Genomic DNA, 576,716 nt, shown 5'->3' with positions numbered 1-576,716 from the left:
AAGTTGTTAGTTTTTTCGACATGAGTGGATGCAAATGGTATGGCCACATCAATGGGACATAATGGCTGAAATCCCAGCCCTACCTGAAAGATGTTGTGATCCGTTGAGTAGTGAAGAGCTTTGTTGTAGTTGTGTTGGACATAGGGGAGAATTTCATCTCATGTGCGTGGATGCTTCAAGTTGTACATGCGCAAAATGTGTATGATCATCCTATTAACAACCTCTGTTTGTCCATCAATTTGGGGATGGAAAGTGGTGGACTTAGTAAGTTTTGTATCCCACATCAAACAGAGACTAGACCAAAATGCACTAAGGAATCTTCTATCCCATTATGAGTAAATGGACTATGGGATCCCAAAGTGTACCCACACTTGTTCAAACAAGAGCTTAGAAGTGGCCTCTGTTGTGGTACTCTTCTTGCAGGCTTCCATGATGGCTATCTTAGAGAATATATTGATGACCATGAAAAGGTAGTCATTATTGTGCTTAGTAAAAGGAAGGCCTGACATGTATTCCATGGATGTAGATTACCAATGTCGGCTAGGAGTAGGTAGAGGAGGATATAGGCCTTTCTTCTTGATGTTTGGTTTTAAAATGGCAAAGGTGGTGTAGGATCTATTGTACTTACCAACATATTGAAGAAGTTTTGGTACATAAAAATAATTCTGGAATACTATCATTTTTTTCTCTATTTCCAAATGTGGAACAACCCAAATGTGGTGTGCCTCCCAAATAATTTTGGCACACTTGCTTGAAGGAACATAGATGTGTACGAGGTGGCATAATCATGCATCCTAAAGGTGAAAATTTTGAAATTGGTTCCCTTGAAAGAGTGTCTGGTATGTGCTGCCAAATTCTCGATCGCTCTAGTAAAGATGCAACCACCCTGAAGTCTCATGCCCAGAGGAGTCGAGCACAATGATCAGTTCCATGACTAGTTGTTATGGAACCATATCACAAAATATAAGAAGAAATAGATCGATGACTTCAAAATTAGACTCTTCGAGGGGAAAACCTCCTTTACATTACACAAATGAACAATTCTTGGATGATACAAATGACAAGACCTCCTTTCTATATATATAGGAGTCTAAGGGGTCACAATATGATTAGACCCTATATAACAATAATATTGTAAGGTCACAACAATAATAATAGTGGGCTTCTATGGGGAAAAATAATAACAATATGGGGACTACATGGGCACACCAATAAAATAAGGGGGTTGCACTAATAATAATAAGGAGCTACACAAGTAGTATAGGGGCCTAACATTCCCCTCTCCTCCAAAAAAGTGTTGCGCTCAATGATTTAGCAGTTTTAGATTCTTATGTATAAAATTATCATCCTCCTTGAAGAATCTTCAGTGGTTAAGTTCTTCCACTTTATGAGATAATCTAAAAGAAATCGATTTTGTGGATGTCAAGTTCTTGACTCCATGACTACTTTAGGTTCCAATATGATTTTTCCTTCCTCATCAAGTTTCGACAATATTTTTTGAACTAGGAGCCTATCACCTATAACCTTCTTTAAGCATGAAACATGGAAAACTTGATGCACTTGGGAATATGCACAAAGCTCCAATTTTTATGCCATAGTAAAAATCATTCGCAACACCTTGTAAGGAACATAGTACTTTGGTGATAATTTATTATCCTTCTTAGCTTGCATGAGGGACATTTCTTTGCATGGTTGTAGTCATAAAAATACCCAGTCACCTACATCAAAAAATCTTTCGCTATGATGTTGATCTACATCTTGTTTTATTTGATTATGAGCCAAGTGAGGTTATCCTTTAAGAGTTGGAGAACTTTTTTCTGATGCTCGATGTGATCTTTCACCACTTGAACCTTAGAATTTCCTCTTAAAGATGATGTGATGGATGGTGGATGATATCAATAAAGTGCTAATGCATTACAAGATATGGTGGGATTCATTTCTTCTTTATGTGGAGTTGGTTCCTGGTGTATAACCTCTTCTTTTTGATGGGTTTTGTTCCTTTTCTTCCTCCACTTCCCCATCTATATAAACTAATTTCTTCTCAGCACACTTATGACCTTTAGTGTATTTTTTATGGGATAAAACACCCTAGTGTCTGGGTTGAGAACCCTAGTAGAAATATGGCCATAAACCAACAAGAAGAAAGAAAACAAGCAGTCCTAATGATTAAACTACTAAAGTGGGATGAAGAGATAGTACCCATAGGTCCTACATTTTAGGGTGTTCCCGTAGGGTCCAAACCCTCTGCTTCCTCCAATGTTTAAAAACCTACAACTCATTCCAAAAAAGCATATATGCTAGTTGTAGTTCAAAGCATGTTCAAGATATGAATGTTAGATCATATAAGAATATATATATATATAAATCATGAAATCATACTAATTAGATCATAATATGAATTAAAACATAAATATCATAACAGTAGGAACATGATAAAGCTTATTTATTGATGTTTGCAAAGAAATCTGGAAGAATACAACCTAATTCGACCACGGATCCAAGAAAAACCTTCCTCTAGATCCGTCCAGCCCAATCCTCAACAATACTCATTCAGATGCATACACATAGATTCCATATAAAGGATATGGGCATCTCTATGAGGAAACAAGGCTTTCCTACACCTGGGAGTGTAGGAGGCACAAGCATAAATTAGACTTGAGCAAGGACCGATTGGATATAATATCAATATCCTATATTTCTCCACCCTTAGACCTTCCCATGAGGTATATTTATATCACCCCAAAATAATTGTTTCATTTGGGACACAATTAGGCCACAAGCTTCTATAGGTGGGCTTCCGTTGTAACCCATAAACCCCACCCATAAAATAGTGATTTGATATTTTTTTATTTCAAATTATATATGCGGGTTGGGTGTAGATGGACCCGCATGTCCATGCATTGTTTGAAGGGTAGAGTAGCATATGGAATTTAAAATAACGTTTTTTAGTAAAACGACCAAGTATGAAGGGAAAGGGAGTCCCAAGGCCATGAATTAGAGAATCAAGTATACAATGCTGATAAATGATGCTATAACACATGCCCTCTAATATATGAGGTGAGAAGGGGTACATGATGGCCAAAATGTATTTAGTGTATAGAAATAATCATGTGAGGACTTGGGAGGAGATCACTAGATTTCAGCCTGCCAAACTAGCAGAAGAGATTAGAAAGAAATCTCATGTATGAAGTGGGAATACCCATGCTCAAAGATAGTAAATCATGTTCGCATATCAAGCGTAGATCAAATCCAATATGTATACAAGTGCAAAGAAAAATGAGAGATACATAGTGGATCATCTGACCACAGCCGCAAAAGTACATATCAAAGCCATGCCACAATATCCCATATAAAACAATTGATCAATGATGCTAAAGGAGAAATCTGATCACTGATGTCACATAATTGATCCTGAAATTTCCAAGTAAAAAAGTGGAATAATGGTACGGCATGCAACTTAGGTGCCAACATATAAAATGTTGCTGTGATGAACTACAACGTATAAGGTGGATGTTGTCACTGGTAGAAAACTAGAGGAACTGACAAGTCATCCAAAAAATGCTCATGCAACTTGAGGTCTTCACTAACCGCCATAGTACATTTCTACACTATGAGAATAAATGAGCTGAAGTAGACCATGTGAGAAATGATTTGATTACCGGTCATTGATATATACCGTTAAGAAAAGTGAGATAACTCACTGATAATGATGATGGGAGTCAATGTACCCTAGTACAATGTAACAAGTGTGAATAAATGAGTTGAATTCAAACACTTGAGAGAATCTATCAATCAGGAGACATTGATGTATTCTCACTATCGATAGCGATGGAGTCTACCACTAGTGACTACAAACCCTAAGGTATTGCCAGAAGTCTCTAAACCTTATTCCCAAAGCAATGAGTTGGAGTCGATGGGAAAATATCTGTTGGAAGGAAGGCATTAAGGCATCCCACATCAATCCCGTGTGATTGTAAACCACAGACCAATAATTTGGAAGGAATTAGATGAAAAAATATGAAGCAACCATATCGAAGCATGTTTCTAGTGTACACAAGATGTGGCTAGTGCATGACATAAACCTATTGAACCAACCAATAATGAAATATGACACGGAGGTGAGGAATCCACCAATAGGGTAAAATGGAAACCAAGGTACTACATGAATCCCAATGTGTGATAATGTAAGCTAACATTAAACACAAGGGAAATCAATCAGTCAAAGACCCATGGGACTGATGGATGTTGAGCACAAGGTCACCTATCAATGATGGAAATAGGGCCAGGGTGTGGCTCTACGCCTACTCTTAGAGAAATTTTTCGAAGTCAATAAGAGAATACCCACAAAAAAGAACTCAATGGAGACCTTATTAACTAGCACAAGCAAAGGACAAAATAGTTGATGTGATACTCAAAATAACTCTGACAAACCATGTATGGCCAAGTGAAAATGAGTCAAGAAACATTGTAGAAAACCTGACTTAGATTTACTTACCTTTAACAAAGTCACGACTCAAATGTGACTATATAGAAGCATATGATAAATTTGTATAAGTTTTTCATGCATGAGGCATAAAAAAAATTTCCATATGATTGGAAGAGATAACCAACAAGAGGAGTATTGACTCAATGACAAGGTTATGTCTCCCCTAAGTCAAACTAAAGCCCATCCCAATGAAGGAAAGACTTTCCTTGAGTGCTTTGTTCAAGGGTGACACAATTGACTCTTGTTGCCATCAATTATGGAAGTAGAGTCTTGTTCCCACTCTTTTTTGCAATATATAAGTTTTTTCCTTTTTCATATTTAAAAATCCCGAAAAATTATAAAAGAGTTCTTGTGGTAAATTGGAAAGAACGAGTGTCTAAATAAAGATGCACTAGTTCCTGGGAGTGGAACATACCTATGATCAATGCAAGGTGACGAAACAGGTCAATGACACTCGAAGGAATGTTCATTCCATGGGCATAAGGTGTCAAGTTGTAGAGGTTAAGTAATTTCAAGGTTGTGTTTGCAGAAAGATATGGTCAAAAAGTGGCTTATACACAAGTCCAAGTGAAGTCATCTTAAGGCAAAAGGTCTGGATAGTCAACATGTAATGCAATAGTACAACTCAACATGTGGGAGCCTCTGGGGTATAAAGCCAGAAAAATAACAAAGAAGAAGAGGAATGAAGCTTCATTGGAAAGTCATGGCGAGATTAAATATGACTCCCAAGCCTAAGAAGAAACGTTAAACATGGGTACGAAGAGACAAAAATGTACTATCTAGGGCACTCATGATACAGTAGGCTTTACCACACAAGTTATGACACTTTTGAGCAATGAGAAGGTTTTGTGTCATATCCTGGTGGGGTCAATCCTAAGGCCAAAATGGAAAAGGAAATTGATAAATGCACAATGTAGGTGAAACATCTAACATATATGTCAGTTTTGAGAACCAATACAAGTCAAAGCAGATCAACCATAAAAAATTTGCAAAGGAGAAGTCTTCCAAGTTCAGTAGACATAATTAGGCACACGAGACAAGAAGTTAATACATCCCATATATAAACTTCAGGTAAGAGCTTGTGTTATAGAATACAAAACATGGAAATGCGTACCTTATATGTACAATATGGTACAGGGAACCACGTAGCGTTGCGGCTTATGCATAATATTTCTTCATGACAATCCCCTTGTGGGGCTGAGCCCAAGGAATCCTTTGGTAGTTAAAACTCATGGCTTCAAAAATTTCCTCCTCTAAAGGAAACTCAACTTCCAAGAAATCATGAGCACTAGAAGGATCAAAAGAGGGAATCAAGGGATCCCATGTCACCATAAGATAAATCATTCGGTGAACTTCCGGGACCAAATACCGAGAAGGAAAATAATAGTTCAAAGGATCCTTCTCAGAAGCAATTGCACATTAATGATAAAATACGACATAGTTCCCCTATGGTTGTGTAGAGTCTTCCTAAACACTTGGAACATACCAAGGGGATATTATATAGTAAATTTGAATTAGGGGGTGATTATTATATGAAAGCTGATGAATAGTGATAATATTTCTGTTATGAGGAAAATACATCACTCAAAACAGTGAAGACACCACAACATTCATAGCATAGAAAAAATCATGCCCAAATAACATATTATAGTCTAAAGCGAGATGAACCACCATTATATCAATTAAGACAGTCTTCCCACCTAAAGTAGGAGGCAATTAAGGAAGAACACCCATAGATTCACTAGGTCTTCTATCATAGGCTACAAACTAACTATCAACTATGAATGACTTTCGAGAACCAAAAGATTTCCAAGTCAAGGAGGATATAATACATGCAGCTGATCCTTCATCCACCATACATCAATAGACATTTGTGGAATTAAATCTAAACCTTATTTGGAAAGATGCAACAGAAGAAAGATGAGGCTCGACAAGATTATCCCAATCAAAGGAGACACACCTAGAACTTGGAGGGGGTACACTCAAAGAGACCTAAATGCCCCCTAGACTAGAAGACTTTGTACTAGAAATCAAGAATACTTTGTTGTTAGGAACTCCACCCCCCAAAAGAGGAGCCGAATCAGCTAGATATTGCACTGGCTCGACCAGTTCATCAACTAATGGTTTATTACACTGTTGAAAAGCCATAACATATTCAGGAGTAGAAGAACTGCCAGACTCGAACCATAACCTTTGTACCACTGTAATACCAGGGCACAAATGAGTAAGATGTTTTCCCTTACATAGCTTACAAGGGAAATTTGGTTTAAATCTTTTATGCCTAGGTTTTTGATCAACATCCATTCCACCAACATGACTAAAAATGGTTGGTGGAGAGTCCCCATCATGACTAGAAATGGTTGGTGGAGAGTCCCCAACATGACTCTTAGAGGTTAGTGATTCTTTCCTAAGAGAGATAGGACTTGTGGCCCTAGTCCTACTCACAAAAGTAGGTGAGTCAAAAAAAATATGACTTGCAGTTGTAGGTGACCCATTGCTAATATGACTTGCAGTGACTAGACTTATGCCCCCAACGTGACTTGTGGCGACTGAAAGATCATATCCAACATGAATTGCAGGGGTTGGTGATGATTCATGGATAGAAGTATTATTCTTCTTATTCTTCCTCTTCCTCTTCTTTTTAGATATCTTATTACAAGAGGGAGGAGAAAGAGGAATCCTAGGTTTATATTTTGAAGAAGAAAAAAAATTAATGTTCATTTCCATTGAAATAAAGCATTCATCTGAGAGGCTTAAAGAACATTTGGAATATTGGGAGTGGACCACAACCAAACTGGTAGTCCAACATTTAATCTAGGAATATTTAAAATGGCCATTAAGGGGGTACCAAAATTTTGAGATAAAGGAAAAGCACAAGGATCCCCTTTTGGAAGCGTCCCTTGGTTGGCCTCCACAAGAATATTGGCCATAATTAACTTATACATAGATCATTCCCTTATAGGATCGTACAAATGACTTTCCAAGGAAGAGAGATGCACAATCCAACCTTTTCCCTTAAGGAGGCAACCGCACAACTTTCAAAAGAAAGATCAAAATCCTTTCAAGCCTAGTGGAGTAGTTGTTCAGTCACTCAAAATCTAAGGTCCAAAAGTGACAAGAAAAATCCACCTAAAGCAAACTAAATACAAAGAGAAAAGAGCACTCCACTATAAATTCCCTAAAGATGGATCCAATCAAGCAACTTATAAGTATTTCCACTCCGAGTGATAAGGACCAGACACCAAAATACAAGAAAGTGAAGTAAAAGAACTTTCAAAGATATTTTGAGATAATTATAGCCCAAGCCTACCAATGAAAGTAACAGAAATGGTTACGCTAACCCCCAAACAAAAGCCCTTATCGACACAAGTACTTGAGCTTCACAAGGTCATGCTCCAGAAGTGCTAATGAGAGTGATACAACATTTGCCATAGGTAACATGGGTATTCCCCCCTATCGTCACCTATGTGGTACCTAGGAATGGAAACTAAGCTCACCAGTTTGTATCAGAATCTAGATGGAACAATATTCTGTCGGGATCCAACAAGTAGATATGGGGTATCTCTCTTCCCTACCTTCACTCACCCTCATGCTTAACTCCCAGAAGAGAAGATCTTCCTGAGACAACTTAACAACACTATATTTCACTATTTTAATCAACTTATATGTTTATATTCAAAGTGGCCTTCGAGACTTAACTCTCCACACACCTATTACAAGGCCCTAAATGACCTAGACTAGTTGATGTAACTATCACAAGTAAAAAAATTCTAGTTCATTTTACTTTTAACACTTGATTTTAATGGCTATTCTTAAGTCAAGTGTAAAATGGAAGTGCAACTTATGATGTTATTTGACGCAAGTAAAAACTGATAGAAAACTAGGCTACATGCATATGCTACTCTTTTTCTTCAATGAAAGAGATTTCTACAAACGGTTCTGTGAACAAACTAAGAAAGAAAAAATTTCTTTTCTTTTTCAAAACACATTCTCACACACTCAAAATAAATAAAAAAAGACTAAAAATGCTTACATTGCATCTATCCTAATGTAAACGAAATATGCTTAATGAAATATTCCAAGGATTTCTCTTAAATCAAGAAAATGGGCTTCTGAAAGAGATCAAGAGGCCAAAACTTGACAAAAAGGAGGAACAAATTCAATCAGAAAATTTTCCCCAAAATCAATCAAATTCAACCTAATGGAAATAATTCACACTTGCTCAAAAATGATAAGAAGACGAAAAAAAACAAAAAGAAAAAGGACGGCAACAAAAATATGTTTTTATCTCTTTTATTTTTAAGGGCATAAAGAGTTCTTGAGAAAACAAAACTACTAAAGACTTCAAGGTCAAATTCGAGCATAAAGAACCTCAAATTTCACAAGCCATATGAATCATTAACATGATAAGACTTAAAGTGAAAAGAGGCTACAAACTCAAACAAAATGATCTGAACAACAGCATACAAACTCAAGAAAACAAGAAATATTTCAAGAAGACCAAGAAATTTTTTTCAAGATTGCAAGAAGGACTTTCTCAAAAACCAGGAAAAAACCAAATATGCCAACTTTCAAGAAAGCAAGGCAAAGAAATTTAAAGGTTGGGTTATAAGTGAATTGACATGAATTCTGTGTTCCAAAATCTTAGAACAGTTAAGAAATTCATATTGCTTCCTCTTAATCATTGATTATTTGGGAGAGTCTGCAAGAAGAAAGACTCTCCCAAACAATCAATCACTAAACATAATCAATAAAAATCAGGAAATGCCCTTTACTGGACTTAGAATCTGAAAAATACATTCAAAACCAAACATATGTGACTTTGCAATAACATAACTATGTGTATACGTGACTGTACTCAAGGAAACCCACGTATACGCATGTTTCTTTAGACAAAAGAGCATGTGTGTGTGACTGTGTGAACCGAAAGCTGCATATAAATAGGCCAACAAAGAAAAATAAAGATTTAGGCTTGATCTAGAAGATCAGAGTTTTTGCCTTGATTGCAAACAAGTCAAAGGTAATGGAAAAACCAAGAAACCAAACAAAAAGGCCTAGATCAAGATAGAAACAACCCAAACAAGGAAATACAAAATTGTATTATCCAATGGAGTTGCCAATTCTGTTATGGGATAAAACACCCTAGGGTCTGGGATGAGAACCCCAACAGATCCAAGGGCATACACCGACAAAAAGCAAGAAAACAAGCATTCCTAATGCTTAAACTACTAAAGTGGTATGAAGACATAGTACCCGTAGGTCCTACATTTGAGGGTCTTCCCATAGGGTCCATGCCCTTTGCTTCCTCTAATGCTTCAAAACCTGCAACTCATTCTAGAAAAGCATATATACTAGTAGTAATTCATATCATGTTCAAGATATGAATGTTATATCATATATATATATATATATATATATATATATATATATATATATATATATATATATATATATAACATGAAATCATAAATCATATACCTGAGAGTGTAGGAGGCATAGGGATAAATCAGACTTGATCAGGGACCAATTGGATATAACATCAATATCCTATCTTTCTCCTCCCTTAGGCCTTCCCGTGAGGTGTATTTATATCACCCCAAAATAGTTGTTTCACTTGGGATACATTTAAGCCACGGGCTCTTGTAGGTGGGCTTCCAATGTAACCCGTAAACCCCACCCATAAAATAGGGATTTTATATTTTCTTTATATTTCAAATTATATACGGGGTTTGGGTGTAGCTGGACCCATGTGCGCACTTGCCTTTTGAAGGAAGGAGTCACATATGGAATTTAAAATAATGTTTTTTAGTAAAAGAACCAAGTCTGAAGGGAAATGGTTTCTCAAGGCCATGACTCAAAGCATCAAGTATACAAGGGTGATAAAATATGCTCTAACAATTTTCTATCACAACTGTAACAAACCCTTTTTCTATTTTTCCTTCCAATTGTTGTTGTGTCTACGTTGTAGGTTGTGGGAGGCTTCAAGCAACAACACTTCCATCTTTATAGTTGTGAGTGGTAGGCTTCCTTATTGCAATAATTGTTCTTTCAATTTTTCATTCCAACTTGAATGCCTTATCCAATGAATCAGGTTCCCAAAGGAAAACCTCATGTTTTATGTTATCCTATAATTTCCATATGAATACTTTAATCCCATGATTCTCTGGAATATCCCTTACCCTTATATTCAATTTTTGGAAGTCCTCAATGTGCTCTACCATTGAACCCTTTTGTTTGAGATTTATCAATTGGCTAAAGAAGGTGTTTCTCTATGTATCCTTATAATGTTCTATAATTTCCTTTATCAAAATTGACTAAGTGGAAATTTTTTTATGAGATAAAATCCATCGATCGCATACAAATTGATTGGGTTCTAAATATAAAGTTGCAATGTGTACCTTTTGTGTGTTTTTCACATTATGGAGATCAAAATATTGCTCCATTTGTAGTATCCATGTTATGGGATCCTTGCCGTAGAGCTTCCTCATATCAATCTTTGGAATATGGTGGGTCTTCAATCCAATGTTGGAGTCTATGAAATCATGATTAAAATTTCTTTTTTTCTCATCATGAGTTTCCTCTACTATCTTTTCGCCTTTAGGAAGCATTTGTTGTAGCAACATTGCCAACCCTACCTTCAAAATTTCCATGTATTTCTTCGAATATTCAATGTTCCCTTTCAGTTTTGTTTCTATACCATTGAATCCATCTTTCAAAACTTCCATGTCTTCTTTTAAACCATTCTTCAAATCATCCATCTTAGCTTCCATTTCATTTTTGGTTACTCTTTGCGAGAGAGAAATATGTTGCACTTGGTCTCGTAATTTTGGTATATCATGTTGCATTTCTTCTTCTTCTTGATGCATCATGGTAGAAATTTCATGTTTCTTACCAGTTGTTTCCATTTTCTTTCTTCGGTTCATTATTTAATGATATTTATGCTTCATTATTCCCTTAGAATCACTCCAAACAAATTTTCAAAGAAAACTTGTGCAAATTGTTTAAAAAATACACACCTTTTTCTTTCTTTGTAAGATCTCAATATTGAATTGATTGTATCTCAGTAATTTCAGATCCCCAGTGTATGAAATTTGGTCCCGTGGTAGCCATATGCATCCTCTTTCCAACCCCACAATTATGATCGATATTTGATTCTTCAAGAAATAGTTATTCCCAATCTACCACAATGAACTGATTATAGATGGGTTCAGTAGAGCGAACTTTTATGACATGTCATTGTTTCAACCTTCGGACCTCAAAACGATACCAAAAAAACTAGAGACTATCCTGTTTTTTTCACTTCTTACGAAATTTGAATCCGATGCTCAGAGATAAAGTTATGATGCTTTTCTCGAGTTCACTTATTTGAGATGGAATTGAGGAGTCTTCAAAAACCCTAACCTCCTCAACTCACATCTCCAAAAATATAACTTGACCAAATCTGAAAGTCATACATGAGGTTCATCCCAATTTTGGCTCAAATGGGTTCTAATTTAAGATTCTTAAGATTCGTAGAACAAAATTTATAGCGAAAATTCCACGATGACCTATTTGAAGTAGCAAAATCGTTGAATCCAAAGCTCTGATTCCAAATGTTATGCAACTAGCTCACAAAATAGAAGAAGAAATAGATTAATGACTTAAAAATTAGGCTCTTGGGGGTAAACCTCCATTACGATACACAACTCAAAAATTCTTGGATGATACAAATGAAAATACCACCTTTCTATATATAGGAGTCTAAGGGGTCACAATATAATTAGAGCCTACATAACAATAACATTGTATGGGAACAACAATAACAAAGGGGGATGCTATGGGGCACAATAATAAAAATATAGGGACTACATGGGCACAACAATACCATAAGGGTTTTTCACTAATAACAATAAGGGGGTTGCACTAATAACAATAAGGGGCTACAGTAGTAGTATAAGGAACTAACACTGGTGGTTGGCTGAGGTAGTCTGCAACATTATTGGTGTTTCCCTTCTTATACTTAATGTTCAAATTGAATCACTGCAGGTAGGTGGACCATTTTTGATGGCGATTGTTTTGAAACTTCCCTTCTATATATATGAATTGTAGGAGTTGGTGGTCTCTATGGATGATTGTTCCTTCCCCAAAATGTAATGCTTCCATTGATGGCAGGCCTGCACAATCGAATGCATTTCTTGTCGTAAGTGGTATAATTTCGGACCGTGTCTGAAAGTGTCTCATTGTAGTAAGACACTGGATGCCTCTACCGAGTAAGAACTGAAACGATATAATAGTCGAAGGCACCTGTTTCAATATCAAATGGTTGATGCAGATATGGTAATGTGAGAACTGGTGGAGAGTAGAGGAGATGCTTCAACTTAACAAATGCCTTTTGTTGGGTTTCTAACCAAAAAAAAAAAATAGTTCGCTCTGCCATTGGTGACTTGACTTAAAGACCAAGTGATATTAGAGAACCCCAATAGGAACCTGTAGTAGAAATTGGCAAGGCCCTGAAAGCTTTAGAGCTCTGTTAGAATGGTTAGCACTGGCCAATATTGGATGACTTGTATATTGGTTGGGTCCACATGAACACCTTGATCATTAATGATGTACCCCAGATATTAAACCTAGGTCATCCCAAAAGTGCATTTCTCCAATTGGCACACAAATTTTGTTTTCACAGGGTTTGAAGGGCCTGTCAAATATGGTGGAGGTGATCTTCCTAACTCCAATCAAAGATCAAGATGTCATCCAAATACACCACCATGAATGCGTTATTGAAGGATTGCAAGATGCCATCCATCAATCTCATGAAGGTTGTGGGGGGATCCATCAACTCGAAAAGAATTACCAGCCATTCCAAAAGGTCCTCCTTGGTTTTGAAGGAAGTCTTCCACACATCAGAGGGTTCAATAGGCACCTAGTGATAGCTGTAATTCAAGTTAATCTTGCTGAAATATTTGGCCCCTTTGATTTGGGCCAAAAGGCCATCAATCCATGGGATTGGATACCTATTTTGGTCACTAATTTTTTTGGCACCCTATAGTCAATACAGAGTCTCCATGTCCTATCCTTGTTCTACACCAATATAATCAGGCTCCCATAGGGTGATAAACTTGGCCCGATGTGTCCTTTCTGAAATAGCACCTGAATTTGCCTCTTGATCTCATTGTTCTCCAGAATAGAGCATTGATATATCAGTCCATTGGGTAGCAATGTTCTCGAGGTCATATCGATGGAGTGCTTCACCTGACAGTGAAAAGATACCCCTGTAGGTGATGCGAAAATGTCCCTATATACTAATGCTCTCTTTTTCATATACTGTCACATGTGCACAAATACAAACTCACTCTTCTTTTTACCTAGATAAGAAAATGATGACAACTTTGTATTTTGCAGTGACAATGATAATTATGTATTGGAACTAGATGTTGAGCCCTTCAATGCACCCTTTCCTTCCCAACACGACAATATTCCATTGGTAATGGAGCTAAATTCTGAATTGAGATTTGTCTTCAAGACCATTTCATGATAAATAAAGCATGAAACCATTATTTGATTTCCTTCAAGCACAAAAATACCATAGTTAGGTCATTTTTCATTATTTTCTTAATATATTGCATCCTTGAGTTTGATAGTTAATTCATTATTCTTCTATGCACAATAAATCTTTATCAAATAAAATAGAAGTATGACTTGGCTATTTTAGAGATATATAATATGAATTGATTAAACATTCACAAGCATATTTCAATTCTCATTTTTCAATTTCACTTCTTTAGAGAAAACTATATATTCAAATACAAACTCAATTCAAATCAAACAAAAGTAGTGAAGCCTAATATTCAAGATGTTTCTCTCTCCACTACCTTGCAATGTTATCTTTCTGAATTTTACTTGAATTTCACTGATAATAACCTGGGTTTATATATTGATTCTAGCACCAAATTGACATCACGGTAAACATACGAGTATCCCATTAGGTATGACCTAAATATGATTCAAATAATGTAATCTTTAGCTGAGCACGTGGCAGAGTAATTTCTAAGGCATGAAGTTTTATTAGAGGCATTGTTTGTTTGTTTCTTTTGGTTAGAAAAGGGTTTCCTCTTGGTTTTATGTGGCTTTCAATTTATAATTTTTAGCGTGTTGAGAAATGGGAAAGAATATTGTGTGACATTTATATTGTAGAAATTGATGTTGAATGAAAGGATACAAGTTTTAACCAAACTACGCTACATTTTGGTAAAGGCATAAGAAAAACTTAAATTTTTTCCTAAGAATACACCATATACGAAGTTTGAACACAAGAAATATATGGATTTCTTTTGGTAGATATTTTATTTTTTCTACCCAATACATCATAGCAAGAAAAATATTTATATTGTAGGAATTATTTGAGGACCTCGTTGAGGTCTATTTTTCTGATGTCCTACTTGATTGATTCCTTCTCATGATAGGAAGGCTTTAACTATGAATTAATATGTTCCTAAAAAAAATTAGAATCAAATTTTATAGATATAAAAGATAAAAACCAATGCAAATTGCTTCGTTTGATTGTTACTTTGACTTTGGTGTGAGAATGTTACAAGAAATGGGATTGGAAAAAGGATGGGGAGACAATGTAGAGCATGTCTTGGATATTATTCATTTGTTTTTGGAGATCCTTAAGACACCTAACCCATTGACTTTGGAAATGTTTCTAGTAGGGATTCCTATGGTTTTTAATGTTGTTATTATTTCACCTCATGGTTATTTTGGGAAAGAAAATGTTTTCAGAATGCTAGAAAAGACACCAGTGGATAGGTAAACATATTTTTTTTATAATTGCAATGTCCATTCCAAGATATCGTCTCTTTATTGTTCGATTGTATTTTGAATGTTTTCTTTGATTTTGTTTTGTATTTTAACTATGAAATTGAAAATGCTTGGTATCGTGTCCATTTAAAAAACATCAAACACTTGAAGATGAATTTAGTATTACGTGATATTGATTGAAATCATTTTAGTTTTTTTGTGATAAACAATTTTCATTACGATTATAAAAATTTACTTTCATGTTGTTATTTGAGCACAAATTTTGTATATAATTGACCAAGTTCACACATTATAAAATGAAATGTTGTTGCGGATAAAATGACAAGGATTAGACATCAGACCTCAGATTATTTGTTTTCGCAAGTTATCTAAAACCTGAGTTTTTTAGCATGTAACTTATTTGGCATGAATGTGCTTAAGCTTTCCTTAAAGGTTAAATACTAAGTTACTAAGGTGTTATTCTTCTATGGTGACATTTTATTTTCTTTGTTTATATAGGTCATCTAGCCACATAGTGGGCACTATCGCCAAACAGAATAAAACTTATTGAAGTTTCTTTCCTTTCTAGCGAAAGCAACATTGACATTACTAATGTTGAGGTATATGTTGTATAAATCTTGTATAGTCTACTTTCGATTATATTCCAATTTTCATCGTATTTCATGTCTTATACTCTACATTGTATAATTTTTTCATTTTTAAAAGAGGAACTCAATATTGATGGTAAGAAGTAGGAATTAAAGAAATAGGAGAACAATAACACTAGAGCGACAAATACAAAAAGGGAGAAAGAAAAGAATTGATCTAGTAATACCCTTGAATCCAATATCTTGCATAATACACACATAAACATTGATGGTCAAGTCTTCAAAGTTGATGAATTCACCTATAATATCTTGGAAAAACAATGATAATGTTTTGAAGTGATGAAAAAATATTTCCTATGTAAATTATAGTTCAACCAATATTAAGATGGGAACTCATATTGTAATACTTGACATTTCATATAATATAATTTATGTGGCTGAAATTATTTATAGTTGTACTTGATATGATTTAGTATTTTAATTAATATATGTAACATAATATTTTGATATTAGTTGAACATGCCTATTGTATGAATTTTTTTCATTTATGTCCTAAAATTATAGCAATTAATTTATGATGATTAATAATGAACACATAAAATCAATCCAAAACTATTAAATTAGTATTTTATATTTATTTAATTATGAATACAAATAAAATGAACATATGACTAAATTAGTCGTTTATAATAATTATTAATGAAAGTAAATGAAATGAATATAAACTACAAAATCAGTCATTTATATAATGAATATGAAGCTACCAAGAAAAGATAAATGACTAATGCAAATGATAAATTTCTAGTTACAAATGATGACTAAATTTGCATATATATGACTATTAGTAGCTAATTTACAATATCTTATAACAGGACCGAAACTTAGGCATATTTCTTTGGTCATTAATTAGTTTCAAATGATGACTAAAATTTGCATATATATGACTATTAGTAGCTATTTTATAGTATCTTGTAACACGACCAACATTTTGGTCATATTTCCTTAGTCATTAATTGGTTTTCTTAGTTCATCATATAGTAATATATTTTTTGTGTATTTGGTCAATAATATTCACAATTAATGACTAAATCAATGACTAGATTAATGACCAAATTTATAACTAAATATACTGCTACATGATAAAATTGAGACAACTAATTAATGTCTAAGCGAAAAATGACTAAAAGTTGGTCATGTTTTAAGATAATGTAAATTAGCTATTATTGGTCACCGACTAAAAAAAGGTCATTTATTTGCAAATTTTAGTCATTTTTTTATTAGCTAATTAGCCATTTTGTACTAGTGGAACACCCATTGCTTTTGGAAGTCATCCAATCAAGGGAAATTATTTATACAAACTTATTTATGAGAAATAAATGTTGGCAATATTACATGCCCTGAAGAAATGGCACCCTTACTTAATGGGAAGAAATTTCAAGGAAAAAAATGCATCTTCATACTCTAAATACTTTTTGGAACAAAGATTATCCTCAGATGAGTAGCAAAAATAAGTCACTAAGATGTTGGGTAGTGACTTTGAAATCACATATGAAAAAGGGAAGCAAAATGTAGTTAGAGATGCACTCGCAGGAAGGGATCAACATGTGGAAACGTTGTTATATGTTATTTTTATTATCCAACCTCAATAGATAACTAAATCAAGGACGAAATGAAAGATTGATGAAGAGGTGTGGAAAATCATTAAAACGCTGCAACAAGATCCTAGTAAATCTGATACATTTATCTGGAAGAATGACTCATTATGGTACAAATATCACTTATATTTATGTAAGAATTTGCAACTCAAATAAAATATTATTTTGGAATTTCACACCTCTCCTTTAGGAGGGCACCCAAGATTTTCAAAACCACACCATAGGGTTAGGAATAGATTTTTTTTTGGGATGGACTTAAATCTTATATTTAGATATTTTTGCTAGAATGTTTGGTTTTCTAGCAAAATAAAGTTGAGACAATTAAGGCCCCATGTTTATTACAACATTTCTCCATTCCATGTCAGCATTGAGAGGAGGTATCAATGAATTTTATTATAGGTTCACTTAAGTCTGAAGAAAAGAGTGTCATCATGGTGGTATTTGATAGACTTAGCAAGTATGCTCACTTTTATTCATTATCTCATCTTTTTAAAGCCAATACAATTTCTACTGCACTTATGGAAACAAATCAAGAGCTACACGAAAACCCAAATATTATTGTAAGTGAAAGAGATCCCATTTTAACTTAAATGTTTTTGGAAGGAATTTTTTTCTTGGCTTGATACTCGATTTTCTCATAGCTCATCTTGTCATCCTCAATCTGACAAGAAAAGTGAGATAGTGAACAAATGTTCGGAAGGATATATTCATTTCTTTGTATCTAATAAACAAACAAAATGGGTTGGGTGGCTACCGCTGGTTGAATGGTGGTATAACACTTCCTTCCATTGTACAACCAAAATGACCCCACTTATGGTACTTTATAGATAACATTCATTGTCCATCACATCATATTTAAGATAAAATTCTAAGGTTCAAATAATGGAAGATCACATCGAGCATCAACAACAAGTTTTCCAACTATTAAAGGATAACATCAGTCTGGCGCAAAATTCAATGAAGCAATCAACAGGTCAACATCACAGTGAAAAGCGTTTTGACATAGGAGACTAGGTATTTTTATGGCTACAACCATACAAACAAATATCCCTCAAGCAAGCCAAGAAGGATAATAACTTATCACCTAAGTACTATGGTCCTTACAAGGTGTTGAAAAATATTGGGACCATGGCATACAAATTGGAATTGTCTAGATCTTTGGTACATTAAGTTCATTGAACGATGGGCATATTAGGTACATTTGGTACTAGTGATGGGCATCTTTGGTACATTTGGAAGTAGTGAACAAATGTTTGGAAGTATATCTTCGTTCCTTTGTATTTGATAAAATAAACACAATTGGTCATGTGGTTGCCACTAGTTGAATGGTGGTATAACACTTCGTTCCATACTGCACCAAAAATGACCCCATTTATGGCACTTTATGGATATCATCCACCATCCATCACATCGTATTTAAGATAATATTCTAAGGTTAAATCATTAGAAGATCACATCGAGAATCAACAAGAATTTCTCCAACTCTTAAAGGATAACCTCACTCTCGGACATAATCGAACAAAACAACAAGCATATCAACATTGTAGCGAAATAATTTTTGAGGTAGGTGAGTGGGTATTTTAACGGCTACAACCATACAAACAAATATCCCTCAAGAAAGCTAAAAAGGATAATAAATTATCACCTAAGTATTACGGTCCTTACAAGGTGTTGCAAAATATTGGTACTATGGCATACAAATTGGAGATGCCTAAATCTTCCTAAGTACACCAAGTTTTCCATATTTCATGCTTAAAGAAGGTTATCGGTGATAAGCTTCCTGTTCAAACAATGTTGCCAAAAATTAAAGAAGAAGGAAAAAACATAATTGACCCTAAAGTAGTCACAGAAACAAAAACCCAACAAATATGAAATCGATCAATGTTTGAGTATCTCATTAAGTGGGAGAACTTACCCACTGAAGATTCCACGTAGGAGGATGAGAATTTTATACATAAACATCCATAACTACTCAAGCATTGAGGAAATTTTTCTTTTAAATGAAAGGTTCATGTTAGGTCCCTATAATATTAGTGTAGCCTCCTTATTGTTATTGTTAGTGTATCCCCTGTATTGTTATTGTTATGCCCATGTAGCCCCCATATTATTATTGTTGTGCCCCGTAGAAGCCCACTATTTTTATTGTTGTTTCATTACATTATTATTGTTATATAGGGTTTGACTATATTGTAACCCCTTAAACTCCTATATATTTGTATCATCCATGAATTTTTCATTTGTGTAATATAAAGGAGGTTTCACCCTCGAAGAGTTGCACAATAACACCTCCCACCAAGCTCAAACTTCTTACGTCCTCTATTTAATGATTGAGATCTTATCCCAAAATAGAATAACACCCAAATTGTCCCCACTTAGTAGTTTTTATGGTTCTCTTCCCAATATAATTTTCCTAGAAGCAACTTACTTTTAAGGTATACCAAGCCTTTTTACTTTACCTAAGTGTTTTCCTTTAATTAGGAAAAAGTATTTCATTTTTCCTCTTAAGTACACATTTCTCTCCCATTGTTATTTTCTAAACATTTTACCTAACTTAGCATTTATCTCCATCTAATCTTATCATTCAACCCAATATAATCTCTCTCCAATTATGTTGTTTCCCCCATGGAAATATTCCTTCCATGAATTTAGGAAGAATTTGGCAAGGTCCACGATGTGGACTTAACCACTTATTAATTCCTACAATAACAAGAATTATATATTTCTCATGAGATCTTTCCCACAACATTTCCAAGAAGACAAGCATTTGTTTATCATAAAAGTTATTTAAATAAATTAGACAACTTAATCCATGGTTGCATGGCCAACCAATCAAACAATATTTACAATTAAATATAAAATAATCATTTTTGTAAAAGAAATTGAGCCACTGTATCACATCTACCCTAAGAAAATGTGAAGAATCGGTCCAAAATGCATCTCCTAAGCCACATTCCAAGCCCTATGACAAAATCCCCATCCTTTGAGTTTGGGAATGTTGTTCTAAAATTTGCACATAGCCATGCATTTTTAGATTCTCTAGTCATGCTTTTCATACCAAACTTCCTTTTTCAAAGCAATTGGTGAGTAGAGCAATGATTTACATTCTACAAGTAGAATATTAATTTAAAATTTTTTAAGTAGAATAACATGGTTCATTTTTGCAATTAGTACAACCTTTTCCTTCCTGCAATTGTAGTTAGCCCTTATAATTGATGAATGAAACTTTCATTTATGAAATTAGGATAATGTTTGACTTCTTACCATTAGAGTAGACTTTTGTCTTTTCATTAAAGTTCTCTTGGTCATCTAGTTGAAGGAGTGGTCTCTACATACTTTGATCTCATTCAATGACTGAAGGTGACATGAGTAGATCTTGACCTACTGTACATATAGCATTGTCACCTATAAGTTTGTACAAACCCTAGGTTGATAATTAAAGTTAGTAGCCTTAGGATTCTCAACATTCTTGCTAAGATATTTTTGCTCCTCAGTGGCCTCCCTTGAACAACCACATATTGAGGCCTCAACCACTAGTATAGAATGGCTAATTAGCTAATAAAAAAATGACTAAAATTTGCATATAAGCAACCATTTTTCAGTCAGTGACCAACAGTGGTATCTTATAATGCAACAAAATTTTCGTCGTATTTAGCTCAGTCATTAATTGGTTGTCTCAATTTTATCAATTAGTAGTATATTTGGTCATAAATTTAGTCATTGATTTAATATTTAATTGTCACAATTAATAGCCAAATACACAACAAAATATACTACTACATGATCACCCAAGAAAACCAATTAATGACCAAATAAATATGACAAAATTTTGGTTGCGTTATAAGACAGTGTAATAACTACTAATAGTCATATATATACAAATTTTAGTCATTGTTTGAAACCAATTAAAGAGCAAAGAAATATGACTAAATTTCGATCATGATATAATATATTGTAAATTAACTACTCATAGTCATATATATGTAAAATTTAGTCGCCATTTGAAATCACAAATTTATCATTTACAGTAGTCAATTATCTTTTTTTGGTAGTTTCATATTCATTATATAAATGAATAATTTAGTAATTTATATTCATTTTATTTAATTTCATTAGTAATCATTATAAATGACTAATTTAGTCATTGTGTGTATTCATTTTATTTGTGTTCATCATTAATCAATATAAAGTACTAATTTAGTAGTTTTAGATTGATTTTATGTATTCATTATCAATCAACATAAATGAATTAGTATGATTTTGAGACTAAATTAAAAAAATGGCATACAATGTGCATGTTCATCTAATATTAACACGTAAAGTTACATATGTTATTAAAATATTAAATAATATCAAGAACAACTATAAATAGTTTCAACCATATAAATTATATTATATGAAATTTCAACTATTACAATATGATTGGTTTCCAACTTAATATTGGTCGGACTACAATTTACACATGAAATATTGTTTCATAATTTCAAAACATTATCATTGTGTTTCCAAGACATTGTAGATGAATTCACCAACTCAAAAGACTTGACCATTAGTTTGTATCTATGTGCCTGATGTAGGATATTGACTTTAAGGGTATCACTAGACCGGTTCTCTTCTCTATCTCTCTTTCTGCATTTGTTGCTCCAATGTTATTGTTCTTTTCTTTCTTCAATTCTTGCTTCTTACCATTAATACTGAGTTCCTATTCTGAAAATGAAAGAAGATACAATGCAGAGTATAAGACATGAAAGATGATGAACTCTGGAATATAAACTAAAGTAAACTATAAATAATTTATATGAAATATACCTGAACATCAATAATGTCAATGTCATTTTGCCCCAGAAAATCAAGGAACTCAAACAAATTTTCTTCAATTGGGTGATAGTGGCCACTATGTCACGAGATGACCTGTATAGACAAAGCAAATAAAAAGTCACCATAGAGAAGAAAACCTTAATAACTTAGTATTCAACCTTCAAGAAAATTTTAGGCATAATCATGCCAACAAAGTTACATGCTAAAATGCTCAAGTTGTAGATAACTTGTGAAAATAAACATAAAGAAAAAGACAACATGTGATAAATAATGTATGATAGTTGGCTAGAAAATTGCATCATAGAAAAAAACAATTCTGCTATGGCTACCCATACATGTGGGTAGGTAACATGCCTCAATATTCCATGATTCTTAGGGTCTAGAGGAAGTAAAGCTCCTACTAATATAATGAAAAATCTTGGCGATACGACATGGTGCACAGGGCCTTGTAGTCCCTTGAGAAACACAATGCACTCCCACAAAACTTGCCAATACTACCATAAGAGATAGGGACTTGTAGCCTACTAAAGGAATAATAACATGAAAGAAAATCTCAATAAACACATGCCAAGATGAATTCCTATCACATTGTTAAAAATATTACATAATTTATGAGTTGGTAGGTAAAACTACGCAACAACTTGATCATTAATCAATAATTACATGAAAAATATTTGCTACCTAACCTTACAGGATAACAATAAACATTCATCACAATAGCATATTTATTAGCTTGAAATGTAATCATTTTAACAATTTGATCCAATGGGAATGGAATAAATAAAATCATAGAACACAGTTATCATTCAATGAATGTACCACATGGGAATAGGTAGCTAAAAAAGAAAAATTCACAAAATTCCTAGAAAGAATCAAAATTCTAGAATCACCTTGGATTGCAATGCAACTAGCTTCACGATCCCATATATTTTCATGATTCATTGGATGAGGAAAGTTAAGATATATTGCTCCATGAGCCCTTGACATTGCTCCATATTTTTCCTCAGTATCTAATCTCATTGGTGGTGGTTTTACTCTCAGGATTTGTTAAGGATATTTTCACAATAGTCTCACAATTCATCCAGTAAATAAATAGTTCAAATATATATTAAAACAAATTGAAGTGAACTGCTCAAAATCCTCTTAGGTGGGTTGTGGTCAAGTGGTTAATTAATTTACTTTTAGTTCACAAAAGTGGGTTCAAAACCATGTGAAGACATGTTACTGAATTAATATGGCCAACAGAGTTATCTACCTCATCCAAAAGTGGGTGGAAGTCTTAACAACCTTGATGGCCCATGGTTGTGGCCTGTTTCAACAAACGAGGAAAGATGCAAGTATTGGATGAATTTAATGTGGCCAACGAGGTTATCTACCCCATTCAAAAGTGGGTGGAAGTCTTAGAAACCTTCATGGCCCATGGTTATGACCTCTCTCAACAAATGAGGAGAGATGAAATATTGGATGAATTTAATGGAAGAGATACCCTTGGTCATTGCCTCTAAGAAAATGTAGAGCCTAATTCGTTAACATATTGTCATTTACCAGCTGCAAAAAATAATATCACAAGATCGTGAAATAGATAGAAAAATACCTTTTCTAATGTAGTTGTCAAGTCATGCATGGAATGTGTGGCCTTGTATGATTCAAATAAAGATGCTTCTTCAGAATTTTATATGGCCCTTAAATACACCTACACAAAATTAGATTCAATCAACTTTCAATATTAGAAGGAAATAAGGCAGAAATATAAACTATGGTGTTAATATCAATCCCAACAAAAATTATTATTGGCTAAAATTGAATGTGTTAAGAACACAATAGTGCCAGCTCCTTTCCCTTTAGACAAAAAAAACAACTTATTGGATCAGTTGAAGGGTGAGCACTGATGCTAACTGATGTCAAGTGAAAATTTGGGTAGGCCAACGCACCTCTAAATTATTAATTCAATCAAATTGGGAAGGTCTAAGCCCTCATTCAAATGGTGAAACAATATGAGATGAAGGTTTGAACAAAGCCCCAACCATATCAAATACTAAAGATCTTGATTAATAACCTTACCATTATCTAAAACCAAAACTGTTTCACAACTTTACAACCAATTTGAATCTCCAGCCACCCATGTTTGGCAACACCCATTTTCAAGATAATATGCCTTTAAAAAATTACAACATCTAACTTCACAAAACTACATTTCTAATTAAGTCAAGGTGTTGAGATAATTTGTGCCTCAACAGAAAACACAGGAAGTAAAATAATTATTCTGAAAGGAAAAAATAAAAAATTCCAGTCAAATTTTGGCAGAAGTCTCCACTTAAATTTGTACCAAATAGTGCAGATCCATGATAGAACCTTCAAGGCTTCAAAAACATAGATAATCCCACTTCCACATGGTTTTGAAGGGCTTTGGTGTCTACCTCACCAGAGAGAGTAACAAAAATTTTAGGCCTGCACTCATGTTGAAGTAGTGCAGTTTCCCTTCCATAATTATTGAGTCACCCGTTAATTGTTGTTAGTGCGTCTAGAGCATGTTGAGTGCTATGGTGAACATATTCTCATTCTTTGAAAATCTATGTGATATCTCTCCTCCAACAATGGTATTTGTTATAGGACTCACAACGTGCAATTAGGATGCCTTCAAGGTATCACACTTACCAGTTCTGGAAAGCATGGGTCACTTTCAGTATGACACAAAAAAACTTTATATACAATGCTACACAAAAAAAATTTGCAATTTACCCTATATTGTACCAAAAAACCTACTAAATTTCACTATTTCAATTTACAAAAATGCCAAGGTCCAAGTCTTACAAGGTCATAGAAGAAACAAAATCAAGCTTTGAAATACTCAATCCTGCATCATATTTCTAGAAGTTTCCTAATGCAATGTGAAAAACAACTTCACCGCCTATAGAGATATTCTTGTTTCCAATTACTCCTAAGAAATGTGTTATTGGAGATGGTGTCAGTTTAATGCTTGTATTGACCTATGCATAATCATGCAGATATTGAAGCTCAACCTATCAAATTTACAATACATAATGTAAGCAAAGTTAAATTGTAATATGTGTCACAAAAAAAATTACAAAAGTACTTTTATCACTATAAAGCATGAAGAATGTTGTTAAACATTGTGTTTATCACAACGTACCAGTGTGAAATTTTACCATGTAGATAACCTTGTGACTATTGATGATAAAAAATTAGGGGGCATGTTGAATCCTGACTAATATGGTTGTCTAAGTAAATGTCCACAACAATACAAAGAAAAGGCTCAAGATAGAAATAGGAACAAGATGTTTTTGTTGCAATGGTGCTCACCTATAAAAACTGGTTATTATTTTTCATATCCTTCCAAAGGGATTATTTCATATAGAAAAATTGGAAATTTGATCCCTTATCAGGTGAGATTTAGTGGAAGAGCACACTACAGATGAAAACTACAACATGTTGCAAATATATGCATTGAAGAAAATGGCACAATTGACACAAATTTCTAATCACCTTAATTGTCATGACTTTCTAAATGGTAAAAGGGAATGCCAAAATAACTGAAAGAATGTTCTAGCTTATAGAATGTAGCAATGTCCCAATTAATATAAGATACTGCAGGTTGTTACTTTACAAAAAAACACCTACATTAAGCATGCAATTTTTTCAAATCTAAATACCATGTCAAAGATAGATTTGATTGTTCAAATCCTACAATTAATAGAGACGACATCTTGCTTAACTAGGTTTTCTCTCTCTAGTTCTTTATTCTTAATGGCAACGATGAATTTCCTAAGGAGGTGTGGCTCCCTCTCCTCCACTGATCTAGCCTTTGAGGAAGCCACAAAAACTTTCAAATATCTTGTGGCAGCTTCTTTCGCAAAATCAAAAGATCTGTAACATCATCCAAATGAGAGTTTGTTAAGAAATTGAATAAGTGCTTAAATGAATTCCATCAATCCAAGGAGAAAATCACTTCATTGCTACCTCTAAAGTCTATGCTTCAAAATATAGATTCAATTATCAACTACAAACCTCAAAGTTACTTGAGTAAATCAACCATTATCACCTTGGTGATCATCCTTCTCACATAAGGATAGCTCTCCTCCAACGTAAGGGATAAATCCATGATAAGCCTACAAATTTGTCCTTCAAACACTAGAAAAAAATATTTGCAAAATGATATATTTTTTTCCTTTTAGCATTTAAAATGGAAAACTAGGCAAGACATAATGCCTATTCCTTGGGCTATAGACTATAGGAAACAAACAAAACTTTAAAATTGATGAATAAGATGTGAGTTGTGACAAAAAAAATAAACAACAAGTGTTATCAGTAAAGAATAGATCCAATAAATCTGTAATGGTGTTTTGTCATAATAGATGGAATACTTGAACATAATTTGCTCCCCCAACTTGATCTCTTGTAAGTCACATAGCTGAAAATTTCCTTTGAGGTGTGTGATGTGGTGAGCTATCTCTAGCCAAAGCTAATGGGACCCCACTCTAAATGAACCAAGGGGAATCCTAAGGTTGTGCATCCAGTTTCTATTAGTATAGATAGGCCTAACAATAAGAATCACTTAGCTACATAAAACACTCAAAATAATAAAATTACATATTCAAGCTAATTCTCTCAAGGAGGGAAAACCAAGTGACTTGGATGTAGCTTGTAGATATCCTCTCTAATCTTGTAGGTTAAGTCTCATTTAGAGAGTAAGAGCTGACCTAGAGTGTCTAAATATTACCTAAAATGGGCAAGTCAATTGAAAGAAATGACCACTAACTTAAGCAATTAAAAATAACCCACAACAATTACACCAAAGAGGGGTCTATTGAATCAATACCCTGAACTCCACCAAGATGATAGATTTAGGAATTGCATGTTCGCAGAAGATGAAATGTCCTAATTGTTGGGATGGGGTCCCTAGGGTCAATTTCTGTCAGTTACATCAAATTTTGTAATAATTTTTGTTAAAGAATGTAAAATCTCTGCGAAATGCAGAAGCGGAGTGCAAGGCTAAGAGTCAAAGGGGAATTAGTCCCTTGTAATGGTAAGTGATAGGGTGGTTTTGAAACTCACCCATGGTCCCCGGGTCATGATATTGTAATGAAAAGGCTATAAGTAGTTGAGTCATAGTGAGTCTTAAGAGATATATAATATTGAATAATCGTTGTAAGGCCAAGGTGCTAAGGCAGAGAGGTTTGTTTCCTGTACTTAGACGAAAGGGGAAGGCTCATGCAGCTAAGTGTGCAGAGACCTTCGTAAGTCTGTAGCTGAGTGTGTGGGTCCCTACAGCTGAGTGCGCAGGGTAAAAAAGTCTTTAATTGAAAGTTGGATCTAATAAAGGTTGTTTTGGATCTAATCTAATGCATTTGTGGCTTGTTCTTTATTTTTGTTTAATTTTATGTATCTGCGCTCAATGCTCCATTTTTTATGAATTAATATGTATTTACTATGCGAACTGTTGGATCTATAATGCTTATTCATGATAAGTGTAGATAACCTCCTTCACGAAGAAATGGAAGTTGTTAGATGGAGTTACTGTAGTTAGCTATTCGGAAAGGGTAGATCTGTGAGAAGGCAAATCTAAGCTATAAGGGCTTCATAATACACATCACACAGGCCTATGGATGTAGAATCCTGGTTTGAGCATCCCCCAATACTGCTTCGGGTGAAACTACTACCCGCACTAGATGGGTTTTTGCTGAAAGAGCCAGCAGCGTATGGTTTTATTCGTTGGCGTGAATAACTCTGAACTTGGGTCAAGCACCTGAAGCCAAAAAATGGTTCTGTTGCCGGGACCAATATCTATCTAAGAAATGTATGATGTTGAATAAGTGGTTTCCTACGAAAAATAAAATCGAGAAGTGGATTGATCAAAAGATACATGCATTTGCAGCTCAAGAGAAAAAAAACCCTCACTTATCCAAGGAACAATGGTTGGAGAGATATATGTCCACAGACGAGACCAAAGCTTTCTTATGTATCTTCCCTTGTGAATTTCATGAACGTTTGTCTAGATTAGCGGACAGTCAGGGTACATGGAGACTTGACGACCCTATAGTGTGGACTCCAAAGCAGGTGAGGCATATGTAATCATTAGAGAACAACATTGTGTAGGCTATTGATCACTGGATTGATCACATCTTAGGAGGATTCCTTACTGAACTCGCGATTCATAAAACTATCACTTATAGCGAAGCAAATAGCATGCTCTTCAAGGGACCATGAGGTAAGTACTTAAAACCATTGAAAGCTTGGATTAAGATGCTATTGTGTGAAAAATGAGTTATTCCATTACCTTGATGTTTGGAACTACGTGAACTGGAAAACCCTTTAGAAAGAACATAGAATCGAGCTCTTAGTACTGTTCGCTGATTGGATCCCCTTCAAGTGATGACGAAGGGGAAATTTTAAGTACACCATGAAGCGTGGTGTAATTGATTAGGCAGGGTATCTGGGATATACCTCATCCATCCACTCCACCTCCACCTCTACCTCCACCTCCACCTCATACAACTACACCTTCACCTCCACCTCCACCTCCATATCAACCATTCAATATGGCGAATACCATGAGGATGTTGATTTTTAAAGGGGTAGGGAGAGAAGACCCTGAGAAATTCTAATTCGTTGTATATGCTATGTGGAAACCTAAACAAATTACATATGATAACATAAATAAAGCACTGCTAGTCATGACCTTACAAGATAGAGCATAGATGTGGTACATCAAGTACTGCACTTACAACCCCAACGTGAGGATGGCATGGACCCAGCAAGCACTGAATAGAGATTTTAGAAAGCCTATGTCAGAGGCACAATCTGTGACTGAGTTAAAAGAGATTCACCAAAATGTAAATGAGTCTTCCTAGGATTTCTATCAAAGGTTGAAGTGCTTGATCCGACAGCTCAATATGGTGATCTTAGATTCCCAGCATAGGGATTGGTTATATATCACGTCACTTTTACCACACTTAAGATTACCTCTATCACAAAAAAATATTGGAATGCAAGCAGAGGTCATTTAAATCAAGATGAGTTTGGAAGTGTCGCTAGTTTAGGATACCAACATTGGAATACAGCAAATCCAGTCATAGCTGGCAAGCCTGCATATGGAGTCACAGAGCTTGAAAACTGGAAAAGAAGTGCAGACCGAGGTGCATGTTAAAGTTTGGTGTATAAAATGCAAAGCCAAGGGACATGATAAAGATCACCACCCTATTTATTAGAATTACTTAATCGGAGGAGGTGTTGTACCATTGAAGCCTAAGAACACTGCAGGACCAAGTACTGGAGCCCCTTTATGGTGTGTTATCTATCAGATTGGTGGAAAACATGTTATAGATAACTACCACCTATTACAAAAGTTTGTACAAACCCCACAGCAACTGTTTTTGACTTTCTGTAAATCAGTGGGCCATGATGAGTGAAATTGTAGAAGTTATGAGTTAATGATGGATTGGACCCCCACATACAAAATGCAACTAGAGAATAGGCCTCAAGATTAGGGTGCAGGAGTAGTGCACGGAGGATTCCAAGGCCGAGGATGAGGAAGTGATGGAGGGGTTTGCAAACGTTGTGGAAAGATTATTTGCTATAAATGTAGTGAAGCAGGACACTTCGCCCGCGACTACCAAAACCCCATGCATCCATCGTGTCAATATTGCAGACAGTTCGATCATGTGATAAAAGATTACCCAATACTTATCACTAAGATGCAAGAGAAGAATAAAAAACAACCGATGCAAAATATACAAATGATGAGTTCAGAGCCTCGCAAAGGGGATCATAGCATAAATATAGTGACAAGAAGTGGTATGGCCATAGGAGAAGGTAAAGGGAAGTAGCCTGAGGTTGAAGGTTGGGTGTGTAAGGCTACCAAGAAAGAAGTAGACTCTGACCTTAATAGATCTAAAGAGACCTTCATGGAAGCCAAGCAGAGATTCGTTGAGGCCTCCACCTCATGAAGCTAGGAGAAACTTTCGGACACTAGTGCAGTGTAGGAGGTAGACCCCTCGTTGTTAGCCACTTTCCAGAAGACCTATATGAAGTTGTTGCACAATAAGAAGGCACTAGAAGGGCTCCAAGATCTAATCAATAATTGTACTAGTAGAGTTAAGGTTCCTATAGAACAACTTATAGTGAGAAAACATGGTAAGCATAAGAAGTGAATAGGGTTTGAAATGAGGCTAACCACCAGATTAGAGACTCTAACCATGCAAATCAGAGACTATGAAATGGACCAAGTAATATTTGATCTAGGGTCTAATGTAAATGCACTACCTAAACAAACCTGAGAAAGGATGGGGAGACCTGCACTACAATGGTCTCCTATTGAGTTGCGAATGGCTAATTAGCAAAAGATTACTCTGATGGGGCACTTATATGGTGTAATGGTAAATATTAAGGGTGCGAGCATGCTGGCTGACTTTGAGGTCATTGAAATAGTGCATGACAGCAATCCTTGCCCCGCACTACTGGGAATTTACTATGCTTTTGACGTGGATGTTTTGATTAACTTGAAGAAGCGAAAGATGACTTTTGAGAAGAAGGCGCTCAGGGTTATAGTGCCACTAGACCTTGCTGAGGGAGCACATTATACTGAACCTATTCGCGACTTTGTGGAGGATGGTGATGATCTAGACCAAATATACAAGATCATAGTGCAAGACGAAGATTGGATCAATCCTACGGCCAATGGAAGAATGTCGTTTGATAGGGATAGTTCTTGTACCTCAAACTCGAATGATGAACTTGATCAATGATAGAATTGGTTGCACGAAGTATCTATGCTATGGTGCAATATGATGACCAAATCATTGTGATGCAGATCAACTGAGGTAAGAAATCTCCCACATTATTATGGTTTGACTGATGTTGATCTATTTTTGGATTAATTTGAAAGGGAGGTGCCTAGACAACATTTCTTGAATTGGTACTGCATGCAATGCCTACCCGTTGGTGGCGTACGCACAAGGGAAGCTTTGCTAGTTGGAAGGAATACAGAAGAATGATGAAGTTAAGTTTTGGATATGCTAATACCCAAATGACTGATAAGTATAGCAGAAAGGATGATCCCCTCAAACATTTGGCGAGATGGACTCAAGCTTGGGGAACGAAGCCACAACCAGAATGGGTGCACATCTTCTGCCATACCTTAGACACAATCCCAATGAATTTGTATTTAGAAACAGAGCTTCCCCATGGGACAGTTGAATGGGATATATTAAGAGAAAGTTTTTTATTAACTTTTGGCTTTGAGGATGGGTTTGAGTGCATTGATGAAGTGCTCTAGGAGATTAAGGCTGCCATTTTTAGAACCACTGAAGAGCCAGTAGAATGGGTTCAGCCAGATTGGTGTACACAGCTGTGCCATGCACTGGAATGTTACAATGTGACTACTGAAGAGGAGGAAGAAGATCTGCAGAAAATCAACATTCTAGAGACAGAGGGAGAATGCAAAGTTGGAGGAAAAAAAGTAGAGAATTTGGATATATCACAACCTTTGAAGACTAGAAAAGTGAACATCAAATCCAACGTAGAGCCAAAGTTCACAAAGATAGGGGATTACTAGGACGAATATACGGTTGATAAAGTTGTGGAATTGTTGCACAAATACCAAGATGTATTCCCAGAAAAGTTCTCAGATCTAAAGGGTATTATAGGAGATTTGGGTGTAATGAAAATTACTTTGAAACCTATTGCGAAGCCCATAAAGAAGAGACCTTATCAGCTCAATCCGAAGTATAAAGAAAAGGTGCGCAAAGAACTGGACAAAATGTTGGAGGCCAGAATTATTGAGCCAATAGAAGAATCCGATTGGGTGAGCCCAATGGTTGTCCAGGAAAAGAAACAACAAGGCGAAATTAGGATATGCGTAGATCTCAGAAAGCTTAATGTTGCATGTGTTCATGGTCTGTTTCCAAAACCATTTACAGTTAAAATCTTGGAGAATGTTGGAGGTGAGGAAGCATATTCGTTCACTGATGTATTCTTGAGATACCATCAAATAAATATTGCACTAGAGGATCGCAACAAGACAACCTTCACGACAAGGTGCAATTTATTTCAGTATACAATAATGCCATTCGAGCTGAAGAATGCACCCACAATCTTCTCTAGGATAGTAATCACGACGTTTAAGAAGTTTATTCATAAGTTCTTTGAGGTATATTTTAATGACTAGAGTGTGTTTGGATTGGTGAAGCACCATGTTGCAAGTCTATGCCTCATGCTGGATATATGTCCTAGATACTAAATTGCACTGAAATTGAAGAAATGTATATTCTATGTGCCTTTTGGAACTTTTCTAGGCAATGTAGTAAGTAAGCAGAGATTGATGGTGGACCCTACGAAGATAGCAGTGATTGTGAATTTAGAAGCTCCTAGGAATGTAAAGCAGTTGCGCATGACATTGGGGCACACTGGTTATTATAAAAAGTTTATCATGGTTTATGCTCAGATAACCATGCAAATAGAAAAGTTATTAAAGAAAGACGTGACTTTCCGCTGGGATGAGGAATGTCAATGTAGTCTAGATGTACTGAAGGAAAATATGGTGACTGCGCCGATCTTGGTGTTCCCGGAATGGAAGAAGGAACTCCATGTGAATGTAGATGCCTCACGTATTGCGCTGGGTGTGGTATTGACCCAGCCTGGTGAAGGTGATATTGATCATCCAATTTCCTTTGCGAGTAGAAAGTTGTCAAATGATGAGAAGAATTATTCAACTACGGAACATGAAGGTTTGGAAATGGTTTACGTGTTGCAAAAGTTTCGGCATTATTTGTTAGGCGCACATTTTAAAATGTACACATATCACTCCACCCTTAAGTACCTGGTCAACAAGCCTGTGTTGGGTGGGAAGATCTGTAGGTGATGGTTGTTGTTCCAGGAGTATGACTTTGAAGTAATGGTGAATCCTAGATAGTTGAACGTAGGATAGGATCACCTAAGCCAAATCAAGATAGGTGAAGAACCAACCAATTTAGAAGAAGGATTGTTGGATGCGCAACTCTTTGTTATGTGCATTGTGGATGACCACTTTGTTGATATCATTTAGGTTTTGATCACGGATATAGCCCTCAAAGGCTATTCTACTCAACACAAAAAGGAATTAGTGGTCTGCTCAGCTGATTTTTCTATTATAGTGGGACATTTTTATAAAATTGTAATAGATGAAATATCATGCCAATATGTTCCAAAATTTGAGCAGACTAGTATCCTCGCCGAAGCACATTAACGAGTGGTGGGAGGAGACTATGTAGGTGGAGCGATTGCGCAGAAGAATTGGCACGCAGGGTTATGGTGGCCGACAATGCATAAATATTCTAAGGCATTTTTTAAAGCATGTGATGCTTGTCAAAGGATGAGAGAGCCTTCACAAAGAGATGAATTTCCTTTAAATCCTCAAGCCTCCTTACAGGTATTCAACAAATGGGCTATTTATTTTATTGGTCCAATACAACCACCAGGAAGGAAGATAAGTGCACAATACATCATTGGTGCGATGGAGTACTTAACTAGATGGGCATAAGTGTAGCTGGTGAGGGATTTGACTCCTACTACAACTATGAAGTTCCTATTTGAATATTTTTTAATGCAGTTTGGGCACCGTAAGGTATTGATGAGTGATGGGGTTATGCATTTCTTTAATGATACAATCGGTGCGATGGTCAAGGAATTCCAGGTGTACCATCAAACGAGTACACCCTATCACCTTCAGGAAAATGGTACAGTGAAATCATTCAATGGGATTCTGGAGAGTGCGTTGACAAAGATTTGTAACGTGAAGAGAAACGATTGGGATGTACACATCCTGATGGTCCTATGGGCATATAGGATGATGTGCAAGAAGTTGATAGGCCAAACTCCATTTAGTTTATTGTATGGAATCGAGGTGGTAATGCCCATGGAATATATTGTGGCAAGCCTATGCATTACAGCTTTGACACAGATGACGGATTGAAAAACCTTAGAGGACTGGCTCACGCAGTTGATGGAGTTGGAAGAGGACTACTTTCTTGCAGGATTTCACCAGCAAGTGCAAAAGGAACATGAGAAGGCCTGGCATGATAGGAATATTAAGTTGTGCACTTTCAAGTTGAACAATTTAGTTTTGCTCTGTGATAGTAAGTTCACAAAGTTTTCGGGAAAAATTCAAATGCACTGGTTGGGCCCTCATATTATCAAGGAAATCACGGATGGTGGCACAGTTCAACTTACGAAGCTGAGTGGCAAATTTTTCCCTGGAAGGGTGAATGGAATTTTGTTGAAGTTATATAAAGGGGGTCCTTCCCCCCCACAATGACTACATGGTAGCAGGGAAGTCTTAGTAATCCAGACAGCTACAAGGGATTGCGAGACTATAAACTACACTACCCTACGAAGAGAAAAATGAAGAAAGGGGGTTGCGCAAAGGGAGCAAGAAGTGTGCTAGTAGAAGATGCGCCAAGAGGGTTGCGCATGCATATTGGTGCCATGCAGTCGGGTCCAAAAGTAGCCATTGAAGACATTATTCATAATTGGATGGCGAAAAAACCATTAGGAGAAGAAGGGAGGTGATGATCCAAATTTAAACAGGAATGCAACAAATTATAGAGATAACCATAAATAGAGAGATGCAGTGGAAATAATACTTCATGTCATTAATGTAAAATACTGAAATATGCTTACAAACAGAAATGGAAATAAACCAGTTAGGGCGATGGTAGCTTATTTCTGAGAAGTGATGTGGTGGCTACATGTCTCTGAACTGCCTTACAATGAGGCTCAAGGGCATTTTTATTATTGAACAATAAGAGCAAACCCTAAACAACCAAAACCCTAACCCAAAGAGATGTAACACGAAGAGTTTATGGGCCCCGTTGGGGTGAGCTGGATAGCCAATGTCCCAAGGTCGTGACTTGGTCATATTATCTTCGTCTGATGCACATGATAACTCGTTGGAAAGATATCTCCAAGGACTACGATAGAAAAAATGATTTTAGACAAAAAAATTCTGGGGTAGATTTCCAAAAAACGTCCTTTAGGGACTCAAAATGGCTTCGGAAGTTTAGGACCCGAAAAACTGCTAAAAATAGTAAACTGTGCTACAATTAAGGAAACTGAAAAAATGAAAGAAGTAATGGTGGGGGTCTAAGTGGAATTTACGGGTGGCCACCAATATCCACCTGGATCAGGTGACATTTATGGCAAAAATCCTTAGAGATCTACTTCCAAAGATGCATTTATGATCAGAAAATGGAGGGAACGGTCAGATTTGAATTCAAAATTTCCATAAATCTAGCATTCTAGCCTATAGTAGAACACTTTTCCTTTTGAAAATTGCAAATGAGCCCTCATTCTTTCAATCTATGAATCAACAAACTTAGGATGATTTGATTGCAAGCCTGACATTTGAAAAACTACCTGAGTGGAACCGTAAAATTACCCTTGAACAAATGTCCACCGAACCTATAAGTTTCGAAGTCACTATCTCTCAAGCATAAGTCCTAGAAGTTGTGAGCATGAAAGTTATACCATATGTTCCTATGAAACTGAGGTTGCCTAGGCCAAAGCCATCTACTTCTAAGGAAAATCAGAAGAAACCACAAGCTGTATCAATGAAGAAATCACTGATAAAGAATATGACAGAGGTGTTGCAAAATGAAAAAATGGACAAGTCCAAGAAACCCAATGTATCCTTGGATTTGTATGAGGAGGAACTCCACAAAGTAGTTGAAAAGTTGGACACGGAGGAGGAATATCCTCTCACAAGGTTGTCGAAGTATATCCCTCCATTTAAGGGCAAAGCGAAGGTCACCAAGGATCCTGATAATGCTAAGTTTACAATCTCAACCCTATTATTTCTAGAAAAAGTGCCTTTCGAAGGCGCACTCTTAGTGCGCATCCTGATATTGAAGATGGAAGATTGGGATATGGATGATCATGAGAATTTTCGGCACTTTGCCATAAATAAATATATGACTAGGATCTACTATGAAAAAACAAGAGTCACGCAGTTGGAGACCATGAAGTGGGTTGCAGGAGTGTAGAAAGTAGGGTTGTTGAATATGTTGTGGGTGCCCCACTTTAACAGGACAATAATCAACACAGTATGTTTGCTCTAGTTGCTCGCACTAGTTCATGATGGGTGTCTCTGGCTGGGAGAGCCCATCCCCATCACGAACATGTTGATTCACCATATCAAGGGGAGGATCCAGTGAAAGAATTCAAAGGAAAATGCAAAGAGAATCAACTCATTGATAGAATGGCGACTGAGTTTGGCTTGGTCAAGAATTCATGCGGATGCTCCATCTGCTCCATCACGGATAAACTATTACAGTTTGCTACTCAGATCTTGGCCTACAAGGTCATGAGAAAATGTCATGGGGACAAGGTTTTGGCACCCGTAATCTCATTGGTTGTCAATGCGTGAATGGGGTATAGTATAACTTGGCACAGTACCTCTGCAAGGAATTATGAGAAAATTGCCGCAAAGCACAGGATAATGACAAGGCATTTCACTATGCCTGGCTCCTATTATTGACTATACTTGTTGCAAGAGGCTCTCAAAGGATAGTTAGTTTCCTTCACAGGATGATGATTTACCCGAGGCAACGAAGTTCGCTTCACTGTGGGCAATGAAGGATCCAGAGAGGATCACGGAGACAAAAATATTTTGGGTGTTGATCGAGATGGACCTGCGCACTGTGATTAACCAGAGACCAAGCTTGTCGCCAACCTTCTTCGAACAACTAGAGGCCTACATTGAATTCAAGGCAGCCTTTCATAATGTATCGATCCGTGCAAGGTGCGACCCTAAGAATATTTGGCATAAATTATCTTACTTGGTAACAGAAGTAGACGTACAGGAAATTGTGGGACTATGGCCAGGGGAGCGATTGGAACCCACAGATCTTGGTGCAGGAACAAGTAAGGGAGGAGAAAGCTCCTTCACATAGAAGGTAGCTGAATAGAAGAAAAAATAGGCTGGACAAGCAACCATGCGAGAAAAGGCTGCTCAGAAGAAGAAAGACAATGCTACCAAGGCAGCTATTGCCAAGATAGCTGCTAAAAAAGAGTGCGCTGAAAAGGGAGCTAGGAAACAGGTTGAGGAGTTGGCTTCCCAACATACTGAAGAGAAAGAACGGTTCGAGTAGGAAGGATATGGGGATGAGTCATAGAGTGCTCCCTTCACAGTGTCAAAGCACCAAATGGAGACAACTACCAGACCAAAGAAAAGGTAAAAATTGGACAAGTAAGCGCGCATTGACCCAATGGTCCTCACAGAGGGGGACCTTAATGAAATTGGGGATAAGATCAGAGATACAACAACAAAACTGTGGTAGTAGTTCTAGCAATCACTTGGAGGTGTACAGAAAGATCCGCGCAAGATGCAAATACAAATAGGTCGGCTACAATCGAGTGTGGGCCAAGTGAGTGGTGTTCAAGTGAACCTACAACAAGCGATTGAGACTGTAATGGAAACATAATAGACTTTGGACCTCGGAGTCATTCCCTTGCCAAAAGGGATATTACACATAGAGTTAGAGGAAGATAAGTCCCAGCTCAGAAATATCAAAGTAGTGGGAATGAATTTGGCCACGCTGCCACTTTAGACCCTCCACACGCTTCATCAGGGGTTCTCAGATGAGCTTCGAATCAGAGAGAAACGTGTGCTATTGGTAATTAGCAAAGTCAAAATGAACAATGATCAGATCTTCACTGAAAAGGATCAAGCTCTTAAGGAAAAAGAAGAGCTAGCAACGCAAATCCATAGCCTTAAAGCAGCAATTGCACAAGCGTGTAATTCAGTACTAGAACTACACATTCTAGAAGATTTGGAAGCTTCTACAAAGGTTCAGAAATTGGTTGCTGTAGTGTGAGAGTCTAAGCATGAGGTAGGTCGATTTAATTTTTAATTTTAGATGCAAATATTAGAACTGCTATTGAAACTGCAACTAACTACTCCATGAGAGGTGAGGGAGCAGCGCGGGGCAACCATTAGAGAGCACATGTCTACTTTAGAGAATGCAGTATTGGGATCCCATTATTTTTTAGAATTCTATGGTGTTATGGACGACTTTGCAAGAGGAACCAAACCTGTAGAGACCAGGTATAGAGATCAAAGAGGCACAACAGAAATTTGAAGAGATCAGGGTGACTGCATGCACTTTGGCACCAGTCCAATGCTTCACGTGCTTACTAGAAGGGAAGTTGTTGCACACATAGGTTGAGGAGCTTCAATGCAAAGAATCAGTTCTAAAGGCTCAGATTCAACCATGGACAGAGGAAGCAAGTCATATTTCTTTGTTTATCCAAGAGAAGTTGAAGACTTTCCAGTAGACACAAAGGACCATGTGCCTCACGATGGAGGGGCCAACTACAAAGAAGTTGGTTGAAGAAGTGCATCAGGATGTAGTATATAGCACATCGGACCTTGAAGTATTGAAGTTGGAATTTAGTTAACTCTGCACTAAAGTGGAGAAACCAGTTGAGTGACTCGAGGGCGAGTCACCATATTTGTGTTGGGGGCCTATTGGGATTAGGTCCCTTGGGTCACTTTTTGTCACTTAAGTCAAATTTTGTAATATTTTTTGTTAAATAATGTAAAGTCTCTACGAAATGTCTAAGTAGAGCACGAATCTAAGTAAGAGTCAAATGGGAATTATTCCCTTGTATGGGTAGGTGATACTGTGGTTTTGAGGCTCACCCATGGTCCACGGGCCATGGTATTGTAATGAAAAGGATATAAGTAGTTGAGTCATAGTGACTCTTAGGAGATATCTAATATTGAAGAATCATTTTAAGGACAAGGTGCTAAGGCAGGAAAGGTTTGTTTCCTATACTTAGGCGAAAGGGAAGGCTCCTACAACTAAATGCATGGAGACCTTGGTAAGTCCGCAGTTGAGTGCGCTGGCCCCTGCAATTGAGTGTGCAGGGTAAAAGAGTTTGTAATTGAATGTTGGATCTAATAAAAAAAAATGGATCGAATCTAATGTATCTATGACTTCCTCTTTATTTATGTTTAAGTTTATGTATCTGCACTCAATGCTCTATTTTCTGTGAATTATTGTGTATTTATTGTGCGAACTATTGGATCTATAATGCTTATGCATGATAAGTGTACATAACCTCCTTCACGAAGAATTGGAAGTCATTAGATGGAGTTATTGTAATTAGATGTTCGAAAAGGGTAGATCTATGCAAAGGAAGATCTAAGTGATAATGGCTTTAGAATACAAATCACACAAGCCTCTAGATGTAGAATCCTAGTTCTGACATCCCCCAATACTACTTCGGGTGAGATTGAAACCTACACTACACGGGTTGTTGCCAAAAGGGCCAGTAGGGTAGGGTTTCGATGGTTGGGGCGAATAACTCTGAACCTGGGTCAGGCCCCCATAAGTGAACAGTAATATATGGTTTTATAATATCTCTATCCTAGCCCAATCAACCCAAAGCAAGCCAGGTCTCGAAACCTTGAAGCGATAAAGGGTCATGGCTATAATGATCATAGCAGTACCCCCATAAGGAAAATTCACTAAATTGAGTAAAATTTAGATGATAAAAAGAATCTAGTGTTTCATTGTTTAACAGAGTGCTCCTACCTTGATGGGGAAGGTTATTGAGTAGTGGCTTTCAAAAATTGAGCTCACACTTGTCTCAAGGGAACTATGGTGATATTGCTTAAAAATGAATGAACAAAAACTATGATGAGATTGTTTAAAAATGTATGAACGGAAACTATGATGATATTGTTCAACAATGAATGAAAAAATACTATGAGGAGATTGCTTAAAAATGAATGAACAAACATGATTCCATGTGTATATGCCCAGAAAACTTTCCATGTTACTGGCACTGAGCACACAAAACTTCTTCCAATGGCAATAATAACATCCTCGCCTAATCTTCAGATAGATGAATTGGAAAAAAAAGGAAAGATATATGAACTAATTTGGATTTTGTTGTAGCTAAAAAAATAAGATTCACAAATTCCAAGAGACTTGGTTGATCCAGTGCTCTGTGAAACTTAATTTTTTGTAAGAATTGGTTGTGAAGAGGAAGATCAGAGAAATTTGGACCATAAAAACAAAGGTGAGTCGTACTTAGGAGTTAATAACATTTTTTTTAATAGATATTTCAATTCACTAAAATGGACAATTGGATACATACTTTGATATAAAGGATAGAACCTGAAGCATTGTACTTCCAGTTAATTTCATCTTAGGGATTCGAGTTCACTCATGGATAAAATATGCGTTAACATTATTATTGTGGCAATTGATTTGAAAAAGGAATATATGGTTACCCACTTTCTTAAATAAAAAATTTGACAAAGAAAAGGCAAGATTTGGTAGTGTTGAAACTATCTACAGGAAGCTTTTCAAATGAGACAAACTGAGAATCACTAACATTTATCCTCATTGTTCTTGGGTATGTCGATCACATCAAAACAAAATGGTAACAAATTACAAATATATTTGTTATAAGTAGCATTGCCAAGATAAATAGGTTGATTGAATAAGAAGCTTGAGAATCACAAATGCCAATTATAAAGTAGTTATACTGGTGGTATTAGGATGGACATGGACATCATTGGCCTATTGTTGCAGGCTTGAATGTCATAAGTATAATGCACCTTAATGGAAAAATTTCAAAAGGTAATAAACAATTACAACATTGCATTGACAATACCAAATGAGAATAGATATTGTTTTCATGACTATTCTCTAATAGTTATAACCTCTCACAATAGGCATTCATTACAATCAACGACTACTTATAATGTTACCATTGATCATTATGGATATATTAATATATATTAATTATAAGGGCATGCTACAAGTGGGCTTATTTTTTCATTCTTATTTGTCTGCGGGTCATGAAGTAAGTTTCCATTTATGCATTCTTATATGGTCCATCCCTTTGTTTATAAAGAAGCTTGGAAAGGTTGGCCTTGATCTCTTTGTGAACTCTCCTGCATTTTGAAGGTACATAGGTGGAACATAAGTATGAATGGGATTGGTCCTCCCCATTACAATAGAAACTCCCAGTAAGCTTCCTCAAGGCAAAGGGAGATAACAATTACAATCCTATTAAATGGTTTTCTAGTCACAAAAAAAATGTTTGATGCATTACTGAAAAAGAGATTTGACCATTTAAACAAAATTGTTTCCAAACATAAAACATTTAAGCATATGGAGGATAAATTTCCAATCTACCCTATTGTACGGTTTATCATAATCAGTCTTCACCAACAACATTTCCTATCTACTTTCTTTAGCCAACTTAGTAGATTCCCACACTATGATGATAGTATCCAAATTGAATTTGTCATGAATGAAGATGATGTTCTCAAACCAGACAATACATGTAGCTACCTTTTGGGCCCTCAAAAGACAAGGGTATTTTCTAGAATCATGTAAGATACATTCAACAGAACAATAAGTCTCCTGTTGTCAATGACATCCTTTGTCAAATTCCTGGGGATGAACTTGATCAAGGCTTAATTCTAAAGGTCACCCATCCTACCAGAATGGAAACTCCCCCTACCATCATTAGTAGGTCATCCCCAACAACATCCCACATCATTTTCAAAAATTTAAAAGGAAAAAAATTGAGCAAAGGATATTTCCTTTCCATCTTGCACAGAACACTAAATAGTTCTTCTTTAGAATAATCATCGCTAAGAATGTACCCTTCTGTAGACCAAACCTTAGTTGGAGCAACCTTTCAGTGGGCATTGTTGTGGGCAAAAATGCCTATGCAGGACGATCCTATCCACCTAAGGTGTGACAGTGCCTTAGCAACAAACAGAAACAGCTATTCTAGTATTCTTCCTTTATGAATTAAGAATGAAGAGAGATAGATGGACTAACCAGTGTCTTTCATTTGTCCCTCGATCAGGTTTCTCTTCTCTTTGAGAGCTCCCAGCTACTTGCCTTCTCGCTCGCCCAGCTTCAACAAGTTCCTGCAAGATCACAAGAAGGGAACACTACATAAAGACATAGATTCATATTCATAACTAGTTCAGGATTAGAAATAAACTAAACATACTAATGCAATCATACACCAAAGACACATCAGCATGTAGGAGAAACCAAAATAGCTTTATTGATGAAACAACAAGGTTCAGGAGGAGATACAACCAAGAGAGTTCCAATCCAGCATCTACCTCCCAGCGAATGAAATCCTTTCTTCACCTCCCTTCAAAGCATAAAGCACCCAATGATTCCAATCTCAAACCAACAACAATTCTTTGCAATATCCGAATTCCAGCCTCTAGATCTCATGTAGGAGAGATACATATATAGATGTTTGGAGAGAGGATGAGTGAGCTTGAGATCTGACTAGTTTCCTCTCTCTCCGTCAGTTCTTGCTTGCACTTGGAGACTAAGAGCCTCTTACTCATCACTTAGTCGAACTCAGCAAGGCAAGTGTCATGGAGGAAGATTCTGGAAGCTTCCACAGTCTTTACACCTCGCACAAAGGACCCTACCATTTGTCATTTCCCGCTCAACACACCCTGGTAGTGCATTTGGATGTGTTGCAACGCACCTAGCTAGTGTACTGGGGTGCTTTGCAACACAGGTGGCCAGTGGAGCCACTGAAATGATCCTGATTTGACTTGTTTTTGAGCAGTTTCTGGTGGAGAACTTCTGTGAATTGCTGTGGTTTGCTAGCCTTGTTCCTCTAGGGGTAGGAACAACATTTTTAGGCACTTTGGATCCCTTGGATTATGGACATTTCATGCTTAGAGCTGTAAGGCACAAAAATGTCCATAACAGTTGCCCCCTAAAGTATGAGGTCGTTTATCGGGTGAAATGCTTTATTAGGAGGATCTGAAGTTCTTTCAATGCTGGGAGGAGACCTGTAATACAATACAATACAATACATTATTTTCATACTTTTTTCATGATCTAGCTTAGGCGGGCATTCCCATGCTCAGCTTTATAAATTCATTTTCATGTACATATAACAGACAATCGTCTGATGATAGACTGATGATTCTGATAGAGCCATCACCCTTTTGGTAGGATGATTATCTGTGCTCCAGAGTTGTACATTTCCATGTCTTTATTTTCTGAATATATATCGCAGCCCGGATGGATGAAACTAGATCCGGGGTCTTCAATCTCGTCCGATCTTCACTCTAAGTACAAGTCGATCCATGTGAGAATTGCTATGAAGTCGAACATGGAAAGACATCGCTTGATTACCAGTTGATGATGTAAACTGTTAACAAGCGCGAGAGGAATCACCGATAATGATGATGATCCTCAAGGTACTGCAGTATAATTCACGTGGTGTGAATAGAGGACTTGGCGTCGAACACCACGCAAAATCTTTTGGTCGAAGGTCGTTGATGTATACCTGTCACCGGAAGTGAGAAACTTGCCATTGAGGCATGCAAGCTTCAAAGTACTGAAGGGGGTGTTCCTAGATCAACTTCTTGGATAATGAGCTGATGTCGACAAGAATCGATCCATCAAAGGAGGGCCTTGATGAATCCCACATCAATGACATGGAACGGAGCTAATGATTTTGATGGAGGTGAAAACGATCTGATGACATATGATTCAGGGTGGCGGTCATGAAAGAGTATAATGTATGGTAGTGGATGGGACACAGGTGACTTCTCTGAACGACTTCTCTTGAACATATGGTGACACTTATGCGATGGATCGGTAGCATTACCCCAAGTATGGATGGTATGGCGAGACCATGGTGATGTGACCGGTGAATGAAACAACCCAACCCGATTGTGGTACGGAGGAAAAGTGTCATGTTCAAGAGCGACTTGCTACCATCAAAGTTTCTTTGAGTTTCTCCCAATTTTTCCCCAGTCATTGCTGACCAGTACCTCTTTATTTTTGTCAAGCTTGAGGAGGATAACATATGCTTGTTCTATAATTTTCCCTTTGGGAAAACCCATCGCTATGTTTTAACGAGCCTAGCGATAGTGAAACTCGTTCTCGTCTAAAGACAATTTTGTCGCTATTTCATGCATTTAACGAGTCTAACGACAAGGATAACTCGGTCCTTTTCATTTTTAGAGAGTCTGAAAAGGTACATAAAGTTAACTCCAAAAGTCCTTTTTCGTCATCTAATCCCTTAAGTCCTAAAAAGTATAAAACAATACAGAAGGGATGAATTTTCGATAGTTTTAACGAGCTGAACAAAACAAGCGCTCGATCTTTTTGTGCAATAATCCCTTAGGTCCAAAAAGATTAAAATATAGAGGAGAGATAGCTCTTCCGGTCACTTTAACGAGCTGGAAGGCAAAAACTCGGCAAACTTTTCATATTTTACGAGTCAGATGAAAAAAGCTTAAAGAAGACTCGTCTTTTGAGGAATGAGTGATAATGTTAGGCCCCTATACTACTAGTGTAACCCCTTATTGTTATTAGTATAACCCACTTATTATATTGATGTACCCATGTAGTGCCCATATTGTTACTATTATGCCACATAGAAGCCCACCATTGTTATTGTTGTGCCCTACAATATTATTGTTATGTAGGCTTTGATTGTATTGGGACCACTTAGACTCTTATATATAGAAAGGAGGTATTTTCATTTGTATCATCCAAGAATTGTTCATTTATGTAATGTAAAGGAGGTTGCCCCCTCGAAGAGGCTGAATTCTAAGGCGTGAATCTCTCTTTTCTATCTTTTTGTGAGCTGGTTTCATAACATTTGGTATCAGAGCTTTGGATTCTAGGGTTTCACTGCTCCAAAAAGGTCATCGTGGCATTTTCGCTATAACTTTTTTTCTGTGATGTTTCAGAAGTCACAAGAAAAACCCATTTGAGAAGAATTGGCTCTGAACCGTGCGTCTGAATTTCAGATCTTTTTGCGCGATATTTTCGGAGATATGATCTACGGAAGTTGGTCTTTTTGTAGACTTCTGAATTACACTCAAAACAGGTGACCTGGGGAAAATCGTCATAACTTTCTTTATGAGCATCGGATTGAAATTTCGTAAGAAGTTACAGAAAGAGAACGGAATTTAGTTTCTGTTTATATATTTTGCAGAGTCAAAGGTTGAAACAGTGACACGTGGCACTTCATACAAGTTCGCTCTACTGAACCAGTCTATAATCCTGTCACTGCGGTAGATTGTGCATAACGTTTTCTTGGAGAATCCAATTTGGATCAGACTTGTGGCATTGGAAAGAGGACACAGAGGGCTACTATAGGTCACAAGTTCAGAACTTAAAGATCTGAAAGTACAGAGTTACAGTCGTTTCAAGGTAGAGATCCTAAAATCAAGAAAAAGCAAGATGAGGAAGTTTGATGGCAAGGATCCGGTAAATTGGATACTTCAGATGGAGCAATATTTTGATATACATGGTGTACAACTGTTACAAAAGGTATGTATTTCATCTTCATATTTAGAACTAGATCAATTTTTATGGTACAAAGGGCTTTGTTCTCGTAAAAAACTTGTTACGTGGTCAATTTTCACGGAGGAAATGATAGCACATTATGAGGATATAAAGAGCAACACCTTCTTTAGAGCAACAACACAACAATTGGAAAGAGTAAAAGGGCTTTGTGACATAATGGAAAGCAAAATTATGGAAACCAGGAAGCATACCCCTCACAACTATAAAGATGGAAGTGTTGTTTCTCCCAGCCTTCCACAACCTACAAGGGTTACACCACAACAATTGGAAGAAAAAAGAGAAAAAGGGCTTTGTTACAATTGTGATAGCAAATGCACTAAAGGTCATAGGTGTGCTGAGAAGAAATTATTTTACATAGAATATGAAGAGGAGGAAGAAAAGGATCAAGAAACATCAAAAGAAGAGGATATACGTCAGGACACCACCCCAGAGAAAGAAGAAATGAATCAGACCATATCTTGTAAAGCCTTGGCAAGAATTACCACTCCTCAAACTCTCAAGATAGAAGGACATATCAAGAAGAAAAAGGTGCAAGAAGTGAAAGATCACATCGAGAAAGAAGAAATGAATCCAACCAGATCTTGTAATTCAATGGATGAAATTACCACTCCTCAAACTATCAAGATAGAAGGACACATCAAGAAGAAAAATGTTCAAGAAGTGAAAGATCACATCGAGCATCAAGAAATGAATCCGACCATATCTTGTAAAGGACTGGAAGAAATTACCACTCCTCAAAAGATAGAAGGACATATCAAGAAGAAAAAGGTTCATGTAGAGAAAGATCATATCGGGCATCAACAGCAAGTTCTCCAACTTTTAAAGGATAACGCCACTTCGGTGCAAAATCAAATGAAACAACAGGTAGATCAACATCGTAGTGAAAAATGTTTTGATGTGAGTGATTGGGTATTTTTACTGCTACATCTCAAGCAAGCTATTTATGAGAAGGAAATGTTGGCAATACTACATGCACTTAAAAAATGGCGACCTTACCGAATGGGAAGACGCTTCAAGGATGAGGATGTGGAAGCATTGTTTTGTGCTATTTATATTATCCAACCAAATTGGATAAACGAAGCAACGGATGAATGGAAGAAGAACGAAGAAGTATGGAGACTTATTCAAAAGTTGCAAAAGATCCCAATTCAAGCAATATTGCCAGAAATTGAAGAGGAAGGAAAAATCATATTGGAACCTGGAGCAGTCATAGAAACAAGAACCCGACAGCTACGAAATCGATCAATTTCAGAGTATCTCATCAAGTGGAAGAACTTACCCGCTGAATATTCCACATGGGAGGACAAGAATTTTATATAGAAGCATCAAGAACTACTCAAGCGTTGAGGACAACGCTTTTTGAAGGAGAGGGGCATGTTAGGCCCCTATACTACTAGTGTAACCCCTTATTGTTATTAGTATAACCCACTTATTATATTGATGTACCCATGTAGTGCCCATATTGTTACTATTATGCCACATAGAAGCCCACCATTGTTATTGTTGTGCCCTACAATATTATTGTTATGTAGCCTTTGATTGTATTGGGACCACTTAGACTCCTATATATAGAAAGGAGGTATTTTCATTTGTATCATCCAAGAATTGTTCATTTATGTAATGTAAAGGAGGTTGCCCCCTCGAAGAGGCTGAATTCTAAGGCGTGAATCTCTCTTTTCTATCTTTTTGTGAGTTGGTTTCATAACAGATAAAATGGGTAGCAGTTGATTCCAGGGAAGGATTGGAATTTCCAAATCACGCCAATGTCACAAGGATGGCTAGTGAAATCACTCTTCGCAGTTGTTCCTCAAAATGGGTAAACAATCATATGGAGGTGAATGATCGGCCAATGGAAAAGTGGAGGTGATGGGCAAAACACGACCAAGGCTTTAATGGCTGATGATGCTACATTCACGGTGGTTATTTACCAGAATAGTTCATTTTTTAACGAGCTTAAACGCGGGTGGAAACATTTGCTCGATCTTATGTTTATTTTTTAACGAGCATGGACTGTGTGCTAAAACTGCTCGGATCTTGCGTTTATTTTTTAACGAGCATGAACTGTGTGCTAAAACTGCTCGATGATGGTCTTGTTTTTTATTTTTACCATAAATAGCTTTGTTCTTTCAACAGATGGTACTGTATCTTCGACTGCTTCATCAAACGAGTTAGAAATAAAAAATATTTGCTTGAAAATGAGATTGAAACACTAATATTTTACTTTGAACTACGTGAAAAGCAATTAAAAAGTGTTTTTACCTCTCATTTTACCATTTCATTTTCACTTGGTTTGTTGGAGCTTTGGAGATGCCTCTTCCCTTTCGATTTTCATCAGCTGATTTCGGGAGATTCTGTGGACGATTCTCGGCACCGTCTGGACCAGGTAGGAGCTAAACCCGAGCTCTTTCATTTCATGGTTTCCTTTTTGCATTCTGTGCCTCTTTTCCTATTTTTCTGAGCCCCTGGGGTTTGATGGGCTCGTTTTTCCACCAACGCACCTTGTGCCTAGCGAAACCTGCACTGAATGTCATCCAATATGAAGGCAGTTTGACATTCAACGCAGGTGAACCATTCCTGCAGGTGCGTTGGGCGAAAAAGAGGAACTTGTTGCAAAGTTTTTGATGAAAATTTTCCCTGTTTTTCATCAAAATCAGGATCTTACTCCTTCTCTTGTTTGTTTTGCAGGGACCTTTGAGCAAAATGACCCTTACATGGCGAGAAAGAGAGCATGAAGAAGAGGACATGATTGCCCTACATGATCCGGTTACAGTGAACGCGCTGAGGAACTGTGGCTTGCTGAAGTTATTCCGCATCTCTAGCATGAGACAGCAGATCAACCTACTGCAATATTTGCTCGATGCTTGGGATCCCGACCACCAATTTTTTCAGATTAGGGGCAAGTCTATCCCCTTGACAGCAGTGGACATCTATTTCTTGACTGGTTTGTCGAGGCGAGGTGCCCCCATCTCTTTGTCTGGTTCGGTCCGAGGGAGCGATTCTGTGAGAGATTATGTCCGCTAGTATTGTAGGGAAGGATCTCAGCCGAGTAAAGACGGCAAGATCATCATCCGCGATGTCACCGACAGGCCCCTCAGGGCTATCTTGTTTACTTTTGGTAGGATGGCCGGTAGCGCGTCTCTTCATGTAGCCAACAGGTCCTATATGCAGCAGGCCTTGGAATGCCTCCAACCGAAATTGTTCAACTGGTGTGATGCAGTAATTCTGGTGATGAAAGAACAGTTGACCAAGGTAAAGACTGGAAGATTGAAGAACTTTGGGTTTGGTTCTATTTTGACCGCCTTTGCCTTGGAGAAGATACCACTGATGAAGCCTCAGTACATTGCACTTGACTTGCCTTCTCCTACTGAACCCCGTATGCAGAGATGGGTTGACCACATGTCTAGGCATGCCAGCGAGTCTCAGATTTCGTTTTTTGTTACCTTCTTCAAGTGGTTCGATCGTCAGGAGATGGCTTATGCCGAGTATCCATATGCTGGCATGGATTTCCGGGGTGACCCAGATTTAGTACTGCCGGCTGGTGAGCAGTGGGGTGCTATTGGTAAAATCTCTGACCATATCACTGTTTATTGTTTTTTCTTATAATGTTCCTGTGCTTTATTCTATCAAGACTTTAATCAAACTCATGTGTACATGCAGATGTCGGTCCTGTCGGCCCAGTAGCCCGCCCGAGAGTGCCAGCTGTCGCCCCAGCAGGAGAGGCTGCCGGGAGAGTTATTCTTCATGATCTCGATATGGCTAAGACACTTTCAGCTGTGCAGGAGCAGGTTGAGAGCCTCACTCTCGGTATTCAAGATGTGAGGATCGACGAGTTGCCGTTGCAGTTACAGTGGCATACCACTGGTGTGCCTAGACGATGGACTTGTCTCTTACGCATGATCGCACAGGCCGTGACTTGCTATCACGAGCACCATTAGACTAGGGTGCCCCCTAGCATTTTGAGTTTTTTGGGTCATATGACCGATTTTGTCTTGGTTACAGAACATTATATGTAAACCATAAACAACTATATATATTTTTAATTTTCGGAGTTTTATTTTGGTTTATGTGATCCATATGTGAAACATTGATGATGTTTTTCTTTTTATAAATTTTTCAAATGTCTATCTAACACATAGTTTGCTAATGAGTTGGTTAATATGTTTAAGTTTCTGGAAATGTGTTGATATTGAATAAGATCAAATTGTCTTTCCAAAATCTTAACCCTTAGGAACATGCGATAAGAGAAACCATTAGCATGTAGGAGAAACCAAAATAGCTTTATTGATGAAATAACAAGGTTCAGGAGGAGATACAACCAAGAGAGTTCCATAATCCAAGGGATCCAAAGTACCTAAACATGTTGTTCCTACCCCTAGAGAAGAGAAACCTGATCGAGGGACAAATGGAAGACACAGGTTAGTCCATCTATCTCTCTTCATTCTTAATTCATAAAGGAAGAATACTAGAATAGCTGTTTCTGTTTGTTGCTAAGGCACTGTCACACCTTAAGTGGATAGGATCGTCCTGCATAGGCATTTTTCCCCATACATATCTCAGCATGAAATGTCCATAATCCAAGGGATCCAAAGTTCCTAAACATGTTGTTCCTACCCCTAGAGGAACAAGGCCAGCAAACCACAGCAATTCACAGAAGTTCTCCACCAGAAACTGCTCAAAAACAAGTCAAATCAGGATCATTTCAGTGGCTCCACTGGCCACCTGCGTTGCAAAGCACCCCAGTACACTAGCTAGGTGCATTGCAACGCACCCAAATGCACTACCAGGGTGCGTTGAGCGGGAAATGACAAATGGCAGGGTCCTTTGTGCGAGGTGTAAAGACTGTGGAAGCTTCCAGAACCTTCCTCCATGACACTTGCCTTGCTGAGTTCGACTAAGTGATGAGTAAGAGGCTCTTAGTCTCCAAGTGGAAGCAAGAACTGATAGAGAGAGAGGACACTAGTCAGATCTCAAGCTAACTCATCCTCTCTCCAAACATCTATATATGGATCTCTCCTACATGAGATCTAGCGGCTGGAATTTGGATATTGCAAAGAATTGCTGTTGGTTTGAGATTGGAATCATTGGGTGCTTTATGATTTGAAGGGAGGTGAAGAAAGGATTTCATTCACTGGGAGGTAGATGCTGGATTGGAACTCTCTTGGTTGTATCTCCTCCTGAACCTTGTTATTTCATCAATAAAGCTATTTTGGTTTCTCCTACATGCTGACGTGTCGATGATGTATGATTGCATTAGTATGTTTAGTTTATTTCTAATCCTGAACTAGTTATGAATATGAATCTATGTCTTTGTGTAGTGTTCCCTTCTTGTGATCTTGTAGGAACTTGTTGAAGCTGGGCGAGCGAGAAGGCAAGTAGCTGGGAGCTCTCAAAGAGAAGAGAAACCTGATCGAGGGACAAACGGAAGACACCGGTTAGTCCATCTATCTCTCTTCATTCTTAATTCATAAAGGAAGAATACTGGAATAGCTATTTCTGTTTGTTGCTAAGGCACTGTCACACCTTAGGTGGATAGGATAGTCCTGCATAGGCATTTTTCCAGTTACAGTGAATGCGCCGAGGAACTGCGGCTTGCTGAAGTTCTTCCGCATCTCTAGCATGAGACAGCAAATCAACCTACTGCAATATTTGCTCAATGCTTGGGATCCCGACCACCAAGTTTTTCAGATTAGGGGCAAGTCTATCCCCTTGACAGCAGTGGACATCTATTTCTTGACTGGTTTGTCGAGGCGAGGTGCCCCCATCTCTTTGTCAGGTTCGGTCTGGGGGAGCGATTCTGTGAGAGATTATGTCTGCCAGTATTGTAGGGAAGGATCTCAGCCGAGTAAAGACGGCAAGATCATCATCCGCGATGTCACCGACAGGCCCCTCAGGGCTATCTTGTTTACTTTTGGTAGGATGGCCAGTAGCGCGTCTCTTCATGTAGCCAACAGGTCCTATATGCAGCATGCCTTGGAATGCCTCCAACCGAAATTGTTCAACTGGTGTGATGCAGTACTTCTGGTGATGAAAGAACAATTGACCAAGGTAAAGACCGGAAGATTGAAGAACTTTGGGTTAGGTTCTATTTTGACCGCCTTTGCCTTGGAGAAGATACCACTCATGCAGCCTCAGTACATTGCACTTGACTTGCCTTCTCCTACTGAACCCCGTATGCAGAGATGGGTTGACCACATGTCTAGGCATGTCGACGAGTCTCAGATTTCGTTTTTTGTTACCTTCTTCAGGTGGTTCGATCGTCAGGAGATGGCTTATGCTGAGTATCCATATGCTGGCATGGATTTCCGGGGTGACCCAGATTTAGTACTGCCGGCTGGTGAGCAGTGGGGTGCTATTGGTAAAATCTCTTACCATATCACTGTTTATTGTTTTTTCTTATAATGTTCCTGTGCTTTATTCTATCAAGACTTTAATAAAACTCATGTGTACATGCAGATGTCGGTCTTGTCGGCCCAGTAGCCCGCCCGAGAGTGCCAGCTGTCGACCCAGCAGGAGAGGCTGCCGGGAGAGTTATTCTTCGCGATCTCGATATGGCTGAGACTCTTTCAGCTGTGCAGGAGCAGGTTGAGAGCCTCACTCTCGGTATTCCAGATGTGAGGATTGCCGAGTTGCCGTTGCTGTTACAACGGCATACTACTGGTGTGCCTAGACGATGGACTCGTCTCTTACGCATGATCGCACAGGCCGTGACTTGCTATCACGAGCACCATTAGACTAGGGTTCCCCCTAGCATTTTGAGTTTTTTGGGTCATATGACCGATTTTGTCTTGGTTACATAACATTATATGTAAACCATAAACAACTATATATATTTTTGATTTTCGGAGTTTTATTTTGGTTTATGTGATCCATATGTGAAACATTGATGATGTTTTTCTTTTTATAAATTTTTCAAATGTCTATCTAACACATAGTTTGCTAATGAGTTGGTTAATGTGTTTAAGTTTCTGGAAATGTGTTGATATTGAATAAGATCAAATTGTCTTTCCAAAATCTTAACCCTTAGGAACATGCGATAATAGAAACCATGAGCATGTAGGAGAAACCAAAATAGCTTTATTGATGAAATAACAAGGTTCAGGAGGAGATACAACCAAGAGAGTTCCATAATCCAAGGGATCCAAAGTACCTAAACATGTTGTTCCTACCCCTAGAGAAGAGAAACCTGATCGAGGGACAAACGGAAGACACTGGTTAGTCCATCTATCTCTCTTCATTCTTAATTCATAAAGGAAGAATACTAGAATAGCTGTTTCTATTTGTTGCTAAGTCACTGTCACACCTTAGGTCGATAGGATCGTCCTGCATAGGAATTTTTCCCCATACATATCTAAGCATGAAATGTCCATAATCCAAGGGATCCAAAGTCCCTAAACATGTTGTTCCTACCCCTAGAGGAACAAGGCCAGCAAACCACAGCAATTCACAGAAGTCCTCCACCAGAAACTGCTCAAAAACAAGTCAAATCAGGATCATTTCAGTGGCTCCACTGGCCACCTGCGTTGCAAAGCACACCAGTACACTAGCTAGGTGCGTTGCAACGCACCCAAATGCACTACCAGGGTGCATTGAGCGGGAAATGACAAATGGCAGGGTCTTTTGTGCGAGGTGTAAAGACTGTGGAAGCTTCCAGAATCTTCCTCCATGACACTTGCCTTGCTCAGTTCGACTAAGTGATGAGTAAGAGGCTCTTAGTCTCCAAGTGGAAGCAAGAACTGACAGAGAGAGAGGACACTAGTCAGATCTCAAGCTGACTCATCCTCTCTCCAAACATCTATATATGGATCTCTCCTACATGAGATCTAGAGGCTGGAATTTGGATATTGCAAAGAATTGTTGTTGGTTTGAGATTGGAATCATTGGGTGCTTTATGATTTAAAGGGAGGTGAAGAAAGGATTTCATTCACTGGGAGGTAGATGCTGGATTGGAACTCTCTTGGTTGTATCTCCTCCTGAACCTTGTTATTTCATCAATAAAGCTATTTTGGTTTCTCCTACATGTTGATGTGTCTATGATGTATGATTGCATTAGTATGTTTAGTTTATTTCTAATCCTGAACTAGTTATGAATATGAATCTATGTCTTTGTGTAGTGTTCCCTTCTTGTGATCTTGTAGGAACTTGTTGAAGCTGGGTGAGCGAGAAGGCAAGTAGTTGGGAGCTCTCAAAGAGAAGAGAAACCTGATCGAGGGACAAATGGAAGACACTGGTTAGTCCATCTATCTCTCTTCATTCTTAATTCATAAGGGAAGAATACTAGAATAGCTATTTCTGTTTGTTGCTAAGGTACTGTCACATTTTAGGTGGATAGGATCGTCCTGCATAGGCATTTTTCCAGTTACAGTGAACGCGCTGAGGAACTGTGGCTTGCTGAAGTTCTTCCGCATCTCTAGCATGAGACAGCAGATCAACCTACTGCAATATTTGCTCGATGCTTGGGATCCCGACCACCAAGTTTTTCAGATTAGGGGAAAGTCTATCCCCTTGACAGCAGTGGACATCTATTTCTTGACTGGTTTGTCGAGGCGAGGTGCCCCATCTCTTTGTCAGGTTCGGTCTGGGGGAGTGATTTTGTGAGAGATTATCTCCGCCAGTATTGTAGGGAAGGATCTCAGCCGAGTAAAGATGGCAAGATCATCATCCGCGATGTCACCGACAGGCCCCTCAGGGCTATCTTGTTTACTTTTGGTAGGATGGCCGGTAGCGCGTCTCTTCATGTAGCCAACAGGTCCTATATGCAGCATGCCTTGGAATGCCTCCAACCGAAATTGTTCAACTGGTGTGATGCAGTACTTCTGGTGATGAAAGAACAGTTGACCAAGGTAAAGACCGAAAGATTGAAGAACTTTGGGTTTGGTTCTATTTTGACCACCTTTGCCTTGGAGAAGATACCACTGATGCAGCCTCAGTACATTGCACTTGACTTGCCTTCTCCTACTGAACCCCGTATGCACAGATGGGTTGAACACATGTCTAGGCATGCCGGTGAGTCTCAGATTTCGTTTTTTGTTACCTTCTTCAGGTGGTTCGATCGTCAGGAGATGGCTTATGCCGAGTATCCATATGCTGGCATGGATTTCCAGGGTGACCCAGATTTAGTACTGCCGGCTGGTGAGCAGTGGGGTGCTATTGGTAAAATCTCTGAACATATCACTGTTTATTGTTTTTTCTTATAATGTTCCTGTGCTTTATTCTATCAAGACTTTAATCAAACTCATGTGTACATGCAGATGTCGGTCATGTCGGCCCAGTAGCCTGCCCGAGAGTGCCAGCTATCGCCCCAGCAGGAGAGGCTGTCGGGAGAGTTATTCTTCGCAATCTCGATATGGCTGAGACTCTTTCAGCTGTGCAGGAGCAGGTTGAGAGCCTCACTCTCGGTATTCCAGATGTGAGGATTGACGAGTTGCCGTTGCAGTTACAGCGGCATACTACTGGTGTGCCTAGACGATGGACTCGTCTCTTACGCATGATCGCAAAGGCCGTGACTTGCTATCACGAGCACCATTAGACTAGGGTGCCCCCTAGCATTTTGAGTTTTTTGGGTCATATGACCGATTTTGTCTTGGTTACAGAACATTATATGTAAACCATAAACAGCTATATATATTTTTGATTTTCGGAGTTTTATTTTGGTTTATGTGATCCATATGTGAAACATTGATGATGTTTTTCTTTTTATAAATTTTTCAAATGTCTATCTAACACATAGTTTGATAATGAGTTCGTTAATGTGTTTAAGTTTCTGGAAATGTGTTGATATTGAATAAGATCAAATTGTCTTTCCAAAATCTTAACCCTTAGGAACATGCGATAAGAGAAACCATCAGCATGTAGGAGAAACCAAAATAGCTTTATTGATGAAATAACAAGGTTCAGGAGGAGATACAACCAAGAGAGTTCCATAATCCAAGGGATCCAAAGTACCTAAACATGTTGTTCCTACCCCTAGAGAAGAGAAACCTGATCGAGGGAAAAATAGAAGACACCAGTTAGTCCATCTATCTCTCTTCATTCCTAATTCATAAAGGAAGAATACTAGAATAGTTGTTTCTTTTTGTTGCTAAGGCACTGTCACACCTTAGGTGGATAGGATCGTCCTGCATAGGAATTTTTCCCCATACATCTCTAAGCATGAAATGTCCATAATCCAAGGGATCCAAAGTCCCTAAACATGTTGTTCCTACCCCTAGAGGAACAAGGCCAGCAAACCACAGCAATTCACAGAAGTTCTCCACCAGAAACTGCTCAAAAACAAGTCAAATCAGGATCATTTCAGTGGCTCCACTGGCCACCTGCGTTGCAAAGCACCCCAGTACACTAGCTAGGTGCATTGCAACGCACCCAAATGCACTACCAGGGTGCGTTGAGCGGGAAATGACAAATGGCAGGGTCCTTTGTGCGAGGTGTAAAGACTGTGGAAGCTTCTAGAATCTTCCTCCATGACACTTGCCTTGCTGAGTTCGACTAAGTGATGAGTAAGAGGCTCTTAGTCTCCAAGTGGAAGTAAGAACTGACAAAGAGAGAGGACACTAGTAAGATCTCAAGCTGACTCATCCTCTCTCCAAACATCTATATATGGATCTCTCCTACATGAGATCTAGAGGCTGGAATTTGGATATTGCAAAGAATTGTTGTTGGTTTGAGATTGGAATCATTGGGTGCTTTATGATTTGAAGGGAGGTGAAGAAAGGATTTCATTCGCTGGGAGGTAGATGCTGGATTGGAACTCTCTTGGTTGTATCTCCTCCTGAACCTTGTTATTTCATCCATAAAGCTATTTTGGTTTCTCCTACATGTTGATGTGTCTATGATGTATGATTGCATTAGTATGTTTAGTTTATTTCTAATCCTGAACTAGTTATGAATATGAATCTATGTCTTTGTGTAGTGTTCCCTTCTTGTGATCTTGTAGGAACTTGTTGAAGCTGGGCGAGCGAGAAGGCAAGTAGTTGGGAGCTCTCAAAGAGAAGAGAAACCTGATCGAGGGACAAACGAAAGACACCGGTTAGTCCATCTATCTCTCTTCATTCTTAATTCATAAAGGAAGAATACTAGAATAGTTATTTTTGTTTGTTGCTAAGGCACTGTCACACCTTAGGTGGATAGGATCGTCCTGCATAGGCATTTTTCTAGTTACAGTGAACGCGCTGAGGAACTGTGGCTTGCTGAAATTCTTCCGCATCTCTAGCATGAGACAGCAGATCAACCTACTGCAATATTTGCTCGATGCTTGGGATCCCGACCACCAAGGTTTTTAGATTAGGGGCAAGTCTATCCCCTTGACAGTAGTGGACATCTATTTCTTGACTGGTTTGTCGAGGCGAGGTGCCCCAATCTCTTTGTCAGGTTCGGTCCGGAGGAGCGATTCTGTGAGAGATTATGTCCGCCAGTATTGTAGGGAAGGATCTCAGCCGAGTAAAGACGACAAGATCATCATCCGCAATGTCACCGATAGGCCCCTCAGGGCTATCTTGTTTACTTTTGGTAGGATGGCCGGTAGCGCGTCTCTTCATGTAGCCAACAGGTCCTATATGTAGCATGCCTTGGAATGCCTCCAACTGAAATTGTTCAACTGGTGTGATGCAGTACTTCTGGTGATGAAAGAACAGTTGAACAAGGTAAAGACCGGAAGATTGAAGAACTTTGGGTTTGGTTCTATTTTGACCGCCTTTGCCTTGGAGAAGATACCACTGATGCAACCTCAGTACATTGCACTTGACTTGCATTCTCCTACTGAACCCCGTATGCAAAGATGGGTTGACCACATGTCTAGGCATGCCGGACAGTCTCAGATTTTGTTTTATGTTACCTTCTTCAGGTGGTTCGATCGTCAAGAGATGGCTTATGCCGAGTATCCATATGCTGGCATGGATTTCCGGGGTGACCCAGATTTAGTACTGTCGGCTGGTGAGTAGTGGGGTGATATTGGTAAAATCTCTGACCATATCACTGTTTATTGTTTTTCTTATAATGTTCCTGTGCTTTATTCTATCAAGACTTTAATCAAACTCATGTGTACATGCAGATGTCGGTCCTGTCGGCCCAGTAGCCCGCCCGAGAGTGCCAGTTGTCGCCCCAGCAGGAGAGGCTGCCGGGAGAGTTATTCTTCGTGATCTCGATATGGCTGTGACTCTTTCAGCTGTGCAGGAGCAGGTTGAGAGCCTCACTCTCGGTATTCCAGATGTGAGGATTGACAAGTTTCCATTGCAGTTACAGCAGCATACTACTGGTGTGCCCAGAAGATGGACTCGTCTCTTACGCATGATCGCATAGGCCGTGACTTGCTATCACGAGCACCATTAGACTAGGGTGCCCCCTAGCATTTTGAGTTTTTTGGGTCATATGACCGATTTTGTCTTGGTTACAGAAAATTATATGTAAACCATAAACAACTATATATATTTTTGATTTTCGGAGTTTTATTTTGGTTTATGTGATCCATATGTGAAACATTGATGATGTTTTTCTTTTTATAAATTTTGCAAATGTCTATCTAACACATAGTTTGCTAATGAGTCGGTTAATGTGTTTAAGTTTCTGGAAATGTGTTGATATTGAATAAGATCAAATTGTCTTTCCAAAATCTTAACCCTTAGGAACATGCGATAAATAGCTGGATTTCGGACAGAGTAGATACCAGTGAGTTGCAGTATTACGAGTTGTGAATCTAGCCTGACAATTAGTCGGCGTATACCATGGGTGATGGCACTAGAGAGTAGTTCTATCAACGCGCTATACTCATCGATGTTATTCGTTGATTGACCAATACATACACCTCTGAAACTTACTAACTCGACACTTGGGTCAAAAATGGCCCAGGCTGCGGAGGATGGGTTCTGCAAACTACGACTCGCTTCGTCGGCATATCCAACACACGGTTTCAATGGATTTGACATCTGCAATAAATGTAAAATGCGGATTACTTAACCAAAATAAACCCTTTAGCGAAAACAAAAATATAACAAAAGCATATAGGTTACTATTAGGCATAGTAACTCTTGAGGTACAACCCGTTACGAGGTTGCGCCAGTGGAATTCCATCATAATCCATTAACTCATAGGCTCCTTTTGCTAATACCCTTTTAACAATATAGGGGCCCATCCATAAAGACTTAAATTTACCAGCTCCCAATTTATCGAATTCTTGGTCATAAAGTAAGACCAAATCACCTTTTGAGAAGACACGGGGTTTGACATTCTTGTTGAACTGCGCCTTGACTCGTTTCTTATGGGCTTCGTTAGCCAAAGCGGCGTCACGAAGGGTTTCATCCAATTGGATTAATTCCAAGAAACGAGCCTCTTCCTCTGAAGTTCCGGGGAGGAGATCAATTGCAAGTTTAAGAGACGAGATTTCACACTGGATTGGTAGGACTGCTTCCATGCCATACACCAGTTGGAAAGGTGTGAATCCGGTTGCCTTCCTTACCGATGTTCGGTAGGCCCACAGAGCTGAGTACATGATTAGGTGCCATTTTCTCTTGTGAACCCCAATCATCCTTTGTAGCATGCGTTTCAGGACTTTGTTGATTTCCTCAACTTGTCCGTTGGCTTGCGGATAATATGGGGTAGAGCTGTCGTGAGACAACCCTAGTTTGGCAGCTAATTCGACCATCATGTGATTGCGAAAATGCGATCCATGATCTATGACTATAGCCTGTGGTACGCCGAATCTGGCGACTACATGATTGAAAAAGAATAGGGCAGCTGTTTCACCAGTATTATCTAATGTAGGCATTGCCTCAGCCCATTTGGTAAAATAGTCAACCGCGACTATGATATACCCATGCCCCCTGGTCGAGGTGGGGTTACATGTCATGAAATCGATGCCCCATTTGGCGAAAGGCCCCACAGCTACTATTGGCTGTAGCGGAGCGGGTGGTCTTCTGGTTTTGCTATCAAAAATCTGACAAGCATGGCAACTTCTGATTGTGGTTATGCAATCTTTGAACATGGTTCGCCAAAAGTATCCTGCTCGTAAGATTTTTTGTGCTGTAGCATATCCAGATTGATGCCCCCCACAGGCGCGTGAATGACACTCATTCAGGGCTTTTTCGGCTTCCTCATGGGTGAGGCACCTTCTCAGAACCGTATCGACACCACGATGGTAAAGTGTATCACCGACGATCATGTAGTCTTTCGCTTGGTATCGAATACGTTTTTGTTTTGAGTGGGAGGTGTTTGGCTGAAATATTTGGGTTTGGAGATAAACAATTATGTCTCCATACCACTCATCACTTGTGGATATCAGAAACAAACTTTCGTCCACGATTGATTCTTGGGATGTTTCATCGTTGGACGACGATGGGAGATCGCATAATAATTCTGCGAAAACTAGAGCTTTCTTTGATTTGGATTTTACAAATTCCAGATCAAACTCTTGAAGGATTGCTATCCATTTTGAATATTTGCCCCCCAGCAATTGTCGCGACAATATATAAGTCATGGGGTTGCAATCTGATAGAATGGTAGTTTTCCGAAAGACGACATAATGTCGAAATCTCTGTATCGCTTGAACAACAGCAAGTGCTAGCTTTTCAACGTAAGAATATTTGCTTTCTGTATCATTTAAGTTTTTACTTAAATAATATATAGGATATTCAATTCCATCGACTTCTTGAACTAAAACCATCACAATGGTCGTATCCGCTGCATCCAGATACATGTTAAAGTCTCTTTGATAGTCCGGGGCATACATTAATGATGCTTTTACTAGAGAATCTTTCAGAGCATCAAAGGAAGCTTGCGCGACCTGATCCCAGACAAAAGGTACTTCCTTTTTCAAAAGATGTGTATAACCTTTAGCAAGTTCTGCGTAATTTGGAATGAATCTCCTCAGAAAGTTTGCTTTCCCTTGGAGTTTCTGAATCTGAAGCAAATTTGAAGGTGGAGGCAAATTTATGATTGCCTGAACCTTACAGGGGTCGAGACGAATCTCGTCCTTGGAGACTACAAAGCCAAGTAAACGACCAGAACTGACACAAAATACACATTTGTGTGGATTGAGTCATATCTTGTAGTGTCGGCAACGTAGAAATATCGCTCTTAAATGCTGCGGATGATCGGTCCGCTTTCGCGAATGAGCCGGAAGGTTGTCGAGGTATGGTTGAATGATGTTCTTGATGTCATGGAAGGCATAATTCATTGCCCTCTGAAGTGTCGCCCCAACATTCTTTAAACCAAAGGGTAATTTTCGATACGCTAACGTGCCCCACAGACAAATAAATGCAGTCTTTGACTGGTCTTGTGGGCAGATATTTATTTGATTATACCCGGAGAATCCATCCATAAATGAAAAGATTTCACATCCGGCGCATTCATCAATTATCTGGTCAATAAAGGGTGTAAGGTAGTTGTCTTTTGGACAAGCTTGATTTACATCCCTATAATCGACGCACACTCTAATCGTCCCTTGTTTTTTCATAACAGGGACAATATTCGATACCCAATCGGTTAGAGGAACTAGGTAGATGAAACCAGCATGGAGAAGTTTTTCAACTTCTGCCTTAATGGCAGCGGCTTTCTTGGGGTGCACCTACCGAAGCCGTTGTCTTACTGGTTTGACATCAGGATACATCTTAATTTCATGTTCAACGATACTTGAGTCGATGCCTGGCATTTCATCATATGACCAAGCAAAGACATCTCTAAATTCGTGAAAAGGAGCGTTATATATTTCCGGTTCTGAAGGAGAACAACATTTTCCGACATAAATATTTTCTACAACATCTGTTTTGTTCGAGATATTTATGGCTATAGTCTCTTCAATATTGGATAGGTTCCGCTCGGAATCCACCGTATTTACAGTATTTGATAGGAATTCAAAGACTGAAGGATGATATAGGTCATCTTGAGTATCTTCTTCACAGCCTGGAAGAAGGGAACGATGGTGGCTATCATTCCATGGTGCCCCCTCAATCAACATTGATTGTATGATTCCTTCGTCGGTTCCATGCACTCGCGACCAAGGATATAACAAGGTACCATATTCTCTAGACCTATCCACCCAAACGCACGATGAGCGTTGATTTGGGTTTGTCTCCCAAGCTAGGAACATTGATTGCTACAATATTTCCGTTGGGCTTGGGGGCAAAACCATTGCATGATCCAAGTCAATATCGTCTTCTGAAATCTTTTGTGCTGAAGATATCATGTCGCAGGCTCCTACCAACGCTACTTCTCCTATATAGATTAGAGGTGGAAGTGCGAAAGTTCCCATTAATGTGGGCTCTTTCAGTAGGCCTACTCCGATATTTCGAAGCGATTGGGTGCTCCCATGGATCATTGGAATGCTTCCCGTAACTTGAGAACCGTTAGGGAGGAAGTTCTGTTGGTCGACGATTGTAATCCCTCCTTGGAAAGGGAATGCAATCTTTCTAAAATAGGTCGACACGACACCTACCATGGCATAGATCCATGGTCTTCCTAGTAGGATGTTGTAGTCAAGGTTCCTATCAATGACTTCGACATCTATTTCCACGTTTTCCCTCCTAGTTCAACTTTCAAGTTATTTAGGATACCATATGGGGTATACGATCATCCATCAAATGCTTTTAATGTTGTCGAAGATCGCAACAAGGTTGGAGATCCTAAAGTTTTCCAGCAACTCATCGACATAATACATGTAGATGCCCCCTCATCAATAATCGTTCGATGAACGGTTTTGTTGAGGGCTTTCACTTGAATAAGGAAAGCTAATTGAGCTGATAACTGAGGATCATATCCTTTATGATCAAAGGATACAAGATTGGAATCCTTTGGATCAACTCCACCGATAGCTGACAACAAAGCCTGCCTTTGGGATGGGCAATTATGTAGTACTTCAAGAGTCGACATAGCGGATGGCGATTGGGCCAAATCTTCCACTATGTTATAATGTTGCGCTGCCCTAGCGCAAGGATTAAATGTCGACTTGTGTACTACTCCCTTTGGCGGTTTTATTGTTAATTCAGGTATTATTGGTGGTGTTACAACTTCTGTCGAAGTTGTTGTCGAACTATTTGGTTGATCTTTATCCTTGTTGTTCGACAGCTGCGGATTCCCGTAATCTTTGTTCCTTGTTGAAATCAAAGCATCATTTTGCTATTTTGAAACCGACAACATTAGCACTTGAGACGGGGAAGCATCTCCACTATCAACCAGATATGTTCCTGGATTTGGAAACGGATCAGTTAACACCGCTGACGTTTTCGAACTCTTAAAGAATTTCTTAAGCTCAGCTTTGTATGGAAAATATCTTGTCCAATGATCCTCGTCACATATTTGACATGGATATTTCCTATTTCCAGGAGGGTTTGAAGAAGGTTTTTCAGTTGATGACTCCTCCTGTTTCTTCTTCTTCCCTTTGTTTTGTTTCTTCTTGCTTCCTGGTTGTTTGGTTTCTTTGCCCTTATCTGTCGATACGGCATTTACTTCCGAAGCAAGAATTTCGTCTTTTTCATTTTGATTTGAAACCTTACGGGCTTTCTTGGATGTAGCCTTTGTCGATTTCACGTTTTTCGTGCCAATCACGCCATCGCTGGCGTGAGAGTCATTGTTCGATTTAGGAGGAGGAGGAATTGAGAATTCCGATCTAGGGGCATCAGGTATTTTGTCGTAGAGCGTGCGAGACTGAGTATAGACTAAGTCCAGATATTTCACACGAGCAATAACTTGCTCTTCTATTACGACTCCCCCCTTGGCCACATCTTCCGTGATGGCTGGAAGTAATGACTTGATAAACCATTCAGCTAATAGCTGATCGGAGACGTATGTTTTTACCATCCTACGACGACGTCGCCACTCATGTATATGATCAGATATGTGAGTGGTCATTGTCTGTTTGAAGTTGGCAAGGATTTCTGTTCCCGTTTCATACCATATAGGTAATTGAAAATGGGTTAAAAAGGTTGTGGATAAGCTGCTGAAGTTGTCGAACGAAGCTCTAGGTAATTCAATATACCATTTAGCCGCTGGACCCGTTAACGTCCTCTGAAAGAGGCGAAGCCTTATCGAATCATCATTTAAGGTGTTTGACGAACACCATAGATGAAATGCCATCACGTGATTCGATGGATCTTCACCCGGATTTCCATTAAACTTAGGAATATCTGATGGAAGTTTGTGTGGAATCGTTGGCCACCAAGGGGCGTAAGCAATTGGATCGTTTGTTAACCGATGTAAATCAGGTAACTCTAGAGTTGCCACGAATGGTAACTGTTGATTCAGGTTAGGAGAAGCATACCCAGGATACGATGGAATCGCCTGAGCAGTTGGTCTTTGCGTGCCAGCATAATGCATTTGATGCTGGTATGACTGGTAAGGTTGGTGGACAAGACCATTGTAAAATGGTTGATTTTGACCGTTTTGAATGTACGGTTGTCCACTGTTTGCAAAGATCTGCTGCTCAGAACCTTGGTATACTTGTTGGAATTGTGGTTGTTGGTATTGCACCATTCATGGTTGAGAAGCCATGTGTTGTTGCGCTATACTAACCGTTGGACCAAGATGTGGGGTAGTTGTACCCGGTTGGACCTGTGTCGCCCCACTAGTTGGCGATTGTGGTTGAGTCGTAGGGTCAAGGGGTTGTTGCATTACAACCTGAGAAATCTGAGGTTGGCATACAACAGGCAACGTTGAACTTGCGACACCGTCAAAATGGACGGTGTAGTTGCGATGTTCGACATAGGTACACACTGTTTCATTGAATACACAACCCTTGGTTGTTGAGGTAGCATAGGTACCCAACCACTTGAAGTAATTCCAGTGTAACCTGAACTTTGTTGTAAACTCCCGTATGGATAACCTCCCAGAGGGGGTAACGAAAGGGCATACTGCCACCCATACGGTGGTGATCCGAAACTGAAGGGGATCGTTTGCCCTAGGGGACCGGATTGCCCAAATTGACCTCCAAATGGATCAATTTGTTGAGTCTCAACATAAGAGTTGCCGGGTATTATTCCGGAGGAATAAACAGGAACAGACCATACTGTCGTAATAGCCCTTGAATGGGCTCCTTCCAGCGGTTGAGAGCTAGTTGGGATAGATGGTATGCTGGCGAACATTGTCGGAGTGACGGCAGGGAGTTCTGCTGTCGCTGTGTTAGGTGCCACAGTCCTAGATGTTGATGGTTGTTCAGACATTTTTAGTCTATCCAAGAGATTCCCTAGCGATTCTACAGGAACTTCTGCTGGTGGTAGACTAACGTCTGAAGAAGGATATAGAGTGACCCCGACTCCAAAGTGAGTTGGAGTACTTGTTGGAGGGTCTTCTACAATCGCAATCAGACCAGGTGGAAGAGGAAGACCGTCAGGTCCGTAAAATATTTCTGGTGCCGAAGAAGGGGTGGAATTGACAGCGACAGTTGTTTGAGGAGCAAGACTTTCCGGACTGGTTACTGATGGAACTGGTTCGGTAACACAAGTGTTTACTCTTAAACTAGGATCAGTATCAATGTCCCTCTGTGGCTGTTGAACTTCTTCTGTAGAGGCAGGGATTCTAGAAATGTTTGGAGTAACCAGAACCTCCGATGTCATCGGAACACTTGTTCTAACTTTAAGAGGAGATTTGGAACCGGTTAAACAAGTTCGCTTTGTCCGTACTGGTTTCGATTCCGGAGACAAAGACGGTTGACTCGTAAGCCTCCGCGAACGACGGGGTTTCAATTGACTTTCTTCCACGATCGCGGATTACTTGATCAACTAAAATAAAAAGGGGAAGTATGTTTCCGATTTGAATGAATTTTAGACTCTTTTAGACACAACTTGTTTTTTCAGTTTTAAAGAGTCGAGAAAAAACAATAGATGACTCTAGTTGCCTTCGATGTTTTAACGAGCCCGAAGTGACAAATGCTCGGATGGACTTTTTCCATTATAGAGTCTAAAAAAGGCCAAAAGGAACTGCTCTGGAGATCTAGGCAGAGGGTGTGCCAAACCAATCACAAAACTGCAGAATACGTTTTACGGTATGGTAGTCAATCTTCCCGAATGCTGTGTTCGGTGCATTGCGATCAGTAGGGTGGTCGACATGGCTTCCTAAGGATAAAGGTTTTGAGCCTATAGGGGTCTCCCAATATATACGCGACGGTACGTGGGAGCACAATCCGTACTGGCACTTTTGGTCCCTCAGGAGGAATCACCCAACCATCAGCGAGGCCAATAGATACCAGGTTTTACGATGCCGGAACACGTCTCTAGCCTAAACCTCTATGTTGTGTGTTATGTTACAAAGCGTTATTAAGTTCATTCAGTTTATTTTAAGTTGATCTTTTTAGAATTTTGCCTTTTGAGGTTCACCACAAGATGTAGATACAACTCCTAAATGCAATCTAAAAGATGATAAGCAAATTTTATCTCTTTTTCAACAATGAAAATCCTAGCTACAAAGGGAAAAGAAAGACACCATCTTTTCTCAAAGAGCAATCAGCACACTCTAAATGCACTTTTCCTAAATCAAGCATGCAAACTATCAACATGCAAATGCACAATGCAAGTGTTTGTTTTCCGCTTTCTTAATATTGATGCCTAAAAAGAAAGCTTTTTGCACAACTTTGAATTTGCTTTTAAATGACAACTACAAACAAGTTTACTTTTTCGAAATCAAAAGGGTAGAGGAGAATACAATAGTTTACGATTTTCGAAATGAACACTTGTTTCAACACTTAAAAGAGACAAACTCAAACCAAAAGCAAAAGTAGATGTATAACCAACTGTAAACAGCCAATGAACTCTCTCCTAAGAACACAATCAACAGATCTGAATCAAAGGCTACAGTATGACTATTTCACTCATGCAATGGAAGACTGTAAATGATGCCACAAACACATAAAAACACTCACAGTCTTTTTGTACAAAAGGAGGTGGAATTAAGGCAGAGAAAAGGGGTTATCAGATAGGTACCTATGCTGGTTGCAGGCTGCAAAAATCAGAGATCAAAACAAGGCAAAACAGAGCAAAGAACCCCAGCTGCACAAGGCATAAACTGGATCAGCGCACCTGTATAACAGAGAAACTGAATTACATCGCAGGTAGCCCTCTCGGGACCTGCGTTGAAATGCAGAGTCTCTTCACAGAGCCTGCGCTGGAGCAGAAACGAGAGTTCTCTCCGGGTTCTGGGTCACGGTTTGCAATTTAATCTACAGTTTCAGGCCAAATAAAAGCAACAAGCAAGGTACAATCAAAGGGATGATTTGAAGGAGGGCTAAGATCTATCACAAAGGATCATCAAATCATTTGTGAGTCCATCATTCAGATCATAGACAAATCCAGTGATTGGATCAAAGCAGCAGCTGTCTACTTTGCATCTAAAAATAGCAGATGCAGTTCGATTGCTGCTCTTGAGTCTATGAAACAAACAATGATAGAAACACAAATAAAATGACTAAACAGATCTCCCCAGTGGAGTCGCCAATTTGTTGTGGGGAAAAATGCCTATGCAGGACGATCCTATCCACCTAAGGTGTGGCCGTGCCTTAGCAACAAACAGAAACAACTATTCTAGTATTCTTCCTTTATGAATTAAGAATGAAGAGAGATAGATGGACTAACCGGTGTCTTCCGTTTGTCGCTCGATCAGGTTTCTCTTCTCTTTGAGAGCTCCCAGCTACTTGCCTTCTCGCTCGCCAAGCTTCAACAAGTTCCTGCAAGATCACAAGAAGGGAACACTACACAAAGACATAGATTCATATTCATAACTAGTTCAGGATTAGAAATAAACTAAACATACTAATGCAATCATACATCAAAGACACATCAGCATGTAGGAGAAACCAAAATAGCTTTATTGATGAAATAACAAGGTTCAGGAGGAGATACAACTAAGAGAGTTCCAATCCAGCATCTACCTCCCAGCGAATGAAATCCTTTCTTCACCTCCCTTCAAAGCATAAAGCACCCAATGATTCCAATCTCAAACCAACAACAATTCTTTGAAATATCCAAATTCCAGCCTCTAGATCTCATGTAGGAGAGATCCATATATAGATGTTTGGAGAGAGGATGAGTCAGCTTGAGATCTGACTAGTGTCCTCTCTCTCTGTCAGTTCTTGCTTCCACTTGGAGACTAAGAGCCTCTTACTCATCACTTAGTCGAACTCAGCAAGGCAAGTGTCATGGAGGAAGATTCTGGAAGCTTCCACAGTCTTTAGACCTCGCACAAAGGACCCTGCCATTTGTCATTTCCCACTAAACGCACCCTGGTAGTGCATTTGGGTGTGTTGCAACACACCTAACTAATTTACTGGGGTACTTTGCAACACAGGTGGCCAGTGGAGCCACTGAAATGATCCTGATTTGACTTGTTTTTGAACAGTTTCTGGTGGAGAACTTTTGTGAATTGCTGTCGTTTGTTGGCCTTGTTCCTCTAGGGGTAGGAACAACATGTTTAGGGACTTTGGATCCCTTGGATTATGGACATTTCATGCTTAGAGCTGTAAGGCACGAAAATGTCTACAACAGGCCTCCTCTGTAGGCTTGACATGATCAGTGCAGTTATACGTAGAAAAAAAATGTGGAAGTGAAAACAAACATGGACCTCATACTAGAACATAAATGATAACATGTTGAATTTAAGAGTGATCCTTGCAATTGTCTCTTAATGCAGCATGTTACCAGGCTTGAGAATTCAGTTAGGTGTATTAAGAGTATAAATTCAGGGATGATATTGACAAATTTCAAAAGAGTACTAACCATATTTATTAGGTTGCTCATGTTCCCATTCTATCATCCCTGTGTGTACTATGAAGTCAAAATACTTATCTTGATAACCAAAATATATTCCTCCTTTATATTGATGTAGAGCTGGTTCTTGAAAGAAATAATGGAAGACAGTCAAAGATACAATATTAGAGACAAAAATGTGACAATCTTTGCCATTAAATAATAGTTTTCTTAATATAACCCATGCTTCATAAACCTATTTTTCCATCTGGGATAGTTCCATCACTATTCTTAAAAGCTGAGGAATCACATGAACCCATCCTTTGCTAGAATATGCTCATAGATGATACAAGTTTCTGTTGGAATATCCTTGATGGAGTGGAGATTTTTTATCATCTCTATGTGCTCTATCTTTGGCCCTTTCATCTTCGTAAAATTCTAGAAAACTATAAATGTTACAAATTTTTTGGATGTGTTTCTAATATATTTAAAAGATTATCATTTATTTGTGGATGCAAAAGAGATACAGAAAAGGGCATTAACAATTCCTTTGGAAAATTTTTGATATAGATAATCATGTTATAGTGTCAAATCTCAGTGTTTCCTATACCTATGGTTTTGATTTTTTTGAGAAGTATACCGCCCAGTTGGCTACTACCCGACCTCTGGACCTATCATTAACTTTATGGAAAATCCATGTTTTCAACTACAAATCAGCGAAATTGAAGCCAATGTCATTCTTAAAGTACATCACTACATAGGAGACTACATATCTCTCATGTACCTATTATTGGATTTTACCAGAAAAAAATTCAGCTTGATTCCATGACCTCTATACCAAATATTAACCAGTACAGTAGAAGTAACTTGCCCATATGGAATGTAACGGGAATTTTGCAAGCATTGCAAGGTGTGATGGTTATGGTTTGGCGTACAGTTTTGGATCTTTTCTTATGTATATGTTCCTATGGATGAAAGACAAGAAAATGATCATAGGTCCTCTAGGAGTAATTCATCATCCAACCACCCTTGCTCATGTCATGGTTGATCTTGAAGACATTGCCATCGTCAAAAAGGCTATTGACATGATTTTTATATGTGTTTCCATTCTCAGCTATCCCACTGCTTTTAGCCTTGAGTTTTGAAATCTTTTGGGTAATAATAGCATCTGATCTGAAAATCAACATTTCATTACTGTAGAGATAGTTAATGATTTTATTGGGATGCTTAGTGCAAGATTTGCATAGTATTTTGACCATTTATATGGTATGTTGTCATTAATTTAGGGTTCTTATTCATAGGTCATTTCAATTCATCTGTACATTGTGTTACCATAAATGCGAAAAAGAACGAGAAATGGGACTAGAGGGTTTCATGAGATAAAATATGTGTCTACCCTATTATGTATATAAAATGTTTAACAATGTAAATAATAGTGTCAAGACAGGAAAGGAACCTAGAACATCATAAAAAACAACGCCTCATGGTCAAGTTTACTGTACTATGATCTATTCATAAGTTTATATATTAAATTGTTCTGACCATAAATATTTTGAAAAAAAAAATCTTAGTCTTTATTGGTTTTCCTTAACCCTTTCAAGAATTTTGAAGTTCTTAAGATATCAGTGGTGGGTAAATTTGTCCATGCAGACTTCATTTCCTATTTTCATGTCTCATGAGTGTTGCTAGCTATAATTAAGCACTATATATATTCTCTACATCCAACAACTCTTAATATCACCAGTTTCTGTTTCTGCAGTGGCTAAAAACTACACATCTAAGCTTTCTATCAAATACAACTATAAAAATATTTGTTCAAATTAATTAACTTCACACACATGAAGAAGTTGAAAAATTGGACAAATTAGACATGCCCCCAAATGATTGGTGGCTCTCCCACTTTGTTACATGGTTTTCATTCCCACTTACATGTTCTTTTTCTTTGCTGAGTGTTCTTTCTTTTCTAATCCCACTGACCTACATGCCCTTTTTTATGACTAGCACCCCTACCTTAATAGTACCAAATTATCTACCTACCCTTTTACCACTAAGCATCCTTATTGTACCACTACCAAGAGTTACATGCCCTTTTCATGATAGGCGTCCTTATTGCTTCCCTCATCACATGGGTTATATAGCTACATGCCCTTTTTATCCTTGGTACCCTTATGTATTGTTGGGCTAGGAACATGCCCTTTTATACTGGGCTCCCTTGTGTATTACTAAGCTAGATATATGCCCTTTTTATGTTGGGTACCCTCATTGTACAATTAAGCTTCCACGTGCCCATTTGACATTAGACACTCTAAACACACTGCTAAGCAACATGCCCTTTTCATACCATGTAGCCTTGCCAAGTTCCTTACCACCGAGCCACATTTCTCTTTTATGTCATGCATCCTTACCATACGATCATGCCCTTTTCATTTTGGGCACCCTTAGTCTACCACTACCAGGACAGTTATATGTCATCCTTAATATCAAGCATGAGTTATAGCATAATCTAATTATGTGCCAATTTCACATGAAACAACCTTATGGTACCACGACCATTGAGCTCCATGCCCTTTCATCATTGAGTGTCTTCCTATATACCCTTTTCATACATGGCACCCTTACTATAACACTGAATAGAACATGACAAATCAAATTTTTATTAACATTCATGACAGTGTTTGGTCTATGGGATAGAAAGTTACATCCTTTTGAGGCCAAACCTTACAGAAATATGAAAATTCAATTGTCGGTATGTTATATTAAGGAAGTGGATAAAGTCTATAAAACCCCATTTTAAGTCTTTTTGAATAAAATCATTTGACTACTTATCTAGGTAGCCCCCTTCGGGTAGATCAACTGCTCTGGTTGGGTGCTCATATACCAATTTGTTCTTGAGATGCATCACCCTTGATTCCCTTCCTACAATGTCAACCATTTTTTTATCATGAGATTCCTTTTTCCAACTGATTCTTTCCAATATCAAGCCTTTTTTTGATGTGGTCATATGCCTTTAATTCGAGAACAAAATTTTGTTTGATCTTTAATTTCCCCACCTGAGGAAAGAAACCATGAAGTATCCTAGTAAGAAGATGAAGAATGAAAGAGTCACAAACCTAAAAAGTCTCGTTGTCCCAATCCTCTTTTGGTTCCCTCTATCTGCATGTCTCAGACTATAACCGTAACATGTGTGAGATTTTCCTTGATTGAGCTAATGCATGTTTTCCTCTCTATGGTATATTTAATTTAGGCATCTTTTTATCTCAATCTAGCATATTGCGGGGTTGAACTAGTTGATATGGTATTGTTACATTTTCTATAGTTTAACTCTCATATTGCAGCTTTTTATGTAGCATTTCATCTCCTTTTTGTGAATTGGGCATTCTCTCTTTTATGACCAGTCTTTTGATCCATTTTCTGCAACGTATATTCCATTTGTTTTTCATTCTATGAAGGACTTGCTTGTTGATATTACATGGTACATGCTTGTTACACATATTATCAACTCTTTGACTATAAAGAATCAACATCTTTATCACTTTTAGTGCACGCGAGTATGAATTTAACAACTTTGGTTTATCTATATCGACTTCCCAAGAAGAAATTTTCTATTGCTATGAGGTGCTCTACTAAGCTTCAGAGTATTCTTGCTACTAAGATGGAATCATCTGCATACAACAAGATTTTTAGTATTACTGCGATGTTCACCCCTTCCCCGCTTCCTCATTGATCCATTTCTCTAGCTGGTTGTTGTATAATTAGAAGAAGTTTGGGAAGAGTAGGTACCCTTGCTTCACTTCTATAACACTGGTAAAACAATCCAACACACCCTCCTTAGTTCAAATTTTGGCCTCATCCGTATCATTCAAATTGTGAATTGTTTCTTTTCCTATTGGTTCGGAATTCTATCTCAGAGAGCCAATCCCATATCTCTAGGGACCACATAAAAGATTTTTCTAAATTCTACCAAGTAAGAACACAAGTCATCATTTTCCACAACTGAACTTAATTGGATTGCATATTTTGAGAATATTATGGAATCTAATGGACAGGAATGAAGTCAATTGTTTCACCTTGCTCTTGTTCATTAGATTCTAGAACATTTCTATAATCTACAATCAAGATAAGGATGGCCCTCACTTTCCATGTCATCTCTATCATGTACCATCACCGTTGAGCTATACATCCTTTTCATGTTGAGCACCCTTCAGTGTTCAATGTCAAGGCTAGGACTAAAAAAAATATAAATCAATAAATTGAAGAAAATTGGTTGAGGACTCTGAAGCTTTTATTTTCTCACCCATCCTAAACTTCTTTACTTCTGATTCCATAGTAGATGATGATAAGGAAATATTTGTTTTGATGTTCATGAAATATATCTAACCCCAAACACTTGACTTTTTATAAAATCGACAGCCGAGGATAGATCATCCTACAAGAAAGCATCAAACCTTGAAATTCGATCACTCATTCCAGTGAATATGAGACTACCACCAGAACTCCATGCGAGAGCACACTGCATCATGAATACTCTGTCCAAATTCGTTTACTTCTATCATTCACTGCATTCATGTTTTTGATTTTCTTTCATCAGAAGCTTGAATACATGATGGAGAATCCCCAAGAAGCAAGATGGGGGAATGAATTCACCTTTTGGATGCTCCCCTTTCGATTATAGAATCACCAAAAGGAGGGCGTCTTCTTCGAGTATTGCCTTGTGGCGGGAGCCAAATTAAAGAGGAAGAAAGCATCTTACCAGCCTTGATTCAACTTGTTTCTGAAAGGCTTATTTTCCCACATTTTTGGAGTTGATGTATTCACTGACCAGTGCATTCATTATCCGATGCATTTCATTCAATGATTTATGGATCGAATTTGATAAACTAATAATATATCGTCAATCTAATGATGATAGGTTATAATGAAGGACTATACATAGTATGCCAGAACACAACTCTTCTATTTTCAAATGTAATGGGTCCAGTGGGACCAGTTCAATTCCTTGACAACATGGTAAATCATATCATCACCACTGTCACTGGAATGCCTCATGTGAATCTTTAAATCTGAGTTCTGTATGTAATTTTCAAGGTTTCAGGAGAGATGATAATTATACATGGTGTCTCGTTTTTTAAAATTTTGATAATTATACATCATGTATCTTTTTTCAAAATTTTATTTCTGGTTTCAAGGCATGATAATACATTTTTAGGGTTATGCCAGGAAATAAAATCTTATAGAAGAGGTTGCAGAGTATATTAGAAATTTCTTTCCTGTGGAAAGAATCTCATTTCCCACAGATATGGTGATTATACTTGTACCTCGAATGAAAGGAGCCACATTTTTCTTCACCCAATATTGTGTTGCAGGCAATTTTTTAAGGCCACATGAGACCCCACGAAGTTGCCACTCCAATAAGCAGTGATATATTGACAACATGTGGGCATATCATCCCTGATCCCATGTATTTTGTGCTCAATTTGAAGTGAAAACTGCAACGAGTCACGAATATCACATATTGCATAAATATGTGATATTTAAAAAAGAATGATCAATTTTATAATCATGAAATTCACCTCTATTTCCAAGCTTTCAGGCCAAAGGAAGGGAAATTTATGAAGCAGCGATTATCACCACCAATGACGAACTACTGGAAAAAATTTGCAGAGTAAATTGAATGTGAAGTATCTGGAAAAGAATATGATTTGTTTCCTGCATATAAATCAACAATGGCATAAAAAATATCATATATTTAATCTTGTGATTGAAACACTTGCATCAGACAAAGGGACTGAACTAGATTTCAATCTTATAAACACATGATACTTCTAACTACTCTACCTGGATTCATGTTAAACTCAAATTTTATTAATCACAGTGAACAATTGGAAAAGAATTAGAAGCCATTTAATTCTGAAGCTTCGAATCTATTAAGCATTAAGAGGGATTTTAAAAAATCAGGATTGAAACCTCTTTATATGAATCTATACCAGATCCCCCATTAGAGAAGCAATGATAAAACTTAAATAAACCTTACCTTGCTAATTTGTCTCCCCGAGGTATGTGGAAACTGTCGATGAGCACAGTTATTGCAATACCGCTTGGATAAGTTAGCTTGCTGTTAATAATCAGTACTTGAAACCAGTATAGTCATCTAAATTCAAACAATATGGCAATGTCATTCATATCTAGCATTAATATGCTGTGAAAATTGAGTTCATGTCTAGTAATCATCATCTTTCTGAGAGGTACCAAAAGTAAAATACCACCAAAGGTTACCAATAAAAGGAACCCAACCATACCGCCAATTTTGGGCTTCTTTATGGTATTGGGAGGATTCCTTTCAACATCAATTCTTGCTTTTTCATATGTCTTCCTATTTATTTCTAGCAAATAGGATCCAAATCCACCTGAGAGATTCAATCAATAGAGATTATCATGAGCCTCAAAAATACTTTCACCAGTATCTCAAATTACTTAAAACTACATGTGTTCAATAAAAATTTAATGTTAATATGAATGAGTTTGGTGAGCCCAATGACATACCTCCATAGGCAGTGCTATAACATTCCAGAATGCAAATTTGTATAACAATGTTCTCCTGTCTTGTGAACAGAGCATTCAATAACCCAATCTTGTCAAATACTTTGCTCCAATTTCCCATGAAAACAAAACCAAACTTTCGAGTAGAGATATTAAACATGAATAAATCAAAATGAACACTTTCACCTTGCCGCCCTATCTTTACAAAGTGAACGTATGCAATTGTTTGCATATTTACCTTTGGAGGGTGACTGTACACGTATATCATTCAATCCCATGATGATAGGTAGTGAGGTAAAGTTGTGCATTCATACATAAATAAAGTACATATAAAGTGTAAATACAATTGTAAGATGAAATACATATGTAAACATTTTACTACTAAAATACACCAATACTGGTGAAATTTTGAAATTGGGTTTCTTTTAGATGATGAAAATTAAGTTGTATAGTATATCATGAAACGAATGCCTATTGTACTCACAATGCCTCCCATTACATGCACTCCATGCTTGTGGCATGTCTAAATGAGCAACTCTGAATATATTTTCATGAAATATTGTGTCATCCAACTTGACCATGGTATGGAAGAAGCCTGTTAGGATGGGTTTGGAATGTCTAAACATCACTGAAAATATTATCCCTCTACCATAGTTCAACCCTATTGAATTCTCCCTCGGCTCATATGATATCTCATGCATTTGGAAATTTTCTAGAAGAGTCTCGTTCAAGATTGTTTCTTTAATGCTCCATCTAGGGACTCCTAGATCATATTGTGCATGCTCAAAAATAGCATTCCACAGTGCATCTTCCCTGCATTCCAATCAGATGTCATATTAAATTTAGAGGAACAATGCCATGATGCTCTAAATCAAATACAAAATGCAAAGGAGAAGGAAATTCCAATGAGATTTCATGGTAAATTTAAAGGAGAAATGCCACAATGATTTAAATAAAATACAAAAGGCAAAGGAAATGGAATAAAACAATGTTACAGAAAATCTGTAGAACATAAAAAATTGACAAAAAATTTGGACAATGTTGTTAATGAAAACCTGGAGTGCTACATTTTGTGGAGATAAAAGAAGGGGCCAGAACCTCCATTTCTCAATTGAAACGTTGCATGATTATGACAAAAAGAGACAAAAATCAACTAGACATCCCATTGCAAGCTAACCATCAATCTCAACATGGGCTTCTGGCAAGTTCTAGCACCTAGGCCCAACAAAGAGCATAACAGTCTTATCATTGAGATTTTATGTCATTTTTCATGACTTTTCCTCGTACGTTATGGCTCCTTCCACTGCATCCTTAATGTTTATGTGGCTTCTCACAATGTTGTCCCAGGTGGGAGAAAAATAATCCTCAAAGTCCAACTATGTCAAACAACAAGAACCAAATCGATCATGGTTGTTATGTTGTTAATGGTGTAGTTGTTGTCAGGACAATAGATTTGTAGGTCTACGTATATCCCCATCAATGTATTATTATAAACATAGTAACATTGTTTAGAAAAAAATGGAATCTAGATGAAAAATGAAGTGATTTAAAGCTTATACACAATAAATACAATGTCTCATTAGCATCTATCACATGATAGCATTTTTCCTCTAATATTTAGTAACATGAAATACAGGCATAGTTACATACCCTGCATGAGTGTTATGCATCCGTGAAAACAGTTCAAGTCCTTTCTAGCACTAGATACATCTTCCCATAAAAAATACATTTGTGATCAATACAACCAATTCCAGTTTTGTTTTCAATTATTAGGAAGCTAGACCATGATAAAAACATACATGAATATCTCTTCTTTTGGAATATTTGGACTATTTATGTTAAGTTAAAATGTAGCTAACAACATTTTTTTAATTGAATGAATGTTTCACATAAATTTTGTCAAATTCAACTAACTTATAATCCAAGGCTTTGTGCCCACCAGAATTTGAACCTGGGTCATTAACATTGCAATGCATTGTGTCAACCACTAGACCACAACCCAATGGACATAGATAATAACATTAACTAAAAAGCATTGAAATTTTAGTGATCAAGATTCAACATAACAAAAGAGAAATAGCATTAGCATCATGACAAATCATGATTCTGGCATTAGAATATGAGGCATCTCATGAACATGGAAATATCATAGTAAGGCATCCTACTCAGTTGTCAACAATTACTTGTAAGTGTTTAAGTTAGAAATATGTAATATATGTTTGCTAATGAAATGGATTTTGACAGAAGTGTTGATTTAGCATTATTGAACTTGGATCTTAGTGAACCAGTGCTAGAGCCAATCAATTTTGATGATGTTGATCCTCTTTAGGGGTCATCCTCCACACCACCAAATGCACAGGTTGGATTGAATATAGAGGATGAGAAGGAAAAAGAGGTGGCAGAGACATTGATTTTGATGATCCTAACATGGAGGAGCAATACTGACCGTCATGAGCTATGAGGTTCTTCCACCTACATTTCCAGTACCTACCCTATTTTCTATTTTTCCATTATGATTCCCACCTATAGTAGCAAATAATCAGAATAAATGTAATACATTTTGATTTTTATGACTTAACGAGAAAACTTATGGTTCTAACTTCTAATTTTACACTTTGATTTTGATGACTTATGAGAAAACTACATGTTATGGTTCTAATTTTTATTGTGTTTTTCATTTTATCATCATTGAAGTAGTACTAGTAACTACTTCTAGATCACCCTTAATACCAACATGACAATGTTATTTACTATGATAATAGTGGTTTGTTCTCCCTCTTCTAACAATTTAGGAGGTTGATTAGTCTTCACTGTTCACCCAAATAAGCTCTTCAATGCAACGATAACCCCATAGTTCTAGACTGAAACATAATATTAACCTATGTGAGCTCAAAGTGGCTTCACCAATGACATATAAGAAAAAAGGTCACTAGTCACAAAAAACGTAAGCACCACTATAATTGGCTATAGAAACATTTGGTTTTGTTGGTTAGAAAAAATACTCCTAATTCATCTCCTTTGTAGTCAAAATTGCAAGAACATAAATCAATTAGTATGCAACAAAATTAGCTAACATGACACAAGGACATACCATTCTCATCCAAGTTCCATTGCATTTCCAGTAACCCAAAGGAAAATGAGGCCATCAGTCTGCAGAGTTGGCAAATTCAAATTCCTCATCTCATCATCAACCATTGTTCCATATGGCAATTCCATGTGAATATCCCAGGGTGGGTCTGCCATAATAACTCCAAACTGACCCAAAATATCCATTCTGAAATTGTGTATATCACAATTGATCCATTGCGGCTCCCCAAGCTCAACTTATAAGAAATATTCTACACGTAATGGTATTGGTGGTGGAAGACCAACCATCCCTGGCATAGGTAGACCAGGAGTTGGATCCAACTCATAGTGCACATATTTGCATGTCTAGAAATGGGTAAAGATTACCAAGTTATTATTAAGCAATGAAAAGAAATAGTCATGTATAAAAATAAGTATTGATCTTATGAAAACCCTTACCTTCATATGCTGACAAGTGTCCATGAAAGAACAATCACTAGCCTAATATCAGTATGTGGAGCAATTATTCACCTGAAGTGAACTTGAAAGAAAAAACATGCTCTTAGAATCTCACACAATAAAAAAGTGTATCATGTTGAATAAAACAGTAAATAAGCAATTAAGGATAAATCATGGATTAGTGTAAACCTTCTCACATGCAATATAGGAGCATCTTTGAGGTCAACAATCTTCTTTTGTTAAATATTTACAATACTCTTTCAACTGGGTACCTCCTTCTGTTTTAAATTCTAAAACAATGAAAGAGATGCCAATTAATTCCGAAACCCAAAAAGTAGGCCAGATAGAATAAAGCATCACAACATAGAAACCTACAAGCACATGGAGCCAAGAAATCAATAGTAGATGCAAACACAAAGTCCCACCGATTTTGAAATGGTTCTAAGTACTGGTTCTGAGTAGTCAATTTGGGACAGTTTCGTCTTTTCAAGCCATTTTATTTATATGTTGCATTAAAATAAAAGAAAGGAACTCATCCATAATAATAGATTCTTCCAGCAATGAATATATCTTATGCAGGACATTTCTCTTCTTCAAGGTCAATATTTTCTTGGAAATTTTCCCTAGACAACACAAATTAACTTCATGCTACATTAATTTCATCTCCAATGAGCTGAGGTCATATTCAAGTGGAGTAAATTTCCATATTGGCACTTTGATTATACAAAGAAGGGCGAATGATCAGTAGAGAGTTGTTTTAGCTTCTGAGAATTATCCCCAATGAACTTATCAACTACCAAATTAAGAGCCTCAAAATCTAGAATACCCAATAGTGATGTTTATGTCCCATACAACGATTATATGGTTGTATACAACCTCTACAAATTTTTCTATATTCTCAATGGATGCACATGGCCCTGACCAAGTCAACATGCCTAGTAAGGAGGTGAATTGATTTAATGATAGACCCAAATGTCGTTTAAGGAAAAACTTTGCCTAAGATGCATGCTCTTAATAATCCCAATTTGGCAACTCCCTATGGAAATGCAATGACTTTGTGATGGAAATGCTTGATCGCTTAGAAAACCTAGATGGTCGGCTTGCAGGTTAAGGTTGTCGGATTTTACCAAACCATGGACAAAAAGATTCACTGTTGGCTTAGGGGGTCCTCACCCAGGTTCAGAGTTAGTTGCGCCAACCAAAAAAACCCTACAGTATTGGCCCTTTCTGCAACAACCCACGTAACACAAGCTGTAGTCTCACCTGAAGTAGTATGGGGGGATGTTGGAACCAAGTTTCCACATCGAGAGATCAGTGTGATATCTTTTAGTGCCCTAGATCTACCTTCACATAGATCTATAACCGCTTAGGGTTCGATGATGCAACTCTATCGAAACAGCCTCTAGACCTTCGCAAAGGTCTTCAATCGGCTTTTGCAAACCCTTATCAGTTAATTTACCCACTTACGTGCATCAGAGAACAACATTTAATTAGTGTTTGGGTAGATCTGCTTAAGTTATTCAGTAAACATAACAGAATCCAATACAATCCTCACGGAATTACATAAACATGCTTTCATACATCATCTAACAATTATTCAATAGAGTCACACATCATTAGATCAATATCTCATAAACCTATTATTCATCAAGAGAATAAGTCATAAACAAAAGTAAACATAAATACACAAGATTTCGCCAGAAACAGCTTCTTTATTAATTTCTAGTTCAAAATATAGACTCAAAACTTCCCTACGCACTCAGCTGCGGACTCTACCTAGGCCTCTGCACACTCATCTGTAGAGCCTTTCCCTCCTATCTAACCCACTTCTTTGTGCTAAGACTTCCAAGACTTCATTCATTATCCATTATTACATTATATCTTTAATTATGGCTTAGACTCTCTAAGACACACCCATTTATAGCTTTTTACATATAATCCCATGGTCTGCAGACCATGGGTACATCTCAAAACCGGCTCAAATTTTACATAAACAAGGGGCTAGAACCCCTTTGACTCCTAATCATCTACGCTCTCCACATCCACAAATCGGAGAGACTTTACATTACTTACAAAAATTACATCAAAACTTGGGTTATCTTAACCCCAAAAGTGACCCAAGAGACCCCATCCCAACAGGCCCCAATACAAAGATCATTAATCATCCTCGAGTCACTCAAATGGCATTGTGATCTTTCTGTGAAGATTCCCCAGCTCCACCTGAACTACAGTAACTTTGGCAGTGATCTGAGTGCTTGCCTGCTTGATCTCTTCCACGAGCCTCTTTGTAGCTGGTCCTTCTGTGACCAACCTCATTGTCTATTGTGTCTGTTGAAAGCCCTTCAGCTTATCCTTGATGGTTGTCGAGATCTAATAAGCTTCTTCCAACCAAGCCTCCAGAATGGCCTTAAGCAAGGCCTCCTTCTTCTGTGTTGCTTCTACCTGAGCGAGGAGCTACTTCCCTTCCTGGAACTTGTCTAGGAATTGCGCTGGTGTAGTGGAGCATATCGTTGCCCTAAATTCATCATACTGCTTTTGCAGTGCCCTGATCTCAGTATTCAGTGTCTGCAGGTTTGGGTCCTCATGCATATTGGTGACCAACTCCATGGCCTACTCAAATACTGGTGTGTAGTCTACAGTTATGGCATCTAGAGTTGCCAAGCCTTCCTTGATCAAGGCTCCGAGCTACTCCCGGACCTCCGACGGAGTCGATGGCTGCATCTTCATTTTCGGCTCGATGATCTTCATGTTGAGTTCAAATTGAACTCGGTTAACCTCTGCCTTTGCTTCGCGCACACCAATGGCTAACTTCCTGATCTTCACTTCTGGTTGTGCATCTTCAGGAATATGAAGCTCAGGTACGGTTCGGCATGCCTCCGCGACTGTTGACTCCAGTCATGAATTGTGTGCCTGGATCGCCTCCTTTTCCTACAAAACATGTGTCTTCTCGACAAACAATTTCTAATTATTAACCTTGATTTCACTGACAACACTAAGTGCTCGCTGTTCCTGGATGTGTAGTTCCTCCACGACTCCCTGGAATAGTGCATGCAATGACTCCAGTTGCATCGCGGCAAGGTTCAAGCACATCTTTGGGACTCTATCAAGGAGGGCGTGTTGTTCCTCTATGTTGGCGTAGACTAAACCCGTAGTTAGGGGGAAGACTCGCATATCCTGCGATGGGCACATAAATATCTCTACGCTTGTACTCTGACCTCGCGTCGAACTGCCTGCTGCACTGCTCACTTTCCCAACATCTACTTGGATATGGGCTGCCTGGGGCTGCAACTCTCAGAGATCATTCACAACTTCGCCCAATGTTTGCAAGTACTATTGTTCCAGCTATTGTAGCACTTCTGTTGTGGCGTCATAGACTTTATCACCAATTTCATCCAGATGTATCTCTATGAGTACCATGAGTTCAACCTGTGTTTTCTGAGCCTTCTGTTTCTTCCTTGATCCAGATTGTTGTTCCAAATCTCGCCTTTTTAGAATAAAGGGAGTGCGCTGCCCTTCCTCGCCTCCACCGCCTTGCCCTATTTTTGTTTCTGTTGCTCGCAAATGTGACTTGTCACCTTTCTGGGTCTTGTGTTGCTCCTGCTCTACGTTTTCCTTGGCAACGCATTCCTTCTTGATCCGAGCCTTCTCTACAGCATCTTTCCTTTTTTGTACAGCCTGCTTGGCAGCCTCCTTCCTTTTTTCATGGCTGCACTCTCACTACATGTTCTTGGCCCAATAGTTAGATCTGAAGGGGTGCATCACTACCTCCTACACATCGGTCTCTTCACTGAGTATGGAAAATCATGTCACTTCTGTGTGGGATACTTCTATGCCTGGATATATACCCGATGAAAGTCAACCTTAAAGGTTGTGTAGGCTGACATCTGCATGTACAAGGTTGGGGAAAACCTTGGGAATTGGTTAAATACCATGCAAAGACTTGCTTCCATCAGGACCCAAAAAATCTTAGTCTTTGTGATTCGCACAGGGTCCTTCGTGGCCCATACCGATGGAAATTGTGCTGCTTTTGGTAATCCTTATTCCAATGGAGGAAACTGGCTATCCTTTGGAAATTCCTGTGCAACCAGTACAATGGAGAGCAACAACCAAGCACAATGGAATGGCTTGGTCTCATCCTTGGCATCGTGAAAATTTGAAGGAATTCATGGCATAGGTACCTAGACCAATTGAAAATTATGCCTTTCGGGCTTTGAGCTGCTAGAAACACTATGGGCTTCGAACCTTCATCTGTGTGGAATTTCCTCATCACCTTTCCAGCTAATATCTGTGTGGCCAACTGAACTACGAAGCTATTTATGGAGGTGATTGAGTATCTACGCGACTTTTTCACCAGTTCATAATCCTTCTTCATTCTCTCTACAAGGTCCTTCTCCCTCGTTTTTTTGCCAAACTCCTTCGCCAGGTTCATACCTTCATGCGGCGGGTGTGTAATGTTGTGAATAAGCATATCATTGATTGTTAGAGGCCCTCCTAGCCATAAACACCCATCATGCACCAGAGTGAGCAGTTGGCATATGCAAGTTGTGTTAATTGTGGTGCACTGGTAATGGGGCACCCAAAGCAAGTTGAGTAGCCCGAATTGCTCAACACCTCGGACCCATTCCTCTATTTCCAATGCTGTAACATATGTTTCTTCGTAGTACTCTCATTTTATGAAGTTATCCATCGCCAAGTGTGGGAACTTAGCATGATCCGTTAGGTCCCAATCCTCCATCTTCAATAACAAGACTCGCGTGAGTCGCGGACCTTCAAAATGCACCTTTTCAGGTAGAAGGGGCGTGGAGATGGTGAATTTGTCTGAATCACAATCTTTGGTGATATTTTCCTTGCCCTTTCTTAGAGGGATATACCCTAGGAGCTTCGTTATGGGCTCTGTGCCTTCATCATCGATATCCTTAATTCCTTGGCCTTATTCCACCTCCAAGTATACAACCTTCTACTTATCTCTTGCTAGTTGTTTATCTTTCTTCTCAGAAGGTGTCGCAATATGCTTCTTGGGGGAAGCATGTATTTGTATCGGCTTCTTCTAATTCTCCTTTGCTGCAGGTTGCTTTTCCTTCGCCATGGATTGTTTTGGTCTTGGCGACCTCGTCGTCGTGGGCACTGCAGGCGTAGCTTCAACACTGGATATTTCAAGGCCTAGGGCATCAGATACAATGGCTTCTAAACTCAAAGCCTCAGTGGGGTTTGTGGCAGTCATCCTCTCCATAAATAGCTCATGGGTTTCGAGGGAAACATCTGTGTGGGCGAAGAATTCCTCCCAAAATGCTCGGCTCATAAGCGCCAGACAAAAAATTTCAGCAAAAACTCCAAGTGTGCAAAGTGTTCTCTATTGGATGGGCACACATAATTTATATGGGTTTTTGAATTCCAATCTGACCGTTTCCCCCAAATTTTGACCATTAATGATGTTTTGGCAACTGATATTCAAATATTTTAGCCTTAAATGTCGCCAACCCGCTCCTCTTAACTGTCTTCTAGCTGTCAATTCATGAATAGTGACTCCAACAGTCACTTTTCTGTTGTGTTGCACGACACCTCCCTCCATAGCACAGCTTCCTGCACACAGCTTCATACGTGGCAACTTCACCCATTTCCATGCAACCCGCCTGCTAGGTAGTCCTTTGACTGTGGCGGTGTAGTTTATAGTCTCGCGCTCCCTTGCAACTGCCTGGAGCATTAAGACTGTCCCACTGCCATATAGTCATTGTGCAGGATCCCCTATATACAGCTTCAATCGACTTCCATTCACTCTTCCCAGAAAAGGTTCTCCATTCAACTTCACGAACTAGACTATGCCTCCATCTGTAATTTCTTTGATAATATATGGCCCCATCCAATGCATCTAAAATTTTCCCATAAATTTAGTAAACTTACTATCATATAACAAGACAAGGTTGTTAACCTTGAACATGCGAAGCTTGATGTGTTGATCGTGCCACGCTTTCTCGCATTCCATCTGCACTTGCTGATGTAATCCTGCCAAGAATTGGTCCTCTTCAAGCTCCATCAGTTGTGCAAGCCGTTCCTCCAAGGCTTCATGATCTGCCATACCTATGAGGGCTGCTATGTACAAACTAGGAACAATATACTCCATTTGTATCACAACCTCTACCCCATATACCAATCTAAATGACGTTTGTCCTATCATCTTCTTGCAAGTAGTCCTATATGCCCATAGTACTGTAGGTACGTGCACATCTCGATCATTTCGCTGTGCGTTGCAGATCTTTGTAAGCATGTTCTCCAAAATCTTTTTGAATTCTTCAACAATTCCATTACCCTGTTGGTGATACGGTGTACTCTTCTGATGATAGACCTGGAATTATTCTATCAGTGTGCTAATCATTTCATTTAGAAAGTGCATACATCTGTCACTGATCAACACTTTTAGGCAACCAAACCTAGTTAGGACATCTTAAAAAAAAACTTCGTTGCTATAGCTCTTGTACAATCCTTAACCGATTGGGCCGCTAGCCATCTGGATAGATACTCTGTCACGGTGATGATGTAGCGCACACTTGTCTTCTTCCCTGGGGATAAATTTTCCCAACAAAATCAATCATCCATTTTTCAAATGGTTGCAATGATACTTGAGGTTGTAAACGAAATTCATCCCTTCGCGATGGTCTTACCGTTCTCTAACACGCATCACATGCCTAATAATACACTTTTGAATCCTTATGCAGCATTGGCAACCATAGACCTACATGTAGAATCTTATGCGCAGTCATATTTCCTGCATAATGTCCTCCCACAGCCCCTCCGTGAGATGTAGAGAGAATGTTATTTCTCTCAAAATCTGGTACATACCTTTGTAATATCTCATCTGCACCCATCATATACACATGTCTCGCAATTACTGAAAAGTCTGTCACGCGCACTACTAGTTCCTTCTTTTTCTAACTCGTATACCCTTCTGGTGCTCTCCCCATAGTCAAAAAGTGAATAATATCTACAAAATGATTATTTGCTACGTTTTTGAGGCAAAAAGTCCCCTAGGGTTTTGGGTCAATACCCTCGCAGAGCGGGGGTTATCTACAATGAAAAACAAACATTCCACACATCCATGATACTAAAATAAGCAAACTACACGAAGAGAGGTGCACCTGGGGGTCCTTCGTTCGGGTAGATCCAGCTAGGGTCCAAACCCTCTTGGAGTTCCTTTCGATCCTTAAACCTGCAAAACAATTAATTCAAAGAAGAATAGAAGTATATGGACCAAGCATCATATAAAAATCAACTTCATAACATATTGAAAGGTAGTTAGTTATACAATTGAAACAACGATTCATATGAAAACCATAACAACAACATCATAAGCATGAGGAAGATTGATTTCGGGAATAAGACAAATGTTTCTTTATTATAGATAACTAAAACAAGGTAAGGAATGATATCACCTGAATCTTCTTCTCGTTGGCTCCAAGTGGAACCGTCCTCCGAATCCATCCAATCCCAAGTCTTCAAAAGGCTCCTTCCATGACTCACACAAGGATATCTCAACTAGTGAAAAGACATCATAACTCAAGGAAACAAGGGTTTCCTGTAATGGGGGAAGTGCTGGAAGAACAAGGATCTTCAAAGCTAATCAGGGATAATCTCAGCAGAGTGATTTTTCTCTCTATTATCTCCTCCCTTAGGCCTTCCCATTGAAGCCTTTTTATACTTCTCCCAAAGTAGTTTTTTAGTTGGGAATTCGTTGGGAACAGTTGGGCTACAAGCACTAATAGGTAATAAACAGGTAAAACCTGTGATCTCCACCCGAAATTAAGGAGATTTAAATTTTTTTAAGTGTTTTAAGACATATACGCGGGTTGGGTATACACAGACCTACGTACACACGCATTTAGCTCAGGGAAATGTCACGTATAGGGATTAAAACACTATTTTTTAAATATTTGGACTAAGTTTGGAAGGAGGGGTTGCCCTAGGCCATGAGTACAGCATCACAAACATCAAGAGTGAGATTTGGAGCTATAACAGATGCCCCCTAATATATGAGGTCAAAAGAGGTACATGATGGTCGAAATATATTAAGTAAGTACATGGAAAGGAAACATGTCAAGAAATGAGAAGGACTTCGCCAGAGTTCATCCTGCCAAGCCACAAAAGGAGATCAGAAAGAAACACTATCTGAGGCAGGCATACCCATGCTCAGAGAAAGTAAAGCATGTATGCATATCAAGTATAAGCGGATCCACTAAGTATACAAGTATAGAAGACTGGAAAATACATAATGGATCATCTGATCACGATCGAACAAGTACATGTCTGAATATCACATATAAGAATGTCAATGATGCTAAAGGATGAAGTTGATCACTGTTATCAAAGACTGGTCCTAAAAGTGCCAAATGAACATGATGGAGTAAGGTGGTACTACACTGCAAACTTAGGTGCCAGCATATAGAATGTCACCATGAATAACTGCAAGATATAAGGTGGAGTGGTATCAACTAGCAGCAACAAGAGCAATTGTCAAGTGAACCAATGAATGCTGATGTAACCCGAGGTCTTCACTGACTGCTATGGTACATTTCTACACCATGGGAATAAATGATTTGAAGTCAACCACGTGAGAAATGATTTGATTACCGGTCATTGATGTATACCATTAACAAACGTGAGACTACACATTGATAATGATAATGAGTGTCAAGGTACCCAATACAATCTAACAAGTGTGAATAGATGAGCTGGAGTCGAACACCTGTAAGAATCTATCAATTAGGAGATAATGATGGTTTCCCACTATCGATAGCGAAGGATTTCCCACTAATGACTGCAAACCCCAAGGTACTGCCCAATGGACTCTAGATCTTTTCCCCAGAGCAATGAGTCATAGTTGATAGGGAAAGATCCGCTAGAAGGAAGGCATTAAGGCATCCTTCATCAATCTAGCGTGAGTGTAACCCATAGGCCAATAATGTGGAAGGAATCGGACGAAAAAGATGTAGTAACCCGACCGAAGCACGTTTCCGGTGTACACAAGATGTGGCTAGCACACGACAGAAACCCTCTAAACCAACTAATAATGAAAGCTAACACAAAGGCGAGGTATCCACCAATAGGGTCAAATGGAAACCAAGGTACTACACGAATCCTAATGTGTGATAGTGTAAGTTGATGTTGAACACAAGGGAAACCACACAGTCAAAGACCCATGATACTGATTGATGCTGAGCACAAGGTGACCTATCAATAATGAAAATAGGGCTAGGGTGCATCTCTAGTCCTGTTCTCAGAGAAAGATGTCGTCGTCGATAAGGACAAGACCCGCCAGTAAGAATTCAATGGAGACCTTCTCAAACAGGCATGAGTAAAGGACCAGTACAACTGATGCGATGATAGACAAGACACTGACAACTAGGGATGGCCGACTGAAAAATGAGTCAAGAGACACTTCAGAGAGGCCAACTCAGGCTAACTTCCCTTGAACAAAAGCACGACTCAATGTGACTATGTGGTAGCGTATGATGACTCTGTATAAGTTCGTCATGCAGAAGGCACAAACGAACCCTCCATATGATTGGAAGAGATAACCAATCATGGGAGAACTGACTCAATAACAAGGTTAAGGTGTACCTAAGTCAAACTAAATCCCGCCCAAATGTAGGAGACTTTGTTTTGAGTGCTTTGTTCAACGGCGACACAACTGAATCTAGCTGCCAACAATAAATGGAAATATTGTCCCGTTCCCACTCTTTTTTGAATATATAATTTTTTTGTCTTTTTCTTTAAGCTGGAAAAAAAAATAAAAGAATGCTATAGTACAGTGGGAAGAACGAGTGTCGGTGAAATAGATGATCTAGTTCCTGGGAGTGGAACAATCCTATGCTTAATACAGGGAGGTGAAAACTGGTCAAAGACACTTAAAGTTGTGTTCCTTCCATGGGTCAGGGTGTGTCAAGTTGTAGAAGTCTAGGGGATGCAAGTTTGGTTTTGCAAATGTCATGGTCAAAAGTTGGCTTAAACACGAGTCTAAGTGAAGCCGGCTCAAGGAAAAAAGGTGCAAATGGTCAAAATGCAATGCAGCAGTACAACTCAACATGAAGGAACCTCTAGGGTATAAGGCCAGAATGAAGCGAAGAAGCGAATATGAATGAGTCTTTATCACATAATTCATGGCAGGACTACAAAGGACTCCCGAGCCTACTCAAATCAAAGCAGCATGGGCAACAAATGTCAGTGAGGTACTAACAACGATGCCCATGAAAAGAATGGCTCTACCATCGTGCCATGATTTAAAAATGAGCGAGTGAAGATGGGTTATGAACCATAACACAATGGGATCGACCCTATGGCAAGTGTATTGACAAATGGAGGCTAGTATGCATAATGCAATGGAAAAATGGCTTCCCTAACTTATATGCCAGTAAGAAAACGATACCTACCATGATGGGTCATCAATCATGGAACCGTCTCGAAACTGTTGAAAAAGCGTCCAAAATGTCTTGAAAATCAAACCATTCTCGACATTCCAAGCTCCCAAGTTAAAAGTTACATGAGACAAAATAAAATCAAGTTTTGAAAAAATTTGAAATTTTCAAAGCTTATAAAATAGTTTTTTGACTCACCATTATTACCGTTTGATTTGAGAGCACAAGGAGTGAAGAAAAAGAAGCAAGCTTTGCCATTTTCCGAATTTGATCGTTCAAATCTTCCCAAAATCACCAGGTAACCCTTAAACCCATCTTGCATTCATTTGGGATTAGTTTTAAAAATTTTAATTCAATTTTCACCGTTGAATTTATGTCAAAAAATTTGTCACGGTGTATACGCGGGTTGGATATATGCAACCCACATATACGCAAGCCCTAGACGTGACTGTGTATGAAACAGACCCATGTATACGTTGTAAAAACTTCAAAACAAAAAAACTAACTGTCCAAACTTGTTTTTTCCTCACGATGCCAGTCACTTGGAGGGAAAGAGAGCATGCCATAGTGGATGATGACGTTATGAACGATCCTCAGGCCTTGGATGCCTTAAGAGGATGCGGTTTGTGAAAGTTCTTCAAAATGCCAAACATGAAAGAAAACACTCACTTGCTCGAAATGCTCATTCACTACTGGAGCATTGAGGATGACTCATTCATGATCGATCAAATTCCACTCAAGATAGAGATTGATGATATTTATTTCATCACAGGCCTTTCCCGAAGGGGAGAGGTAGTACATTCCACGGGAAAATCACGAGGTAGTCTCTCTATCGAGGACTATATGCATATATAGTGCCCAGGTCATCCAGAAAATGTTGGAAGCCAAATTCCAATCAATCACGTGGAGAGTTTATCATTGAGTATTATCCTATTAATTATAGCTAGAGTGAATGGATCAACTTCCTTACACCAAGCTTCACGGCTTGCCATGAACTTGGCGGTAGACTGTCTCACCACAGTATTTGATTGGTGTACTCCTCTTCTCGCCAACCCGAAGAGCCAGCTTACATCTATCAAAAAGGGCCAGACCAAAAACTTTAGGTATGAAACTATTTTGTGCTCTTTCTTCTTTGAGAGGGTCCCAACACTTTTCCCTAGAGTATCAGTTTCGATTAGTACCCCACAAGATCCATGGATGGGCAGGTGGGCTGACCTTATGAAATGACTAGGAGGTGGGGACGTTCCACGGACTACTTTTGACGATGACTTCTTCTCCTGGTGGAAGTAGTAGATCATCACAGTGGATGATTACCCTTATTCCGGCTTGGACTTCCGAGGAGATCCTGATCTAGCTTTACCACCAGCCGCGGCATGGGGCAATATAGGTAACAAATGTTTTTGATTTCATGATTTTATGATTTTTTTTATTTTTTAAATATAAAAATGAACTTGAAAAATATTTTTGATAGGATTCAAATGACTAATATGATGATCATGTTCCAGATATTGGGCCAGTATGACCAGATGGATTCCCACGGCATGGACATCACGACCGAGGTGCCGAAGAGGCGACTACTGATACAGAGCGACTCCTACACATAGTTCAATGGCACTTGGTGAGATTAACTCACCGAGTACTGATGGAGGCTGCAGAGGATCTCCCTATAGATATGCAGCGTTACGTGGTTTGCATGCCACAGGACTGGGTTCGAACTCTTAGGCATGTGGCCAAAGCAGTAGTCGCATACTTAGCCACTCATCTTGAGCCGGGGCATTAGATGCACTGGACATGATTATGGGCATTTGAGTCCCAATTTTTGTATATTATTTTGGGCACACTTATGTACACTCAAGATATTTTATGATATATATATATATATATATATCTATATATATATATATATATATATATATATATATATATATATATATATATATATATATACAGTTTCAACTTTTTGATGCTTGATTTTATTGTGATGAATGAATGATGTGCCAGTCTATAGCTTGATTAACAATAGAATCTGCTAACAAATTATGAGATCTTGGAATGTGCAAATAATTAATGTAAGTAAATGATCTTAGCAAAAACCTCACCTTAAATACTGGTGACATGGATCCCTTACACAATAAATGTTATTCAATTGTGACACTATCAGTTGTGAATCAAGATAGACTACCAATGAACCGATTCCATAAGAAATTGTTTTGGATATTAAATTAATAACGGTAGTATACTCAGCCATATTATTTGAAGTGGGACCAATGCATACTCTTCTTGACACCATCAACTGACTAGTTGGATAGTATATTACCCAAGCTGTGGAAGTGAGGTTCCGAGTGTGCTGACTAGCACCATCAGCAAATCCAAATTAGACCAAGTCATCCATCAACACTTGCCACAGCAGACCAAAAGGTGTTGATATAAAAAAACTCCCGATGAGATATGTACAAAAATAGAAAATGTACAAAGAAGCCATTGCCTAGCTGCTACTTAAGCAAAGTAATTCTTAAGGTAGAGCTCGTTTTGGGGCTCTGCCAACTAGTTTCCTTCAAAATCAACTAACTCATACACCCCTTTTTCTAAAACTCATTTAATTATAAAGGACCATACCACATAGGCTTGAACTTGCCTGCCCCCAAGGCATCCTTATCTTGGTCATAGACCAAGACAAGGTCGCCTTCAAAAGAAACTCGAGGATGAACAACTTTATCGTACTGAGTTTTAACCCTTTTCTTATGAGTCTCGTTGATTGTGGCAGCATATCGACGCTGCTCATCGAGATGTTCCAAATGAATGAGGTGCTCTTCAAGACTAGAGGTCTCTGGAAGGAGCTCAACAACTAAATCAAGAGATAGAATTTCACATTCAACAGGGAAGATAGATTCCAGCCCATAAACTAGCTGAAAAGGTGTAAAACCTGTAGTAGTCTTTACAGAGGTTCAGTATGCCCAAAGATCCGGATACAACATAAGATGCCAATTGGACTGATTTTTGTCGATCGTCCTTTGCAAGATCGTCTTAAGGGTTTTGTTCACAGCCTCGACCTGTCCATTTTCCTGAGGATAATATGGAGACGAATGCTCCTGCCAAAAACCCAATTTAAGAGCCAATTCAGACATTAGTTCGTTCTGGAAATGACTGCCATGGTCAGTGACAATCTCTCTCAGGATACCGAACCTTGAGATAATCTGATTAAAAAGGAACAATGCCACTATTTCACATACGTGCACCACAAAGAGCTGGGCATCTGGCAACCTTTCCTCCAAATTAGTAGGCTCCTCTCCTATTTTGATCCATGACAGATGGTTAAGTCCTGCATTCAACCTCCCTGGCTTCACAATGAACTCAAAGTCATACTCCTAGAATAGCTGCAACCATCAGTAAATATTCCCCCCCAATACAGGGTTATTGATCAGGTATTTCAAGGAAAAATGATTTGTGTACATCTTCAAATGCCCTCCTAACAGATAGTGCTTGAACTTCTATAGTGCATACACCATGGAAAATCCTTCGCACTCCGTTGTTGAGTATTTCTTCTCATCCTTTGTTAATTTCCTACTCACAGAGGGTATAGGGTGGTCCATCTCTCCTTCACTAGCTTGTGTTAACACTACACCCAACGCAATCCAAGAGGCATCAACGTGTATGTGAAATTCCTTCTCCTAATATTGGAATACCAAGATCGGCATGGTGACCATCTTTTCTTTCAAAACATCTAAGTTGCACGGGAATTTTTTGTCCCAACAAAACATTGCATATTTCTTCAGTAGTCTCTCCATAAGCGCAGTAATCTGAACATATGCCTTCGTAAATTTTCTGTAATATCCGGTATATCATAACGTTGCACGTAGCTACTTTACGTTCCTCAGGGCCTCCATATTCACTATCACTGCAATCTTGGCTGGGTCAACCATCAACCCTTGTTTGCAGACCACATGACCCAGCAGGATTCCAAAGGGAACACATAATATACATTTCTTCATATTCAATGCGATCTGGTATCTGCGACATGTATCCAAAGTATGGAAAACTAAGTGTACCCACTCTGGATGTGGCTCCGTTCCATAAGCTTTATTACACCTTTCTAGGTGATTGCGCGAATCATCCCTCCCATCATATTTTTCAGTTAATTGAATGCTAGGATGGCCAAACCGCAACCTCATCATCCTTCTTTACTCCCCCCATCCATCAAAGTTATCCTTGTGCGTACCCCACAATTGTGCGGCCGTAGCATGGAGTGCTAAATCTAACTCTTGGAAGCACTGATGCTCAGGGACGTCATGCTCAAACGTGTCTAGAAGCATATCCACGTTAGTTAAACCATCAAAATAAGGTAAGTTCCTTACCTCTGACGAAATGCAGCACATCGATTTGGTCATCATATTGCAGCGCAATGTAGATACTTCATGCAACTGATTCTGCCAATGCTCCAACTCTTCATTTGAATCAGAGGTGCAGGAACTCTCCCGGTCTTGTGTAATCCGTCCATATGTTGTTGGATTGATCCAGTCCTAGTCTCGCACTGTTATTTTGTAGATCTGATCTAAGTCATCTTCACTTTCTTCATAATCACGAACCGGTTCAGTGTAGCGCACCCCTTCTGTAGGGTCCAATGGCACTACAACTCGGAGCGATTACTTTTCAAATGACATTGTCCTCTTCTTCAAGTTGATGACTCCATTCATGTCAATATCCCAGTCAATTCCAAGGAGCACGGGGTATGGATTGTTTTCATCGACAATCTCTATCACTTCAAAGTCATCCATTGCGCTCGCACCTTCTATATCAACTATTACTCCATATAGTCATCCCATCGAAATGATCTTTTGTTGGTTTTCCATTCTAAGCTAGATCGGAGACCACTGTAGCATAGGTCTCCCCATTCTTTCCCATGTTTGGTTTGGCAAAACATTCTCATCAGACGCAAGGTCCAAGATGTCCTAGTCCATCTCATAATCTCCTATCTATGTGGTGAGCCTCATCTCCTACCCTGTCCTTGCCTTATGTTTGCCAATTTTTCTAACTATGCGGTGTCCATCAAGGGTGTTTTCTTTGCTGATGCATTTGTTTATTAATTCTTGCAAGCCTTTCATAGCTCTAGCATCGCGCATAAGTTTCATGCAAGTCTCCAAGAACGTAGTAAGCATGGATGGATCAACCTTTGTAGGTGCACTGATCTCTTGCACTTTCTTCTGGCTTCGTGAGGTGGAGGCCTCAACGAAGCTTTTCTTGGTTTCCATAAAAGTTTCCTTAGCGTGTGCCAAATCAAATATAGATTCCTTCTCTGGGGCCTTGCGGACCCATCTATCCTCTTCATGTTCTTTTCCTTTATCATCACCAGTTGTTATCGTGCTTCTTAGCACTATTTTCACACTTTGATCTTCCTCGCAAGGCTCAACTCTCATCATATGTAAGTTATGCACAGGTTGCTGAGGTTGTGCCTTTTTCTCTTGCATCTTAGCTATCAGCACCAAGAATTCCTCTATAGTGTGATCAAAATGGCTACAGTACTCACATGACAAAATGTCTGATTCTGACACTCCCACACGTAGTACCCTAGTGTTCCATAGTTGTAACAAATAACCTGTCCATGACCTCTACCAGTCCCTCCTCCCCCTCAGCCTCATCCTCATCACTGATATCCTCTGCGTGCTCCCCCAGCATCCTGATCTAGAGGCCGAGTTTCTGCTTGCATCTAGTATGTAGGAATTATTTCCATCATCATCTCATAGTTGTGACAGTAGCACTCATCGTGGCCCAGTGATTTGCAGAAGTTACAGAAAAACTGTTGCAATGTCTGGATGAACTTTTGAAGAAAATGGTAGTTATCTCTCACATGTTATCCAACAACCTGGAAGATAGTGCACCATAGTGCAGCCCTGACGCTCGGTCTTGTTGGAGCTTCTGGCCTCAAGGGAATTGGTCCCCCTCCTGTAATATAATTTGTGAAGATGGGGAAGTGGTATTTATCGTTCCCCTGGCCCTTACACTTCAGACACCATACTTCCATGCACACCTATGGCTTAGGTTCTTTGTCTTTTATCAAGCTCTGTAATTCCAAACAGAGACTTTGTAACTAAGAGTGAATGTTTTGTACCCGCAAGGTCACATCCTACATAGGCATCGCATGCAACCTCATCACAATTTCTAGAGCTTCTGCCTGAGTTCCTATCTTCTGTTGTGGCAAAGCAATCCTCAGGTGGGGTAGAAGTGAAGCTATAAATCACTCATGATGCTGACCATCTGTGAGCTGCATATTAGCTTCTCAAATCACACATTTCAACCTTTGATCTAACTCCCAAGCCATCTCATCAACTCTCATCATGATCTCCTTAAATCCCACTACTGAATGCGAGTCAGATTTAGGCTTACTAAACTCTTTGTTTAAAGTAGCCTTAGTTTCTACTAGCATTTCCACAGGATGATTAGAACAGTACTTGATATACCACGTCAGAGCGTGATCGTGCAAAGCGATAACTAATTGTGCCTCCTTTATATTTTCATCAGTAATCTACTGCGCTGTCCACACAACATTCGCAACAAACCATAACTGATTTGTATCTTCGCTACCTATGCCCTTAAAAATTAGCAACTTCATTGTGTTTGACATGTTGAACGGTGGTGGCGGTGGTGGAGGTGTGGGCGAAGGTGTATGCGGTGGAGGTGGAGGTTGAGGTGGAGTGGATGGATGATGTGTCCACGGAAAACCCTATCTTATCAGCTGGAAAGCACTCTGCAGTGAGGCCTGTACTGCTCCCTTGTCGTCGCTCGAAGGAGGTCCAATCAATGGGCTATATTCTGGACCTAATTTCTCTTGATCTCTAAATACTTTCCCACTTGACATAGCTTTGAACATCAAAGCAATGCCATAACCCATTTTTCACATAACAACATTTTAATTGAGGTATTCAAATATCTTAAATACTTACTGTGGAGCGATAAAAAGGTGTCTTGTGAACTCCTAATTACCTTCACATTAATTATCAACCCAGGGACGACTTTTTATTTCAAGAGTGTACTCTGTCTGAGGCGGCTATTTACTTAAGAGTAATGTTTTGCAGTATAGTGCTTAAAACCCACAAGTAAATGAATGCTTGAAACAAAATCTAATTGGGATAGCAAGAAACTAAGATGTTCTAAACTAAAATCATTCATTCAAACAATCATCAATCGAGGATATAGTAGCAATAACTCTTTCCTCTAGAAATTGATGGAATAGAGTATGGACCATGGATATGGGAGCATGGTAGCGTCTGCTGAGGCTCACGACAGCCTTGGACCTTCTCTCACACCAAAGCAATAAATGCAAGGAAATGGAATGGCAGCAAGTAAAAGTGGAATAACAAAAGGAAATAGAACAGCAGTAAATGAAACATCAATCAAAAGAACTACATCTCGCGAGTCAAAACCAACTTACTCACATTCTGCAATAAAATAACAATCTTCAAAAGAAATTCCAATGATCTTTACTTTACGAGAAGATATTTACAAATGAATTATGGAACAACATTTATCATATTTACACAACACACTTATTATAGCAATCTGATGTTTCCAAAGAACATGACTTCCGTTTCCAAATGAAATAATATTACTTTCGGGTTCCCACGAATAAGAGTTCAAAATGAATCCAATAGCAATATTTAATATGAAAGCTCTGTAACAGAAACAATCGGTTTAAATAGTGAACATGTAATCAACTCCGAAAAGATTCATTACTCAACATAGAGTCACTTACATAAACTTCTTGAATGAAACCATTAATGAATTAGTCGTAATAGAGCGTTGAACAGCATATAACAAATACATCAGATTACTAAACTATATAAACAATCCACACATGAAAAGATATCATACAGTAGAAATTGTAAAGATATGATACACAATAACAGCAGCGTACTCCACCAGAGGCTGGGCCCTTAGCCGCCAGCGGATGCTGCGGGATTACTTCAGAATGAGAAAAATGAACAACAACTCCCAATTCATTTATTAATCAGCCAATTGTGGAATCATTACAACAGCAAAAGCTACAGCATGCAACAATCCCTATCCTATCATGAATAATCCACCATCATTGTCCATCATTTCTCTATCATTCTTCCATCATTCGAATCCCCCCCTCTCTGATCTTTGTTCTCATTTAAATAGAGAAAGATCAGAGAGCATAGATAATTACAACATGATTTGTTTTACAAATTTGGGTTGATTCTAACCAGATGATCAACAAGAAAATATATTCCCTCTCATCTCTTCAACAAAAGCAAGACGAATTTGGGTTTACAGCTGAGATTTGGAGGGCGGCCGCAACTGCAAATCTGAGAAAATCGTGCTCAAAGAACCCTGCGTTTCTCCCTGTACAAGCCGAATTTGGGCAAACTATTCTTCATAAAGATAGTTGGGCCCGTTCTGGACAAAACCCATGTTCCGGATTTTCTAAATTCGTCTTCATTTTCTCAGAATCTCAACCGCAAAACTGTCACTCCTTAAACCAGCGAATTTCTGAGTTGGCAGATTTAAAAATCAAATCTTCAATCTGGAAGTTACCTTGGAGGCCAAAAATGGTGAATAATGTTATAACCAACTTATTAGCACTATCATTGGTAAAATAATGCATAATCATCAATTTATTAGAAATAAAGGAGAATAAATAATATTAGAGCATAAATCATCATAAAATGGATTTATTTAATAAATTATAATAAATGACATGATGAAGAATGGTAGAAATGGGTGGAATAAACGTTCACAAGTGACAATAACAATGGCATATTAACGACTCGACACACCCACACACTCAATATGCTGCATGTCCTCATGCAACGAAAACTGAATATATTGCATGTCCTCACGCAACCCAAAGACAAAAGCCATGTGTTAACCAAGCAATAAAAATTTGAGAATAAATGAATGCTTCCTTAATTAATGAATATTCAATTTTAGCAATCTCGATGAAGGCATAACAATTTTTACATTGACATTCAACTATATGTATGAAGTTGCAGCAAAATATGACATAGATAACAACAAACTTCATTAACCATTTTCCCAAAAACTACAAACCAGATTTTGTTGAAATGTTGCAAGTAGATTTGTAATATATGAAGGCTTCTATGATCCAAAAATCAGATCGTTTTGATGCATGGATCATGAGATATAAACAAAATGGCTGTAGGTGAGAGTGCATGATTTCCGAAATTTTATGAACCAATATTTCTTGAAATTGTGTGGATTTGTATTAATGATACGTATGTGTTTTCCAAAAATTACAAGGATTGAGTTCATAGTTTTAAAAAAAAATATGTGGAAATCAATTTCTGCACTGTGTAAAAATGAAATTGTATGCCTTAAATAAGGAAGAAAGTAGAAAACATCCATCATGCATAGCAATTCCTCCCTCTCTCTGAAAAATTAGCATGTCCTCATGCGATGCTAGAAAACAAATAGAAGTGGTTGCTACCAGCTGTTGAATTCTACGCTTGGTGTAAAACAACATGAAATAAGGGAGGCGTTGAGAATGAATAAGAAGAGCAATGGATGATAAAGAATATGAATGACATGGTCATAAGAAAGAAATGAAGGAACACTCCCCCATACTCGGAAATGATATGCTGCTGAAAAAGGGAAAGTGGTAAAGATGTGGAATGAAGGATGACAAATAATGCTCAAAATGGATTTTCAGTAGATTCTCCTAAATTTATAATAAATTAGAAAACTATGCAATTTTACCTCAAGTTTTACCTCTAAAAAATGTGGAATGACATATAAATACTGGCAGTTGTTGAAGCTGATGTAGGCAGAGTTGGTGCTAAAAGTGATGCAAAAGGTGGAATCCAGGTAAGCACATAATGTCTGAAGATTTGTTCATGTTCGCAAGTTTGTCGAGCCGCGTCTGTTAGTTGCAATAGTGCGGTCATGCTGTGAATAGAATTTTTCCCATACTTGTTGTTCTCCTGTAAACAAAGCACTATTTTGCATACAATGTGCTTGAATCCATAGCGTTAGCTTTGAATATCAACAGATAAGATGCATGCAAATTTGCAATTAGAAAAACTCAAATCAACAAGGTATGGCAAAGTGCAGTAATCATATCGCATGCAATCCCATAATGCATACATTCCCCCCTCCAATTGGAAAATGGGTTCCATAACCATAAAGCATATGAAAGGAGTGGTGCTGATGGCAAGGCAATGGAATGAACAATATATCAGTAAGGGAGGCAGAGTACACTTATCAATGATAGGACGGTGAAAGTTATGGTTATTTTGAGAGCAAAGTGTGTAAAGATAGTTATGAATAAGAGATAGGACGCTTTGGAGTGATGATAGTTTATGCAAAACGAAAAAGAACAACAATATGCTAAAAAGATGCTTTGCTGACAGTATTCTAGCTGAAAATGATGTGATTGATCATAAAACAATTTCTCATGCATAAAGGTTCAAAGAGGGAAAACGTTAAGGAAATAACTTCTCTGATAAAAAGAAAATAAGAAAAGGGTATTATAATAATAATTGACGAAAAGATATAACTTCAATACCATAAGCAGAGTCGCTGCTGCCAGCAGGCATCCATAGCCTCGACAGGGTTGCTTTTTAACCCATATGAGCCAGGATCCTCAATTTATAAATGAAGAGTTTTAGTGTTGTTCTACAGAAGAGATCAGTGTGCTGGCGTGGTAACCAGATAACTACACTGCCATTCACTAGGAGGTAGCAAAAGTGATCAGGCCGGCTCGTGATGAGACCTCCTGTTCCAAGGATAATTTGGCTATCCAATGGATCATAACCCTGGTGTGGTGGCCATAATGGGAATGTCACTTTGTTACAGCCTTATGAACATGGTAGGATGGCTCGTAATGAGACCCCCTATCCTCCATCTGCAAACAAAATTTTGTTATTATTACACATTTTTATGATAAAAAGAGGGAGGCTCAGTACTCCTTAAGAGCAGGGATGGCGGAAGAAGTTGAGGATGTCAATAGAAAAAAAAATATACCCATAATCTCATTTATTACAGACAAAGAAGATTATAACCAGGGATGATGGAACCAGCATGGTTTTAAGATGATCAATCAATATCATGTTCAACAGAAAACAATGCAGTAAAGTAGTATATAAATAATTGTGTCTCTTTTGAAAAAAAATCTGTCATCAAGGAGTTGTCTTGTTAAAGATCATAACGTAAATGATAATACTTGCTTCAAAAGAATCCATAATTCTTGTCCTCATAAAAATAGTGTACTTCATGCCATGAAAGAGAATCAGGAGGATGTGGTTGAGCTGACTATGAATAATCCCACAAGAGAAAGGAAAGGGTTGCCCTCAAAAATATTCCCAAAGTGTTGCTCTTTTGAATGGACAACAAAAACACTCACAAAACGGTGTTTCGTGTAAGGAACATCAAAGAAAATGCACACCAAAAAAACAAAAATACATACAAAAAACGTGAAAATGAAAATGTCATTCGAAAAATCACAAATGTTGTTTCTTCTGAGAAAGGAACAACAGAGACACTCAAATGTTGTTCCTTTTTGCAAAGGATGAGAAAAAACACACAAGTGTTGTTCCTTTTCGCAAAGGAACAGCAAAAACATGCACGTGCTGTTCCTTTTCGCAAAGGAACAACAAAAAACACGCAAGTGCTGTTCCTTTTTGAAAAGGAACAGCAAAGTCACACAAGTGCTGTTCCATTTCGAAAAGGAACAGCAAAATCACACAAATGTTGTTCCATTTCGAAAAGGAACATAAAAAACACACGAATGCTGTTCCATTTTGAAAAGGAACAGCAAAAACACACAAGTGCTATTCCTTTTTCGCAAAGGAACAACAAAAACACGCAAGTGTTGTTCCTTTTGAAAAGGAACAGCAAAATCACACAAATGTTGTTCCATTTCGAAAAGGAACAGCAAAAACACACAAATGCTGTTCCATTTCGAAAAGGAACAGCAAAAACACGCAAGTGTTGTTCCATTTCGAAAAGGAACAACAAAATCACACAAATGCTGTTCCATTTCGAAAAGGAACGGCAAAAACACACAAGTGTTGTTCCTTTTTGAAAAGGAACAACAAAGTCACACAAGTGTTGTTCCATTTCGAAAAGGAACAGCAAAATCACACAAATGCTGTTCCATTTCGAAAAGGAACAGCAAAAACACACGAATGCTATTCCATTTCGAAAAGGAACAGCAAAAACACGCAAGTGCTGTTCCTTTTTAAAAAGGAACAGCAAAGTCACACAAGTGCTGTTCCATTTCGAAAAGGAACAACAAAATCACATAAATGCTGTTCCATTTCGAAAAGGAACAGCAAAAACACACGAATGTTGTTCCATTTCGAAAAGGAACAGCAAAAACACACAAGTGCTGATCCTTTTTCGCAAAGGAACAACAAAAACACACAAGTGCTGTTCCTTTTGAAAAGGAACAGCAAAATCACACAAATGTTGTTCCATTTCGAAAAGAAACAGCAAAAACACACAAATGCTGTTCCATTTCGAAAAGGAATAGCAAAAACACGCAAGTGCTGTTCCATTTCGAAAAGGAACAGCAAAATCACACAAATGCTGTTCCATTTCGAAAAGAAACAGCAAAAATAGCAAAAACACGCAAAGAATGAATTAGCTGTTCACTGCACTGATCCTGAGAATGAGTTGCACTTTGAATAAAGCAACACCTGAAACACAAAATATAAAAGAAATTAGAAAAAAACAACATTTTATTTAAAAACAATATGTAAATTAAGTTACAACAGCTATGATATTATGTAAAAAAATGATCTTTTTGAAAAATGTTTTGGCAGCAGTGACAAGACATGAATCTTGAAATTGAAATCAATTCTTCATTTGTTCTATTATGAATCCATTGGGTAATGAGTTGGATGAAATTCCTTTGTTTTATTAAAATTTGTTTCAAGAATCACTTGTCCAGAAATTGACGTTCTTTTTCTCCTAGGACCTGCAAAAAACGAGTGTCTACTTGCAATAAAACATTAAATCATGGAGAAAGAGAGGTGCACGACTCCTCTAATCCAAGAATTATGCAAAAACAACTAACAAATAGTTACTCTATAGAACAAATCCAAGGAGAAAATAACAAAGTAAAATTTATTTGTTACCTGCGGGAGAGCAGTGGTCGACCATACTAACCAGCAGTGTTTTAATCACAACTTCTTTGTTTTTCGTCAAAATTGAGTGATTCCAAAGGCAAATGAGAGCTAATTCAAAGGTGTATCTCCAACAGAAACAGGTTTTAAAAACTCAATGATATGATATGTCAAATTTGTTTAGAACAACCTGCATAATAGAGTCATTTTCGATTACCCGGCTTAGACCAACAATTGATATTTCAAGCATAACTTTTTCGTTTGATGTCGGATTCAAATGATTCAAATTGGAAATGAAAATAGATTCATTTATTGATCTCCAATAGAAACAGGTTTTGAAGACAAGAAGAATTGATAGGTCAAATATTGTAAGGAACAGCCGGAAAGACAGAGTTTTAAGAGTGCTGATTTACGATAGACAGTCAGTATTTTGATCATAACTTCCCCATACGATATCGAAAATGAGTGATTCTAATTGCATTGTAAACTAGATTCATAGGGTAATCTACCATAGAAACATATTTTAAAAATTCATTTATTTAGGCCTCCAAAAACTGACTGTCCCAACTCTGTTCCTGAGCTGCCCGCTAGACACCCTGTCAATGTTTTGGTTCTAACTTTTTCATTTCAAATCCAAATTGAATGATTCAAATTGGGTTAGAAAGTAGACATCAAGGGATACCTAGGGTAGAAACAGGTTTTAAAAATATTCACTTTTGGTCCCTCAAAACATGACTGTCCCGACTGTTTTTCCAGAAAGTTCATCAAGCCCGCAAGCCAAAAAAATGAAATTCAAGCATTTTTTTTTTATAAATTGGTGATAAAAATGAAAATGAGTGTTTGTAGAACTTATTATTTCCATTATGATTCATCTACGAACACAAATTAAAAAAAAAAATATCACCGATGTTGATTTGCATAGCATGTTGCCACAAAAACCCTAGTTTTACAAAAGAACAAAATGCACTTATTTATGTCCTTATTTTGTTTTATTTTATTTTTTCACTAACCTACTTTGATTGAAGGATGAATATGACTACGTGTATGAGTACTTCCAGTGAAGCCATTTTCGAAATACGGCTTCACGTATGCACATACCTAAATTTGAAAAATGCATGTTAATGGATATTAGGGTATGAGAAGTCAACTTCCCTTCAAAAAATGGTATCAAAAATTGTTGAAGCATGGAGTGATGTTGCAAACAAATGATGGAGTGAAACCAATCTTCAATGTATCCTTTATTTTCTTGATTTCGCATAGCCATCATATCATGAAGTTCTTGAGCTTTTAAAATAGTTTGTTGATGCATAGTAAAAGAAACCGCATTTTCTTCCATAGCTTCTACAACTTTTGCATTTGAAACATTCTGAATCTCATTGTAGGTTTTCTCTAATAACACATGTGAGATAGAATGGGTGGGAAGGGTGGGTAAATTTGCCAGCTCAACATTGTAAGCATGTTGTACTGGTTTATTGTGGTGAGGGTGTGGAATTAGTTGAGCAGGAAAATGTGTAAAGAATGGAGCATTTTGATGATGTGGCTGATTGGGTTGTGTGAATGATTTTGATGGGCAAGCAAGGTGTTGTGAAAGAGCTGGTTGAGAATATGGAGAATGTGCTTGTGCTACAAGATGAGGGACAGTAGTCATGCCATCATAAGATGAACCATGCCCAACTTGTAAACAAGATAGGTGGTTAATTGAAATCGACATGGCTGCCCCAACACATTAACATTCCATAATGGATTATGCAAGTATGACAATGGAGAAAAAGTGTTTTGAACCATACCTGTAGGCCTTGTTGCAGCTTCCTCACCTCTTTGATATGCTACTTCCATCGTAGATAAGGAAGAGTGAGTATCTATGAAATGCTCCTTTCGGTCATGAGAACAAAACATTTCATCAAATTCTTCATTTTTATGAACCTGCAAAACATCCAATTTTTCATTTAGAGAGCTAATAAAATCAACTTTAAAATTTTCAAATAACACATTGATTTCAGCTCTTATGTCTCCTATTCTTGTAGCAGATTTGGAAAACAAAGAAAAAACATCTCTAGGATTCTTACGAGCCTTGGAGATTCCTCTTGAATACCTTATGCACAACTCACAAACATCATCATATGATAACTGAAAAACATCACCTTTTCCTATCAGATTTAAAAGTTCTAAAAATTCATCTTTGATTCCTTTAAGAAGGAGTGTTTTTAAGATCTCTTTTTCCAAATGCTTATGCTTTGATTTTTGAAGGTTATAATGAAATCGATCTACATAGTCCTCCAAACTTTCATCTTCCCCTTGTATCATACCGAAAATATCTTCATTGACTTTGCAATAGTCTTGGTACTTTTTCAAGAATATGTTCTTCATGTCCTCCCATGATTAGATGCAATTCCCACCTAAGCTCATGAACCATCGGAGGGCTGCTCCTTTTAGAGTAAGAGGAAACACTTTCAATCTTTGATCATTAGTACAATAATCATATCCTCTACAAAGTATTTCAAACTCAAACATAAATGTATGTGGATCTTCATTTGCTAAACCATGAAAATTTGGTAAAGATGGGGGAATTATGTGCATTTGTGTCACTCCTAGATCTTTGATAGGAAATTCAAAAGTAGAAACGTGAGCCATTTCTTACCATAATAAAAGATGTTCTTCATGTGTTTCTTCGAGGCTCCTTCTTCAATTGTTCCTGTCAATTAGTCAGTGAAATGGGTGGTGCTTACATCACCACTTAAGTGAAATCATGTGATTCATTTTTTAAAAATTTCTATCTTTCCTAATAATTCACACAAAAATTCAAACATCTATTTCTACCCAACAAAGCAACAACGAATCTGTTAGGAAAGCGGACAGTGGAGCAGGGCTTTTACATGCTCCGTACGCAGGTTCTTACCTTCCGTTTTTTAGATCCAACTATTTCCTATCAGATTCACACTACTCTTTAGAAATGGCTACACTCTCCCCGGCAACGGCGCCAAAATGTGGAGCGATAAAAAGGTGTCTTGTGAACTCCTAATTACCTTCACATTAATTATCAACCCAGGGATGACTTTTTATTTCAAGAGTGTACTCTGTCTGAGGCGGCTATTTACTTAAGAGTAATGTTTTGCAGTATAGTGCTTAAAACCCACAAGTAAATGAATGCTTGAAACAAAATCTAATTGGGACAGCAAGAAACTAAGATGTTCTAAACTAAAATCATTCATTCAAACAATCATCAATCGAGGATATAGTAGCAATAACTCTTTCCTCTAGAAATTGATGGAATAGAGTATGGATGATGGATCTGGGAGCATGGTAGCGTCTGCTGAGGCTCACGACAGCCTTGGACCTTCTCTCACACCAAAGCAATAAATGCAAGGAAATGGAATGGTGGCAAGTAAAAATGGAATAGCAAAAGGAAATAGAACAACAGTAAATGAAACGTCAATCAAAAGAACTACATCTCGCGAGTCAAAACCAACTTACTCACATTCTGCAATAAAATAACAATCTTCAAAAGCAATTCCAATGATCTTTACTTTACGAGAAGATATTTACAAATGAATTATGGAACAGCATTTATCATATTTACACAACACACTTATTATAGCAATCTGATGTTTCCAAAGAACATGACTTTCGTTTCCAAATGAAATAATATTACTTTCGGGTTCCCACGAATAAGAGTTCAAAATGAATCCAATAGCAATATTTAATATGAAAGCTCTGTAACAGAAACAATCGGTTTAAATAGTGAGCATGTAATCAACTCCGAAAAGATTCATTACTCAACATAGAGTCACTTACATAAACTTCTTGAATGAAACCATTAATGAATTAGTCGTAACAGAGCGTTGAACATCATATAACAAATACATCAGATTACTAAACTATATAAACAATCCACACATGAAAAGATATCATACAGTAGCAATTGTAAAGATATGATACACAATAGCAGCAGCGTACTCCACCAGAGGCTGGGCCCTTAGCCGCCAGCGGATGCTGCAGGATTACTTCAGAGTGAGAAAAATGAACAGCAACTCCCAATTCATTTATTAATCAGCCAATTGTGGAATCATTACAACAGAAAAAGCTACAGCATGCAACAATCCCTATCCTATCATGAATAATCCACCATCATTGTCCATCATTTCTCTATCATTCTTCCATCATTCGAATCCCCCCCTCTCTGATCTTTGTTCTCATTTAAATAGAGAAAGATCAGAGAGCATAGATAATTACAACATGATTTGTTTTACAAATTTGGGTTGATTCTAACTAGATGATGAACAAGAAAATATATTCCCTCTCATCTCTTCAACAAAAGCAAGACGAATTTGGGTTTATAGCTGAGATTTGGAGGGCGGCCGCAACTGCAAATCTGAGAAAATCGTGCTCAAAGAACCCTGCGTTTCTCCCTGTACAAGCTGAATTTGGGCAAACTGTTCTTCATAAAGATAATTGGGCCCGTTCTGGACAAAACCCATGTTCCGGATTTTCCAAATTTGTCTTCATTTGCTCAGAATCTCAACCGCAAAACTGTCACTCCTTAAACCAGCGAATTTCTGAGTTGGCAGATTTAAAAATCAAATCTTCAATCTGGAAGTTACCTTGGAGGCTAAAAATGGTGAATAATGTTATAACCAACTTATTAGCACTATCATTGGTAAAATAATGCATAATCATCAATTTATTAGAAATAAAGGAGAATAAATAATATTAGAGCATAAATCATCATAAAATGGATTTATTTAATAAATTATAATAAATGACATGATGAAGAATGGTAGAAATGGGTGGAATAAACGTTCACAAGTGACAATAACAATGGCATATTAACGACTCGACACTTACCTTGTGGTCCTTTGAAAAATCACCGCTCCACTTCGTTGTAGCTAACTAAGGTATCAACTGCGAATTCCGTAACAAATCCTTCTATAATTCGATCAAGCCAATGATCGATAGCCCACGCGATTTTGTCTTCAAAGGCTTCTAATCGTCGTACTAGTTCCAGAGTCCACACTATTGAAATGTCAAGCTTCCACCTTCCTTGACCATCTACCAACTTAGCTAACTACTCATATAATTCGATTAGGAAGCTGCATAAGAAAATTTCATCTATTTCTGTATATGAACACCTATCCAACCACTACTCCTTTGATAGGCACAGATTCCTATCTTCCTGCACTGCAAATTGGTGATTTTTTCTATCCAACCACTTTTCAATTTCTTTCTTCCTCGGATTCCAGTGATGCGACATCACACATCTCTTTCAAGCAGATCTTGGTCCCAGCAACGAAACCATATTTTGGCATAAGGGGTCCTGACCAAGTTTCAGAGTTAGCTGCACCAACCAACAAAACCCTACACTACTGGCCCTTTTGGAAACAACCCACGTAATGCAGGTTGTAGTCTCTCCCGAAGTAGCATGGGGGGATGCTGGAACCAAGTTTCTACATCTAGAGATCAATGTGATGTCTTTTAGTAGCCTAGATCTACCTTCACATAGATCTATAAGCCCTTAGGGCTTGGTATTGCAACTCTATTGAAACAGCCTCCAGACCTTCACGAAGGTCTGTGATCGGCTTTTGCGGACCCTTATCAGTTGATTTACCCACTTACATGCATTGGATAACAACCCTTAATTAGTGTTCGCGTAGATCTACTTAAGTTATTCAGTAAACCTAACAAAATTCAATACAGTCCTCACAAAATTACATAAACATGCTTGCGCACATCATCTAACAGTTATTCAATAGAATTGTGTATCATTAGATCAATATTTCATAAACATATTATTCATCAAGAACATAAGTCATAAACAGAAGGAAACAACAATACATAATATTTCTCCAGAAACAACTTCTTTATTGATTTCCAGTTCAAAATACAGACTCAAAACTTCCATACGTTTTCAGCTACAGGGGTTCGCGCACTCAGCTACGGACTCTACCTAAGCCTTTGCACACTCAAATGCAAAGACTTTCCCTCCTATATGACCCACTTCTCTACGCTAAGACTTCAAAGACTTCATTCATTATCCATCATTACATTAGATCTGTGGTTATGCCTTAGACTCTCTAAGACACACATATTTATAGCTTTTTACATACAATCCCATGGTTCGGGGACCATGGGTAGATCTCAAAACCAATTCAAATTTTACATAAACAAGGGGCTAGAATCCCTTTGACTCCTAATCATTTACGCACTGGGTATCCACAAATCATGGAGATTTTACATTACTTAGACAACTACATAAAAGATGGGGTTATCTTAACCCCAGAACTGACCCAGGGGACCACATCCCAACATTCACAATGAAGAATTATGAGCACTGAATCCATAATTACACTAATGCATTGTCGACATGTTGGCTTGATGGGCCTTGTACCACGTTCAATGTTAATTAGCCAAGAAAATCCCTACACTACTGCCCCATTTGGCATCAATCTGCAGTGCGTGAACTGTAGTCTCACCCGAAGCAGTATGGGGGGATGCAGGAACCATGTCTCTGCACCCAGAGATGTTATTGATGTCGTTTTATACCGTAAACCTTTCTTCGCACAAATCGATAATCCTTTTAGGGCTTATCAATATACTTCCCTTAGTCATCCTTTAGAGCTTTGTGAAGGTCTATGACTGTCCTTCACATACCCTAAATAAGTGATTCAGACATTTACGTGCCTCTGTAATTACTCTTACTTCTGTATTCACCCAGATTAGCTTAAGTATTGAATAACTTTAACATGCATTAAGATGATCCTCGCGTAAATAGATATTCTTACTCGCGTTCATATAACAAAGTAAAACATACAAATTCACGCATCGATATGGCATTAAAACATAAACCCATAATTCATCACAACATAATCATATGCATTTATAACAGAAGTAAAATAGATCATACACAGATAATTCTAGAATAATTCTCTTTATTGATTCTTCAGATCTTCTTTATAGACTCTAACTGCCCTGCACACACAGCTGCAGGGGTCCGCACACTCAGCTATGGACTTCTACCATAGGCTTGTGCACACACAACTGCAGAGACTCTTTCCTACACTAAGACTCTTCACTCTTAGCTCTCACAGACCCATTACATCCATCTATGACTCAAACTTACTTAGAACTACTTTAGACTCTTCTAGGACTTCTCCTTTTTATACAATCCCATGGTTCGCGAACCATGGGTGGATCTCCTGAAGCCGACATGACTTACATAAAAGAAGGGCGGAAACCCTTTATGAAACTTTACATCTTTGTGCTCCATGGCCACAAAATGTGGATAATTTACACTTCTTATACAAAAACTTGGGCTTTATGCCCAAAACGTGCGTTTTTAACCCCAAAATTAACTCCATGGGGCCCATTCACAACAAGCCCCCAACATAAATATCGTGACTCGCCCCCGACTCACTCTGGTGGCATGGATATCTTGTTGTGAAGACCTCCCAGCTCCACTTGTACCACTACAACTTCAGCAGTACATTGCATCACCACCATCTTAACCTACACTACCAGCTGCTCCGTTGTTGGTCTTGCGCTATCTGCCTTGATTTTATGTTTTTTCATCTGCAGGCTCGTCATCTTTCCTTCAATGGTGGTAGTGAGAACATAGGCTTCATCTAGCCAAGGCCCCAATTTGGCCTTCAGTACTGCCTCCCTGCATTGTGTTGCATCCACCTGTTCCTTCAGTGCCTTTGCTTCCTGCAGCTTGGCCAATTTTTGTGTGATAGTGACAGTGCATGTCACTGCTCTGACCTCGTCATGTCGTTGTTGAAATTCCTTCACCTTGGTCTCTAACCTATACAGGTTGGTATATTCCTGCAGACTGGTAAGCACCTGCAACAACTTCTCGAAGGGCATAATGCAATTCATCACCGTGCTATCCACTGTAGCAACTGCATCCTTAACAGCTGCCTCATGTTGTTCTTTGACCTCTGGTGGAGTTGAAGGGTGGGCCTTCAACTCAAGCTCTGTAATTTTAAGGTTCAGCTCAAGTTGAATGTTGGCCAGCTCGGTCTTGGCATTACGCACACTTATAACCAATTTCTGAATTTTGGCCTCCACCGGCGTTTCTTTTGGGATATGCAAATCCATAATGGTTATGCATGCTTCAGCGACTACTGTCGCGGTGTGCTCATTTTTCTATTGCACCTTCTTCCATGTCTCAATTGCCGACGTCTCTTCGATGAACATCTGTGCATTTTTACATTTCGTTCGTTGACTACACTCAATGCGCACTATTCTCGAGCCTGATGTTCTGCAATCACACCTGCTTGGAGGGTGTGAAGGGCTTCACTTGGAATCATGGACAAGTTCAACCCAACCTTCTTGAAAGTAATAACAATAGCACTATTAGCTTCTTCTTCAGGAGTCAAAGCTCCATCCGGCAGTGCGATGACCTGGGCATCCAAGGAGTGAATCATCTCCACTGCTTCAGAGGTTCCTGGCACTAAGCTAGTCGATGTTGTGTTGCCCCGCCCTACCCTGGTTTACAATTGAGTAGTCTAAATCGGCAACTCACGTAGACCCATATGAATGGCGACCAAGGTTTGTTTCTACTGCTACTCAAATTTTTGCAACAACTCTGCGGTCACGTCCCTTACTGTGTCCTCGATGTCATTTAAATCACCTTATGTCAAGGTGATCAGGTCGAGTGATGATTTACTAGCCTTAGACTTCTTCCGTGGCCCTTCTTTTTCTTACTCCCTAGTGCGCTTCACCCGAAATGGAGTACTCTCCTGGTCTCCACCACCCTATTTAGATTGTTGCTCTTCTTCTTCTGTCTACAGCAAATGAGACCTTTGACTTTTATCATAGTCACACTCTTCCTCCCTTCCTTCTCTTCTGCCTGCTCCTTAGGAGTGCGCTCTTCTCTAGATTTTTCCTCACCCTTCTTGTTCCTCCTTTCAACCAACTACCTCATCTTCAACCAGGCTTCTTCCTTCTTCTACTTTGTTGCAGACTTACTGGACCTAGCTGACAAATCTGAGGCCTTGTACCACTCTACTGGCCAATGCTCAAGTACCACTGTGATTGCATCATTTTTAACAAGGTATGGGATATCATACCACTTCTTCTTAGGGTCCTTTAGCGTCGGGATGGAGACACAGTGGAAGTCCGCTTTGAACTCCACATATCCCGACAACTGCTCAAAGACAATTGGTTAGAGCCTCGACTTGCGGTTTATTACGACAAGGATGCTTGCCTCCATCAGCACCCAAAAGATCTTACTATCCTTGGCCCTGTCGATGTCCTTTGTGGCCTAGAGTGAAGCGAACTTTGCTGCTTCTGGAAGATCTGATGCAATAGGAGGAAACTAGCTATCCTCCAGTAATTCCCATGTGACAAAGACAATTGATATCAGAAGCCATGCATAATGGAAAGTCTTACTTTGGTCTTGTGCTTCTCCCCAGTTCATGAGGAACTCGTTGCAGAGGTAGTGCGCCCAATTGAATTCTATGCCCTCCACACACTAGGCCACTAATGACACAACTCCTATTGGCACTTCATCTAGGTGACACTTCCTCATTATTTTCCTAGCCAAGATCTGGGTGACTACATTAAACGTGGGGTCGGTTATGCTACAAATTGAGTATCCTTGTGGTTTCTTGACAAGCTTAAACTTGTCCTTCATCCTCTCAGTGAGGTCGCGTTCGCGTACCTTTCCACCAAATTCCTTGACCAGATTTAACACTGAGTGTGGTAGAAATGTGATCTTATGGATCAGCGTATCCATGATTGGTATTAGTTCTCCCAACCACAGGTGTCTGTCGTGCACCAAACATAACAATTGTTTGATCACCATCAAAGTTATGGGTGTGCGGTTGTAATGTGACACCCATAGCAAGTTCAACAATCATGCCTTGTCACCCCTCTAATCCACTTCCTTGGCTCCAGCACGGTGACTCCATAATCTTTATAGAAGATGTGGTTCATAAATGTATCAATCAGCAAGTGGGGGAACCGCTCAGTCTCCGCCAAGTCTCAATCCTCTAACTTCATATGGGGGACGCACGCCAAGCACAAACCTTCAAATGTGATCTGATCTGGTAGCAATGATGAGTTAAGTAAACATTTGCCCTCATCTGGGTCCTTCTGGACCTTTACCTTGCCTTGGCATGGAGGGATGTATTCTGGTAACTTTGAAATAGGGTCTACCGCCTCAATATCCATATCCTTTGTGCTCATGTGAGTTTCTTCTACACCCTCGTCAGATTCTAGGTTCACCACCTTGCCTTTCTCCTACGTGGAGGTCTTCTCTTTCTTCTGGTGCTTCCTTGGTGACTCGCGCACTGGCTGTGCCACTTTCTACTTATCCTTCATTTTCTTTGGACCCTCTCTGGTCGGTGTAGGCCTCGGCCTCAGAGACCTCGACGATTTTGGTACCTCTGCAGGCACCTGATCTACACTTACGACCTCATGGGTAGCTCCCTCAGAGGCCATCGATCCTCCGGTACTTGCAGTTTCCACAAGCGATGGGATGAGGCTAGTAAGGAGCTCCTGGGTTTCCTTAGGTAAACTGTCAAACACTGAATTGGTCACCAAAGCCTCAAAACTCTCAGGGTTCATGTGCAACTGATAGTTGGACACCTCAATACTCAAAATGTAAAGTGTTTTCTATTGGGCAGGCATATGTAATTTATAGGCAAATTCGAATTCAAAACTGACCATTCCCCCCAAAATCTACTCATAAATGCTAGATTGGTGGCATATTTTTAAAGATCTTGCTCTTAAATTTAGCCTTAAATGTCGTTCCCCCCGCTCCTCTTAGCCATTTTCTCACTGTCAAATCATGAACAGTGACCCTAACGATCACTTTCTGGCTGCCCTGTGTAGTCTCTCCTTTGATAGCGCAGCTCCCCTCATGCTTTTGTTGACACTCCGACATTCCCTCTTTCAACAATGAAGTTTATAGTCTCGTGCCTTCTTTCAGCTGCCTGGAGCACTAAGACTGTGCTTCCACCATATAGTCATCTGGCCGGATCGCCAGTGTATGGCTTCAATTAGCTACCATTTACCTTTCTCGGGAAGGTATGTCCATTCAACTTCACTAGTTGAACTACTCCATCATCGGTAATCTCCTTGATGACATATGGCCCTAGCCAATGCATCTGAAATTTTGCTGGAAATTTATCAAACTTGCCATCATATAATAAAACCAAATTGTTTATCTTGAAGGTGTGAAGTTTGATGTGCCGATCATGCCATGCTTTTTCACGCTCCTCTTGAACTTGCTGATAGAATGCAGCCAGAAATCTATCTTCTTCCAGTTATTTCAGATGCACGAGCCACTATTCCAGGGCTCCGCTATCCACCATTCCTATGAATTTTGCTATGCGTAGACTAGGTATAATGTATTCCATTTCCATCACAGCTTCTATGCCATAAACCAACCTAAAAGGTGTTTGTCTAATTAGCTTTCTGCAAGTCGTTCTATAAGCCCATAGCACCGTTGGTATCCGTATGTCCAAACCGTTCCTTTGTGCATTGCAAACCTTCATCAGTGCATTCTCCAATATCTTATTAAATGCTTCCACCATCCCATTATTCTGTGGGTGATATGGCATACTCTTCTGATGATAAACTTGGAATTCCTCTGACATCGCACTGATTATTTCATTAAGGAATTGCATGCTGCGATTGCTCATCAAAATCTTCGGGCAACCGAACCTAGTCAGCACATTCTCAAAAAGGAACTTTGTTGTTGTTGCCCCTGTATAGTCCTTCACAGACTACACCTCCGCCCATACGGTCAAATAATCAGTGGCGGTGATGATGTACCCCACACATGTCTTCTTTCTTGGAGTCTAAATCGGTCCTACAAAGTCAATCATCCACTTCTTGACTGGTTGTAATGACATTTGTAGATCCAAAGGTAGCTCATCCCTCCACGATGGCCTGTCGTTCCTTTCACATGCATTGCATTCCCTACAATAAGCTTTTGAATCCTTATGCAGTGTCGGGTACCACAACCCAACGCATAAAATCTTATGCATGTTTGCGTTTCCTACATAATGTCCTCCCGTAGCTCCTCCACGAGCTTTAGCAAGGATGTTGTTTCATTCAAACTCAGGCACATAGCGTCGTAGTATTTCATCTGATCCCATTTTATACAAATGTTCTGCAATGACAGAAAAGTTTGTCACATGCACCACCAATTCCTTATTTTGTTGGCTAATGTACCCTTCTGGAGTCATTCCCGTCATCAGGAAGTGTATAATATCTTCAAAGTAGTTGTCTACGACGCACACCACAAATATTTGCGTGTCTGGCAGACCTTCCTCTAGATTAGTAGGATCCTCTCCTATTTCAATGCGTGACAGATGATCTAGCCCTACATTCAATCGTCCTGGCTTCACAATGACGTCAAAAGAATATTCCTGGAACAACAACAACCACTTGCATATCGTCCCCTCCAACACAAGCTTGTTGATCAGGTATTTCAATGCAGAATGGTCTATATACATCTTAAAGTGACCGCATAACAAGTAGTGTCAGAACTTCTAGAGCGCGTACACCATAGCCAACCCTTCGCGCTTTGTCTTTGAATAGTTCTTCTCAACTTTAGATAGATTCCTACTTGCGAACACTATGGGATGATCCAGTTCTCCCTCATAGGCCCATGTCAGTATTGGTCCTAGCGTAATACATGACGCGTCCACGTGCACATGGAATTCCTTTTTCCAATCTGGGAAGACTAGGATCAGTGCGGTGACCATTTTCTCCTTTAACACATCTAGGCTCTGCTGACATTCTTCATTCCAACATAAGGTAGCATCCTTCTTCAATAATTCTTCCATTTGCGTGGTAATTTGGGCATAACCCTTAATGAACTTCTTATAGTATCTTGTGTGCCCCAGTGTTGTGCACAACTGTTTTGCACTTCTTGGCGCCTCCAAATTGATTATGACCATGATCTTAGCAAGGTCAACCATTAAGCCCTATCTTCATACCACATGACCCTGCAAGATCCCAAAAGGGACATGGAACAAACATTTTTTCAAATTGAGTGTGATCTGATACCTCCGGCATGTGTCCAGCATCAATCGTAGACTAGCTACGTGGCGCTTTACCAGTCCAAACACTGTCCAATCATCAAAATACACTTCCAAAGCTTGTTAATGAAGTCTTTGAATGCGGTGATGGCTATACGTGAAAATATTGCCAACGCATTCTTCAGTCCAAAAGGCATCACAGTATATTGAAAGCACCCCCATTCAATCACGATGGTTGTCTTACTCCTATCCATTGGCGCAATCTTGATCTAATGGTACCTAGAGAACCCATTTGTGAATGAATATGCTTCTTGACCACCAACATTATCTAGCTCTTCATTGGTGAATGGAGTTGGAAAGGGATCATGCATGTAGGCGTCATTCAACTTCCTGATATCTACACATATCTGTATATCATCCTTCTATTTATTTTCCTGAATGACCATTGGGCTCACCCAATCAGATTCTTCCACTGGCTCAATAATTCCTGTTGCGAGCATCTTATCCAAGTCTAAGTGGACCTTTTATTATACTTCGGGTTGATTGGGTAAGACATTTTCTTGACTAGCTTCGCATCCGTTTTAAAGTAATCTTCATAACACCCAGGTCCCCTATTATCCCTTTCAAATCTGAATACTTCGTAGGGAACAAGTCCTAATATTCACAGAGCAACTCAGCGACCTTATCTACTGTGGCATCATCCCAGTAGTCCCCAATTTTTTAAAATTTTGGCTCTTCTTCCATGCCAATGTTCACTTGTCTAGTTTTGAGCGGCGCAATGATATCCAAATTCTCTATTTGCGGCCCCTACACTTTGTGGTGACCTTACGTCTCTGGGATATTAATGTTGTTTGGATTCTTGTCTTCTCCTTCAGTAGTAACATTGTAGCACTCAAGCACGTGGCTCAGCTAGGTGGTCCAATCTGGTTGAATCAAATCTAAAGCATCCTCTAGTATTATGAATATCGCTGCTTTGACCTCCTGCAATGCCTCATCAATAAACTCAAATTCGTCTTCAAAGCTAAACGTCATCAAGAATCCCTATCGCAAAACATCTGAATCTTTAGTGCCATGGCGGAGCTCTGTTTCCAAGTACCAGTTCATCAGTATTACATCCAAGGTATGACAAAACAGATGCACCCACTCAGGTTGAGGCTCCACTCCATAGACTTTAGTCCATTTGGCCAGGTGATTGCATGGATCATTTCTCCCAAAGTATTTCTCTGTTAATTGCACCTTCGAATGACGAAAGCGTATCCTCATCATCTTTCTGTATTCACACCAATCATCAAAACTGTCTTTGTGCGTACCCCACCATCTTGTGAGAGTAGCGCATAGTGCCAAATCCAAGGCCTGGAAGCGATCCTTCTCTAGCACTTCCCTTTTAAATGCATCCAAAAATTTATCAATGCTAGTCAAACCATCATAATAGGGTAGACTTCTTACCTCCGATGATACACAGCTCAATGATTTAGTCATCATATTACAACGCAACGTAGACAATTCATGCAATTGATTATGTTAATGCTCCAGTTCCTCATCTGAATCTGAAGTGCAGGAACTTTCACGATCCCATGCAATACGTCCATCTGCTGTTGGATTCACCCAATCTTGATCTCGCGTGGTTATCTTATAAATCTGGTCCAAGTCATTGTCACTTTCATAATCACAGACTAGTTCAATATATCACAGTCCTTCTATGGTGTCCAGGGGCACTACTATGCAGAGCGATTTATTCTCAAATGTCATCTTCCACTTCTTCAAATTGATCAGCCCATTCATGTTAGTGGTCCAGTCGATCCCAAGGTGCGCGGGGTAGGGACTGTTGTCATCCACAATTTCTATCACTTCAAAATTAGCCAACGTGCTCGTGCCTTCAATATCTACTATTACTCCCTGCAATCTTCCCACGAGGATGATCTTCTATTGATTTTCCATTCTTAACTGAATCAGAGACCACTGTAGCATGGGTCCCCCCATTCTCTCCCAAATATTTTTAGGAAAAACATTCACGTCTGACCCTAGATCCAAAATAGCTTGATCCATTTCATACTCTCCTATCTGTTCAGTGAGCCTCATCTCACACCCTGTTCTTGTCTTATGATTACCAATCTTCCTGACTATGTGTTGTCCATCAGGAGCATTTTCTTTTCCGGCACACTTATTTATCAGCTCGTGTAATCCCTCCACAACCTTGCTATTGTGTAGCAACTTCATACAAGTCTCCATGAAAGTCGTAAGCATGGAAAGGTCCATTTCTTCAACTAGATTACCTTGACTTCCTTAGGTAGAGGCCTCGGCGAAGCTTTTCTTCGCTTCCATAAATGTTTCCCATGCGTGCTCTAGATCAAACTCGACCTCCTTTTCTGGAGCCTAACAGATCCATGCACTTTCTTCAGGCTACTTTCCCTTATCCTCCCTAATCGTCATCTCACTTTGCAGCACTATATTCACATTGGGATCCTAATCGAGAGTCTCAACCCTCATCATCTGCAGGTTCTGAGTCAGTTGCAGAGGTTGCACCCAATTTTCATGTATCTTAGCTAGCAACACAGGGAAATCTTCAGTCGCGTGGTTAAACTGGGTACAATATCAGCATGACAGACACATCGGGTTTGTACATTCTCGTGCGTAGTATCCTGGTCCTCCACAGTTGTACCAAATCACCTATCCTCTACCTCTACCAGGTCCTCATCCACCTTAGCTTCATCCTTGCCCTTGATATCCTTCTCGCGCTCCTCCTCTGCCCTGATCCAGAGGCCGAGTTTTTGCTTGTACTCTATATGTGGGCATTTTATTCATCATTAACTTGTAGCTACGACAATTATGCTCACCATGACCCACTGATTGACAGAAGTTGCAAAAGCATTTTTGTGGTGTTTGTACAAATTTCTGCAACAAATGGCAATTGTCAGTCACATGCTTTCCAACTACTTGACAAATAACACACCATAGCACGGGCCTTGTATGTTTCCCTGCTTGAGCTTCTAACCTTAGAGGCATTGACCCTCCTGCTACAACATAATTTGTGAATATTGGACATTGATCTTTGTCATGCCCCTGACTTTTTCATTTTAGGAACCAAACTCCTTCGCGCACCTCTGGCCAAACTGCTCTATCATTCTTCAGACTGAAATTCTAGGCAAAGGTTCTGCAACTTCACGTGAATCTTCTAAACCCCCAAATTAGCATCTTGCATCGATATCTCATGCAATATCATTGCAATAACTAGGGCTTCCACCCGAGTCACAATATTTTGTTGTGATAATGCAACCCTTAGATGAGGTAGGAGAGAAGCCACAAACCATTCACGGTGTTACCCATCCATAAGATTCATGTTAGCTTTGCAGATTGTGCACTTCAGTATCTGATCTAGGTCCTAGGGTGTTTCACTAGGCTTCATCATGATCTCTTTGAATCCCACAATAGATTGTGCTTCAGACTTGGGCCTACTGAATTCCTTATTCAATGTGGTCTGAATATCTACTAATGAAGCCATCAGGTTATCAGTGAAGTACTTAATATACTATGTTAGTGTGCATTCTGGCAAAGAAGTAACCAACGTTTCTTTCTTCATCTGATCATCTGTAATACCCTGAGCTTCCCATACATCCTTCACAACGAACCAAAACTGGTCCAGATCCTCATTTCCCAAGCCGTTGAACACAGGAAACTTCACCAAGTTCGTCATACTGAATGGTGGCGAAGGTTGCGGTGCTGTAGGCGAAGGTGTATGCAGTGGAGGTGAAGATGGAGGTAGTGTGGGTGGATGGGGTATTCGCGGGAACCCTTATCTTATCAACTAGAAAACGCTCTATGGAGAAGCCTTTTCTTCTTCCTCATCATCACTCATAGGAGGACCAATTAGCGGGTTATATTCAGGGCCTGTTTTCCCTCTGTCCTTGAAGATCTTCCACTTTACATAGATCCAAACATCAAGGTAACTGCATAACACACTTTTCACACAAGAGTATCTCAATCCAATTATTTAAAGGCCTTAAATACTTACCTCATGGTGCCTTGAAAAAGCATTGCTCTGCTTCGCTGTAACTGACCAAATTATCGACCGCGAACTCTGTCACAAATCCTCCTATGATATAATTGAGCCAATGATCGATAACGTGTGTGATCTTATCTTCAAAGGCTTCCAATCTCTAAACTAACTCTGGGGTCCAGACTATTGGACCGTCAAGCCTCCACCTTCCTTGGTCGTCTGCCAATTTTGCGATCCACTCATATAATTCAATGGGGAAGGAACAGAAGAAGATTTTGTGTATCTTTATGTACAAATATCTATCCAACCATTGTTCTTTCATCAATCGCAGATTCCTATTATCTTGTTTCATGAATTCATGGACCTTTCTATCCAACCAATCTTCAATTTCCTTCTTAGTTGGATTCCAATGATGCGACATCACACATCTATTTTATGCAGATCCCAGTCCCGACAACAGAACCATTTGTTGGCTTGATGGGCCCTGACCCAGGTTCACTGTTAATTAGCCAAGAAAATATCTATAGTACTATCCCTTTCGGCATCAATCCGCGGAGCGCGAACTGAAGTCTCACCCGAAGCAGTATGGGGGGATGCAGGAACCAAGTTTTTGCACCCAGAGATGGTAGTGATGTCATTTATACCCTAAACCTTCCTTTGTGAAGGCCTAATATTGTCCTTCACGTACCCTAAATAGGCGATTCAGACACTTGCGTTACTCTGTAATTGCTCTTTCTTCTATATTCACCCAGATTAACTTAAGTATTGGATAACTTTAACATGCATTAAGATAATCCTTGCATAAACATATATTTTTACTTGCATTCATATAACAAAGTAAAACATACAAATTCGCGCATCAATATGGCATTAAAACATAAACCCAGAATTCATCACAACATAATTGTATGCATTTATAACAAAAGTAAAATATATCATACACATATAATTTTAGAATAATTCTCTTTATTGATGATTAAGATCTTCTTTACAGACTCTAACTACCCTATGCACAGAGCTGCAGTGGTCCGCGTACTCAGCTGTAGACTTCTACCCTAGGCCTCTGTGCACACAGCTGCAGAGCCTCTTTCCTACACTAAGACTCCTCGCTCTTAGCTCTCATAGACCCATTACGGCCATCTATGACTCAAAATTACTTATAACTATGATGATTGAAGCTATGTGATTCATTTCACTAGTTTCAATCCCACTTCTTCACCCCTGTGAGCATCACCCGATGTAATGAGTGCTAAGTGGACTATTCAAAAATCATGAGAAATTAGTCATTTACGACTACCTCTCATGGAAATGGTCATAGATGAATGACTTAATTAATGCAGTTGAATCCCAAAATGATATCTAATAAAATGCACTACGAAAACCCCCAATACTTAATTCAAAAGAGTGAAGGGAACTCTACTTGAATGGTTCATGAGGCACAATACTTGCTAAGGTTTTGCAAATGGGGTAGCAAGATAAGTGGGCTTGATTGTGGGGAAAACTCCATAGTGAAGCGCGCTTTAGCTAGAGGCGATCTAGGATGGGTGACCTTCCGAGAAGTCCTCGTTACTAGGTGCAAGCCCTGAAAGTGATGATTGACGCTATGTGATTCATTTCACTAGTTTCAATCCCACTTCTTCACCCCTGTGAGCATCACACGATGCAATGACTACTAACTGGACTATTCAAAAATCATGAGAAAGTAGTCATTTATGACTACCTCTCATGGAAATGGTCATAGATGAATGACTTACTTAACATCGTTGAATCCCAAAATGATGTCTAATAAAATGCACTTCGAAAACCCCCAATACTTAATTCAAAAGAGTGAAGGGAACTCTACTTGAATGGTTCATGGGTACAATACTTGCTAAGGTTTTGCAAAGGGGGTAGCAAGCTAAGTGGACTTGAATGAAAACTCCACAGTTAAGCACACTTGAGCTAGAGGCGATTTGGGATGGGTGACCTCTCGGGAAGTCCTGGTTACTGGGTGCAAGCCCAGGAAGTGATGATTAACGCTATGTGATTCATTTCACTAGTTTCAATCCCACTTCTTCACCCTTGTGAGCATCACCCAATGAATCCCACTTCTTCACCGTTGTGAGCATCACCCTTGCCAAGTGGACTATTCAAAAATCATGAGAAATTAGTCATTTACGACTACCTCTCATGGAAATGGTCATAGATGAATGACTTACTTAACGCAGTTGAATCCCAAAATGATATCTAATAAAATGCATTGTGAAAACCCCCAATACTTAATTCAAAAGGGTGAAGGGAACTCTACTTGAATGGTTCATGAGGTACAATACTTGCTAAGGTTTTGCAAATGGGGTAGCAAGCTAAGTGGACTTGATTGAAAACTCCATAGTTAAGTGTGCTTGAGCCATAGGCGATCTGGGATGGGTGACCTCCCGGGAAGTCTTGGTTACCAGGTGCAAGCCCCGGAAGTGATGATTAACACTATGTGATTCATTTCACTAGTTTCAATCCCACTTCTTCACCCCTATGAGCATCACTCGATGCAATGAGTGCTAAGTGGACTATCCAAAAATGATGAGAAATTAGTCATTTATGACTATCTCTCATGGAAATGGTTATAGATGAATGAATTACTTAATGCAGTTGAATCCCAAAATGATATTTAATAAAATGCACTTCGAAAACCGCCAATACTTAATTACTTATAACTACTTTAGACTCTTCTAAGACTTCTCCTTTTTATACAATCCAACTACTTTAGACTCTTCTAAGACTTCTCCTTTTTATACAATCCCATGGTCCACGAATCATGGGTAGATCTCCTAAAGCTGACATGACTTACATAAAATAAGGGAAGAAACCCTTTATGACACTTTACATCTTCACACTCCACAACCACAAAATGCATAAACTTTACACTTCTTATTCAAAAAATTGGGCTTTCTGCCCCAAAACTTGGGCTTTTAACTCCAAAATTGACTCCAAGGGACCCGTTCCCAACACGACATCTACATATATGTCACTTATAATATCACAAAACATGCTCCATTTAACTCAGCGATCATAGCCATTTATTTGAGCAAACAAGAACTAATAATCCATAATAAAATGTCCGCAACCATTAGATTTTAAAATCACCAAATACCATAGTTTGAGAATTGAAATTCCCAACTCATTGAATTTTTAAACTCATGCCACACATAATTTTTAAACCCGAAAATAATATAGTGAGCATGTAAATTAAGATACACCACAAAACATGGAGTGTTTACCTTGCAAACCTAAACTAGAAAACTAGCTTTAGATGGTTTCTCAGATATTACTGACCATATATTAATCTTATTACCTTAATCTTGCTAATATAATCTATTGTTTGGTCAAATTAAACTTGTTCCTTTTTGGATCAGAGCTTCATTATTAGTTAGAAGACAAAGGCTCCAAATCTTGAATCTAAAAGTATTCAAGTACTCACTTGGTCAATTAAATTACCTTAATATTGTTCACATAATTGATTACCTAAAAAAATTCAATTGGTTGCTTTTTTGGTGCAGGTCTCTCCTCTAGTGGGAGTATAATTTCATAGCCTTTATGAAGAATGGTATTGAAGCCTAAAATAAGATTGTAGTGGCCTTTAAACAATTTCTTCATCGTTGCAATAGCACCCACTGTATTGATCCTTAAAGGAAATGAAAGTCAGTCAAAAATGAAAGCACCTCTTAAATAAATAATGAATAACTAAATCTGCTCATTACTAATATCATATAAAATATCAATTGTGAACCTTTATGTGTTTAAACATTTCATTGCTTCAAGAAAATCATTGTGGTGAAGTAAAATTATAAGTGCGGACAGAAACAAATTCCTCTAGCCCAATAATGGGTCTATCCACAACAAATACATTCTATGGAAGATTTCCTTAGCTTAGAACCAATTAAGAGGGCCCACCTCTTAGTTTTCTTACCCTTTTTGATGATGTACTTTCTTGCTCACTCCAACTATCTCTCACTTCCTTCTTCAAGCACCTGAAACAAGTAAACAACAACAGACAACAAATGTGATAATAGACAAATTGTAATTCAACCTACTTAACAAGTCAAGAAACATTAAGCCATGAATGTGTAGGATGAAAAATCATGTAGGAAATCAATTGATAGTTGCATATATTAATATCAAAGAGAGATTACAATCATTTGTCTTGAAGTTGCAGTCCTCCTCTGATAAGACTAGGTTCCCACACACTTCTGCTAGCATTCCATGATGGCCTCAATCAACAATAGTTTTAAGGCCCTTCCCTTTAGGCTTCACTCCAAACCAGATCACACTTCTCCCTCACACAACTAGATAGCTACAACTAGTAATACCTTGTTGTCTACTCCAAACCAAAATAGCATTAGCACACCAATATCAACACTTCAACACTAACACTAGCATGTGCTTGGGAAAAATGGAGGTTTATATAGGATGAATGGATGGGAGATGGATCCTCTTCTCATGGGACAAGGGCTTATCCCTTGAGGTAGTTCCATCATTATAGGGGAAAGGAGCCCAAATTGACATCCTCCACCCCATCTGGCCAAACCATTTATCAGACTTCTGTTACGAAGCTTCTAGAGCTAGAAGCTTTAGTTCCTAATTAAAAAGACTTTCCATAACAGTACCGGCGTGATTGGAACACAGCTCAGTCACTCCGATCAGTGCGAGGGATAGTGCTAATCTCTGTACATCAACGTGGGGAAGACAAAGGTGATTAGCATCGATCTTATAAACTGGGAAAAATAGAAGTTTCAAGGGAAATGGTGAAAAATGGAATTGATCTACTCATGAAGAGGGACACAATGGGAGTTTCTTCATGAAGGCAAAGCATTCATGGTTCACTATAGAGGTCCTCTAGGATCAAGGAATGGGGAGTACAGGGACAGTGACAAAATGTCGGTAATAGATGCCCCCTAAAGCGTGAAGGCCGAGCTAGAGTGAGGGATGAAATGCTTTATGAATCAGTGCGGGGAATTGGTCTGCCATCGAAAAACCTGCAATCAAGTAAAGATACATATACATTAACTAAGATCTCTATCCAATGATACATGAGTCGTGGCATGGGTGCAGCCATCCAGAGAATGATCATGTAAATGGATCCAGGTATGGGCACCGCCATCTATCAAAGAGGATCATAACAAAACAAAGGTATGGTCATAGCCATCTAATAACGAGAAGGATCACATATGATAATTCATGGTTTGGTCGCAGCTAGCCATCTGAAAGAGACATGCATATCATCATAACCATGTCACACCACTTCGCAACCTGGACTTTTGTGATCTAATTCCAGGGTCTTCCGCTCCAACACAACCCAATGAAAGTACAAATTCTAACATGTGAATAGATGTGTTGACGTCGAACATGCTAGAAAGTCACTTGATTACCAATCAATGATGTAAACTATTAACAAGCATGAGAGAAACCACCAATAATGACAACGGTCCTCAAGGTACTATCAGCATAATCCACAGAATGTGAATAGAGGAACTGAAGTCGAACATCTGTGAAATCACTCGATCGAAATCCAATGATGTGAACTTATTGTTGAATGTGAATAACATGCCATTCGAGCATGCAAGCTCTAAGGTACCAGAAAGGAGTCTCTTGGTCAACTTCCCAGATAGTGAGTTGAAGTCGACAGAAAGCAATCGTGTCGAAGGAGGGCCATAATGAATCCCACATCATTGACGTGAGACGAGAGGATGAAAAATGAATTTGGATGATACAAAGAATGAGAGGTAAATGTAACTGTAGAAGGATAAACCTTGAACATATCAGTGACACAACTGGAAGTTTGGCAGCTTTTTGGATCCATGGGATCGGTGGTCATGATGATGTGGCAGAGATAAAATGGAAGGAAAAAATGAATGGTCCAAACCCAGGAAGTTCAACAATACAAAGGAATATGTCCCAACCTGACACGAAGCAAAGAGTGTCATGTTCAAGAGTGAGCTGCCAACACAAATGATAGATTTCCAAATTTTCCCCACCATTTCTGGCAGGTACCCAAATTATTTTTTAATTGCAAGCTTGAAGGGGATAGCATATGCTTGCACTATAAGTTCATCCTTTAGACAAATCTAACCTAGTAAGTTTAATGAGCCCTAGGAAGGAGAAGTTCATGTTTGTCATGGTGATGAATCCGATGTGGTTGAATAGTTTAACGAGTCCGAAAAAGGTGTAACTCGGTATCTTTTTCATGCTTAGAGAGTTTGAAAAAGACATGTAAAATAAAACTCCACATGGTCCCTTTTCATACGTTTTTGCCTCTCGAGCCCAAAATGGTAGAAAATAATACTTGAGAGAACCACTTGACCATTTCAGTCAAGGAGTACCTTTTTCATAAATATTGCCTCCCAGCCTCAAAAAGGAGTAAACTTATACTGGGCACACGACGTTTCACATTCGTTAACGAGATTAAAATGAGAAGGGCTCAACTATATTTTTGCTTTTAAAGGGTTAGAAAAGAGCTGAAAGCATACCCCCCATTTTATTTTCTTTTACGAGTCAAAAGGGAACAACACTCAGCAATATTTTCATATGAGTTCAATGAGTCGAGAAAAGAGTTGAAATGTGACTCATCATCATCGTCGAACATCCATCACTTGTCACTGCACAAGTAAGGTAAAGTGTACTATCGAGCTCTTGAGGCAACATAGGTCGAAATATTTAAAAAAGCCTGATATTTTCATGAAAAAATGAATAAAAAGGGGAAAAGTAAATATATTTTTACCATTTACCATTTTACCTTTGCTATGAAGAATTTTTACTCACTTTTGTTGTAATTATTCCAGAGCGGCTTGCAGGAGATCCGAGAGGTCAATCGATGAGTCACTAGTTCCAGGTAACAGCCAAAGCCCTGAGCTCCATTTTCATGTTCTGTATTTCTACTTCTAACCATTTTTTTAGTTTTTTGAGGAGTTTTTTGAAAACCTTTTTGCCCTCGGTTGGCACGATTTTCGGGCACGGAATTGCGTCGGCCGAGGGTGATTAACAAAGCCATCCACGCCGATCGGTGCAACTATTTTTAAAATAGGTGCACCAACACCATGGATATGGAAAAACCCTATTTTCTAAAAAATTGACCGTTTAAACTTAAATTTTATGGGCCAAGGATGATTATTGACTCGAATTAATGGCTTTTGCAGGAAAGAATTGCTGAAAATTGTGGGCTGGAAAGAATGGGAGCATGAAGATGTTGACACCCAGGAAATGAATGACCCAAATTTCCTGGAAGCTTTGAGGCCTTGTGGGCTCCTCAAATTCTTTCTCACGCCAGGGATGTGGGCCCAGCCTGAGTTGCTTCGGTACCTGATTAGTCTTTGGAACATTAATCGGGAGATTTTTGTCATTGGTGACTAGGAGTTGTGTTATGAAACCAGCTCACAAAAAGATAGATCAATGCCTTACAATTTAGCCTCTTCGAGGGGGCAACCTCCTTTACATTACATAAATGAACAATTCTTGGATGATTCAAATGACAAAACCTCCTTTCTATATATAGGAGTCTAAGGAGTGACAATATAACCAAGTCGACCTAACAATAATAATATAAAGGCATGAAAATAACAATAGAGGGATTATATGGGGCACAGTAATAACAATATGGGGACAATAGGGGCACAACAATATTAATAAGGGATACAACTACAATAGTAATGGGGGCATCATTAGTATTATAGGGACCTAACATGCCCCTCTCCTTCAAAAAAGTGTTGTCCTCAACACTTTAGTAGTTCTAGATGCTTCTATATAAAATTCTCATCCTCCCATGTGGAATCTTTAGCGGATAAGTTCTTCCACTTGATGAGATACTCCGAAATGGATCGATTTCGTAGCTGTCAAGTTCTTGTTTCTATGACTGCTCCTCGTTCCAATATAATTTTTCCTTCCTCATCAAGTTCTGGAAATATTGTTTGAAATGGGAGCTTGTCATCTATAACCTTCTTTAAACATGAAACATGGAAAACTGGGTGCACTCGAGAAGCTGCAGGAAGCTCCAATTTGTATGCCATAGTACCAATCTTTTGCAACACCTTGTACGGACCATAATAATTTGGTGATAATTTATTATCCTTCTTAGCTTGCTTGAGGGAAATTTGTTTATATGGTTATAGCCATAGGAATACCTAGTCACTTACATCAAAACTTCTTTCTCTACGATGTTGATCTGCTTCTTGTTTCATTCTATTCTGTGCCAACACAAGGTTATCCTTTAAGAGTTGGAGAGCTTGTTGTTGATGCTCGATGTGATGTTCCACTGCTTGAACCTTAGAATTTTCTCTTAAATATGATGTGATGAATGGTGGCTAATATCCATAAAGTGCCATAAATGGGGTCATTTTTTCTGCAGTATGGAAGGAAGTGTTATACCACCATTCAGCCAGAGGCAACCATTTGACCCATTGTGTCTGTTTATCAGATACAAAGCAACAAAGACATCCTTCCAAACATTTGTTTACTATCTCAGTTTGCCCATTAGATTGAGGATGATAAGATGAGCTATGAGCTAACTAAGTACCAAGACAAGAAAATAATTATGTCCAAAAATTTCTAGTAAAAATGGGATCTCTGTCACATACAATAATCTTTGGGTTTTTATGTAGCTTTTGAATTGTTTCCATAAATGCAGTAGAAATTGTACTGGCTTTAAATGGATGTGATAATGCACAAAAGTGTGCATACTTGGTAAGTCTATCAACTACCGCCATGATGACACTCTTTCCATCAGACTTGGGTAAACCTGTGATAAAATCCATTGAAACCTCCTCCCAACATTGGCTTGGAATGGATAAAGGTTGTAATAGACCTGGTGTCTTAATTGTTTCAGCTTTATTTTGTTGGAAAACCAAACATTCCGCCACAAACTTTTGAATATCTGATTTAAGGCCATCCCAAAAAAATTCCTTCTTAACCCTGTGGTAAGTTTTTAAAAATCATGAGTGCCCTCCTAAGGGAGAAGCATGCAATTCCAGAAGAATCTTTTGTTTGAGTTGGGAATTCTTACAGAGGTATAAGCGATCTTTGTACCATAATGAATCATTTTTCTAGCTAAATGTATCAGATGTACTGGAATATTGTTGTAAATTTTGAATAAGTGCCCACACTTCTTCGTCATTCTTCCATTCCCCCCTTGCTTCGTTTATCCAATCTAGTTGGATAATAGAAATGGCACACAACAATGCTTCCACATCCTCATCCTTTCTTGAGAGTGCATCTGCCACAACATTTTGCTTCCCTTTTTTGTAGGTGATTTCAAAGTCATAACCCAACATCTTTGTGACCCAATTTTGTTTTTCTTCAGAGGATAATATTTGTTCTAAAAAGTATTTAAGGCTATCATGATCCGTTTTTACCTTGAAGTGTCTTCCCATGAGGTAGGGTCACCATTTCTTAAGTGCATGTAGTATTGCCAACATTTCCTTCTCATAAATAGCTTTGTGTAAATACTTTCCCTTGATTGGACGACTTTCGAAAGAAATGGGTCTTTCATCTTGCATTAAAACACCAATTCCATTTCCTGAAGCATCACATTCGACAATAAAGGTTTTTGTGAAGTCTAGTGCAGCTAAGACCAATGCTTGGCACATTGCCTCTTTAAGATGTTCGAAGGCCTTTGTTGCTTCCGGAGTCCATGAAAATGCATCTTTCTTCAATAATGTTGTTAGAGGTGTTGCTATTTTCCCATAATTCTTAATGAACTTGTGATAATACCTTGTCAACCTGACAAGTCCTCACAAATGCTTTATGGATGTGGGGATTTTCCATTTCTTGATGGCTTTAATTTTGCTAGGGTCTACCTTAACTCCTTCATGAGATACAATATGACCCAGATATTCCACCTCTTGTACGAAACATTTGGATATTTTTTCATATAATTGTTTCTCCTCCAATAGTTGTAACACCCTATCAGTATGCTCAACATGATCCTTTCAAGACTTGCTGTAGATTAGCATATCATCAAAAAATACTCACACAAATTTTCTAAGGAAGGGTTTCAAAATGGAATTCATCAAACCTTGAAATGTAGACAGTGCATTGGTAAGGCCAAAAGGCATGACCAAAAATTCATAGTGACCCTCATGAGTTCTAAATGTTGTTTTCGGAATGTCTTCAGTCTTCATTCTGATTTGATGATATCCTGAACAAAGATCCAACTTGGTGAAGTAAATTGATCCATGCAATTCATCCAATAATTCATCAACGATAGGAATGGGAAACTTATCTTTAATAGTGAGCTTGTTGAGCTCCCTATAATCCGGACACATGCGCCATGATCCATCCTTCTTGTGAACCAATACTACTGGAGCAGAGAAATAACTTTGGCTAGGTTGAATTATACCAACCTCTAGCATTTCTACAACCATACGTTCAATTTCACACTTTTGGGAATAGGGATATCTGTACGGCCTAATGTTTGGAGGAACACTTCCTGGAATCAAATGAATAGCATGATCATGATTACGAATAGGAGGGAGACCTTTGGGAGTCTAAAATACCTTGGAATGATTTTCCAAGACTTTTTGGAGATCTAGAGAAATAGATGATTTCTATGTGGAAACATGTAGACGAACATAATTGTCCAATTACACCTCGTTGTTCCCTTTTTAGAAGCTTTGTCATACTGTTAGAGTTGATTATCTTTCCCAATTTCCCTGCAATGCCCCTTAATTTAATTTCCTTTCCTTCCGCATAAAATTTCATGAAAAGTTCTTGAAAGTTAAAAGCTATTGTACCCAAGGATTGTAGCCATTGAACTCTAGTACAACTTCAGCACCTCCCATTGGAATGGAAAGAATTGGGCTATTCAATACATATTCTCCCATGGATAGCTTGATATTATGGCACTTTCCAGAGCAATTTATCGTTCCTCCACTTGCAACCATCACTTGACACTCTGGTGTTGGATATAGGAAGCAATTCAATTCTTTTGCTATCTTACAATGAATAAAATTGTGGGTACTTCCTGAATCAATCAACACTATTACCTTTTTCTTCTTGATATGTCCTTCTATCTTGATCATTTGAGGAGTGGTAATTCTAGCCAATGCATTACAAGATATGGTCGGATTCATTTCTTCTTTATCTAGGCTTTGTTCCTGGAGTATATCCTCTTCTTTTGACCTTTCTTGTTCCTTTTATTCTTCCTCTTCACAATCTATGTAGAATAATTTCTTCTCAGCACACTTATAACCTTTAGTGTATTTGCTATCACAACTGTAACAAAGCCCTTTTGCTCTTTTTTCTTCCAATTGTTGTGGTGTCAAACTTATAGGTTGTGGAAGGCTAGGGGCAACAACACTTCCATCTTTATAGTTGTGAGTGGTATACTTCCTAGTTGCCATAATTTTGCTTTCCATTTTTCTTGCTAGCCTGAATGCCTTCTCCAATGAATCGGGTTCCCAAAGGCGAACATCATGTTGGATATTCTCCTTTAGAGTCCCTATGAACACATCAATCCTATGCTCCTCTGGAATATATTTTACCCTTATGTTCAATTTTTGGAACTCCTCAATGTGCTCCATCATTGAACCCTTTTGTTTGAGACTTATCAATTGGCTAAAAAAGGTGTTGCTTTTTGTATCCTCATAATGTGCTATCATTTCTTCCGTAAAAATTGCCCAAGTGATAATTTTTTTATGAGAGCAAAGCCATTGATACCATACAAACTGATTTGGTTCCAAATATAAAGTTGCAATACGTACCTCTTGTGTGTTTTGCACATTATTGAGATTGAAAAATTTCTCCATCTGTAGTATCCATGTATCCCTGGCCATCAAACTTCCTCATATTGATTTTTGGAATATGGAGGGTCTTTGATCCAACATTAGAGTCTATGATATCATGATTAACATTTCTTTTGTTCTCATCATGAGTTTCCTTTACTACCCTTTCACCATTAGTGACCATTTCTTGTAGCAACTTATTCAAATTTATCTTCAATTCTTCCATCTTATCATCCATGCCATCCATCTTAGCATCCATGCCATTCATCTTAGCTTCCATGCCATTGATATTAGTTTCCACGCCATTCATCTTAGCTTCCATGCCATTCATCTTAGCTTCCATGCCCTTTATCTTAGCTTCTGTTAGCTTTTGTGAGAGTGATATTTGTTGCACTTGATCTTGTAATTTTGATATATCATGTAGCATTTCTTCCTCTTCATCATGAGTCATGCTAGAGCTTTCAGGTTGTTTACTAGGTGTTTCCATTTTCTTTCTTTGGGGCATCAATTACCGATAATAATTCTTCACTATTCCCTTTGAATTCCTTCAAACTAATTTTTCAAACCAAGCTTATGCAAATATTAAAAAAATACACACCTATTTTTCACTTTGTAGGCACTCGATATTGAATATGATGGATCTCTGTAATTTTGGATCTTTCAGTTCTGAAATTGTGACCTGCAATAGCCCTCTATGTCCTCTTTCCAATACCACTAGTATGATCGAATTTAGATTCTGCAAGAAAGAGTTATGCAAAATCTCCCAAGATGACCTGATTATATACCTTTTCAGAAGAGCGACCTTGTATGAGGTGCCACGTGTCACTATTTTGACCTTTGGATCTAAAAAATATACACAGGAAACTACAGTTCGTTCTCTTTATGTAACTTCTTACAAAATTGCAATCTGATGCTCAAAACAAAATTTATGACGATTTTTCCAAGGTTACCTGTTTGGAATGTAATTCAGGAGTCTACAAAAAGACCAAGTTCGTCAGATCATATCTCTGCAAATATAGTGCGGAAAGCTCTCAAATTTGGACCCTAGGTTCAACGTTATTTTGTCTCAAATGGGTTTTTCTGTTCACTTCTGAAACGTCATAGAAAAAGAGTTATAGCAAAAATTCCACGATGACCTATTTGGAGTAGCGAAACCCTAGAATCCAAAGCTCTGATACCAAATGTTATGAAACCAGCTCACAAAAATATAGAAAAGATATATCAACGCCTTATAATTTAGCCTCTTCAAGGGGGCAACCTCCTTTACATTACATAAATGAACAGTTATTGGATGATTCAAACGACAAAACCTTCTTTCTATATATAGGAGTCTAAGGAGTCACAATATAACCAAGCTGACCTAACAATAATAATATAAAGGCACAAAAATAACAATACAGGGATTCTATGGGGCACAATAATAACAATATGGGGATAATAGGGGCACAACAATATTAAAAAGGGATACAACTACAATAGTAATGGGGGCATCATTAGTATTATAGGGACCTAACAAGCGGGAGTTGGAAAATTCTGATATATACTTCATCATTGGACTATCGCACAAAGGGACACCAATGAACTTGTATGGGTCACAACCGATTGGGGCAAGCATATCTTCCTTGCTTGCCGAACACTGCCTCGAGGCCCTGAAATCCAAGAGTTGGAAGATAGAGATTTCCAGTGTTCGGGATCTAACATTGAGGGTGCTTATGTTGACTATCAATAGAGTGGCAGGGTCCCAGGTGGAACATGAGACTAACAAGTTCAAGTTCGTTTATGCTATTGACTGCACAGCTCCTACGATCTTCAATTGTGTAGAGGCCATGAAGAGGAACATCAAGTACCGCTGTCCAAAGCCAAGGTAGGGAATCTGAAGCAATTTGGCTTTGGATCGGTGCTTGTGACCTTCTTCCTAAAATGAGTACCATTGTTCCAGTATCAGCTGACTAAGGTAGATCCTCCTATGCCATGCGATCCACAGATGGACCGCTGGAGCCGTTTAATGCCCAAGATCACTGGGGGTCAGCACATGTCATACCGACCTGCATCCTTTTAATGGCTACGATGACAAAATATCATCCTGGAGGACTGGCCATACAGCGGAACTGATTTCCGTGGAGATCCAAATATGCCCTTACCAGATGGAGAGGAATTCGATGATGAAGGTAAAAAATCGAAATTTTTAATTTTGAGATTTTTTAATTGTTTTCGGTATATATGTGATTATAACATTTCTCTTGTTAATGCAGATGTTGGACCAAAGCGACCTGCTAGGATGTCCCCAATAGCTAGGCACATCCCCCACCCTATTGATGTGTTGCCTGCGTGGGGCCTGACCCAGGGTCAGAAGTGATTTTGCCAAGCAAATCCCGGTACTATTGGCCCTTTCGGCAACAGCCTGTGGAGCGCGGACTGAGGTCTCACTGGAAGTAGTATGGGAGGGTGTTGGAACCAGGTTTCTGCACCATGGAGATGTCTGATATGGGGCAGTAGGGACGCGATTCAAACTTTGCGCTTACTGGGCTATGCGCACTAGCGAGCCCCTTACGTCCTTCGCGCAGCTCTAGCCACAGCACGACCAGTGTTAATTACCCAAGTCTTCCTTAATTACGTTTTTTTCGCTAATTAATTAGAAGGTTTTCATACATAAGAATTCATACCAATGTTTATCAAGCGTGCACTTATAAATAAATAGATACAATTAACACATAACATCAAAATATAGATACACAGAATAGATGCACAATATGCCGAATCAAACTGATCCGGATTTAAACAGGAACGCAATAGATTACAAAGATAACCATAAATACAGAGATGCGATAACCATAAAAACAGAGATGCAGCGGAAATAATACTTCATTTCATTACTGTAAAATACTGAAATATGCTTACAAATAGAAATAACCCAGCTAGGGCGATGGTAGCTTATCTCTGAGAAGAGATGTGTCGGCTACATGCCTCTGAACTGTTTCGAACTGTGTTACAATGAGGCTCGAAGGCCTATTTATTGTTGAGAAACAATGGAAAACCCTTCATATCCCGAAACCTAACCCTAGAAGATGAAACGCCAAATTGTGGGCCTCGTTTGGGTAAATTGGTACATCAATTTCCCGGGGTCGTAACTTTGGCATACGATCTCCGTTTGACGCGTACGATAGCTCGTTAGAAATATCTATCCGAGTACTACCACTTTGGGAGGCAACATCGGTCCATGGACCCATGTTGCCCCAGAATCCCAAAAAAACGTCGTTTAGGGCCTCAAAACGGCTCCGGAAGTTCAGGACACGAAAACTGCTAAAAATAGTAAACTGTGCTACAATTTAGGAAACTGAAAAGACTGAAAGAGACAATTGTGGGGGTCCAAATGGGATAGGTGGGTGGCCACCAACATCCACCTGGATCATTCCTCCCCCCTTAGGAAGCAATGGTCCCCATTGCGTTGAGTTCCTCCATCTGCTGAACTTGTCCTGCAGTCTCTAATGTGTCCAGTGATGGTGGGAAGCATGGTCGACGATGGTCCACATTGAACATTTGGTGCAGGCAAAGGAATGGAGGAATGATGTGCTCCAAAGCATTGTTCCCCATAGCCTTGGTACTGTTGTCCGGACCATGTCGGAGTGGTCTGAGCTTCTTATGGGTTCTGGTAAGGCGTTCTTTCTGTCGATGCAACCAGACTTTGTTGCCCACCTGAAACTTGTGTGGTACCCATGTGGATGAGGAGAAGTTGTTCCTGTGTTTCGTCATGACCGTATCCCTTTGCTGTTGCTGCTGCGTGGAGGAACCCTTTGCAGGGGTCATGGATGTAGCAACAATCTTCCCCTTAATTTGGGAGTGAACCAGACAGATGAATTTCCTGGTCTGGGAGATGAGCTTGCTGCCTTTCTTAGCAGTGATCAAAGATGTGGCAGTAGGTGGGGCTACCTCCAGTATCCTGTATAATGAATTATTCAAAGAAATAATGACAACACGAGGCCTGGACTCATACACAGCATGTCGCCTCCATAAGTATGGCTGGCCTAATAATACATCGCCAACATCCAGAGGTGTAACATCACACAATACCTCGTCTGTGAAGGGTTTGATGCTGTAGGGAAGGCGGCACTGCTGGCGAACTTTCAGAACTCGTCCTTCATGAAGCCATCCGATATTGTACGGCTGTGGGTGCGCTGTAGTCAGTAAGCCCAACCGCTTCACGACCTCTGCTGAAACAAGGTTCTTTTGGCTGCCACTGTCGACAATGAATTGTAGCGGCGAACCCTTCGCCCACATCTGTGAGTGGAAAAGACGCTCCCCTTCCTCTGGATTTTCGGGCTCATCTTTCTGGATCTTGGCGGTGGCAACAGTGGCGCTGGGATCCGCATCAATGATCTGCTTCCCTTTGCCATTCCCCTTGTCGGGTTTTGGCTCAGGGTCAGAACATGCATCTGATTCAGAAGCCTTCAACTCAGCCACCAGCGACTGCTTGGTCCGACACTCACTTGTGTTATGAGTGGAACTCTTATGGAACTCACACCACTTCCCTGTGTCCTTCTTCGGCTTCATGGTGTTGTTCTTTTCTTGCGGCTTCGACGGGTTGTCTTGGGTCACCCCGCCTTGGCTTTGTCCTTTGGGCTTCGGATTTGCAGATCCAAAGTCTCGCTTCTTCTGTTTGAACTTTTGTTCTATTTTGACAGCGTATCGGTATGCTGTGCCGAGTGAGGAGATGTTCAAGAACGCCATCTCTTCCTGGATGTATTTGTGCAGGCAGCCACGGTATTTGAGTACTAGATGCAGCTCAGAATCTTTGATACCCAACTATGTGCGAAGGGTATGAAAAATGTTTGTGAACTCCGGAACATCTTGGTCTCATCCTTGCCGCAGTGTGGTCCATTTGATGTATTTGTCCTCATAGGTTCCGATAGGGTAGTACTGCTCCTTGATGGCATCCTGGAAGTCATTCCAAGTGGGTGCGACCGAAAATAGTGAGCCTGTACTTTCATCCTTCTGCTCATAGTAGGTTTCCCACCAGTCCTTGACGTGGGGGGCTGCTTTGAGAAGAGCAAAAACAATCTTTTCCCGACTTGAAAATTCATGAACAGAAAAATAACCCTCTAGCAGATTTAACCATTTATCTACGGCATCTGCGTTTATCTGACCCTCGAATATGGGGATTTCAAAATTAACTTGTACCTTAAAGGGCGTGGTGTTTCCAGAGTAGCTGCTAGAAGCCGATGCATCGCTTCTCGGTAGCCGCTGAAGGATCTGCGCAAAGCTGTCCATCATCGCGTTCCGTTGTCGCTCGAGCGCTTCTTCTAGAAAGATTTTGATAGGATCTCCTGCCCCCTCGTCTTTCTTCTCATCCACCATGGGAGGCCGTCGGGATTTTCGAGGCTGGTCTTGCAAAGGTTCAACCAGTTCAAGCCCTAACTCCTTATATCCCGACCTCGTTGGGGACATGCAAAGAAAAACAGAGAAAAAGCAGACCGCTCTGATACCACTGATCCGGATTTAAACAGGAACGCAATAGATTACAGAGATAACCATAAATACAGAGATGCGATAACCATAAAAGCAGAGATGCAGCGGAAATAATACTTCATTTCATTACTGTAAAATACTGAAATATGCTTACAAATAGAAATAACCCAGCTAGGGCGATGGTAGCTTATCTCTGAGAAGAGATGTGTCGGCTACATGCCTTTGAACTGTTTCAAACTGTGTTACAATGAGGCTCGAAGGCCTATTTATTGTTGAGAAACAATGGAAAACCCTTCATATCCCGAAACCTAACCCTAGAAGATGAAACGCCAAATTGTGGGCCCCGTTTGGGTAAATTGGTACATCAATTTCCCGGGGTCGTAACTTTGGCATACGATCTCCGTTTGACGCGTACAATAGCTCGTTAGAAAGATCTATCCGAGTACTACCACTTTGGGAGGCAACATCGATCCATGGACCAATGTTGCCCCAGAATCCCAAAAAAACGTCGTTTAGGGCCTCAAAACGGCTCCGGAAGTTCAGGACCCAAAAACTGCTAAAAATAGTAAATTGTGCTACAATTTAGGAAACTGAAAAGACTGAAAGAGACAATTGTGGGGGTCCAAATGGGATAGGTGGGTGGCCACCAACATCCACCTGGATCACAAACTTATCTTTATTAATAATTCTTTCCAAGTTCAGTCCAATACAGACCTAACTCCGCCCTGCGCACTCAGCTACAAGGGTCCGCAAACTCAACTGCGGACTCTACTAGGCCTCTGCGCACTTAGCTGCAGAGCCTCTTCCTACTACTATGACCCAATACACTCCACATCCACTTCTATCGTCTAACCATGCCTTCGCATCTATCTATTACTTGCTTGCCAAAAAACTACTTTTACACTTAGAGCCTCGCTCTATTTATACAATCCCATGGTCCACGGACCATGGGTAGGCCGACACAGCGTTACATTATTTTAAAATTCTTAGGGCAGACAACCCTATAACTCATCCTAGACTTTCACGCACTGCGCCCGTACTTCGCGGAGTCTTATAATACAATTGACCAAAACTCAGGCTTTAAGCCCCAACACCTCCAATGGGGGATCCCATGCCCAACAAGCCCCTAACACAATCATCGTGACTCATCCCGAGTCACTCTACTGGTGCGGCGATATTGGCATGGATCCCCTCCAACTATGCCTATGCTACACGTAGGTCCACAGCACACTATTCTGCTATCTGCTGAATCTATTCTAGTCCTGCTTCTGAATCATCTGCATCTGACTCTTGTCTCTTCTTTGGTATCGGCTTCTAGTTCTTGTGTTTATAGTCTCGTGCCCTTGTCTGGCACCTCAGGTTGCGAAGACTTTGCTTTGTCGGTTAGTTAAATAGCTGGCCCACCCGTTTAGGGCTTCAGGCAACTGCCATTTACTTTTCCTGGGAAGGGTTCTCCATTAAGTTTGACAAGCTGGACCGCACCTCCGTCTGTAACCTATTTTACCACATATGGTCCCAACTAATGCATTCTGACTTTTTCGAGAAATTTTTTGAAATTGTTGTCATACAGCAGCACTAAGTCGTTTACCTTGAAGGTGTGCAACTTGATATGGCAGTCGTGCCAGGCTTTCTCATGTTGCTTTTGTACCTACTAGTGAAATTTGGCCAGAAATCGTTCTTCCTCGAGTTCTTCTAATTGCGCGAACCTTTCTTCCAGAGCTTCATGGTTCAACATGCCTATGAGTGCTGCTATTTGTAGACTAGGTACGATATATTCCATCGACATGACTGCTTCTGTACCATAGACCAAAGGGAATGGTTCTTGTCCAGTCAATTTCTTGCACGTTTTCCTGTATGCCCATAGCACAGTGGGTATGCATAGGTCCCAGTCGTTCTGCTACGCGTTATATATTTTGGTCAACACAGTCTCTAGTATTTTATTGAATGCTTCTACTATTCCATTAGCTTGTGGGTGGTATGGTGTACATTTTTGGTGATAAACCTGGAACTCTTCCATGAGCACGCTGACGGTTTCATTCAAGAAATGTGTTCCGCGATCACTCATTAAGATTTTCGGGCAGCCAGATCGTGTCAATACGTTTTCGAACAAAAATTTTGCAGTTGTGACAGCTGTGCAGTCCTTGACCAGTTGTGCTTTCGCCCATCGTGTCATGTACTAGGTCGTGGTGATGATGTAGCATGCACCTATCATTCCCTGAGGTTTGATTGGGCCTACAATGTTGATTTCCCATTTCTCAAATGGTTGCAGTGTCATTTGGGGATTTAACGACATCTCATCCCTTTATGATGATTTTCCCGTCCTTTGACATATATCGTAGGCCTTACAATGCGCTTTCAAATCTTGGTGCAGGGTCAGCCACCATAACCCTACGCGAAGAATCTTTTGTGCGGTCACACTTCCTGCATAATGTCCTCCTACAACACCCCCATGTGCTTCCACAAGGATCTGACCCCTCTCAAATTCAGGTACGTATCTTCACAATATCTCATCGTTGTGCATCTTGTAAAGGTGCCCTGCGATGACCAAAAAGTTTGTCGTGCGCACCATGAATTCCTTCTTCTTTTGGATTGAGTACTCCTTCGGTGTAGTCCCTGTTGTTAGAAAATGGATTATATCCTCGAAGTGTCTATCCACGACACGTATTGCGAAGAGTTGTGCGTCAGGTACTCCCTCCTTCAAATTTGTTGGTTCCTCACCCATCTTACTTCGTGACAAGTGGTCTGGTCCTGCGTTTAAGCATCCTAGCTTGACTATGACCTCAAAATCATATTCTTGAAATAGTAAGATCCATCTGCATATGTGCCCCCCCAACACAGGCTTGTTCACCAAGTATTTCAACGTGGAATGTTCAGTATACATCTTAAAATGTCCTCTGAGTAAATAGTGTTGGTATTTCTAGAGCATGTACACGATTGCCAACCCCTCGTGTTTGGTGGTAGAGTAATTATTTTCTTCTTTGGACAATTTTTGACTCGCAAACATGATCAGGTGATCCACACCCTCCATGCCCTACTGCATGAGTATCGCTTCCAGTGCGATACATGATGCTTCAACATGTACATGAAATTCCATGTCCCATTTCGGGAAGACCAAAATTGGCGCGGAGGCCAGTTTCCCCTTTAGGACATCGAAACTCTTCATGCAATCATCATTCCAGTAGTATGTCACATATTTTTTCAATAGCTTTTCCATCGGCGTGGTTATTTGGGCATAACTCTTGATAAACTTCCTATAGTAGCCAGTGTGCCCCAAAATAACACGTAACTGTTTGACACTACGTGGTGCTTCCGGATTTAGAATAACGTCAATCTTCATAGGCTCCACCATTAGGCCTTGTTTGCAGACCACATGGCCTAGTAGGTTGCCAAAAGGAACTAGGAAGGTGCACTTTTAAAGGTTCAATGCAATCTGGTGTCGGCGATAAGTATCCAGCATCAACCGTAAGCTCACTACATGGTGCTTAACTAATCCAAAGATAGTCCAATCATCCAGATAGACCTCCAGGAACTTGTGGATGTATTCTTTGAACGCCGCCACCACTATGTGCGAGAATATTGCTAGCGTGTTCTTCAGTCCAAAGGGCATAATGGTGTATTGAAAGCAACCCCATTCTGTTGCAAAGGTTGTTTTGCTCCTATCTTTCGGCGTGATCTTGATCTGATGGTATCCTGAGAAGCCATCCATGAATGAGTAAGCTTCCCGACCGCCAACATTCTCGAATACTTCATGTGTGAATGGTGTCGGGAATGGATCATGAACACAAGTGTCGTTAAGCTTCCTGAGGTCCATGCATATTCTTATTTTTCCCTTCTGTTTTTTCTCCTGCACTACCATAGGACTCACCTAGCCAGATTCTTCCACTGGTTCAATAATTCCGCTTGTGAGCATTTTGTTTAATTCATCACGGACCTTTTCTTTATACTTGGGATTCAAGTGGTAAGGTCGTTTCTTAACTGGCTTCACGTCCGGTTTCAGAGTGACCTTCATTATCACTAAGTCACCAATGATTCCCTTTAAGTCTGTGATTTTGGTGGGGAACAATTCTTGATATTTGCAGAGTAACTCGACGACCTTATCTACCGTAGCAACATCCCAATAGTCCAAGAGCATCATGTACTTTGGCTCCACTTCTGTGCCAATGTTTACTTACTTTGTTTTGAGCGGCGCGGTGATGTCGGGATCCTCAATTGATGGTCCTCGAACCTCCCGACGGCCTTTGGTTTCTGGAATATCAATATTTCGGGGCTCGTCATCATCTTCCTCCACCTGCACGTTATAACACTCCAGCGCGCTACTTAACTGTACTGCCCATTCTAGCTGCAGCATTTCCAATGGCTCCTAGGGTATTTTGAAGATGGCGGCTTTTACTGCTTGCAGCGCATCGTCAACAGTATCTGACCATTTGTCTTCAAATGTTAATGTTAACAAACATCCTTCATGAAAGACATCCCATTCGCCCGTACCATGTCAGAGTTCTGTCTCAGTATACCAGTTCATGGGTATTACATCCAAGGTATGGTAGAATAAGTGTACCAATTCAGGTTGTGGTTCTTCCCCATAGGCCTTGGCCCATTTCATGAGGTGCGTGCGTGGGTCATTTCGTCCATCATATTTATATTCTAACCGTAGCTGCGGTTTCCCAAATCGTAGGCGCATCATCCTTCTACATCTGCACCAGTCCTCAAAACTTCCTTGATGTGTTCCCCACCAGCGCGCAGGTGTTTCCCACAGTGCCCACTTCAATGCATCGAACCATTGTTGTTCGAGTACCGTGTCTTCAAATTTTCCCAGGAATTCATCCACCACTGTCAATCCATCACATGTCGGTAGTTTGCTTGCCTAGGTTGTCACGCAACACAGTGATCTAACCATCATGTTGCAGTTCAACGTTGTCACTTCATGCAACCGATTCTCCCATCATTTTTCTTCCTTGTCTGAATTCGAACTGTAGGAGCTTTCACGCTCCCACAAGATTCTCCCATCTGCAGTCAAATTCACCCAATCCTGGTCTCGTGCAATTATCCTGTAAATACAATCTAGCTCATCGTCGCACACTGGTTCAGTGTAGCACGCTCCTTTAGCAGGGTCCAGTGGGACTACTACACGTAGTGACTTTTTCTCGAATATCATCTTCCGCTTCTTCAGATTGATGACTCCGTTCATATTAGCGGCCCAATATATTCCTAACAACATGGGATAGGGTTTTTTGTCATCGACAATATCTATCACTTCGAAATCCATCTGTGTGCTCACGCCTTCAATAACAATTTTTACCCCTTGCAACCTCCCCATGGGCAAAATATTTTGGTGGTTCACCATTCGTAATTGAATAGGGGAACACTGTAATGCAGGCCTGCCCATATGTTCCCATGTTTTCTTTGGTAATACATTTGTGTCCAAACCCAGATCTAGGATTACCTGATCCATTTCATACTCACCAATCTACGCAGTCATCCTCATCTCCCTTCCAGTGTGTAATGCATGCTTTCCTAATTTCTAGACTATGCATGGTTCCCCTAACCCTGTGCACCTGGTGATCAGTTCCTGTAGTCCTTTAACCGCCTTGTTGTCACGCAGCAGTTTCATCCATGTCTCCAGAAAGGTAGTAAGCATTGAAGGATCCATTCCTGGCTCTGGTTGATCCTTACTACCTGAAGTGGAGGCCTCCGCGAAACTCTTCTTAACTTCCATGAATGTCTCCTTTGTGCATTCTAAGTCAAACTCAGGTTCCTTTGCAAGAACCTTGCGAACCCATGTATCTTCCTTGGGCTACTTCCCCTTATCCTCCCCCGTGGCCGCACCGCTTCTGAGCATCATGTTCACATTTGGGTCTTCTTTGCGTGATTCAGACCTCATCATTTGTATATTCTGAATCAGAGGAGGCTAGAATACCCCTTTTTTGCCCATCTGTGTGATCAACGTAGGGAAACCTATTGTTTCATGATCAAACTGAGCACAATACAAACAAGATATCCTCATTGGGTTGGTACAATCACGGGCATAGTGCCCTGGTCCTCTGCAATTGTAACAAATTAACTGTCTATGGTCCCTTCCTGGTCCCATTCCTCCTCATCCTCGACCTCTCCCTTGAGATCTAGCACACACCATCCCCATAGCTGGGTCAAAGGCCCGCATTTCTGTCTGCATTCTATAGGCTAGAGTCTGATCCATCATTAATTTTTAGCTACGACAAGTGCACTTGTCGTGGCCTACCAACCTACAGAAATTACAAAACAGTTGTTGGGGTGTCAGTGTATACTTCTGCAACAAATGAAAATTATCCGTCATGTGTTTTCCACCTATCTGACAGATCACGCACTTGACCCTACCTATGCCTTCGGTCTCAATGAAATTGGCCCTCCCCCTGCCAAGTAGTTTGTGAACACTGGACAATGATCCTTGTCATGGCCCTTGCCTTTGCATTTTATGCACCATACTTCCTCGCGCACCTCTATCCGTGGTGCCCTATCATGCTTCAAGCTTTGCATTTCCAGGCATAGATTCTATAGTTGCGCGTGGATTTGTTTAACCCCGAACCTAGGGTCTTGTATCGGGGTCTCATACAACCTCATCGCCATTTCACATGCTTCGACCTGGGTGGAAAGTTTCTGTTGTGACAAATCCATCCTCAAGTGCAGTGTGAGAGATGCCACAAACCATGCACGATGATGTGCATCCGTTAGCGTCATATTGGCCTCGGGGATCGTACTCTTCAGCATTTGGTCTAGATCCTAGGGGGTCTCATCTAGAAGCATCACAATCTCTTTAAACTCGATGATTGACCGTGTCTCTGATTTTGGCCGGCCAAATTCTCTGTTCAACGCATTCTGGATCAATGTTATTCCTGTGTTTGGGTGGTCATTGGAGTGCTTGATATACCATGACAATGCGCCATCCTGCAGTGCGCTCACCAATGTAGCCTTCTTAATATTGTCGTTTGTGACACCTTGCGCTTCCCATACTTCTCTTACCATGAACCAAAATTGGTCTGGATCTTCATTCCCTACCCCTCTAAATATTGGTAGTTTGATCGTGCTTGCCATACTGAACTGTGGAGGTGGTGAAAGTGGAGTGGGTGGAGATGGAGGTGAGGGAGGTGAAGCGGGTGGTGGCATGGGTGGAGGTGGTAACTGTGAAATGTGTTGCATTATCAAATTGACTGCACTTCTCAGAGAGACATTAATGAGATCTTCCTTGCTCTCTCGAGAAGGTGAAATTAAGGGACTGTTTCCTAATTCTTCTCTGCTTTTGTAGACTTTTCCGCTCCGCCTTGTCCCAAACATTAATGTATTTGCATGACCCTCGTTTCACACAATGGCATCTTAATCCAAGTATTTAAAGACTTAATATACTTACCTCACAGTCCTTTAGGGAAGCATCATTCTTCTTCTCTATAACTCACGGTCGTGTCTATTGTAAACTCAGTGATAAATCCCCCATTATCCAGTCGAGCCAATGGTCCATAGCTCACGTGATCTTATCTTCTGATGCCTCTAGTTTATGTACTAATTCTGGAGTCCACATTATCAGTTCATCGAGCCTACACCTTCCCTGTCTATTGGCTAGCCTCGCGATACACTCATACAGTTTAGAAGGAAATGATGCAAGGAAAATCTCATGGATTTCAGTATACACGTAGCGATCCAGCCACTTTTTCTCAGATACTTTAGGGGTTCTGTTTTCCTGTGTCGTAAACTAGTGAATCTTCTTGTCCCACCACTCTTCAATTTCCTTCTTTGTTGGGTTCCAGTGGCATGACATCAGACATCCCTTAGGCAGATCCCAGTCTCGGCAACGGAAACATTTGTTGGCTGTGTGGGGCCTGACCCAGGTTCAGAAGTAATTTAGCCAAGCAAATCTCAGTACTATTGGCCCTCTCGGCAATAGCCCACGGAGTGCGGATTGAGGTCTCACCCAAAGTAGTATGGGAGAGTGCTAGAACTAGGCTTCTACACCCTAGGGATGTCTGATATGGAGTGATAGGGACGCAATTCAACCTTCGCGCTTACTAGGCTACGTGCACCAGCAAGCCCCTTACGTGCTTCGCGCAGCTCTAGTCGTAGTGCGACCGATGTTAATTACCCAAGTCTTCCTTAATTGGGTTGTGTTCACTAATTGCTTAGAAGGTTTTCATACATAAGCATTCATACCAATGTTTATCAAGTGCGCGCTTATAAATAAATAGATACAATTAATGCATAACATCAAAATACAGATCCACGAAATAGATGCACAATATGCCAAATCAAATTTATGTTTATTAATAATCCTTTCCAAGTTTGGTCTAATATAGACTCAACTATGCCCTGCGCACTCAGCTACAAGGGTCCGTGCACTCAGCTGCGGACTCTACTAGGCCTTTGCGCAATCAGCTGCAAAGCCTCTTCCTACTACTATGACCCAATAAACTCAAAGATCCACTTCTATCCTCTAACCATGCCTTCACATCTATCTATTACTTGCTTGCCAAAAATATACTTGTACAGTTAGATCCTAGCTCTATTTATACAATCCCATGGTCCGCTGACCATGGGTAGGCTGACACAACTTTACATTATTTTACAATTCTTAGGGCGGACAACCCTATGACTCATCCTAGACTTTCGTGCTTTGCGCCCGTACTTCGCGGAGTCTTATAATACAATTGACCAAAACTCAGGCTTTAACTGCCAACACCTGCTGCAGGGGATCCCATGCCCAACATGATGCGATCGCTCCTTATCAGGAGGGGAGTGACAATGAGTAGGAGATCACGAGGGATACGGAGATACATTCTCAATGTTTGAGGGTTTCTGATGGAATATTTCCCATTGATTGAAGGACGATAAGCTGTGAATCCAGGTTGACAACCGATTCTCTGATTCCGAAAGTGATGGCTTTTGACAATAGTTCGATGACCACACTATATTCAGCAACGTTGTTGGTTGTGCAACCTAGACAGATACCTTGAAGTTCAATCAACTCAACGTTAGGGTCATAAATATCCCATGTTGCACATGCTAGGTTCCAGGTACTACGACAAGCACCATCAGTGAAACCAATGTGGGGAGTTGCAGACATCTGTAAAGTAAGAAAAGCATAGTAAATAGGAAAGTTGTTTGAAAACTATCACACAAAACCATGCTGCACAAAAATGAATGACACACTAATGTACACAAGTAACTATGCAAGATTACCTAAGCATAATACTTCTTTAGAGAATCCATGCTGGGACTCGGGTAATCAATCTACACAAATGAACACCGAAGTTTTATCATTTTCATGACAAGTAAGCATTGACTCAGCCAAATAATAGAGTAGAACTCATATAAGGCATTGCCCCCATGCTACCTGGGCGATGGAGGGTTACGAGTCGAATGGAAAACCCATTGCAATAATGGGTAATCAGTAAAAATTTGGGGAGGGAGAAAAATCTTGAATCCCTAACAGGATAAAGGTGCCCTTAGTTGAAGGATCTTGACTATGTTAGGATAAACTGATATGTCAAAGGGAGAAGACAACTGCTCAAGACACATAGACTTGACCGTCGGGTGAGGCGGGAATGAGGAGCGATGATGAGTATTGATCCAAGGTGGTTCCTCAAGAGACATGACTTCCATGATACCTTCATCAACAAGGAAGGTCTTGGCTGAGGGATCAGGCGATTCCAAAGTGCCAAGCCACGGGGATTGAGAGTATGTATTGAAAGAGGTATTTGACGTAAAAGAATTAGAGGATGCAGAGTTCGAAGCTGAAATAATTTTGAGGTAATTGACTTCGACAGAACTAAGTGGAATAACCTCGCCCCAGTTATCAATAAGATCTGGTGTAGGTATGACCCAAGGATCAAATTTGACTAAGATCATGTTGATAGAGGCAACATGAAGAGGTAGGAGTAGAAAAATTCACATTAAGGTAGAATCCTTGAAGAGACCTACCCCCACACTCTCATAGGGAGAACTAGTGTGCTTGACGTATGGAACATTGCCATCATTGAAAGAAGAGGCAAGGAAAGACAGCTGGTCGATAGTGACAATCTTCCCTTGATGGGGAAAACAAATCATGCAAAATAAAGAGGTAGCCATGAAATGCATGGCATGGGTCCAACTTCGGCCGAGTAGAAGATTATAATTGAGATTGGCGTCAACAATTTCTTCTTCGACTTGCATTGTCTTGCCTTCCAGGGTGATGGAAATGTTAGGTAAGACACCAAAGGGTTCGGAGATTGTTCAAAGTAGGAGAACCAATAGCCTTCCAAAATGTGGTCGACATGATGCAGGTGGAAGTACCTTCATCGATGACAATCTGGTGGATGGTATTCTCATTGATGATTACCTGAATAAGAAAGGTAATCTGATGAGGGAGACACAGAACATGGTTCTCTAGATCAAAACATATCAAATTGAAATCGGTGGGATAAATGTCCCCGATAGATGACAACAAAGATTTCCGCTGCGATGGGCAGCTTTGGAGTACCTCGAGAGCCGACATGGCTGACGTTGCTTGAGCCAAATCCTCAAAAATATTGTAGTGCTGAGTAGCTTGGGCGTTGGGAATATATGAGGATTTCTACAACACACCTCGAGAGGGTGGCCTCATAGCAGAATCAGGGTTAGGGCACTCAATATGAAGAGGGCCAGAACTCGGGGTAGAAGAAGAAGGTGTGGCTTCTTTCTCCTTCCTAGCTGCCAAAGCAAGAGTTTGATAGTCTTTCGACCTAGTAGCCACATTAATAGGCATACTCATCATGATCACTTGAGATCCAGAGGAAGCAGATTGGGTTTGGTCTTCCATTTGGGTCAGCCGAGACGGAAATGGCTCTTTGAGGACAGTGAGGCTCCCTTTGAGCAAGCGACTAACTTCAGATCATCAGGGATAATATTTAGTGTATTGATCTTCCTCGCAAATGAGGCAGGGATACTTAGGTTTCCATTGAAAAGATTTTCTCTCAGACGATTTGGGAGGACCCTGTTTTGGGGAACCGGCTTTAGCTTTGCCTTCGCCTTTCTTCTTTCCTTTTGAGGATTTGTTTGCTACGATAGACTGGACAACGTGGACCTCTGAGGTTTTACCAGGGCCAGGTGGATTCTAGGATGACCTATTAGGGACAGCATTTGAGACTGACTTCTGTTTGGAAGAAGTTTTAGCAGGGGTTTGGGATACTGAACCAATAACTCCATCAACAGGAGGTACAGCTGGTGACTTTGATGCTACGGGATCAGATGATCACCACAGAGGATGGGGTAACAACTTGTACAAAGTGCTAGATTGAGAGTAAACTAGATCCAAGTACTGGGCACGAGTGATGGCATGCTCTTCAGTGACGCATCCACCCATATCTATATCACAAGCAATCGGGGCCACGAATGTTTTGGTGAACCATTCAGTGAGCAACTAATCAAAAATCTCGAGTTTGACCAAGCGAAGTCTACGTCTCCATCCATGGATGTGATCAGAGATGTGTGTCACAGTATCTTCCTTAAGCAATGTGTGCAAATAGGTGCAAGTTTCATAGCAAACCGGCAACTGAAAATGCATGAGGAAAGCCATGGCTAAAGAGTTAAAGTCATGGTAAGTAGTTCGAGGTAAATTAATGTACCACTTCGCTACAACACCTGTGAGGGTTCATTGGAAAATATGGAGATCAATGGAATCGTCCACATACGAGTTCGACGAGCACCAGAGGTGATATGTCATCACATGGGCCTGAGGATATTCTTTAGCTTTCCCATCGAACTTTGGACAATCACTTGGTATCTTGGATGGCACCGGAGGCCAGTACGGCAAATGAAGGATCAAATCATTCGTAAGGCGAGATACATCTGGAAACTTAGTGTAGCCAAGAAAGGTAATTGGGTGTTAAAAGGCATGGGATGTCAATAAGCGGGCCCATAGGGAGGATCCCATCCCTATTGGTAAGGATTTTGGCCCCATAGTGGGGGATTTTGGCCATATGGCTTCTGAGGCTGTCCCTTTTGTGGATTATCTTGACCATAGGGAGGATTTTGACCTTGAATACCTTGGAACTGTCTGGCCATAGGTTGCTGATAAGCAACGTATGGGTTAAAAGGTTGTTGAGCCTATTAACCTTGGACGTATGGATGATGAACCTGTTGTCCCTGAACATATGGGTGATGAACCTATTGTCCCTGAACAAGGGGGTTTTGGACCTGATATCCTTGGGCATAAGGTTGATACACTTGTTTCCCTTCGACATAGGGATTTTGTAACCGATGCCCTTGGCTAGCAGGATTCTGGACCTGTTGACCTAGGACATGAGGATTTTGACCCTGCTGCTCCAGGACTTGACCTTGACCTTGCCCTCGCAAGGGTTGACCTTGTTGATATGTATAAACGGGTTGCGGCTACCCTGGTTGGTTTTGTAGTTGCAAGGGTTGACCGTACGGTTGCAAAATTTGTCCCTGGGGCTGCAAAGGTTGGCCTTGCGAGGACATGGGTTGAGAGGTGTGCACAACATATTGCATCTAATATTGTGTGGCTTGTTGCAACTGTTGCAAGGGTTGACTATGCAATTGTTGCAGTTGACCTTGCTGCGGGATCATTTTCCTTTGCTGTTGCACGGAGAACCCTTGCTACAACAAAGGTTTCACTTGTGGTAACAAAGGTTGCCCTTGTTGTTGTAGAGGCTATCCTCGCTACTCCAAGGGTATTTGAACAATGCCTGAGAAATTTCCGAACTAAATCTGCACATAGCTAGGCTGGATGTACTACCCAGATTGGAGGGTGTAAGGTTGATTAACCATTCCTTGAGAACCATATGGAACGTAAGGATTTTGGTATTGGACCTGAGCCCCATAGGGCTGCTGATACTAAACATTGCTCGGTCTAGACAGACCAATTGGATTCTGAACCTGTTGGTACTAGACATTTCTTGATCTAGTAGGATCAACAGGGTTATGAATAGTACCAGAAGAACATTGGTTTATACCAAGCATGTGAGCTTATGAGCCGCTCACATTAGTGGCACCTGACACCATAAAGACAATCAGGTTCTACCCCCTAGGTGGTGGCATAGCTTGGCCACTGACTAGAGGGACGAAGGAACTGACAAAGACATTCTTTGAAACTGTTGGTTGTGGCTGATGGGTAACTCGGATTGATGATACAAGGGTATTTGGAACAGTGGGTTGCACCGGTACTAAGGTAATTGCCTATTGGGAAGTCGTGTTCGTAATGAATGGACCTGAAGTAGGCATGGCGCTTGATGTCCAAACATGGTTATAGTAAAGTGATGAGGCACTAGGTGTACCGGAAATCAATTGCGCCAAAGACACATAGTTAGGTGGCAAACTGGCGGGGATACCCCCTCAAAAGGGGAAATCCTAGGGAGGAAAAGGTAATTCTTCCCCCTCAACAGTGTCTGTAGTAGAAACTTCAGACTCATCCGAAGATGCCACTGGAGCATTGCCTTCGGGTTCCACGTCTGAAAACAAATGACGATGAATGGCCAAACGCGTACGATGGGATAGTTCCAAAGGAAGACCCAGATGGTCATACGAACTGTAAGAATGCTGTGGTGATAGCACAACAGGGTCAAACAGAGGGTTCATAGGGTAGATAACCAGTCCAAGCTGACCATCGATGGTTGACGAGTTCTCTGGAGTTTAAGCAGGATTGTCTGGAGATTCCGAGCCAAGATCAGCAGACGACCTAGTATCGAAAGTAGGCGGAGGACGAGATGATAAAGTTTGAATTCTTAGAACAATTGCGAGTTCAATGTCTTGGTCCTCAAGTGACTCTGGTAACTTAGGAAACGTCTCCTCAGATAATATTTCAGATCGAGATCAAGAGGAATTGGGTGAACTAGGTGGTTCAGCCATGATGACCTTGTCTTAGTCGACAACACAATTAACTTCAAGGATTTAAAATGTTCTTTTAAGGGAAACTCACGATTTGGTCTCAGAAAAAGACTAACAGGGTGTTTTGGATTGTGGGAAATCAATTATTAAGACGCATAAATGACTAGTGCTCTTTCATTTTTTAAGAGTCGAGAAAGAAACAAAGATGACTCTATTTATTTCGATTAGAAACGATCTCGAAAGGGAAAGTGATCGAATGATCTTTTAAGTTTAATGAGTTAAAAAGATCAAATGACTACTTTGGATGATCTAGGTAAACAGGATTACCATGAAACTGTGAACTGCAGAATACCTCCCAGCGAACCAAGAAGTACGAGCAGGAAATTTCCCTTAATGCTCTCTTTGGTGTATCATGTTTGCAAGGTGACTGACTCGGTTTCCTAAGGATAAAAGGATTGCAGCCTAGTGGGGTCTCCCATTATATACTCAATGGTACGGGGAGCACAAAGCCGTACTAGCGCTGTCGAAGCTAGTGACAGCTTCTAGGTTTAAAGGCTCCAAAACATGTCTCTAGCCTAGACCTTCTATATATGATCGTTAATGTCAAATGTCCCTTAGGTTAATTGAATTCATTTTAAAGTTTATCTTGAGTTATGTTTCAGTTTTCAGGCCTTAGCGATGCAACTCGAAAAACCTTAAATGCATCTAAATGAGACAAGACCCTTTCAATTCGATGAAAATCCTACACTAGAGGGTAGAAACTACTCAATCAAATGCAAACAATAAGCAACTGAAAACGAAATGATCTTTCACTACCTTACCTTTTCAAAAAATAAACTAATGAAAAATGCATTCCAATTCCTAATTTCCTAACAAGCACTTATCTATTAATCAAATTGGGCCTCAAAGCTCACTTTCAGGCTCTCGAGAGAGATTAAAGAAAAATATATGATAAATATCCAATAATTCTCCCATGAATAGATTATTGTGTTAAATATGAATTGCTCGAATTGGAATCTAGAAAAATGTCCTATAGGTTTTGAAGATGGACAAAAAAATAGCTTTCAACATTTATATATCTAAGTGGACAAGAAAAGCCAAATCATCACAAGTAGAAAAAAAGTTTACCCTGAAAGTATTTTGGATGGGGAAAAATTGAACAATTTTTTTAGAAAAAAAGAAATCATTATGATATTTGTATGTTTTTCAATGAACAATATGAAAACATGTTGAGCTTTATATGGTTTTAATAATTCAAAGCCATGTTCTTATTGTTTACTTCCTTGAAAATTATTGTCATGACAAATGTACTTCCTTGATTATTATTTCCACAACACACATTCCATTAAACAATAATTTGTCCATGTGATTTATCATGTTTTTGTTGCAAATCCACTTGTTGAAGTTGCTTCTGTATTGATGCATGTTGTAGTCATCGGGACATCTGAGTAGAAAGAACCAAATCTACATGTTTTACTTTTGCAATGTAGCCTTCTGGAAAAAAGATACTAACATAGATTCCACAAAATTTATGGTAATGTGAATGCAACATTGAATAAATAAATAAAAATGATAAACTACCAAGAAAATGAATCCAATGTGATATGTTGGTTAAAAGTGGTATATCTTTTCCCTTGAAGCTAAGTATTTCACTTGGGTAGTTCTAAAAAATACTGATACTTTTCAAGGAAAAGATTTATCTGAAATAACCCATCCTATTAATGTTGTCACGATGCCATGCCAAAGACTCAAGAGTGCCTATTTGATGGAAGGGCAACAAGTTCAAACTCCTATAAGTTATCTTTCAGGTTTCTTTGTAGCAAACATGTGTAGAAGTGTCACCCCACGGGTTAGCAGATGTCCATGCCATGTCAATCAATCCATAACATCAGCATTGATTGACATGATAACATGCAAAGATTCCTTAAAAAAGGCTTGGTACATTAACAATAAATTTTGGGCAAGTTGAATTTCATAGGTTCAACGGTGGCATCCAAAAAATTGTGTCAATCTAATGTATATGGACTGACATAGCGTTTTTTATTTTACTTTTTAATTCAAACAAAGAGCATGCAATTTTCACATTTTTGGTTCCATGATTGTTGTAAATGTATTTTAGTCGTCCCAGTGATATTCAAATGCATTTGGTTTCAGAATTCACTATAAAACACCTATCACAAAATCTCGAACAAACAAGTATCACAAAAAATAAGTACGGAAACTCCAAATAGTGTCAAATGTGAGAAACAAACCTCTGCTGCATCTAGCAAGTGGCCTTCATCCTTGTACAAAAAACCATTGTGCATGAGAGCACAAACATTCTACGGATCCAGTATAATATCTTCTGCAAAGCATGAAAATTCCTTCAGAATGAGACCTTGCATTTGGAGACAAATTCCTTTCCCAATGGGAGTGTCGACATTGGTAGGATTTTTTTCCATAACAGTTTCATACATAATAATTACATCTACAAAATTATTCATCGATCACTGTATATTGGCATATGATAGCACATCCTTCCGTTGAAACCTTCTAAGCGATGAGGATGAAGGGGAGGAGGTAGGAAGAATATCAGAAGTAGAAGTATAGCTCGTACTAGAAGTACCGGTCATAATGATTCACTGCTCCATTAGCATTCAAAGGTAATCGCCTCTACAAGTGCTCATTGTCACCCGCAACACCCCCTACTCCCTTTGATCATTTACTATATATCAGGCTGAGTAGATTGGGTGAATTGAAGTTTTGTACATGCCATAATTGGACCCATACCACTCTTCAACAACCCTAGTTTTCCATATTGCTCCACTTCACAACCCTGGTTGCCAAAATGAAAAAAACATTCCCATGGTTAAAAAATTATTTCAAAAAGAAAATCATATAGTAATCCTACTAAAATCCATTAAACCAACGACACATTGAATCCATTATAGAGTTTAAGTTATTCTATGCAAGTGAAGACCAATACTAGATATAATAATGGCTAAGTATTTAAACATACATCATATTTGAACAATGTCATTCCAAACATCTTTAAAATTCACCTCAACATTACATAAAATCCTTAGGGGAACCTGACAAAGAATTTATCAGAACAAAAGGAAGTCACCCTAAATGCATATTTCCACCCTAGTCAAAATAAAGACCCTAGAATTGAAATCTAGCAACTGCAATCATCATTTACCACAGTCAAAATAATGACCTTCGAATTGAAATCTAACAATTGTGATCATTGTTTGAGATGATAACCATTACCTTTGGGTCCAGCAGGACAAATTCTGGATGGCTACTTATTCTCCAAGGGATGACAACAACAGTCAGAAATGTTGAAGCTCCCACAAAATTAATAGGTGTGAAGAGGGAAATATAAATGAAAAATAATGACATTGAAACTCTGAAATGTTGAAACTCCCACCAAAATAAAAATAAAAAATGGAGGGAAATATAAAAGGAAAAATAAAACAAACTCATTATCACGAATAGGTAACAATAGGGACCCATGGAAACAAGGAGAAACCACTTCCCTATGTTAAGTCTTTATTCCATTTTGATATACGATAAGTCTTTATTCCACAATGATAGAAAATAGACACTTATTTTGTGCATACGTATATATTCAATTGTTAAAAACTAAATTAGGGCGAAAATGTATTCGTGCTCATAGTCTTTTACAATATATATATATATATATATATATATATATATAGAAATAGGTCACCAAGTTATTACTAAAGAATGAAAAGAAGCAATCATTATAAAAATAAGTATTGATCTTATGAAAACCCTTACCTTCATATGTTGACAAGTGTCCAGGAAAGAAAAATCACGAGCCTAATATTAGTATGTGGAGCAATTATTCACCTAAAGTGAACTTGAAAGAAAAAATAAGCTCTTAGAAGCTCACACAATAGAAAAAAGCGTATCATGTTGAATAAAATAGTAAACAAGAAATCAAGGATAAATCATGGATCAGTGTAAACCTTCTTACATGCAATATAGTAGCACCTTTGAGGTCAACAATCTTCTTTTGTTAAATCTTTACAATACTCTTTCAACTGGGTACATCCTTTTGTTTCAAACTATAAAACAATGCAAAGAGATGTCAATTAATTCCACAACCCAAAAGTAGGCCAGATAGCATAAAGCATCACAACATGGAAACATACAAGCACATGGAACCAAATAATCAATAGTAGATGCAAACACAAAGTCCTATCGATTTTGAAATGGTTCTAAGTACTGGTTCTGATTAGTCGATTTGGAATAATTTCGTCTTTTGAAGTCATTTCTTTATATGCTGCATTAAAATAAAATAAAGGAACTCATCCATAATAAGAGATTCTTCTAGCAATGAATATCTCTTATGCAGGACATTTCTCTTCTTCAAGGTCAAGCTTTCCCTGGAAATTTGATCTAGACAACAACAAATGAACTTCCTGCTACATTGATTTCATCTACAATGAGCCGACATCATCTTCAAGTGGAGTGGATTTCCATATTGGCACTTTGATTATACAAAGAAAGGTCAATGATCAATAGAGGGTTTTTTTTATCTTACGAGAGTTCTCCCCAATGAACTTATCCACTAGCAAATTAAGAGCCCCAAAATCTAGAATACCCAATAGTGATGTTTATGGCCCGTACAACTATTGTATGGTTGCATACAACCTCAACAAATTTACTATATTCTCAATGGACACACATGGCCCTGGCTAAGCGAACATGCCTAGTCAGGAGGTGAATTGATTGAATGAAAGAGCCAAATTTCATTCAAGGAAAAAATTTTCCTGAGATTCATGCTCTTAACAATCCCAATTTAGCAACTCCCTGTGGAAATGAAATGACTTTGTGATGGAAACGCTTGATCTCATAGAAACCCTAGATTGTCAGGTTGCAAGTTAAGGTTGGTATATTTTACCAAACCATGGAGAAAAAGATTCATAATGAAAAATTATGAGTACTGAATCCATAATTACACTAAATGCATTGTCGACATCTACATATATGTGACTTATAATATCACAGACCATGGTTCATTTAACTCATTGATCATAGCCATTTATTTGAGAAAACAAGAATTAATAATCCATAACAAAATGTTGGCAACCATTAGATTTTAAAATCACCAAATACCACAATTTGAGAATTGACATTCCCAACCCATGTTGGAAATAATACTGAGAGGGGGGGTGAATCAGTATTATCTAGCAATTTAACAAATCTTCCTTATTTGATCTTTTGAATTATTCTTGCATATCAGTACCATAAAATAATGAGCATGAACAAAGAAAATAGACAGTCACACCAAAGAACACAAGATGTAAGGTGGAAACCCAATGTGGGAGAAAACCACCTGCTGCAATATGTCTCTATCTTCTTTCAATTTAGAAATTCTTTTACAATGATTTTGTACTGGTGCAGTCCTTTACCAGTACGCAGGCTGCAACCTGCAGAGAGCTACAACTCTCTCTCATTTTCCAGTCTCTCCTGGAAGGGAGCTACAACCCCCTTACTTCTTTTCATGAAGAATCAAATGATCAACAAGTATACAACAGTTACAGTCCACTACAGTTATCAGATCAGTAATCACAGAACTAACCCAGAACACCTTATGAACAGAAAAATACAGTCAACAGATCATCTTAAGACAGGGACGCAATTTTTCTTTCTGTGGCCTGCGACTGGACGCAGTTTACCTTCTGTTGCTCTGCGTGCCGACGCACTGTTCCTTTAAACTGTTCTGCGTACCGGTGCACCCAACAATACTATCGTGCCGCGTCTTTCGCTTCAGAGGTGCATCCAATAACACTATCGCGCCACGTCTTTCCCTTCAGAGGCGCATCCAATAACACTATCGCGCCGCGTCTTTCGCTTCAGCGACGCACCCGAGCCTGGTCTGCCCTGCGTCCCCACGCAGGTCGCGCTCTACTGTACTGCGTCTCGGCGCACTTGCCCTTCACTGAACCTGCGTCCCTTCAGATATAAAAGATATGAAGACTTCAGAACTAACCCAAACAGTCAGATCTACAGATCTGATCATGCGCCATAGAGATCACAGTCCATTAGAAGATTTGCCCTCATAGATCTGGACTAGATCTCACCAAAAGATATTCAACCAAAGACAATGCACAATCCAAATGAACTCCTTTGCTTTATATAGGCAAGCTCCTCCCCAAAACATGGAACAATACCACGAGCCGACACCATAGAAACACAAAACCGTCGGCTAGATACCACACAAGAAACCCCCACGTGCTTTTCTCTGCCTTGAAATGTGTGCACTGGGTGGACGCACCCCCTGAACGGCTGGCCTGCGTCCCTGGACGCGGGTTCTGCATGGTATACCTGCGGGGACGCACTTTCTGAACAGATTGCCTGCGTCCTTCTTAAAAATAGAGAGCTGATCATCAAGAATAGTGATCTACCACCTGAATGGGTTGCCATCAAGGACAACACCTGAATCATAATGCCAACAATCTCCCCCTTTGGACTTGATGGCAACCTCATGATCTTCAGCTTCATTCTCCCCCTTTGACATCAAGGGCAAAGGGTATGCTCCCCCTACGCTCATGCTCCTCCAGATCTGCAAATAACCAGAAATCCACCATGAAAGAGATAGAGACATATTGCAGCTATTTCCAAGATCTCCTTTTCCATAATGCCAACAATGCATTATGTGCTCCCCCTGAGCCTATACTACCAATAAGAAGATGTTCAACAATAAGATGATGCATCAACAATCCCCAGCTTTTGCCTGAGGTATTCAAAAGTGTCCCTGGGCAACGGTTTGGTGAAAATATCAGCAACTTGTTCCTTAGAAGGAACATACTTCAACTTGACCTTTTGTTCAAGTACTTGTTCCCGGAGAAAATGGTACTTGATTGGTATGTGCTTGGTTTTTGAATGCATAACCAGATTCTTTGAGATGCTGATTGCACTTGTGTTGTCACATAAGATAGGGATTGGAGGTGTACAAGTGATTTGATAATCCTGCAAAGTCTGCATCATCCAAAGGAGTTGGGTGCAACAAGATGCAGCAGCAACATATTCCGCTTCAGCTGTAGACAAGGCAATTGAACTCTGTTTCTTGCTGAACCAAGATACCAGTCTGGAACCCATAAAGAACGCACCACCACTTGTGCTTTTCCTGTCATCCACGCTTCCGGCCCAATCTGCATCTGTATAAGCATGAAGAGTGAGATCTGTATCTCTAGGATACCATAAGCCATAATTTTGAGTCCCTTGAAGATATTTGAAAATTCTCTTCATTGCCTGAAGATGAGTCTCCTTCGGATTTGCCTGAAATCTTCCAACTATTCCAACTGCATGCATGATGTCCGGTCGGGTACCTGTCAAATATAGTAAACTTCCAATCATAGATCTGTAGGTTGGTTGATGTACTGCTGCAGATTCATCATTTGCACTGAGACTACATCCTGTGACCATGGGTGTACATACTCGTTTTGCATCTTCCATGCCATATTTCTTCAAAATCTGCTTGAGATACTTGGTTTCAGATAAAAGGATTCCTCCTTCCTTTTGTTGGATTTGCAAACCAAGGAAGTATGTTAGTTCTCCTAGCAAGGACATTTCAAATTCTTTCTGCATGACCGAGGCAAAGCTTTGACTCATAGCTTCTTCATTGCTGCCAAAAATAATGTCATCTACATACACAACAAGTATTAGCAATTTGTCATTTTCAACTTTTATATACAGATTGCTATCTGCTGAACCTTTTGAAAAACCTTGTTGATGAAGATATTTGTCCAACCGGTAGTACCAAGCCCTTGGAGCTTGTTTGAGACCATAGAGAGCCTTTTTCAATCGGCATACAAGATTTGGATCATTTCCAAGAATGAACCCATCTGGCTGTTCAATGTACACTTCTTCTTCCAAGTCTCCATTCAGAAAGGCTGATTTCACGTCCATTTGAAATACTTTGAAGTTCTGAAAACTTGAGAGAGCAAGGAACATTCGGATGGCCTCAAGTCTTGCAACAGGAGCAAAAGTTTCTTCAAAGACTATTCCTTCTTGCTGCATACCCTTTACAAACAAGTCTGGCTTTGTTTCTAATTACTTCTCCATTTTCATTCAATTTATTTTTGAAGACCCATTTTGTTCCGATAAAATTCTTATCCTTTGGTCTAGGAACCAGCTCCCAAGTGTTGTTCTTTTCGATTTGCTCAAGTTCTTCATCCATTGCTTTCACCCAACATTCATCTTTGCATGCCTGTTTCACATTTTGTGGTTCAGTAGAGGAGAGTAATGCCAAATAGCTTGAAGCTTCTGCAACTGTTCTTCTAGTTTGTATACCTGCTTCTTTCTGTCCCATGATCTGAGATTCTGGATGGTTCTTCTGAACATATCTGGATGGAGTCTTTTCTTCTATTCTTGTTCGTTCTTCTGCTTCTTCGTGAGGTTCTTCTTGAGATTCTTCTTGAGGTTCTTCTTCTTCATCATTCTGTCTTTGAGGGTAGCTTTCATCTTCTTCGATGTCTTCACGATGTATTTGCCTAGGAATGTATCCATTCTCATCAACCACTACATCAATGCTGTCAACAATTCTGCCAAGTCTTTTATTGTAGCATTTGTATGCTTTGCTATATGGAGAGTAACCAAGAAGGATACCTTCATCTGCTCTAGGATCAAGTTTGCCAAGCTGCTCATCAGTATTCTTGATATAGCATTTGCTCCCAAAGATTTTGAAGTGCTTTACCGAAGGAGTTTTACCACTCCAGAGCTCATGAGGAGTTTGAGTGCTGTTCACCCGGACATTTGTCTTGTTGAGAATAATAACCGCAGCATGTGCAGCTTCACCCCAGAAAGTTGCGGGAGTTCCTGATTCATCAAGCATAGCACGAGCCATTTGTTGGATTGTTCTATTCATTCTTTCAACAACTCCATTTTGCTAAGGAGTTCTAGCTGTAGAGAATTCTCTCCTTATCCCATGTTCATCACAGAAATCGAAAAATTCATTTGAAGTAAATTCCCCACCTCTGTCGGATCTGAGGCACTTAATTTTGTGACCTGATTCATTTTCAACCAAGGCTTTGAAGGATTTGAATTTTTCGAATGCTTCATCTTTGTGCTTCATAAGTCCTAACCAAACAAACCTGGAGAAATCGTCAATAAATAATATCAAGTATTCCTCTCCTCTAGGTGTTCTTTTCCTGAATGGTCCACATGTATCTATATGTACTAGCTCAAGAGGCATGCTAGCTGATCCTTCTTTCTCTGGAAAGTTAGTCCTAGTTTGTTTTCCAAACTGACATGATCTGCATATGGTGTTGTCAGGAATTTTGATATCTGGAAGATCGCGAACTACCTGATATTTGCATGCTTTCCTTATTTGTGAGAAGCTTAGATGTCCCAACCTTCGATGCCATAACCAGTGCTCTTCATCCTTGCTTAGATAGCATTGTTGTTGTCCTTCTTCAAATATGTATAGATTATTTGGAGTTCTTTTCCCTTTGAGAACTGTTTTACCTGTATCAAGATCACGAACAAGACATCCATTTGATCTGAATATAACCTCGGTTCTTTGATCACACATCTGGCTGACACTTAGTAGATTATGCTTCAATCCATCAACATACAAAACATTTCCAGCCTTAACATCTTCTTTTAAAGGAGCAATACCTTTTCCTTTTATAGTTGCAGGAGTATCATTTCCAAAAGAGACTTTCTTTCCCTTTTCTAAAATAGAATAAGACTCAAGTTTTTCTTTATCACCTGTCATATGATTCGAACATCCACTGTCAATGTACCATAGATTTTCCTGTCCTTCTGCATAAAATGCTATCCCACATCTTTCTGTTTGAGGTTCCTTTATTCTCCATGTTTTGGTGCCTGAGGCTTGTTCCTTTTTCCGCTCTTGTTCCTTTCTTTCCTGAAACCTGCTCTTGCATTCAGAGTCTTCATGACCAAAATTATTGAAAATAGAACATTCAACTTCATTTTCAAGAGCCGAAAAGTTGTTATAGGTCCTTTTTGTAATCCCTGTCATACTTCTTTGTTTTTGAGCTTCCCTAGTCATGATTGTTTTATACGCAACACATTGAGCTACTTTGTGACCAAAGTTATGGCAAGAAAAGCATTGTCCATTGAAGAAGCTTCTGCGGTTATTGAATCTACCAGCCAACTGATTGTAATTTCTATTTTCATCTATTCTTGAACCAAACTAAGAAGATTTTACCTGTGGCTGGTTGTGGCTTTTTTTCACCCTTAAGCTGGATTGCCCCTGATAGTTTCTGTTTGAAATTTGTCCCTGCTTTACCTGATGATCTTCATTGTACTTTTGCTCATTTCTTCTTGCTGCATCAAGATAACTTTTTGAAGTGGATGCTTGAGAAGTTTCTCCATTATAGCCCAGACCTGTCTTATTTAGTGGAGACCGCTGCACACTGATAATCTCATCCAAAGTTTCAGATCCTTTGAAAAACTTGAGATTAATAGCTTTTGTTTTCTCAATTTCTTTTCTAAGACCAACAATTTCACCTTCTAATTTTTCAAGATGTTTTTCCTTTTCATCAATTTGAAATTGTAGAGTATCAATGATCATGTTCTTTTCTTCTATACATCTCTTGAGTCTAGTAATTTCATCATAAAGGTTATCCACATCTACAACATCCTCATAATCATCATCTTCAAATTCCATTAACAACTTATATTTATTACCTTGTTCATCTTCATCACTGTTTGATAAGCCATCACTATCTTCATGGGTGTAGTAGCTTTTCTTATTTGCACTTTGTTTCTTGTTCCATCTAGCTGGTTCCTTTCCTTTATCCTTATAAGGACATTTTGCAGCATAATGACCTACTCTTCCACAAGCAAAGCATTTGAAAGGTAGCTTACCTCTGAACCTTCCAGAACCCCTTTGAAGATTTCTGACAAAATTTGATTCTTCTTCCTCTTCTTCTGGAACATGGCTTGCTTCATAGTAATCTTCTTTGCCTGATGCCTTAAAAGCAGCTTCCCTTCTGTCTGATGGACCTCCCTTTCTCATTTCATAAGCAGTTAGAATTCCATGTAGCTGAGACATAGTGAGAACACGGAGATTTTCTTTTTCTTCTATTGCAGATACTTTACATTCAAACTTGGGGGATAATGATCTTAGAATCTTTTGAACTACTATAGCCTCTTTTATTTCTTCACCCAAATTTTTCATACAATTAACAATCTCATCTACCCGAAGAAAATAATTAGCCACACTTTCATCATTATACATCTTGAGAGTCTCATATTGAATCCTGAGAGTTTGAAGTTTAGCTTGTTTTACCTGTTCATCTCCTTCATAGCTCGTGATCATTTTGTCCCATATCTCTTTTGCTGATTTGAAGTGCATTAGCTTCATGAATTCTGTTTGGGATATACTTCCGAATAGAGTACTGACTGCTTTTGCATTTGTTTCATACTTCTTTTTCTCAGCTGGATCTGTAGGAGTAGCTGAAGGAAAAGCATAGCCTGTTTCTACAATGTCCCAAACTTCTGTACCAAGAGATTGAAGATATGCAGTAACTCTTACCTTCCAATAATTGAAGTTTGTCCCATCAAAAACCGGTGGCCTGATTGATGCTTCTCTCTCGTAGTTGCTCATGATGAACGATCTACCTTCAAGCGATCAAGCTTTTCTGAAGGACCTACTCTGATACCAATTGTTGGAAATAATACTGAGAGGGGGGGTGAATCAGTATTATCTAGCAATTTAACAAATCTTCCTTATTTGATCTTTTGAATTATTCTTGCATATCAGTACCATAAAATAATGAGCATGAACAAAGAAAATAGACAGTCACACCAAAGAACACAAGATGTAAGGTGGAAACCCAATGTGGGAGAAAACCACCTGCTGCAATATGTCTCTATCTTCTTTCAATTTAGAAATTCTTTTACAATGATTTTGTACTGGTGCAGTCCTTTACCAGTACGCAGGCTGCAACCTGCAGAGAGCTACAACTCTCTCTCGTTTTCCAGTCTCTCCTGGAAGGGAGCTACAACCCCCTTACTTCTTTTCATGAAGAATCAAATGATCAACAAGTATACAACAGTTACAGTCCACTATAGTTATCAGATCAGTAATCACAGAACTAACCCAGAACACCTTATGAACAGAAAAATACAGTCAACAGATCATCTTAAGACAGGGACGCAATTTTTCTTTCTGTGGCCTGCGATTGGACGCAGTTTACCTTCTGCTGCTCTGCGTGCCGACGCACTGTTCCTTTAAACTGCTCTACATACCGGCGCACCCAACAATACTATCGCGCTGCGTCTTTCGCTTCAGAGGCGCATCCAATAACACTATCGCGCCGCGTCTTTCGCTTCAGAGGCGCATCCAATAACACTATCGCGCCGCGTCTTTCGCTTCAGAGACGCACCCGAGCCCGGTCTGCCCTGCGTCCCCACGCAGGTCTCGCTCTACTGTACTGCGTCTCGGCGCACTTGCCCTTCACTGAACCTGCGTCCCTTCAGATATAAAAGATATGAAGACTTCAGAACTAACCCAAACAGTCAGATCTACAGATCTGATCATGCACCATAGAGATCACAGTCCATTAGAAGATTCGCCCTCATAGATCTGGACTAGATCTCACCAAAAGATATTCAACCAAAGACGATGCACAATCCAAATGAACTCCTTTGCTTTATATAGGCAAGCTCCTCCCCAAAACATGGAACAATACCACGAGCCGACACCATAGAAACACAAAACCGTCGGCTAGATACCACACAAGAAACCCCCACGTGCTTTTCTCTGCCTTGAAATGTGTGCACTGGGTGGACGCACCCCCTGAACGGCTGGCCTACGTCCCTGGACGCGGTTTCTGCATGGTATACCTGCGGGGACGCACTTTCTGAACAGATTGCCTGCGTCCTTCTTAAAAATAGAGAGCTGATCATCAAGAATAGTGATCTACCACCTGAATGGGTTGCCATCAAGGACAACACCTGAATCATAATGCCAACAACCCATTCATTATAACAATGAGCAGCTCATGCCACACATAATTGTTAAACTCTAAAATAATATAGTGAGCATGGAAATTAGGATACACCAAAAAACATGGAGGGTTTACCCTGCAAACCTAAACGAGAAAACTAGCTTTATATGTTTTCTCAGATATTACGGACAAGATATTAATCATATTACCTTAATCTTGCAAATATAATTGATTGTTTGGTCAAATTAGACATGCTTCTTTTTGGATGGGAGCTTCATTGTTAGCTAGAAGATAAAGGCGCCAAATCTTGAATCTAAAAGTATTCAAGTACTCACTTGGTCAATTAAATTACCTTAATCTTGTTGACATAATTGATTTCCTAAGCAAATTCAACTAGTTTCTTTTTAGTTTCTTTTTTGGTGCAGATTCCTCCTCTAGTGGGAGTGTAATTTCATACCCTTTATGAAGAAAGGTGTTAAATCCTAAAATAAGATTGTGGTGGCCTTTAAACAATTCCTTCATTGTCCCAATAACACTCATTGTATCAATCCTGAAAGGAAATGAAACTAGGTAAAAAATGCAGGCCCCTCTCAAATAAATAATGAATAGCTAAATCTGCTCATTACTAATATCATATAAAATATCAATTGTGAACCTTTGTGCCTTGAAATATTTCATTACTTCAAGAAACTCATCATACTTCTCCCTCCTATCCTTAAATATTTCTTTAACTACTTTGAGATAGGCCATAGCAACATCAGTTGTTAGCTTTTGTGACCCTCCCAAAGGTTGAGGTGGTCCAGAGCTATTTCATATCACACAAAGACAATATAAAGTTAGTAATACTATCACTCTCTAATATACTACATCTATACACAATAGGGCCATATTTTATAAATCAACAACTGATATTCAACACCTATCATGCACTTAAAGAGTAACAAATTTGATGAAATACAAGATGCAAAAAGTAGAAATGTTGTGAATGCAAAAGGTTCAAGGACTGTAAAGTTCACAATAAAAATTGATTTAGACTATAAAAAGAAATGGTTTGAAGATAAATCTATCAAAAAATATATCTCTTCATCTGATTTCATTTAGATCCATTTGGTTGGAAATGAACTCTAGCATCTTCTAGGAGGAGTCTCATCCATTCTACGGGTCAACACCAAATCAAATACCTTTGTGATGGATTTAAATATATCACAAAGAAAAAAGTCCCTGTCAATGGAATGGGCCTTCCCATAAATATTCTCGAATCCATTCCCATCATTAATATTTCCAATCGATACCGTCATTTAAATATGGAAGAATACACCATATACCCAACATGCTTCTTGATAAAAACTTGCAACAGAAAGAAGGAAAAGGAATGATAAGAGTATGAAAATAGAGCATTCAACACAAAGTGTAAAAAAGACAAGCAAGAGAAGGCATAGACCTTGCCTCTCGTATCTTCAACAATAATGAGTATGGTATCATTTAAACGCCCCTTCGAGCTCTCAATAAACCCTAGCTAGGAATTCTGAGGCTATTAAGACGCTCCATGAGGCCTCTCATGAAAAAACCCCTTCAAATCTGAAATTTTGTAAAAGCAATTCCAGTAAGGAGAATAAAGCTTCATGATATCTTTTTCAATGGCAAGAGTGCTCTCGATCACCCAAGGAAACCTCTAGGTTCACTTACGGAGTGATTTTGTGTTCACTCCGAAAGCACTAGAGAAATGCACTTAGTAGAGTGCCTCCCATGGAGGCATGGAGAACTCCTTCATACCCCAAAGACTACTCCCAAATATATTCATTACAAGAGTGTGCTATCAAAGGTGCTTCCAAGACTCTAACACCCAAAGCACTCAAAGAGGTCTACAAATCAACAATTGTGGGACAAATTCATTGAAGCAAAAACAAAAAAATTCAAACTAAGCAAGTAGCATGATGTAGCTACCATGCTTCTAAAATGAAGGAAACCATAATGTAGAACAAGGTCATTGTATATCAAGTATTCTACTTTGGGCTAAGATAGTTAAAATCAAGGAAAATCTATACAACTAGAACCACGTGGCCACAAGTGACATGTTTTCACTTCTCCAATGGGTGGAACATACCATAACATCAATTGACCTACTATGAAACATTGAAGACATCAAGGTCCTATGTGAGAAATAGAAGCACAAAAGGTAGACATCAACAAATTCATTCATAAAGGTTCAAATACTAATAAATAATATGAGAACCACCATTAAGAATGCCATGAAATTTGTAAAGAGAAATAAATTACCATTTGCACCATGTCTAGTGAACAAATCAACAATGTGATTGGTGGAGGAAATCCAACAATGTTTGAAATTGAAAATAGAAAAATCCATGCAAAAGGAAATCAAACTCTTAGTAAAACAAAGATTTCTTTTCAACATTTTCTACCATGATACTACAACAAATGGAACAAATTAGCCAAACCAAACAATGATTGTGCAACAAAATATCTAAACTTGCAGAATAGAAATTGTACAATACTAACTCTATATTTGATAAAATTACCACAAGGCTATCAAGGCACACTCACAACAACCACCAACAGTAATCAATTTCAAGGAATTAACAAAGCAACTCAATTTCTTTACTATGGACTCTACATTGACTTTAACATCATTTTCTTTCAAGTGTACATGTCATACAAAGCCAAGAGGCCTTCAAACTTTGCAAGATTCTTAAAGAAATATTTTACAAAAAAAGACTTGGGAGCGAAGCATTCCTAGGGACATTCTGAACACGTATATTTTTATATTATAATACATATATTTTCAAATAAAAAGGGCTTGTACAACAATACCTAGCTCATTGGTAAAGCAAGTGTGGGCATATTTCCTCCACCCCACCCACCCTAATTACCCCAAAAAATAAAAACACCTGTTAGACCCTTATAAGCCATCATGGTTGTGCAAATGGAAGAAGTATTATGATGAATGGAATTCCTAACCTTAGTGCCAACACCTTCAAAAAAATATATAGAATGCCAAATTAGTTGTCAAGAATGTAGACTTTAATGCTCATAATATGAAATATGATATTATTAAGAGCTTAGAAATGTGATTCATAGTAGATTAGAACACCAAAAATTTAGTACAAGTATCAAGACTTTGTAACTAGTGGTAAACTATTTAGAAGTTACAAAGTCAAAATAAATAGCATGAAGTATAATAGGAAATGAATTTGAACCAAATAACATCATCCATTTAACAATTATAAAGTTATGAACTAGATTGGAAGGCATAGAATATGTAATGTAATAGGCCATCATCACTAAAAGGTTATAGCATGCATAGAATAATGTTTACAAAATAGGCAATGTGCCTAATTTATAAGAGATATTGGAAATTGAAAAGCTAAATAGAATTCAAGCCTATGACAAGTAAAGAAATAAAAATCAAAATAAAAAACAAGTTTGCTATTTTTATTGTTTTTTCTTGACATGAGAAATTCTCAAAACCCTAATCATGAATGAATGAAATGATTAGATGACAACTCGAATAAGAAAAAAATATGGATTGGACTTTTTATAAGCTCTAAACCGTGCTCCCTAGTGTATGGGGCCTACTAGGGCCTTCACATAGTCCGCAATATTTTTAGAAAAGGAAAACCAATTGGTCATCTTTCAACCATATGGGTAATGTTCCCATGAGTGCTAGGAAAATTCTTGGGAGAACCTCGAAGTGTAGCTACCCAAGTCAGCGACACACTCCTACAACACTATATCCCACACAAGAGTGAGAGGGGAAAGTGAAATCCCATGTAATATAGGTTTCTATTAGGCCCTCTACATTCTACCCCTGAAAAATTGTTCTTGATGTCTCCAATCAAATTGAGCCTCAAAGCTCACTTTCAGGCTCTCCAGAGAGATTAAATAAAAATATATGATAAATATCCAATAATGCTCTGATGAATAGATTATTGTATTAAATATGAATTGCTCGGATTGGAATCTGGAAAGATGTCCTAGAATCTGGAAAGATGTCCTATAGGTTTTGAAGATGGACAAAAAAATTAGCTTTCAGCATTTAGATATCTAAGTGGACAAAAAGGGTCAAATCATCACAAGTAGAAAAATTTTACCCTACAATTATTTTGGACGGGGAAATATTGAACAATTTTATGGGAAAAGAAAAGAACTCATTATGGTCTTTGTATGTTTTTCAATGAAAAAAATGAAGGCATTATGAGCTTTATATGGTTTTCAAAATCCAAAACCATGTTCTTATTGTTTACTTCCTTGAAAATTATTGCCATGACAAATGTAATTCATTGATTATTATTTCCACAACAAACATTCCATTAAACAATAATTTGTCCACGTGATTTATCATTTTTTTTTTGCAAATCCACCTATTGAAGTTGCTTCTGTATTGATGCATGTTGTAGTCATCGGGATATCTGAGTAGAAAGAACCAAATCTACATGTTTTTCTTTTGCAATGTAGCCTTTTGGAAAAAATATACTAACATAGATTCCACAAAATTTACGGTAATGTGAATGGCACATTTAATAAATAAATAAAAATGATATGCTACCAAGAAAATGAATCCAATGAGACCTGTTGGTTAAATGTGGTATATCTTTACCCCTGAAACTAAGTCATTCATTTGGGTAGTTCTAAAGAGTATTGATACTTTACAAGGAATAGATTTATCTGAAATAACCCATCGTGTGAATGTTGTCAGGATGCCATTCCAAGGACTCAAGAGTTCTTATTTGATGGAAGGGCAGCAAGTTCAAACTCCTATCAATTATGTTGTAGGTTTCTTTGTAACAGACATGTGTAGAAGTGTGATCTCACGGGTTAGTAGATGTCCATGGCATGTCAATCAATCCATAACATCAGCATTGACTGACATGATAACATGCAAAGATTCCTTAAAAAGGCCTTGCTACATTAACAATAAATTTTCGACAAGTTGAATTTGGTTAAAACTTCACACTTCCAACGGTGCCATCCAAAAAATTATGTTAATCTAATGTATATGGACTGACATAGTGTTCTTTTTATATTTTTTTTTATTCAAACAAAGAGCATGAAATTTTCACATTTATGATGCCATGATTGTTGTAAATGTATTTTAGTCATCTCAGTAATATTCAAATGCATTTGGTTTCAGAATTCATTATAAAATACCTACTACTATACAAAATCTCAAACAAACAAGTAATACAAAAAATAAGTACGAAAACTCCAAATAGTGTCAGATGTGAGGAACAAACCTCTACTGCATCTAGCAACTGGCCTTCATCCTTGTACAAAACTCCACATTGCATTAGAGCACAAAAATTCTAGGGATCGAGCGCAATACCTTCTGCAAAGCATGAAAATGCCTTCAGAAAGAGACCTTTCATTTGGAAACAAATTCATTTTCCAATGGGAGCATCGACATTGGTAGGCTCTATTTCCATAACAACTTCATAGAGACCAATTGGCATACGATATCGCATCCCTCCGTTGAAACCTTCTAAGCGATGACGATGAAGGGGAGGTAGGAAGAAGATCAGAAGTAGAAGTACAACTCTTACTAGAAGTACTGCTCATAATGATTCACTTCTCCATCAACATTCAAAGGTAATGGCCTCTACGAGTGCTCATTGTCACCTGCAACATCCCCCTACACTCTTCTAGCATTCACTCTATATCAGACTGAGGAGATTGAGTGACTTGTAGTTCTGTACATGCCATAATTGGACCCATACCACTCTTCAACGACCTTAGTTTTCCATATTGCTCCACTTCACAACCCTGCTTTTCCAAAATGAAAAAAACATTCCCGTGGTTAAAAAATTATTTCAAAAAGCTAATCATATAGTAACCCTACTAAAACCCATTAAACCAACGACATATTGAATCCATTATAGAGTTTAATTTATTCTATGCAAGTGAAGACCAATACTGGATATAATAATGGCTAAAAGTATTTAAACATACATCATATTTGACCAATGTCATTCCAGACATATTTAAAATTCACCTCGACATTACATAAAATCCTTAGGGGAACCTCACAAACAATTTATCAGAACAAAAGGAAGTCGCCCTAAATGCATATTTCCACCACAGTCAAAATAAAGAACCTAGAATTGAAATCTAGCAACTCCCATAAGCATTTACCACAGTCGAAATAAAGAACCTCGAATTGAAATCTAACAACTACGATAAGTTTTTGAGATGATAACCTTTACCTTTGGGTCAAGCAGAACAGAGTCCAGATGGCTACTTTTTCTCCAAAGCAGGACAACAACAGTCGACTTTGAAACTCGGAAATGTTGAAGCTCCCACCAAATTAATAGGTGTGAAGAGGGAAATATAAATGAAAAATAATGACATTGAAACTCTGAAATGTTGAAACTCCCACCAAAATAAAAAATGTTTGGACGGAAATATAAATTGAAAAATAAAACAAACTTATTATCACGAATAGGTAAAAATAGGGACGCATGGAAACAAGGAAAAACCACTTCCCTATGTTTAGTCTTTATTACACATTGATAGACGATAAGTCTTTATTCCACAGTGATAAACAATTGACACTTATTTTTTGCATGTTTATATATTCAATGGTTAAAAACTAAATTAGGGTGAAAATGTCGTTGTGCTCATAGCCTTTTAGAAGAAATATATATATATATATATATATATATATATATATATATATATATATATATATATAAAACTTACTCAAGGCTATTGACATGTTAATATGTGTTTAGGTTAATTATTTTATTAAAATGATGGGCAAGTTTTGTGTTGGTTTAGTAGCATTCTGCTTATTTTTTTTTAATTCAAACATATGACTTTCTAAAATCAATATTAGTATGTAAGACGTTGAATTTCACCTGAAAAGATAGGCTATCAAAATAATAGATGAAAAATAAATCAAATATTGTCTATCTAATAGGCAAAATGCACATATTTTTATCTTATTTTGTTGGGAATTTTTTTTTTCAAGATTTTATTAATCCAACATTGTTGCTTTTTTTCCTAAGGTTTTAAATCTAATTGAAGATCCTTCATTGCTTTAAGCATGGTAGGGCCATAAGCAAAACTATTATCCAAATGTAATGATAATCCATCATTGAATTCCATTATAAATCATGGCTATAAATTGATACATTTTGTGTGTTATTTAACATATGTCATAAATTGCTAAAGTTCCAATTTTGATAGATATCATGTAATTAATAATTTTTTTAATCATCACTTTGGTTTGATCTCTAAGAAGGTATCAATAATAATCTACAATTTTTTTCCTCGAAGATAATAATATACATTAATACAGTATAAAAACCCACTCATTCAAAGGAGAAGGTTTGTAATGTTATGGTTTGGTAGCAAGTTGGAAAACTTACTATTATGATTTCCCAAGTTCAGGTCACAACTTGAACATTTTTTCTCCTATGCCAACATATTCAACACTAGGTGGAAGTCCTAAAATAAATAAGTAAATGCATGGATACGGTGATATTTTTTATCGTGGCTTAGTTGGAATGACCATTTTAGTGAAGAGAAAACATGGAAAGGGGGGGAGGGATTTCAACCTTGTACCTCTCAATTTCAAGAGAAAATAGGGAAATATAAATGGATTGGACCTCTCCCACCTTATACCATCATTTCAAGGAGCACAGTTAACGAATTGTTAGACATGATACTAGACATGATTATCAAACCCAAATTACATGCCAACATGATGGTAGCAGGATGATTATTTAGGCTTGTACAGATGTGAGAAACATTGCACAATGGAATATCAGTTTATAGATAGAGGAATGATAAAGATGAAGTTCTAAGAAGTATTTGCGGGTTATGTGAAGAAAAGTCACGTACACAATTAGGTATGAAGAATAAAAGGTGTGTATAGTTTTCGCACAATGGTATTCTAAATACCAAGGGTCTTTACCATGGCATTGTCCCATAATATTGAGCTAACCAAGATATATTTTATCCCATCAAAGAAGACCATTGACATTAGTGTTGTTTTGACCTGTGGCATTAGATAAGGGCTAATCTATATAAGGATATGAAGATCAAATAAATTGGTGTGTGCAAGTGATGAATATTTCATGAATAATTAGATCTAAACAAAGTGTGCATGAATGGGCTATTAATGAATTGTTTGAAATGAAACTAAGTATGCACCCACGAATTTGATGATGAATCAGATCTAATAGATTTGAAATGACTATATTAATAATGGATTGATTTGACTTATAATATTTATGTCTCGTGCATGTTTTATTGTGTATTCTGAGATATGAGTTTCTTCTGAAGGTTTGATGTGCAACAAAGCTATAATTCAACAGTTGCAGATTTGTACATGATTTTGATAACGTGAAAGGCACATACATACGCGGGTTTCACATTCATAATCCGCGTATCGACTCAAATCTAATCACCGGTTTGATTCTTGAAAAGAATGTATACACATGAAAATGTTTTGTGGAAGGTTCATATATAAGTTAGGGTTTTCCTGAATAAAATGTCTCATTAGTCCAATCAGTCTTCTTGTGTTTCTGATGTATATCAATGAAGTCTTACTTGGTGATATGGCTTTAATAATGATGATTAAAGTTGAATTGATTGATTGAAGAATTATGATAATACTAGTTATATGTGATTGAAGATCTGTGATGGTTTTGTGCTTATTTCATAATGATTCGGTGGTTTAGGGTGTAACTCAAATTTTGTTTTAGAATGATAGTGATTCAGTTCCATTGTTATGAAACAATCTCACAAAAATATAGAAGAGATAGATAAACGACTTCAAAATCAGCCTCTTCGAGGGGGCAACCTCCTTTACATTACACAAATGAAAAATTCTTCGATGATCCAGATGACAAGGCCTCCTTTCTATATATAGGAGTCCAAGGGGTCATAATACAATCAAAACCGACATAACAATAATAATGTAAGGGCACAATAATATTAATAGTGAGCTTCTATGGGGCACAATAATAACAATATGGGGACTACATAGGCACAAAAATATAATAAGTGGGTTGCACTAATAACAATAAGGGGTTACACTAGTAGTATAGGGACGTAAGATGCCACTTTGCTTCAAAATTCTTATCCTCAATGCTTGAGTAGTTCTAGATGTTTCCATATAAAATTCTCATCCTCCCATGTGGAATCCTCAACGGGTAAGTTCTTCCACCTGATGAGATACTCTGAAATTGATCGATTTCATAGTTTTCGGGTTCTTGTTTTTGTGACTGATTTAGGTTACAATATGATTTTTCCTTCCTCGTCAAGTTTCGACAATATCATTTGAACTGGGAGCTTGTCACCTATAACCTTCTTTAAGCATGAAACATGGAAAACTTAGGGCACTCGAGAAGATGCAGGAAGCTCCAATGTGTATGCCATAGTACCAATCTTTTGCAACACCTTGTAAGCACCATAGTACTTTGGTGATAATTTATTATCCTTCTTAGCTTGCTTGAGGGACATTTGTTTGTATGGTTGTATTCATAAAAATACCCAGTCGCCTATATCAAAACTTCTTTCAATGCGATGTTGATCTGCCTGTTGTTTCATTCGATTCTGCGTGAAAGTGAGGTTATCCTTTTTCTTCTTGATATGTCCTTTTATCTTGATAGTTTGAGGAGTGTTAATTCCTGCCAATGCATTACAAGATATGGTCGGATTCATTTATTCTTTCTCTGGGGTTGGTTCCTGGTGTATATCCTCTTCTTTTGACATTTATTGATCCTTTTCTTCCTCCTCTTCACAATCAATGTAAGATAATTTCTTCTCAACACACTTATGACCTTTAGTGTATTTGTTATCACAATTGTAACAAAGGTTGTTTTCTCCTTTTTCTTCCAATTGTTGTGGTGTCAACCTTGTAGGTTGTGGAAGGCTAGGAGAACCAATACTTCCATCTTTATAAGTGTGAGTGGTAGGATTTCTTGTTGCCATAATTTTTCTTTCCAGGCTCAATGCCTTCTCCAATGAATCAGGTTCCCAAAGACGAACCTCATGTTGAATGCTATCCTTTAAACTCCCTAGGAAGACATCAATATTCTGCTTCTCTAGAATATCATTTACCCTTATATTCAATTTTTGGTACTCCTCAATGTGCTCTTCCATTGAACCCTTTTGTTTGAGATTTATCAACTGGCTAAAGAAGGTGTTTCTCTTTGTATCCTCATAATGTGCAATCATTTCCTCAGTGAAAATTGACCAAGTGACAAGTGGTTTATGAGAACAAATCCTTTTATACCATAAAAAATGATTCAGTTCTAAATATAAAGATGCAATATGTACCTTTTGTAACAGTTGCACATTTAAATGTAGATCAAAATATTTCTCCATCGGTAGTATCCATGTTATGGGATCCTTGCCATAAAAATTCCTCATATCGATCTTTGGAATATGGTGGGTCTTCAATCCAATGTTAGATTCTATGAAATCATGATTAACCTTTACTTTCTTCTCATCATGAGTTTCCTCTACTACCTTTTTGTCATTAGGAGGCCTTTCTTGTAGCAGCTTTGTCCCACCTTTCTTCAAACCTTCCATGTCTTTCTTCAAATATTCCATGCCTTTCTTAAAATCTGCTTCCATACCATTGATATTAGCTTCCATGGCACATATAAAACTATTTATCTTAGCTTCGATCGCATTATTCAAGTCATCCATCCAATTTTTCTTACTAGGTGTTTCTATTTTCTTGATTCGAGTCATTATTTTTCTTGATTTTAGGAGCTTGATATTTAAACGATTGTAACTATGTAATTTCATATCTTCAAGTTCTGAAATTTTGGCCTATGGTAGCCCTCTGAGTCCTATTTCTAGCCCCACCAGTCTGATCAATTTTGGATTCTTCAATAAAGAGTTATGACAAATCTCCTACGATGACCTGATTATAGACTAGTTTAGTAGAGTGAACTTGTATGACTCTTGTAGACTACTGTGCATATAGCACGGTCACCTCTAAGTTTGTGCGAACCTTACGTTGAAAAACCACAGATTGGGACCTCAACAGTCTCCCTTTTCCACGAACATTAGGGAGCACTTCCTCTAGCAGAAGACTTAAGCTTCTAGGTGGATTTGGAATTTTTCAAGGAATTGCATAAAGTGTTGCAGGTTAACACCTAAATGGCCTCCCTTTTCACTAAATTAGAGAGCACTTCCTCTAGTAGAGTACTTCAAATTATAGCCAAATTTGAAATTGTTCCAAGAACTACACAAAACATTCTAGTGTTGGTGTTCATCCTTAAACCACCACCAGTTGAGACCTCGAATTGTCCCACCTTATACAATCATTTCAATGAGCACAATTAGCCAATTTCTACCATGCATTTTTTTCATTTTTTGTATTTCGACTCTCTTCTTGGACTCATATATACCCTTTCATATTAAGGGGGGGATTATTGGACATGTAATTTGTTAAGGGCTATGGTGTGGAATGTGAATAATCATTAGATTTCCAGAGACCACTTGGAATATGAAAACCAATGGTCATAATATTGTATTAATATGTATAAATTTGTGAATAAAAAAGTATTCAATGATTTATCCTAATTATGCCTACCATTTTTGTGTAGTTTGATCATATTAATCGAAATTTGATATACATGGAGTTATTAATAGAATTCAACTAACTAATATTTGTTAATTTTAGATGGATTAAATTATTATTTTGAATGCAAAAATGGATTTTGAATCTTAAGTACCCCTCGAGCAAGTAGATTTGCAATGTTCACATCTTGTTTATGCAATTCCATCAATCCAAAATTATTCCTGCCAAATTTTAGGCCAAAAATGCTTGCTTCCATTCCCATTATTTTAAGTGGCCTTAAAAGTACCAATTTATAGCATGTTTATACTTTGACATTTGAAGTATATATATAAAAAATATAATATAAAATTCCATTTGTAGCAAAATGCAAGATGACATGAATGATGTATCATCAATTGAGATAGTTTATAATTTGTGCACAGTTAATGACTAAATTTGTTTTTGTTAGCTTTTAGTCACAATCACCAATAATCCCCACATGAACGTATACCACCTTTGAATTGGTGAAAGTATCTATTACCTCTCATGATGATAACTATTACAACTATCTTAAAGGTGAACTTTGTGGTAGTATGGCAATCACTACACACACTAAGATTTTTAATGATTCTAAGAGGTGTCCCAGTAGGTGTGTTGATCAACCCAAAAGCTATGGAAATCTTCTCACTATGGTAGCGAAGCAATTCTTCATTACACTCCTCATTTATATCATCCAAAAAAAAGGTTGTGTTAGGTATATACCAAACTGCCTTCATTTTTCCATTTAATTTCACCAGATTTTCATACATCTCTTTTGTTTGTGGTTGTGATTCATCTCTTGTAGCCAAAGAATGCAACTCGCTTTTCACCTCAATCTAGTTGTCCTACTTTCTTCTCAATTCTCTAGATTCCATCATTTACTGGCCTTTTCTACACAATCCCATTGATTAAGTTATGCATATATATTGGAAATAAACACACATGTTGCATCATATTTTGTTTTGAAACTAAGAATACACTTTGCTATATACTTTCCCAATACCAAGTTCCCATAGATTCTATAGGCACCAAGCAATGTTCCTCGTACCAAAACATTATGTTCAAATTACATGAATTTAATTACTTTCATTGCCTGATCAAAGCGCCTTACATGAACAAGAAGGTTAACAATATAGGCATGGTGTTCTACTCTTGGGAATACAACATGGCCCAGAATCATTGAATCAAACATGTGATGGTCTTCCTAAAGTATAAAAATATAACTTTAATGTATAATAATATAGGTTTTAGTTTTCATAGTAGATATAAATATTGTTGGTCCTAATAAAAATAAGAAATGATTCAATAACACTATCTAATTTGACTCTTTGAATTAAAATAAAAAAAAATCTTTTCTTTAATTTAATAGGCATTTTTCCAATCTAAAATAACAAATATAAAATTAATTGATAATAGTAAGTAAAAAAATATATTTTGATGTTATCCATAAGCACACGTTTCCTTTTAAGCATGTGTTTCTCTCCCATTGTTATTTTCTTAACATTTTATCTAACTTAGCATTTCTTTCCATCTAAACTTATCTTTCATCACAACATAATATTTCTCTCCAATTATGTTGTTTACCCCATGGTAATATTTCTTATAGGAATTTTGGAAGAATTTGGGAAGGTCCACTATGTGGACTTAACCACTTATTAATTCCTATGGTAACAAGAATTCCATATTACTCAGCTCTTTCCCACAACGTTTCCAAAAAGAAAAGCATTTGTTTATCATAAAATTTACTTAAATTAGTCAACTTAAGCCATTTACCAACTAGTGAAACAATATTTACAAATAAATATAAAATAATCATGTTTGTAAAAGAAATTGAGGGAGTGGTATCACATCAACCCTAAGAAAATGTGAAGTATTGGTCCAAAATGCATCTCCTAAGCCATATTCCAAGCCCTATGACAAGATCCCCATTCTTTGAGTTTGGGAATGTTGTTCTAAAATTTGCACATACATAACCTAACAAACCAAAAAAATTCATTTGTAATTTAGATATTTCTCTAGAACAAATCAAACTACTTTTAACTTTTCCTACTTTATGGGTGTTGTGTTAGAGGTTGATTTCTCACATCACATCAAGATGAAAAAATCAACAAAATGTGAATCCTTATGTGGAATGTGAGAATATAAAATGTGAAAATAAAAGTTGACTTCATTGTGCTCAACTATATGACATAGACACATATTTTGTGATTTCATTCGAATTTTAATGAGATTTTCAAAATTATTTTTAAGAGTAGTAATGGTATAAATGGGAAGAACTTAAATAAAAGTAAGGATGCATTCTTAAAATGAACAATATTGGATTTTGTTCCATAAATATAACTTTAATATCAATTAATATAGTATTTTGTTTTCATAGTTGATAAAATTACAATTGATCATAACAAAAATAATAAATGATTCAATATCACCATAGCATTTGAAACTTTGAATTAAAAAAGAGAGAAAGAAACTTTTGTTTTAAATGTAACATATATTTTTCTTATATATATATATATATATATATATATATATATATATATATATATATATATATATATATATATATATATATATATATATATATATATATATAATTTATTGTTGCACTCCTACATGGAGGAGAGATGTTGTCATTTAATGTAAGTCTTAAATAGAATACTTCAATTTCCATATTAATTGCACTCAGAGGCACTCTACAACCAAATGTCAAGGATATGTTGTCACATAATATTAAATTTCAAAATAATAGTGATTTTTACATTAACAAATTAAAAAATAAAGATAGTAGTCAAAAAAAAATATATTGTTCATATATCGAATCTTCAATTTCGGCATTTAAATTTATATATAAACTACTATGCTCCAGTAAATTTTCAAAAAAGAGGTACTAGTTTTGGATAAGAAATATATTTGAGCTTAATCCAACCGTGGGGCACTCAAAGGTATACTTATTCATACCACAATGAACATCACCTTCTCACGCTGACACGATGGAAATAATATGGATGGTTTCCAAGAAACCCTTCCAAATTCATTCATGTTATGGTTATGGTCACACAAACTTTCCCTTGAGCCTTTGTGTTATGGTTATTGTCACTCAAATTTTCCCAATAACATATTTATTGATTGCTTTGCTTTTGTCCATCACTATATGTTTTTTGAGTTTCTTTTAGTGCGATTTTTTGAAATCTTTTCTCGTGAGTTTTTCTCATCTAATTTCTCTAAAATCTAGTAGAAATTTATTCAAATCACAATTTTGATGGTAACCCATGTACAATCAAAGTGCCATAGGGGTTTATTGTTCCGTAGGGGTTTTTGAGGGTGATGAATCCATATATACAGTCAAAAAACCACCTTAAATAACACAAATCAAGATTTCACCTCAAATTTTTCCTTAAAGTCCAAAAGGTTGCACCAAAGACAACTCCTATGTTTTTATGTCCACTAAATTTTTCATTCTTAAATTTCTACTCCACTTAGCATTAAATAAAATTTTATTGTTTCGTACATTTATAATTATTTTAATTTAGTAGTTATGGTAAATATGTCCATGATATTGATTATTTTCCAATTCATTTAAATTTATATAAAAGGAATTATGCTCTACTAACTTGACTTTTCAAGAATGAGGAATTAGTTTTGCCTAAGAAATCTATTTGATCTTTCGAAACTAAATTCTATGTAGAGATAGCCTAAAAGTTTGATTGCATCTTTTTATTTATTTACTTTATTCTTTGAGAAAGAAACATGCATATTCCATATTTGAAGGGCAAATCTAGATAAACCCATCATTAAGTGTTATAGTTGTGAAGGATCAAATCACCTTCCTCCTTTTTCAACCAAAATATGGATCTATCCACTTACTCAAAAGGTGTTGTATATCTTGGTAACATATGAAATTCATAAACAAAAACAAATGATTAAAACCACCATAATTTTCCATTATCCTTGTAGTGCTTCTCAAATGTGTTGGATTAATAGCCAAATTAAAAATATTATGACACAAAGAAAAATATAAAGGGACGTTGGTCCCCTATATAAAGGGAAGTTGAACAATGGAGATCATATTCTCAAAAAGAACAAATTTTGTGCTACCTTCAAACCCCTTCCCTTAATACCATTAGAAATTCTCTTAGATCCATCAAAGACCCTGTAAACCCTAAAGACGTGAAAGTGATCTACTCCATCCCATGTTCTTGTGGGATTCACTACATTGGGGAAACTCATTACTCCATTAACCAGAGAATCCAAGAACATGCAACAGATATTATGCACAACTGCTCTCATTCATCAGCTTTAGCTGAACATGCAGTGAAATCCAATCGCCATGTCTGCAATGAGGATTCTCGGGTCATCGCCAGGGTTGATGACTTCCATCATAGGAAGCTTCGAGAAGTCATTGAAATTGAAAAGCACTCTATTAATCTTAAAAGGGAGGATGGTTGGAATTAAGTAGAAGTTGGATCCCCTCCCTCTCTTCGTATTTTTTAATTACTATATATATAACAATAACTAATTAATTAATTATTTTATTACTTTTACTTTTATATTGCAATATATATCTTTTTGACCTCCCTATTAGAATATTATCCAATATTTTAATATAATAATATTTAAATCTAATTGTTGAATATATTTTTTTTTTTAATAATAACCATTTGATAAATATATTAAACTTATTTTTAATTATATATTTACATATATTCAATTCCTATTATATTATTATTTAATTAATCTAACTAATTTGAATTGAATATTACTTTAATTGAAAATATTAATAAAATAAAATAAAACATAACAAAATAATAATAAATTTCTTCAACTAATTTTTAACGGCTAATTCATAATAGTTATTTGCTAATGGCTAACTCTGGAACAAGATGCATCCTTGATATTTAAACATTCTCACTCACTAGTTTTTTCACCTTTGTCCTAAGGTTGAACCACATTAGATGGCTTGGAACGTTGACCAACAACTCATGATGTGATTAATCCGTAAGAATTTATCAAAATCTTCACATTTTCTTAGGGTCGATGTGATACCCCTCCCTCAATTGCTTTTACAAACATGATTATTTTATATTTAATTGTAAATATTGTTTGACTCGTTGGCCATGTGCCTATGGCTTAAGTTGAAGATTTTATTTAGATAAATTTTATGATAAACAAATGCTTTTATTTTTGGAAATGTTGTCGGAAAGAGCTCTTGATTAATATAGAATTCTTGTTATCATAGGAATTAATAAGCAATTAAGTCCACATGGTGGACCTTCCCAAATTCTTCCAAAATTCCTAGAAGAAATATTACCATGGGGGAAACAACATAATTGGAAAGAAACGTTGCGTTGGGTTGAAAGATAAAATTAGATGGAAATAAATGCTAAGTTAGGTAAAATGTTCAGAAAAGAACAATGGGAGAGAAAAGTGTGCTTAAGAGGAAAAAGGAAAGAATTTTTCCTAATGAAAAGAAAAAGCTTAGGTAAAGTAAAAAACCCTGGTAGATCTTAAAAGTAGGTCACTATTAGGAAAAATATATTGGGACCTTTTGGATGTTATCTTCTTTTGGGACAAGAGAGTAATCATTAAATAGAGGAGGCAAGAAGTTTGAGCTTGGGGGGAGGTGTTGTTGTGCAACTCATTCGTTGGGAGGAATGTGCTCTCTCCCATAATGTTTCCAGAAATATTTTCTCACCATATAAGTTCTTGTATTATGGAGCATGATTGATCCTCTTTGCATTATAATATTGTTCCTATTGTTCTTAAATATCAAGGTAATTAATTGCTAGTATTGTATATTTAATGGTTGCCTCCCTAGTGAAAATAAGTAGAAAAGATTCTCTGCATTTTTTTGTCATCATATATTTATTTGGTTATCAAGCCAAGATAATTAAGAAAAACTCCAAGGAAAATGGACTATTTTGGTGGTTTTAATAATTTGTATTTGTTTACGAATTCCATATATTTCCAATATATATAGGTAGCATTGTGGTAGAAACACCTTTTGCATAAGTGGATAGGTTCATATTTTGGCTGGTAAAGGGGCATGGTGATTTGATCCTTCACAATGATAACACATAACTATAGGTTTATTTAGATTTCCCCTTGGAATATTGAATATAAAGTGTTTGTTTCTTGGAATAAAGTAAATAAATTAAGATCATGCCACTAGTACAAAATGACTAATTAGTTACTAAAAAAATGACTAAAATTTGCATATAAACGACCATTTTTTAGTCAGTGACCAATAAAAGCTAATTTACAGTATCTTAAAACGTGACCAACTTTTAGTTGTTTTTAGCTTGGTCATTAATAGTTGTATCAATTTTATCATCTAGTAGTATATTTAGTCATTAATTTGGTCATTAATTTAGTCATTAATTGTCGTAATTAGCGACCAAATATACAACAAAATATATTATTATATGATTCCCCGAGAAAACCAATTAATGACGAAAGAAATATGACCAAAATGTTGGTCCTGTTATAAGACACTGTAAATTAGCTACTAATAGTCATATATATGCAAATTTTAGTCATCGTTTGAAACCAATTAACGACCAAATAAATATGAATAAATTTCGGTCGTGTTATAAGATACTATAAATTAGCTACTAATAGTCGTATATATGCAAAATTTAGTCATCATTTGTAATCACAAACTTATCATTTGCAATTGTTTTTTATCATTTTTTTGGTAGTTTCATATTCATTATATAAACAATTAATTTAGTAATTTTTATTCATTTCATTAAATTTCATTAATAATTATTATAAATCACTAATTTAGTCAGATATTCATTTTATTTGTGTTCATCATTAATCAATATAAACGTCTAATTTAGTAGTTTTAAATTGATTTTGAGTTAATTATTAATCAACATAAATTAATGAGTATGATTTTGTGACTAAATTAAAAAAAAAAATGTCATACAATGTGCACATTCATCTAATATGAAAACACAAAGTTACATATTTTAATTACAATACTAAATAATATCAAGTGAAAATATAAATAATTTCAACCACATAAATTTTATTATATAAAACTTAAAGTATTACAATATGAGTTTCCAACTTCATATTGGTTGGACTACAATTTACACATGAAATAATGTTTTATCACTTCAAAACATTATCATTTTCTTGCCAAGGCATTGGAAGTGAATTCACCAATTCTGAAGAATTGACCATCAATCTCTATTTGTCTGTCTTATGCAGGATATTGGCTCTAAGGGTATCACTAAACTGGTTCTCTTCTCTCTCTCTTTTTGTATTTGTCGCTCCAGTGTAAATGTTCTCCACTTTCTTCAATTCCTTCTTCTTACCATCAATACTGAGTTCCCCTCCTGAAAACGAAAGAAGATACAATACAAAGTATAAGAAAGTAAAGATGATGAATACTTGAATATAAACTAAAGTAAAATATTTATACAACATATACCTCAACATCAACAATGTCAATGCCATTTTCCCCCATAAAGCAAGAAACTCGAATAAGTTTTCTTCACTTGGGCAATAGTGGTCACTATGTGGCCATATGACCTGTATAAACAAAAAAATAAAATGTCACCATAGAAAAGAACACCTTAGTAACTTAGTATTCAACCTTCAGAGAAAACTTAGGCGCAATCATGCCAACTAAGTTACATGTTTAAAAGCTCTAGTTGTAGACAACTTGTTAAAACAAATCAGCTAAAAAGTGATGTCTCATCCTTGTTGTTTTATTCATAACAGTTCATTCTCTAACACCTGAACTTGGTCAAGTATATAGACAACCTGTGATCAAATAATAACATGAAAGTAAAAAAAAAAAATAGTCATGATTTTAACACAAAACAACTAAAAGGATTTCAATTAATATCATGTAATACTAAACCCATCTTCAAGCTTTGTATGTTTTTTAAATGGACATGATACCAAGTATTTGCAATTTCATAGTGAAAAGACAAACAAAAATCAAAAGAAATGTTCAATATACAATCAAATAATAAAGAGAGGATATCCTGGAATGGACATTGCAATTATAAAAAAATTGTTTACCTATCCACCAATTTCTTGTCTAGCATTCCTAAAACATTTGCTTGCCCAAAATAACCATGAGGTGAAAGAATCACAACACTAAAAACCATAGGAATCCCTACTACAAACATTTCCAAAGTTGATGGCTTAGGTGTCTAAAGGATCTCAAACAACAAATGAATCATATCCAAAGCATGCTCTGCATTGTCTCCCCGTCCTTTTTCCAATCTCATTTCCTGTAACCTACCCACACCAGAGTCAAGTAACAATCAAACGAAGGCATTGACATTTTTTTATATTTTATATCTACAAATTTTGAATCTAATTTGTTTCAGGAACATATTATTCATATTTAAAACCTTCATGTCATGAGAAGGTATCAATCAAGTAGGACACCATAAAACTTGACCTTAATGAGGTCCTCAAACAATTCCTACAATGTCCATATTTTTCTTTTTGTGATATATTGGGTAGAAAATAACATATCTGAAAAAGAAAAATCCATATATTACTTGTGTTCAAACTTTTTATATGGTGTATTCTTAGGCAACTTTTTAAGATGTTCCTCTACCTTTACCAAAGAAAATTGTAGCTTGGTTAAACTCGGCATCCTTTAATTCAACATCAATTTCTGCAAGATAAATGGCATACATTATTCTTTCCCATTTCTCAACATGCTACAAATGATAAATTGAAAGTCACATAAAACCAAGAGAAAACCCTTTTTCTAACCAAAACAAACAAACGAAGAGTGCCTCTAATAGAACTTCACACCTCAGAAATTACTCGGCCACTTGCTTAGGCTAAAGTTGAGATTCTTTGAACCATATTTAGTTCATACTTAATGGGATATTCATATGTTTACCATGATGTCAATTTGGTGTTAAAATCAATATATAAATCCAAATTATTATCAGTGAAATTCAAGTATAATTAGGAGAAGAAAAAAATAATGTCATTGCAAGGTAGTGGAGAGAAACCATCACATATCCTTGTTAAAAGAAATAAGAAAAAACAGAGAAAGGATCGAATGGATGCTTCCCTCATGCCAATACTTGTCCAAGGATGCTAGAATAAGATCGACAGAGAAATAGAAGCAGAGGGAAGAAATCAGGATGGACAGATGACACACACCCAAATGTCACATCAACTTCTGAAAAAAGAGGGAAAAGAAGGGATTAGAGAGATCACTAACATCAAGGGCCTAGAAAGCATGCCCAAAAAAATAAAAGTAATGTATCAAGTAACCAAAAGATTAGTTAGTTGGTCACATTAAACTTTAGCTAACCACACAAATTAAATTTCAGTGAAAAAGGCCACAACGAGCCACATTCTAATAGAATCCTTACCATGTCATTATGATGAACTACATTTCCGTATTATAATATTAGTAAGTTGTGTAAAGCCAAATAATCCACAACTATTATGTCAAACACAATATCTGTTATAGTGCCCAAAATCCCTTGTATCAACTTCACTCTAGCACTAGAGCAAGACGCAATTATCATCATGACCCTCTCCAGTAATGTAATAATGGCCTAAATGTCGATTAGAGTTAAATTTATAGATCTATTGTGGTTAATTAATATAAAGTGGCCTAGTCATTAATAAAATCCTACTATGATGGTTAATAAATAAAAATCACTATGTTCACTACTTAAGGTCCACTAATGTTGGATTAGTGCAGTGATAGGTAGAGTGGTTGTAACTAGGGATGTAGTACTCCTCATGTAATCAAGGAATGTTTATCTATCATGCTTTGGCACTCGTATTGGAGGTAATCCCATTTGAAGTGGTTGGGAGAGCTTTCCCTCACTTGATTAGTGTGGACAATAGAAATCCTTTGATGTCCAATTGTGTGTTCTTTCTATTCTTGTTATTATTATGCACTACCAATCTTAACAAGTAGTATCAAAGCATCAATTTAGGTCATGTGAAATCATTTTGTTTTTTTTTTTTTGCAGATTATCTTGCGGTGACATTTATCCTTGCCTCGAATCCATATTGCAGTCACACCAAATGCCATCAGAAGTGCATTTGTGTCACCATTTCCAAAATGGGTTATAATTGCAATTATGAGCCATACTGAGCAAGTTACAACCATTTTAAGTTGTAGCCTCAAAACCATAGCCAAAAAAATGAGATCAATTGATTATTAAATTGTGGCATGACTTTAGCTTTTTTTTTTGTTTATGAGCCTAATTGCAATCACACTAGTGTCATCTAAAGCAAGTTTTGATGTCATTTTCAGATTGGGGTCATAGTATAAATTTTAAGTAATATTAAGGAAGATATACCCTTAAAAAGCCAACTTTCCAGCTCTACAAGTTCTCGCTGTCAAAATTGGAAACTTTTCTTGTGGCTTGATTTTCTCTCTACTTGTGAATCAAATTGAGGTCACGCAAATGCCACTTGAAGCAAAGCATTAATGCCATTTCTAATTTGGATTCACCACAGTTATTCTTAGAAATATTAAAAGAGTTGCAACCATTTTATGTTGTTCCATTCAACCACAAAAGCCTAGTGGAAAAAGGAGATCCATTGAATATCAATATATTATTCCCCCTCATTGATGAATATTTGGATTTATGGGAAACCTACATGGAAGGATCCCTTGAAGAAAACTTCTACAACCTATGAAGAGTGTAATCAAAAGTGTTTAATATAACTTTAATGAATGGTGAAGGAGAACCGTGATAACTCAAGAATTGAATTCATTCAAAGTCAAAAACTACTTGTCATTCACCCCATTACACAAAGTACATAAAGCATGTATTCTAAATTTTAGTGGTTGCAAGACAACAAATTTGAACTTTTGAAGTTAAGTTCAATAAAGGAATGTTATGAGAAAACACTACTTCCAATTTCACCTGTTATCATTTGAAGCTTTTGAAAAATAGAATTGGAGAACATCCTTGTTGACATGAGCCTCAAAACCACTTGACATGGTCAAAACCCTCTTCATTGGAATTATGGTTACAATGGAAGAAATAAATGACCTTTATCGAGGAGCACTCAAGCTAGGAGGCCAAATGCACTTTGAAAAATAAAGTTGTGTGCTTTACTTAGTGACTGAGTAATAGGACACCTCCAAACAGGCCTCATGTCATGTATCCTAGTGTCGGACACCAATACATGAGGATAAATGTCTAACACATTTGGCACATGTTCTATTCATAGGACACCTACCAAACACATGTCCAACACATGCCCTAAAGAATAAGTAAAATATTGAAAAATACAAGATAGAGAGTAATGGGAAAGAAGGAAAACACTTCATATCCTTTGGTGAGATCCTGAGATTCCCAAGAAAAAAACTCACAGAGATAGCAAGGTCAATAGAAACATCCTCAAATATTACCAGTCTCAAGACTATCTTGGAGTCTCCCAAGTACCCTATAATGAGCAACAACTGCCCCAGTTGCTCAACTATAGACAGAGAAGTTGGATGGGTGCAATATGACATCTCATCATGCAAATAGAAGATTGGAAAATTGGAGGAAACTAATACAATGTTATCCAAGTCAATGGGGTACCTGAAGAAGAAGGTGAGGGAAGTAGAAATCATGCAAAACATCAACCTCCATTCACAAGGTGAGTAGCAGAAAAATAGGATAGTTGCAACAAAGGATAAATTGAGCTATTGAGGAGTTGAACCAATCCCTGATAGACCAGATTAGCGAGATCAAAGAGGGCCATGATAACCCCCCCCATAATAGAGAGAGAAGAGTGAGTAGCATATGGAAAAGCCAACAACCAAGAAATCATGATTGGTAATCATCAAACAAAGAAATAAGCCAGTCATTTCTGACATCTAATTTGTTTTCTATCTTAGCAAATGTTGGGATTTTGTATAAGGTTCTGCCTTTCTTCATCTACAGGAATGATATTCAAGTAGAAATGGGTTATGATTCCCATCTTGTAGTTTATAGTAAGAACTACAATAAGAACCATAGTAAGTTGCAGGCATGAGGAATCTCTATTACAAACAAAATGGGCACAAGAGCCTGAAGCAAGGACTTAATGTGGAGAAAGGCATGATTTCATAGCTAGGAATTATGAGATAAAATACTAGCATATAGAAAGAGAAACCTCTATATTAGAAGGTCGAGAGGAAAACCTTCAAAGGATTCCTAGTGTTCTAGTTAGACATATGAGTATTGGAAATATGAGATGGACTCAAAGAGGATAGTTGATTTGTGATCTCTGTGATAAAGTTGTAAGTATAGAACTTGAACGTCATGAAGTATAATATCCCTGTGAGTTGTGTTGGAGAAGTTGTGGTTCAAGCATTGAAGAGTTTTTTCTTTCGATGTTTGTTTATGATAGCAATGGATATGCAAAAATGATCATCCAATAGATGTGCATTGGATGGAAGATCACCTTGTATATAATTTAATCTAAAGAAAGAGATTGATGTTGAAAATGCATTGAATGGGTTGAGATCCATTGAAAATATGTATAGGAATGCATTGGCATTTTTCAATTCCAGTGTTAAATTTATTTTCATGAAAGTGTGGCATCTTGTGCTCTTGCTGGACATTTAAGCTAATGGTTTTGATAACTCCAATTGTTGTTGGAATTCTGAAATAAAAAATGTGTGCAAAGACTTAGAACCTCATTATTTGTGAATTGTGCAAGGGTTGTGTTGAGTTCCTATGGATTTGATCAATGAAACTTTGGCTTCCTTTCAATTGTAGATAAATCTACCCACCCCACTCTTCTTATGCCTTTGGTGAACTATAGGATGGAATTTTCTCATCCTTTGATCATTTGAATACACTCTTGAGGTTTTTTGTTGTCTATGAAACTTTCATTTTAGTAGAAAAAATGTTTACATACTATAGGGGCATTGGATACCCTGATATTATTCTATGTTTATCAAAATCATAGAGAGGTATTTAAAAAACTGTCTTAAAACCTTCAAAAATATAATCAAGCCTAGACCCAATATTACAAATGATAAAAAGAAAAACAAATATGTACAGGAAAGAACAATAACAGTCTTTACAAAGCATTTTGTCTTCTTAAATAAAGAACTCATCAACATTCTTGAATTATGTCTGAGAAATAGAAAACAGAACCAGAGTTGAATGGGATGCAGTGGCCTTCTTGTGACTGACAATAGTACACTAACATGTTCTTCCAGTATCTCCCATATCCCTTCTACATTTAGAACTTGTTTTGATAAAGTGACTGCTTCCATATTGTCCTCCCTCAAGATACGAGAGTAAGAAATGTCATTGAAGATATGTTCTTTCAGCTTGACTTGATCAAACAAAGGTCTCAAACCTAAATTTTTGTATGCTAGTCAATTGATTAACCCAGTCTATAACCAATTTGGTTTTATCTAAGATCTAAATTTTAGAGATGTCTTTCTCCATTTCCAGCTTCAGTAAAATTTCCAAAGCCTTCCACTCTGCCACATTGTTTGTACCTAACCTAAAGCCTTCACTACCACATCGTTTGTACCTAACCCAAGGCCTTGTTTGAATGTGATGCTATGAATTTCATTTATGTATATATCCCTTCTAGCCCCACAGTTGCCAGGAATTCCTCGACAGGTTCCACCGAAAAAGGCCCATGGGTGAGATTTATCAATCTCCAGATTCCATACTTGTCTTTGGGTTTGTCTTGGCCTTACACTTGTTTCCATGATAGAGGAATTTGATTTGTTCTTGGACATGAAATGGAGGTATTCCCTTCTCAAAAAAATATTACATACTATAGAGGCATTGGATACCCTGATATTATTCACTGTTTATCAAAATCAGAGAGAGGAATTTAAAAAATTGTCTTAAAACCTTCAAAAAATATAAGCAAGCCTGGACCCAATATTACAAATGATAAAAAGAAAAAGAAAATATGTACAGGAAAGAACAATAAAATTCTTTACAAAGCATTATGTCTTCTTAAATAAAGAACTCATTAGCATTGTTGAATTATGTCTGAGAAAACGAAAACAAAACCAGAGTTGAATGGGATGCAGGGGTCTTCTTGTGGCTGACAATAATACACTAACTTGTTCTTCCCGTATCTCCCATATCCCTTCTACATTTAGAACTTGTTTTGATAAAGTGTCTGCTTCCATATTGTTCTCCCTCAAGATAGGGAATAAGAAATGTCATTGAAGATATGTTCTATTAGCTTGACTTGATAAAACAAAGGTCTCAAACCTAAATTTTTGTATGTCAGTCAATCCATTAACCCAGTCTATAACCAATTTGGTTTTATCTAGGATCTAAATTTTAGAGGTGTCTTTCTCCATTGTGAGCTTCAGTAAAATTTCCAAATCCTTCCACTTTATCACATTGTTTGTACCTAACCCAAAGCCTTCACCACCACATTGTTTGTACCTAACCCAAGGCCTTCCTTGCCAAAATAACCCTATCCACCTTCTAATGGAATAATAAGATTCCAAACCTCTTTTTAGAAAGTAAACTGTACCCGAATATGGTCAATTGTTCCACTTCACAAATACAAATAGTACACTTATTTGGTCCTTTTTGGGCCCTTTTTCAAAAGGCCCACGAGGTCAAGGATTTATTTAACAATGCTAACCACGTGAATATTCTAGAATTCATTTGGGATTTTACTTTTTAGACCCTCTAGTACCACCAGGTTTCTTATGTTGCATCTACTTCTTACATGCATTGTATACCAGACATGTTTTGAATTTACTTGAAGATGGGTTTTTGTTCCATGCCAAGGTGTTTTCTCAATTCTAAGTCTGACAGAGCCCCACTCCAACCTTACAAAGGCCTTTCCATTGCTTTGAATCTCAAGCTTCCAATCCAATAGCCTCTCCACTCAACCAACCTTACTGCCAAAGAGTGATCACTATTAGGTCTACTACATGAGAATCTGCCAAGTAGATGTTGGTTGCAATTTTGGATACACTAAGAACTTCGAGCTCTAATGCAAGAAGAGTATGTGGAAATTTCTATGCATCATTTCCTTGGAATTTTTGAATCTTTACAAAGAAGGACAACACAAAAGAGTTCTATTGGTGAATTGGAATTAAGACATGCACAATTCCATATAAAAAATTGTTGGATTGAAGAACTAATATTGGTGCCTACCTTACCGAAGAACCCAATTTGATCAGTTTGTTCCTTTGGCTAAGGATCCACATCCCATGTATAAGAGGTTTGGTCAATAAGAAAGGTGAAGAAAAATTTATGTACAGGGCATGTCGTAATATGTTCTAGTTGTGAGGTGAATCAATGACAGGTTATACTTTGATGTAGAAATTTAGGCCATGTCTTTGGAAGCTCATATTTTCAAGTTCCAACTGAATTTTATAATTTAACTTTTTCATCTATATGTCAGCATTTTCCGTTCAGTAGGCTCTTAGATTATAGTTATGTAGTGAATGTGTACACATGCATTGGTGATACACATCCAACATTGTATGAGTCAGGTGCTACAGCCGACCTATCTTCAAGCACAAATCTAATGTAAATCATTGTATGCTATTTGATTTAGATTTTCTTGTCACTTTTTTTTATTAAAAAAGAAGCACAGTGCTGGATAACTAGAAATAGTTCTACAGCTAAGAAATCATGTTTATCCATGAGATATATATTAAAATACTTCATCTCGTACAATTTACTAATATCTCAAATCATAGAAGCTTCAAAATGAATTCCAGGGGAGTCATGTTCTGACATAGTGATGTTTTTTCTCGCGGAATTACTCTTTACACATTTTCCTCTAGTCCTCAAAAAATAATAGTTCGTATATGATAGTGATGTCTTGAGTAATGAAATAGAATGTATTGATTACATCTGTGATTATGTGACTTTGTTACCAACTTACCCTCCCAGATACAAATAATATTGGTATACGACCCTACAAAAACTTAATGGATTTTTATTTATCATAGCTAGTGCATGGTTAGATTAACTTAATTATTTTAAAAAGAGTTCCATCGTAGTAGAACATATACAAAGACTCATGAGGACTAATTTCCTGTGAGGAATAGTGATCATACATAATTATGAGATAAAAATTTGAAAATAGATTTCTAAATTTTATGTGCAAGATCCAGTATCTTCAATTCTGGACCCTAGCTTCAACTTCCCATTCTCCCAATACTGATAACACAAGTATTTTTTATTGTCCAATTCAGACTGACAGTTCCAATTTCTATACATGGAGTCAAAATGAACACACACAAGAGAAGTTGTTTGAAAACAAGGTCAATACCGCCCTTTCTGAACATGGACATCCAGAGCATTCTAGGTAATAGACTGTAGGCAAATTGACACAAGGTATGATGGGGTTTGAACAAGTGTACAACTTTTGGAAAGACAAATTTAGCACAATCATCAAAATGGAGCATTCACCTATTGTACCCACTTGTTTTAGTTTTGAATATATATCAACTCTCTCTTTTCAAAAAGATTTAGAGTTAAAAGCATATGGACATCCTTCTAGCCAACTGCAAAGATAAGTTGAATTAGCATATCCTAAATCTGGACAAACAAGATTTTGTCCAGCTATCTGAGACTGTTGATGTGCAATCTAGAAAGGATTGTGACAAACTTGTTCAAACCATGCATAATATATTAGTGGCATTACTTACCAGTATTTGTTCATAAAATTTAAGGGATCTTGATATTCACAAAGACTTTTGTATAGAGTACAACTCTTAACATATAAAAAGAAGTCAATCCGAGAATGCACACCAACTACTGCTGTTGTCACTGGGTCAGTGGAAGCCTCACTCTCCACTCAAATTTGTTCAAATATGGAGATGGATCTTCACTAAGAGAATCCTCTGTCATAAGCATCTCAATAGCCTAGTTAAAAACATTACAGTTAGCTGATTTTGTAACATTGGTCACTGGAATTCACTCTAGTTGTAGCTCTCTTGCTGGGATAGTCTAAGGCACTCTTCATGTCTGAAGCAATCAACAAGATGATCATTAGTCAGGCCTACAACTTGCATGAAGGAGTATATGATTTCTAGACCAACAAAGCGAAACTTTTGCTTCACCAAATCCTTACTAAAAGTTTCTACTTTGGATGACTTCATAGGAATGGTCCTTGCATACTTTTGTTTTTCCACAATGGGCTTGAAAGTCATGAAGTTACATATGTATCTGTCAAATGAGCCGAATTCTTATTCAATCTGAACAGAGCCAAAATAAAACATGTTGAACTGTAGACCTCAAAGAAGGTTGAAACTTAGGAAAGATTATTTAAGAAACAAAACAAAATCAAGAAGAAGAAGAAAATATATTTTTGAATGCAAACTCTTTAAGGAGAGAGAGAGAGGTGAAATTTTATATGGAAAAAAAGAAAAACAACATATCTAAATTCCAAGGCCCAAAATATGTAAGAAACCATGGTAAGCTAATGTAGATGGGATTTTATAGGGAAAAAAGGCAAACAATGCAAAGAGGATGTCTAACTCCAGTCCCCAAAATATGTATGAAACTATTTTTTATTAATTATTGAATTGATATTGCATTTAAATCTCATCAAATTTAGTCAACTTATAATCCAGAGCTCTATGTCCTCTAAGTATTACTCTGGGTCATTAACATGGTGATGCCCTATCTCAACCTCAAAACCACAGCCCAACAAATGAAATACTGCTAAATGTTACGATCATTACCATGGTAAACCCAGTGACTCTACAAAAGAATTTATTCTTTACTGAATAAACATATTTCTTACCCACTGGTGAGCTCCAGTATTGCAGCAATAATGCTGCAACTCCTGGGGCTTCCTTCTTTACTTTTATCAACCCAGTAGTTTGTAACAAACTTGGAAGCAACGGTGTTGTATGCACAAGTACTAGCTCTTACTGCAAGCTATCTCTTGATCAGCTGGCGCAAGTTTGCTAGGAGCTTAAGCCAACTTCTATGATTTCTCAGAAGAAGCTTTAACTGTGATGAAAGGAAACTAACTCTACAGGGGCTATTCTACTTGCAGAAAGAGAATAAAAACTGAAATGAAATGAAACCCCTAACAAACCCTAGCAAACCCTAGTTGTGCAAGAAAAGATATGGAAACTACTGAAATGGGTGCCATTGACTACTGAAAAGGTAAATTGCATTTATTCAAGCTACTTCTGAAGAGAAATGAGAAGAAATCATCTTTTTGTACTTTTAAGTATTTTTATGTGGAATTATTATGCTTGTGATTTGATGGTTGTGACTGCGCAGAGGTTTGGTGGCCAAGGAAGATGGAGTTGGCTTTTGCAGAAGGTGAGGAAGGTGTCGAGAGGTCCTAGGAAGTCCCTAGTACCCTTTTGTAGACTTCCATTGCGATCAGACTTCGAAAAATCACTCGCATGAACTTCTACAAGAGGTTGCAGGGGATCTATAGGAGGTTCTACAGGAGTATCTACAGGAGGAGGCCGAAAGTGGTTTTTGGAGGTTTGGACGTGGAAAAATGATGGGAAAATGGAGATGAAGGTTGGATGAAGGTGCTGAGGGGTCTAGAACTTTGTCAGGAAGATCAGGAACGAAGGAGATGGTTGGATTTGTTCAAAAGGCAAGAAAGCAACTTTGTGAAAAAACGCAGAAATTAGGGCAGATTGGCAAAATGTGGCGAATGAGTGGGGAAATCTTGGAGAAGTGGGTTGGTGTTGGCTGTTTAATGGAGGGATGGTGAGCTAGAATGTTTCACAAGAGATCTGCACACTTACTTCTCAAAAACTGACCAAAGCAAGAACTGAAAAACAGAGTTTTGTCTACTTTAACCTAAATTCTGACCTAAGAACAAAAAAATGTTGAACAGTACTTTATGAACAGAAATCATGCGAGAAAACCATGGTAAATGAACATGAAATGATCTAAGCATGTGAATCCAAACTAATATCAACTTCTCCAACTCGAAATATCACACTAGCAATTGCACTAGAAGAGCAAAAACTGTGTTTTTGGTGGCAGCAGCAGTGCCTTGCCGTCAATTCATGGTCCCAAGGAGGGAGAAAGGAGATCAGGACCTGCTGGTAGCCTTTTTGGATATTTTTCTGTTACTGTAGCAACTTACTTAAGCTATTTGAAACAAAAACAACTATTCTAACCATCAAAAGCAACCTAATTTAACAAAGCAAGATTAACCTAAACAACATAAATTATCTCATGAATGCAAGCAAAAGCATATAAATACACAAAGGAGGTGTTGGGCAGCTTGGGTTGGGCCCTAACCCAAGAGATTCAGCCCTCTAGAAAAGATCAGTGCTGGTTCAAAACTTGGTTCATCTTCATTTATCAAAAAATAGTAGTTACATCACAAAACCGTCTTCAAAAAGAGCTCGAAAATGAGTTGAGTACAAGGCTGCACTAAAGTGAAAAAATCTACTATGAAATGGCTAACCTACTGAGGCTTGAAGCCTTCTTATTTATACAAGTGGAGACTCCCAACAATCCTCCTAAACTTAAGGAACTCGGCTACCTAGAACTGAAGATAACAGCAGCCCTACTTAACTTGCTCGGCTGCCCCTTGGAATCATCAATGTGGGCCTTTGTACTCCGAGATGTTGATGAAGAATTTGAGGAAGGGATCATTTAATGAAGGGGACACCCCTCCTATAAGTCCTCATCCCCGTTTCCTCGAGTTTGGCTGTCATTTTGCTGATAAACTCCTGGTCCTTGTCCAAAATTGTCCAAAACATTTGCAATAAACACTCATTAGACAACATGGTAAAGTGACCATCCCCATTCACTCTATTGACATACATATATTCAAAAACATGCACAAAACTATTGAGAATGGTGGATTAAATGAAAATAATAGGCAAGATGAGTCCATATAGTTACCCATTTATGGGGCTCATCATCACCCCCCTGCTGAATGGGTTTCTCATCCTCTCAGCAACTAATCTAGTTCTTCATCTTTAATAGCTTTAACAGCTTCCCTGACATCCCGAGCCTCTGATCGGATGTCTTCCTCTCTATCATGGAAACCTACTTTCATGTCCACTTCATCCCATTGTTTGTGTTCTTCCTCCTCCTTAACCCCTTCTAACAGTCCTAGCAGGAGTGGAGGACTGAATTTAAGACCAATCCAGTTGGCTTTTAAGTTTTTCCTTGATTGCTTATATAGGGGCACTCTCATCATAGCTTCCCTCATTCTGGTTGGGAGTGATACTCCCTGATCTTTAGGATATGTGACAATGTATTCCACCTTCTCATGCAAGCATGAAGACAGTCATCGCCAAATAATCTCTCCATGTCTTCAAAATGAGCTTTAGCTTGTGCTTTCTTGTCAACATACTCAAGAAGAACTTGAGGATTGGTTGCTAGGTGTTGGTGGGCATAAATGAGAGCTAATGGTTTTGCTGGTTCTGCCCTTATCATGAGGGGCTCACGTAGCTCCTTTGCCATGATTTTCTGAATTTCCACTGCTCTCTTTTCTTCATGCCTTAACCAAGAAGCCATAGACATGAGTTGTAGGTCTCCCAATGCATCATTTGGATCCCATAAATTCATGTCAAGAAGTGCCATATTATGTAGGTAAAATTCTGCTAGCTTGGATTTATCCTCGGCTGAGCTATTATCACATAAATGCATAAATTGGCCATAATCTTGAAATGGGATTGTGCCCCTATAGGCCAACATTTTAATCTAGAATTGGAGCCACTGGTCTTTGAGATACAATGCATAGGATCTAGCTCGTTGTCTACACTACAAGGCCTCCATTGCCCAGCTGGCCATGCAGGCCATCTGGGCTTCCTTTTCCTACAACTGCTTTTTCAAAATCAACACTTCAGTCGCTACTTGAGATTCCTTTTCTTGCTTCCGTTTCATTAGTGTTTCAGCATCGGTCTGTGGTTCTTCTTCTTGCTGTTGTTTCTCTACTACTTCATTATCTGCTAGGGGTCCTTCTTGTTGTTGCTACCCTTCCAAGATTGGCAACTTGTCTCCCCCTTGAGGTTCCCGTTCTTGTAACTCCTTTTTATTAGTTCATTTTCTTCCTGTAGCCGGGCTCTTCTAATGTTATCTATGTGCCTTACCATGCCCAATTCCCTGCTCAACTCTCTCAACTTGTTTTCCATGTGCCCTATATCTTCAACTCCTTTAGATTTAGCAATCTGCATCCAGGTGTGGGTCCTGACCCTTTCTTTTTCTAATTCAAAGAAAAGAGGCACAACAAATTTTTGTGGGATGATCTTCCCACTTTCTAGAAGATTGTAATAGGAGCCTAAATTAGGCTGAGGGCTTGGCTCAGGTATTTCTTTTGCCTTACCTTCCTCTTGTGACTGTTCTACTGCCTTCTTTTCCAATTTTTCAGTTTCTTTAAGCTTGGCCAGTGTCTCCTGTAGAGAGGTTTGTGCCTCCTGTAGGACTACTTTGGAGTCCATCAATTTGATTCTTTCCTTCCAGGTGGAGGTTTTGGGACTCCCTCTCTTGTAGGTGATAGAGATTTTGGAGGGAGATTCCTCCTTTTTCACAGTAGGTGCATCCTCAATGATAATGGGTTCTTTTGATGGTGGTTGAGGCTTGCCCACCTTAATCCTAGTGCTCCTCCAGGCTTTGAAATACATAGATGTTTGTCTTTTTCCTTTTCCCTTTTGCTTGTCTGGAGTGCTCAATGCAGCAAGCACAGCTACTGCATCCCTTGCCAATGTCTTAGGGGACACTTCTTTTTGTTGTTCTTCTTCTTCATCCTCTGCAGTTTTTCCTGTGTCTGTTGTTTCTGTTTTTGTCTCTGCTATCTCTGGTGGTGTTTTCTCCTTTTCTTGCTGAGTTTTTGCCTTTCTTGTGGTAGTCTTTTTCTGAGATTTCTTGGGCTTCTTCTTCTCAGCTTTTGATGATGCTTTCTTTTCTGCTTTAGGTTCAATTGTGGTTTTGTCAAATTTCTCCTCTGTTTCTCCTTTTGTTTGAATATTTTGTGCCTCCTCATGAATTTACTTTTCAAGATCCTCTTTCTGCTCCTCCTCTTCACTACCGGATGGGTTAAGGTCATCAGTCAGAGTTTTGATGTCATCTTCTCTAGAAATGTTCCTGAAAATTTCCCAAGCTATGGGGATGGTGTATGTGTGTAGGGCATCTTCCACCAATAATTTAATGAGGCCATGGTGTGTCAGCTGGTCTGGGACCCCTGCATTCAACTTGGTGCCACATTCTTTCAGAGATTAGAGGAGGAAATATGGGAGACTGAGTTTTCTAGCTGTAGGTAGGTCCATCCCATATCTCAATTCATGCAATAACCTAAAGTGATAACCATAAACTATACTGAATCTTCCTTCACAAGTGATATATTTCATGATCTGGTAGCTGACCTCATTCCATGGAGGAGGTAAGCTTGTCCATCTGACCCCATTCTTATCCTCTACGGGATGCTCATTAGGCTAAAAAAATGTCATTTTAGCAACCTATCCTAATGGTTCCTCTTCTTTGCTCCAGGGGAGCCTAAGTGGAAGACCTGTGATTCCACTGATAAAATCTGGTGTAAGCTCTAGGGTCAGACCCCTAAAACTAACTGTAGCATGTGTTTTGGAATGGGGTCTTAAGGATAGTAAAAATTTCTTTGTCACCTCTTCGTCATAACCATGAATTCTCTCAAAGAAAGACATCCAATTTGCCCTGGTGAAGAGGACCACCACTTCAGGGTACTCATGCAATTTGTTGGAGTTCAAAGGTTCCTTTCTCATAAAACCTCCTGGCATGGTGTTTAGTGGTTTCTGAAAATTCTCAGGTGAGGAAGAAGGAAAAACCTTCCAAAACTGAAAACAGAGGGATTGCTAAGTTTTGTTTTTTTTTTCTGAAACCAGAGAGGGAATTTCCTGTGTTCTTCTTTTTCACAACATCAATTTGCAATTCTTTTCTTCTCTTCAAACTATTTTTAACCTGAATTTGCTTCTCATTTTTTGGAAAAAAAATCAATACTTTGACAGAACAATGAATATATAAAACAATGTTTTTTTTTCACAGAGTAGATAGACTTGCAAATTCATTTCTTTCCTAGGCTTGATTTTCTATGGTTGCATGTCTTTTTTTCAGAAGAATGTGAGGAAGAAAAAGACAGATTTTGAATGCAGAGAACAAAATGGAGAGACTGTGTAGAACTCAATAAAACAGAGGCAGACTTTTGAGCTTCTCTTTCCTTTCTTTTTCAACCCAATACTTTACTTTTAACTCACCACCTTGTATAGATATATCGTATGTAGAGTGTGTCTCTGAGCCTACCTCAATTCAAGCTTGAATTTGACAAAAATTTCAAATTTTTCTTTTGTAGAGCTGCTCTCTGGCCTTCCTGTAGAAAGCCTCCTGTACACGGTGTTCCTGCTCCTGTAGAATGCAGTAGTGCTCCTGTAGAGCCCGATAGGCAGGAGGGTTTTGAAAAACTGGCAGAAAACAGCTAGTTCGTTGTTCAGAAGGTGGTAGGTGAGTGTTGCAGTCGAGAACTCGTCGACTCAAATGAAACCAAAGGTGGTGGAGGCTTAGACCGCATTGTACTTAAGCTAATGGCATAATCTGCGGTGACGAGGCGAGGTGGCTGGATGGGTACGTTATCCCCATCCGGACTGTTGGTCCTACGCCAGTGTCATTATGGTTTTTCATGTTGTTTGACCGCCATCACCTCCCTTACTCCCGTTATACGTTGCCACCACTACTGGTTCTGAGTTTTTTCTTCCTGAGTTAACGGGCCACACATGCTAACTGTGTATCTGAACTATGGTTTGAATTGGACGAGTCTCATTTGAACTCCATGAGGGTGTTTTGAACTGAACGAGGGTGGCCAGTTAGCTAGCCACCGATTCCATTTAATCATGACCATTCCAATAGTTCATGCAGTTCCTAAATAATATTCATGCAATCGAGGAATAGGTTTAGCCACTTACCTGTTAGTCGCTGTTGTGCTCTGCATGCTGGACTTTGGCACTTCATTTTCTCATTGCTGCTACTGCTGGTGCTCTGCATGCTCGGGCTTTGGCTTATGCTAGTGATGTTTCAATTAGGCTTTACTCTTTGCATGCTGCATACATCTTGGTTGCGCTGACCTTGTCTCTAGATTTTGCTTTTCAAAGGGATCAGCTGCTACAGGAATCCTACAGGATTTCTTGTAGTTGATTCTCCTTCTGAAATTTCAAGTTGATGCTTGAGCAGGGGCTAAAAAGACAACTGTAGAAGGTTCAGAATGAAAGGAATAATAGCTGGAAGGCATCAGGTAAGAATAAGTAAAGAACGTTGCTACTTTATTTATCACCATTTTTTTGTGTTGAAAGAATGAAAGAAATATAATTTCTGTATTTTTCTGTGCACGGAAAGAAAAGCAAGTGGAAGTGTGGGTGTACAGGGATGGAATGGAGAGTTAGGTAGATGGATGGTGGCAAGGAGGTTCACAGGCCTTCTAGACAAATTTCCAGCCCTTGGGTTCTTCTATGAGCTTGATTTTGAGTTCTCTGTGATTTCTACAGGAGCCTCCTGTAGAATACACAGAGTTCCATATACGATGCGAAATTTTTAGAACAAATGAGACCAAGGCCTGGGAAATGATAATGGTGATGGAGGAATGAGTTATCAAGGTTGTATGCAGCCTGGCCATGTGTTTTCTCTTGTGTAACCCTCCTGCAACCTGCAATGTATTAAAGAAAAGTTAGGTTTTTTTCTGTGTCTTTTTTTCTTTTTTTCCTTTTTTTTTGATATAGCTGGGACACCTCCAGGAGGTTTTAACCCTCACTGCTTGCCCTAGGCGCCTTCAAGAGGTTTTCACCCAGGGATCTTTTATTCCTTTTTCTGTTTTTTCTCTTTTTTTTTTCTTTGCTCGGGGTGTGGGTGGAGTGGAGATAGGGACCTGCTCCACTACCAACACTGTTTTACCCAGATTCTCAATGAATTCCTGCTTGGAAAGGGGATTCTTGAAGATCTTCAACCTATGCCCATTAACAAGCATGGGGATGGCTTCTTCATAAATGGTCCGAATTAGGACTAAACCATTGTCATTGCATTTTTCTACTGTGTATGGTCCCAACCATCCTGTCCTCAGTATGCCCTTGAAATCTTTATATCTTGAATCATACAACAGCACCCAATCTCCTTGCTGGAATTTTTTTTCATTGAAGTGTCTGTCATGCCATATTTTTCTTCGAAGTTGAACTACCTTTGAGTGGAGAAGGGCCTGCAATCTCTGTTCATCCAATCCATTTGACTGAAGCAATCTTCCCTTTTGTGCATGGCTGAGATCTAGGTCCAGCTGAGCTACCATCCTTAATGTGTTATATTCAAATTCTATTGACAGCAGAGCCTTCTTCCCATAGACCAGCTCATAGGGTGTAAACCCTGTGGTGGTTTTCTAGGTGGTGTTATAGGCCCAGGTGGCCTCAACCAATCAATTTGCCCAATCTTTCCTGCTGCTACTCACTACCTTAGTCAAAATACCTTCCAAAGCTCTGTTAGTGACTTCCACCTGTCCATTTTCTTGCGAATGATAAGGGGTAGAAGTTTTGTGCTTAATCTTGTGATGTGTGAGCAGGTCTTCAACCAAATTGGAGGTAAACTGACTCCCTTGATCTGTGACTAACTCTCTTGGATAACCAAACTTGTAGAAGATATTTTCCCTAAAAAACTCAACTACTTTTTCTTCTGTTGCTACCTTGATCACCTTCATTTCTTCCAATTTTGTCAGATAATCAGTATACACAATGATGTAAGATTTTTATTTTGAAGGAGGGTTGATAGGACGCAAAAAGACCATGCCCCACTTCTCAGATGGCTCGAAAGTCACTTGAGGTTGCAGGGGCATCTCATCCCTTGGAGTAGGTTCCCCATCCTTTGACATCAATCACATTGGCTGACATATCTCCTGACATCTTGATAAAGAGTGGGCCAATAGTAACCTGCTTGCAAAATTTTGAAGGTAGTCCTCTTTGCTGTAAAGTGGCCCCCACAGGGCCCATCATGACAGGTTAGGAGGATGTCAAAAAATTCCTCCTCCCTAACACATCACCTCAAAATCTGATCTGGACCAAGTTTAAAAATATTTCCCCCAATCCAAGTGAATGGGGCACTTTTCCTCACGATCTTTCTCTTCTCTTTTGAGGACAGGTGTGGCTGAAACTGTGTTGAAACCAAGTAATTTGCTATATCAGCAAACCATGGAGAGAGTACTGAAATAGCAAATAGGTGTTCATCTGGAATTTGATCATCCACCATTCCTTCTTCACTTGTAGGCAGATCTAATCTAGACAGAAAATCAACAACAACATTTTCCTTACCCGGCTTATCAACAATGGTCAAATCAAATTGCTGCAATAAAAGTAACCATCTAATAATACGAGCATTTACATCTGGTTTATTCATCAAATACCTAATTGCAGCATGATCAGTGTGTATGAATTCTTGATAGCCATTGATGTAGTGTCTGAACTTATTTAGGGAATGGACTACAACTAGGAGCTCCTTTTTGGTTACAGTATAGTTTAATTTTGCCTTGGACAGGTTTTTACTGACAAAGTATATGGCATAAGGCAACTTCTCATCAACTTTCCCTAAGGTTGCTCCTATCACTTTGTTCGAGGCATCTATGTGAATGTGGAAAGGTAGGGCCCAGTTTGGACCTCTCAAGATTGGGGCAGTTACCAGCTTACCTTTCAAGGCATCCAAAGCCTCTTGACAGTTGTCAATCCATATGAACTCAGCATCTTTTCCCAAAATACCAAACAATGGAGAGGCTAGCTTACTAAAATCCTTAATGAATATTCTATAATACCTTGCTAAGCCTAGGAAACTCCGAACATCTCTTACCTTTTGAGGAGGTGGGACCCTTTGGATGATAGCAATCTTATTGGGATCCACCTGTAATCCTTGCTAAGAAATTGTATGACCTAGCACGGTCCCTTCAGTCATCAGGAATTCGCATTTTTCAGGACTGAAGGATAGGTTCATTTCAATCCACTTGGCTAGAACTTTCCCAAGGTTAGTCAAAGCTTCCTGGAAGTTGGAACCATAAGGGGTAAAGTCATCCATGTAGATTTCCACTGAGTCATGAACCAGTTCAGCAAATATGCTTAGTACTGCTCTCTGGAAAGTGGCAGAAGCATTGCACAACCCAAAAGGAAGGACCCGGTATGCAAAAGTACCCCATGGACAAGTGAAAGTGGTCTTATCTTGGTCTTTCGGGCTGATTTGGATCTGGTTGTACCCACTAAACCCATCTAGGAAGGAGAAGAACTTCTTCCCTGCCAGGCCATCTAACACTTGATCTATGAAAGGCAAAGGTAAATGGTCCTTCTTGGTGGCCTTGTTTAGTTCCTGATAATCTACATAGATTCTTCACTTCGCGTTTTTCTTTGGCACTAGCACCAAAGGAGAAACCCATTCGCTGTCAAAGATGGGGTAGATGAATCCTGCATCTAGCAACTTTTGCAGTTCTTCTTTGACAATGTCCTTAAGGGTTGGATTCATCCTCCTTTGAGGTTGACTGACTGGTTTATAATCTTCTTTAATGTAAATGTGATGAGTACAGACTGAGGGGTGGACTCCCTTCATCTCCTTATAGCTCCAAGCCAAAGCATCCAAGTGATTTTTCAATAAGCTACACAATTCTTTCTCCTAAAAGGCGGATAGGGATGAGTTGATCTTCAAGGTTTTTTCTGGGCTGAATTCCACATTCTTAAATCGAAGAGAGGTCAGATCAGCCACACAGAGATCAACTAAAGGATTGGCTTGGGTTTCTTCCACTAGCTCTTCTAAGGGCAACACACTGGGGGGTGGATTCCGAATCAAGTTCTCCATAAGATCATCCTTGGTTTATGGACCCCCCATGGTAGCCTCTACTATACACAGTGGTGTGGAATAGAATTCATCCTCATCTTCCTCCTCCAACCAGAGAGGTAAATCATGTTGTAGCAGAGGTTGGGCAGGAGGATATAGGACTAGCTGTTTGGACATATGCCCGTTCTTGATTGTCATGTTCCCAACTCGACAACTGATGTAGACATATGCAGTAGCCAACCAAGGTCTTCCTAAGATGAGAGGATAACCAGTGAGCCTTGTGCTTGGTTGGAGATCTAGGAAATTAGCAGGGTACTCCCAGGAATGAATAGAGACCATTACAACTTCCATAATCCCCTCAGGGGTCACGGTGGAGCAGTCTGCTAACTACAGTACTGTTGAGGTCTTTCTCAGGGAACCCTAAAGGTTGAGTTTGAGCATAGTGTCCTGGTCATCACATTAATGGCAGCCCCTAGATCAATCAAGGTATGGGGGATTATGGTTCCATTGATGTGGACATCGACTACAGGACTCCCAGGGTCTAGATATTTCGGACAGATTACCTGCCCCAACATCAGGTCGGATAGTTGTCCTATGACATTGATAGTTGGAGCATCTCTCTTGCGCCTGCCTGGGTGCCTGAAGCACTTCTCCTTGATCATCTTGTTGTATATAGGCACATCCTTTATGGCTTGGAGAAGTGGTATTTTTACACATAACTATTTCAATTCTCCCAGAAGTTCAGTTTCTTCTGGGGTTGGTTGTGTGGTTCCAGTTAGTCTCTCAGGAAAGGGTGGAATGAATTTTGGTTCACTTTCCTGTTTTTCTTCCTCATCCTCCTTAGGAGGAGGTTGGCTATCTGGGAGAACCTTCCCAGATCATAGGTTAATCTCCTGAATCTCCACAGCATAGGTTGGGCATGATGTTTCTCCACTATATACCTACTGGGCCTGTCTGTTGTTGGGGTTTGGGTTCGGTTGAGCAAGTATTTGGGGTTGTCTTGGAGGAGCAAGAGGGAATGGTTGTGGTTGAGTAGGTGGTGGAAGAAAAAGAGCGGGAGGAGAGTTATACTGGGGCCTCCACCCCTGATGAGGTGCATTCCACTGAGGTTGTGGTTGAGCATAAGGGTGAAACGAATGAGCAACTGGTGGAGCCTGGTATTGAGGAGGATACGACCAAGGAGGGGGTGTGGACTAGGAAGGATGAGTAGGGGGACCCCAAGAAGGCATGGAAGTGGCTTGATTGGGGTTGTAATAGTTCTGGGATGTCCCTTGCATTCCCTACTGGTAAGGTCTAGGTCCATGTGGCCTCCTTTGGTTCATGAAATAGAGCGGTTCAGTGGCTCCTTCAGCCCCGTGATATGCAGCTTTGGTTCTGGGCAAGGAAGGGCACTGATTCATAGGATGGTCTTCTTCACAGACTAAACACACTTCTATAGAGTGCAATGGACATTCGTTCCTAGGAAGCTTTCTAGTGCACCTAGGGCAAAAGATGGCCAAATCCCTCTCAGCTTCCTCTTGTTTCCTTTTGATATGCAAGGTATCCATTTTCATGGCAAGAGTCCGCCTCTCCTCGCTCTTGAAATCTTCCAGCCGATTCTCAAGTTCATTTCTAAGGGATGAACTAGATGAGGATGTACTGGCTAAAGGTTGACTTCCCCTACCTCTCTTTCTAGCTGACCTGGAATGGTTTCTAAACACAGTATTTATGTCATCATAAGGCGGTTGGTAGACTCCCACAGCTAGCAAATGGAGGGTATCTAGAAGGTCTTCAGGGACTCCTTTGAGCAGAACCAACTTCAGAGATTCAGGGTCAAGTGTGCACCTGGCCCTTTAATAATTGAGTTGAAACCTTTCTTCATAGTCTTCTAAAGATTCATCACTACCCATGGTCATTCGAAAGATTTCTTCCTTGGTATCCTTTGACCTATAGTAGTCCTGGTATTTTTTGTTAAAGGCTTGCTGCATCTGATCCCAAGTTGTGATACTGTTTCCAAGTAGCCCCATGAACCAGCGCAATGCTGCATCCTTGAGGGTAGAAGGAAGCAGTTTCAACTTCTGCTCGTCTTCTGCATAGTCATAGGTCCGGCAGAGAATAGAAAATTCAAACAAGAAGGTATCAGGATCTTCGGTAGTCAATCCATGGAAGTGAGGTAAGGCTGAAGGGCTTATGTTTTTCATTTTTGTGTCCCCCTTGGTTTCTCAGATAGGAAAGGCACCTTCTATTCTTTCCCCATTTCCTCTAATGTTTCTGTTTTTAGCGATGGTCTCAGGAGGAATGGTTTCTTTCTCTTCTTTTGTTATAGGATCTTTGTATATCTCTGGAGGTTCACCTGTAGGTCCTTCTAGATTACTGCCACTAAAGAAGAGAGAAGGTTGATTCAGTGATGTGGTGGGGGTGTTGGGTAGGAATTTTCTCGATTTGTCTCTATTCTTACGAGGCATGAAAGGAAATCTCTTTTTTGGGTGATTTTTTGTTTCTTTTTCTGCTTGTACCTACAAAAAATGAAATTGATTGAACAACAAATTGCAACTAACTAAAATACCTTGCTGAAATGAAAATTGCAGAATTGAAATGAAAGCAAGAGATGACTAATCTACTTTGCTGAAATGAAATTGCAGAATTGAAATGAAAGCAAGAAATGCCTAATCTATGCTTGCTGAAATGAAATTGCAAAATTGAAATGAAAGCAGGAAATGTCTAATCTACTTTTGCAGAATTGAAATGAAGGTAGGAAATGTCTAATCTACTTTTGCAGAATTGAAATTGCAGAATGGAAATGAAACAACTACTCTACTTTTGCTGAAATAAACTACTTAGCAGAATGTTGCAGTAGAAAATAGAAGAAAAGCAATAATCACAAAATACTATGACACTTCCTCGGCAATGGTGCCAAAAAGAGTGGTGAGCTTCAGTATTGCAGCAATAATGCTGCAACTCCTGGGGCTTCCTTCTTTACTTTTATCAACTCGGTAGTTCGTAACAAACTTGGAAGCGATGGTGCTGTATGCACAAGTACTAGCTCTTACTGCAGGCTGTCACTTGATCAGCTAGCGTAAGTTCGCAAGGAGCTTAAGACAACTTCTATGAGTTCTCAGAAGAAGCTTTAATTGTGATGAAAGGAAAATAACTCTACAGAGACTATTCTACTTGCAAAAAGAGAATAAAAACTAAAATGAAATGCAACCCCTAACAAACCCTAGTTGTGCAAGAAAAGAGATGGAAGCTACTGAAATGGGTGCCATTGATTACTAAAAAGGTAAATTGCATTTATTCAAGCTACTTCTGAAGAGAAATGAGAAGAAATCATCTTTTTGTATTTTTGAGTACTTTTATGTGGAATTATTATGCTTGTGATTTGACTGGTTGTGACTGTGTAGAGGTTTGGTGGCCAAAGAAGATGGAGTTGGCTTTTGCAGAAGGTGAGGAAGGTGTGGAGAGGTCATAAGAAGTCTCTAGTACCCTTCTGGAGACTTCCATTGCGATCATAATTTGAAAAATCACTTGCGTGAACTTCTACAGGAAGCTGCAGGGGATCTACAGGAGGTTCTACAGGAGGAGGCCGAAAGTGGTTTTTGGAGGTTTCAATGTGGAAAAATGATGGGAAAAATGATATGAAGGCTGGATGAAGGTGTTGAGGGGTCTAGAACTTTTTCAGGAAGATCAGGAACGAAGGAGATGGTTGGATTTGTTCAAAGGGCAAGAAAGCAACTTTGTGAAAAAACGCATAAATTAGGGCAGGATAGCGAAATGTGGTGAATGAGTGGGGAAATCTTGGAGAAGTGCATTGGTGTTGGGTATTTAATGGAGGGATGGTGAGCTGAATGTTTCACAAGAGATCTGCACACTTACTTCTCAAAAACTGACCAAAGCAAGAACCGAAAAACAGAGTTTTGTCTAATTTAACCTAAATTCTGAGCTAAGAAGCAGAAAAATGTTGAACAGTACTTTATGAATAGAAATCATGCGAGAAAACCATGGTAAATGAACATGAAATGATCTAAGCATGTGAATCCAAACTAATATGAACTTCTCCAACTCGAAATATCACACTAGCAATTGCATTGGAAGAGAAAAAACTGTGTTTTTGGTGGCAGCAGTAGTGCCTTGACCTCAATTCATGGTACCAAGGAGGAAGAAAGGATATCAAGACCTGTTGGTAGCCTTTTTAGATATTTTTCTATTACTGCAGCAACTTAAGCTATTTGAAACAAAAACAACTATTCTAACCATCAAAAGCAACATAATTTAACAAAGCAAGATTAACCTAAACAACAGAAATTATCTCATGAATGCAAGAAAAATCATATAAATACACAAAGGAGGTGCTGGGCAGCTTGGGTTGGGCCCTAACCCAAGAGCTTCAACCCTCTAGAAAATATCAATGCTAGTTCAAAACTTGGTTCATCTTCATTTATCAAAAAATAGCAGTTACATCACAAAACCGTCTTCAAAAAGAGCTTGAAAATGAGCTAAGTACAAGGCTGCACTAAAGTGTGAAAATCTACTATGAAATGGCTAACCTACTGAAGCTTGAAGCCTTCTTATTTATACAAGTTGGGACTCCCAACAATCCTCCTAAACTTAAGGAACTCGGCTACCTAGAACTGAAGATAACAACAGCCCTACTTGACTTGCTTGGCTGCCCCTTGGAATCATCAATGTGGGCCTTTGTACTCCCAGCTGTTGATGAAGAATTCGAGGAAGGGGTCATTTAATGAAGGGGACACCCTCCTATAAGTCCTCATCCCTGTTTCCTCGAGTTTGGCTGTCATTTTGCTCATAAATTCCTGGTCCTTGTCCAAAATTGTCCAAAAAATATGCAATAAACACTCATTAGACCACATGGCAAAGTGACCATCCCCATTCACTCTATTGACATACATATATTCAAAAACATGCACAAAACTATTGAGAATGGTGGATTAAATGAAAATAATAGGCAAGATGAGCCCATATAGTTACCAATTTCTAGGAATCATCACCCACATCCATTGTTATTCCCATGAATCCATTGTTATTCCCATCAATATATGTATACCCCTTCTAGTCCCACAATTGCTAGTAGTTCCTCGACAGGTTCCACCAAAAAAGGCCCATGGGTGAGATTTATCAACCTCTAGATTCCATACTTGTCTTTGGGTTTGTCTTGGCCTTACACCTGTTTCCATGATAGAGGAATTTGATTTGTTCTTGGACATTAAATGAAGGTATTCCCTTCTCAAATATGTTAGCATTTCTTGCTAACCAAATGGATCTTGGGGCATTTAGAGGTAGTGATATATGTTCTTTGAGAGATCTTTCTTCAATTTGAGACCTCATACAATCTAGCAAGGATGCTCCTTGCCAAAATAACCATATCCACCCATTAATGGAAGAATAAGCTTCCAAATCTATTTTGAGAAAGTAAATTGTACCAGAAGATGGTCAATTGTTCCACTTCACACATATAAATAGTACACTTATTTGGTCCTTGTTGGGCCCTTTTTCAAAAGGCCTCTGAGGTCAAGGATTTATTTAACAATGCTAACCACATGAATATTCTAAAATTCATTTGGGATTTTACATTTTAGACCCTTTACTACCACCAGGTTGCTTCTGTTGCATCTACTTCTTACATTTATTGTATACCAGACTTGTTTTGAACTTACTTGAATATGGGTTTTTGTTCCATGCCAAGGTGTTTTCTCAATTCTAAGTTTGACAGAGCCCTACTCCAACCTTACAAAGGCCTTGTCATTTCTTTGCATATCAAGTTTCCAATCCCATAGCCTCTACACTCAACCAACCTTACTGCCAAAGAGTGATCACTGTTAGGTCTACTACATTGCCAATATTATTAAGTGTTGACGTTTGTTAATAGCTCACATTAGCTATAAGATAGTTACAAGGGTAACTTGTTACATGGCATATAAAAAGGGCCACACTAAAATAGTCGATGGCTAATTTATTATCGAAATAATTTTTTCATATATTTCACATCTATTTCATATATCTCTTGTATCTCTCATTGAACAGGGCATTAGTAAGTTCTAATGACATTGCCAACCATTCAAACAATTCTTGACACATCTTGAAGGCTATCTTCCACATATCCTTTGGCTTGTTTTAGATATGCTGACATCCATACTTTAGGTTGATATTATTGAAGTACTTTAAATACTATTCATATCCTTCTAGACTTCTAGGGTTTGAAAATTTCATTGACACAATTTTCTAGGCCAACAAATTGTCATGTGTAAATTATCCCCTTATATTCATGGAAACAATCATTGTTCCCCAAAAACAATTGGCATTGATCCATTACAGGATGCCATCATATCATCTTATACCTTTGAAAATCATTGATGACATTGAAGAATCACTAGCTTATGAAACAAATAAAAAAAGGCTTCAGGAGAATCTTGTCCTTTAGAGGCCTCAGGCTACACCAATTGGAGTCGAAGTATGACACTATCATTAATGCTATTTGGGGCATTGAACTAGAAAATGAGGAAGCGATGGAGAAAGATATAAAGGAAGAGGAACCAATAGTGGCAAATGATGTTATGTACTAGAACCAAAGGAAGAAGACCAGGCCAGCGAACCAAGAAACACTTCAAAAACTCAAATTGATGTGGATTCAGGTTGTTGTAGCAAAATCATGTAGAGCTAAAATGTCGAATATTTTTGAACTAAACTCTAGCTAGGAACCAAGTGAAGATAAGTTTTGTTATAGTGCTTTCTAAATAACAACATATGTCCTTTCCACATCTACCTTGCCCTCTTTGCAAGATGCAGAGTACCTCAATAATACATAATTTTATTGCTCCAACATTTCAATGCCACTCTGTCTTAAAATTTCTTGCCAAGAGCTTTGCCTTGTCAGAAGCACACATTCTGAATTAAGGGTCTATTTTGAGCTTCCAAATGTTGGAGTTAGCAATAATCAGACTTTGGGGCACTGGAAACAGCATGAGAATCTGCCAAGTAGTTGTTGGTTGTAATTTTGGATATGTTGAGAGATTCGAGCTCTGATGTAAGAAGAGGATGTGGACATTGCTATGCATCATGTCCTTGGAATTTTTGAATCTTTCCAAAGAAGGACAACACAAAAGAGTTATATTGGTAAATTAGAATTAAGACATGCACAATTCCATATAAGAAATTGTTGGATTGAAGAACTAATATCAGTGGCTACCTTACCGAAGAACCCATATTCACGGGAATAACAATGGGTTCATATTACTAACTAATCTATTGTGTTTTCAGGCTTGGCGAAATTCTTGGAGGGTTTTGACATTGATTTACATTGAGAATTTTCCATATTTATCATTGATCCATCAAATTTTGTGACTAATTTGTGATTGCAGACCTATTATCACTTGATTAAGGGTATTTGTTTGGCTAGGGGTCACGTTCAAGCATCAATCCTTCTCTTTTTTCCTAGTCACAGGCCTATTATGCATTTCTAACCCTAGCCACAGGCTCTTCCAAGGAATTTTGTGGTTGCATTTGAGTATAGTACTGACCCTTTGTGATTGCAGGAGCAACGTGAGGATTTGGAAGGATCTTGGCACTTGTTTCAAGCCTATTCATTGTGATTTGGGTGCCCGTCTTGGTATATCAGCCTTTGAGACTAGGCCAAAGGCCTTCAAGGCCTCAAATCCTCTTCATTTTGACCTATTTTCCCACTGTCATGCTACTCAAGATCTGAAGCATATGTTTCCAGACTCTAATCTCAAGAGAAACTCACAAAAATAAGCCTAAAAACACTCTTAAATCAACACATAAAAATCATAAGTGTTTGGCACTCATTCCTTACTATTTGGGTAACTTATATTGGTTGTTGGAGGCCTGACCTCACTACCACAGTTGACTGATCCTAATTTGCAGAGGTATGATTTGATATAATAGTTGCATCTCAGTGGTATGGTACATTGCTTCTAGTACTAAACTTACATATTGTGCCTTAGCTCTTCCTTATTTGCATTTGATAATTTGTCTTGACTTATGTAGACTGATATATACTTGACAGTAGCTACAGTGAGCCTATCTCTCTGTTAACAGTGGTACATTGAAGGTCTGGTGCAATATTTGGTAGGATAATCATTAACATTTGGACAACAGATTGATAGAAGGTTGGCATTTTCTTGGTTCACATTTGGTCAAGGATAACCTTGGCATTACTAACTAACCATCTCTCTCTCATTAGAGTGACATCCCCTACTCTGAGTGTTGCACCTAATAGACCCTAAAAAAAAAAAAAGTGGTTGTGTTGGCCACAGAGGGACTCACTACAAATGTGAGGAAAAGTATTGTCAAAGGGCAAGAGAGTCATTACCACTGCAGGAAAAGCGACTGACAAGCATAGGCTAATAGGAATCATGAGTAGGTTGTGCTATGCACAAGGCTTGTGACTAGTGACCAACTGACATCTCAAACAAACTGCCAACCACCATCATTGTTGGGCCACCATAAAGAAAGGAAAATAATGCGATGAGTGACAAACATAAAAGGTATTAGAACATAGGACATGGGTGCCACAAGAACCAAGTAAGCGCACACTGGGCACGAGGGGCAACATGCGTCCACCATAGAAATCATCGCTAAACATCATGTCAATGTGAGTAGTCCTGAAACTAACACATGCCACGAGGCATGAAGAATAACCTTCGACAGAATAATAAAAGAAAAATTGCACAAGTGAGTAGGATAAATCCATGTCTAAGGTTAAGGGAAGAAGTGGGGCATGAAGGATAACTGCTAGCATCAGCAACTATCAAAGGAAGTTGGAGAAAGGGCTGACATGCCATAAGAGCCACGACCACTAAGGCGGGGCCGGTGTGGATGTGAGAACAGTCGACGCAGGCAAGGAAAGAGAAACCCGCAACCATAGAATGCAGTTAGTCACAAGGAAAGGATGCGGATGAAACCTAGTCGTGCTATAGAGCATTGAGTCACAGATGTAAGGTTTTAGGATCGAGCCATGCTTACATGTACATGAAGTCACAAAGAACAAGCCATGGGAAAAATTTACTATAAAGGTAACGAATTTATAACAAAGCCAATACCACCAATATAATTTCTTATCAATGAATATCCATAACTAGATAAATTCATTTAGTGGTGAAAATAAGTCTATTAATGAGGAAAAAATCCCATCACATCACTTTTAGATAGATAACAATGTACAAATCAAAAAGGCCCATAAAGCATTACATCAAATTTGTTTGCAACTCCAATATTAATATAAGAGCGAGGAAAGATATTAAAACTTGCAACTCAAAACTAAACTTTCATATTCCCAAAAGCATAACAATATTGGCAATGCCAATGAAAACACCAGAATAAGGAAGGAAACTTGCACCATGAATCCAACGTTTGGATTAGCAAAGTATCAATGTTTTCAGTGACAATAATGTTGGTATCAATGTGAAGAAGGATGTTATAATTCACAACTCAATTCCAGCTTTCAGTAGGGAAGGATAAAACATCAAATCTATCTGCAATGGTAAAGGAAATACCATAATAACACATGATGTTATAAGTTGCTCCCTAAATCCAAGAACAAAGAATTAAATAACAAACCATCAAAATTGTTGGCAATGTAAATGGCAATACCAGAGTTGGGAAAGATGCTATAAATTGATCCCTAATCACAAAAATGATCTAGGCCATCTGATCAGCATGAAAGATCACATCAAGTAGCAATTGGAATAGTACTCACATAAAAATAAGTGTATCTTTCATTAGGGTCAACATCCATCCATCAATTGTTGGCTCAAGATGAACTTAAATAGGCTCTTATCCATCATTTCCTTGCTCAAGCTCTAGAGGTTTCTATGGTTCGGAAATGACAATAGTAATGGTATGGAATTTATAGAATTAAGGAATAAATGGGAATATTAGTTAGGGCCCATTTCTTGTTTCACTCTTGGCATTCGAGAAAAGTACAACTAACACTCTGTCAAGGGTGCCCCTTATAAGATCTTTAGGACTAAAGAAAACACGATGGAGAATAAATAGTGGGGGATATATTTTTCATGGTATAAGGATACCTAACCTAGAAGTCTAATAGTTGGCACAAATGTGCCACCTCCATTTCCAATTTGGGCACCTGGACCTAAAGCTACAAGTGTAGTTGGGCACATATTAGGTAACCATCAAGCCAAATAAAAGAATTGCAATTAATGTTGCACATTCTTAAATAAGCATTGATTTCTTTTTTTTTCCCAATATCATATAAAATGTCACTTCTAATTGGCAGCTATGATGCATTGAACTCAAGGGCCCAAGGAAGTCTATCTCATAAAAGGGCAGCCTTCCACGAGAAGGAAAAAGGAAGTTGGCACAGAACCGAAAGGCCCATTCCTAGGTTGTCTTGGCTAAGTTAGAGTACAAAAAATAGGTTTTTAATATTTTCATCTGCCCAGATGGGGGTTTATACTAAGTCTCCACTAACTATTTCAGATGTCTAGCAGTCAAGCTTTCAAGCACTAGACATGCAAAGAAGACTTTTTTAGGTAATAGGGTAGCTTACAAATAGCCTCAAGTAGGTGCAACCAAGTCTTTTACTTGGAAATGACTCTCCATATTTTATTTATTCTTAAACCAAGCACAAGCTTAGTGGCTAACCAACAATATCCATCAACAAGCTATTCTTTGGCTGCGTCTCTAGTCTTTCCACCAAGCCTATGGCTCCTAAAGGCCAATCTTAAGGAAGAGATTATCTAGGATAAAGCTCTAAATCCATTTAGTTCTTATCATGTCTGGGTTGGCAAGATTTAACTTAGCCTTGAGGGTTAGCTATACATTCCATTCTATGGTTTGAAAGTCATTACATCAAGCACAAACCTCGTGGCCAACCAAGAATATCCATTAGCAAGTCTATGCTTATTGAAGCCTTTTTCTGGTCACATCTCCAATCTGTGGCCCCTCAAGGCAAAGCTCAAGATATTATCCAGGGTAAATCTCTAAATATTTTCAATGCTTAGCCTATATAGGTTAGCAATATTGAACTATACCTTTCAAGTTGTTCAATCCTTCATTTTGTAGTACGAGATTCATACAACTCCCTATTTATCTTTATCCTTCCTTTGAGAAACCATTTAGATGCAAACCATACTAATTTTTCTTGGGATTTTCTTCCAAATAGAACAAAAGGTGACCACCAGAGACAGTGGTCACTGAAGGGAAGACCAAATGCAAAGAGTCATGCTTCTAGACTAGTTCATGTTTAGTAGTCATCCAGTCATTCCAAATACCCTCAGCAATAATGGTTCCTTTAATTATTTCCAAAGCAAGAGTAAAAATCCAAAGTGTAAATATTTAAATCACTTCAAACTTTTATGCACAAGGGGAATCCTGGGGTGATACAATTCTTGGGCATAACCTTCCATGTTGCTCACCCTTCAACAACTCTGACAATTGACTTGACATGTAGGGTTTTCCCAGAGAGTGCAACAGAAAAGTATTTACTCCAAGAGATAGTGTTTTTAATCAATTTGAGGCCAAAGACCTTGTCATGGAGGTTTTCTTGTTAAAATCCCTAAATTTGAGAAGCCTTTCCCAAATGATATTCGAGAAGTTGATGTACTAGAGCCTGAGAAAATTATTCAGGGATAAGGAGGGAAACACAATAATGATATGGATGATCATTATGCTAATAGACTGATCCCTGCATCGACATGACATTCTCCCTTTGTCTTGAGGATGAACCATATTAGTTGGTTTGAAACGTCGACCAAATCTCAAGAATGTAATTAATCCAAAAGACAATACTATTATCTTTATATGAGTTTATTGGTTAACATATCCTCAATTAACTTTGAATTATCACTTTACATGTTGTTCTAGATGTGTTTCCTTAAACATGGCTCACTTCTGTAGATCCATACAATCATGATGACATGGGAGGAGACACAACAGTGATGACAATGTTGTGGCACAAGGTGATGAGAAGATTCCGCAGCAACATGTCATCTGAAATCTTCTAGTATCCACACATATGTGCATGTAGCCTATGAGAAAGGATGGTCAGAGTATTTTACTGTGTCTGGTGCTGAAATCTTCAATGATTGAAGCAATAAGAACCTATAAAACATTGGTAGGTGAGATGCCCATGATACTCTAATGATGGGATTGATTTTTACAAAGCATGTTATGTGAAATATTCAACGATCCATGCATGGAATGGGTTGCTGCTTAAGGCAGAGAGTTTTTGGAGAATTTCATGTGTAACATATTGATTTATCTTTAACATTCAAATTTAGTATAAAATATTATTTATTTTATATCCATTATAATTATTCATTGTATATTCTTTTTGCATCTCTATAATATTTTTTTCCTTACTTAGATCAATGAATCCATCTAAGCCATGAAGATGAACCACATTAAGAGGTTCAAAACGTGTTGACTTGAGAAATTCCGATCTGATTGTCCTACAGATCCTATTTATAAACATTATTGATCACAAAATCTTGCACTCAGAGAACGCTGATTTTAGATTTTAGAGTAGCTGAAAATTATATTTTAATAGTTTGTCTATTGTTATGGTACCTTATGTTTCCACTATTGAGGTTAAGTTTTCTTTTCATTTCAGCAAAACGAGGCCACTTGACATAGAGGCTATACCTAATGTTGTTGAAGTCCTAGAGAGAGATAATTTTGGCATGAAACTGGTAAGAAACCTTATGTTTCACATCTTAGAATGTTTGGTAGTCCCGTGTATTTTCATGTGCCGAAAGAAAAAGGAAGAAAATTGGATGCATTCAGTAACAAAGGAACATTTGTGGGCTACAGGGAAACTTCAAAGGAATATAGGATCTATATTCCTGGTCAAAAGGAAGTGGAGATAAGTCATGATGTCACCTTCGATGAAGATGCTTCCCTTGGGAAGATTATCAACCTTCCTATTCTAAGGAATCACAAAGAAGAAAATATAGGAAAACAGGGAGAAACGCATGATCAGTCGATGCCTAATGTCGAGGAACCAATGGATCCCATTGATCCACCTACTCATGAGCCCTCCCCTTCTAATAGGAGACCCTCATGGCTTAGGGAAACTCTCAAAGATACCGAGAGACATATTGCATCGAGGGGGACATTTCGTGAAAGTAAGAAGTTGAATAGGTACCAAGGGTACTTAACTTCCATGAGCACCATTATTCAATCTGAGCCCTCCTCATTTGAAGAAGTTGTGAAGCACCAAGTATGGAAGGATGCTATGAATGAAGAGTATGAGTAAATTATGAAGAATGATGTTTGGGATGTGGTCCCTAGACCCTAGGACAAATCTCTTGTCACCTCTAAATGGCTCTACAAGATCAAGCATGGAGCAGATGGAAGTGTTGAAAAGTTCAAGCCCAAATTTGTTACTCGAGGCTTCTCTCAAAAGTAAGGTGTGGACTATGATGAGATATTTGCACCAATTTCCTGATATACCACCATTTGTTCGATCATAGCCCTTGTTGCCTCGCAAAGATGGAACCTACACTAGATGGATGTCAAGACTGCCTTCTTGCATGGTTCACTTAAGGAGGAAGTCTATGTAAAACAACCCAAGGGGTTCGAAGTCCAAGATCATAAGGCACATGTATGTAGGTTGAAGAAAGACCTCTATGGGTTGAAGCAAGCACCCCGGGCTTGGTATGAGAGGATCAACAACTATATGATGAATTTGGTATTTACAAGAAGTGAAGTTAATTCGAACCTTTACTTTAAGGTTGAAAATGATAGACCTCTCATCTTGGTACTTTACGTGGACGATCTCTTTCTGACAGGTGCAGACTCTCATTCATCAATGCAAGAGGGAGTTGGCTTCCAAATTCGAGATGAACGACCTAGGATTGATGCATTATTTCCTAGGGTTGGAGGTCTGGCAAAAGCCAGGTGATATTTTCCTTTCTCAAAGAAAATACATTTTGAAGCCAGGTGGATTGCAAGTATTTGACTATTCTGAAGGAACTTAACTTCAAGAAGTTATGTGAAAGTGTTGTTGGGACCAAAATCCTTCTAAGTATCTTCAACTCATGGGGGCCCTTATGTTATTCATGAACTCTAATCTAGGCATATGTTTTGCAGTGAATACATTGAGTCAGTTTATGGTCGAGCCTCATCACATTCATTGGATTGCTGCCAAGAATATTTTGACATATCTGCGGGGCACAATCACTTATCGACTGAGATACACTACCGAGAATGTGAGGCTCCATGGTTACTCTGACGCAGATTGGGTTGGCAGTGTGGTGGATCGTAAAAGCACATATGGATGTTTCTTATCTCTAGGTTATGCTTCGATATCCTAGATGAGCAAGAAGCAGAAGTCGGTTGCTTTGAGCACCACTGAGGCTGAATATATTGCTGCTAGCATTGCCTCCTATGAAGTTGTTTGGTTGAGGAAGCTCTTTAGTGAGTTGTTTGGACATGTGTTTGATACCACCGTGATATTTTGCAACAACCAAAGTGGGATTCATCTTTTTGAGAATCATGTGTTTCATGACTGCTCCAAGCATATTGATATTAGGTACCGCTTTATCCAGGATATGGTACAATGGGGAGCAATAAAGCTACATCACATTGGGACTGATGAATAGGTCACAAATATTCTTACAAAGCCCCTTGGGAAGGTCAATTTCTTAACCTTCTATGAACGACTTGGAGTCATGGAGAGACCCTCTTATGAGGGTCCTGTAAGAGATGGATATTAAGCTTTATGAGCTTCGAGGGGCTTTGGGTACTTCTTAGAGCGATGAGCGACCATAGGGTGAGTGGTTCACCTTTTCCTAGTTGTGCATTTTGTACAAGGTGAGTGGATCACCTTCCCTTGTGATACCCCATGTTAATATATGCATAAGATGAGTGGTTCATCTTCTCCTATGGGATATGAGTAGGATGAGTGATTCACCTTTTCCTATCGGTACATCCTACCCATGCAGTCTATGACTCATAGGAAGTACCTCTCATTTGAACAATGAGTAGGGAAATGAGGGTAGGGACCATAGTACTACCATACTCCCTATGTTAGGATGTTTGATACTAATTTGGGATCAATGGAGACTGATTTTGGGTTAGTGGAGAGTGGTATGATACACTCCTGATTATTGGAGACTGACTTCAAGTAAGTGGAGAATGGTATGACAGATTCTCGATCATTTTTTCTTCATTCTTTCTTCATGTTTCAACAGAGTAGAGAATATCATAGCAGGGTATAATAGGGATGTCAAAGATGGTACAGATTGACAGATGGTTTGGCAAGTGGAGTTCTCCCTAGTTGAGAGGGAGTGTTAAATTTGGAAACTAAGGCCAAACTCCACCTTGGAAAGATCATATTATGCAGATGATAATTTTATTGGATTCCTCTTTCGGAGAGGTGTAGGATTGATCTAAAGATCATCTCATTCTGACATGTACAAATGGAATTATGAATTTATTTCTATTATGGACAAATTGTCACGGTCGACCAACAAACTTATGTAGGCTCAAAAGCCCAAAAGACATGTCTTTTCCTCCTCAATGTTGCATATAAAAAGAAGGTGAATCTACCTCATTTGGACATCATTCATTCTCACACATATCTCTCTCTCCTCATCTGATTGGGTCGTACAACTTCAGGGAAGCTTTCTTCTCCTCCACATGTGTGAAGTTTGATTGCAGTTCTTTGTTTTCGGTGTTGACCAAATTGCATGAAGGTCTGACCAATGTTGACTAGGTGCATTTGACCGAGTTTGACTATTTTTTTATTGGGGAATCTTCTGTTTGGGCAAGCTGCATTTTTGGGCACAAAAATCGAGCCATTCAGAGTTGTTTGACCAGCATTAACCGCTGCAGTTTTGAGCATAGGTTTGACTTTGCACTGACTAAGATTGACTGATATTTTTGAGACAGTTTAGGGTTGATTCAGACTATCCTTGGAGGTCGAGTTGACTAGTTTTAACTGAGCTAATTTGGAGGAGATTTTCTACCAGGTTGACCAACATTGACTTTCTGTTTAGGGCATCATGTTGATTGCTATTGGATTGGACACATTTTTTCTATGATTGGGCAAATAAATTTGTATATTGTACTCTCTCTCTGCTGAAATTTTGAAGAATAATAAGAAGATTTGGTCAAAGGGTTTCCCCCACATTGGGATTTTTGCCTGGCATCTGTCAAATATTGTGTCCTCTTGTCTTGGCTTGTCTTATGGTTATTGTTTATGTTCTATCTGCATTTTACTATTATGTTAATGTGATTGCAGTTTTTTGTTTTGGGCGTTGACCAAATTGCATGAAGGTCTGACCAATGTTGACTAGGTGCATTTGACCGAGTTTGACTATTTTTTTATTGGGGAATATTCTATTTGGGCAAGCTACATTTTTGGGCACAAAAATCGAGCCATTCAGAGTTGTTTGACTAGCGTTAACCACTGCAGTTTTGAGCATAGGTTTGACTTTGCATTGACCAAGATTGATTGATATTTTTGAGACAGTTTAGGGTTGATTCAAACTATCCTTGGAGATCGAGTTGACTAGTTTTAACTGAGCTAATTTGGAGGAGATATTCTACCACGTTGACCAACATTGACTTTCTGTTTAGGGCATCATGTTGATTGCTATTGGACTGGACATATTTTTTCTATGATTGGGCAAATAAATTTGTATATTGTACTCTCTCTGTGCTGAAATTTTGAAGAATAATAAGAAGATTTGGTCAAAGGGTTTCCCCCACATTGGGATTTTTCCCTGGCATCTACCAAATATTGTGTCCTCTTGTCTTGGCTTGTCTTATGGTTATTGTTTGTGTTCTATCTGCATTTTACTATTATGTTAATGTGATTTCTAATAATAAAATTGAAGTAAAATTCCTCTTAAGCATAGAACATACCAATGTTATCTAAAATTAACAGAAATCCATACATATATGCATGCTCACTAGGATGAAATGTTTATCTGTCCCACTCAAGTTCACATTATCATTACCTGAATTCATGTGAAGAATATGAGAGGGATCATGAGGCTTCATTTGATGCTTCCCAGAGTCTCCCAAATGCGCAACCAACAAATAACATGAATAATGAATAATTCATCCAAGGGAATATTGGAAAAAAATAGAATAAATAGTTAAATGATGAAACATGTTGCATTTTAAATGGTTTTGAATTAAAATCACAGGTGTCTCTTCCAACATAGACAAACAATGATCCAAGTCATGTTTTTAAAGACTACAAATTAATCCAAGACATATCACCAAATCCATATGCCTTAGGTCACTTACTTCAACCCACATATAGGGAATTGAATGAAAACTAAATAAAAGAAAAATATATTTTCAACTACTACATCTCTCAAAGAGTCATTACTCACAAGATACAACTCAATTAACTATGTTGAATCAATAACATGTCTTGTAATTGTGGAAGTTCCTTGATTGCCAGGTTTGGAAGAAGTTTCTAGTGCTTGTAATGTCTTTTTATGTTGTAAATTTGAATTCTTAATCATGTTTGTGTCAGATGTTATTTCTTTCCCTGATGGGGTAATAATGCTTTACTAGGACCTTAGGGATGATTTGTCTACTAAAATTGATCATACTTTTGTGCAACCTATGCTTCTGTAATGAGGTACATAAGCGTAGTTGGGTTTATCACTATATGTATCAATACAGAAGGTATTTTTTTCAGGTGGTTCACTGACATCCGCAGTCACTTGGTGGCTGTTACGTCCACAGAAATATCTGAGCTTGATCAATGGTATCAAGCCTTGCGGCCAAAAGCTAGGCTTAACCCCAAGGGATTCCAGGCGAATTGACCTCCCGAACGGTGAGGCACTTATTTGACCAGTTGAGCTAAACCTTGGGGCTTCAATACAAAAGGTATTATATTTGAGTTCAGAGTGATTGATCTATTTGTCTCTGAACCTATATTAGTTATCTGGGTCTCTTTTATGTCTCCACTATCTTCCTCACATACAATTGGAATCCTAGATTTAAATTAATATTTGTACAGTTTAGCCTATTGTGAAGGACTACAAGGTTGTTTGAGGGAAGTAGAATGGCCTACCAAGTATTGAGAGTAGATCATTGTTTAGAGGGAACCTCTAACATCGTCTCTTTGAAAGGGAGGACATGATAGTATTGGAGGATAATGGGGTGGGATATTTGATCAAAAATGAAATTCCACCACCACAATATCCCCAACATTTGGCCCAACATAATAAGAATGACATCAAGGCCAATTTGATACAAATTTTATAAAATTAAATTTTGATAAATATTTCTTTTTAATTTTATCAGGGAAAAAGTTTTGGATTCACCTAAAAATGTGCACATATTATGTGTATTTCATATGTCGATTTCAAAATCAGAATATGATGAGTCTAACCCCTCAATTGTTCATAGGAAGTGCTTCTAGAATATTGGACATTTGGTACTTCTATCTAGGAGGAGAACTGGATGCATAAGTCTTGGTAGTTTTAGGTTTGATGGAGGTCTAGCATTGTAAAGAGACAATTTCTGTGTTTATTTGTGCACTAACTTTCTTGAGTCAATTTTGGGTCTTCGGTTGTTCATTGTGTTGGATTAATGAAATAATTTGAGCATGTGTTAAAGGATTTTATTGGAATCCTTACATTTTGGTGCTAGTATTTTCCACCATATTGTGCTTGATTCATTATATTTTCTTACATATATTCGTATGGATTAGAAAATATTTAGCATGTGTGAAATGTCTCTACATGATTGTGATCAATGTAAGAGGATGAGATATTACCATGTTGTTGAAAACTTGTTGCATGTTTTGTTTTGAATTACTTCACAGGCTCATAGCTTTGAGCATAGTATTTACTTCTGAAATCCTAATATTCCTAAAAATGACTTCTCAAACTCTATTTAATCAAATAAATGCATCCCAACTAAATGGGTGCATAGTCATTATCTCGAATTCATTTCTTATCACTTTAAAAGATTGGCACAAAAAACTTAATGAATAGATGGATGTTATGAAACTAGCTCAAGGAAAGATAGAAAAGATAGATCAACGCCTTAGAATTCAGCCTCTTCAAGGGGGCAACCTCCTTTACATTACATAAATGAACAATTATTGGATGATACAAATGAAAAGACCTCCTTTCTATATATAGGAGTCTAAGGGGTCATAACATAATCAGAGCCGACATAACAATAATAATGTAAGGGCACAATAATAACCATAGTGGGCTTCTATGGGGCACAATAGTAACAATATGGGCACTACATGGGTACATCAATATAATAAGTGGGTTATACTAATAACAATAAGGGGTTACATTAGTAGTATAGGGGCCTAACATGCCCCTCTCCTTCAAAAAGCGTTGTCCTCAACGCTTGAGTAGTTCTTGATGCTTCTGTATAAAATTCTTGTCCTCCCATGTGGAATATTCAGCGGGTAAGTTCTTCCACTTGATGAGATACTCTGAAATTGATCGATTTCGTAGCTGTCGGGTTCTTGTTTCTGTGACTACTCCAGGTTCCAATATGATTTTTCCTTCCTCTTCAATTTCTGGCAATATTGTTTGAATTGGGACCTTTTGCAACTTTTGAATAATTGGCCACACTTCTTCGTCCTTCTTCCATTCATCCCTTGCTTCGTTTATCCAATCTGGTTGGATAATATAAATAGCACAAAACAATGCTTCCACATCCTCATCCTTGAAGAGTCTTCCCATTCGGTAAGGTCGCCATGTTTTAAGTGCATGGAGTATTGCCAACATTTCCTTCTCATAAATAGCTTTCTTGAGATGTAGCAGTAAAAATACCCAATCACCTACATCAAAACATTTTTTACTACAATGTTTATCTACCTGTTGTTTCATTTGATTTTGCATCGAAGTGGCACTATCCTTTAAAAGTTGGAGAACTTGTTGTTGATGCTCAATGTGATCTTTCACTGCTTGAACCTTTTTCTTCTTGATATGTCCTTCTATCTCTAGAGTTTGAGGAGTGGTAATTTCTTCCAATCCTTTACAAGATATGGTCGGATTCATTTCTTGATGCTCGATGTGATGTTTCACTTCTTGAACATTTTTCTTCTTGATATGTCCTTCTATCTTGATAGTTTGAGGAGTGGTAATTTCAAACAATAAATTACAAGATATTGTTGGATTCATTTCTTCTTTCTCGATGTGATCTTTCACTTCTTGCACATTTTTCTTCTTGATATGTCCTTCTATCTTGAGAGTTTTAGGAGTGGTAATTCTTGCCAATGCTTTACAAGATATGGTCTGATTCATTTCTTCTTTCTCTGGGGTGGGGTCCTGGCGTATCTCTTCTTCTTTTGATGTTTCTTGATCCTTTTCTTCCTCCTCTTCATATTCTATGTAAAATAATTTCTTCTCAGCACACTTATGACCTTTAGTGCATTTGCTATCACAATTGTAACAAAGCCCTTTTTGTCTTTTTTCTTCCAATTGTTGTGGTGTAACCCTTATAGGTTGTGGAAGGCTAGGAGAAACAACACTTCCATCTTTATAGTTGTGAGGGGTACGCTTCTTGGTTTCCATAATTTTTCTTTCCACTATGTCATAAAGCCCTTTTACTCTTTCCAATTGTTGTGGTGTTGCTCTAAAGAAGGTGTTGCTCTTTGTATCCTCATAATGTGCTATCATTTCTTCCGTGAAAATTGACCACGTAACAAGTTGTTTACGAGAACAAAGTCCTTCGTACCATAAAAATTGATCTGGTTCTAAATATGAAGATGCAATACATACCTTTTGTAACAGTTGTACACCATGTAGATCAAAATATTGCTCCATCTGAAGTATCCAATTTACCGGATCCTTGCCATCAAACTTCCTCATCTTGTTTTTTCTTGATTTTAGGAGCTCGACCTTGAAACAACTATAACTCTGTACTTTCAGATCTTTAAGTTCTGAAATTGTGACCTGTAGTAGCCCTCTGTGTCCTCTTTCCAATTCCACAAGTCTGACCCAAATTGGATTCTCCAAGGAAGAGTTATGCGAAATCTCCCACAGTGACTTGATTATAGACTAGTTCAGTAGAGCGAACTTGTATGACGTACCACGAGTCACTGTTTCAACCTTTGGATCTGAAAAATGCCTACAAGAAACTATAGTCCGTCCTCTTTCTGTACCTTCTTACGAAATTTCAATCCGATCCCCAGCGAGAAATTTATGACGATTCTCCCCAGGTCACCTGTTCTGAATGTAATTTAGGAATCTGCAAAAATACCAACTTCCTCAGACCATATCTCCGCAAGTATCACGCAAAAAGCTCTGAAATTCGGAGCCAAGGTTCAGTGTGATTTCTTCTCAAATGGGTTTTTTTTGAGACTTTTGAAACGTCACAGAAAAAATTTATAGTGAAAATGCCACGATGACCTATTTGGAGCAGCGAAACCCTAGAATCCAAAGCTCTGATACCAAATGTTATGAAACCAGCTCAAGAAAATATAGAAAAGATAGATCAACGCCTTAGAATTCAGCCTCTTCGAGGGGGCAACCTCCTTTACATTACAGAAATGAACAATTATTGGATGATACAAATGGAAAGACCTCCTTTCTATATATAGGAGTCTAAGGGGTCATAACATAATCAAATCCGACATAACAATAATAATGTAAGGGCACAATAATAACCATAGTGGGCTTCTATGGGGCACAATAGTAACAATATGGGCACTACATGGGTACATCAATATAATAAGTGGGTTATACTAATAACAATAAGGGGTTACACTAGTAGTATAGGGGCCTAACAATGGATCATATTAGATACAACTTAAGAGAAGAAGCAATGGATTCGACAACCATCAGATAAAAACAAAATAAATTGGATCTTGCGAATCGTTGAAAGGCTAGACACACCTATACTAAATCTAATGAACTACCTTGTGATAGAGATCAGTGATAAGTACCTTGTTTCACTATAATTTCTATTTCATTTGGGAGCCCACGAACATTAACGTGAACAACATCAGGATTACCAATATATCTACCCACATCAAGTGTTCTTCTAAGGATCTACCCAAAGATAGAATATAGTTAGAGATTGATGCATTACAAATGGACATTTTGGTGTACAGGTTGAAGTTAAACATAGCTAGTTCCTTTAATGTAAAGAGATGTAAATGTATCATGGATGGATTAATAACTTACTAAAACATTAGTTGTGTACCAGTCACCTATAAGAAGAGTGATATCACCATCATGCTAAGGGAATGGAATGGGGATCAGGGCTCTGCTAGTTACATTTAGTCTTCCAAAGCCCCTTGCACCTTTCTATAGATACAATGATGGAAAGTAAGAGCAGTTACGTATGTAGTCCTTCACTTGGAACTTGTACATAAAGCTACTTCCTAGTGGTATAGGGAAGTTTGTGCGAAGTACTCCATCTTGCTACAAATTTCTCCATTATCTGGTGGTCTGTGATCATCTATAATATCTGGGGCCTCACTACAAATGTGCATGTACTATTTGATGTGTTCTACAGAAACAATGTAGTTTGCAAGTGTACATTGGTTTTTTATACTTTTAACAAACGATATGTTCAATGATAGACCATAAGAGAAGGCCATCCCAACGAAACCTGCACCAGTTCAAATTGTTAGGAATGATAATCTTATACATAAAAATGTTCAGTAACAGCAGAAATCACCCACAGTTGACATTTAGTTTCATTGTTCATACCAGGATTAAAGATGTCTTGTGGGAATAGAAGAATTAAAAGAGTAGAGGAGCAAAGAATAGTTGCATTTAACACCTATAGATGTTGAATCAACCATTCAATGGCTCAGAAACTGTGGAAAAAGGGGCTCAATTTTTTGTCAATAAGGCCTAATTTCTTCTTCAGGCATTGATCCTCAATGTTGAAAGCCGTAATGGTAATTGCTCCTACTATGGACTCACCAAAATGATTTGCAATGGGTGATCTTGTTGTACCATTTATTCTCAAGAGTTCTTTAGCAGAAGAAAAATAGTCTTCTCAAATACCATGTCCTTGTCTCCTGAATTGTGCATAGTTGGCATGTCATCACCCTCATTCTTCCCGCCACTCTCCATAGAGGTGGGGGGTTGAATCTTCTTCTCACTATAACTAAAGGCTTGACCTACTATGGGTCATAGGTTCAATTTTCACTATCACCACCATGTTCCCGCTGAGGTGGGAGGAGAGACCTCAAGTCCGTTATTGGCAAGGTCCAGTGTATGCTCTATGCTTCAAAGGGACCCTGAATGAGACTGAGGCTGAAATTTGAACCATGTTCTCACAACTATTGGTGTGATGCAAATCCCTAACAAGACATCATGCTCTGCAAGGGCTATGCGATTTATTCCCTAAGATATTTAGTGGTCATGGGAGTCCTTATTTCATTCTTATTGTTACAGTGATTTATGTTGTATCCTCCCTCAAATTTTTGAATGTGATTGTTGCTTCATGCTTCACAAATTAGGGCGTGAGTTTTGAAAGCTATTGATCTGTCATCTGATGGGACCCTCTTTGTGTTAGTGGCTTTGAAAACTAATGTTCGCCATTTTTAATTGTTCTGTTTCAAATATGCTTATCATTTATTTTTTCTTTTGAACAAAATCCAAATGTGTATTTTAGTTGAATGAGTATTTTACTTTTGAGTGAAGACTAGAAAAATAATACTCCATTGTATTTGTAAAGAGAATCCATTAGATTAAACACAAGGAAGGGGAAAAAATAATTTTGGAAAAAAATTTACAATAAGGGGTTTCCCAAGAGAATTTTGTGGAGAAATTTTGACCAGAGGGGTAATAAATTAGGGTAAAACAATTATTAAGGGAAAAAGAGTAATTGGTTGGTTGGTTTAACTAGTTATTATCAATGTTGCAGTACTTGTTTAGTACTTTATTTCCTCACCTGAGGAATTTTGACCAGAGAAGTAATAAATTAGGGTAAAAGAAATTATTAAGGGAAAAGGAGTAATTGGTTGGTTGGTTTATTTGGTTATTATCAATGTTGTAGTATTTGTTTACTTATTTATTTCCTCACCTGGGTTCAAGCTCCTGATGAGACATTTGTCCCATCTTTATAACACTAGAAAAGTAGAAGCATCCAAGGAGTATGACCACCCCACAAGTGTATCTCAAAATGTCTTGAAACTTCTTACTAAATCACGTGTTATTAGTATCTACTTGCGACATATTGGATATACTTTTGAGTTATATTGGAAATCACTCCTTTTCATCTCGAGTGTAGCTCATATCACTTTGATTAGTTACCAGTGTTGGGTTTCTCTATAAACTTTTCCTAGAAGTAAAAAAGAACATGACTTTCAATCTAGAATGGTAGTTTCCCCAAGGAGTGCGACCGCCCCACAAGTGTATTTAGAGATGTCTTGACCCTTGATAAATCATATGTTCTTATTATAGAATTGAAACATATTGAATATACTCTTAGATTATAGTGGAAATCATTTTTGTTCATCTCAAGTGTAGCTCAAGTCACTCTACTGCGTTGTCGATATCAAGTTTCTCCATAAAGTTTTCATTGAAATAAAAAATAGCATGTCTTTCAATTTTTAATTGGATGAAATATGTATCCTCCTTGTGAAGATTTTCTTAACTTTAGCAAGGGTTGATAAGGATCTTCTTGGTTTAATTGGATCATCAAAAGAATTAACATTTTATTCATCAACTCTTGATTGTGAGAGGATGAATTCTAGTGTGAATTATCACGTGTGTGTGTTGTGTTTTTTCAATTGTAGTTTTGACCTCCATAGTTAATTTGGTTTAAGTTGTCTAACTAGTTGTCATCAATCACCCATTTGGTGCCACGTGGGGTATTTCACTTTTCAACGAATCCAAGGCACCTCTATTATATTGGGATCTAGTGACCTTGTTTAAAAACCCTAGCAAATACCTTTGAGACCATCTATTAGCAGTAGTTGGACTTTAACTTGAGATTTCCCAAAAAATCAAAGGAACGAATTATGAGGGTTGCTTGACCAATCCAATCATAGCCTAACCCTCTTTGGTGATGAAGGGAAACCAGCTATAAGATATCAAACACCTTCCCTCACACACACGCATGGAGGCTCTACACATGTAAACATTTTCATATGTGTTATTTACATGGTTTGAATATGTGTTGTTTATGTTAATCATAATAAATTTTGTCATTTATTATCTAGTCATATATTTTAGTTCCGGACTAAATTAGTAATTTTAGTTAGCCACTTTTAGTTTGGTCACTTATTATCTAGTCATGTATTTTACCCCTAAACTAAATTACTCATTTAAGTTAGTCATTTTTAGTTTTCTCACTTCAAATTTCTCAAATTTAGTAAAAACTCACCTGAAATAATTATGGTGACTAAATGTTTGAGTCACCTAGTCACTAATTTCATCATTTTCTACTAGTGTGCCATCAAATGTTTACGCTAGCTATACATATAATTTAGTTTGAAATCTCAAATATATAATATGTATGTTGTCTTTGTGTGGGCTTGTGGGAATTTTGTCCAGTCTAGTTCAGGCGGTGGCACTAATAAGGTCTAATAAGATGGTGTTATTGAATCATTTATTATTTTTGTTATGATCAACAATATTGATATCTACTATGAAAACTAAAAACTATATTATTAGATATTAAAGTTATATTTTTACTTTAGGAAGACCATCACTTGTTTGATTCAATGATTCGGGACTATGTTGTCTTCCAAAGAGCGGAACATTATGCCTATATAGTTAACCTTCTTGTTCACACAAGGAACTTTGATGAGGCAATGAAAGCTATTAAATTCATATCATTTTAAAACAATGTTTTGATACGATGAAAATTGATTCGTGCCTCTAGAATCTATGGGAACTTGGTACTGGGAAACTATGCAACAAAGTGTATTCTTAGGTTGGAACCAAAAGATGATGCAACATGTGTATTGATTTCCAATATATCTACATAACTTAATCAATGGGATTGTGTAAAAAAGTTGAGTAACATGATGGAATCTAGAGAACTGAAAAAAAAATAGGACAAAGCTAGATTGAGGTGAAAAGCTAGTTGCATACTTTGGTTGCAATAGATGAATCACATCCACAAACAAAAGAGATATATGAAAATTTGGTGAAATTAAATGGAAAAAAAGAAGGCAGTTGGGTATGTACCCAATAAAACATTTGTTTTTCGTGATATATACGAGTTTAATGAAGAATCGCTTTGCTACCATAGTGAGAAGATTGCCATGGCTTTTGGGTTGATCAGCACACCTATTGGGACACCTCTCAGAATCATTAAAAACCTTCGTGTGTGTGGTCCTTTTCATACTACCATAAATTTCATCTCTAAGATATTTGTACGAGTTATAATCATGAGAGGTAATAAATACTTTCACCAATTCAAAGTTGGTATATGTTCATGTGGAGATAATTGGTGATTGTGACTTTAAACTAGCAAAACAAATTTAGTCATTAACTATGCAAAAACTACAAACTATCTCAATTGATGATACATCAATCATGTCATATTTCATTTTTCTACAAATGGCATTTTATATTATATTTTGTTTATATATACGTCAAATGTCAAAGTCTAAACATGCTACAAACTGGTATTTTTAAGGCCACTCAAAATAATGGGAAGGGAAACAAGCATTTTTGGCCTAAATTTTGGCATGAATTATTTTGGATTGATGGAATTACAGAAATCGGATGTGAACATTCTAAATCTACTTGCTAGAGGGGTATTTAAGAGTCAAAATCCATTTTTTCATTGAAAATAATAATTCAATCCATCTAAAATGAACAATTATTAGTTAGTTAAATTCTATTAATAACAAACCAGAAAAGTTAGAAAACATAGATTGTTTAAGTTTTTTCTACTTCAACTCACTATCATATAAATATATACCATAAAGTAAATTTGTTTTAAATAAATAAAGAAAACATAAACTATTTTTTGTGGCCCACTAAAGAACAACTAACAACATGTGACACAATAGTTCGATAGGCTATGCTTTTAAACACCAAAGCCAACCACCATCAACTAGGGTGTGCATTTCAACACTAAAACTAGGAAATACAATTATGATTTTTCCCTCTCACCTTAAGCCACAAGAGATCCTAGAAGTATTAAAGAAATATCAATCAGTAATGATTCATGTACCAAATGAACTCCCAGCCACCATTTTATATTTTTCCTCCTCCAAATACCATGGGCACCAAATTACCATGGGTCATCAAAGATTATGGGTTTTATCTTTATCTCCTTTACTTGTTAATTAATTATTCATTTCACTTTTTTATTTTTTCATTTTTTTTTATGTTCTTTCTATCCAAATGGAAATGAAAATTTTATCTTCTTGGAAAGGGACATTACAAAAATCACCATCCAAACAAGACATAAACTTAACCTATAAAAAATCAATTATCTGCTATATATAATAATGTTAAATATATGGGATAAAGTGGTTATGATTTTCTTTAATATATTATTAAATTTATAATCATACTTTTTATAAAGAAAATAAAATAGGTGATTCAAACAAAATGCGATGGACCTAGAAGTATTATATAGAAATTTCTCACATCACGTAAGCCTAAACTCGTAAAGACATCTATGTATTTTCTCACTCACATTCCAAAGGAGTGGGAATGGGTAGCGATGTGAATGTGATTTTTTGTTTTTGTTTTGAAGTATGAAAATAAAGTGATTTTTAATGTATGTTTTAATTTTAATTTTAATTTTATAATCAATATATGTCTATTTTAATTTCAAATCTATCAAAAGTTTAGAGGGATCAAATTTTTGGAGGTGTAATTTTTTTTTCTAATATAGAATTTGAAAAAACGTTTGCTTCTAGAGAGATTTGATTCTTCTCAACACTTCATAAATTTTGAATTAACGTGGATCTATGCTTGCTCTTTATATATATCTATATATATATATATATATATATATATATATATATATATATATATATATATATATATATATATATATATATATATATATATATATATATATATATATATATATATATATATATATATATATATATATATATATATATTTCACATCTTTATATATAGAAAATATTCTTATTTTCAACCCTATAATACATATTAGTATTAATATTAATTGTTTTTAAGAATGTGAAGATATATTAATATATTGTTTTCTATGTATAACATGAACACGTTTGTGCGGGATTCAAGCAGGGATATAAATCATCCAGTGCACCATCCGTGCTGCAAATTGTGAAAGGGATACATTTGAAGCACTCAAGGGCTTGGATCTCCACTCCTCAGAGACAGTTTGAGTGAATGAAAAACAAGATATAGGAGGTGAAAGCATATAGTGTGATGATGTGATGGTCATGGCATATGGAAAGGAAGAGTAGTAGATAAAATGAAGAATGAGACATAGAAGCTAAATCAAATGATAAAATAATCAATGATTTAAGATTTAGAGTTTCTCAACTAGAGTGACATGTATACAAGGATGATGACAAGGACACGACAAAGTAAAACTCATTCATACTTATTATCCCAGCTGTGCAACTTCTCACTAACCAACCCTCCAAAATTCCAAAATTTGTATTTGTGATTCCATATTCTTATACCTCAGAAAAGTATTTTTGTGGAATTTGAGGATTTTAAATTTAAGAATACAAAATATAATTTTTTAATATAAAAAATTCTGATTACTAAATAGAAATATAGTTTATATAAATATGAATTTCATATTTCAATATTAAATTCCGTGATAAAATATATCATCGTTTTAGTTTTTTCATTTTAATTCTAGCATAGAAGCATGATAGATATTTAGATGTTTCTATCAGAAAATTTTAAAAGTCTATAAATGTATTTAACCATGGGTAATCTAACTATACATAATGCACATTAGTTGAGACTTCCTACAGGCTTTCTATACTTTGTTTCATCCTTAGATTATTTTCCTTCAATGGATGTGAGCTTCAAGTTCTATTCCATTGGAGTAGTCAAAATGTTGCACTCATTCATGCCAAACCTGTTCATTAGATCTCCAATGTGCTTCTTCTGAGAGAGGAATATAAACATCAGGTGTTGAGTTACTTCAATACAAAGATAGTAGTTAACATTTCCCAATTTAGTCATTCAAACCCTTTCCTCAATTCATTCTTTATGGATGAAATGTAGATCTCATTGTTCGATGTTATCAAATTATCACCTACATAAACCACAAGATATACAACTATTTTTCCAACTTACTTGAAAAAAAAAGTTGCATCATCAAGATAATAATGTTTTAAGTTGAGTTTCAGAAGATGCTCAGTTAAATTTTCATACTAGGCTCATAGGTATCGCTATAGGCCATACAAGGATTTCACAAGCTTGCATACCTTGTGTTCTTAGCCCTTCAAAACACATCCTTCTGGCTAGGACATAAAAACATTCTCTTTCAGATCTCCATTCAAGAAATCACTTTTTACATTCATTTGATGGACTTTCCAACCATTATGAGCTACCAAGGAAAATAGTGTCATGATGGTATCCCATTTTTCTATGGGGACAAAATTATCCTCATAGTTGACCCCTTCTTTCTTTGAAAAACCATTGCCACAAGCCTGGATTTGAGTTTGTCAAGCGAGCCATCAACTTTATACTTGTTCTTGTAGACCCATGTGTAATCAATTGGTTTGTTTCCCAATGGAGGATCAACCAACTTCCATGTACCATTCTTTATCAAGGAATCATACTCTTTCTATGTCGCTTCTTTCCATTCATCATGAGAAGAGGCTTCATTGAAGGAAGTTGGTTCAAAATCTATAGACAAATTCAGTCCACAATCATAAGAAACATTAATATCTATGGGTGAATCAGAATTGTCTACATCACCTCCATTTCGCCTGGTCGAATTTCTTATTCATGTCTTTCCAACCTCATCATGATGAACACTTTCAAGTGTCTTTGTCAGCCATTTTGGAGGACCTTTCTGAGGTGAACCAGGTTGCTCATTTATCTGAGTTGGGACTGAATCAAGATTGAGACTCCAAATTATGTCAATCACATCACTCAAATTGTCATCAGTGGTTGGAGATTCATGTGGGGGAGAGAGTGATTCAGAAGAAGACTCCACAGATTTATCCAGTATAGGAATCCCCCTTTGAGATGTGGAATTTGATTATAAAATTCTGGAAATGACTTTACATGTCTGAATCTATCCAAGCTATCAAGCTGTCACTCAACAACATTTTGGCTTTGAAAGATTGAAGAAATATGACATCTCTAGATACAACAAACTTCTTATTAACTTTAGCATAGAGATGATATCTTTTGGAGGTATGTGAATACCCCAGGAAAATACACTTACGACTCCTTACACCAAGTTTGTTTCTTTGTTCATTTGGTATCAAGGCATAATAGGTGGAACCAAAGACCCTAAGATTCTTTACCAAAGGAATGTGGCCATACCATATTTCATAAGGCGTCTTGTTTCTAATGTCATTAGATGGACACATATTCTTTATATATAGATAACATAGAACTGCATCAGCCCAAAACATCAATTTTACATTCTTGAAAAACATCATGGAACATACCATATTGAAGATTGTCCCATTCATTCTCTCATCTATTCCATTATATTGGGGATTATAAGGAACAATTTTTTGATGTTTGATCCCATGTTGGGGAAGATAGTTTTCAAATTCATTTGAAGTGTATTATTTTCCATTATTAGTGAAAATAGAGCCAATATGAGATTGTTCATGTTTTTTAATCCATGCATGAAAGTTCTTGAATGTCTGAAAAGCATCAGATTTGTTCTTCAATAAATAAACCCAACACATTTTAGTATAGTCATCAATAAATTTCATCATATCTTTATTACCATTTTCATATGGAACATGAATTGGGCCACATAAATATGAATGAATGAGTTCTAGTTTCTTATGTGCTCTGGAATGATAATCATGAAAAAATTGTTTGTTTTGCTTTCCTATAATACAAGCATCACATTACTTAAGTTTCCTATGGATTGTAGGCAAACCGGTAACACCACTTTTCTTCAACATATCAAGGTTTTCATAATTCAAGTGTCCAAATATAGCATGCGATTATTGGAAATTTACCTTTGTCATCATGAGAACTGTATGAGAATTTTTGTGCATGAGTAGAGGTACTTTGCAGCTTCAGAAGTCTTTCTTCTTCAATCCCCGTCATGACAACTGAGTGATCTGACGCTTTTTTGACCTTAACATTATCATCAAACATATGAATGGGATGTCCTTGCTAGCAGACGTGGACCAACGACAAAAAGTTTCTCCTAAACACTAGGAGGTATAGAACATCATGTAGAAGAAAGTCTAGAAGACCAGGCAATTTGAACTTGATGGTGCCAAGCCTTGATGGCTTGAGTTTTGACTTGTGTGCATAGTATAATGCTCCATCAACATTGTTAGTAAATTCTTCAAAAAAATCTCTTCTAAAGGCCATGTGGCAAGTTTCTCTTGAATCAAGCAACTAATCATTCTTCCAAGAAGCAAGTGAAGCATTAAACAAGTCTTCAGTTTGTGACATCCCTGGTGAAAATTCCACGCAATAAAAGTAAATAAAGGCAAAATAATAACCACGGTTGATGGGGCACATATTCCAAGCTTAATTTTTGGCAAGACATACTAGTGTGGGTCTTCATTTGGTTGTTTATGACTAAGGAAATTGGCAAAGGCAATGTCTAAGGCTTTGGAAAGGAGAAATGATATTTTTGGCAAATTTATTTAAGAAAATAATGGAAATTAGGATAAAAGTAGGGTGAAAGGTCAATGATTGCATGTGAGGAGGAAATTTAGGGAAAATAATGTAAAATGAAGAAAATAGAGGCATCATTCATAAAAAGGCTTATGAGGATCTTTGTTAACCTTTCATCAGTTGAATTTTGGAGCTCTCTCAGTATTCTCCCTCTCTCTCATACTCTTGGAGGTTGTGGCATACTTGGATTTTGGAGCAAGAAGGAAAAGGAAAAGGGGTAAAGCACAAGAGGACATTGGGATCTTTGAGGATGCATTTATCCTCAAAAAAAACCTAATGTTTAACCAAAATAGAAGAGTCTAAAATCCTAGTAACACCACATAGACCAAACCCTAGACTTCATTAGTGCCACGGTGAGAAATAGCCTACACAAAATCCCCACAAGCCCACATAAGGGCAACATACATATTTATATAGTTGATATTTCAAAATAAATGATATGTATAGCTAGTGTAATCGTTTGATGGAAATCTTAATTTATTTCCCTTATTCTAAGAAACAACCACTTCATATTCAATATTCCAAGGGGAAATCTAAATAAAACTGTAATTATGTGTTATCATTGTGAAGGATCTTATCACCTTTCCCCTTTGCTAACCAAAATATGAGCCTATCACTTATGAAAAAAGTGTTGCTACCACAATTCTACCTCTATATATTGAAAACATATGGAATTCATAAACAAAAACAAATGATTAAAACCACCAAAATAGTCAATTTTCCTTGGATTGTTTCTCAAATTTCTTGGCTTTATAGCCAAATTAAAAATATGATGACACAAAAACATAGAGAAAATTTTCTACTTATTTTCACCAGGGAGACAACCATTAAATATACAATACTACCCATTAATTATCTTGATATTAAGAACAATGAGAACAATATTATAAACCAAATAGGATCAATATTGATCCATAATAGAGTAACTTATATGGCAGGAAACGTTTTCTGGAAAAGATATGGGAGAGAGAACATCCTCCCAACCAATGAGTTACACAACAACACATCCCCCCAAGCTAAAACTTATTGCCTCCTATATTTAATGATTAACCTCTTGTCCCAAAAGGAGATAAGATCCAATTTCTTCCCATTTAATAGTTTTTATTCTTCTCTTCCTAGTAGATTTTTCCTTGTAGCGACCTACTTTATGGTCTACCAGGCTTTTTTACTTTACCTAGTATTTTTATTTTCATTAGCAAAAAGTCTTTTGTTTTTCCTTTTAAGCACACGTTTCTCTGCCATTGTTCTTTTCTTAACATTTTATCTAACTTAGCATTTCTTTCCATCTAAAGTTATCTTTCAACCCAACATAATATTTCTCTCCAACCATGTTGTTTCCCCCATGGTAATATTTCTTCTAGGAATTTTGGAATAATTTGGGAAGGTCCACTATGTGGAATTAACCACTTATTAATTCCTATGGTAACAAGAATTCTATATTACTCAGCTCTTTCCCACAACATTTCAAAAAAGAAAAGCATTTTTTTATCATAAAATTTACTTAAATATATTAGTCAACTTAAGCCATTGGCCAACCAGTCAAACAATATTTACAAATAAATATAAAATAATCATGTTTGTAAAAGCAATTGAGGGAGTGGTATCACATCGTCCCTAAGAAAATGTGAAGGATCGGTCCAAAATGCATCTCCTAAGCAATATTCCAAGCCCTATGACAAAATCCACGTTATTTGAGTTTGGGAATGTTGTTCTAAAATTTGCACATACATAACCTAACCAACCAAAAAAATCATTTGTAATTTGGAGATTCCTCTAGAACAAATCAAACTACTTGTATCTTTGCCTAATTTATGGTTGTTGTGTTAGAGGTTGATTTCTCACATTGCATCAAGATGAAAAAATCAACAAAATGGGAATCCTTATGTGGAATGTGAGAATATAAAATGTGAAAATAAAAGGTGACTTCATTGTGCTCAACTATATGACATAGACACATATTTTGTGATTTCATTTGAATTTTAATAACATTTTCAAAATTATTTTTAAGAGTGGTAATGGTATCAATGGGAAGAACTTAAATATAAGTAATGATGTGTTCTTAAAATGAACAATATTGGATTTTGTTCCATAAATATAACTTTAATATCAAATAATATAGTTTTTTATTTTCATAGTAGATAAAATTACAATTGATCATAACAAAAATAATAAATGATTCAATAGCACCATAGTATTTGAAACTTTGAATTAAAAAAGAGAGAGAAAGAAATTTTTTTTTTTTTTTTTTGTTAATTTAAAATATATTTTTCCAATATATATATCTATATATATATATATAATTAAATACAAAAATTATGGTTGCGCTCCTATATGGGGGAGAGATGTTGTCACATAATGTTACATTTAAAATAATAAATAATAATTACATTAAAAATTTAAACATAGTGATAAAAAAATATCTTTCAAAGTAACTCTTAAATATGATACTTCAATTTCCATCTTAATTGCACTCAGAGGCACTCTACAACCAAATGTGAAGGATATGTTGTCACATAATATTACATTTCAAAATAGTAGTGATTTTTACATTAACAAATTAAAAAATAAAGATAGTAGTAAAAATATATATATATTGTTCATATATCAAATCTTCAATTTCATCATTGATGTACATGATATTGATTACTTACAATTTCATTTAAATTTATATAAAAACAACTATGCTCTAGTAAGATTTCAAGGAAGAGGAACTAGTTTTGGATAAGAAATATATTTGAGCTTTCCAACTAAATTATATGTATAGCTAGCGTAAAAGTTTGATAACATGTTTTTAATTTATTTACTTTATTCCATGAAACAAACACTTCATATTCAATATTCCAAGGGGAAATCTAAATAAACCTATAATTATGTGTAATGTGGAACGAAAAACTTTCTCGAAATATTATGGGAGAGAGCACATTCATCCCAACCAACTAATTGCACAATAGCACTTCCCCCAAGCTCAAACTTCTTGCCTAAGGTCTTGTCCCAAAAGAAGATAACATCCAATTTTTTCCCACTTAGTAGTTTTTATTGTTATCTTCCTAGATAGCGGCTACGTTCTTTTAAGGTATACTAGGCCATTTTACTTTACCTAGGCCTTTTCTTTTAATTAGGAAAAAGTATTTATTTTTCCTCTTAAACACACTTTTCTCTCCCATTGTTCTTTTCTTAACATTTAACATTTTACCTAAGTTAGTAATTTTTTTTCCATCTAAGCTTATTTTTGATGCATTTCTTTCCCAAATTTAGAATACATACTTTTTTCAATCCTGGAAATAAAATAAAAAACTAAATATTATTTTGTTTTCAAGTGGTGATATATGTTACCATCCAAATTAATATTAAAATAAAAAAATTCATATTTATATAAACTATATTTCTATTTAGTAATCGGTTTTTAATTATATTAAAAAAAATTATTGTGTATTCTAAAATTTAATATCCTCAAGTTCGAGAAAAGGACTTTAAATACAAATTTGGTGATAAGTTGTACAACCATGATAATAATTATGAATGACTTTTACTTTTCTATGTCATTGTCATCATCCTGGGATATCCATCGCTCAAGTTGAGAAACTCTAAAGCTTAAATCGTTGATTAATTTATCATTTGATTCAAATTTCCTGTAGAGATCTGCCAACACCTTCTGTATTGTATCATTCTCGATTTTGTCTACTATTGCACATCCCTTCCCTATGCCATCTCCATGTCCATCACATGTTGCATCACATTGTATGCTTTCGCCACCTATATGTTGTATTGGTTCATTCGCTAGAACTGGAACTGGAACTGGAACTATTTTTTAGGAGGACAACATGTTTTCACCATTTATATGTTGTGGTTCATTCACTGGAACTGGAACTGTTTCTGAGGAGGAGAGCATGCTATCACCACCTATATATTACGGTTCATTCTCTAGAGATGGAACTATTTCTAAAGAGGAGAGCATGCTTTCACCACCTATATGTTGTGGTTCATTCGTTGGAACTAGAACTGTTTCTGAGGAGGAGAGCATGCTTTCACCACCTATATGTTGTGGTTCATTTGTTGTTATTGGAACTATTTCTGAGGAGAGATCCAAGCCCCTGGCTTCTTCGCAGGTATCCCTTTCACAATATGTAGCATAAATTGTGAAATTATTTTCCTTTTTCATAACCTCTTCTGTCTAGGATTTCATTTATAATCCCCTTGGATTTTAATATTAAGCCCTTTGGTTTATTAATCAATTAGGTTTATAATATTAATCATAAGTTTCATGATATGAATCTTGAGGTTTAATGTTTATTTTAGGGTTTATAATATTTATCATATGGTCTATATGCCTTTGGTTTATAATATTAATCCCTTGAGTTTAATATTATTCGCTTGGGTCAATCTTCAATCACGGTCAACCATAGTCAAATGTCTCATTATGACAAATATTGTCTTGAAATGAAAACCAATAATGATTAATCATGGTAAATATGAAAATCAATCGTGGACAATCATGGTCAACCATTGTCCAACATCACATTGTGACAAATATTATCTCAATACAAAAATAAACCATGGTCAACCATCATCAACCATGGTAAACCATGGTTTATCATTACTAACCATGGTCCAACATCACATTATGACAAATATTTTCTCAACATGAAAATAATCAATGGTCAACTATGGTCACTCGTGGTCAATGATTTTCAATAGCCATGGTCACATTGTGACAAAGATTGTCACATAGTCCAACATCACATTGCCACAATCATGGTCATCCATGGTGAACCATGGTCGCCGATGGTCCAACGTCGCATTGTGACAAATATTGTCAATATGAAAATCATCCACATAGGGTCTATATTCCTTTAGTTTATAATGTTATTCCCTTGGGTTTAATATTATTCGCTTTGGTTTATAGTATTAATACCTTGGGTTTATTAGTCCCTTGGTCTTATAATATCAAGGGTTTATTACTGTAAGATTGGAATGGTACAAAAATGTTTCCAACATCACATTGTGACAAACATTGTCTCAATATGAAAATAAGTCTAATAATGATTGTCACAATATCACATTACATTGTAACTTATTCAATGTCACGTTGCTACATTACAAAACTTGGATATAATAGGTTTATAATATTGGGGCCTTCTAATATTTGGTTTATTATATTAAAGTTTAATATTTGGTTTATAGTTTGTAGTATAAGGGTTTATAATATTAATCTCAGGGTTTCCTATTAATGCCTTAGGTTTATCAATCCCTTGGGTTTTTAATATTAATCCTTTAGGTTTATCAATCCCTTAGGTTTATCATATTAATCCCTTGCATTTAAATTTCCCCCCCTCAGTATATAATCCATTGAGTTTATAATATTAATCCCTTAGGTTTATTAATTCCTTGGATTTATAGTATTAATATCTTGGGTTTATAATACTATTACTATGGTTTATAATATTAATATTAGAGTTTATATTCCTAGGGTTTAATATTTTTTTTTTGTTAAGATTGGCAGGACCTTCTTTTTCTATTTATAAAAACCAAGTTTACACCACATATATGAGATAGGTGGCCTCAACTTACCTAGTGGGAAACCAATTTTGTTGGCCACCTATCCTTGTTATAAGCCATCCAAAAACAATACAGTATCAGTCTTTCTAACCAAGCTATATACGTATCAGTGTCATGATAAGTCTATATGTCTATCTTTCATAAGCATGCAATTGTAAAAGTAAATTCTACCTACAAGAAACACAAAAACATCCAAGAAACTGACTAATCATGTTGTCCTTCTGAGGCAGATTCAACCGGCGCCGGGTCTTTGGCTGAGTCACCAGGCATATCAGAGAGCTGAATAATTCTAGGAATGTGCCCTTGGATTCTGTCAAGGCACATGTCCTTCTTGTGCAGCTGAAATTGGATTATTTGCAAGCATTTTTTGTATTTGGGCATGTCCTAGAGAGTCATGCCATCCCCACTGAAATTTTCTCCATTGCCTTCCCCATAAGGCTCTTCATGAACCAATATAGATAGAGCGTATGTTTAAACTAGGTGAGTCTACCCCTCTTATTCCCGGGATCCCAGATTACTGCCCACCAATTCTCCATCTCCTCTTCAGGTTCATCCTCCTGTTTTATCTTCTCCTACCATTCATCGAAAATCTTATAGATGCCTTCATCTGTTCCTTCCCTATAGGTTGTCGTTGCTTTACTATTGAGACATTCTACAAGATTCCTCCCACATCTAGGTTCCGAAGTGCTTGGGTCTACGGCTCGAGTTGACTCCCTCCCCTTTCTTCTACGTCCTCTTCCATGTGCACATCAGGCCATCTCTTCTCTATTCCTTGCCTATTCACAAGAGAAATGAATTAGCTCTCGGGACGTGGTCTCATGCCTCTCTAGCTTGATGCGGGTGCCCCTCCCCTCGTGCTTCGCATCGTAATTTCCTCTGCCCAGCTACCCCTCTACCTGGTGTATTTGCACCACTCTCCTACCACTCACTTTGCTTTCTCTTCTGCCTTGCGTTTGCCTCACCACCCCTATGGTTGTGACAATTCTCTCAACTACACACAAGAGTGGTTTAAAGGTGCCACACCCATTTTACGCTCATGGATCTCACAGCCAGCCCATCGAGCTGAGTTACCATCACTCCCAATCATAGTGCCTTCCCTCACCCCTATGTCTAGTGTTGCTACATCACTCTGCCCAGAAGAGTTGCCTCACTTCTCTGCCCCTCCCGTGGCCATCACTCATGCTTAGCCTTAGTCTCACCACCCACATTGGGATACCAACTGTCTCGCTCACTCATAGGAGGGGTCTCTCGTTCCCAACCCTAGGTTTATCTCATGGCTCTCGCCTCCAATCCAAGCGCGATCACCATCACCCGCAACTTATGCTAGTCTCCTCGACCATCCCCCTAATTTCCCACCCGTGTCATCTCCTGCACCCCCTAGCCATAAATCAACATAGTTTCCATAGTAAGGGGCTTGAAAGACCAAGATACATACCCAGGAACGCTTTGCTGAAACCGTTGCTGCTAGATCCGTAGACTTTCACCCTCGCTCTGTCCACCTGCAATCTCAACAATACTCCTATCTCTGTCTCGAATTCTTTCATATTTGCATTCAACCTTGCTCTGTCACATCACCTATCCTGCCTTAGCCACCTCACCTCCTTCTTCATCCTGTCCATGTTTGCCACTTCTCCCATCTCCTTTGTAAGGTAGCATGCAGGAGGCCACTACACCCATCGCCATGTGTGTGTGGGTGGCGGTGGGTGGTACCCTGCCTTTAAACGTCATAACTACCATACATGTCTGTTGTCCTCTCTTGCCTTGAGCACACACCCCAATTGGGGGTATTGTTGTTTAGATTCTCAATTTCCTGGCCATTTTGGGAATCTTGTCGAAGAATGTCCTCCAGGGCTTTAAGTCTATCATCTTTGGGCTGTATTGGCCATAATTTTTCCATTGGTCCATGTTGTTGATTGCAGCCCCAATTAGCCAAGAAATATGTTGCTTTGTTCCCTTCCGTTCTTACATGTCTAATCATTAGATAATTGAACTTTTGTGTGAGCTCCCCTATCTCCTGGATAAGGTGAGATGTCCTACAAATTTGGCTCAGTTTGTCCCATGATGTGCCATTATTGAGTTTCATCATGGTGTCAGAGAATATTTCCTCATTGCTACTTTTGATTCCACATGAGTCTACATATGAGCCATGTTTTTTCTTGGTTATCTCTTAAAATGCCACCTAGTCCTACTACTCCCGGGTTCCCTTTTGAGGCCACGTAAAAGTTCATCTTGATGAATCCTTCTCCTAGTAATGTGAAGTGCATCGGGGATCAATATTCATCCTTCCCACTTTCCAGGCATTAGGGGCTACCATTTCCATGGTTAAGTCGACTAAGTATTCTTGCTTCATGAGGAGGAACTTGCCAGTCTTCTAGACTCCATTGTTCTACTAGAATCATTTCCCTGATGTTTCTTACTAATCCTTCCCACACCTGATCTTGTGTTGAGGTTTTGTTTTTGAAAATTTTGTGATTCTATTCTTTCCAGATGGCCCAGAGGTTGAATCCAAAGGCTAGCCCACACTCTTGATTCACGATAGGGCTTGAGAACATTTTGTTGTGCCATAACAAGATTGTTTCCTTTATGCTTTGACAGTTCCTATCCATCCTTCTGAAGACTCCTTGTAGTTGGCCCCACTTCTAGTTCGCAAATGGGCACGAGTTCATCATGTGCTCTATGTCCTCTTTGTCTTGCTGGCACATTCAGCAGAAGGACAGGCCTTACATTCCTTTCTTCTGTAGCTAGTCCCAAGTAAGGATTCTCCGTTTACAAACTATTCATAGGAAATGGGCTACCTTAGGCCACTATCCTCCCTTTGAGATTCTTTTTCGGAGTAGTACTTGGCCATATTTTTCTTGTTCTGGTTTTAGCTCGTAAGGTTCTCTGATGGTGAAGGTTCCTTTTTTTGAGTGTCCCCATATTAGGATATTCAAGCCTGTCCTAATCATTATTTGTCTTGTTCTCATTTCTTTGTCAAGCTATGTTCATTGCTCTATCTCTATACCCTAGCCCCATTCTTCTATCTTTTTCCATTTTCTCCAGTTTCTTGTCCCTTGCCCTTCGGTCCAGAATTGTTCTATATATTGAATATTTATGTCATTGGTGACTCGATAAATATCTTGGAGGTCTTTCCTCTCTATAAGTCTTTCTCTTTGCTTCCATGAATCCTTCCAGAAGCTAGTTGTTCTGCCATTTCGAATTTCCTAGAAAGTATGTTGGGCAATGAGATCACGGCTTTGTCTTGCTAAGTTCCATATGGTTGAGCCCTTGGGTGGATCTCTGTATCATAGGATTTCTTCCATTCTCTTCGGAATATTATACATTCTTGTCCAAATTTGCTTCCATAGATCCCCTCTGTTAGTGCCTAAATCTACCTCAAGCTGAGAAAGGCAGGTCTATGGTAACATCAAACCATGCTTAACCTGGTAGCTAGCCCTATCAGGTCAGGAGAGGGATCTCTCCTTGTCAATCTAAAATAAAATATGGCAAATAAGGCTTGAGATGACTGAAATGAAAACTATTTTTAGGCTAGGTATATGCTCAGAGGAATTTGATTGATTTTAATGGTTGTTTGCTGGATCAGATGAGGAAGGCAGCTTTGGGTCCGAGAAATCAATTCAGATTTGCAGAGGTTTCTGTGGGGAGAGGTAGGAAAGTGTTTTAGCACTTTGAAATGAATGTGATGGTGAGTCTAAATACTGATGAGGAGTTGGAGAGGGCATGCAATTTTCATGATTCCTCTTCAAATAGCAAAAAACATTTAAAACTAAATAAAACCCCAAGGCAGAGCACTGAACATCAATGGATTCCACCCTTTAATATTGATTCATTTAGTTATGCAGAAAAAGATAGATGATGGCACATATACACATAAGATGAAATAAATAATAGAGAAAACAATGCTAATTCACATTACCACAAGAATCCCACAAAATGCTGCAAAACCCTGGTTCATTTCCTTGCCAAACTACAGAAGTGATTTACCAAGTAGCTCAATGCATCCACAAGAGTCCAACCTTGACAAATGACTAAGAAAGTACAAGATATAGGCTTCAAACCACCTATTCTAGCCATCAGGGGTTGAATCTATGGGTCAAGAAGCTGTTTCAACAAGATCTAAACTAGGAACTGAAAAATAGGCAGTGGAACAACTTGCCTCTAATACAATGGAAATTGATTCATTCATCCTCAAACCAACTCTAATTGATGTATCTACCTCCTCAGGTATTTTTTCATCATTTTTACATCATAGTACATCATATTAAATCATATTACATCATCAATTTACCAAAGAGAGAAGAAAAAGTCAAACTGACAGCAAACTAGGCGAAATTCTGAGTTTTTAGGCAAAATTGGCAAAATTTTGCCTGATGCGCAGTGCCACTTCAAGGCTGAGTTTGAAGGCCTTCCACTTCACCAAATCAGGCCCCAAATAGCTTTCTGGAAAGATCTACCTATCTACTTTCTAGTACAACTAGAATTTTTGATAGTTGGAGTCCATTTTCCCCTTCAAAAGTTATTTCTCCCAAGACTGGTTCCTGTGGGTCCAAAAAGTGGCAGAGAGGGCAATTTTTAGGTGTTTTTTGCCCTTTAGGTGACCCAGATCTCCTCCAAATTTCATGAAACTTTCTGGGTTTCATTATTTTTCCATGAGGAATCCAAAAATGCAAGCCATTTTGCAAAATTCCTAGCCAACTCAATGCGCAGCGCTGGTGGTGCTGCGCATCAGCTGAAAATTCCTGTGTTTTGCATTTAAAAATTGTGAAATGACAAAATTTTCTCAAAATTGCTTCAAATTTGGCAAGAGGCAAGCTTACTAATTGCTTTGCTGAGCCAAGGAAGCTTCAGCCAAAATTCTAAGTTTGTCTTGTTCCTTTTTGGCTCTCAAGGCTCTCTTTAACTTAGCTTTTAGGCCATTTATCCTTGTCTTGCAAATTTTATTCCGAGCTAAGTAATGATAAGCCATGTGGTGCAACATTTTCTTCTCCTTGTTAGCCTTATCAAGCAACTTCTCAAGGTGGATATTCACTCTTTCCAACCATGATTCTCGGTCAGCCTCAATTTCTTGCTCTAGGGATGTCATCTTGGTTTTTCTTCTTTTTGCCACTTGCCTGTTTTCTCTAATTGTTTGCAGCTCCATAATTGCTTGTTTGTCCTCCAGTTGCTTGTTCTCTTGCTCAAGGAAGTTAATGATCCATTTAGCCCTCTCAAGGTCAAGTGATAAGGCTTGGACTTCAGCCTCTTTCTCTTTGATGATCATATCCTTGAGTCTTGAGCTTTGAGAGCCCAAATCAGTGTCATCTTCCTCAACCAAAACAAAATCCCTGTCCTGCCCTTCAGTAGGGCCTTCATCATGCACTTGTTTCTTTCCTTTGTCCTTGTCCTGTACCTATTCAGCTGAAGAAGAAGGCAAAGCCCCTTTCACCCCAGGTGAAGATAGCATTTGCCTGTGATCCAGTGAAGAAAATGAGACCCCTTCAACCCCTAGTGGAGATAATACTCGTTTGGCAGTTGCAAAAAGCCTCCTGGTGCCTTTCTCATAAGTTATAAACACAGGAATGTGAGCCTCTTCAGTTTTTCTTTCAGGCTCTTTTTGTTGCCCAGAAGGTTCACCTTCCTCTTGAGGATCTACAAAAATTTGAGGCCCCTTGAAGATTTCATGGGCAATGAAAGTTTCCCATGACACTCCCAACTGAGTGAGCTGATGCACAACAACAATTTTGATGACAGCAAAGTGATAAATATTGTTGAGCTATGTTAGAAAAATATATATTAAAGAGAAATCGAACACATAGAATATTGCATAAATATAAACACAAAAAACGCATAAAACCAGAGAGACACAGATATATGTGGTTCACCCAGTTTGGGCTACGTCCACCCCGAACAGCTAGTCCTTCCTTTCTATTATCCAGCAAAATGAAGAGACACAACCTACAGCAGATCCATTGTAATATCCTCTATTTTCTCTCACAGTCTCACCTCTCTGTTTCTCGCTCGGAGAATACACATCAATTTTATAGCCTCAATACAATGCCCTCATACATAGAGAGGGGGTTGCCTTCTAGGGAAAAAAACCCTAAATTAAACATAACTTCTACCGTCAAATCATCTACCTAATGAACGACCCAGATTGACTAGAAATTATTGTACTTTTACAAGGAAATTTTACATCTGTTTTTAGCTTCAGGGGCACTGCCCCCGAAACCCCTTGCTAGGGGGGGCTCCCCAAAGGTCGCAGCCGCCCCCCCTGGACCCCCCCTGCAGCAAATATTTTATGTGTGGTGTTGCCACCCCAGTTCGTACTGGGGTCCAATGCCACGATACCTTTGAATACAAAAGATAATCAGGCTCCACACCCAATGATCTCCCACTTGGAGACTGATTATAGCAACTCCACCGCTGCTTCATTTGCTGTACAATGACTCCTCTTTGGACCTAGTTTTTTCTCCTCTTCATCGTCATCCTTGAAGGCCAATTGAAACTGAGCATATTCTCAGTTTCTCCCTGGTTACAACTTTTGTTAGCATATCTGTAGGATTCTGGCTAGTGTGTATCTTTTCCAGCTTCAACTCTCCATCTTCCAACACTGATCGTATGAAATGGTACTTGAGCTGTATGTGTTTAGTCTTGGAATGAAATGATGAGCTCTTTGCAAGATGAATGGCACTTTGGCTATCATTGTATAACGTGCCCATATCATGATCCTTACCCAATTCACCCATAAACCTTTGTAACCAAATCATTTCTTTACTAGCCTCTCTAGCAGCAACATAGTTTGCTTCTATTGTTGAAAGTGCAACGAAACTTTGGATCTTTAAATCCCAACTGACAGTTGTTCCACCTACAGTAAATACATATCCTATAGTGCTCCTCCTGATATCTCTGTCACCTGCCATATCTGCATCAACATATCCCTGTAGAGAAATGTTTGAACCACCAAAGCATAATGTTTGATTTGTGGTACCTTTCAAATATTTGAGAATCCATTTCACTGCCATCTAATGTTCCTTTCCTAGATTGTTCATGTACCTGCTTACAACTCCCATTGCATGTGAAATATCAGGCCTTGTGCAGACCATTGCATACATTAAGCTTCCAACTGCTGATGCATATGGAACCTTAGACATATAATCCATGTCTTCTTGGGTCTTCGGGCACATTTCCTTACTAAGTTTGAAATGGCTAGAAAAAGGTGTACTAACTGGTTTTGCATTGTGCATATTAAATATTTTCAACACCTTTTGTATGTACTCATTCTGAGACAATGTTAATTTGCGATTTTTCCTGTCTCTAGTTATTCTCATACCAAGGATTTGTTTTGCAGCTCCCAAATCCTTCATTGCAAATGAATTTGCCAATTTTCTTTTGAGCACATTTATTTCCTGCATGTTAGATCCTACAACAAGCATGTCATATACATACAATAACAATATAATATAGCTGCCATCATTTTTCCTTTTCAGATAAACATAATGATCAGAGTGACATCTAGTATAACCTTGTTCAGACATAAACTTGTCAAATTCTAGATACCACTGCCTTGGAGTCTGTTTTAAGCCATACAAGCTCTTCTTCAACCTACACACTAGTTTCTCCTTCCCTTTTACCTCATATCCTTGTGGCTACTGCATATATATCTCTTCCTCCAAATCCCCATGGAGAAAGGTTGTCTTTACATCTAACTACTCAAGATGCAAATCTTCAACTGCTACTAGACTTAAAATAGTTCTGATTGAAGTCATTTTAACAACAGGAGAAAATATTTCATCAAAATCAATACCTTTCTTCTATGCAAACCCCTTCACCACAAGTCTAGCTTTGTACCTTTGTTTTCCTCCATCTTCTTCCTTCAGCCTGTAAACCCATTTATTCTTCAATGTAGTTTTTCCTGCAGGCAACCTGACTAAGTCCCAAGTCTAGTTATGCATTAAGGAGTCCATCTCTTCTTCCATGGCTAGCTCCCACTTCTTCCTGTTTTCAACCTGCAATGCTTTTTCATAACATTCGGGTTCACTAGAATCAATTAACAATAAATAATATAATGAGGGAGAGTATCATTCAGGGGGTATACTTATCCTGGTAGATCTTCTAACACCACTTTTAGGTGTTTGTGGTGCCTGTTTCTGTTGTGGTGGTTGTTGTTGTTGTGGTTGTTGATTATTATTATTTTCAGACACCTTTACTTTTTCAGTGATATCATCAAGAACTATGTATTCCTTGTTTTCTTTTTCCTATTTCTTTTCCTGCAATTGACTCTTGTACAAGACCTTTTCATTGAATATTACATCTATGCTCATAATGGTTTTGTGATTTTCGTAATCATATAAGTGATAACCAAAATAATTAACACCATATCCAATAAAGGTACATTTCTTTGATTTTGCCTCAAGCTTTGTTCTATTTTCTTTATTAATATGGAAAAATGCCTCACAACAAAAAGGCTTTAAAAAAGAGTAGTTTACCTTTTTACCTGTCCATGCTTCCTCTGGAACACCATCATCCAAGGAACTTGAAGGCCCTCTATGTATTAGATAAACAACAGTATCTACAGCATCTGCCCAAAACTGTAAAGGCAATCCTGCATGCAATCTCATGCACCTTACACGCTCCATGATTGTTTTGTTCATCCTTTCTCACACACCATTTTCTTGTGGTGTTCTTGGAATTGTCTTCTCTCTGCGAATTCCATGCTCTGAACAGTAGCTATCAAACTCTTTGCTGCAATATTCACCTCCATTGTCTGATCTGAGACACTTCAATTTCTTTCATGTCTCAATCTCAACCAAAGATTTCCATTTCTTGAAAGTATCGAATAAATAAGATTTATTCTTAATATAATAAATCCAAGTTTTTCTAGTTGCATCATCAATAAAAGTAACATAATAAAGAGAACCACCAAGAGATGATTCCTGAGTAGGGCCCCATACATCTTCATGCACAAGCTCTAATTTTTCACTCTTCTTTTCTTTCCCAACTCTAAGAAATATGAATCTCTTCTATTTTCCATAAATGTAATTCTCATAGAAATCCAAATCAACATTCTTCAAACCCGGCAACAAATTCCTTGAGTGAAGGATCTTCATCCCTTTCTCACTCATGTGTCCGAGCCTATGATGCCATAATGTTGCATCTGCTCCTTTGGAAGTTAAAGCATTAATAGAGTTAGAAATACCATTGCATAAATACAATGTACCAACCTTTTCACCTTTTGCTATTACCAGGGCTCCTTTGGTGACCTTCCAAGCTTTAGCTGTGAAAGTTGTTACACAATCTTCACTACCTAATTGCCCTGTTGAAATCAGAATTTTCTTCAGATCTGGAACATGCCTTACCTCTTTTAGTAGCCATTGGTTTCCATTCTACTGTTTTACAAGAACCTTACCCATTCCAACAATTTTGCAGGGTTTATCATCACCCAAACGGATTTGTCCAAAATCTCCTTGAACATAGTCATGAAAGTATTTCTTATCAGGTGCGGCATGGAATGAGGCCCCTGAATCTACCACCCAGGAATCAGTAATATTTTCGAAAGAAAGAATCAAAGCATCTTGTAACACCTCACCTGTCACATTTGCTTCATGATTGTTTTCTTGTTGTGCATCTCCTTCTTTTCCCTTTCGAGATATACAGTCTTTCTTTAGGTTTCCTTTCTTTCTACATTTCTAACACACTATCCCCGATCTGGACTTGGATCTACCTTTCCTTGATTTACTGCGATATCTTGAGCTCTTTCCTCTTTCCATTTTTCTTCCCCTAGACTCTACACTCAAAGCATTACCCGTTGTCTCACTGGAGCTTTTCCGTCACATTTCCTCTCTAAGGATAGCACCGACAACATCATCAAACTTTAAAGTACTAGATCCAGAAATAGAGTTACTAATGGCCATTACTAAACCATTCCAACTTTGTGGCGATGAGCACAAGAATAACAAAGCTCTAGCTTCATCATCAAAGTTTACCCCTACAAAACTTAACTAACTTGTAATAGTATTAAAATCATTTAAATGGTCTGCAACAGATCGACCTTCCGACATCTTCATATTAAATAATCGTTTCATAAGAAATACCTTGTTTGAGGCCGAGGGTTTTTCATATAGTTTCACCAACGCGTTAATCAAACCCTCTGTCGTTGTTTCCTTCGAGATGTTGAAGGTGACCGACACTACAAGGCACAACTGTACTGTTTCGAGTGCCTTTCTATTGAGAAGATTCCATTCTTCATCTATCATACCCATCAGCATCTTTGTTTTTCCGCCCAATGGTAGGTACAAATCTTTCTGATATAGATAATATTCCATCTGCATCTTCCACAGCAAGAAGTTTTGGCCATTAAATTTCTCAACCCTAAACTTACCATCTTCCATCATTGCTCCCACTCAAACTAGGAACCCTTCTTTCCTACGAGTTTATCATCCAAATAGACCTTTGGCTCTGATACCAGTTGTTACAAAATTATATATTACAGAGCAATGGAACACATAGAATATTGCATAAATATAAACACAGAAAACGCATAAAACCAGAGAAGCACAGATATACATGGTTCACCTAGTTTGGGCTACATCGACCCTGAACAGCGTTATCCAACAAAATGAAGAGACACAACCTACAATAGATCCGTTGTAATATCCTCTATTTTCTCTCACAGTCTCACCTCTCTGTTTCTTACTCAGAGAATACACATCAATTTCATAAACTCAATACAATGCCCTCATACATATAGAGGGGGTTGCCTTCTAGGGAAAAAAGCCTTAAATTAAACATAACTTCTACCATCAGATCATCCGCCTAATGAACGGCCCAGATTGACTAGAAATTACTATACTTTTACATGGAAATTTTACATCTGTTTTTAGCTTTGGGGGCGCTGCCCCTGAAACCCCCCGCCAAGGGGGGGCTCCCCAAAGGTCACAGCGGCACCCCCCCCCCCCCCCCGGACCCCCTTACAGCGAATATTTTATGGATTTCAAACTGGGGTCCAATGTGGCGATACCTTTGAATATAGAAGATAATCAAGCTCCACACCGAACAAGCTATTGTGGTTATGGTTTTCTTTTTGCAATCACAGTCATCCTCTCTATGTTTTTGCATATGAAATATGGAATACTCATCATTCTGACCCTGGTGAAATGCATAAGTAATATGATATGGTAGGCATAGAGTCTGGAGAACCTACCCTCACATGTGAAGTATTTGATGATATGTTTCATAAGTGGAACATACCGATCCTCCAAGAACTTGAAAGGAAACACTCTACTCAGTTTACCATGATATTTGGCCTTAATATATGGTTCATAATGCTACTTGCTGATATTCTGCCTTTTGTTCCACTTTTCCCCTGCATCCAGCATTCTAGTGGCTTCTGCAATAATAGCTGGTGAAAGAGTTAAATTGATCCTAGCAAGGTGCACCACATTATTCTCCATGTTTATGACAAACTACATTGCTAACTCATGATGGTATTTAACTCTCTCAACCATCTCACAAAACTCAAAGCAAGACTGGTATCTAAAACCAGTGGTATCAAGGGGGCAAGCAAGGAGTTCAGTCATGCTAATAGGTTCCTCTTTGATAATTTTTCCACCCTTATGAGGTCTCCTAGGTTGTACATTTCTTTCTCTTGAGTTGTCACTTAGTGTTTCTTCTTCATAATTTGATTCACTGCTTCTTGTTATGGTGCTTGGTGCTTGTCTTAGGGAAGTGATGTGATGATACTATGGTGGAAAATGGTAATGAGGGAGGACAAGGGAGATGAGTATGAAGAGATTTTACTAATGGGAAATGGTGTTGGGGAATGAAGGGATAGATTTTGGGAAACTAGGGTTTTGTGAGGTATTTAGGGTTTGATGAAGGGAAGGAGTTGTCTTAGGGGAGTGGGATATGGAAAATGGGATTAATGGTTTGATTTAGGGAAATGTAAGGTAGAAAAGGGGAAAATGATGTTCGTTTTGGTTATGGAGTGAAAGTTGTACAATGAAATGGAAAATGATGAAGACAAGCTAGGGTTTAATTTTCAAAATGCAAAACTCATGAAGAAAATATGTAGGAGATCAAATTCAGCTCAAATGCAATGAGGACTTACTTGTAGAAGAGAAATGCAGCATTTTTGAGGGTTATTTGGCGATTTGGAATGTTTTGGCAACTTCTTGACTGATGCGTAGCGCACTGGGCAGAATGTGCAATGCCCTCCTGATGCGCAACACCCTTGTAAATTTACACTGGCAGAAACTCGTTGATGCGTAGCCACAGTCTGATGCGCAATGAACTACCTTTGATGCACAATGCCAGGAAGATTTGCTAGGAAAACAAGGTTTTCACCTTCTTTTGCTTAATTTGCCTCCAAATCGTGATTTTAGCTCCTCAACGATGTCTTGCACAATGAAATAGATAACTAACATGTTTTCACTTTATATATGAATGCCTTTTAATTTTTCCTTATTTCAAACCCACTTTTATAATGTCAAAGTCACTTTTGCTCATAAACTCTGTTTTTCATTTGAATTGACTTTTCTTGATCACTTGATGAACTAATGCATTGATGCTTTTGTTTCTTGCAGTGGCTGGAGTTGGCAAGGTGACCAAGGGCAGCAGCTGGAACTTATTACACATTGAAAACACTTAAAATTACATAAAATTTGTACATTGAAATAAAAAAAACTCTGTTTTCACCTCAAAATAGAGTTTTGAGGTAAAAACCATTTATTGAGCATATCGTCAGTGAATTTATGATCTTATGAACTTATAAAACCTCCTCATGTGCATGCTGACCTTTTATTGAGTTTTGGATGACCATGGTGGCAAACCCTAGACCTAGTGAGACTAAAAACCCTAAAACTGATTTTGGTAAATGGAATGAAACAAAATGATAGTAAATGACCTAAACATGTGAAAACAGGCCAGCAGGTAAATGCCATGAGGGAATTGACAATGAACCACTACCATAAGTTGATCCATGACCTAATGGAATGCAGCTGATCGTATGGGACACCTAATATGCATGCAAAAAGAGAAATTTGATCACTGAGGGAGGGATGAAGATACTGACACTAACACCCCCCTCCCCTAGCCATCTCCACCAAAGTTTTGCTCCCATTACTTGATTTAAGTTATGGGGGTCTCTTAGGCCGAGCCCTTCTTCCATCTTTTTCTTTGTCAATCCTTGCCAAAACAAAAGAGCCCATTTTTTCTTCTATTGTGCCCCTCCCCATAGAATATTTTTAAAGATATCCACCATTTTGGTACAGGCCCCCTTGGGGGCTGCCATACCTGACAGCTGGTAGATAGGAATTGAGTGCAGTACTGCTTCTAGGAGGATTGTTCTGCCTGCTAGATTTAGGGATCTGAAAGCCCAGTTTCCCAAACTTCACTGAATCTTTTGGATGGTTTGTTTCCACCCTACCATTTTTAGGGGATTCTCTCTTATAGGAGCATTCACAGGTACTTCGTGGGGAGGTTAAGTATATTGAATCCCATAATCCTGGAGAAATAGGATTTTATGTTCCCTTAGGTATTGAAGAAGAAGGCACAGGACTTTTCGTTGCTAATTTGGGTTCCAAATGCCTGCATAAAGGTGTTTAGGGTTTCCTTCATCGTTCGGGCTTCTCTGAGAGATACTTGGCAGAGGAGCATGATATCATCCATGAATTCCTGGTGTGTTATTGAAAGGTCATTCCCCTAGATCCTTAAGCCTTTGATTCTAGACTCCTGACCTTCCTTCTTGATGTATCTACCCAATCCCTCTAAAACAATAATAAACAGGAAAGGAGACAAGGGATCACCTTGTTGCAGACCTTGAGTAAGGTTGAATGTTTAAGTAGGAGTCCCATTTAGAAGAATAGAGAATACAGGGGTGGATATCATAGCGCTTATCCAGTTAATCCATCTGGGGTTAAAACCATAAGCCCTCAGGATACTCCTTAGGTACTCCCAGCTCAATCGATCACAAGCCTTTGAGAGATCCAACTTCACCAACATGCCTGCGACCTTCTTGACCTTGAGCGAATGGACCACTTCTTCGGAGGTAATGAGTCTGCCTAGGATTTGCCTCCCTTCAACAAAGCCTGTTTGTTCTGGGGAGATAATATTTGGGAGAAGAGGCTTTAGCCGTTTGACAATAAGAGTGTCTATAATTTTATAGATGACATTGCACAAGGAAATGGGTTTGAATGCCTGTGGGTCCTCTGAATTTAAGGTTTTAGGAAAGAGAGTAAGAAAGGTGGAGTTAAGTCCAGGGCATACCTTTTGATTTCATCTTGATTACTCCACAACCTTTAAGATGTATTTTCCCATGAATGGACAAATGGCTTGGAAAAATTCAGCTATGGACCCATTCGGGCCTGGGGCCTTATTCTCTTTCATTCCTTTCACGATTTCTTCAACTTCCTCGAGCATTGCTGCTCTCAAGAAGGCTAGATTCTTCTCTTGAGTGACCTTCTAGGGAATGTGCTGAGAGATTATTTGCATTGCTTCCATTCTATCTTCTTGAAGTTCTGTTAGGAGGTCACTAAAGTCGTTTACGAGGATTCCCTCCATCTCCTCATGTTGCGTACTACGATTCCCCTCATCATATTTGAGTGAGAATACTTCATTGCTCTGGCAATGTTGGATCATGGGCTTGTGAAAGAACTAGGTGTTCCGCTCCCCTTCCCCATCAATTTACCCTCAACTTCTATTTCCACAAAATCTCTTCTTGCTTAGGCCTTTCCTCCAGCTGGTTGATGATTCATCCCTCTTCTGCTGCTGTCTCATCCAATCTCCCTTCCTATATTATTTTGTGTTGCACTTCCATCATCTTTTGATTTAATTGTTGTTGATCGTTCATAATGTGTCTGAAGTCTTCTTTATTCCATTTCCTTATTTTTTGTTTGATTTCTTTGAGTTTTAGTTGGAATGTATGCATACAGTTCCTCCCCTGTTGCTCGCTCTGAGTCCACCATAGCTTGATTTTTTTGATGAGGCTTGGTTCTTTGAGCCAAAAAGCTTCGAACCTGAAGGGTCGTTTTTTTGGGCTGGCTTTCAGATCCACTTCCAGTCGGATTGGCCAATGGTCTGAGCCCATTCCAGGAAGAATCGATGCTTCAACGAATATATCTCTGCTTGTTACTTATTCCAACATTAGGAATCTATCTTATCTAGATGTGATTTGGTTATTCCATCCTCTTCTATTATTCTAGGTGTGCACCCCGTTTATAGTTTGGATGTTGACTAGTCTTTGCTCGGCTATAGTGTCCCCAGAGAGTTCCATATCCATGTTCATTCTCCTCATGCCACCCCTTTTTTCTACCAGTGAGGTGATCATGTTAAAATCTCCTCCCACCACCCATAAATCCTTCGGGTACAGGCTTCTAAGTTTTACTAGGTTCTGTAGAAAAACCTTCCTTTCTCCTAGTATATGGGGTCCATATACTCCTGTGAGTAACACCCAGTCATTGAATCCAATGACCTTGAATCTCCCAGAGAGGATTTGCAAAATGCTGACTCAGTCTTCGAACCATATTTCTCCTGGGTTCCAAATGATGGCCAATCCTCCTACGCTGTCATTTGCATCCTGTCCAATGACTTGGTACTGGTGTTTGTAGTTTTCCATAATCTCTTTTAGCTTTCTTTCGTTTATTTTCATTTCCTCGAGGATCATAATACTAAGTCGATCTCTTTTTATCTCTCTTTGAGGTATCTCTGTTTTCCTCTACTATTGAGGCCTCTTATATTCCAGGTTATAATAATAATTTCAACAATTTTGGGGGTTGTTGAAATACCTCTAATAATGGCACCACTCTCCCCGAGATTACTAATAGTTCCCCCACCATCTGTATGGACTCATTCATTGTTCTTCTCCCATTTTCTTTCCCCCCTTTCCCAAGGCTCCTAGATCTCTCCCTTGTCTGCCATGGGATCCTAAGTGTTTTGGTTGGACTATTATAGTCGATCCATGTTTTATCTTGTATTGCTAAATGGTTTCTTTAGAGGGTTGCTTTTGGTCCTCTAGGATGAAGCATTTGTCCAGGTGTCTCCACTCCTGTAGAAGTTTTTTCATCACTTTCTCCTCCACACTAAATTCTTCTTTCTGGGAGTCGATTTCCATTGGATTTTGCTCCACCATTTGCATGTTATTCTCCTCTCTTTCTTTTTCATTTACTTCTTGTCTCTTTGTTTTACTTCCCTCATTCTCTTTCTGTTGAGTGTCTGTCATCTCCTTAGTGTCTTCCCCATTCATCTCCCCTGTCTCATCTATTTGATGGGTACCAAATTTATTGAGGTTTCATTGCTCTACCTCATTTTGGTGCACCTTTTGGGTCCCTGTTGGTTTCTAATTTCTTCTCCTTTTGTGCACTTCCTGGAAACTGTTGAGAGATTAAATTGTCAGATTAAATCCCTTAATATTAATTGTCAACCCAGGGTTCGTAAGCATGAATTTCCTTGTGCTTTCTTTGTTCAGAGCTAGGTTAGAGTTTAATAATTTCCTTATAATAATTTATGAAGTAATAAACACATTAATACTTGCAGATTCGTAAGATGTCAAATCATCTAATTGTCATGACAAACCCAGCAATCAAATTTAATCTAGAGATTTCAAAAACTTTACAAACTCTAGCATTCAAATCTGAACTCAACAAACTACTGAACTATGAATCTCAAGCGATAAAAATGGACTTCCACTCACACAAAACTTACTCAATCAAACCCTAAAATGTTGGTACCAGATCTTCTATTTGTAATAACAGTTTAATAGTCACTTATCAAGCAATCTATAATGATGGCAATTCAATCCTTAAGCAAACAACAATGTAAACTTTGAAACGGGAACTTATATTGTTACCCATTTTGTAAAGATGGCAAAAAAGTGACCCAATTTTGAAAAGGGGTGATGCAGAACACACATTTTTTAGAGCATAGTTTTTGGCACTATAAATTTTTTTATGTACATTGTGTTTTAGAATGGTAGTGATTTTGATGCTAATTTAAAAAAGTGGTAATTCTACACCAGGCCCTTTTTTAATTTTTTTTTATTTTCTAATGTATGAAATGTATATAATTATTTTGTAAAGTTAATAATTTTTTAAGTGGTCTTTTTTTTCATATTTTCTTGTTTTTATTTTAATTTTAATTTTTTTGTAGTGAGGTTTTTATTGTTTTGCATATTTAAAGAAGAAGGTCGATATTTTGAATTTTCGATATTCTACATATTTATACATCGTTAATTAATTTTTCAATCCACATGAAATAAGTGTTTCTAAAAAACAATATTTTTTAACATAAATATAACTAAAAAACTACACGTTTTGATAATTTTTTGCTAGAAATGACATGTCAAAATCACAATTTTTATACAAAAATTTTAACTAAAAATAGTTAAATAATAGTTTTTTTTTATGAATTTCATGTCAAAAAAATAATAATAATCACTTTTTTTTCAAAAATAATGATTAACTTAAAAATTAGTGTGAAATCACATAATACAAATATTGAACGCATAACAACCTTAATTGAGTGTATATTATTCTCATAAAATGTCAAATTTAAAACATTACAAGTATAACTAATTAATAGTTACAAAAAATGAGCTTGATTTCCAATGATAACTTAAATTTAATCAACAATGTCACGTAATCCAAACTCTTCATCCTCTAGATTTTCATCATTGTCTTCTTCCACAATATTTTCTGCTTCATTTTGCTCATTTTCCTCTTCTAATGGATCTTTGATGTCTGCGAATCTCCCAATGTATATCTTTCCAAACATTCTGTGTAATGGTGGTTGGGGTTCCTTTGCCTTTTTTGCCACACGTGATTCACTAAAGTCCCCTTTCTTCAACCCAATTTCTTGCATTACATCTGGAAGAAATTGAAGAGCATTAATTCTTTGCTGAATGAAATTGCACTGTATTGGATCTTTTTCAATTGCAATGCAATTTCTTCCTTTTTGAAGGCAACATGCTACTGTTGTACCTAATTATCAAGCACAAAACAAATGATGAAGTAAATAGTACAATGACATATTAATTAAAAAATAATATATTGAAATTCAATTCCATATAATAAAACTTACCTGAGCCAGAAAATAAATCGAGAACCCAATCTCCTTCATTTGAACATATGTCTATAAGATAGTTAGTCAATAATTGTGGTTTTTGATAAATGTTAACTATTTCTCCTTTTGCTTCTTTGTCTTCATATGTTAGTTTTCTCACAACAGCATCATAAGTCAGTATTTGGCTATGACTCTTTCCGTCTACCCGATTAAAAATCATAGACATATAGTTGTCATCTTTTGTCCAACTATCAATATGAATGAACTCACAATCATTTATAAATAGCTGATCTTCACGGTTAAGAAGATTTGACTTTTGCCTATAACATGAAATAGTAAAAGTTCAATTAACTTGTACATAAATGAATTTTTCAACATTAATCAAAAATACATTTTAAACGTCTTACCATGTAAGCTACATCCTTGAATTTGTTTTTCCCTTGAAGCTTGACAATACCATTGCCAATTGTGTGTCTGAATAAAATGTCACAAATCTCCATAATGGTGATGACGTGACTTCTAGAAATCCCACAACCACTTTACTAAGAGCTTGATAAGTATAAGGGTCACTATCATAGTCAATGTTTGGAATATTTAAACAATTGGGAATATCTGCAATAACTAGGGCATAATCCCTTTTAGGTATGAGTTTAGCAATCTCTTCACAGTCGCCTTGTATTACTTGATATTGAATAGTGTCTAGCCCATTCCAAATGAAATGAATAAGAGTTGGATCAAGTTCAACATTCTTAATACGTTGCTTCTTCAGTCTTTCGATCTTTATTTTTTCAATAAAGGTTCTGAAACTATCTGGTGCTCCATTATCATCCTTCTTCATCTTTTATAAAATAAACAAATGTATGTGTAAGTTATAAATTAAAAATTGTATACAGATGAATAAAAATGAATGTATAAATCAAGATACCTTTTTAAATGCAAGATAAAAAACTTTTAATGTTGATGTAGAACTTGAATCTGGATAGTTACGTACAACATCATCCCAACTATCTTCATTCAACAATTTAACCATTTGTTCTTGAATTTTCATGTAAACTTTGTGATTACATAGATAAAGTAACAAAAAGTTAATATAATGATATGTATAACAAATACTACCAAGAACAATATGTTTTATTTAAAAGAAAATTATAATCTAGAAATAAATAAAAATAATTCAGCAAACTTAGTTTTGAAATTCCTCAGACATTTCCTCCAATGATAATTCCCCTGACCTCACATGAGATAATATTGTTTTGACAATTTTTTCATCTTTCACTCCTTGCATTGCTCTCCAAGGTGTGACATTCATATCTTCTGGAAGCTACTTCATTTCAAGACCTAATTTACTGCTGCTACATATCAATGGCTTAGACTTTTTGACCTTCTGGTTTTTAATACCAATGTTTTCCCACATGCTAAAAATATCATTAACCAACTCCCATATATCTCCAGTTGTAAATGCCAATTGGAAAATGTTATCAACACCTCTAAATAAATCTCTAAATTTGTCGCCTTTTCCACCTTTTGAATTGATTTTATCTTCAATTGGATAGCCTATTTCCATACAACATTCCTTTTGGAAATCTATGTAGTAACATTTATCCTATCCCCACCACATTTTTCTTCAAATTAACTATGAATAAATCTAACCCTTTGGATGAAAGTCATAGACATCCCACATTCATTATCTGACTTATGATCCCATGCCACTAACTTTACTTCTGTATCGGATAAACCAGCATAAATGATACATTTCATTGTTTCAAAAGGTGGATTATTAGGATATTCCTCCATCAATTGTCTTTGAGCTTCTACAAAATGCTTCCCCCCAAGCACATAATAATTGTATTCAAAACATTTTGACTTATCAAATTCTTCTTTGTTGGGAACTTGAACTGGATCAACAAGAAGCACATAACTAGCCACATGAGAATATGGATTGTACGTCATCAATGTCTTCAAGTTGCGAACATGTAGATGATGTGGCTTTCTGACTTGATATTGCCATTGTCCTTCACTTGCTTTATAGGTTTGTCTGAAATTAAGCTGAAATGTATGACCACCCTCAATTAAGTTTCTCTTTTTCAAATTTTGTCGAATGGAATTTTGTTTTGTTTTGATAATTCCATCCTCTAAATCAGCTCCTGGTGTAATGATTTCTCTACTTTCTTTTGAAGTTTCACTAGGTTCTTGACTGCTGGTAATGACTACAAAATCCTCAACTTTACATTTCTTCTTCATAATATTCTCATCATTAACTGTAACAGATTTATTCTTGGGCATTGTTACTTTTGGTCTTTTATGGCTCTTCTCAGTTCCAATGTCATCTTCAGTAACAGAAACATATGCTTCACTGTCAGTTTCAACTTCATCGTCTTCAAAAGTAACTTGTCTACCCTTGCTAGATTTATCCATTAGAGGCCTTTTTTTCTGATCCCTTGGATGTAGTCTTGTAGCATCATCAATTACTACATTTTGCTTGTTTGCCATATCTTCTTCTGACACTCAGTAGAAACTGCTAACAACTTTCATAATATCATGCTCTATGAAATGAAAGCCTCTCGACCTAATTGAACAACTTTCAACAAAATTCTGCCAAACAAAATATCATATGTCAATAAAAACAAAGTTAAAAAAATATAGTGAGACAGTTACGAGAACGCAAAATACAAATATAAATAACAATATATGAGAGATTCTTCAACGTAAATCACATAGAATATCTCTCATAAATTGATATGGATCACAAAAGCCTCAATTCGATAATAAATAACAATACTTACGATATTTTGTTTCATCTCATTTACGATTTGTTTACAAAACTTTGTAAATACCTCTCTCATGTCATACAATGAGTATGATAGCCGGTATTTAATCCTTTCATGTGACTTGGGCGGTTTTGTAAGTATGTAAACAACTTCACTGTCCGGTACCGAACACATATCTATGACTCTTCCCATCACATCATAAATTCCATTATCATTTGGTATATCAATATATAGATATATATTCACATTTTGGCTTTCTCTTTCTTTCACATACCAGATTCTTGATGGAAATTTCACTTCTTTTGAATTATTCTAGTATGAAATCATCTTCTTATCATTTGAGGTACTTGAAAGATTTGTAGCCATGAGCTCAGGTGGAGTTCGTTCACCAATGTTTTTTGAAGATCCACCTTTAAGATTTTTTGGTCCAGAAAGATTCACAGAAATCTTCATTGATGCCATTTTCGTGAAAAAAAGAAACACATAAATCAGTAAATAATGAAAACATATTAACTTAAATTAACAACGAAAATATATCATAAATTTTTAATTTGTATAATCAGATCATTGAAATTAAAAAAAATATTAATACTAAGAAAATTAATATATCGCCTTGCCACAACACCCCCTCGCACCACCCTGGCGGCCCGCCCACCCGAGGGGTGGCGGGGCGATTCTCGGAATCACCTGCCACCCCGCGAGTGGGCGGGCCACCAAGGTGGCCCGGAGGAGAGGTTGTGGCAGCCAACCCCCCTCCCCCCGCTCCACCCTAGTGGCCCGCCTGCCCGCGAGGTGGCAGGTGATTTCGAGAATCGCCTGTCGGTGGCGCGGGGGGAGGCTGTGGCAACAACCTCTACCATTTCTTGCCACATTGATCTCCTTCTCCATCTTCAATCTACCCCTCAGGGGGAAGGATGAGGGGTAGATTGAAGATGGAGAAGGAGATCAATGTGGCGAGAAATGGTAGAAGTTGTTGCCATAGCCTCCCACTGTGCCACCCCAATGGCTAGCCCCCCCGCGGGGTGGCTGCCAAGGTGGAATGGGCGGACTGCCATAGCCTCCCCCCTGCAACACCCGAGTGGCCCGCCAGGCGAGGTGGCGCGAAGAGGGTTGTGGCAACAATTTCTACCATTTCTCCCCACATTGATCTCCTTCTTTGTCTTTAATCTACCCCTCAGCCTCCCCCTCGAGGGGTAGATTGAAGACGGAGAAGCAGATCAATATGGGGAGATATGGTAGAAGCCCCCCCGCGCCACGCTAGTAGCCCGCCACCCCGCGGGTGAGCAGGCCTCCGAGGTGGCGCGAGGGGGGGGGTTGCCATAGCCCCACCCCGTGCCACCCCGGCGGCCCTCCCGCCCACGGGGTGGCAGGCGATTCCAAGAATCACCCTGCCACCCGACGGTCAAGCGGGCTAGCCATGCTCATCACCCCTAACCTACCGGCCCATTTGGTCGTTGTGAGCTTTATTAGGCCCACCATGCTCACGACAGATGTATTGGTTAATTTGGTTTGCAAAAAGTTTTAATTAAAAAAAAAAAAAAAAAAATCTATTTCACTGCTCCACAAATTCATTCCAAGTCTTTCAACGAACCTCAAAAAACCTTAATGTGATGTGAGTAATAGTGATAATGGAATTTTTTATATAGGTGAAATTACGGAGATGTTTTACCATACGGTTAATGTGGGATTAATTTGTTTTAAAAAAAAAATTAACATGTTAATTTTTTTATGGTGACAAAGGAAAATATGCTAAAGCGAAAATTATGGAATTGTTTTACAGCTGGGTGAATGTGGGATTAATTTGTTTTAGAATTTACTATAAAAATTAAAAAAACATTCAATTGTTTAGTAAATATTATATATTTTAACTATTATAATAATTTAGGTAGAAGTTGTAGTTTACAATTTTAACTTTAATGATTTATTTCATAAAAAAATTTAGTTTACATTTTTCAATAAATTGTAGAATAAAATAATGAAGGGAAATAAATCTAACAAACTTTTTGGAGGGAAATATTTTCGCGAAACTTTTTGGAGGGAAAATTTCATTCTCTAAGCTATATAATATCTTTAGGAGACTCTCCATTTGTATCATTCAACATATTCTATTTGAAAGGGATGGATTGTTCTGATAGTGAAGTTTCGATTTGTACAGCATCAACATCTTCATCTCGTAACAACTCTATTCATATTGATGAATATAGCGGGAATTATTCCACTATGAATAGAAAGTCAATTCTTCCACTTAGTCCTGATCCTAAGGACTATGAGAGAAGCACTGATGAAAGAGGGGATGGAGAATTTAAAATAAATAAAGAGTCATAGATTCCACTTAGTCCTAATTCTAAGGACTATGAAAGCAGCAGTGATGAAGAGCATGATGACAAATTTCAAAAAAATGGAGTGTCACGGTATCCACTTAGTGCTAATTCTAAGGACTATGAGAGCAACAGTGATGAAGATCATGATGGTGAAGTTCAAAAGAATGGAGTGTCACAGTCTCCACTTAGTCCTAATTCTAAGGACTATGAGAGCAGCAGTGTTGAAGAGAATGATGATGAATTTCAAAAGAATGGAGTGTCACGGTGTCCACTTAGTCCTAATTTTAAGGACTATGAGAGAAACAATGATGAAGAGCGAGATAACAAATTTCAAAAGATTGGAGTGTCAAAGTGTAGACTTAGTCCTAATTCTAAGTACTATGAGAGAAGTAGTGATGAAGAGCATGATGATGAATTTCAAAAGTATGGAGTGTCACGGTGTCCACTTAGTCCTAATTCTAAGGACTGTGAGAGCAGCAGTGATGAAGAGCATGATGATGAATTTCAAAAGAATGGAGTGTCACGGTGTCCACTTAGTCCTAATTCTAAGGACTATGAGAGCAATAGTGATGAAGAGTGTGATGATGAATCTCAAAAGAATGGAGTGTGACAGTGTCCTCTTAGTCCTAATTCTAAGGACTATGAGAGCAGCAGTGATGAAGAGCGTGATGATGAATTTCAAAAGAATGGAGTGTCACGGTGTTCTCTTAGTCCTAATTCTAACGACTATGAGAGTAGTAGTGATGAAGGACAAGATGATGCACTTAGTCCTAATTCTAATGAGTATAAAGGTAGCAGTGACAAAGGACAGGATGTAGCATTTTCAGTAAGTGAACAATCACATTTTCGATGAAGTCCTAATTCTATGGACTATGAGAGAAACACTGACAATGCACATGGGGAAGAATATCCAATAAACATCGAGTCTAATTTTCCATTCAGTCTGAATTCTAAGGACTATGATAGTAGCACTGAAGACGAGAAGATGAAGAATATCCTCCAAGTCAATATTTGAAAAGCACAGTTGATCATAGTGTGGATAACATTCCTCTTAATGATGATGAAAATCCTTATACAAATGATGATCCAATGATGGAGATGTTGCCAAGAAATATTGTATCGAGGAGTAGGAGGAGACCCTTTCATATCAATGCAAGATGTTCAAGTTATACAAGGGCTAGAGCATAATATCTAATGAGAATAAGTTCTATTAGTGCTCTCATTTCAAGTGAATGTTGCAAAAAAGATTGCTTGAAACATATGGATTTCAAATTTGCATTAGAGAGCAGGAAGAGATATTTGTCAATGAATAAAAGCATGCAAAATTCATATTTAGTTGGGTGCATGCAATCTACATTGTCAGGTTATGATTATCATATTAGGACTTTATTTATCTATAGAAAGGCATTAAAAATGTTTCATTCGATTGGGAATTTTCGTCTCTCAAGAATTCAAGAAAATTTGGAAAAGGATCCCACATTTTATTCAGAAGTACGTCATAAAAGACAGTTTGGGCCATTATCAAATACTGCAATGTCATGGATGAAAGATTTCTTTTCAAAGCATGGAGAGTGTATGCAAAATAGAGATACAATACATATTCCAGATAATTTTTCAAGACGAGAAATCTACAACTTGTACAAAGAATATGTAGAAGGTGCTGAGGGACATGGCCGGTTTATTACATATCAATATTTTGTGAAGGTATGGAAGAAAGAATTCAAAAATGTCTGTATTCCTAAGAAGATAAGGATGTGGATTTGCAGTACATGTGCTTCTCTTAAATAAAAAAGGGACAAATGTGAAGGGTCATAACGAGGTAAGCATTCATAACTTTAACTTTTAAAATTGTATAGTCATTAACTATGAAAACATATTTCTTAATGGCTTTCTTTTATGTTGTGTAGATTCAATTGTCAAAGAACTTCAGGAGCATTGCAAACAACAAAAAAATCAAAGGAAAAAGTTGTACAAGCATTGAAATAAGTGTTATGATAATTCAAATAAATATTCGGGTTTGACAATTGATGGTATGGACCAGAAGAAAACACTTTTACCACATTTTGTTCACACACCCAAAAATTTATATTAGGAAAATTTTATTCAGTATCACTTGGTCGGTTGTATGGTCTTCAATGGGAAAATGTTGCCAAGGGTGTACTTCACAACTCCAAATATTCATAATGATGCAAATCTGACCATAACCATAATTCATGTTGTGCTTTCTCATTGGTCTAGTAATCTTCCTGAAGTTTTGTATCTACAATTGGACAACACTTGCCATGAAAACAAAAATCAAGCTATTTTTGGATATCTAAACATGCTTGTTGAATTGAGAATTTTTCAAAAGGTAATGGTTGGTTTCCTTCTTGTTGGGCACACTCATGACCATATTGATCAGATGTTCAGTCATTTTTCAGTCACATTGAGGAGGAAGGAAGTTGGGAGCTTGCCATCATTAATTGAATGTATTAAGAAATCATACACGCCAGAGCCTACTTTTGATGTGTTGGAAGAAACTGTTGACATGCGAAGGTTTATTCTGGGATCATATGGTGAGGGGAAATGCATTGAACAGCTTAATGACATTAGCTTCCAACATCAATTTCGTATCAAAAAAATTGATGGGAAACAACTAATATGGGGCAAGAAGTATTCAACTACTGCAGAATGGGCACCGTCATCAGGTTTGCAATTTTTGAAGTTCATTCCAGATCATCCAATATTTGCATCAAAAATATTTTTATTACAATGAGTTGGTGAAGTTCATAATGCACGCGGACAAAATAGAGATATAAATTATTCTAATTGCCTAGAAGAAATTAAAAAAAGTATTAGATATATATATATATATGAGTACTTTGACATTGCTGATTCAGTTTGGTGGGAGTCATTTTTCAATAATAAAAGTGATATCATTTCAACAACAACAAATGAAGATATACCTTTGAAAAATCCATTTATTTGGCCAAAAAATGTGTCAAATAAACATGACGAAATAAACATTGTTGAACAGCAACAATCTCAAGGTATTATTAATTCTTCACAGGCAGAGGAAAGAGAGATGTATATTGGTTCCAAAATATCTAGTGCACAATGTGGAGCCATGGAATACCTTTACAGGGGTTCAGTATAGGATATTAAGGAGGGTTGCATGATCGCAGTGCTAGCAGATGGAGATCCCAATGGCTATCCATTCTGGGTTGCTAAAGTTATAAAGGTCTTTACAAAAAATGAGGATGTTACAGGTGTTGAAGTACATTGGTATGCCACAAATACACACCCATTCAATGGTGTGTATAAGCCAGAGATGGTAATTGAGAAAAAAAATGGCGGAAAGAGAAAAAGAAAGGGTACAAATATAAATCGCCACCACACAAACATATTAAAATTGGAGGATGTTGACTTACTTGTTTATGACTTCAATTTAACAAAGAGAGGAACTCTTCGCTTCAAGATGATAGAGATTTTGAAAAGGTTGTTACTAGAAGGAACAATGTTGATATGGGAGTCTTCTAAAACCAGTCATAGATCTAGAAGAATTTTGAAACCTGAAATGGTGGGCATGCATGTGGACTCAGATGGGGCACTAGTTGATGAAAGAGAAGAACATGGAACATCTTCGTCAGCATCCAGTCAGTCATCTGAAGATATGAATTTTGATGGTGTGCAATAAAATATGAGTGATTTTGAATAATTGTTTAAGACAGTTTATATAATTGATGTTTGCATCGTATCTTGAAATAAAATTTTTTATTTCCATATGGTGTTAAATGAGAAGTTATGATGCTGAGCTCTGCAACCCGAACCCTAATGGCGGCAAAGCGGTGAAAACCTAAGGAAGCTGGGACGAGAGCGAAGACAACCGAAGCAGTCTAGTCTAGCACAACTGACAATGGCTAGAGCAGAAAAGGAATGACAGAAAATGTCAGGAGGGGAGAGATCCCCTCCTACCAAGAAGTGGCGGCAGGTGACAGGCAAAGCAACCAGGAGTCAGAGGAACGGAAGAGCACGGGACCAGTTTTAAGAGCGGCCCGACAATCAAGCCGAAGAGGGAAATGTCTACCATGTACCACAGAAAAACCTAGATATGTCATCCCAGCGAACAAGCTAGAAAAGTACCGAAGTTACATGAGAGACCACGCCCTTATATGCAAGTTCGTCGGAGTCTGGCCGTCGGAAAGGGAACTCACAAAGTGGATACAGCAGAAATGGCAGCCTCAAGGACACATCGAGCTCAAGCTGGGAGCGAAAGGCTTCTTTACGGTAATCTTCTTTAACCTGAAGGATAGAGAACAGGTCTTTGATAATGGCCCTTATTTTGATAATAATTCCGGTCTATTTTTATGCTTCTCGGAAGACTGTTATAACCCAGACAAAGAAACCTTTCTGGCTGCTCCTATCTGGGTCTGTCTTTTTGGGCTTCCCATAGACTTTTGGGACCCGGACATTCTGGAAGGAATAGGCAACTCAATAGGAAGCTTCGTGAAGATAGCAGATACCACTAAGAAGGGTAAATACACCTCATATGCCAGGATTTGTGTTTACATGAACCTAGCAAACCCCATCCCCGACACTATAGAGCTTGAATACCATGAAGAGATCTGGCAGCAAAGCATAGACTATGAGCATATTCTGTTCAGGTGTCACAGATGCCACACCCATGGTCATCTCGCAAAGGAATGCCCATTAACCCGAGAGGATGAAGAAGCCAGATGTCCCCAAAGAAACAAGAGAGAGTCGGAATAGGAGGAATTCCAAGAAGTGAGAAACAAAAAGAAACCCAACAAGGAACCCCCCCAGAAAGATAGGAAAGATAAACAACCCGACACAGTGAAACCAAACAGTTTTTCTATATTGCAGGTAGATGAGGATGAGGAAGATCAGCACATGGAACAGCTAGAAGATAAAGGCTCAGACTACAGTGAATCTAGTGACAGGATCCTAGCCAAAAGAAAGGCCTCGAGTGAGACACATGAACAGGAGAAGGAAACAGAGGAACAAACAGAACAGATGGAGACAGACCAGGAGTCCAGCAAGGAGGACCTAAGCCAAGAAGAGGAAGTGTTGGAAAATCTGTTACACGAATGGAAGAACCTGGACGAGAGGTTTATCCCCGAAGATCAAAAGAAGCTGTATACTGAAACCTTCCAACATTACAAAACCAAATTAGAGAAAGACAAAGCCTCATCAGCAGAGAACCAAGAGATTCAAAAAGAAACCAAATTAGATCAGACTGGTCAAAATAAAGGGGGAAAAAAAAGAAAAGAGGAAGAAAAAACATCAAGGAATCCATACAGCTTATGGGAGAAACCCTAGTCAACACTGGGAAAGTAGTACCGCTTTCAGCGGTGTTCCAAACCCTCTCTCAAGTTAATCAATGATCTTGACCTCCTGGAATATGAGAGGCCTAAATAGTAAAGGAAAACATAGATATTTAGCAGCATGACTCAAACAAGACAAACCACAGATCATGCTTCTCCAAGAAACCAAAATCCCAGGACAAAAAATGGAGGAAATCCTTAACAAAATAAAACCAAGATATGACCATGTCACTATAGACCCCAAAGGTAGTGTCGGAGGAATAGCTATCCTCTGGAACCCAGCTGAATTCCTAGCTGACTGGTGGATAGGAATGCCAAGAATCCTCATTGGGAGATTCAGACTAATAGGTCAAAATGAATGGGTTGCAATCTCAGCTGTCTACGGGCCCCACACCCGTGCAGACCGAGACCTGTTCCTCACTCAGCTAACTAAGCTCTGAAGTTTACACCAGGAACAGAGATGGATCCTGGCTGGGGACTTCAACTTAATTGCTTCTCGAGAGGAGAAAAAAGGTGGAATAAGTAGGGAAGACACAAAAATGGAAAGATTCAGGGAAGTGCAGACAGAATTAAGAGTAGTAGATATCTCAACCATCAACAGAAAATACACATGGAACAACAGAAGAGGTGGCTCCAAACAGATAACTTCCAGACTGGATAGATTCCTCATTTCAGAACCCATAATTGAGCTAGGTATCTTCTATTAAGCCTCCATCCTACCCTCAGCAGGGTCGGATCACTGGCCAATAAAGTTGGAAATAGCCTTAAATAATCAGAGCAAAAGGAGACCCTTCTGGTTCGAGTCCTTCTGGCTCCAAGCCCCTGAATTCCTAAACAAAGTCAAAGGATGGTGGCAGGACAGCAAAAGTGGTAAGGAGGGCCTCAGAAAAATGCGCTCATTTCAGCAAAGGCTCAAAGAAATCAAAAGCAAAATTAAAAAGTGGAACAAGGAAGAATTTGGTAATATCCAGCAGGAACAGGGAAAACTCCAAGTCAAAATGGAAAGAATCCACCAGCAAATCATTTTGGATGGTCGAAGCCAGGCCCTTGCAGAGGAGGAAGGGAGAGTAATCACACAATTAGAGGAAAGGAGAAAACAGGAGGAAATCTTGTGGAGGCAAAAATATAGAATCCAATGGCTCAAGGAAGGTGACAAAAACTCCAAATTCTTCCATAAAGCCATGATAAATCACCGCCAACACAACAGAATATTCTCCCTAAAGAACAAGGAAGGAAATAGAATGACTCAACAAGAAGAAATACAACATCTTTTGGTGGAGCATTTCAAAGGTATTCTCTCTGAACCAAATATCAACCGAGCTGAGGACATAGACAAAATCAGCCACCATATTCCCAAGAAAGTCTCTAGAGATCAAAACCTGGCCCTTCTTTGGATAATCTCCAAGGAGGAACTGGAGGAAGCAATTAACAAAATGGCCAAAAATAAGGCCCCAGGTCCCGATGGATTCACCATTGAATTCTATCAGGAAACGTGGAGCTTCATAGGAAATGATCTACTTGATCTAGTGGAAGAATCCAGATGCTCCAAACGCATGCACCAAGGTCTGAACGCCACATTTCTGGCATTAATTCCCAAATCTGGATGCTCAGATGAACCGCAGGGTTTTAGGCCCATCTCACTCTGTAATGTGGTTTATAAAATCCTTGCAACTATCATGGTCAACAGGCTTAAGCCCATCATGCTGGACCTCATAGCCCTAGAGCAAACTGGCTTTGTCCAAGGAAGGCAGATCACTGATGGCATTATAGTCGCCCAGGAAGTGATCCATTCCCTGAAAAGCTCCCGAGCCCTAGACATGCTTATCAAATTGGATCTGGCCAAGGCGTTTGACAGGCTCAGCTTGGTCTATCTGGAAGGCATCCTAAAAGCCTATGGGTTCGATCAACATTGGATAAAATGGATCCTGTCTATGGTTAGCTCCCCCGTCATGCCAATTCTCCTAAATGGCTCCCCCACTGAAGCCTTCACTCCTTCCCATGGGCTAAGGCAGGGCGACCCCCTGTCCCCTTTCCTCTTCATCCTAGCTGCAGATGGCCTAGGAAGATTGGTTAAGGCTCAGGTTTCTAAAGATCAAATAAAAGGCCTCCGCATCTATGGGGATGATATCCCGGTCTCCCACCAGCAGTTTGTGGATGACATAATGCTCTACGGTCAGGCCACCCTCAAGGAAGCCCAAAGAATTATCAAATTCCTATCTCTATTTAGCAGAGCCTCCGGGATGGAAATAAATAAAGGAAAATCGGAAGTGTTCTTCTTCAACACATCCTTAGCAGTCCAAAGGTTCCTGGCTCGTACTTTAGGCTTCAACAGAGGATCATTCCCCTCCAAATACCTGGGCATCACGTTAAATGAGCACCAATTCCGATCGGCCAACTGGAACCTGCTAATCAAGAAAATCCGCAACAAAATGGAGAACTGGACCCACCGTTCACTAAATGCCCCAAGTCGGGTAACCCTATTGAAATCTGTTCTACAGGTGATCCCAAACTACCAGCTCTCTTGCCAAACAATTCCTAAGGCTACGAGCCAAAAGCTAGTCTCCCTGTTCAAAAATTTTCTCTGGCAAGGGACTAGAAAAATCAAAAAGTGGGCCCTTATCTCTTGGGAGTGGCTCTGTCAACATCCTAAAGCTGGCGGGCTCGGCCTTCATGACCCCTTTGCCCTCAATCAAGTAATGGGCACGAAGCTCTGGTGGCAGTGGCTTCAGGGGGGCCCAGACCTGTGGAAGGCACTCTGGGAAAGAAAATATGACGAAATAGGGGAAATAGAAGACAAATTGAGAAGCATGACAGAAACCAGAGGTTCTGCGGTATGGAACCTAGCTAGAAGCAACAAGAATCTGATAAGGGAGCACAGTTTCAGGGAAATCCAGGAAGGAGACAAAGCCAGATTCTTGGAGGAATCCTGGCAACAAAGAGATCGTCTTATTCAAAAAGACAACCTCCATGCGATCCTCACTTTCTCGACCCAAGCAGGCGCTACAACTGTTGGCAATTTCTGGAAGCATGACGAGGAAGGGTCTTGGCGCAATTGGAAATATAAAGACGACTGGACAGAAGCGCCCAAAACAGACAGTTGGAAGGATTATCATACAGAGATGGCGTCGCGGAAAATAACCAAGAAATCGGGGTCTGACATTCTTAGGTGGGGCAAACACATACAGGGAAATTTCACTACAGCTGAAGCCTACTACCTTTATACCAACAACAGCCTACCAGCAAATAACCAATGGAAAAATCTCTGGGAAATTAAACATTGGCCTAAAATTTCTTTCTTCATTTGGACAGTTCTACACGGTAGAGTGCTTACCTGGGACCAAATCCTGCGGAAAGGTAGCCATGGCCCGTCCCGCTGCGCCCTTTGCCTCGCCCAAGAGGAAACCATGGAGCACCTGTTGAATCGCTGCTCCATCAGCTCCTCCCTGTGGAGCATCCACCACAATTTGTTTGAGAGACAACACCGTAATCAGAAAAATATTGTAAGCACAATCATCAATTGGCCAAAGAAACCTTACCTGAACCCGGTTGTCAACCGCGCCTGGCTCCTCTCCGCTGGATTCCTCCTCTGGAATATCTGGAAAGCCCGGAATGGGGCCATTTTCAAAGCAGAAACCAGATCTACGGCAGCAATCTAGGAGCAGGTCACCAAAAACCTCTGGGAAACAATCCTTTCGGAATGTTGGAAAGATGATGACTGGAAAGTCTCGAATTTGGAAGAAAACATCCTGGTAAAACTAGAAATTAGACAGAGTATGGTAAACTGCAGGGAGTCTCGAGCAGATAAGGTCAAAGAGGTAACTGAAAGTAACCAGTACAGATGCCCTCCACATGGGTTCACAAAATTGAACTTCGACGGTGTAGCCAAGCACAACCTAGGAGAGGCCAGCATTGGCGGAGTCTTCAGAGACGCAGAAGGAAACACTCTCAGAACCTTCGCGATGGACTGTGGGGAAGCTTTGAACAACGAAGCAGAGCTGCATGCTCTGAAACGAGGACTGGAAATAGCTCTCCGAGAAAACTTCAAACGACTCCAAATCGAAGGGGACTCAAAGCTGGTAATCGACATGGTCAGGAAACTCCAGAAGCAAATTCCATCAGAGAGAATAAGAAAAAGCTGGTGAACCACTTGGCTGGTAAATGAAATTGGAAGGCTCATTCCGAAAATTGACTATCTCCTCCCGACTCACACTAGGCATGCAGGTAACAAGCCGGCAGATTGGCTTGCGAACTGGGGCTGCCGGAACCGCGGAAAGGAAATTGATAGTGAGGGTCTGCCTCTTCTGCAACAGGTAGAGAAAAACCAACTCCAGAAACTTCTAAACGACGATATAGGAAGGCAAAGCATGGGAAAAACGAATGGCCAAGATCAGGCAGCACGCAGCAGAGGTGGAGATCATCCACATCAGCAAGGCTCTGACAGCTCCTACGTGGGAACGGGCAGAAGGGTAAGGCAGGCACATGACAGGCAGGTAACGGGGCATGACCAGAATGGAAGATTAAACGGAGAGGACATGTGAGCTGCGGCATCATTGAAGAAAAATCTAGAACTAGCTCTGGAACTCGAGAGAATGAGCAGGGGAAGGACGACAGATGGCAACAGAAGTCAAGTCGGCCTACAGCAAGAGCAGCCGGAGAGAGAAAGTTATGATGATGCATGATATGGAAAGGACAATCCACGCCACATTCCGAGATGGTTCAACCAGTTGGCGTGACGGAAAATTAAATAAACCAACGGAGGCTGGAATTTCCATAAGCCAAGTGGCGGCATGCTCAACACGACATCGAGTAAATAAACCCAAGCAAACAGATGGCAAGCTCATTTCAAGTAGCAAGAAGAATGAAAAAGAACGGAAAGATGCCTGCACATCTCTGCGATCAGCCCTCCTCGTCGGCCTTAGCAAGGAATGGTGGTATGTTTCCTTCTGTCCTCGTCCCTCCGGCATGCAAGCTTGTTTTTCTGGTCTCTTGGTTTGGTTGAATATGCTATGGCCATGCAAGCAGACCCCCTGTAGCAGAGCAGTTATGGCTCCCTCGAGCTCCTTCTGGCTCCTCCTTCTACAGTCCCTGGTTGGGAAAGTCATGATTTATGATAATGTCATGTCCTGCTCAAAGAGTCAGGTAGTTCGGGAGACTCCGCCAAGTCTCACCACGCTTCTCTACTCCCTGGTTTACTTCTGCGGCAGGCTCCAATTCTGGCCCTCCATCCCACTGTCCAAAGCAAACTGGTCTCTCTGCTCTGTTGTCTGGAATGTTCTCCGAACTCCTGTCAATATATGGCGGGTCCTCTACCGTCGCGAGCATTCTGGCCCTGTTCTTAAGTCAAGAATGGCTTCCCAAGCTATGAACGCTGCGAGCATAGACCAGACTCTGTCTAGGCTCTATATCTCTTGCACTGACTCTTGGCTTTCTGATGTGGCAGGTAAGACCAGAGGAAACATGGCCCCTAGAAGGAACACCCCTAAATAGAAGAAGGAAGTCGGCACTAGCAGCCAACCAAAAAACAGAGGCAGAAAGCCGGACTTAGATAAACTCCTGCAACTGATCGACGGGTACATGTCTAGCATCTCTCCTGAGGTCCGCGCTGTCATCCATGAATGGGAACGCGAGCTGAGGGAAATAAGTACAGACCAAGAAATTCCTCGTGAGGACTGGACTATAATCTCCAACCCAGGCACTTCCAGAGGCAGGGACTCGCTATTCAATAGAACGTTACAATTCTACTGGATAATGAAGCATGTGGTTGGCAGGGCCATGGATGTCAACCAAGTGGTGCGCGAGGAGGAAGATGAAGAACGCAAGCAAGTAGAAGAACTCCTCAAGCGCCAATTGATGGATGAATCTGCCTCCATAAAAAACATTCTCTTGAAAGAACTCGCGGCGGTCCAAGTTCAAGTTTCCAGAAACCATCTGATGCTCAAAAACATAGAGCAATTGACACTGGAGCTCAAATTGGCTATTGAGTAGAAGATCCTGAAGCCGGGCGACAACGACTCCAAGCCTGCCCCACTGAATCTGCCGGATGAAGATTAATGGTGTGTTTATTTCCATAAAGTTTTGTGATGAATATGAACATCTGGGTTCCTTCCTCTGTTACAGTAGTCAGTTTAGCCTTGAATAAGCGGAATAGTGGTTATGATAGGAAGAAAGAGTTAAACATTTTTAAATTTTGATCGGGCTTTCAAGCCAAAAGGTGGCGGTCTGGTTTCCCTCGGGCAGGCCAGCCACCCGAACTCTAGTTTAATTGTATTTTGATGTTTTTTGGAATGAAGATGCCTAACCTTACAAAAACAAAATGAGAAGTTATGAGTCATTTTTATGTCGTTGGATTATATGTCGTAATTATGATAATTTTTATTGTTTAGAATATCTACAATGCAACATTAAATTAGAGATATAATGTATGTTTCATTCAATATACAAATAATGACTTTTGAATTCATTTAGTCATGTAATTTGTTCATACTGTCATGGTTTTTAAATTTCATGGTTGAAAAAATTTCAATTTCTTTTGTATCTAGCATGTTATGGTTGAGAACATGTTGAATTTATACTTAGGAAAGAAAAATGTTATTCTACCAAAAACATTAGTTTGTTTTTTTCCTCATAAACAAATTTGTTTGGCACATAAAAAATCGGTTTTACTAGCATTTTTTAAAAATGTTGAAAGTTGACCCTAAAAAAAAATCATCGTTCCAGTATCATCACTTTTTTGTTTTCAAGCTGTTTTTTGCACGAAAATTTCGTTTTCACTGGTATTTTTAAAACATGTTCAAAATCGACCCTAAAAAAATAACCATTGTTCCAGTATACACACTTTTCGTTTTTAGCACTGTTTTGATGTTTTTTCTGGGATTTTTGGCTAGAGTTCCTGTTTTGAGTTTATAGTTCCCGTTCCAAAGTTTACATTGTTAAACAAACAAATTTGTACTAATAAACATTCGACCCTTAAGCAATCTACGCAAATAACAATTCACTCCTGAAGCAAATAAGCAATCTCTAACAATTCAATTCTTAAGCAAACAGGCAATCTATATTGATAGCAACTCAATCAAACAATCGACTATACCTAATGGTTTGTTACCCTATTAACAAAGATTCGAAAGTTAAGTACTGATCTGGAGCAATCACTCTATTCTACTTTATCACTCACTAACTTATTTTTATACTCGCAATCAAGTAACCTACAAGTCTTAATTGATGAAAGAAACTCAAACACTCAGCCTATTCAGCACCTAGCAATTCAATCAAACAATTTCTAAGAAACTGTACTTAAATCACATCTATAATCACACCACTTTTTGCTTGTAAATATCCTTATTCAAAACCAATGTGCTACTGTGAAATCCAATCGATGGTTTAGCTATGAAGTAGGTAATCAAAACCCTATGAAACAAGGGAGATCAATCATCCAAATGGGATCGATTATCGCACAGAACAGGGGAGAGCATTTGTCCAAATCAAACTAGTGAAATCAGTCATTACACGAATAGGGGAAGGCATGTATCGAACTAAAGAGTTTGTATTTGACAGCTGATTACACAAACGTCCTGTGGTGTTCTGCTTTCAATCCACAATGCATTAATCCAAGAGTCTATTTGTTTGAATGAAGCAAGACAATAGCAATGGTAAACCATTCAACATCCATGCAAGTAATGTATATATGTTGTGATTATCAACCCAATTCATTTAAAACCAAATCAATTATAGCATTCAAACAATAATGAAGCGGTTCCCTATATTGTATTTCCTACAAAATGATAATGATTCAATCAGAGAATCAATTCGATCCAAGTCTTTATTTAGTGAATAAACTAGTCCTATTCTAATCAATTTGAATCTCATTCATTCTTAATTGTTGGAGAGATTTAAAGTTATTTCAGCACTAACCATAGGTAAATGAATTCGTTTCGCTCATCAAACAACTCTATAACGCATTTATGATAACTGTAAATCAAGATGATGGTGAGGTTTTGAGCACAACTCTTGTTTGGAAAGCACACAAAGATCACATAGGAATTTGATTGCAAATTGTGGAAATAAAAGGAGTTTCTCAAATATTCAATGCATTTGCATGCTCTTAAACAATCAAAATATGGGGCATGGAATCCCCCCACAACATGTTTTGGTGCTCAAAGCCCAAGTTTTGGTCAAAGGTTTTGTAAGACTCCACGAATTGCGGGCGTGGAGCACGAAGTATAGGTTAAGTCATAGGGCTGTCTACCCTAAAGGAATGTAATATAATGTAAATTCATGTCAGCCTACCCATGGTCTGTGGACCATGGGATTGTATAAATAGAGTGAGGCTCTAAGTTGTAAAGATAGCGAAGGAATTTCCGCACTAACCATAGGTAAATGAATTCGTTTCGCTCATCAAACAACTCTATAATGCATTTATGATAGTTGTAAATCAAGATGATAGTGAGTTTTTGAGCACAACTCTTGTTCGGAAAGCACACAAAGATCACATAGGAATTTGATTGCAAACTGTGGAAATAAAAGGAGTTTCTCAAATATTCAACACATCTGCATGCTCTTAAACAGTCAAACAAAGCAATTCAATCAAAACTAACTTGTAGTGAAAAGGGAAACTAATTGTAACTGATCTAACAGTGACACTGTTCATGCAAAATACAAAGCAAACCCAGATGGGTGGGCCCGGCCACACCTGGGGGCTAACGAACTTACAGTAACGAGAAGATTTCGAACACAATCAACGTATTAACATCAGCACTCCATCAACACATTCAATCGAAATTCAGAGCAAGAGAATTATCAATATCTTCAATTGAAAATGAGTCACAATTACACAGTAATTACTTCAAGGTTTGAGCGTTGCCTCCTTTCCTATGCTTGCTACTCTGCTTTTATACATGTTGTAGATTAATTACAAACAAATTCATGCCATGTTTGAATTCTCTAGATGGCCTTCAAATAGATAATGGTTGATGTTGATGTTGATCAATGCAGGGATGGAGGACAAGAACTTATCAAACCATAACTATGGCATAAAAATAGGCAGATCTGAATTTGACTGTTAAGTACAAATCTGGACATTTTATATAAATTGGCCTCAGAGAACTCCGCATATCTCCCAAACCATAAGGAATTTTAGAAAAATATTTTAGAGTTAGTAATCTGGCTATATGGGGACCAAAACCCATGTGTCATTTGTTCTTCATTTGCCTTCATCTGCATGGAAATTGAGTCGGAATTCAGCAGTTTGAAACTTATTGTATATTTGGGCAAGCTTATGAATTTCCTTCTAGAGACCCACATGAGTGACCTCGGTGCAATCCAGGTTATGGAAAGGTACTACAACATCATTTTTGACAATAAACTCTCTCAGTTTCTCCGGAAGCATGCCAAAAGTGTCAAAATCCCCAAATTGGCCATTTCCGTACTCTATTGGCTTGTGAATAAACTTGGCGATGGAACCCTATGAAAAGTATCTTAGTGAAACCGTCATTAGTCAATCATTGCATAATCATCTTTAATCATAGAAAATCTAATAAAACCAATGATAATCAACCATGAGGCATAGGATGTGATTTGGTGATAAATTATGGAATTAGGGTACGGAACGGGTTAAAGACCTAGGGTTTTAGGATATGAATGGTGATTTTTCATGATGAAAACATGGGAATTTTCGAGGCCCATCATCCCCCCATGCCTGAGATTTTTCATGTCCTCATGCAAACAAATACTTTGCTCATATATAGGTTCTTGTGGGACAACATTACTTGGATATTTGAAGGTGTTGGTTCTTGTGGAGTAGCACTTACTTAAATGCTTGGAGGTGTTGGTTCTTGTGGTGAAACACTCTTCATACTTAATAGGTCACACTAATTTATTGAGCAATACAAATTGAGGACAAGAAAGGGACAAGTGAAGGAGAGATCAGTGATAGAGATGGTGAATGGGTGATTGATACTCTGTCTTCATAAGACTAATGTCTATAGGTGGTTTTCTTTATCATTTTATAGCAGTAATGACTTCATCCTAATGTTTTTCATCATGGAAGGAGAAGACATCATAGAGGCTGCTTTATCAATGCACCATAAGGTTTTTTCTTTTAACATGGTCTTGTAATCAGAGTATATGTGGAGTGAATGGAAGGATAATAAAAGGATGATGGTTTATGAAAGATGAAATGCATGGAATGAGAAGTGGTGAATCATTAAGTTTCTTTAACCTTCTAATGAATTAGAGAATCATAAGCCAAATTTACCTCAAGTTTTACCTTTATCATTGATGTGTCTCGTGCTGCAAGATGAATTGGAACACGGCTAAAGATTGGAGTTGGAATGACTGTTGCTGATGTGTATATGGATCTGCTGAAGAAGGCTGAACTGGAGATAGTAAAGGAGGCTGAAAAATGAAGGTCCCCTTCTCCCCCCATGCCTGAGGAGTTGTATGTCCCCAAACAAAGAAGGAAGATGACTGTTGCAAATGATGATCAAGCTGCTATATGGCAACCTTTATTGAAACAAGATGACTGCTACAAGAAAAGAAAATGCTGCTACAAATGTCCACACTATTGCAAATCTGTACTGAGATCACAAAACCGTATAGTCTTCAACCGCTACACACTATGTGCAATCCTGCTTATGTGAATAAATGGTGTCGATTTTGAACATAAGCAAGAATCATTGGATTACCGACCATTAAGGAAGTCATTAACCAATGTGAGATATCCCACCTGTGATGTCAATGGGAATCAAGGCACTAGGTACATTCTACTAGCCATGAATAGATTTGTTGAAGTCAAATGGACAGCAAAATTCATCCACCAAGAAGCATTGATGTATTCCCTTGGTAGATGACTAGGATACCTCCCATTGAGGCATGCAGGCTCCTAAGTACCTGAGCTAACCTTGCCCTTGGTCCCAGATAATTTTTTGATGTTAATGGGACAAAGCTTGTTGGCATGTGGGCCTTAAAGAATCCCACATCAACCAACACCGGTACAAGACATAATTATTTGAATAACTCATACAAATTTACAAACATTATTGGGAACTTTTCCTGCCAGTTACCTAGTTTTCAAGCAAAGTCCCTGCCCAGTTGCGCCAAACAAGTTGGTTTTCACAAAAGGACTTATTTTTTGTTTACTATTTTCATTTAGCTATTTACAATACAAACTTTCCTATTCTGCTGAAGAAAGGGAGATAAACTCCTTCAAGTGAAGGAGTACTTCCAATGAAGCCATGTGCAGAGTAGGTACAAATAGATATTCATGCTCAGATTTAACATATAAACTTGGAAGTGTACATGAGCATGAAAAACCAACAAATGTACTTGATATGAAAACAAGAGTTTTAGAAGAGGAGAATATTGCCTCACTTGACTTGTTGTTCAGAAACATTGTTCGATGTAATCTTGGTATTATTGGTCCATTTCTTGATTTGTCCCATGTTGCTCATCTTCTTCTTCAATGTCATGTTGATTGTTCTCTGTAGGGTCAGTAGTCTCTTGATTACATTCCGGATTTGTTGATAGACATGTCAATAACTCCTCAATCTTAGGTTCCAGTGGATGTTCTCCATTGATTATAGTGCATGATTCATTTATCTCCTTAGATGACTGGTAAGGGAAACTAAAAGAGACTTCCAAATCCTCTTGTGGTGGTGGAGAAATGGACAAGTTCTTGAATATTGTCAAGAAGTTTTCTTCCTAAGAGGTAGATTTCAAGATCCCAGCAATTGCTGGGGCTTGTGAGAGGTCCTTCATATTTATCATCTTCAAGTCCATATGGTTGATTGATAGTCCCTGTCTCCACACACATATTAGTATTGGGGGTTCTTACAGCACCCCAAAATGATATAATGTTAAAGATTGGAATCTGAAGATGAATTTAAAATCTATATTGACTGAAATAAAACTCACCACACTTGAGAACGAATCAGAATACTATTTAATCTATTAAAAGCAAAACAATTCGTAAATTAAATATCTCACAAAGTGTTTCAGACTATTCTAAGACCTATGCTACTTGTAAGGCTTAGCTATGGTTCGTGTAGATGTGTCTTACTAAGTCTATGAGATTTACAGACTTTTGTGAATTACATGAAATACAAAAATGAAATCAAACTACTTCTTCTTCTACGCATAAAGATAAAGGAAATAGAAACTCAAGAACAAGCAGTGATCGGTCAAACTTTGGACCAACCCCAACAAAAAGTGGATGCGTGGTTCTTCGCTCACGTCTTATCGTACTCTCTCTGCCCTCTGATAGTCCTGCAAGATCCTGAAACTCAGATGATAATGATGACCTGAATAAGAAATGACAAACTCCCTGGCAACGGTGCCAAAATGTTGAGAGATTAAATTGTCAGATTAAATCCCTTAATATTAATTGTCAACCCAGGGTTCGTAAGCACGAATTGCCTTGCGATTTCTTTGTTCAGGGCTAGGTTAGAGTTTAATAATTTCCTTATAATAATTTATGAAGTAATAAACACATTAATACTCACAAATTCGTAAGAAGTCAAATCATCTAACTGTCATGAGCAAACCCAACAATCAAATTTAATCTAGAGATTTCAAAAACATTTACAAACTCTAGCATTCAAATCTAAACTCAACAAACTATTGAACTATGAATCTCAAGCGATAAAAATGGACTTCCACTCACACAAAACTTACTCAATCAAACCCTCAAATGCTGGTACCAGATCTTCTATTTGTAATAACAGTTTAATCATCACTCAACAAGCAATCTATAATGATGGCAATTCAATCCTTAAGAAAACAAACAAATCTGCACTAATAGCCATTCGACCCTTAAGAAATCTACACAAATAACAATTCACTCTTGAAGTAAATAAGCAATCTATAACAATTCAATTCTTAAGAAAACAAGTAATCGATACCGATAGCAACTCAATCAAGTAATTGATCTATACCTAATGGTTTGTTACCCTATTAACGAATATTTGAAAGTTAAGTACTAATCTAGAGAAATCACTCTATTCTACTCTATCACTCACTAATTTATTGTTATACTCGCAATCAGGTAACCTACAAGTCTTAATTGATGAAAGCAACTCAAACACTAAGCCTATTCAACATGTAGCAATTCAATCAAACAATTTCTAAGAAATTGTACTTAAATCACTTTTGTAATCACACCACCTTTTGCTTGTAAATATCCTTATTCAAAACCAATGTGCTACTGTGAAATCCAATCGATGGTTTAGCTATGAAGTGGTTAATCAAAACCCTATGAACAAGGGAGATCAATCATCCAAATGGGATTGATTATTTCATAAAACAAGGGAGAGCATTTGTCCAAATCAAACTAGTGAAATTGGTCATTACACGAATATGGGAAGGCATGTATCGAACTAAAGAGTTTGTATTTGATAGCTGATTACACAAACGTCCTGTGGTGTTCTACTTTCAATCCACAATGCATTAATCCAAGAGTCTATTTGTTTGAATGAAGCAAGACAACAGCGATGGTAAACCATTCAACATCCGTGCAAGTAATGTATATATGTTGTGATTATCAACCCAATTCGTTTAAAACCAAATCAATTACAGCGTTCAAACAATAATGAAGTGGTTCCCTATATTGTATTGCCTACAAAATGATAATGATTCAATCAGAGAATCAATTTGATCCAAGTCTTTAGAGGAAACAGAGGCCGATTTGGTGAATAAACTAGTCCTGTTCTAATCAATTCAAATCTCATTCATTCTTGATTGTTGGAGAGATCTAAAGTTATTTCGGCACTAACCATAGGTAAATGAATTCGTTTCACTCATCAAACAACTCTATAACGCATTTATGATAAATGTAAATCAAGATGATGGCGAGGTTTTGAGCACAACTCTTGTTTGGAAAGCACACAAAGATCACACAAGAATTTGATTGCAAACTGTGGAAATAAAAGGAGTTTCTCAAATATTCAATGCATCTGCATGCTCTTAAATAGTCAAACTATTGGGCATGGAATCCCCCTGTTAGTGTCGGTATCTTCATCCCTCCATCAAAGATCAAATTCTCTTGTTGCATTGCATATTAGGTGTCTTGCTCAGTCAGCTGCATTCCATTAGGCGCATGGATCATCTGACGGTAGTGGCTTCTCCTATAGTTTCCATCATGTTATCTACCTGCTGGTTCATGTTTGTTCATTTCAAAGCATATACAGTCATCTCTTGTCTTAAAGATTGCAAAGATCTTGCTTTAGGGTTTTATTGTCATTTAGGTCTAGGGTTTCATTAGGGTTTCATCAAAAAGGTCTCCAAAATGTCCAATAATTACCAGCAGGCCACGAGGAGGTTCCAGCATCAATAAAATTCATCATCAAGTGTTCAAAAATGTGGTTTTAAAAACAGAGTATTTAGCTTTTATTGTACAAAAATCATGAAATTTTGTTTTCTTCATTGTATATCACTCCATCTGCACCCTGGTTTCTTTCCTTAGCCCCACTAGTTCCAACACCTGCAAAACAAGCAAAGCTCAGGTCATTTAGTTCATCACAAAGTTTAAATGAAGTGAAAAATTCCAAAAGATAGAGTTTGAAAATAAAGTCATTTACAAAACATTATGAAAGTAGGTTTGGCAAAATTAAAATCTAAAAGCTCCATGTATAAATCATGTCTCCAAATGTTTAAAGCTCATTTGCACTCCAAGAGCAAAGAGAAAGCAAAGTAAAGTGGTTGTGGTGAGCAAGTGAGAAGTTTGGGTGAAAATCGCTCCAAGTTACCGGCGCGGTGCACTGGGCAGGAGGCACAGCACGCATATCCGACGCAGTGCACTGGGCCTCAGACTTAAGTTTTATTTTGCATGGGCGTGGCGCATTGGGTTGGATGCGCAGCGCACACACCCAAAGAGCACGAAAACTGCCAGAACTTGCTCCAATCGCCCAAAACGCACGGATTTGTCTTGTTATAAGTAGGTAGAGCCTCCATCATTGTTTTATTTATCCAAGTTTGGTGCTTATGTCATGGTGGTTGATGAATGGTGATTGTGTAAAGAAATCAAACCCTACCATTTGAAATTCCTCAAAGAAAGTTGCTCCCTAGGGTTTTGATGACTGTTTTTCCACCAAGTTCACTCCCTTACCCCATTTTTCCATTGATTCCCTTATTCCCTAAGTTCCCCTATCCCCTAAATTCACTAATCCCCTATCCCAAGTTCCCTTTCCCAAAATCCCAAATGTAAATTCCCAAACCCTAGTCCTATACTAAAGTTCCCAAACTACACTCTAATTCCCTGTTCCCTTAAATAACCCTACCCCAATAGTCCCTAATTCCCTATTTCCCTAAATTACCCCTCCATAGTCCCTCATTTCACTGCTTTCCCTTGGTGGCAGAGGTCAAACACATCACCAAAGATAGTTCAAGACAGTTTAACATATCAGCACCTACTTCTCCAAGGAAGTTTATCTATTAGCAGACATGGCATCTGATCCTTCATATGATTATGAAGAGGAGACCCATAGTGACTCACCTACAGAGGGACATGGACCCACGAGGCCTCATAGAGGTGGCAAACACATTAGAGAACAACCAACCACTCTTGCTGAATTACAGGCCTGCCCTCTTGCCATCTTTTGTTTCCAACATCAGTCATGTTATGAATTTTGTGAGAAAGTTGCTAGCATTCAGTTTCATCATGAGTTGGCTCACTTGTTTGTACTGCATTTACACGGTGATCAAGCCACTCTAGTTGGTGTCACTTTCACATTAACACCAGAATCCATTTCACTGGCAACCAACATACCCAACATTGGAGAGCAATGGAACAAGAGGCAGCAAATTGACCAGCAGCATTATGAACCGTATATCAAGCCCAGATTTTTGAGACAGCTCAAGAGAGTGTTTCCTTTTCGGTACCTCAAGGATGAATATGCTCCTTTAATGAAACTGATCATGAAGTATTTCAGCTGTGAGGGCCGATTCTCCCACTTATATGCTTATCATATCAGGCTGCTGATGCATTTTACCCGGGTACGGATGATGAACATCCCTTACTTCATGTGCCGAAACATAGAGAAAATGACCACCCTTGTGCAGCACAAGACTCCTCAGCAGTAGTTCAACAGTATTTACCATTTTTCTCTCATCAAAATTGTGGTCGTTCATCAGCTTGGCTTACAGGGCATCTCTTGGGAGGACTTCATCTCTCGTGATTTTTTCAGAGCTTCTCAGGGACCTTCTTATCAGCATGAGGGCCATGAGGCACAGACTTCTACTATGCCGGTGTTCATTACATATCAGAAGGGCACTAGACACTTGTTTGCAGCAGCAAAGCAAGTGTTATCTCCACCCGGGGTGGAAGGGGCCTCGCTTCCATCATCAGCACAGCAGGTTCAAGACCGAGGCAAGAGGCCACATTAGGACAAAGGACCATCAGGTGAGCGGGAGACTTATTTCATTCTCATTGAGGGTGATGATACTGATATGGGCCTGTAAAGCACCAATCTTAGAGAAATCATTAAGGAGAAGTAGGCGGACATTGATGCCTTATCTACCAACTTGGATAGAGACCAATGGACTATACAGTACCTAGAGCAGAGGAATGAGCAACCTGAGAACCAGCAGGTGATGATGGAGTTGCAAAACATTCGGGAGAATCGCCAAGCTGCCCAAAGGAGGAGGGTGGAGTTCACTTCATTGGAGCAAGAGATCAATGCCGATAGGGAGTCATGGCTTGAAAGATCCAATATCCACTTGGAGAGGAAGCTAGAAAAGGCCAAAAAGGAGAAAAACTTGTTGAGACACATGGCTATTCATTACATGGCAAGGAACAAAGTTTGCAAGGCGAGAATCAAGAGTTTGAAGGAAAAATTGAAGAAGGCATCCAAGAGGCAAAAGGAGCATGATCGACTTCAGATATTGGCCGAGGCTTCCTTGGCCCAACATAGCTCTTGATAGAGAAGTCTCAGCCCAAATTTCAAAAAATTTGGAGCAATTTTTGCATTTTGGAAATTTTTTGGCACAAAAACAGGTTTTTCTGCCCTATGCGCTGTGCCACGTGGCGCTCGCTTTTGCTAGGGGCCTCCAAATCACAAAAACTCAGAATTTTTGGATTTGGCATGACACATTATGCTTTTCTACCTATGTCCAAGAAATTTTGGCAGGTTTTGAGCCCTCAAAAAGGTAAAAAACACTCAAAAAATGACCTCACTGCCCCTATTTTGACACACAAGAAGACATGTTGGAAGAATGGACTTTTGGAGGGGCAAATGGAGGCCAAATTGAAGAATTACATTTCGGTTAGAAAGTAGATAGGCAAACCTTTCCAAAAAGCACACCTAGAGCTCATTTGGACATCGGGAAGGCCTCCAAAAGTGGGTCCAAATAGGCGTGATGCATAGAGAATTAGGCGCGGCACATAGAGGAAAAAATGCCAGTTTGACCAAGTTTTGCTCTATTTTTCGCCCAGCTTTGTCTAGTTTGACTTTTTCACTTTCCTAATGGAAAATTTGTGATGTAATTTGATGAACATTGATGGATCATGATGTAAATATGTTAGATTTTCACTTGTAGAAGTAGATTCATCATTTTAAAGGTTGTTTGAAACTGAATGAATCAGTTCCCTTGTTTCTAGAGGCATGTTGTTATGTTGCCTAGTTTCTAGTTCTTAGTTTAGAATCAGTTGGAACAGCTCCTAAACATGTGAGCTCGACCCCTAGAGGCAAGGATGAGCTATGTTTGTCTATATTATGTTGCTTTTCAGTCATTAGCATGGTTGGACTCTTGAGAAAGCCTTGTGCTTGATTGTACATTCATATCAGCATTTTGGCTAAGGAATTGAGACCAGGATTTGCAGCACTCTTTGGGATCCATGTGGCAATTTGTCTTGGTACAGTGATTTTCTCTATAATTTTGAATTTTCTTATGTGTTATGTATGCCATTCTCTATTTTGTTTCTTCTGAACTAAACAAGCAAGAGTGTAAGTAGAATCCATTGAAATTACAGTGCTCTACTTCAAGTTTGCTTTAGTTATTTGATGTTTTCAGCTGTTTGGGGAGGATCCGTGGTTGCTCTTACTCTCTTCAATGCCTCACCTGTCTATTCCTTCCATCTCATTCAAATTTAAGTTCCAAAATGATTGCCTACCTTGCCCCATTGAGATCTTTGCAGGACTGAGCCTCAATCCCTGCACCCAAAATCTATCTTTCCATCTGAGCCAACAAATCATCTTTTTATTCAATCAATATCTCTTGCACTCATACCTAGCCTAAGCTCAGAAGATATTTCAGTCATCTCAAGCCCTCATCAATCATAATTTGCTGAGATTGACCCGAAGAGAGCCCTCTACTGACCTGGTAGGGCTAGCTACCACGCTGAGCGTGGTTTGATGTTGGTCTTGGATCCTACCTTTTCAGCTTGAGGTAAATCTAGGCTCTAACTTAGTGGTGACCATACTGGGGAATAAATTGTTTGTTTTTTAGTGTTCTTCATTTTATAAACTACAGACGGTGTCTGAAGATTAGCAAGGTAACCTTCGAAACGCTTTTGCTTTGCATTAGCGTAAGTAGATAAAAGCTACTTTAGTCAATCTCCAGTCTAGTCTTATAAACGGAATATCTAACTTGCAAGTTGCCCCAGTACATGTATCAAGTTAGATCTGATTGTTGATGGTGGACAGCAGTTAGACACATATGAAGGCTGAAATCATTCACCTGGCGACTCCAGTGTTGAAGAATCCCAAGGTTCAGAATTTTTATGGCGACTCTACCCTTCAAGAACCAGTAGCCTGAAAAATTTCTTGGTCAATTCATTGTTATCAAAATGGTTTTGCTGGATCGAAGGTATGCTCCCATGAGCAGAGATCACATTCCAGGTTTTCCAAATAAAATTCCAAAGGTAGATTGGCAAAGGAATTTGCCTATGTTTAAAGATGATGATAGGAAGGATGCTGCTTTACATCTGGTTAGATTTCACATACATATTCACAAGTTGAAGGTTGATTTTCCTGAAGATTGCTTGATGAAGATATTCATGGCCACTCTGGAAGGTGAAGCCCGATCTTGGTATGAAAGTTTGCCACCTGCTTGTATTTACTGTTTGAAGGATTTTCATACCATGTTCTTTGAGAGGTATAAAGAATCTTATCCATCATTAAATTTAGTTCAAAACTGTTGCAAACATGTTTATAGTTTTATTGAACATCTTGAGAAAGTTTATGAAGATGATGACTTCATGGATGATGAGATCATGGAAGCCCTGTATGAAAATCCATTTCAGCATCATAAAGAGGATATTTATCAAGATGCGCAGGAAAATATGTAGCTGGATCAAGATCTTACTACCATGGAAGATGATGAAAGAGAAGGTTTTATTTCAGATCTGTCCATAGAAGAACAAAACATTGAGGAAAGTCAAGTTTCAATCTTAGAATGTGATAAAGTCAAGTCGGTTATTTCATATCTAGATTCAGATCGTGATGATCAAGGCAACCTTGCTCAGAATCCCATGAAGAAGAGCTCTGTTGTTGAGATCATCAGGAATGAAAAAGACAGATTTATTGAACAAAGCCTTCATGAGGAGGTAATCCAGTCATTTTATGAAAAACAAGATGAAACCTTTGTTCGAGTAAGTGAAAAATCTTCTTTCGATAACTCAGTGGTAAATGATAATTTGGATAGTTTGATTGCCATGTCATATGAAGATGATCAACAATGTTTCCAAATTTCAGAAGATCTGGACTGTCATTCAGGTTTTTCATGTTTTGAAATGTTATTTCAAGAAGACAATAATTGCTTGAGCAAAAGAAAACAAAAAGTATTATCTCCTCTGTCTGAAGATGAAATAGATCAACTCCTAAAAGGTCAGGTTACAGCTCAAGCTAATGCAGGTCTGCAGTGTGCACATGGTCAAGAAGGTGTTGGTGAAACTTCTTCCTCTTTTGAAAATGATGACAGTCTTGTAATTAGCTTTATAGATCAGCAAACAGATAATATTTTCTTTCATGAAGATGATAAGGCTGTCATGTTTGATAATCTTGAAGATTGTTTTCTGTTTAAGAATGACCTAGACCATGAAGTTGAGGAATATGAGCTTGAGAGAGACAATATGCTAGAATTTCTCATGGTCAAGGAATTTACAGCTAACACTCAGATGGAAGAAGCTTATACCTCTCTGTGCCTTCCTATCACTCGGCAACCAGTTGTTCTTTCAGATCAGAATGAAGGGAGTACTTGTATTTTTGCTGCTGGATCTCAAGCCAAGCTAGTGCTTCAGGACTTTCAAGATCCTTTTGACATTCTTTTGCAAGCACTAGAGAAGATGAATGTTGCCTGGTTCGTTAGCATAAGCCTTGGTTTCAGTTCTTATTGTGAGTTGCCTACATTTACATCGTTCTACCTGCTCGGGACAAGTGAGAGCAGAATTTTAGTATGTAGCCATCTACTGGATTGGTTACATTGGAAGGCTCACTACACATGATTGTACATATTTCATCAGTAGGCAGGTGGTTGTCATCATGATTTGAAGTTCTCAAATCTCGATGGTCTGCTGCCATTTAAAATCTTTGTAAGTACTTGTTTCAGTTAAGTCAGTCTTGAGTCATTTTTTGTTTCAGTCAGTTTAAAGATAGTTTCAGCTGAGTGTCCAGTTTTAGCTTTTGAGAGTCTTGTTTCAGTTTTGGATTAGTTAGTTCAACTATGAGTCTTGAGTCAAAGTTTCATAGTAATTGGTTTTTGGGTGTTTTGAAGTTATTGACTCCATAGCCCAATGGACGAAGGCACTGCCTACTTTCCCAGAGATCTGTAGTTCTTGGCACCTCCAAGGAGCTACCATCCCCATTGGAGCCAATGTTAGTGTCGGTATCTTCATCCCTCCATCAGAGATCAAATCCTCTTGTTGCATTGCATATTAGGTGTCTCGCTCAGTCAGCTCCATTCCATTAGGCACATGGATCATCTGACGGCAGTGTCTTCTCCTACAGTTTCCATCATGTTATCTACCTGCTGGTTCATGTTTGTTCATTTCAAAGCATATACAGTCATCTCTTGTCTTAAAGATTGCAAAGATCTTGCTTTAGGGTTTTATTGTCATTTAGGTCTAGGGTTTCATTAGGGTTTCATAAAAAAGGTCTCCAAAATGTCCATTCATTACGAGCAGACCATGAGGAGGTTCCAGCATCAATAAAATTCATCATCAAGTGTTCGAAAAACTGAGTATTTAGCTTTTATTGTACAACAATCATGAAATTTTGTTTTCTTCATTGTATATCACTCCATCTGCACCCTGGTTTCTTTCCTTATCCCCAGTAGTTCCAACACCTGCAAAACAAGAAAAGCTCGGGTCATTTAGTTCATCACAAAGTTTAAATGAAGTGAAAAAGTCCAAAAAACAAAGTTTGAAAATAAAGTCATTCACAAAACATTATGAAATTAGGTTTGGCAAAATTAAAATCTAAAAGCTCCATGTATAAATCATGTCTCCAAATGTTTAAAGCTCATTTGCACTCCAAGAGCAAATAGAAAGCAAAGCAAAGTGGTTGTGGTGAGCAAGTGAGAAGTTTGGGTGAAAATCGCTCCAAGTTACCAGCGCGGTGCACTGGGTAGGAGTCGCAGCGCACATATCTGGCGCGGCGCACTGGGTGTCAGACTTCAATTTTATTTTGCACGGGCACGGCACATACGTTGGGCGCGGCGCATTGGGCTGGATGCGCGGTGCACACGGCCAGAGAACACAAAAACTGCCAAAACTTGCTCCAATCACCCAAAATGCATGGATTTGTCTTGTTACAAGTAGGTAGAGCCTCCATCATTGTTTTTTTATCCAAGTTTGGTGCTTATGTCATGGTGGTTGATGAATGGTGATTGTTTAAAGAAATCAAACCCTACCATTTGAAATTCCTCAAAGAAAGTTGCTGCCTAGGGTTTGGATCACTGTTTTGCCACCAAGTTCACTCCCTTACCGCATTTTTCCATTGATTCCCTTATTCCCTAAGTTCCCCTATCCGCTAAATTCACTAATCCCCTATCCCAAGTTCCCTTTCCCAAAATCCCAAATGTAAATTCCCAAACCCTAGTCGTATACAAAAGCTCCCAAACTACACTCTAATTCCTTGTTCCCTTAAATAACCCTACCCCAATAGTCCCTTATTCCCTATTTCCCTAAATTACCCCTCCACAGTCCCTCATTTCACTGCTTTCCCTTGGTGGCAGAGGTCAAACACATCACCAAAGACAGTTCAAGACAGTTTAACATATCAGCACCTACTTCTCCAAGGAAGTTTATCCATTAGCAGACATGGCATCTGATCCTTCATATGATTATGAAGAGGAGACCCATAGTGACTCACCTACAGAGGGACATGCACCCAGGAGGCCTCATAGAGGTTGCAAACACATTAGAGAAGAACCAACCACTCTTGTTGAATTACAGGCCTGCCCTCTTGCCATCTCTTGTTTCCAACATCAGTCATGTTATGAATTATGTGAGAAAGTTGCTAGCATTTAGTTTCATCATGAGTTGGCTTGCTTGTTTGTACTGCATTTACATGGTAATCAAGCCACTCTAGCTGGTGTCACTTTCACATTAACACCAGAATCCATTTCACTAGCAACAGGCATACCCAACATTGGAGAACAATGGAACAAGAGGCATAAAATTGACTGGTAGCATTATGAACCGTATATCAAGCCCGGCTTTTTGAGACAGCTCAAGAGAGTGTTTCCTTTTCGGTACCTCAAGGATGAATATGCTCCTTTAATGAAACTGATCATGAATAATTTCAGCTGTGAGGGCCGGTTCTCCCACTTATATGCTTATCATATCAGGTTGTTGATGCATTTTACCCGGGTACGGATGATGAACATCCCTTACTTCATGTGCCAAAACATAGAGAAAATGACCACCCTTGTGCAGCACAAGACTCCTCAGCAGCAGTTCAACAATGTTTACCATCTTTGCTCTCATCAAAATTGTGGTCGTTCATCAGCTTGGCTTACAGGGCATCTCTTGGGAGGACTTCATCTCTCGTGAGTTTTTCAAAGCTTCTCAGGGACCTTCAGAGGCTTTGCATGAGACAGGTGGACCTTCTTATCAGCATGAGGTCCATGAGGCACAGACTTCTACTATGCTGGTGTTCATTACATATCAGAAGGGCACGAGACAGTTGTTTGTAGTAGCAAAGTGAGTGTTATCTCCACCTGGGATGGAAGGGGCCTCACTTCCATCATCATCAAAGTAGGTTCAGGACTAAGGCAAGAGACCACTATAGGAGGAAGGACCATCAAGTGAGCAGGAGACTAATTTCATTCTCATTGAGGTTGATGATACCAATATGGGCCCGCAAAGCAAAAATCTTAGAGAAATCATTAAGGAGCAGTAGGCGGACATTGATGCCTTGTCTACCAAATTGGATAGAGCCCAATGGACTATACAGTACCTGGAGCAGAGGAATAAGTAGCTTGAGGACCAGCACGTGATTATGGAGTTGCAAAACATTCGAGAGAATCGCCAAGCTGCCCAAAGGAGGAGGGTGGAGTTCACTTCATTGGAGCAAGAGATCAATGCCGATAGGGAGTCATGGCTTGAAAGAGCCAATATCCACTTGGAGAGGAAGCTAGAAAAGGCCAAAAAGGAGAAAAAATTGTTGAGACTGTTAGCCTCCTGTTGCAACAGGTATTCATCTTTCATGATCGACATTTTTACATGCCAAATATGTCATACTTTGCATGCTGCAATGTTCCATATTTCCTTAAGAGGCCAAAGAAGAGGCCATGAAAGTGTGCTAGTCTAAGTGCCACTGCTGTATTCCAATTTGGATGAGTCATTCCATTTTGAAGAATTTTCAGTTAAGGGAAGGCCAAACAATTTAATCTTGGCTTCCCTAGGTTTCAATTTCTTGTTGTAGAATATAGAGAATGGATATCTATCCAAATAGCTTAAACTTGGCAAATTTGTAGATAGGTAGAGAAACAAGGGTGCTCAACAGCTTAATCTGACCCTGTATGCAATAAGTGTAGATTTAGATAGGAGGACAGCAAGAAGAAAAGAATGAAAAGTTGGGTATGCTAGTTCAAGTGCACCCAAACCAAAAGGAAGAGAAAATGCTAGGTGAGTAGGCCGGGTAGGTAGCTTTGTGGTTGCAGAGTCATGGCTTGTGATCGATTTCATATTTTCAAGTGTCATATCTATTCACATCTCAAACATGAGGCTGTTTTCCATTTGAAGGAGCTCAAGCGAGGCATGTCTAACTTCCCCTTCTTCCTCTTCCCAAAATCTCTCACTAACTTCCCCTAAAGAGGTCAAGATCTGCTTGATATCTCTTAGTCTCATCATTTTCATATCAGTTGCCTTGGTAAAGATCTACTTTACTCAAGGAATGTCCATACTTCCTCTATGAGTCATTTTCCCCCTTAATAGCCTAAGATCTCATACTTAGCGCTTTTTCTTATCATTATCATGTTAACTACTAACTTTACTATGTAACTCCCTATCTATCTCCCCTCCCCTTACTATAACAATGTTAATAACTCCCCTATATACTTATCCCCTCCCCCTGGTTGAAAAATAACCATAAGTGTGCCTGGGAATTGCTAAGTTTACCTGAAACTTAGCAAGAGCCCTCATTTCCCCCCTCAAACCATCTTCTCATGCATTTTGGACTCCTTCCAATGCATAAAACCCCTCATCACTCCATAAAACCTCCCAAATGCTTTGGGACTCCTTCCCAAAGCATAGATTTCCCTTCAAATGTATAAAAACCATCCTTTTTGCTTTGTTTTTACCTTCTCAAGGCATAAACCCCTTGTTTGGCCTTAAAACCCTTCTCAAACCGCATAAAATTCCTCTTGAGTGCCTTTGGACTCCTTCCAAGGCATGAAAATCCCAAAAGTCATGCAAAAAACCATGAAAATCCCTGAAATGCATGAAAAATCCTCCTTTTTTGGCTATCGGACCCCCTCCGATGCCTTATAGTCCATGCAAAACTCTAAAGGAAACCCCTCCGACTTCACAAAACTTACCTTTTTTCCAAAAATCATGGTCCGATTGGTAATGGGCTTCATTTGGGCCCCCTCTGATGCGATATCGCTATTGGGAGGGGGAAAACATATGTTTTAAACATCAAATAGACTCCTCCGAATGCATGACCCTCCCTCTGACGGAATATCATTGTCGGAGGTCAGGCAATGTTAAAGTGTTGGCATTATTTGCATGAGCGATGGGTTCAGCGCCAAAAGGTTTATCGTCGATCGCATATCGGCGGATCGACGTTTCGTAAGACGCCCAACACATATTACATTCACCCTGCCCTACCACCGATGTGATATATATTTTGTATCGCAAATGTTTCATTTGATATATATTATATCTGATATATATTATATATTATCGCATCGTCCGTTGATCGCATATAACACAATATCGCATCGCTTCAATTCATATGGGCCACACCCTCCGCCCCGCCGATTAGCTATATGCCGATTGATCCAGGGCCATTGGATCGGGCCCTCAGATCAATGGCCCCGATCGTATCGCAGTGCCCCCATATATGGCTCTGACTGGCAGAGCCGAAATAACAAAAAATGCGGCATATATAGTTTTCAGGTCCGCGGACCCGTTCCATTATGAAATCCTCCGGTTGGGATCGCCGATGGGCCGGACCCGATTTCAAATAAAAGTGGGCCTATAAGAAGTTCGGGTCCACCCTCTATATCGCTCGTCAGAGGTTTTGTATGTTGGGACCGCCGATCCGCCGAGTTAGCGCCAGCCGTTGGATCGGCCCGCACCGGATCCAACGACCACGATTTAATATTTTGAACAGTGCCTCCCAGCGCTAAAATTTCAATGAATTTTCATGTTTTCAGGCTTTCCACCTATTTTAAAGGGAAAATGCCATTTGTTGGAGTATGTTCATGCGGTGCTCGCGCTCACCCAATTGCAAAGGAATGATGCTTTCCTTAGTTTTTTTGAAATCGCTCTAGGTCAAAACACATCCAAATGTACAGATTTCTCTTCGACGTACCTCTAGAGCCCCTTTTTCCTCGGTTTTTGCAGCATTTTATCAGTTTTGAAGCATTTTTGGATCGGCAAGGGCCGATAACAGCTCTTAAGGCAACAGAGGGCCGAACAATAACCATAAAGTGTCGATTTGACAGTTAAGGCATTCGGAAGCCAAGAAGCAGACCAGGTGCATGCCAAAGGATATCAAGGAAGCAGCAAAGAGTATCAGTGAAGCATTTTCAAAGCAAATGAAGTCATGAATGCCTACAACAAAGTCAACAAACAGTCCTGGGCCATAAAAGACTCACCCACTCATAAATTTTGGCTTTAAAGCCACTTGAAGGTGTAGACAAGGATTCAAGGCACAGGTTTTAGAAGAACAATGCATCCAGCCACATTTTGGAGCAGTATTGTTGAGCCCCATGCGCAGTTATGGCCATGAGGCCAGCGCATAGCTCAGAGGACAGTTTTTAATTCATTTTGTGAGGCTGCAGGCCCAATGCGCAGTCTTGAGTGATCATTTTGTGAGGTCGCTGCCTCCCAGCACACCTCAAGTTGATCTGTTTACATTTATTTCCAGCATAGAATAGGACTAATAGCATTGATTTCCACAGATCGGTTTTAGATCTGTTTTGAGATATTTTGGGATATTTTTCTCCCTTGACATCTGTTCAAGGGCAAGTCTGTAAATATTTTTCTTTATATACCGCCCTCTGCACTGTTTTAAGGGTTGGTTGGTTGATTCGCTCCACTAGAGACTCGCTCTGTATGTTTGATGATTTCTTTAATCAAAGACTGCTGAAAGCTTGGAGGACTGAATTTTTGTTGTGTTATTAATGTTTTGAAGAGTGAATTATGGAATTCTTGTGCTGCAACATGACTCAATAAGTGTTTCCTACCTCTGTTCTCCATTGATATATGCTCATATCATATATATGTCACCTTCTAAAATAGCAGGAAAAATGAATAGCTTAGACTTTGTTTAACTGTGCTCTATGATCAATTTCTGCTGTTTCTTTATGTTTTCATCTGAATTGGTAATGAATATGAATTCCCTTTGGCTCATATTTCCCCTAATTCACCCATGTTTGATAGTTATCTAGGGATTCTTTACTGCTCCTAGATAGAGCTCATTCACCTTCCCTCTGTTAAGCTGAATGAAAGATTCTTAATTGACTCTCATTCCTTAGCCTTTCAATCCATCTCCATTTAGCTTGAATGTTGTTTCATATGTAGCTATCTTGCTCCATATTCCTCTTGTGACCAAGAAAACGCACCAGCAGTCCTACTCCTTGACTCCATGCCCAATGGTTTGAAACTCTCATACTATACCTACCTCTCTACTTGAAAGCATCATCCTTCCCACCAAAACTTAAACAAAACCCCTTGAACTCAATAACTAGCCTAAAATCATCATCAACAAAGCTAAATCATTAAGAGAGAGCCCTCTCTGATTGTAGGTGGGCTAGCACCTGTAGTCCAAAGATTGGTTTGTGGTTACCTCGGCCGTATCCCTTAAGGAGCTTAGGGACAACCTGAGTGATAACATAATGGTGACTCAACTGGGGACATCATCAGATAATTTCACAGATCAAGTTGGAAAGCTCCACTGGGAAAGAACCAGACCTTCAAAAGTTTCTTTCTAACCCATATATTCTTAGAAAAATCCCCCCCCCCCCCCCCCCCCCGAAAAAAAGAAAAAAAGAAAAACAAGCTAGAAGTTGGCTCCCAAGAAGAATTCACGTTATACAAGGTCAAATCCAGACCCAAATCCCCCAGCTTCTTTTGAAAATCCGAATATAATCCCAAGGAACCTCAGGAAGCTAGTGCGAAGAGAAGATTTTGTTGATTCTAGTCCTAAAATAGTTCAGCCAAGTTGTGTTCCAACCCCTGTCAAAATTTTATTTCGTTCAACCCCTACTTCCCCTAGTTCATCATCCACCTCTCAAAGCACTCCTTCCACACCTCCATTCACTGCACATACTACCATTACTACTCCTATTATCCTGGTTGTTCCAGCCATTCCATTTATCCCTGTTGTTCCATTTATCCCTATAAATATGGCGAATAGATATGCACCTTTACAGCTGCCTGCAAATCCAGGGGCTATGCCTCAGGATTACCAAACTAAAATCACATATTTTGATGGTACTAGTTCTTACACAGCCCTTCAGCATACCAAGAAGATGCAAGATTACTTTGAGAACTATGAAATAGACAAGGATGCTGTAAGAATGAAAATTTTTGTCCAAAGTTTGACAGGTGATGTCAGGACTTGGTTTAGAACACTCCCAGTCAATTCCATAGCTAACCCTGATGCCCTCTACCAGAAATTTACCAACCGATGGGAGAAGAAGAAAGACCCCTTGCACATATTATCTGAATATGACACCATCAAAAGAGGTCCTCAAGAGGCTGTCTTAGACTATTGTGCAAGATTTAACAATGTTTATAGTGCAATACCACAGAACTTAAGACCTCCACCTGATCTTGCTTTGCATAAATTCCCTAATGGTTTTGATACTGACATGGCTTATCAGTTAAGGGAAAGAGCCCCTCAAAGCCTTGTAGACATGCAAAATGTTGCTGTTAGCATAGAAGCAAATTTAATTGCCAAAAGAAATAGAGCTAGAACTGAGAGAAGAACCACCTTCAAGGAAGAACTCTCAGCCTTAGATCAAAAGTTGTATGCCATTATCAGTGGCATGCATAGGCTGGGAGATAGAGTAGAGAGTGTTGAGAGGAAATCATCATGGGAAGGACAACAGCCCAATACCATAAGGAACCCAAATTTCAGGAAAACTCAGAACACAAACGCTGGTAGGTCTAGCCCCGACCATGATATAAGGCCTCCTTTCCAAGAGAACTATACTGAAGCATCCACATCTAGTGAGCCCATATAAGACACTCACATGAACTTGATGGATCTAAAGGGTGAGCAACAAATTTTTCTAACCCAACAAGACCAAGATGAGCATGACTTTAATCAATTTCAGACTAAGTCTGGTGAGTCTTTTTACTATAAACAAGGTTATGATTCAGCTGTTTGTGAGGTCCAAAAACAGTATAAGCTGAGGACAAGAACCATAGATGTGCCTGAAAAGGTTAAACCAAGTGATACCAAATGGCCCAAGAAGATCAAAGAAAAGGCTTCCCTCATTGAAACTGCTGATAAAACAGTCCCAAATCCAAAAGGAGTCACAATAGAGGATATAACAGACACACCAGACATGCAGCCCTCTAATGATCAGCCTCTGCTACCTTCTTCCTCAAAAGAGAACTTGAACAGCGTTCCAAAAAGCCCTCCTAAAATAGAAATACCGCAAGGTATCACTCATCATAACGCTGATAATCAAAAGGAAAACGCAGAAAATACACTTGAAAAGGGGAAATCTGCTATTGCCAAGACAAAGACTCCATTGGAGAAACCATTTAACTTAGAAGCAGAGATTGGCAAACTTAAGATATCTGTCCCTTTATCTGAACTTGCTAAACATGATGTGTATAGGTAGCAAATCAAAAGATCACTGCAAATCCCAGAGAATAAGGATGATGTGAATGTTCTTGATCATCAGCCTGAGCTGCTGTTCAGACCAGAAGTTAATGGAAAATCAACATATGTATCTGTTCTACCCTTTTATGTCAGTTTGCATATACATGATAAAGTGTTGCACAATGCTATGTTTGATTCAGGTGCTTCACACAACCTTATGCCCAAAGCTGTGATGGAGAAGCTAAACCTTGATTTCACTAGGCCATACAAAGATCTATTCTCCTTTGACTCAAGTCAAGTCAAGTGTTTAGGCCTTATCAAAGACTTATGTGTCTCCTTAGTCCAATACCCAAACAAGACAATCCTCATGGATGTGGTGGTTGCTGACATTCCACCAAAGTATGGCATGCTATTATCAAGATCTTGGGGAGCAAAACTCCAAGGGTCTCTCCAACTAGACCTCTCTTATGCCACCATATCAGTCTTTGGGCAACCAAAGAGACTGTATAGGGAAACACTTATGAAATATGTGGTAAGTAGTGAGGAAAAGCCCCAAAACTTTCCAATTTACTCAATCCATTCTGATATGGATTCCTTTATATGTTCAATGATGATAGCTGCCCACCCATTGATGAGAAGCCTTTGCTTTTAGAACAAGAAACATGCATCAATGAAGAATCAGTTTCCCATACTCATGAAACTGTCAAAACAACCAATGCAACCAGCATACTAGAAGAACCTCCCCAAACAGAAATTTCAAATCTGCCCAATCCTAAAATGGTTGAAACTCTTAATACTAACCACAAGCAAGAAATCACATGGTATTTAGAGTTTGATGGCTCTGTTAACAAGTTAGGAGCAGGGGCAGGTGTATGGATTCACAATACACATAACAATCATGCAGAGGGTCATGCTTACCGATTGAATTTTAAATGCACCAACAACATGGCCGAGTATGAGGCACTCCTCTTAGGCCTTAAACTGCTCAAAGCTCTAGGAGCTGCCAAAGTTTCCATTCTAGGTGACTCCGACCTCATCATCCAACAAATAAAAGGCAACTTTGTCACAAATGACAATAGGCTGAGAGCCTATAGGTCTTCTACCACAGAAATACTCAATTCCTTCACTGAAACCAAGCTTGCCAAAATTTCTAGAAGCCATAACATACATGCTCATAGTCTAGCTACTTTTTCTAGCACTTGCAAGCTCCCCTTTGAGCCGAATCACCACTTTACTGCTGAGATAAAGCACAGGCCTACTGTCCCTAACAATATCAAAGATTGGCAAGTGTTTGAGGATGATGCTCAAATCAACAATTTTCTTACCTTGCAGCAAGAGTTTTCAAATATAAACATTGATGAAGATGCCATGGATGACACATAACAACATCTAAGCGAAAATTAGCAGGCTGTAACAGCTGTAACAGCAAAACAAATCCTACACCAAACTATTTTTGACAACACAAACATAGAAGAGCTGAAACAGATGCATTTGGAGGAAATAGCCAAAACAGAGGCGGAAATCATTGATTTAAAGGACAACTTTCTGCCCGCTGGCCTCACTCCATTAGAAGATATGTTTGATGCTAATGATGTCCCCAAAAAGCCTAAGATGCAGCCCTTAAACGCTACCATAGAAGAATACAACATTGGGACAGCAGAGAAGCCCAAAATGATTAAATTGTCCAAAAATCTGCCACCTGATCAAAAACCAAAGTATGTGGATTTGTTCAAAGAGTTTCAAGATGTGTTTGCTTGGAGTTATGAGGACTTGAAGTCCTATGACACCTCAGTTATTCAACATACCATTCCCTTAAAGCCAAATCAAAAGCCCTTCAAACAGAAACTAAGGAGAATCAATCCTGTGCTTCTCCCCTTGATTGAGAAAGAAGTGAAAAGAATGTTTGAGGCTGGTATCATAGCACCCATTAGATTTTCGGAATGGGTATCCAATCTTGTTCCCACAAGAAAGAAAACAGGTGAGATTAGGCTTTCTGTAGATTTGAGAAACTTAAACCAAGTGTCCCTTAAAGATCACTACCCATTGCCAAAGATGGACCATATCCTACAAAGAGTAGTGGGGTCATCTAGAATCTCTTTGCTAGATGGCTTTTCAGGTTTCAATCAAATACTTGTTCACCCGTATGACCAAGACAAGACAGCCTTTACAACACCGTGGGGAACATTTAAATATGCGAAGATGCCTTTCGGACTTAAAAACGTTGGTGCTACCTTTCAAAGGGCCATGGACATTGCATTTGCCAAGGAAATCCATGATTTCTTGGTTGTCTATCTTGATCACCTTACCCCTTTCTCCAAATCTGATCAAGAGCACCTAAAACACCTAAGACAGGTGTTCCTAACATGTAGGAAATATGGCATTTCCCTAAACCTCAAGAAGTCTTTATTTGGCCTTGAAGAAGGAAAATTACTAGGCCATATCATTTCAAAAGATGGGATTAGAATTGATCCTGGAAGAATTCAAGCCATCCTCCAAATACCCTATCCAAGAAACATCAAAGAATTGCAAGCATTCCTAGGAAAGATCAATTTCCTAAGGAGATTTATCCCAAATCTAGCCGAGCTGATAAGACTGTTAAGCAACATGTTAAAGAAGGATGCCAAGGTAAAATGGTCTCTTGAAACCAAGCAAGCCTTTGAGAGTATCAAAGCTGCCTTAACCCAAGCCCCTGTCCTCACCAGTCCACAATTTGACAAAGATTTCATCATTTTTTCATTTGCATCTGATCACACCATAGCTGTTGTCCTTTTGCAAAAGGATGACCAAGGAAATGAAAAGCCAATTGCATTTTTCAGCCAATACCTTAGGGATGCCCCTTTGAAGTACCAAATCATGGAGAAACAAGCATATGCCCTTGTTAAAGCAATCAAAGGTTTCCGAGTTTACATATTATATTCACATGTGATTGCCTATGTCCCAAATGTTGTTGTAAAAGACATATTAACTCAAGAGGGATTAGAAGGCAAAAGAGGCAAGTGGATTGCTAACATCCTTGAGTATGACATTGAGATAAATCCCACCAAGCTGATAAAGGGACAAGGTTTAGCCAAACTGATGTCCGAAACAAATTTTCAAGCCTTAGACATTAACCAACTGGACAATGAACAGGAGCTGGCGACTCCACAGATCAGTGAAACCTTTTTGCAATCCCCATGGTATGTTGATATATGCTTTGTATTGTTAAACTTGTTTGCTCCCCCAGGATTGTCTAGAACCAAGAAAAGATTTTTGAAAATGAAAGCTTTAAAATTTTGTGTCTTAGATGGTGGCTTATTTTGGAAAAATCATGAAGGCATATTGCTTAATTGTTTGACCATGAATGAAACTAACAATGTCATGAAAGAATTCCATGTAGGGGACTGTGGAGGACATTTGTACTGGAAGTCCACTGCTGATAAAATTTTAAGGGCTGGTTTCTATTAGCCCTCTTTGTTTGCAGATGTAAAGAAGTTTTCTATCTCATGTCACAAATGCCAAATCTTCGAAGGCAAAAGAAAGCTATTATCTTTGCCTCTTAAGCCCATCTCAACTGAGAAGCCTTTTCAACAATGGGGTCTTGACTTCATTGGAGAAATCCATCCCTCTTCCTCAGGCCAGCATAGGTGGATTCTAACAGCCACAGACTATTTCACCAAGTGGATTGAAGCCATCCCATGTAGGCAGGCCAATGACTCCATCATTATCCAATTCCTTGAGACCAACATCCTTTCTAGATTTGGCTGCCCTAAAAAGATCATTACAGACAATGCTGCTGCCTTCAAATCCAAGAAAATGATCAGTTTTTGCCATAAATTTCATATCACCTTAGGCCACTCTACAGCCTATTACCCTCAAGGTAATGGCTTGGCCGAATCATCCAACAAGAGCCTGATTAGTATTATCAAGAAGATATTAGAAGAAAACAAGAAGAACTGGCATAGAAAGCTCACAAATGCCCTATGGGCAGACAGACTTTCAACAAAGAGATCCATTGGGATGAGCCCTTATGAGCTAGTATATGATATGGAGGCCAGGTTTCCATCTTCTTTGGGCATTTCCATTATGAATCTGTTACAAGAGGTTCAGGCAGAACCAAATGATATTCAACGAAGAATAAATCAGACCATTCATCTTCAACAAACCAGAGAGCAAGTGTATGACAGAGCTCAAATTGTGCAAGAGAGGCTGAAGAAAGCATTTGACAAAAGGACCAAGGCTGAGGATTTTTACATTGGTGACAAAGTTCTAAGGTGGGACTCACAAAGAGAAGACAAGGGGAAGCATGCAAAGTTCAATTTTTTATGGAAAGGCCCATTTGTTATCAGCACTATGCAGGGCAATAACACGTATTTTCTCAAATCTAGAGATGACAGCACAGTTGAAGAAGGCCCTATAAATGGCCGAATGTTGAAACATTATAGAGATCCCTTTTAAGGGATACAATGCCCCTATGTATATAATTGTATATTAGTGTTTGTATATATGTCAGCGCTTTCCTTTTTATGTTTGTATAAGCAATCCGATTGCTTGGAACCGAGCAACAAAGTTATGGAGACAGAGCAAGGCAGTCATCCATTACAAAGCTCTGTTTTTTGCATTGGTTTCGGCATAAGTGCGCAGCACAGTTTTGAGTGAGAGGAGCAATAAAACGCAGCACCCATCTCTCTATTCTTGTGAAATTGATTTCAAAGAGAAATTATCCATATTCGATCCTTGTTTTCAAACAAATGACAGAAGGGTGCTCAGGGCCAATTGAGATATAATCTAAAGCAGCGCTGTATTTTATAGCGATTCAGTTAAAAGAGGTTGCGTTCAGAGTTCGAGCTTAAATCATGTGGCAGCCAATAAGAGAAAATGCTCCTTTTATCCATGTTTTGAAACGGTTTCAAAACGAAAGGAACAAGCAGTTTCAGCTATATACAGAGCACTTAGAACAAGACAAAGCAGCGTTGTTATATCAAATCAAATTCAGTTAGAAGTTCTACAATCAAGCTTCCCACTTCAGTCAATAGTATCAAAACAGAGGAGCGTTTTTAGTTTCATATCAACACCCTTGGTCAAAGAAAAAATAAGGGAAATACATCAGTTTTGATCCATGTTTTGGATCTATTTCAAAGGGCAGTGCTCAGGCAACATTGTACATAACATTAAGCACGCAGAAGAAAGTAGGCAATGCTATATAGTTCACAGTAATTCAGTTGAGGAAAGTACTGTTTAGATCTCAAAATTCCAGTCTTTTAGCAGCCAGCACAAAGAAATTTTTCAGTCCACAGCAACAATAGAAGATCAAGGCAGTCTGACCTGCTGTTCTTGGCTTTTCACAAGGAAAAGCCATCCCCAAGTGGAGCCATTGTTAGCCTCCTGTTGCAACAGGTATTCATCTTTCATGATCGACATTTTTACATGCCAAATATGTCATACTTTGCATGCTGCAATGTTCCATATTTCCTTAAGAGGCCAAAGAAGAGGCCATGAAAGTGTGCTAGTCTAAGTGCCACTGCTGTATTCCAATTTTGATGAGTCATTCCATTTTGAAGAATTTTCAATTAAGGGAAGGCCAAACAGTTTAATCTTGGCTTCCCTAGGTTTCAATTTCTTGTTGTAGAATATAGAGAATGGATATCTATCCAAACAGCTTAATCTTGGCAGATTTGTAGATAGGTAGAGAAACAAGGGTGCTCAACAGCTTAATCTGAGCCCCTGTATCCAATAAGTGTAGATTTAGATAGGAGGACATCAAGAAGAAAAGAATGAAAAGTTGGGTATGCTAGTTCAAGTGCACCCAAACCAAAAGGAAGAGAAAATGCTAGGTGAGTAGGCCGGGTAGGTAGCTTTGTGGTTGCAGAGTCATGGCTTGTGATCCATTTCATATTTTCAAGTGTCATATCTATTCACATCTCAAGAATGAGGCTGTTTTCCATTTGAAGGAGCTCAAACGAGGCATGTCTAACTTCCCCTTCTTCCTCTTCCCCAAATCACTCACTATCTTCCCCTAAAGAGGTCAAGATCTGCTTGATATCTCTTAGTCTCATCATTTTCATATCAGTTGCCTTGGTAAAGATCTTCTTTACTCAAGGAATGTCCATACTTCCTCTATGAGTCATTTTCCCCCTTAATAGCCTAAGATCTCATACTTAGCGCTTTTTCTTATCATTATCATGTTAACTACTAAATTTACTATGTAACTCCCTATCTATCTCCCCTCCCCTTACTATAACAATGTTAATAACTCCCTATATACTTATCCCCTCCCCCTGGTTGAAAAATAACCATAAGTGTGCCTGGGAATTGCTAAGTTTACCTGAAACTTAGCAAGAGCCCTCATTTCCCCCCTCAAACCATCTTCTCATGCATTTTGGACTCCTTCTGATGCATAAAACCCCTCATCACTCCATAAAACCTCCCAAATGCTTTGGGACTCCTTCCCAAAGCATAGATTTCCCTTCAAATGTATAAAAACCATCCTTTTTGCTTTGTTTTTACCTTCTCAAGGCATAAACCCCTTGTTTGGCCTTAAAACCCTTCTCAAACCGCATAAAATTCCTCTTGAGTGCCTTTGGACTCCTTCCAAGGCATGAAAATCCCAAAAATCATGCAAAAAACCATGAAAATCCCTCAAATGCATGAAAATTCCTCCTTTTTGGGCTATCGGACCCCCTCCGATGCCTTATAATCCATGCCAAACTCTAAAGGAAACCCCTCCGACTTCACAAAACTTACCTTTTTTCCAAAAATCATGGTCCGATTGGTAATGGGCTTCATTTGGGCCCCCTCCGATGCGATATCGCTATCGGGAGGGGGCAAACATATGTTTTAAACATCAAATAGACTCCTCCGAATGCATGACCCTCCCTCCGACGCGATATCGCTGTCGGAGGTCAGGCAATGTTAAAGTGTTGGCATTATTTGCATGAGCGATGGGTTCAGCGCCAAAAGGTTTATCGCCGATCGCATATCGGCGGATCGGCGTTTCGCAATACGCCCAACACATATTACATTCACCCCGCCCTACCGCCGATGCGATATATATTTTGTATCGCAAATGTTTCATTTGATATATATTATATATTATCGCATCGCGCGTTGATCGCATATAACACAATATCGCATCGCTTCAATTCATATGGGCCACACCCTCCGCCCCGCCGATTAGCGATATGCCGATTGATCCAGAGCCATTGGATCGGGCCCTCAGATCAATGGCCCCGATCGTATCGTAGCGCCCCCATATATGGCTCCGACTGGCGGAGCCGAAATAGCAAAAAATGCGGCATATATAGTTTTCGGGTCCGCGGACCGGTTCCATTATGAAATCCGCCGATTGGGTTCGCCGATGGGCCGGACCCGATTTCAAATAAAAGTGGGCCTATAAGCAGTTCGGGTCCACCCTCTATATCGCTCGTCGGAGGTTTTGTATGTTGGGACCGCCGATCTGCCGATCCGCCGAGTTAGCGCCAGGCGCGGGATCCAACGGCCACGATTTAATATTTTGAACAGTGCCCGCCAGCGCTAAAATTTCAATGAATTTTCATGTTTTCAGGCTTTCCGCCTGTTTTAAAGGGAAAAGGGCATTTGTTGGAGTATGTTCATGCGGTGCCCGCGCCCGCCCAATTGCAAAGGAATGATGCTTTCCTTAGTTTTTTTGAAATCGCTCTAGGTCAAAACACATCCAAATGCAGGGATTTCTCTTCGGCGTACCTCCAGAGCCCCTTTTTCCTCAGTTTTTGCAGCATTTTATCAGTTTTGAAGCATTTTTGGATCGGCAAGGGCCGATAACAGCTCTTAAGGCAACAGAGGGCCAAACAACATCCATAGAGTGTCGATTTGACAGTTAAGGCATTCGGAAGCCAAGAAGCAGACCAGGTGCATGCCAAAGCATATCAAGGAAGCGGCAAAGAGTATCAGTGAAGCATTTTTAAAGCAAATGAAGTCATGAATGCCTACAAAAAAGTCAACAAATAGTCCTGGGCCATAAAAGACTCACCCACTCATAAATTTTGGCTTTAAAGCCACTTGAGGGCGCAAAGAAGGATTCAAGGAACAGTTTTTTGAAGAACAATGCATCCAGCCACATTTTGGAGCAGTATTACTGAGCCCCATCCGCAGTTATGGCCATGAGGCCAACGCATAGCTCAGAGGATAATTTTTAATTCATTTTGTGAGGCTGCAGGCCCAATGCGCAGTCTTGAGTGATCATTTTGGGAGGTCGCTGCCTCCCAGCGTGCCTCAAGTTGATATGTTTACATTTATTTCCAGCATAGAATAGGACTAATAGCATTGATTTCCACAGATCGGTTTTATATCTGTTTTGAGATATTTTGGGATATTTTTCTCCCTTGACATCTGTTCAAGGGCAAGTCTGTAAATATTTTTCTTTATATACCGCCCTCTGCACTGTTTTAAGGGGTTGGTTGATTCAATCCACTAGAGACTCGCTCTGTATGTTTGATGGTTTCTTTAATCAAAGACTGCTGAAAGCTTGGACGACTGACTGTTTGCTGTGTTATTAATGTTTTGAAGAGTGAATTATGGAATTCTTGTGCTGCAACATGACTCAATAAGTGTTTCCTACCTCTGTTCTCCATTGATATATGCTCATATCATATATATGTCACCTTCTAAAATAGCAGGAAAAATGAATAGCGTAGACTTTGTTTAACTACACTCTATGCTCAATTTCTATTGTTTCGTTATGTTTTCATCTGAATTGGTAATGAATATGAATTCCCTTTGGCTCATATTTCACCTAATTCACCCATATTTGATAGTTATCTAGGGATTATTTACTACTCCTAGATAGAGCTCATTCACCTTCCCTTTGTTAAGCTGAATGAGAGATTCTTAATTGCCTCTCATTCCTTAGCCTTTCAATCCATCTCCATTTAGCTTGAATGTTGTTTCATATGTAGCTATCTTGCTCCATATTCCTCTTGTGACCAAGAAAACGCACCAGCAGTCCTACTCCTTGACTCCATGCCCAATGGTTTGAAACTCTCATACTATACCTACCTCTCTACTTGAAAGCATCATCCTTCCCACCAAAACTTAAACAAAACCCCTTGAACTCAATAACTAGCCTAAAATCATCATCAACAAAGCTAAATCATTAAGAGAGAGCCCTCTCTGATTGTAGGTGGGCTAGCACCTGCATTCCAAAGATTGGTTTGTGGTTACCTCGGTCGTATCCCTTAAGGAGCTTAGGGACAACCTGAGCGATAACAGAGACACATGGCTATTCATTACATGGCAAGGAACAAAGTTTGCAAGGTGAGAATCAAGAGTTTGAAGGCAAAATTGAAGAAGGCATCCAAGAGGAAAAAGGAGCATGATTGACTTTGGATATTGGCTGAGGCTTCCTTGGCCCAACATAGCTCTTGATAGAGAAGTCTCAGCCCAAATTTCTAAAAATTTGGAGCAATTTTTGCATTTTGGAAATTTTTTGGCACAAAAACAAGTTTTTGTGCCCTATGCGCCGCGCCACGTGGCGCTCGCTTTTGCTAGGGGCCTCCAAATCATAAAAACTCATAATTTTTGGATTTGGTATGAAAATCTATGCTTGTCTACCTATGGCCAAGAAATTTGGGCAGGTTTTGAGCCCTTAGAAAGGTCAAAAACACTCAAAAAATGACCTCACTACCCCTATTTTGACACACAAGAAGTAGTGTTGGAAGAATGGACTTTTGGAGGGGCAAATAGAGGGCAAATTGAAAAATTCCACTTGGGTTGGAAAGTAGACAGGAATAGCTTTCCAACAAAAACACCTGGAGCTCATTTGGACATTGGGAAGGCCTCAAAATGTGGATCCAAACAGGCGCGATGCATAGAGAATCAGGCAAGGCGCATAGAGGAAAAATTGCCAGTTTGACCAAGTTTTGCTCTGTTTTTGGCCCAACCTTGTCTAGTTTGACTTTTCACTTTCCTAATGGAAAATTTGTGATGTAATTTGATGAAAATTGATGGATCATGATGTAAATATGTTATATTTTCACTTGTAGGGGTAGATTCATCAATTTAAAAGTTGTTTGAAACTGAATGAATCAGTTCCCTTGTTTCTAGAGGCATGCTGTTATGTTGCCTAGTTTCTAGTTCTTAGTTTAGAATCAGTTGGATCAGCTCCTAAACATGTGTGCTCGACCCCTAGAGGCAAGGATGAGAAATTTTTGTCTATATTATTTTGTTTTTCAGTCATTAGCATGGTTGGACTCTTGAGAAAGCCTTGAGCTTGATTGTACATTCATATCAACATTTTGGCTAAGGAATTGAGACTAGGATTTGCAGGACTCTTTGGGATCCATGTGGAAATTTTCCTTGGTACAGTGCTTTTCTCTGTAATTTTGAATTTTCTTATGTGTTATGTATGCCATCTTCTATTTTGTTTCTTCTGATCTAAACAAGCAAGAGTGTAAGTAGAATCCATTGAAATTGCAGTTCTCTACTTGAAGTTTGCTTTAGTTATTTGATATTTTCAACTATTTAGGGAGGATCCATGGTTGCTCTTGCCCTCTTCAACACCTCACTTTTCTAATCCTTCCATCTCATTCAAATTTAAGTGCCAAAACGATTTCCTACCTTGCCCCATTGAGATCTCTGCAGGACTGAGCCTCAATCCCCGTACCCAAAATCTATCTTTCCATCTGAGCCAACAAATCATCTTTTTATTCAATCAATCCCTCTTGCACTCATACCTAGCCTAATATCGGAAGACATTTTAGTCATCTCAAGCCCTCATCAATCATAATTTGCTGAGATTGACCCAGAGAGAGCCCTCTCCTGACCTGGTAGGGCTAACTACCAGGTTGAGCGTGGTTTGATGTTAGTCCTGGATCCTACCTTTTCAACCGAAGGTAAATATAGGCTCTAACACCCCCCACAACATGTTTTGGGGCTCAAAACCCAAGTTTTGGTCAAAGGTTTTTGTAAGACTCCGCGAATTGTGGGCACGGAGCATGAAGTATAGGTTTTAAGTCATAGGGATGTCCGCCCTAAAGTAATGTAATGTAATGTAAAGTCATGTCGGCCTACCCATGGTTTGCGGACCATGGGATTGTATAAATAGAGTGAGGCTCTAAGTTGTAAAGATAGCAAAGGAGTTAGAGAGAAGAATACGAATGGTTTGAGCTTAGAGTAGGATTCTAAGTGTATTGGGTCGTAATAGTAGGAAGAGGCTCTGCAGCTGAGTGCGCAGAGGCCTAGTAGAGTCCGCAGTTGAGTGCGTGGACCCTTGCAGCTGAGTGCACAGGGTGGTGTTGAGTCTGTAATCACGATTGAAGATTAATAAAGAGAAGTTGATTCTTATTTCTGTGTATTTGCTATACATTGCCTTCTTTATGTTTATATTGGTTTATTTATCGCGCGCGCTGATATGATTTCTGAATATGCTGTAATAACCATTAATCTTACACACACAAGTTAAGTAATTGGGTAATAACAGATTAAATAACAAGGAACTTGGGTATTATATGGGTTGCGCCACTAGTAGGGCTACACGGAAATAGCATCACGGGTTGTGAAGGAATAACAAGTGTGCATAGTGACATGCGCAGGGTCAAACCGTGGACCTCCAGAAGCCCATCAGACATCCCCAGGGTGCGAAAACATAGTTCTAGCACCCTCCCATACTACTTCGGGTGAGACCTTAGTCTGCGCTCCACGAACTGTTGCTAAAAGGGCCAGTAGTACAGGGATTTTCTTGGCTAAATCACCTCTGAAACTGGGTCAGGCCCATACAAGCCAACAAATGGTTTCGTTGTCGGGACTGGGATCTGCATAAAGGATGTCTAATGTCGTGCCACTGGAATCCAACAAAGAAAGAAATTAAAGAGTGGTTGGACAAGAAGATTCACGAGTTTGTGGCACAAGAGAACATAAATTCGTGAGTATCTAAGGAATAGCGGCTGGAGTGCTACATATATATGAAAATCCATGAAATTTTCTTTGCATCCTTTCCTTCGGAGTTGTATGAGTGGATCACGAAGTTAGCAGACAGCCAGGGAAGGTGTAGGCTCGACAAACCAATAGTGTGGACCCCAAAATTAGTGCATAGACTAGAAGCATCAAGAGATAAGATCACGCAAGATGTGGACCATTGGCTCGATCGAATAATAGGAGGATTTATCAGTAGGTTCACGGTAGACACAACCATCAGCTACAGTGAGGCAGAGTGATGTTTTCTCAAGGGACCATGAGGTAAGTATATTAAATCTTTAAACACTTGGATTAAGATGTTATTGTGTGAAAAGCGGGTTCTGTGAATAAATTAATGTTTGGGACTATGTGAAGCGGGAAGATCTACAAAATCAAAAGTAGTGTAGAGTTGGAAAGCAGTCCCTTAATTTCACCCTCACGGGAAAGCGAGGAAGAGGTTGCAAAAGTTTCCCTGAGAAGCGCGTTTAGTCTGATAAGGCAGCGCATTCTGCGTTTACCACCTCCACCCACAGCGCCACTCGTCTCACCCTCCTCACCTCCATCTCTACCCACCCCACCTCCGGCACCACCACAGTTCAGTATGGCAAGTGCAATCAAACTATCGGTGTTCAGAGGAGTAGGGAATGAAGATCAGGACCAATTCTAGTTTGTGGTAAGAGCAATATGGGAAGCACAAGGTGTCATGGATGACAATATTAAAAAGGCTACGCTGGTGAGCATGTTGCAGGATTGTACATTAATGTGGTATATCAAGCATTCTAATGACCACCCGAACACAGGTATTGCAGAGATCCAGGTCGCGCTGAACAAGGAATTTAACAGGCCAAAAATAGAAACACAATCAATCATCGGGTTTAAGGAGATTATGATGCTCCCGGGCGAGACCCCCTGGGATCTAAACCAAAGGTTGAAGAGTACAATCCGCAAAGCCAATATGACATTAACAAATGCACAACGTCGTGCATGGTTTGTGGCCTCACTTACGCCACACCTAAGGATGGCATTGTCACAGCAAAAACTTTCCACCTAGGCCAAAGCATTGGAGATGGAAATGAGATTTCATGAGACCGCTATACAAGACCTTGGGTTCGGAGTCCAACAAATGCACATGAAACTGAAGAATTTGTGTCTGGAAATGCAAAGTTTGAAACATGACAGGACACCTCGGCCGGAGGTGCGCGAGGAAGTATGGTGCATAAAATGCAAAGGCCAAGGGCACAACAAGGAGCACTATCCAGTATTCATGAACTACTTGGCAGGAGGGGGGCCAATTCCATTAAGACCGGAAGCACAAGCAGGGCCAAGCACAGTGTTTGCATTATGGTGCGCGATCTGCCAGATAGGAGGAAAACAAACTGCAAATAATTGTCATCTGTTGCAAAAGTATACACAGATGTCCCAACAATTGTTTTGTAATTTCTGCAGGTCAGTAGGCCATGACGAATGCACCTACTGAAGCTATGAACTAATGATGGATCGGACTCCTGCCTATAGGGTGTAGACTGAAACACAAGCCCTCAACCCAAATGCAGGGATGGTGTGAGCTGGGTTTCAGGGGCGCGGTCGGGGTCGAGGCAGAATGGGGCCAGGAAGGGGTTGCAGACAACTAATTTGTTACAATTGCGAAGGGCCAGGGCATTATGCCCACGATTGTACAAACCCAACAAGAATATCATGTTGGTATTGTACTCAGTTTGATCATGAGGTAGAAGACTACCCTTCGCTGATAGCGAGGATGCGTGAAAAGGGGGTACTCCAGCCCCCTCCGACCCAAAATTTACAAATGATGAGGTCTGAGCCATGTGAAGAAGACCCGAATGTAAACATGATGCTCAAGAGTGGTATGACCATGGGAGATGATAAAGGGAAGCAGCTAGAAGAAAGTGCATGGGTTCGCAAGGCTCCTACAAAGGAACCTGAGTTTGATTTAGAATGCGTGAAGGAGACATTCATGGAAGCTAAGAAGAGCTTCATGGAGGCCTCCACTTCAAGTAATAAGGATCAACTAGAACTAGGGATGGATCCTTCAATGCTAACTACCTTTCTGGAGACATGCATGAAACTGCTGCATGACAGCAAGGTAGTCAAAGGACTACAGGAACTTATCACTAGATGCGTGGGGTCAGGAGAACTATGCATGGTCCGAAAACTTGGGAAGCATGCATTGCATACAGGAAGTGAAATGAGGTTGACTACGCAAATAGGTGAGTATGAAATGGATCAGGTAATCCTGGATCTAGGTTCGGACGTGAATGTACTACCAATGCAAATATCGGAATGCATGGGTAGACCTGTGTTACAATGTTCCCCTATTCAGTTACGAATGGCGAACCAACAGAAGATTTTGCCCATGGGAAGATTGCAAGGGGTAACAATCGATATTGAAGGTGCGAGCACGCAGGCGGATTTTGAAGTGGTAGAGATTGTCGATGACAGCAATCCCTATCCTGCGCTACTAGGAATAGACTGGGCCATCGATATGAACAGAGTCATATATCTGAAGAAGCGCAAAATGATATTTGAGAAAAAGTCACTACGTGTGGTAGTACCGCTAGACCCAGCTGCAGAAGCGTGATACACTGAACGAGTGCACAATGACGATAGTGACGAAAATCTCGACAGTATTTACAAAATAACTACATGAGAAGAAGATTGGGTGAATCTGACAGTAGATGGAAGGATTTCATGGGAGCGCGAAAGCTCCTACACTTCAGATTCAGACGAAGAGATAGAGTGATGGCAGAATCAATTGCACGAAGTAACAACGCTTAATTGCAACATGATGATTAGATCATTGCTCTGCGTGACAACAGAGACAAGGGAGCTATCGGCATATGATGGATTGTTAGCGGTGGATGAATTCCTAAGAAAATTTGAAAGAACAGTTCCATAAAAGCACCGATTAGATGCGCTAAAGTGGGCACTACATGCCACACCCGCACGATGGTGGGGTATGCATCAAGGAAATTTTGAGGATTGGCGCAGATGCAGAAGGATGATGTGCCTATGTTTTGGAAAACCACAAATACAACTAGTAGACAAATATGACGGATGAGATGATCCACGCACGCACCTCGCGAAATGGACCAGGGTCTATGGGAAGAGCCACAGCCTGAATGGGTACATTTATTCTACCATACCCTGGATGTCATACCCATGAATTGGTATACTGAGATAGAGCTCCACCATGGTACGGGCGAATGGGATGTCTTGCGTGAGGGATTTTTGTTAACGTTCACATTTGAAGATTGTTGGTCGGATACTGTGGATGATGTGCTACAAGCAGTAAAAGTAGCTATCTTCAAAATACCACAGGAGCCAATGGGAGTACTTCAGCCAAAATGGGAAACACAGTTAAGTGGCACACTGTAGTGTTATAATGTAAATATTGAAGAGGATGATGAGGACCCATGGAACATTAACATTTCAGAAACGGAAGGCTCTCAAGAGATTGGTGGACCATCACTTGAAGACCCCGACATCACCGCGCCACTAAAGACAAAGTAGGTCAACATTGGAACAGAGGCAGAGCTGAAGTATGCAACGCTTGGGGACTATTGGGACGATGCCACAGTCGATAAGGTCGTTGAGTTACTCCGCGAATACCAAGACTTGTTCCCGACCAAAATTACGGACTTAAAAGGGATCATTGGCAATTTAGGGATGATGAAGATCACCCTGAAACCTGACGTAAAGCTAGTTAAGTGGCGGCCTTAACGCTTGAATCCAAAGTATAAATAAAAGGTCTATGAAGAATTAGACAAAATTCTCACAGCTGGAATTATTGAACCAGTGGAAGAATCTGACTGGGTGAGTCCTATGGTAGTACAAGAGAAAAAATAGAAGGGTGAAATAAGAATATGCATAGACCTCAGGAAGTTGAACAACGCCTATGTACATGATCCATTCCCAACACCATTCATAGATGAAGTACTGGAGAATGTTGGTGGTCAAGAAGCATACTTGTTCATGGATGGGTTCTCAAGGTACCATCAGATCAAGATCGCGCCAGAAGATAGGAGAAAGATGACCTTCGCAACAGAATGGGGCTGCTTTCAATACACCGTGATGCCATTTGGACTGAAGAACACGCCAGCTATATTTTCACGCATCGTGGTAGCCGCATTCAAAGAATACATCCACAAGTTTTTGGAGGTCTATCTAGATTATTGGACTGCCTTTCGATTAGTTAAGCATCATGTAGTGAGCTTACGCTTGATGCTCGATACTTACCACCGACACCAGATTGCGCTAAACATTAAGAAGTGTAGATTCCTCATTACCTTTGGAAACCAATTGGGACATGTGGTCTGCAAACAAGGATTGATGGTGGACCCTGCGAAGATTGTCGTTATCCTAAACTTGGAAGCACCGCGAAGTGTTAAACAACTACGCGCTACCTTGGGACACACTAGATACTATAGGAAGTTCATCAAAAGTTATGCCCAAATAACTGCGCCGATGGAAACGCTATTGAAAAAAGATGTTACATACTGCTAGAATGATGATTGCATGAAGAGTTTGGATGTCCTGAAGGGGAAACTGGCCTCCGCTCCAATCCTAGTTTTCCTGAAATGGGACGTGGAATTTCATGTACATGTTGATGCATCGTGTATTGCATTGGGAGCCGTATTCACACAGGAAGGTGCGGAGGGTGTAGATCACCCAATCGCATTTGCGAGTCGAAGTTTGTCCAAAGCAAAAAAGAACTACTTTACCACCGAGCGTGAGGGGTTGGAAATGGTGTACACACTCCAAAAATACTGACACTATTTACTTGGAGGACATTGCAAGATTCATACCGACCATTCCACATTGAAATACCTGGTGAACAAGCCTATGTTGGGGGGAGAATATGCAGTTGGATTTTACTGTTTCAAGAATATGATTTTGAGGTCATAGTCAAGCTGGGACGCTTAAATGCAGGACCTGACCACTTGTCATGAATTGAGATGGGCAAGGAACCAACAAATTTGGAGGAGGGACTCCCTGATGCACAACTCTCTACAGTGCGCGACGAAGATAGACACTTCGAAGATATAATCCATTTTCTAACAACAGGGACTGCACCAAAGGATTACTCAATCCAATATAAGAAGGAATTGGTGGTGCGTGCAGTGGAATTTTCTGTCATCACGGGGCACCTCTACAAGATGGGCAACAATGAGATATTGCAAAGATACGTACCTAAATTTTAACGAGGTCAGATCCTCACAGAAGCACATGGAGGCACTACAAGAGGAAACTATGGAGGACACGCGACCACACAGAAGATTCTTCGTGTAGGGTTATGGTGGCCGACCCTGCACCAAGATTCGAAAGTGCATTGTAAGGCCTGTGATATATGTCAAAGGACAGGAAAACCATCATGAAGGGATGAGATCTGACTAAATCCCCAAATGACACTGCAGCGATTTGAGAAATGGGCAATCGACTTTGTGGGCCCGTTCAAACCTCAAGGAAAGACGGATGCACACTACATAATCACCACGACAGAGTACCTGACACGATGGGTGGAAGCGCAGCCGTTCAAGGACTGCATGGCTACTATGGTTGCAAAGTATTTGTTCGAAAACAAGTTGACACGATTTGGCTGTCTAAAAATCTTAATGAGTGATCGCAGAACAAATTTCCTGAATGAAACCATCAACTCGCTCACAGAAGAGTTCCAAGTGTATCATCAGAAAAGTACACTGTGCCACCCACAGGCCAATGGAACAGTAGAGGCATTCAATAAAATACTAGAGAATGTGCTAACCAAAGTATGTAATGCGTAGCGGAACGACTGGGACCTGTGCATACCTCATGTGTTATGGGCGTATAAGACAACATGCAAGAAATTGAAGGGAGATACACCCTTCTGGTTGGTCTATGGTATGGAAGTTATCATGCCGATGGAGTATATCGTACCTAGTCTGTGAATAGCAGCGCTCACAAGCATGAAAGACACTGAAGCTCTGGAAGAAAGGCTCGTGCAATTAGAAGAACTCGAGGAAGAATAGTTTATGGCTGGATTTCATCAATAGGTACAAATACAGTGTGAAAAGGCCTAGCATGACCGCCATATCAAGTTGCACACCTTCAAGGTAAACGACTTAGTACTATTATATGACAGTAAGTTTGAAAAATTTCAAGGTAAATTCAGAATGCACTGGCTGGGACCATATGTGGTAAAGAAGGTCACAGATGGAGGCATGGTCCAGTAGGTCAAACAGAATGGAGAACCCTTCCTGGGCAAAGTAAACAATAGCCGCTTGAAACCCTACACAGGTGGGCAAAATCTTCACAACCCGAGGAGCCAAACAAGGGTGCGGGACTCTAAACACGCGCACTAGAAGCCGGTACCAAAGAAAGGACATGATTCAGATGCGAATGATTTAGGAGCAAGAATGCAGCAGGTCTACTAAACCACAGAACAATCCATCGCGGACCCCCGAGCAGTACGGGACTAGTTAGAGGGGCTCCGCGCCAAGGTCGCCACACCAACAGAGTGACTCAGGATGAGTCACGATGATTGTGTTGGGGGCCTGTTGGGCATGGAACCCCCCCATAGTATGTTTTGCGGCTCAAAGCCCAAGTTTTGGTCAAAGGTTTTGTAAGACTCCACGAATTGTAGGCGCGGAGCGCGAAGTATAGGTTAAGTCATAGGGCTATCCACCCTAAAGTAATGTAAAGTCATGTCAGCCTACCCATGGTCTGCAGACCATGGGATTGTATAAATAGAGCGAGTCTCTAAGTTGTAAAGGTAGTGAAGGAATTAGAGAGAAGAATACGAATGGTTCGAGCTTAGAGTAGGATTCTAAGTGTATTGAGTTGTAGTAGTAGGAAGAGGCTTTGCAGTTGAGTGTGTATAGGCCTAGTAGAGTCCACAGCTGAGTGCACAGACCCCTGTAGCTGAGTGCACTAGGTGGGGTTGAGTTTGTAATCGGGATTGAAGATTAATAAAGAGAAGTTGATTCTTATTTCTATGTATTTGCTGTACATTGCCTTCTTTACATTTATATTGGTTTATTTCTCGTGTGCACTGATATGATTGTCAAATATGTTGTAATAACCATTAATCTTACACACGTAAGTTAAGTAATTAGGTAATAATAGATTAAATAACAAGGAACTTGGGTATTATACGGGTTGCGCCCCTAGTAGGGTTGTGGGGAAGCAACATCACAGGTTGCAAAGGAATAGCAAGTGCGTATAGTGACATGCACAGGGTCAAACCGAGGACCTCCAGAAGCCCATCAGACATCCCTAGGGTGTGGAAACCTGGTTCTCGCACCCTCCCATACTACTTTGGGTGAGACATCAGTCTGCGCTCCGCGGACTGTTGTCAAAAGGGCCAGTAGTACTAGGATTTTCTTGGCTAAATCACCTCTAAACCTAGGTCAGGCCCATATCAGAACTAACTTGTAGTGAAAAAGGAAACTAACTATAATTGATCTAAGAGTTACACTGTTCATGCAAAATACAAAGCAAACCCAGATGGGTGGGCCCAGCCGCAGCTGGGGGCTAAGGAACTTACAGTAACGAGAAGATTTCGAACACAATCAACATTAACATCAGCACTCCATCAACGCATTCAATCAAAATTAATAGCAAGAGCATTGTCAATATCTTCAATTAAAAATGAGTCACAATTACATAGTAATTACTTCAATGTTTGAGCGTTGCCTCCTTTCCTATGCTTGCTGCTCTGCTTTTATACATGTACATTAATTACAAACAAATTCATGCCGTGTTTGAATTCTCTAGATGGCTTTCAAATAGCTAATGGTTGATGTTGATGTTGACCAGTGTAGTGATGGAGGACAAGAACTTATCAAACCGTAACTGTGGCATAAAAATAGGCAGATCCGAATTTGACTGTTAAGTACAAATCTGGACATTTTATATAAATGGGCCTCAAAGAACTCCTCTATCTACCAAACCGTAAGGAATTTTAGAAAAAAAAAGTATGGTTAGGAAATTGGCTATACTGGGACCAAAACCCATGTTCCATAGTTTCTTCATTCACCTTCATTTGCATGGAAATCGAGGCGGAAGTTGGCAGTTGGAAACTTATTGCAGATTTGGGAAAATTTATGAATTTCCTTATAGAGACCCACATGAGTGACCTAGGTGCAATTCAGGTTATGGAAAGGTATTACAACATCATTTTTTACAATAACCTCTCTTGGTTTCTCCGGAAGCATGTCGAAAGTGTCAAAAGCCCCAAATTGGCCATTTTCGTACTCTATTGGCTTGAGAAGAAACTTGGCGATGGAACCCTGTGAAAATGAGCTTAGTGAAACTGTCATTAGTAAATAATGGCATAATCATATTTAATCATAGAAAACCTAATAAAACCAATGAAAATCAACCACGAGGCATAGGATGTGATTTGGCGATAAATGGTGGAATTAGGGTATGGAACGGGTTAAAGACCTAGGGTTTTAGGGTATGAATGCTAATTTTGCATGATGAAAACATGGGAATTTTCGAGGCCCATCAAAAACCATCTCCATCCTCTTTTCCCATCGCCTCTCCTGTCTTCTTTCCTTGCAACTGATTTTCTGGGTTGTTTAGCGGGCAAGCTCGGTACAGGTGCCCGTATTCATGACATCTCCTACATTTGAAGGGGATATGCTCATAATCCAGGGTTTTCTGCCATACATCATCATGGTATTCTAGTTCTATGTAGTCTGGTCGTGGCTCTGTGATATTCATGTAAACACAGATTCTTGCATAGGAAGTATACCTACCTTTTCTTGTCATGTTTTCCACTTTGACAAAAGTGTCGATCGAGTTGCCTATTCCTTCTAGTATTTGCAGGACCAAAAGTCCATTGGGAAGCCAAAGAGTCAGACCCAGATGGGTGCGACAAGCAGCTTCTCCTGATCCGGGTTATAGCACTCCTCCCAGTGTCACATGAACAGGCCTGCATTGTTGATGAAATATGGTCCATCTTCAAAGATCCTCTCCTTTTCCTCTAGGTTAGAAACAATAACCGAGAAGAACCCTTTCACACCCAACTTGATCGATATGCCCCTTTGGATGCCATCATTGGTGGATCCATTTTATCAATTCCTCCTCAATTGGTCAAGCCCCTATAAACTTGCAAATTAGGGTGTGGTCCTTCATATATCCTTTGTATTCCTCCAACTTGTTATTAGGTATTACAAATCTGGGTTTTTTGGTTGCTCTGGGCAAGAATTTTTCTCCCAACATAGCCTGCCATTTTGCTTTGAATATGGGTAAATCCTTCTCGTGATTACTCTTTCTGCCAGCTGATCCCTGAAGTCTCATCACACCTGTGGCGACACTTCGGTAGGAGGCGATCTCTCCCCCCCCACCATCCCACTCATTCCTCTGTTAGTTTGCTCCTTTGTCGTTTTGCCTCTTCCCTGTTGTAGTCCATGGAGATGCAAATCTGGCAAGTGTTACCCACAAGCCCAAGCCCCAACTGTTCCTGCTTCCAGGGTTTGTGGTTATGTCAGGCGCTTCCTGTGAGTCCAAAACCTAGCCTCTCTTGCCCTCATCACTCATCGTTCATTCCTAGGGTTTAATATTAATCCTAGGGTATAATTTTAATCCCTTAGGTTTATAATCCCTTGGGACTTTTAATATTAATCTAATGGGTTTATTAGTCCCTTGGTTTTATAATGTTGATCCTAGGGTTTCTAATACTAATGATAGAGTTTATATTCCTAGGTTTTAATATTAAGCCTATTGTTTATAATATTAATCTTAGGGTTTAATATCAACCCCTTAAGTTTATAATTCCTTGGGTTTATAGTATTAATCCTTTGGGTTTATTAATGTTAGGGTTTATGTTCCTATGATTTAATATTAATATCTTAGGGTTTACTATTAATCCCTTGTGTTTATCAATCCCTTGGGTTTTTAATATTAATCCTTTGGGTTTAAAATCCCTTGGGTTTTTAATATTTTCACTTGGGGTTTTATTCACATACGATTATAACCTTAATCCTAAGGTTCAAAATATTAATATTAGGGTTTAATGTTTATTTTAGGGTTTATATCGCTTCGATTTATAATATTAATTCCTTGTGTTTAATATTATTCCCATAGGTTTATAATCCCTTGGGTTTATTAGTCCCTTGCATTTATGATATCAATCCCTTAGGTTTATTAATCTAAGGGTTCATATTCCTAGGGTATACTATTGTTCACAACGTTTATCATATTAATTCTAGGGGGAAATCTAAATCTCTTGGGTTTATATTCCATTGGGTTTATAATATTATGTCCATATGAAAATTGACCATGGTCAATGATGGTCAACCATGTTTAGTTTAAGTTTATAATATTTATATTAGGGTTTATATACATTGGGGTTTTAATATTAGATCATTGGGTTCAATATTATTCCCTTTGGGTTTATAATCCCTAGGGTTTCTAGTGTCAATCCATTTCTTTTATTAGTCCCTTTGGTTTATAATATCAATCCCTTGGGTTTATTAATCTAAGGGTTCATATTCTGAGGGTGTAATATTATTCATATGGTTTATAATATTAATTCTAGGACTTAATATAAATCCCTTGGGTTTATAATCATGGTCAACCATGATCAACCAAGGTCCAATGTCATATTGTGACAAATATTGTCTCAATATGAAAATAAATCATTTTCAACAATTGTCAACTGGTGGGCTCCAGTATTGTAGCAATAATGCTACAACTCCTGGAGCTTCCTTCTCTAATTTTATCAACCCGGTAGTTCGTAACAAACTTGGAAGCAACGGTGCTGTATGCACAAGTACTAGCTCTTGTCGCAGCTGTCACTTGGTCAGCTGGCACAAGTCCGCTAGGGCTCAAGCCAACTTCTATATGTTCTCAGAAGAAGCTTTCTAAATGATGAACGAGGACTATCTCAAAGGAAATTAACCTACTTTGCAAGAATGAACTGAAAAGCCAACCAAACATGGAAACCCTAGTAAACCCTAATCTGACTAGCTTAATCCTTACAATGCAATGATGAGAATGCAACTTCTAACAATGATGCCATTACTTCTAGTGATATGAGATGCATGAATTTAAACTACTTCCATTGAAGAGAACATTGTTTTTATATTTTTGCTTAAGTGGTTGGAGTTATTATGATTTTGTTTCTTATTGGGTTTTGACTGTGCAGGGGTAGTGCGAAGGGAAGGAAGGCTTGGAAAAGGTCAGGAGGGCTAGGAGAGGTTCCAGGGGATCTCTAACATCATTCCACAGAAGTCCACAACGTTCAGGTGCTCAGCAACCGAGTTTGCAGGCTTCTACAGGATGTCTGCAGGGGATCCTACAGGAAGCTCGGGATTTCTACAGGAAGTCTGCTAACTTCTACAGGATGTTCTATAGTTGGAGTTTTGGGTGATGGAGGAGTCGAGGAGCTATATGGGTGGGTAGGTAGGATGGAAAGGGAGCTTGTGATGGCTCAGGGACAGAGAGATGAGATGGAGAAAGAGTGGGTAAAGTTGGTTGGTGGGTAGAAGGGTGGAAGCAACGAAAGGTTAAAAAGATGGAGCTACGTGAAAAGTAGAAGGGTTGGAAGGCAGACGAGCTGAGCAGAGGTTGGGTAGGTGGCTTCAGGCACGGTTGAGAAGAAGAAGAAGATAACAGAGTGATGCAACGTAGTGTAAAGGAAACAAATCTGCACAAAACCGAGAATTCATTCACCTATTCTAACTGTGTTATTAAACCAACGAACAGCAATGTAAATTTTGAAGAGAGAACGTGCATGGTGTTGGAACGAAAAAGTATTGCTCAAGATCAGAATGCATGGACGGTTCTATGACTGAAATGATTATGTTGCAGCTTGCATGAACGTATAAGACTGCATTTTTTGGTGGTTGGTACGGTCTACACCCCCAATCTCTAAACAGAGATGGCAGTGAGTGCACTGTCAACCTTTTCTTGGAGCTCTAATGAATACTAATCCTCCTACTCTAATCTAAGCTACTGAAATCACTTTAACCATAAACTAATCCTACTCAATCACATTAAAGAAATTAAATCAGCAGACTGTGTTTTCCAAATGCATGACAAAGCAAAGAAATGAAGTGCTGAAAGGAAAGACAAATAACAATACAAGGAAAAGGAGGTCTATTGCTCTCAGGTTGGGCCCTAACCTGAGAGCTATAGCTCCCTTAAGAACTCAGAATGGAATCCAAAGATGCCTGCCTTTATTAAATAATCATGAGTCTAGCAACATGCCAAAACTGGCTTACAAAAAGCAAGAACACCGAGTTGTAGCTCGTACTCAGAAATTGCAACAGTAGTTCAAAGGTTCAAAAAGCTTCTATCAAAGGCTACGGCCTCAATATTTATACATGATGAGGATCAAGCTTGCTTCCTCAATTAGTGGAGCTTGGCTGTCCAACTAAAAGTAAACTGTTGTTCCTGTAGAATCCGTTGGCTGCCTTTTAGCTCGGTGGGGAAAGTTGTTGGAGCTCGGAGTTAGGGTGGAGATCACGAGGGAGGTCATTCAAGGCTGTAGACAACCTCCCTATAAACCCGCAATGCCACCTTGCTATCTCCTTGTCCCCATTTGCGTGGTCTTTGCTCCATTTAATGTCAAAAAACCTGAAATCATCATGTATTAGTCACATCGGAATAATGCCTGCCCTTCTTCCTACAAATAACACGAATATACTAAGAAATGATGCATAAGTGATAAAAGATGAAGGGTTGAGCAAGGTAAGTAAGCCAAATGAGCCCAAATTGTTACCAAAAATTGGGGCTCATCATCACCCCCCAGCTAAAATATTTGCTCATCCTTGAGCAATTTTGCTCCAGCTCCTAGTCCTTGGCCGAGAACTAGGCTCCGGAATACGCTCTTTCTTTCCTACTCTTGGTGGCTCTGCCTGTTCTGCCCTTGGTGGTGATGAGGGTCCTTCTCCTTCCCTCCTCTCTGTTTCCTGTAGCTGGGTCAGAGTTTCCTATAGAACATTTTCAGCCTCCTGTAGCCGAGCTTTTTCAGTCAACAGGTCTAACCTTTCTTGCCACGTAGTTTTCTTTGGGCTCCCCCTCTCATAGGTGACTGATATCCTCGAGGGGGACGTTTCCTTGGGCGATGTAGGGGCATCTTCTATAATAATCGGGCTGCTGGACGGAGGCTGTGGCTTGCCCGTCTTTATCTTAACACTTCTTCGAGCTTTAAAGTATAGAGGGGTCTCCCTCTTTCTCTTCTCTTTTAGCTTAGGTGGCGTGCTGAGGGCGGCCAACACAGCTGCTGCCTCCCTTGCTAGAATGTCCACCTTCTTCTTCTTGGGTTTCACTTTTTCAGGGCTTCCTGTAGAAGACCCTGTTTTAGCCAATTTCGGGCTTCCTGTGGAAGACCCTTTTTCTGTTAATTTCGGGCTTCCTGTAGAAGCATGTTTCTGCTTTCCTGTAGACACAGGTGTCACCACCTTGGCTTGCTTTGCTGCATGAGTTTTGCTTTTTGGTTTGGTTGCGGGTGCTGATGAGGTACTTTTGTTGATGTGGACCTTCTCAGCTTTGTCCGTTCTGCCTTGCAACCTTTTCTCTCTTGCTGTCAAGATGGGTGTGTCATCTTTCTTCTTGCCGTCCTTTTTCTCATGCTTCTTCCTTTTCTCTTTCTTCTGCACTGTGGTCGGGGTCTTCTGGCCTGTTTCTTTCTTTCCCGCGGCCACTGATTCTTTTTCCTCACTGCTGGAGGAACCACTTTCTTCGGTCAACATCCTTATGTCTCCATCTCTTGTCAAATTTCTGAATGCTTCCCATGAAAGAGGAACCTTGTATGAATGAAGCGCATCCTCCACGAGAAGTTTGATCAATCCATGGTGGGCTACCTGGTCTGGTATGCCTTCTTTTAACTTTGTGGCACACTCAATTAGAGACTGTAGCAGGAAATAAGGGATGCTCAGTTTGTTTTCTACAGGAAGGTCAATCTGGTGCCTCAATTCAGTGAGCAACCTAAACTGATACCCGTACATAATGCTAAAACGGCCTTCACAGGTTATATACTTCATGATCTGTAGGCTAACTTCATTCCATGGTGGCAGCAAACTGGTTCTACGCACCCCATTTTTGTCCTCCGAGAATTCCTCCTCTAGGGGAAAGAATTCTTTCTTGGCCTGTTGGCTCAACTTCCTTTCTTCCTTATCCCATGGCAAACCCATTGGAAGTTTAGTAATTTGACTGATATATTGCGGGGTGAGTGTGAGGCTTAGGCCCCTGAAGTTCACGGTGGCCAATGTTTTGGATTTCGGCCTCAGAGCTTGTAAAAACCCTTCTGCCACTTCGTCGTCATAACCCTGCAATTTGTCACAGAAGGATATCCATTGCACTCGTGTGAAGAGCTCCACTACCTCAAGATTTTCCCTTAACTTTGTTGAATCAGTGGGTTCCCGTCTAATAAACCGACCCGGCATGATAAAGACTGTTGCTTTAACTAGAGGTGGCAAATGCGGAAGAAATTTGGTCTACTGAGACAGAGCGTAGAATTACGCTTCTGTCATGCACATAATCCATGAAGCTTATCTCTGAGGACCTTAACATAGCTTAATTACACTGACATCCTGTAGAACGATAGTTGATGCACAGCAGACAACAATTGCAACAATTTCCTACGACCAGACTGTAGACGACGATTCTGCCACCTTCAAAAGCCAATTGCATGGAGAGTTCAGGTTTACCTTTTTATCTGCCACCTTTTGACGTGAGGAACCCGCCTTCCTGTAGAAACAGCTTTCTTGTAGGAGCAGCGCGTGATTTCTGGGAAAGACTGCAGTTTGTCTGCGCTCTCGGCGTTGCTTCATAGGCGTTCTGATAGCCAAAGGCTCGGAGTTTCGAACTGCAGAAGGATCCGGATGATCACTCGAGTTTCAAACGGTGAATGATAAATGAATGGGGTCAATCTAGCCGATTAGATTTGAATCGGCGGAATCCGTGGCGCGGGGGTGAGCTGTCCCCACCGGACCATTGGATGACGTCGTCCCATCATTTGCCTGCGAGTTCCCTTATTGCCGCATCATCCCCCTGCAGATCCGTCGCCGTCTCTTCTGCTAAATACGTTTTTCCCGACGGGATTGCTCTCACGTGTGTACTGCCCGTTCCTTTTTTCATGGCCGCCACCCAAACATCTGACTAGACCATTAACTGCTCGACGTGGCCAGTCAACAGCCGCTCAACCCATTCACTTCACACTTTGCAAACAATTCAAAGTAAAATTCATGCAATCTGATGGAAGAAAGGGTCGAGACACTTACCTGTGCAGCCGCAACACGATTTTTCGGTTTTTGGACGATGATGAGTGGATTCGTTTGCCGCTGATGAGTTTGCACAGGCCCGGAGGTTCATGTTTACAGGCTACCGACGATGGATTGGATGCTTTGATTACATGCACCCGCATTTTCATTGCATATGGCCAGCGCTGTGATTGGTGTACACTCTAGCAGGCTTAACTGTTACAGGACTCCCGCGGGATGTCTTGTAACAGTTCTTCCTCCTCGGGTGCATGCTGCATGACGAAGGATTTGGCCTCACGATCACGCTCCTAGAGCTCATGGATGGCTGGGATGGATATGGTATGACGTCTCAACATTTTTTTATTTAAAAATTTCTTTCTCTTTGATAACTCAACGATCTTCTTTGCTGGTGCAGGTAACTTCGTTGCATGTCGACAAGGATGGTGGAACGAGGTGACAACAGTGTGCAAGGGTGACAACAATAGCTTGCATGCGTCCAAACCGATCCTTAGTCGTTAGATCTCCTCATAAAATGAATTCTGGGCCGTCCCGAACTTCTACAGGAAGTTTCCTGTAGAAATACAGAGCTTCCTGTAGAAAGTTTGCATTTCCTGTAGAAAGTCTGCACCTTCCTGTAGAAAATCTGCATCTTCCTGTAGAAAACTCAAGCCGTGATGAAATTGTGCACATACCTTGGAGAAAAGGAGTATTCTTGGAGGAGGTGCTGGTGAGGTCTCTTGACAGCATGATAAGGATCCTTGGCTTTGAGTTGAGAGGCTTCCTCTCCTCCATAGAACACCTGCAACCTGCATGCAATTTCACATTATGAACTTGCTGTCCTTGTCTTTTTTTTTTTTTTTTGCTTATTGTTTTTTCTTTTTTTTTTCTTTTTCCTTTTTTTTTGAAAGATAACAGGGGTGCCTCAATGAGGTTTTCACCCTTGCCATCTGCCTTAAGCGCCTCAGAGAGGTTTTCACTCAAGGATCTTTTTCAAATCTCTCTTTTTTTTTTTTTTTTTTTTGAAAGACAATAGGGGCGCCTCAATGAGGTTTTCACCCCTACCACCTGCCTTGGGCGCCTCAGAAAGGTTTTCACCCAAGGATCTTTATTATTTATTTATTTATTTTTATTTATTTTTTTTTTTTTTAGATCTTTCAGGGTATGCCCAAAGCAGAGGCAGAACCCTTCTCTATGACCAACACTGGTTTCTCCATAGTTTTGATGAACTCTTGTCTTGAGAGAGGTTTCCTGTAGATCTTCAATCGATGCCCATTGACAAGCATGGGGATGGCTTCCTCATCAATGGTCTGAATAAGAACAGATCCATTGTCATGACATTTCTCCACTGCATATGGCCCCAGCCATCTGGTTCTCAGCTTCCCCTTGAAATCTTTGTACCTCGAGTCGTACAACAGTGCCCAATCTCCTGGCTGGAATTGCTTGTCATTGAGTTGTTGGTCATGCCACACCTTTCTCTGAAGTTTAACCACTTCCGAGTGAAGGAGGGCCTGCATTCGGTGCTCATCCAGTCCATTCAGCTGCAATAACCTTTCTTGTTGTGCATGGCTGAGATCTAGGTCCAGCTGAGCTGCCATCCTCAAAGTGTTGTATTCAAATTTAATGGACAGCAAATCTTTCTTCCCATAGACCAGCTCATAAGGTATGAAGCCGGTGGTGGTCTTCCAGGTGGTGTTGTAAGCCCATGTGGCCTTAACCAGGCGATCTGCCCAATCTTTTCTGCTGCTGCTCACCACCTTAGTCAAGATCCCTTCCAATGCTCTATTGGTGACTTCCACCTACCCATTTGCTTGAGGGTGATAGGGGGTGGAAGTCCTATGCTTGATCTTGTGATGAGCTAGTAGGTCTTCAACTAGGTTGGATGTGAACTGGCTCCCTTGATCGGTGACTAGCTCTCTTGGGTAGCCAAACTTGTATAAGATGTTTTCTCTTAAGAACTTGGCCACCTTTTCTTCTGTTGCTGCTTTGATTGCTTTAGTCTCTGCCCACTTTGTCAGGTAGTCAGTACACACAATGATGTAAGACCTTTGCCTTGAAGGAGGGTTGATTGGACCCACAAAGTCCATACCCCACTTCTCAAATGGCTCAAGAGTCACTTGAGGTTGGAGAGGCATCTCATCCCTTTGAGTCGGTTTCCCCATTCTTTGGCATTGGTCACATTGGCTGATATATCTTCTGACATCTTGATGAAGTGTGGGCCAATAGTAGCCTGCCTGTAGGATTTTGAAGGCAGTCCTCTTTGCTGCAAAATGTCCTCCACAAGGCCCATCATGATAGGTGAGGAGGATACCAAAGACTTCCTCCTCCCTTACACAACGCCTTAAGATCTGATCAGGGCCAACCTTGAACAGATTGCCCCCGATCCAAGTAAATGAGGCACTTTTTCTGATGATTCTGCTCTTCTCTCTTGAAGATAGGTGCGGAGGGAACTGTGCTGAAACAAGGTAGTTTTCTATATCAGCAAACCATGGAGAGAGTGCTGAGATAGCAAACAGATGTTCATCGGGCATCTGGTCATCCACTGTTCCATCCTCATCTGCAGACAAATCCAATCTAGATAAAAAGTCAGCAACAACATTTTCTTTACCTGGTTTGTCAGCAATGGTCAAATCAAACTGCTGCAACAAAAGTAACCATCTAATAATACGAGCATTCACATCTGGTTTATTCATTAAATATCTAATTGCAGCATGGTATGTATGTACAAATGTTTGATATCTGGTAATATAATGTCGAAACTTGTTCAGTGCATGGACCACAGCCAGAAACTCTTTCTCAGTTATAGTGTAATTCAGTTCAGCTTTGGACAAGTTTTTGCTAACAAAGTAAATGGCATATGGAAGTTTTTGTTCAACTTGTCCTAAAGCTGCACCTATGGCTTTGTTCGAGGCATCAGTGTGGATGTGGAAAGGTAGGGCCCAGTTTGGACCTCTCAAGATTGGGGCCGACACCAACTTGTCCTTTAATTCATTCAAAGCCCTCTGACAATCGTCAGTCCACTTAAACTCCACATCCTTTGCCAACAGGCCAAACAATGGTGAGGCTAGCTTGCTGAAGTCTTTAATGAATCTCCTGTAATACCCTGCTAATCCTAAGAAACTCCGAACATCCCTTACCTTTTGAGGAGGTGGAACCTTCTTGATGAGAGCAATTTTTTTAGGATCCACCTGTAACCCTTGGCAAGAAATGGTATGGCCTAGCACAGTCCCTTCAGTCATCAGGAATTCACATTTTTCAGGACTAAGGGACAGGTTCATCTCAATGCATTTGGTTAGGACTTTTCCTAGATTGGACAATGCTTCCTAGAAGTTGGCCCCATAAGGAGTGAAGTCATCCATATAGATTTCCACTGCATCATGGACCAGCTCCGAGAAGATGCTTAAGACAGCTCTCTGGAAGGTAGCAGGAGCATTGCATAGCCCAAAGGGAAGAACTCGGTAGGCAAAGGTACCCCAAGGACAAGTGAAGGTGGTCTTATCTTGGTCTTCCAGGCTGATTTGGATCTGGTTGTACCCGCTAAAACCATCCAGGAAAGAGAAGAACTTCTTTCCTGCCAGTCCATCCAACACTTGATCTATGAAAGGTAGAGGGAAATGGTATTTCTGGGTAGCTTTGTTCAGTTCTCGGTAGTCCACACAGATTCTCCACTTCCCATTTTTCTTGGGAACTAGCACCAGAGGGGACACCCATTCACTATCTGAGATGGGGTAAATGAATCCGGCATCCAACATTTTTTGCAATTCTTCCTTGACAATGTCCTTAAGGGCTGGATTCATTCTCCTCTGAGGCTGTCTAACCGGTTTACAATCCTCTTTGATGTATATGTGATGGGTACAGACCGAAGGATGGACTCCTTTCATCTCCTTATAGCTCCAAGCAAAAGCATCTAAATGGCTTGCCAACAGGCTACACAGCTCCTTTTCCTGGGAAGGAGATAGGGAGGAGCTGATCTTTAACGTTCTCTCAGGGCCGAACTCCACATTTTTGACTCTGGGAGTGATAGGGTTGGTTGTACAAAGATCCACTAAGGTGCTGGCTTGGGCATCCTCCACCAATTTCTCTAAGGATAGTGCACTGGAAGGTGGATTCTGGATCAAGTTCTCAATCAAGTCATCCTCGGTTGGGGGGTCCCTTCTAGTGGTATCTAGGGTGCACAAAGGTGCTGAGTACACCTCATCCTCTTCTCCTTCCTCCAACCAAAGTGGTAAGTCATGCTCTAAGGAAGGTTGGGCAGGAGGGTATAGGACTAGCTGTTTGGACATAGGACCATTTTTGATGGTCATATTTCCTGCATGACAACTTATGTAGGCATCTGCAGTGGCTAACCAAGGCCTTCCCAAAATAAGAGGATATCCAGTAAGCTTTGCCTTGGGTTGCAGAACCAAGAAATCTACAGGGTATTCCCAAGAGTCGACAGAGACCAAGACATCCTCCACAAGCCCTTCGGGAGTCACAGTGGAGCGATCTGCAAGTTGCAGAACTGTCGAGGTCTTCCTCAAGGAACCCTGAAGATTGAGTTTGAGCATGATATCCCTGGTCATCACATTAATGGCAACCCCCAAATCAATCAAGGTGTGAGGTATGATGGTGCCATTGATGTGGACATCTACTACAGGACTCCCAGGATCTAGATACTTTGGGCAGATGACTTGTCCTAACATAAGGTCAGACAGTTGTCCTAAGACATTAATGGTTGAAGCATCTCTCTTTCGCCTGCCTGGGTGTTTGAAACACTTTTCCCTAACCAGTTTGTTGTATATTAGCACATCCTTGATGGCTTGGAGAAGTGGTATTTTCACACACAACTGCTTGAGCTCACCCGGAAGCTCATCCTCCTCTGGGTTGGGTTGTGTGGTGGCTGTTAGTCTCTCAGGAAAGGGTGGAATAGCCTTTGGTTTACTTTCCTGTTTATCTTCCTCATCCTCTGGGGGAGGAGGTTGGCGATCCGGAAGAGTCTTTCCAGATCGAAGATTGATCTCCTGGATCTCCACAGCATAAGTAGGGCATGATGTTTCCCCAGTGTATACCTGCTGGGCCTGTCTATTGTTGGGGTTCGGGTTCGGTTGAGGAGGTATTTGAGGTTGCCTTGGAGGAGCAGGAGGTAATGGTTGAGGTTGAACTGGTGGTGGAGGCAAAATGGCGGGAGGAGTGTTGTACTAGGGCCTCCACCCCGACTGAGGTGCATTCCACTGAGGCTGTGGCTGGGCATGAGAGTGATAGGAATGAGTAGTGGGTTGAGTAGGGTACTGAGGTGGGTAAGACCATGGAGGAGGCATAGACCAGGAAGGATGAGCAGGGGGACCCCAGGAAGGCATAGGAGTAGATTGGTTGGGGTTATAATAAGCTTGGGGTGCCCCTTGCATCCCCTGCTGGTAAGGTCTAGGTCCTTGTGGCCTTCTTTGGTTGAGGAAATAGAGAGGTTCAGTGGGAGCTTCTGTCCCTTGGTACATGGCTTTAAATCCAGGTAAGGTTGGACATTGGTTTGTGGGATGTTCCTCCTCACAAACGAAACACACTTCAACCGAATGCAATGGGCATTCGTTCTTAGGGTGTCTCCTAGTACATCTAGGGCAGAAGATAGCCAAGGCTCTCTCAGCTTCTTCCTTCTTCTGCTGGATCCTGAATGTGTCCAGTTGCATGGCAATGGTCTGTCTCACCTCACTCTTAAGATCTTCTAATTGATTTGCAAACTCATGTTTGGAGAAAGGGACACCAGCTGAGAGGAGGTTTCCTCTACCTCGTTTCCGAGCTGCCCTGGAGTGGTTTCTAAACACAGTCTTGATGTCCTCATAAGGAAGTTGGTAAATATCCCCCCCAGCTAGCATGTGAAGGGTATCTAAGAGGTCTTCAGGGACTCCTCGGAGCAGGACCAACTTGAGGGATTCAGGGTCAAGTGTGCACCTGGCCCGCTTATAGCTAAGTTGGAACCTTTCCTCATAATCCTCTAAGGACACATCATTTCCCATGGTCATCCGAAAGATTTCTCCCTTGATTTCCTTGGACCTACAGTAATCCCGGTACTTGGTATTGAAAGCTTGTTGCATCTGAGCCCAAGTAGTGATACTATTCCCAGGTAAGCCCATGAACCAGTGTAATGTTACATCCTTAAGAGTTGAAGGGAAGAGTTTCAGCTTCTGCTCATCTTCAGTATAGTCATAGGTTCTACAAAGGACAGTAAACTCAAACAGGAAGGTATCAGGATCTTCAGTAGTCAGTCCATGGAAGTGAGGTAGGGCGGAGGGACTAATGTTTTTCATTTTCATGTCTCCATTGGTCTCTCGGATGGGGAAGGCACCTTCTATTCTCTCATCTTCTCCTCTATTGTCAGCCATAGCTTCAGATGGGATGGTCTCTAATTCTTCTTCTGCTATAGGATCTTCGTATATCTCAGGAGGTTCACCTATAGGTTCTTCTGGATCACTGTCACTGAAGAAGAGAGAAGGGTGACTCAGTGATGTGGTGGGGGTGTTGGGTAAGAATTTGCCTGTTTTATCTCGATTCCTACGAGGCATGAAATGGAAAGATTTTTTTTTTATTGCTTTTGTTTTTCTTTGGTACCTGCAAAACTGAAACAGATTGATCTACAACTAACTATCTTACTGAAATAAAGATGCAGAATTGAATTGAAAGCAAGAAAGAACTAATCTACTTTGCTCAAATGAAATTGCAGAAATGGAAATGCTAGTCTACGCTTGCAGAATTGAAATGCTAATCTACGCTTGCAGAAGTGAAATGCTAATCTACGCTTGCAAAATTGAAATTGCGGAATTGAAATGCTAATCTATGAAAGCAGGAAATGTCTATGCTACTTTTGTAGAATGGAAATGAAATAAACTACTTGGCAGAAAGCAAGAGTAGGAAAGTAGAAGAAAAGCAACAATTACTAATACTCTGACGCTTCCGCGGCAACGGCGCCAAAAAGATGGTGGGCTCTAGTATTGTAGCAATAATGCTACAACTCCTGGAGCTTCCTTCTCTAATTTTATCAACCCGGTAGTTCGTAACAAACTTGGAAGCGACGGTGCTGTATGCACAAGTACTAGCTCTTGTCGCAGCTGTCACTTGGTCAGCTGGCACAAGTCCGCTAGGGCTCAAGCCAACTTCTATATGTTCTCAGAAGAATCTTTCTAAATTATGAACGAGGACTATCTCAAAGGAAATTAACCTACTTTGCAAGAATGAACTGAAAAGCCAACCAAACATGGAAACCCTAGTAAACCCTAATCTGACTAGCTTAATCCTTACAATGCAACGATGAGAATGCAACTTCTAACAATGATGCCATTACTTCTAGTGATATGAGATGCATGAATTTAAACTACTTCCATTGAAGAGAACATTCTTTTTATATTTTTGCTTAAGTGGTTGGAGTTATTATGATTTTGTTTCTTATTGGGTTTTGACTGTGCAGGGGTAGTGCGAATAGAAGGAAGGCTTGGAAAAGGTCAGGAGGGCTAGGAGAGGTTCCAGGGGATCTCTAACATCATTCCACAGAAGTCCACAATGTTCAGGTGCTCAGCAACCGATTTTGCAGGCTTCTACAGGATGTCTGCAGGGGATCCTACAGGAAGCTCGGGATTTCTACAGGAAGTCTGCTAACTTCTACAGGATGTTCTATAGTTGGAGTTTTGGGTGATGGAGGAGTCGAGGAGCTGTATGGGTGGGTAGGTAGGATGGAAAGGGAGCTTGTGATGGCTCAGGGACAGAGAGATGAGATGGAGAAAGAGTGGGTAAAGTTGGTTGGTGGGTAGAAGGGTGGAAGCAACGAAAGGTTAAAAAGATGGAGCTACGTGAAAAGTAGAAGGGTTGGAAGGCAAACGAGCTGAGCAGAGGTTGGGTAGGTGGCTTCAGGCGCGGTTGAGAAGAAGAAGAAGATAACAGAGTGATGCAACGTAGTGTAAAGGAAACAAATCTGCACAAAACCGAGAATTCATTCACCTATTCTAACTGTGTTATTAAACCAACGAACAGCAATGTAAATTTTGAAGAGAGAACGTGCATGGTGTTGGAACGAAAAAGTATTGCTCAAGATCAGAATGCATGGACGGTTCTATGACTGAAATGATTATGTTGCAGCTTGCATGAACGTATAAGACTGCGTTTTTTGGTGGTTGGTACGGTCTACACCCCCAATCTCTAAACAGAGATGGCAGTGAGTGCACTGTCAACCTTTTCTTGGAGCTCTAATGAATACTAATCCTCCTACTCTAATCTAAGCTACTGAAATCACTTTAACCATAAACTAATCCTACTCAATCACATTAAAGAAATTAAATCAACAGACTGTGTTTTCCAAATGCATGACAAAGCAAAGAAATGAAGTACTGAAAGGAAAGACAAATAACAATACAAGGAAAAGGAGGTCTATTGCTCTCAGGTTGGGCCCTAACCTGAGAGCTATAGCTCCCTTAAGAACTCAGAATGGAATCCAAAGCTGCCTGCCTTTATTAAATAATCATGAGTCTAGCAACATGCCAAAACTGGCTTACAAAAAGCAAGAACACCGAGCTGTAGCTCGTACTCAAAAATTGCAACAGTAGTTCAAAGGTTCAAAAAGCTTCTATCAAAGGCTACGGCCTCAATATTTATACATGATGAGGATCAAGCTGGCTTCCTCAATTAGTGGAGCTTGGCTGTCCAACTAGAAGTAAACTGTTGTTCCTGTAGAATCCGTTGGCTGCCTTTTAGCTCGGTGGGGAAAGCTGTTGGAGCTCGGAGTTAGGGTGGAGATCATGAGGGAGGTCATTCAAGGCTGTAGACAACCTCCCTATAAACCCGCAATGCCACCTTGATGTCTCCTTGTCCCCATTTGCGTGGTCTTTGCTCCATTTAATGTCAAAATACCTGAAATCATCATGTATTAGTCACATAGGAATAATGCCTGCCCTTCTTCCTACAAATAACACGAATATACTAAGAAATGATGCATAAGTGATAAAAGATGAAGGGTTGAGCAAGGTAAGTAGGCCAAATGAGCCCAAATTGTTACCAAAAATTGGGGCTCATCATCAACCATCATCAACCATGGTCATTCATGGTCAACCGTGGTCCAACATCACATTGTAACAAAGATTGTCTCAATATGAAAATCAACCATCGTCAACCACGGTCAAATGTCACATTGTGAGAAAGATTATCTCAAAATAAAAATCAATCATGGTCAATATGAAAATAAATCATGGTAAATCATGGTCAACCATGGTACAATGTCACATTGTGACAAGTTTTGTCTCGATATGAAAATGAACCATTTTCAACCATGTTCAATCATTACCAACCTTTGTGAAATGTTGCATTGTGACAAATATTGTCTCAATATGAAAATCAACTATGGTAAACCATGGTTAATAATGGTCAATAATCATCAATAGCGATGGTCACATTATGATAAAGATTGTTTCATGGTCCAACGTCCCATTGTCACAACCATTGTCATCAATGGTCAACAATGGTCCAACATGACATTCTAACAAAGATTATCAATTTTAAAGTCAATCATGGTCCACCAAGGTCAAGCATGCTCAACCATGCTCAACCATCATCCAACGTCACATTCTAACAAAGATTCTCTCAATATGTAAATCAATCATGGTCAACCATGGTTAAACATCGCATTGTGACAAATATTGTCTCAATCTGAAAATCAACCATGGTCAACCAAGTTTATTTTAGGGTTTATAATGTTTATCTTAGGGTTTATATACCTTGGGTTTACATTGGTTTTTTGTGTTTTAAGTATTAATCCATTATTTTTTTATTGCCTTTGGTTTATAATATCATTCCCTTGGGTTGATTAATCTAAGGGTTCATATTCCTAGGGTATAATATTATTGATAGGGTTTATAATTTTAATCCTAGGGTTTAATATAAATCCCTTGGGTTTATAATCCATTGGGTTTATAATGAAAATTCCTTGGGTTTATAATATTAATCATAGGATTCGTATTCCTAGGGTATAATATTAATCCTAGGGTTTACAATATTAATCCCTTGGGTTTTTTAATTTTAGGGTTTATATTCCTATGGTTTAATATTGAACCTAAGGTTTAATGTTATTCCCTTGAGTTTACAATCTCTTGGTTTTTTAATATTAATCCATTGGGTTTATTAATCCATTGAGTTTATAACATTAATTGTAAGGTTCATGATATGAATATTGAGGTTTAATGTTTATTTTTCGGTTTATAATATTTATCTTAGGATATATATCCCTTGGTTTTATAATATTAATCTCTTGGGTTTAATATTGGTCCCTTGGGTTTATAATCCCTTGGTTTTTTAGTATTAATCCCTTGGGTTTATAATATTAATCATATAGTTTATAAAATGTTTATAATATTAAACATATGGTTTATATTCCTAGGGTTTAATGTTAATCTTAGGGAATAAGTTTATTCTCCTGGGTTTATAAGATTAATCCTAACTTTTATAGTATTAATCATATGGTTTATATCCATAGGGTTTAATGTTAATCCTAGGGTCTAATGTTATTCCCTTGGGTTTATAATCCCTCATATTTTTAATATTAGTCCAATGAGTTTCTTAATCTCTTGGGTTTATGATATTAATATTAAGGTTTAATATTAATCCATTAAGTTTATAATCCTTTGGGTTTATTAATATTATGTTTTATGTTACTAGGATTTAATATTAATCCTAACGTTTAATGTTATTCCTATGGGTTTAAAATCCCTTAGGTTTCTTAATTGCATATGTTTATAATGTTAGCCCTAAGGTTTATAATATTAATATTAGAGTTTAATATTTATTTTAGGGTTTATATCCCTTTAGTTTATAATATTAATTCCTTATGTTTAATATTATTCCCATGGGTTTATAATCCCTTGGTTTATGAGTCCCTTGTGTTTATGATATCAATCCCTTTGGTTTATTAATCTAAGGGTTCATATTCCTAGGGTATAATATTATTCACAAGATTTATAATAGTAATCCTACGGTCTAATTTAAATCTCTTGGGTTTATAATACAAATTCCTTGGGTTTATTAATCCCTTGGTTTATAATATTATGTTAATTATGTTATAGTTTGAAATATAACTATTAATATAATATTATATAAAAACATAGTATTATATCAATATATAGTATAATATTAATATAATAACAATATTATTATTTATATCATTATTAACAATTACAAATATTTAATTTTTAATAGCCATCTTTATATGCCTATCAGTGTATATCAACCACATTAGTCAATTTGGTTGTTTTGGGTTCAATATTATTCCCTTCGATTCATAATCCCTTGGGGTTTTAGTATTAATCCATTAGGCTTATGTTTCCCTTGGGTTCATAATATCAATCCCTTGGGTTTATTATTAACTTGGGTTTATAATATCAATCATGGTCAACCATGGTCAACCATAACCAACCATGGTCAACTGTGGTCAATCATGGTCGGATCTTGCACCATGACAAACATTGCCTCCATATAAAAATCAAGGACAATCATGGTCAGCCATGGTTGATGATGGTCAAACATGTTTTATAGAATCAAACATGGTCAATCATGGTCAATCGTGGTCAAACAAGTTTGAATGTTGCATTGTGACAAAAATTGTCTCGATATGAAAATCAACCATGTTCCAATGTCGTATTGTGACAAACATTGTCTAAATATGAAAATTAACCATGGTTAACCATGTTCCAACATGGAATTGTGATAAGGATTGTCTCAATATGAAAATCAACCATGATCAACCATGGCCCAATGTCGCATTGTGACAAATATTGTTTAGATATGAAAATTAACCATGGTCCAACATGGCATTCTGATAAGGATTGTCTCAATATGAAAATCAACGATGGTCATTCATTTTTATTTTAGTGTTTATAATATTTATGTTAGGGTTTATATACATTGGGTCTATAATATTAGTCCCTTGGGTTTAATCTTATTCCCTTGGGTTTTTAGTATTAATCCCTTGGTTTTGTTATTCCCTTGGGTTTATAATATCAATCCATTGGGCTTATAAATATTAATTGTGGTAAACTATGGTCAATCATAGCCAACCATTTTCAACCATGGTCAACCATTTTCCAACGTTGTGTTCTGACAAAGATTGTCTCGATATGAAAATTAATCATGGTCAACCATGGTTAACCATGGTCCAATGTTTCATTGTGACAAGGATTGTCTCTATATGGAAATGAACCCTTGGGGTTTTAGTATTAATCCCTTGGGCTTATTTTTCCTTTGGGTTTATAATAGAAATCACTTGGGTTTATTATTCCCTGCTTAACCATGGTTGATTATGATGTCAACCATGATCAATCATGGCCCAACATCGAATTATGATAAGGAATGTCTCAATATGAAAACCAACGATGGTCAATCATGTTTATTTTACTGCCTATAATATTTATCTTAGCATTTATATACATTGGGTTTATAATATTAGTCCCTTGGGTTTAATATTATTCCCTTGGGTTCATAATCAATTGGGGTTTTAGTATTAATCCCTTGGTTTTATAATAACATTCCATTGGGTTTATAATACTAATCATTCTCAACCATGGTCAATCATAACCAACCATGTTCAACCCTACTCAAATAACATTAGACATGGAAATAAACCATTGTCAACCATGGTCTAACGTTGTGTTCTGACAAATATTGTCTCAATATGAAAATCAATCATGATCAACAATGGTTAACCATGGTCCAACATTGGATTGTGACAAGGATTGCCTCTATATGGAAATCAACCATTTTCAACCATGTTTATTTTAGGGTTTATAATATTGATGTTAGGGTTTATATACCTTAGGTTTATAATTTTTATCCCTTACATTTATTATTCTCTTCGGTTTATAATATAAATCCCTTGGGTTTTTTTTATCTAAGGGTTCATATTCTTAGGTTTTAATATTATTCAATAATGGTTAACCATGGTCCAATTTCGCATTGTGGCAAGGATTGTCTCAATGTGAAAATCAGTCATGCTAACCATGTTTATTTTAGTATTTTTAATATTTATCTTATGGTTTTAATACCTTTCCTTTGGGTTTATAATATCAATCCCTTGGGTTTATTATTCCCTTAGGTTTATAATATCAATCATGGTCAACCATTATCAACCATGGTCAATCATGGAGTTTTTGTATTAATCCCTTGGGTTCATAATATCAATCCCTTGTGTTTATTCTTAACTTGGCTATATAATATCAATCATGGTCAACCATAACCAACCATGGTCAACCATGGTGGGATATCGCTTTGTGACAAAAATTATGAATGAATTGTGAATGAATTATCAAACCATGATAATAATTATGAATGGATTTTACTTTTCAGTGTCATTGTCATCGTCCTTGGATATCAACCGCTCAAGTTGAGCAACTCTAAAGCTTAAATCATTGATTAATTTATCATTTGATTCAACTTTCTTGTAGAGATCTGCCAACACCTTCTGAATTGTATCATTCTCCATTTTGTCTACTGTTGCACGTCCCTTCCCTATGCCATCACCATGGACATCACATGTTGCATCACATTGTATTCTTTCACCGCTTATAAGATATACTGGTTCATTCGTTGGAACTGGAACTGTTTCTAAGGACGAGAGCATGCCTTCAGCACCTATATGTTACCGTTCATTCGCTAGACATGGAACTATTTCTAAGGAGGATAGCATGCTTTCACCACCTATATGTTGTGGTTCATTCATTGGAACTGGAATTGTTTCTGAGGAGGAGAGCATGCTTTAACCACCTATATCTTGTGGTTCATTAACTAGAAGTGGAAATGTTTCTGAGGAGGAGATCATGCTTTCACCACCTATATTTTGTGGTTCATTCACTAGAGCTGGAATTGTTTTTAAGGAGGAGAAATCCAATCCCTTCAGTTCTTGGAAGGTATCCCTTTCACAATCTGTAGCACGGATCGTGTAATTCTCTACCTTTTTCATAACCTCTTCTGTATGGGGTTGCGTTTCTAATAATTCAAGAGTACTACTATTTCTATCATAGTGAGAATGAGAATCCATTTCAAGGGTATGATCCTGATCTATCTATTGGTTGGCCCCCTCCATAGCCATAGATTTTCCTACTATTATGGCATTGAGTGTCTCTTCCAGCAGAAACAATAGATGATATACAACATTCCTTGATTCCTGCACAAATGACTTCACACCCTGCATAGAAAGAAAGAAGAGAATATATTACTTGGCTAAATATGATGGTCAATGATGTCATTTAATAATTAAGGTTTCATGCCCCATTAATTATTAAAGGCAGTCAAAATAAATACCTGAATTGGATCGAGTCTAAACTGCAGAGACAGGATCTGGTGGTCAAGTTTTAGGCACTTGTACTCATTTCCATCTATCAATTGATTTTGTGTTGAAATATGCCTCCATATTTCATCAGCTTATGACTTCACTTGCCCTATAATCCTCATCTTCTCCAATGGCTTTGAATTTTGAACAAAAAACCCTCTGAACATGGACTGTAGTTTCACAGCGGCAACACCCTGCTCCATCTTGGGAGCCGCCATCTTTGGTGGACACAAATGGTGACTGGGTGGTTGCATCATAAATGTGATCTAGGTGGATATTGGTGGCCACCTGTCAAGTCCACCTAGACCCCCACCATTGTTTTTCTCAGCATTTTCAGTTTCCTTAATTGTAGCACAACTTACTATTTTTAGCAGTTTTTCGGGTCCTGAACTTCCGGAGCCGTTTCGAGGCCATAAACGACGTTTTTTGGGGAATCCGGGGGCAACATGGGTCCATGGGATGGACCGATGTTGCCCATTCCAACAATGGTAGTGCTCAGATAGATCTTTCTAGCGAGCTATTGTATGCGTCAAACGGAGATCATATGCCAAAGTTACGACCCCGGGAAGTTGATGTACCAATTTACCCCAAACGGGGCCCACAGTTTGGCGTTTCATCTCCTAGGGTTAGGTTTTGGAATGTCAAGGGTTTTCCATTGTTTCTCAACAATAAATATGCCTTCGAGCCTCATTGTAACACAGTTCAGAGGCATGTAGCCATCACATCTCTTCTCAGAGATAAGCTACCATTGCCCTAGCTGGTTTATTTCCATTTCTGGTTGTAAGCATATTTCAGTATTCTCCATTAATGAAATGAAGTATTATTTCCGCTGCATCTTTGTGTATATGGTTATCTCTGTAATTTGTTGCGTTCCTGTTTAAATCCGGATCAGTGGTATCAGAGCGGTCTGCTTTTTCTATGTTTTTCTTTGCATGTCCCCAACAAGGTCGGGATATAAGGAGTTAGGGCTTGAACTGGTTGAACCTTTTCAAGACCAGCCTCGCAAATCCCGATGGCCTCCCATGGCAGATGAGAAGAAAGACGAGGGGGCAGGAGATCCCATCAAGATCTTGCTCGAAGAAGCCCTCGAGCGACAACGGAACGCGATGATGGACAGCTTTGCCCAGATCCTTCAGCGCCTACCTAGAAGCGACGCATCGGCTTCCAGCAGCTACTCTGGAAACGCCACACCCTTTAAGGTACAAGTTAATTTTGAAATCCCCATATTCGAGGGTTAGATAGACACAGATGTCGTAGATAAATGGTTAAATCTGCTAGAGGGTTATTTTTCTGTTCATGAATTTTCGAGTCGGGAAAAGATTGTTTTCGCTCTTCTCAAAGCAGCCCCCCACATCAAGGACTGGTGGGAAACCTACTGCGAGCAGAAGGATGAAAGTACTGGCTCACTATTTTCAGCTGCACCCACCTGGGATTCATTCCGGGATGCCATCAAGGAGCAGTACTACCCTGTTGGAAGCTATGAGGATGAATACATAAAGTGGACCACGCTACGGCAGGGAAGGGACCAAGACGTGCCGGAGTTCACCAATCTTTTCCATACCCTTCGCACAAAGTTGGGTATCAAGGATTCGGAGCAACATTTGATACTCAAATACCGTGGCTGCCTGCACAAGTACATCCAGGAAGAAATACAATTCCTAAACATCTCCTCGCTTGGCGCAGCATACCGATATGCCGTCAAGGTCGAGCAAAAGTTTAAACAAAAGAAGCGAGACTTTGGATCTGCAAATCCAAAGCAGGGGAAAGGTGCCCCTAAACCACAGAACAAAGGACAAAGCCAAGGCGGGACAGCCCAAGACAACTAGCCGAAGCTGCAAGCAAAGAACAGCGCCGCGAAGCCGAGAAAGTACACTGGAAAATGGTCCGAGTTCCATAAGAGCTCCACTCACAACACAAGTGAGTGTCGGGCCAAGCAGTCACTGGTGGCTGAGCTAAAGGCTTCAGAATCAGATGCATGTTCCGACTCTGAGTCAGAACCCGATAAGGGGAATGAAAAAGGGAAGCAGATCATTGATGCGGATCCCAACGCCACTGTTGTTACCGCAAAGATCCAGAAAAATGAACCCGAAGATCCAGAGGAGGAGGAGCGTCTCTTCCACTCCCAGATGTGGGTAAAGGGCTCCCCGATACAGTTCATTGTTGATAGCGGGAGTCAAAAGAACCTCATTTCGGCAAAGGTCGTGAAGAGGTTGGGCTTACTGACCACAGCACATCCACAACCATACACCATTGGGTGGCTTCACCAAGGACGAGATCTTCGCGTGAGCCAGTAGTGTCGCCTTCCATACAACATCAAGCCCTTCACGGATGAGGTATTGTGTGACATTGCTCCCCTTGAAGTTTGTGATGTATTACTAGGACAACCATACTTGTGGAAGCGACATGTTGTGTATGAATCAAGGCCCCGTGCTGTTATTATTACATTGGGAAATAAGTTGTACAGGATACCAGAGGTAGCACCACCTACCGCCATCTCTTTGATTACTGCAAAACAATGCAGTAAGATCAGTTCCAAAACCAGGAAATTTGTTTTCCTGATGATACACCCTCAAGGAAAGAAGAAGAGAGTGGTCGCGGCCTCCAGACGGGGTCCCTCTGCACGACAACTACAGATGGACAAGGTTGTGGAGGAGTACGAGGACATCTTCACCTCCCCGGCAGGGGTTCCTCTGCACTGTCAAGTCAAGCACTCCATCGATCTGACCCCAGGTTCGCCGCTACACAATGGACCAATTTATCGGTGCTCCGTTCTGGAGAACAATGAAATCAAGAGGCAGATTCAGGAGCTCCTGCAGAAAGGTCACATCCGTCCAAGTTCATCGCCTTGTGGGAGCCCGATCGTGTTGGTACAGAAGAAGGATGGGACGTGGAGACTCTGTATTGACTATCGGGCGCTGAACAAGATCACTGTCCGTAATAGGTACCCGATCCGGCGGATTGATGACCTCCTAGACCAACTAAAGGGGGCGAAATATTTCAGCAAGATCGATCTGAAGTCAGGATATCACCAGGTACCAATTGAACCCTCTGATGTGTGGAAGACTGCCTTCAAATCCAAGGAGGGCCTCTTCGAATGGTTGGTTATGCCTTTCGGATTGACGAATGCTCCTGCAACCTTCATGAGGCTAATGGATGACATCTTGCGGCCATTCACCAACTCCTTTGTAGTAGTATACTTGGATGACATTCTGATCTTCAGCCAGAGTTGGGAAGAGCACCTCCACCACATCCGACAGGTTCTCCAAACACTGCGGCAACACAAGCTATGTGCCAATTTGGAGAAATGCACTTTTGGCATGACCCAGGTTCAGTATCTGGGATACATCATTGATGAACAGGGGGTGCATGTCGATCCAGCCAAGATCCAAGTCATTCAGGATTGGCCCTCTCCAACCACTCTAACAGAGCTCCGCAGCTTTCTAGGTCTTGCCAACTTCTATCGCAGGTTTGTGTTGGGGTTTTCTCATATTTCTTGGCCCTTGAGTCAAGTCACCAAGGGAGGGGCGAAAGCAAAATTCTTTTGGTCTGAATCTCAACAGAAGGCATTCATGGAGTTGAAGGATCGCCTCTGCACAGCACCAGTGCTCACGTTACCAGATTTACAACAACCATTTGAGGTCGAGACAGATGCCTCTGACTATGCTATTGGGGCAGTCCTTACTCAACATGGACATCCAGTGGCATATCACAGTGAAACACTTTCAGACACAGTCCGGAAGTACCCCACTTATGATAAAGAGATGTATTCCATTGTACAGGCCTGCCGACAATGGAAGCATTACATTTTGGGGAAGGAAACGGTCATCCACACAGACCACCGACCCCTGCAGTTCATACAGACCCAAGGGAAATTGCAAAATGATCGCCATCAGAAGTGGTCTACATACCTGCAACAGTTCCACTTGAATATCAAGTATAAGAAGGGCAGCACCAATAATGTTGTAGATTGCCTCAGTCGACCACCGATCATGGCGTTAACCACCGTGCTCAACTCTTGTGGGCACGAGACTTCTGATTGGCCACTTCTCTACAAAAGCGACCCAGAATTCGGCCACACATACCAGACACTCTTGGAGGGTCGGCATGTTCCAGATTTTCACCTCCAGGATGCCCTATTATGCCACCTCAGTCACCTTTGTGTTCCTTCAAGCGAGCGTGCCAAGATGATTTGGGAAGCACACTACAGTCGGGCTGCTGGGCATTTCGGGGTTGAGAAAACAGTGGCAGTACTGCAAAATTATTTCTATTGGCCGAATCTCCGACAGGATGTTGGGAAGTACATCAGATCATGTACTGCCTGTGCCATTGCCAAACCGACCATTAAGAAGCACAGCCTCTATACCCCGTTGCCTACCCCTAGTCGACCTTGGGAATCCATCTCCATGGATTACATGTCAGGCCTTCCTTCCACTAAGCATGGAAATGACTGTGTTTTTGTGGTCGTCGACAGGTTCTCGAAGATGGCCATTATGGTGGCCTGCAAGAAGAATATCACAGCAGAAGCCACTGCTAAACTCTTCTTTGAACGAGTGTGGGTGCACTTTGGGATCTCACAGTCTATCATCTCAGATCGGGACAGTCGGTTTCTCAGCACATTTTGGTCCAGTCTCTGGTCAATGCTGGACACCAAACTCACGAAGTCCACAGCCTTCCATCCTCAAACAGATGGCCAGACAGAGGTTGTCAATAGGATGATTGTGCACATTCTGCGCATGTATAACTCAAAGCATCCACGCACATGGGACAAGAGCCTCCCCTATGTTCAGCACAGCTACAACCGAGCTCTTCACAGCTCCACTGGCCATAGCCCTTTTCAGGTGGGTTTGGGATTCCAGCCACTATGCCCCATTGATGTGGCCATGCCACTTGCAGCTACTCACATAAATTCAGCTCATGTCCAGTCCGAAACAGATAAGGCCACCAGCTTCATTGAGCACATCCAACATATTCGCCAGCAGGTCCATGACATTCTTGAGAAATCAAATGCCAAGTGCAAGCAGCGACATGATCAACATCGGGTGCCACACAAGTTTCAGGTGGGCGACAAAGTCTGGTTGCATTTGCAAAAGGAACGCCTTACTGGAGCCTATCGGAAATTGAGACCACTCCGATATGGTCCTTACAACATTACTAAGGCTATGGGAGACAATGCATTTGAGCTCAGCATTCCCCCATTCCTTGGCCTGCACCCAGTATTCAATGTGGACCGCCTTCGGCCATACTTTCCACCATTGCTAGACACATCCGACATTGCAGAACAACTCAAACCCACAGAATTAAATCCATATTGCATGGAACAAGCTGCAACTGATTAGATCATGGACACACAAATCAAGAACACTCGCCAACAGAATATCCAACTGTATCAAATTGTCAAAGCAGGCCAACTCCTTCAGCAGGGCAAGTGGCTCACCAGGGAAGAAGTTCAGCAAAAGTTTCCTCATCTCATGGAGGAGCTCAACACAATGGGGACCATTGCTTCCTAAGGGGGGAGGAATGATCCAGGTAGATATTGGTGGCCACCTGCCAAGTCCACCTGGACCCCCACCATTGTTTTCCTCAGTATTTTCAGTTTCCTTAATTGTAGCACAACTTACTATTTTTAGTAGTTTTTCGGGTCCTGAACTTCCAGAGCCGTTTTGAGGCCCTAAACGATGTTTTTTGGGGAATCTGGGGGCAACATGGGTCCATTCGTAGTGCTCGGATAGATCTTTCTAACGAGCTATTGTATGCGTCAAACGGAGATCATATGCCAAAGTTACGACCCCGGGAAGTTGATGTACCAATTTACCCCAAACGGGGCCCACAGTTTGGCGTTTCATCTCCTAGGGTTAGGTTTTGGAATGTGAAGGGTTTTCCATTGTTTCTCAACAATAAATAGGCCTTCGAGCCTCATTGTAACACAGTTCAGAGGCATGTAGCCATCACATCTCTTCTCAGAGATAAGCTACCATCGCCCTAGCTAGTTTATTTCCATTTCTGGTTGTAAGCATATTTCAGTATTTTCCATTAATGAAATCAAGTATTATTTCCGCTGCATCTTTGTGTATATGGTTATCTCTGTAATTTGTTGCGTTCCTGTTTAAATCCGGATCAAAATGGGAATCAAAATCACTCTCCCCTTTCTACTTGTAGTTTCTTTTGTGTTGTTCTCCTTTGCTAGAGGAGCTTTGGTTCTATTTGTAGTTGGCTTGGAAGCAGGAGGAGGAGTAAATTCCCACTGATTATTTGCATTCACATTTTCATTTTGTGTGGGGTCATTGTAGCAGGATCCATGGCTAGGAACCTCGAACATCCAACCCCACGAGCTCATGTTCTAATGAATTTGTTGTGGATTTTGGTTGTTTGGAGGAAATGAGCGATGGTTCTACATTCTTCTGTTCTCATGATGCTTGGAAGGAGGAGGAGCAGACTCGTGCCAATAATTTTCAGTGAGTTTTTCTAGTCTAATTTCTCTAAAATCTTGCAGGAATTTATTGAAATCACAAGTTTGATGGGTAACCCATGCACAATGAAAGTGCCCTAGGGATTTTTGAGGGTGTTGAATCCATATATACATTAAAAAAACAAGCTTCCTATGTTTTTATGTCCACTAAAATTTTCATTCTTAAATTTCTACTCCACTTAGCATTAAATGCAATTTTATTGTTTCGTACATTTACAATTAATTTAATTTAGTAGTTATGGTAAAGATGTCCATGATATTGATTATTTGTCAATTCATTTAAATTTATATAAAAATAAATATGCTCTATGAACTTAACTTTTCAAGAATGAGGAATTAGTTTTGTCTAAGAAATCTATTTGAGCTTTCAAAACTAAATTATAGGTAGAGCTAGCCTAGAAGTTTGATCACATGCTTTTTATTTATTTACTTTATTCTTTGAGAAACAAACCTGAATATTCCATATTTCAAGGAGAAATATAAAAACCCATCATTAATTGTTATAGTTTAGAAGGATCAAATCACCTTCCTCCTTTTTCAACTAAAATATGAATCTATCCACTTACCCAAAAGTTGTTATATATCTTAGTAACATATGAAATTCATCAACAAAAACAAATGCTTAAAATCACCACAATTGTAAATTATCCTTGGAGTGCTTCTCAAATGTCTTGGATTAATAGAAAAATAAAAATATTATGACACAAAGAAAAACGCAAAGAATTATTTCTACTTATTTAAGCAAAGGATAGTACAAGCTTCCTTCATTCCCCTTTTTTCCAGGAAGGGATCCCCGCTCATTTTGTTATGATAATATCAACATGCCTTTTTCCATTCTCATGAACACTATGAGAAGTAAATTCTCAAATTTGATATTGTTGTCTTCTTAGTTATTATTAGGGTTGGGTATCCCAAGATCTTTATATTGGTTATCTATGACTATCTTTAACAAAATAACTTTCATTTGTTGTGTTTGAGCCTTGAATAAAATCTAATTTACAAATGTTGTCTTTGAGAATTTGATAAAATCTATTTTACAATTGTTTTGTTTGAGAATTGAATAAAATCTATTTTGCAAAAGATGGAAATATTTTTGATAAAAAGAAGGATTCATAACTAGATCCACATTGACCTAGTGTGTGTTGGCTCTTCTCCTCAAAACACCTCTATGAGTCACAGTGGTTAGTTTTGGAGATTTCAATATTTTGTAGAGGTATGCATTTTTGCACTTCTATAATTTGCATGATAAGTTCCCTATAATGGAATTAAATGTTCCATTGAAAATAAAATATCATTCAATGTGAGGAATGTATATTTTCCTGTAGATTCAGCAGCTCAAGTAATGTACTAAAACATAAGACAAGAATCTACTCTACTCTTTACATAGGAAACCTATAAATATCAATGAAAACAATAATTGACAAGAGGAAGATAATCAATGGAACATAACACAATATGTATCCGGGAAGAGCCACAACTCAAAACCCCTACTATATATATTACATTAATAAAAAATCCAAGATGAGAATACAATGCTTGTTCTCACAAGAACAATCCCAGCACTAAGTATGATCAATCTCCTAGATCACAAGCAAGCTCAAGCCAAACCTTAGCCTCTTTCGTTGCTCTCCAAGCCCCTATTTCCTTGTGAAATTCTTAGAGGAATTAGCCTCTATTTAATGAGGAAATCCTTCTTCCATAACTGTGCAATCCAAACCTAGGTCCTTCTCTGATTGCATGCTCCATCTATACAACTCATAGAATTATACAACTCATAATACATTGTCCCTGCACTCTAGTCTCAACTGGGTCTTTCTTAGAATCGACATGCATGTGTTTCTCATGGGGAAATATTCAATTAACTAGAGTAGCACTAGTGGATTCATTAGTGCACCAACTGACTATTAGTCCTCTATTAGTTCCAAAACAAGTTAGAACTAATTTAACTGAACTTAACTCAGTAAACTGAGTGATCTAATTTCAAACTCAATTTAAAATCATACTGGACCCGTAAAACTTAGGGATAATATATACATGACTTCCAAAAGACTTCCAACTTGAAATTCCTAAGTTAAATAAGTCAACTTAACTTAATTAACTATTACAAGTTTCTACGAGAATAGAATTCAATCTTAATTCTATGTTTAATTCAAGGACAAATTAAATTGGAATTTCGGGATTCTATTTTTGACATTTCTTGTTTCTATTTTAAACACTGCCTCTCAAAAAGAAAGGAATTCAACTTGATCCTGATCCTGAACCTTTGGAATGTTCTGCATGCAACACTTCTCTCTAGTGTTGTTGCTCCAACAACTCCAGAAACAAAAAAAATATCCACCCTGAATCAATATGATGCATCTGTCATCAAAGTCTCCGACTGTTATTTCCTTTTTCAACTGAAAAATTTTCGCTTCTGTTGACTCTACCTTTCTGCATTGTTGTCAACCCTTCTCTTCACTCCTCAATATCTGACTGCTCTAGCCTATGTCACTTTGATCTCTGACTACATCAATCTCATTGATTCCTCCAGCTATTATGTACTTTGGGATCCCATCTCAAGGTATGATCCATGAGACAAAACCTCTCAGTGGACCCTCCCCAATTTTAGCCCTCTTGGGACTAGCACTTCACATCGCCCCACCTCACACCTTGAGGTATGGTTGCATGTGCTCCCTCTTCCCACTTGGTGCAAAATTTCCCCCTACTAGAGGTCTCTGAACGACTGGATGCCTTCAGTTCTCCAATTTTTGTTGCTCCACAATTGTCTAAGACTGCATCTGAGACTACTTCTTCTCTGCTTGAGTGGATCTCTCCACTCGGTCTCCTCATAGCTTCTCCAATTGTGGCTGCTACACAATTGTGTGAGACTACTTCTTTTGGGGCTGCATGTTGAGAGTTAATTTACTCTCCCTCTCAACCACCAAGTCTCTAACCTTTGTCTTGCTCCTCAAGGCTTTGCATGCATCCTCAAGAGAATATAGTTTCTTGACCTGTTTACCAATCTGTTTCACTTGTCTCGTGGTGATGTGTCTAAGGAAAACCTTTCCCTTGCTAAAAACCACATCATAGCCATGGTCTTCCATTACTATGACTTAAATAAGATTCTTCTTTAGTCCTGGAACATACATCACATATTTGATCCTAAGATGGGAGCCAGACTCCCTTTGAAACGTAAACAGTGCCAATCCTGGTAGCTCTGTACCTCTCATCATCCCAAAACTTTGTGCTCTACTTGAGGTCTTTCTCCTCAAAATCACTAAAGAGATCTCTATTCCCCGTCATATGGAATGGGGCACCAATGTCAAGATACCACACACCTCCCATGGAAATGTTGGCCATGCATTCAATGAGAGTGAAATCAAGTTTGAATTGTGAATCTATGGCTTTACTTGCTTCCACTAATGTCGACTACTTCTTTCTTGCTTTCTTCTATGGCCATTTCTTGGCATAGTTCACGTGCTCATGACAGTGAAAACACTTGAATTTCATCAAGTCCATCTTCTTTTTATCTTCCTCACCTTTAGACTTATTTCCGTTGGCCTTATTTTCCCTACTCGCTAAGGTAAAATCCTATTCCACTTCCTTGGAGTAGGTCCCATCTCTGGTGTTCCTCCTGATCTCCTCCTACATCAAATCCGACCACAGTCGTTCCCAATCTGGGAGCTACTCTCAACCATTGATAGAGTCCTGATAACTATGCCAACTCTTGGGAATTCCTAGAATAGCTAGGCTCACCATATCATCCTTGGTAATAGTGATTCTAACACTCCCAAGCTCATCTTAACAATGAGTGAACTTTGTAAAGTAATTTGGAATTGATTCGCCTGCCTCCATCTTTATTTTTCAAAGTTTATCTTTCAGTGCAAACTTCCTATGGTCACTACTATTCTGGAAAAGGTCCTTCGATGCTTTCCACATAGAATGTGGAGTTTCCTTCCCATGGAGACTCGAGACAATGTGGTATCGAACTCCTTCAAGGATTATCCACCTCTCCCTTTCCATGCACTTCTTCCATTCGACCATATTCTGAGTATATGATGTTGGTGGCTTAGGAATGTACTGATCAATGAATTCCTTCAAGCCATTTTCTTCCAACATAGCCTCCATCATGTCCTTCCAGGATATTTAATTCGAGCTTCCATCCAAGGCATACTCGAGTGGCAAATCATAGAATGCCATCTATCAATGCTGAAGTATGTATTACAAATCGAATTTTAGTTGTAACCTTGAACTTAGAACTTCGAAATCTCCTCTAGTATATTGAATTTAGCTTTGATACCATGTAGATTTTCCTGTAGATTCAATAGCTCATGTAATGTACTAAAACAAAAGACAAGAATCTACAATAATCTTTACAGTGGTAGCCCATAAAGATCAATGAAAAAAATAATCGAAAAGAGGAAAATAATCAATGGCACATAACACAATAGGTATCCAGGGAAAGAAATAGCTCAAAACCCATACTATATATATTGCATTAATCAGAAATCCAAGATGAGAATATAATTCTTTTTCTCACAAGAACAATCCTAGCACTTAGTATAATAAATATCACAACTCACAAGCAAGCTAAAGCCAAACTTTAGCCTCTTCTACTGCTCTCCAAGCCCCTATCTCCTTGCACAATTCCTAGAGGAATTAGCCTCTATTTACTGAGGAAATCCTTATTCCATAACTATGCAATCCAAACTTAGGTCCTTCTCTGATTACATGCACCATTTATACCACTCGAAAAATTATACAACTAATAGTACATTGTCCCTGCAATCTAGTCTCAACTGGGTCTTTCTTAGAATTGACATGCATTAGTTTCTCATGAGGAAATATTCAGTTAACTATAGTAGCACTGGTGGATGTATTAGTGCACCAACTGACTATTAGTCCTCTATTATGTTGGGTTGTGTTATATTCTTTCCACGACTAGCCCACGTAGTTAATCGAGGGGTTAGAAGGGGGGCATAGCCCCCCTTTCATTGTTCCAATTGCGTAGCAGGGGGAGTTACAGGGGGTTTGAGGGCTAGAGGTAACCCCACTCTATGGGGTCTTGGGCAGTGCCCTAGAAACTTTTGGTTTTGGACTCTATATTATGTTGGGTGGACCTACCTATGGTTTTGTGCATGTTTTTCGTACATGGTTTTGGACGCGATGGTTTTCGGTCCATGTTTTGGACATGATGGTTTTCGGTACAGGGTATTGGATGCTTCAGCATGTATAAATATGTATTGTAACATTGAAAGGAACATAATGAAAACTCAAGTTGGTAGTCCCGGTTTTGGGATCTAGGGGAAAATCTCTGTGTATATGTGTTTTATGTGTTATGCTCTCACATCTGGAATCAGAGTTGTTTTCACTTCAAGGGGATGCCTTTGTTGCTGAGGGGTTTCGCTTGGGCCTGTGGTAGACCCTGTTCAGTGGGAGATCTGCGAGATCGATTCTGGTGGTGAAAGAAGATGGTGAGCAGTCGAAAGATAGAGATCGAGAAATTTAATGGTCAGAGTTTTGAGTTGTGGAAACTCAAGATGGAGGATCTGTTGGTGGATAAAGATCAGTGGATCACGGTAGATCCGGGTGCTAAAGCAACGAGGGTGTCCGATGAAGAATGGAAGAAGTTAGATTGGAAGGCAAAGAGAACAATACAATTGTGGGTATCAAATTCAGTATTGCTGAATGTATCAGGGGAAGCTATGGCGAAGGCTTTGTGGGACAAGTTAGGGACTTTGTACCAATCTAAGTCTCTGGTGAATAAACTGTTCCTATGGAAAAATTTGTATAACCTGAGGATGAAAGATGGAGACTCGGTGACAGAGCATCTGAATGAGTTTAATACTGTGGTAAGTTAGTTATTGTCAGTTGATGTCAAAATTTCAGATGAAGATAAGTGCATTAGTTTGTTGTGTTCTCTACCAAATTCGTGGGATAGTCTGGTTATTGGAATAGGTAGCAATGCAACTGCCTTGCAGTTTGATGAAATAGTCTCATCCTTGTTGACAGAGGAGATGAGATGGAAAAATATGGAGAGCTAGAATGGTGATGCCTTGTTTGTATGAGGACAGTCCCAGAACAGAAATAAAAATAAGTCATCGAGTGGGAGATCTAAATCTAGAGGGAGATCTAAATCTCCAGGAAAACCTATAAAGGTGGTGTGCTAGAGATCTAAATCTAGTGGGAGATATAAATCTAAAGCTCCTGATAAAGGAAAGGGATCTGATGATGCTCCTTCTGCAAAGGCGAAAACCACCTCAGATGAAGGTGGGGATGTGTACTTGGCTTCTTCAAGTACACATGTAGATCATTAGGCATGGTTGATTGACTCAGGTGCATCCTTTCACTTCACTCCCCATAGAGAGTGGTTCTGCGACTATGAGAAATATGATGGTGGTGATGTCTTATTGGGGAATGATAGGAAGGCTAGAATTTTTGGTCATGGAAAAGTAAAGTTGAAGTTGCAAGGTGGAAGGGTTAGAACGCTTCCGGGTGTTCTGCATATTCTTGCTTTATCTAGAAATTTGATTTTTGTAAGCAAGATAGATGATGCAGGTGTAAAAATAGTGTTCGAGATGGTTCGGGGAGCACTAGTGTTGATGCAGGGAGTTCGGATTGGAACTATGTACAAGTTGCAAGGTAGCACTGTTGTCAATGGATGCATCAGTTCTGTGGTTCCTGAAAGTGGAGTAGAAAATCTAGTAGTCTTTGGAGAGAAGACCATGTTGTGGCATCAAAGGCTTGGACATATTGGAGAGAAGGGCCTTCGAATACTTCATGGTAAAGGTATGGTAGAAGGTATGAGTAATAGCTCTCTAGATTTTTATTTCTATGAAAATTGTGTGTATGGGAAGTAGGATCGGGTGAGTTTCCCCTCTAGTGGTAAGAGGGAAAAACAGATATTAGAGCTCATGCACGATGATGTGTTTGAACCTGTGAAGGTTCCATCACCGGATAAGTCTATGTACTATGTATCCTTTATATATGACTTCTCAAGGAATACATGGATATATTTCCTTAAGAAGAAATCTAAATTCTTTGAAAGGTTTAAAGAATTTAAGGCTCTCATGGAAAACCAAACAGAGAAGAAGATAAAGGTGTTGAGGATAGATAATGGTGGAGAGTTTTGCAATAAGGAATTTGAAGAATTCGGTAAGAAGTGTGGTATAGCATGGCAGAAGACTACTCCATATACACCTCAAAAAAATGGAGTTGTAGAAAGAATGAACAAGACATTGATGGAAAGGGCAAAAAGCAGGCTTAGTGGTGCTGGGTTAGGACAGGAATTCTAGGCAGAGGTGGTGGAGATAGCATGTTACCTGGTTAATAGATCACCTTCATCATCATTGGAGGATAAGACTCCACAAGAGGTATGGACTAGTAAGAAACCCTCTCTTTCACATCTGAGGGTATTTGGATGTGATGCATACGTACATGTTCCAAAGGAGAAACGAACCAAGTTGGATAGTAAATCTAAAAAGTGCATCTTTATTGGGTATAAGGATGGTTTAAAGGGTTATAAGATTTGGAACCCAATAATAAGGAAGGTTGTGTACAGTCGAGATGTGGTGTTTATAAAGGTGAAATATGTTATTAAAAATGAATTCCAACCAAAGGAACCTGAGAAGATAAGTTTGATCTAAAGGAGGAAGAATCAGACTCTATAGCAGAGGAGGAATCAGAATATGAAGAGCCACAAACTCCGGGTGGAGAAGATTAGTTCGAGAAAGAAGGCATCCAAAAAGGTATATTCCATCTAATTTCTATTCAAATTTTTCTTTATCTATTACTGATGATGATCCCAGAACTGTGAAGGAAGCAGTAGATTCAGAGGATGGAAAACTCTGGAAGGAGGCCATGGTTGATGAAATGGCATCTTTTCACAAAAATGAGGCTTGGAATCTGGTGGAGTTTCCAAATAGAAGGAAACCCATTGGCAGCAAATGGGTGTTCAAGAAGAAGACAAATGCAGAAGGAAAGGTGGATAAATACAAAGCTCGGTTGGTAGCAAAAGGTTATTCCCAGGGGGAAGGAATCGATTTTGGTGATATTTTTTCTCTTGTTGCCAAGGTAACTTCTATTAGATTACTTTTATCTGTTGTTGTTGCTTTTGATTTTGAGGTAGAACAGATGGATGTGAAGACAACATTTCTTCACGGGGATCTGGAAGAGGAGATCTACATGAAGCAACCTAAAGGCTTTGTGGTGAAGGGTAAGAAAGACCGATATGCAAGTTAAAGAAGTCTGTGTATGGGTTAAAACAGTCACCAAGGATGTGGTATCAAAAATTTGATACATTTATACAGGGACTTGGCTTCACCAAAAGCAAAGAAGATCACTGTGTGTATTTTAAATTAATTAGTGACCATGTTATTTATCTGGTCTTATATGTGGATGACATGTTGCTGGTTGGCAATGACAAAGAAATTATCCAGGTTTTGAAGACCCATTTGTCCTCCAAATTCGACAAGAAAGATCTTGTGTTGCAAACTATATTTTGGGCATGGAAATTAAAAGAGATCAGACAAAGAGGAAGCTCTTGTTAAACCAGAGGAATTATGTCGAGACAATATTGCAGAGGTTTAATATGCAGGATAGTAGACTGATGAAGGTTCCTATTCCTGTAGGTGTAAAGTTATTTGTTGAACAGTGTCCCAAGACACAAGAAGAGGAAGAGGACATGTCCCGTGTTCCATATGCAAGTGCAGTTGGTAGTCTGATGTATACGATGGTATGTACTAGACTAGACATTGCACATGTAGTGGGAGTATTGAGCAGGTTTATGTCAAAACTAGGGAAGGAGCACTGGACAGTAGTGAAGCGGGTTTTCAGGTATTTGCATGGAACTAGTGATTATGGTTTGTGCTACCAAGGAAGACTAGGATTGGATATAGTGTTGGATATTCATGGCTTTGTTGATGCAAACTGGGCTGGAGATCTGGATCAGAGAAGATCTACAAGTGGGTATATGCTTAACCTATTTGGAGGTGTAGACAGTTGGATGAGTAAGAAACAATCTGTAGTGGCATTATCAACTACAGAGGCAGAATACATGGCATCCACTCATGCAAGCAAGGAATCAGTTTGGTTGCAGAGATTGTGTTCAAATATGGGGTTAGAGTAGGGAGCTAGAAGGATAGACTGTGATAGCCAAAGTACAATTTTCTTGGCAAAGAACCCTACATATCATTCAAAGACAAAGCACATTGATGTTCAATATCACTTTGTGAGGGATATGATAGAAGACAAAAGGGTGTTGCTGGTAAAGGTGGACACTTTGAAGAATATTGTAGATGCATTGACAAAAATTTTGAGCTCTGAGAAGTTCTCTTGGTGTAGAGAAACAATGGGCATTGCAGGGCTAGATAAATGACTAAGCTCTCTTGTGGCCCCTTGTGGAAAGAAAACAACAAGTGGGAGAATGTTGGGTTGTGTTATATTATTTCCATGACTAGCCCACGTAGTTAACCGGGGGGTTAGAAGGGGGGCAGAGTCCCCCTTTCATTGCGCCGATTGCGTAGCGGGGGGAGTCATAGGGGGTTTGAGGGGTGTAGGTAACCCCACTCTATGGAGTCCGGGGCAGTGCCCCAAAAATTTTTGGTTTTGGACTCTATATTAGGTTGGGTGGACCTACCTATGGTTTTGTGCATGTTTTTCGCACATGGTTTTGGACGCGATGGTTTTTGGTCCATGGTATTGGATGCTTCGGCATGTATAAATATGTATTGTAACATTGAAAGGAACATAATGAAAAATCAAGCTGGTAGTCCTGGTTTTGGGATCCCGTGGAAAATCTCTATTATATTTGTTTCATGTGTTATGCTCTTGCATTGTTTATTTTCTGTGTTTTAGAATTCGTATGCAGGTAATTTCTGTACGAGGTTAAAACCTACATATTAGTTCCAAAAACATGTTAGAAATAATTTAACTGAATTTTACTCAGTAAACTTTGTGATGTAATTTTGAACTCAATTTAAAATCATTCTAGACCCCTAAAACTTAGGCATAATGTATACATGACTTCCACAAGACTTCCAACTTGAAATTCCTAAGTTAACTAAGTCAACTTAACTTAGTTAACTATTACAAGTTTCTATGAGAATAGAATTCAATTTTAATTCTAGTTTAATTCAAAGACAAATTAAACTAGAATTTTTGGATTTTATTTTTAACATGATCCGGATTTAAACAAGAACACAACAAATTACAGATATAACCATAAATACAGAGATGTAGAATAAATAACACTTCATTTCATTAATAGAAAAACATTGAAGTATGCTTACAAACATAATGGAAATAAGTCTATCTCGGGCGATGGTAGCTTATCTTTGAGAAGAGATGTGGTGGCTACATGTCTCTGAATTGTGTTACAATGAGTCTCAAAGGCCTATTTATTATTGAGAAACAATGGAGATCCGTAAACATCCAAAAACCTAACCCTAGGAGATGAAGCGCTAAAACTGTGGACCCTATTTGTGTAAATTGGTACATCAATTCCCAGGGTTGTAACTTTGGCATACGATCTCCATTTGGCTATCATAATACCTCGTTTCATAAAACCCAAAAATGGTTTCTTTGTATTTTGACCGTATAAAATTGACCTCCAATATGCCCCATGCCCTCCAGACTTCTCAAGAATATGACCTCCAAGGGACACCAACAAAATTCTCCTCCCAAGCTCTGAAAATGAAGAAATCTCCTCCACAAATGCTTCCCTTAACCTCCCCGACAAATTTCAGCCTCAAATACGAATACTCTACCTCCCAATTATTGTCTTTCTACTGACTGATGAAATGTGAAAATCACACTAGAAAGAAGCACTCTCCTCTAGCTACCAACCTCTGCAAGATAATAGAAAATATATTAGGCCTTGTCTTCGGAAAATATCCCAACCAAACTCCACGAAAATCCACCACAAGTGAACTCAGCCTCCTCTTCACTACGTCCTCCATTAATACGCATCACCAGAAGATGAATGCAACTGCTAGAAATCACAACGAAATCCCTCCTCTGGAAGAATGAAGAAAAACCTTCCTACGATGGCAATCGAAGTACCCCAAAGAAAGGGTGAGATATTCACTTTAAGAACTCGTGTTGAACAACAAGTGACTCAGCTAAGTAGCTCGAGCAACCAAAGAGAAATTGATATGCCAAAAGATGAATGAAATGAGGTGAGTTTCCTTCCGTATATAGATTTCATGGAGCACTTTTCCCTCTAATTTTACCTCCATTATGGGCCCTCACTTAACCACCTCCATGTAAAAATTAACTACCTCCATGAAAAACGAACTAGGGAGTGTGTATTTCTGTATTGTGGGTGGCCCCCCTGTGTAATGTAACCAAAACAAAATAACTTCTCCTAATTATATTTTCCTAATAAAAATTGAATGGGCCCCACTATCTAAGGGGTCACAATATAATCAGAGTCGACATAACAATAATATTTTCAGGGCATAAAAATAACAATAGTGGGCTTATATGGGGCACAATAATAACAATATGGGGACTACATGGGCACAACAATACCATAAGGGGGTTGCACTAATAACAATAAGGGTCTACACTAGTAGTATAGGGACTTAATAAACAAGGCTACCTTGCAAAAAAGACTAAAAAATTACCATCTAAGAGATGTTGAGTTGTGATGCATGTAGGTTTTGAGATGGAAAAGATTATTTGATTTCAACATTGGCTTTGACACATGCCATTCAAAAAAATGCAGGGAATGGAACATAAACTTTCTCACAGATCCTATGTTCTAAGGATTTTATGGAATTCGGCTTCAAGTCATCATGTTGGAGGGATTCCTAGAGAAAGTATCTCGAGTTTTTGCAGTGTATTCAAGGTCAAATATTGAAATTGCTTGATTTGTAGCATTTCATCTAATAGTTTTAATCATAAACATATTTTCAGACATCATATTTGTTCAATACTTGTGCATGTATTCGTGGAATCTAGTCAATGTTCCATTTCTATGGGTATGCCTAGTTTTATGAATATGTTATCATTATTTAACGTACAAAATACACTTTCCATTGATATTATTATTGTTAATGGTGTCATTCATGTCCCTTGGACAAAGTTCATGGATTTTCAAGAAGTTGTTTTTTCCTTGTATTTAGTGTTATTTATCTATGGTGTTTGGATAGTGTTCCAACTACAATGATCTTCCTTTACGAGGGTTATAGTTAGATCATTTTTCTTGCGAAAAAGGTTTTGGAAGAGGATTTGATGGCTACTAGGCTAAAATAAAATTTCATTATTTTTCAAGACAACTTTGGTAGAACACAAAACTAAAGAACCACCTATATGCTTAGCTCATCTCTGTAGAATTATCATCATATTTTTGTAGTTTCTTCTAAAGTTCATATTTATCCTTGACTTCATAGCTAACCAGGGACATCAACAAATGATTTATATTTTTGCTTTTTGTTTTTGAAAAATTCTATATTTTTGTTGGTGTAGTTCTAGATCCTGAAACTGTACCTTCCAAACTCTTGAGAAGGGAGAAATATTTTGAAATAAGAGAAGTCTAGGTGAGAGATATGAAATTATTTGTATGCGAGTCTTTAATATTTATCATATTGTTTAATAAGTAATTTTTTTAAGAAACATTTCTTACAGTGTTTCAAAAATATGATTTATTTTATGGAAATAATCATACTTGATGATAAAACATGGTTGGAATAGTGCAATCATACCTTGTAATGAGGGAAATTGTCTCAAACATTTGGATTCTTTCTAAATGATCCATCTAGGTGATTTAAAACTTAAGGCTATTCTGTTCGATGCCAATTGAAATAGTCCATTGGTGAATCGACGTCTATGCCTATAAGAAGAGGTCGGTGCAAACCTCCCAGGATTTGTTGGTGAGGACTTCCCAAGTGGCGGGAAGAATATGGGTGCCTAATAATCATGGAGTTATGTTTTCGCTTAAAACGAGCCCATATTTTAGTAGCGTGAGATAGTCTTAGAGATATGCTTGAGATGGAATGATATTATTCATAATGTTTTGTATTTTATTAATGTTTAACAAGGCATCTTAAGAATCAAGATCTAAATAGATAAGACCATAGAAGGGATCAAACCTAGTGGTTTCCACTATAACATCAAGTGTGTATCCAACAACCTATAAGACAGATATACCAGGAATTCTTGACTTAGCAAGAGCCAAGAATCCATGAGGGTGGGGGAGTCTACTCCTTGAGCCTTATCTCAACAGGCCAAATATGTATTTATGATATTTGAAACCAGGTGGAGGGGATAGCATCCCATTGTGCCAACCATTCAGTTGTCCCGCTACAAAAATTCCCAGTTCTACAGTTAGACGAAGAAAGCTCCTAAAGGGTTTGGCCCCAAGATTAAAATTATGTTGATGAAGTGGGAGCCTCACATTTTTATTTTATTTCTCGTTAATAGACAACAATATCATATGGCTGGTTTGTGGGCAATGTAAATGATTTTGTACTGCTTATACATGTTTTTATTTGATTCCACTTATCTTTGTAAAGTTTAATGACGCGTAGATTTAATGGAATTAAAACAATCTTTGAAGTATTTGTCACCTTACATCCAATATCAGATTGTAGTCTTTACCTAAATTCATCATTACTACTTCATAGGGACTTGAGGTACAAATTTTCATAACCTGTTAACTATAATCAAGGTATCTTGGGTACATGGATATGGTGAGTATGTGGGGAGACAGATACAGATTACATGGTATGGATCCCCAAAACTTGGGCATGAAGTATGGGGGTCTGATTAATTTTACACACAAAACAATATATATCCATGCATTTTTTAATGAACTTGTATTAAAACCAAAATTACAAAATTAAAGGATTTTTCTACACTGGAGTGTCGATGATGTGCCAGTCCACCCATATTATCTTTTAAAGATTGTTAACATTTCTTCAATCATGTCTAACTAAATCTTGGTAAACCATATTATACATTGGACTGAACCAGGAATAAACTCAAACTACTAACAATTTTATGATGATAGATTCAAATTCTAGTGATTCAATCTCCATGGTGTCCTATGAATCTTCTTAGGATCCATTGTTTTGTTATATATTTTTATTGCCACATATCAGGTTCCTTTTCTAACTTTGATATTAGGTTAACAATACAAACAATATGTTCATTACTTAAATTCAGATCTTTGGTATCGTATGAATGACACAACAAAAACACAAGATCACATAACAATGAACCAACCATATTTACCAAAAGACAACAATAAGTAGTATGTGCTATGTAATTTTATAATGTATGGCTAATTTAATTTCTGAAGTCTACTTGAAATTTTCTATATTCTTTGGAATTTTTTAATACATGTTTTTGTGGCTTCAAACATTGTTTCCTACAAAATTGAGGGTGCCTTCTTTCTTTTGGTGACGTGTTCCTATATAGGTGTAACATAGGTGTCTTTGTTCTTTGGAATTTTTTAATATATGTTTTTGTGGCTTTGAGCCCATTGTTTCCTATAATTTGGGGGTATCTTATTTCTTCTGGTCACCTATTCTTGCATAGGTGCAACATAGGTGTTACATATGAGGAATGAAACATGTTCACTATGGTTGAACTACTTAATGGGGATACATGACTTTTCCTTGTATATGATTCTAGCCACCAGATTTTTGAGATAATGTTTGATAGCTCATATCACTAATTGTGTCACATTTCTTTTTCCAAGGAAAACCTTATGGAACCCCTCCCTGTTCCTTACAATATCTAGATGGAGAGTGGCTCAACTTCCAACAACAATAACTATTATAGCCCCAAGGGATTTGACTAGGTTTTGAACTTATGACCTAGGGCCTCCCCATTGACACCATGCCTTTGGTATATGGTTCAACCAATTGAACTAACCCTTGAGGATAATTTTGTCACATTTCATATATTTTAAGCTTCAATGATAATATAAATCCAAGTAGATATTAGTGATTATATTTTTTATTTGAAAAATACATCTAATATTTAGAAACACTGAATCAAGAGGTGGAAGGGTATATATAATGGACTTATTTCCTCTTCTGTAGAGATACTAGAGCTGAATAAAGTCAAAATAATATATATAAACTAAATCTTGAACATTATTGATCAACAAGGCATCCTTGGCCAACAACTTGGGATGTACCTCATCAACCCCTATGGTGCAAAACATAAACAAAGACATGGCAATAAGGAAAATCATACTTATACCTAATATTCTAGAGGGTGAATAAGGAAAAAACTTTTGAACACTATCAAAACCCAATGAAGCATGAGTAAAATAGATAATTGCAATATCCAAGCAATGTGTCACACCAGTGAAGTTTTTCTTAAAGACAAATATAGTAATGGTCTTGAATGAATGTCTAATGATTATTGGAAAATTGACACTCCCAAAGGAGGTGTTTCACCATTCCAGAACAATGACATTCCCAAAGGATGTTTTTCATCATTCCAGAATGGTGACATTCCCAAAGGATGTGTTTCACATTTCAACATGTTTTCTCCCATATTAGTGCCTTAGATGGTCATTTGGGAGAGCTTCGAATGCAGCTTATAAAAGCATATTTGGGCTTTAATCAATGTGCCAATGTTAAGTGCATACTCAAAATCTATCTTTGATTCCCGACAATTACTACTAGAACAACGTCCACTTCTTTTTCATGTTCACGTTATGGTTTTAGGGTAAAGACATGCTATATTTTCACACAACAACCTTTGCTATGGTTTTTATCACAAAACCTAGATTCCATCATCAAAACTAAACTTTAGATATCAATAATACATTTCAATCATAGTGAAAGAATTATTACATCTACGGTTTCATTATCATTCCCGAGAGACTTATATCAATTCCTATTAGGATTTTGGCGTAAACATTATATAAAATTATCAAAGATATGCAACAACTCAACCAAGTTAGGGTTTCAATCATATGGAAGCATATGCACCTAGTGTTTCATTCCTAGGTTTAACAATTACAAGGGTTTTGTCATCAAACCCTAATTCATCAAACCCTAAAAAACTAAGGTTTCATCATAAAACCTAGACAACAGCAACAAACCCCAAAAAACTAGGGTTTTATATCAACAAATCTTAAACATCAAGAGATTAGTATTTCATTATATGTTCTAGATTTTATCAACAAACGCTAAGTAGGAGAAGGTTCTATATTGAACCCTAAATATTATGGTTTTACCAAAGTTAACAAAGGATATATAGTATGACAAGAATTGATTTGATATAAAGGTAAATTATCTTCAACAACATAAGAATATTTATAGTGAAACCTTAGACATGAAAGTTAGTAATAAGTAAAATGATTGTGTGTTCGTATATGAAGAATATTTGCTACAAGTGTTTAAACATTCCTTGAGTTGTTCCTTTCACAAACCTTGTAGGGTTTGTTATGCAAAAAGGCTTCTTTCATGATACAAGACTTTCCTCTGAAATATTCCTCTGAATCTAGCCATAATCCTTATACCTGCAAGTTTAGTCCTTCCAAGGAAAGTATAATGATCAAGTAACAAATATAAAGCTAAATATATAGGAAATCAAAAATAATACTTATATTTTATGAGAATGTGGAAGATTCTACTTGAAGGACTCCTTTCTTACTATTTATATATCAACATTTCTATATGTATCTGTAATATTTACTTGACAAGTACCAAAAGTATACAAGCACAAGAATATGATCTAACAAACTCCAAACCCTAAGATATGAATTCTAGGGTTTCAAATTCAATTCTATACTTACTAGGGCTTTTAATTTCTCCTTAGACTACCTACAAACCCTAGAAATTAAAACTAGGGATTCTACGAGGGAGAAAAATAAAATAGGGTTAGGGTTTCTCAATAAACTAGGTTTTACAAGAACTTGGATGCCAACAACTTTTTCAATATTACAAAGCCTAGAACAAAAAAAAAGGATTTCAAAAGCCTAATATATTAAGGATTAGATAATTATATAATAAAAACAAGTATATGTACCTCAAGGATTGCTTACCTTAGTCCTCCATGTTTGTTGCAAAGGATTCTTCAATATGCCTCTTACTGTTCTAATTTCATCCTTGAGGTATTTGTTCCAATCTTGATTTTTAATATGATCTTCAAGGTTCCTTGGTGCAATATGCTCATTGCATCTTACATCACTTGATCCTTTTCAATGTTCCACAACTTGAATAATAAAGTTTATTTTAGCCTTGATTTATGGTTAGGGCGATCTTGTAGGTGCTACTACGAGCCTTCAAATAGACGTCTTCTTTCATTCTTATAGATAAAGATTTAATGATAGTCTTGTACTACTTTTGGAAATAGATCTGGTCCCTTTTCTGGTTTTCAATACTTCTCCAAATGAGTACAATCTTCTAGACTTGAAGTGATTAGCATAGAACTGAGGTTGTAAACCCTTTATATAGGGCTCCCGCAACCATCAAAATAGATCTCTCAAGTGGCCCAATATACTTTACAAAAACACACTGTGAGTTTTTTATTATTCCTAGGATGGCTTCTCTGACACTTATACGTCACTTATAGGTCTCGACCTATTTATATATATGCACATTTCTCCTTAGATCTTAGACCTCATATACTTCCTTCACTGGTTTATCGAGCAATACTTTCGAATCCTTCAAAAGATGCTTCCTGTCTTCTTTAAATCCTTCGCTCCTCTAACTAGGTTTGTGACCCTAATCTTAGTGTTTATGACTTATGAAGATGCCTAGAATTATGCTTTTTGAGTTCAGTCTTTAAATCTTAGGAATCCAGTGGTCCTTTTGATATATTTTGGATTTTCTTTTTCTCCAAACGGTGATCTTTTAGATCCCTTATTCCATTGACCTTAACTCTAATATATTGTTGGGAATTACCTAGGGAAACTTATTATGTTGATTTCTCTTAGCTTGATATTTTCTTGTGTCATTCTTTTACATGATTGATTAAATTCTTTTTCTGCTTATTATTGTTGTGTTCTTGATCATCAAAGACAAATGGACACCAAATGCAGGCTATAAGCCAAGGTCAAAACCTCTCCTAGAGAGGAAAACCAAAAAAAAATATCTCATTTTTTCTTCAGGAACCAAAAGAAATGAGACAACCAAGACATTTTGACCAATAGTATTACCTCATCCAATCCACCAAGTCAGCTTCCAAAGAAGACTAGTCAATATCTCCAAAGTGAACAAGAATCCATCTCCAATATCCAATTCAAATGGAGTTTCGGCCTCTTATGCAATTTCTGAACTTCTTGGCCTATATCTTTAGTCCCATGACTTCACACATTTTCTTTAGTCCTTTCACACGTGTGGATAGAACTAAGAAAAAATTTTAATACTCTTACACTTCACTAGACCTCTTTCTTCTTGTAATGGAGTAGACCTTCCTTTCCAAACATTTCACACTTCTTTATTCCTTAAATTTTGAGATTGAATTATTTCACGATATGGATTTCATAGTAGGTCGAAATCTATGCTTAAATATAGCCTTTTATGGGGTTGAATCATCTTTAATGGAGCAGACTTTCTTTATGGGGAAGCAGACTTGGTCGAGGAGGAACTAAATACATTTTGATACAGATATATTTTTTTTCCTTGACAAAGAGAGCCCAAGAAGGGTCTACACATTTACAATGAATTATGACTCAACCCTAAAAGCCTTCAGAGGGGGCTTGACCTAGAAACAAAAATACATAAAACTCCTGTGCTTATAAATAAATTTTATTTTATAACAAAATTTCCCTTTTCTTACTTTTGCTAAATATATTACATCATGAATAAAATACAATTATGAACACTGATACTAGTTACATTTCCCAACGGTTGCTTGGATTGAAATTATAACAATTAAATATGAAGCCTTTAGGAAATGCAAATTAAAAATCTTCTTAAATTTAATATGGAGTTTCATAATCTAATAATATTATTCATAGTCACAAAGATAAATTACATTAGTCACTAGTAGGCCATAGTATTTCTCAGAAGCAATCATTAAGCTTTGTGGTTGTTTTAAAAATAGTTAACATATTTTGCGCAGATAACGAGAAAGTGTTCACCCACCCAATTCACCAACAGAAGACATGTTCTTCTTAGGGTCTTTTGGTACCATCATATTCTAGTATGGACAAATAAATCAATAAATTCTAATCTCTTTTTACATATACAACACACAATTCAATATTTGTCATGAAAAATTTCTATGATAAAATTACTAAATCATCATTTAAGATAAAATTCATCAGATCGACAACCCATGGTTTACTCACATGGTTATCAGGTATTCTCTCTGGCATAAGAAAATATATATAGAGAAGGCACCTCATCTGATGATGATCAAGCCACTTATCTAGGAAATTCCTATGAAATATATGATGGAAATTTCACAATTCTTTCATATGCTCCTTTTCCTCAAAGGAGTTCAAGCAGAAATCACACTTGAGATCATCCCCTATTCATTCATATAATCTCTTTGTAAACTTCCCGAATGTAATGACAGACAAGTTGTGTCTAATTGTATCAGTAGGGATCGAAGGAACAATCAAAGAGGAACTGATGTCCATACCTGAGCTATTTCCAAAAAGAGAACCACAACCAACAATAACCTCTCTAAGTGGCTAAACATGAAAGCCATGTTGAGAAGTGACAAAGGATAAAGAAAATGAAGCAATAACTCATTGTTGTTGTTACACAGAAGGAAATAATGTGTTCTATTGGTTTCAAAATTGTAAAGCTCGAGAGTGATAGATATAGAAACAATAAAATCCAACTTATCTCTTGTACTAAAAACTGTCACGTATGAGCAAGTGGTAACATGAAAGCAGAGTAGTTCGAGCAACTGAAAGACTTATTGCCAAAAGCATGATGGTTGTAAATACTGGTGAGTGCTCAGGGTTAAAAAAATTTATGAGTGACATGGGACATATGACACCAAGCCTGAAATAAAAGATCCAATTTTTTGTCCAACTAAATGTTAACAAATTATTTTTTTCAATAACAATAAAAAATACTTTATTCATTTCTAAAGTTAAATCTTATAATTTTCACTAGTCAATACTAAACTAATAATGATCAAAATACAAATAAATTGCTAGAGCCATGCCTAGGGAGAGGGACTCATAACAAGGTGGTTGAAATGTCTAATAAATTTTCTCCTTATTCGTAAAGATAAGGATTTTTGGATATGTGGTATTAGTGAACCATGGTATTGGCCCATGATATTGTAATAAAACATATTTATAAATTAAGAATATTCATGATAAAGTGGAAGTGAATCTCCATAATTACAAAACTTGCTACATGAATTTTTTTTCAATATGCATATAACTCATATATATTTTATAATAGTAATAATAATCATAAAATTTAATTTAAAAAAAAAAAACATAAAATGTATCATAAAATATATATTTTGATATTTATTAATTATTTAATTTATATAAATATAATAATATTAAATATATGTGAAAAAAATTATAACATTTTTTATCTTATAATATCAAGTTTATGATATCTCTAATCGTATAATGTCTAATTTATGATTAATGGATGGATGATCATGTATATGTATCTCCTACTTTCCAATTATATTTAAGGATGAGCGGTGATGTGTATTTAATGTGTATTTATTTGTTCGTGGAAAGCAAAATGTTTTTATTTTTATTTATTTATTATAATATGAATAATTTTTATTTAAAATTCAAAAATAGTGTTAAGGTGTTAATTATATTATTTTAAATAATTTTGGACAGTGATGTTGGATGAAAAAGTGAAACTTAGATTCACTTAGAAATGAGGTTGATTACTGTTTTAGATCTAATAACTTGGGTTTAGTTGATATATTTATTTTACGATTTCTACCAAAATAAAAGAATGAAATAAAAAATTTATATAAATAATGTTATATTTTAATTTTAATTATTAGGGTTAGTAGTAGGTGGATTATATAAATTTAACTTTTATACCAGTCATAAATTAAAGGTTGGGTTTAGTTGATATATTTATTTTACAATTTCTAACAAAATAAGAGAATAAAATAAAAAAATTATATAAATAATGTTATATTTTAATTTTAATTATTATTGTTAGTAGTAGTAGGTGGATGATATAAATTTAACTTTGATACCGGTCACAAATTAAAGGTTGATAATTATCTCAAATGCAGTTATGTTTTTTTTCATTTTTAATTAAATTGATTAATTAAAAAGAGAGTCAAATGAGTATATATCATATTAACATTAGTTATAGTTTTTGGGCATATAGTATTAGTACGCCATGGTATTGGCCTCATGGTATTGTAACAAATTCTATTTATATGTTACGATTTTCCATGGTAAATTTGGGGTGAATCTCCATGGTTAAGAATCTTGTGCTTGTTTTTTTTTAATGTATATATGTTTAACTCATATATTAATTATTTTTATAATTAATGATAATAATAATTTAAAACAAAGTTATATTTTAGTTATTTCTTATTATTTTCTTAAAGTTTGGAAACATGAGAAGTATCATTAGGCAAGTGTTTTGATACCTATATATGTTTTCCAACCATTTGATTTATATAGATACACTAGTAGTAAATATCTTTTGATATAACTATGATAAAATCTTAGAAAACTAAATGAACTACTATTATAAAGGAAATTTTAAAGCGAGTTGAAAAATACAAAGGAAACCATAGAGAAAGGAAAATGATGTTACTGAATTAAGTACAAATGTATAAAATTCAAGGAAAATCAACTATTGCTTCAATAAAAATTATGAAATGACTTTAACATTTCAAATATAACTTAATATAAAACTTTTAAGGAAATAGTGGTACTAATTATGTGTAGGTGTGAGAAGGTGATGTAAAAGGAACCATCCCATACAATGTCAAAGTTTTATAATGGACCACTTCTACACATTCTTCATGAATCATGTGACTATACAAAAACCCAATAATAACTATGACCTATATCATTTAATATTGTTAATGAACTATGCACAACAAAAAATGATAGATCATTTGTTGTAAATAAACAATGCTATCATCATATAAACATGAGAAATTAAACATGGAGACTTGAAGGTAAAAAAACACTAACAATGTGGTTAAATTTTTTTTTATTCATTAATCTTTTACTACATAAATATTACAAATCTAGCCTCAATGGTCTCTTCAACTAATTTTCAGATATCCTTGCTCTATCAAACCAAAGACTGTTGTAGCAATTGGTGCCTATGCATGGTGTTGGAGCATCCTTTCAGTTGGAGCTGATAAAGTCAGGGTGTTGGAGCATGGACTGTTAGTTGGAGTTAACAAACAAGGGGGTTGGAGCCTTCTTCTAGTCATTGCTAGTAAACCAGGGGGTTAATGCCTCTTTTAATTGGTGTTGTAAATCTTGGAAGTTGGTGCTTCCTATTGATGTAATTTTTCAAGACATATATTAAAAGGATTATGTGGCTTTTGTCCCAAAAAGGTTTCTACCTAAAAATTATTGTGTACTATTCATGTCATGTGATGCTTATTTATGTTTTGATGTGATGTTAATGATATTTAATGCTCTAAAGTTAAAAATTAACTAATCGAAGTGAAATATTGATTCACCCCCTCTTAGTATTTCGAACATAAACAAGTTGGCCAACAAGCTTTCAAGGTCGCCCACATTAAAGATCACAACTTTGGGAACTCTAATGCACATGGATTCATTCACCTATGATGCATATAAAGAGGCATATTCAGAGGATAAGGACTTCAAGGAGGTGTTTCAATAGTTGCAGAGTCAAAGTCATGTGCACAATGGTGACAAAACCGTTAACTACCATCTTTAGGACAAGTTACTCTATAGGTTGGATAAGTTATATATTCGTAAAGGTGAAAGAGTGTATCTAATTAGAGAGGCTCACTCCTCCAAGGTTGTAGGTGTAACACCCCCTCCTCCCAGGTATACCTAAGAAACCATCCATCCAGAGTAAACATGTGATGAGAGAGGCCACTATAAGGGATTCAACATCCTTGGTGACCTTAAGGAAATGGAATCAATAGAACACATCAACCAAACCCATCAACATCAGCGACAACACCCTCACGAGACATGTCATCCACTTAGACATCATTTCCCTGAGTCTCACTGATGCTTTAAGCCTTTTAACCCATGGTCGCTCTTATGCTATAAGCATGACAGTGTTCAGAACCCAAAATCGCTCTCACAAGCATATGTGCCAGCGTCTATGGACTATTTTCAATAGACATGTGTTAGCATCCCCGATATTTGAGCCACTTTTTTAGCCCAGAATCCCGGCCTCAGGATTAGGCCTAAGCATCCCCAACCGGTACTGACATTATGTCAAACACTTTGCATCAATGCAATGTATAGGTCTAGGATACAAGACAAAACATGAATGACTAAAAGCACTTATGAAATATAACTAGAAGGATCACCACCTTCTCCATTGAATAATTATAACATCAATTAGGTCTTTCATCCATCAATTTAGCAATTACAAGTAAATACATGAAATAACCATGACATGAACGAGTCATATAACCATGCTTATAACTGGCATAAAACCATATAAATATCACAGATGTGACAACCACTAAGTCCATATATAAATAGGTGAAAAAGTAAGAAAACTTAGCTTTTATTAATCATATGAAAATTTGACCAGGTTTGGGACTTCCACCTACCACCCGACCGTAGACATGGTTGAACCAAATCTCTCTTTCAACCAATCACCCTTGTACCATATTCCAAGCATGAATGTGGGATATCACAGAAGAACCAATTCTAGAATAACCAAGGGAATATAGAGGTTAAACCACCTCCACCCTCACCAAACCATGATGACACATAAACTGGTGCTCCGATCACAACCAAACTGAAATTGGAATTCCATCTAGAATCCATCACTATCCTTGAGGAATTTCTTATGTCCTTGTCTCTCAGGCTTTACCACAATCCAATCCTAGATCACTATGACCTAAACCGAGACTAGTCTCTAAGGCTTTAATGCAATCCAAACCTAGATCACTAGGCCCTAAATCTAGACTTATCCCTCAAGACTTACTGTGTATCCCGTGAAAAATGGTTAAGGGATTCCTAGGCCTTTGAGAATAAAACTTGATACCACCTTCACCCTAGATTTTGAAATCCATCCGACAAACCAAAGCTAAAAAACTGAAGTAAACATCCCAACACCATGGCATCCAGAAAAAGGAAATGCTAGGCTGAAAACCATTGTCATAACCTAACAAAACCATGCCATCGACATCAAGAGAACCATACACCAACATGCAAATCCATGCATGTCCAAACCAACTAGGAAATCACAGATGAAAAAGGTTACCTACAAGTATTCATGTTGAAGCTACGTGATCCTTGTAACAACCCTCGTGAAAATTCCATGTAATAAAAGTTAATAAATGAAAAAAAATAGCCACAGTTGAAGGGACACTTTTTCCAATATGAATGTTGGGAAAAATCCTAGTGATGGGGATCACTTGTGATTGTTAATGGCTAGGGAGATTGGCAAAGGCAATGGCTAAAGATTTGGAAAGGAAAAATGGTATGTTTGACACAATTATTTATGAAAATAAATGAAATTAGGAGAAAAAGGAAGTGAAAGGTCACAGGTTTCATATCGGGAGGAAAATGAAGGAAAATAATGGAAAATAGAGAAAATAGAGTCCTCATCCATAAACACGCTTATGAAGATCAATTGGTAACTTTTTGTCGGTTCAGTGATGGATCTCTCTCTCATTATTTTCTCTCTCTCATACTATTGGATCCTTATAGCTTTCTTGGAAAAATCTTGGAGGGTTTGGCATACTTAGATTTTTGAGCAAGAAGGAAAAGGAAGAGCAGGAAAGCACAAGAAGGCATCGAGATTAGCATCTACTTCATATTTGGTTGTAGTTACCAAGTTGCATGTATCATTTCTTCACTAGTTTTGGCATGCATGGCATATGGATGTGGTTTCTTAGTTTTCATCTATCATTGGAATGGAGGATTATCTCAATCGACAATGGATTTCCTAGCCTTGCAATTTCCTAGATAGCCATGGTGATTGTGGGTTTACTTTCATTGTTTTTTGTTGGTTGGTTCTCATGTCTCCTTAGCTTGGGTTGAGTTATTAGTTCATGAAAGCCTTGGTTGGACAAACTCTCTCGAAGCCCTGTAACAATTTCGATTTACTTACTAGTCCTGGAAGCCTTGGTTTTAAAAATGCTCTAGAAGCCATTGATGGGTTGAGTTACTAGAGTTGGAAGCCTTGGTTCGACAAATGCTCTGGAAGCCCGACACCAGCTGTGGGTTGAGTTACTAGTCCTGAAAGCTTGGTTGGAACAAACACTCTAGAAGTCGTGGAAGGATTGGATGGAGACCAATCTGATGATGGTGTTGTTATGTCCTACTGTGAGGTGGAATCACTATTTGAAGGGTTGAGGTGGATGGCCTCTAGAAGCCCTAGATGAGTTTTGATTGATGTGTTCTATGAGGTCCACATTCATGCTTGGAATGTGGCATGGGGGTGAATGGATGAAGAGATATTTGTCTCAACCATTATATGGTTGGGTGGAACGTGGTGGTCTCATCTCGGTTCAGTTCATTTCATTCATTAAAGAGAAATTAATACCCTTGATTTTCATGTGTAAATGTACTGATGTATATTTTGGTTTAGATGGCTGATATGTTTTTGGTTTTTATGTTCTTATTATGCTAGTGTTGGCGATGTTGGACCCTCTAACATGTCAGGGGATATCCCTGGTAAGAAGTCCCAACTAAACCTCAGATCGTTTGGAGTAGGAGTCCCAGTAGTGGGTAGTACAGTAGTGCCTTAAATGCAGTAGTGTGCAGAGGTAAGTTTGATATATTTTTCAAAAGCAAGTTTGTCACCTTGCGGTGAGTCAAGAGAGATGCATGGGGGGTTATGACACATGAAGGGGAAAATGAAGTGTCCCTTAGAAGCCTGTAATAGTACACAACCTAAAAGGAACACACGAGCAAAAGGACATCACGTGATGGAGGCGGAGTAGTCCACAATCCAAGGTGACTGGTTAAACCAGCAACACATCCCCAACAAGATTCATAAAATTGTATACAAAATAGCTCATAAACGAATGTGTAAGTTAAATAACATACATTGCCAAAGCAACCATAATAGTCCAACTACAATAACAACATATGCATGAGAACGTGTTGGCTTTGTTATATTATAGAAAGTGAAAGTTTCATCCATACATACACCATGAGAGCCACTAACCCCAATAATGGAACATAACAGTCAACACTACCTGCTCCTCCAAAGAGATGTACTCGCTCTGAACTATGGATAAGACAAGGCTTGTCATAATACTCTCCAAGCCTTCTCTAAGAAATGCCTAGTCAAAATCTTGGCTCCCAAAAGCCTCTACTATGAGTTATGAGGTTCTATATATAATAAAGGGTGGGGAGACCATTGCCATTCCCCTTTGACTCTTCGACTTCCCTCATGACTCTTCACATTACAATAGTGGCTGTTTACATTCCACTAATGACACTTGGAATTTTACTTACAACATAGTTACAATAATATGATTTCCACATATACCCATGTGGGGTGAAATAGGCTTTAGTTAGCCTGAAAACACAAACGACATCACTCGGGGTCTTATGGAAAGACCAACTCGGTAACCTCCTCATGGTGATATTTAGTGACGAACTGATACCAAGCTTGGCATTGCACTATAGTGTCCCCATACCATTTGAGGATGTCTTTGTTGAAGTGAACTCTTGCCTCCATGACTTCTGGGTATGTGGTTTTGAAACCTATTCCCATCTCATCCTAAAGCATGCGCAACATTGTCCTAAGTGTGGCTGGACCACCGACATACTTCTCCAAGTTCTCTGCATTTAACTGCAAGTCATAACTGGTGGGCTCATGTGTCAACTACTCTATGTACTAGTTGACATCCAGCATGACTTGGTTCTCCCTTCTGTTCTCTGTGAGGGTTTCGATCGAAGGGATCTTGTGCATTCACACTATGAGATCTAGACTCTTGAAAAACCTTTCATAGGAATCCTCAATGCTAGTGATGAGAGGAGGGAGATGCTCATAGTTCCAGAATAACATCTGAATTTGTGTTTTGTCTAGCTTAGCCTTTGGCTTCATCTTATTGTGTAAGTAATGTGGGGGCCCCTTGTACCTCATTGTTCACTCCTACATGTACACGATAGGAGCATCAATGTCTTTGAGAATTTGAGATGTTTGCATGCACTTCTGCTGAAGTCCTTTTCCATTAGATCATTCTCTGCTATCAAGAACTTGACCACTGAACTCGTAGATTCTGCATAAGCATTAGAAGCCTCGATCATGGAAATTGCATGTCTTCGCAAATCTAGTACAATCACCCTTTCTTCTATGTGTGTAGGCGATGTATGATCATTCGAAAGATTATTTCTTCGTGCTTGTACAATCCTTTGCCATGACTCATCAAATGCCAAATTGTACACATCCATCTCTGGATCATCATCAAGGAGAAGAGTCTCTCCTTGTTCACTCGAGATTTCTCTATTGTTGGAGGTGGTGAAGCCTATGGGGTGACCTCGGCTGCTTTTGGCATGAGCTCGGTATTCTGATCCTGCTCCTCCTATACCATCTCCGTGTCCATATTTTCAATCATCTATTCATCCTGTTGAGCAAGTTCTTGTTCCTATGGATTCTCACCATGTTCTTCATTTGTTGCTATCAGATCAGAGTCTTCAACTTGTATCAGTGCAATTTTCTCTAACGGTGCCCCTTGTGCTTCCTCCTATTCCTATTCCTAATCCTGTTGCACTTCCCTCTCTCTTCTATGCAACTCTTGTTCTTCTATGAGCTTCTACTCTACCTCTTGTAACTTCCTTTCTGCTTCTTCCAGTCTTTTCTTCTCCCTCTTTCTCTATGCTACTCTCCTTTCACGTTGTCACCTCTTTGCATCTATCTCTAAAGCTACTTTCTCAACAAGTGGATCCTCTTTAAACTTGTATTTTTTCTTTGCCTTTATGCTCTCGACAATCTTCCTCTTGCCTTTGTCTTGTGTCAGTTTGCTACTCACTATTGTTGTTGTTGTTTCTTCTCATGGTGTTGTTGTGTGGAGTGTGTTTTTCCATTCTACTACTATGTTTACAGGTTCATGGAGCCTAAAGGAGTTGTAGAAATACCTCGAAGGATCTTCCTCTGGCTAATGACACGCCCCGTGGATCCATGGGTTGTACACCTTCACATTATTCTCTTTGTGTATGCAGTGAGGGTCATACGGATTGAAACACTTGGTGTTGAATCAGAACTTCTTCATGTCCTCAACCTCGATATCTGCATCCTTTAAAGTATGGATTACGTACAACCCAATCTACAAAGGAAGAGTGGGCCATGGTGCCTTCTTCCTTCTGTGTAGTCCTGATGATAACCCTATGGAGATGTGGTATGCAACCTCTTGCATGATGAGCTTGTCCATGGAAAACCTTGGTAGCTCATGTAGAGGCTTATTCGCAAGGTGCATCTTGATGAAGGTTCCATTAGGTGAGGCATACCAATTTGCAATGTTGAGCAATGCTTGCATCACTTCTTGGGACATGAAAGGCAGATCCTATTCAAAGATCATGTTGTACAGTGTGGTGATGAAGTGGTCAAATAGTCTCATCATGACTCCTTGGTAGCTGCACTCAAAGAGAAACTTCCAATAAATGTTCATAGCATCCTCTAACAGTGTCCATGTTCAACCCATGCCAAGGATCTATTGTTGGGAACAGATTGCATCAAGCAACTATGCAGACATAAAGGATATTTCTTATCCATCCTTAGGTGGACTCTAGGCATTAGACACATGCAATTTCAGCTGAAGAGCCAACATGTATGACCAGTTGAAGGGACTTCCTTCACTTTCCAACTGATTTAACACAAATACCTAACTCTGCGGGAAGGTCTCCATGCTCTCTTGACCATACAAGTGACTTGCGAAGATGACCAAGAGTTGGTACACCTTCCTGAGTGATTCCGTCTTGTATACCTAGTTGGGTGTCGTCCTAAACATTGATGGCTCCTTTACCCAATGCTTAATGATATCTCTAGTATTCACATTGTTGTTGGGAGTGAAGAACAATGAATCCATGCAATTCACCGGTTGCAGCAAGTGATATATACGATTTTATTTCTTCATCCTTAAGGAGGTAATATGTGTTCCACTAGTATTACTCAATTTCATTATCTCGGGATTAGTATGTGAGACAACCCAGTGAATGACATTCGTGCATGGGAAGGCATGGTATCTCCATGCAACCTTGTACAAGTCTAACTTGTGAATGTTGACATAGACTTGTCAGTCTTCCATATCTTCCTTGAAACTTCCTGCAAATATGTCCTTTATTTATTTCCATTTGATCTTCATGTCCTTTTCTATGAATGGTTGCATGTATGCATAGATAGGAAAATTCATAGGCACCTATTCAACTACATCTCCAATGTAGCTCTCTACAATGTCCTTTGATCTAGCTATCATGCAAACCATGATGCTTGTACTGTTGAGAGATTGCTCAACAACTGATGTACCTAGAGACAAATTGGACAATCATGGGAAGAAAATGTGAGTTTAGAACCACATATCACTCCAAGAATCGATCATGCAACAAGCTGGGTCATCGTTGGGAAATATTGCACAGTAGTGACTCTTGGAGCATAGGGACTATCAGCTGGAATTGTACATTGAGCAGTCCCAACTGCCATTGAGATGTGTTGCTGACTGGAACTACGCTGAGCACAATCCAGTGAGGCTGACTATCAACTGGAACTGTGCAATTCACATTTCAGTCCAGTTTGGTTGTTGGTTGGAACTGTGCATTGTACAGTCCCAGTGGGCAAGACTGTGCATTGTCTCCAAAACTACACAAAGAACAACTGGAGGCCAGTGATAGGAAGATTATATGAAATTCCTGGAGCCAAGGCGGAGCCTTGAGGTCTAGGAATGTGCTATGTCTGCTGGGAAAAGAAAGATCTGAGCCAAGGCAACCCAGATCTTCCCAAGGGTGACTTGAAAACGAGTAGATCTGAATGCATGGGAAAAGATGGTGCAGATCTAAGTGAATGGACATCCATGCAATCAAAGAAAGTGCAAGAATGAGTCAAATAGAAGAACAATAGAGCTCATGAAGAGAGTCGCCGCAACGACGAACGTTAGTGTAGAAACAGGGTCATGCATGCGACACTAAGGAAATGTAGTGAAAAAATTTAAACAACACTTCTACAAGTTAAAATAAACTAAAATGCTAGAGGTTGTTTAGTAAAACATGCAAAACAACACTCACACAAGCCAAGAAAAGAAAAGCGATAGAAAAATCAACAAAAGACTTAAAAACAAAAACTTACCCAGAAAATTTGTGCCCACTATGCTGAAGGTTCCTAGATGCCTCGAGAATGCCATAGCTCCAAGATCGCATGTTTAGAATGAGCTTTGAGGAATCATTTAAATAGATTTTATAGATTTAGGGTTTATGATGCGCATGCCACAAATATAGGAAAAAGGGACAGTTAGCAGGAAGTTTCACTCGAGTGTAACTCCTGCTTGCTAAAAATAGATCCCTATTTTCTAGGGATGCTTTTTTCTTTCTACTTTTTCCTTTTTTGGGAAAGGTTGTTATGCATGCAAGGAAGAATTCTGCAGTTCTGGAGGGAACTAAGCAACCTACCAGCACATTTAGCGAACATCAGCTGAAGAACGCTTCAATGCAATTCCTGGGCTGAGTGCCTCTAGCTGCCTCTCATGCTCTATGCAGTTTCCCAACTACAAAAAGGTTGTCAGCTGGGTCTTCGCAATACCTTAGCCAAAGCTCATTGTTAGGTTTCTCTACACAATTCCTGAGAGAAGAGTAGGTTTCCCTCTAGGACTATGCATTTTTCCAAGACAGCGCAAGAACCGGGTTCAGACCAAGTCACGGGAGGTTAACTTATGGTTAGAAAACAAGACAAATTAGCAAAGACACACTGTAAAGCCAAAGATAAACTCAACTGAAAACACAAGTACCTAGGAAATGCAAGACAAGCTGCTTAGGATTTTGGTAGGGAGGCTCCCAAACAAAGTTAAGGAAAACTTTTAGAGGGTTTTTGTAGCCGCTACAACATTGGCGACACACTGGTAGAACTCTAGATCTCTGTATGCACCTTGTTTTGTGTAAAGCGAGTATAACTCCTCCGGAAGTATTGTTTGATTCTTTAATCATCATGGCTTCTACACTAGCTTGAGTTAAAGATACAATCCCTGTCATTCTCTTGATCGGTCAACACACATACCAAGCCAAGTCAACTGAGTTGTCTCGGTTGGGGATGAGGGGTATATTGGTGCACAAGTAATATAACTGTTAGAGTTTTAGTTGCATCTCTAGTGTTTCTCCACTTCAGCAGGCTTGGATAGTACCTCGACAGAGTCATGCAGAAACACAAGAATTGCTTTGCTACAAGCGAGTCTGTTCAATACCCCAGCAGAGTTACTTGCATCACCTCTCTACCCACGAACCATTTCTCTTCTTTTGCCTTTATTTTATTATTACTATTATTTTTCATTTTTCATCTTCAAGAACTGTGCATAGGCACTTATTTATTTTTCATGTGGCAGAAGAGGGATCCTAACTTATTGAGAGCATAAGAGGTTGTCCCTTCAGAGAAGTATGTTATATATACCTATGGCATACTTGTTAAGGTTTCTCCCCTCACCTTATTCTACTTGACTAAGCTGACAAGGGTTAACAGAATATAGATAACCGATTAGAGTAGGCGATACTAGTTGAAAGTGAAAGCATTGTATTTTCACCAAGACTCAGTCTAAAAAAAACATATTTTCCATCAAGGTATCATCGATTGAAGACAACAAGCCCTTCATAAAGAGAGAGGAAAACATATAACCAATTTTTGATAGTGGTACAAGTCCTCTTGTATTTCACCTTACTTGTCTCAAGAGCCAAAGACGGTTTCATGTGAAGCTAAACCTACGGGTACAAAACACGAAAAACATGTAAGCAAAGAAAAACATGAAAGCAAAGAAAAGAAAGAAAGAAAAGCAAACAAAAATCAAACACTACTCTTACTCCTACGCTAAACAGCTCATGGGACTACTCACGTAAAGTGATATTTCCAATGTGGCCATCGACGCATTGGTTGACCCATGTTGGTGAAGGCATGGTTGACAAGAAAGATAAGAATGTAAACCATCACACAAGAAAGATAAAACAGTGAATACTAACATGCTCGAAGTTTAAAATAATCCACATAAAGGAAAAGAGTAAAAGTGCAAGACAAAGACTCTGCATACGTACCATGGTGTTGCAACATGTTGTGCGAAGATGATGAGCATGTACACTCTTTTGACCATGACAAACAAGAAAACATGAAGAAGGAATACAAATTATGTTTCACAAGAATTCTCATTATGTATGCTTCCTCCAATGCATGTGTGGTGTAGGAATATCCTCTCTACAAATAGAGACGATCTCTCTTGCCCAAGAGAGTGGGTCTAGCCACAAACAGTACAATCTAATGTAAATTTCCTTATATTAGAATCAAATAAGAGGGCCTACCTCTTATAATGCTAATCCACTTGATGGTGATCTCGCTTCCTTGCTCCAGCTTCCTTTCATTCCTTTTGTTCAAGTACCTGGAACAAACATGCAAGAAACAACAACAAACATGATAGCATAAAATCGAATCCAATCTACTTAAAAGGTCAAGGAGTTCTAAGATATCAAGTGTAATATCACACCTGATATACGAAATAAACCATTAGTTGTATTAAAATAAACTTCAAAGAGAAATACAACCAAGGCCTTAACGTTGGAGATCTCCCTTGCGGTATCCAAATCCCACTACACACCTTTTCAACACTCTTTTCCTCCTCTAGCTTGACATGAAATGGCTTCCAATCTCTAACTCTCTCTCTTCATGCTTTAGCTACCAAATCCTAGTCTTTTTTCATCTAAGACTAATCTTCTTCTATCAAAAGCTAAAGATTTCAAAATTTTGCAGATGGTTCTATCTCTCCACCACTTTCACTATGTCTTGTATTGTCTAACCAAAAAGGGTAAGAGGAAGTGGTTTATATAGGGAGAGGAGGATAATAATGAGATCCACTCAAGGGGGAAGAAGGTCTTTTCTCCTTGGGAAGGTCCACTTTTAAGGGGGAAAGAACCTTCTATGGAGTTCTCGACTCTTATCCAACCAAAAGAACATCCAACACATCACCACTAGAAGTTTTTAGACGTGAAACTCTATTTCCTTTTATAAAAATGGTACATAAGTAGACCGACGCGGGTATTGGGCTAACAGTAGTGTTAATCGGTGCGGGTCATAGTGTAAAACTCTACCATCTACGCAGGTGAGACACTGGGAAAGAGCGTTGATCTTAAAAATTGGGTTTTAAGAAAGATCCTCTAGAAATGTTCTGAAGGGAGTGGGGACTACTTTCTTCAAACTTCAAGGGATGTAAGAGCATAGTTTTCATGGTGAAAGTATAACACGGTAGTCACTAATAGGGTTCTCTGGGATCAGGAACTGGGAGTGACAACAAATTGACAAATTACTGTGTAACAGATACCCCTAAAGCATGAAGTCAAAGCTGAGAGCAATGGCTGAAATGCTTTAAGAAGGAGCGAGGACTTGGAATACCAACATTGGAAGACCTACAACTCAAACATACATGTACATATCTGAAATCTGATAGTCATGCCTGATAAACATGAGAGCCATATAACAATACATGAATCCATGGTATAAGCGTAGCTATCCATCAAGAAAAGGATCATGTGCATGGATCCTTGGCATGGATGCAGTCATCTGACTAAAGGGATCATATGAAATAGATCCATGGCATTGGCGTAGCCATCTGCATAGAGAGGATTTAAATGAAAAGACCCATGGTATGGTCACAACCATTCAACTGAGCAAGATCAAAATGATACCCACGGCATGGTTGCAGCCATCTGTCTAAAGAATCATGTACATAATCATGAATGACTCATCACTCCTCGCAACCTAGACTTTTGTGATCTAAACCCATGGTCTTGTGCTCCAACATGACTCGATCAAAGTACAGATTCTAACATGTGAATAGATGTTCTTAAGTCGAACATGCTAGAAAATAACTTGATTACCGTCCAATGATGTGAACCGTTAACAAGCACAAGAGAAACCACCCATAATGTCAATGGCTCTCAAGGTACTTTCAGTACAATTCACGAAGTGTGAATAAGGAACTGAAGTCAAACACCTGTGAAATCACTCGATCGAGGGCTAATGATGAGAACCTGTTGTCGAGTGTGAAGAACTTTCCATTGAGGCATGCAAGATCTAAGGTACTGGAAAGGAGTTTCTAGATCAAATTCTCGGATAATGAGTTGAAGTGGACGGGAAGCGATCCATCAAAGGATGGTCATAATGGATCCTTCATCATCAGCACGAAATAGGAAACATAATGAATGATATTAATCCAAGAATGTGATAGATGATCAGACAATGTACAGGCAAGAAGACTTCTCTTGAACATGTGGATGACATGACTCCAGAGTTTGGCAACATTTTACATCATAGGATCAAAGGTGATGGTGACGTGGTAGAGATCAGATGATAGGTTAAAATGGATAACCCAAACCCAGGAAGGAAAGTGACAGAGTGAGGATGTCCCAAAACCCGACATGAACAACAAATGAGTGTCAATGTTCAAGAGTGACATGTTGCCTCAAGTGAAGAATACAACTGATGAATACTTCTAATTTTCCCCCACCATTTCTGGTGAGTACCCGAGTTATTTTTGAAACACAAGCTTGAAGGGGATAGCATATGCTTGTAATATAAGCCCATCCTTTGGATGGATCCTACCTAGTAAATTTTAATGATCCCTGGGAAGGATAAGCTTGGTCTTGTCATAATGACAAGCCATATGTCGTTTAATACTTTAACGAGTCCGACAAAGGAAAAACTTCGTATCTTTCTCATGTTTAGAGAGTTTGAAAAAGAAACAGAAGAGAAAACTCCAAAAGTTCACTTTTGATAAAGTTATCTCTCGAGCTCGAAAATGTAGAAAACAATACTTGAGAGAACCTTTTGGCCATGTCAACCAAGGTGTACCTTTTTCATAAATAGTTTATCCCATCCCGAAAAAAGGGTAAACATATACTGGGTAAACGACGTTTTGGAACCATCTATGAGGTTAAAACGACAAGATCTCAACAATATTTTTGTGTTTTGAGAGTCGGAAAAGAGCTTAAAGAAGACTCCCCATTTTTATTTACTTTAACAAGTCAAAAAGGGAAAAATACTCAACAATCTTTTCATTTTTTACAAGTCAGAAATGAGCTTAAAGGTGACTCGTCTTAGAGGAACGAAAGGTATAAAGGGTAGCAACTGGTTCTGGTTATGGTGGAACTACTCAAAAACTAAGAGGTCAAGAGGCTGGCTAGTAAAACCACTCATCGTTGTGGTTGCTCAAGAAAGGGTAAAATAACCAAGTGAAAGCAAATGATCAGCGAAAGAGATGGTGGCGATGGAATGGAGAAAAAACCAAGGCTTATCTGACAGGAGAGGTGGATAAAAATGGAAATCACGAGGGTTAAAATTGAGATGGGTTCATTTTTATACAAGCTTGAACCACGGGGAACTATGCTTCAATTTGGTTTCATGTTTACACAAGCTTGAAACTAAAAACTATGCTTGGATTCAGTTTCATGTTTACACAAGCTTGAAATGAAAAACTATGCTTGGATGAAAAATGGAATGCCCCCAACATGATAAGAGATGAGGCACATGCCCCCCAAACTTCATTTCATTCACTAAAGTAGACATCAGGTTGCTAAAATGTGGATGGAATGAAGTTTCACTTTCAAGATCAAGGAAAGACTCGACTCGAATTTGATGAGATCTTAATCAAATACTTGATTTGGAAAAGGGAGTTGTTTCATTTTTTAATGAGGTTGAAATAGTAAAAGAACTATCCTCAAGACTCCTTGTTTCATTTTTTAAGGAGCTTGACACAAGACCAAGAACCATGCTCTGACACTTTGTTTCATTTTTTAATGAGGTTGACACAAGACCAGGAACTATCCTCATGAAATCTATTTCATTTTTAAACTACGTTGTTATAGGAACAAACTATCCTCAAAATTTGTTTCATTTTTTAACGAGGTTGATACAGGAACAAACTATCCTCGCACGTTGTTTCATTTTTTAATGAGGTTGACACTAAAAAGTAACTATCATCGTAATATGTTTGAATTTTTAATGAGTTTGATACAAGAACAAAATATCCTCATAACATTTGATCATGGACCAAATGAGAACATGGCCTCCAAGAGGTCCTCACTGGATGGGAGAACTATGCTCTGGGAGGAACAAATGTCAACTGGTACAAATGACAGATCAGATTCCAATGCCCCCAATACATAATGTACCATGCCATCTATGTGATCATCAACGGATGTGGAGATAGAACAGGTAACCACATAATTGACCTATGGCAGGGAGGGTATTGCTTGAAAATGAGAACCAATATGGGATGACGGTAGGATAGGAGCCATCTGGTGACTGACAAATGATAATTGATCAATAGTCACTATTATCCCTTCGTGTGGAAAACAAACCACATGGAAGAGAGAAGAAACAAGAGCTCCCATGAAATAAACATAGTTGCGCCCAAGGAGAAGATTGAAGTCTAAGGGACCTTGGACTACCATCATGTCTATATTAACAGTCTTTCCTCCCAAAGTAATAGGGAACTTTGGAAGGATCCCTAAAGGTTGATTGGCTCCTCTGTTGAATTCCAACAAATTCTAGGTGATAGGCACAATCTGTGGGGATCCCAAAGCTTGCCAAGTAGTATAAGGCATGATGTTAATAGACGAGCCTTCATCTAATAGAGTGCCATGTACTACCATATTATAGGCTTGTACCGTAATCTGAAAAGGCACATAATATGGGAGGTGGAATGCAATCAATTGAATCCAATGAATAGAAACAAAATAACTACTTGGTGGGGGTACCATCGAATTGGCCCCATGCTTTATAGGGATAGGAGAAGGAATCTCCTAAACAATTGGGATGGGAGGGCCACTCTTCAATTCATGAGAATCTGAGGAGACGAGAGGAACATGATCAGTATGATCACTACTCTCTTCAGGAATAGAGTGAACAACTGAAGGCGGAGCCAAGTCAACACTCTTTTAGACCAATGGTTGGTCGGGAACAGACATAAGAGAGTCATGCTCAGGAAGAGCAGGATGGGAAAGAGATGAATCCAAGTCAATATCTTTACCAACTAGCAGAGGCTTAGAATAAAGCCTCTGATAACCAACAGGAAGTTGGGGTTGAGGAGCTGTAAGGTTTTCTAAAACTTTGGAAGCTTTATCCATAAGAGGACAAAGGTGAAGAAGATGCTCTCGTTCACATAAACTACAGGGGAATTTAAATTTTCCCTTCTTCTTACCATCACTAGCCAAGGGTCTAGCATCGACATGATCTCCATAGGGCGAAGTAGATGGTCGATCTAGATTTTAAGACCATACTTCTAAGGCTCTGGGAATACCAGGACAGTCTTGAAGGAGATGGTCATCCTTACATAACCTTCAAGGGAATTTTACCTTCCGCAAAGGATCAAAAGGTTTTTCAATGGGAAGTGAATCTAGAGCAATAGCTACACGATTGGACTCTTGCTTATCTGACTTCTTCTTCTTCGTCTTCTTCTTCTTCTTCTTAGCCTCCTGGTTACTAGATTTAAAACTTTCACCAGGCGAGGTAGAAGAGGAGGCTGAGGAAATAGGTGAAGAAGGTGAGAGGTCAATCTTAGAATCAACATGGTGTTGTTCAGGTGAAGGAGATGGTTGGACAGAAGTTGGGACACTCAAGACCACCGAGGTCCAAAATAACCAGAAAGGTAAACCAATAGTTAACCCAGGAAGGGACAACATTGCCATATAAGGAGCACTAGCATTTCCAAAAGAAGGAAATGGACCAGGACTCCCATCGGAGGGGAATCCTTAACTGGTAAACTCCAGAAATGTTTCCATTAGAATTGACCATAAAAAATCACTAAGGAAGATAACTTTAACCAGGAATATTTCGTGGGCAGTTAATTTTAAGACATTGAAACAAAACTTTGCCTTTTCATGTTTTAAGAGTCGAGAAAAGGATGAAAGGTGACTCTAGTCGCTTTTAGATTTAACGAGCTCGAAAGGACAAGTTCTCAATGATCTTTTAAAATTTAAAGAGTCAGTAAAGATAAAAAATGACTACTCAGGGTACTCTAGGCATAAAGGATTACCAGGTAACCGTGAACTACATAATACCTCCCAGAAAACCGAAAAGTATGAGTAGGTAATCTCCCTGAATGCTATGTTCAGTGTATCACATTTACAAGGCAGAAGACTTGAATTCCTATGGATAAAGGATTGCAACCTATAGGGGTCTCCCTTTATATACATGATCATATGGGGAGCACAAGTCCGTGCTAGTGCTGTCTAATGCAAGATTGTTGTGAATGACAGTGGCTAGGTTTAAAGATGCCAGAACATGTCTCTAGCCTAGAACACTAAATGTGATCATTAAGTTTCAATGCTTCCTTAGGTTAATTCAATCAAATTTAACGGTTTATCTTGAATTAGGTTTCAATTTCAAGGCCCTACCGTTGTCATCTGAAAACTTCTATATGCAGCTATATGAGAAAAGAAATATTTGTCTTCGATGAAAGTTTACATTAATTGAGGGATAGAGAACACACAATCAACGCAACAACCAAAGAATGAAATATTTTACTAATACATGTCCTAAATGTACTTAATATTCCTTTAACAACAAAAAAAAATATTTCATTTCTCATGCCTATGATGATGCAATTACAGCTTCTCAATAACGCTACTAATGAAATATTTTTTCTTAAGTAAACTAGAATGATGTTCTTCTTTTCATAAAATGCAAAATGAATCTTTCACATAAAGCACTTTAATGAAAATTTTTACAATTCCAAAAAAACAAGCATCGATCAAATCTAAAGCATGATAAATGAAACTAAAAGCAACTTCTTCCCTGAATCGAACAAACCAAACACATAAATGCTTCAATCGACAAACCAAGCAATGTAATCTATGCTTGGAAAGATAAAAGTGACACTTGAAATAAGAGAACAAATGAGACTCTTTCACTCATTCAATTGAAAATGAAGCAATGAATATGTTGTGACTAAAAGATGGATTAAATGAAGTAGCAAATCAGAAACTTGACACAATGAGTAAACAAACAAATGAAAGGTAATTGACCTAGATGCCCTAGGGTCATAGAAACCATCCAAAAAACTCAAAAAATCAAGCAATGAAACTTCAAGCCAATCAATCAATCAAACCCAACAAACAAAGCATCCTAGTCACTTCTGGGCGGAAGGATACAATCTGAGGGTCAAGACACACAGGCACTGGAATGGGAGAAACTCTGATTTTTTCTTAACTCATAAACTAGCATGACTTTTTGGCTGAAACTAGCCCTGATTGGCGTGACTGTCAGGCTAAAACTAGCATTGAGCTGCCTAATCAGCGCGACTATTTGGCCAAAACTAGCGCGGATCGAGGGATTCAAAGAAAAAATAAAAAATAACTTCACACAGGGCCAAAATTAACACATCAGAGGGTGGGCTAGTGTCTGTATGCCTTCAAATAGGTCAATATAGATCTAGAAGACCATAAATAAACAAACTAGGCACACAAGTAGAAAAAATAGAGTGATGAAAAAGAGATGTATTTCCCCAGTGGAGTCGCCAATTTGTGGTGTAGGAATATCCTCTCTATGGACATAGACGATCCCTCTAGCCCAGGAGAGTGGGTCTAGCCACAAACAAGACAATCTAATGTAAATTTCCTTAGATTATAATCAAATAAGAGGGCCTACCTCTTATAATGCTAATCTACTTGATGGTGATCTTGCTTCCTTACTCCACCTTCCTTTCGTTCCCTTCATTCAAGTATCTGAAACAAACATGCAAGAAACAACAACAAACATGACAGCATAAAATCGAATCCAATCTACTTAAAAGGTCAAGGAGTTCTAAGCTATCAAATGCAATATTACACCCAATATAGGAAATAAACCATTAGTTATATTAAAATAAACTTCAAAGAGAAATACAATTGAAGCCTTGATGCTAGAGATCTCCTTTTCGGTATCCAAGTCCCACTACACGTCTTTTCAACACTCTTTTCCTCCTCTAGCTTGATATGAAATGGCTTCCAAGCTCTAACTCTCTCTCCTCGTGCTTTAGCTACCAAATACTAGTCTTTTGTCATCTAAGACTAATCCTCTTCTATCAAAAGCTAAAGATTTCATAATTTTGCAGTTGGTTCTATCTCTCCACCACTTTCACTATGTGTTGTATTGTGTAACCAAAAAGGGTAAGAGGAAGTGGTTTATATAGGGAGAGGAGGATAATAATGAGATCCACTCAAGGGGGAAGAATGTCTTATCTCCTTGGGAAGGTCCACTTTTAAGGGGGAAAGAACCTTATATGGAGTTCTCGTCCATTATCCAACCAAATGAACATCCAGGACATCACCACTAGAAGTTTCTAGACGTGAAACTTCATTTCCTTTTATAAAAATAGTCCAGAAGTAGACCGGCGTGGGTATTGGGCTAATAGTAGTGCTGATTAGCATGGGTCATAGTGTAAAACTCTGCCATCGGCACGAGTGAGACACTGGGAAAGAGCATTGATCATAAAAACTAGGTTTTGAGAAGGATTCTCTGGAAATGTTCTGAAGGGAGTGGGGACTACTTTTTTCAAACTTCAAGGGGTGCAAGAGCATAGCTTTCATGGTGAAAGTATAACATAGTATTCACTACTAGGGTTCTCTGGGATCAGGAACGGGGAGTGACAGGAGAGTGAAAAATTACTGTGTAAGAGCATGAGAAATTTGATCATGTGATACAAGTGGAGGATGTGAAATATGTGGATCAGATTGATCTTCAATGCAAACAAGAGAGTGATGAGGAGCATGGAGTGTTTCAATTGATTTCTGACCAAGACCAGAAATGACCTCAAGGCAACGAGGACCTGACATAACCATCAGCTTGGCATGAAGTGCCTCGACATCTTGAGGGGTTTCCACTTCATCAACAGGTAGATCATCAAATATTGGTGGCTTAGAAAGATCAACAATGAATGAATCAACATCATGATCGAATGAAGGAGTAAAGAGATTATGACGGCCATGATCATAAAATTTGATATGTTCATCAGCATCCTCATGATCTAATGAATCATACAGAGGGGTTAATGAGAAACAAGAATGTTCACCCTCTGAGTTTTGATAAAGAAAAGATGACAGATTGGGTGGATTGAGAAAGAAATATGTGTCCTCTCCACAATCAAATGAAAAACTAACATCCGATGTGTTATGTAAATTATCAAAAGTATACACGTCTAGTGATGAGTTTTCACAAAGAAAAAAAATGGTAGAATCATAAAAGATGTCAAGATAAAGTGGATGAGGTGTGGATGAAAGGAGGTCATCCTACGCCACGAGTTCTTCTTCAGATTCCGACGCATAGTCATCATAAATGATAGTGAAGGTTGGCTGCTCAACACCAACTTCGTCGACAACTTGATCCTTGTGAATAACGAATGTGATGTCCGGAACGAGAGAAAACAACACAGTACAATCCGAAGGATCAATAGAACGAGAGGACGGGGGTTGAGAGAACAATTTCACTGGACAACCAACAGGCTTGCAAGCCAAATCTACATAGTCTAGAGCAGGTGGGGTGGGAGGATGTTGCAATTCAACAGATGTGTGCACACCTTCTCCCACCTCACATTGCAGAGCCAGAGTTATTTGATGAGAAGCGGAGGGCAGATGGTCACTTGTGACAACAACCTTGTTTGTCTTAGATTTGGAAGATCTAACACCGAGGTATGATGGGAGGGGTTTGAATGATTCTAAGATATGCATATTTTCATATATGTGAATAAGATACTGAAATATTTTTTTGAGAAATTTCCAATCAATTTCATCCTCAAGGATTTGAAATGTGAGATTATAAAAGTGGTCCCAAAATTGCAAAAGGGATTCATCTGGTGCTTTCTGTAATTCCATAATTTTTTTATTGAGTTCTTTACGATCATAATGATAGAAATCATGGGCCAACTCTCTGATCAACTGATCATAAGAGTGAATTGATGTTGCAGGCAATGTGACACACCATTGCAGTGCGTTCCCTCGGAACATGAATGCAAACAACAAATAGGCAATGTGATCCTCATGGATTTCATTCCTTTCACAGAAGCCCATGAAGGCAACTCTATGACTAAGAAAGGATGCCGTGCCTTCACCATCATATTTATTACATGGCAAGTCATTGTAAGATCCACCGACACTTCAAAATCATGTTCGTGAGACAGACATGTCAGAGGTTGGATTGTAATGTAACTCATGAAAGATGTACAGAGATTCAAAATATACTTTGAGGACTCAACTTGTCATTTGGCCCTCCTTCTAGCACCATAAATGTTGATGGTACTGGACCCACCAACATGTCATGGGATCTCCTTGGTAAGAAGTCAACTAGGCCTCAGACCGTTTGGAGAAAGAGTCCCAACAGTGGGTAGTACTGTAGTGCCTTGAGTGTGGTAGTGCACAAAGGGAAGTGTGATATCCTTGTTGAAAGAAAGTGTGTGACCTTGCAATGAGTCAAAGAGATGCATGGGGGGTTCTAATACATGAAGGGGAAAAGAAAGTGTGTCCCTTAGAACCCTATAATGGTATGCAGACTTAAAGGAACACACGAGCAAAAGAACATCACGGGATGGAAGTGGAGTAGTCCACAATCCAAGGTGATGGGTTAAACCAACAAGAAGTCTCCAACAAGATTCATACAATCATATACAAAATATTACATAAACATATGCATAAGTTAAATAACATACATTGCTAAAGCAACTAGAATAGTCCAACTACAATAACAACATATGCATGAAAAGGTGTTGACTTTGTTATACTATATAAAGTGAAAGTTCCATCCATACATACACCATGACAGCTACTTGCCCCTATAGTGGAAAATTGCAGTCAACACCACCTGCTACTTCAAAGAGATGTACACACTCTGCACTGTGGAAAAGTCAAGGCTAGTCAAAATACTCTCCAAGCCTTTTGTAAGCCATGCCTAGTAAAAATCTTGGCTCCCAAAAGCCTCTACTTTGAGTTATGAGGTTCTATATATAACAAAGGGTGGGGTGACCATTGACATTCCCCTTTGACTCTTGAACTACCCTCATGACTCTTCACATTAAAATAGTGACTGTTTACATTCCACTAATGACACTTGGAATTTCACTTACAACATATTTACAATAATACAATATCCACATATACCCATGTGGGACAAAATAGACATTAGTTAGACTGACAAGACAAACAACATCACTCACGGTCTTGTAGAAATACCAATTTGGTAACCTCCTCGCAGTGATCTTTGGTGACGATCTGATACCAAGATTGGTACTACGCTATAGTGTCCCCGTACCATTTGATGATGTCTTTGTTTAAGAAAACTCTTTCCTCCATGGCTTCCATGTATATGGTTTTGAAACCTCTATCCAACTCATCCTAAAGCATGTGCGGCATTGCCTTGAGTGTGGCTAGACCACCGACGTACTTCTACAAGTTCTTTGTGCTGAATTGTAAGTCATTACTGGTGGCCTCACGCATCAACTGCTCTATGTACTCGTCGACATCCAACATGATTTGGTTCTTCCTTCTGTCCTCTGTGAGGGTTCTGATGCAACAGATCTTGTGCATTCGCACTATGACATCCAGACTCCTGAGCAACAATGCATAGGAAGCCTCAATGGTAGTGATGAGTGGAGGGAGATGCTCGTAGTTCCGAATTAACACCTGAATATGTGCTTTGTCTACCTTGGCCTATGACTTCATCTTCTTATGCAAGTAAATCGGGTCTCCCTTGTAGCTCATTGTCCACTCCTGCGTGTGCATGATAGCAACATGAATGTCTTTGAGAGTGTGGGTTGTCTGCATTCGCTTTTGCTGAAAGCCATATAGATGGATAAACGCTTTGTGCACAATGAGAAATATGTTTATACGGTGTCAGCATGGTGGCCTCCAACGTAGATATATCTGTCATTTTTTGCTTTCTTCATCTCTCTCATAGTGGATCCCGCAGACTGTTGTACGTTTTCCTGGCCACTTGCAAGTCCTTTGCCATTCAATCATTCTCTGATATCAATAACTTAACCATTGAACATGTGGCTTCTGCATAAGCCTTAGAAGCCTTGGTCATGGCAACTGGATGTCTTCTCACATATGGTAAAATCACCCTTTCTTCTATGTGTGCAAGTGATGTATGATTATTTAGAAGCTTCTTTCTTATTTCTTGTACAATCCATTATTGTGAATCATTAAATGTGAGATTGCACACATCCTTCTCCAGATCATTATCAAGGAGAAGAGTCTCCCCTTGTTCACTCTAGACTTTCTCTAATGTTGGAGGTGGTGAAGCCAGTGGGGTGAGTTCGACTGCTCTTGGCATGAGGTCGGTATTCTGATCTTGCTACTCTTGTACCATCTTCGTGTCCATCTATTCAATCATCCATTCAATCATCTAATCATCTTGTTGAGCAAGTTCTTGTCCCTGCCCCCGCTCACCATGTTCTTCATCTGCTGCTAGCATATCTGAGTCTTCAACCTGTATTGACGTAGCTTACTCTGATAGTGCACCTTGTGCTTCATCTTGTTCTTGATCATGTTCCTGTTGTGCTTCCATCTCGCTTTTGCACAACTCTTATTCCTCTCTGAGCTTCTACTCTACCTCCTTCAACTTCCTTTCTAATTCTTCCAGTCATTTCTTCTCCCTATTTCTCTGTGCTACTCTCCTTTCACATTGTCACCTATTCACCTCTATATCCAAAGCTACTTTCTCAACAAGTGGATCCTCTTTAAACTTGTAGGTTTGCTTTGCCTCTGTGCTCTCAACAATATTCCTCTTGCCTTTGTCTTGTACTGATTTTTTTCTCACTATTGTTGTTGCTATTGCTTCCCATGGTGCTGCTACATGGAGTGCTTCTTTCCATTCTATTGTTATACTGACCGGTTCATTGAGCCTGGAGGAGTTGCAGCAATACCTCAAAGGATCTTCTTCTCACCAATGAAATCTCCCATGGATCCATGGATAGTACGCCTTCACATTTTTCATTTTTCATATGCAATGAGGGTCATACGGATTGAAACTCTTAGTGTCTAATATGAACTTCTTCAACTCATTGACCTCGACATCTGTATCCTTTAAAGTATGGACCTCATACAGCACAATCTGGAAAGGAAGAGTGGGCCACAGTGCCTTCTTCCTCATGTGCAGTCATGATGATAACCTTGTGGTCATGTGCTATGAAACCTTTTGCATGACTATCTTGTCTATGGAAAACCTTGGTAGATCACGCGGAGGCTTCTCTGTGCCAAACATCCTCATGAAGGTGCCATCGGGTGAGGCATGCCAATCTACAATGTTAAGCAATGCCTGCATCACTTCTTGGGACATGCAAGGCAGATCTCGTTCATAGATCATCTTGTACAGTGGGATGATGAAGTGGTTAGATAGTCTCTTCATGACTCCTTAGTAGCTTCACTGAGAGAGAAAATTGCAATAAACATTCACAAGGTCCTCTGACAATGTCCATGTCCAACCCATGCCAAGGAACTATTGTTGGTCACAGATTTCAGCAAGTAGGTATGTGGACATAAAGAATCTTGCTTGTCCATCCTTAGGCAAACTTCGGGCATTAGACACATGCACTTTCAACTAAAGAGGCAACATGTATGACCAGTTTAAGGGCCTTCCTTCATTTTCCAACTGATCTGACCTAATCACCAAACTCCATGGGAAGGTCTATGTACTCTCTCGACCATATAAGAAACATGCGAAGATGACCAAGAGTTGGTAAGCCTTTACCCAATGCTTAATGATATCTCTAGTATTCACATTACTGTTGGGAGCGAAGAACAGTGCATCCATGTGATTCACCAACTACAGCAAGTGATATATCTGATGGTAGTTTTCCATCCTGAAGGTGTCAATCTATGTTCCACTGGTATTGCTCAATGTCATTGTCTCGGGATCAATATGTGAGACAAGCCAGTCAATGACATTCATGCATGGGAAGGCGGGGTACTTGCATGCAATCTTGTACAAGCCTGACTTGTTAATGTTGAAATAGACTTGTCGATCTTCCAAATCTTCCTTGAAGCTGCCTGCAAATATTCCCTTTATTATTTCCATGTGATCTTCATGTCCTTTTCTACGAACAGTTGTGTGTTTGCATAGATAATAAAATTCATAGGCACTTGTTCAACTACATCTCCGATGCTTCTCTCTACAATGTCCTTTGATCCAGCTCTGTTGGAAACCATGATGCTTGTACTGTTGAGAGATTTCTCAACAATTGATGTACCTAGAGACGAAGCTAACACTCATGGCAAGAAAATGTCAGTTTAAAAATACATAGCACTTCAAGGATCGATCATGCAACAAGTTGGGTGACTGTTGGGAAAGATTTCACAGTAGTGACTCTCAGAGGCTGGGGGTTGTCAGCTGGAACTGCACATTGCACAATCCTAGCTTCCAGTGGGATGTGTTGTTGAATGGAAATGCACAAAGCATAGTCCAGTGAGGTTGACTGTGGACTGGAATTGCGCAATACATAGTTCAGTCAGGCTATGTTGTTGGCTGGAACTATGCATTATGCAGTACAAGTGGGCAAGTCTGGGCACTATCTCCCAAAACTACAGAGAGTCCAGCTGGAGCCCACTGACAGGAAGCTTCTACGCAATTCCTGGAGCCAAGGCAGAACCTTGAGGTCGATGAATGCATAGTGCATGCTGGGCAAAGCAAGATCTAAGCCAAGGAAATCTAGATCTGCCCAAGGGTGACTTGAAAATGATTAGATTTGAATGAATGGGAAAACATGGTGCATATATGAGTGAATGGACATGCATGCAATCAAAGAAAGTGTAGGAATCAGTCAAATGTAAGAACAACAAAGCTCATGAATAGAGTCTTCACAACGTCGACCGTTAGTGCAGAAACAGGGTCATGCATGTGACACGAAGGAAATGCAATGCAAAACTTGAAACAACACTTCTACAATTTAAAATAAAGTAAAATGCCAGCAGTCATTTAGTAAAACATGCAAAACAACACTCACACAAGGCAAGAAAAGAAAAGTGACACTAAAAGCAACAAAAGACTTAAAAAGAAAAACTTACCCAGAAACGATGTGTCGAAGGTTCCTAGATGCCTCGATAATGAGAGAGCTCCGAGATTGAATGTATAGAATGAGCTCTGAGGTGTCATTTAAATAGATTTATGGTTTATGACAAGCATGCCACAAATCTAGGAAAAAGTGACACTTGGTGGGAAGTTTCTAAAATCAACTCGAGTGTAACTCCCGCTTGCTAAAAATAGATCCTTATTTTATGGGGATCCATTTTTATTTTTGCCTTTTTCTTTTTCGAGAAAGGTTGTCATGCATGCAAGGAAGAATTGTGAGTTCTAGAGGGAACCGATCAACCTACCGACACATGCAATGGACAACAGTTGAAGAATGGTTCTGCACAATTCCTAGGCTGAATGGATCTGGCTCCCTCGTGTGCTCTGCATAGTTTTCGAGCTGAAGATAGGCTATCAGCTAGGTTTGCACAATTCCTAAGCTAAAGCTCACTATTGTGCTTCTCTATACAATTACTGAGAGAGGAGAAGGCTACCCTCTAGGATTGTACAATTTTCCAAGACAACGCAAGAATCGGGTAAAGACTAAGTCACGGGAGGTTAGCTTATGTTCAAAAAACAAGACAAGTTAGAAAACACAAGTTGTAAAGCCAAAAATAAACTCAATTGAAAACACAAGTGCCTAGGAAGTTCAAGAATAACTACATAGGATTTTGGTAGGGAGGCTCCAAAATGAAGCTAGGGAAAAATTTCTGGAGGGTGGTTGTGGCTGCTAAAACTATTGGTTATATGTATATATTGTGATAGCAGCTATGTATGACTCTCAGCTTGTTTTTAGTTTTTTATGAATGGATAATGTATCTATGTCCTAATAAATGATAAGGCAATGAATGAAATGAGTAAACAATGGTTCATGGCGATTCTCAGATAAGTATGAGATCCCTACACTTAATTCTGTTGTTTACACCTGTAGGTTACATGTTGATGATATGTTTGATGAAATTCTTGTCATGGCTAGTAGGAGTCTAGATATGGTCTTGTTCAGTTTATAGCTTTGGCATCATTGTTTACCTGTACTTTTACCAGCTTTAAGTTATCATTCCATTCTTGGCAGTGTTCTGGGCTTTGGGCTTGAAAAGGTGGCTCAAATCCCAGAATTGCTAGCGAAACATAGCATTACACTAGAGACTAACGCATTTGGCTAACAACTAGAGAGAATTATAACTCTCTTGGGTTGTGTCTAGGGAGCGTTACTCTGGCCTAAGTTGGTTAAAACCTCAGTAGGACCCATGGGCAATTTGTCCAAGCTTCTTTTTTGGTTACTATGGGTCTTGAGGCTCATGTTGGAGGTCTATGTGTTATGATTCCATCGATTCCACTTCCTTAAGGTCACATAGGAAATTGAATCCCATCATAGTAGCCTCTTGTCATATGTTTATCCCCAGTTGGCTAGCTACGTGGGTAGATGTTGGATAGGGTGTTACAAAGTGATATCAGACCATCGTTCAACTTTCACACTAGATGGGTAGTGTATTGATCATGCATGCATGTTAGTTTCATGTGTGTCTCTTACACTTGCATAACATGTGCTTGTTGCATTTGCTTGATGAGTGATTATGGTTGTAGTATGGTTATCATGGACAATTTGATATTGGTTTTGTGAAATGAATTTTCATAAGTATGTGACTGGCTGTATATGGATTATATGTCACTTATATGTTGATTTCATGTCACCTACTTGCATCCTTGTATGTTAGGTTACATTCTTAAATATTTTTATTACATGTATCAATCATGTAGGTTGATTACAAGAATTGATCACTTATGCTCGACTATATGCATTTATGCGTAGGTGTAGTTGACCTGGCATTGCTTATGCATGTTGATAGTTGCATATGGAAATGTGTACAATGGAGTAATGGTCATTGTCATGCATGACATCATAGTATGCATTATTGATATGGCCTTGCATTGATGACTGGACCCTAGTTGGAGTGATGTTGATGTGTTGATACATTCATTTACATATGTCTATATGTTGTTATGATTATGTTATACATGTATCACGTTGATTTGGTTATCTTGCAGATGAGGTATCCTCCCCTAGATCTACTAAGGTATGTTGGTTTATTGTGATTTGGTTGACCTAACATATTATGCCTTGTAGGAAGAAATATCAAATGGATATCAAGATGGTTGACTACAAAGACTCTCCCTATAAATCCGAAGAGTAGTATGGTGTTGGGAATCCTTCTAATTTGGCAGTTACACTGAGAAGCTTAAAGAAGAGATAAGGAGTTGCAAGGCAAATAATGACCGAATCATACAGGCATAAGAGAAGCAAGTAGAGGTTAATGAAATAATTCTTCAGATTTTATTAGACTTTCAACAACAAGGGCTGCTTCGGATCAACCATGGATTGGAACTAATGGGGCATGTTATCACTCAAATTTTCCTTAGAAGTTATTCAAAATAAGGAAAGGATCCAAGGTATCTACAAACCAATATTTTAATTATAGATCCTAGCCAATCTATACAAAGAGAGGGCTCTCTCTTTATGATTTATCATTGTTGTGATGTGATGTTAGGCTAGTTATTAATGCTCAAGGTATTTGTTGTGATTTGTTTGGTGGAATTAAAGGAAACAGATGGGTAGAGCAGATATCGAGCCATTGGGCTATGGAGTCAAGTAAGAAAGCTTTATCAGGTTTTGAGTAATCACCGAGGTAAGAGTTCACAAGGCAAGATAGCACAGTGTTGTGGCCAGCAACAACCCCCCTTCTTATTTAGTTTTATCACTAATACTAAATAAGTGGGGACCCTTATTCAAAAAATTAAAAAAATAAATTAGTGCTTGTATTCCCTTTTTGAATAAAACTTATTATCATAAACTTAGGAGAATACCTGAAAAATCTAAAAATACTTAAGTTTTATGATAAGTTCGAACAAAACCGTTCCCTTAATAAAAAGCGTCGCATCGCAAAAAGGTAATGGATGCCATCCTACAAGCGGAATCCTAAGATTGCAAAATCACGATGCGAAATCACGCACTAAAGACGCTCATCACATCGCATGCCTCAAATATCACTTAAGGTAAAATGCCTCAAACCGGCGATATGCAATGGCGCATCTCGCAAATCATATTTCGCAGAAAACACATGATAATGGATGATTGCCACACGCAATGAATTAGCGATATTGCGAAGCAAATCACAAAATCGCCTTATCGCAGATCTACAGGGCTCGTTGTTCGAAAAAGTTTTTCCATAAATTGATGCCCAGTTATGCGCGTTAATAATAATTAATGAGTTAGTTGGAAATCATTAATGAAATATGGTTTTGATCAGATCAAAGGGCCATTTCACGTATGGTGATATATTTTATATGTTTTCGGCATTTAAAGCTTTCCCGTCACCTTTTTCTTATCATTACTCTTGACTCATTTGTAAACTGCAGGAGCAAAGAGCAGAGAAGTATACACAGCAGTATTCAGAATATTATGGAAAAGAAGGGTAAAGCTCCGAGTTCTGAAGATAAAGAAATGACGCCCTTATACACAAACACCACCTGCAATAGAGATGTCGGTGTTACTAATTGCGAAAGCATGCACAGCCTAATCGAGGAAGAAAATCCCAGAGTAATGGAGGTTACAGTGACTGCAGACTCACACGGGTCGTCTGAGGCATTGATTATAGAACTAGCATGTTCGTTCTTGCACCGGATAGCGGCGAAGCCCAAGATTCTTCCTTACACGGACATGGTCAAATGGGTACTAGACTGTCCTAACATAACGGACAGAGAATTTAAAACTCGGAACCAAGAACTCACGTAGTCATTATTTCCACAAAATTTGAGGTTTATATCCTCTAACAAAAAGCATGCAAGAGGCGAAAATAGCACCAGGGAAGCCCGAATCGAGAAACGGAGGCAGTTTCCGACGTGAGATTAGCGCCTAGCGCTAATCGTGCATTGCCAGGCAAAACCCCTTGAGAAGGAAAGCCTGTAATCGCTCAGTCGCCTGTAAGCCCGGAAATTTATAGAAAAAAGTGCTAAAGGTGAAAGGCAAAACCTGAACTCTAAAAACCAGTGGTATTTATCAGGGGTATCCTCAAGTGGTATGTAAATTTCTACCAAAGGTACAACATCTACGAACAAGCTGGAGACAAAAGGCCCAAGAAAACGCAGAGTCCATCAAAAGGTTAAACAAGCTGAATTGGGATTCTTACTGGACGTACTTGGTAAAACCACACAGCCAGTGCATGACTCTCAAATGTACCATTACCTCTATCGAGAAGATGGCGCTAGCACTTGCCGATTCCATTTTCGCAGGACAGCTAAAGTCAAAGGTCGGCCAGCCAACTCTCCTCAAGCAAATGTTGAACGTTTGTGACTACAAGGAACAGATACGTAGATAGTTAATTACCAGTTTTAGTTTTAGATTCAGTTTTAGTTTTGATTTTGCTTTATTTTTGCCTAAAATGAGGACGGTCATTTAAACCGCATCCTACATTTTTGTAATAAATTATTTTTAGATTTAGCTAGTAGTATTTAAACCCTTCTCATGCATTTAGAGAACGGTCTTGAAATTTGTCAAAAACTTGTCCTTAGAACATGCACTTTTGCACCCTCTGAGGAGGTTTTGATGAATGAATGGAATAGGATTTATTGATATCTGCGTTTAATATCTACTACTGAAATTACACTTTTGTACTCTTAGTAGATGTTGGATTAAGAAGAGGTAAATCATTATTGCTGGAGCTCATGAGTAGAACTAGTTATAAATGGTACTTTTATCTCTTAACGATTTCTACTTATGTGTTACGGTGGTATTCATGTTCAGTTATTTATATATGAATGCTTGAATGCTTGAGTTATCATTTGGCACTTTTGTATGGTGATAGCTATTTATTTATGCTTAATATATGAGTAACTTATTATGCGATATGCTTTTCACAATTGTTTCATCTAACTTTTTATATGAAATGGTTTATCTTTATTGAATTATTTTCTCATAGCAATTGAATGATCTTTATTACCAATTTCCATTTGAAATTATTTTAGATCGCATAACTGAAAGATTAAATCCCGGGTTAGTTTTAGAATTAGATATTTCTGTTCATTAGAATACAATTGCATTAGATTTAGAATAAAAGCATTTTACTTAGAAATTATTAGGAAGGAAATATCAATTCTCAAACACACACACATAAATTGGGAAACTGGTCCCATATCCCCAATCGAACCCACTATACCAAATGGAAAAGGAGCTGCTAACCAAGGCCCGGACCGGGTGGGTATCCCCCTTGTTGTAGACCCGATTTTCGGGGCTTCAACATATTTGGCGCTAGAAGGAGGGCCCCGAACTGTGAATGGCAAGTAAATCTAAATCTAAATACCATTCTGAGAGTAAATCGCCCTCACCATCTCCCCCGACTTCTCCATCGCATTTAGAATCTTTAAATCTTGAGCAAGAAGTCGATAAAACAACAACCATCGCCACAAACCCAAATATTTCAGAGAAATATAATATTGAAACTCCTGAAGTTGAATCATTGATCCATAAACTTCAGCGATTTTCTATATCACCCCAAAAATCTGAAAAATCTCAAGGTAGTGTGACTTCGCAATATAACCCTTCTCATCCTCTTACCAGATTGAAGAGTGAAAAGTTTGGTATTGAACCAACTGAGTTACCTCTACCTACAAGGAAGAGAGCAAGGAAATCACCTAAAGTTTCTGATAGCGCGACTCTTTCATCATCATCATCCATCTCAACCTCTCCACTGCGAAGTCAACCATCCACCCCTCCACTTCAGATTATTGTCCACAAGACCACTGGAACTTCAACATCTCCTTCTCAATCATCTGGAACAGTAATATCCTCATCTTCCCAACTGCAGGGATCATCTTCTGTGATGTCCTCTGTTATTAGTTCAATGATGGCCCAAACTCCATGGAATAACCCAGGGGCAGTCTTAATGCTTGCGCCCTTCAGTCAAATACTGGCTCATCCTGAAAAATGGTTGCCGAAGTTTAATCCTAAAGCAGGCATGCTAACAGAAGAACATATAAACAACTTTATGATATCTATAAATCTCAATGGGGTTACTAGTGAAGATGTTGTTGTCCGGCTCTTTCCTTACACTTTGCAAGGAGCAGCCGAATCATGGTACTTCTCATTACCATCCGGATCTATCACTAGCTGGGATATTTTCCAAGAACAATTCTTGATTAAGTTTGGTGATGACATGTCTACTGTGACATTGATCAATGACCTGTCTAATCTTAGGGCTGAGTTAAGGGAACCTATCAAAGATTTTAACTCACGTTTCAATAAACTGTTGAGAAAAATTCCTACCGTTTCCAAGCCTAGCGAAGAAGTTCAAAGTGAATGGTACATATCTGCTCTACCATCAAACATAGCAATCTTCGTCGATAGGGCTAACAAAACAACTTTAGCTAACAATATGAAGGAAGCAATAGTAGTAGAGAAACATATTATAGCCTTAAAAAAGAAAAACGTTGTTGATGAATGAAATCTAAGAAGGTTACTTTTAAAGAAGATCCAAAGAAAAAACAATCGAAAGACTCATTCGATTTAGAAGGATTGCAGAAAGTTTTGAAAACCATGTCTAACGAAATGGTTGACATTAAGAAACAAGTAGCAGAGACTTCTTCTAAAAAGTCGTACAAGCCTTATAGAAGAAATCCTTTGACTGATTCAAAGCCTCCCAATGCTATTACAATTGTTGAATCAGAAGAAGAAGAAGAGGAAATCTCTAACGAAGAGCTTATTGATGAAGAAGAAGTTTTAGAAGTACAAGGAATGTGGGATTTCATCCTCCTAGATGAAGAGGATCAAGAGGCGTTGCCAGTTAATACTAGAAGTATAAATCAACTTGATCCTCCACAACCTACTCCTAAGCCGAAGAGTGCAATCTCGACGTCTAAGAATAAAGTCGCAGCTAAGAAAACGTCACCCAAAGTGACTCAAACAAGCCCAGTCCAAACAGATTCACCAACTCCATCTAAAACATTGATTGTTTCTGATGAGATGGAGTATAATATCATAGAAGACATGAAGAAGACTAGGGCTAACATCACTTTTTATGAATTGAGAAAGTTAAAACATCAGCAAAAGATACTTTCAAAAGAGTTACATGTAGTACCAGTTGCACCTTTGCCCCCCGTTGTAATCTCGCAAGCTTCCCATGAAATGGGAAGACCTCCAACTAATGTGACTAATAAAGTTCATCCAAACGATATCACTTTAATTGGAGGAAGGTCAAGATCTCATACTCCCCCATTTCTTCTTACTTATGAAGTTTTCAACAAAAAATTGCATAATTGTTTAGTAGATTCAGGAGCTTCATCTAATATCTTATCTAAATCAATATGTGCAAAGTTGAACATTCAACCTCAGAAATCTACAGTGCGCATAGTTCAGTTGGACCGGTCGTAGGTTGAAGTGATCGGTGAACTAAATCAGGTTACCATAAGGCTGTCATCTAATCCAAAGGTATGTCAAGTTATCAACATTTTAGTTGCAGATATTCTAGAATTTTATGGCTTAATTCTTAGCAGAGATTGGTCTGAAAAGCTTCATGGATACTTTGCAACCGATTGGTCGCATATGTGGCTCCCTTACAATGGTAAACCAAATCAAATAAAGGTTGAGCGAGAAAGACATCAGAAATACATAGTAACAGAATTGGAAGGAGAAAATGAACTTGTAGCATACAGCAACAATATAATTAGCAACTATTCTGTTGATTCTTTCTTAGGAAATTTTAATGCTTATACTTCACCTTACTTAGAACATTATGTTTTATCTCAAGTAGAAAATTTTTCTCAAAGAGATAGTTCTAAATGTGTTAATTTTATAGATAGTCCTGTAAATAAATCTTTATTTTGGAAGTTATTTTTTGACAGTTCTAAGTCTAACGAAGGAGCAGGAGCAGGATGCATATTAATCAGTCCAGAGGGAAACAAAACTATGCTAACATGTAGACTAAAGTTCAATTGCACCAATAATACTGCAGAATACGAAGCCTTAGTCCAAGGATTATATAAAGCAATCGAATTAGATATCAAATATCTACAAGTCTTCGGAGATTCTGAAATTGTTATCAGACAGGTACGAAATACTATACATTGTCTATCACATCATTTAAAGCATTATCAATCTTTAGTACAATATCTGACTGAACATTTTATAGTATTCAATATTTCATCAATTCCTAGACTCCAAAATGCTAGTGCTGACCTCCTAGAAAACGTAGCTTCCAAGCTCATTCCCCCAGAAGACTATAGCCCAAACGGATTCTCAATCGAATTAATCTTTAGACCCTCAATTCCTGATAACATTACCAACTGGAGAATTTTCAACGATGATCTTGATATTGTAAGCTTCCTCACATCTGAGGGATCTTACGCTAATCAGAATAGAGGAGGACCAACATGACAAGCAATTGCAACAAGATAGCACTAATAATGCTATGCCAAAATCAGTAGTCAAATTGGAAGACCTATATGAATTGAAAGATCGATTCAAAAGATCTACCAATTCAAAACTTCAAAGTTCAACTCTGAACTATGAATTAGTAAATCTAGGAATTGATACCAAGCCACAAAATATCAATCTAGGTCTTAGCCTAGCCCCTAAAGAAATATTAGCGTATGTTCATCTCCTGAAACAATACAAAAGTGTCTTTGCCTGGAACTACGATGGACTTAAGACTTACAACACTTCTATCATTCAGCATACTATCCCTATGATAAACGATGAAAAACCTGTCTAGCAAAAGCTGAGAAAGATTCATCCTAATCTAGAAAACCAGATCAAATCTGAGCTTAATAAGTTATTGAAAGCCAAAATCATTTTTCCCGTTCGACATTCTAAATGGGTTTCCAATATGGTTCCTGTTAGAAAGAAAAACGGAGATATTAGAATTTTCGTTGACTTTTGAAATCTTAACAAAGCCTGCCAAAAGGATAATTTTCCTTTGCCTCCCATGGAGCAAATATTACAAGCAGTTGCAGGATCAGAATTAATGTCCTTCTTGGATGGTTTCTCCAACTACAACCAAGTTTTGGTCCATCTCGACGATCAGTTAAAGACCACATTCAGAACCAAATGGGGTACTTATGCATATTAAAAGATGCCCTTCCGTCTAATCAACGTTGGCGCCACATTTCAAAGGGCCATGGACATCGCATTTAAGGGATTAGTAAACAAATCAGTAGTAATCTACTTGGATGATATAACTGTATATTCCAAAAAACAAGGTAATCATCTCAGAGATTTAAAACAGATCTTCCAACGTTGCTTAAGGTATGGAATTTCACTTAACCGAAAAAAATCCTTTTTTGCATTAAGTGAAGGAAAACTTCTTGGATTTATAGTGTCAAAATCTGGAATCCATATTGATCCTGATAGAATCAAGGAGATTTCTGAAATACCCTTGCCTCACAACAAGAAAGCTATGCAATCTTTCCTTGGACAGATTAATTTTGTAAAGAGATTTGTTCCCGACTTTTCAAGAATCGTATCTCCCTTACAAGCAATGATTAAAAATAATTCAATATTCAAATGGGGCTAAGATGAATATGAAGCATTCAATCTGATTAAACAAGCAATTGTAAACACTCCATATTTAGCAACTCCAAACTTTTCCAACCCTTTCATTTTGTATACATTTGCCTCTGATAGATCATACGCTGCAATACTCACTCAAGCAAATCAAGACAAGGTGGAAGCCCTAATTTCCTTTTTCAGTTCAAATCTACAAGGGGCTGAATTAAATTATTCAGACGTCGAAAAACAAGCTTATGTTGTTTTCAAAGCGATCAAATATTTCAAACCCTTTTTGTTTAAAACCCATACAAAAATCATAGTACTATTTCTAGTGGTAAGAAATCTCTTAGTACAGAAAGATGTGGGTGAGAAAAGAGCCAATTGGGTTACTACCTTACAAGAATACGATGCTGAAATTAAAGTAGAAAATATTGTAAAAGGTCAAGGCTTTTGCAAAATGTTGGTTGGAGCATCGCTTATTTCTTAAATACCATCTGTAGAAATACAAACGTATGAGGTAAGACTAATCGATATTGAATCATTATACGCTGATATCATATTTTATCTAAAGAACGGATATGCTCCTTCAAACCTCAATTATACAAAGAAAAGAGCTCTAAGATTGAAGGCTAAGCAATATCAACTCGTGAACGATGTACCTTTTAGGATGAATTATGATTATGTCCTCCTTAGATGTCTTGAGAAATCTGAAGCTGAAAAGGTGTTGTAGGAACTTCACGATGGACCAACAGGTGGACATTATGCTGGAGATGCTACTGCACATAAAATCTTGCGTGTTGGGTACTATTGGCCTACACTATTCAAATATGCGCATAGCTATGTAAGGAGATGTCAAGTTTGCCAAACTATTACTGGAAGACAAAAGAAACTATCATTTCCTTTGCAACCAGTCAATATCGATCAACCCTTTGATCAATGGGGATTGGATATAATAGGTGAGATCGTTCCTCACTCTTCTAAACAGCATAGGTATATCCTTACAGCTACAGATTATTTTACTAAATGGGTAGAAGTAGTTCCTCTCAAGACAAATAATGCCGAACACACCATTGATTTCATAGATCAGTTCATAATCACCAGGTTTGGTTTACCCTCTATTTTAATGTTTGATAATGCATCGTATTTCTCTGGCAATGCTATGACTGAATTTGCACTCAAAAGAGGTTTTAAACTTAAATACTTTGCCAATTATTACCCACAGGGGAATGGATTAGTTGAATCAACGAATAAAAACTTAATCAGAATAATTAAGCGAACCATTGATCAAAATCATAAGAATTGGCACAAATCTTTAATATATGCTCTATGGGTAGACCAAATCACACAAAAAGCCTCCATTGGTACTTCTCCCTTTAATTTAGTTTATGGGAAAGAAGTAGTCCTTCCAACTCATCTAGCGATTCCTTCTTTAACCTTAGTTCAATCTATTAACGAACCACCAACTTCTTCCTTACAACTAAGGCAGCTGCAAATCCTTAAGCTAGAAGAGCAACTAGAATAGGCTAAAATAACTCATTCTCATCACCAAGCATTAGTAAAAGCTTCTTTTGATTCAAACATGATATCCAGAAAGTATTTTCAGATTGGAGATCTAGTTTTAAAATGGGATAAGGCTCATGAGGGAAAGGGTAAACATAAGAAATTTCAACGAATGTGGCTTGGCCCTTTCCAAATTGCAGAAATCATACGTCCATATACTTTTATGTTATAGGATTTAATAGGGAAAAGAGAATCTTTACCTGTTAATGGGAAAATCCTCAAAAAATACTTTCCATAGGAGATTATTCTTCTATTTTTGTAAATTAGTTTTTCCTTTATTTTGATAATAAAACCAATTGTAAATGGTTACATTTGGAATTCACGAAAAAGACTAGTATTTCTTTTAGATTTTGTTTTTTGCTTGTATAAATAGCATTGATTTAGAAAATTGGTCATTATTATTGAAAGATACAGTCAAAGGCTATAAGCCTGAAAATTATACTAGTTTCAACCCTGTAAATTTTGATAAAAAACGACCTTTAGTGGGAATTTTTTTTATATCAGTCAAATGAAAGGTATCAATAACAAAACAAAGATTCTCTATAGAAAAGCTCTTTCCAAAAAGCTCTACCATTGTCGTCCAGAGCTATTCTTAAGGAAACAATGACTTCCTCCCCACCTAGGGAATTACGAGCTTCAAGGAATAATCCAGCGATACACTTTAACTTAAAGAATAAGAGGTCTCATCACGAGCCGACTTATCATGATCATAGATATTATAGCTTGCTGACTTTGCCAAAACTGCATACCACAACAGGGCAATGACTCAAGATTGTTGCAATCAAAAGACAAGGGTTCTCATCACAAGCCAGCTTATTCAGAAAAGTTATAAATAAAGTGAGTGGCACTGTCATAATTTTCCTACCAAACCAAGGCATTGTTCTTTAAGGATTCAAAGGAAATAAAAGCAATAAGTGTGGACATGGATTTCCCTTTGAAAATCATATATTTCTCCAACTAGGATACAGGATCATTGCTGGGTAAAATGGTAACCCTATCAAGGCTATAAACACCTGCTAGCAACAGAGGCTCTACCTACGACAAATGAGCATATTTAAAACTGATTTATAGAGAAGGCTTTGTTTTTATCTTTATAAACCAAGCATTGACTGATGTAAATACAATGACTAGCTCTAGGAAGTAAATAACCAAAGTTTACATAGAAGAAACAAACTATCATTGACAGCTAAAAGCATGGTGTACTTTATCTTTCTATAATAAAGTTTGATTTTCTGGAAAAGCTTTTTGTTTTGGAAGTTTTGAAAATTCAAAAGAAAATTAGAGATAGCTAGTTCTTCCAAGTGAATCTCCAATTGTTGTGGCGAGCAACAACCCCCCTTCTTATTTAGTTTTATCACTAATACTAAATAAGTGGGGACCCTTATTCAAAATATTTAAAAAATAAATTAGTGCTTGTATTCCCTTTTTGAATAAAACTTACTATCATAAACTTAGGAGAATACCCGAAAAATCTAAAAAGACTTAAGTTTTATGATAAGTTCAAAAAAAACCGTTCCCTTAATAAAAAGCGTCACATCACAAAAAGGTAATGGACGCCATCCTACAAGCGGAATCCTAAGATTGCGAAATCGCGATGCGAAATCACACATTAAAGACACTCATCACATCACATGCCTCAAATACCACTTAAGGTAAAATGCCTCAAACCGCCGATATGCGATGGCGCATCTCGCAAATCGCATTTCGCAGAAAACACATGATACTGGATGATTGCCACACGCAACAGATTAGCGATATTGTGAAGCAAATCGCAAAATCGCCTTCTCGCAGATCTATAGGGCTCGTCATCCGAAAATGTTTTTTCCATAAACTGATGCCCAGTTATGCACGTTAATAATAATTAATGAGTTAGTTGGTAATAATTAATGAAATATGGTTTTGATCTTATCGAAGGGCCATTTCACATAGGATGATATATTTTATATGTTTTTGGCATTTAAAGCTTTCCCATCACCTTTTTCTTATCATTACTGTTGCCTCATTTGTAAACTGTAGGAGCAAAGAGCAGAGAAGTATACATAGCAATATTCAGAATATTATGGGAAAGAAGGGTAAAGCTCCGAGTTCTGAAGATAAAGAAATGATGCCCTTATACACAGACACCACCTGCAACAGAGATGTCGGTGTTACTACTTGGGAAAGCATGCACAGCTTGATCGAGGAAGAAAATCCCAGAGTAATGGAGGTTACAGCGACTGCAGACTCACGTGGGTCGTCTGAGGCATCAATTATAGAACTAGCATGTTTGTTCTTGCACAGGATAGTGGCAAAGCCCAAGATTCTTCCATACACGGACATGGTCAAATGGGTACTAGACTGTCCTAACATAACGGACAGAGAATTTAAAACTCAGAACCAAGAACTCACAGAGTCGTTATTTCCACAAAATTTAAGGTTTATATCCTCTAACAAAAAGCGTGCAAGAGGCAAAAATAGCACCAGGGAAGCCTGGATCGAGAAACAGAGGCAGTTTTTGATGTGAGATTAGTGCCTAGCGCTAATCGCGCATCGCCAGGAAAAACACCTTGAGAAGGAAAGCCTCTAATCGCTCAATCTCCTGTAAGCCTGGAAATTTGTAGAAAAAAGTTCTAAAGGTGAAAGGAAAAACCTAAACTCTAAAAACCAGTGGTATTTATAAGGGGTATCCTCAAGTGGTATGTAAATTTCTACTAAATGTACAACATCTATAGACAAGCTGGAGACAAAAGGCCCAAGAAAAAGCAGACTCCATCAAAAGGTTAACCAAGTTGAATTGGGATTCTTACTGGACGTACTTGGTAAAACCACACAGCCAGTGCATGACTCTCAAATGTACCATTAACTCTGCTGAGAAGATGGTGCCACCACTTGCCGATTCCGTTTTTGCAGGACAGCTAAAGTCAAAGGTCGGCCAGCCAACTCTCCTCAAGCAATCGCTGAATGCTTGCAACTACAAGGAACAGATGCATAAATAGTTAATTACCAGTTTTAGTTTTAGATTCAGTTTTAGTTTTAATTTTTCTTTATTTTTGCCTTAAATGAGGACAGTCATTTAAACTGCATCCTACACTTTTGTAATAAATTATTTTTAGAATTAGCTAGTATTATTTAAATCGTTCTCATGCATTTAGAGAAGGGTCCTAAAATTTGTAAAAAACTTGTCCTTAGAACATGCACTTTTGCACCCTCCGAGGAGGTATTGATGAATGAATGGAACAGGTTTATTGATATCTGCGTTTAATATCTACTACTGAAATTGCACTTTTTTACTTTTAGTAGATGTTGGATTAAGAAGAGATAAATCATTATTGCTGGAGCTCATGAGTAGAACTAGTTATAAATGGTACTTTTATCTCTTAACGATTTCTACTTATGTGTTGCGGTGATATTCATGTTCAGTTATTTATATATGAATGCTTGAATGCTTGAGTTATCATTTGGAATTTCTGTACGTTGATAGCTATTTATTTATGCTTAATATATGAGTAACTTATTATGCAATATGTTTTTCACAATTGTTTCATCTAACTTTTTATACGAAATGGTTTATCTTTATTGAATTCTTTTCTCATAGTAATTGAATGATCTTTATTACCAATTTCCATTTGAAATTATTTTAGATAGCATAACTGAAAGATTAAATCCCGAGTTAGTTTTAGAATTAGATATTTTTGTTCATTAGAATACAATTGCATTAGATTTAGAATAAAAGCATTTTACTTAGAAATTATTAGGAAGGAAATATCAATTCTCAAACACACACACATAAATTGGGAAACTAGTCCCATATCCCCAGTTAGACCCACTATATCAAACGGAAAAGGAGCTACTAACCAAGGTCCAGACCGGGTCGGTATCCCCCTTGTTGTCGACCCGATTTTTGGGGCTTTAACACATAGCAAGGATAAATCTAAAGGTTTCAATGGATGGAGGACTTAACCAGGGCCAAGGGCAATGAAGAATCCTTAGCAGGGATCAAGCTGAAGAAGGGAGGATTGGCAAATAGCAAGGGAAATTAAGAATCCTATAACAAAGGCCAATAAAGGGAATGAATTGATGAAATAAGGGAGAAACTAAGAATTCCCAAACTTAAGCAATTTCAAAGAAAACATTAAATGAGCAAACAGTTAAAATAGAGAGCATTTAAGCTAATTCTGATAGTATTTTTCCTTGTTTGCTTTTAAGAATTTATAAGAAAACACATATGATATTTCATAACATGAAGGTAAACAATATTCAAACTTAGAGAAATGATACTTATTTGTTTCCCACAGTGCACCTGAATCGAGTGAAATGTCCTCAGCTTTATTCAATCCAGTAAGCCAGTCCAGCCTTGATTACAGTAGCTCCTTTAGCTCAAAACAAAAGTCTACAAAAATTCTTTTTAATCCACCCTAATTACTTCAATTTCTAAAGTATTTATACAAAAAATATTACAAAATATCTCATACCTATATGAGATTTATTATAGGAAACAAAAGTCATTTTCACCAAGAAGGTAGAAACAGATGGAAAATAGATTGTTTGCTGTACCTCTATTTGTGAATGTGGTGGATGCTGGAACTCGAATTTGTCTCATGCAGCTGTCTTGATAATTCTATGTTGGACTTCACTCTTATCTTCACCTACTGATACTCTTTATCTGTATTTACCAGACTTTTATCGTAGTAGATATTTTTACTCCATAGATTTAATATAGTAACTTTATAGTATATCGGTCATACTAGTCCACCATTCATCATTCGGTATTTTCATTCTGATCATTTTCCTGTACACTTCATCAGCTTCTGTATACTTAACAAAATTGGGCCTATTGGTGAAAAGGAGTTTCACCTCATGTTCTATGTAAAATAGGTTTTCTAAGCCATCATAAAGCACCTTTCTTGTAGGTAGGGCTTTTACTACTAAAGAGCTGGCTTGGCTCCTAGCCTGTTTGTTTAGTCTCTCTATGTAGTCATCATGTGTCATCAACTTGCCATTTATGACCAGTGGGCTTGGAAGACCTTTCTCTCTCAGGATGCCATACTTCAACATGAAGTCATCTATATCTGATTGAATACTTAAACACCTTTTCTCTAAGTTGAGCATCAAGTTCCTCTTAGTAAGAACTTTCTTAACTTCAAGGATGGTGGCTGTTCTATCTTCAATCTCTAATGCATCCAGTTGGTACCTATTCCTGTTGTTCAGAAAATCAATTAACTGATTTCCCTCTTTAGGCTTATCTCCTAATTCTTCTTTGGTCTTTTGTATAGCTTCCACAATTATCTTGCCTAGCTCTGTCTGTTCAAAAATTATCTGGATAGAAGGCCAAATATCATTGATGAAATCAATGATATTGGCCCACAATATATTCCTCATATCTCCTAGTGGCTTTTCTAGTGTTAAGTCCTTTTCCAGGACTCTGATTCTCTCCTCCATTCTTTTGTTCTTACTTTCTTCTTCTTTGTTTTGAATTTGTCCCAGTTCATAGTTTGTTTCCACACTTGATATTTTTTCTTTGAGCTTTTTTAATTCTGTAGCCTGGATACTCATCTGTTCCATGGCTTTGATCACTTCATCTATTTTTTCTTCTGTTGTCCCTGCACTGGTGTTATAGACATTTTTGGGCACTACAACCCCAAGCATGAAATGTCCATAAACCAAGGGCTCCTAAGTCCCTAAAAGTGTTGTTCTAACCCCTAAAGGAACAAGGTAAATTGATTACAGCTTCTCCCAGAAGTTCTCCATGAAAAACTGCTCAAAACTGGTCAAAACAGGATCATTTCAGCTGCTCCATAGGCAAAGTGCATTTCATATCACCTAAATACACTATGTGGGTGCGTTGCATTTCAAAAATCCCTTCTATGGGGTGCGATGGGAGAGAAGTGACAAATGGCAGTGTCATTCCGCGAGCTGGAGAGGCATGGAAACTTCCAGAAACTTCTCCTGTGACACTTGCCTCTCTGAATTCGACCAAGAATGAGTAAGAGATCATCAATATCCAAGTGGAAGCAAGAACTATCAGAGGGAAGACACTAATCAAATCACAAGCTGACTCATCTCCCTTACAGATATCTATATATGGATCCCTCATCCCAGAGATCCGGGGGCTAGAATTTTGCATATTGTAAGGAATTGCTATTGGTTTCTTGAGACAACATCAGATTGTTGGGTGATCTAAGCTTTGTATGAGGTGAAGAGGGGCTTCCTTGCTGAGAGGATGATGCTGGGTCAGAACAACTGGTTGTAGCTCCCTTGGCTCTTTCTTGTTTATCAATAAAAGCTATTCAAGTTTTACTCCATACTCTTGTGTCATTTATGTTTTCTGCATTTGTATGGTCAATTTACATCTAATCCTAGATTGTTTATGATTATAGATCCATGTTCTTGTATAGTGCTATGCTACTGTGATCTTACAAGTACTCTATGAAGCTGGGCGTGCAAGGGAACAAGTAGCGCAAGACTATCAAGAGAGAGAGGAATCGAACTAGGAGATTAGCGCAAGATAGAGGTTGGTATTCTTTGTTCTTCTCTCATCTATACTTCATAAAGGGAAAACGAAAGTAGCTTTACTTTGTTTGTTTCTAAGGTAGCTATCACACCTTAGTGGGATAAGCAGTTCTGTGTAGACACTTTTCCCTGTAACAAAATGGCGACTCCGCTGGGGAAGAATTAGTTTGTTTATTTATCTTCCTTCTTGTCTATTTTATAAACTTATAGACAGAGCCTGAAGTCGAGCCAGGTAGCTTTCGAATTGCATTTGCTATGCAAGTGCAAAGTAGATAAATGCCACTTCAGTCAATCTCCGGGATTTGTTTATAAATTAAACAACTGATTTACAAACTCTCTGATTGCCCCTTGTGATAGCTCTTAGATCCTCCTTAGATCTACCCCTGATTTTTGCATTACTGATTACCATTTGCTCGACCAAAACCCATGAACTGAACTGCAAACTGTGACCCGAAACCCAAGCAAATTCTCGTCTCTGGCCCAGCGTAGGTACTGTTCTGTGAATCTGAAATTCAGCGCACTTCCCGAGTGTAGTAGGTGCGCTGATCAGACTAGGCACTGTTCAGTTTTGGTTTCTGTGATTCATTCTTTCTAGTTCTATTCATGAATTTTGCTGCCTGTGATCAGTATACCTCTGTTTGAAACCCCTTTTCCTTGTTGTTATTCCGCCTCCTTTGTACAAAAGAACTGTAAATGTTTTTGTGTATTTGTTGAGTCATTTTCAGTTCTCCTTTGCAAAAGTAACATAATTGTACTGTCATCCTTTGATTTGAAAGCGTCGCAAGTGTCGCTTTCAGTCATAGGAAAGAGTTTGGTTGTTGTAGATAGTCGATTATCCTGTTACTATTATATTTGGTCTGAATTTGTAATTTTCCTAGTGTCGAAAGCAAGTATTCATTTCTAAATCGTAAAGTGTTGTGATTGTCTCCATTTTTTGATTTCGAAAAGGAACTTGTTGGTAATTGTTGCTTGAAAAGTAATTCAGATTTGTGCATTAGCTTTCTTTTCTTCATTCACATACTAAGAAAGCCGAAAACAAATACATGCATGTGCATTTGAATTTAGACTGTTTGATTGGTTTGATTTAGGAAAGTGCATCTAGAGTGTGCTCTTTGCTCTTTGTGAAAGAATACTGTCTCTCTTTCCTTAGTAGCTAGGATTTTCATTGCACGAAGAAGATAAAAGACTGTTTATCATCTTAGATTGCATTTTAGGAATTACACATCTACATCTCGCGGTGAACCTGAAAGGAAAACTTCATAAACAAGATCAACTATAAAATAAATTCAATGAATCTAACAACGCTTTGGAGCCTAACGCAAAACATTTAGAAGTCTAGGCTAGAGACGTATTCTGGCGTCGTAAAGCCTGCTAACTGTTGTTGTCACTGATGGTTGGGTGATTCCTCCACTTTGACACGATAAGTGCCAGTACGGACTTGTGCTCCCACGTACCGTCGAGTATATTTTGGGAGACCACAATAGGCTTAATCCTTTATCCATAGGAAGCCGTGTTTGCCGCCCTATCGATCGCAATGCACTGAACACAGCATTCGGGAAGATTGACTGTCATACCGTAAAAAGTATTCTGCAGTTTTGCGGTTGGTTTGGTAATCCCTCTACCTAGATTTCCAGAGCAGTCCCTTTCGTTCCTTTTTAGACTCCTTAACGAAAAAGGTCCATCTGAGCACTTGTCACTTCAGGCTCATTAAAAATCGAAGGCGACTAGAGTCATCTTTTGTTTTTTCTCGAATCTTAAAAATTGGAAAAACAAGTTGTGCCAAAGCGTCTAAAATTTATTTTAAACAGAATAATCATCGCCCTTTCCTACGTTGATCTTAGGTTGAGAAAATGGAACCCACCAACCAAGGAATTCCCCTTAGAGGAAATCCTAGTCCCTTCTCCTCTTGGGGAGATGTTGGTGCACCCCATATGGCCACATTGTCGCTTCCAGGATTGACAATCGGCTTGCCCGTATGGCTCTTCTCAACCTCTGTCGTTCAGAACACCGCCATTCCTGAACAATCGAGTCAGCAACTAGACGAATCTAGAGTTACCCACCAACCTTCTACTTCCTCCAATTCTTCCTCTCCTCCTTCTTCTTCGCTTGATGGGGTTGGTAAAGCCAAAAATGAAGTACCTGAGAAGAAGAAGGAAAAGAAGAAGATAGAGAAGAAGAAGAAGGAGCCAAAAGCGAAAGGGGGCAACCAAGCGTCGTCTAGCGAAAATCCACACACTGCACCGACGAGGCCTAAATCGCCATGTGTCATTTGCAAAGGAGACCACTATCATAGAGATTGTCCTTGCATCCCTCGGATCTTAAGAGACTGGTCTCCTCGTTTGCACAACCCGGTGTCATCAACCTCTGATGATCATGTTGAAAGCACACCGTTGACTAGTGAAAGTCAAGCCCCAGGACAAAAAGGAAAATATAGATTTCCTTGTAAACTGTGTGAAGGCGACCATGCCGTCCACCATTGTCCCTTCTTAGATGAGGCTAAAAGAGTTTTGGACGATCGTCCGGTCTCACCATTACGACTTCCTCCTGGATATAAAAAACTCTTGCCGAGTCCGTCACTAGTTGAAAAGCCGGTTGACCCGCTCAGGTGGTCGACTGAAGCATCTATCATTGAAGACAAACCATCTGAACCCATGCCAGACGAAAGTCAAAAGGTCGAGGCGGCAGTTGACCCGGTCTTGCCTTCAGAGGTTCCATCTTCAGATGATACAATCACAGAAGAGAATAAGGATGACACCGTCCAAATTCTTTTCCTAAGCACAGACTTCGATGAACATGGGGGCAATTTACCCATTCCTTTACCGCAGGAAGGAAGTTCGTCAGAGTTGTAGCCGGCCGTCTATTCGGTCCCACCTCCAAGCAACCTAGTTGTTTTCTTCGACTGGAATCAGCTAGGCAGACCCCGTTTACCGGCTAGTGTATCATTCCGAATCATTTCTCAAATATATAGAATGGTTATGGTCGATACCATCATAGATGAAGGGGCTTCCGTGAGTATCCTTTCCTCGACTGCTTGGAAAGCGCTTGGTTCGCCATCGCTTTTGCCTGAGATGAGAAATCTAACAGGCTTTGACAAAGGAACCAGTCGACTGTTAGGGATCCTTCCCAATGTGCCCATAACATTGAGAGGGAAAACCGTTCACATGAACGTAATGGTAGTTCAAGGACCCCTGGATTATAATCTACTCCTTGGACGAGACTATATTTATTGCATGGGAGCCATTGTCTCATCACTCTTTAGAGTGATGTGTTTTCCGCACGAAGGAAGAGTGGTCAAGCTCGTAGACCAGCTTTCATTTCCTGGATCACACAGAGAAAATAGTCATATGCCATCCCTGAATGGTCTTTTCACACAAGGAATGTCTCATCAATCTCCAGTCCGTCCACCTAATGAGCGCGAGTGATTCGGGAGACATGACTGAAACCCAGGGGGCATGCACCCTGGTCTGCTTTCGGCAGGAAAACTTCGGGGGTAGGGTAGGTTTCCGCGAGAGATATATGACTAGACTGTACTCCCGTCTGTGATTGGAAGAGGGGGTTAGACTGGAACAATATTCTCTCGTCAAAGTTATGTGAGTGGATTGTCTTACCTTTGTCTATTTCGGTAGACATCGCCAAAGAAATGTTTTGTTTGCGCTGTGAATAGAACAATCTTTGGTAACCTGAAAGAGGATTACCTTTCCTGATAAAACAAATGTTTTGTCGGTAGAACAAAAGGTGGCCTTGAAACTTTATTTTATACCTGGGGGCATGCAAACCTTTTGGCATGCAAGCGAAGAGCGACTATTTATTTTTTTAAATTTGTAGGTCCTCTAACCCTTTAAACTCGTAAGATTGGTTGTTTCCTAACTTGTGTAAAGAAAGGATGTGGGGCAAAACTCTAAAAATTGCCGTTTTTAAATGGGACATTCTTATTATACGACTGGATTAATCGAGAAGTTTTAGCGCATAGTTCAAGCTCGTTAAAAAATAAACATAAGCCATGAGAAAATGTTTCCCCCGCGTTTAAGCTCATTAAAAAATGAACTATTTCCCAGTAAATAACCATCGTGAATGTAGTACTTCAGCCTTTAAAAGCCTTGGTCGTGTTCTCATCATCACCTCCACTCTGTATTGGCCGATCATTCACCTCCATTTGATTGTTTACCCCTTTTTAAGAATAGCTGCGAAGAGTGATCTCACTAGCCATCCTTGTAACACTGCCGTGATTGGAACATTCCAAACCTTACCTGGAATCAGCTGCTACCCAATTTTATCACTCATTCCTCAAAAGACGAGTCTCCTTTAAGCTCTTTTCAACTGACTCGTAAAATATGAAAAGATTACCGAGCCATTGGCCTCTCCAGCTCGTTAAAGGGACCGGAAGTGCTATCCCTCCTCTAAATTTTAATATTTTTGGACTTGAGGGATTATTACACAAAAAGATCGAGCGCTTGTTTTGTTCGGATCGTTAAAAGTATCAAAAATTGATCCCTTCTGTATTGTTTTATACTTTTTCGGACTTAAGGGATTAGATGACGAAAAAGGAATTTCGGAGTTTCCTTTACGTTCCCTTTCAGACTCTCTAAAATTGAAAAGGACCGAGTTATCTTTGTCGTTAAACTCGTTAAAACTTAATAGCGACAAACTTGTCCATAGCAGACAAGAACGAGTTTCACTATCGCTAGGCTCGTTAAAACATAGTGGTGGGTTTGCCCGAAGGGCAAATTATAGAACAAGCATATGTTATCCTCCTCAAGCTTGACAAAAATAAAGAGGTACTGGTCAGCAATGACTTGGGAAAATTGGGAAGAAAACTTGAAGAAACTTTGTTGGTAGCAAGTCGCTCTTGAACATGACACTTTCACTCCGCATCCAAGTAGGGTTGGGTTGTTTCATTCACCGGTCACATCACCATGGTTCCATCACACCATCCACATTTGGGGTTAATGCTACCAGTCCACCACGTCAGTGTTGCCGATATGTTCAAGAGAATTCATTCAGAGAATTCACCTGTGTCTCACCCGCTACAATACATTTACACTCCATTCTTTCATGACTGCCACCCTGAACCGTATGTCATCAGGTCGTTTTCACCTCCATTAAAATCATTTGCTCCGTTCCGTGTCATTGATGTGGGATTCATTAAGGCCCTCCTGTGATGGATCGCTTCTTGTCGACATCAGCTCATTATCCAAGAAGTCGATCTAGGAACACCCCGTTCAGTACTTTGAAGCTTGCATGCCTCAATGGCAAGTTTCTCACTTCCGGCGACAGGTTTACATCAATGGCCTTCAACCGAAAGATTTTGCGTGGTGTTTGACGCCAAGTCCTTTATTCACACCACGTGAATTGTACTGCAGTACCTTGAGGGTCATTATCATTATCAGTGATTCCTCTCGCGCCTGTTAACAGCTTACATCATTGGCTAGTAATCAGGCGATGTCTTTCCATGTTCGACTCCAGAACATCTCTCACATGGATAGACTTGTACTTCGGGTGAAGATCGAATGAGATTGAAGACCCCGGATCTAGTTTCATCCATCCGGGCTGCGATATATATTCAGGGAAATAAAAACATCAAATGTACATCATTGCTGCACAGATAATCATCCAATCAAAGGGATGATGGCTCTACCAGAATCATCAGTATACACTCAGACGATTGTCTGTCCTATGTACATGAAAATGAATTTATAAAGTTGAGCATGGGAATGCCTGCCTCATCTAGATCATGAAAATATTATGGAGATAATATATTGTATTGTATCTTATTACAGGTCTCCTCCCAACTTGAAAGAACTTCGGATCCTCATAAGAAAGCATTTCACCCGACATCAAAAGATTAATGACCTCATGCTTTAGGGGGCAACTGTTATAGACATTTTTGGGCACTACAACCCCAAGCATGAAATGTCCATAAACCAAGGGCTCCTAAGTCCCTAAAAGTGTTGTTCTAACCCCTAAAGGAACAAGGTCAACTGATTACAGCTTCTCCCAGAAGTTCTCCATGAAAAACTGCTCAGAACTGGTTAAAACAGGATCATTTCAGCTGCTCCATAGGCAAAGTGAGTTGCATCTCACCTAAATACACTGTGTGGGTGCGTTGCATTTCAAAAATCCCTTCTATGGGGTGCGATGGGCGAGAAGTGACAAATGGAAGTGTCATTCCGCGAGATGGAGAGGCATGGAAACTTCCAGAAACTTCTCCTGTGACACTTGCCTCTCTGAATTCGACCAAGGATGAGTAAGAGATCATGAATCTCCAAGTGGAAGCAAGAACTATCAGAGGGAAGACACTAATCAAATCACAAGTTGACTCATCTCCCTTACAGATATCTATATATGGATCCCTCATCCCAGAGATCCGGGGGCTGGAATTTTGCATATTGTAAGGAATTGCTGTTGGTTTCTTGAGACAACATCAGATTGTTGGGTGATATAAGCTTTGTATGAGGTGAAGAGGGGCTTCCTTGCTGAGAGGATTATGCTGGGTCAGAACAACTGGTTGTAACTCCCTTGGCTCTTTCTTGTTTATCAATAAAAGCTATTCAAGTTTTCCTCCATACTCTTGTGTCATTTATGTTTTCTGCATTTGTATGGTCAATTTACATCTGATCCTGGATTGTTTATGATTATAGATCCATGTTCTTGTATAGTGCTATGCTACTGTGATCTTACAGGTACTCTGTGAAGCTGGGCGTGTAAGGGAACAAGTAGCGAAAGACTATCAAGAGAGAGAGGAATCGAACTAGGAGATTAGCACAAGACAGAGGTTGGTCTTCTTTGTTCTTCTCTCATCTATACTTCATAAAGGGAAAATGAAAGTAGCTTTACTTTGTTTGTTTCTAAGGTAGCTATCACACCTTAGTGGGATAAGCAGTTCTGTGTAGGCACTTTTCCCTGTAACAACTGGTTGATGTACCTGTAGTTGGAATAGCTTCTGCCACTGGTACCGCTATTACTGGTGGAAGTATTGGTGCCAAAGATGATGCCAGAGTGGAGGGTACTGCTGTAGAAACTGTGGGTATGACAGTTGGAGGAGCAGTGGCTAGCTCACTCTGCCTAGACTGTATTGCATTCTCCAGTTCCTTCTCAGTTTCCTTTAGTTGTTCATTTAACTTAAGGACTAAGTCCATAAGTTCTTCTTCCTTTTGCTTCTCTATGATCTCTGCAGTTTGAGGATGATGGAGAGGAGGGATCTTAAGCTGCTTCTTCAATGCAGCTATATCATCATTTTTCTTTTTGATCAATCGCTCAGCTGCTTTGACATCCTTAGGATCATGTCCCAGCTCTATCACCAAGTCTTCTAAAGTTTTTATTCTTATGTCTTTAGCTTGAGAGGAGGCTTTTTCCAGTTGCAGATGTGTTGTTGTGTTGTGCAAAGAATTTTGCAATTGGTGTGCTGTGATGGCTTTACTAGTTAATGTAGAATATACCATCTCACTAGTTTACTTGTGTAGTTTTATTTGGTCAATCGGATGGATATCCTTGGCCAAAACTTCAAAATCAGTTTTCAGATAGTCAGCCATTAACTTCGGCTGCTGTACAGTTGGTTTCAGGAAACTCATTTGCATTTTTCCCTCTTTTATGTCAAAAGATGACATAATCCTGGTCTGATTAGTTGGAGCATTTTGAGGTAATTAGCATAGGTTTGAGCTTTTAATTTCTCATTCCTTGCTTTGATTTCTTTGTATTTCCCTTTAATGTCTAAGCTTTGTTCAGAGAAAGCTCTAAAAGAAGACACATATGTGCTTTGCTGTCTTTCCAATGCTTGTATATGGGAGGTGAATGGTGTACCACCTGCTGGGATAGTCTGCACACTATCAGTCTTTCCTGCCACTATGTTACCTGTGGTCTCCTCATTATATTCTTCTTCTGAATAGGGATTCAACCTTTTCCTTTTAGCAAAAGTTTGATCAATAGGCCTACTGGAAGGAGTGGCCTCTTCTCTATATCTATTGAGATTTCTTTCCTCATTGACAGGAGTCTGCAACATAGGAGGATTGCCCATGTTTTGTTGAGGTTGAGCCAGCTCCTCTGAGATTTCAGGCTATTCAAATTCTTCTTGTTGTTCTGAATCTTCTGCTCTTTCTGAGGTTCCTTGTTGCTCTGATGGTTGTGTGTTGGGTTCCGATGACTGCTTTCTAGAAGAAGTTTCTCCAAACACCTGTATAAATGAATCCTCATCAAATCTTATTTCTAAGTCCACCATTACATTTTCAACTTCAACTTGTGTTCTATCTTGATCTATCAGTGTGCCTTCCACCCATTCTAATTGGTTGGCATATTGTTCAATCTCTAGGATCCTATGGTGGATATATGGTGATAGCTTATGTTTCTGCCTTCTGTCACAAATGAAAATGTGAGGGTCATAGGGCCATATGAAACTCTTTTTTGATTTCAATCTCTCAAGGATCTCATCTGCTACCTTTCCGGCTTCTCTGTTATTGCAAATAAATGGGCCTAGATGATCCTTTATCCTTAGTTGGGCCTTCTTCTTGGTCTTGACAAAGTGAATTTCATCAGAATTAATCATTTGCCTGTAGTACTCTAGAGCAAATAATCGAATGGGAAGATATCTAGGTAATTTATATGGAGGCAACTCACACCCATAAATCCTGATTTCAGTATGGTTTTGGTATAAATACCAATCCCCAACTTTGTATTGTTTGGATAGCTGGAGAACCCTCTTAATATCTGCACTAATTCTGGGAGGGGGATTGCCTATCAACATTGTAGTCACTGGATGCACAAATTGGTCAATAAAATCTATATATGAATAGGGAGAATCAAAAGACCTGTGGAAAAGAGAAGTCCAAAAATGACAGATCTAGGATTCCCTCTGGTATCAAGTTTCTATATAGACAACAGAGACCTATCAGTTTGGTAATAAAGAAACAAGTGATAGAGGACCAATGAATACTTGAACACCCTCTCACTTTTGAGTCTCATAAACTGATCATGCATTTTATCTACTATGAATTTGGCATAATCAAACTTGACTGCAGGAGGTTAACCGGGGGTAAATATAGACATACCGGAAAAAATAGTTTCATCTATATACTCATTAGTGGTGGAACCCAGAATGCATGATAGCATTGTTGTGATGTCTCTGCCTAGGTCAGAAAAGAAGGCAGAAATGTAAGGAGGGGATCCTTTGGCATGTATTTTTCTTCAGAAATGAAGGTCTGGAGGATTTGAGTACATCTGGAACTAGATAGTTTGGTGAACCTTTCAAGAAAATCGAGGATGGACAGGGGGGTGAGGTCTTGACCTAGCTATAATTGTAGCATCTCATTTATGGACTCAGCTGTAATGGTTAAAAGGATTTTCTGGTCTAAGGACATTACAGCTTTCAAAATGGGGTCATAATTTGCATGGCAGTAATGAATAATTTCAGCAAAGATGTAAGCACTTGGGAATTGATATTTGGGCAGGTTTGACTCCCAGAGACCTATCTTGTCTGCATGGTTTAAGTAATTATCTCTGTATCCGCAATGCAATTTCAAAGGGGTTTCATCCATCCTTGGTTCTTGTGGATTCAAGGACGTGGGTAGGGAATTTCTGGGAATTTGTGAAGAATGGGGTCATTTCATAGAGATTCTAGACTGTAGAAAGACTTGCTATCACTAAATTTACTTGATTTTCATAGCAATTTAGTCCAGGTTAAATTTGAAAATAGGGCTTTCTCAGTAAAACGGGTAAATACCTGGTTGAGGTTGCATGAAGGGACAAATGGTTCTAGTGCACTATTTGCATGAAATGCATGGGTCTGCAATGGCAATCTGGAATTCAGTAGCTTCTGAAAGTTGACAGTTGGAAGCAGGATGACGGCTCGAATGTACTCTGAATATGCATGGAGAACAGAACTTTCTTTTCTTGGTAGGATAAAATAATGAGTATTTTTGTTTTTATTTGGCAAAGTCAATGTTTTGGCGGGTATGATGAAAATGACAGTTGGCGCCAGTTAACGGATGGGACATTTTGTCATTTAGCGAAGGTGGTAAGCAGGGGCGGTAAGTGGATTCTATCCCATCGGTTATGAGGGTGTAGTGGTATTGGGAGAGGTCTGCCCAATGCCATTCATCGGGTGACACGTAGAGGCGGGGGGGGATAGTGAAACTGCTCGTATCGAGCGGGTAAAGTTCGGCATCGGGGTCTACCCAATATGAGCGTCGACTGTTAGATCTGAAGGTGTAAGATCATATGATTGTCGGGGAAGGGACTTGATCAGGATTTAATGGAGGGGCCCGACGGGGTAGTAACTATGGATTAGGGAGGTTAATTACGCAGGGGGTGATGCATTTGGAGGAAGGTTCTTAATTAATCACAAGTTGATTAATTAATTCCTTTTTAATGCAGCAGGGAGGTTATATGGCTTAGTTTGATCATGGATAGATTAATTAATATATCGATTAATCAATCTATTGAATTATTCTTTTATTTATGGTTTATATTTCAAACTAGGGAAAGATATTTAACATATGTGTTATAGACATTTTTGTGCCTCGCGTCAAGGAGCATGGAATGTCAATAATTACAGGGATCCTCAGTCCCTAAACATGTTGTTCTTACCCATAAAAGAACAAGGTCATCAACCAACAGCACTTCCAATCAGTTCTCCACCTGAAAACACTTCAAAACAGGCTTATTTTGGATCATGTCAGCTGCTCCACTGAGCTTCTGCACTGGAATGCAACTGTCCCTCTTTGTACCTGCGCTGGAAGTCAAGATTAATGAAGGCTACCTGCGCTGGGCGAGATTGGCCAAGTGGCACAGTCATCCTGCAAGGTGTCAACTGCCCAGGAAGCTTCCAAACTGACACTTGGTTCATGAGATTCGCCCTGTGATGAGTAAGAGGTACTTGATCACCATGTGTAAGCAAGGATCTCCAAGTGGACATAGGAACTGAAGATTAACTGAAGAGGAGGAGGACACAAGGCAGCTTCATGTCAGTCTCAAGCTGACTCATCCTTTCCTCTTCTCTCCTATATATAGAGCTCTTCTATGAGGTCTATGGAGGCTGGAATTTCGTTAGAGCAAGGAGGTGCTGTTGGTTTGCAGTCAGAGCTATTGGGTGATTGTTTTACTAGAGGTGAAGAGGAGAGTTCTTGCTGCTGGGGAGGTGCTGCTGGATTGGAGCCATCATCATTGGTTGTAACCTTCTCAGAACCCTGTTACTTTCTATCAATAAAGTTTTGCATTTTCTCCTATATACTTGTATTACATAGATGTTTTGTGTTTACATGTATATTTGATGCACCCTAATCCATGCTTCAGTTATGAGTACATGTATCTTGTAGTTTGCTCTCTTGTTTTGTGCAGGATCTGTGTGTAGCTGGACCGGCTAAGAGAGCAAGGAGCTGGGAACGAGATATAAAGAGAGAAGGACAAGGATCGACTAAGCGAAAGACACCAGGTTGGTTGACCTTCTTTTCATTCTCTCTGTATTTTCATAAAGTGGAACATGAAAACTTTACTTTCAGTTGTTGCTAAAGACTGTCACCTTTAGAGTAGGGATAGGGTCATCCGCATCGGATACTTTTCCCCACAACAAACTGGTGACTCCGCTGGGGAGCCTAGTATCTTGTTGGTGTTTGTAGTATTTTGCTATTCATTTCTTGAAGAAAAGAGTACCAAATCGAAAAGCTTTTGACAATATCAAAAGCGAAGTAGAGGGTCTGCTACTCTTGCTCCTTTGCTGAGCAAATTCAAGATTTAAAGAGCTAATCTACAAAAGAATCTTTACTCTTTGTGATAGATCTTCATCCTCTTGATCATCCCTTAGCCTGTACTTGACCTATAGCTTTTTATTTCAGCAAAAACAGTGCATTTTTGAGCTTTTTATGACCCGGAATTCTTTGCAGACGTAACTCTCGTGTGTCAGTGCAGGCTGTCCACAGGCAGTCTGCATTACAGCGCAGGTACTCCCTTCGGGAACTGCGCTGAGAGTGAAACTGGCAGACTAGCACCTGCGCTGGTCCAGTTAGCCTTAGTCTAGCTCAGTTTTCCCTTTGTGTCTTGGCCCTGTTTTCACTGTTTTTCTTGCTGATTGCTTGCTGGTCATTGTACTTGCTGTAGATCACTTCTCCTTGACATTATTCCGCCTCAGTTGTGTGATGAAACTGTGAATGTTCTTTCAGTATTTCTTGTTTCAGTTCCAGTTTCCCATTGTGAAAAGCGAACCAGTATAGCTGTGACCTCTTAGATCCTGAACTGTAAAAGTGTCTTTGTGATCTTATGAGCTAGTTTCATTACTGTTCATGGCTGTTTGAGTTTGTTTGTTTTCATATTATGGTTTGAATTCATATATTTTTAGTGTTAAAACAAGTACTTGTAAGGTGTCTTTTTATTTTAGACGAAACTTGTTTGTTTACGCTTCAAATTGAATTCGAAAGTTACACAACAATTTCCTTTTGTCTACATCAACATTAAAGGAAAAGAAAAGAAATACATGCATCTTGCATTTGCATTTTTGATAAGTTTGGGTGTCTGACCTAGGAGAAAGTGCATTAGTTTGTGCTTTGTGCTCTGTGTGGAAAGATATTGTTTTTCTCTCCCTTCAGTAGCTAGGATTTTCAAAGCTAAAAAGATTGTGAAAGCTTGCTTATCATTTTAGCTGCATTTAGGAATTTGTACCAATACATCTCGTGGTGATCCTGAAAGACAAACTGATAAACAAGATCAACTTAAAATATATTGAATGAATCTAAAAACGCATTGTAACATAACGCTCACAATAGAGGTCTAGGTAGAGACGTGTTCCGGCGTCGTTAAACGTAGTGACTGTCGATCTCTACGAAGGTGGGTGATTCCTCCTGAGGGACGATAGCACTAATACGGATTTGAGCTCCCGCGTACCGTCGCGTATATTGGGAGACCCCTATAGGCAATTATCCTTTATCCTTAGGAAGCCGTGTCGACCGCCCTACTGATCGCGATGCAGTGAACACAGCATTCACGAAGATCGACCACCCGTACTGTAAAACGTATTCTGTGGTTTCGCGAAAGGTTTGGCACACCCTCTGCCTAGAACTCCAGAGCAGTTTCTTTTGGCCCTTTTTCAAATTCTATAACTGAAAAGGTCCAACCGAGCATTTGTCACTTCGGGCTCGTTAATACATCGAAGGCGACTAGAGTCATCTTTAGCTTTTTCTCGACTCTTAAAACATGAAAAAGCAAAGTTGTGTCTAAAAGCGTCTAATAAAATTCATTCAATACGGAAACATAAATTCCCCTTTTTGTATTTTAGTTGATCAAGTAATCTGCAACCGTGGAGGAAAGTCAATTAAAACTCTGTCGTTCGGGGAGACTTGTGGGTCGACCATCTTTGTCTCCGGAACCGAAAGTAGTATGAGCAAAGCGATCTCACTGGACCAGGTCAAAATCTCCTTTTAAAGTTAGAACAGAAGTTCCAACAACATCTGAGATTCTGGTCACTCCTGATATTTCTGGAATCCCTGCCTATATTGAAGAAGTTCAACAGCAACAGAAGGACGGTTGTACTGATCCTAATCTGAAAACAAGTACTTGCTTAACTGAACCAGTTCCATCTGAAACCGGTCCACAGAGTCTTGTTGTTCAAACAACTGTCGCTGTCGAAGCAACCCCTTCTTCGGCACCAGAAATCTTTTACGGACCTGACGGTCTTCCTCTTCCTCCTGGTCTGATTGCAATAGAGGAAATCGTAGAGGACCAGCAAGCAAATACTCCAATTCATTTTGGAGTAGGTACCCCTCTTTTTCCTTCTGCATCAGAAGTTTGTCTATCGCCACCGGAAGTTCCTGAAGAATCGTTAGGAAGTTTATTGGATAGACTTAAAATGTCTGAACAACCGTCGACATCTAGGACTGTGCCAAATGACTCAGCGATAGCAGAAGCTCCTGCTGTCACTCCAACGATGTTTGCCGGCATACCATCCGTCCCAACTAGTTCTCATCAACTAGAAGGAGTCCACCCAGGGACTATTATGACAACTTGGTCTGTTCCAGTTTGTTCTACCGGTATAATACCCGGTAATTCTTATGTTGAAACTAGACAAATTGATCCCTTTGGGAATCAGTTTAGACCATCCAGTCCTCAAAGGCAATCTATGCCCGTAAGTTCCGGATTGTTACCGTATGGGGGGCAATATGCCCTTTCACTTCCTCTTCCGGGAGGATACCCATACGGCAGTTTTCAACCAAATTCAAGTTTAGCTGAAGTAACGACGAATGGTTGGGTACCTATGTTACCCCACCAACCAAGAGTTGTATATTCCATGCAACAATGTGTACCTATGTCCAGTATCCCGACGACGCCAGCAATTGTAACCGTGTCGCAAGTTCAATCGATGCCTGTTGTATGTCAACCACAAGTTGTAATGCAACAACCAATTGACCCTGCAACACAACCACAATCGCCAACTGCCGGGATGACACAGATACAAACGGGAACTATAACCCCGCATCTTGGTCCGTCGGTTAGTGTTGCACAGCAAAACATGGCTTCACAACCATGGATGGTGCAATACCAACAACCTCAGTTTCAACAGGTGTACCAGGGGTCTGAGCAACAGATCTTTGCAAATAGTGGGCAACCCTATATTCAGAATGGGTTAAACCAACCACTTTACAGTGGCCAAGCCCACCAACCATATCAGTCATATCAACATCAGTTGCATTATACTGGTGTGCAAAGACCCACTGCTCAGGCGATTCCATCGTATCCTGGGTACGCCTCGCCAAACCTGAATCAGCAGTTGCCATTCGTGGCAACCTTAGAATTACCAGATTTACATCGATTGACGAACGATCCAATCGCCTATGCCCATTGGTGGCCAGCGATTCCTCACAAACTTCCTTCGGACATTCCTAAATTCAATGGAAATCCGGGCGAAGACCCGTCGAATCATGTGATGACATTCCATCTGTGGTGTTCGTCGAATACCTTGAATGATGATTCAATAAGGCTTCGCCTTTTCCAGAGGACATTGACTGGTCCGGCGGCTAAATGGTATATTGAATTACCTAGATCCTCTTTCGACAATTTTAGCTCCCTAGCCACGACTTTCTTAACACACTTTCAGTTACCTATAAGGTACGAAACTGGAACAGAGATCTTGGCCAATTTCAAGCAGACAACGGCCACACATATATCTGATCATATACATGAGTGGCGTCGTCGTCGCAGAATGGTAAAAGCCTATGTTCCAGATCAGCTATTAGCTGAGTGGTTTATAAAGTCGCTTCTGCCGGCAATTACAGAAGATGTGGCCAACGGGGGTGTCGTAACAGAGGAGCAGGTTATTGCTCGTGCTCAATATTTGGACTTAGTATATACTCAGTCGGGCACGCTCTATGATAAAATACCTGATGCCCCCAGACCGGAATTTTCAATCCCTCCTCCTCCCGGATCGAATAGTGACTCTCATGCCGGTGATGGCGTGATTGGAACTGCAAACGCTAAGTCGACAAGGGATTCGAATAAGAAAGCCCGTAAGACTTCGAATCAAAAAGCAAATCAAGAGATTCTTGCTTCGGAGGTAAATGCTGTATCTACGGATAAAGACAAAAACTCCAATCAACCAGGAAGCAAGAAGAAACAAAACAAAGGGAAGAAGAAGAAACAAGGTGGGTCATCCCCTCAAAAAACTTCTTCAAACCCTCCTGGGCAAAGGAAACAATTTCCTCCATGTCAAATATGCGATGAAAATCACTCGACAAAGAATTGTCCGTTCAAAGCTGAGTTAAAGAGGTTCTTTAAAAGTTCCCAAACTTCAGTTGTGTTGACTGATCCATTTCCTAACCCAGGTCAAAATATGGTTGATAGTGGAAATGCTTCCCCGTCTCAAGTGCTTATGCTGTCGGTTTCTAAGCAAAATGATGCTTTGATATCGACTAGGAATAAAGATTATGGGAATCCGCCGGTGTCGAATGACAAAGGGAAAGATCAACCCAGTAGTTCGACAACAACTTCGGCAGAAGCTGTACCCCCCCTCACGCATGAATTAACAATAAAGCCGCCTAAGGGAGTAGTCCACAAGTCGACATTCAACCCTCGCGCCAGAGCAGCGCAACACTATAATATAGTGGAGGATTTGGCCCAATCGCCATCTGCTATGTCAACTCTTGAGGTACTACAGAATTGCCCATCCCAAAGACAGGCATTGTTATCAGCAATTGGTGGAGTGGATCCTAAAGATTCCAATCTTGTATCCTTTGATCACAAAGGATATGATCCTCAGTTACCAGCGCAATTAGCTTTCCTTATTCAAGTGAAAGCCCTCAACAAAACTGTTCATAGAACAATTATTGATGAGGGAGCATCGACATGTATCATGTCGATGAGTTGCTGGAAAACTCTTGGATCTCCAACCTTGTCGCGATCTTCGACGACATTGAAAGCATTTGACAGTAGGTCGTACACTCCGTACGGTATCCTAAATAACTTTAAGGTTGAACTAGGAGGAAAAACAGTGGAAATTGATGTTGAAGTCATTGATGGCAATCTTGACTATAACATTCTACTGGGAAGACCATGGATATATGCCATGGCAGCTGTAGTGTCGACATATTTTAGGAAGATCGCATTCCCGTTTGAAGGAGGGATTACGATCGTCGACCAACAGAGTTTCCTCCCTAATGGTTCACAAGTTACTGGAAGCATTCCCCTAATCCATGGGAGCGACCATTCAATACATGATATAGGAGTAGGCTTGCTAAAAGATCCCACAATGATGGGAACTTTCGCGTTGCCACCTCCGTTCCATGAAGGGAATATCCCGTTTGTAGCAACATGCAACATGGTATCTTTGTCGAAGGTCGCAAAAGACAAAGTCTTCATGGATCGTCAAGTGGTGTTGCCACCTAGCCCTATTGAAATATTGTAGCAATCAATGTTTCAGGCATGGGAGGCGAGCCCAAATGAACGCTCGTCAAGCGTTTGGGTAGATAGGTCCGAAGAATATGGTACCCCATTAGATCCATGGTCAAAAGTTCATGGGACTGACGAAGGAATCTTACAATCAATGATGATTGAGGGGGCACCATGGAATGATCACCACCATCGTTCCCTTCTTCCAGAGTGTGAAGAAGAAACTCATCACGACCTATAACACCCTTCAGTGTTTGAATTCCTAACAAATACTGTAAATACGGTGGATTCAGAGAGAAACCTATCCAATATTGAAGAGACCATAGCCATAAACATCTCGACAAAATCTGATGCTGTTGAGAATATTCATGTCGGCAAAAGTTGTTCCCCTTCAGAACTAGAAATATATAGTGCTCTCTTTCGCGAATTTAGAGATGTCTTTGCATGGTCATATGATGAAATGCCAGGCATTGACTCGAGCATAGTTGAACATGAAATTAAAATGTATCCTGATGTCAAACCAGTAAGACAACGACTTCAGCAGGTACATCCGAAGAAAGCCACTGCCATTAAGGCAGAAGTTGAAAAACTTCTCCATGCTGGATTCATCTACCCGGTTCCTCTAACCGATTGGGTATCGAATATTGTCCCTGTTATGAAAAAACAAGGGACGATAAGAGTGTGCGTCGACTATAGGGATGTAAACAAAGCTTGTCCAAAGGACAACTACCCTACACCCTTCATCGACCAGATAATTGATGAATGCGCCGGATGTGAAATCTTTTCCTTTATGGATGGATTTTCCGGGTATAATCAAATAAATATCCGCCCACAGGACCAGTCTAAGACTGCATTTATTTGTCCGTGGGGCACATTCGCTTATCGAAAATTACCCTTTGGATTGAAGAACGCAAGGGCGACGTTTCAGAGGGCAATGAATTATGCCTTCCATGACATCAAGAACATCGTTCAACCTTACCTCGACGATCTTCCGGCTCATTCGCGGAAGCGGACTGATCATCCGCGGCATTTGAGAGCAATATTTCTACGTTGCCGACATTACAAAATAAGACTCAATCCACACAAGTGTGTGTTTTGCGTCGGTTCTGGTCGCTTACTTGGATTTGTGGTTTCTAAGGACGGGATTCGTCTCGACCCCTGTAAGGTTAAGGCAATCATTAATTTGCCTCCACCTTCAAATTTGCTTCAGATTCAGAAACTCCAAGGGAAAGCAAACTTTCTGAGGAGGTTCATTCCGAATTACGCAGAACTTGCCAAAGGTTATACTCGTCTTTTGAAAAAGGATGTACCTTTTGTCTGGGACCAGGTTGCGCAAGCTTCCTTTGACGCTCTGAAAGATAGTCTAGTAAGAGCATCATTAATGTACGCCCCGGACTATCAAAAAGATTTTAACCTGTATCTAGCTACAGCAGATACAACCATTGCGATGGTTTTAGTGCAAGAAGTCGATGGAATCGAACATCCTATTTATTATTTAAGTAAAAACTTAAATGATACAGAAAGTAAATATTCCTATGTTGAAAAACTAGCGCTTGCTGCTGTTCAAGCGATTCAAAGGTTTCGACATTATGTCCTCTTTAGGAAAACCACCGTTTTGTCAGATTGCAATCCCATGGCATATATACTGTCGCGACAGTTGCTTGGGGGCAAATATTCAAAATGGATAGCAATCCTTCAAGAGTTTGATTTAGATTTTGTAAAATCCAAATCGAAGAAAGCCCTAGTTTTCGCGGAATTATTATGCGATCTCCCATCGTCGTCCAATGATGAAACATCAGAAGAGTCAATCGTGGATGAAAATTTGTTTCTGATATCAGTAAGCGATGAGTGGTATGGAGACATCATTGTTTATCTCCAAACCCAAAGATTCAGGTCTAATACCTCACACTCGGAACGGAAACGTATACGATACCAATCAAAAGACTACATGATCGTCGGTGATACACTTTACCGTCGTGGTGTCGATACAGTTCTGAGGAGGTGCCTTACCCATGAGGAGGCCGAAAAAGCCCTGAATGATTGTCATTCAGGCGTGTGCGGGGGGCATCAATCTGGATATGCAACAGCACAAAGAATCTTACGAGCAGGATATTTCTGGCCAACTATGTTTAAAGATTGCATAATAGCTGTCAGAAGTTGCCATGCATGTCAGATCTTTGATAGCAAAACCAGAAGACCGCCCGCACCCTTGCAGCCGATAGTTGCTGTTGGGCCCTTCGCCAAGTGGGGCGTCGATTTCATGCAATGTAACCCCACCTCGACCGGGGGGCATGGGTATATTATAGTCGTTGTTGACTATTTTACCAAATGGGCCGAGGCGATGCCTACATTGGATAACACTGGTGAAACAGCTGCCCTTTTCTTTTTCAATCATGTAGTCGCCAGGTTCGGCGTTCCGCAAGCTATAGTGACAGATCATGGATCGCATTTTCGCAATCACATGATGGTTGAATTAACTGCCAAACTAGGGCTATCTCACGACAGCTCTACCCCATATTATCCACAAGCCAACGGACAAGTTGAAGCAATCAACAAGGTCCTGAAGCGTATATTGCAAAGGATGATCGGGGTTCACAAGAGAAGATGGCATCTAATCCTGTACTCAACACTATGGGCTTACCGAACCTCGGTAAAAAACGCCACTGGGTTCACACCATTCCAATTGGTGTATGGCCTAGAGGTAGTTTTACCGATCCAGTGCGAAATTTCGTCTCTTAAACTCGCAATTGACCTCCTCCCCGGAACCTCAGAAGAAGAGGCTCGTTTCTTGGAATTGTTCCAGTTGGATGAAAACCATCGTGACGTCGCTTTGGCGAACGAGGCTCATAAGAAACGAGTCAAAGCGTAGTTCGACAAGAATGTCAAACCGCGCATCTTCTCTGAGGGTGACTTGGTTTTGCTTTACGACCAAGAATCCGATAAATTAGGAGCAGGGAAATTTCAGTCCTTATGGATGGGTCCTTATATTGTTAAAAGGGTGTTAGCAAAAGGAGCCTACGAGTTAATGGATTATGACGGAATACCACTGGCACAACCCCGTAACGGGTTGTACCTCAAGCGTTACTATGCTTGAATAGTAACCTGAGAGCTTTTGTTGTATTTTGTTTGTTTCGGTTAAGTAATCCACCCTTCTCGTTTGTTGCAGATGTCGAATTATTCTGAAACATATGTGGGATATGCCGACGGTGCGAGTCGTAGTACGCGGGGTTTGTCCTCCGCAGCCTGGGCCATTTTTTATCCAAGCGGCGAGTTAGTGAGTTTCAGAGGTGTGTGTATTGGTCGATCAACAAACAATATCGCTGAGTATAGTGCGTTGATTGAACTCCTCTCTGATACCATTGCCCATGGTATACGCCAACTAATTGTTAGGCTAGACTCACAACTTGTGATACTACAACTCACTGGTATATATTCAGTCCGCAATCCAGCTATTTATCGAATGTTTCTAAGGGTTAAGATTTTGGAAAGAGAGTTTGATTCAATCCAATACCAACATATTTCCAGAAACTTGAACACATTAACAGATTCATTAGCAAACTATGTATTAGATAGACATCTACGACATATATAAAAGAGATGCATCGGTGCTATGCAAGTGGATCACAAATAAACCAAAATAAACTCTGAAAATCAAAATATATATAAAGCTATTTATAGTTCATACATAATGTGCTGAAGTCAAAACAAAATTGGTCATATGACCTAGAACTCAAAAAGATGCTAGGGGGCACCCTAGCCTAGTGGTGCTCATGAAAGTACGTCACGGTCTGTGCAATCATGCGCAAGAGACGAGTCCATCGTCTAGGCACACCGATGGTGTGTCGCTGCAACTGTAAAGGTAACTCGTCAATCTGTACATCCGGAAGACCACGAGTAAGGCTCTCAACCTGCTCCTGCACAGCTGCAAGTATCTCAGTATCACCAAGGTCGCGAATAACAACTCTCCTAGCAGGCTCTGTTGCTGGGGCAGCAACTGGCGATCGTGGATGAGCTACTGGACGAACAGGACCGACATCTGCATGCACCCAAGAGTTTGATCAGTTTTGAACAGTAACATCATGAATAAAACAATAAACAGTGATATGGTCAGAGATTTTACCTATAGCGCCCCATTGCTCGCCATCCGGAAGCACCAAGTCCGGATCACCTCGGTAATCCATACCCACATATGGATACTCAGAAAATGCCATCTCCTGATGCTCGAACCACCTAAAGAAGGACTCAGTGAAAGTAATATGAGGTTGACCAGCATGCCGGGACATATGGTCAACCCACCTCTGCATGCGTGGCTCGGTCGGAGAAGGCAAATCAAGCATGATGTACTGAGGTTGCATCAATGGGACTTTCTCCAAGACAAAGGCAGTCAAGATAGAACCGAATCCAAAGTTCTTCAGCCCCCTGTCCTTTACCTTGGTCAATTGACTTTTCATCTGAACAAGTACTGCATCACACCAGTTAAACACTTTCGGTTGGAGACACTCCAAAGCGTGCTGCATATAAGACCTGTTGGCAACATGCAAAGCTGCGCTGCCTGCCATCCTACCAATGGTAAATAGAATGGACCTGAGAGACCTGTCAGTGATGTCACGGATATTGATCTTGCCGTCTTTGCTCGGCTGTGAACCTTCCCTGCAATACTGACGAATGTAATCCCTGGTGGAATTAGTCCCTCGGACCGTACCTGACAAAGAAATGGGGGCACCCCGCCTTGACAACCCAGTCAAGAAGTACATGTCCTCTATGGTCAAGGGGATGGTTTTCCCCCTAATCTGGAATACTTGGTTAACAGGATCCCAAGCATCAAGCATATACTGCAGTAAAGATATCTGTGCTCTCATGCTAGAGATACGGAAGAACTTCAGCAGTCCACAGTTCCGAAGCGCGTTCACCGTGACTGGGTCATGGAGTGCAACCATGTCCTCTGCTTCATGTTCTCGTTCTCGCCATGTAAGGGACATTTTGGTAGAAGTTCCCTGCAATCAAACAAGAGAATGAGTAAGTTCCTGATTTTGATGAAAATCTGGCGAAAAATCATCAAAAAATCTCATGCAAAGTCAGTTTTTCTAGGCCCAGCGTAGGCAGAGAGTCTTCCCCCTGCTCTGGAACGCAGTCTGCCTTAAGACTGACTAAAATACAGCGCAATTTTCGAAAGGGGAACCTGCGCTGATGCCAGGGCGCCCTGATGGAACCCCTGGGGCTCAGAAACTCTGAAAAACATGCATGAAACTGAAAATGGAAACCATGAAAGTGAAGGGCTAAGGTTTAGCTCCTACCTGGTCCAAACGGCGCCGAAAATCGTCCACAGAATCTCCCGGAATCAGCTGGTGAAAATCAAGGAAGAAGGGGCACCTCCAGAGCTCCAACAAGCAAAATGCAAATGAAATGGTAAATGAGAGGTAAAAACCCCTTTTTATGACTTTTTACACAGTTATAAATATTAGGGTTATAATCTCATTTTCATGCAATTATTGTCCATTTCTAACAAAATTTGTTGCAGCAATTGAAGATGAAGTACTACATTTGAAAAGAGAAGAAGCTAGTAAAAGTGAAAAATTAAATTTGACCATGAATCGAGCAGTTTTACCACGGAATTTATGCTCGTTAAAAAATAGAAAAGTGTGAGCAAAGTTTCCAGCAGAGTCCAAGCTCATTAAAAAATGAACCTATCCCAGTAAACAACCATCGCGATCGTAAAGCTATCAGCCTTTAAAAACCCTGGTCGTGTTTTCATCCATCACCTCCACTGTCATTTGGCCGATCGTTCACCCCCATATGTGTGTTTACCCCTTTTGAGGAACATCTGCAAAGAGTGATTTCACCTAGCCATCCTTGTGACATGACCGTGATTGGAAAATTCCAATTTGTACCTGGAATCTGTAGCTATCCCTGTTTATCACTCGTTCCTCAAAAGACGAGTCTTCTTTGAGCTCTTTTCACTGACTCGTAAAATATGAAAAGTTTGCCGAGTTTTGGCCTTCCAGCTCGTTAAACGACCGGAACGCTATCCCTCCTCTAGATTTTAATCTTTTTGGACCTGAGGGATTATTGCACAAAAAGATCGAGCGCTTGTCTTGTTCAGCTCGTAAAAGCACCGAACAGCCATCCCTTCTGTATTGTTTTATACTTTTTCGGACTTAAGGGATTAGATGACGAAAAAGGAATTATGGAGTTGACTTTCTGTACCTTTTCAGACTCTCTAAAAATGAAAAGGACCGAGTTTTCTTTGTCGTTAGACTCGTTAAAATGATTAAGTAGCGACAAACTTGTCTTTAGACGAGAACGAGTTTCCCTATCGCTAGGCTCGTTAAATCTTAGCGATGGGCTTGCCCGAAGGGCAGGTTATAGAACAAGCATATGTTATCCTCCTCAAGCTTGACAAAAATAAAGAGGTACTGGTCAGAAATGACTGGGGAAAAATTGGGAGAACATCAAAGTTTAAAGGTAGCAAGTCACTCTTGAACATGACACTTTTCCTCCGTACCACATCGGGTTGGGTTGTTTCATTCACCGGTCTCATCACCATGGTCCTCGCCACACCATCCACATTTGGGGTAATGCTACCGATCCATCGTATCAGTGTCATTATATGTTCAAGAGGGGTCATTCTGAAAGTGTCAACCGTGTCCCATCCACTGCCATACATTATCCTTCATCCATTTCATGATCGCCACCCTCAATCATATGTCACAGTTTGTTTTCACCTCCACTAAAATCATTAGCTCCGTTCCGTGTCATTGATGTGGGATTCATTAAGGCCCTCCTTTGACGGATCGCTTCTTGTCGACTTCAGCTCATTATCCAAGAAGTTGATCTAGGAACACCCCCATCAGTACTTTGAAGCTTGCATGCCTCAATGGCAAGTTTCTCACTTCCGGCGACAGGTATACATCAATGACCTTCGACCAGAAGATTTTGCGTGGCGTTCGACGCCAAGTCCTTTATTCACGCCATGTGAATTGTACTGCAGTACCTTGAGGGTCATTGTCATTATTGGTGATTCCTCTCGCGCTTGTTAACGGTTTTCATTATTGACCGGTAATCAAGCGAGGTCTTTCCATGTTCGACTTCAGCGCAATTCTCACATGGATCGACTTGTACTTAGAGTGAAGATCGAACGAGTTTGAAGACCCCGGATCTAGTTTCATCCATCCGGGCTGCGATATATATTCAGGAAATATAAAAACATTTGCCATGTACATCATTGCAGCAGATGATCATCCTATCAAAGGATGATAATTTCAGCAGAAAATTATCAGTCTATCATCAGACGATCGTCTGTCATATGTACCAAAATGTATTTATAAAAGCTGAGCATGGGAATGCCCGCCTCAGCTAGACCATGAAAATTGAATGAAAAATAATGTATTGTATTGTATTGTATTACAGGGCACTCTCCTCAGCACTGGAATGAACTTCGGACCCTCTAGCTAAAGCATATCACCCGATAAACGGCCTCATACTTTAGGGGGCAACTGTTATAGACATTTTTGTGCCTCGCGTCAAGGAGCATGGAATGTCAATAATTACAGGGATCCTCAGTCCCTAAACATGTTGTTCTTACCCCTAAAAGAACAAGGTCATCAACCAACAGCACTTCCAATTAGTTCTCCACCTGAAAACACTTCAAAACAGGCTTATTTTGGATCATGTCAGCTGCTCCACTGAGCTTCTGCGCTGGAATGCAACTGTCCCTCTTTGTACCTACGCTGGAAGTCAAGATTAATGAAGGCTACCTGCGCTGGGCGAGATTGGCCAAGTGGCACAGTCATCCTGCAAGGTGTCAACTGCCCAGGAAGCTTCCAAACTGACACTTGGTTCATGAGATTCGCCCTGTGATGAGTAAGAGGTACTTGATCACCATGTGTAAGCAAGGATCTCCAAGTGGACACAGGAACTGAAGATTAACTGAAGAGGAGGAGGACACAAGGCAGCTTCATGTCAGTCTCAAGCTGACTCATCCTTTCCTCTTCTCTCCTATATATAGAGCTCTTCTATGAGGTCTATGGAGGCTGGAATTTTGTTAGAGCAAGGAGGTGCTGTTGGTTTGCAGTCAGAGCTATTGGGTGATTGTTTTACTAGAGGTGAAGAGGAGAGTTCTTGCTGCTGGGGAGGTGCTGCTGGATTGGAGCCATCATCATTGGTTGTAACCTTCTCAGAACCCTGTTACTTTCTATCAATAAAGTTTTGCATGTTCTCCTATATACTTGTATTACATAGATGTTTTGTGTTTACATGTATATTTGATGCACCCTAATCCATGCTTCAGTTATGAGTACATGTATCTTGTAGTTTGCTCTCTTGTTTTGTGCAGGATCTGTGTGTAGCTGGACCGGATAAGAGAGCAAGGAGCTGGGAACGAGATATAAAGAGAGAAGGACAAGGATCGACTAAGCGAAAGACACCAAGTTGGTTGACCTTCTTTTCATTCTCTCTGTATTTTCATAAAGTGGAACATGAAAACTTTACTTTCAGTTGTTGCTAAAGACTGTCACCTTTAGAGTAGGGATAGGGTCATCCGCATCGGATACTTTTCCCCACAACATATGGGATTTTAATAAATATACGAGATGGGGTGTATTTTGTGGGAGCTAACTATAGTAAATTATGTTAACATGAAAATAGATGTGGAAATGAGAATACGCTAAGTAAAATGTTTCGAAAAATATTATATTTATGCATTTAAACATTCATAACTTAGGCTTATATGCATGTTGTGGGGTTTTTGTGGGAAGAAAGGGGGTTTTATATGAGGTTAATTACTTTCCCTAGGCAAATAATGATTTTTCCTTAGGAAAAGTGATTTTTTAGATGAAATGGATGAATTATGGAGGAGTGAATGTTGATGGTTTAGCACCTGGAACCTGTAAAACATTGGACTGAGGGTTCAGTCCCTCCAAAAGTCAGAGAAATGCTCTAAGCCCCTTTGGTTTAAGGTTTTTTGTGCCTTGATTGTTATTTGTTGGAAACTAGTGATATTAGGGGTAAAAGAAAATGAGGAAATTAATAACCTGGCTTTGTAAATGTCTCTGTTATCCATACTTTCAAAGCAATATGATGATGAAAGTAAATGATATGAGCTTCAAATAATCATCCATCCTACACCATTCTGCAACCATTCATCTACTTACCCTCTTACACATCCTACCATTTTTTCTATTCTTTATTAGGGTGCACTTAAACTGGCAAACCCTTATGAAACTTTTCTTTTCTTTTACAATGGAAATCTATCTAAGCCTATCCTTATTACATCCAAGGGCTCAGATTAAACTGTTGAGCTCCTTTATTTACTCTACCTATCTACTTATCTGCCAAGATTAAACAGTTTGGTCAGATTTTATTCTCTATCTCTAAGCATGAAATTGAAAACATGGAATAACCAAGATTAAATTGTCTGGTTACCATGGATTGTGGCATAACAACACTTTGCACACAATCATTATTGTACATAAAGTAAAATAGTAGTGGCATTTTGACTTGCACACTTTCATGGTCTTTTCATTTTTCTTTGGGGTTCATTTTCTTTCATTTTTTGACCCTTTCTTTATTCTTTTTGCCCTTTGATTTTTCTTTTAGGACATACCCTCTTTACATTTTTTAGTTTTTTGATTTTTTTTACAAATATGGAAAACATTTGTAGAAAGCAAAGGTATATACATATTTCAGAGATAAACTAAGTCAATCATAAATTATGAAACCTATTGTTATAGGAACATAACTGTGGCTCCACTTGGGGATGGATTTCCCTGGTGGAAAGTCAAGAACTGTAGACCAATGGCCTTCTGAGAGACTTTGATTATACTTTGCAATTTCTTTTGATTCTGCTGCTTTATTGATATCTATGACAGTGATAATCCTGAAGCTTAGGACCTTCTCTTCAGGCTTCAACTCCAAAACTTAACCATCCAATCAACACTTAAACATTTATCCTTCCTTCTTGAATCCCACTTGAGCACCTTGTCACTTAGGTAGGAATCTTTAGCCCTGGTCCTTTTATCAAAAATATTTTTAACCTTTTCCTGCACAACTTGAGATCTGACCTGAAACTAAAAGGTGTTGCAACATTCAAACCAAATTAGTAAATCATCAAGACCTTAGGGCCTTTTGCTTGGATTCAAACCATTTACGATTTATTTCATAATCTACTAAAAACTGAATTAAATCAAATTGAAATTCTACCTACTCTATATTGTTGAAAATCGGGCTGACTTAAATAATACAAAAATGCCAATTAAGCCAGTCAAGCAACTACAGAAACAAATGAACTACTTGACTGATTGTCAGTAAAGTCAAAAGCATAATTTGATCATGTACCCACATAATCAAAACTGTGAAATATAAAGGCCACTGCTGATGTATTTGGTCCTCATAGAGAAAACATGTTAAAGAACATGAGTTGAGAAGAGCCTCCATATAAGCTGCTATAGGATCAACAAAAGCATGAAATATGATAGTTTCTTCTAGGCCTTCAATGTCTAATTGATCAGTTGTATCCTCAATACTAAACCCTGAAACTACTTCTTCAGTCTTGCTCTTGAAAGCATAATCATCCTCAATCTGCAAATCAAAAGGCAGTACAATTTCCTTGATTTGATAATTATAAACACAGCTCTTAAAAAAACTTCATCAAGCTGAAATTTTGATAACTCGTCCCTAAATTCATTTAAAATTTCATTAAATGAAAGATTTTCCACAAACCTTGTCATCCTGTATCACTATTAATGCTTTGGAATATGGATTATTTGGTTTTGGAATTGCTCTAAAATTTGAAGCTCTGGATCTTTGAAAAATGGAGTCTTGATTATTTGAGGCTTCTTGATTGGAAAATGATCATCAAAAGAGTCAGAAGAATGATGCTCAAATGTGCAAGGAGATTTTATATTTACAATTTTCAAAAGAAAATAATTAAACACTAATCTAAGATCTTCTTTAAAATACTATATACATTGAAAGAATTTCTTGATGAGAAATAACATAATGTCTAGGATAACAATCCAAGTTAAAAGCCTAATCTTTTCACATAGTTCTTTCAGGTTCATTCCTCCAGTGGAGTCTTGAGTGTAGAATTGAATTTTGAGTTGCCAGGTGGATGATTTTAACCTTTGTGTGTCTGATCACTGTCCACCATCATAGATCAGATCTAAACCTAGAAAACAATTCTGAAGAAAATGTTAGTTCTCTCGAAAGCTAGATTTCAAGTTTTTTATGATTATTTTTCTTTTTATGAACTTTTGAAATAACTTCTAATAAACCTTTAAGATGCTTAAAAATAAAAATTTTATGTTTCTCAAAGGTTTACTTCAACTGAGGAATTGTTCATCCCCAGTATGGTCGCCACTATGTTATCACTCAGATTTTCCTTAGAAGTTATTCAAAAGAAGGAAAGGATCCAAGGTAACTACAAACCAATCTTTTAAGTATAGATCCTAGCCAATCTATACTCAGAGAGAGCTCCCTCTTTATGATTTATCATTCTTGTGATGTGATGTTAGACTAGTTATTAATGCTCAAGGGATTTGTTGTGATTTGTTTGGTTGAATTAAAGGAAACAGATGGGTAGAGCAGATATCTGGGCCATTGGGCTATGGAGTCAAGTAGGAAAGCTTTATCAGGTTTTGAGTAATCACCAAGGTAAGAGTTCACAAGGAAATATAGCACAGCAAGGACAAATCTAAAGGTCTCAATGGATGGAGGACTTAAACAGGGCCAAGGGCAATGAAGAATCCTTAGTAGGGATCAAGCTGAAGAAGGGAGTATTGGCAAATAGCAAGGGAAATTAAGAATCATATAACAAGGGCCAATAAAGGGAATGAATTACAGAAATAAGGGAGCAACTAAGAATTCCCAAACTTAAGAAATTTCGAAGAAAACATTAAATGAGCAAACAGTTAAAATAGAGAGCATTTAAGCTAATTCTGATAGTATTTTTCCTTGTTTTCTTTTAAGAATTTATAAGAAAACACATATGACATTTCATAACATTAAGGTAAACAATATTCAAACTTAGAGAAATGATACTTATTTGTTTCCCACAATGCACATGAATCGAGTGAAATGTCCTCAGCTTTATTCAATCTAGTAAACTAGTCCAGCCTTGATTACAGTAGCTTCTTTAGCTCAAACCAAAAGTCTACAGAAATGCTTTTTAATCCACCCTAATTACTTCAATTTCTGAAGTATTTATACAAAAAATATTAAAAAATATCTCATAACTATATGAGATTTATTATAGGAAACAAAAGTCATTTTCCCCAAGAAGGTAACTTGACAAATGGAAAACAGATTGTTTGTTGTCCCTCTATTGTGAATGTGGTGGATGCTCAAACTCGAATTTCTCTCATGCAGTTGTCTTGGTAATTCTATGTTGGACTTCACTCTTATCTTCACCTACTGATACTCTTTACCTGTATTTACCAGACTTTTATCGTAGTAAATATTTTTACTCCATAGATTTACTATAGTAACTTTATAGTATATCGATCATATTGGTCCACCATTCATCATTCAGTATTTTCATTCTGATAATTTTCCTGTACACTTCATCAGCTTCTGTATACTTAACAAAATTGGGCCTACTGGTGAAAAGGTGTTTCACCTCATGTTCTATGTAAAATAGGTTTTCTAAGCCATCTTAAAGCACCTTTCCTGTAGGTATTGATTTTACTGCTGAAGAGTTGGCTTGGCTCCTGGCTTGTTTGTTTAGTCTCTCGATGTAGTCATCATGTGTCATCAACTTGTCATTTATGACCAGTGGGCTTGGAAGACCTTTCTCTCTCAGGATGCCATACTTCAACATGAAGTCATCTATATCTGCTTGAAACTCAGACACCTTTTCTCCAAGTTGAGCATCAAGTTCCTCTTAGTAAGAACTTTCTTAATTTCAAGGACGGTCGTTGTTCTATCTTCAATCTCTAATGCATCCATTTGGTACCTGTTCCTATTGTTCAGGAAATCAATTAACTGATTTGCCTCTTCAGGCTTATCTCCTAATTCTTCTTTGGTCTTCTGTATAGCTTCCACAGCTATATTGACTAGCTCTGTCTGTTCAAAAATTATCTCGATAGAAGGCCAAATATCATTGATGGAATCAATGATATTGGCCCACAATATATTCCTCATATCTCCCAGTGGATTTTCTAGTTTTAAGTCCTTTTCCAGGACTTTGATTCTCTCCTCCATTCTTTTGTTCTTCCTTTCTTCTTCTTTGTTTTGAATTTGTGCCAGTTCATAGGCTGTTTCCATACTTGATATTTTTTCTTTGAGATTTTTTAATTTTGTATCCTAGATACTCATCTATTCCATGGCTTTGATCACTTCATCTATTTTTTCTTCTATTGTCCCTGCACTGGTTGATGTACCTATAGTTGGAATAGCTTCTGCCACTGGTAGTGTTGTTATTGGTGGAAGTATTGGTGCCAAAGATGATTCCAGAGTGGAGGGTACTACTGTAGAAACTGTGGGTATGACAATTGGAGGAGCGTTGGCCAACCCACTCTGCCTAGACTGTATTGCATTCTCCAGTTCCTTCTCAGTTTCCTTTAGCTGTTCATTTAACCTAAGGAATAAGTCCATAAGTTCTTCTTCCTTTTGCTTCTCTATGATCTCTGCAGTTTGAGGATGATGGAGAGGAGGGATCTTAAGCTACTTCTTCGATGCAGCTATATCATCATTTTTCTTTTTGATCAATCACTCAGCTGATTTGACATCCTTAGGATCATGTCCCAGCTCTATCACCAAGTCTTCTAAAGTTTTTATTCTGATGTCTTTAGACTAAGGGGAGGCTTTTTCGAGTTGCAGATGTGTTGTTGTGTTGTGCAAAGAATTTTGCAATTGGTGTGCTGTGATGGCTTTACCAGTCAGTGTAGAATAGACCATCTCACCAGTCTACTTATGTAGTTCTATTTTGTCAATTGGATGGATATCCTTGGCCAAAACTTCAAAATAAGTTTTCAAATAGTTAGCCATTGACTTCAGGTGCCGTACAGTTGGTTTCAGGAAACTCATTTGCATTTTTCCCTCTTTTATGTCAAAAGCTGACATAAGCCTAGTCTGATTAGTTGGAGCCATTTTGAGGTAATGAGCATAGGTTTGAGCTTTTAATTTCTCATTCCTTGCTTTGATTTCTTTGTATTTCAGTTTAATGTCTAAGCTTTGTTCAGAGAAAGCTCTGAAAGAAGACACTTCTTTGCTTTGTTTTCTTTCCAATGCTTGTATATGGGAGGTCAGGATGGTGTACCACCTGCTGGGATAGTCTGTACACTGTTGGTATTTCCTGCCATTGCGTTACCTGTGGTCTCCTCAGTATATTCTTCTTTTGAATAGGCCTACTGGAAGGAGTGGCCTCTTCTCTATCTCTTTTGAGATTTCTTTCCTCATTGAGAGGAGTCTGCAACTCAGGAGGATTGCCCGTGTTTTGCCGAGGTTGAGCCAGCTCCTCTGAGATTTCGGGCTACTAAGATTCTTCCTGTTGTTCTGAATCTTCTGCTCTTTCTGAGGTTCCTTGTTGCTCTGATGGCTGTGTGTTTGGTTCCTGTGACTTCTTTCTGGATGAAGTTTCTCCAAACACCTATACAAATGAATCCTCATCAAATCTTCTTTCTAAGTCCATTACATTTTCAACTTCAACTTGTGTGCTATCTTGATCTATCAGTGTGCCTTCCACCCATTCTGATTGGTTGGCATATTGTTCAATCTCTAGGATCCTATGGTGGATATATGGTGATAGCTTATGTTTCTGCCTTCTGTCACAAATGAATCCGTGAGGGTCATAGGGCCAGATGAAACTCTTTTTTAATTTCAATCTCTCAAGGATCTCATCTGCTACCTTTCCGACTTCTCTGTTATTGCAAATAAATGGGCCTAGATGATCCTTTATCCTTAGCTAGACCTTCTTCTTGGTCTTGACAAAGTGAATTTCATCAGAATTAATCAGTTGCCTATAGTACTCCAGATCAAATAATCGAATGGGAAGATATCTAGGTAATTTATATGGAGGTAGCTCACAACCATAAATCCTGATTTCGGTATGGTTTTGGTATAAATACCAATCCCCAACTTTTTATTGTTTGGATAGCTGGAGAACTCTCTTAATATCTGCACTAATTCTGGGAGGGGGATTGCCTATCAACATTGTAGTCACTGGATGCACAAACTGGTCAATAAAATCTATATATGAATAGGGAGAATCAAAAGAACTATGGAAAAGAGAAGTCCAGAAAATGACAGATCTAGGATTCCCTCTGGTATCAAGTTTCTGTACAGAGATGGGACACCTATCAGTTTGGTAATAAAGAAACAAGTGATACAGGACCAATGAATACTTGAGCACCCTCTCATTTTTGAGTCTCATAAACTGATCATGCATTTTATCTACTATGAATCTGGCATAATCAAACTTGACTGCAAGAGGTTGACCGGGGGTAAATATAGACATATTGGCAAAAATAGTTTAATCTATATACTCATTAGTGGTGGAACCCAGAATGCATGATAGCATTGTTGTGATGTCTCTGCCTAGGTCAGAAAAGAAGGATGACATGTAAAGAGGGGGATCCTTTGGCATGTATTTTTCTTCAAAAATGAAGGTATGGAGGATTTGAGTACATCTGGAACTAGATAGTTTGGTGAACCTTTCAAGCAAATCGGGGATGGACAGGGGGGTGAGGTCTTGACCTGGCTGTAATTGTAGCATCTTGTTTATGGACTCAGCTATAATGGTGAAAAGGATTTTCTAGTTTGAGGACATTATAGCTTTCAAAATGGGGTCATAATTTGCATGGCAGTAATGAATAATTTCAGGAAAGATGTTAACACTTGGGAATTGATATTTGGGTAGGTTTGACTCCCAGAGACCTATCTTGTCTACATGGTTTAAGTAATTATCTCTGTATCTTCAATGCAATTTCAAAGGGGTTTCATCAAAGGTGAGGTCCTTTATCTGGAAATCCTTGTCAGCCAGGGGAAGATGGTCTAAATCTCTGTGGGGAGTGGTAATTGGCCTGGAATCCAAGGCAACTAGAACCTCCATCCTTGGTTCTTGTGGATTCAAGGATGTGAGTAGGGAATTTCCAGGAATTTGTGAAGAATGGGGTCATTTCATAGAGATTCTAGACTGTAGAAAGACTTGTTATCACTAAATTTACTTGATTTTCACAGCAATTTAGTCCAGGTTAAATATGAAAATAGGGCTTTCTCAGTAAAACGGATAAATACCTGGTTGAGGTTGCATGAAGGGAAAAATGGCTCTAGTGCACTATTTGCATGAAATGCACGGATCTGCAATGGCAATCTGGAATTCAGCAACTTCTGAAAGTTGACGGTTGGAAGCAGGGTGACAGCTCGAACGTACTCTAAATATGCATGGAGAACAAAACTTTCTTTTCTGGGTAGGACAAAATAATGAGTATTTTTGTTTTTGTTTGGCAAAGTCAATGTTTTGGCAGGTATGATGAAAATGACAGTTCGCACCAGTTAACGGATGGGACATTTTTTCATTTAGCGAAGGTGGTAAGCAGGGGCGGTAAGTGGATTCTATCGCACTGCTTATGACAGTGTAGTGGTATTGGGAGAGGTCCGCCCGATGCCATTCATCAAGTGACACATAGCGGCAGGGGAATAGTGAAACCACTCATATCAAGCGGGTAAAGTTTGACACCGGGGTCCGCCTGATATGAGCGTCGGCCGTTAGATCTGACGGTGTCAGATCATACGGTGGTCGGGGAAGGGACTTGATCAAGATTTAATGGAGGGTCCCGACGGGGTAGTAACTGTGGATAAGGGAGGTTAATTACGCCAGGGATGATGCAATTAGAGGAAGGTTGTTAATTAATCACAAGTTGATTAATTAATTCCTTTTTAATGTAGCGGGGAGGTTATATGGCTTAGTTTGATCGTGGATAGATTAATTAATCTATCGATTAATCAATCTATCGAATTATTCTTTTATTTATGGTTTATATTTCAAACCAGGGCGGGATATTTAACATATGGGATTTTAATAAATATATGGGATGGGGTGTATTTTGTGGGAGCTAACTATAGTAAATTATGTTAACATGAAAATAGATGTGGAAATGAGAATACGCTAAGTAAAATGTTTTGAAAAATATTATTTTTCTGCATTTAAACATTCATAACTTAGGCTTATATGCATGCTATGGGTTTTTTGTGGGAAAAAAGGGGGTTTTATATGAGGTTAATTACTTTCCCTAGCCAAATAATGATTTTACCTTAGGAAAAGGGATTTTTTAGATGAAATGGATGAATTATGGAGGAGTGAATGTTGATGATTTAGCACTTGGAACCTGTAAATCATTGGTCCGAGGGTCCAGTCCCTCCAAAAGTCAGAGAAATGCTCTAAGCCCCTTTGGTTTAAGGTTTTTGGTGCCTTGATTCTTATTTGTGGGAAATTAGTGATATTAGGGGTAAAAGAAAATGAGGAAATTAATAACCTGACTTTGTAAATGTCTCTGTTATCCATACTTTCAAAGTAATATGATGATGAAAGTAAATGATATGAGCTTCAAATAATCATCCATCCTACACCATTCTGCAACCATTCATCTACTTACCCTCTTACACATTCTACCATTTTTTCTACTCTTTATTAGGGTGCACTTAAACTGGCAAACCCTTATGAAACTTTTCTTTTCTTTTACAATGGAAATCTATCTAAGTCTATCCTTATTACATCCAAGGGCTCAGATTAAACTATTGAGCTCCTTTATTTACTCTACCTATCTACTTATCTACCAAGATTAAACAGTTTGGTCAGATTTTATTCTCTATCTCTAAGCATGAAATTGAAAACATGGAATAACCAAGATTAAACTGTTTGGTTACCATGGATTGTGACAACAGTTTGCACATAATCATTATTGTACATAAAGTAAAATAGTAGTGGCATTTTGACTTGCACACTTTCATGGTCTTTTCATTTTTCTTTGGGGCTCAATTTCTTTCATTTTTTGACCCTTTCTTTATTCTTTTTGTCCTTTGATTTTTCTTTTAGGACATACCATCTTTACATTTTTTTTATTTTTTTATAAATATGGAAAACATTTGCAGAAAGCAAAGGTATGTACATATTTCAGAGATAAACTAAGTCAATCGTAAATTATGACACCTATTGGTATAGGAACATAACAGGGCATATGGCAGTAGATCTCCTGGTAGACATAGGACAGATAGATCCAACACAATGAGAGATGACAATTTCTTGGACACTCTGGATAGGAGGGGCGATGAGTACATGTATTATTCTATTTATGGTTTTGATAGACATCATGGTCATCATCGCTATCATCGTTATAGAAGGAATAATACAGAATACTTGCTGGATGAATTCAAGAAAGCAAAACCACCTACTCTTGATGGAGATGTGAAGAAGCCAGAATAGGCAGAGGTTTGGATACTTGGAATGAACAAATTCTTTGAGTTGCATGAGTACACAGATAACATGAAGGCCAAAATATCTATTTTCAACTTGAAAGGTAAAGCAAACATCTAGTGGGAAGATGTTAAGCGAGTTAGAGACATCAGGACAGATGACTCTAGCTGGAGGGAGTTCAAGAGGCTTTTCAGGAAGAAGTACTTGTCAGAAAGGTACTATGACAGTAATGAAAAATAATTTTATGAGCTAAGGATGGGGTTAATGACAGAGGAAGACTACATGACCAAGTTTCTAGAACTATTGAGGTATGTACTGTATCTTACTGATGAGAAGGCTAAAGTTCATAGATTTATTAGTGGTCTTCCATTACCATTTAGATATCGAATTGAGTATGATGAGCCTTGGTCACTTGAGGAAGTCAATGGGAAGTTGAATCATTGCCATGAACAATTGAAGCATAGAACTGAGACTAAGCCAGACTGGAGAGGTAATGTAAAGAACAAAGGAAAATGGGACAAAAAGCGAGCAAGGCCACAGGGTACAGATAACAAGGAGAATGTTGCACCACCTAAGAGATTCAATGCATTAGATAGAGGATAGGGACATCAATATGAAGAAATAAATAAGGACGAAGGTTGGAAGCCCATAGGGTAGACCTCAAATATACAGTGCGCAGGAGGCACAAAATGTTGGGGATTTCAGTCTGAGTATTCCATCTATCTATGCAACATTAGATAACAAATAAGTGGATCATTAGGAATCTATCATTGAGATGGATGGTAATCTCTATGATCAAGTTATTTCTATTTTGATTGACCCTAGATCTAATTATAACTATCTTAGTCCTGACTTGGTGGATAAGTGCGGTTTGAGTAAGGAATTGCATGCATAATCTTGGTTAGTGAATTTGGCTATAGGTAAAAATAAGTGAGTCAATCATTGGGTAAGAGCTTGTGCATTTGATTTGAATGGTATGCCTACCGCAACACATTTAAATGTATTACTGTTGGGTTCATGCAGTATGTTCTTGGGCATGGATTGGTTGTATCTACATAGAACCAAGGTAGACTGTTATGAAAAATGTATTGAGTGTGTTGATGATAATGGGGAACCAAGAGTCTTGCAAGGTAAGAAGAAATCCACATTAGATAGGTTGGTGACAACTATATGTTGGAAATAATACTGAGAGGGGGGGTGAATCAGTATTATCAGATCAGATAAAACTTTTTCAATTTCATACTCAGATTCATACATGCACACACACTGACTCCTTGCTTACTCACATTTTCCTAATGATCTTCTCCTTATATAGCCTTAGGCCCTTTACAATACCACGGTCCAAAACCATAGTAACACAATACCATCAACTTCAAAACTAGGGATCAACACGTCCGTCGAGACACCATGGACCAAAACCATAGGCACAACTTCCAAGGAATAACCGCCACGGACCAAAGATAAGTTTTCCACATGTACGCTCTTTTACTGAAGCCAACCTGCGTGTATACGCTTATTTTCCTTAATGAACCTGCGTATATCTCTTTCTTGTCCTGCTGTATTAAGATCTGTCCTCTGATTAAGTTGCCATCACTTGTACCTGCTTCTGAGTGAGTTGCCATCAAGGACAACACTTGTATCATAATGCCAACAATCTCCCCCTTTGGACTTGATGGCAACCACCACACCAAGTCACTCTCCCCCTTTGACATCAAGGGCAAAGGGCGGACCAAGATATTCTCTTCTTTGGTATACCTTCTGCTGTCCATACTCCCCCTGAGTACCTGCTGAAATCTCCAAATGTGTTCCCCTTTTGTATATGCCAAAGTGTACCAATATATCCATGCTCCCCCTGCGTACATGCCAAGTTGTATCAATCCATCCATGCTTCCCCTGAGCAGATGCAAGTTCTAAGACCAGCCATTCATTCAAGATCATGACTATCATTCATCATATATGATCTGTACCATAAGCAACAGCCTGCAATACCATTCCTTTGATCAAACAGCAAGATGTATCATTTAGCTTCATAGACTTTATCAACAATTTCTAACCATAATGCCAACAATGCATTATTTGAAGTATATGCTCCCCCTGAGCCTGTGCCATCTGTAGTTAGATCTGATCATGCATACATCAGTAATAAGCATCAAGATCTCATCATCATCAAGTTAGGATTAAACACTTCTAACATCTTACAAGTATCAAAACATTTCCAAACATCCTTAGCAGACTGTAAACGTTAACCAAGAGAGCAGATATTGGACTGAATCATATCAGACCCCTTTTCTGAGCCTATCCCCACTGCATTTCTTTAGATTGACATATACGCAATTTTTCAGTGTGAAACTCGCGTACATACGCGACTTCCCTTAATTAAACTTGCGTATGAGAATTAGAACACTGAAGTTCTATGCCTTCAGCTCCCCCTGAGTCTTTTATGTCTGTGTTGTGCTGAGTACCCTGTGCTGTGCCACATCTTTCTGACTGAACTTCCTTCTTCTTCCATATCTTCAGGCATGTTGATGATTTCTTCTTATCATGAGCTTTGTTCCTGCAATCCTTTGCTCTATGTCCAAACTTGTTACATGCATAGCATCTTACATGTTTCATATTCCTCCTATAGCAATCAGCAGCTTTGTGGCCAAACATATTGCAAGAAAAGCAATATCCATTAAAGTACCTTGAATGTGATGATCTTTCTGCATGATGGTCTTGAAACCTTCTTCTTCTACATATGGCTGCAACATGTCCAAGGTTATGACATACATAACATTCAACATTATTCATGGGAGGAGTAAAAGATTTTCTTTGAGGAGTCTCTTTCCTTGATTGTTGATGGGGTTGTCCTTTCATCTCCTTGTAGAGCCTTTCAGATTTTGCATTAGAGATTCTTGTCTTACTTTGTGAACCAGATTCACCTTCAATAGACTCATGAAAACCAAGACCAGTTTTGATAGCAGGGGACCTTTGACTACTAAGAATATCATCCAAGATCTTAGTACTATCTTGAAATCGTAATAGTTTATCTTTTTCTTCTAATTTACTTTTCAAGATATTTACCTCAACTTGATGTTGTTCTTCTTCTTCCAGACATTGCTTCTTCAAGGTCTCTTCAGCTTTCCTTCCTTCATCCAACTGATGCCTTAGTTCGAGGATCTCGTTTTCTTGCTCTTTATTCAGCGCTAGCAGCATTTGTCGAATTCTGGATGCACATTCCAACTGATCTTTTAATATGATGATTTCTTCTTTGAGGGCATTCTCCCTTTTGCTAGGTAGATCTTGCTGATCTATGATTTGATCTGATGCTTCATTTGCTTGTCCATCTTCAATCTGAGGTGATTCAGGATCTAAATACTTGCTTCCACTCAACGGTAGGTTGTCATTGTTCCTTTGAGCTGTCTTCTTCTTCTGACGTGCTTTCTTCCCCATTGTTCTATGAATCTCCTTCAAGCGATCAAGCTTCTCTGAAGGACTTGCTCTGATACCAATTGTTGGAAATAATACTGAGAGGGGGGGTGAATCAGTATTATCATATCAGATAAAACTTTTTCAATTTCATACTCAGATTCATACACGCACACACACTCACTCCTTGCTTACTCACATTTGCCTAATGATCTTCTCCTTATATAGCCTTAGGCCCTTTACAATACCACGGTCCAAAACCATAGTAACACAATACCATCAACTTCAAAACTAGGGATCAACACGTCCGTCGAGACACCATGGACCAAAACCATAGGCACAACTTCCAAGGAATAACCACCATGGACCAAAGATAAGTTTTCCACATGTATGCTCTTTTACTAAAGCCAACCCGCGTGTATACGCTTATTTTCCTTAATGAACCTGCGTATATCTCTTTCTTGTCCTGCTGTATTAAGATCTGTCCTCTGATTAAGTTGCCATCACTTGTACCTGCTTCTGAGTGAGTTGCCATCAAGGACAACACTTGTATCATAATGCCAACACTATACAAGAAAAATTTGGCCACGGGAAATGGTGTAATCTATTTGTAGTACACATTTCTAGTGATAAGGGTGAGGAAGTTGAGGATGAATATGTGTTGAGCAGGTACCCAGTTTTGCAGTAGTTTCAAGATGTATTCCCTAAGGACATTACATAGTTTCCACCTCAAAGGGAGGTAGAATTTTCTATTGAGTTAGTGCTAAGAGAATCTCTGGCATCGAAAGAACCTTATAGGATGAGCACACATGAGTTGGTTGAGTTAAAGTTGCAGTTGAAGGAAATGTTGGACAAGGGATATATTAGACCAAGTGTATCACCTTGGGGCACATTGGTATTATTTGTGAAGAATAAAGATGGAACACTCAAGATTATGCATTGATTATAGGCAGTTGAACAAAGTGACTATCAAGAACAAGTACCCTTTGTTGAGGGTTGATGACTTGTTAGATCAACTTAAGGGAGTAGCAGTGTTCTCAAAGATTGACTTGAGATCTGGATACCATCAAGTATGCATCAAAGAGGAGGACATTTACAAGACTTTGTTCAGGACCAGGCATGGGAATTACGAGTTTGTTGTTGTTCCATTTGGTTTAACTAATGGTCTAGATACATTCATGTGCTTGATGAATAGTGTGTTGCATCCATATTTGGATAAGTTTGTTATTATTCTCATTGATGATATACTGGTATATTCTGAAAATTGGGAAGAGCATGCGAGCATTAGAAGCAGTGTTGAGGTTGTTGAGGGAGCATCAGTTATATGCTAAGCTCATTAAGTGTAGTTTCTTCCAAAGTGAGGTACACTACTTGGGACATGTTGTCTCCAAGGAGGGCATTGCAATAAATCTAGAGAAGATATGGGCCATCATGGAGTGGGTAGCTCCTGAGAGTGTGGATGAGGTGAGATCTTCCATGGGCTTGTTATGCTAATATAGGAGGTTCATTCGGAACTTCTCACGGATTTCTTATCCCATCACATCATTGCAGATTAAAGGTAAGAAACTCAAATGGATAGAGGAGTGTGAGGCTAGCTTCGAACAACTTAAATAATTGTTGACACATGCACCAATGTTACAGATTGCAGATCAGGACAAAGAGTTTGTGGTATGCACAAATGCTTGCAAGAGAGGACTTAGTGGATTCCTTATGCAGGATGGGTAGGTGGTATGTTATGAGTCCCAGAAACTGAACGAGCAAGAGCAAAACTATCCTATGCATGAACTTGACTTGGCAGAGATCATACATGCATTGAAGATGTGGAGACAATATCTTCTTCGCAAGAGGTTTTTACTTATGAGTGATCACATTAGCTTGAGATATTTGTTTGACCAACCGAATCTGAATGCCAGGTAGGCTAGATGGTTGGCCATGATCAACGAGTTTGACTTCAAGATTAGGTACATCAAAGATAAATAGAACACGGTGGTAGATGCTCTCAGTAGATGGGTATAGGTACATCACTTGGAAACTATCAACTCCTATGGGACAAACTTACAGGATAGGATCTTGCAGGTAGGTCAGCAAGATGTCAGGTATATGGAGATTGTTTGTAGGTTATAGTAGGATGTTGGTATAGGTACATGTGATAGTACAGGTACAGGTACAAGTGTAGGTATAGATACAGGTAGTGGTACAGATACATGCAATAGTATAGGTATAGGTGCAGGTCCACATAGTATGGATTATTGTCTTACAGTAGATGGATTGCTCAGGTTCCAAGACAAATATATGTACCAGATAGAAGTGAGATCAAGAAGGTGATCTTGAGGGAGTTTCATGCGAAACCTTATTCAATTCACCCAAGTTATTGGAAGACACTAACAGTAGTGAAGATATATTATTACTAGATGAATTTGAAGAGGGATGTAGTAGACTTTGTGGCGAGGTGTTTTGACTGCCAGTGAGTGAAAGCAGAGTGTAAACACCCAAGTGGATTTCTACAACCGATTGCAATTCCATAGTGGAAATGGGAGGTTATTTCCATGGATTTCATCATAGGGTTGCTAAAGGCAGTGAAGTAGCATGATTCCATTATGGTCATTGTGGACAGGTTAACAAAGGTTTCACACTTCATTCCAGTGAAGTCTACATACTCAGCTAGTGATGTGGCACAGGTATTCATCTGAGATGTGGTTAGACTTCATGGTGTTCTGAAGAATATTGTGTCAGACAGAGATACGAAGCTCACTTCCAAGTTTTGGAAGGAATTATTTGCATGTTTGGGCACAGAATTAGCCTTCAACACAACTTATCATCCGCAAACAGATAAACAAACAAAGAGAGTCAACAGGATATTAGAGGACATGTTGAGGATGTATGTGATGCATTAGTAGAGGAAGTGGGAAGAGTGTCTCCCTTTGGTAGAGTTCGCATACAACGATGGTTATCAGGAGTCATTGAGGATGAATCCTTTTAAGGCGGAGTATGGGCAGAGTTGCAACACTCCCATTAGTTGGAGTGATCTAGCTAGTAGGGTATTGATTGGACCAGATATGTTGGCAAACATGGAACAAGAAATGTAGGTGATCAAGAGAATCCTTAAGGCATCACAGGATAGGCATAAGAGATAAGCATATCAGAGCAAGTCGTTTAAGGAGTTCCAGGCTCGAGAACAAGTGTACTTGCATATCAAACCTACTAAGAGATCCTTATGTATTGGTTCATGTGCCAAGCTAGCACCACGATTTTGTGTACCCTTCAATATCATTGAGAGGATTGGGCCAGTAGCCTATCAACTTTCACTACCTTCGATAGTGAAAGTCCATGATGTTTTCCATCTATCTCTGCTTAAGAAGTATGTTAAATATGTTGATCATGTGATTGATTAGTCTGTATTGTAGGTGGAACCAGATGGACAATTCTAGCTAGAGCCTCAGTGTATATTGCAGAAAAAGGTGCTCACGCTCTGGAATTGAGCAATCGAGCAAGTTAAAGTGCGATGGAAGCACTTTGGGCCTGTTGAAGCTACATGGGAGATGGTAGATCAAATGTGTGCTATGTATCCTTCATTTTTTGTCGGTTGAGGAAAATCATCTTTGATATGGTGGTGTGGTATTTACTTTATGGTGGTTTGGTAGTTGCTTTATGGTGGTTTGGTATTTTCTTTATGGTGATTCAGTATATGCTTATGGTGGTTTGGTATTTTCTTTATGGTGGTTTAGTATATGCTTTATGATGTTTCGATATATGCTTAGATATGGTGTTTAGCTATATTTTTTGGTATATGATGTGGCATATGTTTGGGTATCTATATTTATGGTGATGTTTCTATATGTACACATATGTATGGATGTAAATACCGTAACTAGCTATGTTATAAAGCTTCACTATGTGGTATGGGTATCATGTCATTATGGTTATGTTTTCATGTTATTATGCTATCATGTGGTTATGTTAGCATGATGTTATGATGTCATATGGGTTGGAACTCAGTAGGATGATCATTGTAAATACCGTAATGAGTTTTGTTATAAAGCTCCACTATGCAGTATGTTGGCATGTTGTCATGATGTTTTGTTTTGAGCAAATATTTCATTGTAAATACTGCATGGAGCTGTGTTATAAAGCTCCGTAAGAAATATGTATTCTTTCAGCAGGTTTCTAAGGTATTTGTGTGATTGAACACTGAGGACGGTGTCCCCCAAGGGGGAGGGTTCTGTAACCGCCCTAGTGAAAATTCCATGTAATAAAAGTTAATAAATGAAAAATAATAACCATGGTTCATGGGACACTTATTCCAAGCTAAATGTTGGGAACAATCTTAGTGATGGGGATCACTTATTATTGTTAACGGCTAAGGAAATTATCAAAGGGAATGACTAAGGCTTTGGAAATGAAAAATGGAATTTTTGGCACACTTATTTATGAAAATAATGGAAAATAGGAGAAAAAGGAGGTGAAAGGTCACAGGTTGCATGTGAGGAGGAAAATTAAGGAAAATAATTGAAAATGAAGAAAATAGAGGCCTCATACATAAAAAGGATTTTGAGGATCAGTTGGTAACCATTCTTCAGTTCAGCATTGGAGTTGTCTCTCATTATTTTATCTCTCTCTCATACTCTTGGATACTTATAGTTTTCTTGGAGCACTCCTGGAGGGTGTGGCATACTTGGATTTTTGGAGCAAGAAGGGAAAGGAAGAGAATAAAAATGGAAGAAGGCATCAAGATCAACAACTACATCATATTTGGTTGTAGGTACCATGTTGCATGTATGATTTCTTCACTAGTTTTGGCATGGATGGCATATGCATTTGGTTTCTTGGTTGTGATTTGTCATTAGCATGGAGGATTTCCTCGAGCGACAGTGGATTTCCTAGCCTTGCCATTTCCTGGATAGCCATGGTGATTAACGGTTTACTTTAATTGTTTGTTGTTGGTTGGTTCTCATGTTTCCTTAGCTTCGGTTGAGTTATTAGTTCCTGGAAGCCCTAATTAGATAAACGCTCTGGAAGCCCTATAACAACTTGGGTTGAGTTACTAGTCCTAGAAGCCTTGGTTGGAAAAACACTTTGGAAGCCTATGGTGGGTTGAGTTACTAGTCCTAGAAGCCTTGGTTGGACAAATGCTCTAGAATCCCAGCGGTAGTTGTGGGTTGAGTTGCTAGTACTGGAAGCCTTCGGTGGAACAAATGCTCTAGAAGCCCTGGAAGGCTTGGATGGAGACCAATCTGATGATGGTGTTGTGATGTCTAGCCGTGAGGTGGAATCTTTGTTTCATGGGTTTAGGTGGATGGCCTCTGGAAGCTTTGGATGAATTTTGATTGATGTGTCCTATTAGATCCCACATTCATGCTTGGAATATGGAACGGGTTGAATAGATGAAGAGAGATTTGGCTCACCCATTCTATGGTTGGGTGGAACGCTGTAGTCCCATCCCCAGTTGGTTCATTTCATTCATGAATGAGAAATTCATTCCCTTAATTTTCATGTGTAAATGTATTGATGTATATGTGGATTTGGATGGTTGATATGTTTATGGTATTTATGTTCTTATTATGTTGGTTATATGTATATATTGTGGCAACAACTATGTATGGATCTCAACATGTTTTTATTTGTTTATGAATGGATAATGTATCTATGTCCTAATAAATTATAAGGCAGTGAATGACATGAGGAAACAATGGTCCATGGTGATTCTCAGATAAGTATGAGATCCCTACACTTAATCATGTTGTTTACACCTGTAGGTTACATGTTGATCATATGTTTGATGAAATGCTTGTCATGGCTAGTAGGGGTCTAGATATGGTATTTTTTAGTTTATTTCTTTGGCATCATTATTTACCTGTACTTTTACCAGTTTTAAGTTATCATTACATTCTAGGCAATGTTCTGGGCTTTGGGCCTCAAAAGGTGGCTCAAATCCTGGAATTGCTAGCCAAACAAAGCATTACCCTGGAGACTGACACATTTAGCTAAGGGATGGAAAGCATTATAACTCTCTTGGGTTATGTCTAGGGAGTGTTACTCTGGCCTAAGTTGGTCAAAACCTTAGTAGGCCCTAAGGGTAAGCTGTCTAAGGTGTGTTTTTGGTTCCTATGGGTTCTAAGGCTAGTGTTGGAGATCTATGTGTTTGATTTTGTCGACTCCACTTCCTTAAGGTCACATAGGAGGTTAAATACCATCATAGTAGCCTCTTGTCACATGTTTAGCCCCGGTTGGCTAGCTACGTGGGTAGATTTGGGAGGAAGATGTTACAATCCTGCTTTTGCTTCCTTGGTCCTTGCGTTCCTTCCTTTCCCTTTGCTTGCTTTTCCTTCCTTGCTCCAAAGCTAGAGTTCTCCAAAAAAACTCTAAGTGATGGGGAGAGAGAGAGAGAGAGAGAGATCACCAAACTTGAACTAACAAAAGGTTAGAAAATAGCTTTCCCACTAATCCTCATAAGCCTTTTTATGAATGAGGCCTCTATTTTCTTCATTTTCCATTATTTTCCTTCAATTTCTTCTTCACATGAAACCTATGGCTTTTCACCTTACTTTTCTCCTAATTTCCTTTATTTTCATAAATAAATTTTCCAAAAATTCCTTTTTCCATTTTAATGTGTTTTCCTTAGCCTTTGCCAATTTCCTTAGCCAAAAACACACATCTAGTGATGCCCACTAGGATATATTTGCCCAACATTCAACTTAGAATAAGTGTCCCTTAACCGTGGTCTTATTTTTCCTTTATTAACTTTTATTACATTAACTTTTCACCAGGCGTGTTACAGAACCTTCCCCCTTGGTGAATGCCGTCCTCAATGTTAAACCACACCATGACCTCAGAAAAATCATTGAAAAGCAAACATATTGTCCATGGAGCTTTATAACTTAACTCATTGTAGTATTTACAATGAATGACCTACTCAAAAGAAAAACATCATGACAACATGACAATATAACAACCATACTGCTTATTGGAGCTTTATAACTTAGATCATGGCAGTATTTACATCCATATACATACACCAAAACATTAGCAAAACATATGCCAAACATATACCAACATAAAACCAAAAATTATTTGCCTCAACCGACAAACAATGAATGATACAGGGCCCGCACCTGATCTGTCATCTCCCATGTAGCTTATGCAGACCCAAAGTGCTTCCACTACACTTTAACTTGCTCTATGGCTCTGTTCCTGAGCATGAGACGCTTCTGCTGCAATATGCACGAGGTTGTGGCTGGAACTCTCTTTCTTACTCCACCTGCAATACAGACCAATCAATAACATGATCAACATCCTTTATATACTTCTTAAGCATTGAAATATGGAAACCATCATGGAATTTCACTGTTGGAGGTAGTGCAAGTCGATATGCCACTAGTCCAATCCTCTCAACAATCCCAAAAGGCCCACAATACCATGGTGCCAACTTGGCACATGATCCAAACCTCAATGAGATTTTCTTGGGCTTGATGCACAAATACACATGCTCCCCAACCTAAAACTCCTTGAATACCCTGTGCTAATCTGTATAACTCTTACGTCTATCATGTGCTTCATTTAGATTATTTTTTGTAGCCTGCATTTCCTGCTCCATGTCTTCCAACATATCTGACCCAATAAATACCCTATTCACTAGATCACTCTAGCTAATGGGAGTGTTAAAACTCCATCCATACAATGCCTCGAAAGGATGCATCCTCAATGACTCCTGATAACTAGTATTGTATACTAACTCAACCAATGGAAGATACTCCTCCCATTTCCTCTATTGGTGCATCACATACATCCTCATCATATCCTCCAAGATCCTGTTGACCATCTCTATCTGCCCATTTGTCTGTGGATGATAAGTTGTGTTGAAGGACAACTCTATACCAAAGCCTGCAAATAGCTCCTTCAAAACTTGGAAGTGAATTTTACATCCCTGTCAGACACAATCTTCTTTTGAACACCATGCAATATCACTATCTCTCTGATGAACACCTATGCTACCTTACTAGCTGAATATGTAGTCTTCACTAGAATGAAGTGAGATACCTTGCTCAACCTTTCAACCACGACCATAATAGAATAATGTTGCCTTATTGTCCTCAGAAGACCTATGATGAAATCCATGGAAATGACCTCCCATTTCCATTTCGGAATCACTATAGGCTGTAGTAAACAACCTAGATTCTTGCATTCGTCCTTTACGTATTGGAAATCTAAACATCTAGCCATGAACTCTGCCACTTCCTTCTTCAAATTTAGCGAATAGTATAACTTCTTCACTGCCGTCAGCGTCTTTTGTTATCCTATTTGACATGAGTATGGCTTGGCGTGAACTCTCTCAAGGTAAGCTTCATGAGTTCACTACAATTTGACACATAGATCTTGTCTCTAAATCTCACCAACCCATATGTCATGAGATGATAGTCTACATCCTAATAATCTATACATGTACTCATACCTGTACTTGTATATGTATCTGTACATGTACCTATACATGTACCTATTCTCTATTTTAACCTATGCATGATCTCCATGTACTTGTCATCTCATTGTCCCACCTGCAAGATCCTATCTTGTAACTCTGTCCCATAAGAGCTTATAACTACTATATGATTTACCTGTACCTCCCTTCTAAGAGCATGTGCAACACAGTTCTCCTTCCCTTTGATGTATCTAATCTCGAAGTTGAACTCAATAAGGGTAGCCAACCATCTAGCTTGCCTAGCATTTAGATTTGGCTAGTCAAACAAATACCTCAAACCACTGTGATCGCTCATCAATGTAAATCTTCTGCCCAGAATATAGTGTCTCCACATATTAAATGTATGTATAATCAATATTAGATCAAGATCATGTGTTGGATAGTTTTGCTCATGCTCATTCAATTTCCATGACACATAGCACACTACCTGTCCTTCTTGCTTGCTAAATCCACCAAGTCCTCTCTTGCAAGCATTTGTACACGCTACAAACTCCTTGTTTGGATCCATAATCTTTAGCGTTGCCAAATGTGTCAAAAAATGCTTAAGCTGCTCAAAACTAGCCTCACACACCTCTATCCATTTGAACTTATTACCTTTCCTTTGCAATGATGTGATAGGATATGCAATGCATGAGAAGTTCGTAATGAATCTCGTATAGTAACCCACCAGTCCCATGAATGATCTCACCTCATCCACATTCTTAGGAGCTTCCCACTCCGTGATGGCCCTTATCTTTTCTAGATCAATTGCTATGTTGTCTTTGGAGACAACATGCCCTAATTAATGTACCTCAGTGTGAAAGAAGATGAATTTTCTATGTTTAGCATACAACTGATGCTCTTTTAGCAATCTCAACACTGCTTCTAAATGCTCGACATGTTCTTCCTCATTCTTAGAATATACCAATATGTCATCAATGAATAAAATAACAAACTAGCCTAGACAAGGACGCAACACACTATTCATCAAACATATAAATGTAGCTAGAGCATTAGTCAAATTGAATGGAAAAACAACAAACTCATAATGCCCATACCTATTCCTAAACACAGTCTTGAAGATATCCTCTTCCTTGATGTGTACCTGATGGTATCCTGATCTCAAGTCGATCATAAAGAACAATTATGCTCCCTTCAACTGATCAAACAAATCATCAATCCTTAGCAAAGGGTACCTATTCTTGATCATTACCTTGTTTAGCTTCCTATGAACAACACTGGTGCGCCCCAAGGTGATACACTGGATTTGATGTATCCTTTATGAAGCATCTCCTTTAATTGCAACTTCAACTCTACCAACTCAAGTGTGCTCATCATATAAGGTGATTTTCATGCTAGAGTTGCCCCTGGTACCAACTTAATAGAAAATTATACCTCCCTGTGACGTGGCAACCCTGTAATGTATTCCAGAAATACATCCAGAAACTGTTGTAAAACTGGGTACCTGCTTAACACATCTACATCCTCAACCTCCTTATCTTTATCACTAGAGATGTACACTACAAACATCACATGGCCTTTTCTGCAACTACGCTTAGCCTGAATAGCAGTAACCATCCTTACTGATGTAGTCTCCTTCCTTCCCTACAAAGTCCTTTTTTCCTCACCATCATCCACACACTCAATGGCCTTGTCAAATCGATCCACTTTGGTTATGTGAAGCTATATCCAATGCATACCCAAAAGCATATTATATGATCCTAGTGGCAATACATTCAAATGTGTTGTTGTAGGCATAACATTGAACTCAAATGTGAAAATTCTTACCCAATGGTGAACTCATTTCTTTGTACCTGTAGTCAACTATAACAACCAAGATCTTTCATGCACTTATTTTATCAAATGACACTTATCCACTAGATCAAGATAACTATAGTTAGATCCAGGATCAATTAAAATATAAAAAACTTGATCACAAAGCTTACCGTCCATCTCAATGATCGATTCTTGATGATCGCCTATCTGTTTTCCATACCTACATAGATCTGAGGAATGTTATGACCAACATAACCAATTGTATGTGCCTCTCAAGCACTATAGATCTGGGGTCTACCACCACTCTGATATTGCGGACAATCCCTCTTATGATGATCCTTACCACATATCCAACACTGCAATGGTTCCCTACCACTGCCTCTAGCCTACTGCTCTCTATGTCCCTTCTCAGTTGTATTGAACCTCTTGTAAGGAACTACATTTTCTTTCTCACTTGTATCTTGAGGCATTCCTCTCTTTGGTGGCCATTTTACTTTAGCATTGTCATTTATTTTCAAGTCATGTTTAGGCTCAAATTTGCACTTCAACTACTCATAATAATGTTTCAACTTTCGGATGGCCTCCTCTGATGATCTAGGCTCATAAAACTCAATCCTGTCTCTGTACAATACTGGGAATCCACTGATGCATCTCTGAACCTTGGCCTTCTCTTTCTTGAGGTAAGGCACATATCTCAACAAATCCAAAAATCTGCTAGAATACTCCTCACATGTCATAGAACCCATCGCAACTCATAAAACACCTTAGCTATATCACCATAGTACCTCTCTAACAAGTACTTCTTCTTGAAGGGCCTTTCAAATGCATGCCAAATCAAATCCTCCTCGTGTATACCTTTGAAATTTTGCACGTCTTCCCACAAAATATCACTTTACCATTGAGATTGAAAGTGGCGATCTTTGCTTTCATGTTTTCTGAATAATCATGCAATCGCAATAATTTCTTCATACTAAGAAATCATGCCTCTACATCCTATGATTTATTCATCTCTCCATCAAAGGTAGGTGGATTTTCTTTCTTAAACTCATCTAGAAAGTATCCCCTCTCACTCCTCCAATAAGGATGATAATGATGACGACCATGATGTCTATTAGAACCAAAACTAGAATAATACATGTGTCTATCACCTCTCCTATCTGGAGTGTCCAACAACCTACCATCTCTCACCGTGTCAGAACTATCTGACTTGCGTCTACCAAGAGACCAAATGCCATATGCCCCATTAGTCTTGTCCTCCTATCCATGACTGATCTGAAGTGGCCCTTGTTGTCGCAATCTGAAAAACTCTAAAGAAGTATTGCATTAACCTTTTCTTGTTTCTCTTGTGTCTGCATGATTTTGTCATTGTCTACTTTGCAACTCCTTATTTCTTCCTTAGGCTTCTCAATTTTTCTGCCAAGTTAGAAGAGTGACCCACACCATGCTACCCATATGATTCATAGGGAGATTCTATGTAGTATACCACCTTGCTATCCATTTTATCTCTTTTTTTCAAGGCATACTATGTCAGCTAAACCAAATCACAATAAACCAACGTACCTTAGCATAATTCAAGGAGGATACCTTTTCTATAAGATGATCAAATCAGCGTGATGCATGTATAACATAAGCATAATAACATATAGACATCTATTAAATAAGTGCTTCAATGCATAAATATCACTCTAATTAGGGTCCATTCATGAATGCAAGGTCATATCAACAATGCATGTTATGACCTCATGTATGCCAACAACCATTACTCTAATGTTCACATTGCCACACGGAACTATCAACATGCATAAGAAATGCCTAATCAACTACACATACACATGAATGCATGTAGTTAAGCATAAGAGATCGATTCTTGTAACTAACCTACAAGACAGATACATGTAATCAAACAATCAAGAATGCAACCTAACATACAAGGATGTAATCAAGTTCCATATGATCATGTAACCAGACATATACTTTTGACCATGCATTCCACAAAATCAACATCAAGTTCCTCAAGGAAACCTTATTACAATCATGATCAATCATTATGCAATGCAACAAGCACATGGAATGCAAGTGTAAGAGACACACATGCAGCTAACATGCATGCATGACCAAGCACCTTCACCCAAGGAGAGCACATCGATGCTCTAATACCAATATGTAACACCCCCTCCTCCCAGGTCTATCTAAGCAACCATCCATACAGGGTGAACATGTGATGAGAGAGGCCACTATAAGGTATTCAACCTCCTTGGTGACCTTAAGGAAATGGAATCGACAGAACACATCAAACAAACCCAACCACATTAGCAAAAACACCCACAGGAGAGATGTTAGCCACTCAAACATCTTTTCCCTGAGTCCCACTGATGTTTTAATCCTTTTAAATCATTGACCGGAGAATCCACAGTTTTAACATTTTTGTACCAACGTTTCAAATCCCAAATGGGATCCATCATCAGGATATGAGAATGATGATAACAGAAGAGCAACAAAGAAATAATAAATAGTGATGAGGATAAATTTTTAGAACAACATACTGTCGGCTGTAATAATCATTAATTGATTTTAATTAATTTTATATAATTTAATATTAATTTGTTTTAATAAATTACTATTATTTGATTATTATTTAAATTTTTGGAAGAGTTCATAAATTAATACCAAACCTAAAGATTAAATAGGGACTAAACTAAGACTAAAGAAAGCCTAATAAATTAAAAAGAAGAAATAATTTCTATATAAAATTAAAATAATGTATTAACCTAATTTATATTAACAATTATAAATAATAAGTATTTATAATTGATTAATATAATAATTAATATATTAATTAATTGTTATATAGAAATTATTTTATTTTAAGGAAAATAATGCTAACTAATAAATTTAAGGGCTATAACTAAAACAAAAATAGGATGATGAAACTAAATAATACTAAATACTAGGGAAAATATTAATTCTTATATAATTTAATTAAAATATTAATATTAATCAAATTATATTAACCATTATAAATAATTAATATTTATAATTAATTAATATAATGATTAATATATTACTTAATAGCAATAAAGAAATTAATATATTCTAGTATTTAATGGAAATTTTATACCTAGATCTAAATGAAAACATAGACTAATGACACAAGAAAGGAGAGGGATAACTTACCTGCTGAGGCCTTTACCAGGGGATGTGCTTGCGATTTTTATTTCCCTGATCAAGGGAAGCCAGCTCCCGCTAATCTCCACACCATTATCTCTGTTCAGATTATGAGGATGTTTGATAATTTCAAGCGCTTCTCTGATCTTTCGTCTCTGATGTTGCTCTTCCCTTGCGATAATTGATGCGCTTTCTAGACAGATATGGTGTTTAGTCTTTAAGGAGTGCTCTGCCAGGGCTGAAGTACGAGATCTTCCGTTCTTAATATCAGCGCCATGTTCCTTGAGTCTTGTCTGGAGGGAGCGACCTGTTTCACCAATGTAGCTTTTTCCACAAGAACACTCTATTTTATATACTCCTTTAAGCTGATGATTGTCGATATCATCTTTAACAGACTTCAAACTTTGTCTGATAGTACCTGGAGCTGAGAAATGTGTGATAATGTTTTTCTTTTTTAGGATTTTAGCGATTTTGTCTGTAATTCCATGGATATACGGTAGAAAAACATTACCACAATTAGGTTGGTCTTGAGCCTTAGGCTCATGAGACAACAACTTTCTTTCAGCTTTTTCTATGGCCTTTTTAATTTCCTGCTCCTTGTAGCCTATACTTTTAAAAGTTGAAATTAGATGCTTCTTCTCTTCGTCCAGGTGCTCTGAGTCGGAAATTCGAAGGGCTCTGATGGCCAGCGTGTTTAATCCTTTTAAACCTAGTTTTCTCTCATGCTATAGGTATGACAATGTCCAGAACAAAAAATTTCTCTCACAAGCCTATGTGCCAACATCCATGGACTATTTTCAGCAGACCTATGCCAGCATCCTCAAGATTTGAGCCTCTTTTCTAGCCAAAAATCCTGACCTTTTCCCAAAACTTGTTATAACTTCCAGAATCCATCAAAGGCATGAGGACAATACTAATAAATCAAAATCAACCTTAGGATCAGGCCTCAACATCCCCAACTGGCACTAACATTCTATCAAACACTTGGCATCAATGTAACCTATAGTTCTATGATACAAGATGGAGCATGAATGACTGGAAGCACTTATGAAATATAACCAGAAGGATCACCACCTTTTCCATTGAACTGTTATAACATCAATTAGGTCTTGCATTCATCAATTTAGTAATTACAAGTAAATACATGAAATAACCATGACATGAACCAGTCATATAACCATGCTTATAACTAGCATAAAACCATATAAATATCAAAGATATGACAACCATTAAATCCACATATGAACAAGTGCAAAAGTAATAGAACTTATCTTTTATTAATCATAGGAAAATCTGACCAGGTTCAGGACTTTCACGTACCACCCGACTGTAGACATGGTTGAATGAAAACTCTCTTTCATCCTGTCACCCCTGTGCCATATTCCAAGCATGAATGTGGCATCTCATAGAAAACCAATCCAATAAAAACCAAGGGAATCTAGAGGTTAAACCACCTCCACCCTCATCAAATCATGATCACACCAAAACCAGTCTGTCAATCACAGCTGAACCAAACTTGGAATGCCATCCGGAATCCATCACTATCCTTGAGCACTTTGTCATCTCCTTGTCTCTCTAGATTTACCGCAATCCAATCCTAGATCACTAGGCCCTAAACTGAGACCAGTCTCTCAGGCTTTACCACAATCCAATCCCAGATCACTAGGCCCTAAACCAAGACTTCTCCCTTCGGCTTTACCATGTATTCCACAAAACCCGGTTAAGGGATTCCTAGGCCTTTGGGAGTGAAACTTGAGACCACGTCCACCCTGGATTCTAAAATCCATTTGGCAAACCAAAGCTTAAAAACTGAAGTAGACATCCCAACACCTTGTAATCTATAAAAAGCCAAGGCTAGGCTAAAAGCCACTATCATAGCATGGAAAAACCATACCACCGACAACAAGAGAACCATACATCAACATGCAAAGCCATGCATGTCCAAACAAGCTAGAAAATCACACATGGAAAAGGCTACCTGCAAGTATTCATGTTGAAGCTGTTGATGGGCCTCTAAATTAGACATAAATTAAGGCCCATATGGCCATCCTTCAGCAAATGAAACCTTTATTTTTGCATTATATAACGTATTTTTAACTTTAATATGTTCAATAGGAAGGTTTATGGATACTTGCATATTTGTGCCTAATATTATCTATGTTTGTAGTATATTGGGAGAACATTGGGCAGATTATAAAGATTTAGAGGAGGAGATAATTTAGGGATTTTCTCCCTACCACAAGAGGATCAATATTGGATAATAAATCAACAAGATATTATAAAATTATTGCACAAATTTTTGGGCTCCAATGATTGAGAAAAGCTAGGAATGTGTTCCCTATCATTTAATGCATATTCCTAGTGTTGGGAACCAAATCCACTATCTGAGGGATTTTTGAGGGGAAATATTCCTCCTTTCATGGAGAATTCCTCCTAATCATTTTGTATAAGTATCAATTCAAATTTGGCTCTAGGGGTTGGCTTTTTCTTAGTCTTTTTGTGGAGAACACTTGTATTTTTGCAACTCCACTTTCATTTCTTGCTGGGATGTAATTGTATTGATGGAAATAATCAAGATTGGTACCATTTTCACGTTCTAAATTTTGGTCTCCTTCATAGGACTCTGATTTTCCTTGGGCTTTTCCATCCCAGGATCCTCAAAGCCCTTTTGTATAATTTACTTCTCTTCTTTTCAGTTTTTATTCACACGCATCTCTTGTTCTTGTTTTTCCCTATTTGTGAATTTAGTAAGTTCTTTTGTAGGATCATAGGTATGATTTCATATTTGGAACAACTTTGGAAGTTCATAGTAATCATTGAGCTACTTGGATTAGTTTTTTATTTCCAAATCTAAATTTTTGGAAGTCCCTTATGGAAAATAGTAGTAATTTTCTGTTATTTTTTAGAACATGCTAATGAGCTTCAATTGAGTTGATTCCACTTCAATTAGATCATAAAAATATTCAAGTTAATAAAAAAAAAATTTCCCCACTTCATTTTCACTTGATTAGGTTAGGAATTTGATAGATTAACTAGCTCACTAGTTCTCGAATCTCTAGATTTTAGGCTAGTAATTTTCTGCTATTTTTTAGCATGTGTTAGCAGCATTATTTTTGAGTGATTCCACTTGGAAGGAATACCTAAGAGATGCTATTCAATAAAAAAAATGTCCCATTGAATTTGGATTTGGTTTACTTGGTCATTTGGCCTATTATATCTTCCCGTAGCAAATCTCGTAACTTCCTGTAGGAGCACCTGTAACTTCCTACACCACTCTTCCAGCATGTATATACATGCACAAATTTTCTCAAAAATATTGGTTTTTGTCCCTTAGCATTGAATCATAACCCCTAGGCTCTAAATCCATGATTATGCAAGACTAAATACCACTTAGGACTTTCCTTTTTACCCTTGCAAAACATCTCAACAATTTGGGTCAATGGATAGATTTATGAATTGGATAATACAATAATGATTTTCTTGATTGTCACATCCAATGAACTCTGTCAATGGATCTAAAATCTTTGAAATGCAATGATTGATATTTAGTTCATTATCTTTAATTTATGCAATTAGAATAAGTTTTCTTTCCTCCAATAGGTTAAGGCTTCCATTTCGAGCATTTTCATTACTGCAATTAATTTAGGATTCAATTTCATTACATTCACTCCATTACATCATGATAGTGAAAGAAGGATGCATTGTGTGTTGCACATATAGTGTCAATACCTCTTAAGTTTGTACGAACCCTAGGTTGATAATTAAAGTTGGTAGCCTTGGGAGTTGCAACATTCTTGTTGCAATATGAGGCTCATCACTTTTTGGCATTGTTTTTGAGGAGGTGTCAAAGTATGCATTGTTTTCTTCCCTAGTTGATTCATTTCCTTTTAATTTCAGCAAAAAAAAATTTGCATTAGCCATATTTCATTTTAAGAACAAAAAATTGCATTGCATTAGCATTCTTATTCAAAAATAATCTCCAACACCAACCCCCCCCCCCGCCCCCCGCGATTTGACCACATGGTGAAGTAAGAGCCACATCACCATTCATTTTTGTACATAGAAGAAGAAGAAGAGGTGATAGAGGAGGTAGGAGAAATGGATGGAGATGATGACAATGAGGAAGATCCTCTTGTATTTCCCATTCAAGATACTGATGTTAGTGTGCACATGAAGAACATCCCTCCATCTTTTCTTCCAAACTTCCATGGTATGAGGTTAGAGGATCTAGAAACCTTTCTCTTTAAACTTGAAATTGTTTGTAGATCTTATGGTTACATATTAAACACTCAAAAATTGACATTGTTTCCAGAAACATTGAAAGATAGATCTCTTAAATGGTTCATGAGTTTAGGGACTAATTCAATAAGATCATGGAATGATATACAAAATATATTTCTAGAAAATTATAAAGATTGTGATCTTAAGGAATAAATCTCTAGAATGAATCAAAAAGAAGATGAGAGCCTTGAGGATCTAATAGAGAGATTCATGTATAATATTAAGAGGGAAAAATTGCATCAGTTAGGATATGACACACTAAAAACCCTCCTACTTAAAACAATTAGGGATGATTGGATTGATATTCTTGATCTCATGAGTAGATGTGATGTATACCAATTATCATTTGAAGAAGTTTGTGAAACATGCAAACACATATCAAGAGGAAGGGAAATAGTAAGTAAATCAGCATCAAGATTAGTAAGTCAAGCTAAACTTGAAAATTTATTTGATGACTTTATAACATAAATTATTAGCAATCTAAGCGAACAAGTAGAAATGTTAAGAACGAAAGATGAGGAAAAAGAAGATGTTGATATTTTTTTTGTCCATGTAGAATCACATTCTATTAAATATTGCCCATCATTACCAAGGTTGAAGGAATTTTACCAAGAGGACAATGGAGCAAGTCAATCACCAAAGAAACTATGTTATGTAGCTCCAAGAGGACCATGGAAGCCTAGTCAACCTGGTATGATGTAAGAGCCTAATTCACAATTTCAAGGTTATGCACATACATCTCAAAGTAATTGGAACACACCCTTTCCTTGGCAACTTTGGCCATATCAACCCCAAAACCAATCTTGTCAACAAGGTTGGCAAGAACCTTATGAGTGAAATCCAAAATATCCTAAATATTATCCTCAATACCCTCCATACCCAACTCCATGTTATCCCTACCATCCACCTCCACCACAACCACAACCTCAACCACATCTATCTCAAAGATCCACTCCCACTCAACTCCCTGTACTACCATTTCCAAACCCACACAAGGAAGTAGCTCAACCCACTTACAATGTTGAGGCACAACACTTACAAACATATCCTCTTGATATAAATGGTATTCATCTTAGATAAAGAAAGGTATTGCAAAAAAGTGGTTCTATTGATGTGATTGAAGGACAACATCGAGAAGAAGAAGATTTAAATGAGGAGACCAAAGGACTGGGGCTGAAATTGATGGAGAGAAGACATCACAATCAGAGATTAAGGGAATTACATCATGTTCACCATTAGATCCTCTATATGTTCAAGAGAATAATCAACAAAAAGAAGAAAATATGAATTTCATGGAAGAAGAAGAGAACCAAGATGATCCAAATTAGCAAGTGGACAAGGAGCCTCACGACTATATTGATATATGGTTCCAGACAATCATTACGTTGTAATAACACACTCTTCTTCAACAATTCCTAATCTCGTCTCAGTCAAAACATTTGGTTTCATACATTCAGGTACATGCCAAAGAATATGTTTCGAGCCTACACATGATTTTATATGTCATCCAGTTATGAAATTGGCTCCATTGGAAGTATTCCTACACATTGTATGTTTCACATATAGTGTTGATACCTCTTAAGTTTGTACGATCTCTGGGTTGATAATTAAAGTTGGTTGCCTTGGTAGTTGCAACATTCTTGTTGCAATACTGAGACTCATCAGTTTCGTGATCCTACTTTTCCTTCCGTGATCTTTTCTTTCCTTCCTTTCCCATTGCTTGTTGTTCCTTCCTTGCTCCAAAAGCTAGAGGGCTCCAAGAAAACTCTAAGTCACCAAGAGTGAGAGAGAGAGAGAATAATGAGAGAGATCCAAACTTGAACTGACAAAAGGTTTGAAAAAATATTGTCCAATCATCCTTAGAAGCCCATTTATGAATGAGGCCTCTAATTTCTTCATTTTCCATTATTTTCCTTCAATTTCCTCCTCACATGCAACCTATGACCTTTCACCTTACTTTTCTCATAATTTCCTTTATTTTCATAAATAAATGTGCCAAAATGTATTTTTTCCTTTTAATTCCTTTGCCTTAGCCCTTGCCAATTTCCTTAGCCAAAAACACGCATCCATTTATGTGCACTAGGATATCTTTGCCCAACATTCAACTTTGAATAAGTGTCCCTTAACCGTGGTCTTATTTTTCCTTTATTAAATTTTATTACATGAACTTTTCACCAGGGTTGTTACAGTAGGGAACTTTGGTGTAGGGAAAACAATGACCAACTTGCATAGGTACATGTATTGGTCCAAGATGCAAGAATAGGTAGCTAGGTTCACAAGAGGATACATGATTTATTGTAGCAAGCTTAGTAATAGGAAACAATGTCTAGATCATCCCACTAATACATATAGTAATAAATTTCGAAGAAATAGAATGATAGTTTGTCTAAATTGGTTGTACAATAGAGAATTATAAGAATTAATTCATTTATTTACCTAATTTTAAATCAGGCCCACATTTGTCGGTATTGCAATGAGATATCTCCACATTGTCATAATTATGATGATATTCTTTGTATCATAGTAAGGACAATAGTATTCGGCAATTATCACATTATAAACAAAAATCCCCTTTTTGACCGATCATTTCTATTCATTGAGCTATTAATCGAACGGTCTGTCACTTTTTGACTAGTCAATTTCAACTTTGTCAACTATCGTCAAAATTTTGATGGTATGTAAATTTATAAATATGTTTCTCTTAAGAGACATTGCAACAATTTCACCATATCTACAATGGTTCTAAAAGGTTATAAGGTCTTTTTGTCGAGAAATAAATGTATTTCCTTTTATATATATCAATTGCATTACAAAATATAATAGATCTAGTACACCACTCAATTTTATAAGATAATCATCGCATAACTTTTTAGTGGGGAAAAATGTAAAAAAAATTACTAGGGCAAAAAATCAAGGGGATGATGGGAGATGTTATTTCCCTTATTCTAAATGTGTGGGCTTACATCATCTAAGATTTTTAAAAGAAACAACTAAAATACATTGTAGGGAAACATGGGCACATTGAAGGGTGATTGAAGGAATATCATTCCTTGGTTAGCTATATATTCATTATTTATTGTGTTTATTAATCGCATTTCTAACATTTTTTATGTAGACTAATTTTGTATGATGCTATGTAATTATAAAATCAAGCTACCCCCCTAGTCGGTGTTCAAATGCCCCAAGTAGTAGTATAAATGATGTTGTACAAGTTGAGGAACATGGAGAAAATATTGAAGATGAAGTTAATGATCCTATGGAAGAAGTTGACAATAATAACATAGTTCAAGATGATGGGACAAATGAATTGATCCAAGACTTGTTCGCTCGACTAGTCAATGATTAGGATGAGGAAAATGATGATAATATTGTTGATGAAACTCTGTTAGAAAGGCAATGACACCACTTTACGAAGGCTCAAGACAAAATCTTCTCTCTTCTACATGATTGTTGTGAGCTTAAAAGGGTTAACTAATAGTTTCTCAAACACTTGTATGACACATATCCTAAGGTATGTAATATGTTTTATCACATATTATACATAAAGGTTTAATTTTTCCCTTTCTTTGTGTTAATTAATGTGTAAATAAGAATGAAATATTTAAGATTAATATTACTTACACTAACTAGTGAATTTTTATGTTATATATTGCTAGGTGAAATTATGTTACCATCGCCAAATATTTTACCTTACTGAGATTTATATGCCATTATGAAATAAATTGGAGCAAAGTATCAAGCTATAGATGCATGTTCTAATGATGATATTTTATATTATGGAAAACATGCATCAAAAAAAGTTGCCCATAATGTTAGAGCAGTAGATTATATTGAACCCAATCAAATAAAAAAAAATTGCCTCAAAAGGTTCTTTGCCATTTTTCCAATAATTCCATATTTGCAGTGATTGTTCATGTACAAAATCATAACACAGTTTATGGATTACCATGCACCAAACAGAAGTGGAGAGGGTGTTCTTCAAATGCCTACAGATGGTTATGATTTAGGGAAATTGAGGGAAAATTCTCGCTTTATAAAGACGAAGCTCATAATGTTAGGATTTCATTGGCAGTTGTTGGTTTTAATCCTTTTGGAGATCTCAAGTCTATTTACTCAATGTGGCAAATTTTTGTTATAAAAAATAACCTTCCTCCTTAGGTTTCAATAAAGAGGGAGCACATAATGTTGACAATGATTGTTATAGGTATTTCTTTACAGTAATTTTTCAAATGCAACATTTTCACTTCTCTTGTGTGTTTCGTAATGTGTTATATTTGTTTATTTTCTTATATATATACATATCATGGTAGTAATTATGTGGAATTTCAAAGAATTAGGTAACTACCAAGTTAAATATAGAATGTATATATCAAGCCTCTTATCAACAAGTTACTAAAGTTATGGGTCAACATCACTATGTATAACATCTGTAAACCAATAAGGTAGAGGAAATTTCAATTCCATGGAATACTTGTATGAAGAATTCATGATGCTCTAGGACTAACACATTTTAGTGGCAATGTTTCAATATTTCACTTTATATACTTGAATATACAACTCATGTTTTTTAAATAATTGCTTTCTATAATTGACATTAATAAATTAAAGGAACTATGGAAGCCACCTCAAGATAATGAGCTGCATCTCTATGTTTGCTAAGAAAAGCATTAGGTAGCATGTAGAATCCCAATGAGGCATCAATTAATGGCTCATCATTGAATCTGGATGGATTGACATTATTGAAGTGAGCCATTTGATGCATGGGTGTAGTACTGTGACCCACTACATACTTTGGAATATCTCTTAAATTGTTTGTTTGCATGGGTTTCCTTGTAACAGTGGTTGTCATGTTATGCATTACATGAACGTTCTCTAGGGGGGGTGGGGTGCTTCCACATCCAATTGAATCATGGGTTGATGGGGCAATGGAAAGAGGACCTCCGCCCCCATTTTTCCACCATAGTCACCCCATCTGCAGAGAGTAAATGACCTATTTATTATTGTTGGATAGTTGATTAACGTTAGTAAATTACACAAATAATAAATGTTGGGTTTTTATGTAATCATATGATTCATGATGACTATATAGATGGGATGGTCCATTGTGAGACTTTGATATTGTAGCGGGGTGTTAACTCTTGCATAAAATGGTATCAATGTAAGAAGAGCCTATGAAATGGGAAGAAGAAAATAAAAATGAGGAAGACAATATTATGTTAGTAGAGGATAAGATGGTGTTGCATAAGGAAATTTTTTTGCTAAACTTGTTGGAAATGTAACTAGTTCCAGTCTTCATAATTGTTGTTGTACTCATTTCAATATGTATTCTATGTAACAAATAAGAGAAGAAAAGAAAAAGTTATTATTTTAAAGCATGGGTTTCATGCTCATTATTGATGGTATTGTACGTAAAATCATGTTCGTCATGCTTCTAGGGTTTTTTAGGTCATATGATTTATTGTCATGAGTCAAGAAAGTCAACATCATATTTATAAGACCTTTCCGGGAAAAATGTAATTGGATAAAGAATGATTTTGAGCTTAGAAAATCTAGGAAACTCCAAAAGTACAATTCAGACCTAACAGCTTCAGGTAAGCCTAAAGGAGGCAATTCAACCCTTTAGAAAAGCTATAAATACAAGCACTTCAACCTCATTTGTGTCTCACTCACTCACAATTTTTCTTTCAAGAAGGAAGTTCGACCTGTAGCTGGGAAGAAGGAGAAAAAGATAGAAAAGGTCTAAAAGAAGAAAGGAAGGAAGGAAATCTTGTTTTTGGGCTCAATCTCTCACACACATGTGAAGGATTAGGGTTTTTACAACTTCCAAGAAGGTTGAAATCGCAAGTTTGATTTGCAGTATCAAGTAGCTGTGAGAGCAAGATATTTTGTTTTAACTTGGTTGATCTGGGAAGACTTATTGAAGGGTTGAGTTAGATTTTCTACAACATCTACAAGGCTGAAGTTGTAGGTCGAAGTAGTAGTACTGAAGCTGGAAAGTCGAAGTTTAAGTTTGAAGCTGGTTGGTGCTGGATCAGGGAAAGACTTGACTAGAAGGGTTGACTTGGTACTTGGAGGAGGGCTTGGTCTAGGGATTGGGTATTTTTTGTCTCATTTGAAGTAGATTCTATAATAAGAGAAGGTTTTTTTTATTTTTCCCCATGGAGGGGTTCTTTTCCCTCGTTGAGAGCCTAATTTCTCTATCCTCTATTGCTACTATTTTTTTTCTTGATATTCTTTTGATGAAAATATCTAAATAAAGAACACAATAATACTAACTAAATTCTCAAGAAAACATTAAGTTTAAGAAAAATTGGAATTAATAGCTACCACTTTGTATTTTTCCAACAAAACTAAGAGAAGTGGAATAAAGTACCATTCATGAAATGTTGGACATGGAAGCTGTAAGATGTAGGAATAAGAGGAACCCATGAAGAAATGAAAGGTTGAAGAATGAAGAGACTAAAGAATGGTTGAAGCTACAATGCTCTTTGGCTTGACAACCCTCTTTGAAATTTAGAGGAAGATGGAATTAAGGCTAGTTTTGTAATATTAATATAGAAAATGATTAATAAATAAAGAAAAGAGACTAAGCACATTGTTAGTGTTTTTTTCCTTTGAGTCTCCACATTTAATTTATCATATTTATACTATGATGTCATTATTTATTACAACCAATAATCTATCAATTTTTGTTGTGCATACTTAATTAACATCATTAAATGATATAGGTCATACATCGTTACATGTTGTTGGGGTTTTGTATAATTTATCATGTTTATATGAGGATATCATCATTTATTGCAACAAATTAGCTATCAATTTGTTGTGCATACTTAATTAACATCATTAAATGATATAGGTCATACACGTTGTTGGGATTTTGTATAATCGTGGGCAGGCCTAGAAATTGATGTCCTACAAGACGTATTTTAAGTTTTAGCACGTATTTTACTGTTGGTGAAAATTTTTGCACGTCAAATGTGACGCCTAAAATATATTGGGGTCCCATCATTCGTTTAATTTAAAATCCAAACCATAAAAATCTATTGTACCGGAATTTACTAATCCCCAAAATTATTTATTTATTTATTATTTATGACATAATTTAATGACCTATTTACTAGCATTGGATTTCACTCTCTTGCGAAACAACTTTAGAGTTTACCAGGGTCCAAATACCACTTTCACCTTTAGAATTTACCAGGGTCCACTTAGTCCACTTACCACTTTCGCCTTTAGAATTTACCAGGGTCCAATTACCACTTTCGCCTTTAGAATTTACCATGGTCCAGTTACCACTTTTGCCTTTCACACATCTAACCATATGTGGTTTGATGAATTATGTGTTTTATGGTCTTACATTTTCCTCTGTGATTGCTCTTTCTTTCTAATTGGTAAAAAAAATCACATCCTTGCAATCTTTTGATTTACCCTACTTCATTGTTGAATTTGCTTTTACCCTATTGCAGTGTTGAGTGTTGAATTTGTTAGCCTGTGAATATGGCATGCTTAAAAACTGCTAGACTGGTGGTATCAACCTATGAGGTATGTACTCTTTATTTACTTATGCCATTAGTTTATTGTAAAACCTGAAAAATACTTACAAGTTATGTAAAATTTGATATGGTATACAACCCTGGGGAAATTTTGAAGTAAATTAAGGCGTGGTTGCTTTTGATTTTGTTTTTATCCTACTGCAGTGTTGAATTTGTTAGCCTCTAAATATGGCATGCTTTCTGGTTCAAAACTGCTAGATTGGTGGTATCAGCCTATGAGGTATGTACTCTTTATTTACTTATGTCATTAGTTTATTGTAAAACCTGAAAAATACTTAAAAGTTATGTAAAATTTGATATGGTATACAACCCCTCACGAAATTTTGAAGTAAATTAAGACATGGTTGCTTTTGAATTCGTTTTTACCCAAAGTAAATTAAGGGGTGGTTGCTTTTGAATTTGTTTTTACTCTACTGCAGTGTTGAATTTGTTAGCCTCTGAATATGGCATGCTTTCTCGTTCAAAACTGCTAGACTGGTGGCATCAGCCTATGAGGTATGTACTCTTTATTTATTGTAAAACCTGAAAAATACTTACAAGTTATGTCAAATTTGATATGGTATACAGTCCCTGAGGAAATTTTGAAGTAAATTAAGGCGTGGTTGCTTTATTTACTTATGTAGTTAGTTATTGTAAAACCTGAAAAATACTTACAAGTTATATGTCCATTTTGATATGGTATACAACCCTTCAGAAAATTTTGAAGTAAATTAAGGCATGATTTCTTCCAACCATCTTAGGGATCCCCAAAAGAAATTTTGAAGTAAATTAAGGCGTGATTTCTTCCAACCAGGTTGGGGAGTAGCTCAAACTGAGGTTGGTAGCGATAAACCCTCAAATTCAAGAAAAAAAAAAGTGTGTATTTTATTTTTTGTATTCTAATCTATTATGTGTTTTATGGTTTTATGTTATTTGGTATTTTGAATTTTCAAAATTGCACTCGATAAGAGGTTTAATGTTAATATTTGGTAGTTTTGTGGAATGGGAAGTTGAAGATTTTGAATTTACAGGGGCGTGACTTCAAAATTGAAATTTGAAACCATTCATTATCATTCATCATCTTATAATGTGATCTGAAATTTCTATCTGAAAGCTTATCCTTTCTATATTTATAGGGACGTGACTTCAAAATTGAAACCATTCATTATCATTCATCATCTTATAACGTAATCTTAAATTCCTATCTGAAAGCTTATCATTTCTGTCATTTTAAGATTCTGAAAACATTTTGCGAAAATATTAATTTATTTATTAACTCATAAAATTATATTAGTAAAATTTAGAACCGTGATCTTATAAGGGAGCTGAAAAAATTCTATCCTAGAGCTTATCATTTCCGTGACTTTAAGATTTTGAAAACATTCGCCATGAATGTTAATTTTATTTATTAACTCATAAAATTGTATTAATAAAATTTAGAACTGTGAGTGTCATTTCAAATTTTCATGTACGGTTTTAAAAAGTTTGAAATGAATATATATTTATTTTATAATTAGATGTGATGGTATAACTTTATGTGATTATGGATTTGCATGTGAAGACCATTGAGGTTGTTGAAATGAGTTATATATAATAGTTAAATTTTATTTAACAATTTCTTTTGATTTAAATGCAATTGTTAATACCTTGTTTTTTAACATTTAATATTTTTTTAACAAATATTTTTTTGGGTAATGGGTTTAACAATTTTTATGCTTTTGTAGGTAATAAATAAATATCCATTATTAGAAAGTATTAACTTGGCCAATTTGAGTGATTTAATGAACTTTAATTTTCATATGTATTTTTTATATAGGTGATTACAAATCTACAAATGTCTCAAAAGAGAAAACTACAAGCTACAATTGGGGAAATGTATGGATGGACAAAAGGGTAAACTTCCAAGACTCAAAACAATTTAGAAACATGTGAAGAAACCCATAATGCTGATGTGGAACAACAATTACATGAAATTTTTGGAAGTTCTTCTGATCATGATCTAGATGAAGAAACAAATGAAGTTGAAGAAGAAGTTGCTAATAATTCAAAAATGAAAGTGCAAACAAAAAGACACTTTCATATGGAATGGTTAGATAAGTTTCTTTGGTTGAATTATGTGAGGTTTGATGATAAAATAGCTATGAAGTGTAGTTATTGTGAGAAGTATAAGATGAATGGACCATGGGGTTTAGGTAATGGTTGCACAACATTACAACATGATGCTCTTGTTACTCATGAAAAATCATTGGTGCATAAAGATGCGCAGGCAAGATGGATAAATTCTCTAGAGGGAAAGATGAAACCAATTCCAGATCATATTAGACAGCTGGAAGATGTCAATAAGGAAAGAGTGATTTCTACAATGAAAGTAGCATATTTCATCTGTCAAGAAGATTTATATATTTCAAAGTATGCGAAACTTTGCAAATTTCTAATGGATGTAAAAACTCCATATATGCCAAAGTCTCAAGAGTACTCTTCATACACAAATCGTAAAGTCTGCAAATGATTTTATATATTGCATATCAAAACATCTTGAACAGATTCATATAAAAAATATGATGGAAAGCCCTTTCTTCTCATTAATGGTTGATGAAAGCACTAATCGAACCTTAGAGCAACACCTTGTTGTTTATGCAACATATTTAGACTCAAAGGGTCTTGGTCCACCTATCTCGCAATTTATGAAGCTCAATGATGTAGTGGATGGGAAAGGGAAAATAATATATGAGTGTCAATCAATTAATAAATGTTAGAGGCCTTCAATATAAAGATTTGATAGTTGTTTCTACAGATGGAGCTTTAGCAATGATTGGACATGAAAATGGTCTTGTTTCATTTTTTAAAAAGAACAATCCAAACCTTATTACAGTTCATTGTGTGGCTCATCGTGAGTCTTTAGCAGCAGTAGATGCTTCTAAGAAAATACCTGAGTTATTATATGTTGAAAAAATTGCAAACAAAGTGTATTCATGGGTTCAAAACTCCCAAAAAGAAATAATGAACTTAATGATTTGCTTAGAGTCATGCAAATTGATGTTCTTGATGTTCTACAAATACATTCAGTAAGATGGTTATCCAGAGGGGAAGTTATTATAAGGCTTGTGAAGCTTATGCCAGCAATTTTAACTTTGTGGAAAAATGAAAAAAAACTTCATCATGATATGATAAGGCGCGGATATATTCTATCCAATATTGTTTACATATGCTTGCTGATGTTCTAGGGGAATTGAATAAGTTGAATATGACTTTTCAAGAAGAAAATGTAGACATTACAACTATTGGGTTGGCTCTTAAAGTAACTATAAGTACATTATCTAGATGGTTTTTGAGAAAAGAGACATTTGCAAAAGACACAATTTATCTTTCAAATTTTTAAGTGATTCTCAAAATGGATACATTGATATTAAAGATGAAGGGACATTGGTAGATAGACATGAATTACGATACATCTCTATCTCAGCCATGGATATTGAATGCAATGAAGCAAGGAAACAATCTATGAAACCTTGTATTGAAAGTACACAAGAGAGTTGTCAACAACTCACAAAAGGTTATATAGAGACTCTCATAGACTCTTTAAATGAAAGATTTCCAGACCTTCATCTTTTTAATGCAGCAAAATTGTTCAGCCCTTGCTATTATCTAGAAGAAAGTCGTAATCGTGAGAAAAATTCAAAACGTTGGCTTTTAAAGCTTTTTCAACATTTGCAACATACCATATCAATGATGTTGGATTTGTAGCTTTATTTGATGTTAAAGCCTGTAAAAGAGAGTTGCACCTTTTTGTTGATTTATTAAATCTGGCTTGTGAGGTTTTTCTATGAAATAAGCATGGAAAGTCTTTCGTAACACAAAACAATGGCACAAAACTTATCCTAATATGATGAAATTATGGTGCTCACTATTCCTGCAAGTACAGTAGATTGTGAAAGGGGATTTCCTAAGAAAAACATCATCAAGGACATCAGAAAATCAAGGCTAGGGTTGGATACATTGGATGCTTTAATGAGAATATCTTTGAATGGACCTGAATCATCTATTGTTGATTGGCATGTAGTATATGAGGTATGGACTGATACAAAGTCAAGAAGGATTCTTAAGCTTTGAAATTTCTTCTAGGTTATGTTAGGATATCCCTATTGAAAAGTTTATTGTAGTTTCTCTAGAAAGATTGACTTTATACAATTAGAGATGTTATAAACTTGATATGTTATGATTTATCTTTCTCTAATTTCTACAACTCACGAGTTTTAGTCTCTGACACCTCATTTATCTTCCTCTAATATTTCCAACTCACAAAAAAACCAGAAGCGTCTGCTATTATTGTCCTTCTCAAAATTTTCCAACTTTGAGCATCTATATCAAGATTCTCCCACTCTGTCACGGCATCTCCGGTGACTTCTCACTCACCACCGTCCCAAGATGAGTGAAAGTCAATACATCCACTCATTCTATACATCTCTAGTGACTTCTCACTCACCACCGTCCCCAGGACGAGGAGCAGTCAATAGGGAAACTTCGTTCACCTTTCATTCCGCAATTTCCGTGTCTCCCGTTGTATACGGCAATTTCGGTTTCAACATTTTATCTCCCGTTTTATATGGCGATTTCGGTTTCAACATTTTATCTCTTTTTTTTTTTCTTATCATTAGAACTGTGTTATGATAAATGAAAAAATGTCATAAAGTTGATATACTTACGAAAAGACCGGAAGTGTACGCACATTTATCTCTCTATTGTAGCCCTTTCCAACCTTTTTCCAATTTAGTCACAGCAATTTTTTTCCAATTTACTTGGATTATTTCAATCAAATTTGTTAAATATCAATTTGTTACCCACTCACAGCGTGTGTCTCAAGATGCTCCCTTTTATTTTTACTGCTCGGTCATGTCATCTCTGCGGAATTTTCACTCACCACCTACCCAACATGACCAGGAGTCAAAATCACGGCCCCAGGACGAGCGACAGTGAATAGGAAAAATTCATTGGATTCCCAGTGGAGGAATTGTTCGAGCCACAGTGAATAAGGCAAAATTCATTGGATTCGAGGCGGAGGAATTGTCTGGACAGTAATAAGTGATTTGAATCTGGGCAAAAAATATTTCGTAAAATCTTGTAGACGCCGTGTTTGAATCATGTTTTTGATGGTGGAAATGGATTCGGCACTATTACAAGCTTTTGAGGCACCTAAAATCTCGAAGTTTGACAATTATAACTTGGATGTACAAAAATCCTTGCTAAATTTTTTTAAAATATGGCCGGAATTTCCATAAATTTCAGAGCAAAAAAACAGTCTCCCAAGGCACTTAAAATCTTGAAATTTGACAACTATAACTTGGATTTACAAAAATCCTTGCCAAATTTTTTTAAAATATGGCCCGAATTTCCATAACTTTCAGAGCAAAAAAAAAGTGTCCCGAGGCACCTAAAATCTTTAAGTTTGACAATCATAACTTGGATTTACAAAAATCCTTGCCAAATTTTTTAAAAATATGGCCGGAACTTGCATAACTTTCAGAGCAAAAAAAAAGTCTCATTAGACTATGGCAAATTCATTACACAATGTTGTAGCTTGGATTTACAAAAATCCTTGCAAATTTTTTTCAAAATATGGCTGGAATTTCCATAACTTTCAGAGCAAAAAAACAGTCTCATTAGACTATGGAAAATTCATTACACAATGCTATAAATTGGATTTACAAAAATCCTTGCCAATTTTTTTTCAAAATATGGCCGAAATTTCCATAACTTTTAAAGCAAAAAAAAGGTCTCATTAGACTATGAAAAATTCATTACACAATGTTGTAACTTGAATTTACAAAAATCCTCACCATTTTTCTCAAAATATGGCCGGAATTTCCCTAACTTAGCAAAAAATAGTCTCGTTACACTATGGAAAATTCATTACACAATGTTGTAACTTGGATTTACAAAAATCCTTGCCAAGTTTTTTCAAAATATGGCCTAAATTTCCATAACTTTCAGAACAAAAAAGAAGTTTCATTAGACCATGGAAAATTTATTATAGAATTTATGTGTCTATCGTTGGAAGACCACCAACAGCTTCACCTTTTTTCTCTGGCTACAAAAACTACTGCCACTAGATCAGCAAGATTCATTTCCGGGCCACAACCCCATTTATCTACCCCTCTTATTGTCCAAAACCCAATTTATATTTCCTTATTATTATCTTCACAATTATCATTTCTCCAGTTTATCTCTCCTTACCAGTTTAGATCCATCTTAACTCCGATCTATCAAGAGCGCAAGAGGGATCATGTAACACCCCAAATTCCATTAGAAAAAAAACACTTAGAATTACTACTAAATACTTTACTTTGAATCTGGTAATTTTTTAGGCTAGTTAAGAACCTAATGAAATTTTGATACACTCTTAAAATAATATTTTATTATTTTTATGATTAATGTTTTAATCTTGAAAGGAAAACTCACGGGTAGACCCACAATATTTCCCAATTTCTAGATGGTTGGGAAAGACAATTATTCTCTTACCACTTAGAGATTTAAAGGAAAATCTCGCAGAGGAGGAGGTTTCTCTTGTTCTTTTTGGTTGGAAGAAGTTTAGAGGAGGATACTCATTGGACGTAGGACACTACCCTAAGAGTGAATTCCTGAGATGGTTAGGACAAGTGGAAGGCTTTAAGTCGAATAGAACACTGTAAATCCTAGCTAGGATAAGTGAAGCCCTGATGAAATTGAATTGACCAAAATGATTGTCAGACGAACTCTAGAAATTGGGAGATCTCGAGGGGGGACTGGACGTAATAGGTGTTCTTATTGGTAGGGAGGAGTGGTCTTCCTGAACCAATTTTCAGAATGGATTATCAAGACGCAGATAAGTTTTGAAATTGCCCTACTATTTATTTTTATATGTCTGTGTAAGAGGATGTTTCTGACTAAATAATTATGAATAAGGAAAAGGTTCGGTATACTCTGTTGGAAATATTTATTTGTCAACAATCAGTAAAGAAATTATGAAAGAATGGTTGTTAGGAACAATGATCGAGAGAATTGATTGTTTATTTGTACAAATGTTTTCATAAAAGAAATTTGTGATCAGGATAGTTACAGAAAACGAAAATGATTAAATATATGTAGAATTTCTTGTCTGAAATTACAATCAGGGTTAGGTGGTCACCCTGTAGAAGTAAGTAAGAAGAGGACAAAGAAACAATTGAATAAGTAATGTTCTAGAATTAAACAGCAAAACGGTAAATAATCTGTATAGTAGAAGCACTAGGTACCCTAGAGTGGTGATTAGGTGACTAGGTTTCTGTAAATTGTGACTTTGATTAAGGAATCGTGTTAGTTCCCGAAGCTAGGCAGTTCACCGGCTACTAGTAATAGTCCCAAGACCTTTAAAAGGGTAAACAATCAAGACATACAAATATATGAACTGAAACTACTGCAAATAGTTGTAATTATTTCAGACATGCAACTTTAAATTCAAGACAGTAAACAAATGAACTTCGTTCAATCGCTGGAAATTAATTACCAACAGGACAAGAAATGTGTATATTCAATTGAACACCTAAAGAGAAATATCGTAGTTACTATGGCAATATCTATCATCTTTCTCTTCTGTTGCGGAAGAGTTGGACCTTAGTAATCAAACGACGAGGGATCTTTTTACAGTTAAAGGAATTTGTTAACAGAATCTATTAAAAACTAACAGAACTTTTAATAGAATGATTTTGGTGGCAAGATGTCGGGAAACTGGCTTATTTCAGGAACCTGTAGGACATGTAAGGGAAGAAAATTTATCACAGTTGCGCAACGAAAAAGAAACAACAAAGTAGAACTTTCAAACATTTTTTTACAAGAATTTATATTCCCATGTCATATCTTGCAGAGAGGAAATTATCATTAATGCTTTACAGGATATTGTTGCATAATTAACCTTTAAAAAAAAAAACAATGTAAATAGCAAGAACGATATCTACTCCTAGAACGGTAACCTTCGATCAGGTTACCATTAGATTAGAATAAGAGAAGAATATATTTGCAAAACAATGTTTAGAACATGTTATGGGCATTATGAATTTATTGTGTTATCATTCAGACTCACCAATGCTCTAGAAACCTTTATCAGTCTGATGAATGGTGCCTTTCACCCTTATCTAGACAAATTTGTTTTAATATTTATTGATGATATTTTGATCTACTCCAAGAATTTGGAGAAACATAAAGAACACCTCCGTATGGTATTACAAGTTTTGCAAGAGAATCAGTTGTACGCTAAATACAGCGAATGTGATTTTTATAAAGACCGGATCCAATATCTAGGACATATTATCTCTTTAGAGGGTGTAGCCATAGACCCTGAGAAGATTAGAACCATCATGGAATGGTCTGTAACCAAAAATATGGTAGATATTAGACCTTTCATGGGTTTGGCAGGTTACTACCGACGATTTATAAAGGGATTCTCCAAAATTTCTTATCCTATTACTGTAGAAATTTCACCGTAGATCACCTGATAATGCAATGTAACTAAAGAAAAATATTTGATCTACTTCTACAAACAAACTTGTGGAAGCTTAATCGATTTTGAGCAAGATCAAATAGAACACATATAACAGAGAATAAGATTCAATCACACATGAAACACAGAAAAATAATTTGAGGAAAGCCTCAGCTAGAAACCCTGCTATTTGTATTATCATACAAGTGAAAATATCTCAAGATTACAGAAAGCTTTAGCTCACGAGCTATCCAGCTCTCAATACAATCCCTCACTGCTGCTCATAGACATAATAGGCAACACATATGCCTTCCTTCAGTCCTCCAAGCCTCCTATTTCCTTGCACAGTTTCTCCTGGTTCCTCCAGCTGCCACATGGGTGTAATAATTCCTCACACACTGCTCTGACCTCTGAAATAACTGCGCAATCCTGAAGGAGATAATTCCTTTTACATTGATGAGTTTCTTATATAGGAAAATTCCTCCGACTGATAGTACATTGTCCCTTCCTCTGATCTCAACTGGGTCTCTGACTGAACTAACATGCATGAGTTATTTATGAGAGAATATTTAGTTTTTTGGAGAGCAGCAGTTACATGCATGCAAGCATTAACTAACTGAACTCACAATTAATTATACAAACTATTAGAACTAATCTAACTGGACTTAACTCAGTTAACTGAGCTAACTAATTACAACTCAAATACAACTCATCCTTATCTCCTTAATTAAGAGATAACTTCTTCAATCAAAGGGATAACTATTGCATGTCTTCACATAGAGTTCATGTTTGATTTTCTCCAACTAATTAACTCAAGATGAATTAATTAATTATTTTTCAAATAGCTGGTGAGACTAAATTCGAATTTTAATTCAGGGACTAATTAAAATTGGAATCTATCCCGAAATGCTATTTGTAGCAATGCTATTTTTAGCATTTCTGTTTTTTGCTATTTCCAACAAAGTTGGAGTATATCCTGAAATGCTATTTATAGCAATGCTATTTTTAGCATTTCTTGTTGTCATTTTCAACACTCCCTCTCAACAAGAAAGACATTCAACTCGAACCCGATCTTGAACCTTTGGAATGTTCTGCATGCAACACTTCTCTCAAGTGTTGTCGCTTCAACAACTCCAAACACAAAAAATATCCAACCTAAATCAGAATGATGCCTCTGTCATCAAAGTATCTGACTGTTATTGCCTCTGTTGACTAAAAACTCTGCACCTCTGTGCTCTTCAATGTCTGACTGCTCTATCCTCTGTCAATTTGATCTCTGACTGCATCAATCACACTGATTCCTCCTGCTGCATCCGTGTTGCTACTGGTCCTGTCTCCCAGCACTGCATCATCTCTACACTTGCTCTCATCATGTTGCATCGTGTTTCCTATTGCTACACAACAACTCAATTACTGAGAAATAAGTAACTGATCTCCCAACTGACCTCCCTATTGGGCTAGAAACACCCTCTGATGTTGAAGCTCCCTCTGTCGCTCCATCCGCATCTGTCTCTACCCACTCAGCCAGTCCTGCTACTCCTCGTCGGGGCTCCGTAGCAAGGTCTAATCAAAGAGGCTGGGTCCCTCAAGGATCCTGCCCCTACTTCAGCCTTCTTGAGACTATCAATTCACATCGCCCCACCTCACACCTAGAGGTATGGATGCACATGATCCCTCTGCCCACTTGGCTCGAAATTTCCCCCTATTGAAGGTCTCTGCATGAGTGGATGCCTCCATTTGGTCTCCTCTCGGCTTCACTAGTTGTGGCTACTCCACAACCTCCTGAAGCTACTTCACCAATTGTGGCTCCTCCATAATTGTCTGAGACTTCTCCTGTGGCTGCATGTTGAGAGATAATGTACTCCCTCTCTCAACCACTAAGTCTCCATCAGTTGCCTTGCTCCTCAAGGCTTTGCATGCATCTTGAACCTCAAGAGCATACAGGTTCTTGACTCGTGAACCGGTCTGCTTCACCTATCTCGTGGTGATGTGTCGAAGGAAAACCTTTCCCTTACTGAAGACTACATCATAGCCTTTGTCTTCCAGCATTGCGATCGACACCAAATTTCTCTTCAGTCCTGGTACATACTTGACATCGATCAAGGTAATGCGAGCTCCATGCTCCCTCTGAAAAACAACCGTGCCTACACCTGAGACACTATACTTTTCATCATTACCCATCGCTATGAGTATTTGGAGATCTTTCTCCTCCAAGGTACTGAACAAAATCTTGTCATCGGTCATGTTGAAAGAAGTTCCACTATCAAGAAACCAACCACATCCCACCATGGATGAAACCATGCATGCGAAGAGGGTGAAATCCAACTCAAACTGTGAGGCCAATGACTCACCTTCAGATCCTTCCTTGGATCCCATCTTGGATTTCTTCAGTGGAAAATTTGTAGCAAAATGGCCCACCTCATGACAACGAAAGCATCGCACTTTCAATTTGTCAAACTTCTTCCCACCATGGGAAGAACTGGATTTGGAATGAGAATCATTCTCCTTCCCCTTCTTCACCTTACTCGCTAAGGCACAGTTTTCTTCATCCTCCTTTGATGCAGAACAATCTCTGGTGCTTCTTCTTATCTCCTCCTACATCAGATCCGACCAAAGTCGTTCCCAATCTGGTAGTTTTTCTCTTCCATTAACCGAGTCTTAGTAGCTATGCCAGCTCTTAAGAAGACCAAGGAGTGCAAGACTCACCATGTCATCATTGGTTGTCGTGATCCCTACACTTCCAAGCTCATCCCTGTAGGTGGTGAGCTTGTTCAGATATGTAGAGATCGTGTCGCCCTTTTCACACTTGATTTTCTGAAGCTTGTCTTTCAGCTCTAGCTTCCTGTGATCGTTGTTGTTTTGATATAGATCTTTCAATGTTTTCCACATCGAAAATGATGTCTCCTTCCCATGGTGACTCAAGACTATGTGGTCTCGAACTCCCTCCAGAAGGATTCTCCTTGCTCTAGTCACACATTTCTTCCATTCTGCCAATTCTGTAAAATTTGTCGTTGCGGGCTTGGGGACTTCTTGATCAATGAAGTCCTTTAGACCGTTATACTCTAATACTGCTTCCATGCGATCCTTCCAGGCTATATAATTTGAACTGCCATCAAGAGCATATTCGAGTCTTAAACCATTGAACGCCATTGGTGAAAATGAGATGTGATAAGAACTCAATTTCTATATTCAGGAACCTCAAACTTCGAACTTCTCCTTTTTTGTATACAGTTCTCTTCTTTGATCACCTTTGCTCTGATACCATGTAGAAATTTCATCGTAGATCCCCTAATAATGCCATGTAACTAAAATAAAATACTTGATCTACTTCTACAAAAAAACTTGCGGAAGCTTAATCAATTTTGAGCAAGATCAAATAGAACACATATAACAGAGAAGAAGATTCAATCACACATGAAATACAGAAGAATACTCTAGGGAAAACCTCAGCTAAAAACCCCACTATTTGTATTATCATAGAAGTGGAAATATCTCATGATTACACAGAGCTTTAGCTCACAAGCTATCCAGCTCTCAGTACAATCCCTCACTGTTGTTCATAGACAGAATAAACAACACATATGCCTTCCTTCAATCCTCCAAGCCTCCTATTTCCTTGCGCAGTTTCTCCTAGGTCCTCAAGCTGCCACCTGTGTGTAATAATTCCTCACACACTACTCTGACCTCTGAAATAACTATGCAATCCTGAAGGAGATAATTCCTTCTGCATGGATGAGTTTCCTATATAGGAAAATTCCTCCAACTGATAGTACAGTGTCCGTTCCTCTGATCTCAACTGGGTCTCTGACTGAACTGACATGCATGAGTTATTTAAGAGAGAATATTTAGTTATCTGGAGAGTAGCAGTTACATGCATGCAAGAATTAACTAACTGAACTCACAATTAATTCTACAAACTGTTAGAACTAATCTAACAGAACTTAACTCAGTTAACTGAGCTAACTAATTACAACTCATCCTTATCTCCTTAATTAAGGGATAACTTCCTCAATCAAAGGGATAACTGTTGCATGTCTTCACATAGACTTCATGTTTGATTTTCTCCAACTAATTAACTCAAGATGAATTAACTAATTATTTTTCAAACAGCGGGTGAGACTAAATTTGAATTTGAATTCTCAATTTTAATTCAAGGACTAATTAAAATTGGAATCTATCCCGAAATGTTATTTATAGCAATGCTATTTTTAGCATTTCTATTTTTTGCTATTTCCAATAGAGTTGGAGTATATCCTGAAATGCTATTTATAGCAATGTTATTTTTAGCATTTCTATTTTTGACATTTCTTTTTTCCATTTTCAACAATTACCTCTTTGCAGAAAAAGGGAAGAGCCTTTCAGTGGACAACTAAATGTCAGCACAACTTTAAACTCTTGAAGCAGTTATTAACCACAACCCATGTACTGAGGGTAGTGGACCTTGAGAAGGAATTTATTGTATGCATGGATGTTTGTCAAGAGGGAGTTGGTGGTGTGTTGATGCAGTAAGGAAAAGTGATAGCTTATAAATCACGTAAGCTAAAGGATCATGAACAAAGGTATCCAACGTATGATCTAGAGTTCATAGTAGTGGTGCATGGCCTGAAAATGTGGTGGGATTATTTATTAAGAAAAATGTTTCTCTTAATGATAGACCATAGCAGTTTAACAAGTTTCTTTAAGAAACCCAATTTAAATGCACGATGAGTAAGGTGGACTACCTTCCTGGGTGAATATGATTTCGACATCAAACATTTGAAAGTAAAGGAAAATCGGGTGGCAGATTCCTTAATTAGAAAATTGCATCATGCATATGAAATATCATTCAGCCATATAGAAATTAGTTTCTCAAATCAAATTAGAGAAGTTGTTATGAAAGACCCCAAATATGAATTCTTGTGGGAGTAAGCTAAGCAAATACATGATCCTAGAGAACAAACTAATTATGGACTAAATAAAGACCAGTTGTTGACTTTTACAGGGAGGATTTATATGCCAAATCAAAAAACTATTAGGTAGTATATGTAAGATGAATTTCAGAGGATTCCATATATGGCACACCTGGACTATCAAAACATATTTTCTACAATTAAAAAAGGTTATTTTTGGCTGGGTATGAGAAGAGATATCATAGAATACCTAGCTAAATGCTTAGAGTGTCAGTTGGTTAAGGCGGAACATTAGCATCTAGTTGTTCTGCTTCACCCACTTCCTATTCCCGATTGGAAATGGGATACAATTATGTTGGATTTTATAATAGGTTTTCCTAGATTCAGGAAACAAAACAATTCCATCATGGTGGTGGTGGAAAAGTTAAGAAAAAAAACTCATTTTATTCTTTTCAAATCCACTTATAAAACTATAGAAATTGTTGATATATTCATGAAATAAAATTTTAGATTACATGGACTTCCTAAAGTAGCGATATTCAACAAAGATGTTAAATTCATCTTTGCATTTTGGAAAGCCTTATTTTATGGTTTGGGAACTGAAATTTAGTTTAGCACTGCATATCACACACAAACTGACGGGAAAATGGAACGAGTAGATCAAGTCTTGGAAGACATGTTAAGGATGTATGCAATGCAACAACCAACTGAGTGGGAAGAGTCCCTTCACTTAGTTGAATTTGCATACAACAAAAACTACCATGAATCTCTAAAGATGGGCCCATTTGGAGTACTGTATGGAAAAAGGTGTAGAACACCAACTAACTGGAGCAATCTTGAGGATAAGTTAATACCATGGCTAGATACCTTGATAGAAATGGAGGAGACAGTGAGAAAGCTATGAAAAAAATTTAAAAGTTGCTCGGGATAGAAAAAAAGCTTATGCTGATAAAAAAATAACATATAGAGAATTTCATGTTGGTGATCATGTATGTGTGAGAGTGAAGCCCAAAAAGAGTTCCTTAAGATGGCGGGTTGTATGAAGTTAGCTCCTCGCTACTGTGGACCCTTTAAAATTTTGGAAAGAATAGGTCTAGTAGCTTATCAACTTGCATTACCTAGTCACATATGAGTCCACAATGTATTTCATGTCTCATTGTTAAAAAAATATGTATATGACACGAGACACATCATCAATTGGCAAGATGTGCAGGTAAAGGGGGTACAGATCGAGCCACATGAAGAGTTTTTGAGAGAAATAATGCTATGGAGGTGATCTATCACCCAAGTTAAAGTGCAATTGAAGCAGTTTAGCTCAGAGGAAGCTACTTGGGAATATGAAAGCCTTGTACAACAATCTTATCCGTGTTTTCTTCAAGATTGGGTCAACATCGAGGATGGTGTTACGTGTAAAGGGGGAGAGATGTAACACCCCAAGTTGCATTTGAGAAAAAACAGTTAGAATTATTGTTAATTACTTTACTTTGAATTTGATAATTTTTTAGGTTGCTTAAGAACCTAATGAAATTTTGATACAATCTTAAAAGAAGTTTATTATTATTTTTATGATTAATTTTAATCTGGAAAGGAAAACTCACAGGAAGACCCACAAGATTTCCCAATTTCTAGACGGTTGGGAAGGGCAGTTGTTCTCCTACCACTTATATATTTAAAGGAAAATCTTGGAGAGGAGGAGGTTTCTCTTGTTATTTTTGGCTGAAAGGAGTTTAGAGGAGGATACTCATTGGAGGCAGGGCGCCACCCTAAGAGTGAATTCCTGAGCTGGTTAGGACAAGTGGAAGGCTCTACGTCGAATAGAATATTGTAAGTTCTCGCTAGGCTAAGTGAAGCTCTGATGCAAATTAATTTACCAAAAGGACTCTCAGTTGAACAAACTCTCTGGAAATTGGGAGAGCTAGGGGGGAGAAATGGATGTAATAGTCATTCTCATTGATAGGGAGGAGTGGTATTCCTGAACGAGTTTTCTGGAACAGATTATCAGGATGCAGATAAGTACTGAAACTGTCGTACTATTTATTTTTATATGTTTGTGTAAGAGGAAGTTTCTAACTAAATAATTATGGATATAGAAAAGGTTTGGTAGACTCTCTTGGAATTTTTTATTTGTCAACATTCAGTAAAGAACTGATGAAAGAATGGTTTTTAGGAAAAATGTTCCGGACAACTGATTGATTATTTGTACATAATGTTTTCAAAAAAGAAATATGTGATTAACACAGTTATAGAAAAAGAAAATGATTAAATATATGTAGAATGTCTTGTCTGGTATTACAGTCAAGGTTAGGTGGTCACCCTATAGAAGTAAGTAATAAGAGGACAAAGAAACAATTTAAAAAGTAATTTTCCAGAATTAAACATCAAATGGGAAAATAATATGTATATCTGAAGCAATAGGTAACCTAGAGTGGTGTCTAGGTGACTAGGTTTCTGTAAATTATGACTTTGATTAAGGAATCAGGTTAGTTCATGAAGCTAGATAGTTCACTAGCTGCTAGGAACAACCCCTGGACTTTTAAAAGGGTAAACAATCAAGATATACAAATAGATGAACTGAAACTGCAGACAATACCGTAGAAAAGTCTTGAAATATGCAACATATAACCATTTGACACACTACTACAAATAGTTGTAATTATTTAAAACATGCAACTTTCAATTCAAGACAATAAACAAATGAACTTCATTAAATCGCTGGAAATTAATTACCAACAAGATAATAAATGTGTATATTCACTTGAACGCCTAAAGATAAATATAGTAGTTACTATAGAAAAATCTACCATCTTTCTCTTCTAATGCAGAAGAGCTGGACCTTAGTAATCAGATGATGAGTGTTCTTTTACAGTTACATGAATTTGTTAATAGAATATATTAAAAACTAATGGAACTTTTAATAGAATAATTTAGGTGTCAAGATATCTGGAAACTAGCTTATTTCAAGAACCTGTAGGACATAAAAGGGAAGAAAAATTATCACAACTGCGCAACAAAAAAGAAACAACAAAGTAGAACTTTTAGATAGTTTTGTACAAGAATTCATATTCCCTTGCCATATCTTGCAGAGAGGAAATTATCATTCATGCATTACAGGTTATTGCTACATAATTAACCTTTTTAAGAAAAATCAAACCAATGTAAATAGTGAGAATGATATCTGCTCCTAGATCATATTACTGCCCAAGGAAAATGTAACAGAAAGATCTTTGTACATAAAATATTGTTGGGTAATTACAGCAGAAAATGAGACCTCATAATTTACAGAACTTGATATAATAGAAACACATTTGACAATCTTATTATCGGGATAGACCTTATCTTCTAACTCAGACCGGACAAGCTATATCACTATCAAACCCTAGGGCTGGCTAATCAAAACTTTGTTCGTAAATTGGATGGATTCATAAAACAAACAATGAAACCCTAGTTGTGAGCTTTATACAAGCCAATGAGGAAGAAAATTTGGGTAAGTTAACATTGCCATGTAGGATAACCTGGTACAATAAAGAGTGGGGGAGATAATGTGATTGCTATGAAAATTCCTTGATAGCCAACAACAATTGGAACCCATAACCATTTACCTACAAATAAATAAAGGTGCAAGTTAATTGAAGTCTTAGCTTCAAACTTGGTAATAAGGAAGAATGTAAAACACAACAAAGAACTGGTGTTGGTTCTCACCTATCAAGGGTAGTTGGCCTTGGTGTAGCGGCATAGGAAAAACCTACAAGAGAATAGGTAAGGATGCTGGTAAAAATCGTTGAAATATTCAATAAGGATAATCGAAGAACTCTGTTGTGAGTACCTGTGCCCCAAGAACAACCAAGACTCTAGTGAACAATCTGTCATGGATGTTTGACGTTGAGCCTGCAATCACCAATGTATGGTGAGCAAGGGATATAAAAAAAAAAAACTGCTAAACAAGTTATGGTGTTGATGGTTGTGGCTTAGAAAAACTCAGAGAGATAAATTTTGTACTTGTGGCGAACAATTCTCAAGCATTATCAAAACCCTACAGGAGATAGGTTGCAAAGCTCCAAGCGGTTTTGATGAGAATGGGGAATTTCGGTTGGGGCTGGGGAGGCAGTAAGTTACCTCAACCATCCCAGAACAACCTCCACTATTATGTTCACTCCTTCGAGATATATGGCCCATATTAGGGCAAGCAACCCTAGCAACGAGATTGAAATGGATTTTCATTAATATAGTAGGTACTCCTCACAGTGTGTCAATGATCTATAGATCGACATGATGTGTTGGTATGGGCTAGATTAATATTTGTTGCCAAAACAATTATAACATATACACATTATAGGTAAAACATGTGAATACCAACCATTAAATATGCACAAACCTTAGACCTGTAGATTTGTTAGGTGTGAGGCATATGAAAACCTAAAAATTAATGAGGGAAATTTAATCAATTGCATATTTTTGGAAACTTTACAGATATCCTAAATACTAGACTCCTATTGATGTTTATCATGGTGGAATTCAATTTATAAACATTTATGGTTGATTAAGCAATAAAGCAATAAATAAGGAATAAATAAATTGTTTTATTTTACTAAGTTTTAATTTCTCCATATGAGTAGTATTAGAAGGGATGTACATGTTACAAATTAAATCTCTCAACGTGAAAACCTCTTTTCTAAGTGCAAAAATTGAAGAAAGGTTTGCACCTTGATAGATTTGATCCCTGCGGAGCTTTATAGATTCGTAGTTCAGATGGATCTAGGTTGTTTTATTTATTAATTTTATTTTTTTTAGTTTAATTTTTATTTTAATATAATTTTACTGAGCCAAAATGGTTTAATTAATAATTTTATTTTATATTTTTATGTAATTTGACCTAGTCAAAATGTTTAGATAACATAATATAACTAGACATTACAACAACTCTTCCATATTGGGGTGGAGAGTGTCTCTTGGCCCAAAACTGTAATAGATTTAAATTTAAAAAAAATATCTATAAAATATTTTGATTGTGGAATGTGAATGGATTTTGGGCATGTGGTATTGATGACCCATGGTATGGTATGGTATGATTGGTAATATCCATGGTTAAAAGTCTTGTTAATTGTAAGTATTATTTTGATTGTAAGTCTGCAAGATCAACAAATCAACATGATACATGTATAACATAATCATGACAACATATAGAAACATAAAACATAATGTTATGAAACCAGCTCACAAAAACATAGAAAAGATAGATCAACGCCTTAGAATTCAGCCTCTTCGAGGGGGCAACCTCCTTTACATTACACAAATGAACAATTCTTGGATGATTCAAAAGAAAAAACCTCCTTTCTATATATCGGAGTCTAAGGGATCACAATATAACCAAGCCGACCTAACAATAATAATATAAAAGCACAAAAATAACAATAGAGGGATTCTATGGGGCACAATAATAACAATATGGGGACAATAGGGGCACAAAAATAACAATAAGGGATACAACGACAATAGTAATGGGGGAATCACTAGTATTATAGGGACCTAACATGCCCCTCTCCTTCAAAAATGTGTTGTCCTCAACGCTTGAGTAGTTCTAGATGCTTCTATATAAAATTCTCATCCTCCCATGTGGAATCTTCAATGGGTAAGTTCTTCCACTTGATGAGATACTCTGAAATTGATCGATTTCGTAGCTGTCGAGTTCTTGTTTCTTTGACTGCTTCAGGTTCCAATATGATTTTTCCTTCCTCATCAAGTTCTAGCAATATTGTTTGAACTAGAAGCTTGTCACCTATAACCTTCTTTAAGCATGAAACATGGAAAACTGGGTGCACTCGGGAAGCTGCAGGAAGCTCCAATTTGTATGCCATAGTACCTATCTTTTGCAACACCTTGTACGAACCATAATACTTTGGTGATAATTTATTATCCTTCTTAGCTTGCTTGAGGGACATTTCTTTATCTGGTTGTAGCCGTAGGAATACCCAATCACTTACATCAAAACTTCTTTCACTGCGATGTTGATCTGCCTATTGTTTCATTCTATTTTGTGCCAAGGTGAGGTTATCCTTTAAGAGTTGGAGAACTTGTTGCTAACGCTCGATGTGATCTTCCACTACTTGAACCTTAGAATTTTCTCTTAAATATGATGTGATGGATGGTGGATGATATCCATAAAGAGCCATAAATGGGGTCATTTTTGTTGCAGTATGGAAGTGTTATACCACCATTCAGCCAAACGCAACCATTTGATCCATTGTGTCTGTTTATCAGATACAAAGCAACGAAGATATCCTTCCAAACATTTGTTTACTATCTTAGTTTGCCAATCAGATTGAGGATAATAAGATGAGCTATGAGCTAACTGAGTACCAAGACAAGAAAATAATTTTGTCCAAAAATTTCGAGTGAAAATGGGATCTCTATCACTTACAATAATCTTTGGGTTTCCATGTAGCTTTTGAATTATTTCCATAAATCCAGTAGAAACTGTACTCGCTTCAAATGGATGAGATAATGCACAAAAATGTGCATACTTGGTAAATCTATCAACTACCACCATGATAACACTCTTTCCTTCGGACTTGGGTAAACCTGTGATAAAATCCATTGAACCTCCTCCCAACATTGGCTTGGAATGGATAAAGGTTGTAATAGTCCTAGGGTCTTAATTGTTTCAACTTTATTTTGTTAGAAAACCAAACATTCCGCCACAAACTTTTGAATATCTGATTTAAGGCCATCCCAAAAAATATCCTTCTTAACCCTGTGGTAGGTTTTTAGAGATCCTGAGTGCCCTCCTAAGGGAGAGGTGTGCAATTCCCTAAGAATCTTTTGTTTGAGTTGGGAATTCTTACATATGTATAACTGATCCTTGTACCATAACAAATCATTTTTCTAGCTAAATGTATCAGATGTACTGGGATCTTGTTGTATATTTTGAATGAGTGCCCATACTTCCTCGTCATTCTTCCATTCATCCCTTGCTTCATTTATCCAATCTGGTTGGATAATATAAATGGCACAGAGAAATGCTTCCACATCCTCATCCTTTCTTGAGAGTGCATCTGCCACAACATTTTGCTTCCCTTTTTGTAAATGATTTCAAAGTCATAACCCAACATCTTTTTGACCCATTTTTGTTGCTCTTCTGAAGATAATCTTTGTTCTAAAAAGTACTTAAGACTATCATGATTTGTTTTTACCTTGAAGCGTCTTCCCATTAGGTAGGGTCACCATTTCTTAATTGCATGTAGTATTGCCAACGTTTCCTTCTCATAAATAGCTTTGTGTAAATCTTTCCTTTGATTGGATGATTTTCGAAAGCAACGGGTCTTTCTTCTTGCATTAAAACAATACAAATTCCATTTCCTGAGGCATCACATTCCACAACAAACGTTTTTGTGAAGTTCGGTGTAACTAAGATTGGTGCTTGGCACATTGCCTCTTTAAGATGTTCAAAGGCCTTCGTTGCTTCTGCAGTCCATGAAAATGCATCTTTCTTCAATAATGTTGTTAGAGGTGTTGCTATTCTCCCATAATTCTTAACAAACTTGCGATAATACCTTGTCAACCCGAGAAATCCTTGTAGATGCTTTATGGATGTGGGGATTTTCCATTCCTTAATGGTTTTAATTTTGCTAGGGTCTACCTTAACACCTTTATGAGATACAATATGACCCAGATATTCCACCTCTTATACTCCAAAGAAACATTTGGAGATTTTTTCATATAATTGTTTCTCCTCCAATATTTTCAGCACCATGTCAACATGTTGGACATGATCCTTCCAAGACTTGTTGTAGATTAGTATATCATCAAAAAATACCAACACAAATTTTCTAAGGAAGGGTTTGAAAATGGAATTCATCAAACCTTGAAATGTAGAAGGTGCATTAGTAAGGCCAAAAGGCATGACCAAAAATTCATAATGACCCTCATGAGTTCTAAATGTTGTTTTTGGAATGTCTTCAGTCTTCATTCTAATTTGATGATATCTTGAATGAACATCCAACTTGGTGAAGTAAATTGATCCATGCAATTCATCCAATAATTCATCAATGACAGGAATGGGAAATTTATTTTTAATAGTGAGCTTGTTGAGCTCCCTCTAATCTAGACACATGCGCCATGATCCATCCTTCTTGTGAACCAATACTACTGGAACAGAGAAAGAACTTTGACTAGGTTGAATTATACCAGCCTCTAGCATTTCTACAACCATACACTCAATTTCACTCTTTTGGACATAGGGATATCTGTAAGGCCCAATGTTTGGAGGAACACTTCCTGGAATCAAATTAATAGCATGATCATGATCACAAATAGGTGGGAGGCCTTGTTAGTCTCAAATACCTTGGAATGATTGTCCAAGACTTTTTGGAGATCTGGAGAAATGGATGATTTCGATGTGGGAACCTATAGTGAACATAATTGTGCAATTATGCCTCGTTGTTCTTTCTTAAGAAACATTGTCATTTCGTTAGAGATGATTATGTTTCCCGGTGTCCCTGCAATACCGCTTAATTCAACTTCCTTTCCTTCTGAAGAGAATTTCATGAAAAGTTCTTGAAAATTAAAATCTATTGTACCCAAGGATTGTAGCCATTAGACTCCTAGTACAATATCAGCACCACCCATTGGAATGGAAAGCATTGGGCTATTCAATACATATTCTCCCATGGATAGCCTTATATTATGGCACTTTCTTGAGTAATTTATGGTTCCTCCACTTGCAACCATCACTTGACACTCTAGTGTTACATATAGGAAGCAATTCAATTCCTTGGCTAACTTACAATGAATAAAAATATGGGTACTTCCCGAATCAATCAACACTATTACCTTTTTCTTCTTGATATGCCCTTCTATCTTGATAGTTTGAGGAGTGGTAATTCCAGCCAATGCATTACAAGATATGGTTGGATTCATTTCTTCTTTTTCTAGGGTTTTTTCATGGTGTATATCCTCTTCTTTTGATGTTTCTTGTTTTTTTTCTTCCTCCTCTTCACAATCTATGCAAAATAATTTCTTCTCGGCACACTTATGACCTTTAGTGTATTTGCTCTCACAACTGTAACAAAGCCCTTTTTCTCTTTTTTCATCCAATTTTGTGGTGTCAACCTTGTAGGTTGTGGATGGCTAGGGGAAGTAACACTTCCATCTTTATGATTGTGAGTGGTAGGTTTCCTTGTTGCCATAATTTTTCTTTCCATTTTTCTTGCCAACCTGAATGCCTTCTCCAATGAATCTGGTTCCCAAAGGCAAACCTCATGTTGGATGTTATCTTTTAAAATCCCTATGAACACATCAATCCTATGCTCCTCTGGAATATCTTTTACCCTTATATTCAATTTTTGGAAGTCCTCAATGTGCTCCATCATTGAACCCTTTTTTTGAGATTTATCAATTGGCTAAAAAAAGTGTTGCTTTTTGTATCGTCATAATGTGCTATCATTTCATCCATAAAAATAGCTCAAGTGACAATTTGTTTACGAGAGCAATGCCATTGATACCATACAAACTGATTTGGTTCCAAATATAAAGTTGAAATGTGTACCTTTTGTGTGTTTTGCACATTATGGAGATTGAAAAATTGCTCCATCTGTAGTATCCATGTTCCGGGATCCTTGCCATCAAACTTCCTCATATCGATCTTTGGAACATGGTGGTTCTTTGATCCAATGTTAGAGTCTATGAAATCATGATTAACATTTATTTTGATCTCATCATGAGTTTCCTTTACTACCCTTTCGCCACTAGTAAGCATTTCTTGTAGAAACTTTGTCAAATTTGTCTTCAAATTTGTCTGCAAATATTCCATGCCTTTCTTTAAATCATCCATCTTAGCTTCCATGCCATCCATCTTAGCTTCCATGCCATCCATCTTAGCTTCCAGACCGTCCATCTTAGCTTCCACGTCATTCATCTTAGCTTTTATGCCTTTCTTTAAACCATCCATATTAGCTTCCATGCCTTTCTTTAAACCATCCATCTTAGCTTCTACGTCTTTCTTTAAACCATCCATCTTATTTTCTGTTACATTTTGTGCGAGTGAAATTTGTTGCACTTGGTCTCGTTATTTTGATATATCATGTTGCATTTCTTCCTCTTCTTCATGAGTCATGCTAGAGATTTCAGGTTGCTTACTAGGTGTTTCCATTTTCATTCTTTGGTGCATCAATTACCAATAATAATGCTTCACTATGCCCTTTGAATTCCTTCAAACTAATTTTTCAAACCAAGCTTATGCAAAATTTTAAAAAAAAGCTACACACCTTTTGTCACTTTGTAGGAGTTCGATATTGAATCTGATGTATCTCTGTAATTTTGGATCTCCCAGGTCTGAAATTGCTTCTTATGGTTACCCTCTGAGTAATCTTTCTAACCCCGCAAGTCTGATCAAGATTGGATTCTCCAATGAAAAGTTATGCCAAATCTCCCATGATGACCTGAGTATAGACTGGTTCAATAGAGTGAACTTGTACGACGTTCCGTGGGTCACTGTTTCAACCTTAAGTTCTGAAAATGATACCCAAACAAACTACAATCGGTCCTATTTCTGTAAATTCTTACGAAAATTCAATCTTATTCTCAAAGCAAAAGTTATGACGATTTTTCCAAGGTGATGTGTTTGGAATGTAATTCGGGAGTCTAAAAAAACCCTAACTTCCTCAGATTATATCTCTGCAAATATAGAGAGACGGGATCTGAAATTCAGAGCCGAGGTTTAGACCAATTTCTTCTCAAATGTTTTTTTTTTTAGAGATTTTGAAACTTCGTAGCGAAAGAGTTATAGTGAACATTCCACGATAACCTATTTTAGATGATATTCTGGAGCTTGCAAAAAACCCTAACCTCCTCAGATCTTATCTCCAAAAATATAGCAAGACAAAATATTAAATTTAGACCAAAGGTTCAACGAGATTTAGTCTCAAATGGGTTTTTTTTTAGCTTTTGAAACGTCGTAGAAAAAAAGTTATAGTGAAAATTCCACGATGACTTGTTTGGAGTAGCGAAACCCTAGAATCCAAAGCTCTAATACCAAATGTTATGGAACCAGCCCACAAAAAAATAGAAAAGATAGATCAACGTCTTAGAATTCAGCCTTTCGAGGGGACAACCTCCTTTACATTACATAAATGAACAATTCTTGGATGATTCAAATGAAAAAACCTCCTTTCTATATATAGGAGTCTAAGGGGTCACAATATAACCAAATAGACCTAACAATAATAATATAAAGGCACAAAAATAACAATAGAGGGATTCTATGGGGCACAATAATAACAATATGGGGATAATAGGGGCACAATAATAACAATAAGGGATACAACGACAATAGTAATAGGGGAATCACTAGTATTATAGGGACCTAACACATAAGCACATGACCATGCAACCATCATTCTAGCTAGGGTCTAGTCATCAATGCATGATCTCAATAACAACACACACCACAACCTCATGCATGAAAACCACCATCATTGAGTCACTATACACTTGACCATAGGCAAACATGAACATGAATAAGTGATGCATAACCATCCACACATATGCCTAAACACATTTGATTAAGCATGGGTGCACGATACTTGAAATCAAACCTACAAGAATGATACATGCAACTGAGCATATAATAATGTAACCAATCATACTACAACGATACATGTAACTGACATAAATCGATATGTAATCATCATATACTCATGACGATGCATTCCACAACAAAACATGAAGTTTCAAATGACGAGATCACTTCAACCATGAACAACATCATGCAAATGAAATAAGCACATTGAATGCAAGTGTGAGAGAAACACATGAAATTAACATGCATGCAGGACCAACACATAGCCCATCGAGTTGGAGGGGTGAACCATGCTCTGATACCACTCTGTAACACCCTCTTCCCACATCTACCCAAGCAACCAACCAGCCGAGTTAAACATGCGATGAGAGGCCACTATGATATGACTTGACCTCCTAAGTCACATTAAGGAAGTGCAACCAATGGAAACACACCATACAAACATTCAATATCAACTACAAGACTCTCAGGAACCAATCCAATACTCTAGACAACTTGCCCTTGGGTCCCACTGAATGTTTCGACAACTTAAGCCTCAGTCTCTCTCATGTTGTAGGCATGACAGCGTCAAGAAACTAAAATTCACTCTCATAGATTTACTTGCTAGTGACCAGAGACTAAATTTGTCAGTGATATGCCAACGATTCCGAGATTTGAGCCACTTTGTCAGGCCCAGAGCCGAGGTCACTGCCAAGAATTGAACCGTCTCTTCATATCAGTAAAATAACATGGAAATGACAGTACTAAAGCAAATACTTGTTCAAGACCTTCACTCGACCCCTACTAGCCATGACATGCTTTTCATCAAACATATCCCAAATATGTAATCTACAAGTGTAAATAAGAGTTCTGAGCATAGGGGTCTCATACCTAGCTGAGAATCACTAAGAATCATTGATGCCTCAACACATCATCTTCCATTCCATCCATTAGGTCATAGATACATTGATCATTCAATTACAAGTAAAAACATGATGAGAGCCACACATGGCTGCTGTTATAAAACACATACATAACCAACATAATGGGGATAGAAATATCAATGAAATCACAGTCATATATACCACATATAATCCATCATAATACTCATAGAAATAAAAGGAGAAATAACTTTTCATTAATGATACAAAATCCAAACTCCGGATGGGACTTCCACGTTGCACCCAATCCTAGAATGGCTAAGCAAAACCTCTCTTCATCCATTCACCCCTGTGCCATATTCCAAGCATGAATGTGAGATCTCATAAAACACATCAATCAAAACCATCCAGGGCTTCCAGAGGCCATCCAGCTCAACCCATCAAATAGTGATTCCACCTCACTATCGGACATCACAAAACCATCATCAGATTGGTCTCCATCCAAGCCTTCCAGGGCTTCCAGAGAGTTTGTCCAACCAAGGCTTCCGATACTAGTAACTCAACCCACCTAGGGATTCTAGAGAATTTGTCCAACCAAGGCTTTTAGGACTAGTAACTCAGCCCAAGCTAAGGAAACATGAGAACCAACTGAAAACAAAAAATGAAAGTAAACCCACAATCATCATGGCTATCCACGAAGTGAAAATGCTAGGGAATCCACTGTCAATCCCGACCATCCTTCATGCTAATGACAAATCACAACCAAAAATCCACATTTATATGCGATGCATGCTAGAACTAATGAAGGAAACATAGCAACTCGGTACCTGCAAGAAAATATGATGTAACTATTGATCCCGATGCCCTCTTGTTCTTTCCTACTCTTCCTTTACTTTCTTGATCCAAGAATTCAAGTATACCACACCCACCAAGAGTGCTCCAAGAAAACTCTAAGTCTCCAAGAGTATGAGAGAGAGAGAATAATGAGAGAGTTCCAAAACTGAACTGACAAAAGGTTACCAACTGATCCTTGGAAGCCTTTTTATGAACAAGGCCACTATTTTCCTTCAATTTTCTCCTCAAATGCAACCCGTGACCTTTCATCTCCCTTTTCTCCCAATTTCCATTATTTTCATAATTAAATGTGCCAAAAATGCCATTTTGCCTTTCCAAAGCCTTAGCCATTGCCTTTGCCAATTTCCTTAGCCATAAATAGCCGCAAGTGATCCCCATCACTAGGATTTTGCCCAACATTCAACTTGGAATAAGTGTCCCATCATCTGTGGTTATTATTTTTCCTTTATTTATTTTTATTACATTGAATTTTCACAAGAGTTGTTACAAGATCTATGAATAATGAGGAGTATACTAGCAGGTTCTAGGATTTATTGAGGTATATATCTTGTCTTAAGGAGGAGAAACCTAAGATTCAGAGATTCATCATTGGGTTTTCAGCAACATGCAAGGACAAGATTGATATTGATGAGCCTAGATCATTGGAGGAAGCCATAACAAATTTAAAGTGTGGTTATGAGCAATCGAAATATATGTATGAATCCAAATAGGAGTGGAATGGTAATGACAATAAAAAGGGAAAGTGGGATAAGAAGTGAGGAAGATTACCGGATACAAGCAACAAAGAGAACGTAGTGTCACATAAGAGGTTCAATACAACTGACAGAGGACAAGGATTTTAGTTTGAGGAGTAGAAGAAGGGTGATGGCAGGAAGCCTTTACGGTATTGAACTTCTGGCTAGGATCATCGCAGGAGAGATTGTGTGCAACATTAGGGTGCCATACTGCAGATTTACAGTGCTCAAGAAGCACAGACGGTTGGGGATGTTGGATAGAGTATTCCTCGAATTTATGCATCTTTGGATAATAAGCAAGTTGATCAACATGTATATATTATTGAGATGGAAGGTAAGATTTGTGATCAAGTTGTTTCTATTTTGATTGACCCTGGATCTAACTATAGTTATATCAGTCATGACCTGGTGGATAAGCGTGGTTTGAATAAATAAGTACATGCATATTCTTGGTTAGTGCAGTTGGCTATAGGTACTAAGAAATGATTTCATCATTGGGTAAGTTTTTGTGCATTTGATTTGAATGGTATGTCTACATCAACGCATATGAATGTACATCCATTTGGTTCGTACAATATGTTTCTAGGTATGGATTGGTTGTATCTTCATAGTACTAAGGTGGACTCCTATAATAGGGCTATTGAGTGCTTTGATGACAATGAAGAGTAGAGATTCTTGCATGATAAGAAGAAGGTGACATGGGTTAGAATGGTTACAGGTATGTAGGCAAAGCAGAATTGTAGGAAAGGTTGTGTCTTATTTGTAGTGCATATTTCCAGTGAAAAAGGTAAGGATGTTGAGGATGCTAAGGTCTTAAACAAGTACCCAGTTTTACAATAGTTTCAGGATGTATTCCCAACAAATATCTCAGAGTTATTGCCTCATAGGGAAGTGGAATTTTCTATTGAGTTGGTACCAGGAGTAGCACTAGCATCAAAGGCACCATACAGTATGAGCACTCTAGAGTTAGTGGAATTGAAGTTGCAGTTGAATGAAATGCTTGACAAGGGTTACATTAGGCGAAGTGTGTTGCCTTGGGGTGCACTAATGCTATTTGTGAAGAAGAAAGATGGTACCCTCAAGTTATTCATCGATTATGAGCAGTTGAACAAGGTCACAATTAAGAATAGCTACCCTTTGTTGAGGATTGATGACTTGTTTGATTTGCTTAAGGGAGTGACGTTGTTCTCAAAGATTAAGGGTTAGTTTTTAACCCTCAAACGAGCTATTTTTTTAGCGCCCAAGGAGCTAGATCGAGCACTTGAATGGATCGATTAAGCCATTGTTTTTTCCATCAAAACATAACCTATTTCACCAAAAAATTTAACCTAGATCCATGCTTTTGCCCATAATTGATATTAATACATCGCTTTATATAATTTACATCAAAACATTAAAATAATTGTGGAGGCCACCTCAATAAAATGATCTTCATCTATGTTTTTGCTGAGAAAAGTCGTAGGTAGCATGTAGAATCCCAATGAGGCATCAATTAATGGCTCCTCATTAAATGTGGATGGATTGATAGGATTGCAGTGAGCAAGTCGGTGCATGGGTGCAGTACTGTGACCGATTACATACCTCGATATATCTCTTGAAGTGTTTTTTTGCATGGGTTTCCTTGTAACAATGGTTGTCATGCTATTCATTACATGAATGTTCTCTAGGGGTGGGGGTGGGGGGAGGACGGGGTGTTGCCACGTCCCATCGAGTCATCAGTTGGTGGGGAAATAGAAACACAACATCGCCCCCCCATTTTTCCACCTTAGTTACCCCATATGCAGATAATAAATTTCCTATTTATTATTATTGAATAGTTGATTAATGTCAATAAATTACATAGACCATAAATCTTAGGTTTCCATGTAATCATGTTATTCATGATGACTATATAGATGGGATGGTCCATTGTGATACATTGATATTGTAGGGGGGTGTTAACTCTGATATAAAATGGTATCAAAGTAAGAAGAGCCTATGAAATGGGAAGAATAAAATAAAAATGAGGAAGCAAATGTTATGTTCATAGAGGATAAGATGATGTTGCGTAAGGAAGATTTGTTGCTAGACTTGTTGGAAATGTAACTAGTTTCGATCTTCATAATTGTTGTTGTACTCATTTCAATATGTATTCTATGTAACGAATAAGATAATAAAATAAAAAGTTATTATTTTAAAGCATAGGTTTCATGCTCATTATTGATGGTATTCTAGGTAAAAGCATGTTCGTCATGCTTCTAGGGTTTGTTAGGTCATAGGAGTTACTATCACGAGTCAAGAAATCGAACATCATGTTTATAAGACCTTTCTAAGAAAAATGTAATTAAATAAGGAATTATTTTTTAGTCTAGAAAGTCCTGGAAACTCCAAAAGTACAAGTTGGTCCTGGAAACTTCAAGTCATCCTAAAGAAGGCAATTCAACCCCTTGTAAAGGCTATAAATACAAGTACTTCGACCCCATTTGTGACTCACTCACTCACAAGTTCAATTTCAAGAAGGAAGTTGGATCCATAGGTGGGAAGCAAGAGAAAAATATAGAGGAGGTCTAAAAGAAGAAAGGAAGGACGAAAATATTGTGTTTGGGCTCTATTTCTCGCACACATGCAAAGGATTAGGGTTTCTGCAGCTTCCAAGAAGGCTAAAATTTTAGGTTCGAGTTGCAGTATCAACTAGCTGGGAGAGAAAAATATTCTGGTTTGACTTCGTTGATCTTGGAAGGAGATGCCTTGATCAAGGAAGACTTCTTGAAGTATTGACTTATATTTTCTGCAACAGCTACAGGGCTAAAGTTGTAGGTCAAAGCAATAGTACTAAAGCTAGAAAGTCGAAGTTGCAATTTGAAGTTGGTTGGTGCTAGATTATGGAAAGACATGACTGGAAGGGTTGAATTGGTACTTGGAGGAGGACTTCATCTAAGGATTGGGTCTTTGTTGTCCCATTTGAAGTAGATTCTATAAGAAGAGAAGATTTTGATGGGTTTTCCCCTTGGAGGGGATTTTTCCCTAGCTGAGAGCCTCATTTTTGCATTCTATTTTGCTACTATTTTTTTTCTTGATATTTTTTTGATGAAAATATCTAAATAAATAACACAAGAAGACTAACTAAATTCACAATCAAATATTAAGGTTAAGGAAAATTGGAATTAATAGCTGCAACTTTACATTTTTCCAACAAAAATAAGAGAAGGGGAAGAAAGTAACATTCATGAAGTGTTGGACATGGAAGTTGTAAGATGCAGGAACAACAGGATCCCATGAAGAAAGAAATGGTTGAAGAATGAAGAGACTAAAGAATGGTTGAGGCTACAATGCACTTTGGCTTGACAACCCAATGATCTTTGAAATTTAGACAAAAAGGAAATTAAGGCTAGTTTTGTAATATTTATGTAGAAAATGATTAATAAATAAAGAAAAGAGGCTAAGCACATTGTTAGTGTTTTTTTCCTTCGAGTTTCGATATTTAATTTATCATGTTTATATGATGATATCGTTATTTATTACAATAAATGATCTCGTGTTTATATGATGATATATTATTTATTTAATTTATCATGTTTATATGATGATATCATTATTTAATTTATCGTGTTTATATGATGATATCGTTATTTATTACAATATATGATGATGTCGTTATTTATTACAATAATATGAAATTTTTTTATTAATTATTTTAATTAAAAGAGTTTGAGATAAATCTCATTCTTTATTTTGTGACTATTTTAAAGTATTGTGGAAGTTAAAACCATATCATTCACTTAATAATTATTGACAGTTAAATTAAAATCTTCAAGTCTTATTCTGGATGATATCACCATAATTACATAAAAAAGTAACCAAATACCAATAATAAATTTGAAATTGAAAAGGATATTTAAAACAATGACATTATCCATAACTCAAGCATGAGATTATAAACGATGTGTCATGGTAGTGTGGTCATTTTTTTCAAAAAATTTGACGCGAGGAGTGCTTGAATCTTGTTTTTTATCGTGGAAATGGATTCAACATCACCAAAAATAGTTGGGCACCCAAAATCTTGAAACTTGACCACTATAACCTAAATTTCCAAAAATTTGAATCAAATTTATAATCAAAATCATATTGAAATGTCTTATTATTTTTCTAACAGAAATAACACCTCATTAAACTATACTATTCTAAACTAAATACACAGCCTAAACCTAAGTTCTGAAATATATAACATTAAACAACTTCATTTAAAGATCCAAGCTTAACTCTTTCAACCAATATTATTGTCTCAATCTATCTAAAGTAAATTAATTAACACGTTAACATTTATTTAAAAGTTCCAATAGAAGGAGAAACCTAAGATATTGAGGTATATGCCTTGTCTTAAGAAGGAGAAGCCTAAGATCCAGAGATTCATCATTGGGTTGTCGGTAACATTCAAGGACAAGATTGATATTAATGAGCATAGATCATTGGAGGAAGCCATAAAAAACTAAAGTACGGTTATGAGCAATCGAAATATATGTATGAATCTGAATAGGAGTGGAATGGTAATGACAATAAAAAGGGAAAGTGGGATAAGAAGTGATGAAGATTACCAGATACAAGCAACAAAGAGAACGTAGTGTCACACAAGAGGTTCAATACAACTGACAAAGGACAAGGATTTTAGTTTGAGGAGTAGAACAAGGGTGATGGCAAGAACTTTACAGTATTGGACTTGTGGCCAAGATCATCACAAAAGAGATTGTGTGCAACATTAGGGTGGAATATTACAGATTTACAGTGCTCAAGAAGCACAGATGGTTGGGGATGTTGGACAAAGTATTCCTTGAATTTATGCATCTTTGGATAATAAGGAGGTTGATCAGCATGCATATATTATTGAGATGGAAGGTAAGCGTTGTAATCAAGTTGTTTCTATTTTGATTGACCCTAGATATAGCTACAGTTATATCAGTCCCGACCTGGTGGATAAGAGTGGTTTGAATAAAGAAGTACATGCATATTCTTGGTTAGTGAAGTTGGCTGCAAGTACTAAGAAATTACTTCATCATTGGGTAAGAGCTTGTGCATTTGAGTTGAATGGTATGTCTACATCAATGCATATGAATGTACCTCCATTGGGTTCATACAATATTCTTCTAGGTATGGATTGGTTGTATCTTCACAGTACTAAGGTGGACTGCTATGATAAGGCTACCAAATGCTTTGATGACAATGGAGAGCAGAGATTCTTGCATGATAAGAATAAGGCAACACGAGTTAGAATGGTTACAACTATGTAGGCAAAGCGCAATTGTAGGAAAGGGTGTGTCTTATTTGCAGTGCATATTTCCAGTGACAAAGGTAATGATGTTGAGGATGCTGAGGTCTTGAACAGGTACCCAGTTTTACAATAGTTTTAGGATGTATTCCCAACAAATATCTCAGATTTATTGCCTCACTGGGAAGTGGAATTTTCTATTGAGTTGGTACCAAGAGTAGCACCAACATCAAAGGCACTGTATAGGATGACCACTCTAGAGTTAGTGGAATTGAAGTTGCAGTTGAAGGAAATTCTTGACAAGGAATACATTAGGCCAAGTGTGTTGCCTTGGGGTGCACCAATGTTGTTTGTGAAGAATAAATATGGTTCCCTCAAGTTATTCATCAATTATGGGCAATTGAGCAAGGTGACGATTAAGAATAGGTACTCTTTGTCGAGGATCAATGACTTGTTTGATCAGCTGAAGGGAGAGGCATTGTTCTCGAAGATTAAGGGTTAGTTTTTAATCGTCAATCGAGCTATTTTTTTAGCGCCCGGATCTCAATCGAGTGCTTGAATGGATCGATTGAGCCACTGTTTTTTCCACCAAAACATAACCTATTTCACCAAAAAATTTAACCTAGCTCCATGCTTTTGCCCATAATTGATATTAATACATCAGTTTATATAATTGACATGAATACATTAAAAGAATTGTTGAGGCCGCCTCAATATAATGATCTTCATCTATGTGTTTGCTAAGAAAATCCTTAGGTAGCATGTAGAATCCCAATGAGGCATCAATTAATGGATCCTAATTGAATGTGGATGGATTGATAGGATTGCAGTGAGCAAGTTGATGCATGGGTGTAGTACTGTGACAGATTACATACCTTGGTATATCTCTTAAAGTGTTTGTTTGCATGGGTTTCCTTGTAACAATGGTTGTCATGCTATTCATTACATGAATGTTCTCTAGGGGTGGGGGGGGCAGGCAGTGTTGCCATGTCACATCAAGTCATCGGTTGGTGGGGCAATAAAAACACAACCCACACCCCACCCCCCCCCCCCCCCACCCCTTTTCCACCTTAGTCACCCCATATGCAAATAGTAAATGTCTTATTTATTATTATTGAATAGTTTATTAATGTCAGTAAATTACATAGATCATAAATCTTAGGTTTCTATGTAATCATGTGATTCATGGTGACTCTATAGATGGGATGGTCCATTGTGATACATTGATATTGTAGGGGGTGATAACTCTTATATAAAATGGTATCAAAGTAAGAAGAGCCTATGAAATAGGAAGAATAAAATAAAAATGACGAAGGAAATGTTATGTTAATAGAGGATAAGATGATGTTGCATAAGGAAGATTTGTTGCTAGACTTGTTGGAAATGTAACTAGTTTTGGTCTTCATAATTGTTGTTGTACTCATTTCAATATGTATTTTATGTAACGAATAAGAGAAGAAAAGAAAAGAAAAAGTTATTATTTTAAAGCATAGGTTTCATGCTCATTATTGATGGTATTCTAGGTAAAATCATGTTCTTCATGCTTCTAGGGTTTGTTAGGTCATAGGAGTCACTGTCATGAGTCAAGAAAGTGAACATCATGTTTATAAGACCCTTCTAGGAAAAATGTAATTAAATAAGGAATTATTTTTTAGTCTAGAAAGCCCTGGTAACTCCAAAAGTACAAGTCAGCCCTCGCAGCTTCAAGTCAACCTAAAGAAGGCAGTTCAACCCCTTGGAAAGGCTATAAATACAAGTACTTTGACCCGATTTGTGATTCACTCACTCACAAGTTCAATTTCAAGAAGGAATTTGGATCTATAGGTGGGAAGCAAGAGAAAAAGACAGTGTAGGTCTAAAATAAGAAAGGAAGGATAGAAATCTTGTGTTTGGGCTCTATCTCTCACATACATGCAAAGGATTAGGGTTTTTGCAGCTTCCAAGAAGGCCAAAATTGCAAGTTCGAGTTACAGTATCAATTAACTGAGAGAGAAAGATATTTTGGTTTGACTTCATTGATCTTGGAAGGAGATGCCTTGATCAAGGAAGAGTTCTTGAAGCGTTGACTTAGTTTTTCTACAACAGCTACAGGGCTAAAGTTGTAGGTCAAAGGAATAGTATTAAAGATGGAAAGTTGAAGTTGCAGTTTGAAGTTGGTTGGTGCTAGATTATGGAAAGAAATGACTGGAAGAGCTAACATGGTACTTGGAGGAGGACTTGGTCTAGGGATTAGGTCTTTGCTATCTCATTTGAAGTACATCCTATAAGAAGATAATATTTTTTTGGGTTTTCCCATTGGAGGGGTTTTTTCCCTAGCTGAGAGCCTGATTTCTGTGTCCTTTGTTGTTACAATTTTTGTTCTTGATATTTGTTTGATAGTAATATCTAAATAAATAACACAAGAAGACTATATAAGTTCACAATCAAATATTAAGGTTAAGGAAAGTTGGAATTAATAGTTGCCACTTTGCATTTTTCCAACAAAACTAAGAGAAGGGGAAGAAAGTACCATTCATGAAGTGTTGGACATGGAAGTTGTAAGATGTAGGAACAAGAGGAAGCCATGACAAAAGAAATGGTTAAAGAATGAAGAGACTAAAGAACTTGTACGATGTGCCATGACAAAAGAAATGGTTGAAGAATGAAGAGACCTGAGTATAGACTAGTTCAGTAGAGCAAACTTGTATGACATGCCGCGGTCACTATTTCAACCTTAGGTTCTGAAAATGATACCCCAACAAACTACAGTCCGTCCTCTTTCTGCAACTTCTTACGAAAATTCAATCTGATGCTCAGAGCGAAATTTATGACGATGTTTCCAAGGTGATTTGTTTGGAATGTAATTCGAGAGTCTGCAAAAACCCTAACTTCCTCAGATTATATATCCGCGAATATAGCAAGACAAGATTTGAAATTCGAAGCCGAGGTTTAGACCGATTTCTTCTCAAATGGGCTTTTTTTTTTAGTTTCTAAAACTTTGTATCGAAATAGTTATAGTGAACATTCCACGATAACCTGTTTTAGATGAGATTCTAGAGCTTGCAAAAAACCCTGAACTCCTCAGACCTTATCTCCGAAAATATAGCGAGATAAAATTTGAAATTCAGATTGAAGGTTCAGCAAGATTTAGTCTCAAATGGGTTTTTATTTTTAGCTTTTGAAACATCGCAGAAAAAAGTTATAGTGAAAATTCCACAATGACTTGTTTGGAGCAGCAAAACCCTAGAATCCAAAGCTTTGATTCCAAATGTTATGGAACTAGCCCACAAAAAGATAGAAAAGATAGATCAACGTCTTAGAATTCAGCCTCTTTGAGGAGGAAACCTCCTTTACATTACACAAATGAGCAATTCTTGGATGATTCAAATGAGAAAACCTCCTTTCTATATATAGGAGTCTAAGGGGTCACAATATAACCAAGCCGACCTAACAATAATAATATAAAGGCACAAAAATAATAATAGAGGGATTGTATGGGGCACAATAATAACAATATGGAGACAATAGGGGCACAACAATAATAATAAGGGATACAACGACAATAGTAATGGGGGAATCACTAGTATTATAGGAACCTAACACATAAGCACATGACCATGCAACCATCATTCTAGCTAGGGTCTAGTCATTAATGCACGATCTCAATAACAACACACACCACAACCTCATGCATGAAAACCACCATCATTGAGTCACTATACACTTGACCATAAACAAACATGAACATGAATAAGTGATGCATAACCATCCACACATATGCCTAAACACGTTTGATCAAGCATGGGTGCATGATACTTGAAATTAAACCTACAAGAATGATACATGTAACCGGGCATATAATAATGTAACCAAACATAAAAGAATGTAACCAATCATACTACAATGATACATGTAAGTGACATAAATCGACATGTAACCAATCATATACTCATGATGATGCATTCCACAACAAAACATCAAGTTTCAAATGACGAGATCACTTTGACCATGAACAGACTCATGCAAATGCAATAAGCACATTGAATTCAAGTGTGAGAGAAACACATGAAATTAACATGCATGCATGACCAACACATAGCCCATCGAGTTTGAGGGGTGAGCCATGCTCTGATACCACTCTGTAACACCCTCTTCCCACAACTACCCAAGCAACTGGCCAGCTAGGGTAAACATGCAACGAGAGGCCACTATGATATGACTCGACCTCCTAAGTCATGTTAAGGAAGTGCAACCGGTGGAAACACACCATACAAACATTCAATATCAACTATAGGACTCTTAGGAACCAATCCAATACTCTAGACATCTTGCCCTTGGGTCCCACTAAAAGTTTGGACAACTTAAGCCTTGGTCGCTCTCATGTTGTAGGCATGACAACGTCAAGAAACCGAAATTCGCTCTCACAGGATTACCTGCTAGCGACCAGAGACTAAATTTGTCAATGATATGCCAACAACTCCGAGATTTGAGCCACTTTTTCAGGCCCAGAGCCCAGGTCACTGCTAAGAATTGAACCATCTCTTCATATCAGTAAAATGACATGGAAATGACAATACTAAAGAAAATACTTGTTCAAGACCTTCACTCGAGCCCTACTAGCCATGACATGCATTTCATCAAACATATCGCGAATATGTAATCTACAGATGTAAATAAGAGTTCTGAGCATAGGGGTCTCATACCTAGCTGAGAATCGATAAGAATCATTGATGCCTCAACACATCAACTACCATTCCATCCATTAGGTCATAGATACATTAATAATTCAATTACAAGTAAAAACATGATGAGAGCCACACATGGCTACTATTACAAAACACATACATAACCAACATAATAGGGACAAAAATATCAATGAAATCATAGTCATATATACCACATGTAATCCATCATAATACTCATAGAAATAAAAGGAGAAATAACCTTTCATTAATGATACAAAATCTAAACTCGAGATGGGACTTCCACGTTCCACCCAATCCTAGAATGGCTAAGCAAAACCTCTCTTCATCCATAAACCCCTGTGCCATATTATAAACATGAATGTGGGATCTCATATAACACATCAATCAAAACCATCTAGGGCTTCCAGAGGCCATCCACCTCAACCCATCAAATAGTGATTCCACCTCACTATCAGACATCACAAAACCATTATCAGATTGGTCTCCATCCAAGCCTTCCAGGGATTCCAGAGCGTTTGTCCAACCAAGGCTTCTGATACTAGTAACTCAACCCACATATTATGTAGGGCTTCTATAGAATTTATCCAACTAGGGCTTCTAGGACTAGTAACTCAACCCACTTAGGGATTTTAGAGAATTTGTCCAACCAAGGCTTCTACGACTAGTAACTTAACCCAAGCTAAGGAAACATGAGAACCAACTGAAAACAAACAATGAAAGTAAATCCACAATCACCATGGATATCCACGAAATGAAAATTCTAGGGAGTCCACTGTCAATCCCGACTATCCTCCATGCTAATGACAAATCACAACCAAAAATCCACATTTATATGCGATGCATACCAGAACTAGTGAAGGAAACATAGCAACTCAGTACCTGCAAGAAAATATGATGTAACTATTGATCCCGATGCCCTCTTGTTCTTTCCTGCTCTTCCTTTACCTTCTTGATCCAAGAATCCAAGTATACCACACCCACCAAGAGTGCTCCAAGAAAATTCTAAGTCTCCAAGAGTATGAGAGAGAGAGAATAATGACAGAGTTCCAAAACTAAACTGACAAAAGGTTACCAACTGATCCTTAGAAGCATTTTTATGAATGAGGCCTCTATTTTCTTCATTTTCCATTATTTTCCTTCAATTTTCTCCTCACATGCAACCTATGACCTTTCATCTCCCTTTTCTCCCAATTTCCATTATTTTCATAATTAAATGTGCCAAAAATGGCATTTTTCCTTTCCAAAGCCTTAGCCATTGCCTTTGCCAATTTCCTTAGCCATAAATAATCACAAGTGATCCCCATCACTAGGATTTTGCCCAGCATTCAACTTGGAATAAGTGTCCCATCATCTGTGGTTATTATTTTTCCTTTATTTACTTTTATTACATTGAATTTTCACCAGAGCTGTTACAAGATCTATGAATAATGATGAGTATACTAGCAGGTTCTTGGATTTATTGAGGTATATACCTTGTCTTAAGGAGGAGAAACCTAAGATTCAAAGATTCATCATTGGGTTGTCGATAACATTGAAGGACAAGATTGATATTGACAAGCCTAGATCAATGGAGGAAGCCATAAAAAATTTGAAGTGTGGTTATGAGCAATCGAAATATATGTATGAATCCAAATAGGAGTGGAATGGTAATGACAATAAAAAGAGAAAGTGGGATAAGAAGCGAGGAATATTATCGGATACAAGCAACAAAGAGAACATAGTGTCACATAAGAGGTTCAATACAACTGACAAAGGACAAGGATTTTAGTTTGAGGAGTAGAACAAAGGTGATGGCAGGAAGCCTTTACAATATTGGACTTATGGATAGGATCATCGCAGGAGAGATTGTGTGCAACATTAGGGTGGCATACTGCAGATTTACAGTGCTTAAGAAGCAAAAACGATTGGGGATGTTGGACAGAGTATTCCTCGAATTTATGCATCTTTGGATAATAAGCAGGTTGATCAACATGCATATATTATTGAGATGGAAGGTAAGATTTGTGATCAAGTTGTTTCTATTTTGATTGACCCTAGATCTAACTATAGTTATATCAATCATGACCAGGTGGATAAGCATGGTTTGAATAAAGAAGTACATGCATATTCTTGGTTAGTGCAGTTGGCTACAGGTACTAAGAAATGATTTCATCATTGGGTAAGAGTTTGTGCATTTGAGTTGAATGGTATGTCTACATCAATGCATATGAATGTACTTCCACTGGGTTCATATAGTATGCTTCTAGGTATGGATTGGTTGCATCTTCATAGTACTAAGGTGGACTGCTGTGATAGGGCTATTGAGTGCTTTGATGACAATGGAGAGTAGAGATTCTTGCATTATAAGAGGAAGGCGACACAGGTTAGAATGGTTACAGGTATGTAGGCAAAGCACAATTGTAGGAAAGGGTGTGTCTTATTTGTAGTGCATATTTCCAATGACAAAGGTAAGGATGTTGAGGATGCTGAGGTCTTGAACAGGTACCCAGTTTTACAATAGTTTCAGGATGTATTCCCAACAAATATCTCAGAGTTATCACCTCACAGGGAAGTGGAATTTTCTATTGAGTTGGTACCATGAGTAGCACTAGCATCAAAGGCAGTGTATAGGATGAGCACTCTAGAGTTAGTGGAATTGAAGTTGCAATTGAAGGAAATGCTTGACAAGGGTTACATTAGGCAAAGTGTGTTGCCTTGGGGTGCACCAATGTTGTTTGTGAAGAAGAAAGAGGGTACCCTCAAGTTATTCATTGATTATGGGCAGTTGAACAAGGTGACGATTAAGAATAGGTACCCTTTGTTGAGGATTGATGACTTGTTTGATCAGCTGAAGGGAGCGACGTCTTTCTCAAAGATTAAGGGTTAGTTTTTAACCCTCAATCGAGCTATTTTTTTAGCGCCCAAGGAGCTTGATCTAGCGCTTGAATGGATCGCTTGAGCCATTGTTTTTCCCTCCAAAACATAACCTATTTCACCAAAAAAATTGACCCATCTCCATGCTTTTGCCCATAATTGATATTAATACATCGCTTTATATAATTTACATGAATACATTAAAATAATTGTCGAGGCCACCTCAATATAATGATCTTCATCTATGTGTTTGCTGAGAAAAGTCATAGGTAGCATGTAAAATCCTAATGAGGCATCAATTAATGGATCCTGATTGAATGTCGATGGATTGATAAGATTGTAGTGAGCAAATCGATGCATGGGTGCAATACTGTGACCGATTACATACCTCTGTATATCTCTTGAAGTGTTTGTTTGCATGGGTTTCCTTGTAACAATGGTTGTCATGCTATTCGTTACATGAATGTTCTCTAGGGGTGGGGGGGCAGGAGGGAGTGTTGCCACGTCCCATCGAGTCATCGGTTGGTGGGGAAATAAAGACACAACATCGCCCCCTTCCCCCCCATTTTTCCACCTTAGTTACCCCATATGTAGATAGTAAATGTCCTATTTATTATTATTGAATAGTTGATTAATGTTAGTAAATTACATAGATCATAAATATTAGGTTTCTATGTAATCATGTGATTCATGATGACTATATAGATGGGTGGTCCATTGTGATACTTTGATATTGTAGGGGGTGATAACTTTGATACAAAATGGTATCAAAGTAAGAAGAGCCTATGAAATGGGAAGAATAAAATAAAAGTGAGGAAGCAAACGTTACGTTCATAGAGGATAATATGATGTTGCGTAAGGAAGATTTGTTGCTAGACTTGTTGGAAATGTAACTAGTTTCGATCTTCATAATTGTTGTTGTACTCATTTCAATATGTATTCTATGTAACGAATAAGAGAAGAAAATAAAAAGTTATTATTTTAAAGCATGGGTTTCATGCTCATTATTGATGATATTCTAGGTAAAAGCATGTTCGTCATGCTTCTAAGGTTTGTTAGGTCATAGGAGTTACTGTCACGAGCCAAGAAAGTCAACCTCATGTTTATAAGACCCTTCTAGGAAAAATGTAATTAAATAAGGTATTGTTTTTTAGTCTAGAAAGTCCTGGAAACTCCAAAAGTACAAGTCGGTCCTGGCAGCTTCAAGTCAGCCTAAAGAAGTCAATTCAACCCCTTGTAAAGGCTATAAATACAAGTACTTCGATCGCATTTGTGTCTCACTCACTCACAAGTTCGATTTGAAGAAGGAAGTTGGATCTATAGGTGGGAAGCAAGAGAAAAAGATAGTGAAGGTCTAAAAGAAGAAAGGAAAGACGAAAATCTTGTGTTTGGGCTCTATTTCTCACACACATACAAAGGATTAGGGTTTCTGTAGCTTCCAAGAAGGCCAAAATTGCAGGTTCGAGTTGCAGTATCAATTAGCTGGGAGAGAAAGATATTCTAGTTTGACTTCGTTGATCTTGGAAGGAGATGCCTTGATCAAGGAAGACTTCTTGAAGCGTTGACTTATATTTTCTGCAACAACTACAGGGCTAAAGTTGTAAAGTCAAAGCAATAGTACTAAAGTTGGAAAGTTGAAGTTGCAATTTGAAGTTGGTTGGTGCATAATTATGTAAAAGAAAACCAAATACCAATAATAAATTTAAGATTGATAAAAATATTTAAACTATGACATTATTCATAACTTAAGCATGAGTGTTAATCAGAATCAGGGCATTTTTTTCAACAAAATTGACATCAAGAGTGCTTGAACCTTGTTTTTGATGGTGGAAATAGATTGAGCACCATAAAAAACTGTTAGGGCACCCAAAATCTTGAAGCTTGACAATAGTAACCTAAATTTCCAAAAAATTCAATCAGATTTATAATCAAAATCATGCTGAAATTTTCATTATTTTTCTAGCAAACATGACACATAATTAAAATATGCTATTATAAACTAAATACACGGCTAAACCTAAATTATGAAATATAAAACATTAAACAACGTTGTTCTAAGTGAATCTAAGAGATTCAATCTTACTTCTTTCAACCAATATTATTGTCTCAAGCTATTTAAAATAAAAAAGTAAATGAATATGGTTGTCTCTCGTTATCTAAAATAAATTAATTAACACATTAACATTTATTTAAAAATTCAAATAGAACAAGTTATTATAAAAGTAAAATAAAATAAAAGTTGAAAGCATTTTGTTTTGAACTGAACAAATAAAGACACATGACCACTTATTCTTAAAAAAAAAAATTGAGAAGGTGAGGAGGTATATATGCATACTCATCCATGCATTTATGATATTAAACCGATGGTTTTATTGTAAAAAGATTGTTATTATAAAGGAAAGAGTATACGATTAGAGATGTTAGAAAATGATTTAGTGTCCCACGCGCGTCTTTCCCTAATTTTTCCAAGCTCACGAAAAGACCGGAAGCTTATCTTTCCACTTTCCTGGAACTTATCGCATTTTCTCGAATGGCATCTCTCATCGTTTCAGTCAAATTTTTAGCCACACGCCATTGTCTTTTCCCACTCTGTCACGCCATTGTCTTTTCCCACTCTGTCACGCCATTTCTGGTGACTTGTCAGTCAATAGGTCGAGTTACTTTCTCTATACGGCACTTTCTGCATCGCTGCAAGACCAGCAGTCAATACTGCAACTTCTTCATTCACCCGTCTATATCTATACGGCACTTTCCGCGTTTTAACGGCAAGACAGGAGTCAATAGGTCGAGTTACTTTATATCTATACGGCACTTTCCGCGTTTTAACGGCCCCACCCAAGACGCCTAGGAGTCAATAGGTCTTTCTATCTCCCGCTCTATACGCCAATTTCCGTGTTTATCGCTGCAAGACCAGCAGTCAATACCTCAACTTCTTCCTTCACCCGTCCCCTCTCCTCTCCCGCTCAATACGGCGATTTGTCTATCCCTTCCTTCCGTGTTATCCCTTCCTTCCATGTTATCCCTTCCTTACGCCTAGGAGTCAATAAGTCCTTACGCCTAGGAGTCAATAAGTCGAGTTACTTTATGTTACTATCTCCCGCTCTATACGGCTGTACGGCAATTTCCGCGTTTATCGCTGCAAGACCAGCAGTCAATACCGCAACTTCTTCCGGGTTGGAAATAGGATTCGCCTTCCTTCACCCCTCTATACGGCAAGACGAGGAGTCAATAGGTCGAGTCACTTTATATCTCCCGCTCTATACGGCACTTTCCGCGTTTTTACGGCCCCACCCATGACGCTATATCTCCCGCTCTATACGCCAAGACCAGGAGTCAATAGGTCTTTCTATCTCCCGCTCTATACGCCAATTTCCATGTTTATCGCTGCAAGACCAGCAGTCAATACCTCAACTTCTTCCTTCACCCCTCTCCTCTCCCGCTCAATACGGCGATTTCTCTATCCCTTCCTTCCGTGTTATTGCTGTGAGAGCCGCTCTCCTCTCCTTATAAATATGTACATATGTCTACCAACACAACTCACTCAACTTTGCACGGCGTTTTGAGTTTCTGAGACGGAGAAATGGATCCGAAAGGCTTCCTACTCATGGTGGTCACTCTAACTGTAAGTGCAGCAGCTGTTAATTTGAGTAATGATCGGACCGATTCTGCTTCTTCTGATGAATTTGCTTTTAATGGACGCGCTGTGCTGGACGAGGGTGACAAATTCCGATCTTCAATGGACCGTCGCGAGAAAAGGGATATTGAAGCTCTTCTGGCTTTTAAAAGGCACATCAAATCGGATCCATCTGGAATGTTGTCCAACTGGAAAGCAGAGAACTCACAGCAGGTGTGCTCCTGGCATGGTATTACGTGCAGGAAACACACTAGAAGAGTTGTCGCTGTAATACTTCCTAATACCAGATACGGTGAGGATATGATTGAGGATGAGGATCACGGATTAAATGGTACCCTTTCCCCATTTCTGGCCAACCTCTCCTTGTTGCACACGCTGGATCTCTCTGGTAATTATTTTACAGGAGGAATTCCAGCTGGATTCGGGCAGCTTAAAGCACTGAGAATACTTGATCTTAGCTACAATTGGAACCTGGGAGGATCTATTCCCAAAGCACTGTGTAATTGCAGACGCCTCAAAAGGATCGACCTTTCAGGATGCAACTTCACAGGGACCATGCCAGCAGACTTTGGTCGCCTGATCGAGTTGGAACAGCTCAGCCTCGATTTGAATCATCTGGGTGGAAGTATTCCAACTTCTTTGAGCAACTGCACATCTCTCAGTGAGTTGTCTATTCCAGGTAACAATTTCAGTGGTCCATTCTTTTCCAGTGTGGATTCAATGAGAAGCCTGTCTTATCTTGACCTCTCATATAACAATTTCAGTGGTCCTCTCCCTTCCACCTTAAGCTACATGAGAAACCTGTCTTATCTTGCCCTGGGGAGGAACAATTTCAGTGGTGCACTCCCTTCCACCTTGGGTTCGCTGAGAAGCCTGTCTTATCTTGACCTCTCAGATAACAATTTCAGTGGTCCTCTCCCTTCCACCTTAAGCTACATGAGAAACCTATCTGACCTTCACCTTTCATCTAACCATTTTAGTGGTCCAATCCCTTCGATTTTGGGTTCGCTGATAAACCTAAATTTTCTTGACCTTTCATCTAACCATTTAAGTGGTCCAATCCCTTCGACTTTGGGTTACCTAAGAAATCTAGTTTATCTTAATCTCGGAAGCAACTATTTAAATGGTCACATCCCTATGCATTTGGGCAATTGCACTGCAATGATGTCCATGCATTTATTTGATAATATTTTGGACGGTAAAATACCAGATGAATTGGGGTTGTTGCATAACTTATGACGCCTTAGTTTAGAAGAAAACAAATTGTTTGGGAGAATACCATTTCAATTGGGTAATTTGAGCAATCTTATAAATATGAGATTGCAAAATAATAACTTTAGTGGTGAAATTCCAAAGGATTTAGGAAATCTTCGTTCAATCCAATATCTAAATTTAAATTCAAATAATTTAACTGCCATCCCATATAGCATAGGTCAATTAAAATCTCGGATGGTTTTGCACATAAGTCATAACAATATTTATTGCCCTATTCCTAATACTATTATTGGTCTAGTTTCATTGAGAATTTTAGATCTATCTCAAAATAGTATAAAGGGACCAATTCCTAAGAGCTTTGGCAATTACACTTCTCTACAATGGCTAGATTTAAGTGCAAATAGGTTGACAGGGGAATGGCCTAATCACCTTGCATTATTCCATAACTTGGTGATATTAAACATTAGTTATAATAATATCCACGGTGATATTCCTAAATGGATTACAAATCTCACAAAGTTGAGTTATTTGAATTTATCCAACAATAAATTTAGTGGAACAATGCCATTTCACCTTGAGAGACTTAGGGGATTTGCACCCAATGTATCTTCCCTTGGACAAAATAATGAAATAGATGACACAAACCCAATTCCAATTCCACATTCCAGATCTGTTGCAATCACCGCCATATTTGCCAATGTTTATGTGGAAAACACTTTCTTTGATTTGTCTAACAACAATCTTGTAGGAGAAATACCTACAAGCATAGGGAGTATGAGCAGCTTGCGATGGCTAAATCTGTCTGGGAACCAATTTGAAGGGTCCATACCTACATCTCTTAGTAACATATCTGCTTTGGAGGTGTTGGACTTGGCCAAAAATAATTTGAGTGGAAAAATTCCTCAAGAACTCTCTAACTTACATTGGTTGCGGGTTCTAGATGTTTCATGTAACAGCTTATGTGGACCAATTCCAACAGGGACACAATTTTCAACTTTTGATGTCACTTCATTTCAAAGTAATAAATGCTTATGGGGGTGTCCTATAGATCGATGTAGTAATCAAAAGGAAAACCCTATGATAGAGGGTAATAGTACTAGCAATAATCCTCATGTTAAAGTGGAATGGTTGAGTCGTGTAAATGAAAATATGTCAATGTTAGCATTGAGGATAGGAGCAGTGATTGGATTTGGGGGAGTTGTTGCTATGTTCACATTGTGGGAGAAAGCTAGGTTTTGGGTGTTAGCTTTAACCCCAAAAAAGCCACAAGTCTTTTATGGATTGTATAGACTCCCTACATAGTATGTAAGACATTGTATATCAGTACATCAAAACATGAATAAAAGGAACTAGTACCATGTGTTGTTATATGCTATTATAAGATATATATGTGTTTGTTAAAATAGAAAATAAAAAAGACAAAATTATAACTAATAAGAAACAATTTTTTTTTTCTATAATTAAGTTATTATGCAAATCATAATACATATAAAATTAAATATTTAAAATTTTTGAATTTAAAAAAAAAAAAAATTCTCATTTCATAATATAAAATGATACTTATGAAACACAAAATCGTTGTCATTGTGATGTTTTATATAAATGTGGTCTTCTAACACTTTCCTCGAGATATATATATATAAAAGAGAGATTCCAGTAAAAAAAAACGTTTAATGTATTTTATTTTTAATATAAAGTTCAAGTGATGTGTGTAAGAGATTTATGGATTTATGTTTCCCAATTACTGTCCAACTGAGTGACTCAAGAGCACCACTTTCTTTACCCACTCACGCCATCTGTCTCTGTACGTTCACTTGGCTTTTCCAACCCAAGCACTACTCTACGGATTTACAACGCCATTTTATCTGCACCTTATGTTTTCTTGCTCCAAAGTGGCTCCCAACATTGCACTTTTTGTTTTTGGAATGCAATGAGACTGTTTTTACTTTAAAAAAAAATTCAATCCCATTCACATATCGATTCTATAAACAAATGTTTGATTTACAACTACTATCAAAATTAAATTATTGATAACAAACCATACAAAAGAAATTAATGCCTTTATTTATAAGGAACCTCACAAATAGAAACCTCCAATAATAGCAAAATCTTAATTAAAATTTTGCACAGTAAATTTCTTTTACAAAAAATAGAAAATACAACACGGAAGTAAGAAGAAAATGTAAGTAGGAATAAAAAAGTAGGTTGGAATAAAATTGCATAACTAATACAAAGTAAATGTGTACTCATTGCTCTACTACCCTAGCCTTTACCCTTACTCAGGGCTCAGGGATTAACAACCCAATGGAATAATTTTAAAAATATTGGTATGATGAAAAACAAGATGGAAAGGAATATCCTAATTACAATGATTTGTTTTGATTTTCAGATAGACATGATCTCTGCATAGAGACAGATCAATAGTGCAATATGAGAAGGATTTGCTTGATATTTTCCAAACTGAGTTGACCTTCTCACGGTAAAAGATGTTAATCACATTGTTGAGAATATATGACTTGTTCTTAACATATTTCAGAATATTTTACGGGCATTGAAGAGAAATATTACTAAAAATAACTTGAGTTTAAATACCCTCTAATGAATATAATTTGGGATTTTCATGTTCATCACAACTCTTTCTCTCTCTCTCTATATATAACAAATAAGAAAAAAATTAACAATATATATATTTTTGGAACAACTCTCTTTCTATATATATATATAACAAATAAACAAAAAATTAGCAATAATTTTTTTTTTCTTTTTGGAAAAAATGCATTTGAACAAATTATGTATAGAGACAAACACCTGCATAACAAGGAGATTTTGCAATACATATTCTTACGCCGACCTGTGATGTTGATTTCTCTTATGTTGATAGTTGTGATGTTGATTTCTCTTATGTTGATAGTTGCTTCTATCATTTTTTTACTTATTGATTAAATTTGTCTTTTGCTTATTATTATTATTATTATGTCCTTCATCATCAAACAAATACCAAAACATGAAGATCATCAAAGACAAATACACGCCAAATGTAGGCTATAAGTCAAGGCTAAAACCTCTCCTAGAGAGGAAAATCCAAACAAATCTCTTATTTTCTTCAGGAACCAAAATAAATGAGACAACCAAGACCTTTTGACTAATAGTATGACCTCCTATAATCCACCAACTCAACTTCCTTAGAATACTAGTAAATATCTCAAAAGTAAACACGAATGCATCTCCAATATCCAAGTCAAATGGAGTTTCAGCCTCTTCTGCAACTTCTGAAGTTCTTGGCTTATATCTTTAGTCCTACAACTTCACACATTTTCTTTAGGCATTCCACATGTGTGGATAGACCAAGAATAAATTTTAATTCTCTTCCACATCGCTAGCCTTGTTTATTCTTGTAATGGAGTGGACCTTCCTTTCTAAGCATTTCACACTTCTTTCTTCCTGAAATTGCAGATTGAATTACTTCATGAGATTGATGTCATACTAGGTTGAAATATCTGCTTATATATAACCTTTTGTGGGTCAAATCATCTTTAATGGATCCAACTTGCTTGATGAGGAAGCTGAGTTGCTTGATGAGGAAGATGACTTAGTGGAGGAGGAAATAGATACATTTTGATACACATATTTTTCCTTCTTTGACATAGAGAGCCCAAGAAGGGTCTAGACAACGACAATAACTTATGAATCAACCCTATAAACCTTCAAGGGAGGCTTGAACTAGAAACAAAAATACATAAACCATGAAACCCATGCTTATAAATAAATTTTCTTTTACAATAACTTTTCCTTTTTCTTTCTTTTGACAAATATATTACATCATGACTGAAATATAATTATGAAGACTGATACTAGTTACATTTCTCAACACTGCCTCTTGACTAGGGAGGTATTCATAATTGTTCAACTGGTACTAGGTTGATCTCAATTTCAAATGTTATTAGAAAGAGTACAACAACATACGTAATACTTGGGATACCAACACTGCTAAGGTATTCTCTCAACACAGACTAAGGTGTCATCTCAGAAATTGCCACTATAGGTACCATCAGGCTACAACAATGGTATCCATCCAACAAGATATATATACCATCTAGTCCTCCATGCCTTGACACCAGCCCTTATAGGGATCCAGGTATCAATACTAAACCTGAGCTTCACACGATACCCTCCCTCTGGGATCTAGACGTCAACTGAGTTCTCAATATTAACCAAGCCATGCTATCCTCACAAGTACCATCATACAGGTAGTTTTATGGTACTTCATCTCTCCTCTCAACCAAATTAGTGATATCCATCATTCTGAGCATGCTCCTAAAATAAACTAACTTCTTGTTGGGAAGAGATTTCACCAACACATCAACTACTTGTTCATTTTTTGGCACGTACAATAGCTTCACGACCCTAACCAATATCAAAATTCTATTGTCTATGTTCTTGTATGATAGCACAAAACTTTGGGGTCTTCCACTATTCTGATGTTACTTAGGTCATCGTATTTTCAAGAAATATTTCTTCTTCAACTTCTCCAACAACACAAAACTCAACCTGAACACTTTTCCAAAACTTCCAATTCTTGTTCACAACTTCATCAATCAAAAATTTATTAACCATGAATACAACTCATGAATTACCATCTGTAGTGCTTTAGCCTTTCTTTGATGTCACTCTTTCTCCAACGTCTTTATTATAACTATTACAATATTCCCTCCCTCTTAACTGGGGAATTATACACTTTCTTTATCTGAGTTTCTTCTCTACTACGAGATAAATCCATTAACAACTCAGCCACACATGGTTTATCATCATATCATTAGATAACTTTCAACCTTTCGGAAGATCATTCCTTCTCACATGGAAACAAGGTCATCTATTTATCATCAATGTACACTTTAATGCTATCTATATTCTTACAAATCCCTATTTCATCATGCTCAACATCATCATCAATTCATCAAGTATGTGGTAAGCATCTTCCATATCTTGAAGACTATGTACCTGCAAATCTTCATCAACAAGTACAACCAAGAAGAAATATATAGGAGCATAAAAAGTCAAATTAAGATTATCAAATTATAATAGAGAGAGCACCTAGGGTTACCAAAAAGACTTTGAATTCTAAATATCAAATTCTAAACTTAGATAGCAAAAAGAGAAGCAATCGACTAGGGTTACATTTTCATATCCTAAACTTCTCACAACAACCTTTGCTAGGGTTTTTGTCACAAACCCTAGATTTCATCATCAAAACTAAACTTTAGATATCAATAATTTATTTCAATCATAGTGAAAGCATTATTACATCTAGGGTTTCACTATCTTTCCTAAGATACTTATATCAATTTCTATTAGGGTTTTGACATAAACATTATATATAATTATCAAAGATATGCAACAACTCAACCAAGTTAGGGTTTCAATCATGTGGAATCATATACACCTAGTGTTTCATTCTTAGGTTTAACAATTACAAGGGTTTTGTCATAAAACCTAATTCATCAAACCCTAAAAATCTAGGGTTTCATCATAAAACCTAGACAACAACAACAAACCCCAAAAAACTAGGGTTTTATATTAACAAATCTTAAACATCAAGAGACTAGGATTTCATTATATGTTCTAGATTTTATCAACAAACCCAAAGTAGGAGAGAGTTTTATATTGAACCCCAAATATTATGGTTTTACCAAAGTTAACAAAGGATAGATAGTATGACAAGGATTGATTTGATCTAAAGGTCAATTATCTTCAACAACATAAGAATATTTATAGTGAAACCTTAGACGTGAAAGTTAGTAATAAATAAAACGATTGTGTGTTCTTATATGAAGAATATCTGCCACAAGTCTTTAAACATTCCTTGAGTTGTTCCTTTCACAAACCTTCTAGGGTTTCTTCTGCAACAAGTCTTCTTTCATGATACAAGACTTTCCTCTGAAATCTCCCTCTGAATCGAGCCATAATCCTTATACCTGCAAGTTTAGTCCTTCCAAGGAAAGGATATGATCAAGTAACAAAGATAAAGCTAAATATATACGAAATAAAAAATAATACTTATATTTTATGACAATGTGTAAGATTCTACTTGAAGGACTCCTTTCTTACTATTTATATATCAACATTTCTATATTATCTGCAATATTTAATTGACAAGTACCAAAAGTATACAAGTACAAGAGTATGATCTAACAAACTCCAAACCCTAAGATATCAATTTTAGGGTTTCAAATTCAATTCTATACATGCTAGGGATTTTAATTTCTCATTAGACTACCTACAAACCCTAGAAACCAAAACTAGGGCTTTTATGAGGGAACAAAAGAAAATAGGGTTAGGGTTTCTCAATCAACTAGGTTTTATAATAACTTGGATGCCAACAATTTTTCAATATTACATACCCTAGAACCAAAAAAAGAGATTTCAAAAACCTAATATAATAAGGATTAGATAATTATATAATAAAAGCAATTATACATACCTCAAGGATTGCTTACCTTAGTCCATCATGTCTGTTGCAAAGGATTCTTCAAGATGCCTCTTACTAGTCTAATTTCATCCTTGAGGTATTTGTTCCAATCTTAATTTCTAATATGATCTTCAAGGTTCATTGGTGCAATATGCTTGATGCTTCTTACATCACTTTATCCTTTTCAATGTTCCACAACTTGAATAATAAAATTGAATTTAGCCTTGATTTATGGTTAGGGTGATCCTGTAGGTGCTACTACAAGGCTTCAAATAAACATCTTCTTTCAGTGTTATAGATAAATATTCAATGATAATCTTTTACTACTTTTGGAAATAGATTTGGTCCCTTTTTCAGTTTTCAATACTTCTCCAAACGAGTACAATATTCTAGACTTGAAGTGATTATTATAGAACTGAGGTTGTAAACCCTTTAGATAGGGTTCCCACAACCATTGAAATGGATCTCTCAAGTGGCCCAATATACTTTACAAAAACACACTGTGATTTTTCTATTATTCCTAGGATGGCTTCTCTGTCACTTACAGGTCTCAACCTCTTTATATATATGCACATTTCTCCTTGGATCTTATACCTCACATACTTCCTTTGCTGGTTTATGGAGCTATACTTTTGAATCATTCAAAATATGCTTCCTATCTTCTTTAAATTGTTCGCTCCTCTAGCTAGGTCTGCGACCCTAATATTAGTGCTTATGACTTATGAAGATGCCCAGAATTATGCTTTTTGAGTTCGGTCTTCAAATCTTATGAATCTAGTGATCTTTCTGATAGATTTTGAAGTTTCTTGTTCTCCAAATGGTGTTCTTGTAGCTCCCTTATTCCACTGACCTTAACTCTGATATATTGTTGGGAAATACCCAGGGAAACTTATTATGTTGATTTCTCTTAGCTTGATATTTGCTTGTGTCATTCTTTTGCGTAATCGAATAAATTCTTCTTATGTGTATTATTGTTGTGTTCTTGATCATCAAAGACAAATGGACACCAAATGCCTGCTATAAGCCAGGACCAAAACCTCTCCTAGAGAAGAAAACCAAAAAAATATCATTTTTTCTTCAGGAACCAAAAGAAATGAGACAACCAAGACATTTTGACCAATAGTATGACTTCATCCAATCCACCAAGTCACCTTCCAAAGAAGACTAGTCAATATCTCCAAAGTCAACAAGAATCCATCTCCAATATCCAAGTCAAATGGAGTTTCGGCCTCCTATGCAATTCTGAACTTCTTGGCCTGTATCTTTAGTCCCACGACTTCACACATTTTCTTTAGTCCTTTCACACATGTCGATAGAACCAAGAATAAATTTTAATCCTCTTACACTTCACTAGACTTCTTTCTTCTTGTAATGGAGTAGACCTTCCTTTCCAAGCATTTCACACTTCTTTCTTCCTTAAATTTTAGATTGAATTATTTCACGATATGGATTTCAACTAGGTCGAAATCTATGCTTAAATATAGCCTTTTATGGGGTCGAATCATCTTTAATGGAGCGGACTTACTTGATGGGGAAGCAGACTTGGTGGAGAAGGAACTGGATACATTTTGATACACATATATATTTTTTTCTTTGACATAGAGAGCCCAAGAAGGGTCTACATATTTATAATGAATTATGACTCAACCCTAGAAGCCTTCAATGGGGGCTTGACCTAGAAACAAAAATACATAAAGCTCATGTTCTTATAAATAAATTTTATTTTATAACAAATTTTCCATTTTCTTACTTTTGCTAAATATATTACATTATGACTCAAATACAATTATGAAGATTGATACTAGTTACATTTCTCAACGGTTGCTTGGTTTGAAATTCTAACAAATAAATATGAAGCCTTTAGGAAACACAAATTAAAAATATTCTTAAATATAATATGGAGTTTCATAATCTAATAATATTATTCATAGTCACAAAGATAAAGTTTGTCAGTTGCTAGTAGGCCATAGTATTTCTCAGAAGCAACCATTAAGCTTTGTGGATGTTTTAAAAATAATTAAAATATTTTACACATACAAAGAGAATGTGTTCACCCACCCATTTCACCAATAGAAGACATGTTCTTCTTAGGGTCTTTTGGTACCACCATATTCTAGTATGCACATATTGATTAATAAATTTTAATCTATTTTTACATATACAACACATAATTCAATATTTTCCATGAAAATCTCTCTTCTATGACAAAATTACTAAATCATCATTGAAGATAAAATTCATCAGATCGACAACCCATGGTTTACTCACCTGACTATCAGGTATTCTCTCTGGCATAAGAAAATATATATAGAGAAGGAACCTCATCTGATGATGATCAAGCCACTTATCTAGGAAATTCCTATGAAATATATGATGGAAATTTCACAAATCTTTCATATGCTTCTTTTCCTCAAAGGAGTTCAAGCAAAAACCACACATGAGATCATCCCTTATTCATTCACATAATCTCTCTGCAAACTTCCCGAATGTAACGACAGACAATTTGTGTCTAATTGTATTAGCAGGGATTGAAGGAACAATCAAAGAGGAATTGATGTCCATACCTGAGCTATTTCCAGCAAGAGAACCACAATCAACAATAACCTCTCTAAGTCGCTAAACATGGAAGCCATATTGAGAAGTGCAAAGGATAAAGAAAACAAAGCAATAGCTAATTGTTGTTGTTACACATAAGGAAATAATGTGTTCTATTGGTTTCAAAATTGTAAAGCTCGAGAGTGATAGATATAGAAACAATAAAATCAAACTTATCTCTTCTACTAAAAATTGTCATGTATGAGCAAGTGGTAACATGAAAGCAGAGTAGTTTGAGAAACTGAAAGAGTTATTGCCAAAAGCATGATGGCTGTAAATAGTGGTGAATGCTTAGGGTTAAGAAAATTTATCAGTGACATGGGACATATGACACCAAGCTTGAAATAAAAGACCCAATATTTTGTCCAATTAAATGTTAACAATTTTTTTCTCAATAATAATAAAAAATACTTTATTCATTTCTAAAGTTAAATATTATAATTTGCACTAGTCAATGCTAAACTAATAATGATCAAAAGACAAATAAATTGCTAGAGTCATGCCTAGGGAGTTGCCTAGGGAGAGGGACTGATAAGAAGGTGGTTGAAATGTCTAATAAATTTTCTCCTTATTTCTAAAGATAAGGATTTTTGGATATGTAGTATTAGAGAACCATAGTATTAGCCCATGGTATTGTAATAAAACATATTTATAAATTAAGAATCTTGATGATAAAGTGGAAGTGAATCTCCATAATTACAAATCTTGATACATGACTTTTTTCAATATACATATAACTCATATATATTTTATAATAATAATAATAAAAATTAATATAATAAAAAAATTAAAACATAAAATATATATTTTGATATTTATTAATATTTATTGATTATTTAATTTATATAACTATAATAACATTAAATATATATGAAAAAAATTAAAAATTATGAAAAAAATTACAACATTTTTAATCTTATAATATCAAGTTTATGATATCTCTAATCGTATAATGCCTAATCTTTGATCAATGGATGGATGATCATATATATATATATATATATCTTACTTTCCAAATATATTTAGGGATGAGCGGTGATGTGTATTTATTGGTTCGTGGAAAGCAAAATGTTTTTATTTTTATTTATTTATTATAATAATAATACCTTTTATTTAAAATTCAAAAAACACTGTTAATGGGTTAATTATATTATTTTAAATAATTTTGGACAATAATATTGGATGAAAAAGCGAAATTTAGATTCACTTAGAAATGAGGTTGATTAATATTCTATATCTAATAACTTAGGTTTAGTTGATATATTTATTTTACAATTTTTACCAGGAAATAATTTTTTTATTTAAATAATGTTATATTTTAAGTAGTAGTAGTAAAAAATTTATATAAATAATGTTATATTTTAATTTTAATTATTATTATTATTATTATTATTAGTAGGTGGATATCTTGCTCATTGTGATATCTTGATGTTCTTGTCTATGAACAACTTGATGTCTTCATGAGTAGGCAAGCTAATAGACATTTGGTCGACTGCATCTCTAGGTGTGCTCTGAGTGGTGTATTTGACTCTACCCTCTTGGAAACCATTGCACCTGCACTGCTGAGAGACAGATGAACAACTACAATACTTGGAGACATGGCAACACTCATGGAAAGCAATCTGTCAGTTGAAACCAAAATGAAATTGAGAATTGACTTGCAACATACCTGTGTGATTGATCATGAAGGTTGCGCAATTTCGGCTGGGAGGTTGGGAGACTGACTACCAAGATTGTGAAAAGCATAGTCTGGGCTGCTGGGAGACTGACTGAATGCTGGAAATGTGCAATGCACAATCCATTCTAACTGCTAACTACTGAAATTCCACAATGCACAATCTCAGCTGGCAATGGATGCAGGCTCAGTGACTACATTGCGCAATTTTCTGGGACACTAGTCATTGTCCCTCAGAAATGCGTAAAATAGTCTTGGGGGATAGTCACTGGGTAGAAATGCGCATTTCCTAAGAGGAAGACAGAGCCTTCCCTCTTAGGATTGTGCAATGTTGTCTTGGTGAGGCAGAGTCTGGGCCAAGGCTGCCGAGACTCGCCAATGGGCAACTGAAAGTGAATGTGAGTGTGAATGCATGGTGATACTGAGTGTAAGCATAAGTGAATGATCATGCATGCAATCGATGAATGACCGATTTAGAAAATGGAACAACATGCATGTGGGTGAGGTGAGTCGTTGAATCGGTGACCATTCGTGAAAAACAGTTTCATGCATGCGACAACAGTGAGATAGCAACAAAAAATAAAACAGTTCTAGGACAAGCTAATATACATGTAAATGACAGCAATCACTCACTGAAATCAAGAAAAAAGTACTCACACAAGCGAAAACACAAAAAGTGACAAAAATGCAACACAAGGCATGGGAAGTGAACTTACCCCAAAACAACTGAGTTGAATGTGCAGACAACTCCTAGGTGTGATGTGGGATGTCAGGGTTGCAAGGTTGATGTGAGGAATGAGCTATGTAGCATCTGGTTGATGAGTTTTGATAACACCCAGGTTGTGACGCGCATGCCACAAATTTAGGGAAAGCGACACTTGGTGGGAGGTTTCTGAAGTGATCCTTGCATGTAACCTCCAACTGCTAAACATAGATCCCTAAAACAAGGGATGCATTTGCATGTTGCCTTGGGAGAAGCAGCCCATGCATGCAAGTCAGTTTTTCTCGGCCCCAGAGAGATTCGGTCAACTTAGCTGCACATGCAAGAGACTACTCGACCACTGGGAGAAAATGTTCATTTTTTGCTGCCTAGGAGATTTGTGCAGATTCTGGGTAGAGAAGTTGACTGCTGCCTAGATTTGCGCAAATTTTAGGCTGAGCGCCCCTGCTGGGGAAAATTGTGCAATTCCTGATGGGAGTGTTGACTAGCAGAATTGCACAATCTTGGAGCCCAGTAGGTTGCCAAACAGGATTGCACAATTTCTGGAGGGAAGGCTAGTTTCCTTCCAGAAATGTGCAATTTTCTATGGGAGGCTGCTTAGCCTGCAGCTGGACCAAGTCTGGGTGAACATCTTGTGAGGGGAATGCATCAAGTTGTGATCAACAGGTTTCCTTTGTGCAAGAAAAACACTGAAGCTTGTGAACCTGATGAATCAAGACAAGCTGCTGTGAAGGTTGGAATGGATGCTCCAAAATGAAGCTAAGGAAAAATTTTGGAGGGTGGTTGTAGCTGCTACAACATAATCATAGGAAAATATGACTAGGTTTGGGGATTCCACCTACCACCCGAATGTAGACATGGCTGAACCAAATCTCTCTTTCAACTAGTCACCCTCATGCCATATTCGAAGCATGAATGTGGGATCTCATAGAAGAACCAATCCTAGAATAACCAAGGGAATCTAGAGTTTAAACCACCTCCACCCTCATCAAACCATGATCACACCAAAACCAGTGCTCTGATCATAACCAAACCAAACTTGGAATTCCATCTAGAATCCATCACTATCCTTGAGGAATTTTTTATTTCCTTGCCTCTTAGGCTTTATCGCACTCTAATCCTTGATCACTAGGACCTAAATCAAGACTAGTCTCTCAAGCTTTACCACAATCCAAACCCAGATCATTAGGCCCTAAATCGAGACTTCTCCCTTAGGCTTTACTGTGTATCCTACGAAAAACGGTCAAGGGATTCCTAGGCCTCTGGGAATGAAACTTGAGACCACCTCCACCCCGGATTCAGAAATCCATCCATAAAACCAAAGCTAAAAAACTGAAGTAAACATCCCAACACCATGGCATCCAGAAAAAGGAAAGGCTAAGTTGAAAACCATTGTCATAGCCTGACAAAACCATGCCAACGACATCAAGAGAACCATACAACAACATGCAAATCCATGCATGTCGAAACCAACTAGGAAATCACACATGCAAAAGGTTACCTACAAGTATTCTTGTTGAAGCTACGTGATCCTTGTAACAAACCTCGTGAAAATTCCATGTAATAAAAGTTAATAAATGAAAAATAATAACAACGGTTGAAAGGACACTTACTCCAATCTAAATGTTGGGCAAAATCCTAGTGATGGGGATCACTTGTGATTGTTAATGGCTAGGGAGATTGGCAAAGGCAATGGCTAAGGCTTTGGAAAGGAAAAATGGTAGTTTTGACACAATTACTTATGAAAGTAAATGAAATTAGGAGAAAAAGGAAGTGAAAGGTCACAGGTTGCATGTCAGGAGGAAAATGAAGGAAAATAATGGAAAATAAAGAAACTAGAGGCCTCATCCATAAAAAGGCTTCTGAGGATCAATTGGTAACCTTTTGTTAGTTCAACGTTGGAGCTCTCTCTCATTATTTTCTCTATCTCTCATACTCTTGGATACTTATAGTTTTCTTGGAGAACTCTTGGAGGGTGTGGCATACTTAGATTTTTGGAGCAAGAAGGCAAAGGAAGAGAAGGAAAGCACAAGAAGGCATCGAGATCAACATCTACATCATATTTGGTTGCAGTTACCAAGTTGCATGTATGATTTCTTCACTAGTTTTGGGATGCATGGCATATGGATGTGGTTTCTTAGTTGTGATCTGTCATTGGAATGGAGGATTTCCTCAATCGACAGTGGATTTCATAGCCTTGCAATTTCCTGGATAGCCATGGTGATTGTGGGTTTACTTTCATTGTTTGTTGTTGGTTGGTTCTCATGTTTCCTTAGCTTGGGTTTAGTTACTAGTTCGTGGAAGCCCTGGTTGGACAAACTCTCTCGAAGCCCTGTAACAGTTTGGGTTGAGTTACTAGTCCTGGAAGCCTTGGTTGGAAAAATGCTTTGGAAGCCCTTGGTGGGTTGAGTTACTAGACCTAGAAGCCTTGGTTGGACAAATGCTCTGGAAGACCAGCACCAGTTGTGGGTTGAGTTACTAGTCCTGAAAGCCTTGGTTGGAACAAACACCCTTGTAAGTCATGGAAGGATTGGATGGAGACCAATTTGATGATGGTGTTGTGATGTCCTACCATGAGGTGGAATCACTATTTGATGGGTTGAGGTGGATGGCCTCTAGAATCCCTAGATGAGTTTTGATTGATGTGTTCTATGAGGTCCCACATTCATGCTTGGAATATGATGGGGGGTGAATGGATGAAGAGATATTTGGCTCAACCATTCTATGGTTGGGTGGAATGTGGTAGTCCCATCTCAGGTTGGTTCATTTCATTTATTAATGAGAAATTCATACCCTTGATTTTCATGTGTAAATGTACTGATGTATATGTGGATTTGGATGGCTTATATGTTTATGTTACTTTTGTTCTTATTATGTTAGTGTTGACAATGTTGGACCAACATGTCAGGGGATATCCCTGGTAAGAAGTCCCAACTAAACCTCATATCGTTTGGAGTAGGAGTCCCAGTAGTGGGTAGTACAATAATGTCTTAATTGCAGTAGCGCGCAGAGGTAAGTGTGATATATTTGTCGGAAGAAAGTTTATGACCTTGTGATGAGTCAAGAGAGATGCATGGAGGGTTATGAGAGATGAAGGGGAAAAGGAATTGTGTCCCTTAGAAACATGTAATAGTACATAACCTAAAAGGAACACACGAGAAGAAGGACATCAAAGGATGGAAGGGGAGTAGTCCACAATCCAAGGTGACGAGTTAAGCCAACAACATGTCTCCAACAAGATTCATACAATTATATACAAAATAGTTCATAACGAATGTGTAAGTTAAATAACATACATTGCTAAAGCAACCAAAATAGTCCAACTACAATAACAACATATGCATGAAAACGTGTTGGCTCTATTATATTATATAAAGTGAATTTCCATCCATACATACACCATGACAACCACTAACTCCAATAGTGGAACATTACATTCAACATTGCCTACTCCTCCAAAGAGATGTACTCTCTCTGAACTGTGGATAAGACAAGGCTCATCGTAATACTCTCCAAGCCTTCTCTAAGCAATGCCTAGTCAAAATCTTGGCTCCCAAAAGCCTCTACTATGAGTTATGAGGTTCTATATATAACAAAGGGTGGGGAGACCATTGACATTACCCTTTGACTCTTCGACTTCCCTCATGACTCTTCACATTACAATAGTGATTGTTTACATTCCACTAATGACAATTGGAATTATACTTACAACATATTTACAATAATACAATTTCAGCATATACCCATGTGGGACGAAATAGGCTTTAGTTAGCCTGAAAACATAAACAACATCACTCGGGGTCTTGTGGAAAGACCAACTCGGTAACCTCCTCATGGTGATCTTCAGCGACGAACTGATACGAAGCTTGGTATTGCACTATAGTGTCCCTGTACCGTTTGATGATGTCTTTGTCGAAGCAAACTCTTCCCTCCATAACTTCCGGGTATATGGTTCTAAAACCTATGCACAGATCATCCTAAAGCATGCACAACATTGTCCTGAGTGTGGTTGGACCACCGACGTACTTCTGCAAGTTATCTGCATTGAACTGCAAGTCATCACTGGTGGGCTCACGTGTCAACTGCTCTATGTACTCGTCGACATCTAGCATGACTTGTTTCTTCCTTCTGTTCTCTATGAGGGTTCTGATGGAAGGGATCTTGTGTGCTCACATTATGACATCTAGACTCTTGAATAACCTTTCATAGGAAGCCTCAGTGCTAGTGATGAGAGGAGGGAGCTACTCGTAGTTCTGGAATAACATCTAAATTTGTGCTTTGTTTAGCTCATCCTCTGGCTTCATCTTCTTGTGCAAGTAAAGTGCAGCTCCCTTGTACCTCATTGTTCACTCCTGCATGTGCACGATAGAAGCATCAATGTCTTTGAGAGTTTGGGTTGTCTGCACACACTTCTACTAAAATCCATATAGATGGACAATCACTTTATGCACGGCAAGAAATTTGCTATACACTAATGCATGGTGGCCTCCAACGTAGATATCTCCATCACCATTTCTTTCTTCATCTTTTTCATAGTGGATCCCGTGGGTTGCTATATTTTATGCTTGGCCTCTTGAAAGTCCTTTTTCATTGGATCATTCTCTACTATTAAGAACTTGATCGTTGAACTCGTGGCTTCTACATAAGCCTTAGAAGCCTCAACCATGGAAATTGGATGTCTTCTCAAATCTGGTACAATCACCCTTTCTTCTGTGTGTAGGTGATGTATGATCATCCGAAAGTTGCTTTCTTCATGCTTGTACTTTCTCATCAAATGCCAAATTGCACACTCCATCTCCGATCATCATCAAGGAGAATAATCTCTCCTTTTTCACTCAGGATTTCTCTATTTCTAGAGGTGGTGAAGCCTGTGGGGTGGCCTCAATTGCTTTTAGCATGAGATCGGTATTCTAATCATGCTACTCCTGTACCATCTCTGTGTCCATCTATTCAATCATATATTCATCCTGTTGAGCACAATCTTGTTCATGCGACTACTCACCATGTTCTTCATATGCTGCTGGTGAATTAGAGTCTTCAACCTATATCGGCACAGTTTTCTCTAACAATGCACCTTGCGCTTCCTCCCATTCCTATTCCTATTTCTGCTACACTTCCCTCTCTCTTCTATGCAACTCCTATTCTTCTATGAGTTTCTATTCTACCTCCTGTAACTTCCTTTCTACTTCTTCCAGTCTTTTCTTCTCCCTCTTTCTCTATGCTGCTCTCCTTTCGCATTGTCACCCCTTTGCATCTATCTCCAAAGCTACTTTCTCAATAGTGGATCCTCTTTAAACTTGTATCTTTCATTTGCCTCTGTGCTCTCGACAATCTTCCTCTTGCCTTTGCCTTGTGTCGGTCTGTTGCTCACTATTGTTGTTGTTGTTGCTTCTCATGGTGTTGTTGCATGGAGTGTTGTTTTCCATTCTACTGCTATGTCGATAGGTTCATGGAGCTTAAAGGAGTTGTAGCAATACCTCTAAGGATCTTCCTCTAGCTAATGACATGCCTCGTGGATCCATGGGTTGTACACCTTCTCATTGTGCTCTTTTCTTATGCAGTGAGGGTCATACGGATTGAAACTCTTGGTGCTGAATTCGAACTTCTTCATGTCCTCGGCCTCGATATCTACATCCTTTAAAGTACAAATCACATACAATCCAATCCGCAAAGGAAGAGTGGGCCATGGTGCCTTCTTCCTCCTGTGCAGTCCTGTTAATAACCCTGTGGATATGTGGTATACAACCTCTTGCATGACCAGCTTGTCCATGGAAAACCTTGGTAGCTCATGCAGAGGATTCTCTGCACCAAACATCCTGATGAAGGTGCCATCGGGTGAGGCATACCAATTTGCAATTTTGAGCAATGCTTGCATCGATTCTTGGGACATTCAAGGCGGACCTTGTTTGAAGATCATCTTGTACAACGGGGTGATGAAGTGGTCAGGGAGTCTCGTCATGACTCCTTGGTAGCTACACTCAGAGAGAAACTTGCAATAAATGTTCATAGCATCCTCTGACGGTGTCCATGTTCAACCCATGCCAAGGAGCTTTTGTTGGGCACAGATTGCATCAAGCAGGTATGCAGACATAAAGGATCTTGATTTTCCATCCTTAGGTGGACTCTAGGCATTAGACACATGCAATTTCAGTTGAAGAGCCAACATGTCTAACCCGTTGAAGGGCCTTCCTTCACTTTCCCACTGATCTAACATAATCAACTAACTCCGCGGGAAGGTCTCCATGCTCTCTTGACCATACAAGCGACTTATGAAGATGACCAAGAGTTCGTACACCTTCCTGATTGATTTCGTCTTGTATACTTGGTTGGGCATCATCATGAACATTGATGGCTCCTTTACCCAATGGTTCATGATATCTCTAGTATTCACATTGCCTTTGGGAGCGAAGAACAATGCATCCATGTGGTTCACTAGTTACAGCAAGTGATATATATGATGGTATCTTTCCGTCCTTAAGGTGGCAACCTTTGTTCCACCGGTATTACTCAATGTCATTATCTCAGGATCAGTATGTGAGACAACCCAGTGAATGACATCCTTGAATGGGAAGGCATGGTACCTACATGCAACCTTGTATAAGTCTAACTTGTGAATGTTGACATAGACTTGTCAATCTTCCAGATCTTCCTTGAAACTACCTGCGAATATGTCCTTTATTTCTTTCCATTTTATCTTCGTGTGCTTTTCTACGAATAGTTGTGTATCTGCATAGATAGGAAAATTCATAGCCACCTGTTCAACTACATCTCCAGTGTTTCTCTCTACAATGTCCTTTGATCCAGCTGTCTTAGAGACCATGATGCTTGTACTATTGAGATACTTCTCAACAACAAATGTACCTAGAGACAAATTGGACACTAATGGGAAGCAAATGTCAGTGTAAAACCACATAGCACTTCAAGGATCGATCATTCAACAAGCTGTGTAACCGTTGGGAAAGATTGCGCAGTAGTGACTCTTAGAGCCTAGGGACTATCAGCTGGAACAGTGCATTGTGTAGTCCCAACTGCTAGTGAGATGTGATGTTGAATGGAACTACGCAGAGCAAAGTCTAGTAAGGCTAACTGTGGAATGGAACTGTGCAATTCACAATTTAGTCCAGTTTGGTTGTTGGTTGGAACTGCGCATTGTACAGTCCCAGTGGGAAAGACTGGGCAATGTCTCCCAAAACTGCACAAAGAACACTTAGAGGCCAATGAAACAAAGCTTCTGTGAAATTCCCATAGCCAAGGCAGAGCCTTGAGGTCTAGTAATGTGCAGTGCATGCTAGGAAAAGCAAGATTTGAGCTAAGGTAACCCAGATATGCCCAAGGGTGACTTGAAAATGAGTAGATCTGAATGCATGGGAAAATATGGTGTAGATCTAAGTGAATGGAAATGCATGCAATCAAATAAAGTGCAAAAATTAGTCAAACAGAAGAACAAGAGAGCTCATGAAGAGAGTCATCGCAACGATGACTATTAGTGCAGAAACAGGGTCATGCATGCGACACTAAGGAAATGCAATGAAAAACTTGAACCAACACTTCTACAAGTTAAAATAAACTTAAACGCCAGCGGTCATTTAGTAAAACATGCAAAACAACACTCACACAAGCCAAGAAAAGAAAAGCGATAGAAAAAGCAACAAAAGACTTAAAAATAAAAAATTACCCAAAAAAGTTGTGCCTACTATGGTGAAGGTTCCAAGATGTCTCGGGAATGCCATAGCTCCAAGATCAAATGTGTAGAATGAGCTTTGAGGCATCATTTAAATAGATTTGATAGATTTAGGGTTTATGACGTGCATGCCACAAATCTAGGAAAAAGCGACACTTGGTGGGAAGTTTCTAAAATCAACTCACATGTAACTCTTGCTTGCTAAAAGTAGATCCCTATTTTCTAGAGATGCTTTTTTCTTTCTGCTTTTTCCTTTTTCGAGAAAGGTCGTTATGCATGCAAGGAATAATTGCACAGTTCTGGAGAGCAGAGCTGGGTCTTTGCAATTCCTGAGCCAAAGCTCATTGATAGGTTGCTTTGCACAATTCTTGAGAGCAGAGCAAGTTTCCCTCTAGGAATACACATTTTTCCAAGACAGTGAAAGAACTGGGTTTAGACCAAGTCACGGGAGGTTAGATTGTGGTTAGAAAACAAGACAAGTTAGCAAAGACAAGCTGTAAAGCCAAAGATAAACTCAACTAAAAACACAAGTACCTGGGCAATGCAAGACAAGCTACTTAGGATTTTGGTAGGGAGGCTCCCAAACAAAGCTAAGGAAAAATTTTGGAGGGTGTTTGTAGCTGCTACAACATTGGCGACACACTAGTAGAACTCCAGATCTTTGTATGGACCTTGTTTCGTGTAAAGCGAGTCTAACTCCTCAGGAAGTATTGTTCGAGTCTTTAATCATCATGGATTCTACACTAGCTTGAGTTAAAGATATAGTCCCTGCCATTCTCTTTGATCGGTCAACACACATACCAAGCCAAGTCAATTGAGTTGTTTCGATTGGGGATGAGGGGTATATTGGTGCACAAGTAATATAACTATCAGAGTTTTAGTTGTATCTCTAGTGTTGCTCCACTTCCAGAAGGCCTAGATAGTACCCCGATGGAGTCACACTGGAACAAAAGAATTGCTTTGCTGCCAGCAAGCCTAGTTAGTACCCTAGAAGAGTTACTTGCATCACCTCTCTACCAAAGAATCCTTTCTCTTATTTTTCCTTCATTTTATTATTATTATTATTTTTTTTCCTTTTTCCATTTTCAAGAATTGTGCATAGGCACTTATTTATTTTTCATGAGGCGGAAGAGGGATCCCGACTTATTGAGAGCATAAGAGATTGTCCCTTCAGATAAGTATGCTATATATACCTGTGACATACTTGTTAAGGTTTTTCCCCTCACCTTACTCTACTTGACTGAGCTGACAAAGGTTAATTGAATATAGAAAACCGATTAGAGTAGGCGGTACTAGTTAAAAGTGCAAGTATTGTGTTTTCACCAAGACTCAGTCTGAACAAAACATATTTTTCATTAGGGTATCATCCATTGAAGAAAACAAGCCCTTCATAAAGAGAGAGGACAACATATAACCAATTTTTGATAGCTGTACAAGTCCTCTTGTATTTTAACTTGCTTGTCTCAAGAGCCAAACACGGTTTCATGTGAAGCTAAACCTACAGGTACAAAAGAAGAAAACAAACGAACAAGCAAAACAAGTAAGAAAAGAAAAACATGAAAGCAAAGCAAAGCAAGAAAGAGAAGAAAACAAAAAGCAAACACTACTCTTACTCCTACGCTAAACAATTCATGGGCCTACTCACATAAAGTGATATTTTCAATGTAGCCACCGATGCTTTCGTTGACCCATGTTGGTGAAGGCATGGTTGAAAAGAAAGATAACCATGTAAACCATCACACAAGAAAGATAACGCCGTGAAGACCAACATGCTTGAAGTTTAAAATAATCCACAGAAAAGAAAAGGGTAAAAATGCAAGAAAAACATTCTCTGGACGTACCATGGTGTTGCAACATGTTGTGCGTAGACGATGAGCATGTACACTCTTTTGACCATGACAAAAGAGAAAACATGAAGAAGAAAGACAAGTTATGTTTCACAAAAATTCTCATTGTGTATGATTCCTCCAATGCATGAGCGATTGGATCATCTGATACAAGTGGAGGATGTGAAATATGTGGATCAGATTTATCTTCAATGCAAACAAGAGAGTGATGAGGAGCCTAGAGTGTTTCAATAGATTTCTAACGAGAAGTGCAATTGACCTCAAGGCAGCGAGGACCTAACATAACCATCAACTCAAGATGAAGTGCCTCGATATCTTGAGGGGTTTCCACTTCATAAACAGGTATATCATTAAATATTGGTGGCTTAAAAAGATCAACAATTAATGAATCAACATCATGATCGAATGAAGGAGTAAAGAGATTATGATAGCCATGATCAGAAAATTTAATATGTTCATCAACATCGTCATGATCTCACGAATCATATAGAGGGGTTGATGAGAAACAAGAATGTTCAACCTCTAAGTTTTAATAAAGAAAAGATGACAGGTTGGGTGGATTGAAAAATAAATATGTGTCCTCTCTGCAATCAAATGAAAAACTAACATCCAGTGTGTTCTGTAAATGATCGGAAGTAGAGACGTCCAGTGAAGAGTTTTCACAAGGAAAATAAAAAATGGCAGAATCACAAAAGATGTTAGGATAAAGAGGATGAGCCGTGGACGGAAGGAGGTCATCCTTCACCATGAGTTCTTCTTCAGATTCCAATGCATAATCATCATAAATGATCGCACAGGTTGGCTGCTCAACACCAACTCTGTCGACAACTTGATCCTTGTGAACAACGAATGCGAAGTACAGAACGAGAGAACACAACACGGTACAATCTAGAGGATCAATAGAAAGAGAGGACGGGGGTTGAGAGAACAAGTGCATGTGACAACCAACAGGCTTGCAAGCTAAATCTGTGTAGATATGCAGAGCAGGTGGGGCAGGAGGATGTTACAGCGCAAAAAATTTGTGTATAGATTCTCCCACCTCGCACTGCAGAGCCAAAGTTGTTTGATTAGAAGCCGAGGATGGACGGTCACTTGTGACAACAACCTTGTATGTCTTATATTTGGAAGCTCTAACACCAAGGTATGATGGGAGATGTTCGAATAACTCTAAGATGTGCATATTTTCAGATATGTGAAGAAGATACTGAAATATTTCATTGAGAAATTTCCAATCAATTTCATCTTCAAGGATTTGAAATGCGAGATTACAAAAGTGATCCCAAAATAGCAAAAGGGATTCATCTGGTGCTTTCTATAATTCCAGAAATTTTTTATTGAGTGCTTTACAATCATAATGATAGAAAGCATGGGCCAACTCTTTGATTAACTGATCATAAGAGTGAATTGATGTTGTAGGCAATGTGACACACCATTGCAGTGTATGTCCTCAGAACATGAATGCAAACAATAAGCAGGCAACATGATCCTAATGGATTTCATTCCTTTCACAAAAGCCCATGAAGGCAACTCCGTGACTAAGAAAAGATACTCCACCTTCACCATCATATGTATTATGTGACAAGTCATTGTAAAGATACTCCACCTTCAAAATCATGCCCGTGAGACAGACATGTCAGGGGTTGGATTGTAATGTAAGTCATGAAATATGTAAAGAGATTCAAAAACTGCTTTGAGGACTCAACTTGTCATTTGGCCCTCCTAGCGCCAAAAATGTTGATGGTGTTGGACCCACCAACATGTCACGGGGTCTCCCTAGTAAGAAGTCCCAACTAGACCTCAGACCATTTGGAGAAGGAGTCCCAGCAGCGCATAGTACAATAGTGCCTTGACTGCGGTAGTGCACAAAGGTAAGTGTGATATCATTATTGGAAGAAAGTGCGTGACATTGCAGTGAGTCAAGGGATATGCATGGGGGGTTCTAACACATGAAGGGGAAAATAAAGTGTGTCCCCTAGAAGTCTATAATAGTATGCAACCTGAAAGGAACACATGAGAAGAAGGAAACCATGGGCTAGAAGTGGAGTAGTCCACAATCCAAGGTGATTGGTTAAACCAACAACAAGTCTCCAACAAGATTCATACAATCATATACAAAATAGTACATACACAAATGCATAAGTTAAATAACATACATTGCTAAAGAAACTAGAATAATCCAACTACAATAAAAACATATTCATGAAAATGTGTTCACTTTGTTATATTATATAAAGTGAAAGTTCCATCCATACATACACCATGACAGCCACTTGCCCCAAAAGTGGAACATTACAGTCAACACTGCCTGCTACTCCAAAGAGATGTACACACTCTGCACAGTGGAGAAGACAAGGCTCATCACAATACTCTCCAAGCCTTCTGTTAGCCATGCCTATTCAAAATATTGGCTCCCAAAAGCCTCTACTATGAGTTATGAGGTTCTATGTATAACAAAGGGTGGGGTGACCATTGGCATTCCCCTTTGACTCTTGAACTAGCCTCATGACTCTTCACATTAAAATAGTGACTGTTTACATTCCACTAATGACACTTGGAATTTCACTTACACATATTTACAATAATACAATTTCCACATATACCCATGTGGGACAAAATAGGCTTTAGTTAGGCTGACAAGACAAACAACATCACTCATGGTCTTGTGGAAAGACCAACTCGGTAACCTCCTCACTGTGATCTTCGATGAAGAGATGATATTAAGATAGGTACTATGTTGTAGTGTCCTCGTACCATTTGATGATGTCTTTGTCGAAGAAAACTCATGCCTACATGTCTTCCATGTATATGGTTTTGAAACCTCTGTCCAGCTCATCCTAAAGCCTGTGCAGCATTGTCTTGAGTGTGGCTAGACTACCAACGTACTTCTACAAGTTATTTGCGTTGAACTATAAGTCATCACTGGTGGCCTCACACATCAACTGCTCTATGTGCTCATCGACATCCAACATGACCCGGTTCTTCCTTCTGTCCTCTGTGAGGGTTCCAAGGCAACCGATCTTGTGCTTTCACACTATGACATCTAGACTCCTGAACAACTGTGCATAGGAAGACTCAATGGTAATGATGTGTGGATGGAGATGCTCGTAGTTCTAAATTAACATTTGAATCTTTGCTTTGTCTAGCTCAACCTATGGCTTCATCTTCTTGTGCAAGTAAAGCAGGGCTCCCTTGTAGCTCATTGTCCACTCTTGCATGTGTGTGATATCAACATGAATGTATTTGAGAGTTTGGGTTGTCTGCGTGCACTTTTATTGAAAGGTGTATAGATGGATAACCACTTTGTGCATGGTGACAAATATGCTATACAATGTCAGCATGATGGCCTCCAATGTAGATATCTCTGCCGCTATTGCTTTCTTAATCTCTCTCGTTGTGGATCCCACGGACTACTGTATTTGTTTCCTAGCCTCTTGCAATTCCTTTGCCATTTGATCATTCTCTGATATCAAGAACTTGATCGTTGAACTTGTGGTTTCTACATAAGCCTTAGAAGCCTTGGTCATGGAAACTAGATGTATTCTCACATATGGTACAATCACCCTTTCTTCCATGTGTGCAAGTGATGTATGATCATCTAGAAGTTTCTTTCTTCTTTCTTGTACAATCCATTGTTGTGACTCGTCAAATGCGAGATTGCACACATCCATCCCTAGATCGTCATCAAGGATAAGAGTCTCCCCTTGTTCACTCTGGACTTTCTCTAATGTCAGAGGTGGTGAAGCCCGTGGGATGGGCTTGGCTTCTCTTGGCATGAGGTCAATATCCTGATATTGCTGCTCTTGTACCATCTTCATGTCCATCTATTCTGTCATCCGTTCAATCATCTATTCATCTTGTTGAGCAAGTTCTTGTCCATGTGGCTGCTCACCATGTTCTTCATCTTCTGCTAGAAGATCTAAGTCTTCAACCTGTATCGACGTAGTTTACTTTGATAATGTGCCTTGCGCTTTGTCCTGTTCTTGATCCTATTCCTGCTGCACTTCCCTCTCTCTTCTGCAAAACTCTTATTCTTCTCTGAGCTTCTGGTCTACCTCCTACAACTTCCTTTCTGATTCTTCTAGTCATTTCTACTCCCTCTTTCTATGTGCTACTCTCCTTTCACGTTGTCATCTCTTCGCCTCTATCTCCAAACCTACTTTCTCAACAAGTGGATCCTCTTTAAACTTGTAGCTTTTCTCTACCTATGTGCTCTCAACAATATACCTCTTGCCTTTGTCTTGTACTGATTTTCTACTCACTATTGCTGTTGTTGTTGCTTCCTATGGTGCTACTGCATGCAGTGTTTCTTTCCATTCTACTTGCTATACTGACCAGTTCATTGAGCCTAGATGAGTTGTAGCAATACCTCAAAGGATCTTCCTCTCACCAATGACATCTCCCGTGGATCCATGGATATTACACCTTCGCATTGTTCTCTTTGCATGTGAAGTGAGGATCATATCGATTGAATCTCTTAGTGTTGAATATGAACTTCTTGAAGTCCTCGGCCTCAACATCTGCATCCTTTAAAGTATGGATTTCATACAACACAATCTGGAAAGGAAGAGTGGGCCACAGTGCCTTCTTCCTCATGTGTAGTCCTGATGATAAACTTGTGGAGATGTTGTATGAAACCTCTTGCATGACCATCTTGTTTCTGGAAAACCTTGGTAGATCATGTGGAGGCTTCTCTGTGCTAAACATCCTCATGAAGGTTCCATCAGGTGAGGCATACCAATCTACAATGTTTAGCAATGCCTGCGTCGCTTCTTGGGACATGTAAGGCAGATCCCGTTCAAAGATCATCTTGTACAGCGGGGTGATGAAGTGGTCAGACAGTCTCGTCATGACTCCTCAGTAGCTTCACTCAGATAGAAAATTGCAATAAATGTTCACAACGTCCTCTAACGATGTCCATGTCCAACCCATGCTAAGGAACTGTTGTTGGGCACAGTTTTCATCAAGTAGGTATGTGGATATAAAGAATATTTCTTGTCCATCCTTAGGCGGACTCCAGGCAATAGACACATGAACATTCAACTGAAGAGGCAACATGTCTGACCAATTGAAGGCCTTCCTTTATTTGCCAACTGATCTAACATAATCACCCAACTCCATGGGAAGGTCTCTGTGATCTCTCGACCATAGATGCAACATGCGAAGATGACCAAGATTTGGTAAGCCTTTACCCAATGCTTAATGATATCTCTAGTATTCACATTACTATTGGGAGCAAAGAACAATGCGTCCATGTGATTCACCTGCTATGGCAAGTTATATATCTGATGGTAGTCTTCCATCCTAAAGGTGTCAAGCTATGTTCCACTGGTATTTCTCAATGTCATTGTCTCGATATCAATATGTGAGACAACCCTGTCAATGACATTAATGCATGGGAAGGCGGGATACCTGCATGCAATCTTGTACAAGCCTAACTTGTTAATGTTGAAATAGACTTGTCGATCTTTTAGATCTTCCTTGAAACTGCCTACAAATATGCCCTTTATTTCTTTCCATGTGATCTTTATGTCCTTTTCTATGAACAGTTGTGTGTCTACATAGATAGGAAAATTCATAGGCAGTTGTTCAACTACATCTCCAGTGCTACTCTCTAGAATGTCCTTTGATCCATCTCTCTTGGAAACCATGATGCTTGTACTGCTGAGAGATTGCTCAACAACTGATGTACCTGGAGACAAAGAGAAAACTTATGGCAAGGAAGTGTCAGTTTAAAAACACATAGCACTTCAAGGATCGATCATGCAACAATCTGGGTGATTGTTGGGCAAGATTTTATAGTAGTGACTCTCAAAGGTTGGGGACAGTTAGTTGAAACTATGCATTTCATAGTCCCAACTTCCAGTGAGATGTGTTGTTGAATGGACATGTGCAGAGCACAGTCCACTGAGGTTGATTGTGGACTGGAACTGCATAATACATATTTCAGCCTGCGTATGTTGTTGGTTGGAACTACGCATTGTGCAGTCTAAGTGGGAAAGACTTGGCACTATCTCCCAGAATTTCACAGAGTCGAGCTGGAGGCTAGTGACAGGAAGCTTCTACGTAATTCCTGTTGCTAAGGCAGAACCTTGAGGTCCAGGAATGCATAGTGCATGCCGGGCAAAGAAAGATATGAGCCAAGGAAATCCATATCTGCCCAAGGGTGACTTGAAAATGAGTATATCTGAATGTATAGGAAAATATGGTACATATATGACTGAATGGAAATGCATGCAATAAAATCAACTGTAGGAATTGGTCAAATGGAAGAACAACAGAGCTCATGAAGAGAGTCTTTGCAATGTCGATCGTTAGTGCATAAATAGGGTCATGCATGTGACACTAAGGAAATGCAATGAAAAACTTGAAACAACACTTATACAAGTTAAAATAAGCTAAAACACCAACATTCGTTCAATAAAACATGCAAAACAACACTTAAACAAGGCAAGAAAAGAAAAATGATAGAAAAAGGAGCAAAAGACTTAAAAGGAAAAACTTACCTAGAAAAGATGCATCGAAGGTTCCTAGATGCCTCGGGAATGCGAGAGCTCCAAGATCAAATGTATAAAATGAGCTCTGAGGTGTCATTTAAATAGATTTGATAGATTTAGGGTTTATGACGTGCATGCCATAAATCTAGGAAAAAGTGACACTTGGCAGGAAGTTTCTAAAATCAACTTGAGTGTAACTCCCTCTTGCTAAAAATAGATCATTATTTCATAGGGATGCATTTTGCTTTTTACTTTGTTCTTTTTCGAGAAAGGTTGTCATGCATGCAAGGAAGAATTGTGAGTTCTAGAGGGAACTAAGCAACCTACTAACACATGTAGTGGACAACAACTGAACAATGATTCCACACAATTCCTAGGCTGAGTGGATTTGGCTGCCTCGCATGCTCTACATAGTTTCTGACCTGAAGACAGGCCGTCAGCTAGGTTTAAACAATTCCTAAGATAAAGCCCATTGTTGGGATACTTTACACAATTACTGATAGTGGAGGAGGCTACCCTCTAGGACTCCATAGTTTTCCAAGACATCGCAATAACTAGGTTAATACTAAGTCACGGGAGGTCGGCTTGTGGTCAGAAAACAAGAGAAGTTAGAAAACACAAGCTGTAAAGACAAAAATAAACTCAATTGAAAACACAAGTACCTAGGAAGTGCAAGACCAGTTGCTTAGGATTTTAGTAGGGAGGCTTCAAAATGACGCTGAGGAAAAAAATTGAGGGGTGGTTGTAGCTGCTAAAACAACTAGTTATATGTATATATTGTGGCAGCAACTATGTATGACTCTCATCTTGTTTTTAGTTTTTTATGAATGAATAATGTATCTATGTCCTAATAAATGATAAGGCAATGAATGACATGATGAAACAATGGTTCATGGCAATTCTTAGATAAGTATGAGATCCCTACACTTAATTATGTTGGTTATGCCTCTAGGTTACATGTTGACGATATGTTTGACGAAATGCTTGTCGTGGCTAGTAAGGGTCTGGATATGGTCTTATTTAGTTTATTGCTTTGGCATCATTTTTTGCCTGAAATTTTACCAATTTTAAGTTATCATTCCATTTTGGGCAGTGTTTTGGGCTCTGGGCTTGAAAAGGTGGCTCAAATCCCGAAATTTCTAGCCAAACCAAGCGTTACCTTAGAGACTAACGCATTTGGCTAAGGGCTAGAGATAATTATAACTCTCCTGGGTTGTGTCTAGGGAGTGTTACCCTGGCCTAAGTTGATCAAAACCTTAGTAGGTCCCAGGGTCAAGTTGTCTAAGGTGCTTGTTTGGTTACTGTGGGTCCCGAGGCTCATGTTGGAGGTCTATGTGTTATGATTCCATCTATTCCACTTGCTTAAGGTCACATAGAAAGTTGAATCCCATCATAGTAGCCTCTTTCACATGTTTATCCTCGGCTGGCTAGTTACGTGGGTAGATGTTGGATGAGGGTGTTATAGAGTGATATCAGAGCATGGTTCAACTCTTGGACTAGATGGGAAGTGTATTGATCATGCGTGCATGTTAGTTTCATGTGTGTCTCTTACACTTGCATAACATGTGCTTGTTGCATTTGCTTGATGATTGATTATGATTGTAGTATGGTTATCATGGAGAATTTGATATTGATTTTGTGAAATGCGTTTTCATAAGTATGTGATTGATTGTATATGGATTACATGTCGCTTATATGTTGATTTTATGTCACCTACTTACATCCTTGTATGTTAGGTTACATTCTTAAATATTTTGATTACACGTATTAGTCTTGTAGGTTGATTACAAGAATTGGTCACTTATGCTCGACTACATGCATTTATGCGTCGGTGTAGTTGATATGGCATTGCTTATGCATGTTGATAGTTGCATATGGAAATGTGTACAATGGAGTAATGGTCATTGTCATGCATGAGGTCATAGTATGCACTATTGATATGGTCTTGCATTGATGATTGGACCCTAGCTAGAGTGATGTTTATGTGTTGATACATTCATTTGTGTATGTCTATATGATGTTATGATTATGCTATACATGTATCATGCTGATTTGGTTATCTTGCAGATGAGGTAATCTCCCTGAGCTATACTAAGGTACGTTGGTTTATTGTGATTTGGTTGATCTGACATATTATGCCTTGTAGGAAGAAATACCAAATGGATAGCAAGAGGGTTGACTACAAAGACTCTCCCTATGAATCTGAAGAGTGGTATGGTGTTGGGAATCCTTCTGATTTGGCAGTTACACTAAGAAGCTTAAAGAAGAGATAAGGAGTTGCAAGGCAGATAATGACTAAATCATATAGGCACAAGAGAAGCAAGCAAAGGTTAATGGAATACTTCTTCAGATTTTATTAGACTTGCAGTGACAAGGGCCACTTCAAATCATCCATGGACTGGGACTAATGGAGCATATGGCAGTAGATCTCCTGGTAGACACAGGTCAGATAGATCTAACACAGTGAGAGATGGCATGTTTTGGACATTCTAGATGGGGGGTGATGAGTACATGTATTGTTCTATTTATGGTTCTAATAGACATCATGGTCATCATTGATATCATCCTTATCAAAGGAATAATAGGGGATACTTTCCGGATGAATTCAAGAAAGCAAAACCACCTACTTTTGATGGGGATTTGAAGAAGCCAGAACAAGCAGAGGTTTGGATATGTGGAATGAAAATATTCTTTGAGTTGCATGAGTACATAGACAACATGAAGGCCAGAATAGCTATCTTCAGCTAAGGATGGGGTTAATGAAAAAGGAAGAGTACATGACCATGTTTCTGGAACTATTGAGGTATGTATCGTATCTTACTCATGAGAAGGCTAAAGTTTTGAGATTTATTAGTGGTTTTCCATTAACATTTAGAGATCAGATTGAGTATGATGATCCTTGGTCACTTGAGGAAGTCATTAGGAAGTTGAATCATTGCTATGAATAATCAAAGCATAGAATTGAGACGAAGCCAAACTAGAGAGGTAATGTAAAGAACAAAGGAAAATGGGACAAAAAGTGAGTAAGGCCACAAGGTACATATAACAAGGAGAATGTTGCACCCCTAAGAGATTCAATGCATCAGATAGAGGACAGAGACATTGATCTGAAGAAATGAATAAGGACAGAGGCTGGAAGCCTATAGTGTGTTGGACTTGTGCAAAAGATCATCATAGGAGATATTGTCCACAGAATTAGGGTGGCAGACCTCAGATATACAGTGTGCCAGGAGGCATAGACTGTTGGGGATGTCAGTCAGAGTATTCCATGTATCTATGCAACAATGGATAACAAATAGGTGGATCATTAGGAATCTATCATTGAGATGGATGGTAATCTCTATGATCAAGTTATTTCTATTTTTATTGACCCTGGATCTAATTATAACTATGTTAGTCCGGAGTTGGTGGATAAGTGTGGTTTGAGTAATCAATTACATGTAGAATCTTGGTTAGTGCAGTTGGCTACAGGTAAAAAGAAGTGAGTCAATTATTGGGTAAGAGCTTGTGCACTTGATTGGAATGGTATGCCTACTACAACACATTTAAATGTATTACCATTGGGTTCATATAGTATGTTCTTGGGCATGGATTGGTTGCATCTACATAGAACCAAGGTAGAATTCTATGACAAATATATTGAGTGTGTTGATGATAATGGGGAACCAAGAGTCTTGTAGGGTAAGAATAAATCCACATCACTTAGGCTAGTGACAACTATACAGGAAAAGTGTAGCCACAGGAAGGGGTGTAATCTATTTGTAGTACACATTTCTAGTGATAAGGGTGAGGAAGTTGAGGATGTTGATGTGTTGAGCAGGTACCCTGTTTTGTAGCAGTTTCAGGATGTATTCCTTGAGGACATTACATTGTTTCCACCTCATAGGAAGGTAGACTTTTCTATTGAATTAGTGCCAAGAGTAGCTCTGGCATCGAAAGCAAATTATAAGATGAGCACATATGAGTTGGTTGAGTTAAAGTTCCAGTTGAAGGAAATATTAGACAAGGGATATATTAGACCAAGTGTATCACCTTGGGGCACACTGGTATTATTTGTGAAGAATAAAGATGGAACACTCATATTATTCATCGATTATAGGTAGCTGAACAAAGTGACTATCAAGAACAAGTACCCTTTGTCGAGGGTTGATGACTTTTTCAATCAACTGAAGGGAGTAGTAGTGTTCTCAAAGATTGACTTGAGATCCAGATATCATCAAGTCATCAAAGAGGAGGACATTTACAAGACTTTGTTCAGGAGCAGTTATGGGAATTATGATTTTGTTGTTGTTCCATTTGGTTTAACTAATTCTCTAGCTACATTCATGTGCTTGATGAATAGTGTGTTGCATACATATTTGGATAAGTTTGTTATTGTGTTCATTGATGATATACTGGTATATTCTAAAAATGGGGAAGAGTGTGTCGAGCATTTAGCAGCAGGGTTGAGGTTGTTGATGGAGCATCAGTTGTATGCTAAGCTCATCAATTGTAGTTTCTTCTAAAGTGAGGTACATTACTTGGGACATGTTGTCTCCAAGGAGGGAAATGCAGTAGATTTAGAGAAGATAAGGGCCATCATGGACTGGGTAGCTCCTAAGAGTGTGGATGAGGTGAGATATTTCATGGGCTTGACAGGCTACTATAGGAGGTTCATTAGGAACTTCTCGTAGATTGCTTATCCCATCACATCATTGTAGATGATAGGTAAGAAGTTAGAATAGAAAGAGGAGTGGGAGGCTAGCTTCGAACAACATAAATAGTTGTTGACACATGCACCAATGTTACAGATTGCAGATGCGAACAAAGAGTTTGTGGTATGCACAAATGCTTACAAGAGAGGACTTAGTGGAGTCCTTATGCAAGATGGGCAGGTGGTTGTTATGAGTCTCGGAAACTAAACGAGCATGAGAGGAAATATCCTATGCATGACCTTGAGTTGACAAAGATCATACATGCATTGAAGATGTGGAGACACTATCTTCTTTGCAAGAGGTTTTTACTTATGAGTGATCACATTAGGTTGAGATATTTGTTTGACCAACCGAATATGAATGCCAGGCAGGCTAGATGGTTGGCCATGATCAACAAGTTTGACTTTGAGATTAGGTACATCAAAGGTAAAGAGAATAAGGTACTAGATGCTATTAGTAGATAGGTACAGGTACATCACTTGGAAACTATGAGCTCCTATGGGACAAACTTACAGGATAGGCTCTTGCAGGAAAGTCAGTAGGATGTTAGGTATGTGGAGATTGTGTGTAGGTTACAGTAGGATGCTAGTATAGGTAAATGTAATAGTATAGGTACATCTACAAGTGTAGATATATATACAGGTAGTGGTACAAGTACATGCAACAATACAGGTACAGGTGCAGTTGCACATAGTATGTATTATTGTCTTACAACGGATGGATTTGTCAGGTTCCGAGACAAATATATGTACTAGATAGAAGTGAGCTCAAGAAGGTGATCTTGAGGGAGTTTCATGTGAAACCTTATTCAAGTCACCCAGTTTATTAGAAGACACTGACAGTAGTGAAGATATATTATTATTGGATGAATTTGAAGAGGGATGTAACAGAGTTTATGGTGAGGTGTTTTGACAGCCAATGAGTGAAATTAGAGTGGAAACACCCAGGTGGATTTCTACAACGGATAGCAATTCCATAGTGGAAATGGGAGGTTATTTCCATGGATTTCATCACAGGGTTCCTAAAGATAGTGAAGTAGCATGATTCCATTATGGTCATTGTGGACAGGTTAACAAAGGTTTCACACTTCATTCTAGCGAAGTCTACATACTCAACTATTGATGTGGCATAGGTATTCATCTGTGATGTGGTTAGACTACATGGTGTTTCAAAGAATATTGTGTGAGACAGGGATACGAAGCTCACTTCCAAGTTTTGGAAGGCGTTGTTTGTAGGTTTGGGCACAGAATTGGCCTTCAACACAACTTATCATCCGCAGACAGATAGACATGTTGGGTTCTGTTATATTCTTTCCACGACTAATCTACGTAGTGAACCGGGGGGTGGGTAGCCCCCCTCTATGGGGTCCGGGGTAGCACCCCGGGAAATTTTTTTTTGGACCCTATATTAGGTTGGGCGAACCTACCTATGGTTTTCGGTCTATGGTTTTGGACACGATGCTTTTTGGTCCATGGTATTGGATACTTCAGCATGTATAAATATGTATTGTAACATTGAAAGGAATATAATGAAAAAATCAAGCTAGTAGTCTCGGTTTTGGGATCCAGTGGGAAATCTTTGTGTATATGTGTTTTATGTGTTATGCTCTTGCATTGTTTATTTTCTATGTTTTAGAATTCGTATGCAGGTAATTTTTGTACAGGGTTAAAACCTACATTTGGTATCAGAGCTGTTTTGGCTTCAAGGGGACACCTTTGTTGCTGAGGGGTTTGGCTCGGGCCTGTGGTAGACCCTATTCAGTGGGAGATCTGCAAGATCGATTCTGGTGGTGAAAGAAGATGGCGAGCAACAGAAATATAGATATTGAGAAGTTCAATGGTCAGAGTTTTGAGTTGTGGAAACTCAAGATGGAGGATCTGTTGGTGGATAAAGATCAGTGGATCACGGTAGATCCAAGTACTAAACCAACGGGAGTGACCGATGAAGAATGGAAGAAGTTGGATCGGAAGGCAAAGAGCACAATACGATTGTGTGTCTCAGATTTAGTATTGTTGAATGTATCAGGGGAAGCTATGGCGAAGGATTTGTGGGACAAGTTAGGGACTTTGTACCAATCTAAGTCTCTGGTGAATAAACTGTTCCTACGGAAAAAGCTATATAACCTGAGGATGAAAGATGGAGACTCGGTGACAGAGCATCTGAATGCATTTAATACTGTGGTAAGTCAATTATCATCTGTTGATATAAAAATTTCAGATGAAGATAAGTGCATCAGTTTGTTGTGTTCTCTACCAGATTCGTGGGATAGTCTGGTTATTGCAATAGGTAGCAATGCAACTGCTTTGCAGTTTGATGAAATAGTCTCAGCCTTGCTGATGGAGGAGATGAGACGGAAAAATATGGACAGCCAGAATGGTGATGCTTTGTCTATACAAGGACAGTCCCAGAATAGAAACAAAAATAAGTCATCGAGTGGGAGATAAAATCTAGAAGGAGATATAAATCTCCAGGAAAACCTATAAAGGTGGTGTGCTGGAAATGCGGAAAGGAAGGGCACTTTAGAAGGGACTGTAAATCTAAAGCTCTTGATAAAGGAAAGGGATTTGATGATGCTCCTTCTGCAGAGGCGAAAACCACCTCAGATGAAGGTGGTGATGTGTTCTTGGCTTCTTCAAGTACACATGTAGATCATGAGGCATGGTTGATTGACTCAGGTGCATCCTTTCACTTCACTCCCCATAGAGAGTGGTTCTGCGAGTATGAGAAATACAATGGTGGTGATGTCTTCTTAGGAGATGATAGGAAGGCTAGAATCATTGGTCGTGGAAAAGCAAAGTTGAAGTTGCAAGGTGGAAGGGTTAGAACACTTCCGGGTGTTCTACATATTCCTGCATTGGCCAGAAATTTGATTTCTGTAAGCAAGTTGGATGATGCAGGTGTAAAGACAGTGTTCGAGAAGGATACTTGCAAGATGGTTTGGGGAGCACTGGTATTGATGCGGGGAGTTCGGACTGGAACTCTGTACAAGCTGCAAGGTAGCACTGTTGTTGATGGGTGCAATAGTTCTATGGTTCCTGAAAATGGAGAGAAGACCATGCTATGGCATCAAAGGCTTGGACATATTGGAGGGAAGGGCCTTCGAATATTTCATGGTAAAGGTATGGTAGAAGGTATCAGTAATGGCTCTCTGGATTTTGATTTCTGTGAAAATTTTGTATATGGGAAGTAGAATCGGGTGAGTTTCCCCTCTGGTGGTAAGAGGGCGAAACAGATATTAGAGCTTGTGCACAGTGATGTGTTTGGACCTGTGAAGGTTCCATCACTGGGTAAGTCTGTGTACTATGTATCATTTATAGATTACTTCTCAAGGAATACATGGATATATTTCCTTAAGAAGAAATCTGAAGTCTTTGACAGGTTTAAAGAATTTAAGGCTCTGGTGGAAAATCAGACAGAGAAGAAGATAAAGGTGCTGAGGACAGATAATGGTGGAGAGTTTTGCAGTAAGGAATTTGAAGAATTCTGTAAGAAGTGTGGTATAGCATGACAGAAGACTACTCCATATACTCCTCAGCAAAAATGGAGTCGCAGAATGATCTGAATTTGAAACTACTTGTAAATGCTTAGCAAGGTATTCAATTCAGTAAACATACATGTGTAAGAGGTGTATGTATTTTCTTCTGTTTATGTGTTTTAACTTGATTTGTTTCAGCTGATATTAACCATATATATCATACATATAAGGCAGGAAATAAACATCACACATAACAGTAAATTTAATAAGGAGTTCACCCCAATCTCGTGGGCTACGTCTCCTGTGAGCTCTAGTCAACTAGACTTGGCTCTTTGGGATTATGGATTGAATTCTTTTACAAGTTCTACACTCAACTCCAAAAAGTTACTGACTGAACCTATGGGTTTAGAAAAACCATATACATCCTTGTCATGGCTGTCCACTTTGTGCAGGCAGATCTAGGCTCCCTTGGACTTGATTCCTTCAGTAGGTGCACTAAGCTTCCTTGAGCTTCTTAATGGTACAAACTCCTTCAGAATGCTTGAAATGTATCTGAAACCTTTTCTACTATCTCCAACACATATCTGACATAAACAAATGACTGTTCATTTGCTCAAAATGAGCACTGCATCCCCAATCTAAGCCTTCTCCCATGGATGGCTCTTGGGTGCCTGAAACTTCTCTTCAGCATCTTGGCCTTTAGAAGTCTCCAAATGCTTTTGAAAACACCTTCATTGGATTCATAAGGTTCCTTACAGCATAAATAGGCTTTTGTTTCACCTGAAACAGATGAACCTAGTCCAGCACAACTCAATCACTGAAATGGCCCTGGTGGCCCTGAAAGCTTCCCTGAAGCTAAATAGTGAGAAGAATGCCTCAACAGGAAAAAAAAGTTGTAGAAATGGATTCATAACACTGAAATCCTTTAGAATGGACCTTCGTTCCACTTTCAATGGCTGCACACTTCCCAATGCAGCTCCCAAACGGATTTTGCCCTAGTGGCTCTTGGAACTTCCACGAAGCAAAAACACCTGCAAATGACCTTAGATGGCTGTGAAACCTATGCTAATGGCTTCAGAAGGTCGAATAGACCCAAAAAGAAAAAAAAAGTCGTCCAAAAAGGACTTTCCTAGCCAAAGTTATGGCTCATTGAAGATTTCCTCCAATTTGGCCGAGAATCACTCCAGCTAACTATAGTGGAAGTTCAGTTAGCTCCGCCAATTATGGCGGGACTGCCCAAATTTGGCGGTCCGCCAAAAAACCCGCCAAACAAAGCACATGTTTAACTAACCATTGTTATAATGCATGTGAACATTTTATTGATCGGCGGTTATGCATTAAATAGCGTGCAAAACAAGTAGTTGGAACTGTTTGTTAACCTGCGCTTAATGAGATATGTGACCACGTGTTTATAACCGTTGACCATTAACTGTTCTGCTGGCGGTTTAAGCATGGCACTCGATTCTCAGCCCTTGGTTACATGTAAAGGGCGCTGGCCCACTTTGGGCCCCGCCCTACATATGCTTAAAATTCTTAAGATATTCCTTCCGCCATAATAATAACAAATGTTTCAATGTCCTAACGGTAAGGCGTGTGTGTGTTAGACCAGAGGTCATGGGATCAAACCTCATCGCCGCCAAAATTTTAAACAACGCACATACCCTTGCTGACATCACTCGAGCCACGTGGTGGCCTCCGAGCTTGCCATGTGGCAGCTTGCTATTGGCCAGCCCAAAAAGAATATTCTAAGGAATATTTTGTGGAATATTCTATTTTAAATTTTTTTGAAAAAATTCAAAATTTCAATGTTATTGGGCAATTTTTCTTTTTGGTATAACTTCCTCATACGGAGACCGTTTTTTGAACCATTCGCAGCGCCGGAATTAGGAAGACAAGATCTATTCAGTCGTTTAGGTTCAAACCAGTTCTAAACACTTTCATTTTTGACCATTTTACAACACTTGGTCCTGAGCTCCTGATCACACCTCGCAAATGAGAAGTCTTTTGGTCCCCAAAAGCTTACTAAATCTCTGAACTGAAGTATACAACACTTGAGAGAACACAAACATCCTCTTCTGTTCAGCCAAATCAACATACTGATACCAAAATGTCCTGCCTTATCAATTGTCGTCATGGCGAATGTTGCTGCATAAACCAAGTACTCGTCAAATCCCGACCAAGTTCTTTTGGCAGACAAATCTGAAATTGCAGGAACTAGCAATGATACTTGCTGATATATGAGCTGAAATATTCCTCTAAACATGTGGGCTTGCCAATTGTCACAATGCCCATCCATGGCACCTCTGCTCTAGAAGAAGAGATGCCTCCCAAATGAGAAGGCTTTTACTAGCTATAGCATGTTGGATGTACTGCAAATGCTCATCCCAAACTCTTGGGATACTTGCTGCAAAAACTTCTCAAAATAAGTAGAGATCCATGCTAAAATTTGAGCCCTCTTTGCATGCATGCTTTTCCAACTCATGGGATTGTGCACTACTTTGCACCTATTTCCTTCCCTGCACCAAATGACACCAAAGGTATCTTGTGCAACAAGACAATGATCAACAACAATTTGTCCTGAAATATGCTGAACAATGGACTCAACCATCAACATAACAAGTGTGTACACAACCGACACAAGTCGAAAAAACATGTGCACCACAATCGACACAAGTCGATAATCAATGTGTGACACAATCAACAATGTAAAAGTGTGCTCACAAGCGACACTAGTCGACTGTCAACAAGATACATTTACAAACACATGTATGTATCAAAAACAATGAACTATATACAGTTCGATAAACACACCTACACCATCTATGTACAGGTGTAACTTCAACTCTTCTTTTCTAAGACCAACAGGTACATCAACCCAATAAAAACACATGTGGGTGACAAGAGCTGAAATGAAAAACATTGTTGCAAAACTAGTGAGTATCATACTCATCTTTTACCATCCTGCAACTTGCATTCCCTTAACAAAGAAATGCATTCAATCAAAAGACATGCAACTTTAATTGGATAAGAATTCTAACCATTTCTTACCAATCCATTTCAAAGGCACTTCCTTTAACTACACATCGATATCAACATGTGTATCATCCTTACACATATCAATGATGGAAACTTCCTTCCCATTCTTGCCATACTCTTTCTCCAATTTGTTCAACTTTCTTGGAAGCATTGTTGGATTCAGAGTCCAACACCTTTCAGCAGTATGTCCATGCTTATGGCAATAAGTGCAACACATGTTCATCTTCTTGATAGCATGATTTGCATTGTTCAATGGAACTTTGGCTTCTTGCCTCCTTTCCTTCAAAAGCTTCCTGTATGTTGCCATTCTTTTCCAACATCTAGAAACACTATGGTTAACCAAATCACAAAAAGAACATGCAATTCTTTTCCAATGCTTATGTGGAAATTTACCATGCTTTACATGATCAAAGGAAATATGATTGAAATCAGATTTATACCTTTCTCTTTCACCTTCATTAACTTCATGAGGAGGTGAATCAAATGAAGAAGAAGCTCCTTTTGGAACACCATCAATCCCTTCAATGGTTTTAGAGCTTTCACAATTCTCTTGTTCAAGTGCATGCTTATGCACACCTTCTTCTTGCAAGGTATGTTTCAAACTATTTCATTCCTCAAGGATACAACCTTTACAACCTTGAGATAGAGAACCTAAAATGAAACTCCTTCTAGGAACTGTTTCAATTGCCTTCATGGCTGCTTTGGAACTTTCTCCATAAGATTGTCCATAGCCAAGACCCAAATTCTTAGGCCTTACCTCAACCATTATTGGCTCAACTATACCCTGTGCATGTTTACCCAATCCTTTTCCTTCATATCCCATTTTGGACATCAACTTGGACCCTATGCCTTTCGTATGTTTCTCAAAAGAACCAACATAAACATTCTTATAAGAATTTGAAGACAAACTAGAATTGTTTACCTCTTCTTCAAGCTGATACTTGGCTAATGCTTCTTTGGCAACAAGGAGTTGTGTCTCCAACTCATGCATCCTTTCCAGATTCATCTTTGCAATATTAAGTTGGATTTCCATTTCCTGCAATTGGTCAGAAAGCAACTGCTTCTCTTCCCTCATGGAATTCAACTGCTCTTGAAGTTTAGAGCTCTGCCTTTCATCCTCATACATTTCTCTCACCATATTCATCATGATGAAAAATTCTTGCTTCAAGCCTTCATCAAAGAATCTTGTGAAGGAGGATGATTTTGAGAACTCACTTATGGAAGTTGTCATTATAAAAATGAACAAAAGAGATTCAGCAAAATTCAGAATCTATTAACAAATTCCTGAATCAAATGATTGCAGAGTCAAACTCTTATTCAAACAACCTGTTTTGCATCAAACTCCTTGTGCATCACGGATTGTCTTGAGGTCCTTGGGGTAAGGAAAACATCTGCTATTCCTTTTTTTCTTCTCCAAGACTTAGCTATTCAGTGGCTATCCCCAATCTTCCTTTGAAGCTATACATTCAAGCTATTGTGATCAAAACTTGCTAGACAGTCAAAATATCCTTGCACAAAAACAATCAAAAGACAACTACACCAGAGATTGACTGAAAAGAGCGTTTATCTACTTTGAAATTGTATAACAAGAGCATTTCGAATGCTTCCTGGCTCTTTTCAGGCTCTGTCTATAGCTTTATTTGACTGCTTTTGATACAAAGAAGCAACAACCTGCTTTGATACCATCTTGATCTGAATTTGAAACTACTTGTAAATGCTTAGCAAGGTATTCAATTCAGTAAACATACATGTGTAAGAGGTGTATGTATTTTCTTCTATTTATGTGTTTAACTTGATTTGTTTCAGCTGATATTAACCATATATATCAGACATATAAGGCAGCAAATAAACATCACACATAACAACAGATTTAATAAGGAGTTCACCCCAATCTCGTGGGCTACGTCTCCTGTGAGCTCTAGTAAACTAGACTTGGCTCTTTGGGATTATGGCTTGAATTCTTTTACAAGTTCTACACTCAACTAAAAAAAGGTTGCTGACTGAACCTATGGGTTTGGAGAAACCATATACATCCCTGTCATGGCTGTCCACTTTGTGCAGGCAGATCTAGGCTCCCTTGGACTTGATTCCTTCAGTAGGTGCACTAAGCTTCCCTGAGCTTATTAATGGCATAAACTCCTTCAGAATGCTTGAAATGTCTCTGAAACCTCTGCTACTATCTCCAGCACATATCTGACATAAAAAAATGACTGTTCATTTTCTCAAAATGAGCACTGCATCCCCAATCTAAGCCTTCTCCCATGGATGGATCTGGGCTGCCTAAAACTTCTCTTCAGCATCTCGACCTTTAGAAGTCTCCAAATGCTTCTGAAAACATCATCATTGGATTCAGAAGGTTCCTTACAACAGAAAAAGGCTTTTGTTTCACCTCAAACAGATGAACCTAGCCCAGCATAGCTCAATCACTGAAATGGCCCTGGTGGCCCTGAAAGCTTCCCTGAAGCTAAACAGTGAGAAGAATGCCTCAACAGGCAAAAAAAGCTATAGAAATGGATTCATAACACTGAAATCCTTTAGAATGGACCTTCGTTCCACTTTCAATGGTTGCACACTTCCCAATGCAGCTCCCAAACTGATTTTGCCTTAGTGGCTCCTGGAACTTCCACGAAGCAAAAACACCTGCAAATGACCTCAGATGGCTATGAAATCTGTGCTAATGGCTTTATAAGGTAGAAGAGACCCAAAATAAATAAATAAATTCGTCCAAAAAGGACTCTCCTAGCCAAAGTTATGGCTCATTGAAGATTTCCTCCAATTTGGCCTAGAATCACTCTAGCTAACTCTAGTGGAAGTTCAGTTAGCTCCGCCAATTATGGCGGGACCGCCCAAATTTGGCGGTCCACCAAAAAACCCGCCAAACAAACCACGTGTTTAACTGAACGTTGTTATAATGCATGTGAATGTTTTATTGATCGGCAGTTATGCATTGTATAGCGTGCAAAACGGGTAGTTGGAACTGTTTGTTAACCCGCGCTTAATGGGATATGTGACCACGTATTTATAACCGTTGACCATTAACTGTTCTGTTGACGGTTTAAGCATGGAGACTAGTTCTCAGCCCTTGGTTACATGTAAAGGGCGCTGGCCCTTAGGGTCTGGCCCGCTTTGGGCCCTGCCCCACATATGTTTAAAATTCTTAAGATATTCCTTCCGCCATAATAATAACAAATGTTTCATTGCCCTAATGGTAAGGCGTGGGTGTGTTAGACCGGAGGTCATGGGATCAAACCTCATCACCACCAAAATTTTAAACAACACACATATCCTTGCTGACGTCACTCGAGCCACGTGGCGGCCTACGAGCCTGCCATGTGGCAGCTTGCTATTGGCCAGCCCAAAAAGAATATTCTAAGGAATATTTTGTGGAATATTCTATTTTAAATTTTTTTGAAAAAATTCAAAATTTCAATGTTATTGGGCAATTTTGCTTTTTGGCATAACTTCCTCATACGGAGACCGTTTTTCGAACCGTTCGCAGTGCCGGAATCAGGAAGACAAGATCTATTCAGTCGTTTAGGTTCAAACCAGCTCTAAGCACTTTCATTTTTGACCACTTTACGACACTTGGTCTTGAGCTCCTGATCACAAAAAGAATGAATAAGATGTTGATGGAAAGGGCAAGAAGCATGCTTAGTGGTGCCGGGTTAGGACAAGAATTCTGGGAAGAGGTGGTGGATACTGCATGTTACTTGGTCAACAGGTCACCTTCATCAGCGTTGGTGGATAAGACTCCACAAGAAGTATGGACTGGTAAGAAACCCTCTCTTTCACATCTGAGGGTATTTGGATGTGATGCATATGTACATGTTCCAAAGGAGAAACGAACCAAGTTGGATAGTAAATCTGAAAAGTGCATCTTTATTGGGTATAAGGATGGTTTAAAGGGTTATAAGCTTTGGAACCCAGTAACAAGGAAGGTTGTGTACAGTCGAGATGTGGTGTTCAGAGAGGTGAAAGATGTTATTAAACATGAAGTCCAACCAAAGGAAGCTGAAAAGATAAAGTTTGAACTAAAGGAGGAGGAATCAGACTCTGCAGCAGAGGAGGAATCAAAAGATGAAGAGCCACAAACTTCGGCTGTGAGAAGATCAGTTCGAGAAAGAAGGCAGCCAGAAAGGTATAGTCCATCTGCTTTCTGTTCAAATTTTGCTTTGTCTGTTACTGATGATGATCCCAGAACTGTGAAAGAAGCAGTGGATTCAGAGGATGGAAAACTATGGAAAGAGGCCATGGTTGATGAATTGGCATCTTTGCATAAAAAAGAGGCTTGGGATCTGGTGGAGTTGCTGGCTGGAAGGAAACCCTTTGGCAGCAAATGGGTGTTTAAAAAGAAGACAAATGCAGAAGGGAAGGTGGAGAATACAAAGCTCGGTTGGTAGCAAAAGGATATTCCCAGGTGCTGGGAATTGATTTTGGTGATATTTTTTCTCTTGTTGCCAAGGTAACTTCTATTAGATTACTTTTATATGTTGCTGCTGCTTTCGATTTTGAGGTAGAATAGATGGATGTGAAGACAACATTTCTTCACAGGGATTTGGAAGAGGAAATATACATGAAGCAACCTGAAGGCTTTGCGGTGAAGAGTAAGAAAGAACTGGTATGCAAGTTAAAGAAGTCTTTGTATGGGTTAAAACAGTGACCAAGGATGTGGTATCAGAAATTTGATACATTTATACGGGGACTTGGCTTCACTAGAAGTAAAGCAGATCACTGTGTGTATTTTAAATTAATTGGTGCCCGTGTTATTTATCTGGTCTTGTATGTGGATGATATGTTACTGGTTGGAAATGATAAAGAAATTATCCAGGATTTGAAGACCCAATTGTCCTCCAAATTCGACATGAAAGATCTTGGTGCTGCAAACTATATTTTGGGCATGGAAATTAAAAGAGATCGAGCAAAGAGGAAGCTTTGGTTAAACCAGAGGAAGTATGTCGAGACAATACTGCAGAGGTTTAATATGTAGGATAGTAAACCGGTGAAGGTTCCTATTCCTGTAGGTGTGTGGTTATCTGTTGAACAATGTCCTAAGACACAAGAAGAGGAAGAGGACATGTCCCGTGTTCCATATGCAAGTGCAGTCGGTAGCTTGATGTATGCAATGGTCTGTACTAGACCAAACATTGCACATGCAGTGGGAGTATTGAGCAGGTTTATGTCAAAACCAGGGAAGGAGCACTGGACAACAGTGAAGCGGGTTTTCAGGTATTTGCGTGTCACTAGTGATTATGGTTTGTGCTACTAAGGAAGACCAGGATTGGATAGAGTGGTGGATATTCATGGCTTTGTTGATGCAGACTGGGCTAGAGATTTGGATCAGAGAAGATCTACAAGTGGGTATGTGTTTAACCTATTTGGAGGTGTAGTCAGTTGGATGAGTAAGAAACAATTTGTAGTGGCACTATCAACTACAGAGGAAGAATACATGGCAGCCACTCATGCAAGTAAGGAAGTAGTTTGGTTGTAGAGATTGTGTTCAAATATGGGGTTGGTACAGGGAGCTATAAGGATAGACTGTGACAGCCAAAGTGCAATTTTCTTGGCAAAGAACCCTGCTTACCATTCAAAGACAAAGCAAATTGATGTTCAATATCACTTTGTGACGGATATGATAGAAGACAAAAAGGTGTTGCTGGTAAAGGTGGACACTTTGAAGAATACAACAGATGCATTGACAAAATCTGTGAGCTCTGAGAAGTTCTCTTGGTGTAGAGAAACAATGGGCGTTTCAGGGCTGGAAAAATGACTAAGCTCTCTTATGGCCCCCTGTGGAAAGAAAACAACAAGTGGGAGATTGTTGGGTTGTGTTATATTCTTTCCACGACTAACCTACGTAGTGAACCGGGGGGTTAAAGGGGGAGCGGAGCCCCCCCTTTGTTGTGCCGATTGCACAGCGGGGGGGTCACATGGGGGGCGGAAGCCCCCCCTATTTGGGGGGTTTGAGGGGGCCGGATAGCCCCCCTCTACGGGGTCTGGGGCAACGCCCTCGGAAATTTTTTTTTGGACCCTATATTAGGTTGGGCGAACCTACCTATGGTTTTCGGTCCATGGTTTTGGACGCAATGGTTTTCGGTCCATGGTATTGGATGCTTTGTCATGTATAAATATGTATTGTAACATTGAAAGTAATATAATGAAAAATCAAGCTGGTAGTCCCCGTTTTGGGATCCAGTGGGAAATCTCTATGTATATGTGTTTTATGTGTTATGCTCTCGCATTGTTTATTTTCTATGTTTTAGAATTCGTATGCAGGTAATTTCTGTACGGGGTTAAAACCTATAAGACAAACAAAGAGAGTCAATAGGATATTAGAGGATATGTTGAGGATGTATGTGATGCATCAATAGAGGAAGTGGGAAGAGTATCTCCCATTGGTAGAGTTCACATACAACAATGGTTATCAGGAGTCATTGAGGATTAGTCTTTTTGAGGCAGTGTATGGCTAGAGTTGCAACACTCCCATTAGTTGGAGTGATCCAGTTCATAGGGTATTGATTGGACCAGATATGTTGGCAGACATGGAACAAGAAATGTAGGTGATCAAGAAAATCCTTAAGGTAGCACAGGATAGGCAGAAGAGCTATGCAGATCAGAACAAGTCGTTTAAGGAGTTTCGGGTTGGGGAACAGGTGTACTTGCATATCAAACATAATAAGAGATCCTTGTGGATATGTTCATGTGCCAAGTTACCACCACAGTTTTGTGTACCCTTCAATATCATTGAGAGGATTAGGCCAGTAGCCTATCGACTTGCACTGCCTTTGACAGTGAAAGTCTGTGATGTTTTCAATGTATCTTTGCTTAAGAAGTATGTTAAAGATGTTGATCATGTGATTGACTGGTCTGTATTGCAAGTGGAACCAAATGGAGAACTCCAGTTGGAGCCTCAGTGTATATTGCAGAAAAAGCTGTTCATGCTCTAGAACCAAGCAATCAAGCAAGTTAAAGTGCAATGGAAGCACTTTGGGCCCATTGAAGCCACATGGGAGATGGCGGATCAAATGCGCGCTATGTATCCTTCATTTTTTGTCGGTTGAGGCAAAGAAGCTTTGACATGGTGGTGTGGTATTTACTTTATGGTGGTTTGGTAGTTGCTTTATGGTGGATTGGTATTTTCTTTATGGTGATTTGGTATATGCTTATGGTGGTTTGGTATTTTCTTTATGGTGGTTTAGTATGTGCTTTATGGTGGTTGGTATATGCTTTATGATGTTTCGATATATGCTTAGATATGGTGTTTAGTGATATGTTTTGGTATATGATGTGGCATATGTTTGGGTATCTATATTTATGGTGATGTTTCTATATGTACACATATATATGGATGTAAATACCGTAACTAGCTATGTTATAAGGCTTCACTATGAGGTATGGGTATCATGTCATTATGGTTATGTTTTCATGTTATTATGCTATCATGTGGTTATGTTAACATGATGTTATGATATCATATGGGCTGGCACTTAGCAAGATGATCATTGTAAATACCGTAATGAGTTGTGTTATAAAGCTTCACTATGCGGTATGTTGGCATGTTGTCATGATGTTTTGTTTTGCACAGATCTTTCATTGTAAATACTGCATTGAGCCATGTTATAAAGCTCCATAAGAAATATGTATTCTTTTAGTAGGTTTTTGAGGTATTTGTGTGATTGAACAGCGAGGATGATGTCTCGCAAGGGGGAGGGTTCTGTAACAACCCTAGTGAAAATTCCATGTAATAAAAGTTAATAAAGGAAGAAAATAACCATGGTTGATGGGACACTTATTCCAAGCTGAATGTTAGGAACAATCCTAGTGATGGGGATAACTTGTGATTGTTAATGGCTAAGGAAATTAGCAAAGGGAATGAATAAGGCTTTGGAAAGTAAAAATGGAATTTTTGGCACAATTTATTTATGAAAATAATGGAAATTAGGAGAAAAGGGAGGTGAAAGGTCACAGGTTGCATGTGAGGAGGAAAATGAAGGAATATAATGGAAAATGAAGAAAATAGAGGCCTTGTCCATAAAAAGGCTTATGAGAATTAGTTGGTAACCTTTTTTCAGTTCAGTGTTGGAGTTGTCTCTCATTATTTTCTCTCTCTCTCTCATACTCTTGGATACTTAGAATTTTCTTGGAGCACACTTGGAGGGTGTGGCATACTTGGATTTTTGGAGAAAGAAGGGAAAGGAAGAGTAGGAAAGTGCAAGAAGCCATCGGGATCAACAACTGCATCATATTTGGCTGCAAGTATCGAGTTGCATGTATGATTTCTTCACTAGTTTTGGCATGCATGGCATATGCATGTGGCTTCTTGGTTGTGATTTGTCATTGGCATGGAGGATTTCCTTGATCGAAGGTGGATTGCATAGCCTTACCATTTCCTGGATAGCCATGGTGATTGACAGTTTATTTTTATTGTTTGTTGTTGGTTGGTTCTCATGTTTCCTTAGCTTGGGTTTAGTTATTAGTTCCTGGAAGCCCTGATTGGATAAATTCTCTGGAAGCCCTATAACAACTTGGGTTGAGTTACTAGTCCTAGAAGCCTTGGTTGGACAAATGCTTTGGAAGCCTATGGTAGTTTGAGTTACTAGTCTTGCAAGCCTTGGTTAGACAAATGCTTTGGAGTCCTAGTGGTAGTTGTGGGTTGAGTTGCTAGTACTGGAAGCCTTCGTTGGAACAAATGCTCTAGAAGCCCTAGAAGGCTTGGATGGAGACCAATCTGATGATGGCATTGTGATGTGCGACCATGAGATGGAATCTATGCTTCATAGGTTTAGGTGGATGAATTTTGGAAGCCCTGGATGAGTTTTGATTGATGTGTTCAATGTGATCCCACATTCATTCTTGGAATATGGCCAGAGGGTGAATAGATGAAGAGAGATTTGGCTCAGCCATTCTACGGTCGGGTGTAACGTGGTAGTCCCAACTCCAGTTGGTTCATTTCATTCATTAATGAGAAATTCATTCCCTTGATTTGCATGTGTAAATGTACTGATGTATATGTGGATTTGGATGGCTGATATGTTTATGGTATTTCTATTCTTATTATGTTGGTTATATGTATATATTGTGGCAACATCTATGTATGGCTATCAACATGTTTTTATTTGTTTATGAATCAATAATGTATCTATGTCATAATAAATTATAAGGTAGTGAATGACATGAGGAAACGATGGTCCATGGTGATTCTCATATAAGTATGAGATCCCTCACTTAATCCTATTGTTTACACCTGTAGGTTACATGTTGATGATATGTTTGACGAAATGCCTGTCATGGCTAGTAGGGGTCTAGATATGGTCTTTTTCAATTTATTTCTTTGGCATCATTGTTTACTTGTACTTTTACCGATTTTAAGTTATCATTCCATTCTGGGAAATTTTCTGGGCTTTGGGCCTGAAAAGGTGGCTCAAATCTACCCTAGAGACTAACGCATTTGGCTAAGGGATGGAAAGCATTATAACTCTCCTGAGTTATGTCTAGGGAGTTTTACTCTAGCCTAAGTTAGTCAAAACCTTAGTAGGCCCCAAGGGTACACTATCTAAGCCACATGTTTGGTTCTTGTGGGTCCTAAGGTTAGTTTTAGAGTTCTATGTCTTTCATTTTGCCGACTCGACTTACTTAAGGTCACATAGGAGGTTGAATACCATCATATTAGCCTCTTGTCGCATGTTTAACCCTAGTTGGCTAGTTACGTGGGTAGATTTAGGAGAAGGGTGTTACAATCCTGCTTTTTCTTCCTTGGTACTTTCTTTCCTTCCTTTCCCTTTGCTTGCTTTTCCTTCCTTACTCCAAAGCTAGAGTTCTCCAAAAAATCTCTAAGTGACCAAGAGTGTGTGTGAGAGAGAGAGAGAGAGAGAGAATAATGAGAGAGCTCCAAACTTGAACTAACAAAAGGTTAGCCAATAGCTTTCTGATTGATCTTCATAAGCCTTTTTATGAATGAGGCCTCTAATTTCTTCATTTTCCATTATTTTCCTTCAATTTCTTCTTCACATGCAACCTGTGACTTTTCACCTTACTTTTATCCTAATTTCCTTTATTTTCATAAATAAATGTGCCAGAAATTCCTTTTTTCCTTTTAATGTGTTTGCCTTAGGCTTTTCCAATTTCCTTAGCCAAAAACACACATCCAATGATGCCCACTAGGATATCTGTTGAGGGAATAAGTCCCCTAGGGCTTTGGGTCAAAACCCTAGCAGAGCAGGAGTAATCTATAATAAGAAACAAGCATTCAACTCAGGCAACATGCTTAAACAAACTAACTATGTGAGGATGAACATACCCGAATGCCGTTCGTTTGGGTAGTTCCAGCCAGGGTTCAAACCCTCTGCAACTCCTGATGATCTTCAAACCTGCAAATCAGCCAATTCAAATACACATAGTAGAATATAGATAAAGAATTATAGTGAAATCAACTTTATATCATATAAGTAGATGGTTAGTTATACATTGAAATAGTCATTCATATATAAACCATGACAATAACATCAGATGCATAAACAAAATTGATATTAGGAACAAGACAATGTTTCTTTTTATTGCAGAAAACTATAATAAAAACATGGAAAGAGTTCACCTAAGTCTTCCTCTTCCGGCTCCAAGTGGAACCATCCTCCAGGTCCGTCCAGTCCCAGTGTTCAACAGCCTCCTTCCATAACCAATACCATGATATCTCCAAGCATATGAGAGAACATCAAAACTCAAGGAAACAAAGGTTTCCAGAACTTGGGGAAGTGCATGAAGCACAGGGATCCTTCAGACTTGATCAGGGGATAATCTCAGTATAGTAATTCTATAATTTCTCTCCTCCTTAAGGCCTTCCCATTGAAGTATTTTTATACTTCTCCCAAATTAGTTTTTTAGTTGGGAAACACTTGGGAACAGTTGGGCCACGGGCACTAATAGGTAATCAATAGGTAAAACTTGTGATCTCCACCCATAGTTAAGGAAATTTAATTTTTTTAAGTGTTTTAACACATATACGCGGGTTGGGTATAAACTGACCCGCGTGTACACGCTTTTAGCATAGGGCAAAGTAGCATACAGGGAGTAAAACACTGTTTTTAAAATATTTGGACCAAGTCTGGAAGGAGCGTTTTCCTTAGGCCATAAACCAAGCATCACAAATACCAAGGGTGATATTTGGAGCTATAACAGATGCCCCCAAATATATGAGGTCATAAGGGGTACATGATGGCCAAAATGTATTAAGTATATGGAAAGGAAACCTATCAAAAACTGAGAAGGACTTCACCAGATTTAAGCTTGCCAAGCCAGCAAAAGAAGATTAGAAAGAAACAACTGTCTGAGGCGGGCATACCCATGCTCAGAGAAAGTAAAGCATGTCTGCATATCAAGTACAAGCGGATCCACTATGTATACAAGTATAAGGAACTGAAAGTACATAACGGATCATATGATCATGATCAAACAAGTACATGTCTGAATATCACATATAAGAAGATGATCAATGAAGATGAAAGATGAAGCTGATCACTGATGTCAAAAACTGATCCTAATAGTACCAAATGAACATGATGGAATAAGATGATACTACATTGCAACTCGGATGCCAGCATATAGGATGTCGCTGTGAAGGACTGCAACATATAATGTGGAATGGTGTCAACTAGCAGCAACAGGAGCAACTGACAAGTGAACCAAAGAATGCTGATGCAACCCAAGGTCTTCACCAACCACCGTGGTACATTTCTACACAATGGGAATAAATGTTTTGAAGTCGACCATATGAGAAATCATTTGATTACTAGTCATTGATGTATACCATTAACAAACGCGAGACTACTCATCGATAATGAAAATGAGAGTCAAGGTACCCAGTACAATCTAACAAGTGCGAATAGATGAGCTGAAGTCGAACACCTAGAAGAATCTATCAATCAGGAGACAATGATGGTTTCCCACTGTCGATAGCGAAGGATCTGCCACTGATGACTACAAACCCCAAGGTACTGCCAAATGGACTCTAGATCTTTGCCCCAGAGCAATGAGTCATAGTCAATAGGGAAAGATCCACTAGAAGGAAGGCATTAAGGAATCCTTCATCAATCTAGTGCGAGTGTAACCCGTAGGCCAATAATGTGGAAGGAATCAGACGAGAAAAGATGCAATAACCAGACCGAAGCATGTTTCCGGCGTTCACAAGATGTAGCTAGTGCACAATAGAAACCCTTTGAACCAACCAATAATGAAAGCTGACACAGAGGCGAGGAATCCACCAATAGGGTCAAACAAAAGCCAAGGCGCTACACAAATCTCAATGTGTGATAATGAAAGCTGATGTCAAACACAAGGGAAACCACTGAATCAAAGACCCATGATACTAGTTGATGCTAAGCACAAGGTGACCTATCAATAATGAAAATAAGGCCAGGGTGTGGCTCTAGGCCTGTCCTCAAAGCAATATGTCATCGTCGATAAGGACAAGACCTGCCAGCAAGAAGTCAATGGAGACCTTCTCAAACTTGCACGAGTAAAGGACGAATATAACTAATGTGATGAGAGACTAGACACTGACAACTAAGGATGGCCGACTAAAAAATAGGTTAAGAGACACTGTAGAGAGGCCGACTCAAGCTTACTTCCCTTGAACAAAAGCACTCCTCAATGATGACCATGTGGCAACATATGATAACTCTGTATAAGTTCGTCATGCAGGAGGCACAAACGAACTCTCCATATGATTGGAAGAGATAACCAATCGGAGGAGAACTAACTCAATAACAAGGTTGCGGCATACCTAAGTCAAACTAAATCCCACCCAAATGGAGGAGAGACTTTCTTTTGAGTGCTTTGTTCAAGGGCGACACGACTGACTCTAGTTGCCAACAATATATGGAAATGTTGTCCTGTTCCCACTCTTTTTGGAATATGTAATTTTTTTGTATTTTTCTTTAAGTTGGAAAAAGAATAAAAGAATGCTATAGTACAGTGGAAAGAATGAGTGTCAGTGAAATAGATGATCTAGTTTCTGGGATGGGAACATTCGTATGCTCAATGCAGGGAGGCGAAGCTAGTCAAGGGAACTCAAACGGATGTTCCTTCCATGGGTCTGAGGGTGTGTTAAGTTGCAGAAGCTAAGTGTCAGGCGGAAAGAGTCGATAGTGCGGACACAAATCAACCTCCCTAGGAGCCTAAGACTCTCTAGTGACAAACAAGACAAACAAGAGCAATCCTTCTCTAAACATGCATTTATAAAACAAGAAACCAAGTGTTTAGAGCCTACCTGTAGTCCAACGCTGTTGTAGCAGTCCAGTTCCACTGATCCGGATGAGCTCCTCCTTCACTTTGAAACCTGCATCCACTAACAATCAAACGATTAAATAGCACTTGATAATCTCATAGAATAAAACATATTTAACACATAGACCAAGGAGTACATGAAACAACTCATAAATAACAAGTTATTGAGAAGAATGGACTCATTTGCATTAATAGGAAACAAAAGGAACAATTACAACCTGAGCCTTGGTGTTGTGCAAGTCCCTCCCAGGGTCCTTCAAGAGTTCTCCTTTACTTTGACAAAGCTCACCCACTTCCAAATAGAACAAGCAAAGATGGCAATCTCTCCTCACAAGTTTCTAAATGGGAGTCCTAATTCCTGCAGCATTTACCCTTAGAAATGTTTAGCTTTCAACCTCTCCTCCCTCTGGCCCAATACCTGTATTTATAGTGCTCAAGGGGAAGTTATTCAGGTCCACCATCAATGGGATAATTCCCTCTTTGGATGGGATAGCTCCCTTATTGATGGGATAAGTTCCTCTTTGGTAGGGGTACATGAACCATCTGGAGGCGCTCCATACACGTCGAACAACCTTCTAGAATGCTCTAGAAATGACCACAAGTAACTTTTTAAAGATGAAACTTGCGCATTTTGACCTTTTCAGAGGGACGCACCTGCCCCTTTAGATACAGAGCGTCTTTGGACGCAGACATTGTGAACATTAGGTGCGTACCCGCAGGCAAGGTTGAGAGAACCTGCGTACCCAGAGATAAACACATTTGTAAAGACTTTCTCTCTTCTTGGAGTTTGACATGGATAGCAGAGGCATAAGACTTGCCCAGGAGGTTAGCATAGCTGTTGATAGAGCCATACTGACTGTAGATAGCCATGGTGACATTTTTTAGTGTAACAGATTGCCCCCTAAAGTGCGAAGCCTGTAGTAGATTAGGGTTTTGTAAATCTAGGAAGGGTGAAGCGCTTTATCATTTCAAGGATTATCTCGAGGAGAGCCTGGTCAGAACCTGCAATTTTCAACACAAAATACATGTATAAGATTATATCATCACTGAGGTAGGCATTCCCATACTCAGATCAAAACTTTAACTAACAGACTAACTACTCTGATACAGGAATGATCTTGCAATACATCATAATCATAGACTTTTGTAGACACAGTATGGGCGCAGCCATCTGTTTATGATTAGTCTACTTAGATAATGAATACAAAACTCCTCGCAGCCTGGATGGTGGAAACTAGATCCAGGGTCTTCATTTCTACTTCCCGAATTGGTACGATTCTAGCCATGCAAATAAATGAGTTGATGTCAAACATGGTAGAAACCACTTGATTACCAGTCGATGATGTAAACTGTTAACAAGTGTGAGAGAGACCACCAGTAATGTCAATGGTTCTCAAAGTACCCAGTACAATCCATGAGATGTGAATGGATGAGTTGATGTCGAACATTTCACGGAATCCTTCGATCGAAAGTCAATGATGTAAACTGACGTCAAAGGCGAGAAACCTGCCATTGATGCATGCAGACTTCAAGGTACTGACGATTTCTAAGTCATCTCTCTAGATAATGTGCTGATGTCGATAGAAAGTGACCCGTTGCGGGCAAGCCCACAACATGAAATCATTTGTTCAAGTTGAGGAAATGTTGCTGTAAGGACTGACTCAGGGATGGTCAAATGGATGACAAGTATTTTGCAGATGAAAGTTTTGATTGCAGACCTCTTGAACACATAATGACACAACAGATGGCTTGGTGATAAACGACTCAAAGTTAATCCCCGGAACCCGGCTGAAGACTTTCAATGTGGTTTGATCAACTGTGAGGTAAAGAATTCCCAACCCATGTGAATGAAAAGTGTCATGTTCGAGAGTGGTAATAAAGTTTCTTCTGAGACAAAGGATAAAAAATAGGCTCATTCTTCTCTCTTTTCCCCCACCATTTCTGGCAAGTACCTCTTTATTTTTAACAAGCTTGAGGAGGATAACATATGCTTGATTATAAGCTCATCCTTCGGATGAGTCCAACCTAGTTTTGATTCGAACCCTAGGAAGGAGTGGTTCGTTCCTATTTGTAATTGAACAGGTCCTTTACTGTGAAATTTTAACGAGCCCAGTATAGGAGAAACTCGGCGTTTTTCAATTTTAGAGAGTCTGAAAAACTTAAGAAGACTCCAAGTTGAACTTTTTCGTAGATTTGTGTCCCCCAAGCCCGAAAAAGTATAAAATAATACCTGGGGGAACCGCTTGATCTTGCGACCAAGGAGTACTTTCATAATTAGTGCCACTGACCTGAAAAGTAAAAAGCGATCAAGGACACGTCGTTTTATTTCCGTATCGAGTTTGAAACGACAAAAACCCGGCAATCTTTTCCTGATTTTACGGTCAGAAAAGAGCTATAAGGGGACCGTCTTTTAATTCCGTTTTAACGAGTGTAAAAGAAACGCTCGGCAATCTTTTCATATTTTAGGAGTCAGAAAAGGGCTTAAAAGATGACTCTGATATTTTGGTTCGTGAAAAATGACAATTTTCCCTCTAAATCCCTTTGTCCTGCACAAAAACGACACATTACTCATACCTGTTTAAGATAGGCAAAAATGCATTGAAAAATATCCTTCCATGGTGAAAAATAAACAAATTTAGAACTCATTTATCCAAAAAACCTATAAAAAGACTTTTTACCATGTCATTTTTACCATTTTACTGTTGAGGTTGAGAAAAGGGCTTTTGGCAAGAAACTTCCCGTGGTCATTGCGGAGAATCCGACCGTCAGAATCGAACGCCGTTTCTTCCAGGTATTTCACAACATCCTCCTTGTCAATTTCATCCGATTAAAATTTCATTTTAGGTTTCAGTTTTGATTTTTGGGGGGTTTTAGGTTTTGAAAACCACTCCGCGGGGTACGCAGGTGCCCTAAAGGGTGACCTGCGTCCCTCGACTTTTTCCTACACAGGAAAAAGGTCGGGGGACGCAGGCTACCTTCAGGCCACCTGCGTCCCGGCGCTCTGTGTGCCAAACGCGGGGTGCGTCCTCCGCAAAAGGCGGAATTTGAAACCCCAAACTCCAAAATCAACCATTCAAATTTCCTAAAATTAATTCTAATGTCCATTTGTTGGTGTGTAGGGCACTTACCATGCTGGATTGGAGAGAAAGAGAGCACGAGGAGGTTGATGAAGCTGCAATTGGTCACCAACCTTCCATCGATGCCCTAAAAGCATGTGGATTATATAAATACTGGGCCATACCTGGCATGAGGGCTCAGGTGAGATTCTTGGAGTGGCTGGTTGAGAGATGGAACGTTAATGAGCAATGCTTTTACATCGGAGAGCACCAGCTCGAGATAGAGCCCTCCGACATATACTTTCTCACTGGCTTGCCAAATAGGGGCGAGCAACTCAATCTAGCCGGGACTAGGCCGGGTGGCCAATCCCTTGATAGTCTCCGGGCAGATTGGTGCATACCCAATCAAAACCATGCGAAAGGCATAGAGATCAAATACATCTCTCGGCGTGAACTCATGGTCATAGCTTTCACTGTTACCAGAATTTGCAGCTCAGCCACTTTACATATTTCCACTGGGTCCCAAATGCGGATGGCAATTGACTGTTTTCGAGGCACCATCTTCAACTGGTGCGATGCTGTGTCGGCCAATATGAAGGGCCAACTGACTAGGGCAAAGAATGGACGACTAAAGACCTTTGGATATGGGCCTCTAGTTGTGAGCTTTGCCTTAGAGAGAGTTCCGATGCTGATCCCTCAGCATCTCACTGTTGATATCTTGGGTCCTCGGGAGCCAAAGCTTATACGATGGGTTACGGTGATGGCCCGGCATCCTGACGAGGGTGCGGCAGTTGTTCGATTCACTGATAGTTATTTTCACTGGTTAGAGGACCAGGTTTTTTCGATCCAGGACTTTCCGTATGCCGGAGTAGATTTTCGAGGTGATCCGGACATGGTTCTTCCACAGGGAGAACAATGGGACGACAGAGGTACTTTATTTTTCACAAGTTTTTTAATTATGTATTTTTTTTTGTTTTTTTATATATATCGTCTCAAAACTGACAGTAAAAATTTTCAAAATGCAGATGTAGGTCCACGGCGTCCAGCCAACCTCCGGGCTTTTGAGAGGAGACACCCAGCTGCACCGCACCGGCCCCACAGGATGCGGTTGCAGAGATGCTAGCTGAGTTGGAGCAGGATCTAGAGCGTCTGACGGTGGATATACCTGAGACGACCATAGATGACATTCCTATCAGACTTCAGCGCTATGTAGTCGCAGTCCCAGGACCTATTAGGAGATTTTTGTGTAAGGTAGCCCGTGCAGTGGTGTCGTATAGAGAGCACCACCAGTGATTGGCTAGTCACTTTTGTAGACACATGTGACATTTTGACTTTTTGTACTTATCATTTTGCCGATCATAAGGTGTTTTTCAACCTATGATCGAAGACGATGTATATTTTTTGACACACTCCTATCTATATATATATCATTATTACCGGCTTATCTTGTTTAACATATGTGATGAAATGTTTTTAAATTTACTTGCATGATTATCGTAAATGTCTGTCCAACATTCGAGAAGCAATTGCATCTGCTAATGTATTTAAAGACCTTGGAATATGCTGATATTCAATGTAATCAAATTCACGTTCCAAGAGACGCACTCTCAAAAACAACCTTAATAACACAGGATTTCTAATGGCATATACTCTATTAAGCTGTAATACAACAAGTTCAGAATCTAACCTCACTATCAAACGTCGAATTCCAAATGAAATAGATTCAGACAATAATTCAACCACTGCACTGTATTCTGCAATGTTGTTCGTCGTTTGACCGAGGCTTACCCCATGCATAGAAACTAACTCGTCAGAGGGCGAATAGATAACCCAAGCTGCGGAAGAGATATTCCGTGTACTACGACAAGCACCATCAGCAAATCCAATGTATGTTTGGAGAGGCGTCGACATCTGCAATATCAAGAGTAAAACCAAGATAAGCCAGAATAACGACGAAAAACACACTCTCTAAGCTAAGCACACTATCTAAACTAACAAACATACTAGCTAGAAAGAAAACCTAACCTAACTAAAAATTCTCCATACCCACCATTTAAGCATAATACCTCTTTAGGTAAAGTCCATTTCTGGGTTTACCCAAAGAGTCCCCATCAAAATCTACCAGCTCATAAGCCCCTTTTGCTAGCTTTCGCTTTACAATGTAGGGTCCATGCCACATAGGAACGAATTTTCCAGCACCTAGCTTATCGTTAGCTTGATCATATAATAGCACTAGGTCTCCCTCCGAAAAACTTCGAGGGGTCACATTTCTATCATACTGAGCTTTCATTCGCTTCGCGTGAGTCTCGATTGCCAATGCAGCGTCACGTCGAGTCTCATCTAATTGAGCTAAGTATAATAAACGTTTCTCCTCTTCGGAAGTAGCTGGGAGTAATTCGACAGCCATTTGAAGTGATGGGATTTCGCATTCAATGGGTAACACAGCTTCCAAGCCATAAACTAGCTGGAAAGGAGTGAACCCTGTTGAAGTTTTCACTGAGGTTCGGTATGCCCATAGCGCTGAAAATAACATGTTGTGCCAATTCGACCGATGAATACCAATGGTTCGTCGGATCATGATAACCAGAACTTTGTTGATAGACTCAACCAAACCGTTGGCTTGCGGATAATAAGGAGTAGAGCTATCGTGGCGCAAACCAAGCTGGCTTGTAAGCTCAGTCATCATGATGTTTCGAAAATGGCTCCCATGGTCAGTG

The 576,716-nt window shown here is 38.4% G+C and overlaps 1 protein-coding gene and 1 pseudogene across 1 annotated transcript; one reads left to right on the top strand and one right to left on the bottom strand.

Moving 5' to 3' along the window:
* Positions 1-24,694: 24,694 nt before the first annotated feature.
* On the bottom strand, positions 24,695-25,856 carry LOC149200722 (mitochondrial outer membrane protein porin of 36 kDa-like; annotated as a pseudogene).
* A 240,633-nt stretch (positions 25,857-266,489) lies between these two features.
* LOC149200721 (uncharacterized) lies at positions 266,490-267,323 on the top strand. The gene has a single exon (XM_089401045.1). It carries the CDS (start codon positions 266,490-266,492, stop codon positions 267,321-267,323), a length of 834 nt encoding a protein of 277 aa, XP_089257171.1.
* Positions 267,324-576,716: the final 309,393 nt, after the last annotated feature.

Source organism: Pinus tabuliformis, chromosome 2_1 (assembly GCF_031772625.1).
Source record: "Pinus tabuliformis cultivar Carrire ecotype Pingquan chromosome 2_1, CPIR1, whole genome shotgun sequence".
NCBI classification, from domain to species: domain Eukaryota; kingdom Viridiplantae; phylum Streptophyta; class Pinopsida; order Pinales; family Pinaceae; genus Pinus; species Pinus tabuliformis.
The sequence above is the reverse complement of the archived record's forward strand: the minus strand, read 5'-3'. Positions and strand labels throughout refer to the sequence as shown.

What these genes read in the sequence shown, in the direction of transcription:
- LOC149200721 (XM_089401045.1), top strand. Translation starts at nt 266,490, where the DNA reads ATGACAGAAAATGTCAGGAGGGGAGAGATCCCCTCCTACCAAGAAGTG.